General features: G+C 42.6%; 3 protein-coding genes, 5 long non-coding RNA genes and 1 pseudogene across 31 annotated transcripts, besides 34 other annotated features; 3 read left to right on the plus strand and 6 right to left on the minus strand.

Annotated features, from left to right (window-relative positions):
- Positions 1-18,936: 18,936 nt before the first annotated feature.
- On the minus strand, positions 18,937-25,697 carry LOC105377687 (uncharacterized). Its single transcript, XR_941144.3, has 3 exons — positions 25,629-25,697; positions 24,675-24,925; positions 18,937-19,303 (listed from the first exon to the last, which is right to left on the minus strand). It is a non-coding gene; the product is annotated as an uncharacterized LOC105377687 (long non-coding RNA).
- Positions 25,698-68,584: 42,887 nt separating this feature from the next.
- Positions 68,585-81,415, minus strand: LOC105377688 (uncharacterized). The gene is made up of 4 exons (XR_001742949.2): positions 81,289-81,415; positions 72,090-72,158; positions 71,254-71,478; positions 68,585-68,724 (listed from the first exon to the last, which is right to left on the minus strand). It is a non-coding gene; the product is annotated as an uncharacterized LOC105377688 (long non-coding RNA).
- Positions 93,386-93,900: an enhancer, noted in NCBI's record as "H3K4me1 hESC enhancer chr5:159200044-159200558 (GRCh37/hg19 assembly coordinates)". NCBI's record gives its function as "activates a minimal SCP1, AML or CMV promoter by ChIP-STARR-seq in naive H9 embryonic stem cells {active_cell/tissue: H9 hESC(naive)}" and the evidence as "EXISTENCE:reporter gene assay evidence [ECO:0000049][PMID:30033119]".
- Positions 93,386-93,951: a biological region, named in NCBI's record as "H3K4me1 hESC enhancer GRCh37_chr5:159200044-159200558".
- Positions 93,602-93,651: a silencer, noted in NCBI's record as "silent region_16572". NCBI's record gives its function as "represses an Ori minimal core promoter by ATAC-STARR-seq in GM12878 lymphoblastoid cells {active_cell/tissue: GM12878}" and the evidence as "EXISTENCE:reporter gene assay evidence [ECO:0000049][PMID:35858748]".
- Positions 93,822-93,951: an enhancer, noted in NCBI's record as "active region_23551". NCBI's record gives its function as "activates an Ori minimal core promoter by ATAC-STARR-seq in GM12878 lymphoblastoid cells {active_cell/tissue: GM12878}" and the evidence as "EXISTENCE:reporter gene assay evidence [ECO:0000049][PMID:35858748]".
- Positions 93,901-94,413: an enhancer, noted in NCBI's record as "H3K4me1 hESC enhancer chr5:159200559-159201071 (GRCh37/hg19 assembly coordinates)". NCBI's record gives its function as "activates a minimal SCP1, AML or CMV promoter by ChIP-STARR-seq in naive H9 embryonic stem cells {active_cell/tissue: H9 hESC(naive)}" and the evidence as "EXISTENCE:reporter gene assay evidence [ECO:0000049][PMID:30033119]".
- Positions 94,062-94,151: an enhancer, noted in NCBI's record as "active region_23552". NCBI's record gives its function as "activates an Ori minimal core promoter by ATAC-STARR-seq in GM12878 lymphoblastoid cells {active_cell/tissue: GM12878}" and the evidence as "EXISTENCE:reporter gene assay evidence [ECO:0000049][PMID:35858748]".
- Positions 94,829-95,336: an enhancer, noted in NCBI's record as "NANOG hESC enhancer chr5:159201487-159201994 (GRCh37/hg19 assembly coordinates)". NCBI's record gives its function as "activates a minimal SCP1, AML or CMV promoter by ChIP-STARR-seq in primed H9 embryonic stem cells {active_cell/tissue: H9 hESC(primed)}" and the evidence as "EXISTENCE:reporter gene assay evidence [ECO:0000049][PMID:30033119]".
- On the minus strand, positions 97,121-191,733 carry LINC01847 (long intergenic non-protein coding RNA 1847). The gene is made up of 3 exons (NR_109891.1): positions 188,207-191,733; positions 187,221-187,384; positions 97,121-99,036 (listed from the first exon to the last, which is right to left on the minus strand). It is a non-coding gene; the product is annotated as a long intergenic non-protein coding RNA 1847 (long non-coding RNA).
- Positions 98,752-99,951: an enhancer, noted in NCBI's record as "MED14-independent group 3 enhancer chr5:159205410-159206609 (GRCh37/hg19 assembly coordinates)". NCBI's record gives its function as "activates an origin of replication core promoter dependent on BRD2, BRD4, P300/CBP and CDK7 cofactors, and independent of MED14, by STARR-seq in HCT116 cells {active_cell/tissue: HCT116}" and the evidence as "EXISTENCE:reporter gene assay evidence [ECO:0000049][PMID:35650434]".
- Positions 102,840-102,909: a silencer, noted in NCBI's record as "silent region_16573". NCBI's record gives its function as "represses an Ori minimal core promoter by ATAC-STARR-seq in GM12878 lymphoblastoid cells {active_cell/tissue: GM12878}" and the evidence as "EXISTENCE:reporter gene assay evidence [ECO:0000049][PMID:35858748]".
- ADRA1B (adrenoceptor alpha 1B) lies at positions 185,435-309,554 on the plus strand. Of its 8 annotated transcripts, XM_047416776.1 has the most exons (6): positions 185,435-185,555; positions 228,995-229,128; positions 236,468-236,529; positions 237,062-238,203; positions 245,838-245,945; positions 292,228-293,361. In XM_047416776.1, exons 4-6 carry the CDS (start codon positions 237,255-237,257, stop codon positions 292,839-292,841), a joined length of 1,671 nt encoding a protein of 556 aa, XP_047272732.1. In that variant the 5' UTR covers positions 185,435-185,555; positions 228,995-229,128; positions 236,468-236,529; positions 237,062-237,254; the 3' UTR covers positions 292,842-293,361. The 8 variants fall into 8 exon arrangements, with proteins under 8 accessions (XP_047272732.1, XP_011532737.1, XP_011532739.1 ...); XM_011534435.2 differs by lacking the exon at positions 228,995-229,128; XM_011534437.3 differs by lacking the exons at positions 185,435-185,555; positions 228,995-229,128; positions 236,468-236,529; positions 292,228-293,361 and adding an exon at positions 268,039-269,185 and having other exon boundaries at positions 236,831-238,203.
- Positions 194,131-195,330: an enhancer, noted in NCBI's record as "BRD4-independent group 4 enhancer chr5:159300789-159301988 (GRCh37/hg19 assembly coordinates)". NCBI's record gives its function as "activates an origin of replication core promoter dependent on BRD2, P300/CBP, MED14 and CDK7 cofactors, and independent of BRD4, by STARR-seq in HCT116 cells {active_cell/tissue: HCT116}" and the evidence as "EXISTENCE:reporter gene assay evidence [ECO:0000049][PMID:35650434]".
- Positions 236,665-236,724: a silencer, noted in NCBI's record as "silent region_16574". NCBI's record gives its function as "represses an Ori minimal core promoter by ATAC-STARR-seq in GM12878 lymphoblastoid cells {active_cell/tissue: GM12878}" and the evidence as "EXISTENCE:reporter gene assay evidence [ECO:0000049][PMID:35858748]".
- Positions 236,788-237,404: an enhancer, noted in NCBI's record as "H3K4me1 hESC enhancer chr5:159343446-159344062 (GRCh37/hg19 assembly coordinates)". NCBI's record gives its function as "activates a minimal SCP1, AML or CMV promoter by ChIP-STARR-seq in naive H9 embryonic stem cells {active_cell/tissue: H9 hESC(naive)}" and the evidence as "EXISTENCE:reporter gene assay evidence [ECO:0000049][PMID:30033119]".
- Positions 237,405-238,021: an enhancer, noted in NCBI's record as "H3K4me1 hESC enhancer chr5:159344063-159344679 (GRCh37/hg19 assembly coordinates)". NCBI's record gives its function as "activates a minimal SCP1, AML or CMV promoter by ChIP-STARR-seq in naive H9 embryonic stem cells {active_cell/tissue: H9 hESC(naive)}" and the evidence as "EXISTENCE:reporter gene assay evidence [ECO:0000049][PMID:30033119]".
- Positions 249,151-249,650: an enhancer, noted in NCBI's record as "H3K4me1 hESC enhancer chr5:159355809-159356308 (GRCh37/hg19 assembly coordinates)". NCBI's record gives its function as "activates a minimal SCP1, AML or CMV promoter by ChIP-STARR-seq in naive H9 embryonic stem cells {active_cell/tissue: H9 hESC(naive)}" and the evidence as "EXISTENCE:reporter gene assay evidence [ECO:0000049][PMID:30033119]".
- On the minus strand, positions 256,975-258,129 carry LOC101927790 (uncharacterized). 2 transcript variants are annotated; one of them, XR_007059023.1, is made up of 3 exons: positions 257,998-258,129; positions 257,202-257,359; positions 256,975-257,052 (listed from the first exon to the last, which is right to left on the minus strand). It is a non-coding gene; the product is annotated as an uncharacterized LOC101927790 (long non-coding RNA). The 2 variants fall into 2 exon arrangements; XR_007059024.1 differs by lacking the exon at positions 257,998-258,129 and adding an exon at positions 257,717-257,772.
- GAPDHP40 (glyceraldehyde 3 phosphate dehydrogenase pseudogene 40) lies at positions 270,640-271,918 on the minus strand (annotated as a pseudogene).
- Positions 321,362-321,562: a silencer, noted in NCBI's record as "peak5555 fragment used in MPRA reporter construct". NCBI's record gives its function as "represses an SCP1 promoter by STARR-seq MPRAs in K562 erythroleukemia cells {active_cell/tissue: K562}" and the evidence as "EXISTENCE:reporter gene assay evidence [ECO:0000049][PMID:32103011]".
- Positions 329,227-330,122: an enhancer, noted in NCBI's record as "H3K27ac-H3K4me1 hESC enhancer chr5:159435885-159436780 (GRCh37/hg19 assembly coordinates)". NCBI's record gives its function as "activates a minimal SCP1, AML or CMV promoter by ChIP-STARR-seq in naive H9 embryonic stem cells {active_cell/tissue: H9 hESC(naive)}" and the evidence as "EXISTENCE:reporter gene assay evidence [ECO:0000049][PMID:30033119]".
- Positions 329,297-329,386: an enhancer, noted in NCBI's record as "active region_23553". NCBI's record gives its function as "activates an Ori minimal core promoter by ATAC-STARR-seq in GM12878 lymphoblastoid cells {active_cell/tissue: GM12878}" and the evidence as "EXISTENCE:reporter gene assay evidence [ECO:0000049][PMID:35858748]".
- Positions 329,488-385,892, plus strand: TTC1 (tetratricopeptide repeat domain 1). 2 transcript variants are annotated; one of them, NM_003314.3, is made up of 8 exons: positions 329,488-329,542; positions 330,849-331,207; positions 355,489-355,549; positions 357,040-357,152; positions 363,482-363,518; positions 369,863-370,011; positions 371,478-371,532; positions 385,281-385,892. In NM_003314.3, exons 2-8 carry the CDS (start codon positions 330,878-330,880, stop codon positions 385,412-385,414), a joined length of 879 nt encoding a protein of 292 aa, NP_003305.1. In that variant the 5' UTR covers positions 329,488-329,542; positions 330,849-330,877; the 3' UTR covers positions 385,415-385,892. The 2 variants fall into 2 exon arrangements, with proteins under 2 accessions (NP_003305.1, NP_001269429.1); NM_001282500.2 differs by having other exon boundaries at positions 329,488-329,539.
- On the plus strand, positions 335,008-347,885 carry LOC124901124 (uncharacterized). Its single transcript, XR_007059025.1, has 2 exons — positions 335,008-339,380; positions 343,946-347,885. It is a non-coding gene; the product is annotated as an uncharacterized LOC124901124 (long non-coding RNA).
- Positions 348,870-349,037: a silencer, noted in NCBI's record as "fragment chr5:159455528-159455695 (GRCh37/hg19 assembly coordinates)". NCBI's record gives its function as "represses an EF-1alpha promoter that drives an FKBP-Casp9 reporter gene in an ReSE screen in K562 erythroleukemia cells {active_cell/tissue: K562}" and the evidence as "EXISTENCE:reporter gene assay evidence [ECO:0000049][PMID:32094911]".
- Positions 362,946-363,640: an enhancer, noted in NCBI's record as "NANOG-H3K27ac hESC enhancer chr5:159469604-159470298 (GRCh37/hg19 assembly coordinates)". NCBI's record gives its function as "activates a minimal SCP1, AML or CMV promoter by ChIP-STARR-seq in naive H9 embryonic stem cells {active_cell/tissue: H9 hESC(naive)}" and the evidence as "EXISTENCE:reporter gene assay evidence [ECO:0000049][PMID:30033119]".
- Positions 363,641-364,335: an enhancer, noted in NCBI's record as "NANOG-H3K27ac hESC enhancer chr5:159470299-159470993 (GRCh37/hg19 assembly coordinates)". NCBI's record gives its function as "activates a minimal SCP1, AML or CMV promoter by ChIP-STARR-seq in primed H9 embryonic stem cells {active_cell/tissue: H9 hESC(primed)}" and the evidence as "EXISTENCE:reporter gene assay evidence [ECO:0000049][PMID:30033119]".
- Positions 364,665-439,799, minus strand: PWWP2A (PWWP domain containing 2A). 15 transcript variants are annotated; one of them, NR_146217.2, is made up of 6 exons: positions 439,154-439,799; positions 428,894-428,963; positions 413,450-414,414; positions 409,855-409,959; positions 401,000-401,119; positions 396,231-398,517 (listed from the first exon to the last, which is right to left on the minus strand). NR_146217.2 is itself a non-coding variant. In NM_001349733.2 (5 exons), the coding sequence occupies exons 3-5, from the start codon at positions 414,345-414,347 to the stop codon at positions 398,504-398,506; spliced, it is 1,032 nt and encodes a 343-aa protein (NP_001336662.1). In that variant the 5' UTR covers positions 414,348-414,414; positions 428,894-428,963; positions 439,154-439,799; the 3' UTR covers positions 396,231-398,503. The 15 variants fall into 15 exon arrangements, 10 of the variants coding, with proteins under 10 accessions (XP_011532726.1, NP_001336662.1, NP_001336663.1 ...); NR_146216.2 differs by lacking the exon at positions 428,894-428,963; NM_001349733.2 differs by lacking the exon at positions 409,855-409,959.
- Positions 380,951-381,462: an enhancer, noted in NCBI's record as "H3K4me1 hESC enhancer chr5:159487609-159488120 (GRCh37/hg19 assembly coordinates)". NCBI's record gives its function as "activates a minimal SCP1, AML or CMV promoter by ChIP-STARR-seq in primed H9 embryonic stem cells {active_cell/tissue: H9 hESC(primed)}" and the evidence as "EXISTENCE:reporter gene assay evidence [ECO:0000049][PMID:30033119]".
- Positions 391,918-392,118: a silencer, noted in NCBI's record as "peak5557 fragment used in MPRA reporter construct". NCBI's record gives its function as "represses an SCP1 promoter by STARR-seq MPRAs in K562 erythroleukemia cells {active_cell/tissue: K562}" and the evidence as "EXISTENCE:reporter gene assay evidence [ECO:0000049][PMID:32103011]".
- Positions 400,440-401,346: an enhancer, noted in NCBI's record as "NANOG-H3K27ac hESC enhancer chr5:159507098-159508004 (GRCh37/hg19 assembly coordinates)". NCBI's record gives its function as "activates a minimal SCP1, AML or CMV promoter by ChIP-STARR-seq in primed H9 embryonic stem cells {active_cell/tissue: H9 hESC(primed)}" and the evidence as "EXISTENCE:reporter gene assay evidence [ECO:0000049][PMID:30033119]".
- Positions 401,347-402,252: an enhancer, noted in NCBI's record as "H3K27ac hESC enhancer chr5:159508005-159508910 (GRCh37/hg19 assembly coordinates)". NCBI's record gives its function as "activates a minimal SCP1, AML or CMV promoter by ChIP-STARR-seq in primed H9 embryonic stem cells {active_cell/tissue: H9 hESC(primed)}" and the evidence as "EXISTENCE:reporter gene assay evidence [ECO:0000049][PMID:30033119]".
- Positions 406,863-407,030: a silencer, noted in NCBI's record as "fragment chr5:159513521-159513688 (GRCh37/hg19 assembly coordinates)". NCBI's record gives its function as "represses an EF-1alpha promoter that drives an FKBP-Casp9 reporter gene in an ReSE screen in phorbol 12-myristate 13-acetate-treated (for megakaryocytic differentiation) K562 erythroleukemia cells {active_cell/tissue: K562(+PMA)}" and the evidence as "EXISTENCE:reporter gene assay evidence [ECO:0000049][PMID:32094911]".
- Positions 413,800-413,849: an enhancer, noted in NCBI's record as "active region_23554". NCBI's record gives its function as "activates an Ori minimal core promoter by ATAC-STARR-seq in GM12878 lymphoblastoid cells {active_cell/tissue: GM12878}" and the evidence as "EXISTENCE:reporter gene assay evidence [ECO:0000049][PMID:35858748]".
- Positions 413,930-414,089: an enhancer, noted in NCBI's record as "active region_23555". NCBI's record gives its function as "activates an Ori minimal core promoter by ATAC-STARR-seq in GM12878 lymphoblastoid cells {active_cell/tissue: GM12878}" and the evidence as "EXISTENCE:reporter gene assay evidence [ECO:0000049][PMID:35858748]".
- Positions 426,168-426,368: a silencer, noted in NCBI's record as "peak5558 fragment used in MPRA reporter construct". NCBI's record gives its function as "represses an SCP1 promoter by STARR-seq MPRAs in K562 erythroleukemia cells {active_cell/tissue: K562}" and the evidence as "EXISTENCE:reporter gene assay evidence [ECO:0000049][PMID:32103011]".
- Positions 438,795-439,214: a silencer, noted in NCBI's record as "silent region_16575". NCBI's record gives its function as "represses an Ori minimal core promoter by ATAC-STARR-seq in GM12878 lymphoblastoid cells {active_cell/tissue: GM12878}" and the evidence as "EXISTENCE:reporter gene assay evidence [ECO:0000049][PMID:35858748]".
- Positions 439,335-439,514: a silencer, noted in NCBI's record as "silent region_16576". NCBI's record gives its function as "represses an Ori minimal core promoter by ATAC-STARR-seq in GM12878 lymphoblastoid cells {active_cell/tissue: GM12878}" and the evidence as "EXISTENCE:reporter gene assay evidence [ECO:0000049][PMID:35858748]".
- Positions 439,335-439,850: a biological region, named in NCBI's record as "H3K27ac hESC enhancer GRCh37_chr5:159546009-159546508".
- Positions 439,351-439,850: an enhancer, noted in NCBI's record as "H3K27ac hESC enhancer chr5:159546009-159546508 (GRCh37/hg19 assembly coordinates)". NCBI's record gives its function as "activates a minimal SCP1, AML or CMV promoter by ChIP-STARR-seq in naive H9 embryonic stem cells {active_cell/tissue: H9 hESC(naive)}" and the evidence as "EXISTENCE:reporter gene assay evidence [ECO:0000049][PMID:30033119]".
- Positions 439,615-439,714: a silencer, noted in NCBI's record as "silent region_16577". NCBI's record gives its function as "represses an Ori minimal core promoter by ATAC-STARR-seq in GM12878 lymphoblastoid cells {active_cell/tissue: GM12878}" and the evidence as "EXISTENCE:reporter gene assay evidence [ECO:0000049][PMID:35858748]".
- Positions 439,875-439,924: a silencer, noted in NCBI's record as "silent region_16578". NCBI's record gives its function as "represses an Ori minimal core promoter by ATAC-STARR-seq in GM12878 lymphoblastoid cells {active_cell/tissue: GM12878}" and the evidence as "EXISTENCE:reporter gene assay evidence [ECO:0000049][PMID:35858748]".

Raw genomic sequence — 472,362 nt, forward strand, 5'->3', positions numbered from 1 at the left:
TCAGATGGAGATGAGGAACTTATTGGGAACTGGAGCAAAGATGACTGTTATTATGCTTTAGCAAAGAAACTGGCGGGATTTCATCCCTGCCCTAGAGATCTGTGAAACTTTAAACTTGAGAGAGATGATTCAGGGTTATTTGGTGGAAGAAATTTCCAAGCAGCACAGCATTCAAGAGGATGCAAGGCATGAAAGTTTGGAAAATTCACAGGAAAAAAAAATTTCTGGGGATAAATTCAAGCTAGCTGCAGAAATTTGCATAAATAATGAGGAGTCCAATGTTAATCCCCAAGACAATGGGGAAAATGTCTCCAGGGCATGTCAGCCACCTTTGTGGCAGCCCCTTCTATCACAGGCCTGGAGGCAGAGGAGAAAAAAACATGGCTTCATGGGCCCCACCCAGGGCCCCCACTTTTGTGTGCAGCCTAGGAACTTGGTGCCCTGCATCCCAGCTGCTCCAGCTGTGGCTAAAAGGGGCCAAGGTACAGCTTGGTGCAAACCCCAAGCCTTGGCAGCTTCCATGTGGTGTTGAGTCTGTAGGTGCAGAGAAGTTAAGAATTAAGGTTTGGGAACCTCTGCTTAGATTTCAGAGGATGTATGTAAGCACCTGGATGTCCAGGCAGAAGTTTGCTGCAGGGTTGGAGCCCTCGTCAAGAACATCTGCCAGGACAGCGAAGGAGGGAAATGTGGGGTCAGAGCCCCCACACAGAGTCCCCAGTGGAGCACTGCCTAGTGAAGCTGTGAGAAGAGGGCCACTGTCCTCTAGATCCCAGAATGGTAGATCCACTAACAGTGTGTGCTGTGTCTCCGGAAAAGCTGCAGGCACTCAATGCCAGCTTGCAAAAGCAGCTGGGAGTGTGGCTGTACCCTGCAAAGCCACAGAGGCAGAGCTGACCAAGGCCATGGGAGCCCACCTCTTGCATCAGTGTGACATGGATGTGAGACATGGAGTCAAATGAGATCATTTTGGGATTTTAAGATTTAATGACTATCCTGTTGGATTTTGGACTTGCGTGGGACCTATAGCCCCTTTGTTTGGGCCAGTTTCTCCCATTTGGAATGGGCATATATGCCCAATGCCTGTACCCTCATTATATCTAGGAATAACTAACTTGCTTTTGCTTTTATGAAGGTCCTAGGTGGAAGGGACTTGCCTTGTCTCAGATGAGACTTTGGACTTGGACCTTTGAGTTAATGCTGGAATGAGTTAAGATTTTGGAGAACTGTTGGAAGAGCATCATTGTGTTTTGAATTGTGAGAACATGAGATTTGGGAGGGGGCAGGAGTGGAGTGATATGGGTTGGCTGTGTCCCCACCCAAATCTCATCTTGAATTGTAGTTCCCATAATCCCCATGTGTTGTGAGAAGGGCCAGGTGGAGATAATTGAATCATGATAATTGAATAATTGAATAATAACTGTTTCCCTTATCCTCTTCTCATGATAATGAGTTAGTTATTGTGAGATCTGATGGTTTTATAAGGGGTTTCCCCCTTCACTGGTCTCTCATTCTCTCTCCTGCCACCCTGTGAAGAGGTGCCTTCAACCATGATTGTAATTTTCCTGAGGTCTCCCTAGCCATGTGGAACTGTCAGTCAATTAAAGCTCTTCTATTCACAAATTATCCAGTCTCGGGTATTTCTCCATAGTAGTGTGAGAACAGACTAATTCATTGCCCTAGTAGAGGTTCTCCATGAGGGCTCTGACCCTGCAGCAGGCTTATGCCTGGACACCCAGGCTTTTCAATACATCCTCTGAAATCTATGCAGAGGCTTCCAACCCTCAACCCTTGCACTCTGCAACCACAGGCTTAACACCACATGAAAGATATCAAGGCTTTCTGTTTGCACCCTCTGAAGAAGTGACCTGAGCTGTACCTAGGTCCCTTTGAGCCACCACTGGAGTTGGAGTGGCTGGGATGCAGGGATCAGTGTCCTAATGTAGGGCAGGGTGGTGGAACACTGGACCTGGACCACAAGACTATTCTTCCCTTCTAGGATTCTGGGCCTGTGATGGGAGGGGCTGCTGCTAAGGTCTCTGAAATGCCTTTGAGGCCTTTTCCCCATTGTTTTGGCTGTCAGTGCTTGACTCCTCTTTACTTTTGTAAATTTCTGCAGCCCACTTGAATTCTTCCTCTGAAAACAGTCTTTTCTTTTGTACCACATGGCCAGGCTGCAAATTTTCCAATCTTTCACATTCTGTTTCCCTTTTTAATATAAGTTTCAGTTTCAGGTCATTTTTTTTGCTCACCCATATGAGCAAAAAAACTCATATGCTCACTGTTAGAAGCAGCCAGGCCACATCTTGAGCACTTTGCTGCTTAGAAATTTCTTCCACCAGATACCCTAAATCATCATTCTCAAGTTCAAAGTTCCACAGATCCCTACAGCAGGAACACAATGCAGCCAATCTCTTTGCTAACACATAACATAAGTGACCTTTGCTCCAGTTTCCAGTAAGTCCCTCATCTCCATCTTAGGCATCCTCAGCTTGGACTTCACTGTCCATATCACTATCAACATTTTGATGACAACAATTTAACAACTCTCTAGGAAGTTCCAAATTTTTCCTCATCTTCCTCTCTTCTTCTGAGTACTCCACACTTTTTCAACCTTTGCCTGTTACTCAATTCCAAAGTAGCTTCCACATTTTCAGGTATATTTATAGCAATACCCTACTCTTGATACCAATTTTCTATATTAGTCTGTTCTCACATTGCTATAAAGGAATTCCTGAGACAATTTTCAAGGGCAATTTACAAGAAAAGAGGTTTAATCTGCTCATGATTCCACAGGCTGTACAGACGTCATTGTTGCTTCTGCATCTAGGGAGACCTCAGGAAACTTACAATCACGCCAGAAGGTAAAGGGGAAGCTGGTATGTCTTACATGGCTGGAATGGGAGGAAGGCAGTGAGGGAGGAGGTGCTACGCACTTTTAAAGCAACCAGATCTCATGAGAACTCACTCGCCATCATGAGAACAGCACTGAAGGGATGGTGCTAAACCATTCATGAAGGATCCACCCCCATGATTCAATCACCTTCCACCAGGACCCACCTCCAACACTGGGGATTACAATTCAACATGAGATTTGGGCAGGGACACATATCCAAACCCTATCAACCATCACGGCAGTACTTCTATGAGTCTATAAGAAACACAGCATCCCTGGGCTTGTGGTGCCCCCTAAAGGAGATACAGCTTAGATCACAAAATCCAAGTTCTTTTAAATATCTGAAAAGCCCCCCCAAGAAGGACAGGTACAAATAAGCCCAGACAGTGAAGATTACAATATATACCTAACTCTTCAATACCCAGACACCAAAGAATATCTACTAGCATCAACGTCATGCAGGAAAACAAGATTTCACCAAATGAACTAAATAAATAAGGTGCCAGGGACCAACCATGTCAGATATGGGAACTGTCAGACAGAGAATTCAAAATAGCTATGTTAAGGAAACTGAAATAAATTCCAGATAACACAGAAAGGAAATTCAGAATTCTATGAGATAAATTTAACAAGGAGATTGAAATAATTTTAAAGAATCAAACAGAAATTCTGCAGCTGAAAAATGCAACTGGCATACTGAAGAATGCACCAGAGTTTTGGTTTTCTTTTCCTTTTTTTATTATTATACTTTAAGTTTTAGGGTACATGTGCACAACGTGCAGGTTTGTTACATATGTATACATATGCCATGTTGGTGTGCTGCACCCATTCACTGGTCATTTAGCATTAGGTATATCTCCTAATGCTATCCCTCCCCCCTCCCCCACCCCACAACAGTCCCCGGTGTGTGATGTTCCCCTTCATGTGTCCATGTGTTCTCATTGTTCAATTCCCACCCATGAGTGAGAACATGCAGTGTTTGGTTTTTTGTCCTTGCGATAGTTTGCTGAGAATGATGGTTTCCAGCTTCATCCATGTCCCTACAAAGGACATGAACTCTTCATTTTTTATGGCTGCATAGAATTCCATGGTGTATATGTGCCACATTTTCTTAATCCAGTCTATCATTGATGGACATTTGGGTTGGTTACAAGTCTTTGCTATTGTGAATGGTGCCGCAATAAACATACGTGTGCATGTGTCTTTATAGCAGCATGATTTATAATCCTTTGGGTATATACCCAGTAATGGGATGGGTGGGTCAAATGGTATTTCTAGTTCTAGATCCCTGAGGAATCGCCACACTGACTTCCACAATGGTTGAACTAGTTTACAGTCCCACCAACGGTGTAAAAGTGGTCCTATTTCTCCATATCCTCTCTAGCACCTGTTGTTTCCTGACTTTTTATTGATCGCCATTCTAACTGGTGTGAGATGGTATCTCATTGTGGTTTTGATTTGCATTTCTCTGATGGCCAGTGATGATGAGCATTTTTTCATGTGTTTTTTGGCTGCATAAGTGTCTTCTTTTTTTTTTTTAGGTTTTTTTTTATTATTATACTTTAAGTTTTAGGGTACATGTGCACAATGTGCAGGTTTGTTACGTATGTATACATGTGCCATGTTGGTGTTCTGCACCCATTAACTCGTCATTTAGCATTAGGTATATCTCCTAATGCTATCCGTCCCCCCTCCCCCCACCCCACAACAGTCCCCGGTGTGTGATGTTCCCCTTCTTGTGTCCATGTGTTCTCATTGTTCAATTCCCACCCATGAGTGAGAACATGCAGTGTTTGGTTTTTTATCCTTGCGATAGTTTGCTGAGAGTGATGGTTTCCAGTTTCATCCATGTCCCTACAAAGGACATGAAATCATCATTTTTTATGGCTGCATAGAATTCCATGGTGTATATGTGCCATATTTTCTTAATCCAGTCTATCGTTGTTGAACATTTGGGTTGGTTCCAAGTCTTTGCCATTGTGAATAGTGCTGCAATAAACATACGTGTGCATGTGTCTTCATAGCAGCATGATTTATAATCCTTTGGGTATATACCCAGTAATGGGATGGCTGGGTCAAATGGTGTTTCTAGTTCTAGATCCCTGAGGAATCGCCACGCTGACTTCCACAATGGTTGAACTAGTTTACAGTCCCACCAACAGTGTAAAAGTGTTCCTATTTCTCCACATCCTCTCCAGCACCTGTTGTTTCCTGACTTTTTAATGATCACCATTCTAACTGGTGTGAGATGGTATCTCATTGTGGTTTTGATTTGCATTTCTCTGATGGCCAGTGATAATGAGTATTTTTTCATGTGTTTTTTGGCTGCATAAATGTCTTCTTTTGAGAAGTGTCTGTTCACATCCCTTGCCCACTTTTTGATGGGGTTGTTTGTTTTTTTCTTGTAAATTTGTTTGAGTTCATTGTAGATTCTGAGTATTAGCCCTTTGTCAGATGAGTAGGTTGCAAACATTTTCTCCCATTTTGTAGGTTGCCTGTTCACTCTGATGGTAGTTTCTTTGCTGTGCAGAAGCTCTTTAGTTTAATTAGATCCCATTTGTCAATTTTGGCTTTTGTTGCCATTGCTTTTGGTGTTTTAGACATGAAGTCCTTGCCCATGCCTATGTCCTGAATGGTATTGCCTAGGTTTTCTTCTAGGGTTTTTATGGCTTTAGGTCTAACATGTAAGTCTTTAATCCATCTTGAATTAATTTTTGTATAGGGTGTAAGGAAGTGATCCATTTTCAGCTTTCTACATATGGCCAGCCAGTTTTCCCAGCACCATTTATTAAATAGGGAATCCTTTCCCCATTGCTTGTTTTTGTCAGGTTTGTCAAAGATCAGATGGTTGTAGATATGTGGCATTATTTCTGAGGGCTCTGTTCTGTTCCATTGATCTAGATCTCTGTTTTGGTACCAGTTCCATGCTGTTTTGGTTACTGTAGCCTTGTAGTATAGTTTGAAGTCAGGTAGCGTGATGCCTCTAGCTTTGTTCTTTTGGCTTAGGATTGACTTGCTGATGCGGGCTTTTATTTGGTTCCATACGAACTTTAGTTTTTTCCAATTCTGTGAAGAAAGTCATTGGTAGCTTGATGGGGATGGCATTGAATCTATAAATTGCCTTGGCCAGTATGGCCATTTTCACAATATTGATTCTTCCTACGCATGAGCATGGAATGTTCTTCCATTTGTTTGTATCCTCTTTTATTTCATTGAGCAGTGGTTTGTAGTTCTCTTTGAAGAGGTCCTTCACGTCCCTTGTACATTGGATTCCTAGGTATTTTATTCTCTTTGTAGCAATTGTGAATGGGAGTTCACTCATGATTTGGCTTTCTGTTTGTCTGTTAGTGGTGTATAAGTATGCTTGTGATTTTTGCACATTGATTTTGTACCCTGAGACTTTGCTGAAGTTGCTTATCAGCTTCAGGAGATTTTGGGCTGAGACGATGGGGTTTTCTAGATATACAATCATGTCATCTGCAAACAAGGACAGTTTTACTTCCTCTTTACCTAATTGAATGCCCTTTATTCCCTTCTCCTGCCTGATTGCCCTGGCCAGAACTTCCAACACTATGTTGAATAGGAGTGGTGAGAGAGGGCATCCCTGTCTTGTGCCAGTTTTCAAAGGGAATGCTTCCAGTTTTTGTCCATTCAGTATGATATTGGCTGTGGGTTTGTCATAAATAGCTCTTACTATTTTGAGATACATCCCATCAATACCTAATTTATTGAGAGTTTTTAGCATGCAGGGTTGTTGAATTTTGTCAAAGGCCTTTTCTGCATCTATTGAGATAATCATGTTGTTTTTGTCTTTGGTTCTGTTTATATGCTGGATTACTTTTATTGATTTTCTTATGTTGAACCAGACTTGCATGCCACGGATGAAGCCCACTTGATCATGGTGGATAAGCTTTTTGATGTGTTGCTGGATTCGATTTGCCAGTATTTTATTGAGGATTTTTGCATCAATGTTCATCAAGGATATTAGTCTAAAATTCTCTTTTTTGGTTGTGTCTCTGCCAGGCTTTGGTATCAGGATGATGCTGGCCTCATAAAATGAGTTAGGGAGGATTCCCTCTTTTTCTATTGATTGGAATAGTTTCAGAAGGAGTGGTACCAGCTCCTCCTTGTACCTCTGGTATTATTTGGCTGTGAATCCATCTGGTCCTGGACTTTTTTTTTTTTTGGTGGGTAAGCTATTAATTATTGCCTCAATTTCAGAGCCTGTTATTGGTCTATTCAGAGATTCAACTTCTTCCTGGTTTAGTCTTGGGAGGGTGTATGTGTTGAGGAATTTATCCATTTCTTCCAGATTTTCTAGTTTATTTGCGTAGAGGTGTTTATAGTGTTCTCTGATGGTAGTTTGTATTTCTGTGGGATTGATAGTGATATCCCCTTTGTCATTTTTTATTGCATCTATTTGATTCTTCTCTCTTTTCTTCTTTACTAGTCTTGCTAGCAGTCTGTCAATTTTGTTGATCTTTTCAAAAAACCAGCTCCTGGATTCATTGATTTTTTGAAGGGTTTTTTATGTCTCTATTTCCTTCAATTCTGCTCTGATCTTAGTTATGTCTTGCCTTCTGCTAGCTTTTGAATGTGTTTGCTCCTGCTTCTCTAGTTCTTTTAATTGCGATGTTAGGGTGTCAATCTTAGATCTTTCCAGCTTTCTCTTGTGGGTATTTAGTGCTATAAATTTCCCTCTACACTCTGCTTTGAATGTGTCCCAGAGATTCTGGTATGTTGTGTCTTTGTTCTCGTTGGTTTTGAAGAACATCTTTATTTCTGCCTTCATTTGGTTATGTATCCAGTAGTCATTCAGGAGCAGGTTGTTCAGTTTCCATGTAGCTGAGTGGTTTTGAGTGAGTTTCTTAATCCTGAGTTCTAGTTTGATTGCACTGTGGTCTGAGAGACAGTTTGTTATAATTTCTGTTCTTTTACATTTGCTGAGGAGTGCTTTACTTCCAACTATGTGGTCAATTTTGGAATAGATGTGGTATGGTGCTGAAAAGAATGTATATTCTGTTGATTTGGGGTGGAGAGTTCTGTCGATGTCTATTAGGTCCGCTTGGTGCAGAGATAAGTTCAATTCCTGGATATCCTTGTTAACTTTCTGTCTCGTTGATCCGTCTAATGTTGACAGTGGGGTGGTAAAGTCTCCCATTATTATTGTGTGGGAGTCTCAGTCTCTTTGTAGGTCACTAAGGACTTGCTTTATGAATCTGGGTGCTCCTGTATTGGGTGCATATATATTTAGTATAGTTAGTTCTTCTTGTTGAATTGATCCCTTTACCATTATGTAATGGCCTTCTTTGTCTCTTTTGATCTTTGTTGGTTTAAAGTCTGTTTTATCTGAGACTAGGATTGCAACCCCTGCCTTTTTTTGTTTTCCATTTGCTTGGTAGATCTTCCTTCATCCCTTTATTTTGAGCCTATGTGTGTCTCTGCACATGAGATGGGTTTCCTGAATACAGCACACTAATGGGTCTTGACTCTTTATCCAATTTGCCAGTCTGTGCCTTTTAATTGGAGCATTTAGCCCATTTACATTTAAGTTTAATATTGTTATGTGTGAATTTGATCCTGTCATTATGATGTTAGCTGGTTATTTTGCTCATTACTTGATGCAGTTTCTTCCTAGCCTTGATGGTCTTTACAATTTGGCATGTTTTTGCAGTGGCTGGTACTGGTTGTTCCTTTCCATGTTTAGTGCTTCAGAGTTTTTTAATAGCAGAATTTATCAAGCAGCAGAAAGAGTTTGTCAGCTTGAAGACAGGCTATTTGAAAATACACAATCAGAGGTGACCAAAAAAAAGAATAAAAAACAACAAAGCACACCTACAGAATCTAGAAAATAGCCTCAAAAGGGCAAATCTAAGAGTTATTGGTATTAAAGAGGAGGTAAAGAAAGAGACGAGTAGAAAGTTTATTCAAATAGATAGTAACGGTGAACTTCCCAAATCTAGAAAAAAATTACTATCCAAGTATGAAAAGATTATAGAACACAAAGCAGATTTAACTCAAAGAATACCTCAAGGCATTTAATAATCAAACTCCCAAAGGTCAAGGATAAAGAAAGGATCCCAAAAGCAGCAGGAGAAAAGAAACAAATATCATACAATGGAGCTCTGATATGTCAGGCAGCAGACTTTTCAGTGGAAACTTCACAGGCCAGGGGAGACTGGTGTGACATATTTAAAGTGCTAAAGAGAAAACCTTTTACCCTAAAATAGCACATTTGATGAAAATATTCTTCAAACATGAAGGAGAAATAAAGAAGTTTCCAGATAAACAAAAGCTGAGGGATTTCATCAACACCGAACCTGTAGTTCAAGAAATGCTAAAGGGAGTACTTTAATCAGAAAGAAAAGGATATTAATGGAGCAATAATCACCTGAAGGTACAGAACTCACTGATAATAAGAAGTACACAGAAAAACACAGAATATCATAACACTGTAACTGTACTGTGTAAACTACTCTTATCCTAAGTAGGAAGACTAAATGATAAACCAATCAAAAATAATAACTACACCAACTTTTGTAGACAAAAGACATAGACAGTGCAATAAGATATAAATAGAAACAACAGAAAGTTAACAAGCAGGGGGATGCTAGGTGCCGTGTCTCATGCCTGTAATCCCAGCACTTTAAGGCTGAGGTGGGCCTCTCAGGAGTTTGAGATCAGCCTGGCCAACATGGTGAAACCCCATCTCTACTAAGAATACAAAAATTAGCTGGGCATGGTGGTGTATGCTTGTAACCCTAGCTACTTGGGAGGCTGAGGAGGGAGAATGGCTTGAACCCAGGAGGCGGAGGTTGCAGTGAGCAAAGATAAAGCCACTGCACACCAGCCTGGGTGACAGAGCAAGACTCAGTCTCAAAAAAAAAAAAAAAAAAAAAAGCAGGGGATGAAATTAAGGATTAAGGTGTAAAGTTCTTATTAGTTTACTTTTTGCTTTACTGTTTGTTTATACCGACAGTGTTAAGTTATTATCAGGTGAAAATAATGGGTTATGAGATGATACTTGCAAGCCTCATGGTAACCTCAAACCAAAGAACATATAATAATTACACAAAAAATAAAATGCTAGAAACTAAATCATACCACCAGATGAAATTACCTTCATTGAAGGAAGATAGGAAGGAAAGGTAGAAGGAAGAGAAAACCGCAAAGCAAACGGAAGCCAATAACAAAATGGCAGGAGTAATTCCTTACTTATCAATAATAACATTGAATGTAAATAAACTAAATTCTCCAATCAAAAGACATAGACTGGCTAAATGGATGAAAAAAAACAAGACCCACCAGTCTGTTACCTACAAAAAACACACTTCATCTGTAAAGACACACATAGACTGAAAGTACAGGAATGGAAAAAGATATCCCATACCAATAGAAACCAAAAAATAACAGGAATCACTATACTTATATCAGGCAAAATAGATTTCAAAACAAAAACTGTAAGAAGAGACAAAGAAGGTCACTATATAATGATAAAGGGGTTAATTTAGCAAAAAGATATAACAATTTTAAGTATATATGCACCCAACACTGAAGCACCCACGTATAAAGGAAATATTAAAGAGAGAGATAAGCCTCGTTACGATAATAGCTGGAGACTTCAACACCCCACTTTCAGCATTAGACAGACAGAAAATTAACAAAGAAACATCAGACTTAATCTGCACTATAGATTGAATGAATCTAATAGACACATACAGAAGATTTCATCCTGTGGCTATAGAATACACATTCTTCCTCAGCACATGGATCATTCTCAAAGATAGACAACATGTTAGGTCACAAAACAAGTCTTAAAGCATTCAAAAAACTGAAATAATGTCAAGAATCTTCTCTGACCACAATGAAATAAAACTAGAAATTAATAAGATGAATTTTGGAAACTATACAAATACATGGAAATTAAACAATATGCTTCTGAATGACCAGTGGGTCAATGAAAAAATTAAGAAGAAAATTGAAGTTGTAGGGTATGGTGACTCATGCCTATAATCCCAGCACTTTGGGAGGCCAAGATGGGTGGGTTGCTTGAACCCAGGAGTGTGAGACCACCTTGGGCAACATGACAAAACCCCATTTTTACAAAAAAATACAGAAACTAGGCAGGTGTGGTGGCACACGCCTATAGTTCCAGCTACTTGGGAGGCTGAGGCAGGAGGATTTCTTGAACCCAGAAGTTGGAGGTTGCAGTGAGCCATGATCATGCCACTGCACTCCAGCCTGGAAGACATAGAGAGAACTTGTCTCAAAAAAAAAAAAAAAAAAAAAAAAGGAAAATGAAAATGAAAGATTTCTTGAAACAAATGATAATGGAAACACAACACACAATAACATATGAGATACAGCAAAAACAACACTAAGAGGGAAGTTTATAGCTACAAGTGCCTACATTACAACTGATACTGAAGAAATTCAAAGGATAATCAGTGGCCACAATGAGCAACTATATGCTAATAATTTGGAAAATCTAGAAGAAACGGACAAACTCCTAGACACATACAACCTACCAAGACTGAAACAAGATGAAATTCAAAGCCTAAACAGATCAACAACTGACATACGTATGTATGTATATAGCAAGAGATAGGAGTCTAGTTTTATTCTTGTACATATGGATACCAGTTTTCCCAGGACCATATATTGAAGAGACTGTCTTTTCCCCAGTGTATGTTCTTTGCACCTTTGTTGAAAATTAGTTCACTCTAGGTGTGTGGATTTGTTTCTGGGTTCTGTATTCTGTTCCATTGGTCTATGTGTCCTTTTTTTTTACTTTGTTTGTTTGTTTTTTCCAGTCCCATGTTGTTTTGGTTACTATAGCTTTGTAGTATAATTTAAAGTTAAGTAATGTAATTTATCTAGTTTTGAAACTGAAAAGGGCATCAAAAAATGGAAAAGTAATTAATTTTCATGTATTGGAAGAATCAATATTGTTAAAATGTCCATACTATCCAAAGCAATCTACAGATTCAATGCAATCCCTATCAAAATACCAACAATATTCTTCACAAAAATAGAAAAAAATTCTAAAATTAATATGAAACTATGGAAGGCCCAGAATAACTAAAGCTACTCTAAGCAACAAAAACAAAGCTGGAGGATGCACATTATCTGACTTCCTATTATACTATAGAGCTATAGTAACCGAAACAGCAAGGTACTGGCATAAAAACATTCAATGAACAGAATAAGGAACCTAGAAACAAATCCACTCATCTACAGTGAATTCATTTTTCACAAAGGTGCTGAGAGTATATACTGGGGAAAAGATAGTCTTTTCAATAAATGGTGCTCAGAAAACTGGATATTCATATGCAAAGGAATGAAATTAGACTCCTGTCTCTCACAACATACAAAAATCAAATCAAAATGGATTAAAGACTTAAATCTAAGACTGCAACTATGAAACTACTACAAGTAAACATTGACAAAAATCTCCAGGACATTGGATTGGGCAAAAATTGAGCAATACCTCACAAGCACGGGCAACTAAAGCAAAATGGACGAATGGGATTATATCAAGTTAAAAAGCTTTTGCACAGAAAAGGAAACAACCAACAAAGTGAAGAGACAAACCACAGAATGGAATAATGTATTTTCAAACTAACCACGTGACAAGGGATTAATATCCAGAATATGTAAGGAGTTCAAACAACTCTACAGGAAAAAAAAAAATCCAATAATGTGATCAAAAAGTGGGCAAAAGATTTAAATAGACATTTCTCAAAAGAAGACATACAAATGGAAAATAGGCATATAAAAAGGTACTCACCAGAGAAATGCAAATCAAAACTACAATGAGATATCATCTCACACCAGTTAAAATGGCTTATATCCAAAAGATAGACAGTAACAAATGCTAGCAAGGATGCAGAGAAAAGGGAACCCTTGTACACCGGGAAGGGTGGCAATGTAAATTAGTACAGCCACTATGGAGAACAGTTTGGAGGTTCCTCAAAAAAACTAAAAATTGAGCTACCATATGATCCAGCAATCACATTGCTAGGTATACACCTGAAAGAAAGGAAATCAGTATGTTGAAGAGATATCTGCACTCCTATGTTTGTTGTAGCACTGTTTATAATAGCTAATACTTGGAAGCCACCTAAATGTCCATCGACAGATGAATGGATAAAGAAAGTGTGATATGTATACACAATGGAGTACTATTCAGCCATATAAAAAGAATGAGATTCATTTGCAACAACATTATGGAACTGGAGATCATTATGTTAAGTGAAATAAGCTGAGAACAGAAACACAAAAATTACATGTTCTCACTTATTTGTGAGATCTAAAAGTCAAAACAATTGAACTCATGGATATAGAGAGTAGAAAGATAGTTATTAGAGGTCGGGAAGGGTATGGGGGCATGGTGAGGAAGTGAGTGTGGTTAATGGGTTAAAAAAAAGTTTTAAAAAAATGAATAAGATCTACTATTTGATAGCATAACAGGGTGACTATAGCCAATAATAACTTAATTTTACATTTTAAAATAACTCCAAGAGTATAATTGGATTGTTTGTAACTCAAACAATAAATGCTTGAGGGGATGGATACCCCATTCTCTATGATGTGCTTATTTCACATTCCATACCTGTATCAAAACATCTCATGGAACTGGAACAAGACAAGGATGCCCTCTTTCACCACTTCTATTCAACATAGTACTGGAAATCCTAGCCAGAGCAATCATACAAGAAAAAGAAATAAAGGGCATCCAAATCTGTAAAGACGAAGTCAAACTGTCGCTGTTTGCTGATGACATAATTGTATTCCTAGAAAACCCCAAAGAGTCGTCCAAAAAGCTCTGAGAACTGGTAAACAAATTGAGCAAAGTTACAAGATACAAAATTAAACTACACAAATCAGTAGCCCTGCTATACACCAACAGTGACCAAGCTGAGAATCAAGAATTCAACCCCTTTTACAATAGCTGCAAAAATAAAATAAAATAAAATACTTAGGAATATACTTAACCAAGGAAGTGAAATACCTCTACAAGGAAAACTACAAAATACTGCTGAAAGAAATCATAGATGACACAAACAAATGGAAACACATCCCATGCAATATTGTGAAAATGACCATACTGCCAAAAGCAATCTACAAATTTAATGCAATTCTCATCAAAATACCACCATCATTCTTTACAGAACTAGAAAAAAAACAACCGAAAATTTATATGGAACCAAAAAAGAGCCCACATAGCCAAAGCAAGATTAAGCAAAAAGAACAAATCTGGAGGCACCACATTACCCAACTTCAAACTATACTATAAGGCCATAGTCACCAAAACAGCATGGTACTGGTATACAAACAGGCATATAGACCAATGGAACAGAATAGAGAACCCAGAAATAAAGCCAAATACTTACAGTCAACGGATCTTTGAAAAAGCAAATAAAAACATAAAGTGGGGAAAGGACATCCTATTTACCAAAGGTGCTCAGATAATTGACAAGCCACATGTAGACGAATGAAACTGGATCCTCATCTCTCACCTTATACAAAAATCAACTCAAGATGGATCAAAGACTTAAATCTAAGACCTGAAACAGTAAAAATTCTACAAGATAACATTGGAAAAACCCTTCTAGACATCTGCTGAGGCAAAGACTTCGTGACCAAGAACCCAAACGCAAACAAAAAACAAAGATAAATCGATAGGACTTAATAACTAAATAGCTTCTGCAAACCAAAAGAAAGAATCAACAGAGTAAACAGACAACTCACAAAGTGGGAGAAAATCTTTGCAATTTATACATCCAACAAAGGACTAATATCCAGAATCTATAAGGAACTCAAACAAATCAGCAAGAAAAAAACAAACAATTCCATCAAAAAGTGGGCTAAGGACATGAACGGACAATTCTCAAAAGAAGATATGCAAATGGCCAACAAACATATGAAAAAATGCTCAACATCATTAATGATCAGAGAAATGCAAATCAAAACCACAATGCGATACCACCTTACTCCTGCAAGAATGGCCATAATCAAAAAATCAAAAAATAATAGATGTCAGCATGGATGTGGTGAAAAGAGAACACTTTTACACTGTTGGTGGGAGTGTAAACTATGTACAACCACTATGGAAAACAGTGTGGAGATTCCTTAAAGAACCAAAAGTAGATCTACCATTTGATCCACCAATCCCACTACTGGGTATCTACTCAGAGGAAAAGAAGTCATTATATGAAAAAGATACTTGCACACACATGTTTATAGCAGCACAACTCACAACTTCAAAAATGTGGAACCAGCCCAAATGCCCATCAATCAACAAGTGGATAAACAAAATGGTGTGTGTATGTATATATATATATATATATATATATATATATATACACCCACACCATGGAATACTACTCAGCCATAAAAAGGAAAAAAATAATGGCATTCGCAGCAACCTGGATGAAATTGGAGACAGTTATTCTAAGTGAAGTAACTCAGGAATGGAAAACCAAACATCATATGTTCTCTTTCATAAGTGGGATGCAAAGGCATAGGCATGATACAATGGATTTGGGGGACTTGGGGGAAAAGGTGGGAGGGGGTGAGGGATAAAAGATTATACACTGGGTACAGTGTACACTGCTCAGGTGATGGGTGGACCAAAATCTCAGAAATCACCACTGAAGAATGTATTCATATAACCAAACACCATCTGTTCTCCAAAAACCTATTGAAATATTTTAAAGGAGAAAAAAACCTCTCATGTACCCCATAAATATATATACCTGCTTTGTACCCACAAAATTAAAAATTAAAAAAAGATATTCAAGCTTGACTCTGGCATCTAAGTTTCATTTATTCTCCAAGTTTCATGCCTCTCATAAAGGCATCCCATGTCTGTTTGATTAATGTTGAGTGGAGGGGCTAATAATAACAGTTCTTGGTGTGTCTCAAAACATCACTCTTCAGCTGCTTCCAGTTAGATTATAAACAACAGAACTGGTTGGCATTTTAGAATGAGAAAAAGTTCAAGGTAAATGTAAACTCACACACACATACATTAAAGTGATACTATATCTTCTCTTTTTTTTTCTATTTTTGATAGACTTGGTAAAACTGCTCCTACCCAAATTTAACAAATTTCAATCAAGACATAAGCAATTCTCTAACAAAGAAGGGAAAGAACTTTGACCTATCTTAACTAAATCCATCATAGCTCCAAAATAGAATATTTTTCTTTGCCCAACATGGCAAGTTTCAGGGAGCACCAGGGCCCCGGAAAACAATCTACTTGGGTGAAGCAGAAACAGTTTGTTTCATGTCAACAGTTTGCTTAGCTTGCTGTAGGAAGAATTCAGAGGCATACATGGATTGGGAGAAATGTGTCCCGCCTCCCATGGGAATGCAGATATGCAGAGCGGAGAATGTAACTCCACATATTAAAACAAGCTCCTCCTGGTATTTGGGAATCTGCCTCTTGCTGCTTAATACAGACTCTGTTCTCACACCCCAGGCTGGGACCTTCATCTGGGATGCCAAGGGACAGGACCTTTGTGGGACATTTGAGTCCTATTGTAGGAGGTTAGTCGAGAAAGTTCATTTTTCTGGTTTTGCAAGAACACATGGGACTAAAGGCTAGGCTGGTTGTTTGGACAGACCCCATCAGTTTTGTTCTTTGGCCCCCAGCTGCCTGAAGAGGCTTTTGAAAGCATCATCTCTGGGACTCAGCAAACGAGAAGCACAAGTGATGTCTTGCTTCCTGTTAGTTGGCCTGAAACCACCCTGCTGTCTTCCAGTTGACCCTGCTTGTCTCTCCAGCCAAGATTGTTCCTTACTTTTCCAACAACATCATGTGTCTTCTATCCCTCTTTTTCAGTCCTACAAGTGAGACAATACTTTTCCTGTGGTATGTGGAGGTCTCCAACATTGGAGCAACTGTATTAAGCACTTTGTTTACATCTACTATTGACTCATAAATACTCACAATAGTCCTAAAAGATAAGTGTTATTGTAACTTTCTTTTGCAAATGAGGACAGTGAGGTCAGATAAACCAGAGATCCATATTACAGGGGCAGAAGCGAGAATCCAACCCAGCTCTGGCTGACTCTCCAGACAGACTCTTACCAGCATGCTAACTGACCCTTTACCTCCTAGTGGGCAATTCCACAGACATTGACTGTGCTATATTGTGCTGGCCTTCTGGGGACATAATGAGAGATGGGACACTGTCCCTTAAGAAGCTTTCGGGCATTACTTGAAACACTGATTTGGAGCAAGGGGCTTGTATCCAGCTGAAAATTTCTTCCTGATCAAAAAAAAAAATGCTTCCACTCCTGAGTAGGATCCAGAGCCAGCCTTAAATGTGCTATGAATGCTTCTTGCCAAGCACCTGCAGATGCCTCCCCAAAGGCATGGCATGCCTTTGTTAGAGATGTGGGCCTTTGGGCAAAGGCACCTGTGACAGCACTCAGCACAGAGTCTTGGGAGTCTCCTGTGGCCTAAGCCAACTTTACCCTAGTCCCCAGAGAAGCAAACGCTGAGTCTACACAGACACACGGATGGAGGGTTTGCAACCAGCCTTGAAAAGGCATCTATTGAGTCCTGAGTATGATTTGGGGAACAATGTAGGGAGGGCAGAAAGGTCCCCAGTAAAAACATTGCCTCTGGGGAGGGTGGAATGAGAGTGACTGCTTCATAGGTATATTCTCCCTTGGGGGTGATGGAAATGTTGAGAATTAGAGCTGATGGTTGCACAACATTGCGAATGTATTAAACCGCCACCAAAATGCACACTTTAAGAGGGTTAATTTTATATGATATTAGTTTTACCTTGATTTTTAAAAAAAGTTAAAGAAAGTCACCTCTGCCGAGTGCCATAGTTCCTGAAGTGCTACTGTTCAGAATAGGACTATTCTCTCCCTCCACTTCCCTCCTGCCCCTGTTTTCACCTGGACCTTCTGTCTTGTCTGAAGCTGTGGGAGGGTCACTTTCAGGCCCCTTTTTGTCTCTTATGTGCTCTTCCCTCTAGGAAGAGGTACACCTTCTGAGGTTGGTGAGGCTCAGAAAAGAAAGAGGACCTTTTCATGTCTTTGATCTAAGGGTGTCCATGGACCTAGTTCTCAGCTCTGGATTGATATTGTTACCAAGTATAATAAATATGTGAAGAGACTGAGGCCTTCCCAACACTGCCTAGAGCCACCTCCTCCCTCACCAGCTGCTCCCTGAGTCACTGATCACCAGATCCAAGGGTACCTCTCTCTAAACATGTTCATGATCTTGCTTGCAGGAGTAAGTTGGCCTTTGTTTCTCTATGTAGGGCTTTTCTTTAGGAAACATCCTACCTACTTTCTTGTCCACCTTGAAATTCTTTGTGTTCAACAGCCACCACCAGAAAAATGACATGAAACTATTTTTGTAGCAAAAATGTACTTATTGATTTCCTTTACATCAGTTTGCATTTTAAATTCAAGTCAAAGGACACCTCTCACTGTCAATCACCAGCTGCTTGGCCCCATTTGTCCTTCTAAGCTGGAGGAAATGTGAATAAACATTAGAAGGACAAGTAAGATTGTTTTTGCAAAATCTGCCATGTTCAGGAATCTGGAACTTCAAAAGAAAACAAAAAGACCTTTTCATCTCCTTTCTTAGTTTTAATTGTTTCTTCTTTGGAAGCTAATTTCTAACTGTAATCACAGGAGAAAGGAGGTTTGGGCAATTATGCTGCAAATCTGATCTGCGGAGGCAGCCCACTGGGATGCTATTTTCCTCAGGAGCTGGAATTTTGGCCAAAATCATCTGGGAAACTTTTCTCTTCTTCTAATTTATTCTGCCTATGGAGACCTTGTTAATAATGCCAAAAATGCTTCACATTTGTATAGCCATTTTAAATTTTTTCCAAACCCTTGTCACATTAATCATCTTACATGATCTTCACAAGTCTCTTGGGAAGTGAGTGGAGAAAGGACTGGGATTCATATATTATGGATAAGAGAAGTGAGCTCAGAGAGGTTAAGCAACTTGACCAAGATCACACAGCCAGTCAGTCAGAACAGAGTCTAGAGATCTTATTTCTAACCTTGTATTTTTAGAAGTAGACTGGGTCACAAACACAGATTACTGCCCTCCTGGCCTACATCAGAAACCCAACCATGCATGTCCCAGGAAGTATAATTCCACCCCTGGATATATTTGGTTCTCTCTTCTCATTAATATTTGACTTGAGCATCACAGTTGTTCTTTGGAGCTATGTTTATCATTCTCGTGACTTGTTGTTCTCTTCACTGTCTGCCTGATGCTTGGAGAAATCAGTGGATGAGGGAGTGATTCAGTAGATCTTTCTTTGATCTGTTTTAAATGAAATCCTATTTACAAGATACACTTCACTTCTTTTGATGTGCAGCTCACTAATTAGCTCACATCTGAGAGTAGGTTCCCTGGAAGAAAAAAAAAATTAATTAGCTCATTCCATCTCAAAAAGACACAATTCTTGAACTAATTACGGTATTTGAATGATTAATCTCCTTTAAATACACGTGTTCAGAAGCATTACAGTTAGGAAGAATTGAGAAAGAAGACAGAAAGCTAAGGGAAGTGAAACCAAGTGGCAGCTCGAGGCAAAAATCCTGCCCTTGAGGCCCAAGGTAGAGTTTAGGGATTCTTTATTATCCAGGTGGAATTTCATTGGCATGCAAAATGGTGGAGCAGGCAAAAGTTGGTTCTGAACCCTCTTCAAATCTTTCACTTTCTGCTTCTTTGCCAGCTCTTGATGCCAATGTCTTAAGATCAAACTACGTATGTAAGCCTGCTGCCAAGAAAAGAAGTTATTTAATTTACAGTAAAGTGTTAATGACTGATCATTAACTAAATTACCTAAATTAATTGATTAACTAAAGTGTTAATCACGTTCTATCTAGTTTTGCTCCTCCCACAATTATGTACTTTTGAATAGGAAGCTACAATTCTACTCCAATGAATGATCCTCTACTTGTGGATTTTTAGGAGACGACATATGGGTTTGATTCAAGATCCCTTTCTGACTTATTGGCAGTGGCTGTGTGCTTCATGCCACAACCTGAATATAATCAGTTAGTATAAAATAATACTGTGGTACATTAGTGACATCTGCCATGGGCACAGAAATTGGGATTGGTCATATACAAATTATGTACCTATCATCCTGACTATAGTTTGTAGGAAAATGATATTTGGGGTACTAGGGAGAGATTTCAGGGGCTCATGAAATCACATTGTATGGGGTATCACCCATTCCACTCAAAAGGTTGGTGGCCACTATTGATCACCTGGCCAGTTAGTAAGTGTTTTTCTTCACTTCAACATTTATATTGTCAATCCCTTGAGAATAGAAATTATTACTTTTTTATCTCAAGGGTATGGCTCTTACTTGGTCTTAAATAAATATTTGTTGAATAAGTGCAAAGAAGACAGCACTGTAAGTGTGAAAAGAAATGTATTACTAAACGTGAACAATTACTATAAATGTTTAGAGCTAAGTGAGACTGAAGGAAAGGCACAAATATGATAGAACCCTTAGATAAGCTGGTTACCAAAATTAAGCACAGACCTCATAAAATCAATAAACCAAGCAACATGTTGGCTTGTAGAGTTCTCACTATAGGATTAAAAAACACTATGCAAGTCCATCTTGAAGGGCAACATTTTTTCTGGCACTTAGTCCTAGAAGAAATGTATCATGTGACTTATCCCTATGAAAGACCAATGAGTAATATAATGGCCAATGAGTTTAAAAAGGATTTTGCAAAAACTCAGCAATATTCCTTAAATGGAGTTTTTTGTACCAACCCTTTGAGATGCAGTGAGCATAGCATTAAACTGTGACACAGTGAAGCTATTTTTGAAATAATGTGTAAGAAAATTGTATGGTAGGCTGGTTATCATAGGAACTCCCTCCTCCTGCCCCACCAAGGTGGGTTCCTGCCTTCTCTGTGATCTTTTTCCTTGTGCCTTGCCCTCTCTTCAGGGCCTTCCTGTGCCCTTGATGGAGATGAGTGACTCATTGTGAAATGGAAGCTGAGTCCATGCTGATAGGTAGAATCCCTTTTACCGTCTCACCCCATTGAGTAAACTGAGGTGCAATGTACTGCAAGGAGCAGGTAAGGGGTGAAGCCCTGCCCCATTGTGGAATGTTCACGTGCCTTTGAGTCATTTTCCCTCTCTGGGCTTTGCTTTCTCCCCTGTACGATATAGAAAAAGTTGGATTATCAGGGGTCTGCAAACTTTTCCTAGTTTATAAAAAATAGTAAATAGACTGGGCTTCAAACATTCTCTTTTGTAACAACTCAACTCTGCCATCGAAGTTTGAAAACACCCATAGACAATATGCAAAGAAATGGATGTGCCTGTGTTCTGGTGTAACTTGATTTACAAAAATAAACAATTAGCTGGATTGGATCCATAGGCCATAGTTTGCTGACCATTGGATAAGTCGATATAAAGACAAAGCTAAGCAATAAAAATAGAACGCAAGCCACAGATGCAAGCCATGTATGTGATTTTAAATTTTCTAGGAGCCCCATTTCTTTAATAGTTTTTTAAAGGTAAAATTGATTATAAGAATGTTTTATTAACTCAATATATTCAAAACATTGTCAATTCAACATGTAATCAATATGAAAAAAATGTATCCATGAGATATTTTCCCCTCCTTTTTTAATTCTAGGTCTCTGAAATCCAGACTGTCCTTTACATATCAGCACATCTGAGTTGAACTCATCATATTTTAAGGATTCAGTATCCACATGTGGCTGGAGGAGTTACCATCCTGGACAGCACAATTCTAAGAGGTTCTTTTTTTTTTTTTTTTTTTTTTTTTTTTGAGATGGAGTCTTGCTCTGTTACCTAGGCTGGAGCGCAGTGGCGCAATCTCGGCTCACTGCAACCTCTGCCTCCTGGGTTCAAGCAATTCTTCTGCCTCAGCCTCCCAAGTAGCTGGGACTACAGATGCCTGCCACCATGCCTATAGCCTGGAAACAAGGAAAATTAGCCACCACGCCCAGCTAATTTTTTGTGTTTTTAGTAGAGACAGGGTTTCACCATGTTGGCCAGGCTGGTCTCAAATTCCTGACCTCAGGCGATCTGCCTGCCTTGGCCTCCCAAAGTGCTGGAATTACAAGCTTGAAACACCATTCTTGGCCCTAAGAGGTTCTTTCTACCCTACACCTACTCCTTATATTCTGCCAGAAAACATACAGCAGTGTGGTGGTGTTCTGTTTCCTCATCTCTGATAATTTAACATATAAGTCTGCAAAAGATGTGATAATGAATGTCAGGAGGTCAGTGCAGCTACTGAGTGACTTATTACTATCTCCACTGTAATTTGTATATAGCTGATAATGTCTTCATGCAGGGCTTCAAAAAAAGCCTCCTTCCACCTACCCCAAGCACTCTCCTAATGGGAGAGAAGTGTGAACATTTACTCTAGTGGTGAAGGGGAGTGGGAGTGCTTGTAAAAGCCACTTTAAATAAGGTATTACTCTGACATCTCATGTTTTACTTTGATGTGTATTCAATTTTGCTTTCTACTCCGTAATATAATCTGTTTGAATTTTTAATTTGAATTTCTTATCAGTTAAAATATTCAAACTCCCTGCCCTGCAAACACTCCCTTCATCACCTGTCCTTCTCACCACAAATCGGTGAGTAAAAAATTCATGCTCCAAAAAGATGCATCACAGTTACCATCGTACCCTTGGGAATGGGTTTATGTAACAAGGTGTTAAATTAGAAGTGTTAACTGAGGACCAAGACACAATAGGTATCAAATGCTAAGGTGGGTTGTGGCAGACCGAAAGGCAGACATTTCCTTTGAGAACCGTTCGTCCAGAGTGAGGGTATAAAAGGACTGGGAGAGAGGATTCATGGAGAGGATTTCTTTGGAGAGGGCTGTGCTGTGAGTCTCATCCTCACTTCCACTTTGCTATATCCTGGTGACAGGAGCTGTCCAAGGCAGCTAGGGGCTTGACAGTGGCACACAGAGACTAAAATCTGAAGGGCAAAAGATGGGCTGCTAAGGAGCCCATCTAAGGGGAGACGGGCTAAGGAGAGGCTGCAGTAACCAGCTAAGGAGAGGCTGCAGTAACCAGCTAAGGAGAGGCTGCAGTGCTTGGGTTTTCTTCTAGCCCTATAATATTCCAGAGCCATAGAGTTCATGTGGACCAGACACAAGCCATGAAAAACAAGGAGCAGGTGGGCAGGGGGAGGGAGGATAGGGAAAGAACAAGGCTGGTCCTCTTTCCTAGTGGAGGGTGCAGCGGGTGACAAATATGAATGAAGGTAGGAGCTTTGACCTTTTGACCATCTTAGGACCAAGTGAGCCTGAAATTCAGGAATTACAGTGATCAGGGCACTTCATATTGTCTGACAGTGTCCAGAAAACTACTCCTCCCCTCATAAAAGAAAGAATATGAGAACAGACTATGATTGTGTCATGCACTGGTTTAAGACTTCTGGCTTTAATATGTTACTACATACTCATGAGTAATAAATTCACATTAAATGAGAGATAGGTAAGAGAAGAGGAAGATTACTGCCTCCTGGATTAACTCCAAAGATTGGAATTTCAGGGCCCATTTGCCAGGCTGGTCCAGGAGCTATGCGGTACAGGTGGTGGTCTGTCCAACTCCTCAAATGATACAAAACTCCTTATGACAATACTGATATCTGTGATGTGTAGATAGCACACAGACTTAGTCTAGAAGAAAAATTAGTAACAATAACAGATAACCGTTTACTGAGGAATCACTATGTGCTACACACTGTACTTTTCTTACAACAAAAAACAAATGATCCCATTTTATAGAGAGGAAAGTGAGATTCAGAGGGGTTACTTACTGCTTCTTGTAAATCATAGAAGCAGTAAGTAGGAAAGACAGGACTGGAACACAGTTTTGTTCACTGAAACCACTACCCTCTGCTGCTTCTCTTTCCCAGCCCAGCTGTGCCCTTCAGCCGTTCGTTGCCTTTTTCTTTTATGCTCCTGTTCTCTTCTTCCTACATCCTCTTCCCTCTCTTCTAAGTGGTGGGATTCCATTCCCAGCTAAACAGAAACTCTCCTTCCCTCTTACCTGGGATGTATGAAATGAACAAGAACTCCCTGAGACTCACTAATTTTCAGCCAACTAACACCTCAGCTACAGAGAGCACACCAAGAAGCTTCACCGAATCCTGCAAAATGCTGGCTGAGCAAAGGCATGAAGATAGGCAAAAGCATGAAGATATAGAAAAGCAAATTCTCACTACTTGATGCAATCAGCTCAGAGTTCTGTTAACATGGGGTTGGATTGAAGATGAAGAAGTGTCCTTCTGTGGGCTCTAAGCAAACATCATGGTTGTGGTCAATAGGATAAAAACAAAATGCTACCATCTCATTACTGTTTCCACCCCTGCTGACCATCCTGAGATGGCTTCTGTTTGGTGCCCACCTATCAGAGCAGTTTCCCAGTGGAAAATGGATCAGCAACTGGCCAGATTCTCTTGTGTCCTTTCAGGGCAATGCTGGAGCACATTTTATCCAAAGCTCAAGGAGCGGACAGGCAGCAATTGTTAAGCACTCTCAAAGTAGCTGCACCCCATTTACATTGTCTACAAAAACATTATCTCTTGCTTTTTCTTCCTTTACTCCACTGAGTTATTAGGCTTCCATTATAAAATTGTAAAAATGAGTGTTTAGGCAGCCAGCATAATCACCACTTCACCAGGCCTCATGTTAAAGCAGGACGAGATCTTGAATGACATTTTTTGATGAGCAGAATCAGATTTCTTACTTACACAGGACTCTTCCCAGAATGAGATTCTTGACTTGAGAACATGCCAGAAGAGCATTTTTTGCCCACGTCTTCATGTGAACTCTGCCCTTGGATGTACATTTGAAAGAGAATGATAGAAATTCCTCCCTGCAAGGAGCTGATCTGACCCGGATTAAAATATGTTCATCTCTGAAATTAGTAAAGATCAGGGAAAAAAACTGGATGATATCTTGATTCTAATGCTGGAGTGTCTTGACCAGGAAGGGGCAAGCCCTAGAGCAGGAAGAAACAATAATAAATCATAGTGAAGCAGGACAAGCTATGATTTGAAGAGGACTCAAAGAAATTCATCCACAAATTCCTTGATGCTTTAATTTTTTAAAAAATGTTTATCGAGCACTCTGAAGGAAAAATCAAACTGTTTTTTTTCTCTCTACTCTCTTATACAGTCACTCAACACAACACTTCTGACACCAGCTTCTCCAGTGGAAACTAACTGGTGTCCTATAATTTGATTTAATTCTGACACCGTCTAGCTGAAAATGGCATCAGATCCTATGAGTTAAGGGTTAGTCTCACAAGAGTGCCCCCCGCCACCCTCTTCCCATTTCACATGCCAATTGCAAGTCGTAGGTTGTGACCCATGCTTCTGACCAACCAGCTATAAATTAGGGTTCCTACAACTGCCTCTTTGGGTTCAATTGATTTGCTAGAGCAGCTCACAGAACTTAGGGAAACGCTGTACTTAGATTTACCCGTTTACTACAAATGATATTTTAAAGAACACAAAGAGAAACAAAGGACAAGGCTAGAAGGGTCTCCAAATGCAGGACCTTCCAGACCCAGGGAGTTGGGGTATGCCACCCTCCCAGCACATGAGTGTTGTCTTGTTCACTAACTCGAAAACTCCCTAAACCCATTCTCTTTGGGTTTTTAGAGGCTTCATTCCATAGGCATGATTGATTAAATCACTGACCATTGGCAATCAAGTCAACCTTCATCCTCTCTCTCCTCCCCCAGAGGTGGTGGGTGGGCTTGAAAGATCCAATCTTCTAATCACTTGGTTGGTTCCCAAGGCAACTGGCCCCCATACTGAGGCTGTCCAGAAGCCCCCAGCCACCAGTCATTTCATTGGCACACAAGACACTTTTGTCGCTCCAGAGAGGCCAAGGGTCTTTCTTGGTATGTGCCAGGAACCGGGGACAGAAACCAAATATACATTTCTTATTATGTCACAATATCACAAACACCTAGAAGATATGACATTTATTTTAAAAAAGCAAGATGGATTATAACAAAAGAAAACATTTCCTAAGTGTGTAACTATGAGCTGGACTCTGAATAATGGCTTTAAATGATTGATATATAATCTATCTAATAACCTTATGATGTAGACACTAGTATTATTCCTATTTGATAAATGAAAATTTTGAAGCTCAGAGATTAAGGAATATTAATTAAGATCTCAAACCTATTAAGGGTGAATCCAAAACAGGAATCCTGCCTGTGATCTTTACAACTATGCAATTCTGCTCTAAAGGATAGAAGCTTAGGCTTAGGCTTTCATTTATGAATGAAATGAACATATAAATCCAGGGAGAAACTTCAAATAAGATTTTACTTCCAGCAACATTTTGGACAAATACGCTGAATATTACTGTCTCATAAATCTATTGCTTCACAACATACCACCCCAACATTTACCAGCTTAAAACAATAATGATTTATTATTTGTCATAATTCTATGGGCTGGCTGGGCTCAGAGGGAGCAGTTCTTCTCCTCCACATGGTGTTATCTGGAATCACTCATGTGACCGCATTTACCCAAAGCTCAGATGAGTCTGAAACTTCTATGATTGCCTCTCCTTCTCACCACAGGGCCTCTCCAGCAGTTTAATCTGAGCTTCTTAAGTGGTGGATCTGATTTTTCAAGACAGCAAAAGCAGAAACTCCAGGCATCTTCAAGCTTATGCCTAGAACGGGTGCAATGTCAACTCTGTGGCAATTCTGTCTGTCAAAGGAAGACAAACAAGCCCAGATCTAAGGGAAGCAGAAATATGGCCCACCTCTTGATAGGACAAGCAGCATGTGTATATTGGAAGTTGAGAAATTGTTTGCATCATTTCTGAACTTTGGGCCTGCAAGGTGGAGGAGCTGAACCTTAGACAATTTCATTAAGCTGGGCTCTTCAGAGGCACTAATGTATAATAGTTCCAGGTCAATAGTGTCTCTCAGCTTCCTGAAGAAGCAGATATAAATCCTCTTTGGAGGAAAGCACTTTCAGCATACTTCACCAAGATTCTTATTAAGTTTAACAAAATACGAGCTCAGAATTTTTAAAATCTCCAAAACACAAGAAGTAAGCCATCATGAATAATAAGCAGTAAACACATCAAAAAATACAATTAGACCTCTCCAAAACTTCAGATTTTGAAATTTTCATATATAGTATATAAAATATGTATAAATGTATATATTTTTAAATAGTTTTATTTTATAAATTAACCATGTAAATGACTTAGCCAATATGAAAAGTGAAAATTTTACAAATTATAAGTGTCGTTTTTGTCATTAAGCTAGCATTAAATAACATAGTAAGCATAGCTTAAATAAGAATCAGTAAACAGGCACTTTGGGAGGCCAAGGTGGGTGGATCATGAGGTCAGGAGATTGAGACCATCCTGGCTAACACGGTGAAACCCCATCTCTACTAAAAAAAAAATAATGATAATAATAATAATAATAATCAGTAAACTGGAAGATGGAGCTAAAGAAATTACCTGGAATGTAACAGAGAGACAAGAAGATGGAAAATATAACAGATTGATAGACATGAAGAATAGAATGAGGAAGTATCATTGCTTCCATTGCCTAGTAAAGACCCAGAAGAGGAGAATAGAGAAGATGATTATTCATAGAGATAATGGTTTATAATTTTCCAGAACTTATAAGTAACCCAAATCCATAGATACAGAAGGCAGAATGTGTACTAGGTAGGATCAATAAAAAGAAATGCATGTCTAGACACAGTGCAATGAAACTGAACACCAATCAAAGACAAAGGAACGATCTTAAAAGCAGCCAGAGAGAAAATGCATGTCCCTCACACAGATGGATGTTGATTTCTCAGTAACCACAAGGGATATCAAATACCTTCAAAGCATGGAAATAAATTAAATATCAAGCTAAAATTGTGTGCTAATAAAAACTATCTTTCAAGAGTGAGGACAAAATAAAAAACACTTTCAGATAAACAGAGACAGTTTACTTTTAGCGGATCCTCATCAAAGAACTGTTGTGTTTCAAGGAGAGAAAAACAACCCATTCATAATTGTAAAAAAATCATCAGCACATGAGAGATGGAAGAAAATTTCCTTAACCAAATGAAGAATATCTATCAAAAACTCTACTGCAACCTTATTCTTCATGGTGATACAGTAAATGCATTCTCATTTGAAAATGAGGCTACACATAAAGTGCTGTCATAGACAGTGTTCCACAGGAAGCAGACATTGAGCTAGAGGTTGGGATACAAAATGCTTACTCAGGAGTGCTCCTGGGATTGATGTATGTGGAAAACAGAGGAAGGAAACTGGCTTGGGCAGAGGAAAAAGTTGATCTAGGACACAGTTCCAATGAAGACCTCAGCCAACCTCATGGAGGGTACTGGAACTGGCCTTTTAGAATTGTACCCAATTGGGAAATGAAGGCTAGGCTTTTATATCCCCATGTCAATCAGTCATTGGATGCTGATTGGTCCTGGAAGAAGGCATACCTTGTGTGAGACAGCTTTTTTCAAGCAAGACGATCCCTGAAAAGGGCTTAAAGCTGAGGGTTGTCTTCAGGTAGCACTCTCAGTAGCTGTAGGCATGAGTCCTTCATTTCCAAAGAATCTAGGCAGCGTATAATAACAGCCATCACAGATGCCCATCACCAAAACTTCTATTCAGTGTTGTCTGGAAGTCAATACTGCCAATGCAATAAGACAAGAAAAACCGTAAGAGTTACAAGGATTAGAAAGAAAAATTGCCATTATTCACAGATAATATGATTATCTTTAAAAAAACTCAAAATAATGTACAGAAACATTATTATAATGAATAAAAACAATTAAGAACATGGCTGAAAATAAGAGTAATATATAAAAATTAATTGCATTTCTAAATACCAGTTAAAACAGAATTCCTGAAGAAACTCTTACATACACACCAGGAGACATGTACAAGAATGTTCATTGTTTCAGTATTTGTAGTAATGACACCGTAGAAACAATGCAAATGTCTGTTCATGGAGAATAATAGATCAATTATGGTATATCCACACATGAAATTGTATGCAGCAGTGAAAATTAATGAACACACAACACAGATATATCTGAGAAATAGTTTTGAGCAAAAAAGGCAATTTCTTGAAGACTACATAGAGTGTAACTTTTTTTAAATGAATATAATCAAAAGTACACTTTGAATTATTTAGATAAATATACATGCATAATAAAATATTTTTTTAAACAAAGATCATACAAAGGAAAATTTCAACATAATAGTTGCTGGGATAAAAGAGGAGAATGGAATTGGAAAATAACACACATGTAACCTTAATAGGGAAAGTTCTTACATCAGGTGGTGGGTTCATGGGCATTTGTTTTATGATTATGCTTTATAAGTTGTACATATATTACAAATGCTCTTTTATAAGTATCAATAATTTTGAAGTTGTAAAAAATATTTTTAAAGAAAGAAAATTCAGCATCACAACATATAGTAGATATGGTCTGTTAAGGAAAAGAAATTCAATGACCCTTGTTAAAGCACAATAAGGGAGATTTTATTTAGGACCATCCCAATGCAATGCGATTTTTCCATGAAGGAGAGAGATTGAGCTCAACTGTGAATACAGCATGGGCAAGGGGGAATTTATAGCCAAGAAGTAAGGTAGGAACCAGTGGTTGGAAAATCAGTGAGAAGTAACATCAGGAGCGACGGGGATTTTGACTCAACCATTCTAACATGATGTTTGCTGAAGACAGGCCAGTGCGACCAGACATCACCTGGGGGATGGTGGAAGATGAGGAGCCTGATCAGTACTGAGAGTGATCAGGTATAGAGGGTAGGGATTCCTTGCTAAACTGATTTAGCAGGGTTTTTGCTAAAACTGGATTTTACAAGGAAGTGCACAAGTGAGTCTAAAGGTTCAGGAGGCTGACTTATGTTTGGTTAACAAAGAATCTTTGCCAGAACTATAGTGGAAGGACTAGAAAAGCCTTCGTGGAGAAGATGGATGAGATTCTGGCCTTGAATTACAAATAAGATTTGAAGAACAATTACATTAATCTGAGAGCCAAGAGACCCCCAGGGAGGTCAGAGTCTTCCCTGATTCCTTACCTGGTAGGTGATGAGGGAAGCAGTACTTAAAGATTTCTTGGGCAAAAGTGCAACCTTTTCCAAAATAAGGAGAAAAACTCACTCTTGCTTCTGTCTGTGATGGCTGTGGGGCCTTTGTGAAGTGTTGGCTTGAGACACAAAAGCATGGACAATAGAGAGACTGCCCAGGATGACAATATTAACACATTAGACCTGGGCTCAGGTACACGTACCAGGGAGCATTCTAAACTTCTGGAATTTGAGCAGGACAAAGTTTCTAATTGATATATAAAGCATGATCACAAGGCTAGTTCTTTGAGAATATTATGATGTTAATCAGTGGATGTCTATTGTTTTTGCTGCCTAATCATACCCATCTACTTTTCTTCAAGGCACCAGACCTGACTTTTGCTTATAGCACTATTCCCTCAACTTTCAGCCCCTGTAGTTTAGATGGGTTTTTCTCCCACCAGCTCCAGGAGTGGGTGGCTGACCCAGGTCTAGAAAATCAAATCACTTCTTTCTAATTAGCCATAATGATAGCTTAGGGTTGGGTACTTAATGAAAGCCAAACCAAAAACATACACTCTTGGGTTTTTACTAGGGCAATAGAGGAAAAGAATTGCTCTTCCTATTGGAGTTGCTGAAGGAATTGGTGCAAAGTCTGGTGCTGATGGCAGCCGTCTTGCCGCCATGAAGCGAGGGACTGAGAGCGAAGTGGAAAGCAGAGCCACTAGAGAAGAGGAACAGCTTGCTCATGGTGGGTCTTCTGTTAATTACACTGAAAGAGACTTGGGTAATGCCTTGGGGTGATTTGAGAAAAGCCCTGCAGTGCTGGATTGAGAGAAGCAGTGTGGCGTGGTGGAAGAAGAAAGAGACGTGACTCACAGATTTTCCTCTTCTTCAAACTCACTGCAGGACTCTGAAAAAATTATTTAATCCCCCTGGCCTAAATTTTCTCATCTATAAAAGAGAGATTATTAATAGATTGTCATAGTTTGTCATGATTAAATGTGTGAATGCCGTGTTTGATACACAGAAAGTATCCAATAAATATTATCTTTTATTCCTTCTATTAGCATTCTTACCTCCTTTTCCACCCTCTGCAGTGCCTTACTTTCCCTTCACCACAAAAAATAGTACTTTATTTCCAAAAAATTGACAGAGAGAGAGAGAGAAGAGATTGAGATTATTGATCTAGTATCCAAGACAAATACAAGCTATTTAAGTCTGAAACAAGACAAGAAAAAGTAGTTTCTTGCCAGAGAAAGATGCTAGCAATGACTGCTTAACAGATGCCAGCCCTGTTAGGTTTTCCTTGACATTGTGAGCCAAGCTTCACTCAAGCCTAATCCGATTGTTCCAACCCCAGAGAACTTGTCTGCAAGTTGGAGAGGATTAACAAAAAATACCTCACAGCTCCTGCAGTTGTGCAAACATCTAATGCTTTTCATGTCTGATGTGTCCAGACACATTCAATGTCACCTGAATCTTGATAAGTTATGAAGCCAGAGATTTGTAATAACAGTGTATGTAATAACAGGTGCCCCATTTTTCAAAAAGGGATAAGAACATCTAGAATCCACAAAACACAGAATGCTTACATGGAGGAGCCCCAGGAATTCTCCGCTTACAAATCAGCACCCAAAGTAGGTAACCTGCCCAAGGTCCCTTATCTGTTTTAAATCACAAATCCTTTTTTTTTTTTTTATTGCTTTTCTCTGCTTGAATCAGGAGGAAATTTGAGCCCAAGATGCAAATAGACTTCAGCTTACATGCCAACTCCAATCAATCATTGCTTTTTGGAGAAGCACTATATTGAGAAAGATTCCCAGTCTAGCCTTAAAAGAAAATGGTGCTATCATCAATAAGCAATACCAGCCATGGACAACAGTTAGGATGGGAGGCCTGTCTGCCACATGTTTGCTGACCTTGAATTCTGGGCCAACAAGGTAGTTATAGCAGGGATGGGGACGGGAAGGTAAAATTTTAGGTTACTTGTACTCTCTGCCCTTCTTCCTAGACAGGCCCTGTATTTCTACTTATCCCACTGTGTATTTTATTTTTTGTGGTGAACCTGGTGGTTAGGGTGGCTGTGAATCCGTGCTCCAGTTTTTTTCCATCCTACATTAAATAAGAAGACAAATTGCAACATTGGGTCTTGAACCAGCCAGATAACAAGTTTTGTTTGTTCCTCCTCTTATGGGGGATGATCCCCTAGCCAAAGATGTCACAGATTCTGGAACACAGGAGAGGCTTCATGTATTATTTGATAAGACCTGATTTTATAGGTGAGGAAACTGAGTCCTGAAGTAGGGAAATGGCGTTGAAGTTATAGAGGGAAACACAGACTACCGGTCTTTCCACAATACCATAGACATTTGCTTTATTCTTCCCCCAAATTTATTTCCCCAGTTATGGTAAATCTAGAAAATTTTGGGAAAAAAAAAAAGCTAAATTACTGGCCCTGTGGGATACTGCAGTTTTAGCAGAGAAAATGCAACATAGATACAAAGTGGCAATGACTAGCTTATGTCTCAAAAGCAAGTGACAGAGAGTGACAGGAAGACTTTGAAATGACAGTGGTAGTGTTATTCTACTAAGAAGCACCTCCACTTTCTAATTATATCAGGAGTCACTCAGAAATCTTTTCCTATGGTCCAGAATGTAACACATCGCTTTATGGTAATATCTGCTAAAGACAGTATATGAATATATTGATAGTCTTGCATTTTGATGATTTTGAAAGTTTTGATGTTTTTGTATTTGTTTTAGCCTCTACTCTGGGCTGGGTGTGTTGCTAGGTGTCAGAAAGACAGAGATGATAAAGCACAGTCCCCGCTTTGCAAAGCTCACATCTAGTTGGAGAGACAAACAGGCAAAAATAATAATAATAAGGTATGGCACAATATAAATGGAATTATAAATGTGTACATAGGTACAATATCACAAAGTCTAGAATGATTAACTTTGGAAGGCACTAGGAAATTTTTTACAGAAACAACATCTGGGCTAGGTTTAAAAGGGCTGGGCTTAACATGAAGAGGAATTCGTTACTAGCTTTTATACACTTACCCGTTCAATAAACATACTAACTCACCCAAGGCATGTCAATCACCGTGTTAGGCACTGAAGATTGGGAGATACATAAGACAGGGTCCTGAACTCTCTAATCTCCAGACTAAACAAGAGGCGCTTACATAAACAAAGTATTACATTACAGTGTGTTCAAAGCAATAGTCAGTGGGAGCACCAAGTAAAGACATAGGAAAGGCTGTGCTTAGGAAAGGATGTGACTGGTCTTTTTTTCTCTGTGTTTGGAATGCCCCTTTTCAGCGAGTATGTATGGATCATTATGACAAAATTGGAATATCAAGGGGACAGTGACTATTTATGAGCAAATCAATGAGCAGATAAGGAACTGAAAAAAATGACTGAAATCCAGCTATCAACCTCCATTTAACAAAAATTCCTACGCATTTACCTTGTGCTAGGCACCATACTAATTTCAAAAAACACAAGAGAGAGAAATACTAAGCAGCCATGAAACCAAGAGGGTAATGGTATAGGTGATAAGAGTCAGTCTTCCTGGGCTCAAATCCTAGTTTCCCAACCCACTAGCCTCAGGATCTTTGACAAACTGTTCTCTGTACTTCAGTTTTTTTCATTTACAAAAAGCAGATGACAAATAACTCTGCTAGTTGTGATATTAAAACCATAAAAGAGGCAAAGTGCTTAACCCAGTCCCTAGCAAATGCTAAGTACCCAATAAAAATGTCTTCAACAAAGAAGACATTAATCATGCTAACAGTCTAAGATCCAAATGATAAGTAGAACTTTGTCAGAAAAAGAGCAGGGAACATGCAGGTTTTAATCAAAGAAATGACATAATTAGATTAAATTTTTAAAACATTTTTATTAAAGAAATTTAAAACAATATACAAAAACAGAGGACATAATATAACAGAGAACATAATATAACATGCTCTAATATTCATACCTCTCAGATTCCACAATTACCTAGATTTTGCCACATTTGCTTCATCTGTCACATTTTTATTTGCTTAAAAATTTTTAAATGTTATAAATTAAAGACATAATTTTACCTTTATATACCTAAGCATGCATCTTTTTAAAATATGGATATTTTCTTACAAGACTCACCTTGCTCCTTTATCTCTCTGCCATGAAGAAAAATGAGAGGGCATGTCAAGATAGACTCCCATCAGCCTGGGCCCTTAGTAGATAAATAGTTCCTAAGATTTCGGTTATTTTCATTGCACTATAATCTACTCTATTTTGTCTAATGTAGGTGGTATTGTGAACCACCTGTTGCATCACATCACAGGGCACATAATTTCTGGTTGTCCCACTTTCAGTAATGCTAAGATTCATTAGCGCCTTCCCTCTTCTCAAGCACTTATGAAATATTCTCCAGAATGGATCACATGGTAGGCCATAAAATAAGTTTCAACACATTTTTAAAAATTGAAATCATATAAAATATGTTCTTCAAACACAACAGAATTAAACTAGAAATCTACAGCAGAAAGAACTACGGAAAATACACAAATACTTTGAAATAAAGCAACACATTTCTAAATAACCCATGGATCAAAGTTGAAAATGCAGGGTAAATCTTAACTGAATGAAAATGAAAACACAACATATCAAAATTTATGGGGTGCAGCTAAAAAGGTGCTTAGAGAGAAATGTGTAGCTTTATATGATTGTGTTTTTAAAAAGGAGAAAAATCTCAAGTCAGTAACCAAAGTTCCCACCTTAGGAATCTAGAAAATGAAAACAAACTCAATACAACGTAAGGAGATGAAAGGAAATAGCAAAGATTAGAATGGAAATAAATGAAATATAAAACAAAAAAGTAAGTTAATAAAATCATAAGTTGATTTCTTTGAAAAGATCATCAAAATTGACAATCTTTAGTGAGACTAATCAAGAAAAAGAAATCAGAAAGGAAAAAGTTGATACCACCAGCTCTACAGAAATTAAAAAGGTAAGGAAATACACAAACAATTTTACACCAACAAATAGATAATTTATATAAAATAAACAAATTCCTAGAAAGACACTGGTTACCAAAACTGATACAAGAAGAAGTAGAAAATCTGAATAGATCCAAAACAAATAAAGACATTAAATTAGTGATTAAAATATCTTTACACACACACACACACACACACACACACACACACACACAAAAGCTCAGGCCTGGATGGCCTCATTGGTGAATTCTATCAAACCTTTAAAGAAATAAGAGCAATCCTCTACAAATTCTTCCGGAAAATACTGAGAAAAAGATCACTTCTCAACTCATTCTATAAGACCAGTATTACTCTGATACCAAAGCCAGACAAAGTTACCACACAAAAAGAAAATTACAGACCAATATCTCTCATGAATATAGACATTTTAATTATATCAATTATTTCTATCTATGAACATGGAATGTTTATCCATTTGTCTGTGTCATCTCTGATTTCCTTGAGGAGTGTTTTGTAATTGTCGTTGTAGAAATATTTCATCTCTCTGTTTAGCTGTGTTCCTAGGTATTTTATTCTTTTTGTGGCAATTGCGAATAGGATTGCATTCCTGATTTGGCTCTCAGCTTGGCTATTATTGGGTGCATAGAAATGCTAGTGATTTTTGTACATTGATTTTGTATCCTGAAACTTTGCTGAAGTTGTTTATCAGCTGAAGGAGCTTTGGGGCCGAGAATATGGGGTTTTCTAGCTATAGAATCATGTCGTCTGCGAACAGGGATAGTTTGACTTCCTCTCTTCCTATTTGGATGCCTTTTATTTCTTTCTCTTACCTGATTGCTCTGGCCAGAACTCCTAACACTATGTTGAATAGGAATGGTGAGAGAGGACATCCTTGTCTTCTGCTGGTTTTCAAGGGGAATTCTTCCACTATCCTTTGCCTATTCAGTATGATGTTGGCTGTGGGTTTGTTATAGATGGCTCTTATTATTTTAAGGTATGTTCCTTCAATACCCAGTTTATTGAGAGTTTTTAATATGAAGGGATGTTAAATTTTATTGAAAGCCTTTTCTGTGTCTATTGAGATAATCATGTGGGTTTTGTCTTTAATTATGTTTATGTGATGTATCATATTTATTGGTTCGTGCGCACTGTACCAACCTTGCATCCCAGGAATAAACCCTACTTGATCATGGTGGATTAGCTTTTTGATGTACTCCTGGATTCCTTTTGCAAGTATTTTGTTGAGGATTTTTGCATCAAGGTTCATCAAGGATATTGGCCTGAAATTTTCTTTTTTAACTGTGTCTCTCCTAGGTTTTGGTATCAGGATGATGTTGGCCTCATAGAATGAATTGAGGAGGTGTCCCTCCTCCTCAATTTTTGGGAATAATTTCCATAGGAATGGTACCAACTCTTCTTTGTACATCTGGTAGAATTCAGCTGTGAATCCATCTGGAGTGGGTCCTTTTTTGGTTGATAGGTTATTTATTGCTGATTCAATTTTAGAGCTCATTATTGGTATGTTCAAGGAATCAATTTCTTCCTAGTTCAGTCTTGGGAGGGTGTATATGTCCAAGAATTTATCTATCTCTTCTAGGTTTTCTACTTTGTGTAAATAGAGGTATTTATAGTAGTTTCTGATGGTTGTTTTTATTTCTGTGGGGTCAGTAGTAATATCCCCTTCATCATTTATAATTGTGTTTATTTGGGTCTTCTCTCTTTTCTTCATTATTCTAGTTAGTGGCCTATCCATTTTATTAATTTTTTTCAAAAAACAAAATTCCTGGATTTATTGATCTTTTGAATGATTTTTCTTTTCTTGATCTCCCTAAATTTAGCTCTCATTTTTGTTATTTGTTGTCTTCTGCTAGCTTTACTACCCCCACATGTTTTAAAGAAATTGCTGGACATTCTATCATCTGAGTACTTTCCAGCACCTTGAAGAGACATCATTATCCAAATCCCTGTCCCTTTTCTCAACTTCTGCCAATCTGGTGTTTCGTTAAAGTTCATTTCTTTATTGAAAGATTTTGATTTCCTTTAAAAATTCAACACAGCTTGGCCGGGCACGGTGGCTCACGCCTGTAACCCCAGCACTTTGGGAGGCCGAGGCGGATGGATCACGAGGTCAAGAGATCGAGACCATCCTGTCTAACATGGTGAAACCCCATCTCTACCAAAAATACAAAAAAAATTAGCCGGGCATGGTAGCGGGTGCCTGTAGTCCCAGCTACTCGCGAGGCTGAGGCAGGAGAATGGCGTGAACCCAGGAGGCGGCGCTTGCAGTGAGCCGAGATCGCGCCACTGCACTCCAGCCTGGGTGAGAGTGAGACTCCATCTCAAAAAAAAAAAAATTCAACACAGCTGTGTTTCACAGAGATACTTAATGCACAGTTTGACTTAAAAATAGAATCCTTCTGTTAGCCAGAAGATAGCGGAGAAGAAGGTCAGATGTAATGGTAACTTCATTCTCAAACCCTCTTCGGATTCCTGACTTTCCCATAAAAATACTGAGGTTTGGTTGGCACTAGACAGCCCCTAGTCAAGTGCACCTGTGTATGGGGGCAGAGAAAAGAAGCACCTCATTCTTCTTAGAAAAGATCTTGACTGATGGCAACCGCTCAGCCTCTTGTCCTCGACTTCTTAGAGTCATGGTTCAGAGACAACTTCCTACTCACGTCCCCAAACACTTGGATGTTGTGTTACAGCCCTGCATACTTGTTAAGTAAAAAAGCTTTTGTCCCACTTGGAGTCTTTTTTGTTATTACTTGCAGTCTGAAGCTGTTTTAACTTATCTCAATGCCCTTTGTCACTGATATCTGCTTTGTTCTATAAACTGTGCCTACATGAGGGCTGAAGCTCAGTGCTTAGTTGCCAGTGATTTCCTTAAGCTCCCTGAGACCTCCATTTCCCCACCTCTAAAACAGGGCTCATTTTCCTACCTACTTCATATAATCACTATGATGATTAAATTAAACATGGTACCCAAAGAAGCATAGCACCATGCCTTGAATATGCTGTTATTGTTGTACTTACCCATTTATCTCATGTGTGTGGTTCAATCTTCCACATTTATCTCCTATTCTGAGAGACCTTTTTCCTGTCCACTTAGGTGATGATGGTTAAGATGATTATGATTGGGATTATGATGATTATGATTGTCTGTCTAAGGTAAGGTTCTTAATCATCATGAGTCTGAATATTCTCATATGTAAAATGGGATTTTAACGTTTTGTAAAGAAAAAAAAAAGTTGTAGTGTGGATTAAACAAATAGTGGATATAAAAGCAGCCAACACTGTGCCTGACACATTGTAAGTACTCAACAAAGATTTGAGTGATGGTAAGAGCCTAGGCTGGGTCACTGGTTTAGGTGGAAGTATTTTTCTGACAAAGTGAAAAGATTCAGGTGTCATCCTTTGGGTGGGTGGAGAGACACAGTTCTCCTGTGCCTGTACAGGGGACCCAAATCAGTGTCATTTTCAAACATAAAGTTATTTGAGCTAATCTGAGTAGTTTAATAAATGTCACAAATTTCCAGAGTTCTCCAGGCACATTAAAATGAGGTTATTCCATTATTGTCAATTCTCTCCAAATTATCAACCATAGTCAACTAATCATTTATCTGTTCCCAGAGCTAGAAAATCAATCCATTTTAGGTAGGTTATGAATCTAGTTCTAGAACTCAGTAGCCTTTGTGCTACTAAACTCAGCTGAACAGGCCCCCAGGGATGAAGGAGTGGGAAGGAGACAGCACTATACTGGAAAAAGTGGTTTTAATTTTAACTTTTATTCTGTATTAACCATTTTCCCACACTGCTTTGTAAATCACAGCAAGGAAAGAGAACAAAGTAATAAAAACAAAATATATTCAAATAAAGCCCCACAGTACAACATAGCAGTAGGTGATGGTGCCCTTGGGGGGCTTATTTTTTTTAATGCCTCATTTGCGTCTGATTTTGAAATTTCAGAAGGCAGAAAAAAACCTTAGTTTTGACTTGTTTAAAAAAAGTAGAAGTTTAGATTGCCTTTGAATCAATGTACAAAACATGGTCCCTTAAAGCTCCTTTTTTTTTTTTTCCAGGACACCATTCTGAGGACCTCATCCATTTCTTAGTAAAAATCAAAGAGACTGTTAAGGTTCTTACTTCTCAGATTTGTTTAGGGCTATTATATTAATCTATCTCTACGTACAATGGAGTTGCATCATATACACACTCAACTCCATGAATTCGACTTTGTGTATTTGGCAAAAGAGAACTAGCTAGAGAGGACTGGGAAAGTTCTGGCGAGGCCACCTGCCATTTTTCTTGCCCCTGAGCAACACTGGTTGGTTTCAGGGTAAACTCTCATTGCAAAAGTGCTTGTCCAGGCCAAAAGTGAATCTGTGATGGAAATTCATATTTTTTGCCTCTACACTTCTTTGTTTGGTGATCAAAGGAAGAGACAGCAACATCTTCTCATCCTGGAGGGAAATGTAATGGACTTTCAAGAGTAGTTTTAGCTATATAGTCAACATCAAACCAACCCACAAAAAGATGTGACTCTCCTGCACACCAGATGCAGGAGACATGAATTGGGATGGCTGCCCAGATCACAGCAGTTGCCTCAGTGGCACCTTATGTCCCATGTTCGTGGCTGAATAATCCTGGGACAGAGACATCTGATCTAAGCCAGAACAATCAGCTTCTCTCTTAGGAACCTGAAACCCTAAAACCCAAGTGGAAAGGTGCAGAGGGGTGTCTCTGCAGCAGAGTCATTTGAGTGATATTTCCAATGACCCCCAGGGCTGAAATCCCCCAAACTGCTCTGATTTTGGCTCTTTTCAAATCCTAATTGTTGGGCAACTCTTACAATTCTATGAGCTTTCCTAATATCTTCAAGTAAGTTAGCCAGTTTCTTTCTGTTTGCTACTAACAGAACCTTAATTAATACACCAAGCTATCATCCCCTTAAGTTAACAGCTTCTTGGAATTAGAACTAAGTCATTAACAGAAGCTCAAAGGGCCCAGAGGGTGCCTAGTGCTTTAACAGCTCTGAATGGCACAAAATGAAAATGTCAAAAGGCAGAATCAGAGCAGTTCAGCGACATAGGCTGGTGTTTCCCAAAGTGGTTTCCTCAAACCCTAGTTCAGCAAGATGATCTCTGATAAAAAGGTACCATGGTCAAATAAGTTTGGGAAATGAAGTACACTCTATTCCTCACCTTCAAAGTCATACGAATAAGCCTTTCAGATGCACTCAAAAGCCCTGAAGTAGACATTCGATTTCCTTAAACCAGAATTTCAAAAACATATTAAAAATAGCATCTAATCTTCTCTATCTCCATCCCTGTACCTGACTCATCTCGTACCCCAAACCCTATTAACACACACTTTGAGAAGCATTAATAGAGGCTATGGGGAGAAAACCTCTAGTGCAATGCTGCCTGGGAGCTTTGGCTTTTACACTGATAACTCTGGTTAAACGTTTTGGTCCCTCCATCACTTCTCAGGTGTTTACTGAGAATTACAAAGGGCTCAGCCCTGTGTTGGATGCTCTGGGAGCAATCATACTGTGATTAGAGGCGTGGGAGGACATGATGGGAGTCTTAACTCTGATCTGGAGTTCAAAACTGACTTGCTTTCTTGGGAAAAACTTGATCTCTTTACGACTCTGTTTCCTCATCAAATGGGGCTATTGCAATCAACCTCACCTCACCATTGAATAAAACAGATCTACTAGAATAATGAATATAAAGGCACTTTGCCAACTTCCAGACATCAAATAAGTATCAGCTATTACAGAGAATAAATAACTTAGAGAATGATGCCAGATATTATGGAGAGAAAGCCTGCTAACCACAGGATTGCAGCCTTATGCCTTGTGATTTTTGAACGCAATAAATACTTTAATATCTAAGCCAGGAGTGGTGGCTCACGCTTGTAATCCCAGCACTTTGGGAGGCTGAGGCAGGCTCCTGAGGTCAGGAGTTTGAGACCAGCCTAGCCTGGCCAATATGGTGAAACCCTGTCTCTACTAAAAATACAAAAATTAGCCAGGCATGGTTGTGGGCACCTGTAATCCCAGCTCCTCTGGAGGCTGAGGCAGGAGAATCACTTGAACCTGGGAGGAGGAGGTTACAGTGAGCCGAGATCTTGCCACTGCACCCCAAACTGGGTGACAGAGTGAGACTCTGTCTCAAGAAAACAACAAAACAAAACTCTAAAATCACAGCTGAGTTTTAAGTCCATCGATAATTTACTACCAAAATGAGAATTTTCATTTGTACCAGTACCTGTTAATTATTTTGCAATAACAAATCACCTTGAAACTCACTAGCATACAATAATCAATATATATTTCTCAATCATGTGTCTGGGGATGGCTGGGGTTCTTTGGGTCTAGACCAGGCTTGTTCAGGTTTGGCTCCAAGCCATGAGTTTGTCCACATCTGCTTCACGTGTCTCATTCTCCTTGGACAAGTGGCAATGACAATGGCAGAGGTAGAAGAGGGCACACCAACTACATAAGCACATTTCAAGCCCTAGTTCGGTCAGGTCCATTAATATCCCATTGAACAAAGCAAGTCACATGGTCAAGTTCAACATCTGTGGGTGGGGGAAGAAGAAGACTCTTCTGGATGTGGGGTGGGGGGAGAGGAAGAGAATATTTACTGAACAATAATCTAATCTACTACAGTATGGTTTTTGCCTTCTTTCATTTCAAGCAGGTAGTCAGACCCATAAGGAATTACTTCCTTGGGGATTATGTTGTGTAGAAGAGGCAGAGGAGGAGGTGAAATTACCTGAAGGCAACAACTTTTTCTGTCTTTCATAAGAGCTTAGAAATTATTGAAGAAAGCCATACCTTTGAGGTCAACCAGAAATGAGAGAATGTCTTTGAAGTAACTCAGAGGGGAAAGGAAGGCAGTTTGCAAAATTTAAAGAGATTAGTGTTAGAATGGGGAGATCATCTGCTAAAACATGGCTCCCAAGTGCAGAGCTACTTTATCTTCAAAAAAACAAACAAAAAAAATCCTTCAGCCCCATAGGGAACTCAAAATACTCAAAATAGAGCCCTCATATCTACAATGACCACTGAGCCCCAAGCTGTGAGCACATCTCTGGCCATCATGATAGCATGGGGTTTGGAGCCCCATCCCTGTCCTCTGGACACTATCTAAGAGTCCTGGATTCAGATGGGACCCTGGGATGGCACAGGGCCTTATCATAGCTGAGGCTAAATTTCCTGCTGGGTTACACACTCAGAGGCAGAATAGGTTTCTCTCTGAAAAATTAAGGAGATGATACATCATACATATCTGTATTTATGGCCTAAGATTCCATACCTACTGCATGGATAATTAATTTATTTAATTTTATTTTTGCTACTATGAATGGTATCCTGGCCTCTTTGGGTGACTTGATGTTGGTTGTCAAATTTAGCAAATATGTATAGGATGTCCAGTTAAATCTCTATTTGAGATAAACAATAAATAATTTCTAGTATAAGTGTATTCCACATAATATTTTGGACATACTTATACTAAAAAAACTACTCTTTGTTTATCTGAAATGGAAATTTAATTGGATGTATTTTATCTGGCAATTCTATGTAGGGCTTTATAAGCTTGAAGAATTCTTTGACAAGTAAAGGATAACTTTTTGCCAGCCTGGCCTGTTCTATAGCTATACACCATACTTTGAGGACTAGGGTTGCTCAGAAGTCAGCGTGGAAGAAGCAGAAGGTAGACTCTCCACTGGGGACACGGAGGAGTGGTGAGCTCTGCTGTCCCTAGTGAACCAAGTGCTTCACCCATGACGTGCCCCTTCGTTTGGAAGACATGTCAGACGAGAGCAGCGGGAATTCTCACATCCAGCCTACTTCTTCCCTGACCTTACTAATTTAAGATGGTTTCCACAATTTTGTGGACATAACTGGGTAATCTAATAAAGGTAGATTAAATTACAGCTGAGTATTTTCAGATCCGAACATGGGAAAAATGTATCTTGTTTCAAAAAACGATAAACCGCCCCACACTTGTTTTGTTTTTCTTTCATCTGGGAACTGGGCAAACAGGAACTATCTCGAGTTATTATATGTGAAAGTCTGTGCAGTTGGGTTGGTTTTTCTAACCAAAAAAAAAAAAAGGGGGAAAAAAGAGGAAGAAAAGAAAGAACAGAAAAGAAAAAATTTAAAAAGAAAACCTTTAAATCCACAAAATTTTTTTTTCTCATACCAAAAATGTAAGGGACCTGAACTACAACTTTAGAAATAGATATTTAATTTTTTAGAAAGTACCAATGTTTCATCAACACACACACACACACACACACACACACACACACACACATTTCTAACCAATGTTTCAACACACACACACACACACACATTTCTAACCAATGTTTCAACACACACACACACATTTCTAACCAATGTTTCAACACAAATACACACACACACATTTCTAACCAATGTTTCAACACACACACACACAAACACACACATTCACATTTCTAAAGGCTTGTTGAGTAAAAAAATGCCAGCTACCAAATCACTTAGGTAATTCTGTGAGCAGAAAAACAAAAAAAAAACAAAAAACAACAAAAAACAACATGGGTTTGAACCAAATGAAATATTGGCCCTGTTTAGGTTCAGCTGGCAGCATATTTAAATACAGAGATTTTGATCTGGTTCAATAGGTTTAGAAAATTAGCATGGTGAACTCTAGGTTTTAGTTCACATTGGAGGTTGAGTCCCAAGAGAGAAAATGATGGTCTTTTCTAATTTGCGTCTTTAAGCCAGTTTGTTTAAAGTTTCCCTTTACTTACTTTTTGTTCAGCAATATTAGGTTGGCATGGTGGTCTCACAAATAACAGCATATCTCCAGTGAAGCGGAGTTTCTTTGCTTAAAACTTGTGGGTATTTCTTGGGCATTTTCTCATGAGCAGAGTGTGATGGACAGGACCCATGTGGAGTCGCACAGGCCAGGGTTGACCAGAAGACCATTGGCAGTGCAGTCTCATTCTCTTTCAGATTCCCTCCAAGAACTGTTTTTCCTTCTTGCTTCAGCAAATGAATTTGGAGCTTCCCAGAACTCAGAAGGTTCAAGACGAGATGCTCAGTGCTCCAGAAAATGCAAGATGCTTTCCTTAACTCAGACAATGCAAATTCTCAATCTATTGGCTGATGCTGACCTTTCCATGTTTTAGGAATAAAGTGTCTGAAAACAAAATGAGAATATGTACAAAAAAGCAACAACAAAAAACTTCAGGGAGTATAAAATATCCAAGAGAACAAACTGTTTTAAGCACTATAGAACTCTTCAGAAACACCTATATATTCAGTGTACAATTACAAATAATTCATAGGTGGTTTCTGAAATATTTTAAGTTCCAGGATACATGTGCAGGATGTGCAGGTTTGTTACATAGGTAAACGTGTGCCATGGTGGTTTGCTGCACCTATCAACCCATCACCTAGGTGTTAAGCCTCACGTGCATTAGCTATTAGCTATTTATTTTTAAAGTTTAAAATTTTTTTTTAAATAGGTAAACCCTCTCCCACCACCACCACTCCCCAAATATACCCCGCACATCCAAAATGTATTTACAAAGCAGGAGGGGTGTCTATCCTGGTTTGATCATACACTCAGCCTAATATCCTAAAATTGCTGTAAGTACAGACCTTTAAATTCAGCCATGTAGGAACTTCAAGCTTTGCGTGGCTACAGTTCCTTGATTTTGCAGTTGAGTGAACTGAAATTCAGAGAAGTCAGGTGAAGCGACTTACCTAAGGTCACATGGTTCATGATTTATGAGGGCAGGATCAAAGCTTAAATCTCCTGTTCTTGAGTCAGAGCATAAAAGGAATCAAAGCTCATAACAGTGTTCCTGAAGCCTCACAACAATGCAAATCATACCAGGACAACTGACCTTTAGCCATCCTCCAGTCCTTACTAGGCCAGAAAGAGAACCTGGATGTTCTGGAAAGATGTTGAGTAATCCCAGGATTGGAACAAAAGCATTTTCTGCTTGACCCTTAATACTTTTAATACTCTGAAATACTCTTAATGTTCTGAAACAACTCAATTTCTCCAAGTATTTATAGCTGTTTTGCATTGTGTGGGGAACCCTTACATTCTAGGTACCCCACTTTTCCATATCAATCAGAAGGGTCTTTGTTAACACACGCTTAAGCTAGGGTTTTTCTAAGCTTTCCTATGAGAGTCCCGCGCAACTGAAACTTGCTTTTCATTACAGTTTGGGGGTCTTGACATTTAGGACACCACTGTCTATCATGGGATGATTAATTAATATTTTGCCATCTCTCTGATTCCATGAGCAGAACATCATTGTTCAGCTTCCAGTCTTTCTTTATGCCAACAACAGCAAACCCTGACTCTAGGTTGACAAAGAAGAGAAAATTTGTAAACATCCTGGGATTAATTACTACTGGGATCTGTCTGCCCATCCACGCTAATAAAGTATGAGACTTCCCCCTATTTATCATCTTTATTTCCTCAGAGACATCAGAAAACAGCCCTCCCTAACAAAATGGAATGAATCTGATTAATGCAGGAGCTCAGCAGCCCGAATCCTTCATCACACCATCAGAAACAAAAAAGGAGGGGGGCATCCAATACAAAGTGCCTGCATAACCTTTTGTCTCTCATAGCCCCCTGTCACCAGCCAGATTAGCATCGGAGGCAGGGAGCGTAAAGGCCTGACATTCGGCTCTGTGTTTTAGCTGAAACTAATTTCCTTTCCAGCATTCGAGGCCCTGGCCACTGGACCTTCCTGGCAGGTCTGGTTCTTTTGCCAAGGAACGAATGTCAAGGGCTTTCTTGTCTTAGAAAGGAACGCACTGTTTCACTGGCCTGCAGCAGGTTGCAGGGGACCCAAACACCAGGTCAGAGCCCCGTATGTGCTGGCTGTCCCCTTGAGCAGGTCTTTGCATTCTTTTGAAAGAGAAGGGGACAGCAGGGTTAAGGGAACAGATTCTTGAGAAAGAAGGAGAAAGACAGGAGTCAGCAAAAATAAGCCATAAACTCTGGTAAACATTAGGTCCCTAAGGACCTAAAACGGCCTTTAAGCCCCTGCATGGTTGATCTGTGTCCTTTTCCAGCTTCCCCTCCTTTCACATATCCTAACATCCTGTGCCCCAAACACACTGACCTTATTTCAGAGCCAAGCTCCATCCTTCCACAAGACTTTTGCACAGGGCTGTCCTCACCTCTTCAACGTCACCCATCCCACTACCACCCCTCTCCCCTTTATCTAGCTAACTCCACCAAACTCTTAGGTCTTAGTTCAAAGATCACTTCCTCAGGTTGTCTTCCCTGAACTTTTAGGCTAGGTCAGGCCCACCTGGGTAACAATTCAGAACACCTGCTTCCATTGGGATTTTACATTTATTAGCGGGGTCGTTTGAATCATGTCTGTTCCTTTTACAAGACTGTAGTCTCCATGAAGCTAACTCTTACATCTTGTTTCCATGGTATCTGCAGAACCCAGGCCTCTTCATGGTATGGAGGAGACACGACTATGCAGGAATCATGAACAGCATTTTTACCAAGAAGAAAACTAAGTCCACTTGGCTTCTAATACAATGTTTTTATAATGCTTATAACCAGGTAGTCCAGAGGACCCAGATTTTAATCTTGACTCTCCATTTCATTGCTGTGTAAATTTGGCCAAGTTACATAACTTCTCTTAGCCTAATTTTCCTCTTTTACAAAATAAGATTAATAACATACCCTCATTGGCCAGGTGTGATGGCTCACGCCTGTAATCCCAGCACCTTGGGAGGCCAAGACAGGCAGATCATTTGAGGCCAGGAGTTCAAGACCAGCCTGGCCAACATGGTGAAACCTGTTTCCACTAAAAATACAAAAATTAGCCAGGCGTGGTGGTGCACACCTGTAATCTCAGCTGCTCAGGAGGCTGAGGCATGAGAATCACTTGAACCAGGGAGGTGGAGGTTGCAGTGAGCCAAGGTCATGCCACTGCACTCCAGCCTGGGTGACAGAGCAAGACTCTGTCTCAAATTAAAAAAAAAAGAAAAAAGAAAAAACCTTCACCATAAATTGACAAATGGGATAATATATATAACTAATATAATAATTATCAGCTATTATTAATCCAGGAGGGCTCAAAAGCTCAGACTTTATTAATTAAGAATTTATGATAATTCAGATAAGAACTTGACTGGCGCTGACTTTTTCAAAATCTATGAAGAACGTCAAGCTCATAAGAGTGATTCAGAACTTATTTGAGGGGAAGACGGACAGAAGAGAAGAAAGATTTAGAATGCAAATGGAAGGTTAACATTGTGGAGAGAGTATGTTTAAACTGCTTAAGAGGACAAATTGTTTTTAAAATGTCAAATTAGGCATTTTTAGAAGCATTTATTTACAGACAATTCTGTTATGGTAATTACAAATAGTTATTATTCTCTATGCATCAAAATAGGTTCCCTAAGGATTTCTACAGTACAGTTATTTATTAGCCTACTTCCTATTAGTATTAGTGCTTAAAAGTAAGAAAACTGCACACCCTTTCAAATATTTTATATTATAATTGATCTCAGTGGTTCCAGCAAGCCTGTCTCTCCCAACTCCAATGCTGCCATTCCTTTGGCGTCTTGCACAGAGTAAGCTCCTTCCTGCCTCCAAACTTTTGCACTTGCTCTTCCCTCCACCAGGAGCACCCACCCCTAAATCTTCACAGGGTATGTTTCTTCCTGTCACTCAGGAGCTAGGACAGGTTTGTTGCTCAGTGAGCACTTTTCTAAGAGGGCCCTCTCCTACTCACTCTACTTTGCTTGGCTTGGTTTAAATTATTTCACAGCTCCAACTTTTGTTGAAAATTACCCTAGATCCATGTGGGTTTCTTTAATGCCCAACTCTGCCCTCTAGGCTGAGGGCTTCCTGAGCAAAGTGGCTTCTCCTCTTTATGTCCCAGTGTCTGGCAGAAGGTCTGGAATGTAGTGAGGGCTTAGGAATTTTTAATTGAATGTATGATATGTACAGTTTCTACACCAATTTGAGTGGGTTAGGAAAAGCTGATTCGAGAGCTAATCCTGATAGATCCAAACAAATAAACAGAAAGTCCTTTAACCTCTTCAGCATAAGAATGCTTTCTTTCAGAAATAGTATTCAATTTGGCATTTTTACAGAAAATCAGCTGCCATACCAGCAAACATTGTGTAGTCAGGGAGACAGAAACTGTTTAAAGGGTGGTTAAGATTGACTGATGATTTAATGAAACAATCGACAATAAACCTCACCTTTCTCTCTCTCCCTACCCCACCTACACAGCTCCACCACCCTTTATGAAAGCTTTAACTTAGAAACACTTAGGACCAATTGTCTTGTTTTGTGAAATTAATATGAGCTGGAAGAAAGCAGTAATGGTGTCGTTATATGGTAGTGCAAATTCTAAGCTCAATAAACATTGCATCCGTCATCCTAGAAAGCTAATATAAACAGTGTGTTGTCATTGATTAATTTATTTAAGAATCTCCATCTGATTCACTCTCAGAGGAGCACCATGGAGAATTCATTATTTGATGATGAACGTGTTGATGCTGCCTTGCACTAATGAGGAAAGTTACTGACCCACAAAGATGACATGTCTTTTTCAAGGAAATTGAGGGGGGCCAGTTGGGCCAGGTGGGAAAGGAAAATCCTAATTCTTCCTGTTCTCTCCACCTGTCTACCTTCCCACTCCCTTGCCCTGGATTTTTCTCTTCCTGCTTTCAAATTTTCTTTCCCCTTTCATCTCTACTGCTTCCTTTCCACCCTTCAAAACCATCTCTTAGTGACTGCCTCTGTGCTGAGGTCTAGATTCGGAGAGTAGCTGGAAAAGAAGAAGATATTTCTAATACTAAAAATGACACAAATAAGCAAAGGCTCCCAACCCCAGGTACCTACAGAGACTGGGCAGATAATTTAAGCAAGTGAAGCAGACTGAATGTGACAATAGAGAGTGGTGGGGACTGTGGTGACCTGGAGAGGAGATATGCCTCCTCTAGAAGGAGTCAATGCCACCCAGCTCCATTCCATGTTGCCATGAAAAAATGTTACCCTCGCATGACCAGAACTTTCAAGCTGGAAATCTGAGTTTTTATGGGAATTTTTCCAAATTTTGAAACCCTATGTGAGCCCCCAAATTAGTGTTTGACTAGATTCAGCCCACAGACTGCCACTTGCAGCCCCTGATGTTAATTGTTCCTGGCTCAGAGTCTCTCTCCATGGCTAACCCACTCCACCTCCTGAGTACTCATCTTCCCTTCTTACCCCCATTTCCCCTCGTGCCCCAGCTCTTCTCCTTTTTAGAAAATTTTACTTTCTCTCTTTCATTCCCTCTGTGCCCTGTGTCTCTTTTCCTTCCATTGCCTCCAATGTTTTCAGAGTCGCATCCCCTTTCAAGGCTTGCTCAGACATCAGCAACACAGCGTTAGTGGAGAGGAGAAGAAAAGTGGAGCTAGAAGCATTAGGACCAATTTACCAGGCTGGGGAGGTGTGCGGTGGAGTAGGAAGGATGGGGAGAAGAAAATTAGCTTGGCCAGAGCCCCGGGCCCTTTCAAAGACCCATCTTAGAAAAATGTAGAGAACAACAAGGAGAGCTACAAGACACAGCTAAAAGAAATCACAGATGACACAAAGAAATAGAAAAACATTCCATGCTCATGGATTGGAAGAATCAATATCATTAAAATGGCCATACTACCCAAAGCAATCTACAGATTCAATGCTATTCCTATCAAACTACCAGCATCATTTTTCTCAGAAGTAGAAAAAACTATTCTAAAATTCACATGGAATCAAAAATGAGCCTGAATATACAAAGCAATTCTAAACAAAAAGAATAAAACTGGAGGCATCACATTACCCAACTTTAAACTATAGGCTACAGTAACCAAAACAGCATGGTACTGGTACAAAAACAGACACATAGACCAATGGAACAGAATAGAGAACCAAGAAATAAATCTCCACACCTACAGCCATCTGATCTTTGGCAAAGGTGACAAAAATAACCCTGTTTAATAAACAGTGCTGGGATAGCTGTCTAGCCATATGCAGAATAATAAAACTGGACCCCTACTTTTCACCATATACAAAAATTAACTCAAGATGGGTCAAAAATTTAACTGTAAGAACTCAAACTATAAGAATCCTAGAGGAAAACCTAGGAGCATTATTCTGGATGTAGACCTTGGAAAAGAATTTATTATTAAGTCCTCAAAAGCAATTGTAACAAAAACAAAAATTGACAAGTAGGACCTAATTAAACTAAAGAGTTTCTGCACATGAAAACACACTGTCAACAGAGCAAACAGACAACCTACAGAATGGAAGAAAATATTCATAAACTATGCATCTGAAAAAAAGATCTAACATCCAGAATCTATAAGGAACTTAAACAATTGAACAAGCAAAAAACAAATAACCTTATTAAAAAATGGGCAAAAGACATTAACAGACACTTCTCAAAAGAAGACATAACTGGCCAATAAACATGAAAAAATGCTCCACATCACTAATCATCAGAGAAATGCAAATCAAAACCACAATGAGATACCATCTCACACCAGTCAGAATGGCTATTATTAAAAAGTCAAAAAACAAAAAAAAAATGCTAGCAAGGCTGCAGAGAAAAGGGAACACTTATATACTGTTGATGGGAATGTAAACTGTGGAGTCCTAATTAGGGAAAAGAAGTCAGGCTGATGGGAGCAGAGGAAAGCAAAAAGAAAAACCAGATAAGCTACAAGTCTGCCTTTCTTCATGGTCCAGGACACATAGCCCTCCCGCACAAATTACTCACAATCTTCCTCCACCCAGCTATCATCAGACCTCTAGCTAATACAAAAAATTACAAGTTAGTTCACTGCAACCTTGGTGTTATTGATACTGCACAAGCCCTCATCAGCACACAGCACAGCACTTATTCTATTAAATGTCCAGCAAGCTTTTGTTTCTTTGCAGTCAGCCCCTCTTCTGCTGATTCTGCCCATTGCCCCTTGCAACGTATTTTCATACTCTCTAATGAGGTTGCCTTTCTTTACCTGCAACCATCTTGGTAATTTCTTTTACCCCTGTGCTACTGGCCCAGATAGTCAGTGCTCACCCATGATATAAACTAGTTTAGCCACTGTGGAAAGCAGTTTGGAGATTTCTCAAAGAATTTAAAGCAAAACTGCCATTCAACCCCACAGCCCCATTACTGGTATATATATCCAAAAGAAAATATATTGTTCTACCAAAAAGACACATGGACTCACATGCTCATCACAGCACTATGCACGACAGCAAAGACATGGAATCAACTTAGGTGCCCATCAATGGTGGACTGGATACAGAGAATGTGGTACATATACACCATGGACTACTGCACAGCCATAAAGAAAAATGAAATTATGTTCTTTGCAGCAACATGGATGCAGCTGGAGGCCGTTATCCTAAGCAAATTAATGCAGGAACAGAAAACCAAATGCCACATGTTCTCACTTATACGTGGGAGCAAAACATTAAGTACTTATGGACATAAAGATGGGAACAATAGAAACTGGGTACTCCTAGGGGAAGGAGGGAAGGAGGTGAGCAAGGGTTGAAAAACTAACTATTGGGTACTGTGCTCAGTATCTGGGTGACAGGATCATTCATAATCCAAACCTCACCATCATGCAATATACCCCGGCAACAGACCTGTGCGTGTACCCCTGAATCTAAAATAAAAGTTGGAAAAAATTAAATTAAATTACAGAGTTGTACACACAAAAAAAAATAAATAATAAAATATCTAGGTTCTGTGATACCACACTCTCCTCGTATATCTGTCTTCTGATACTCTTTAGTTTCCTTTACAAGTTCTGTTTTCTGCCAGGCCCTTAAAGATTGACATTCCTCTTGGTTCTGTTCTTAAGCCTATTCTCTCCATACACTCCCATACCCTCCCTCTGCTCTCTCAACCCCTCATGTAGCTGCAATGCTCACCTCTATGTGGGCTCTCAAGTTAGTACCTCCATACTAAATCTCCCTTTTGATCTTGAGAGCCACCACTCTCTCGTCTGAATGTCTGAAACAATTTCCTTGCTTCTGTCTTTTCTCCAAAACTTGACTCCATCATCTTGCACTGTAGCCAGAGTGATCATTTTAAAATGCAACTCTTGCCATGTTACTAGATCTTGTAATGACGTTCCGTTGTTCTCATGATAAATATAAACTTTTTGACAGATCTTAAGAATCCTTCATGGTCATGTCCCTATAAAGCCTTCCATCCTTACTTTTTCCTACTTCCCCTCTTCCATGCAATATGGTAGCTTAATTGCTTATACCAGTTCCTCCAGAAAAAAATGTCCTGAATGCACTCATTAATGTTGCATAATGTCTAAGTGTTGCTAAAAAGTAAAAGTATCTGGCTTCAAAAATAAAAATAAAAATTTTTAGAAAGCAAAAATATAGAGAACAAACATCAAGGCAAGGAGGTAGGGGTTGCCAGCACCCCTCTCACTCCCCATCCTGTACTCTTCTCTGATTTTTCTCCCAGCTTCTCCCTTGCTGATTCTCTAGTTCTATGATAGCACTATCTGAAGGTTCCAGAGGGCTTTTCACATGCTTGGGAATAGGTAAACAACCAAGGAAAAAGTATCTCTAATGCCTTCTAAAGCAAAATTCCGGACTAAGCTTGTGAAGCCAGAAGCATCTACCAGCCCACATCCTGTCCTGTGGGGAGACTGTCTGCCAGCTGGGTCACGGTCCCAGATGGTGACTTGTGAGAAGCGAGTTGATAGCAACCACAGCTTGGTCTCCACATCCTAAGGCACTACTTATTGGCCTGCCTTCTAAGAATGAAGAAACAGGCCCCAATAATGCAGAAGGCACAGTCGCTAAGGGAGGACTCCAAGTGCTTTACATGTATCATGGCATTTAATTCCAACAATGACTCTATGAGGTAGGAACTACTGTGGGTTCCGTTTTACAGAGGGGGAAACCAAGGCACAAAAAGATTATGTACTCTTCCCAAGATTACTGTGGAAACAAAGTGAGATTCTTAGTGCGTTACATTAATAAGATACAAAGAACCAAAGAGGGTTTTTTTTTTTTCATTTTAAACTGGTTTGCACAAAGCTATTAGCAGCAGATTAATAGCTTTATTAATAGTCCCTTTATTTATAGTAACCCTAATAGGTTAATATATTACCCTTCCCAAGGGACTCATTCATCCAATACATACTGATTGAAAATCTACTATTGCACCCTAGATAGGGATGCAGAGAGAAGGTTCTAGACTCTCCATGCCTCAGAAGGCCTCCCCCTCCTACCACGTGGCCCTGGACTAACGACACCACTTGGCTTTGTCTTTAAGCTAAGATATACCTTCCAGAGAGCACCTAGTGCAGTAGGAAGGGCCTGCCTTGATGGGGCCCTCTATTCTTTGCAGGACTGTGCTGCAGCTCTCTGCCTAGTCTTTTGTCTGCCTCTTGAGTCGATGATAAATTATCAGGCCCTTGTTCCACTCAACACCACCTTTGCTGTCTTTGCCTGCCCTGCATCAAGCCTTTTCTTCCCCACCTTCCCTTTCTTCTCTCATTCTAATTCCTGGACTCCACAGCCAAGTCCACAGTCTGTCACTTTGACAGGATCGTAAGTGGTCAAGTCCCAGGAAAGTCCCTGGATGGTCCTGCTTTCCTTTCCCTTTTCATGGGGCAATCCTTTTCTTTGACTTTTTAGGGGCATTTCAGGGGCATCCAGAAAGATCGAGTGATGTAGTGATGTACCGAGTGTAGCATGATGGTACATATAGGGAGATACTGGGATTCAGGCCAGCTCGTGCTTGTCAGCTTGGAAGGGGACTCCCCTTTGGCAGTTGGGGGCATTTTCTCCATTTGTGAACTGAGAAGGCTGGTCAAGATGTTCCCTGACCATTCTCACCATCAAGTTCAAATGATCTTCTTAGATGCTCAGACAGACCAAAGGGGAGTAGGGTGCTCTGGGCAAAACCAGAGTTTCTCACAAGAGGGTGAGCACCCCGCTCTATGGTACAATTCCAGGGGTGGAAAGACCTCCCACCTTTCACCCTGAAGCTCCTCCCTTCTCTGATACCAGAAACTGTCTCGTGATATCATTTTGGGAAATAAAATCAATTTTATTTTATCATTTTGGGAAATAAAATCAATTTATAATGCAATATCATTACAGAACCTTAGCTTTAAGGATCCTTAGCTCATGAGGACAATGCACCTTGAGTTTGCATAATAAAATGTTCACCGGCCGGGCGCGGTGGCTCACGCCTGTAATCCCAGCACTTTGGGAGGCCGAGGCGGGTGGATCATGAGGTCAGGAGATCGAGACCATCCTGGCTAACAAGGTGAAACCCCGTCTCTACTAAAAATACAAAAAATTAGCCGGGCGCGGTGGCGGGCGCCTGTAGTCCCAGCTACTGGGGAGGCTGAGGCAGGAGAATGGCGTGAACCCGGGAAGCGGAGCTTGCAGTGAGCCGAGATTGCGCCACTGCAGTCCGGCCTGGGCGACAGAGCGAGACTCCGTCTCAAAAAAAAAAAAAAAAAAAAAAAAAAAAAAAAAAAAAAAAAAAGTTCACCATGATGTGAAGCTGGCAATTGCCAGGGATCATAAATAAGATAGGACTTTTGGGAACATCAGGGAGAAAACTTTAGCTTAGAAACAGTGTTTGCCTTTTGCACTGCTATATGCCTGGTATATCCATGGCCCTTTTCTGTCTTAAGCCCATCCACTTTATTTGACAAACAAATGAAAAACAAGACTCAGCTTTGGATGAAGGAAGGTGGAGAGAAGTTCTGGGAAGGACCTTTTGCTTTCTGGCAGAGGGGGAACAGAACCTACCCATGAGGGCAGGGCTCTGATCTAAGCGCCCATGAGAAACTCATGAAAAGTAAAACCCACTTCCTGCCTGTTAGGGGTTTATGATAAAGTAACTGCATGCAAATAACAGAAAAGCAAGACTGACCATGCAATGCATTTCTAAAGCTATACGAAGGACATACATGGGAGAGGCAGAGTTTAATTTTGGTAACAATGAAGTAAGAGAAAGAATTGAAAATACTCCTGGAAAAGGTAGATTTTAAAGGGTGGATCAACAAGTGAAGATGGCATTCCTGGTGGAGAACCAGGCACAAATGCGGGCACAGAGGTGGGGAACTGCATGCCATCTTGTCTGGTCCAGCAGTTGAAATGTGTTGTCAGGCAAGGTGGGAAGTGGAGACTAGAGAATTAAATCAAGTCTTGATGGTGGAGAGCCTGGATTGTTGGGTCAAGGCTGTGGGATTTTATCCTGAAGACAACAATTGATGTGTTAGAGGGATGGGAGCATCGTGCTTAAGAGTGTGGTCTGTCTGGCACCATGCAGCTGCCCTTGCTTCCAACATAACATCATTTACTTAACGTCTCTGAGCTACAATCTCCTCATCTATAAAAGATAGATGATCATAGTCCTATTTTACAGACTCCTGGTGAAGATTCAATAAAGCAATGCATACAAATGCTTGCACAGGGCTGGCCACACATTAAGCATTTACTAAATGCTCATTTTTAACTTTAAAGGTTTTGACATGGGAAGTGATAAGATCAAGTCTTGTCTCAGGATGCCATTGAAAGTAATGGCAAAAACCACATGCCAAAAACCTGCATGCCAAAACAATTAGGTTGGTGCAAAGTAATTGAGGTTTTGCCATCGAAAGTAATGGAAAAAACTGCAATTACTTTTGCACCAACCTAATTGTTTTGGCATGCAGGAGAGGCTGATCTAGATTTTGGGGCCAGCCAAGGAGAAGCATGTGAAAAATCTGTAGCTGGGGTTGGGCCCAGGAGGGATACCACAGTGGAGAGTCCTGGGAAGAGGCAGCCAAGGAAAGAATAATTTGCTTTGCTTCTCTTAGAGGGAGCAGCTTCTCTTCTCGAGGGAGGGTAGAAAGAACCTCAGAGGGTCCAGAGTATCACTCAGGAGCTACTCAGCCACAGGGGCAAGGATAAAAGCAACAGCTTGGACAAAGTCCTGGAGGTAGGATGGGATGTGTGGAATAGCCACTGCAAGACAAATGCAATTGCTCAACACCAATGCAGTATCCTGGTACCAACACTAAAGGTGTCCAGAGGGTGAGACTGGCACCCTATGTACTGTACTTGTCTCATTTATACCAAAGCCTGCAATGTCCTCCTTGGCTCCTCTGTTTTTACAGATTCTACTTCTCCCTGCTTAAGTCACACGTCCTCCTTGGGACCTTTCCCAACAACTCTAGCCTATACTGAGCTCTCCCTTCTCTGAACTCCAGAAGTACTTGAGACAGACTCACTCTGTTCAGCAGCTAGTTGTTCTTTCAACTACAAAACAGGAGAAAAAGTACATAGAGGTTTCTCATGTACATTAAATGAAACAATCCTTGTAACGCACTCAGCATAGTACCTATTGCCTCATCAGTGCACAGTAAACATTAGCAATTCTTCTGCTGTTGCTCCTCCTCCTCCTGCTTCACACTGACATTATTATGATTGCCTAAACACATATGGTAGATGACATCTTTGGGAACAACACACTCCGGGAGACAGGGGTGCGTGGGCCATAGCTGTTATGCCCACTCTTTCTCTCCCACTCAGGAAAACATCCTAGAGAACGAAGTGAATGAATATGACATTATTATTGCGATAACCTTGAATCTACTCTAATTCATGTTTGTTTTTTAAATCATCTGTCAATAATATTGGTACTTTAGCTTCATGAGTCACAAATTACTTGTGGTACAACTCATAATATATTGTGACTCACCAATGTACCGTGGCCATGAAGGTAAGAACTTCTGCTTAAAGTATTAACCTATGTTAGTTCAGCCTTCCTGGCTAGACTGCACACTCAATGAGAACAGGGACCCTAGTCGGCCCTGCTTCCCACCATGGGTACACAGCAAGTGCTTGCCAGCTAAGCTCTTGATTGTCATGTGCTGATACACTGATACCTAACAGCACTTCTAGAAAGGTACTGGTTGCTTAAAACTGGCACTTTCATAGTTATGTCTAATTCTGCCCAATTCCTGTGAAAATCTCTGTGAAGGGAGAACATTTCATCAGGACTTTTCTGTACATTCATCAGAACTTTTTGGGGTGCAGGTGACAGAAACCTAATTCAAACTTCCCTCAGCAAAAAAGACATAAATTTTTTCATATAATTGAAAAGTCTAAAATTGTAGTTAAATCCAGGTGAGGCTGAATCCAGATGCTCAAATCATATCAGTGTAAATGTGTTTCTCTCAGTCCCTCAACTCTGCTTTTCCTCTGAACTGTATTTTCTAGCATGTTCTATGCTGCTTGTGGGAAAGATAAGACACCAACGGCTCCAGGCTCATTTCATCAGCTTGACAACAGCCAGCAAAACCCTGTCACTTTCCTAATCACTTCAGCAGAATCCCAGAGCTGACACTCATGGATACAGAATGGGTCACATGTCTATAACTAAAAACTTCCTGTGACTTAGTTTGACCAGGTATAAGTCACATGCTCGGCTTAGGGCTGGGGTAGAACACATACTATCTAAAACAACAGGTTTGGGAGTTCAGCAAGGATGACTTCCCAGAAGATAATCTTGATGCAGTTCCTAGAGGTAGAAAAAATGGATGCTGGGCAGACAAATATTTTCAACATTTGGTAAGCCTGGGTGAGGCGTAATGGTTATGTGTAGAAGCAAGAACAACCGTTTCCATGTCAACTGCTGTCCCCATGGTGAGAAAGACACTGACCCATTGCATCATCTGTGGACAGAGGGTGGCCTTTGCAGACAGCTCTGCGCCCTGACTTTGGTGCCAGCATTGCAGAGCTGCAGTTTCAAGGCTCTCGCAAGCAGAGACTGATCCCATCAGAATGAAGAGAAGTTAATGGCATCTGCTGAGCTTCATAGAGAAGGGCTTTGCATGTGGGTGAGCCCGGCTTACATAACCAAAATGGGGGGCATCTGGAAACAGCTGCTAGCCAGTTAGCAAGAAGGTGAACACACATTGTTCTGGTGTGATTAGTCTGTCTCAGGAATTGCCTTTTCATGGGGCCCTAAAGAAGACAGTAACTGCTTACCCCATCCCACCTCCATGCTTGGCTTTCTCTTTTTCATTGCTTTCCATTCTCTGTAAACAAGAGTTGACCCTGGCCAAGATTACCACTGTCTATAACTATGGAGAAATGTGCAAGGTGAAGTTTTTCTTGGCCAGTTTGCTCTTTAAGAGAAAAAATTACAATGACTGAAAGACAAGTCTTACTATGTAGACACCTTTTGTCTACATAGACACGAAAGGTGTCTGCACAGAAGACTTATGGGTTTTTCTGCTAGAGAACTGGACTGAGTGGTCCTAATGGACATTGCTGATATTTTACAATAATCCATTAATAGTGATTGGTGGGCAGAACAAGAACGACTAAATTTTAGGATAACAAAGCAAGAAATGACCCTAGTAATCATTCTGACTCTGTAAGATTTATGAGTTCATCAACTGACTCTGTCTTGTTCACTGCTATATTCCCAGTGCGCAGCACTCTGGCACTCTGGCACCCCATCTAGCACTCTGGGAATTCCACCATACCTCTTTACTGTGTTCACAGCAGACATCACTAATCAATCACCATGCTTTTTCCCACTGATGAAGGATATGTCCTCAGAGTCATTTCTCAACATGGAATTCCAAGAATCTAATTCCAGTCAATCAATAGTGACACATAAACCAAAACTGATTTTTCATTCCTGACTAATGGCCTCTCAAAAGTTTGTAGGGTCTTAAGGACAGATGACTTTTTTTTCAACCATGTAGCTTCCATTTGGGAGAAACCAGAAACATAAGCAGTTTTGTTGGTCATATTGAATGGTGGCTTCTTCAGGCTTTAAAGTTGGTACAGAACGATTTCATTTTATACCTGTAGCATCACTTCTCAGAAGAAATTCAAAAATCAGATGTTGTATGGCATAGATTAATTTGTAGATGCTGTATATGCTTTCCCATGAATATTAACTCTTTAGTAAACTGTAGGATAATAATTAGCATGTAGAAACCAGTCTATTTCAGAGAAGGTTAGAGATTTAGATGCTAAAGAACATCCCCAGGAGTTCTTTTCCCTCCTTTGGTACTGGCCATTTAGCATTTCAAGTGATGGAGAAAGGCACTCAGAAAGAAGTGCTCACTCAGGCAGCACACTCCCTTCCTTTGAGATTTTAGCCTAAGTGGCATTAGGAAGTAGTCAACATGGACAATGTGGGCTCCTGCAAATAACTCTACAAGTTAAATTGACTTTGCATGTAACAGAAACATGCACCTGGAAGACATTTATTCAAATAACTCATTGTGCAAGGTGGTGGATGCAGCCAGAAAGATCTTTAGCAGGCTTGTCAAATTACTGTAGTAACAGGAGTAAGAAAGGGGCTGGATAACTTAGATAATTGAAGCTGCCAGATGATCAAAAACTCGTTTGTTGAATTGGACTAATAGGCTCCCGATCAGCATCAGTCCTAGTGAACAAGGACTACAACTACATATACTAGCAATAAGGTAGTGCTTCTAATATCTGACCATTAAATTCAAGAGAAGAGAAAGGAAAGAGCCATTTCAAGGCAGGTTGACTTAAAGGCTGTTATGCAAATTCCACAGACATATAAATAAATCATACTAATCCAGAGGCTCTCTAAGCATCATTGGGCTTTAAGGGACAATCAGCCATTCCCTGCTAGGAAGAGGCAAAAACACCTAATATCAGTCTTTGTTCTTGGGTATTATTAGAAAGATCTGGTGATTGAGCATCAGTCAGCAGCAGAGCTCAGTAGCAAGTTTCTGACTTGAATCAGCAGTTGGGCTTTGCACATTTCTAACCATCAGACAGAACTCACCTTTACATCTGTATTAGCAACTGATGCAATTGTGTTTATGCTAGAAAGGAGCAATTTAGGAGATAGATTTCAAGACTTTGAGAGAAAATTAGCGTCTGAACTCAGCCTCTTTAGAATGAGTGGTCCTACCCAGCTTATGAGGAATGGATGTGGGTGGGTTAATCATGAAAGAGTGGTTAACAGCTTGGTTTTGGTGTCAGATGAGAGCATATTCCAGTTCTCCTATTTAATAGCTGTCTGGCATTGAATATATTATTTAAGTTGATTGATTTTTAGCCTTTTCTCTTTAAAATAAGGAGGACAGTATCATCTATTGGTTCTTTATTAAAATGGAAATGATAGTACCATTCTTATAAAGATTAAATATATAAAAAGGCATTTAAGGTGCTTAGTTATATGGAACATCTACCAAGTTATACCATGTTCTGGTACATAAAACAAGTCTTAATACATTTAAAAGGATACCAATGATACAATATGTTTTCTGACCAAAACAGAATTAAATTAGAGATCAATAACACAAAGATATCTATAAAATCCCCCGAATATTTGAAAATTATATAAAACACTGCTTAATAATCCTTGGATTAAAGAGGACATCAGAAGGAAATTAAGAAAGTATTTTGAACTGAATATAAATAAAAATAAGGCATGAATTTATGAGATGCTGCTAAAGCAGTATTTAGGAGAAAATTTATAGCACTAAGTGCCTATACTAGAAAATAAAAACCACAGTGAGATACCATCTCACACCAGTCAGAATGACTATTACTAAAAAGTCAAAAAATAACAGAAGCTGGTGAGGTTGTGAAGACAAAGAAACACCTATACACTTTTGGTGGGAGTGTAGATTAGTTCAACCATTGTGGAAAGCTGTATGACAGTTCCTCAAAGAGCTAAAAACAGAACTACCATTCTACCCAGCAATCCCATTACTGGCTATATACCCAGAGGAATACAAATCATTCTACCATAAAGACACATGAATGTGTATGTTCATTGCAGCACTATTCACGATAGCAAAGACATGAAATCAACCTAAATGTCCATCAGTGGTAGACTGGATACAGAAAATGTAATACATATACAGCATGGAATACTATGAAGCCATAAAAAAGAATGAGATCATGTCTTTTGTAGGAACATGGATGGAGCTAAAGGCTATTATCCTCAGCAAACTAACACAGGAAAGGAACAGAAAACCAAATACTGCCAGGTGGGAGCTAAATGATGAGAACTTATGAACACAAAGAAAGAAATAATAGACACTGGGGTCTACTTGAGGGTGGAGGGTGGGAGGAGGTAGAGGAACAGAAAATATAACTATTGGGTACTGAGCTTAATTCCTGGGTGATGAAATGATCTGTACAACAAACCTCCATGACGTGAGTTTACCTATGTAACGAACTTTCACATGTGCCCCCGAACCTAAAACAAAAGTTAAAAAAAAAAGAAAATAAGAAAGTTCTCAGATCAATGACCTGAGATTCCACCTGCAAAAAAAAAAAAATAGTATGTTAAAGCCAAAGAAGCAGAGAAAAGGAAATAATAAAAATCAGGGAACATGTCAATGAAATAGAAAAACAATACAGGAAAATCATTGAAATAAAAAACTAGTTCTTTGAGATCAATAAAATTGATAAACCACTAACTAAACTGAGTAGGAAAAAGAAGAGAAGACATTAATTATGAAAGATCAGAAATGAGAAAAGTAGCAGAATTACAGATTCTACAGATATTAAAAGAATAATAAGAGAATATTTTGAACAACACTATGCCTATAAAATAAATGATATATGCTTATAAATTTGACAAAAAATGAAATGGACAAATTTATTGAAAGATACAATCTATCAAAGATCTCTCAATGATAAATAGCCTGAATTTGTAGTTAAACTTCTCACAAAAATGCACAAAACAAACAAACAAAAACCCCACCAAATTCCAGGTACAGAAAACTTCCTTGGAATCCTATCAAAAATATAATAAATAATATGCAAACTCTTCCAGGAAGTTGAACATAAAAGAATACTTACCAACTTATTCTATGAGCCCACCATTAAAAATGATATTACAAGATAAGAAAATTATAGGCCAATATTCTTGAAAATCATAGAGCAAAAAATCTTAAGTAAAACAGTAAATCAAATTTCAATGAATATAAAAAGGATAATATATTATTGATACAGCTCTGATGAGTGGAGAACACCAGGTTCTTTTTCTCTAGTGGAATTAGAAAAAAAAGACACAGACACATGTTGAGTAGTTTTAAGGAGCAAGGAGTTTAATAGGCAAGAAAGAAGGTGGAAGAAAGAAAGAAGCTCCCCTGTACAGAGAGAGAGGGAGAGGGGCGCCAAAGCTGAGAAATGGAACCCCACTTTCAGGTAGTATCAGCCAGCTATATTCGATGGCTGGAGGAGGCAGTGTTTGATTTGCATAGGGCTCAGGGGATTGGTTAGACCAGGCATGTCATTCATGTAGCCCGCAAAAAAACTGGCCCTCCCACCCTAGTCTTTTAATATGCAAATACAGGGCGCCATGATGTTCCACACATATGGGGATATGTGGGGGCGGCCATGCTGCTAGGCACATATGGGGGCAAGTGCAAGAAGACAAAGGTGGGAATAGCCATGTTGGGTGGACCCAGTTTCTAAAGGTTGGCATTTGCATATCAAAGGTTTCCTGCCTGGGTCTAAGAGCCAGGGCTTTCATGCTAGACAAGAGCTGTGAAAAATCTTCCAAGGACCCCCTTTTTCCTCTCTAGCTGCCTAAAATAATTTCTTAATAATTCCTACCTCATTATGACCAAGTAAATTGAATTATTCTGGAGCTTATCCAAGATATGCAAAATTGGTTTAACATTTGAAAAATCAATCAATGTAATTCACCATATTAACAGACGAAAAAAGAAACACACACACACACACACACACACACACACACACACATACACCCACAAAACCACCAAAAATGCAGAAAAACACGTAACAAAATATAATGTATATTTATGAAAGAAAAAAAATTCTTAGCAAACTAAGAATAAAGGAAAATTCCTCAACTCAATAAAAGGCCCATAAAACACCTATTTTGTATAATAGGTGTTTCACAATAATAAAATTAAGTGAAAGATTGAAAGCTTTCCCCCTATAATCAGAAACAAGAAAAAGATGTCCATTCTTTTCTTTTTTTTTTTTTTTGAGATGGAGTCTTGCTCTGTCGCCCAGGCTGCACTGCAGTGGTACTATCTCAGCTCACTGCAAGCTCCATCTCCTGGGTTCATGCCATTCTCCTGCCTCAGCCTCCCCAGTAGCTGGGACTGCAGGTGCCCACCACCACACCCGGCTAATTTTTTTGTATTTTCAGCAGAGACGGGGTTTCACTGTGTTAGCCAGGATGGTCTCGATCTCCTGACCTCGTGATCCGCCCGCCTCAGCCTCTCAAAGTGCTGGGATTACAGGTGTGAGCCACCGCGCCTGGCCAAGATGTCCATTCTTACTACTTCTATTCAACATTGTACTGATGTTTTAGCTAATAAAATAAGACAAGAAGAAGAAATAAACAATAGATAGAATAGAAAGGAAAAAGAAAGCCGTCTTTACTCTCAGATGATATAATCATCTACATAGAAAATCCTATAAACCTACCAAAAAGTCACTAGAAGTTGTAAATACGAGCATGGTTTCAGGATAGAAAATCAATATAAAAGATTACATTTATATATCATGGCAGTAAACTAAAATTAAGAAACTATGTCACCTATAGTAGAATCAAAAATATGAAATAGGAAATATTTTTGACAAAATATGTGTAAGATGTACACTGAAAACTACAAAACACTGTTAAAAGAAATTAAAGAGCTATAAATGGAAATATATACAATGTTCATGGATCAATGAAGATGATGCAATATTAAGATGTCAGTTCCCCCCCAAATTAATCAATAGTTTTAGTGTAATCCCAATAAAAATCCTTGCAGAGTTTACTGTACAAATTTACAAGCTAATTATAAAATTTATATAAAAATGCGAAAGACCTAGGATAGCCAAAATAACTGTAAAAAGAACAAAGTTGGAAGGTTAACACTATCTGATTTGAACACTTATAAAGATACAGTAATCAAGTCAATGTGATGTTAGTGTCAAGACAGGTAAATGAAACAGAAAAGAGTCCAGAAATAGACTTAACAGATATATGGGCAACTGATTTTTGGTAAAGGTGCAAAGGCAATTCGGTGAAGAAAGGATAGTCTTTTTAACAAATTGTGGTGGAACAGTTGAGTATCTGTATGGAAGAAACAAAGACAGAACTGCATCCATCTCTTGAACCATATACAAAAGTTCACTCAAAATGAGTCATAGTCCTAAATGAAAAACCTAAAACTGTAAAACTCCTAGAGGAAAACATAGGAGGAAATTTTTATGACCCTAGATTAAGCAAAGAATTTTTTAGATGCAACACCAGAAGCACAATTCATGAAAGAAAAAATTGATTAATTGTATTACATTGAAATTAAAGACTTTTGCTCTTTGAATTACATGGTTAAGCAAATGAAAAAACAAGCCACAGAATGAGAGAAAATATTTGTAAATCACATATCTGACAAAGAATTGTATTCAGAATATATACAGAACTCTCAAACCCAGTAATAAAAAAACAAACAACTCAAAAAAATAAAGAAATCTTTTACATTTATAAAAAATATGTAAAAGGTTTACCAAAAAAGATACATGGATGACAAATAAGCACATTACAAAAAGGTTCAACATCATTATTAAGTAAATGCAAATAAGACAATGAGATACCACTCTACCCCTGTTAGAATGACTACAATTAAAAAGACTGATCACAGTAAGTATTGCCAAAGACAGAAAGCAACTGAAGTTCTCATACACTGCTGGTCAAATGGTCCAAGTACATTGGAAAACCTGTTCGGCACTTTCTTAAATAGTTAAACATATGCCTACCCCATGTCCCAGCCATTGTACCCCTAGGTATTTACACAAGAGATATGAAAGCATAGGTCCATACAAATACTTGTGCATGGGCCAGGTGTGGTGGCTCACACCTGTAACCCTAGCACTATGGAAGGCCGGGGTGAGTGGATCACCTGAGATCAGAAGTTTGAGACCAGCCTGGCCAACATGACAAAACCCCATCTCTACTAAAAAAAAAAACAAACAAAAATTAGCTGGGCATGGTGGCGCATGCCTGTAGTCCTAGCTACTTGGGAGGCTGAGGCAGGAGAATTGCGTGAACCAAGGAAGTGGAGGTTGCAGTGAGCCAAGATCGTGCTACTGCACTCTAGCCTGGGCAACAGAGTGAGACTCCATCTCAGACAACAACAACAAAAACAAACAAACAACAACAACAAAAAAAACACTAAAACCTTGTGTATGAATGTGTATAGCAGATTTATTTGTAATAGCCCAAACCTGGAAGCAACTCAAATTTTCATCATCTGGTGAAAAAAATAAACAAAATTGTGTTTTACATTGAAATGCTACTCAACAAAAAAGCAATGAACTACTGATACACACAGCAACATGGATGAATCTCAAAGTCATTACACTGAAAAAAAAAAGACAAAAATTCAGACTTATTGTATGACTTCATTCATCTGAAATTCTACAAAAAGGAAACTAATGTCTACTGATAGCAAATCAGTGGTTATCTGGGAATAGGAGAAGATGGGATGGAGTGGACAGAGGGATTATAAAGGACAAGCAGACTTTGGTGAGGATGGATATGTTCATAATGATGCTTTTCATAATAGTTGCATAGATGTACACATAAGTCAAAGCTTATAAAATTGTATACTTTGAACATGTAGTTTGTTACATGTCAACCATATCTCAATAATGCTGTTTTGATTTTTTTAAACATGTTCAGCATATGGCAGTTGCTTTCTTTTGCTTCCAGTTGTTCTCTGACTGGCTTTGTTTTGTATCTTTCCTGATGAATCTCCAAAGCATGGATAGCTTTGACTTCACGGCCCAAATGGATTTCATGTCTCTGGTGAAACTCTGACCCACTAATAGTGGCTGCCTATACCACTGCATTGAGCAATGTAGACAGAATAACGGCCCCCAAAGATGTCCATATCCTAACCCCTGGATGGCAAAAGGGATTCTACAGATGTGATTAAAGTTAGGGATCTGGAAATGGGTAGGCAATCCTGGATTATTCAGTGGCCCAATCTAATCACAGTAGTCCTTAAAAACAAAGAAAACTTTCTGGCTGTGGTCAGAGAGAGACAGCAGTGTGAGAAGGGTGTGGCAAGCTGTTGCTGGCTCTGAGACATAGGGGACTATGTGCAGGGACCAAACAGAGGCCTCTGGAAGCAAAAAAAAAAAAAAAAAAAAAAAAAAAAAAAAAAGGCAAGGAAAATAGATTCTTTTTCAAAGTTTTAGAAAGAAAGGCAACCCTGCTTGATTTTAGCCCAGTGAAACCTGTATTGGACTTCAGACCTATAAATCTATAGGATAATAAAGCTGTGTTCTTATAATCCACCAAGTTTGTGGTAATTTGTTATAGTAGCAACAGAAAATTAATCCAAGTAGCAAAGAATATCGTCATTGGTTAATGATGTCTACCTGGAATACCACAGGGGAAAGAGGCATGTGTGCTGCTTTTCTGCCATCTTGGTTCTCTGCTGAAGGTATACTGGCAGTGGCAGCTAGGAAGGCACCTTCATTTATGGTGTCTACTGTGTGCCAACCTCTACATGAGGTTCTTTGAATATGTTCCTTCAGTCATCTTCACACCAGTCCTTTCATGAAGTAAATATGACTTCCTCCTTTGAGAGATGGGGATCAGAGAATTGAGACCTTATCTAAGTTCTTAATTTCAAATGCTGTTTTTTATTCCTCCTTGCTTGCAAACAAAGCGGGAAATCCCAATAAAACATAGGTGAACAAGGTTTCAAGTGTTGATGGAAAACAAGAACAAACACAGATGAAGAGCCTTTGTCTTGGAACAATACTTGTGGCCCTGGGAGTGGTGCACCTAGCGTTATTATCTCAGCTGGAGATCCTAGAAGTGTCTTGGGAGTGGGGAAGGAACAATACATATCTAATATTTGCTAATTATCATGAATCTGCTTGTTTACACTTAAAATTCAGCACAGAGGAATACCACTTATTTTCTCTCTCAGCACGATATGTGTGACGCATCCAGCCAGCTGCCGCATTGGGCTCCTGGCCCCTCTGGGAGTGGGGACTTGTTTATGCCCCTGCTGAAGAGGCTTCACTGCCTGCATCCTTCCTGCCTGCTCTCTGTCTTCCAAGGATGCTCCAGGCAGCCATGCTGCGGACAGCACTACTGAAGTCTCTTTCTTGGAGTGAAATTGCAACAACATGTGTTGGGGCAAGTGAGGGAGCAAGGCCCCAGATAACCTTCAAAACAGAGCTGTGGAACCAGGCCAGGCCACTGTCATTTGCCATTGCACCATTTTTCTTTCAAAAAATTGTTAGTAGTTGGGGAAGCACAGGGAAAGGTTGAGGGCCTGGGTTCGGCCCTGAATAATTCCATGACTTAGTCTTTCTGAGCCTTAAATTTTTTCACTTATAATGTGAGAGTTATAACAGCGCCTTACATGGATACAACAGTGGCTACCATTTACTAAGCATATACTATGTGTCAGGCACTGAGCTAAAAAGTTCACATGCAAATCTCACCCCAATAGTCTTATGAAAGACAGACCATTGCCCCTAGAGATGAGAATACAGAGGCTCAAAGAGAATTAGTTACTTGCCCAAATTCACACAGTAGTAAAGGAAACTAAGCAAGACACCTGACTCTAGACTCAGAGAACTTTACTGCCATGGTAAAGGACTTAGCATAGCACCTTGCATATAGTACATGTTCAGTAGATTTTAGCTAGAGTTACATGGGCTTTAGTGTTAGTATTCAGTGTTAGTTGGGATCTGAGGTCCCCTTAACCTTCACTCCTTTTATTATTTGCTTACAGTAAAATAAAACACAGATATAGAAAACCTTACAAAACTGCTGTCTGGCTCAATGAGTTGTTATATGACACACACCATTTTAGCCACCACCAGGTCAAGAAATAGAACTTTCCAAGCTATCCGAAAGCCCACCATGGGCCCCATCAAATCACAGCCATCAATCAAAAGTAACCACAGTCTTGACTTTTGTGGGAATAACTTTGTTGGACTTCCCTTTCATTTCATCACCCAGTGTGTGTCCCTAGACACTATAGTTTATTCTTTGGTATATGTCTTGTATGTCTCTTAATTTACAGGCATCCATCCCCACCTCAACCCCTCCCCCAGTTCTTTCTTTCTTTTCCCTTTCTTTCTTTCTCTTCTCTTTCTCTCTTTCTCTCTCTCCCCTCCCTCCCTCCCTCCCTTCCTTTCTTGAGACACAATCTCACTCTGTCGCCCAGGCCGGAGTGCAGTGGTATGATCTCAGCTCACTGCAACCTCCGCCTCCCTGGTTCAAGCAATTCTTGTGCGTCAGCCACCCAAGTAGCTGGGATTACAGATGTGCCCCACCACGCCAAGCTAATTTTTGTATTTTTAGTAGAGACGGGTTTCACCATGTTGGCCAGGCTGGTCTCAAATGCCTGACCTCAAGTGATCCACCTGCCTCGGCCTCCCAATCTGCTGGTATTACAGGCATGAGCCACCCCACCCAGCCAGTTCTTTCCTTTTCTTACAATTTACCTGGCTTGCTTTCTAGGATTTTCTCACTCTTCCTCCCCACCCATCTCCTTGTAACTGGACTTCTTTTTCTTCATCTCTGTTGTCTGTATCCTGCTCAGTTTTTATTCTACTCCCAGCAGTTTTTCCCTTTGTGAGCCCATGTCCTAGAAGGGAGACCAAGGTGTCAGTTTAGGGAGTTCATAGGGGCTAAATTGCTCCAGATCCTCCACCTTTTTCTCAGATCCCTTATGCTCCCCAGCTGATGGCTCAGGCAAAATGCCTCCTAGTTTTAGCTGCCACTCTCAAATTGCTTCATGTGTTCTGCAGTAAGTTACTGCTCCTGTTTTGAGTTTCTCCTGTTCTCGGGTCTATCAGATACTACATTGCTTCCCTTCCCTCTGCATGCCCAGACACCAACACTGTGTGAGTCTTGGGGAAGTTGCTGCTTTATCCCCACAGCCTGTATTTGGGATTCATGGAAATACCTTGCCATTAATTTTTTTATTTTGTTATGTATTTTATTTGTTTTTATGTGGATATCAGGTAAACTGAAAAAGGGTACTACCAACGCTCTTATCTACCAAAGTCTCCTAGAACCCTTGATTCTTCTTTGATCACAGGATCCTGTTCAGATCTTGCTTCTCCTTGTGTGCATGCAAGACCACCAAAGTTACCCTACAAGGACTTGCTTCATGATCCACTGAACTCTGCTTTCTATCACTGATGATGGAAACATTGTGTTCTAGCGAGACAGGTTCATATTCCTTCACAACAGATTTTCAACTCAATTTAGCCATGAAAGAAGCTGCCAGGCAGAGAAGAGATCAAAGATCTTGTAGTAGGAGGCAGCTGGACTGGAAATTTAAGATCCCTTCCATCTCTAGTATCTTGGAGTCTCTGACAGTTCAGGAAGGACCCACCAAACATCCCCAGCTTCCTCTAATTAATCTTATCCTGAGAAAATAGTAAAAGTCTCTGGGGATTAGACCTCTAAGCCTTTGAATATGAGATTTCCAAAGGTCACCAGAACAAGACTGGAATCCTCTTCTCCCATTTTCATCATCATAGGTATGTAAGTGGTTTTATAAAAGAAGTTCCCATTTTTACTTAACTGAATTAGACACTATCCAAAGAAGTAAGCATTGTTCCTGCTTTTTATGAACTCATGGTCTGACTCAACAGTATAAATTGCCAGTTTTTATATTTGTTTTACTCATACTTTTAAGGAACCATGAAATAATATTTGGCACAAGAAGGAAAATTCTTATATGATCATAAGCATTAATGGCTTGTCAATGAGTTTTCCCATTTATAAAAAAATAAAACTTAAATACAACAAGGAGTTTTAGGATTTTGCTGAACACCTCTCACCAGTTATCTTTTGGAAAAATATTCAAGACTTTTTAGAACTCTGATGTTGGAGGAGGAAGAAAGGAGAAGATGTTAGCTTCTCTCTCTCTCGGCCCCTCCCTTTCCATCCTTTTCCAGGAGAAAAGAATAATCTGATGGATCTCATCTGAGGATGCTAATTAGGTCCCTATAATGTGTCCAAGAGTCACTGTGTATGTCATGTTTTGTTCTGGTGATAAAAGACATGTATTAGAGACCTAGAATATTCTTTTAGACTGCTTCCTGTTTTGTTCTATCAATAGTTTTTCAACCACATCCTGAGGACCCAAAAGATCTAAAGGACATCTGAGGGATCCTTAAAAATATTCTTCAAATTTCATGTTTAAATACATATAAACCACTTTAAAATCTGCAATAAACAAACATACCTTCAAATGTGCCACATATCAATTTTTAATGCTTTGAGTCTAACATATATATTAATGTATCTCACACTTTTGTGTCAAAGTATATATAAATCTTGAAATAAGTCTTCTGCTATCTTTTTATTAAAGAATTTCCTGACATTACAAGATGAACTGCTTTTAAAACCATATTATTATTACAACTAATCTGTTTGAGCCAGATTTTCTTAATATTGGATATATTAGATATGTTTTGGTTGCACAAGATAGAAATCCAAATCAAACTGGCCTAAAAGACAAAAGGGATATTACTGGTTTGTGTAACAGAAACGTCTAGGGGTAGCACTGGATTAAGTTCCAGCTAGATCCAGACACTTCAGTGGTGTCCTGTGCAGTCCTGAGCCCCTGCTCATCTGGGTAGTGCTTTCCCCTTGGTTGGCTTCTTCCTTTACGTAGTGCTGAGGTGTGGTTGCCCCCAGCAACCCCAGGCTGATGCTCTTCCAGCTTCGAGGCAGCAGGAAGAGCCTCTGTTTCCTGGTGCTCCTGAATCCCGCCTCCCAGACCTACCTCTCTAGCTGGGAGTGGGACCACCTACTCCAGAACGACATGACCAGAATTGGGGGTGGGGAGAGGTATGGAAAGTAGACAATAGAGACTAGGTCCACAACAGCAGTCCACTCTAGTGGGCAGGCTAAACAAATTACAGGAGCACACTGGACCCCAAGACTGCACTGTCCCCATTTGATATCTGTCTTTGATTTCAAACACCTGAGTTCCCCAGAATGGCCTCATTGTTCTTATATATTGATTGCATAATAGGTAAATATTATGCATTTGAATCTAAAAATAAAGTTAGGATATAAAATAGCTTTTTATCCATTTAAATACTTGGAGGTTCTACATAAGATCTGTCAAAAAAAAAAAGGGTGGGTTTGGTACCTTAAAAAAGTTGAAACTTATTACTGTACATGCATTTACTTCCAAGGTAAGTTCAGTCAATACAAAGGCTTCTTGGCCACACGAGCTCATGGTGATACCTGTCTCTTTTGTGTGTGTTTTACTCATTTGGATCTTGGTCTAAGAGGCTGTGAGGCAAAGCGGAAGCTTGTCATCAGAAGTTCAAGTCCAGGCTTTACTCGTTACTGTCCTTGTGACTTTCCTTATCTGCAAAATGGGAACAGTGACGGGAATCATAGAGGATAATTAAGCCAGAAGGTTTTGAGGGAAAGTTCTTTAAAATCAGTAAATGCTATGTGATTACAAAGTATTATCTTTCATCTTATGTTAATTATATATGTATGTTTGTTCAATGTGTTTATATAAAATTTAATTATCTATATATTTATCTAGTTCCCTTGAAGTAGATTAATTGCATTAATGACCTCATTTATTTATCCCTACCTTCATCCATATCCTTTGACATGCAGGTATATATTCCCTTCATACTGATTCTGCATTTAACCACATGACTTGCTTAGGCCAATAGTATGTTAAGTTAATGTGACACAAAGGCATGAAAAGCACTTGTACAATTGGGCTTGCTTACTCTTACTCCTGTACCTTTACCATGAGAACAGGCCTAGGCCAATCTGCTAGAGGATGAAACACATAGAACAAAAGCCATGTTGACCAGGCAGTCACGCCCATTGAGGTCATCCTAGACCAACGAATAGTCAGTCAACTCCCAGACATATGAGCCTAAACCAGAAGAACTGCCCAGCTGAGCCCAGCCTAAACTTCCAACTTGCAGATTTGTAAGCTAAATAAATACTCACCATTTTAATCCTCTAAGTTTTCGGGTTTTTTTTGCATCTTGTTGTGGTAATCAATAACTATTTCACTCCCTGATAAGGAGACCAAGAATTTTGTGTTACATCTTATCCATCACTGTGTCTTACAAACAGAAGTTAATAAATATTTGCTAATGGAAATATGTTAAGGACTCTCAGCTTTCATAAGGTGTCAAACTCTGAAGCTCTCCAATTTCTCCAACCCTCTAAAGTGATATGAGAGAAGTGGAATTCCAATATTATTTAAAGTTTTCTAACATTCAGATACTCTCTGAGGTAGTTTTTCTGCAGTACTTCATTTAATCTCCACAGTACCTTTGAGAGGCAGGTATGAATTTTCCCATTTTAAAGATGAAGAAACTGAGGATAAGAGAAGTGAAGTAAGTTACCTAAGGTCACACAACAAGAGTGGTAGAGCTGGATTCTCCCTGTAGGTGAGCCTGCTTCTCAGGCCAGTGCAATCTCTGCTACATTTGAATGCCTTACACCCCTTGCTCTAAGGGTTAGAACCACCTCATTTGGCCTTTCTCTAAATACCATCTTTTTCTCCAGTGGTGTCATATTTGTTTATCTTGGATCCTAGACCTTTATTAGATTTTATTTTCTCTCATCATACTGGAAGATAATCTATTTATTGATTAGCATACTTGTTTGATACTTTAAAAATTACAAATTGTTGATTTCCTTGTATTTGTTTCTAAGAAACTTTATTCATTGTAAATAAATGAGGGAAGAAGTTGCTTTCCAAAGATCTCGAGAATCTAGCATTTTCTTAGCCCAAATTTGGCCCTTACTCTGGGTTTCTGGCCCCAATATTTGAGTTGTTCTCCTCTCCACACCCAACAGAAGTTATTTTTAAGTTGCATTTTATCCAAAGAGCATTTTTCAAAGAATGCCTTGGAAGGTCCTGGAGTTTCTCTTCAGCTCAAGAACTGTCCCTTGGCCCCACCCCGTCAGTCTAGGGAGTTTATTTTGGTCTATGCAAGAGTCGCATGTTTTCTTTTGATGAAGTCATCTGGGTATTTTGCTTCCATGCCCTTGGTCCTATTTCCTTAAGAAAGGCTGGTCTCTCTGTGATCTGCCAGGGACAGAGAGGTGGGCCCTCTTTTCTGTCAGTTAAGAAGCAGAATCACCACGAAGACCCTGCCTCTCCAACCCCAACCACACCCATGGCTTCCCCTGGGTACCCCCCAATCCAAATCCTTCTCTTTCTTCTGAGCCCAGCCCATCCCCCTCTCTGCCACAGTGAGCTCCCTGACTCATGAATTTGTAACAATATCCCTCTTTTCTGAATGATTAGAAAACCTAAAACACTTGATTGTCTATTTATTTAGCACATACAGACGGTCCCCAGTGAATGATGATTCAACTTACAATTTTTCGACTTTACGATGGTGTAAAAGCACTACACATGCAGTACAAACCGTACTTTGAATTTTGAATTTTGATCTTTTCCCAGGCTAGCAATATGCAGGATGATACTCTCTCATGATGCTGGGCATCAGTGAGCCATAGCTCCCAGTCAGATGTACCATTAGAAGGGTAAACAACTGATAAGCTTCAGTGTGCTATATCCGATAAATTACCTAAGATAGTCAACACTTTATTATGAAATATGAAATAGGCTTTGTGTTAGATGATATTGCCCAATTCTAGGCTCATGTAAGTGTTCTGTGTATGTTTAAGGTTGTCAAGGCTAAGCTGTGATATTCATTGGATAGGTTAGGTATATTAAACATATTTTTTTAAAAAAAATTTATTTCGATAAGTTTTGGGGGAACAGGTGGCTTTTGGTTACAAGAGTAAGTTCTTCAGTGGTGACTTGTAGGATTTTGGTGCACCTATCACCCGAGCAGTATACACTGAACCCAATTTGTAGTCTTTTATCCCTCACCCCCCCACACACTTTCCCCTGAGTCCCCAAAGTTCGTTGTATCATTCTTATGCCTTTGCATCCTCATAACTTAGCTCCCATTTATGAATGACAACATGTGAGGTTTGGTTTTTCATTCTTGAGTTACTTTACTTAGAATAATAGTCTCCAATTCCATTTAGGTTGCTGTGAATGCCATTAATTCGTTCCTTTTTATGGCTGAGTAGTATTCCATCATATATATATAGCACAGTTTCTTTATCCACTCGTTGATTGATGGGCATTAGGGCTGGTTCCATATTTTTGCAATTGTGAATTGTGCTAGTATAAATATGCATGTGCACGTATCTTTTTTGTATAGTGACTTCTTTTCCTCTGGGTAGATACCCAGTAGTGGGATTGCTGGATCAAATGGTAGTTCTACTTTTAGTTATTTAAGGAATCTCCACACTGTTTTCCATAACGGTTGTACTAGTTTACATTCCCACCAACAGTGTAGAAGTGTTCTCTTTAAATGTATTTTTGACTAACACTATTTTCAACTGACAATGGGTTTATCAGGCCGTAACACCACTGTAAGTCGAGGAGCATCTGTACTTACTGGGTGTATACATGTGCCAGGCTATACCCTCATAGAGCTTACAGTCTACCATAGATGAAAAACCACAAATAAATATGATACATTCAGGTGGTGACAGTAATTATTTTAAACACAGGATAATGGAATGTAATAAACAGGAGGATGAGGAGGGTTACTTCAGATAGGGTGATCAGGGAAAAGAACTCTGGAAAAGTGACATGTGCATTGAAAGGACTCCACCTTTCCTCTGAGGGAAGAGTGGCCCAGGTGAAGTATATGATAAGTGCAAAGGCCGTGGGGCAGAAACTAGCCTGATGTGAGCAGAAAGAAGGCCTGTGTGGCTAGAGCAGAGAGGTAAGGGGACACTGGTGCTAGATAGGGTTGAAGGGGAAGGGTGGGCCTATCAAGTACACCAGAGGAATTAGTTTGGATTTTGCACTAAATTCAATGGAAGTATTGGAGGGTTTTAGGCATAGGAGGGATATCTAATTAATATTTATTAAAAATCTCTTTGACTGCTGTGTGGAGACTAGAATAACTAGAGGGATGCAGGAGGGTGATGGCTATTCTAGTAGAAATAATAGAGATTTGTACAAAGATAGAAGAAAGATTGTCATGATTTTTTTTACCAGCCTTTCCCTACATGTAATAATCTCCTTTCTATGTATATTAAGTTCATTTACTTTTAAACTTGGACTGTGTCTTGTATTTTGTTCTATTACTTACAAACCCAAGCCAGACTAGAACCAAGGCAGGTACTTAGATACGTGACCAATTAACTCTGTTTAATTAATTAATTTTTTTTTTCTTTTTGAGACTGAGTCTCAGTCTATCATCCAAGCTGGAGTGCAGTGGCGTGATCTTGCCTCACTGCAACCTCTGCCTCCCAGGTTCAAGTGATCCTTGTGCCTCAGCCTCCCGAGTAGCTGGGATTATAGGTGCCTGCCACCTCGCCTGGCTAAGTTTCGTATTTTTAGTAGAGATGGGGTTTCACCATGCTGGCCAGGCCTGTCTCAAACTCCTGACCTCAAGTGATCTGCCTTCCTGGACTTCCCAAAGTGCTGGGATTACAGGCGTGAGCCAATGTGCCCGGCTAACTCTGTTTAATTTTAAATTTCTATGTATTTAGATTAGGCATCTGGTAAACCACCCCTCCCCCAAACTGTAAGTTAAATTTGGAATGCACCTTTGAAGTCTTTGGGTCTAAGTCTACATTTCAATTTGCCACCTACTAAATCTTTGCATACCAACCTTCTTCTAGACTGATTCACAACAGAAATGCCCATGCCATTGGCACCAGTGTGAAGCAGTGTCTGCCTACTTGCAGATGTATGATTACCTGATAAAATAAACCCTGTCTTGTATAAGACATTCTCCTCTGGTCTCTGTACCTTGCAGCCACTCACAATCCTAACTGATATAATTGATCACTTGAACATTGTTCAGACATGCCTATACCTTCTTCCACTCTGTGAAACAGTCAATGACATATGGTGGTAGGTTCTGGGGCTCTGCCAGACACCCTTCCAAGGATTTCACACATTTACAAGGCAGCAGGTGACACCTGGGAAGTCTCCGGGCATTTTCAATGCCTCCTCTTCAACAATTTCCTCACTCACTGTCAGATCTCACATCTCACCAGCAAAGCTTATTATTCCAGGTGGCTAAACTCCTCCAGGTGAAGTGAGAATATCCTGACCTTTCTCTGTGAAGCGTCACTCTTTTTGTAAGCTCAAACAGTGTTGCTAATGGATGATGAGATGATCTACCGTGCACTTTGGTTCCTATAGGTTTCTTAGGTTTATTTGAACAAGTCTTTTCTCTGCCCCTGGTAGTTGGCTGGGTCGAGGAAAGGCAAGCCAAATAAAACCTCTGACAAACTTAAAGTTTCCTCTTTAGCTAGAGGGTACTTTTAGGGTAAGGGACTATTTGATTCTTTAGTATAAGATTTTTAGAAACAGAGGACTTTAGAGTCAGAAGAGCTCTTACACATCATCCAGTCATTTGGCAGAAGAAAAATGGGGAGCAGAAAGTTTAATTCCCTCTGACATTGGAACTATGCACTATTCTGAGTACCAAGGCAAGGCAATCTCATGTGCATAAAATATTATTTTACACTAGGCACTATAGTAGGTTTTATACACAAATTAATTTTATTTCTTCCTCCCAACAATTTTAGAAAACAAATGCTGATATCACTGTATTGCACAAGGGATAACTGAAGCCCAGAGTTTCAAAATCTTTAGACAATGTGGTAGCTTGCATTGTTATTTTCCATTTTCACCTCCTTCTCCCCATATTGGTATTTATCACTACCACATAGATGTTGGTCTTGGCAATTTGACTTGCTTTGACCAATGGAACATGAGCAAACACAGCATAGGTCACATCCATCCAAGTAAAGGCTTTTAATATGATTGCATGATTCAACTTGGTTTATTGTTCCTGTGCCCTCTGTTATGAGAAGTCATGTCCCAAAAGCTGCTTCTCCATTAACTTGGGTCTTGCAGTAAGAAATGAATCTGAGCCCACCAATGCCTGAGGAAGAGCTACAACTGACCTGTAGCCAACACTATGTAATATGAGAAAGAAAGAAATATTTTGTAAGCCATTGAGAGTTGGAATCTATTTGTTACACAGCATGGCCTAGTGAAAGGTAATGAACACAAATGGACAGAGCCGGGATCTATATCCAGACCTATCTGCTTCCAAATGCCATATCCTTTTCCCCACCAAACAGTCCTTTCTGTCCACTCCGGTATGCTTTAGCCTCAGTAGCAAATACTGCTTTTTCAGACCCATACCTTTAAACTCCCCTCTCCAGCACCCAAGACATTTTCCTTGACCATTTTCTTTAGGCTCAATATCTTGCTCACACAAGTGCCCCCCTACCAGCTCTCACAAAATGATGAACCGCCCTAGCCCACAAAGAAAAAGAGGGGCTGTCGTGCATAAACCCCTTCAGCTTCCCTCTTGCATTTCTAGATGTATCGATACCACTGCCTATTCTTCCTCATCACCTCTCACCTCCACAGAAAAGCTGTTCTATCTCCTGTCTAAGGCTGACCTCCCAAATGTTCTCTTTATCCTCCAGAATCTCACTCCAGCAATTATCGCTTTTTCTTGTTTCATTCCTTCATCTCTCTCCACTTCCTTTTTCTGTCACCCTACAAGCACGTTAAGTTTTCCTATTTTTCTAAAAAAATGCAAGAAACATCTCTAATTTTCTTTTCTTCCCAGGCTACTTTTTTATTTCTCACTTTCTTTTGACACCAAATCGATTCCCTTACCAGTTTTGCTGTTCTATATTTTTTACTTACAAAATCTGACAATCCTATCAACTTGCTTCTCTTCCAATCTAATCTCAATAGCAGGTTTTTCTTCCTCGAAATCTTCTCTCTCGAGGTACAATGATATTTCTCTTCCTACCTCTGTGACCACTCTTTTTCTATCTCCACAAGGGTTCTTCTGTTTTTACCTAGGCCATAAAAGTTGGTGTTCCCAGGGTTATGTTTTCAGTGCCCTTCTCACTCTAGGAAAACTGATCCACTGTTCTGGATCAGTTATGGGTGAAACCACTGTTACGGTTTCATCTCATTAATGCTGACTTCAAACATTCACTGCCAATTCTATTTACTATCTCGCCTTTTGAACATTACATCAACATACCCAGTAATTAACTGAACATATCCTCTTGGGTGCCTGCATGAAAATCTTGACCTCAACATTCTTTAAACCATACTAGGTCCTTCCTGCAAATACGTTCCTCCTCCTATGTTCTCTTCCTCAATTAAAAGCATCAATCGTCAAGCCCAAAAATCTCAAAGATGTCATTGATTCCCACCCTGTCCCTTAAGCATCTCATGAACTTAATGTCTGTCTTTATTCTGCTCTCTCCTATCTACACCATGGCTACTGTCCCAGTTCAGGTCCTCATTGTGACTTCCCTGCCCATCTCCTGTTCGCTAGTCTTATAACCCCTCCTGGCCATACTGTGCACTATAGCGAAAGTGATCTAAGTTCTTTACCTCTCTCCTACTTAATAACGTGATTGTTCATAGGACAAATCCTAACCACTTAATATGATATTCAAGGCTCATCAAAATCTGGTGTCACTGTATTCTTTCGGCATTACCTGCTGACACACCTGTTCTTGAACCCTATGCTGTAGCCACAATTGATGACTCATTATTCCTTAATCACAAACTATGTTTCACTTAACTTACTTATGCACGTTCCTTTGCAAACATTGCAAATATTACAAAAATGTTATTATATTCTCTGTCCAATAATCTTACCCCTCCCCTTCTACACACATACTTTGTTTCTCTGTAAAAAAATTACATACCCTGCAAAGATCATTTGAAATGGCAGCTCTTCTGCAAAAGCTCCCCGGTTCCCTCCATAACCAGTTTCCCTAAATAATGTAGCACGTAGTAGATTCTACTTCAGATTTGTCAATGAGTGAGTTTTCTAAGACATGCTAATATTAATGAACACATCTTATCTCTTTTTCAAAGAGAATATGATACTACCAGAGATGTGTCTTTTATGTGGTACTCGGGATTAGAAGGTAAAGTCAAAGGGTACAAATTTGCAGTTAAGTAGAATCAATAAGTCTAGAGATCTAATGTACTGCATGAGGCCTATAGTTAATCACATGTATAATGAAAATTTGCTCAGAGAGTATATTTTAAGTGCCCTTAGTACAAAAAAAAATAAGGTAACTATGGAAGATGGTGAATATGTTTCTTTGTTTGACTGTAGAAACTATTTTACTATGTATGTAAATATCAAAACTTCATGTTGTATACCTTAAATATATACCATAAAAATAAATATTAGAAAAAGAGTACAGAATTTAATGTCAACTCTGAGGGTGGTTTGGCTCTGTACTCTGTCACCCAAGTTGCTGAACTGAATTGACCACTAATTGAGCAAAAGCCCCTTTCATCCCTTCTAGCTCCACACATGTGCCCCCTGAAGCTCTCAACTCAGTCAAAGAGGGCAACTCTCCAAAGCATAAAACAGGACCACAGGATGCCAAACAGGCTTCATTCTTGGTCTAACACCTTAATCAATTAGTAATATCTTCCTAAAATACTATATGGAGACAAATTCCAAAGCCATGTCCAGACTTAGCGAAAAGGGTGGTATGACATTAGTTTTGCCTGCCACGGACCTGGACAGATGACTAGTAGCACTCATGTCATAATTTTGCCATTTTATCAAAGGTATTTGAATAGCTACAGTACCATTCTATAATCACCAAATAAGCCTCCATGGTTATGGTCTTAATGTGAAAATGTGTGTGTTTGCCTAAAGTCCTATTGGTACTTATATTCCCTTTAAATCACGTTTTTATTCATTACAGTTTATAGCTCTGATAAAGAATATTTAATTATAATATTTAAGTCAAAGAAAACTAACAAATACTTTTTTGAGCATACAGTATTAGACAAAGAAGCATGAAATATAGTCTCTGTCTTTAAGGAAATCACTATCTGGATAGAAGATGAGCCACAAATTCATTAAAATATTTCAAAGCTTTTGAGAGTTAAAATGACAATACAAATAAAAATGTAAACTATATTGCAATCACTGCATGGTTAATTGCCAAATGAGTGCTTTGAATTAGTGTGATAGAGACAGCATGAAGGTATTTGTTACACCCTTGATCACTTTTGCCTCTGGAAGGAAATGATTGGTGAGTTTAGATCCTTGCTAGAAAACACATGATGTAAAATGCACGCATGTCTGTGAGATGTGAGTATATCATCTCTGAGGAACAGTAAGACAGTAAGGAGGTTTTGCCTAATAGATTACTGTTCGCTAGTAGTAATGACTGATTTCGATTTTTTTCTGAAGAATTCCTCACTGGTTAGTCTCCCTGGTGGATATTTGAAGTGCACATCATCTGATGATCCAAATGGGGCTCTCCATTTCTTGCGAGGCATAAGCCAGTTCCATTCCTTGGCCACAGTGCTTGGTTCAGGAAAGAAGTGTGGCCACACCAAACTAATCAGGCTCAATTCTAGTTAATTGTGGGACTTCACTTGCAAGGCAAGGAAGAAAGAGTCATTCATACTTTCCCACCAGGCTTTCACTTGAAAGGCTATAACCACCAGCCTCTTTACCCCCTCCAGCCACCTTGTCCGTATGTGGAGTCTAGGAATGAAGGCACCACACAGAGGAGAGGATTGCAGAATCTAGAGACAGGGTCCTAGTAATATTTTTTTGTCCTGAACCCATCTGTGCCTGAAGCAAGATCCAATCTTGGACTTTTCAATTACATGCACCAATAAGTCCTTTTTCTTGCTTAATCCAGTGTGGGTTGAATTTCTATTATTTATAACTAAGAGCTCTTACTGTTAAAGTCCTTAGTCTCATTTCAATAGAACATCTTGAATATATCGTCTAACATACTTTACCTATAACATCTCACACTACACCCTTCTACTATTCTCCCAAAACTTGTTCATCCATAACTGACTCAACTCCTCCCACAATTTTCTGAAGTAAAAATAAGATTGGACAAGCATCATTGGCTTGTCCAGTTGATAGAAGCATTGACCTTAACCAAAAGGGGCTGAATTACTGATGCTCTGAATGGGAGTCCCCAAGTTAAAAACAAAAAATGCCTGGAGTAGAGACCAGGTCTCTTGATTCTTAGCCCTGGTACTAAATCTTACCCCCACCTCCAAATTTTCCCCCACATTTCATTTCTGCACCTGCTCACTTGTAGCATCATTCCCAGAACTGTGATTCCTAGTCTGATGTGGGTAGAATAGAAACACCTTTTCTGTTGAAAAACCTTCTAAAGGTTGCTGCAGGACCAAGGAGATTCTGTTGATTAGGGCTTCTTCAGCCAGAAAATTACCCCTGTTAAAGGATAATTAGTGCTTTGTGATGGTGATTATGATGATGATGATGGTGATAATGATGATGATGACAATGACAACACAGCATCAGAATGAAGAACTCTTCAAACGAGTAGCAGGCTCTGAGGAACCAAGACCCAGAGACTGACCACATTTGCAACTAGCAGTGACCACCACTGACAACTCATTGCCCTCAGCAGCCTTCACCCTCGCAGTGACATCTTGTGCTAAATTAAAATGTACTCAAGCTGGCCAGGTGCAGTGGCTCACGCCTGTCATCTCAGCACTTTAGGAGGCCAAGGCAGGCGGATCACAAGGTCAGGAGTTCGAGACCAGCCTGACCAACATGGTGAAACCCCGTCTCTACTGAAAATACAAAAAATTTAGCCAGGTGTGGTGGCACGTACCTGTAATCCCAGCTACTCAGGAAGCTGAGGCAGGAGAATCACTTGAACCCGGGAGGCAGAGGTTGCAGTGAGCAGAGATCACGCCATTACTCTCCAGCCTAGGCAACAGAGCGAGACTCTGTCAAAAAAAAAAAAAAAATGCACTCAGGCTGAGTGATGGAGTGCAGCATCATTGGAAATCAGAACCCCAGGTTCTGGAAGCCACTAGAGCCTGGCACGTAGACAGGGCCACTTGGCAGTACAATATCCCCCTAAGGGAGCGCACTGGAAGCGAAATAGATGAATTTGACAGTGTGAGCTATCACCAAACATAAAACTATTTCCCATGCAAGACAGTAAGACAATTCTGTCCTCTAGAGAAGGGGTTCCCAGTGAAAGGTCAGAACCTGCCTGGTGGGTCTCAGTCTTCCCAGGAGATCTTAGATGCCAGGGTGTAGCCTCCCTTATCCAGCCTACTGACATCAAGAGCTGATTTGCCTCTAATCCAATAGTAACCACCACTCAACCTACCCTCGCTCTTCTTCCACACTTTGATGGGTCTCCCACAGGGAGGTTAATTCTGGGCCTGAATCTTAATCCGACCTCCCCACTTCACTCAGAAATATTCTCCACACCTCTTCTCATCCCCACTCTTCATGGAATAGTATTTACTACCCTTCCAAGAAAGACCGAAATCATGTATTTATAAAGGCAACTTCATTGTTTTTAAGCCAATTTACCACAATCAACTTCAAATCAGTTATGAATGTCCATGCATTCACTCCTTTGGCACAAATTTATTCATCATCTACTATTGCAAAGCACCAACATGTCAGAATTTAAGATGTTAAAATTTAAAAGTTCTAACTATGTCAGGTTCACTATCATATCGTAGTCCCTAATCCGTGACTTGGCACATAATAGCATTCAATAAATATTTTTTGAATAAAGTAATAAGGAAATTTAAAGAAATTGAACATTAAAAACCTATGCCTCAAGAAGCTTATAGAAAGTCCTCAACTATATAAAAGTGAAGAAAATATTGCTAAGACCCTTCCTCAGTCCAAAATCCTAAGAATCTATGATTCAAAGTCTTAGTTAGAAGACAAAAAGGTTAAAAGACAGGGCAGGGGTTGTCACAAAGAGTCAATAATAAAAATCATAGGGCTGGGCATGGTGGCTCACACCTATAATGCCAGCAGTTTGGAAGGCTAAGACAAGCGGATCACCTGAGGTCAGAAGTTCAAGACCAACCTGGCCAACATGGCAAAACCCCGTCTCTACTAAAAATACAAAAACAATTAGCCAGGTGTGGTGGCACGCACCTGTAGTACAGCTACTCCAGAGGCTGAGACACAAGTATCGATTGAACATGGGAGGCAGAGGTTGCAGTGAGCCGAGATCACGCCACTGCACTCCAGCCTGGGCGACAGAGCGAGACTCTGTCTCAAAGAAAAAAAAAAAGAAAAAGAATAATCATATGAGAGTTAAAGATTGAATGTGTTAGAAGTGATCAGAAAAGGGAGAGATCTTTTAGGCCCACAGAAGGAAGTCAGAAAGAAAAAAACGTGGAGGAGATGGAACTTGCACAAGACCTTGAAGAAAGGAATTGTTGGGAAGGGCACAGAGCTAACAAAGCTGGGAATTATTCCAAGGGAACAGAGGAGCTCAGCCTTCAGGGGGCTCAAATGGGACAGAACTTTCTGAGCTGGAAGAAAAAGCAGCTAAAAGGAATGCAACACTTACTCCATGGGAAGTACTGTTCTACTTAGCTTATCGAAAGTTTTGCAAACTTTTAACATTATTTATTAAGTACCTATTATATTCCAGATGCTCTCCTTAGATGCTAGGGACACTGCAGTTAACAAAATGCTCCATGGCTTCATAGAGCCTCTCATGGGGAGAGCAGGCAATGCACAAAATAAGTAAAATACAGAGTGTGCTGAACGACGCTAAGTGCAATGGAGAAAAATAAAGCAGAGAGCAGGGATGAATGTTTGGAATAGAATGAAACAAAGTGGTCAGGAAAGAACTCGCTGAGAACATGATATCTGAGTGAAGACCTGAGGGTAGTGAGGGAGTGAGACTTGCAGGTGAAGAGCACTGACAGCAGAGGAACCGCGAGTGCAAAGGCCTCCAAGTAGAACATGTCCCATGTGCATGAGGTCAGCTGGCTGGAGCTAAGGAGGGGAGGGAGAGAAAGTCAAAGAGCTAACACGGGTCAGATCAGAGAGGCCTCGTAAGCTATTGTAGTGAACGGTGAGCCTCTGGTTGACTCACAAGCTACCCGTCATTCATTTCCCTTTACAAGGGGACTGAAGCTCTGCGAGGCCATGTGGCTTACCCGAGAGCACACAGATAACAGGTAGCAGAGCCAGGGTCTAAACCCAGGCCTCCCTGGCCCCTGCTACTTCACCTGACCCCACCCTCCCCTCTCTTCATGATTCATTCTTGTGTGTGTGTGCACGTGTGCATACACATGCATGCACACTCACACCTCGCCCTACTATTTTCATTCCTCCAACACCCCCAGGTCCTCCTTGTCTTCCCTCGTGCTGTTCCCTTTAGCTGGAGTGCCCTTCTCCTACTCTTGATCTGATGGGTACAGCTTTCGGGCCTTGGTTCAAATTTAATGGCCTTTCCTGACCCTCTCATATAATTTAGCTGTGCCTTGCTGTACCTTCTCAGGGCCTCCAGTTCTACTTTCCTTTGTAATTACATGTTTATTTGTGTATTCGTTTTTCTTCCCCCACAAATTCTCCCGCCCCAGACTGTGTCTCTACCCAGCACCCAGCCCAGTGCCTGGCACATAGGAGGCACACAATAAACATGTATTGAGTAACTGAGAAGACCAAAAGGGTAAAGACAAAGTAGGAAGACCTCAGAGAGGTTTCTGGGCATCAGTAAGAAAAGGAAACCAATGGCTGTTGCAAGAGAGATTTGGGGTTATCTGTGGCCCAGCCTGTTTCCTGCCTGGTTTTGGAATGAGATGCTGCAGGCTGTCTCTGGCTGCTCCACAATCTAATACATTCATCACGTGACTCACCACCACCCCCCAGCAGCCTCTGGAATGAATGTTATTTGGAGTAATTGGCCAAGCACTTAGAAAATGCTAAGGTTTATTTTTAAATATGATTACGACCTGTCTTTTGCTTTCCGGAAAATCACGTGTGCTCTTCAGAGATACAAAATCCGATCATTGCACTTTTAAAACCAACGTTTTAATCTTGTCCTCTAAACAAACTTGCTAAGTTGGTTTAGGGGAAAAGCATAACCATCCCCATTTGATTGATAGGAAAACTGAGGCTTAGGGGAGATTAAATGCACCATCTCAGGCCAAATAGCTATTGAGAGTAGCTATCTTGAAACCAGAGAAAGCTGCATCCACTCTACTATCCTGCCTCCCCCATGCAAATAATGCAGATGGTCCCCCAAAGAGAAGAAGAATCTAGAAAGAGGAAACCATGGCCTTCTTGGTTTGGTGTTTTATGTGGCAGCAGGGCAACCAATCGTTCTAATTAGGCCACAGGAAGCCTGTTTCTCTTTAAGAACCTATTAGCAAGCTGGCAAAATCTCATCCCATTACCATGTAAATAAATAAGGATAAATTTTCCCACATCAGCCTCCCAGGGCTGAACCAAAACTCTCCTCCTTTGCATATTTTCGATAACCTGCTTATTCTGGAATACCTCACAATTAAAGATAGCATGCTCTGGACATCAGTAATTCATCGTGGAATGGGAAAAAGGATGAGATAATTAACATTCTCTGGCTGGCTTTGGCTGGGAAGTAGCTTAATAAGCACAAGGGCGTGTTTTGGGCTATTTCCATCATGAGGGTAGAATAAATAAAATGGATCCTTTCGCACACTAGACTTGAAGGATTCGTGTCAGGCTAGTTGGCCCCAGAGCTTTCGGAGTTGGGTTTAGATCTCCACTGTGGCAAAGGCAGCTGATCAGCAAATGCAGCCCCAGGGCCGGACTGGGTAGGTGGGTTACAGGGAGTAAGGGCAGCATGTCTCAAAGCCACTCTTTAAGCTTCTAGCTCGTACTGTAAGCTTTAACTTTTCGGTGAACTGCTCTCTGACCTTCCATTTTTTTCTTCTCTGATTCCTTTTATCAAGCCATATAACTTTGATGGGCCCTCCTTAGTTTGCCCTTCTGTAAAATGGGAAAGATAATGTGATTTCGAGTAATTGGCCAAGGACTTAGGCAGGGGTGTCTAATCTTTTGGCTTCCCTGGGCCATATTGAAAGAAGAAGAATTGTCTTGGGCCATGGATAAAATACACTAACACTAACAATAGCTGATGAAAAACAAAATCACAAAAAAATCTCATAATGTTTTAAGAAAGTTTACAAATTAGTGTTTAGCCTCATTCAAAGCTGTCCTGGGCCACATGCAATGCGCAGGCCTCCAGTTGAACAAGTCTGCCTTAGAGCAAGCAGGATTACTGAGGATTAAAACATCATCATTATCATCATCGTCATCATCAGTGTCATCACTATCCCTTATGAATCATTTATGATGTGTCGGGTTTTATCATGTGCTAGATGTATTTCATTTGCATTATTAAGTTTGATGCCTACTGGGATAGATGATCAGTCTTCAAACCTCAAAATAAGCTGGAAATAGAGTTTTTAAAATTTTGTATCACACGGTTGAAAATAAACTAATGAAACACAGAACCCCAAGGGGGATAGCACAAGCAGTCAGAGAGTTTGAGTATATTTATGCATGACAGAGCCATAAATGGGTGCTGGGATATACCTAACCTTTATGGTTGACGTCATGGGGGAAATGGTTTCTCTGTCTACTAACTGAGATCAAGGAAGGGTACAGCATGACTGTGCCCTCTGGGTGCCCATCCCGTGGGACCTCTGTTGGCAGCAGACTATGAGCCTGTGTGGACTTGTGTCTGTCCCAGTATGGCAATTCCTATATTTTATGTTGTTATGATTCCTAAGAGAAAAAAATTTTTTCAGCTGAGACTCTTGTTTCTACGATGATGCTCTGACGGGTACCTTTATTCCTTCTACATTCTATTTTCTTAATCGAAGTAGTGAAAATTAGTAGCAATTTACTACAGCAAGTCAGAAAGGAATTGTCCTAAAATGTCTGAGCATTTTAACCAGCACATGGAAAACTGTCCCCCACCTCTGTCCTATTTGCACACTGTAACATCCCTCACCCATCTTTGCCTCCTTTCCTTCAGGCCTTGTTGAAGGATCACCCTCCTCTAATCTAAGAATTTAAGACTAATCTTGCCACTTGCACTTCATTTTGGTACATACTGCTCAGGTATCTGACCTTATCTGTAAACTCTTCCTCTGTCCATCTTCAGTTGCGCTCAACTCTCTGGCTGGCTCCTTCACAGAAATAAACTTCTTCATCTCTCCCACCATCTTAAAATAAGCCCTCATCTTAAAAATAAGCCCTCCCTTGATCCCTTATCCTTTTCCAGCTACTGTCTTATCTCTTGCTCCCCATCAAAGCCAACAGTCTGAGTTGTCTTCCCTTATGTCTCCACTTCCTCACCTCCCACTCTTGCCCCTGCAATATAGGCTGGTTCCACTCCTGGTTGACCTCTGAAATTGCTCTCACCGAGATTATACGCTTGGTAGTCCAATCCAACAGGCACACGGAGCCACCTTATTCAATGGCTCTGTGGTAGTTGACAGGGAGGGCCTCCTTCTTAACACTCTACTCTTGGACTTCCCAGGGTGAGATTTCCTTGCATTTTTCCTCCTCATTTTTCTTCAGAGGTTATTCCTGATTGAACCTTTTCTAGGCTGTCTTCCCCTTTCACTTCACATCATCTTTTTGGGAAATTTGATGTTATCATCCAGTCGATATGCTCTCTCCCAGACAGAGCATGTCTATCACTCTGCTGTCCATATCTCCATCCCAGATGTTTTCTCCTCAGTCCTTGGACACTTACTCCTGCCCGGACTTCCCACAGGCCTCTTGTATGAGTTTCCCACTGCTGCTGTAACAAATTGTCACCAACATAATAGCCTAAAACAACGCAAGTTTGTTATCTTACAGTTCTGGAGGTCAGAAGCCCAAAATCAAGTGGCTAGGTGGACTAAAATCAAGATGACAGGAGAACTGCATCCTTTCTGGAGGCTTCAGGATAGAATCTATTTCTTACTTTTTCCAGCTTCTAGAATTGCCTGTATTCCTTAGCTCATGGCTCTGCACACTCCAACCTTGGCTTCTGTTGTCCATCTCCTTCTCTGACTCTTACCCCCTTTCCTCCCCTTATAAGGACCGTTATCATATTGGGTCCACCCAGATAATCCAGAATCATCTCCCCATCTCAAAATACTTGAGTTAATCTCATCTGCAAAGTCTCATTTGCCATATAAGGTAACATATTCACAGGTCCTGGAATTAGAATGTGGACATTTTGGAGCAGCATTTATTCAGCTTACCATCCCCCTAAAACTCAGTTCATGCCCGAATCTGAAATCATTTTTCCCACCAAGATGAACTATGACTATCCATCCCACTGAGCCAGCCAGAAACAAACATGGCATTATCCTGACTCCTTTTCTCGCATCCCTATATCCAATCAACGAGCAAATCCTATCAATTCTTAATGTCTGGCCAATAGAGTCACATCTCTCCACCCCTCCTACTGGTGTCTTGATTTGAGCCACCACTGTTTCTCATCTGGGATACTGCCACATGCTTTTTTCTGCTGTTCTTGCCTCTGATCTTGACTCCTCTCCTCCATTCTGAATGCTGTCCACAGAGTGTTCTTTAGAAAACACAGATGTTAAAGTTCTTCCAACTACTACCACCACCACCATTACCAGGATAGGAAAGGCTCCTTAATTATAACATTGTGATATGATAAAAATATATATCTGGTCTTCATCCTGGGCTCCCAGCACAGAGCTCCTAAAACCCTTGGAATTTCCTGAGTCTTAGGGGCAAGATGAGCGTCTTTTGTTATTCACAACAAGCCTAATGAGGTGACTCCTGGAAGATGCAGGACGGTTGCCAGAGAAACCAACCATGTGATTAGAGGATTGGAACTTTTAACCCCAGCCCCAGAAGGGAGCTGGGCCTCCTTAGAAGGGAGAAGGGCTGGAGATTGAGTTCAATCCCCAATGGCCAATGATTTAATCAGCCATGCCTATGTAACATAGCCTCCATTAAAAAAAAAAAAAAAAAAAAAAACATAAACTAGGGGTTCAGAGAGCATTCAGACTGGTGAATATATGAAGGTGCTAGGAGGGGGGATAAGCCCAGACAGGGTATGAAGCACCAGACAGCCCCTCATCCCCATAACTTGCCCTGTGCATCTCTTCCATTTGACTGTTTCTGAGTTGTAGCCTTTGCAATAAACTGGTAATGGTAAATAAAGCACTTTCCTGAGTTCTGTGAGCCACTCTAGCAGATTGTCACACCCAAGAAGGGTGTCCTGGGAACCCCCAATTTATAGCCAGTCAGAGAATATGGATCATAACCTAGGACTTCTGACTATTGTGTGAAGTGGGCTTCGGTGCTGTGGGACTGAGCCCTTAACTTCTGGGGTCTGTACAACTCCAGGGAGTTAGTGTCATAATCGAACAATGGGGCACCAAGTTGATGACCAGAGAGCTGGAATATTGCTTAATGTAAGGAGGGAACTCACTCATGTGGTTGCCTAAATTGTTCTCGGAGTATAGAGAAAAGCAGTTTATCCCTTTTACTAATGTATAATTAACTTCAAGGTCCTTCAAGACCTGGCTCCCTATTTGCCTTTCCAACATCATCTCCTGCTGCTCTCCTCTTGCACTCTTAGCCTTTAACCACATGGAACCACTAGCAATTCCCAGATAGGGCTGTGGACTTTTGCACTTGCTGCGTCATCTACTCTAAATTACCTTCTCTGCGACACATCTGTCACTCTTCACCTAGCCAACCTCAATTCATCCTTTAAAACTAGCTCAGTTACCATCTCCTTCAAAAAGTCTTCCCTGATGTTGCAGATGACACAACTGGCCTGAATACTTCGCCCCTTTCTACATCCTCACCCTTTGCAGGGTAGCTTAACAGCTCATCCCATTAGGAAGGAGAATCTGGGTGGGGCATGGTGACTTATGCCTGTAATCCCAGCACTTTGGGAGGCTGAGGCAAGTGGAGCACTTGAGGTCAGGAGTTCGAGACCAGCCTGGCCAACATGGAGAAACCTTGTCTCTACTAAAAATATAAAAATTAGCTGGGCTTGGTAGCACACACCTGTAATCCCAGCTACTCGGGAGGCTGAGGCACGAGAATCGCTTGAACCCAGGAGGCAGAGGCTGCAGTGAGCCAAGATCACACCACTGCACTCCAGCCTGGGTGACAGAGCAAGACTCTAACTCAAACAAACAAAAAACAAAAAGAAGGAGAATCTATTTCCATACTCCCCACAATTTTCTCATGTGGCTTGCTTTGGCCAATGGGGTGTTAACAGCTTCACATGCAGAGATGCTTTGCTTTTGGGATTTTGTTTTGCTGTGACAGCAGTTTCCTCATCCTGCAGCTCCTTTGGTGGCCCAGTTCTGTGTCGTGGTTTGCAAAGTTGTCTTCCAGGAAGCTTGCCCTAGAGACTGTTTATTCAGCCCACCGAACGATTGTATGAAGTATTTAGTAATAATACTCCAACAAAAACAACAAAAATAATAATAAACATTTCTATCTATTTATTAATAAATTCCTTCCCACTTAACTAACTAGAATGGATTCTGTTGTCTGTAATTAGGACCTCTAACTATTATGGAGGAGGAGAAAAGGAAAAATGAGAAGAGGAGGGAAGGAGGGAAATAAGTGAAAGCGGAAGCAACTGGCTGGGCGCGGTGACTCACGCCTGTAACTCCAGCACTTTGGGAGGCCGAGGCGGGCAGATCACCTGAGTTCAGGACTTTGAGACCAGCCTGGCCAACATGGTGAAACCCCATCTCTACTAAAAATACAAAAATTAGCTGGGCATGATGGTGCATCCCTGTAATCCCAGCGACTTGGGAGGCTGAGGCAGGAGAATTGCTTGAACCTGGGAGGTGGAAGTTGCAGTGAGCCGAGATCGCACACCTGCTCTCCAGCCTGGGCGACAGAGCAAGACTCTGCCTTGGAAGAAAAAAAAAAAACGGAAGCAGCAACAAAGATGACGGCTTATTTTCTCTTTATACATTTATTTAAAGTACGTTAAATCCATGCAAATATGTTCATGTCATGCTACATTTTTAAATTTTATTTTTTTAAATATATAATATAATCAATTTTTGCAAAGAAAAAATCATGTACACATATATGCATATAGATTGATAATAAACATTTTAAAGAACACAAACATAACATACACGTTGTTATTTCTAGATAATGGAATGAAAGATATTTTCTTTTTGATTATTTTTAATTGTTCTGGAATAAGCACAGATAATAATAATAGGCACTATTTAATAAATGGTGCTGGGAAAACTGGCTAGCCATATGTAGAAAGCTGAAACCGGATCCCTTCCTTACACCTTATACAAAAATTAATTCAAGATGGGTTAAAGAGTTAAACGATAGACCTAAAACCATAAAAACCCTAGAAGAAAACCTAAGCATTACCATTCAGGACATAGGCATGGGCAAGGACTTCATGTCTAAAACACCAAAAGCAATGGCAACAAAAGCCAAAATCGACAAATGGGATCTAATTAAACTAAAGAGCTTCTGCACAGCAAAAGAAACTACCATCAGAGTGAACAGGCAACCTACAAAATGGGAGAAAATTTTCACAACCTACTCATCTGACAAAGGGCTAATATCAAGAATCTACAATGAACTCAAACAAATTTACAAGAAAAAAACAAACTACCCCATCAAAAAGTGGGCGAAGGACATGAACAGACACTTCTCAAAAGAAGACATTTATGCAACCAAAAAACACATGAAAAAATGCTCACCATCACTGGCCATCAGAGAAATGCAAATCAAAACCACAATGAGATACCATCTCACACCAGTTAGAATGGCAATCATTAAAAAGTCAGGAAACAACAGGTGCTGGAGAGGATGTGGAGAAATAGGCACACTTTTACACTGTTGATGGGACTGTAAACTAGTTCAACCATTGTGGAAGTCAGTGTGGCAATTCCTCAGGGATCTAGAACTAGAAATACCATTTGACCCAGCCATCCCATTACTGGGTATATACCCAAAGGACTATAAATCATGCTGCTATAAAGACACATGCACACGTATGTTTATTGCGGCACCATTCACAATAGCAAAGACTTGGAACCAACCCAAATGTCCAACAATGATAGACTGGATTAAGAAAATGTGGCACATCTACACCATGGAATACTATGCAGCCATAAAAAATGATGAGTTCATGTCCTTTGTAGGGACATGGATGAAATTGGAAACCATCATTCTCAGTAAACTATCACAAGGACAAAAAACCAAACACTGCATGTTCTCACTCATAGGTGGGAATTGAACAATGAGAACACATGGACACAGGAAGGGGAACATCACATTCTGGGGACTGTTGTGGGGTGGGGGGAGGGGGGAGGGATAGCATTAGGAGATATACCTAATGCTAAATGACGAGTTAATGGGTGCAGCACACCAGCATGGCACATGTATACATATGTAACTAACCTGCACATTGTGCACATGTACCCTAAAAGTATAGTAATAATAAAATTAAAATAATAACAATAATAATAATAATAATAGGCACATCTCATTTTCTCCATACCCTATTCTTATTCTCTAATCTTGGTGGGTAATAAGTTTTTCAGACACTTCAGTCCTTGCAAATGGATGCAAGGCCTAATATACAGTACACATTTATCCCTAAATGGTGTCCCTATTTTTACAGAAAAGCAAGGCTCAGAGAGATGGCATAACTGATCCAACTGAACTCCTTTTAACATGCTAACCTCTACAGGTAACAAATGCCAGCCAGGACATTAGCAAGAAGCACTGGCTTCTAACCATTTTGGTCATTTAATAGCTATGTAAGCACTGGACTTTTCCAACTTCTGTGAGCCTCTGTTTCTTTCACCTGAAAATTGGGTATAATAATGGCACCTACCTCCCAGGGCTGGTGTAAGTCTCCAATGAGATATACATATGGAAAGCTAAGGACACTGCTTAGCAATAAATGCTCAATAAATATTAGCTGCTACTATTACTATTATTATCCTACTGTAATAGGGTTACTATCATTAGCCTACATTATTACTATTTTATATTACTCTAATTACTATTACTACAGTTCTTATCCTACTGTAATAGAATTCTATCGCTCCTATTTCTTTAATTCTGAGAGAGTCAGGTTGAGATGCTGCCCTAATTATCTGTGTGTTCCCAGTATCCAGCATAACAGATACTAATTTAAACGAGTGAGGGTGTGGGTGGATGGATGGATGGATGGATAGATGAATGGATGGATAGATGAACTGAGACAGGTAGAGAGATGGGATGTAAATAAATGTGTGCTATGGACAGGTGGATAGAGGGGACCTTAAGTAACTTAGTATGTCAAATGCCTGAATAGGAAGGCCGGTAGGTGGTTGGCAGAAGAGTGGACGGGTGGATGAATGATCGAACGGGTGGATGGGTGGGTGGGTGGATGGATGAAAGAGAGGGGTCTTAAGTGACTTAGTGTGAGAGCCTGAATGGCTAACGGTAGAGCAGGTGACTGAATGAGGGGTGGACGGACGCCCAGATGCCTGCTTCCTGGCTTTTCTCCCGCTCTGTCTTCACAGCCTGCCCTTCCTCGGCTCCAAGGCGCCCCCGAGGGGTGAGCTTCCTGGGCGCGCTCCGCAGCGCCCTCCGCCCCTAGCTCGCGGGGAGGGCGTCGCGCGGCTGTTCAGCGGGGCAGCGGCCTAGCGGCGCGGACCTGGGTCTCCTCCCTCGCACCGGGCCGAGCGCCGGGCTCGTCTGCATTGACGTCTGCGGCGGCGGCGGCGGCAGCAGCCGGGCTCTCGGGAGCCTGGGTGAATTATGATGCACATCCACCGCGGCTGCTAAAAAAAGGGCAGTGACTCACCACCGGCCGCGGAAACTTCCACGAGCGCCGGCCGCAAAAAGGCGGGGGCGCCAGGCCAAGGGCGGCTGCGCCCGGGGCGCGCGGCAGCAGCCAGGTGTGTCTCGAAAGCAAAACGGCGAGGACCGTGGCGCGGGGTCGGGCGGGAACCGGAGAGACCTGGGGCCTGCGCCTCGGCTGCTACCGGCCTGGGTTCCACAGCTTGGCGCTCAAAGCCAGCCCTTGCCCGGAAGAAAAAAAAAAAACAGATGTGATGTGGCAGGTGACAAAGGGGAGAGCAATAGCTCATACTCATCGCTCTACTACATGTGCTAAGGTCATAATTCACTTAACCCTCAAAACAGCCCTGAAGGCAGGTCACGTGATTATCCCTGCTTTACAATGGGGATACTAAGGCCAGAGAGAGAAAGGGGCTTGCCAGCGGTGGCAGAGCTCTCAGTATACCCAATAAAATAGTAATGTGGCAGCACTGTGGAATCCCTGCCGTGTGCCCAGGCCTGTGCTGGTGCTACAGAGATGGACAAGAGTGGTCCCGCTGCGAGGAGCTCACCGTATAGCACTCTTTCTGAGATATGTCCAGAAGCATTTACCTGGGGGGACTCAATTCCATCCCCTTCCACCCGACAAATATTTTCGAGCTCTGCTGTGTGCAGAGAACAATGGCAGAGGAGACAGAGGGTTACAAAGGTGACTAAGGCAGCCTTAATTTATTTTTTGTGCATTCACCAAGTAGTTAGTAAGCACCTACCATGTGCCAGGTGAGCGAGGTAACACTGACCTGTCCCAGCTCTCATGGAGCGCACGTTCTAGCAGGGAAGACGGGTAAACAAGGTGTGAGAAACGCTACATTAGGGGGCTGGAGGCACACGCAATACAGCGAAGGAGCACCCAGCCTAACCTAGGCAATCAAAGAAGGTTTCCAGGTGGCAGTAACTTTGAAGCCAAGGCTGGGAAGCTAATTGGAAGTTAAGCATATGGAGAGGAGGTTCGGGAAGAGAGTTTCACTCAGAGAGAACAGCATGTGCCTAACCCCAGAAGTGCCAGAGATCATGACGGGTTTGAAAAACTGAAAAGCATTCAGTATACCTGCAGCAATGGGGGCAAAGGAGGAAAAGTGGAAAACAGGAAGCTGGGAGCGGGTTCACCCCAGGCACCTGTTTGAGGGCTAGCGACTTAGCCAGAGGGCAAACGAGCTAACAGCTCAGACAATAGCCAGCTGCATTTACAAGGACAGAGGGAAATCAGTTCTATTGGTAACAAAGCCGGCAGAATGAATGCCCTACTGGTGGGAAAGGAAGATCAGGGAGAGCTTCCTGGTGAAGGAGGCATTCAGGCTGTCCCTGGTTGATAGAGTTTCTGCAGAAGAGGAAAGGAGAACAACTAGGAAGAGGCATGGATGCCATAGCGCCTCACCCAGGCCCTTCACGGATCCTCTTGAAAGGCCAGAGAGCCATTTGCAAGACTAGGGCTAATGCAGTAAGCTTCTTCTAGGGTCTGGGGTATGGGCGAAGTGGCCTTCAATGAGCTCCATGTGAAAAGGAGGCACAGCCCTGGTCTTTAAAGAAGCTTCTTCTATCCATTGGTGCTGGCAACCGAAAAACGGAATTCATGTAATTATTCTACAATATGTACTGAGTATTTACTGTGTGCCAGGTGCTGTGATAGGCACTAGAAATTCATTGGAGGGCAATAACAGACATGGTACCACTTTCATGGAGATTAATTCTGGAAGGGAATAGGTCAATTTTTAAAAAGACACAAATAACTGTGAAATTCCCACCATGAGAGTGCCCCCAGACACAGGTAAGTGGTCTTATGAGAAGGCAGGTGAGGACTGCTGTATTCTAAAAGGCATGGACAGGATGCTTTAATGATGTAACAGTTGCGCAGGATCTAAAGGATGAGAAGAAAGTAACAAAACATGGGTGAGAGGGGCAGTGCTTCAGGCAGAGGGGACAGGCCAGGCAAAGCCCTCAGGGAAAGGCCAGTGTGACTGGAATAAAGAATGGGGAGAGGGTTGGGAACAAAATAAGACTATCCTAGGAACAATGGGATGTCACCCTGCCTGTAAGCTGGGCAAGTGCCATGGGGATGCAGAGAACCAGAGAGGACCAGAGAGCCTTGCTCTTTATTCCTTGCACCTCATTTCTGTTTAACAGTAACTCTGCAGCTGGGTGTGGGGGCTCATGCCTGTAATCCCAGCACTTTGGAAGGCTGAGGCGGGTGGATCACCTGAGGTCAGGAGTTCGAGACCAGCCTGGCCAACATGGAGAAACCCTGTCTCTACTAAAAATGCAAAACTTAGCCGGCCATGGTGGGGGGCGCCTGTAATCCCAGCTACTGTGGAGGCTGAGGCAGGAGAATTGCTTGAATCCGGGAGGTGGAGGTTGCAGTGAGCAAAGATTGCACCACTGTATTCCAGCTTGGGTGTCAGAGGAGACTCTGTCTCAAAAAAACAAAAAACAAAAAAAAAACTCCGCAAGGTTCTAACCTCCATCTTAATGAGATGAAACCTGACACTCAGAGAAATAAAGTGACTTGCCCATGTCCACAGCTAGTTAAGTTGAAGAAACCAAGATCCAAACCACAGTCTCCATAACCCATGATCTTTCTACCGGGGATGAGATCAGCCTCCCAGAAGAAGGTCAACCCAGAAGTTAGTAGAAAGTAGGATGTGGATAGCCAGATGGGAGGTGAAGAGACCTTTCCCAGAAGGGCAAGATATCATCAGCAATGTAGGGACGAGACTAAGATGGCATGAGAGAAGCAATACAGAAGCTACCTACATAGAAGAAAAGACTAAAGGAATTAAACAAAGAGATTTCTCTCAGTGGCTTATCTCTGAGGATTGTGACTAACTTTTTCTTTTCTTTTTTGAGACAGAGTTTCGCTCTTGTTGCCCAGGCTGGAGTGCAATGGCGTGATCTTGGCTTACTGCAACCTCCGCCTCCCAGGTTCAAGCGATTGTCCTGCCTCGGCCTCCAGAGTAGCTGGGACTACAGGCATGCTCCACCACGCCCAGCTAATTTTTATATTTTTAGTAGAGGCAAGGTTTCTCCATGTTGGCCAGGCTGGTCTCGAACTCCTGACCTCAGGTGATCCACCCGCCTCGGCCTCCCAAAGTGCTGGGATTACAGGTGTGAGCTACTGCACCCAGCCAACTTTTTTTCTTTTTGCTTGTCTGTGCTTTCTAAATTTTCTACAATGGGTAGATGTTTCTTATGTAAATAGGGGAAATAGTAGCAGTTATATATAAAAGGGATCACATAAGCTTTTTAAGTCCTTGCAGGCAGTGTCTATATTGTATTTATTTTTTCATCCTCCTACCAAGCTCAGCACAATGCCTGGCACATAGGAAGGTGCTCAATAAAAGTAAACTAAACAATGAAGTAGTTGGAGATAAGGGTTAGGAGAGGCAGAATGATAGAAGGCCAAGTCCAGCATTTTGTTTTGAAGCAAAGTTCAAGCCTATGTGTCAAAAATCCATTAGTCTTGAAATAAGCCCTTGGAACTGAATTCACCTGCTGTTTCCTTCATAGCATGTAGTGACCACACTCTGACCATATGCCACCCTCCCAGCCAACAGATTCCTCCACAAATTTTATTTGAGCTCCTTCAATGTGTCCAGCCCTGCAAGGGCTCCATAGGGGAAATAGACCCAAGAGAAGAATAAACCAGCGCCCTTTGCCAGAGCAAATATTTTGGTGCTGAATGATTTGGCGAAACCTGAGAACATTCGCTCAGAGGAGGACTGCCTCTCCTCACCAAATGGCACAACATACTATGATGTTATAATATTAGGTTCTTTATCACGGAAACACTGGCATCTGTTTCGGAGGAAGCTCCCTCCCAGATGGTGCATCCCACTGTTTTTGTCGTCTGGAACAGTATGAGGTTTCTCAAATGCCTTTAAGTTTCCAAATCATCCTCCATACAATGGCAGCCTGTTAATTAAGTGGTCCCTTTGTGATTGCATTTGATAAATATAAGATGAGAAGGGTTTATTGAGATGTGAAGGAAAGCAACAGGGAGGAGCTCCTCAGAGCAGACAGGCCTTTGTGTGGGCGTCATTCAGTGGGCTTCAAGGGAATCGGGCACAGCTTTGGATGAGCAGAAAAGAGTTTGGGATTCGCACAGACAGAGCCAACTCTACCCTGTGGACGCCCAGCCATATGCAAACGGTGTATAAGGGGCTTTGTGACGACCTCGCCTCATCCATCTCTTTCCACCAAGAGCAGGCAAGGAAACAGAAGCCTTCCACTTCTTTCTGGGAGCTGAGTGACTCGTGCCATTCGCAGATGTGCAGTTGTCAGTTACACTGCCAGGAGCTCTTTTGACTCCAACGGACAAGATTTGAGAAGTGGAGGTCCAAAAAAGGTATCTGCTTTGGAAGGAGTGTTCTGTGTTCTTGGAACAGCAGATGACTGGTGACAATATGTAATTAAATATAAACTCTCGGGCCAAGAACTTGACTCGGAGGGTTGGTGGACTTTCCGGTCTGACTTGTGCAATTTGACCTTCTCCAAAGACCAGGCAACTTTCTCCAAAATACAGCACACCAAGGAAGACTAAAGACACGTAGTTTTCAAGGGAATATAGATCTCTGTCAACTCCCCTCCTGCTGCCAGGCAGAAATAAATCAGCATCAGGCTACATACAAGGATCTATGATTACCAGATGGCATCTTTGTCTTTCCTTCTGGTTCAACCTTAATTCAATCGTTTATGCAACAAATCTATATTAGGCATCTAGTAGGAGGAAGGCACATATCTGGGGATGTAGTGGCCTGGCTCATGCGCCCCTGCCCTGGAGGGGCTTACAGTCCAGCAGACACATGGCTCTGTGAGCCACTTGGGGGCACAGGATTTGGCTTTGATCTTTACCCTCCCAGCACCTAGCACAGTGCTTGCTGCATACTGGGTGCTCAATAAATGTTTGTTGAATGACTGCATGAATAAATTCTATTTCCCACCCTCTTCTGCAGTTAATATAACTCTGTATCTTTTATATCTTCCTGCTGTCATTAATGCTTATTTTCTGGCTTTGGTTGCTATAAAGAACAGCTGTTTCTCAACTTCTGTACCCTAACACTTCATACTCTTAGAAATTATTAATAATTCATCTTTTTGCCTTCACTCCTCCAGCTCCCTCTTGTCTTCCCCTGGCATCAGCATCTGCTCTTGGTCACCTGTAATAAGAAAAATAATTTGTTTTGGCATCTAATGGTCTTTTACAGTTTGCAAAGGTTTTCACTTGTATGATTTCAAGGACTTTTGGAAGAGCCACTAACAAGCCCCAGCATCATCCAGGCTGCACCCTGCCAAATATTAACCCAACCCCAAATTAACACCCCCACCCCCTGCAACTTTTACCTTCAACCTTAAAGTCCAACATCAGCAGATTTAAAGATTAATTCTATCATTAAAATAAGATCCAGACAGTCAGGGCATGGTGGCTCACACTTGTAATCTCAGCACTTTGGGAGGCCGAGGTGGGAGGATCACTTGAGGTCAGGAGTTCAAGACCAGCCTGACCAACATGGTGAAACCCCATCTCTACTAAAAGTACAAAAATTAGCTGTGGGTGGTGGCACAGGCCTGTAATCCGAGCTACTTGGAAGGCTGAGTCATGAGGACCGCTTGAACCCAGGATGCGGAGGTTGCAGTGAGTCAAGATTGCATCACTGCACACCAGCCTGGGTGACAGAGCAAGACTCCATCTCAAAAAAAAAAAGAAAGAAAAATAAGATACAGAGAATACCTTCTCTAAAACAGTCATCACATTAACCTTGAAAATGTTTTACTCTATAGTATAAATTATACCAGATCCTATGCTGAAAGTGGGTTATAATAAATAGAAAAGAAAGCTGGGAAACCCACAGGAGAATCCAGGTTTGCTAAACCTGCCCAGCAGCAAATCTTTGACCTTAGTAGAAAAGCTCAACAGTTATATATTTGTATCATTATTATTTCTAGTATTAAAGCTACCACTCCTACTATTACCATTAGTATTGTTTCCACTCTATAAACGCTAGTCCAACAAATGTCCAACAAATTTCAGCTTCTTTCGTGAAATGTAAGCTTGACTGTCAATTATGTTTTCACAGCTATCCACAAACCAAGCAGATCCTTTGGTTTTCATTCATTTTAAGTGTTAACAGATGTTCTCTTAAAATATTCGCAAGCTGTACCAAAGGGAAAGGTTTAGATGGCCAGTAAATTTAAATAGAATTGGGACTAAGAGGAAAGGATTTCTTTGGGGTTATAGGCACATGAGTGTGTGAGTTATAAGCGCAAATAAGTGTTGTGGTCTAAAGGAGCCACTTACTTCCTTGACTGTCTTTTAACAGTTTTTTCTCCTTCCCAGGGATGGGAAATCCTCAGTTCAGCAGCTGATGTCCTAGAATACTTTGTGGAAACTGGTTAAACTCTCTTATGTGTTCACATGATGCGCGAGTAGCATCCTTAACCCTGAGCACTTCCTTCCCATCACAGCCAGGTTGCCCTGGAAGACCCACTTGGGTCTTCACTCCTGAAGCCAGACCCTAGGATGGCTATCTTCATCTCACACCTGCTCCCCCATAGAATAAAGTTGCTAAGAGGCTGCTCCTCTGGTCAGGTGCTCCTGCCTCCTCTCCATGGCCCAGTCTATTCTATTCATGTGGCTCCTGATCTGCTACTTTCTGAATTCTGTGTATTGCTTGACTCTTTGCCCAGTCTGTTTGGGTGTTCTCCCATCCAAATGCTTCTGAGGTACATGCTGCCCCTTTTGTCCGATTTCCCCAGGCCTAGCTTTCTTCCTGATCTCCACAAGCCATCATGATTGTAGCTCCTGCATAACGAATACAGAGAATACAAAGCTCTTGCTTCCCAGACATTCCCTCGGAATGAGAGAGTGTAGAAGTCTGGCTGCAAATTGCCAGAAAGGAAATGGGTCACAACCTGCTGCAAACAAGGCCTTGATCATCCTGGTTATTCCAGTCCATGGCCTGAGCACTTCCTCATGTGATGACAGCTCCATTCAGATCCTCCTTTTGTCTTGATTGGCCCTCCCAGTAAGGAAGAAGACATTGAATGGCAAATGGAAAATCCATAGAGGAGCTGGAATACTCAACTCCTCCCTTCACCCTTGCTTACAGGGAGACATAATTTCCTCCAGAAGCATGGAAGAGAATGTTGTCCAGGCTGGCACAGCAAAATTAAGTGGAATGGTAGAGAGTTCCCATATACCTCCTACCCACACACTGCACAGCCTCCCCCACTACCAGCACTTTCCATGAGAGTGGTATGTTTATTACAAATGTTGAACCTACGTTGACGCATGATTATCACACAAAGTCCATAGTTTACATAAGGGTTCACTCTTGGTGTTGTACCTTCTATCTATAGGGTTGGGAAAATATATAATGACATGTATTCAACATTATAAAGTCATACAGAAGAATAGTTTCACTGTCCTAAAAATCCCCTGTGCTCGATCTACTCACCCCTCCCTCCCCACAAACCCCTGGAAACCACTGATCCTTTTACCGTCTTCATAATATTAGTTTTCCCAGCATATCATATCACTGGAATCACATAGTACATAACCCTTTCCGATTGGCTTCTTTCACTTAGGCATTAAGTTTCCTCCATGTCTTTTCATGGCTTGGATATTGGCACTGAATAATATTTCATAGTCTGGATGTACCATAGTTTATCTGTTCACCTGCTGAAGGACATCTTGGTTGCTTCCCAGTTTTGGCAATTATGAATAAAGTTGCTATAAACATCCATGAGGAATGTGTTTTTAAATTACAGTTTTTCTCAATGATGACATCTTAATGAGCAGGGATTAGTTATGACAAACGTGTAGCTCAGTATGTAGAATACATAGCCAAGACTTCCCAAACACCTGTCCTCAAGTAGTCCATAGATAAATCACTCCAGGAGCTTGTGAAAAACATAGATTTTTGAACACCATTCCCAAAGACTGATTCAGGAGGCCTATGAAATCACCAGGCTTAAGAAACAGGCTTAACCTACAAAAGGAAGAAAGCAATGGAAAGTTAAAATCACTCTGTTCGCACCGGAGAGGATCATGCACAATGAAAAGGTTGGAGACTAACATTGAAAACTTGTTTGATGGAGACATTTTGTTCTTCATTGAGCCTCTTGGGGAAATGACATGGTGGCTTAAAGAATTGTTGATATGTGCTATCCTCTCCCATTAAAAGGAGCTAAAAAAGCCCCGGGCACCAAGATGTGAACTATTTCCTTCAGGGTAGAATGGAGCCACTAAAAATAGCCTTGGAAAATAAGGAGTTGTAGAGGCTCAACAAGAAAAACAAATCAGAAATAAATCTGGTGCTGAGAAAGAAACAGGGAGAAAGACAAGTTCTCGCAGGCAGTTGAGAGAAAGAAGCTATTAGCTTAGGTACATGAAAGCAGGTACATTTTTCCCAACCACAGGGATGCTGGCTGGCATTCCCACAGAGTAAATCAGTCCCTCTAGAAGGAAGGAAGATGAGTCAGAGAATCAGCCAGGATAGGATAGGTTATGCCAGGGTAACAAACAACCCCCCAAATTTCAGTGGCTTAAAAGCACAAAAGTTTATTTCTTCCTCGTGTTAGACATCCAGTGTGGGCTGGTGGGGGCTCTGCTCCTTGTCATCTCTCAGGGACCAGACTGACAGAGGCCTCATTTCCACACATGCTTCTAGGACCCCTGTGGCAGGGGACAGGGGGTGCTGCACATCCAGCACTGACAATTAAATGCTCAGAAATGATGCACGTCACTTCCACCCCCATATCATTGGCCAATGGTTGATGCATGTCACATGGCCTTGCTTGTGTTTAAGTGGAATAAGAAAGTGAAATCACGTCACATGTCCAGAAGGCAGAGAATGAAAATTGGTGCAAACAGCTCCGTGGCTACTATAGTCAGATAAAGGAGCTGAGGGAGGACGCACGGGAGACAGTGGAGGGGAGGCCCCTTTTGAGCCACTAATTTGCAACTTGAGTTTCATCTCTCTCCTTACCCATCAAGAGGAGCAGGCCCATCCAGAGCTCCTGAGGGTTTCTGGATTCACTTTCTGCCTGAAAAGTGAAAGGACAGCATGGTGGTGAACAACCTAGGCAATGGAGTCAGACTGACCTCTGTTTGTATCGGGAAACTACATTTACTCTCTCTGGACCTCGCTTTAGTGGTCTAAGGTGGATGACAATAGTGCCTGTCTCATGGGGTTGTTGTGAGGATTGCTAAGTGAGATCACGCAAGGAAAGAGCTTTAGACCAGAGATGCTCAAACTGGGCTGCAACAGTGAGCCACTTGAGGAGCTTGTTAACATGCATTTCTGATTCAGCAAGTCATAGGTAGGACCTGAGATCCTGCGTTTCTAACAAGCTCCTAGGTAATGCCAATATTGCTGGTGCATGAACCACACTTTAGTAGCAAGGATTTAGAGCAGGCAGTGCCCAGCTATGGTCCATTATATGTATTCTTAAAACTGGATCAAGAGATTCCAACAGTTCTGCTGCCCTCACCCTCAAGGAATGAAAGCTACAACTGCTTGTTGGTAGAGATGCTCATGTCTGTTGCTTCCAGAGATGAATGTTCCAGGGAACCCTCATGGTTAAGGGAGCAGGTGCTGAAGTCAGGAGTGCTGGGTTGTCTCCAAGCCTTGTCACTTCGCAGCCATGTGGCTTGGATGAGAAGCTCTCTGAACTTCCGTACTGACATCTGTAAAATGAGCATAATAATGCAGACCCACTATCCCTCATCTGCAATTCTCTAGTCCAAAGAGCTCTAAAAAAGACAAATTTCTTTATTAAGTTTGATATGCATTGACTTGGGTGCAAAAGTCAACCTGCATTAACCTGAAGCTATTTATTACTTTTATCCTTCTTTTGTGACTATTTCTATGTTTTACCACAGAAAAGTGAATGTGTTTGATAGCAAGATGCTGCTGCAGATTCTGTTGAGGGTGTGAGACTATGTACAGTACCTACTCCATCTTACCTTCCTAAAAACTAAAAGAAATCCTGAATTCTGAAATACATTTGACCTCAGTGGTTTTGGGGGGAAAAATGTACCTAAAGTGTCTCTTTCTCCAGTAGTTGAAAGGAGTGTGGGGAAAAAATGCATGTAAGACACCTATTACCATACTTAGCACATTGTAAGTGCTCAACAAATAGATGTTATTACTGAAATTATTGTTTCTCCCAGTGCTTCTCATAGAAAGAGAGGAAGGGAATGTGGAAGATGGTGCCTTCAGGTGCTGTAGAGATAGGAGGACAGGACCAAGATTGTCCCTATCTGTTTGAAAGCCCCTCAGTTTGTCTTCTACCTTCTCCTTAAAGAAAGAAAAGAAATATGCAAGGAAATGAACACATGCAGTGAGCATGCACACAGGAAGCATGGACAAAAGCAAGACTCAGACAGTGGAAAGAGCTCTTGTCTCTGCCTGCAGAAGCAGCCCAGCAGGAACCCCAGCTTCATAGTCAGCCAAGGACAGCTGGCCTTTTTTGATGTGTCTTTGAATATACTATTGAGGAGTCTCACTCGAGCTAAGGACTCTGAGGGAGGAGATGGGATTTCCATTTCTTACTCTGCCATTCACCTGCTGGGGGAACTCAGGAATGCCTTCATCTCCACAGGGCTCGGTTTTCTGATGTGAAATGGGCCAATAATACAGATCCTGCTGTGACTGCCTTATTGAGGGGGCCGAATAAAAGTGATCACAGATGTGAATGCATTTTGAAAGGGAAAATCTGTGTTTGCAGGTAGAGTATAATTATTAATCTGACTACAAGTAGGAGATCAGTGAGAGGACTGACCTCATGCAGGGAACACTGGTTAGCACGCACTTTAATCACACTTCTGTTGTCAACTCTGATGGCATTGTCATTTGCGTTTGGCTCCCTCACCTTCGCCAGAGCCATTTGTGCTTGTCAGTTAGGCCGGTATGATTGGGTTTTCACAAGATGTGAATTAAGTGAGCTGCTCTGGCCCCACCACCACTGACACACACCCAAATCAAGACTTTGGGATATTGTTTTTTAAGCCAATAAATGACAACGATTAGAAAAAAAATAATGGGGCACAGCTTCAAGGAGTGTCCCAGGAGGTATCCCTGAATATTCATTCAAGGCTTTTGAGAATCTGCGAGTATATCCTGGAGTGCCAGCAAATGGGCAACTGCCCCAAAGTAGAACTGATGGCTGATTCCAGCATTTTTGCAAGGGACTCCCTTCTTCCTTAATGCCCACCCTACCCTGACTCTGAAGGAGCCAGCCACAGAGAGTTGAAAGAAAGTTCAGTACAAGTGAAAAAAGATACCATGTGCTCCCTCCCAACCCACAACAGATCCCTATAGCCTGAGTTGGGGTTGGGGGGACTTTGAATAGGATGGGAGACTGAAGTCTGGTATAACCTTGAAGGACCATTTAGCATCTGAAATTGAGTATAAATGCCAAAAGTAAGACAGAATAGGGATCCCCTTTTTTAAGAGCCTGCAGATCCCAAATCCTGATTTCCTTCAGGGGAAATCCCAGGCACCTAGCTAGTCCAAGAAAGAAATAATTTCTTAAACACAAAAGTAATAGTAGCCTAAAACAATAGCTAAGAAAGTTACAGTCCAAGAGATGTTTCCTTTCCCTATAGAACCTCAAGATAATATCTTCACATGTGTCCTTCAGTTGTCTTTCAGAAACTCAACCCCCACTGAACAGATCCAGTGACATGTAGATCTCAGATAAGGAGAAAATAATGACTAAACTTTAACCAGCATTCTTTATTCTAAGTGTCTTCCTGGGGTGGGGGCTTAGAAAAAGTCACACCCCCTAGCCAGTTAACAGTCTTCCACTGACCTCAAATTTTTAAACAAAGTTTTTCTTCCCTAACCAATTACAAATCATAAAGTCTTTAAATCTACCTATGACTTGTAAGCTCTACTTCAACATATCTCACCCTTTTAGGTCCAATGTGTTACCTTCATGTATTAATTTATGATTCATACTGTGACTTCCGCTTTCCTGTAGTTTACCCCTGCCTTTAAAAATCCTTGCCTACAAGCCATCAGGTAGGTCAGGATTTAAACATTCAACAGTTTGGACCCCCTCGCTTGGTCCCCTACAATAAAAACCTTTTGTTCCATCACTACAAACCTTGGGGTAGATACCTGGTTTTACTAAGCCAGGCAAGCTGACTCGAGTTTGGTTCCTAACAAAAACAGTACTTGTTAAGCTAAACTGATGAGAAATAAAAGTATGAATCTGTCCGATAAGTCATCCAGGGGCTGGAGGGAGTTAGCAGAGTGTTTGGAAGTGCAGCATTTGGAGAGAAAGAGAAATCCATTTCCTGTCTGTGTCCCTGTTGAGTTCAGTCCACTCAATAAACTGTTTCCACATATTAAGGGCTGGACTCTGGGACCGGTATATGGCTCAGCAGTCAGATGACAGCAGTTATTACCATTATTTTTATCTTAACTTTCACTGAAGGTGGATTTAGACCTTTTAAGTTAATCTACAGAAATACAATATACCTAGTAAATGAGAGAGTGGAGAGACTTCTTATCCTGTTTTTAAATTTTTTTACATTCCTGTCTCCACAGGTGAATTTGGAACCATCTTCAGAATCAGGCTGCCGTGCTGTCTGTCAATGTATTGTAATTGAGACCTGCAAGGGCTCTTCTCACACCTGGGAACATCATGGTGACATTGCATCTGCCACCAGCTCCAGCCCCAGGAAGGTAGCATGTGAGGACAGGTGTGGCTAGTTATCATCCCGACGCCTGGTTAAGGCATAATAAAAATCAGATGCTGTTGGCCTCCCATCGGAACAGGGTCCCCAAAATGCTCAGAGCCCTCTTCTCATTGTTTTCATTGTTCCTGCCTCAAAATCTTCTTATCCCAGATCTCTTTTCCTCCAGGTCCTGCTCTCTGCTTTCCTAGCCTGTCTGATAAACCAAGCCTTTTGTTGACATAGCTTCAAAAGGCCAGGGGCCCCAATTCAAATCCTTGTTCTTCCATTTACTACCAGGAAGCCTTAGCCAATTATCTTCCTCTCACCTGACTTCTGCTTCCCACCTGTAAAATGGGAATGGTGACAGCTGCCCTATTGACCAGGTGCCACAGTGTTATTCTAGGGTTCATTTGCAGTTGTAGATGTGGGAGGGCTTAGGAAAACTTTAAAGCGCCATATAAATGATTATCAAGGATCTCAAGAATGTAATGTCTTCATCTCTTTTGCCCAGATAACACTCTACATGTGAATAGGTTGGACCTCAATGCGTTTCAAAGGTAGAATTCTAGAAATATGACAGGGTCAGTGTGAAACACGTTTTTGACAAACCCCAATCTGTCCCAGTAACTGATTAAAGATGCAGTTGGGCTTTGGACTAAAATCCCTATAGACATAGTATTTGATCTAGCCCATTCAGGCTCTGCCCCAAATTTACTGTTAAGAAAAAAAAAAACTATCAAAATAGGAGGTTTCTTTGGAACTTTCTCCCTCTTACGAAAACAGTCCCCAGGCTGGGCACTGTCGGTGCCTCTAAAACAGTCAATATTGTGGCTCAGCCCTGCCCTCCTGTTGAGTAAGGATTGCATCTACCGGATGTCCCTTGCCAGTCTCCTTGATTGCTGGTCTGGTCGGATTCACCTGTGCGGTACCCTGCACTGGCCCAGAATCTTCCAAGAGGAAGCCTTTGTCCTCAGGGCCGACAAGCAGGACAAGGGCTCGCAAGCCAAAAAAAACATTTCCATGGGCCCCCAAGAAATAACATCCAAGTCCAGTTGTGGCTCCAGACTGAATCGAGCAATCAAATCCACATTTGCCCCTGCCCAAAACCTCAGAAATGTTAACATCTTACACGTGTCAAAAGGGTTATTTATGAAACTATTTGCTTGTCAACCCCAGGAGGACATTCTGTACTTTTTCCCTGGAATACTGTATATTTACGAGCCATGGCTCAAAAACTAACTTTGGCAGGAATATTTATCCAAGAAACATTCTATCAACCCCTTGCAAAGCACAGCCTGCGCTCAGTCACTAGCGCGTGGCAGCTGGGCCGGGTCCTGGTACAGAGCTGGTCTATGGCTCACTGTCTCAGGGAATGAATTCCAGATGTGTGCTTCTTCAGGGGTAGGATTGCAATTTCAGATAAGAAGCTTGCTTTTTTTTTTCCTTACTTTTTCATTTTTTTTTTAACTTCCCTTCCCAATCTAGAAGCGTGCTCAAATAATTAGCCTTGATTGTGTGGAGCATGCAGCCTATTTGTCGTCTCCTGCATTAGATATTTGATGTGTTATCACCCTCCTCTCTGACCGCGTAAAGTCCCTCAGTTTGCAGAGCTAAGCTTCTGATGTCCCTGTTTTAGGATCCAGTTGTCTATTGCTAGCATGTGACACATAGAGAATCACTTAGTGGGAGAGCAGAAGGCCTAGTGCCATGTGAATAGGCTCTAGTCTGAGACAGTAAAATACCTGCCAGGAACTGTTGCCATCAGACTTCCCTAGGAACTGGTGTACCTCCAACGTGGCCCTGCCATCAGCTTCATCAGCCAATAGAGTCTTCTGCTGACAGGGGCCCCAAGCCCAGCCATCATCACAGCAGTTTCCTTGCTTTCCCATGAGTTTGGCCAATCAACTTACAATCCATTTTTCTGCTCTCTTCGGGGTTGAAGGGCCCAAGGCAGGAGCAGTCTCTGAGTGTGTGTATGCTGTCCAGTGACAGGTAAAAGGAGACAAGGACATGTATATGGGGACCTAGAGAGACAGAAAGATCAGAGTAGCAGAGAGATCTTGACACTTAGAGACATGACTGTGGGATTGATTCTTATGCAACCTCTGTAACATTTTTCTACAGCTGAGATGCCTATTTATTCTTAAGTCTCCTGAACCTTGATTAAAGACCTATTCCTAAATGTCTTGGTCCACAGCATTTTTAGAGATAAAATAAAATCCCTTTAGCTAATTTTTCTTTACCATGCCATATGGTAGTATACTAAAATATTATTATCATTGTTGCTGTTTATTAAATATTTGGCATTTGGTATACTCTATCTGTGGTTCTTAAAAACTGCAAAGATTTTATCATCCCTAATTTACAGGTTTAAAAATGCCAAGGCAGGGAGAGGTTATGCAGTTTTCCAACAGTCACAAAGATGATTGTAAGGGAGCTGGTATTTGAACCCAGAATTTACTGGTTCTTTCACGTGACAGAAGAGAAAAGAACTAAGAAGTTGAAGGAAGGAAAGGGGGTGAAAGTTGAAGTATAAAATAGAACCATCAACTCTTGAGAGTTTGATATTGTCTTCCCTGAGCTGCCCTTCCAGCCTCAGTCGACCTTCCCGAGTGAGGCACGCCATCTGAAGGTCATGTCCCTGTAAGGAGGCTCCAGTGTGCACATCCAAGAGGGCTGAGGGCGGGAGGTCTCTGTGGGGGAGGCTTCCATGTCCTCCTTAGGCTTTTTGGCAGTGGAGACACCAGCAGATCCAGCAGGGGGTTATTTGGGGCCAAGTCAAGAATCTAAAATTCCTGAAAGCTTCTGGGGCTGGTCACTGGGACTCAAACTCCCCTGAAGACCTCTCCTAACCAAGATCAGGGCACAGAACCAAGTTGTCTCTGTACTCATTCCCCTCCCGCCCAAAGCAGACACCTTCTTGGCAGGGAGCACTGCCTCCTGAAAAAGAAAGGTCCATGGAGCCTCGGGCCACCGTTCAGGGTCAGGAGGCTATGGGAGGTCTCCCCAGGGGTGTAAGGGCAGCCCAGGCTATAAACCCCAGACCTGGGTGTGGGCACAGAGCCAGCAGACTCACCTAAGGAGCAGGGACAACAGGAGAAAGGACTGCTTGAAGAAAGACCTTGGGCAGCCTTAGACCTCTCTGGGGAGTGGGGCGTCATCCAAATACAGTTTGTTTCATGGAGTCACCAGAACTGCATTTCTGAGTCTCCACATCCTTATGAGTTTTAACAGAGATGTAAGATTGTATCATAAAAGCCCCATCCTTAAAGTAAAGCCCACTCTCTTTCTTATCCTTATTCTGCTGATGTGTTAACTTGTCCATGCCTCTGGGCCCCCCTGCCTTTGTCCTCTTCCCTGAACAATGGAAGGAATACTTTATTCCCCTGTATCAGAGGGTAGAACTTGTGGATTTGAGCTCTTCATTCAGAGAGGTCCCTTTACTTCTTGGATGAGTTACTTCATCTTGGTTTCCTCATCCCTTAAAATGGGAATAATGACATAACTACTCCATAAAGATGTTGTGAGAATAAACCACAACATGAATATAAAGAGATTTGGTTCTTGGCACATAAAAAATGCTCAATAACTCTGAGCTGTTTTTTAAAAATTAATTTAACTTCCTGGAGAAAAAAATAAAACCATGGTAATGGCAACATGCTTGGACACTGTTAACTAAAGTGAGGGATTATTAATCTCTATATACAGATAGGTAAATTAAGTTCAGAAATGTTATCAGATTTGGCTAAGTTGAATAACCAGACACTGTGGTTTGGGAAGTGATCTCCCATCTGAGATGATAAGAAAACTGCTCCCAGGTTGACCTTATTACAGGAAAGTCTGTTTGCTGGGGAGGAAGGCGGGCAGGTGGAAGGGCTCAAGAAATGGAGTGATGCACTAGATTAGGGCCAATGACAGTGTTGGTGCCATTAGACCTTGAAGGAGGATGAGGCCTCCAAAATGTGTCTTTGCCAGGCACCCAATGGCCCACACTTGCTCAAGCCGCCACCTGAAAAAAGAGTGACTGCTACAAGTTGGAAGGATGAGTTTTCCAGATTTGAACTGCATCCTAGCCAATGTGGGCTAGTGGGAAGAGCAAATATATGGAAGGTAAAGAATCCTAAGTTCTTAGTCGCTACCTTGCTGACTTTGGACAACTTACTTTGGAAACCTCTGTGAGCCTTGGTTTCCCCAGGCTCTAAGATGTGGAAAACAAATGTCCATATTTCAGGTTTGTTATAAGGATTACAAGATATAAGTACTAAGCACTTAATAAGTTAAGCACCTACCTTACTTTTTTTTAATGAGAAAATTTTTTTTATTTTTCCATAAGTTATTGGGGTAGAGGTGGTATTTGGTTACATGAGTAAGTTATTTAGTTGTGATTTGTGAGATTTTGGTGTATCCATCGCCCAAGCAGTATACACTGCACCATATTTGTAGTCTGCTATCCCTCGCCCCCCTCCCACTCTTCCCCACAAGTCCCCAAAGTCCATTGCATTATTCTTATGCCTTTATGTCCTCTTATCTTAGCTCCCACATAGAAGTGAGAACATACAATATTTGGTTTTCCATTCCTGAGTTACTTCACTTAGAATAACAGTCTCCAGTCTTATCTAGGTCACTGCAAATGCTGTTAATTCATTCCTTTTTAAGGTTGCATAGTATTCCATTGTATACATGTCACCTATGTTACTTCTTCTTGCTCACTTTAGTTAAATGGGTATTGGACAAATTCTCTAAAATAGGAGAGCCCTCCACCTTTATTAACACCCTGATGGCTGAGCACTAAATAGAGACACAGGAGCCACATCTAGTCAAGAGAGCAGTGTGAACTGGGGCGGAAGCCCTGCCCTTTCAACATTAGAAATGTCAGACTGATATTATTTTTAATTTTTAAGAAAATTTGTTGGCCTTATTGAAAAATCAAGAGAGAACATTCAGGTGCCAGAAACGAAAAAAGAAGACAAAACTTTTTGGATGTGGCACATCTCAGAGGGGAGGCAAATCCCAGCCTTGGGTCTGCCTCCGTCACCGTGGAGGCCCATGCCTGCCCAGAACGATGACCATGCAACTACGCAGAACCTTCAATCAAGAAATAGTCATTATGGCTGTAGTGCTACTCTTACAGATACAAGAAAGAGGATTCGTACGCTGTAGAAAGATTAAGTCTTAAGTATCCGGAAAATTCCATTACCCCGAATCCCACACTCTGCTGCTTTCTTTTACTCCAGGTTTTACCGTGTATATCAGGAAAGGATTTTACTGACTTTTCCCTTTATCCATAATCGTGCAGGGTGTTCAGCCATTTTTCTTTTCTACATTGTTCTGCTTCTTTGAAGGGGGATGGGAGACCCTCTCCAGGCATGAATGAAATAATCCAACTATGATTTCAAGGGACCAGGAGCTTCTTTCTGAAGCACCACTAAATTCGGGGGTAAAAGTGGACACTAGGTTTGTTGGTGTGGAAAGCATAAGTGAGAGTTAGAGAAGGAAGGAGGAAGGGGATTGGATGACAGTTTGGTGTGTAAAGAGGGTTGTTTAAAAGAAACAAGGGCCCAGGTCAGAGGAGCAGAGGAGGATGCAGAAAAGGGCTCCATTTAAGCCATGCTGGATTAACCATCCCTTATAGGAACTGAGGACAGAATGGTGTGTGCTGAACCCAGAAAGGAAGAAAATTAGAGTTAGCAAAAGCTCTGCACCTGCCAGGAAGTATATGATAATCAGGGCCATAGGATTTAAGATACTAAAGAGCAACCCACTCCTTGAAACATATTCCTACAAAGAAGACTGCAAAAGCTTTCTAACAGGAATGTCGTTTTGAGATTTGTGAAAATGCCCTCACCTTAAATCTCCAGCTGACAAAGAAATTTCCAAGTCACTGATGTTGAGTGCAATAATAAAAATGAAATAAAATACATCTTTGAATCCTGGCCTTACCTCTTACTAACAGCATGGCCCAAGCACATCACTTCTTATTTCTGAATCTGAATGTTTTCACCTATAAAATAGTACCCACTTCATTAGGAACATAGTGGGAATTAAATGAAAGAATGTATTGCAGTATTTATTAAGTACAGAGGTGGTTCATCCATCATAAGCCCTAGATACACGGCTGCGGTTGTGATTAGGATTATTAAGGCAGGGGCAGGGCTGTTTACCCAAGATGCTAATCAGCTTTTCTGTGGCCTTAGCAGGCTTTCCTCTGCAAATCTGAGCTTGTAAATATAGTGATCAAGTGTATATGAGCTCTGGCTGTAGAGTCTAAGATTAGCTACAGACAGCTTGAGATGGAACCCCAGATCTGCTATCTACCAAGGAGTGAGTTGGGACATATTATGTAATGTCACTGAGCCTCATTTTTTCAATCTATGAAATGGGATGATGACAGTACTTACCTTATAGCAAACACAAAACATTGTGATTATTGATTTTAAGAAGGCAATTCTGAGACTGTGGGTGTATTCTCCCTAGGTCAGACCCAAGGGGTTACCCCTTTCCTGCTGTCCTTTGTACCTTTCCTCCCTTCCTGTTATGTTTATGGTTCCTTTCCCCCTATTGGAAAGTAGCACAATGAGGGTTCCACACCCATGAAAGTCACATTTATATTAGGGACCCCATGCTGGCAACTTTCAGGTTCTAATATTGAAACTGCACTGCCATGGTTGCTGCCTCAGAATCATCACAAAATTCCTCATTGTCACAGGGGGCTGCCCAAATATCGGCAGCTAAAATCATAATTAATGTTATTAGGGGCAACAACAAGAAGGCGGGGCCGGGGCGGGGGCTGCACAATTACCCAATGGTAAAATCAACCTCCAGTAAACAATCCTTGCTAATTGTCCAGAAAAGAAAAGCTTCCATCTCCCCTCCCACTTCCCATTCCTTCTGAAATCCCTTTCAGAAAAACAGAGACATAAGTATAGATTAGAGCTCAAATAAATGGCAAGTGAGTCAAAATATTTAAAAGGAAAGAATCTCTGATTCATATGCCACTGATTGCAGCTTCTAATTGCTCCTTTCACGCTGAATGGGCTTCCCAGGTAAGACTGGGAAATCGAGCGGGCCCCAGTGCAGCAGCCAGGTGTGGGGTTCTCCCTCACATGACTGTGCTGTGCCAGCACTGACACTCAACAATGGAGTACCAGAGGCCAAGAAGGAGCTGTGAGCATGTCCCAGGAGATCTTTGGGGCACTAGAATACTGAAGCCAGGGAACAGGGAAGTTGGGCTGCATCGTAGTTTGGAACCTAGATTGTAAGGGAGAATAGACCTGATATTAATCCACTGCTTCCTGTGTGGTCTTAGACAAATGACTGAATCCTCTCTAAGGCCCAGTCTCCCCATCTATGAAATTTTGTAGGACTAATGACAGAATTAAATTAAAGTGTGGATATACACCTCACAGCACAGGGCCTGGCACCCATTAGAGGCTCTACAATTTAGCCATTCAACATGTGTTTAGCCAAAAAGAATGACTTGATACTTGTAATGGAAATCTCAGGACCAGAGGGAGCAGGCATTTGCCCAAGGTTACTCATTCAGTTATTAGAACTCAGGGGTCCCAACTCCCAGGCCAGTATTATTTCCCTGGCTGGTACAATTTAATCACTCTTCCAACTCTAGGCCCAGCCCACCCCTGGAGCATCATGCTCCTTTAGAGCTGGATGATCTCAGGGACACCCTGAGACCGCAGGTGCCCCCACAGGCTTCCCTAATGGATTCTCCCTTCTAAACTGAAGTTCTCCATTCTCTCTAGGTTAGGCAACAGAGCAGAAAGGGATCAACAATTCCTGAATTCTCTTATGTACCAAATACTGTCCTTGGCATGTTAAATATATTCATCTCCTTGTTTATTCTTCCTAACTTCCCTGTGAAGTATTTTTGTTCCCAATCTGCAGGTGAAAAAAACTGAGGGTATTCAGGATTGCATTGTATCTTCTGAAGCCCATCTGTTGAAGTCTTAACCCCCCAGAACCACAGAATGTGACCTGAGTTGTAAATAGGATCATTGCAGGCATGATTGGGTTAAGTAATATGAGGTAATGAGGGTAGGCCCTAATCCATTATAACTGGTGTCATTATAAAAAGAGGAAATTTGGACACAGAGGGGTGCCCAAGGGAGAATGCCATGTGAAGATGAAGACAGACATTGGGGGTGATGTGACTACAAGCCTAGGAACATCAGGATTGCCAGCAAATCACTAGAAGCTAGGGAGAGGCCTGGAACAGATTCTTCAACACAGACCTCAGAGGGAGCCAACTCTGCCAGCAGGTTGATCCAGCCTCTAGAACTGGGAAATAATAAAGTTCTGTGGTTTAAGCCACCAGTATGTGGTACTTCGTTATGGCAGCCCTAGCAAACTAATGCAATAACTGTGGACACACACACAGCCACTCAGTTATTCAAGCCAGAAACCTGGGAGTTATTATTGATTCCTTGCTCTCTTATTCCTCAATCTAATCCATGGCCAAATCCTACTGATGCTTTTCCTTCTTGGTATGTCTCAAATACATCACCTCTTTCCATCTCCATCGCCACCATCATGGTCCGCATGGTCCGAGCCCCCATCATCTCTCAGCTAGGTCAGCACAAACATGTTGAATCAGGCTTCCCTGACTCTTGGCCTAGCCCAGCGTGGATCCATTCTCTTACAAAAGCCAGGGTAATCTTCATCAAATAAATCAGATCGCATTACTCCCCCTGCTTAAAAACCTTCCAAAGGCTCCCCTGTCCTCTTGGGATGAAACCGAAACTCTTTGCCAAGGCTAGCAATCCTAGTCTCTATGCCAACCCTACCTCATTTTATCACTGACTTATGTGCTTCATCCACACTCACTTACTTTTGGTTATTCAGGCTGGATGGATCAAACTCCTGGCTACCTCATGATCTTTACACATGCTGGTTCTTATGCTTGGGATGCTTCTCCATCCACCTTCCACCCATATTTTCCCTCAGCTAACTCCAATGTAGCCTTCAGCTCTCAACCTCAATGATTCCTCGAAGAGGCCTTTCCTGGCCACAACCACACTCTAAGTGATTTCTACCTTGTTATTCTCTGACTGGGCACCATGTTCTTTTTTCTTCAAAGACCTGATGATAGTTTGATATCAAAAAATTATTTAATATAAAGACTTCTGTCATGAGTGGCACAAGGTCAGACATAACCAGGTCCATACATATTTGTGTCTTTCCACAAGGTCAGTTTGTTTTGTTTTGTTTTGTTTTTGGGTTTTTTTGGAGATGGAATCTCACTCTATCATCCAGGCTGGAGTGCAGTCATGCGATCTCGGCTCACCAAAACCTCCGCCTCCCGGGTTCAAGTGATTCTCCTGCCTCAGCCTCCCAAGTAGCTGGGATTACAGGCACCGTCATTATGCCTGGCTAATTTTTGCATTTTTGTAGAGACGAGGTTGTACCACGTTGGCCAGGCTGGTCTTGATCTCCTGGCCTCAAGTGATACACCTGCCTCGGCCTCCCAAAGTGGTAGAATTACAGGCATGAGCCACCGCACCCAGCCAAGGTCAGACTTTTATTGATCTCAATCATAAAAACCACGAGCTACATGGACTTCCCAAGGAGGCAATTCTCCTTAACACTATCACTTCACTCAGTATTAGAGCTGTGGGTACACAGACTCAAACCATTCCACAGGTCAATCAATATTGCAAACCATACGTAGTAGTATAATTAATCAATATATAAATGTTAGAAATTAATATTTCACACCAAACAGAGGGATATTTAACATGAAGGGAAAACAGGAATAGGAAAAAAAAAGGGGGGGGTTTACGAAGCAGTCCAAGGAGAGTGACATGGACAAGGAGAGTGTCCTGGTCTGATCCTGACAGTCGTCAGTGTATTGCAAGGAAGAGTCCTTGATTTGGCCAGAGACTTCTGCAGCAAATTCCAGGTGCCAATCATGAGTGACAGCCAAATGGGGTCTGTCAAGACAACCATCTTGAGCTGATGAAGTCCTGCTAATTTTAAGGCCCTTGAGTCCTCTGGTGAGAACTCATAATAAAGGGTTATGCCCTTAACTGGTTGGATGTTGTCTCTATTGATTAAGTGAACATCTTGTCCCTGTTGACATAATGCCCTTTGAAATGTAAAAATCAAGTCTTTTTCTAAGATGGCATCACTTATGTCAAGGGTGCCCTATACAACTTCCCAAGGAGACGTTATGAGAAGGAGGACCTCATGTGTGGTTCACCATTGTATCCCCGGTGCTGAGTACAAAGTGCTTAGAATATTGCTGGCATACAATAAATATTTGTTGAATGAATTCATGAAAGTCAGTGCTGGTATTCAAGCTAGGTTTCATATGTCTGAGGTTCTTCTACCATAGCATACAGGAATCACCTCTTGAAGGTCATGATTTAAATTAAACCATTCCATAACTTTTGTTTCTGACTAGGATGAAGTAGCTTAATTCAGACCATCATCCCGCTGAAAACAAGTATAAATGTTGGATTAAAGTAAAATACCTAAAAAGAGTTTGTTTAACAGCATCAGAGAACAATCAAGGCAGCCAGGACTTGAGGACACAAGATCTCAGAGAAAAGGGATTCAGAGAGAAGAGAGCCTGGCATTTTGCTCCACTTTCTACCTTAAGGCATTTGCTGAATCTTAAACTGGGTGAGAATGAGAGGCCAAGAAATCAAGTGGAGGGCATCTGCATAGGGGCTTAAAAAAAAAACCCTCACAGAGCAGGAGAGACAAAATTTGGAGGGAGTTCACAGATGCTAAGAAGGAGGGGCCCTGGAAAACATGCCAAACTTCCAGTTAAGACCAAGAATAAAGAGAAACTGGAAATAGACCAGTCCTCACTAACTCCCAGCTTAGAACCATATCAGTCACTTGTTGGGTAAGCTTTATCTGTCCCCACTGTAACTACTGGCCAGAATAAAATAAAGTCTTCTTGGGAGAAGGATGACATAATCTAGAACATGTACAATTTTTTGTACACGACGTCCAGCATTTTCCTCATTGAGACCCTAAAAAGTCTATCATCTTCAAAGAAGACCTAATGTGAATTCCATGTAAGTCTGAATCTGATTGGACAGGCCCAGGCAGATCTCATGGGTGGAGGACAGAATAAGGAGGAGAATCCTGGGTGACCAGACAAAGCTGACAATTTTAAGTTGTTAACTGAGAGCTCAACTGACTCAAATTTCACCTGGAAAATGGAAAGCTGCCTACTGTGCAGTCAGCATGCAGACATAAGGAAGTCCTACACAGAAAGCAAGCAAAGCATATGTCAGTGAAGGTCCTACTTCCCTTTTGATCAGCTATAAAATAGGCTTCAATTATTAGAATAATATAATGCCCCAGCTGGCAGGACCTTTGAAATTTGTCTAAGCCCAACCTTTAAACTCTTTGCTTTTATGAACTTGGAGGCCCCAAGATGGGAAATGGCTCTTCTATGACCATTTGAAAAACTGTTGGTTCTTGACCCCAAATAACTGGGCTCCCTGTGCAGCCAGAGTCCCTGCTTCACTGCCTTGCTAAAGCTCCAGGCTCAGACAACTCTAGCCCGCAACCCGTCAACACTGCAAACAACTTCAACAGAACTATAAATGTCATGTTAGACGTCAGATGATAAATGTGATTCCTCCTCAGCAAAGGGAGCCCGAATGGGAGAATACAATGGGATTCCCAAGGAATTAAATTCTGCATCTTCCCAAGGACATCACAACAATTTCTCATTTATAGTGTTGTCCTAATAAATACAGAGGAAGTCATAATTCACTGCTATTATTTAAAATAGTCATCAAGTCCTGGATTTTATAACTCCACATTGGGCAGGATGTTTTTTTATCAAGTAGCAGCTGGGCTTTTACAAAACCCAAAGTTGGTGCCTCTATCTATGTTGTTACCTGGAAAACAGTGACAGAGCTTCAGCATCTGGGGAAAGGGCTGCCAATGGGGTGACAGGAGGGTCAGGTTCTAGTCCTGGCTTTGGCACTCTCTGGTCTAGGGGCTTTGGGCAAAAAAGCCCCAAATTCTTAACCTCAAAATAATGACAATACTTGCTGAGCTCTGTGTTAAGAGCTCACAAATATCCTCCTGTGTGAGAATGGGGACTGAGGAAATGGAGGCTCAGGGGCTTTTGTCTTGCTTAGGGCCATGGAACTGATATGACAGCTGGAATTCCATCTCAATTACAGGGCATTTGGCCTAGAACCCAAATCTTTTTTGTTTTGTTGTGATGCATTTGTTTTTATTTGTTGTTACCAATGTCCTGTTGCCATAGCTTCCTCATCAGCATGCAAACCTAGTGTCAGCTGAAGCCTCCCATCCCTCAGATATCTAAATAACCTTGATTCAGACATCATCTCATCCGCTGCCTGTGGCAGACCATAATTTCTCTAAACTTCAAGGATGTGACTTATCCTGGGCGTCTTTGACGTCAGATCTGAAAGTACAGAACTGTCCCTATCCATTCCACAGCAGCATTCCCAGATAAGAAACTCAGGCCTATGCATCTGAAAAAGAAAAAGGAAAAGTGCAACAGGGAGTCCATGGGTTTAGTGACTTTAAAAACAATTTGAGAGTTCATGGGAGGAATCGCAGCACACAGTTCAGCCTCACCCTCACCCCACCCCATCTGCCTGGCTCTCTCAACTCTTCTCCCTTCTCCCTCCTTCTCCCAAGACCCCAAAAACGTCTTCAGAGCAGCAGCATTGGCCCTTTTTCAGAGGCCCTGAGGTTAGCCAACATTCATGAAGTACAAGGACTCACCTGCCCAAGCAGGCTTTTCCAAACAAACATTATCTCAACACACAGCACTCTCTCTAAATGGTAGTCTCAGGCATTGGCTAAGAAAACAAAATTTTTCCATACCTTACATCCAAAATATAGAGGTTAAAAGGATCAAAGATACCCAACCTGGGTTTTATGAACCCATAAGATCATGAACTATTGTCAGTATTTCCAAAAGTGAGATCAATTCTGCACATTCATTTTCAGTGAAGGTATATACAATGTTAGATTTCTGTTTGGGGTTTAAAATTATATCAGTTCTGTGTAGTATCTGTGGTTTTCTCATGCTGATCAAAAACTCTGATAGACACCTATTTATGTTCCTGGTTCAATAAAAGAGCTCACATAAATCCCTCATTATTTAACATTTGTTCATTCACTCATTCAGTAAACATTTATTGATCAATTACTCTATGCCAGGCTTGTGTATACTGTGGTAAATATGATAAAGTTTCTACCTTCAAGGTGGTGACAAACAGTAAATAGATGAATATATTTGCATGGTAGTATTAGATGATGATGTGGGAATTCAGAATTTGGGGATATATGTCTGAGTAAGTCTCCCATTTAAGCCCAATCTGAAGATTTCAAATCAGTTTCACAAGTTTTTCTGTGATGGTTTTAACCCAAAACACATTCTAACTGAGGACATGAACCCAGATGAGATTTGGTGTCTGGTCTTCATTGGATTGTGAACCTAAAAATATTTCTTTTGGGGACACGTGACACTATTGCAGCAAATGCTACTGGCTGCACAGTGAGAGCCCTAGTTCAGTACCTGATGTGCATACAGTGCTCTTGGTTCTTAATTTAGACCTGGGCGCCAAAGCCTTTTCCACTGAAAGGGAATAGGGCAGTGAAAGATGGCTAAGAAAGAGCAAAGTGCCTGAAAGTTCCTCGTTTGCTCTTTGATGTGCACAGACTCGTAATTAACCAGGCGGCCCCTTCCCACCGCTTTCATCACTCTCACTCAGAATGAGTCTTTTCGGGGCACAATCAAGTGCTTTCACAGCTTTAACGTCACAGCTTTTCAGTAAATGTAGCTTGTCCATTTCCATTCCATTCAGAATATGATGGGAAAAGATTACTCTTTGCCAAGTGAATAAGAAATGGGGGGTGGGGGGTAGAGGGGAAGGCAGAAAACCAAAGAGAATCTATATTCCAAAGGCGACAAGTAACTCTGGAGATGTTTAAATATATAGGACAATGAGCAGCCTTTCAAGATTCCATAGGCTCACTGAAGGTAGCGTTAGAGAAAGTCTTAGAGACAATGCAAGTCTAATTCTGTGCATGGATATGAGGAGAAACAGTTCCAAAACGGAAGAGCGGTCTTTCCGCACACAGTCATGTGGATGATGGCAGAACAAGGACTAGAACTCTGACTATCTGAACAGCACCCTTTCCATCACACCAGACCACTTCCATATTCCCTTTCTTCACTTATCCTCTTCCATGTTGTTTTTATTAATTTGTCGTGCACGTGGGGTCCTCCCTTTTGTACTTACGCAAATGCTCCCTCACTTTCAAAGACCAGTCTCTAGTCTATGTGCTTTTGAAGAAGTTATCCCAGTTACTCTAGGCATAATTTCTGCTTTGTTCACCCAAATCACCACATTTGTAATCTGAGTCATGCACTTGTTTGTGTTGTATCTTGCAAGTGACAATTTACAATTTAAATTGTCTTAAGCAATAAGAAAAAGGAATTTTTTGTTAGTTGCAAAACTGAAAAGTCCAGGAGTAGATTTCACTTCAGGCATGACTGGATCCTGGAGCTAGGATGACAGCCTCACTATTTTTTCCACCTCTCTGTTTCTTAGGCAGGGTCTCCACCTTGGGATGGCAAGATGGCTTCAGGAAGCTCCACGTAGCATTTTGTCATCTTAACAGCCCCAGCTGGAAGCAGATTCTCTCTTTCCCAGCAGTTCCACAGAATTCCCACATAGGAAGAGTCTCATTGGCTCAGACTGGCTCATGTGTCTGTTAGCCCACTGTGTTCACCTCCTCCTGGACCCGGGAGATAACTGTCATCATCCAATGGTTAAAGTGCCAGTATAAGGACACTTGGTTTTTATTGTATGATTTGTGGATAATGTAGCATGATGGTGTTAATGGCAAACTAAGACACTGAGAAGACTTGCTAAAGTCAGTTTTTGCAACCATAATGCTGAAGTTTTATAGTATGATGTCTCACAGGGAGCTTCCTGAAAGCTGATAGCAGCTTTTGCCTGACAGGGACGATGTCATTACCGCCAACCCAAGAGCATCTTCCAAGAGGAATTGGAGCCCCTCAAAAAATTAAAGTCTCTGAACATCCCATAGCCACTTGTCTCCTGCTATAGTCTGCCGATAATATATCCTTTGAGCTTATCAGAGTAATTTGTAACTTTCATAAGAGCGAAGTTCAGAAAACGCATTTTTGACACGTTTCTGATGACACCGTCCTCATCTGTGAACCAATCACTACTGTAGCCACAGATATGGGATGTTCCGGTTGCTCAGGGCTGGGTCACATGACTACCTGGGCTATTGCACATGGCCACAAGGCAGAGACGATTATAGTGTTGGGTTCTTTTAATACTACATATCTTCTGGAAAACACTGAAGAGCACTTAACAGCATGGAGTGTGGGAGTGGTGATTCCACCAAGGAAATCCACGGTCTGTTGCCAGAAGAAGAGGAAATGGATGTTGAGCAGGGGGAAAAAAATGAAAATCTATAGTAAGCATTGTTCTCCCTTTATTTCATATGTATAAACCTTGCTTTTCCCAAATCAAGTATAAGCTCATTCGTGAAAACAGAACTCAGTGTATAAATAATAATCAACATATTCTTACTGATTAGTCAAAAGCAAATATTTATTGGGCATCCACAGAGAACAAGATGCTATGATGCTTAGAGAAATCTTAAAGATCCAGATTTGAGACTTTAGTTTAAGTGCAACAAACAAATCCTGAATCCCCACTGTATGCCAAACACAGTGCTAGTGCTAAGGATGCAAAGTTGAATACGATACAAAGTTGCCCTTAAAAATCCTCACTTAGCAGAGTAAAAACAGTAATACCAACATTTATGGAGGGTCTACTATGTGCCTATATTCCATATACATTAATCTTAAGTCTTAGTACAACCCACTCAAAGTATGATATATTATTTTACTATGATTTTACTGAATCCCAAAGAATGACACTTCAAACCTGATAGTCAAACTTAGAGGTCAAACAAAATGTTAAGAATGCCCAGCTAATTAGTAGAGTGGAGAAATCTGGTTATGAGGTGGCTCAGAATTCGTTCTTATAATCTAGATATGTAGATATTTAAATAGCTTTTAAAAAAATCCATTGCACAAGTACTTTTAGCAGTCTTTCTTTTCTGAAGAATTCTGAAAAGCCCTTAAGACTTCATTGCTTGTCTCTGTAAACACATTCACACACCCTTCTTTAATTTTACTTTTCAATGAATTGCATCCTCAACCTTTTTCTGTATGAATGTCAAAGCTATTCAACCTATTAGAGGATCTCAGTGCCAGATAAATACAATGTATTATAATTACTATTTTGGTCATAAGTCTTTTTTTTTCTTTAATGGAGCACACTCTTTGTGGCCACTGAACCCTACTTCTGGTTGATTAGGCTCTTAGTATTTAATAAGCTTCAACAGGAAATGAGTAGAATTAGTACAGTGTCTTGAATAATGAGCTGTTAATGTATTTTTAATGACCAAGATGTTCCAACAAGAAACTTGTTGATTTTTGTCACAAAACATTATTGGAAAAATGATCTGCACGTAGCCTGGATGGTGTTTTATGTGAAGTGAGATGATGTTTTACTACATTCAGAGTACTCTTTTACAAGCCAACTTGATTTAGGGAAGTTGCTACAGGAAGAGGAAAGAGCTTAGCAATTAGAACTGAGTATAAACTGTAACTTTTTTTAGGATTTCAGTCACAGAAAAAAATGTATTTCTTTTTTTTTTTTTTTTTAGACAGAGTCTTGCTCTATTGTCCTGGCTGGAGTGCAATGATGTGATCTCTGCTCACTGCAACCTCTGCCTCCTGGGTTCAAGCAATTCTCCTGCCTCAGCATCCCGAGTAGCTAGGATTACAGACACCCAGCACCGCGCATGGCTAACTTTTTATTTTTAGTAGAGACGGGGTTTCACCATGTTGACCAGACTGATCTCAAACTCCTGACCTCGTGATTCGCCCGCCTCGGCCTCCCAAAGTGCTGGGATTCCAGGCATGAGCCCCCGCTCCCAGCCAAAAACATATTTCTTATAGAGGATCTCACTTTGTCTCTTTTGTTCCTTGCTTGATAGTAGTTATTAACCCATTTTACAGATAGACAAAGTGGAAAAGCTTGTTCTGCTTTTTTTTCTGTAAAATAGAAGGATCATTTCTATCTGGGTCTGACTTTTTTAGTGGAAGAGATTATATAAACTTTCTGGGTCTCAGTTTCTTTATCTGTTAAATTAAGATAATAAAGTGCATGTGTCAGAAGAAATTGTAAAAACTAAATGAGATAATTCATGGAAAACACCACTAGATCTTTCTCTTCTGTGTTCCTTAGGACAAGTTAATTAATATCTTCTTAAGATATTACTCCTTTGGGAAAATTTTGCATTTCAGTAGCCTTTATACTCTAATTGCATTATGAGCTCCCTAAGGTCATTGTGAGCTCCCTAACTGTACTTTAGACATTTTTCTTTTTATTCCTTGCATTTAGCACAATACTGGGCTCAGAGCCGGTGATCGATAAACACCTGTCAAAAGATTGCCTCCAAGGTGTCTTCCAGGACTTACGTGCTGTAATTACTTCCAACAGACTTCTCCTCAAGGAGATATAGAATGTAAATTTGTACCTAGAGTCGTCTGTTCCTTTTGTAGAATCATGGCCCAAGAATCCCAGGTTTCAAGTTAAGAAGCACGAAATTGGTTCATTCAGTGATCATTCACTATGACATCAAAACCCTGCAATTCCAGGATAGTAATTAATTTAATTGAAATGAATCTATGGCTAGACACTGTCTCTCCAGCAAAAATGTAGCTGCAAATGCTTCCTGGGGGCAAATTTGAAGAGTAACATGAAGTAGAGTTGACCTAAGAAGAAAATAAAGAAAAAAGCTAAATATCCAGGATAGTTCCATGATTTTAGATGGTGATTTTTGGTATTTAAGTGGATTAGGATATAAGGTAGGGAGGAGTAAAGAAATGAGGGAATATTTGCCACTAATATACCATTGATGATGATAATGATGATAGTTACCATTTTATGAGCAGTTACTACATGAAAGTGCCATGTCACGCAACTTATATCCATTGTTTCATTTCCTCTTCATAGCTACACTAAGAGGTAAATGCTACTACTGTTTCCATTTTATAAATGAAAAAAAAATGAGGCTCAGAGAAGTTAATTCCTTTCACAATGTCATATAGTCAATATGTAGTAGAGGCAGAATTTGAACCCAGTTTTGATTATTTTAAAATAGCATATTTAGCCAATTCTGTAGCTGAATCCTAAACTTCTCTCTTCTTCTAATGCAAACAATAAATTAAATAGTAATTTAAGTTTTATAACTACTACTACATGTTAAAAAGAAAAACCCCATGTTGGATAAGCAGATTTATTTAACAATGTAATAATAATTTCCAGGGCCTTATCAAGGGTTAGCTATGAATTGGAAATTTTAAACAGTGATATTGTGGGTTTTATCTCTTATCTACAACTCTGCAAAGAAGATATAATAGACCATTTTACACATGAGAAAACTAAGCTCATGCAACTAAAACAACTTCCCTTATTCCCAGAGGTGACAAATGGCAGAGGACAGATCTTGAATACAGGCCCTGATTTTTCCTTTGATCTCTGCTGAGGTAGTATTATACCAGGAACATATTCTGCTATATGGAAAATGTGGTTGGAGATAAGCTATGGAAAAGACATTATAATTCAGCCTACTTTTTAAGTTCTGAGTCTCAAGAGGGTTGTTTTGTTTGTTTTGCTTTTTCTCTTAATGAAATTATTCAAAGGCATCTCTCAAATGTTTGGGATTTGAGTAAGAAATGCCAAAACATGCTTCTTCTCTTAAGAATGTTCTTCTCTGTCTGTTAAAATCTCTATGTAATTTCAGGCAAAATTTAATTCATCTGTTTCTGATTCACTTCCCAAACTTACCACCATGTTTCGTAGAGGCCATTTAAAGTCTATGACTTTCGGAGTTGCTCTGAGCTACTTGTCTTTAAAATAGGAAGTTAGATTTTTTCATAAGGGCAGAGGACTTGGCCTCAGAGGAAAGGGGATGTGTTCCAAGTCCCAAGCCACAAAGTGCATGTGGTTTCCAAACCTGGCTGGTGTCTGCTTCTCCACCCCTCTACTGCAAGCCTCAGCACAGTGACTTCACTCAACAGCCAGAATCAGAATTTATCTCCCTTTTCTGTTCAAAATTCATTATAATATTTGAATCTAATTTTAAGAGCAATCAGAGACGAAAAAGAAATGAAGGACATCCAAATCAGAAAGGAAGAAATAAAATCCTTGTTTAAAGATGACATGATTCTATACGTAGAAAGCTTTAAAGACTCCACACCAAAAAAAAAAAAAAAAAACTGTTAGAACTAATAAATGAATTCAGTAAAACAGCAGGATACAAAGATCACTGTACAAAAATTAGTAGCATTTCCTTACATCAACAACTACTTATCCAAAAAAGAAAATCAAGAAAATGATCCCATTTACAATAGCATTAAAAAGAATAATTATAAAGCTATGATAATCAAAACTGTATGGTACTGAAATAAAGATAGACACATAGACCAATGAAAGAGAAATAAACCCAAATATACAAGGTCAACTAATTTTCAACAAGGGCACTAAGAATACACAAAGGGGAAAGGATAGCCTCTTTAATTAATGATGTTGGGAGAACTGAATACCAACATACAAAAGAACAAAACTGAAACCTTATCTTACACCTACCAAAAATCAATTCAAAATGGATTAAAGACTTAAAAGTAAGACTTGAAACCATAAAATTCCTAGAAGAAAACAAAGGGGAAAACTTCTTGACATTGACCTTTGCCATGATTTTTTGGATATGACACCAAAAGTTCATGAAACAAAAGCAAAAATAAACAAGTGACACCTGCACGTTGTGCACATGTACCCTAGAACTGAAAGTATAATAATAAAAAAAATTTTAAAAAAATAAACAAGTGAGACTACATCAAGCATAAAAGCTTCTGAGCAGCAAAGGAAACAATCAACAAAATAAAAAGGCAATCTGTGAACTGGGATTACCTAGTTCTTGGTTAATTATTTTTAATGCATTGAAATTTATTGCACAAATAAAAGAACTGCTTTTTTAAAAGATGAAAAATAGGAACTATGTTTAAAATAAAAAATATTTTTACTCTTTTCCAAGTTTCCTTCCAATTCTTGTTTACATATACTCACGAATTTTTACACAGCTGCAATGAAAGTGAATACATGATTTGGTAGCATACAAATGTTATTTAATCATAAGTATGTTTCTTCGTTGCTATTTGGTCTAAATTGTTTTTAGTGACTGCATAATATGCTATAAAGTTGATGTCCCATAGCATAAATTCAGGAGTTTTAGATTCTTTCAAACAGTTTGAGATATGTATAAAGAGTTAATACATTCAGAGTTCCATTTCTGGTATGGTAAATTAAACTGCTAACAGACTGACCCTTCTGTAAACAACTATAAACTCTGGAGAACATGTGAGGGGAGAAAAACCATCAGAAGGCCACAGAAAATGAACAAAAGCAGACATATTTTGGAGGAAAATTAAAAGTTGAAGGAAGGGACCAGTACAGAGTGAGTTTCTAGTTTTTGTAGTTTTAGCCTTAGGTGAGACCACAATAGTAGTACAACATGAAGCAGCTAAAACTCCAAAGAAAATCCACCATTTTTCTAGCCAGAAGAACCAGAATACAAGAGACTGGGCAAGTATAGCCACTGGCCAGTAAGAAAAAAATCCCAGAAAAGAGAGGTCCAGAAAAGGGTGCTCACAATTCTATTTAAAACCCTGCCCAAGTCTCTGGGTGTACCCTATGGCAGCTAAAACCAAACAAGATTTAAGCTGCCAGCCATCACAGGCAAGAGTTTACACTTTGAGTCAAACCAAGTTAATTGTCAGCTAAAACAAAAACATCAACCCTCCTGCAAGAAATATAATAGAATTCGGTCTTTATACATGTACATGTATGTTTATTGTGGGACTGTTCACAATAGCAAAGACTTGGAACCAACCAAAATGCCCATCAATGATAGACTGGATAAATAAAATGTGTCACATATACACCAAGGAATACTATGCAGCCATAAAAAAGGATGGGTTCATGTCCTTTGCAAGGACATGGATGAAGCTGGAAACCATCATTCTCAGCAAACTAAGACAGGAACAGAAAACCAAACATCACATGTCCTCACTCATAAGTGGAAGTTGAACAATGAGAACACAGGGACACAGGGAGGGGAACGTCACACACCGGGGCCTGTCTGGGAATGAGGGGCTAGGGGAGAGATAGCATCATCTACATTAGGAGAAATACCTAATGTAGGTGATGGGTTGATGGGTGCAGCAAACCACCATGGCACAGGTATACCTATGTAACAAACCTGCATGTTCTGCACATGTACCCCAAAACTTAAAGTATAATTAAAAAAGAAGAATTCAGTATTTATAATGTTTCATTTGCAATATCTAGTATACGATTCAAAATTACTCAACAAATGAAGAACCAAAAAAAATGTGAATCATTCTCTAGGGATGACCAAGCTCTAAAATGAGCCAGATGTTGGAATTTTCAGTCAAGGACTTCAATGCTGTATAACCTTGCTAAATGAGATAAGAGAAAAAATACTCACAATAAAGTAAAGGTAGGAAATCGAAATAGATAAATGAAAAATATTTTTAATATTTTTAAATTAAAATATTAAAAATGAATATTTCTAATGATAATGAAATACTTTGGAAGTCAGATAAATGAAAGATAAATGAAAGTGAGGAAAAATGGGAATGAAAATTATATCTGATTTTTTAAATAAAAAGTATTGGATGAGTTTAATAGTAGAATGGAAATGACAGGAAAGCATCAGTAAACTAAAGACAGAGCAATGAAGACTATGTAATCTGAAAAAGAAAAAAAAAGATTTTTAAAAATGAACAACACATCACCTCAGAGAACTGTATAAGCAGTTTCTTTAAAACACGGATAAGTAGTTTCTTAGAAAAAGAAGGAAAATGCCAGGCGTGGTGGCTCACACCTGTAATCCCAGCACTCTGGGAGGCCGAGACTGGCAGATCATAAGGTCAGGAGATCGAGACCACCCTGGTAACACGGTGAAACCCCATCTCTACTAAAAAAAAAAATACAAAAAATTAGCCAGACGTGGTGGCGGGCACCTGTAGTCCCAGCTACTCAGGAGGCTGAGGCAGGAGAATGGCGTGAACCCAGGAGGCGGGGCTTGCAGTGAGCCGAGATTGCGCCACTGCACTCCAGCCTGGGTGATAGAGCGAGACTCTGTCTCAAAAAAAAAAAAAGAAAGAAAGAAAGAAAAAGAGAAAGATAAAGAAAGAAAAAATAATAGAATAGAAAAAAATATGTAGAGAAATAATGACAGAAAACTATCCAAGTTTGGTTGAGACAAATAAATGTACAGATTCAAAATACTCATCAGAACCCAAATAGAAGAAAAAAAATATGTCTAACACGTTGTAGTTAAATTGCTGTAAAACAAACCTAAAGAGAAAATCTTGAAAGAAGACAGAAAAGCAACACATTACATATAGGGGACTAATGACTGAAATGACCACAAAATTCTTATCAGAAATCAGGGTGGTCAGAAGATAACGGAGCAACATCTTTACAGTGCTGCAAGCAAAACTCTATCAATCTATCATGCTGTATTCTGGGGCATAATTCTGTATCCAACCACTTCAAAAAGGATGCTGAAATAACATTTTCAGACAAAAGAAAACGAAGACAACTTTTTGGTAGCACACTTGTACTACAAGAAATTATAAAGGAAGTTTGTCAAACCTAATGAAAATGATGCAGTGTGAAACCAAATAACCAGAAAGAGCATCAGAAATGGTAAATATCTGGATAAATATAAAAGCTATTTTTATTCTTCATTTCCTTAAAATACATAAGACAGTTTTAAGGAAAAATTACAGTATTAACTTGCTGGGTTTATACTGTAAGTAGATAGACTACATATAAGAATTATAGCATGAAGAATGCAGAGTAGGAGGGCAGAACTAAATGGAACTATATTCCTGCAAATGTTATATAGTTTATGTGATGTGGCACAATATTAGCTCTAATTAAACTATAAGAATTTTTTAAAAAAGTTATCGTGTTGTCCCCTACAGTAACTACTAAAAATATAATACAAAGAGTCATAGCCAAAAAGCCAATAGAGAAATTAAATGAAAATTCTCAAATATATTCAAAAATCCAGAAGAAGACAAAAACACAGGGGAAAACTGAAATTAGATATTGAAATGATAGACATAAATCCAACCATGTCAATGATCATATTAAAAGGTAATGGACTAGTAACTTAAGATGTTAATAATAGGGGAAGCTGGATGTGGGATGTATGGCAACTCTCCAAAGTACCTTTGCAATTTTTCTGCAAATCTAAAATGGTTATAAAATATGCAGTCTAGTTTTAAAGAGGTAATGGACTAAACACACCAACTAAAAGCCAGAAATTAACAGGATGGATATAAAAGCAAGACTAGACTATATGCTGTCTGTAGGAGACATACTTTAGACATATAGACACGTAAAGATTGAAAACAAAGATGTCCCATACATATCCATGGTGTGAATGAGTATACCATGCACACAATAAACATAAGACTAGAGTGGCTATATTAAATTAAAATTAAACATATTTGGGGACCAGAAAAAGTAATATCAGAGATAAACAGAGACATTTCAAAATAACAAAGGGTCAATTCATCAAGAAGATGTGGTAATTATAAATATGTAAATGCTAATAAAAAGCATCAAACAACATAAAACAAAAGTTGACAGAATCAAAAGAATAAATCGATAAATCACAAGAAATTGTAACTCCACTTTCTCACTAATTGATAAAATGAATTGGGTGGTATAATGGAGATCCCAAATAACAGCAGCTTAAACAAACAAGCAAAAAAAGCTGTTTACATCTCTCTTTCTATCCTGCTGATCCACTGTCCCCAGGAGATTGCCCTTATCCCCATGGCCATGCTGGCTGGTCACCACATCCTCACTCTGTCCCGTAAGAAGAGGAAATGTGGAAAGGGCATGTCCTGTCCCTTTAAGATCATGACCAGAAGTTGCACACATGTTTCTGCTCACATATCGTTGGTCAGAATTTAGTCACATAGCCACCCCTAGCTGCATAAAGGAATGGAAAACATGGTCTTTATTTTCTGTGGCTAAATGCCCTGCTATAAATCAGGGGTCCTGTTACTATAGAAGGATGAAAGAAGAAATAATCAGGCTGTGATTAGAAGTCTTACTTGGAACCAACCCAAATGTCCGTCAATGATAGACTGGATTAAGAAAATGTGGCACATATACACCATGGAATACTATGCAGCCATAAAAAAGGATGAGTTCATGTCCTTTGTAGAGACATGGATGAACCTGGAAACCATCACTCTCAGCAAACTATCTCAAGGACAGAAAACCAAGCGCTGCATGTTCTCACTCATGGGTGGGAATTGAAAAATAAGAACACCTGGACACAGGAAGGGGAACATCACACACCGGGGCCTGTCATGGGGTGGCGGGAGTGTGGAGGGATAGCATTAGGAGATATACCTAATGTAAATGACCAGTTAATGGGTGTAGCACACCAACATGGCACATGTATACATATGTAACAAACTTGCACGTTGTGCACATGTACCCAAGAACTTAAAGTATAATAAAAAAAAAAGAAAAAAAAAAAAGTCTTAGACTTTTCTGTCCCCAGTGTGTGATGTTCCCCTTCCTGTGCCCAAGTGTTCTCATTCCCACCTATGAGAGAGAATATGTGGTGTTTGGTTTTCTGTCCTTGCAATAGTTTGCTGAGAACGACGGTTTCCAGCTTCATCCATGTCCCTACAAAGGACGTTTTCATAATGTCTTTACTTGTAGAAGAAAGGAGTTCTTTGAACTAGCAAAACAATAGGTTTGCTATTGTTTTGGTGTTTTTTTTTTTTTTTGCTACAATCATGTCATGTGATTGTAGATCTTAAAGTCAGAGAAATCTTAGGGGATCGCTTGGTGCAGCTTCCACATTCAGTGTGAAAAGTATAATCACATTTTACAGCCTGTCTGGAAGCTCTTGGGGGAGGTGCTACAGTCAGAATGTTTGTGTTCCCCCACAACTTCATATGTTGAAGCTTAATCCCTAAGGCAACGGTATTAGGAGGTGGGGTAATTTTGGAGGTGATTATATCATGAGGGTTCTGCCCTTGTGAATGGAATTAGTGCCCTTATAAAATATGGCCACAGAAGTTCATTTGTCCCTTCCACCATGTGAGCACACAGGGAGAAGGTGCTGTCTATGAGGACCAGGTCTTTACTAGACACTGAATTAGCTGACACTTTGATCCTGGAATTTCCAGCCACCAGGACTGTGAGAAATAAATGTTTTCTGCCTATAAGCCACCAGTTGGTGGTATTTTTGTTATAGCAGCTTGAAAGTACCAAGATAGAATATTGGTACTGAGAAATGGAAATGCTGCTATACAAATACCTAAAAATATAGACATGGCTTTGAAACTGGGTAATGGGTTGAGGTTGGAAGAGTTTTGAGGCACATACTATAAGAGGCCTACATTACTACATTACTAGGAGCAGACCTTAAGGGCAATTCTGGTGAGAGTGTCAGAGGCATTTGAACCAGAGAGACTCCATCTTGAATAGGGGCTGGGTAAAATTAGGCTGAAACCTAGTGGGCTGCATTCCCAAGAGGTTAAGGCATTCTTAGTCACAGGATGAGACAGGAGATCAGCACAAGATACAGGTCATAAAGACCTTGCTGATAAAACAGACTGTGGTAAAGAAGCCAGCCAAAACCCACCAAATCCAAGAAGGCGACGAGAGTGACCTTTGGTCTTCCTCACTGCTGATTATAGGCTAATTATAGTGCATTAGCATGCTGAAAGACACTCCCACAAGCACCATGACAGTTTACAGATGCCATGGCAATGTCAGGAAGTTACCCTATATGATCTAAAAAGGGGAGCAACCCTTGGTTCGGGGAATTGCCCACCCCTTTCCCAAAATCCTAATGAATAATCCACCTCTTGTTTAGCATATAATCAAGAAGTAACAATGAATATTCTTAGTCGACCAGCCCATGCTGCTGTTCTGCCTATGGAGTAGCCATTCTTTATTGCTTTCACTTTATTCTATGGATTCATCTCTAATTCTTTCTTGTATGAGATCCAAGAACCCTCTCTTGGGATCTGGATCAGGACCCCTTTCTGGTAACAAGAGCAAAGAAAGAAAAGAGGAGAGTTATCATCATCACTGGTCATCAGAGAAATGCAAATCAAAACCACAAGGAGATACCATCTCACACCAGTTAGAATGGCAATCATTAAAATGTCAGGAAACAACAGATGCTGGAGAGGATGTGGAGAAATAGGAAGGCTTTTACACTGTTGGTGGGAGTGTAAACTAGTTCAACCATTGTGGAAGACAATATGGCGATTCCTCAAGGATCTAGAACTAGAAATACCATTTGACCCAGCCATCCCATTACTGGGTATATGCCCAAAGAATTATAAATCATGCTACTATAAAGACACATGCGCACGTATGTTTATTGAGGTACTATTCACAATAGCAAAGACTTGGAACCAACCCAAATGTCCATCAATGATGTAGACTGTATTAAGAAAATGTGGCACATATATACCATGGAATACTATGCAGCCATAAAAAGGATGAGTTCATGTCCTTTTCAGGGACATGAATGAAGCTGGAAACCATCATTCTGAGCAAACTATCACAAGGACAGAAAATCAAACACCACATGTTCTCACTCATAGGTAGAAATTGAACAATGAGAACACTTGGACACAGGGTGGGGAATATCACATATGGGGGCCTGTCGTGAGGTGGGAGCAGGGGGAGGGATAGCATTAGGAGAAACACCTAATGTAAATGATGAGTTAATGGGTGCAGCAAACCACCATGGCACATGTATACCTATGTATCAAATCTGCACATTGTGCACATGTACCCTAGAACTTAAAGTATAATAATAAAAATAAATAAATAAAATAAAAATAAAAAAAGAAACAAACAAAAATGAAGTGAGACCTAAAGATATGATTGAATTGCTGCAATCTCATGGTCAAACTTGAGTGAATGAAGAGTTCCTTCTTATGGATGAGCAAAGAAAGTCGTTTCTTGAGACAGAATGTACTCCTGGTAAAGATGCTTTAAACCAAGTTTGTCCAACCCAAGGCCCATGGCCCAGGGGCCACATGTGGACCAAGATGGCTTTGAATGTGGCCCAACTCAAATTTGTAAACTTTCTTAAAACACTATGAGATTTTTTTGCAATTTTTTTTTTTTTTAGCTCATCAGCTATCATTAGTGTTAATGTATTCTATGTGTAGCCGAAGACAATTCTTCTTCCGATGTGGCCCAGGGAAGCCAAAAGGTTGTACACTCCTGCTTTAAACATTGTTGAAATGGCAACAAAGAATTTAGAATGTTTCATAAACTTTGTTGATAAAGCAGTGGCAGGATTTCAGAGGTTTGACTTCAGATTTTGAAAGAAGTTCTAGTGTGAGTAAAGTGCTATCAAACAGCATTGTATGATACAGAGAAATCTTGCATGGAAGGAAGAGTCAGTTGATGCAGCAAATTTCATTGTTGTCTTATTTTTGAAAATGGTCACAGCCACTCCAAGCTTCAGTGACCACCACCCCTTATCAGTCAACAGTCTTCAACATCGAGGCAAGACCCTCCACCAGCAAAAAGATTACGACTTACTGAAGGCTCAGATGATAGTTAGCATTTTTTAGTAATGAAGTATTTTTTAAGTAAGGTATGTACATTGTTTTTTAGACATAATACTGTTGCACAGTTAATAAACTACAGTATAGTGTAAACATAACTTATATGCACTGAGAAACCAAAAAAAAAAAAAAAAAAAAAGAGGAGAGCTATAGAGAAAGCTTCAGGTTTCTTAGATAGTCATGAATAGATTGTTAGTAGAAATATGGATGGTAAAGACCATTCTGATGAGGTTTCAAATGGAAACAAGGAATATGTTATTGGACAGTGGAGGAAAGGCAATCCTCGTTATATAATGGTAGGACTTATGAGCAATGAAATTGGATATTTAGCAGAAGCTATTTCTTAGCAAAGTGCTGAGGGTGCAAAATGGCTTCCCTTGAGTGCTTATAGTAAAATGCAGGAAGACAGAAATGACTTAAAGACAGAATTCGTAATCAAAAAGAAAGTAAAACATAAAAATTTAGATTCTCAGCCTATTCATATTGGAAAAAATGAGAAAGCCTGTTGTGGCCAAGTGACTCTTTGATAAGGAGATTTAATACGGATGGGCCTTTTCAATGGAAGCCAGGTGCCACTCATCAAGACAATGAAAAAATGATCCCAAAGGCATTTTTAGAGATCACAAGGCTGGCATTTCTATTACAGACCAAGAGTGTCAGGGCCTGTGGGGCAGAAGGATTTCAAAGTTTTTCTCCAGAAGGTGGCTGTGCTACTGGGCTGCCCCAGGTTTAGCTCCAGCAGACCCAATTATTCATGAGCCATGATGACTGCCCCTCCCCATTCAGGGTACAGGCAGTAAATCTTGATATATGTAAGATGCTGTCGGCTGGCTCATGAGCCAAGGGGATGTGGATGTCTTCACTTAGATTTTAAAGGATGCCTCATAGAGCCATGGGCCCAGGCAGAGAACAATCACAGGGTCAGGGCCACTGCAAAGAGACCTCATTAGGGCAAAGTCCATTGGAGGTTTAGGGATGGGGATGCCCCAGAGATCCCAGACCAATAAAGCCAGAGGCATGAGATTCCAGCCTGGGATAGCTGCAGGCACTTGACTCCAACACGTAAGAGCTGTGGGGGAACAGGGCAACCCGAGGTCATGGAAGCATGGCTTCCCAGAGTCTTGGGGGTCCAACTCCTGCCTGGAGGGCAGAGACTGGACTCAAAGATTAGTCTTGAGACTTAAGGTTTTGGACCTGCTTGAAATCTATTTATCCCTTCCTTCTTTCCTATTTCTCACTTTGGAACAGAAATGTCTATCCTGTGCCTGTCCTACCATTGTATTTTGGAAGCAAAGAACTTGTTTGCTTTCATAGTTCACAGCTGGAGAAAAATTTGCGTCAGGATGAATCATACCTTAAGTCTCATCAGTTTCTGATTTAGATGATATTTAGATAAGATTTTGGACCTAGACATTAAAACTTGATGCTGCAGCCAGTTAAGACTTTGGGGACTATTAGGATGAAATGAATGTATTTTGTATGTGAGAAGGACATGAATTTTGGAAGGCCAGGGGAAAATGCTATGGTCTGAATGTTTGTGTCCCCCAAAAACTTCACATGTTGAAACCAAACCTCCAAGATGATGGTATTGGGAGGTAGGGTCATTTGGGAGGTGACTGCATCATATGAATGGGGTTAGTGCTCTTATAAAATAGGCCCAAGGGAGTTCATATTCCCCTTCCACCAAGTGATGACACAGTTAAAAGGTGCCATTTATGAGGAATGGGCCTTCCCCAGGCAAGTTGATCTTGGACTTACCAGCCTCCAGAACTGTGAGAAATTAATGTTTACTGTTTATAAACCACCAGTTTAGGGCATTTTTATTAATGCAGCCCAAATGGCCTCAGATAAGCAGCCTTGGCCAGCTTTCTCATCCTTGCCTTCAGCACCTGAAATGGTCCCTGACATACAACAGAGGCTCAGTGAAACTTGTTGAATAAGTGTCTACATGCTTCCCAATTTGATTTCCTCATTGTTGGGAGTTTCTGGGTCTGTTCCATTAAAAACATGAGGTAGAAATAATTGTGAGCCAAATTTGACAAATAATGTTAGGAATTTACTAAAAACAACTTAAAGAAAAACCTTTATGAAAGGGAGCAGAGTAAAAGAGAAGCCTTGTCAGTCTTCTAGCAGGCAGAATGGACTTCATGCAAAACCCAGAGCAGGCTCAGCCCTCCCTCCTCCATGAGTTCTGTGATGTGATTTCAAGCCCTCTCCTCCAAAAATGTCGCCCCATCGGCCTGTGCAGATGCCTGAAATTCTACTAATCATCCCTTTGGGTTAATTGAATCCCCCCGTTGGAAGGTAAATAAGCTATTGGAGAGGGCACTATGACACATAAGATTTCTATTAGTTAACAACACCTTTCTACAAGATGATTCCATGAAACCAGCAAGCAGGGGCCTGAAAAGCAGCAACAATAAGTAGCCGTATTTGTTTTACTAAGGGGAGAAGCCCAGGCCTTAGGGACCGTCCAAAAAGAGCCAACTAGAGTGAAAGGAGAAGGTGAGCCGACCAGCCCAGCCAACCTGAGGGGTAATCTGAGAATGCTGGGCACAAGGTGGGAGCAAGAGGAGACCCAGGCCCCAGCCACAGCCACCTTCACTTTACAGGTGGTAGCAGGTACTAGAGAAATCGTTGTTGAAGAGGGAAGTGAAGTATGCTATTTATTTAATTTAGTTTTTAAATAAACTTTCATATCATGCTTACTATGTGCCAGACACCCTTCTAAGTGTTTAGCAAATATTAACTTGAATTTAACCAGAGAAATGGCATTGTCCAAAGTCAGAGTCTGAAAGCCAACTTCACCAATTTCTGGCTGTGTGACCCCAGCCCGTGATTCATGCCTTCTGGGGCTCCTTTTTCTTTTCTTTTTTTTTTTTTTTTGAGACAGAGTCTTGCTCTGTTGCCCAGGCTAGAGTGCAGTGGCACCATCTTGGCTCACTGCAACCTCCTCCTCCCAGGCTCAAGCAATTCCCCTGCCTCAGCCTCCTGAGTAGCTGGGACTACAGGCGTATGCCAGCCCACCAGGCTAATTTTTGTATTTTTAGTAGAGACGGGGTTTCACCATGTTGGCCAGGATGGTCTTGATCTCCTCACCTTGTGATCCACCCACCTTGGCCTCCCAAAGGGGGGCTCATTTTTATCCCTTATAAAGGGGGCAGAATAGTAAAACTACCTCAAAATTATTGTGAGGAATTATCAAGCTATGAGCCATAGAGAAACTTTGTGGACTGTGAAATGTTTTGCAAATCATTGCTTATATATAAGTAAGCCTAGGACTGGCTCAGCCTCTAAAGCAAATAACAATAACAATAACAAAAAAATCGTCCTTTTCATCCTCATAACTGTTGCTGTCTATTATGTAGCTTGTGGGCAGCGGGGTTGGATGACTTCATTCAAGTCCTGGTTCCCAACCTATTAGCTGCATGGCTTTAAGCAAGCTGCTTAATCCCTCAGCAATTCTGCATTCTCCTCTATAAAACTAGGACTAATAATAGATCTACTCCATAGAGTTGCTGCGAAAACTTTTTCAAATGATGGAAATAAAGCTAAGGACAACAATCTAGAGCAAATGCACCATAAATCACACACATCTCTGCTCTTTCAAGCCTCATAGTGTTACAGAGTAGGTATTATTATAGCTATTATCCTCATTTCCAGAGGAAAAAGCTGAGAGCCAGAAAGGTTCGGTAACTTGCCCAATGCCACATACCTAGGGAGTGATAGAACTGGGATTCCTGGACAGGTCTGTCTGACTTGGATATTTTTGTGGTTGCCTAAGCAGATGTTCTCACTGTCCATAATGACATACCAGAAACACCTAAGGAAATTCTTGAGCAAAAGAAAAAAGAATTGCTTGGCCAGGTGCAGTGGCTCATGCCTATAATCCCAGCACTTTGGGAAGCCAAGGTGGGCACATTGCTTGAGCTCAAGGGTTCGAGACCTGCCTGGCCACATGACAAAACCCAGTCTCTACTAAAAATACAAAAATTAGCCAGGGATGGTGGCATGTGCCTGTGGTGCCAGCTACTCAGGAGGCTGAGGTGGGAGGATTATTTGAGCTTAGGAGGTGGAGGTTGCAATGAGTTCAGATCGCGCCACTGCACTCTAGCCTGGCTGACAGAGTGAGACCCCATCTCAAAAAAGAAAAAAAAAAGAATTGCAAAGCTAGAAAAGGAAAAGCAGTGACAAGTACCTTACTTCTCCTTAGTACTGCAAGTATTAAGGCTAAGTTGTTGCAGAAGGGAAACACAAAACCTTTAAACGCAAATGCTGAAGAGGCTCCCAGAAACCATCTGGTTCTACCTCCTGCCCAGTGCAGGCATATCAGAGCCTGGGACAGAGCCTGGGAGGTTATGAACCAAACTTGTCTCCTCTTGCTTCTGGGCCATGACCCAAACCTTGCAATTAGATATGACGGAGTTCTAGTCCACGGCGTGTGAGTGGAAGGGATGTGCACCTCTTCCAGGTTTGGTCTGTAATCACCTCCTTTTTTCTAAACTGTTTGATACAATTCAGCATGGTGACCAAAAATGCCACAGATAGAAAATGATGGAGCCACAGGATGAAAGAGGCCGGAGTTTCTGAGCCACCTCCTAAAGGAGAGCTGCCCACCCATCAGAAACACCCAGCTAGAACTTTACATGAACAAAACTAACTCTCTTTCACAAATGAACCATCATATAGTCCATTAGTCCCAGCAGCAAGCATAACTTTAACCAAACCAGGGGCCAGTGGACTTTCTGACTTTTGGCCCTCAACTTCTGCTTAACTCCTCCAGTGGTGGGGACTTCATTTCCTCCTGCAGTATTAACTCATTCTCATTCTTCATTTGTTCATTCCGCACATATTTATTGAGCTCCTACTACGTGCCAGACACTGTGCTAGGCACTGGGGAAGCAGTAATGAGAAAGGCACAAAGCCCTGTGCCCCAAGGAAGCTCATCACCCAGACTGGTGGGTAGAAAATGAACAAGCAGGCAGGCAAGAAGCATGATATGTATAGACTTTGCTAAGTAAGTTGCAAGAAAGAAACAGATTGATGAGACAGAATCACTGGGAAGAGGATCAACTTTAGCTGGAGGAAGAGAGCTTCGACGGAAGTTCACTCTGAGGAGGTGACTGAAACCTGAGACACAATGGCAGACACCCTAATCATTACACTTTCTTTTTTTTTTTTCTTTTAATAATAAGAAAGTGGTCTCCTTTAGGCCTGCTCCCAGTCCTAATTACATATTCTGGGGCCCCAGAGATGCCTATTGCTCCCTTTCCAATGACAGCTTCTCCAACATCCAACATTTGCAGACAGCTGTCACATTTCTCTCCTCCCCACTGGCCCTAGCAGAAGCCCCCACAGGATCTGCCGGCCCAGACACCTGCTGCAGGTATCAATAACAGCAAGCAACTTGCAGCAAGGGTCGGGGTAAATGAGGGAGTCCCTAGGATCCCTGTGCCCAGGCTATGTGGACCCTCCCAACATCTTAGGGGTAATTGGTCCCACTCCTACAACATTGCCTATAATATCTGCAGGGCTGCTTGCTAACTGCTGGCTCCTGTCAGGCATTTATTCTCTGACATCAGGGGGAGCAAGCGGGGTTAGAAGCCTTCAAGAGCTCCTGCTGGAAGCCTTCTCTCCCTCTCTTAAAAACAATTTATTTTTTTGATGTTAAAACCATGTTCCCCCTATGTCCCGGTTTGAACACCAAAACAAACCCAGCTGTCCCCAACACTAGGCTGAAACCACAGGCGTTTGGCTGCAGAGCCAAAGAGGCAGCAGGAGGAACTGCTCAGAATCTTGCCCCTCCAGCTTCCTGCCAAGCTCCACTCCAGAGGCAGGGAGGCCAGTGCTCCTCAAAGGCCCAGCCTCCCCATCCTCAGAGTTAACCAGGACAGCACCACCAGGGTCACAAGCCTGCCCTCCTCCTAGGGATGGGGGGTGGGGAGTGGTTCACAGGAGGCAGAGACTGATGCTGCACTCCTAGCACCTCTGGATCAACTAACACCCACGGCCCCATGCACCACGAGTGGTCTGCAGCAGCTCCAGGGCCCTGGACAGTCAGCAGAGCAGAGAGCTGATAGTCAGGCATTATGTCAACAACTGTTTTCCTTGCTTGGTTTGGGGATAAAAACAACTGCTGCTCCTTGCTTTCTCACACTTTCCACTGAGGTCACTTGGGGCACGACTGAGTCAAGACTTCCAGAGGGTGTGGAAATATCAGGGAAGCAAACAGTGAAGCTGTAAGCACAGGACGCACTGTGCCCAGCTTCCTCCGCCGCAGGGAAGTCACAGCAGAAGCATGCACCCTGCAAAACTGGCCTTCACACCACTTCATCTTCACACTACCTCATACTGCACTCAATCTGACCCCTAGGTATGGTTCTCCCAACTCACCTGGCCCTCCCCCTGCCCTCCTCACCCTCCACAATCAGGGCTGGGAGTAGGCTGAGGCCAGTGAAGCACAATTTTTTCTTTCTTTCTTTCTTTCTTTTCTCTCTCTCTCTCTTTTTTTTTTTTTTTTTTGGAGACAGAGTATCCCAGAGTATCCCTCTGTTACCCAGGCTGGAGTGCGGTGGCTCCATCTCAGCTCACTGCAACCTCCACCTCCCAAGTTCAAGCAATTCTCCTGCCTCAGCCTCCCAAGTAGTTGGGATTACAAGTGGCGCCCATGACCAGCTGATTTTCTTTTTTTTTTTTTTTTTTTTTTGCATTTTTAGTAGAGATAGGGGTCTCACTATGTTGCCCAGGCTGGTCTCAAACTCCTGAGCTTGAGTGATCTGCCTGCCTTGGCCTCCCAAAGTGCTAAGATTACAGGAGTGAGCCACTGCACCGGGCACAAAATTTAAGGAGGTGCTCACCCTCTGGGTCATGCAAGTTCAGGGTCCATCCTGAAAGCAAGCACCTTCTTACATTTTGCACCCTTGGCATCTCACTCCCATTACCCTGCAGAGGGCCCTGTGCATACCACTCAAACCCGGCTTTCCATGCAGATCCCTGGGAAAATACTTTATTTCTTTGATGTCTATCAGCTCATGTCCCAAACTGCTATTGGAAAGAATCTATACATGGCTTTACACACATATGTGAAAGAGTAAATCCACCTTGCAGAGGTTTTCTTTTGGTTTGGTTCGGTTTTGGCCAGATAGTACATTAATTTTTGAAAATGTGTTGACAATGTTTAAAATTCAGAAGAGTTCAAATTTAAAAAGACACACACATACATTTCTGGCTCCCCTTGAAAACACAGAAGACACAGTCCCTCTGGGCCGAGGTGGAGTGGCAGCTGCCCCTTTAGGCCCTGGAGACATGGCCTGTGCCCCTCAGTACCCCACAGTCCCACCTGTGCAAACTCACCATTTATATGACCTGCTTTATCCTTATAAGCATTTGGGGTTGCAACCTTTGGTCTAGAGAAAAACATAAAATGGCTTGTCTCTAATGGCGCAATTTCAGGCACAGGGCAGGGTAGAAGACTGGGGTGGACAGTAGGAGGAGAACTTTTCTGATGTCCTTGAAATCAGGCCATGGAGGCGGGTCCCCATTCCATCAGCGAGGATGCATAAAGAATTGAAACTTGAAGTTTACGGGTAGAAAAGTGTTATATGACAGCATCAGGAGTGTGGCTAGCACAAAGGGACTAACCCTGGATGGTAGGAGCCCTGGCACAGGGTCAGGAGGCCTCTGCGGGCATCCCACATTCGCCCCTGATCTCTGTTTGATGTTCAGTATGACTCTTTGAAGCCTCAGATTCCTCTTGTGGGCATCCCACATTCGCCCCTGCTCTCTGTTTGATGTTGAATACGACTATTTTGAAGCCTCACATTCCTCTTCTCTTCTTGAGGAGAATCAGGCTGGATTATTTCCCGTCTAGCTCTAACTCTTGACTTTAATGCTTACTATTCTTAGGTGGAATTATTCTAGTAAAAGAGAGTCTCAGAATATTGTTCAGGCCTAGCTTAGAAGAGCAATTGTGCGAAGATCAGAAACTACATTTCATTGATAGCATGGAATTTTGCAACGTTCGCAGCTCTCCTGATTCTTCCATAATTTCTTTGGTTCTGCTGAGAATATACATTTAGAGGAGATCAAACAATAGCCTGACTCAACAATCTCTTGCCTTAACAATTGCTTGTCTGTTTGAGAATTCACTAGGTGTGAAATCTACCTTCCCAAAACTTGCATCTCTACCCTGAAGATGCTGGAGGAGAATAAAGCTCCCTGCATTCTATGCAATCTGGATGGCAGGGTTTTGGTGGGGGGGAACCACGAAATATAGCCATGAGTAAAGCCCAGTCCTTGTCCTCAAAAAGATTACAGTAGGGCAGGGAGGGACACACAAAACCCATAAAATCCAAACATATGGCAGAGTAAGATAAAAGTGTATCAGAGCACCATGGCTCTCACTGCAGCCTTGAACTCCTGGACTCAAGTAATCCTCCCAGCTCAGCCTCTCGGGTAGCTGAGACCACAGGTGCCCGCCACCACTCCTGGCTTTAGACAACAAACTTTTATATCCAGGGAGGCAAAAGCTTGTGGGAAAATCAGAACAAAAAGTAAATGCGGCAGAGCAAAGCTGCAAAAGCAGCAACATGTTACTGCCCTTGACCATGTCTGGATCCTAGACACAAACTGAACTTGGTAGAGAAATTGGGGCTTAAACATGTATACATAGCATATTTCAGTAAACAAACTGTTTTCATTAAAAAAAGAAAAGTCTATCAGAGCTATGAAGTACTTGCTAGGAGGAGTCAAAAAAGGAAGGACTTATATAGGTCTAAGGCGGTGGGGTTTAGACAGGTAGTGAAGGATGGATAGGCACTGAACAGATGAGGATAAGTGGTAAGAAACAAGGGCTTCAGCCATTCATTCATCCACCAAAGACGAAAGCTTCCTACTGCCTGCTGTCACCCTAGGCATTGGGATATAGGCATTAATGAGACAGCCAGGCATCCTGCCTTCATGCCACTTACCTTCTAGTAGGGAACATAGACAAGTTCACAAATACCTAAGATAATATCAGATACTGTTAAATGCTAGGAAGGCTATTAAATGAGGTGATTATCATAGATAGTGACTATTAGATGGACAGGGAAGCCCTCTCTGAGCAGGCTCCAGTTGAGCTGGGTCATGAGATACTCTGGAGAACATAATTTCAGGAAGGAACAGCAAGTACAAAGGTCCTGAGGCAGAAACAAACAAACGAAAATAGCAATATGGCTGCAGGACAGGGAATTTTGGAGGAAGAAATTAGGAGATGAGGTTGAGAGGTGAACAAGGGCCAGATCATTTGGGGTCTCATAGGTCAGAGTAAGGAATCCAAATGAAATTCCTTTTGCTGTGGGAAGCCAATGGATAGAAGCTGACTTTATAATTGTAAAAGACCCTCTGGCTATTGTATAAGGAATGGACTACCAAAAGGCCAAATGGAAATGGGAGGCCATATTACCCTGCTCAGGCTGCCATAACAAAATGGCATAGACTAGGTGGCTTAAACAGTGGAAATGATTTCTCTCAGTTCTGGTGACTGGAAGCCCAGGATCAAGGTTCCTAGTGAGGGCTCTTTTCTGGCCTCCAGAAGGCTGCCTTCTCACCAGGTCCTCACACAGACTATCCTCAGTGTGCTCAGGCAGAGGGAGAGAGGGATGTCTCTCCTCTCTCTCACTTCTTATAAAGCAACAAATGCTATTGGATTAGGACCTCACCTTTAAGCCCTCATTCAACCTTAATTAAGGTAATTACCTCCTAAAAGCCCCATCTCCTAATACAATCACATTTCAGGTTAGAACTTGAAAATATTTGGGTGGGGGAAGGGGATGGGGAATAATTTGATCTTTAGCAGATACCAATGAAGAGTTAATGGGTATCCTAGCAAAACTTATCCCAGGGATCTGAAAGAACAGGAGGATGAAACAGACTTTACCCTGGTGAGGGGACTCTGGCCTCACACGGTCATGTTTATAGCCTGCTTTGCCACTTAGATACTTTTAATCACTGAAAAATAGAAGGAGGCCAGGCACAGGGGCTCACACCTGTAATCCCAACACTTTGGGAGGCCAAGGCAGGCAGATCACTTGAGGCCAGGAGTTTGAGACCAGCGTGGCCAACACGGTGAGACCCCCATCTCTACTAAATATACAAAAATTAGCCAGCATGGTGGCACATGCCTTTAATCCCAGATACTTGGGAGGCTGAGGCACAAGAATCTCTTGAATCCAGGAGATGGAAGTTGCAGCAAGTGAGAGAGAGAGAGAAGATGAAAGGAAGAAGGAAGGAAGGAAGGAAGGAAGGAAGGAAGGAAGGAAGGAAGGAAAGAAAGAAAGAAAGAAAGAGAAAGAAAGAAAGAAAGGAGGGAGGGAGGGAGAGAAAGAATGAAAGAAAGAAAGAGAAAGAAAGGGAAAGAAAGGAGGGAGGGAGGGAGAGAGGGAGAGAAAGAATGAAAGAAAGAAAGAAAGAGAAAGAAAGAGAGCAAGCGAGCAGTTTTCTTGTTTCTAGAATAATTAGTATGGGTCTCCATCCCAAGACAGACTTTTTGGTCCTGTGCTAGAAAAGACTTCCTGAGCTAATTCATTTCATTTATTTCTAAGTATCTTGTTTTCATCATGGCATCTCCTGCAGGAAATGAAAATAGCCAGCAGCTTCGGCATAGAGAGACTGAGAGGTCCCAGCCCAACACCTCAGGACAAAGGCAGGGCATAGCAGATTAAATGCCACCATTGCTGCAGTCGCCTGCTCTCACTTTTCTCTCCCTGTCAAAGCTGATATTGAGTGTACTCTCCCTGTGAATTGAGCATTCTGTCATCAAAAAGCTCGGTGATGAAGCTTATCTCATTTTTAAAATCAAGACTTGTCTCCCGTCTTTAATACTGGATGACTAATACCTAGGTCATTTTTTAAAAACTAAATTAATTTGATGCTCTGATTCCCTGTTGTTGTGCAACAAATTACCTTAAAACGTAGTGGCTTAAAATAGCCATTTTATTTTGCTCACAGTTTTGTCAGGAATTGTCTTTAAACATGACAAGATGATAAAATAAAGTATGACCAATTCAGCAAACATGTATTGAGCACCTACCATGTCTCCATTACACCAGCCTGTCCTGCAGGCAAAAGCAAAGACACAGTGGGGTAGAATTTATGGGTGCATTTGGAGAACTGCAAGTCCTGGGTATGGCTGGAGTTTGGGTTCATGTGGAACCCAACAAGGGACAGGCTTCAGAAGTAGACTGAGGCCAGATCCTCAAAGCCCTCGAATGCCAGGATAAGAAATTTCAACTTCATCCCATAGGGTATGGGCAATAGGGAGCCATGGAAGATTTCAGCAGAGAAGAGTCACTGTCAGATCTATGCTGGGGGATAGGCAGGGAATAGATGCTTCTATGAGAAAAGAGTGAAGCGTCTGGAAATTTGCCCTCTTATTCAACACCTGAGGGGCTCCACAGTTAATATTCACCTTCAGCAGAGCTGACCTCCTGGACCTCATTTTACCCTAGCCCTGTTTCTTTGCCACTGGGTGCAGCTCAGCATGAAGAGTGCATGAGTGAGAGCCACGGGCCTCCTTAGGGGAAAAAGAACAAGTACTGCCCAAGTTGCTACATTGCTCATATGCATTGTTACCCTGAAAGGGTCACAGTCCCTTGCCTCTACAGGGAGTGGGGGATGAGGCTGCCTTGGTGTGGCTCAGAAAACATATTGAGGCTTGGCAGCACCTGAGAACATTTTGAAAAACTTCCCACCAGGTTTTATTTGTTTTGTTCACAGGCCCTTAAAGTTAGCAACAGAAATCACCTCTGAGGGCTTGGTTCCTGATGGCTCTCCAGTTCCCAACAGCTGTGGAGGGCCTCTCCTGGCCCATTTCCCTGACCAACCACTCCCTGCCCCTGTCAGGCCCCTCCCACCTCAGAAGAGGCCACAGCCGCAGGTCAGCTCCAGGCAAAGGCACAGGGTAATTAGAGGCTGCTAATCACTACCACGATAATAATACTAGTGAGTTAGGGAATGATTCACAGATACCAGACACCAACTTAAATACATGTATCCTCTCATCTAATGGTCAGAACAACCCACAAAGGAGGCATAACTATTTTCTTTATCAGATAAACTGAGGCATGGAGAGCAACTCACCCAGTTGCACAGCTAGTATTTGGCAGAACCTGGATGCAAACCTGGCTCTGATTCCAAAGCCGAGGCCTCTTGGCCCTCCAGTCTCCCATTTCTCAGCGCTTCCCTTGGGGAGTTGCCTCTCCTACTGCCCCCTCAGGTACCCAGCCCCCTGCACCTAGATTTTATCATGTAAGCATCCAGTTCTTCCCATATGCAGCTCCTTTGTCTCAGTTGTGTCAACTAATTTTATTACCCTGGGTAAATCCCTTCATTCGCCTGGGCCTCAGTTTCTTCATCAGTAAAATGGGGATGCCCAGTCTGTCTTATAAAGTCAGTCCAGGCACTAAATCAGTTGGTGTGCTCCTGCGGCCCTGGGAACCTGGGATGGGCACTTAACTGTAAAGTCTTCTTATGACAATGCAGAAGTGACTCATCTGGTGAGCAGCCCAAGCCCTTCCTGTAGGCAGTGAGCACTCAGGAGGTTTCCACAAATAGATTCAAGCAACAGGTGTCTGCACCCTGGGTAGCTCGGTACCTGCCAACTCTGCTGGCAATGCTCGCTCTGGGCTCTTTCCACAGAGAGAGGTCACATTCCATGGCCCAGCAGCCCAGCACAAGGAAACAGCCCTGCCCACACACAAGGAAAAGTGGACATTAAGGGTTCTGCTTGTTTTTAAAAGGCTTATGGGCCTCCAAGGCAGAGGAGAGAAGAGCAGGGAGACCAGGTCTAAAGTGAGGGTGGAGACTCTCCTTGTTCCTAGCTGTGGAACAGAAGCACTGTCTCCCCAGGGTGGAGGCCAGCAGCTTTCCCAGCAGGCAGACTATGAACTGCTCTGCTCAGACTTCAGACTTGGGTCTGGCTTAAAAGGAGCACAGAGTCATATTTGCTGGATTAGTTTCCTAGGGCTGCCATAATGAAGTACCACAGACTGGTGACTTAGAACAACAGCAATGTGTTGTCTCACAGTTCTGGAGGCTGGAAGTCCAAGACCTAAGTGTTGGTGGGGCCATGCTTCTCAGAAACCTGTAGGGAAAAGATCCTTCCTTGCCTCTTCCAGCTTCTGGTAGCACCAGGCGTTGTGAGACAGGATCACTCCAGGCTCTGCACTGTTTCTGCTTGGCATTCTCCCTGCTTTACCTCTGTGCATGTCTACCTCTGTATCCAAATTTCCCCCCCACAGTGTTTGTTTTTGTTTTTTGTTTTGTTTTGTTTGAGACAGGGTCTCACTGTGTCACCCAGGTTGGAATGCAGTGGTGCACTCTCAGCTCACTGCAACCTCCACCTCCCAGGCTCAAGCGATCCTCCCACCTCAGCCTCCTGAGTAGCTGGAACCACAGGCACACACCACCATATCTGGTTAATTTTTTGTGGTTTTCATAGTGAGAGTTCCACCATGTTGCCCAGGCCGGTCTCGAACTCCTGAGCTCAAGTGATCCGCCCGCTTCAACCTCCCAAAGTGCTGGGATTATAGGCGTGAGCCACCGTACCTGCCCTTCTTCTTATAAGGAAACCAGCCATTTTGGATTAGAGCCCACCCTAATGATCTCATTTTAACTTGATTACCTCTATAAAGGCCCTATTTCTAAATAAGGTCACATTCTGAGGTACGAGGGAGTAGGACATCAATATATCTTTTTGAGGAGACACAATTCAATTCATAACACCTGCCTTCTTTACCCTGTGTTTAGTGGGGAAAAAATGGGGGCTCAAAAGATTTGAGTTTGAGCCCCAGTTCTGCCAATAACTGGCTACTTGGTTTTGATGAGTGATTTTGACCACAGTTTCTCCTCTTGCTTACTTGGGGAAAAGATTAGATGAGATCATAGAAATCACCAAATTTATAGCCTGAAGTGGCCTCTGAGATCATCCAACATTTCCCAAAGTGTGCTCACCAGAATATTAATCCTGCAAAGTCCCCTTGGGATAAAAAGGAGGGCTGGTTGTGTGAGTCCCTCTCCGAGACTCTCAATATGCATTACCAGAGGGAAGTTCCCGAGAAGTCGCACAGTAAAGAAGCCTTTGTTTGTCCCTGCATCTCCCAAACTCATTTCACTATGGACGCTGTTGTTTGGGTAATCCCTGGTAGCAATCTCTTGATCACTGATCTACATTTGGAAAATGCTCACATAGATTAACCCCTTTAGTGCACATTGGAGAACCAGGATTGAGACTTAGATCACCTTTTACCTGCTCCCAAATCTCTGTCTCAGGCTCAGCTTTGAGGAAAACCCAAATTGAGACAGATGGTTGTTCCTGGGATAAAAACAGCTTTACTGCTAATTTTAAATTTTTAACATTATTTTCAATACTATGTACTCAGTAAATTTTCAAACAACACAGAAAAGAATAAGGAAGATAAGTAAAACTCACCTTAAATCTTCCTACCCTAAAATAACCAACTGATGTGGATTACTTCTTTATTACTCTATTATTTCTGCCATTTTTTTTTTTTTTTTTTTTTTTTTTTTTTGCAGACAGGGTCTCACTCTGTTGCCCAGGCTGGAGTGCAGTGGCGCAATCTCCGCTCACTCCAACCTCCACCTCCCAAGCTCAAGTGATTCTCATGCCTCAGCCTCCCAAGTAGCTCGGATTACAGGCACACACCACCACATTTGGCTAATTTTTGTATTTTTAGTAGAGATGTTGTTTTGCCATGTTGGCCAGGCTGGTCTTGAAATTCTGGCCTCAAGTGATCCACCTGCCTCAGCCTCCTGAATTGCTGGGATTACAGGTGTGAGCCACTGTGCCCAGTCACTTCTGCCACCTTTTGATTGCACGAGGAGGTAATGAAGCTCAGGAACTGGGATAGGAGCTGAACCCAGAATCAGTGAGTTCAGAAGCATATCCTGACATGAGTTGTTGCTTAAATTATAGTCAAGCCCCTTGGCCTCCTTGTGCCTGATTCCTCCTTACCCCTTTAGAGAGCAGTGTCTATGGCAGAGTCTGAAAATTAATAATATTCATGGCTACCATTTATTGGGTTCCTACTACGTACACATAATATTATGTTACACATTATTGCACCCAGGAAATTAACCCTCACATCTTCCCAAGGAGGCAGGTGATACCATTAAGGCTTTGAGAGTTTGACTTGCCTCAGATCTCACAGCTGCTAGCAGCCATAAAGCCAGGACCCTAACTCTGAAACTGACTCCCAATTCTGCCTGACTCTGAAACTTTCTGCATAACTGTAACTCTGTGACTTCATACACTATATGCGGCAAACGTCAGTCCTATTTTCTGACCTCTCAGCTCCTGTTAAATGCCTTTGCTGTGTTTGGAATAGTTTTAGCCCTGTGGATCCTACTACTCCAAAGCAAAACCCAGAAGACTCCAATCAAATCTGGGCCTCCCTTTCAGACTGGATGAAAGTGTGTCCAAGGCTGGGACAATCAGACACACTCCTATAAGACCTTGATTCTAAGAGAGCAACTCAAGGAAAGAGACTTTCCAGGGGATCCATTGTGCTGGCAAGGATGGCAGCAAGAGGTCTGACTTTTGGGGTGACAATGTTTGCAAGGATGAGATCTTGGCATAGCAATAGTGGTGGTTTCTTCTATGGCTTAGTGGGACAACAGTAGGGGCAATGGTCCCTCTGTCAATCTAGTTCTACGGAGCGGTGTTTTCATTGCTCCTTAAGTTTACCTTCAGACCTTGCTCTCCACCTCTCCTGACGATTCTGAGAGCTCTCAATATCCTTTTGATAAATTCCTTCTCTGCCCAATCGGCCAGAGTCAGCTTCTGTTGCTTGCTCCCAGAAAACCTGACAGATGTGTGCTGTATCAGTGAGAGAGAGTGAGACCTCTCACTACACAGAACTCTAGTGGCTTTGGGTGTCTACAAACTGCAAAGCAATGAACAGAGATGGCCAGTTTCTCATCAATTTCTTTAACATAGACAACAAATTCATTAGATCCCAAAGTGAACTTTTGGCCAAAGTAGTACAAATTGGTTTAAACCATATTGATTCTGTTACCTCTCAATTGCCTAATTTCCAATTCACATTATATTTTGTGCCTTGAGTCCAGGTGTTAGAAGCCAACAGGAAAACTAGACTTTCTTGAATGGGTCTTCTGAAAGAAATTTAATTGAAAATCGTATTTATTCTTTAATCCAGTGGTTCTCAAACTTTTTAGTCTCAAAACACCTTAAAAATATTAAAGATTCAAACAGGTTTTGTTTGAGTTGGATCTGTCTATAGTGAGGCAGTGGCATTGTTTGAAATTTCTGCAAATCCCTTTAGTGTCTGGTTTTTTGGAAGACAGCTGAGTTCTCACATTTCCCTCTGCATTTAGTCTGTTGTGTGTTACGTGTCATGTAACCTCTGGAACACTCCACTGTACACTTGCGGAGATTGACAATGAAACAGAAAATATCATTTTAACATTATTATGAAAAGAGTTTTGACCTTACAAACCTCCTGAAAAGACCTCCCCAGTCTACACTTTGAGAACTGCTGGCCTAATCTCTAAACCTTTTCATGTCTTACATCTTAGATTGCAACTGATTCACATGACAAGTCCCTTTTATACCCTTACTGTTAACCTAATAATGTGGTCTCATCCTTTAGAACCATTCTATTCACTGGACCCTAATCTCTCTGCTTGATTAGAAAAGGTTCTGCTCAAAAATCAGAAAACCTAATTCTGCCATTAACTGGCTGCATGATGGTAGACAGGTCAGGGACCTTGGATAGGTCCATCGGTCTCTCTGGGCATTAGTTCTGCACTTGCCAAACAGATACTTACTTAACTCATAAGAAGACTACTTAAATATCAAATTGGATGGTATGCATGAAAATACTTACAGCACACATATATGAAAGAATACTATTCCAATATTTGAATGGTTGTATTACTTTGGTTGCTTTGGGTTGCTAGTAACAGAAAATCTAACTCAAATATCCTTAAATAGATTGGCTCATTTAACTGAAATGCCTAGAGGGGGACCAGATCTCAGGCATGGTTTGACCCAGAGGTTCCTGAGGGAGTGTGGGCTCTGATTCATGTTTTCTGCCATACTCTCCACTCCGCAACTCTGCTCTGTGTTGCTTCGGCCTCAACTATTCCTTTTCCTGTTAGTAACAATAACCACTGAACTTCCTACCCCACCTGCTTATGGCATACCACCCAAAGCAAGAAAAAGTACCCATTCCAGAAGCTTCCATAAAAGAGAGAGAAACTTTCTATCTCAGAAGTCCTCAGCAAATGTTTCCTCTTTGGTCCAAAATAGGTCAAGTGTCCATCCTGAACCAATTGCCAAGGTGTAGGTAATAAGATAAGCTGATTGGCAAAGCTAATCAAAGTGCACCCTGGAACTAAGGTAGGATGACTCTCGCAAACCGTCTGGCTTCGAAATTCTGTGTTCTGTTAAGAAATTACAAAGTTGGAATAGTTGTTCAGAGAACAATCAATGAAAGTCCAATACAACATCACATATCTGTATTTCTTGACCACGAAAGATGATCACAATATATGATAAATTGAAAAGTTAAAGAAGAAGAGTATGTCTAGAAGATTCCCATCTTACAAAATGCACATGTATACATGTACACATATATGTGTATATGTATAATATATATACACATATACGTGTGTATGTATAATATATATACACATATATGTGTGTATGTATACATGTGTGTGTGTACACATACTGTATCTGCTTAGCGGTAACGACTGGGGTGGGATTATGGATAACTAAGCATTTTTGTTTGTTTTTGTTTCTCTACCTTTTATATAATTAAAAAGTATAGTATTTTATGAAAAATTTCAATATGGGAAGAAAGTCTAAGATACAATGTGAAGCATGTTCACCAATCATCCCATTTCCTGCTCCTAGCACCCTCTAGTCCATCCTAGGACCTAAGGCTGACCTCACCAACCATCTTTCATGTTACCTAATGGAACTCTAGGCAAAGGGTTGAGCCAGGCTCAAGAAACTTCTCCCATCTCTGTACATTTTGCTTCAATATCCCTAAAAAAATCACAAAAGTAGGATCTCTTGCTCAGAATAGAAAGCAGTCTATTTTCATTCATAAGCAATTCTAATTTCACTGGTTCTCTTCCCTCTCTTCCCCTCTCCCCAAGCCCTCTACCAACTCCCATGACCTCATCATGGTATTTAGAATAATAGCCTTTTCCCACAGGTCATCAGCTTCTAAAATAAATATATTTCCATCCACGGAAGCTGCAGAGTCACTGGAATTATTATACCTCGGTTCAGAGTCACAAGCTCATTAAAGACTGATTATTGTGCTTTCCAAAAAGAATGACAGTGGAAGAAGCAGGATGATTATTTTTTATTTAACTGAGGAAGGAGATGCACAGGCAGATTAACGTAAAAGTCGGCTTCTGGAGGAGGTAGTTGAGACAGCTAGGAGGTAAGAAAATGAGAGAACAACAACAACAATCTGAAGTCTTGATAATCTGAATTTCCCTGGAAGACACCAACAACAATGAGGCAGTTTGGTCAGAAGGAAGAAGAAAACTTAAGAATAGAAATCAGGAATTCTCGATCCCATTCTGTTCCTTCCTCCAGTTGGGACTCTGTCTACATCTCTGAGCCTTTGAAATTGGGTACAATCAAGGATGGCGAATGACTGACCTCCCCCTACCACCCTTTACTAATCCATCCCAGCACCTTTCCCAGTGAACCCAGACAGCAACCCTGTGCTCTAAGCAGCCACTCTCCATTTATCAAAATGAGCACATGAGGCTGTCTATTATCCCTAGCCTAAAGATTTCTAAAATGCCCATACAATTCTGACTTTCTGATTTGCCTCTGCTTCCCTGGGCCTACTTCACTTGCTAAAAGCTCATAGCTGGCATTTAACAATCAGTCAAAACATCATTTATTAACATCACTTATAAAAACAACCGATAGATATGATATGTTGACTTTTGAGAGGAGATGGAAACAATGGTGACACATCAAACTTTAAATGTCAAAGGGACTGTCACATGCAAGAGGCAGTCAGTATAATCTGTGCAACGCCCAAGAGATAGGACAGGGGCCACTGAGTGCAGGTTACAGGAAGACTAAGGGCATTGTTTGCAAACAATGAGCTGATCCATACAAGGGCATTTCTCAGTCTCTGGAGCAGGCTAAGTGGCCTCAGCCACCTCCAGGGGAGGCTGTAGAACACCAATCACAAGACCAACACCTATAAGGGCCAGGCAGCTGATGTAGTCAGGGTGTGTGGCAGGGTGTGGTGAGCAGAGAGCACAGGTCTGGTCTGGAGGGGACAGTCACTTTGCAGCCCCACGTTTCTCCCTCCCTCCATTCCCTGCCTTCCAGCTGCCCTACCTCCTTTCATGCAAGCCTCCTTCCTGTTGCTTTCCCTACTAAGCAACGTGTCATGTCTGTCTGCATGGAGGCATAGGTAAAGAATGAGAAGATAGCGTGAGTGGCATAAATGAGGTGCCATGGGAACAAGAGCAAAGAGAGATGGATTTGGTATAATGGGATTGATGGAGAATAAGACATTGGCTCTGGACTTTGAAATGGGGTTGGGGTCTAATGTGCATAGTTAAAAAGGAAGTGTCCTCCAGGCAGGAAGACAGCAAGAGCAAAGGCACTGAGGAAGGAAGATGTTGGCACAGAGAGAATATGAAGAAGAAAGACATAAAGCAGAACTACAGATCCCAGGCAGGTCACAAAAGTGCTCAGATGCTTTGCAAAGTAACTTGGGCTTTACAAAACAGGTTAGAGATTTTCACATTGTTCCTTGATTCTCAGCTTTCCCAGGATAACCCTCCTAGCCGCTTGCCCCACTCCTTACTCATGCCTTGCCTCAGGAGGGAAATGGGAAATAGGTACAACTCATCTGACCGATGGATTTGGGAAGAGGAAACAGCGTGGGTGGCTCAGTCCCTGGGGACCTGCCTACTGCGAACATTTGTGCTCTGAGCTAATCCTGCCATGGCATCAAAGGCAAAGGTCCTCCCCACAGCAAAGCACATGGTGGCCTCACTCTGCAACCAGATAAGTCTAATTCAAGGGTGGCTTCATTAAAAAGCCCGATTAGCCAGTACACCTAAAAGCTGCGTTCTCCAAGCAGCCTAATCAAGAATGAAGGTGAACTTTTGTTCCTCACTTGCCTCAAGTGGTTTCCTCAAGTCATTCAGAACTCAGGCTTGCAATGGTGGTGAAAGCGATGGTTGGCAGCTGGGCACGGTGGCTCACGCCTGTAATCCCAACACTTTGGGAGGCCGAGGCAGGTGGATCACAAGGTCAGGAGATCAAGACCATCCTGGCTAACACAGTGAAATCCCATCTCTATTAAAAAATAGAAAAAATTATCCAGGCGTGGTGGCAGGCACCTGTAATCCCAGCTACTTCGGAGGCTGAGGCAGGAGAATGGCATGAACCCGGGAGATGGAGCTTGCAGTGAGCTGAGATCGCACCACTGCACTCCAGCCTAGGGGACAGAGCAAGACTCCATCTCACAAAAAAAAAAAAAAAAAAAAAAGGCTGTGGTTGGCGCCTGAAGCATCAACAACAAACCTCTACCCAGATCTACCCAATTTCAGGGATTGAAGCCCAAGCATATGCCTTTGAAAAAGTTTCCAAAGTGTTTCAAATACACAAATAACTTCATTATTTGTGTAGTAATAATCCCTGACATAAATACTGGGGAACCATAGAAGGTTTTTGAGCAGGAAACATGTGATGGAGATTGATAGTTGCCTACCCAAGTATCTATATTCCCCATCATTATTAACAAAACCTCCAGTTTTATTTAGAGCATAAATGTGCCCCCCCACCCCCGCCGCAAAAGGACATTTCCCAGGCTCTCTTGCAGGTAGATATGGCCATGCAACTGAGTACTGAACAATGAAATAAAAGCGAAAGTGTTGTGGTGGCAGCTTCTGAGAAACTTTCTGAAAAGGCAGCTGGCATTGACTCTTTTTTCCACCATGTTTAACCTCTTCCTCTAAACTTCTGCCTAGAATATGGATGTGATGGCTGGAGCACTAGCTGCCATCTTGAATGCTGAGTACAATGGCCACATTCTTGGCCAAATAGAGCTAAAAGCTTCCAGAAACTTGAATCCCTGATTGCCATGGAACCACCCCATATTAGAAAAAGAAATAAAGCCTTATCTTGTTCAAGCCTCTATTCTTACTTAGTTTTGGGTCACCTGCTGCTGAATCTAATCCTAACTGGAAGAGAAGTAATACGAACCAAAATGTGTTTTAATCACACCACTCCCCATGTTAGACACACTCAAATTATTCAATCAACAAATTGAGGACCCATAAGATGCCAGGCACTGGGGACAAAATAAGGGACAAAGCAGATTATATTCTGCCCTCTTATTACTTACAATATATTGCAGGATATAGGTGATTATTAATTAAACAAACAATTACAAACTGTAACAAGAACAATAAAGGAAACACATGTGGTGCTGAGATAAGAAATAGGGGAGGTAGTAGTGATCAGAAAACCTACAGTAGCTATGGTAGTCAGAGAAGCTTCTCTGAGGAGGTGATAATTAAACAGAAGCCTGAAGAAGGAAAGGAATCAGCTATGTGAAATGGGGGTGGAAGGAGGAGCTTTGCATATAGAAAGTATGGCACATGCAAAGGCCCTGGGGCAGGAAGGGCCTGGTCAGAAAAAGAAACTGAAAGTAGAACAGGGTAGCTGGAGCATCAGTGGAGCAGAGATCATCATTCTCATAGGAACTGGCATGACCCATTGACAAGGAACAAGTTCTTTTGAACATGTATCTTGCTAGCCTTCATTTTAAATCTTTACATCTCATATGAAGTAACTTTCTGAGTATAATGGATACCTCTGTGAGGCCAAATGGAATATGATCATGGCCAAAAGGAAGGGGCAGACAAGCTTTCATATATTGTGGAGCTGAGGGAAGTGGTGGTGGAAAAACAGATGGTTTTCTTGTTGGGAAATAAACTTTAAGGAGAGAAGAATATGTCCTTTGAGTTTATTCATAAGTCCACAAAGCTCTGCTTTCTTAGCCAAACACACCACACCCCAGGAACCTTCAGATACCAAATATTAGCATCTTTCCACCAGAAAGGCAGTGCTCAGTGGTAGCATGTCAAGATGGAAGAGAGGGACAATTTTTTAAAAACGGGGAAAGTTGCAATGCTGATGAGAAGGAAGAATGATGGAAGAATCTAAATTTGTGGGATTTATCTAAACCAAATTGCAAATATCACCAAGAACAGAAAATTAAGCAAAGATTCCTTACAAAAGCAAGTTGATGCTCCCAAAGCATTGGCTCTCAACCCCAGGAAAGCTAAGACCACTGGGGCCCTGGCTTCAAAGTTTCAAATAGAGACACTAGGTCCATCCCAAAGATCTGGGTTCAGTAAACTGGGGATAAGGCCCAGGAATCGGCCTTTTTAGCAAGCACCAGGTGTTTCTGCCATCACTGAGAAACACTGCCCCATCTGGGTTTGGGGAGTAGGAAACAAGGCCAGAGGAAGGCTAGAATAGAGACTCATTGGGTCTGCACAGCCCCGAGCTGCATTCATACTGGGCTCCATTCAGACACCCTCAACAACTCCTTGCCAGCTCCCACTCTGTTGTCTGCTGGCAAAACCCCAGCCCTGAATAAATTCCACTTCCTACAAACCCTAGCAGCTCACACTGTGGCTACAAAAGAAGACACACACAGCTGACTGGTCTCACTTTAACTTTCAGGCCACAAATTTCAAATCCCTGCTGATCCTTGGACTGAAGCCAATGCCCCCCTCCATGCTGGGGGACCCTGTTGCTTCTCTCCTGCTTGAGGACTTTGCTGATATATTTCTCCCCATTCTCTCCTATGTGAACAGCCTTTCCTTCTTTGCTGGATCATTCCTTAGGCCTATAGAGACTCATGGTAATATTTCCCAACACCTTCACACCCACATCCCCCTCCAGCTAACACACTCTTTCCTATGCCTCCCTTAGTGCAAACTTCCTTGAAAAAATTGTCTCTTCTTGCCACCTTCAATCCCTCCCCCAGTCATTGTCTTTGCTATCTTCTTCAGCAAGGCTTCCAATCCTCTACTCTACTGAAAGATCTCCTTCTAAGGTCCCATCCAATTCGTGTCACCAATCTGATGGGTCACAAGCGCTTTTCCTCCATAATTCTTACCTGTGCTGCTAGCAGCATATGGCACAGTTGATCACCCCCCTACCTTGTTGGAACGCTTTTATCACTAGACATCTAGGAACCTACCCTGTCCTGGTTTCTCTATCAACTCTTTGGACTCTTTTTTTTTTTTTTTCTACCAGATCTTCCTGACCTGTTGATATAGGAGGGCCCCTGGGCTCTGCCCTGGGTCTTCCTCTCCCCAACTTCTATCCTTACTGTCTTGATGACCTCATCCAGCCCTGTGGTTTTAAATACCATCTATATCCTCACCCCAAATTTATATCTGCTGCCCTGGCATTTCCTCTGAATTGCAGATTGGATTATCTAACTTCTCACTCAACATTGCCCTTTGAACATCTTTTCAGTCTTCTCAAACTTAATATGTGCTAACCAAATCAAATTCTCAATTTCCCTTTCTCACTCCCATTTTTAAAAGTATATGCTCCTCCCTCAGTGTTTTCCTTTGTAGCAAATGGCACCTGATTCACCCAGAGTTTCAGGCTAAAACTGTATCATCCTTAACACATCTTTTTCCCTCACACTTTACCTCCAATCTCACAGCACTTCCTGTGCAATTCCATGCTCCAACATCAAAATACATCTTAAATTTGACCACTTTTCACCACCTCCACCCAACACTGTGGCCCATCATCCTTCCACTGGACAACTCCAGGAGCTTCTCACCTCCTCTCCCTGTTTCTGCTCCCATGGTCTGTTCACACAACAGCCAGAGGGGCCTTCTCCATCATTGAGTCAGATCATGTCATTTCCTTGACAGACACTTTCTCATCACACTTGGAATCAAGTCAAAAGCCTTTATCAGGAACAGCAAACTCCCACTCCAGGTTCAGCCTGCCTGACAAACCCATCATCCACCACTGTTCTCCTCACTCACTCTACCCCAGCCCTTCTTGCTGTCCTTCAAACACCCCAAGCTGAGCCTCACCTCCATGCCTTTGCCTCCGTTCTACCTGGAAGACGTTCCTTTCAGCTTTCCCTTGGCTCCTGCCTGCACTTCATGTCTCAACACAAACGTCACCATCACAGAGGGCCTTCTCCTCCCCACCTCATTTTCTCTTCTTCCTTCACCTTGCTTTCTTTTTCTTCATAACGCTTAAAACTACCCCTAGCAGGCTGAATAACAGCCCCCAGAGATGTCCACATCCTAAACCCTGGAGCCTGTGAATATGTTACCTTACCTGGAAAAAGGGGCTTTGAAGGGGTGATTAAGTTAAGGATCTTGGGAAAGAGAGATTATCCCGGATTACCCACATGAGCCTGATGTAAGCACAAGGGTCTTTATAAGAGGGAGGCAGGAAGGTCAGAGTCAGAGGAGATGTGAGGATAAAAGCAGATGTTCAAGTGATGTGAGGAAGGGATGAGCCGAGGAACACGGGCTGCTTCTATAAGCTGAAAAAGGCAAGAAAGGGTTTCTCCCCGAGAAGTTCCAGAAGGAACATCCCTATGCCATCACCTTGATTTCAACTCAGTGTGACACATGTCAGACTGCTGACCTCCAGAACTGCAGGATAATACATTTGTGTTGTCTTAAGCCACTCTGTTTATGGTGACTTGTGATGTTAACAGCAGGCAACTAACACACTAACTGATGCTATATTAATATTTCATATTTTTGCTTAATATCCTTCCCTCCAAAGAATGCAGACTCCGTGAGGGGCAGAGACTTAGAGTGTTCTTTGAAGCATTTCCAGCACCTGAAACATGCTCAGGCAACATCTAGAATATTTATTGAATGAATAAACAACCACTCCGAGTTGGTTGGGTTTTTTTCAATGATGAAAGACAAAGAAGAAATTGGAGCTTGAAAATAGAAGTGACAAGCCAGGCATGGTGACTCATGCCTGTAATCCCAGCACTTTGGGAGGCTGGGTGGATCACGAGGTCAGGAGTTCAAGACCAGCCTGGCCAACACGGTGAAACCCCGTCTCTACTAAAAATACAAAAATCAGCTGGGCGTGGTGGCAGGCACCTGTAATTCCAGCTACTTGGAAGGCTGATGCAGGAGAATTGCTTGAACCCAGAAGGTGGAGGTTGCAGTGAGCCAAGATCGTGCCATTGCACTCCAGCCTGGGTGACAGAGCAAGACTCCATCTCGAGAAAAAAAAAAAAAGAAGAAATTAGAAGTGACTAAGGGCACCCCAGAGCCTCCAGTGTACTAAACCCACACTACAAGTCATGTATGCCTGGAATTCACAAGGATGTTTTTTTCACCTATGAGCTTAGATGACTCCAAAATCTTTTTGCCCCCTGCTCTCGTCATATCTGAGCTCATTAAATTGCTTCGGTGCAATTGCAAACTCCCACATCACAGTTGCTTCTCCTACCCCCATCCTTACCACCATATGTACTTATATAGGTCACTTCTGGCAAAATTAGTAAGTATGAACTAAGACTTTTAAATGACTGTGGCAGCACCCAAAGATGTTAAAATCAAATGCTCTCCTTCTTTTTTTTTAACTTCGGCTTCCACCTCTAGTATAAGAGAAGATGCTTCCAGAAGCACTTAAGAGAAATCACTCCAACTCTGTGCTCAGTTTTCTGCCACTTGCAATGTGTTTCTTGCTCATGAAACTCATGATGGCATTTAGCTCCTCCACGGACACATCTGAGAGATAACTAGGTGAACAACATTGTAACTCACCACCTGGAAAATTATAGACTCTAACCTCATGGCACATCTTGAAATTATCACAGACTCTTGTTTCCCAGTTATGGAGAGCTCTCCTCAAACTGTCTTACCACAGAATGGAATGTGCTGGCTCACATGACCAGGTGGCCCTGCAGGGGCACTAAGTTTAGGCATGATTTGATGGTCATCAAGGCCTGGCCCCTCTCCATCTCTTGACTCTCCCCTCGCTATGATTTCTCCATTCTCAAGCTCTTCATGATGTCAAGAGGGCTATCCTCTCTCTGACTTACATCCTTCCTGCTTCAAACCCGGAGGAAAAGAGAGCCATGCTCCTTCCTCAGCAGTTCTCTTTGCCCAGAACCAGGTCCCATGTCCATCCCTAATAATTACTGTAGCCAACAATGTGATGCCAGACCTGAACCTCACAGGCTGATCCCTGAAGCCGAAGGTGAAGTCAACATCACTTCATCTAAAACACATGAATTGCAATTGGAATTCTAACAAGAGTTCTAAGAGGAAAATCAGGTGCAATAAACAACAGAATTCTGGAGGGGTGGATGCGTGCTGACGAAACAAAAGATGAGATCTCCCTGCGAACATCTCAGACACATGGTCAATCAACTTCTGCTAGTTCACTGCAAGGAACAGGGAACTCACTATCTTATGAAAGCAATTTACTCCATCTTTTATCATAAATTATTAGAAAAATCTTCCTTACCTCAGGTCACGCATAACTTGCATGAACTATCACTGACTCTGTTCTCAGAACAATACAGGAGTGTATTCAGATACATGACAGCCCTTTAGATATTCAAAGGCAGTTTTCAGAATTCTCTCAAGCTTTCATTCCATAGGCAAAACATTCTGATTCCTTCAACTGTTCTAATGACATTTCACCCTTCTTTTTATGAGCTCTGACTTGTCAACATCTCTCTCAAACTAGAGCAGAACCATTACATCCATAGATCTTGACACTGTAGAGTCATAGCTCACATAGAAAGCGGACTGTAAAGTTAGCACACAAGGCAAAAACTGAGTATTACCTAAACTGCCCTTGAAAGGGGTGCCACTTTGTAGAACAGTATTATTACCTCTCAAGAAATCCAACATCTTCAGATTTCTCCAGTGCTAGATCACTGTCTTTAGTGGATCACATGATCAATTGCTTGCATTTAGGAAGCCATTTGCACTCTAAACTTGGCATTAAAATATGTATCTAACTACAGCAGAATCAGACTCAACACAGAGAAGTACATATACTTGGACAGGCACAAATGAAATGAAAGTAGCAAAGGGAATAGCAGATTAATAAACCTCAGCTTTGATTCAACCTAGGGCATACACTCATTGAGTGATAGGGCAAGCTAAATTCTCCCTCTCTCAATATCTCTCTCTCTCTCTCTCTCTATCCATCCCTCTCTAATCCAGCAGCCCCATCCATGTCCATAGACTAGAAATAAGACTTGATTATACCACTATTTATAAAATCTAAAAACATTATCTGGCCAGGCACAGTAGCTCATGCCTATAATCCCAGCACTTCAGGAGACCAAGGTGGGAAGATGTCTTGAGACCGGGAGTTTGAGAACTGTCTGGACAAATATATATACAATTATCCACATTGTATTTTATATGGCAGTCACTTTATATTAGCTTATATTAAACTTACTCTCAACCAGATTTCTAGGGTTTATAATCTTGTAGCAGAAGGCCAATTATCAAGTCAGTTCTCCCTAATACTCCATTTATATAATCAATTATTGAAATTTGAATATAGTGCCTTAATATTTACTTCTGTTCAATTTCATCCTGCTGATTTTACCCATGATTCTTATCTATGATGATCAATTAAGGATCCCAATTTCATCACACTGTGCATTTTTACCCTTCCCAGCTTAGTGCCAGGGATGGATCTGATGAACTAGAGTTCAATCCAGTGTTGCTAAAAGTATGGCCCAAAAGAGGAAAATCTGAGTACAAAGCCCTGAGACAACCCATCCACCTCTTCATTCTTACTTGCCAGATACAGTTGGTCACTCCAAAAAAGAAAAAAATCATCCTAGTCATATATCCGAAAGAGATGCTGCCAAAGTTCTGCTGAAACCCAGACTCACTGTGCATGTCACTCCCCAGAGCACCAGTCTCACAACCCCTCTAAGACTAAATGAGTTCTTTCTGGCATGACTCTTAGAAACCAAACTGAAGTGCACAAACTACTCCTTAATCCAATTGCTCATCACATTCTATGCAAAAACCCATTCCAGAATTTTGCTGCCAGCTGCCAGCAAGTGGAAAGCTGTTCTCTCTCTTTCATTAAGGTCCACTAAAAATTATTCTCCCAATACTGCGCATCAAGGTTGGATTCATTCTAGGAGAATACCGGGAATACTAAAGCTGGGGCTGAAGGAGCGTAACTATCATCTAGTCCATGATAGATTGTGTCCATGTCACCGATGATTCCCAGTCAAAAAATTAGACATCCTCACCGCTGTCTTGTGACTGTCAGTGCCCTCCTGTGGGAGGGGTATACACAGGGTCAACCCTCTATATTTATGGTCTGCATCCATTCATTCAACCAGCTGTGGATCACAAAAACAATAAAAACAATACAACAATAAAAAACATAAATTTTAAAATACAATGTAATGACTAGTCACCTAGAATTTACATAGTAAAACCATGTAACGCTCATAAAGACATTTTGGTCAATCACAGACCACATATATAAGGGTGGTCCATAAGATTATAATACCATATTGTTACTGTTTATTTTCTATGTCTAGCTATGTTCAGATACACAAATACTTACCATTGTGTTACAAATGCCAACAGTATCCAGTATAGTAACATGCTGCACAGGTTTGTAGACTAGCTGCAATAGGCTATCCCATATAGCCTAGGTGTGTACGAGGCTGTACCATCTAGGTTTGTGTAAGTATAGTCTATAATGTTCACACAATGACAAAATCACCTAATGATGCATTTCTTAGAATGCATTTCCATCGTTAAGCAATAATTGACTATATATGGTATTATAAGTAATCTAGAGATGATTTAAAGTATACAGGAGGATGTGCATAGGTTATAGGCAAACACTACGTCATTTTAAATCAGGAATTTGAGCATCCTTGGATCTTGGTATACACAAGGGGTCCTGGCACCAATGCCCTGAGGATATTGAGGGACAACGGTACTTCCCTACCCTGTTAATGGTAGGCTCAGCTGTGCGGTTTGCTTTGGACAAAGGGATGTGAACATACATGAAGTAGGCTTTGTTCAAGCAGAAGCTTTAAGAGCCATTGCACAGCTCAGCAAGCCTCCATCAGAGCTGCACTTTCTACCTGGGCCCACAATGAAGATTCTCAGTCATCAATGGAGACAGGCAGCTGACCCATGTCCACAGCTAACTCTAGCAAGAAATAGACCTTTGTTACTATTGACCACTGAGATTGGGGATCATTTGTTATCACTGCAAAGCTAATACATAGTCCATTCTTGACCTTCAAACATAAGGAAATCAAAGCCCTAAAACTTTAGATGATTAGCTTGTTAGCATAGTTATCAGTAGTTATCAGTAGATTTCATAGCTCTCAGTAGAACTTGAATTCAGGTCTCCTAATATTCAGGTCATCCACTTACCTTGCAATGAATGAACATGAAAATGTTATCAAAGAATAAAGGATAAAGCTCTTAAAGATAATGAGGAAGCCATTTTAATGATGTTACTATGGTCACCCTACTGATATTAATAGGAGACCTGTAAGATAAGAACTAAGACATATTATATGAGAATTCAGACATTCAGGTGTACCAGCCACATCTTAAAAATGGCAAAGTTCATTCGGAAGTTTTTAGTTCAATTGCCATCACAGTCCATGTACCCACCATGGACTTATCACTCTCAAAGATACTGGGTGCTCAGGTGGAAATAAGACCCAGCCTCTCTCCCTAGAAACCTGTAGCCTAGTCTGTCATTTTTACCGTGTGACCTGTGGAAGACCTATCCCAGAAAGTGCTGATTGTAAACACGTGGGTGCACTGTATATTATTTTCTCCTTTCTCAAGAATTCATGATGAAGTTAGTTTAATAAAGCTCTAAGAAGTCCTATGGTAGAAAAACCTGCTCAACTTTATTTAAGCCAGTAAGTATCTCACCAACTTATTTGACTGTGGAATCCCCATTTTGAATAACACCTTACATCCTGCAGAACTTGTGTTCCAAGTACAGCCTTATGGAAACAATACCCCAACTCTGCTCCCAGTGATACTTACCCCTTCACCCCAATCAGGCCAGTCATAAGAAGGATGCCACCAAGACACTGTCTTTCAAAATTGGTTAGACCTTGATTTCCCCTTTCTCTGGTCCCCTTCTTTCATTTTCACCAGTAAAATTACTTCATCTGGGCTTATGGGATACTGGAGGGGAATAGCTTGATGTAGATCCAGCACTAGTTCTGGGTAAGTTAATCTCTTGTTTCCCAGGAAGGAGCTTCCTGGAGCAGGCCAGGAGATGGGCCTATTTTGGTCCAGGCAGGTGGTAAATCACAGTGTGGAGACAGCTGCCCACTCCTCCTGCTGTCAGGCTGCCCTGGGAGATGTTCTCACTCTCCGCAGTCCTGCTGTTGCTCTTCTAGAATGTCACCCTAACCCTGCAGTGTTAAAACAGAGCTGGGGTAGGCAACTTGCCTGCATAATGTATGCAACCTCCCTTATTCACAACTTCTTCCTGTCCAGAGTCACAAGAATCCAAAGGTTGAAAGAATTCATGTTTAAAGCTTCTCTGGTCCAATACCCTCATTTTGCAGATGAGAAAACTGAGGCACTGAGAGGCTAAATGACATGCCCTAAGTCAGTAAAGAGTGACAATAGCCCAAGCTCTTGGGACCCCAAATTTAAGATGTTTTCCATTCTACAATGAATTGCCAGTGATAGCAAAGGGCTGGAAAGAAGCTATGCATGCACAAGCTGCTATGACATGAATGTACATGCATAAATGTGCACATGCTTTGAAAAAATACAAATGACATCATCCTTATGGTTCTGCATCTTGTTTTTGTTTTGTTTTTCACTTAATAATGTTTGAACATCTTCCCCATGGTTACAGATAAATCTATATCCTTGCAAAATTTTGGTCTCTCTATTTTGGCTCTTGTCTTCCCATCATCCATGCTGAGCACAGCAGTCAGAATAATCTTTTTAAAATGTAAATCAGATTCTATTACCTCCAGGCTTAAAAACCTTCAATGACTTCCCATTACTCCTATGATAAAGGCCAAACCACCCAACCCGATGTCTCAGGCCTTAGGTGACCTTACTTTTCACTGCCCCCTCCCTGGCCTCACCTCTGTACAGAAACACCAGGGTTTCTTTCATTTCTTTAAAGGAACCTGGCTTCTTCCTCCACCTCAAGGCCTCCTGGAATGTTCTTCCCTCTCATTAGAATACCCTTCTTGCATGCATGACATACATATACATGTGTGCACATATATACCTGTGTGCATGCTCACATTTACACATGCACCCACACACACGTATGGGTCTTCAAACTTCAGCTCAAACAGAACTTACTGCTTCTCCTGACCCCCTCCACTTCCCACCCAACTCCAGACTTCACCAGATCTGACATTACTCACTCTTGTAGCAGCAGCTAATTTTTCTTTAAGGCTTTATCCCAGTGTATGCACATATATATACACATTTGTAGAATTATTTGATGAACACATCTTCCCTGTGAAACTATGAGATCTCTAGGGAATGGCAGGTGGCTTGATGCATCATTGTATCCTCCACACTTAACCCAGTACCTAACAAATAGTAAATCCTCAATTAATATTTATAAAATGAATGAACAAATGGAAGTGCCAAAGCAATGAGTGCAAGTGGTATAGGAAATATTGTCACAGGAAAAGAACCCCCTTTCCCTGAATTAGTCTGCACCCTGGAATCAAGTGGGCAAGTACAAATTGCAGGCCTCAAACTCAAGTTTGAGAAGAATATCACATTCTTTATTATTTAAAATCAATTTGTTCCCGAAGAATGGAGATGGAGGGGTAAAGTCCTTATTGGAACACCCCATTCCCTCCCTCTCCCAGCTGCAAATAAGAACACAGTATAATTGTGTGATGGTCTGGAGACAAGACAAGGATCTGTAACCTCCAGCATATCATGAAACCCCTGACTCTTCTAGGTCCACATCTATGGTGACCCCTTGCATGGAAGGCCTACTCTTTTTTGATGCCCTGCATGGGACACAGAACTCCACTGAGACCCAGTTCCCCAGCCTCAGGGTCCCCAAGGGAGCACGAGCTGCCATCCCCATTGGGTCTCTTTATCCCCTTAGGCAGCTGCCACAGAAGGCTCACAGCTACCCACGGCCAGAGAGATGTCCACAGAGAGCAGAAAGTGCCACTCTTTGAGAATGTGCCTAGGAGATTCATCCCCTGGTCTCTACCCCAGGCTGCCCCTGCCCCAGACCTCTCTTCCCTTCCCATTCCAGAGAATTGCTCCTTGCCTCCCCTTTCCCCTCCACCAAGGACACCTAAGAGCATCTCTTCACAAGATCCAGATGAACCATGGGCTGCAGGCTGTTTCTGCTGACAAGAGTCCCTGAAGCAAGAAGCCCAAGCTACCTCATTAACATGGGGAGGAGGAAGGCAATGGAGGGAGCTCAAAAACACATTAATATTCCAATAAATCACAAACTATTGCTTCACATGTCATTCTGAAGCCTTTCACACCTCCAATTCCTGCCTGAGCCTGAGCCAACTGCCATGTGCAAAAAGGTTCCAAGGAGAATGGGAGGGAGTGAGGACCAGAGGAAAGGCAGGAACTTGAAGAGGGATTTAGGAGGACTAAAAAGATTCAGAGGCAGGATGGGAGCCATCTATTAGGACATGTCCCCAAAGCCTTCACTAGGAGACCCTTCTCCCTCCTCATGGTCACTGCTGCCCCCTGCCCCGCCTCTACTGCTTTTAAGGCACTCTTCTGAGACCTTGATGGTAGAACTGTTTATACTTACCTCCATGGGAATTCAATTGGATTTCATCTAAGGGGTGATGAGAATGGCAGGCCTCAAGAGCAGGACTCTTGCAAAGGGCGAGTGGTGAGCGGTGGGTGAAACTAACACTCCCAGTATTAGACTGCTAGGGAGAAGGGGGCACAGGCCCATTCGTCCCCAACTAATCAACCAGAATGATCTTCCCACCCCATGGGACACAGATGAGTGTCCCTGCCCACCCAAATCACATAAATGCATAAGCTGTAGCCTCAGCCCTTGGAAGCCAAGCCAAGGGGCAGACTGTGAGCCCAGAGCCTGAAAATAGAGTTAATCCTACACTCTCGAGTCTGGACCTCCCCATCCACAAAGCTTTCACCTGAGCCCAGCTGATATCTCCAGCAGCTCCCAGCCCTCCCAGGAAGACCTTCCCAGCTCCCACTCTGGCGCCAGCCCTTGGGTGAACCGCAGGTGGCTGGGATGACTTATTTTCTTAGCTGATCGGTAGCAGCAGCCCAGCTGGCTCATACCTCAAAGGCAGGAATTCCTCCTCTAGCTCATCAGCACTAATTTGTGCCAAGGAGCCAGGGAGGGGACAGACTCTGACCTCCCACAGGCCCCTGCCTGGCACCTGGTCCAAGGCTCAGGCTGTAGTCAATGGAGCCACTGATTACACATGACCTCACGAGCTCAGTCTGCGGTATTATCGGAGTCGGGTATCTCCTTACCACAGGCCCTGCTTGGCCAAAAGTCTCTACCTGGATCCTGGTGGTGATAAACAAGGTAATTGTGAGGGTCTCACCTCACCTTGTTTTAGACAGAGATGAGAAACCCAGAGGACTAAATACCAATGGCTGTGTCGGCCCTCGATGAATGCACTGAGGGGGAACACGTGGCTTTGTATCAATAAATATCAACTGTATGGCATTCTGGAACCATTGAGGTTCTGTGGGGGATACAGACATAGTTTTGGATACTCTCCACATGTAACTACAGCCTAGGTGAAGAGACCAAACTAATGCAATGAACCGTCTTCATCCGATAAGCATTTACTGAGGCCAGGCATGGTGGCTCACACCTGTAATCCCAACATTGGGAGGCCGAGGTGGAAAGATTGCTTGACCCCAGGAGTTTGAGACAAGCCTGGGCAACATAGTAATACCCCAACTCTCTATATTTTTTAAAAAGAAAACATTTACTGAGCACCTACTCTGTGCTAGTCACTGTGATGGAACAACAGCTGTGTTGTCCAAGAAGCCCCTGCCTTCCTGGAGGTTATATTCTCATGAGTGCAACAAGAAATTAACAAGTAATTCATGATAAAGTATAATGGATATTAGTGCATGTTGAGGAATGCAAAAAGAGGGGAGCTTCAATCAGAACATGCTATTGAAAAAAAAAAGGCTTTTTGGGGAAGGCAGAAGGAAGAGGAAGGAAGACACCCATGTTTCACAGGCTTGGAGGGCAGACCATGCATAGACACACCATCTCAGAAGCTAGTGCAGAAATTGAGATGTGAACAGCTCCTCATGTTCAAACCCCAGCTCCACTACTTGCTATTGATCTTGGACAACTTTCTCACTTAGTGCCTCAGTTGTACCATCTATAATAAGATGGTGATAATAATAGTGCCTATCTTATAAGGTGGCTGGGAGGATGAAATGAGTTAATTAACACAAGGAAGGCTCTTACTTAGCAGAATAAGTCTTCAATATGCAACCACTGATATTGTTGTTATTATGACCAGAGCTTAGCTGAAGGTAGAACAAGGGAAATCATAACAAAAGCCTGAATCCAAGTCATCCTGATGGAACAAAGTCATGGGACTTGGTGACAGGCTATGTCCTGGTAACTGAGAAGGAAGAAGAACCAGCATGGATTCTCTCATTGTTGATGAACAGAATGGAAACTGCAATAAGCCCTGAATTAGGACACCGAAAGACCTGTCTTGCTTTCTGGCTCTGACATTTGGTAGCAGGGTAACATTGGAAAATCACTTGAGACTCTTTGCCTCAGTTTTCACATCTATAAAATGGAGAAAACATTGGCTGCTCTGCCAACCATACAGGGTCATACCTCAAAGCAAGCAAAAAAGTGAGTGTGATGGCCTTTTAGTCACATTGCGAAGTGCTACTACCATCATGGGAATTATTATTATCCTAAAGGTTGTAGCTTGGGAAAACAAAAGTACATGCTTCATACTGAATCTCCAATGATGATAAAGAAATTCTAGGCCTCTTTTCTTCTTTTATTTGCTTTTTAAATTTCTGAGGCTGTGCTTCTTAAACTCCTGTGCGTACAAAATACCTGGGGATCTTGGTAAAATGCAATCTGATTCAGGAGGTCTGGAGAGAGGCCTGGGTCTCTGAATGTCAAACAAACTCACAGGTGAGCAGTTCACTGCTGCTGCTGGTCCACGGACCACACTTTGAGTAGCAAGGTTCTCTAGCAGACCATATAGAAAAAGTGGTCATATTCCTCAGGGTGAGCTGACAGAGTAGACAAAGGGGAGAGGTGTTCAGGATCCACAGCTGTAGGGGCCCAACAAGCTGCCCCCCACCTGCCTTTATTGACAATCATTCTGTGTGCTTGCTAAGTATCAAGCACCATGCTAGATGCTTGGCAAATATTTGCTAATATAATCCCTGCAATATCCCTATGTAACTGATACTATTATTGTCCCTATTTTACAGATTGAAAAAAACTAAGGCCCAGAGAGGTTAAATTATTTGCCCAAGGTCACACAGCACACAGTCCTTCTACCTCCAACTCCAGAGCTGAGCCCAGAGCAGAAGGTAATAAAACACAGCACATTCTGTGATCAGCTCCCACTCCAAACCACAGAGCAGAAAATCAGCTGCTGAACATACACTCCTGAAGGCTGAGTCATTCCATGGCAATGGCCTAAAGAAACAGTCCCAGATCTTCCTTGGTTCCTGTCCCACCCAACCTTCCTCTCGCTTCCATTCTGTGAGCTACCTAGAATCTAATAAACCTCTTCTTTTTGCATATCACAGGGTTTTAAAGCTTTGGCTCTGGAGCCGGACTGCCTGGCTTCCCATCTTGGCTTCACCACTCACTAGTTACTTAACTGCTCCAAGGTTCAGTTTTCTCATCTGTAGTGTAGGGATAAGAATAGTACCGACTCCACAGTGTTGAAGAGAACTAAATGGGATCATGCATGTTGAGCCCTTAGCCCAATGTCCTATACACAGCACAGGCTCTATAGCTGCTTCTAGTATGATTATTAAGGTAAAAGTAAGAGTAGGTTTGTAGCCGCTGTTATGTTAAATCAGCCCACCACACCCCAGCCACCTGACACCCTCCCTGGATGCCTTGAGAGGCCTCCAGGGTTTCAGGGCTTGGGCAAGCGTGAGTGATTCGCACTCTGGCAGGAAGTTCCAGGCTATTGCACCTGCCAGCAGTGCTCGACTCTCCTTCTCGTAGAGAATGGGGAATGTGTCACATTTATGGGGGCCCTTTATTGCACATCAGGGAAGCGCTTTGCACAAATGTTTGGATCAAGTTTTCATGACTCTGGCCCCAGGCCTGCTATGAATCAGTCTTGCAGTCCCAGCTTACTCACTCCAGAGATGGTCCTGAGGCTGTGGTTTCCATCTCTGCCTGCCTCCCACCTCTCCTTCTTCCACTCCTACCTGCTGTCACCAGCCACCACCTTGAATCCCCCAGGAACCCAGGACGAAAGAGATGTGGGGTGATGTGAATGACAATTGCCACGCTGGCCCTCCAGGATGTGTTAACTGCTGTTAAAAGATACTCCAAGTCATTATTGTAACATTATGAGGACTGAGCTGATTGCCGCTAATCTCAGACTCCCCTTGTGTTCCTAATGGAGGGGAGCCGCCTTGTGTGAAAAATCCCATTTTGTGTCACTCTTCTAAAATTTCATTTAAGAAAAATAGGGGCAAAATGTGATATTCAGCAATGGAAAATGAGTAAGATAAGGATTTAAGTACAGAGCAAGTGAATCACAAAATAGAACTTCGTGCAGTCAGGTAAGCACTGAAGAGAGCAGACACACAGGAGGAGTGAAGGGGTAGAGGACATCAAATCGCCCTTCTGATCCACTTTCACCACCTCTGATGACATCAGCAAGAAAGTCTCTTTTTGTGTTAGTGTGTCTTTAACACCCTTGGACACAAGACAATCTCCCTTTGTTAACAAACGGAGAGCAGGCCCACACCAATAGGCAAACAGCACAGCTTGCTTGGGTTAAAATCCCCGCTAAGGCACACAGGCACTCTGTGACCTTGGAGACGTTAATAAACCTCTCCACGGCTCAGCGTCTTCCTCTGTGAAATGGGGTTAATAGTAGTCCTTCTTTCATAGATTTACCGTGGGGATTCAATGAGTAACTTCACAGGAAACAGGTTTGTCACTCTGCTGATGTGAGCAACCATTACGTGGCAGCTGACAGTATCTGAATTGAATATAATTGCTTTGTTCTCATTGTACTTATTTTTAGGATTATTTTCTAGTTAGGGAACGTGATACTGGTTTTTCATTTTTAATAGCAATACAAAGTATATTTGTAAGAGATGTACTTAAAGTCACCCAAAAATAGTATATTAACAATAGAACAGATAATATGAGGTTGTGGCAAAAATTGTGAAAGTGGTACTTGAATAACTAAATTTTGGGAAGCCTGATCCTGTCTAATTTACTCATTTTACAAATGCAAACCTGAGGCCCAGAGAGGGAAAGTGAATTCCCAAAGGTCACACAGCAAGCTAGCAGCAAAGTGGTTCTAGAATTCAGAACCCAGCTGAAAGTTTTACCTAACACACTGTATTCAGGTCACTCAAAATAATAAGAGCTGTCTAAGACAAACCCACAGTCAATATCATACTGAATGGGCAAAAACTGGAAGCATTCCCTTTGAAAACTGGCAAAAGACAGGGATGCCCTCTCTCACCACTCCTATTCAACATAGTGTTGGAAGTTCTGGCCAGGGCAATTAGGCAGGAGAAGGAAATAAAGGGTATTCAATTAGGAAAAGAGGAAATCAGATTGTCCCTGTTTGCAGATGACATGATTATATCTAGAAAACCCCATCATCTCAGCCCAAAATCTCCATAAGCTGATAGGCAACTTCAGCAAAGTCTCAGGATACAAAATCAATGTGCAAAAATCACAAGCATTCTTATACACCAATAACAGACAAACAGAGAACCAAATCATGAGTGAACTCCCATTCACAATTGCTTCAAAGAGAATAAAATACCTAGGAATCCAACTTACAAGGGATGTGAAGGACCTCTTCAAGGAGAACTACAAACCACTGCTCAATGAAATAAAAGAGGATACAAACAAATGGGAGAACATTCCATGCTCATGGGTAGGAAGAATCAATGTCATGAAAATGGCCATACTGCCCAAGGTAATTTATAGATTCAATGCCATCCCCATCAAGCTACCAATGACTTTCCTCACAGAATTGGAAAAAATTACTTTAAAGTTCATATGGAACCAAAAAAGAGCCCATATTGCCAAGTCAATCCTAAGCCAAAAGAACAAAGCTGGAGGCATCACGCTACCTGACTTCAAACTATACTACCAGGCTACAGTAACCAAAACAGCATGGTGCTGGTACCAAAACAGAGATATAGACCAATGGAACAGAACAGAGCCCTCAGAAATAATGCTGCATATCTACAACAATCTGATCTTTGACAAACCTGACAAAAAGAAATGGGGAAAGGATTCCCTATTTAATAAATGGTTCTGGGAAAACTGGCTAGCCATACGGAGAAAGCTGAAACTGGATCCCCTCCTTACACCTTATACAAAAATTAATTCAAGATGGATTAAAGACTTAAATGTTAGACCTAAAACCATAAAAACCCTAGAAGAAAACCTAGGCAATACCATTCAGGACATAGGCATGGGCAAGGACTTCATGTCTAGAACACCAAAAGCAATGGCAACAAAAGTCAAAATTGACAAATGGGATCAAATTAAACTAAAGAGCTTCGGCACAGCAAAAGAAACCACCATCAGAGTGAACAGGCAACTTACAGAATGGGAGAAAATTTTTGCAATCTACTCATCTGACAAAGGGCTAATATCCAGAATCTACAATGAACTCAAACAAATTTACAAGAAAAAAACAAACAACCCCATCAAAAAGTGGGCGAAGGGTATGAACAGACACTTCTCTAAAGACATTTATGCAGCCAAAAGACACATGAAAAATTGCTCACCATCACTGGCCATCAGAGAAATGCAAATCAAAACCACAATGAGATACCATCTCACACCAGTTAGAATGGCTATCAAAAAGTCAGGAAACAACAGGTGCTGGAGAGGATGTGGAGAAATAGGAACACTTTTACACTGTTGGTGGGACTGTAAACTAGTTCAACCATTGTAGAAGTCAGTGTGGCAATTCCTCAAGGATCTAGAGCTAGAAATATCATTTGACCCAGCAATCCCATTACTTGGTATATACCCAAAGGATTATAAATCATGCTGCTATAAAGACACATGCACATGTATATTTATTGCGGCACTATTCACAATAGCAAAGACTTGGAACCAACCCAAATGTCCAACAATGATAGACTGGATTAAGAAAATGTGGCACATATACACCATGGAATACTATGCAGCCATAAAAAATGATGAGTTCATGTCCTTTATAGGGACATGGATGAAGCTGGAAAGCATCATTCTCAGCAAACTATCCCAAGGACAAAAAACCAAACACCGCACGTTCTCACTCATAGGTGGGAATTGAACGATGAGAACACATGGACACAGGAAGGGGAATATCACACACCGGGGACTGTTGTGGGGTGGGGGGAGGGGGGAGGGATAGCATTAGGAGATATACCTAATGTTAAATGACGAGTTACTGGGTTCAGCACACCAACATGGCACATGTATACATATGTAACTAATCTGCACGTTGTGCACATGTACCCTAAAACTTAAGGTATGATTTTTTTTTAAAAAAGGTACCCCTTGAAGTGAGTGATCACTTCTTTGACGTCCTGGTACTGGAGCTATTATTATGGAAATCCTCAGCTACAATGAGCCACTTCACTTTTTTTTTAAAAAAAAAAAAGGAAATAATATCATTTTCAGGGTTTTCAAAGAATTCAGGCAAGGAGCAAAAACAATTCAGAACTCAGGATACTGTTTTCTTTGAAGCATGTGTAAGATATGCCTTTTGGTTCCTAAGTTTTCTTCATAAAAGCATATTCAGGCTAAAACAGAAAATACTGTGATGACTTTTTTTCATAAAAGCAGAAAGGGCAGGCAAGAAAGCATTTGTTTCATTGGAGGACAAAGTATGAATTTATGTGGTCCAGTGTAACCATAGCATAACAAGATTACATCGCGGGGGTAAAATCAGTCCAGTGGCAATTGGAGAGCAAAAAACAAATTGCTCTCCAGCCCTGTCTGAGTGGTTCCTGGCTTCAAAACTGAACAATAAATTCCCAACCCTTTCCAGTTCTTTCTTGTTAGTAGGCAGGGCTGGGGGCCTTTTAATTTCCAACTTTCTTTAAATATTGATTACTTGTAAGTGCACTAGAGACCAGGCTGTGGGCTTAATTCTATTAGTAGGAATGAATAACCACCTCCGTCCAGCACCTGCTGCAATGAGCAATGTATTAAACTTCTCCACCTCTGAAGAGGTTCTTCTTTCCTTTTAGGAATATCGAATTCGTGTCTTATGACTAGAATCTGGGCAAAATGGAAAAATTTGAGGTGAAACCAGGAAAAGAGATCTACCTAGGAGTTATCCAGTGACTGTGAGTGTTCTCCCCTCGATGTATTTCCCACCCCTTACTCTATATGAGGATCACAAATGTGGAAGTCTTCAGCGGCTAGGCAGGGAATGGAAATGGAGGGAGCTGTCTAGGGAAAGTGGGGACCTGGAGCATGCCTACCTCTCTAAAGGGGCGGCAGCCACTCAGCTGCAGTCACCTGTCGCCTTGTGATGTAGGCCCAGTATTGCCAGATATTCTCATCACTAAAGAAATGCCAGAAACCTAGATTTTTGTAAATTGCTCTGATTTTTAAATGCCAGTGACTGGTTTGCTTTTTTCCAAAATTCAGTGTAGGCTCAACACAACCATCAGAGTGCGGCTTCAGCCTGCAAGCACCTCTGCTCTGTCCCTTCCCCTAAGCAGTCTTGCTCTCTCTGATCTCCAAATGCCAAGCATGAGCAATGACTCACCAGTCTCCACTCCAGCCTGACCCCCACCGGAGCACTACATCTGCACTTCTCAGCTAGCACCCACCTCCTGGTTTGTGTGTGTATGTGTGGGCTTTTTGCTTTGTTTTTTGATTTTTCTTTTTTGCCAACATTTAAGGCATTGATGAAGAAGAAGGAGCCAGTGAAGGAAATAGAGGAAAGGAACCCAGTTGATGGCATCCAACATGGCAGAGAGGTCAGGATGGTCCCTTGTTCTTCTTGGTCATGGTGCCTGGTTCACAGAAGGTGCTTAATAAATCTTTGTGAACAAATGACAAAATGAGGGAATAAAGTGAAAGACAAATGGAGTCACTGTGTAGTCCATAAGGAAAAATGACCAGGATCTGAAGCAGAAACTATTAGCCACTGAAATTGAATCAACAATGGAGAAACCAGAGCTTATAAAGTCAGAGGTCCAACTAGGAGAGAAAAGAAAGGTAGAGAATTTAAAATCCCACAGCCTGAGTCAAAGTTGGGATGTATCATCTGGAGACAGAAAGCCTGAATTTGAATCATTGCTCTGCTAATCAGTAGCCACAAGACTTGGGGCAAGTCATGAATCCCACTGGGTGTTGGTTTCTACATCTGAAAACAGGGACTGAGATTTTCTAGCTCCTGGAGGTTATTGGGGGAATCAAATGAAACAGTGGAACTTAAAATGCTTTGCAAACTGAAAGACACCCCAGAATGGGGAGAGGGGAACAGGAGAGTCAAGTCACGTAGAAGGCGGTGAGTCAGAAGGACGGTGCAGAGCCAACATGTCTCTTGGGCTGTCTGCATCATTTAACTTGTCAAGATGGCTGTTGGCTTTGCCCTTGGCTTGGGTCACCCTGATTAACAGGTGCCTGGCCAGCTGGAAGTTTGACTCTGACTAAGCTGACTGGACGACTGAGTTGGGAGGAGCTCCTTAACTTGGCCAGTGATGGAAGACAGCTAAGACAGCAGCCAAAAGAAAAAGCAACCTTCCCCATCCAGCCCAAGGATGACTGGATTATCTGTGAAACTCATCCGACAATCTGTCTCCAAGGGTACACATGAAACAATCCTTCCAGGGCCTCATTGTTAGTGGAGAGGGTGCACCAACAAACAAGCTCATTCAGGGTGTGAATTATTTGTGTTCATAGGATGCAAGTTTACACAGCTCCATTAACAAAAATTACATCTGGCAATCACTTCTAAACAAATGCAGTGACTGTGGTTTTAAGTAGTGAGCTAGACAATAAAATGGAGCAGCTTCCTCAAGCCTGCTAAGTAATTCTCTCCTTGACCTCAGCAGCTGGAAGCTCGATAAATGGTTAAGAATGTGGGCTCTGGAGACAGATAAACCTGGTTCAAATCCTAGCTCTGTCACCTTGGGCCACTTAACCTCTCTGAGTCTCAGTTTCCTCAACTCTAAAATGGGAATAATAATAGTAGCTACTTTCAAGAAAAGTTGTTAGGATTAAATGAGATGACCTTTTCAAGAAGCTAAGCACAGTGCTTCTCTCAAAGAAAGCAGTCCAAAAATGATAGATAACACATTTGCTCCTATGGTCACTCCAGAATTTCATTGTAGATCTAGTCTCTTACTTGCTGGGATTTGGAGGATTCTAGACTGTTAAAGATGTGAACACCATTGAATTAAGACTATTTAGTACAAAGAGTTTATTTTCTTGGGGCCTGAGGGCATCTTGAAGGCCCATAAGAAACTTTTTGGGAAGACATAGAGGACCCCAAATTTAAAAAGTTCTAGGCAACCTGTGAGCTCTTCAACTAGAAAGGCTCCACTCTGACCTGTTTTTTTTATACAGGAGCTGTATGTACCATTTTGTTTGATGAACTGTTTTTTACTAGTACAAATAAGTCAACCTCTTCATTGTACAAAGAGAGAAGCTGAGGCCCAGAGAGAAGCTGAGGCCCAGAGAGAAGTGACTTGACCAAAAACACATTGTGAATACGTACCAGACACAGGACTGGGTTTTATGTCTCCAAATGTTTGTTAAGCATAAAAAAATTAGTTTAATTTATTAACTATTAGATAATTAATATTCTCAGTACAACCATTCTATCTTTAATTAGATCAATGTTACACTCCTTCCAACATGCTTCTTCTCCTTTGAGACATAGACTAAAAAGATCTATCTTACATCCAGACACATGGAGAGCTTCACTTAGGCACACATATACCTTGTACCTAGGAGCTGCTGTACAACCCAAGAACTTTCACATTCTGTTATTTTGCTTTTGCTTTTATTGTCAAAATGGTTCATAGAAGAGCAAACCAAGACAAATTCAAAGAGATCGGGACAAAATAAAGAAGGAGGGAGAAAAGAGAATCCATGAAATCCCAAATTAGGTGAGTTCTGTATATGTACAATGTCTAGTTCCTAGGAAAACCATTAAATTATCATCCTCACATCCTCACATGCAACCTCAGAGCTGGCAGCTATTGAGTGTTTATCTGAACCAGGTTCTGTGCTTAACATATCACACCTGTTTGTTTTTTCATCTAGATCTCTCAAGAACTCTATAAGGCAGGTATTACTATTCCCATTTTACAGATGAGGAAAGAAGAATAGAATTAAGTAAGTAGCACAAGATCACAAGGCAGGGACAGAGCCAAAATTTGAATTCAAATCAGCATAACTCCAGAGCTCTTGCCTTTAACCATGGATTCACCTACAGCCACATGTAACTTACACGAATTGAACTAGATATATTCAAATAAACAATCAAAACAAGTAGAGAGAGAAAAACAAGTGAACAGAGTACATGATCCCACCTGTCCTTCCTCCCTCTGACCATGGACCTTAAGATGAGTGCCAGACTGAATATGTACTTTGATGGTCCATACACAGCCACACACACACATCATCACCACCACATGCAGAGAGTGACTCTACGGTTTAAAGACATACTTTAAACACTTTACTAAGTGTGAGCCAGCTACATCATCTGAGGCTCCAAGAAGCCGTAGTGATCTGGTCCAAGGTTGGGAGAAAAATGACTGCATTCTATCAGTCTCCGACAAGAGCAAGGAAGCCCTTCAGAGGGACATTCAAGGGAAATTTTGACCACACCGTTTTTCTCCTTAGGTGTTCACTTGAGACCTCCCTTAGGAGTTGTGTATTCTGTCTCTGGACTGAAAAGGAGCCTAATGGGGAGGCAGGAAAGCCAGCTTCTGGCCCTCACTCTGCCACCACACTAGAGTGAGATATCTTCTGTCTGCCAAAAGAGGATCACTTAGGGAGCCAAATGATTAAGAAGCCCTCACTTGGTATGTGGGTTTCTTCTCCGAGGGCTGCGGGAACTGGGTTACACCAAGTTGATCTCTACGAGGGGACTGTCCAGACACTCAGGAGATTCCACATCTCACACGGAGGACATCTACCAGTACCTCCCCCATTTCCAACAACTCCATGTTTTTATAGTGCTTGAGGCAATCCTCTCCCTGGGTCTATGGGGGAATAAAAAGGGACAGCCTCTTGGCCTGGAGGCACAATTGCAGCTGGCCTGGGGCTCAGACCTAGACTTGGAAACAAGGACAGGCTGCAGCCCCTCTCCATCCCAATCAGCAACCCCTGCCCATTCCCAGCAGCTGGCCACTTGATCATTCACAATATCAATGACAGAAGAAGGTGGCAGGAGCCAAGAGAAAAAAGGAAATCCTTTCCAGCCAACTGCAATCTGAGCTGTCCAATCCAGAAGTTTATATTATTAAAAATAAAAAGGGAAATGAAAAAATTGACCAAATGTAGTTATAGGGAGGCTGAGATGGCACATTGCAGGGCCTCTTGGTAAAAGATGAGGACTTCTTCTCTCAGCCAGTGGGTTTTGTCTTTATCATGTCAAACAACCATTCTCAATGGCTTTGTTTTCTTTAAAGGAATTGACCCATTTTATTCAAACAAATAGACCAGTTGTTTGAGTGCCAGGCAATATAGCCTTCATATTCTTCTGCAGCTTAGCAAAGTTTCTCAAATAACAGCTTTGCATGCCCGTCTGGGCTGAAGAAACATACAACTTAATCATCTAGGGCCAAGAGCCAATGTGACTGTTGGAGGAGAGAATCAAATGTAACTGTGTGGAATGAAGGTCCACGCTCTGTGGAACTCAGTGGACAGCAATGCCCTTTGGAGCTGGACCCAACTACAGTAGTTAGACCCTCGCCCAATGGAATTTCACCTGCAAGTACTGAAAGGACCTAGAAACAAACACTCCTAGACCTAACTGTGCTGCTGCTTGCATTGCACTTTGTAGCACAATAGCCCCTGACTTCTGTGGTCTGCTCGTTGGAGAGGGCCCTCTCCCTCTAACTAGAGGGCTGCTCTGTAGGTCAACCTGTTTAGCTAGGGCTCAGGAAACCAAGCCCCATCCTGACTCCAAGGCTAAGATAGATAGCCATTTGCTACTAGTACCTTTATTCTCCAGTTTTAGGGAGGGATGGATAGGGGTGTGTGTGTGTGTGCGTGTATGCACATTTAATATTACTATTGTATATATGCATATATATCATATGCATACTTCACTGTTATATAACCCAAGAACCTTCCTCTGCTATAACTCACTTTTATTCTCAAATTGGATTGTAGGTAAGTCTTTTCTTCTCTTTCCAGGTTATAATTTACTAGGCCAGAATTTTCTCTTGTATCCCTACATTGAGAGAATGCCAATGGATCTTAAAAGAAGAATCGTAGAGATCCATTTTCCAGTCCAATGCTTGGCTCCCCACCCAGAGCCCAGTACAAGACTGGCTCACAGTGGCACTCGGTAAATGTCTGGCAACTCAATCAAGAGGTTGGTCAAAAGGCTGACTGGGGTTTGCCCCGCTCAAAGGCAGCTTCAGGTTCTTGGCTCTATGTCCTTGATTAGGCTAGAGCTAGAGAAGACCCCAGCCATTATCTAATAAACACATGCACACACAAAATTGTAAGCTCTACAGGACAGGTTAGCATGTCCCAGTCCCTTCAAGGGCCAGCCCCTGAGCCAAGGATACAAGCACCAGTAGTTCATTTGGGAGGTGATCCCAGAAAGCACCAGTAGGAGATTTGGAAAGTAGGATGGAAAGGAAGGCAGCCAAAACATGATGTGTTAATGGGCAACTGAGTCATATTCCCAGTGGGGACCTCTGGGTGACAATGTAGCACATGCCTCAGAGTTGTCCCTACCAAGGAATATTTTCTACCAACTTCCATCTGTTAACTGAAGGCTTCTCCTGCAGATCTCAGTCCCTAGCACCCCCAGACTGCCCTGAGCATTGGCCAAGCATGCTGAGAAAGCCCTGGGGCAGAGTCCTGGGTGCATGCAGCAAGAAGCTGGGGAGTAAAGGAAAGTTGAGTCCCTGTGGGTAGGAGCAGGGCTATAAGAGCAGCCGACACAGCTGGAATCCCTGGTGCCTATAGCAGTGCCTGGAACATAGCTGGTGTCAAAAAAACAAGTTACATAAATGAATGCATTCATTCCATTTGTTTTACAAAACTTTTTAAAATTATTTTTTTAAAGGGGGAAACTTTCTTCAAAGGAAATATTATGAACAAAGTTCAAAATGTAGAAGAGATTAAAGAAAGTTGCCTGATCTAAGGACCAAAGCCCTGTCTCCTCCTTCCACTATCTACAGACACAGGTGAGGAACATCCAGGGTGCCTCAGAGCACAGGGTGGAAAGTCCTGGTCTAATTCATTGGCTTCATTTTACAAACAGGACTATTGAGTGCTCTGTCTCTGGTTCACCAGTGTGAACCCCAGTGGATATTAGCATGCTGTCTCAGTCTATTCTCCAAAGCTGAAAACCACGAGTTAGTGCTGAAAATCAAAGGTAGCCTGGGAGAGTTGGCCAGTGAGGGTGGGCACCACCCCTGGGCTTTGGCTCAGACTGAGTAAGAACCTCCCCTGGAAGCACCTGGGAAGCCCTGGCTGAGGACTGGGACGTTCTTCCCCAAGACTGGAGGAAAGGAAGAAGCATTATTGCAAAATCATGACACCTCAACTGTCTCCAGGAACACAAGCCATTAAGTCCGATGTCACTTGCATCCCATTGCTCCAGAAGCAAACTTAGTAGCTGAGGGGGTTGTCAGCACCATCCGTTGTCACTCTCACAGAAGCTGCTTTTCACAGCTGCCAGAGGGACTGTCATCTTGGACACACATGTGTGGAATTGAGTCCCCTTGTCCCTGGGAAGATTTGCTGGGTAAACACATCTTGAGGGGGTGGTGGCTGGGAACAAAAATCCTGAAGAAATTAGAAACACAAGTTTGTGCTACAAAGCCAAGTTTGAGGTCACTAAATTAGAATGTACACTCATGGACAGGGAGAGAGAGGTGGAAAGAAAGATATGCGTTCACCTCCAGGAGCTGGACATCTTGGGCTTCCTGTGGCAATGTTTGGATCACACACATGGTATTCACCCCCCTGGGTCTAGGTTTCTTGCTGTGAACACTGAAAACCCCAGGCCAACTGCCTTCCCTCTGGTCTTGACATTATCTGGACATCAGGTGAGGCAGCCAAAGTTCACCTCCTAGTTCTATGGATGCAAGGGGAAACATATCCCTTCTTCGGTCTCTTTGGAGCACCCGGCATTCCCTCTGCTGACAAGAAAAAGAAAAGAAATAATAAAAATGGTTTGGTGTGAACCCCAGTGGATATTAGCGTGCCGTCTCAGTCTATTCTCCAAAGTCAAAAACTAATGGATCATTCCACCTAGGACAACTTGCCCCCTCTCCTCATCTTACAGATGAAAATGTGAGGCCCATAAAAGAAGTGACTTGCCTAAGATTGCAGTTATTTAATAAAAGATCTGGAACTAAAATGCCAGTTTTTTCTAATTCCTGGTCCATCACCTCTTTTTCTAAACTAATTTTAAATAAAATCTACCTTTTGTTGTTTTAGCTCTGCTTTTCTCCCCCTTTTCCTTTCTTTGTTCCTTTAAAATTTTTTTAAATTTTTTAGCTCTGTGCCTGACACATAGACTTTCATTTAATATTTGTTGAATAAAGTATTGTATGAATATATAAATGAATCTCCCTTCTGAGGGAAAGTTGGGGCTTCTTAATTTATTATATTTTATTTATATGAGATGGCATTTCACTGTGTTGTCCAGGCTGGTTTCAAACACCTAGGCTCAAAGGATTCTCCACCTCAGCCTCCCAGGTAACTGGGATTACAGGTGCACACCACTGTGCCTAGCAGGACTTTTCTTTTTAATCCACTTGTCAGTCATCATAGATCTTTCAAACGGTACACACATAAGCATGTTGGATAAGCTGTGTTCTTTATAGAAAGTTGAGATTGCTAGATGCAGTTCAGGGTTCAGAATAAGAAGGGGTGATAAAAAGTGAGCAGCATTTGGTTGCAATTGAGAAGACTGTTGCAGTAACACCTCCTTGGAGCATTCTCAGATCCTTGTCCACGGCCCAAGGCAAAAAGAAGTTCAAGAGCTTGCCTAGTGGTGGGCTGAAATTACTTCCAATTCCAAAATTCTGTAATTCATCACATCAATTGACCTAAAATCAGGATATCCCTGCTGCTGGCTATAATCGTATCTATACCCTCAAAACACTCAACCTGATAAGGTGATTTATGAAATCTTGTTTTTTCTGTCCAAAACAGCCACAGTGATTTCCACCTAAGAGAGAAGCCTCTGGACATTAGAATGTCTCTGGCGCAGCCTGAGCTTGTCTCTCTCGGCTTTATCTACTTATCCTTAGCACTTAAACATTGCAAACCCAGCAATAGGTTTCATCTTTGTTTGTTTGGATTTTGCTATTTACTAACCACTCCTTTTTCCCCCAATAAAACATGCTGACTGCAAACACAATTTTTTTTCAAACAGCACAGACACTAACAATGAAGAAAATTAAAATAGCTTTTAGCTTTTTTATGAGCACCCTTCCTTTCACTTCCCTGACTCCATCACCCAACGTTTGAACCTCATCCTGGTGCTCTCAGCGCTGAGCACCACCTTTCTCTTTTTTTTTTTTTTTGAGATGGAGTCTCGCTCTGTCATTCAGGCTGGAGTGCAGTGGCGCAATCTCAGCTCACTGCAACCTCCGCCTCCTGGGTTCAAGCGATTCTCCTGCCTCGGCCTCCACAGTAGCTGGAATTATAAGCGCCCACCACCTGGCTAATTTTTGTATATTTAGTGGAGATGGGGTTTCACCGTGTTGGCCAGACTGGTCTCGAACTCCTGACCTTAGGTGATCCACCTGCCTCGGCCTCCCAAAATGCTAGGATTACAGGCGTTAGCCACCACGCCCAGCTGCACCACCTTTCTTTAAGTACACTGGGTGAAGCCCTTTACACTGCCTCCTTTCATTCTCACAACATCCCACAATGTGGTGATTACTGGTTCCATTTTACAGATTGGAAACTGAGTCTCAGAGAGGTTGCAACCTGCCCAAAAGCACACAGCCAGTAAAGTGACAGAAATGGGTTTCAAATCCAGTTTTCATTTCCAAAGGTCAAGTCTAAAAATAAAAATAGCTACTAAGTTTTTATACCTTTACTATGTGCCAGGCACTATGCTAAGTGCCTTATGTACATTATCTCAAATATTTACAGCAAATCAATAAAGTGGGCTTTATTCTACAATTGAGAAACCGAAGGCAAAGAAGGGTTAAGTGACTTGCCCAGCATTATACAGCTAGAAAAATGCAGCCAAGAAGCAAATTCAGAATTTCTAACTCCTAAGTCTGTGCTTTTAACCTGGAAACTATGTGATTCCCTCCACTCTGTAGGCTGAGACAGATTTATGCATAAATGGAGTCATATTCTATACTCTATTCTGTAATTTGTTTATTTTTCTCGTCAGTAAAGGTGGCGAGTTTTCTTTTTTTCTTTTTTTTTTTTTTTTTTTTGACAGAGTCTCACTCTGTTGCCCAGACGGGGCTCTCACTCTTTTGCCCAGATCTCGGCTCACTGCAGTCTCCCCGATTCTCCTGCCTCAGCCTCCCGAGTAGCTGGGATTACAGGCACATGCCACCACACCTGGCTATTTTTTTGTATTTTTAGTAGAGACAAAGTTTCACCATGTTGGCCAGGCTGGTCTTGAACTCCTAACTTCAAGTGATCCACCCTCCTTGGCCTTCTAAGTAGCTGGGATTACAGGCATGAGCCACCGCACCTGGCCTGGTGGGTTTTCCATTCTTATCTGTAAACTTGAAATAATGTGACCCAATCCTGCTCCCTTAAACCAACAATTGGTGCTTCCTCTATCTGGAGGTCCCTCTATCTGATCACAGCCCCACACCCTGGCCACTGATGTCAGCCATCTTGCCCTCTGTGACTCCTTGACTCCTTACTTTTCACTCACCTTCAGTTTGCCGTCTCACACCAACCCCTCAAACCTGGAACTTCATACAGGCCACTGACCCAGACCTCGGGTTTCAGACGAACCCTCATTACCCTGATTTGGCCACTTCTGACCAAGACTCTGGAAAGACACATCAACCCTTGCAGCCAGCAACCCAGTACTCTAGCCCTCAACACAGCCCTTGCCTCGCAAGCAATTGTCCTCCTCCCCTACATGGATTTGCTCTGACTTCATAAACAAGTCAATGACAGAAAGTCCATCAGATAAGCTCTAAAATTCCTATAGTTAAAAAATAATATCTAATGCTGTCACTTCACTTAAGTAAGGAGATGAAAGTTTATTAATAAATATGCACAGATGACACCACTCTGAGGTTGAATTATGTCCATTACTCTGCTTAATCTAGCTGCGTGACTTTGGGCAAGTTACCTCACCTCTCTGGTTATCAGCTTCTTTATCTGTCAAATAACGGGTAGAACTAGGGAATCCCAGGCCCCTGCAAACTCTGAAATCCTATTATTCTATGATTAAAAGAAATGACAAGCCTGGTAGCTATTACTCCTATCAATGTTTTTGTCCAATCATTAACCAAACTAATGAGGTTGTTTCTGTAATCCAACTGCAACGTTCACTTTCAGAGAAAAGGGGAGGATTCGGGAAAACTGGACATTCCTGGACATTGCTGGGAGCCAGACACTGAGTTGATCATAGTGTGCTGTCAACAGTGAAAGAAAATCTGAGGGATCCTCACAGAAACGGGGCGCACTTTGGAATGAAGGAGCACTTTTGGTGAGTCGAAAACTATTAGCTGACTGCAGTCAAGATGAAATCCACTTTGGAAATGTTTGGGTGTTTTTTTAAGTTTGGCTCAATCACTTGTTTTTCACTGTTCCTTATGTAATCTTGTGGGATGTGGCGTCAGAAAGTCATAAATCATTCATGGTGCTTTGGGGAAAAAAAAAACAACACTGTGCAAAGCAGATGCAACTTAAAATGAAATGAGAGAAGTTTTTGGGTGAAACCGAAAAGAAAAGCGTAACTCGCATGGTTTGTAGCCAACGCTGATCACTAATTCTCGCAATCTCTATATGGCTTGGTCATTTGTTTCCAGTTTCTTGTGCTTCACTGTAAATGGAGAGTGAGTGAAAGATATAGCCTATCACAACTGCATTGCATTTTTCCAACAGTCTTAGAAAAGATGCTGTAGTAGCGGCATTTTTGGAAATGATTCAAACTGGCAGATTTTTATTTCCTGCTTGAAGAAATCCAGAAAGCCCCATTTTGTTCAAAAAATCCCTTTTACGACATGCTTGTCACTGCTGTTCATAATACCTATGGATCAATTAAACTCTCTTTGTAAAATATATGCTTCCTCAAAACCTACATACAAAAACACAAGTAGCCCCTGGCAGACGTAACCCATAAAGCTAACTCTAAAACATCAACACCTTAATAAAAGTGGTTTAGCTGAATTATTTCTGATGTGGCAGCTAGCTACAATGAGGTTTCTAATAAACAGATAAATTATGTTTTTTAAATACTCTTTCATATTCATTAACTCATTTCAGCTTTACATAAGTAGCAAGGAGAGTTGGGTGTTCATTCCTTAATTCATTCCTAAAACAAACTTTATTGACTGCCAAGCACTATGTAAGAGTTCTAAAGATACGGACAAGATAATGATGCCCAGCCTGGGCAGCATAGTGAAACCTCATATCTACAAATATATATATTTTTCATTAGCCACCCATGGTGGTTTATGCCTGTAGTCCCAGCTAATCAGGAGGCTGTGGCAAGAGAATCACTTTAGCCCGGGAGGTCAACGCTGCAGTGAGCAATGATCATGCCACTGCACTTCAGCCTGGGCAACATAGTGAGAAAAAAAAAAAAAAAAAAGATGCACCGGGCACAGTGGCTCACACCTGTAATGAGGCCAAGGCTAGTGGATCACCTGATGTCAGGAGTTTGAGACGAGCCTGGCCAAAATAGTGAAACCCCGTCTCCACTAAAAATACAAAAATTAGCCAGGCATGATAGCACATGCCTGTAATCCTAGCTACTCTGGAGGCTGAGGCAGGAGAATCACTGGAACCCGGGAGGCGGAGGTTGGGGTGAGCTGAGATCGCGCCACTGCATTACAGCCTGGGCAACAGAGTGAGACTCCATCTCAAAAAAGGAAAAAAAAAAAAAAGATAGTAATGGTACTTGCCCTTGTGCCACTCACAGTGTAGTGGGGGACAAACACATAAAAACCATTATGTGCTTTTATGGGAGAATGTCTCCCAAAAGTTAAGTGTTTTTTCCCACGTCAAACAGCTAGAAACTTCTGGGGCAAGAATTTTCTGCAAAGTCTAAGGTCTCCAAAGTCTAAGTTCAGAACACTCTTAACAGCACTCTACAGCATTTTATAAATGAACAAATTTTGATGAAAAAAATGAGGAAAAGAAAGCTCACAAACTGCGGTTCTGATATTGGAGGGATAAGCCGGGTTAGTTATCTCAGGAACCAGTGAGCAGCCAGCAGAACTGAGAGAGATTTCTCAGCAGAACAAAACAGGGAAGTATTCCCATAGATCTACTTCATAATTTCTCCCCAGCAGCCTTGAAGCGATGTCCAACCTGGCACAGAGTCTGGCATTAGATTGGTGCTCAAGAAACATCTACTTACTCTCTGTTCAACTGAATTTAAATTAGTTATATGACCTCTTTTGGGTACGTTACCAAATGTCAAACAGTTGCCCACTGGTCCCCTCAAAATCCTTGAAATCTCAATGATGTTGCCTTGAACCCTGAATTCTACAGCATGGGAAAGCCTTAAGCCATCCTCAAGACATTTGCATTTTTCTGGTGTTGAGAATCTTTTTGTTGGCTCACTAATTCCATTCTACCCCGTGTCCCAAGGCATAGTGCTTTCTCTATCTTCCATGAGAAATCTATTTGTGTCTGCCCTTTGCTAAGCTTTCAAGAATTCACTGAAGATCATGCAGTTCTGGGGAGTGATTATATCATGTACAATGCAGTACAACTGATTCACCATCTTGCTGGTTCTACCACCCTCTCCCTCGCCCTCTCTCATATTTTCCTCTCCCTTTCTTCCTCTTCACTCAGGTACAGCTATACTTGCTGTTAGTATTTTACAGCTATACTTGCTGTAAGTATTTTACAGCAAGTGGGCTTGTCAAGGGGTTTTTCCACATCAGGGTGGATGTCTCCTCAGAAAGAATTCTCAAACCAACTGCTAAGACAATAAAAGTTTTCCATCTCTTATTCCACCCAAGACTGAAATCAAAGATGGAGACCACTGTTCTTTACTTTCCATTATTTCCTTTGACCACATGATGACAGATGTCAGAGAGTCCCTGTCATAATAGAGCTCCTGAGTGCTCGCCTAACTCAATGGAAGAACTGCTTTCACCTTGATCCAATTGCCAGCTTATCTACCTGGCTTTGATTCTCTGGAACCGCAGGCTTTCTTCACCACAAGTGTGGTCTCACGTGTTCTGGATCTGTGTCTATAAGCAACAGAAAAAAAAACTATTAAACACCCATTGCAAACAAAGTAAAATTCTAGGGACTGAGAGAGAAGAATCATGGCCTCTGTTCTATAAGAATTTGTGAGCCCAGCTCTGGCACCAACTTACCATGTAATTTTAGGAAGATGACTAACTTCCCAGCCTCAGTTTCCTCATATGTAAAATGGTGATATTGTAAACACCTACCACATAGGGTCATTGCAAAGAATAAATAAGGTAAAGACAAAACAAAAAGGCAAAACAAGTAAAGTACTTGGCTTGGTACATGGTTAATAATGATAATAAATTATGTACAAATAAATCAGTGCTGATTGCTCAATGAAATGGGAAAAGATGCATAATATAAGGCAGACTTTGATAAGTTTTATAGGAGAGTTACAATTTCCTATGGGGAAATATGGGAGGGAAGGATTCATTCTAATTGAGAGGATTGAGAAAGGATACTCAGAGTAAACAAGAGTTGAGCTAGGTGTGAAGAATAAATAGGATTGGGACAAAAGGTCTTGGGAAGTTTCCACAAGGTATTGAGAATCAGTGTTGAAAACTTGTATATTTTTGGTAGTGTTTCAGTATTGAAGGATGATGATCTTGGCTCCTACCAGTTATGGTGAGAAACTAGGTTGCTATATTCAGAAACGATTTGGTGGATAGAAGTCTTGAAAGCTTTGTGGCTAAAACTCTACCTGATCCCTATGCAGTCTATGGGTGGCATAGTTTTTGTAAGGCCAGAGGTTACATTACCTGAAAGATCATTTAGACCAATACTCATTAGATGTCTCAGCTGTTGTTGTAGGTACAACATCCTTACTCAAAAGCCAACTCATTATCAGTTCATACACCTCCAATGATAGAAAGTTCATTGCCAACACTATTTTGACCACAGTCAATATACTGAAAAGGACCAGAGGGCAGGAAACCCATCAGGTTCATGGGAGATCATAGGAAGAAGGACATAGTTTCCAGAAATTATCAGTTTTAAAAGGAAACTTAACTTGACTCTAAGCAAACCATTCAACCTCTCTGGACCTCAGAGCATCTCTCATGTTGCTTATAGCTCTAATATCCTGAAGCCTCAAATCAAAAAGGCAGCAGAGATTAAACAACATATTGTAGAGAAAAACCAACTGAAATCGGGCACACATACATATTTTGTAATTTTCAACTACAAAGTAAAGAGATTATTATTACCACTATGAAAGCATTTCATTTCAATTCAACAAGCATCATGTCAGTCCCCAGGGTTACAGAGCTGAATACTCCTACTCTATTCCACCCTGGACAAACCATTCCTGGAAAGCCTTCTATCCAGGTGTGGATGCCTCAGTTTAACAGGTATAGCAGTACACTATGGTTTGGCCAGAATCTGGAGATATAGCTGGAACATAGGCTGTCATCTAAGTGAAAACTCTTATCAGAGCTATATGAGAGGAACTAAAGTTCTTTTAAACTACTGAGAGCAGAACAGGTGTCCACAGGTAAAATTACCACAGAAGTGGATTTCAGTTTTATGTAATGAAGATCATCCTAGTTATTAGAGTTGCTCACTGGAAAAGCTAATGAATCCCATTGCAAGAAGTATTTCAGAACGATCTGGAGAACTAACTCTTAGAATAGTTGTAGAAGACATGTTTGCACTGGCTAGGCAATTAGTCCAGAAGATACACAGTAATATTGATCATGATTCATTCATTTATTCAACATACATTAGTGAACACTTCCTGACTTTGGGGCTGGCATCCCTGGGTTTAAGTCTCCACTGTGCTACTTCCTAGCTGTGATACCTTGAACCAGTTAGTGTCCCTGTATCTCAGTCTCCTCATCTACAAAATGGGAATAATAATCGCTCCTGCTTCAGAGAGTTATTGTGAAGATAAAAGGAGATGATTTATGTAAAGCAGTTTTGAACAGTGTCTGGCACATAATACATAGTCAATTAATATTAGACATTAGTAGCAGTAATATGTGATATGTTACTGCTGTAATATATTGCAGCCAATGGCAGGCACTGGGCTAGACACTGGATTACCATGGTTAAGAAAACAGACATCAATCCTACGTTTCTTGAGTTTAAAGTCAGCCAAGAGGTTGGAGGGTGTAAAAGACAGTAAACAAAAAGTCACAGAAACAAATAGTTTCAAAATGTGACAATGCTATGAAGGGAAAAAAGAGAATTCCATGATAGCATATAACAGAGAGGAAGGAGACTCATCTAGACTCGGAGGTACAGGGAAGGGTTCTCTGAGGAACTGACACTTAGGCTGAGTTGCAGTATAGACGCATCCCTGTACCAGTGATTTAGAGGAGTGGCCTCACGCTTGACTTATTTTAAGTCCACAGAGAAAGCAAGCCATCTATCTGCAAGAGTGTGGCATCACCTGGCAATCTGATTCCCAGTTTGTGCATCAAGACTCACACTGGCAGTGTAAATGTAGACAAGCTCTCTTTGCTTTAGCTATTAGATTCCATTTAATTTTTCTCTGAAATCTATAAACATCAATAAATCCATCCATCCATCCAACCATTCATTCAATGATCCACTGGCCTATGGGAGATTCAAAGATATGTAGCCCCCAATGTCAAAAAATTCTGCAAGGGAAGCTGATGTGTGTATAAACTCCTGTAAGTGAAGATACATGGGAGTGATGGAGGGAAATGCTATGGAATTTTGAAGAAGTTAGAAATTCAGCACCAATCCGGGTGTGAAGGGAGAAGTTGTTGGAAAAAGTGGCATGTTAAAGTATGCTGGGGGATTCTAAGCAAAGTGAACGCAAAGGAATCAAATCTTATTCAGCATTTGTGTTCTAAAATCAATGCATAAAGCCAAAAAAAGTCATAAATAGAGGATAGTCAAAAGTTCCCTTGAAAATCCCTTATGAGAGACTGTGTTGGAAAATGACACTGTCTCTCAAGAAATCCAATACAGTCACTGTGTCCTGTAGTCCCAAAATCAATTGTTGTTGCTTCAGCTGAATTCGTGAGCTTGCTTTAAGGGGCCAAGTTGTATGAAAACCATGAAATCTTCCACATTGGACTCACACATGTTGTGATGAGATGCTCATCCTGTGGGAAGACCATAGAAGAGGTGAGGAGGAGTAGTTGTGGCCATGTTTCCTGCAACCTGCAGGGCAGCACTCACCATTCAGCATGGAAAAGCAGACAGAGCTGTCCCTAGCAGCTTAGCCATCAATTTGCTCTGCTCTCAGCCTCCCTCAGTCTATTCATGTTATTTTTTGCCAACTAAATAGTTAACTGTGCTTGCATTAAATATAAATATAATAATGTGTCCAATGCAACATGGTTAAAAACCCGAGGTCAGCAAACAGCTGGGCTATTCAGGAAACAGCTCAGTGGCCCATTATAACTGGAAGTTGGGGTCTATATTGGTCTCTAAGGCTCCCATAACAAAGCACCACAAACTCGATGACTTAATGCAACAGAAGTTTATTCTCTCATGGTTCCTTTTGGAGAGCAGAAGTCTAAAAATCAAGGGGTCAGCAGGGCCACACTTCCTGTGGAGGCTCTACAAGAGATTCCATCCTTTGCCTCTTCCAGCTTCTAGTGATTCTAATTCCTTGGCTTGCAGCTCCTCCCCTGTGTCCTTATGTCTCAACTCTCCCTCTCTTTTATTTTATAAGGACAACACTCCTTGAGCTTAGGGCCCACCCTAAATCTAGAATCATCTCATCTCAAGATTCTTAACATCTTCAAAAGCCCCATTTCCATTAAAGTCACATTCACAGGTACTGGGGTGGTGGGGTGGGGTTAGGACTTAGACGTATCTTTTGGAGATCTGCTATTCAACCCAATACAAAGTCTAAGAAAGAGAATTTTAAAAGTAGATTGAAGCCCTGTTTTGACAGTCTTTGAATGCCAATTTTGAATGACTTTGAGGTTATAGTTCTCTTTAGAGTTGTGATGGTGGCAACTTTTACTTACATGCTATTTAAACATCTCTCTGCAGGGTCTCCTCCTCTGCCTTACTGTTCCTCTCTGACACCCTGGAGCCCTTCCCTACTACTTTATGTACTCATGAGGGATCCTGCAGGACAATAAGCTTTGATAAACTTGATAAACTCCAACATTGCTTTTTCATGTCCTAATCAAAATGCCCAACTTGTATCATATCCTCTACATGAGTGACGATTAATCAACTAAAATAATCTTATAAGATTAAAATACTCTCATGATTAATCAAATAAAATAACCTTATTTTAAAATAATAAAATAATTAAGGCACTGGCTCGTCAACATTGTTAGAAATTGCACATGTGGCCTTTTGAGTGTGTCTATGTTAATGAGTGCTCTTGCTTGCAGAGATGCAGCTGCTGCTGGGGACACCACCTGAAGCAGGGAGGGAGAAATGCCCTAACTAGCTGCTTCTTCTTGTCCCCAAAATATCATTGGCCAAACTCAGCTAGAAGCCAGCTGATGCAGGAGCCTGGGAGCTACAGCTTGCAGAGATAAGATCCCTGTGATACAGAACAGAGGTGGGAAGGGAAAGACACTATGGGAAGACAAGTGGGCCCTGGACCAGCAAACTATTATTATCCCCATTTTACAGAAAGGGACATGGAGCTCAGAGAAGGTGATGTGATTGCCTAGAGTCATGCAACTGGTGAGTATGAGTGTGGACTTTGAATCCAGGTCTGTCTGAATCATAAGCCTGAGGTCTTGCCAGTCTTGCCTGGCTCTCACTACCATCATAGAAATTTCACTTGCTTTGTCTGACTGCTTGGTCAAGAGATAGACCAAGGTCCTGAGAGGCAGTTTCATGGCTCTGAAATCTGCAATAAAACCTTCCTTGGATTCAAGATCTGGGCTTTTATAAAAAAAATTCTGGGATACATGTGCAAAACGTTCAGGTTTGTTACATAGGTATACATGTGCCGTGGTGGTTTGCTGCACCTATCAACCCATCATCTAGGTTTTAAGCCCCACATGCATTAGATATTTGTCCTAATGCTCTCCCTCCCCTTGCCCCCCACCCCCAAACAGGCCCCAGTGTGTGATGTTCCCCTCCCTATGTCCATGTGTTCTCATTGTTCAACTCCCACCTATGAGTGAGAATATGCGGTGTTTGGTTTTCTGTTCCTGTGTTAGTTTGTGGAGAATGATGGTTTCTAGCTTCATCCATGTCCCTGCAAAGGACATGAATTCATTCTTTTTTATGGCTGCATAGTATTCCATAGTGTATATGTGCCACATTTTCTTTATCCAGTCTATCATTGATAGGCATTTAGGTTTGTTCCAAGTCCTTGGTATTGTAAATAGTGCTGCAATAAACATAAGTATGCATGTGTCTTTACAGCAGAATGATTTATAATCCTTTGGGTTTATACCCAAGATCTGGGCTTTTTGAAGGGCACAGAGTTGCAGGGCTCCAGCCTCCTTCAGGAAAGAACCCACTGAGTCCGCTGCTGCAAGTGCCATCAGCAGACACTCCAGCTGTCAGCATGAGCTTGGCAGCCTCAGCTGCAGAGAGCCACCTTGCCCAGGAGAGTACCCTTCCCTGACAGCACATACCCAATCACTGATAAAGGCTCAGTCTTTTCAGCTCACTGAGGACAACTCTAATAAACATCACAGTTCAACTTCTGCCTCTGTTCAATCCTGTTTCCTCTCCCTTCCCCAAGTGCCGATCCCTAACAACAAACCCTGACTATGACAGCCTATGACAGGACTTTTCGTTGTTATTGTGCTCATCTCAGAGCCCCCTCAGTCTACACATATACTGGATGATGGTGGCAACAGGAGTGAAAGCCATGGCAATGACCATCGTGGAGGTGGTTTCACCTCCTTCCATCTCTAGACAGTGTGCAGGCCTGTCCCCAGTGGAATTTTTCTGGTTAATTTAGACAGAAAAACAAATGGAGATACCATGAAATGATGAGGCACTCCATCATTTTTTTTGATGATGATCCATTGCTTCATTCCCCCAGAATGAATCACCAAAATAGTATTTGATTGGAAGGTCAGTGGAAGTACAACCATCAGCTTTTTAACCCCACCTCTTTGTTTTTTTATGCAGAGGGCAGAAAATGTCTTCTGGACGACTTACTGTCTTGATAGTGTCTTCATACTGGAACAGAAACACAACCTAACATTCTGTAGCCCTTCTGGGCTATTGGGGTCTTCTCTCTAGAGGTAACTAGACTGGTTTCTGCCTTTCTGTAAAATATTCCCTCTGAAGATTCCCAGGATGCTTGGAGAAGTGCTCAGACCCACTGATTTCTAATACCAGCCCCTAGAGCCACAATAAAGGCCTGAAGCTTGGTGGGGCTTCCAAAAGCCATCAAGTCCACCTCTCTGCCCTTGGGAAGAACCTCCCACCACCACCAACATACACATATTTTCTTTCTTCAAAATGAAATAAATTCCTTATTTTCTTGGCTATCCCAGCTCACCACTATCCAATCAGATGACACAAGCTACTGAAGCTCTGTAGAGCTGTGGGTGGCCTCCTTCACAATTTTCTTCCCTGCCAACTAATTCCTGACCTTAACCTTCTTAGGTGTCAGTGCAGCACCTATTATTCATGACTTCATTGACATTTCTTCCAAATCCCTGAAGCTGGTGGTGACTCATTCCCTCTTGTCATCAAGGGGCATCATTGGGCTGTATACAGTACATGGCATGAAGTTCATTTTAGCTGTTCTCTGAAGTCTTGCAACAAAGGAGCTCTGAAAATTTTTAATTTGATGACCTGGAGGCAAACATGAAGATTTCCAATTTAACAGCCTGAAGAATTAAATTAAACAACCTGTGTGGGTCATGCAGGGACAAGGAGCCTGGACTTGCCCCCTTGGGGGTCAGAGTCCTCAGGTCCATGGAAAGTTGGTCTAACAAAGGTCTAAAATGTCCACAGCAGTCCAGGCCTTCCCTAGAGGGCCCCGTTTGAATTTATTCATGTACCCAAATGCAGTTTGCACGAAAAGGGTATGTCCTTGTATTTTCCATGGGATATTTTCTTTAGCTGAAAAGAACTGAACATTTATTGGGCTAAATGAGAACTGAGAATTCGTGCTCCTAGACAAAACTGGTGTCTTCACAGCACTAATTAAGTCAAACAGGATGGCAATTTCCTGGGAAATTGCATCAAAACTCCTAGCTTCATGGTCGTTTGGTGGTATAGGTCCCCTCCACCCCGATTCTTAGAGCCTGAGCCACACTGGCATTTAGATAAGAGAAGGGGGCTTTGGTAACATAATTCATGGTGGAGAAAACAACAGTGGCCTTTTCAGTAAAATCATGCACAGGACTTATACTAAGAGAAGGTTTATCCTGCAGGATAAAAGCTTGTTGGCTTGCAGATGTCCTACCTTAATGTCAGGACACAGTTATATCCTTTTATTCTCTTTTCTCCCCTCCTCTATTCCCCACTCCCACAAAACTCAAGCCCACAACCGCAGCTCCTACCCAAGAGCAAAATCTGAAATAAGTCACCGACAGCCTTAAGGACCAAGCTCAAGGAAAAATGAAACTCTGGAGTTAAACCCAAGTCACAAATATATGACCCTGAGACCATACCTAGTGCATGGATACATCAGTTTGGTTCATATACAGTATCTTACTTTAAAATTTCAACATGCATTTCTAAATTGAGAGAGTCCACTAAAACTCCAGTTTTCCAGTTTCTCCTGAAAAATAAAAATATCCAGCCACAGCTGGATAGGATTCCTGCACAGCCAGAACCAGCTGGAGCTCAATAACCAGCATCAGCCCCTTCACAAGGGGCACACCCTCTCTAATTCGCCTTCCTTGTGCCACACAAGTTCCAGTTTTGCATAGTTCTGCTCTGGTCCCTGCAGGCATCCAGGTTTGAGTCCCCTGAATTAAAGCAGGGAAAGGAGAAGAAAAAGGGAGGGTCAACTGAGAAGAGGTTTCCCTGATATATTTGTTCAGATGCTTTGGTATAGATGGAACAGCATACGTGACTAAAAGTTGCTTAAACAACAAGGGCCGGGCATGGTGGCTCACGCCCGTAATCCCAACACTTTGGGAGGCTGAGGTGGGCGGATCACTTGAGGTCAGGAGTTCGTGACCAGCCTGGCCAACATGGTAAAACCCCATCTCTACTAAAAATACAAAAATTAAGCAGAAATGGTGGTGCATACCTGTAATCCCAGCTACTCACGAGGCTGAGGCAGGAGAATCGCTTGAACTCAGGAGACAGAGGTTACAGTGAACTGAGATCACGCCACTGCACCCCAGCTGGGGGACAGAGCAAGACTCTGTCTCAAAAACAAAACAAAACAAAACAATAAGGACTTTTATTACTTCATTTTAAAAAAGTCTACAAGTTGGCATGGTTAGATTGTGGCTCAACAATGTCAAGGCTCTGCATCGGCTTCTGTGCCATGTTTTTGGCTTTCTCCTCACAGTGGCAGGATGGCTGCCAAGCACCACATCCTCATGACATGCAAAAGAAGAAAGAGAGAGAATGGGATTTCTCCTCCTATGTCTCTTTCTTATCCAGGAGCAAAATATTTTCAGAAGATTCCAGAAGACTTTGACTCAGATCCCATTTGCCAGAACTAAACCACATGACCATCCCTAACCCAATCACTGGTGAATGGGAATGAAATTGTCATTTCTGAGCCAGACCAAACATGGCTCATTCCCTAGATTCAGCAGAGGGGGGTCCATCTTAGCATACTGCTGCAGATACAGTTCTGTGAAAAAGAAGATGGGGAGAATGGTAAGTATGGGCGACACATACCATTTGTGAAAGGTGGCATCCTGAGATTCTGTTAGAGTGGCTCTGTGTTGGAATGCTGGGGAAGAACTGAACATGTGGCTGAGTGGAATCCGCCTCTGTGGGGTCTGTTGGTGCTATAAGTAAAAAGTAAAGGACGATTTGTCCCTTCTTCTGGACTCTATGTATGACCAGCTGACAGTAAAGTCATTTTGTTATGAACTCTACCACTCCTCCCTTTCACCGTTAGGGGCCTGGCGCTTGTGTTTCAGGTACTTGCCTGGCCATCAGAGAGCAGGTTCCCATCCCTACCAAGGGCCCAGAATTTGTTCTCCAGATTTTCTTCCCCTAAGGGGTGCACAAAAAGGAGTTGCCTTTGAGAGCAGTCGTGGGACTCAGGCCTGCAGTCAGAAGGGCAGCCCCTCTGGTTGAAGCTCTTTACTAAAAGGACTGATGATGTGTTTTCTGGAATGGGAGCCTCAGTTCATAAATCAAGGCTTGTTGCCTGCCCCTTTTCGCCTTCTCAGAGCCGTGCGCTCTGAAAAACACTTAGCAAATAAAGTTTCAGCTCCCGGTCCCCTGTGTCTCCCCTCCACCCTTTGTAAACCACTCTGCTAAGCTAGAACTGAGCAAAGCTGATGACCTCAGAAGACCCGGGGACAATAGGAGAACTCTGTCCAAGCCTCTTCCCTCCCACTGCACCAGATGGGAAGGTCATGCCGGGAGCCAGCTCTGGAGAAGTCCTTCATGCCCTCTGGTTGCCGTGCACCCAATCTTTGGGTGCAACAGCACATCAGTTGGCAAATGTCAAAAACCGAGAAAATAATAATTTCAGTACTCCATGTTGGCGTCATGCTCTCCAGCCTCCTTCTAAACACTTTCATATCTCATATCTCATTGGGTCCTTCTGATGACTCTGAGCAGCCACTAGGGCAGTGGTCACAAAAATCATTAAATCACAGTCATCATAGCCACTATTTTATGGACTCCCTACTGTGCACCAGGCATTGTGCTCAGCACTTTGCACCCATTATGTCTCTCAATGCTCTCAGCCCCATAAGGTAGGTACTGTCCCTAACCCCACTTTATAAGTAAGGAATCCAAAGCTCAGAAAGAAGGTGCAGCGTGCCCAGGGCTGCTCAGTTCACAAACGACAGAGGCAGGCTTTAAGCTCAGATCTCTTTAGTTGAAAAGCCTGGGCTTTTAATAACTACTACTTTATTCTCTCAGTCTAGGAAGTGATGTTTTGATGGCAGCTGGAGTGAATGCTCTTGAAATCCACTTCCTGATTCTTCCTTCTCTCCCGAGCCTTACTTCCTGTTTTCTGACCTCTTCTGGGAACAACCTGAGTTTCAAGTGCCAGATTAGGTGCTCTGAAACCTAGAAAAACAGGTTCAGGTCTCTTCAGCTTGGTCTTGTCAGGACTCCAGGGCTGAACGAGGCCCAAGAATCAGAGGACCAAATGCCGAGGCAGTCTCAGGCAGCTCCGACAGTCCGGGACGCCAGGCCCAGCAGTCCTACAGTTGCCCTCTTGAATCAGTCGGGTCCAGAGATGAGCAGCAGCTGTTACCTAGGCTATGTCAGGGCCAGGAGCCAAGGTAAGGGTCAAGGACTAACAGGAAAGCACATGAGGGCTGAGCACAGGGTTTGCACTGGGCAGCTGGGATCCAGTTCAAGGGGCCTCCTGCCCCAGATGGGAACAAAGCTCCAGGAACACACTTGAGCCAACTGAGAAGAGAACTCCCACTCAGAGTAGGGCTCCAGTCCAAGGAGGGAGGCTGGGAAATAAGGAGCCAATAAACCAGACCATCTCAGGCAGTTCTGGATTCCCTGTTTTCCGCGTGCAATCTGTCTGATTAATTCAGCTAATGTGTTATTGGCTGATAACAATACCTCATTTCCCCCAGGTAGCACATATAATAAGGTGAAGTAACCTATTTCACCATCTTTAATCCTTACCATGATTCCCAAAACATAGCAGGTGTTAGGGAGTCTCCATTTTACAAGTAAGCAAACTGAGGCTTGGAGAGATTAGGTGACCTGTGCAAGGTCTTCTACAGGAAGTGACAGGATTGGAGTCCTAGTCTGCTTAGCTCCCTAAAAAATGTTCTTTCTTTTCTATCATGTATCATGTATCACACTCAAGAACCAGAACTGTGGGGTCTTCACACACTGCAATATTGAATAGATCATGCATGTATCCATTTATCAACTAACATCTTCTCTGTGCTTGGTGCCAGGAGTGCCAGAGTGGATAAGACAGACAGCCTGTACCCAAGGAACTTACTGCTCATGCCCCCTAGACTTTTCTGATGTCGCTCAAAACCCAGCAAAGAGCCAGCTGCCTCCTTACATCCTCACCCCGGCCCTGGGTGAGGCAGGTCGGGTCTGCTACTGCATATTCCTCATGCCACTTTCTCTGCTTGTTACAGAAACCACACTGTTGACAGAGGCAGAGCTGTGGGACCAACGGATTAGACTGTATCATTTTGAATCTAAGCTGCATCCTCTGCAATCAGTGGCCTCTGCTGTCCCAGAGGTTTCTGTTTGTTTGGGGTTGGGAGGATTTGCTCGGATTAGCGTAGAGATTGTCTGTTCACCGGGGAAAGGGGCCCAGTGACTGACGATGGACCAGCTGGAATGCAGTCAGCTTGGCTCCTCCCATGAACCACAGCTCTGGAGTGACACAGCGCTTCTGCTGGCTCCAGCAGCAACAGGCGCCTGCCTGTAAGCACGACGGTGGGAATGACATCTTTTGGTTATCACTCCATCACTGAAACTCTTTAGGAATAATTCCAGCCCCCTCTCCAGCAGCCAGGACTATAAATAAAGATTCCCTGGGGATGCTGAATCCTGCCCTTCATCCTGGCTGCCTCTGTGACTCATTCCACAAGCCAATTCTTCTTCTATCTTCTTAATTATGGGGAGGGGGGAGTGAAAGTCTGTGCATATCTACCTGCATGCTGTGTGCATTGTCTTAGTTGCAGTCCACACGCATATGCATGCGTGTGTGTGGGTACATGTGTGTTTACCTGTGACTCGGTGTTTAAGCTTAAAATGTAGACAAGTGGCTGGGTGTAGTGGCTCACGCATATAATCCCAGCACTTTGGGAGGCCGAGGCGGGCGGATCACTTGAGCTCAGAAGGTCAAGACCAACCTGGCCAACATGGTGAGACCCTGTCTCTACTAAAAATACAAAAATTAGCTGGGCGTGGTGGCGGGCGCCTGTAATCCCACCTACTCATGAGGCTGAGGCAGAAGAATCGCATGAACCTGGGAGGAGGAGGTTGCAGTGAACTGAGATCGCACCACTGCACTCCGGCTTGAGATACAGAGCGAGACCCTGTCTCAAAAATAAATAAATAAAATTAAAATTAAAAACTTTAAAAAGTAAAGGGTAGAGAAGAGATGCATTCCTCATACATATTTCAGTGTGGCGATTGTTAGCTAAGGCTCCATAGTAAATCATATCTCCATTTATGAAGGCCCTTTTTGGGCACTACCCTATGCTAAGTAAGGTGAATAAGACACAAACTCTATCATCTTCATAGACTACAATTGCTTAAAGCAAATAAAATCCCTGAAGCGGTGGCAGCAGTTGAGAGCAGCATTTCATAAAAAGAAAACCCTCACCTATAACAGAGAAGAGTAAAGGAAACATTCATTTACTGAATTTCTTCTTCCCCACACCAGGCACTTACTAAGTGCCACATAATTCATTCCTTAAAACAGTGCAAGAGTTTCCCATCCCACTTTTCAAAGGTGATAAAACAGGCCTATAGAAGTTAAATAACTGGCCTAAAATTACAAAGACCATGTGGACCCAAGATGAAATGTGAATTCAAGGGTTTGGGGCAGAATCTTAAAGGTCATCCCATCTAAACCTTCATCTAATGCTTGCATCTACCCTACAAAGCTCATGAAAACTGGTCATTCAGCCCCGTGGTAGGAGAAACTCAACTCTCAAGTCAAGTGGTTCCATCTTCAGACAGTGTCAAACTGCTAGCAAGCTCTCTTCTATGTTGAGGCCAAATCTGCCCCCTTTTTATTTCTACCCATCCAAGTTTTCCTATGCCCTCTGGGGCTAACACAGCAGGTCTAATTCCTCCTCCTTATCACTGTCTTTCAAATAAGTCGTCTTCCATTTCCTTACCCAGCCAGGCCATTCCACACTTGAAATTATTTCAAATCCCTAAATATTTGTTCATCACTGTATCCTTCATGCTGGTACCCACAGTGTTGCCACTTCTAGGTTAGGTAAATATCAGTTGAGTGAATGAAGAGATACATGAGCTCTTTCAGGGTAGATGGTGCCATGACTTGTTTCATTAAATCTTTGGTCTTAATTAAAGATTGCCTGGTTTCCAGGAACAGTCTATTCTGGCTACTTTAATAAAAATTCTGTGTAGTCCCAGCTACTCGGGAGGCTGAGGCAGGAGAATGGCGTGAACCCAGGAAGCGGAGCTTGCAGTGAGCCGAGATTGCGCCACTGCAGTCCGCAGTCCGGCCTGGGCGACAGAGCGAGACTCCGTCTCAAAAAAAAAAAAAAAAAAAAAAAAAAATTCTGGCATGATGGAGGGATTCAGGTGACTCTAAAGACAGGTAAATGTAGAAGATTACAGGGTCTTGTGGAATGAGAACAATATCAGAAAGTTCTCTCTCTCTCTCTCTCTCTCTCTCTCTCTCTCTCTCTCTCTCTCTGCCCTTTTCTCCTCTGCCCCTACCCATTCCCATGTTCTCTATATCTACCTTCATTTTGTGTATCTACTACATTCTCTTCTTGGCATGCCAATTTTCTCTATTGCACATGGCTCAACATGGCAGCTGTCCCAAAGACATACCCCCTCACAGCTTCATGTCTGTCAGCATCTAAATGACAGAGGCTCTGTGTCCCAATAGAGAGGAATTGATTGGTCAAGTGGTCACTCCTAGACCTATCAGCAGTGGCTGTCAGGCAGTGGGGAGGAATCTACTGGTACAAAATGTGGCTGTATTAGGCATCTCTTTAGCAAGGATTCGAAGGCTGTCTTAGAGAGGAGGGAAGAATCTTTGGGAAGGAGTATGAGTGAATAGAGTAGAAATGCTGACATCTCTTGTACACCTTTAAATACCAATATTATAAATAGATCTGAGAGGTCAGGACGCTCTCAGAGAAGTATACTATCCTAGGATTTCCGGGCATGGGCTGTAGGGACTGGAGGCTTTCAGAACTTCTTGCACCTCTGAAATTCTGATTCAGAGCCATGAAGTCCTGGAAAGCCTGACTAGTGGCATGGGTGTCCCGAAAAGGGCTCAGGCTTCGCTTTTGCAGAAGGACATTGCACTGGACCTATTTGTGGCTCCTTAGCATCTTGTCAATGATCCTAGCCATCTCTGGAAACACAGAAGGTCCCATCTGCAAGCGCTGAACACAAAAACTGCTCATTTTCTTCCTCCCTGTGTGCATAAAGTTTGTATGTGTGCAGTGCTGAGGCTTATGCAGTAGGGAGGGGATGAAGAGGAGGAACTATGGAAATGTGACTGTTTTGTAAAATAAATTAATAGACTCGTAGGCTAGAAAGTCCCTTACAGATCATCTAGCCATGTAGTCATCAAAGGGTGTGCCTCAGACCTTGAGGGTTCCCCAGAAGAACCTCAAGGACCAAAAGAGGAGGTAGCAGGAAAGTGTACAGGAATCCTTCCTGAGTAGACAGGATTCCACCCACCAGCATCCTCTGGCAGCAGTGCAATCCTGCTGTTCTTAGCTTTATATGTCGGGTTGTTATGTATTGTTTCACTGGTTTATAGGTGAGGAAACTGACTGCAGAGAGGTAGAGCAACTTGCCCACGATCAGATAGTACTGGTTCCCAGCTGTGCTGACTCCCAGAGCCCTCCTTCTGCTGGCACGGGTCATATTGAGACAAAAAAGAGAACAATGATTTCTGACAAGGAAAACTGTCATAAGAGCTAACCATCTGTGTCTTCCACCTGCAGCAAAGCGTCAGGCATTCACTATTGACATGTTTCCATCACCCAATAGCCTGATCATACAGCTGTGCTTGGTAATATCCAAGCTGCAGAACAGGGATGAACTCGTGGCTTCAGGGCTCAAGCTCTCTAAATTGCCAAACTTGCTCCTGGGTGTCTGTTCATTTTGCAATTAGTTAATTGGCAAAGGGACCCTGTAACTGTTAGGGCAATTTAAATGCAATCAACAGAACTCAACTCTAACCAAAGAGAGAGAGAGGGAGAGAGAGAGAATGCTGAGAAGCTCTCCAAACTGACAATATCAAGACGCCATGGCTGGAATAAATGAAGGCCAACCAATCTTCCCAAGATTCAAGGTCCTAGGAGAGGGAGACAGACTGGATAAGCTCAGTTCACATGACCACCTCTTTACTGGCCACTGACATTCTCTTGTGCCAGTTGCTGGTTCTAGGCTTTCCAAGCCACCATGTTTACTGTTACCCTTAAGGCAAGTCTTAACTTGTCACTCAAGCAAGCTCTCTATCTCACAAGTGGCCCTTGCTCCTTCTCTTTTTCCCCCTTCCAACTTGGTTTTTATCATGCCTCCACTCCTACAATCAAAAAACCCACCTCTTTTCAAACTCCCAAGAAGAGTTTCCCTGTGTTCTCAATGTCTTGCAGTCTGGCACGATGATTCTTTTATTTGACTCACACATGTAATTTTTTTACCATGTTCCCTCTTCTAGGAACTTCAGAGAGATTTCTTTGGGATTGAAACAGAGGGCAAGATGCAGAAAGTGTTGAATCCAAAATTACCCCTTCTCTAACAGACTATCCAAGAATTAGACTCAAACTTAGAGTCAGTTCAGTACAAGACTTAAAGGGCAACTCTTGTTGTCCACTTTGGTTGAAGAAATTTAGCCTAGAGCAACAGTCAGTGCCAACATGTTCCCCACTGGTTCTCCTAGAAGGCCTACAGGGACTTCATATAAACAGAATTTCTGTGTCAGAGTCCCTGCAGCAGGACACAAATTAGGCCTTCCCCATGGACTTGGCTGCAAAAATATTTAAACACATAATGTCCAAAGTTACTTCAAGCTCTAAGAGTCTATGACTCCCTGATGATGCAAATGGAATTTATTTCTAAGAAGAGGGTGATGAACATCTTACTCAATGAACCATAATTCACTTTGCCAGATTCCAGAGACTTCCTGACTGGTTCTTGAGAGAACTCCCATGGTGCTGAATATCTGCCACTTGCCTGGGAGTTTATGACATCAGACAGCAGGGTCTAACCTGACTGTTGGAAGGAATTGTTATCTACACTATGAGGCAATAGGCTCATATATACCCTCAATACCAAACACATCACTTTTACTTGACCCAGGCCAATTGACCAGTGGATGAGGGGTTGCCAGTGGTTGAATGAGCTGACTACTTGCGACAGAGAGAAGTGGTCTGTGGCATCGTCTCCACAAGCAGCCTTTGTTATGGCCTAAAGCCAAAAATAAATTAAAAAGAAAAAAATCAAATCAATTATGGATGTAGACTTAAGCTATGCTTCAGGATTGGGATGCAAAAAATAATTGATTGTCCCATGTAAGTGAGGAATATTTTCCCAATCCCTAAATGGCATGCTATTATGTTTGGGGTTGTGTTATGGCTTGAAAGTTCATATGCTGGAAATTTGAAAACTTAATTCCTCATGCAACAGTGTTGAGAGGTGGGACTTTTAAGAGGTGATTAGGTCATGTGGGCTCTGCCCTCATGCAAGGATTAATGCCATTATCCAGGAAGTGGGTTTGTTATTATGGAAGCAGGTTCCTGATAATTGGATGAGTTTGTCCCCCTTCCCCTCTCTTGTGTATGTTCTCTTGCCCTTTCCACTTCCACCATGAGATAATACAACAAGGAGGGCCTCACCAGATTCAGGCCCCTTGATCTTGGACTTCCCAGCCTCCAAAACCATAAAAAATAAATCTTTGTTCTTTATAAATTACCCAGTCTGTGATATTCTGTTATAGCAGTGCAAAACAGACTAAGACAGGTTGTTTCTCCAAAAATGGGAGTGGTTTTTCACCAATCTATCCACACTGGTTCTTCTTTGAAAAAAATGTATCAACTATGTAATCTGTAACCATAAAACACAGAGGAGTTAGCCAAATGAACTAGAAATGTTCAGATCTACCACCCTGCAATGCAAAACACTATTTGAGATGGACTTGCCATCTTGAATAGAGAAAGGCTTCCCATATGTACAACTGAAAAGGCAGATGCTTTGGCACATAATCAACTGTCTCCTCCGCTCAGTTACACAACTCACTGTTGTGAGTGACAGGCTGGAATCTTGAAATTAATTTCCTTTGGCTGGTTCTTAGTAGCTCAGCACACCTGGGAATGTTTGGCTCTTCCACCTGAAGTGTTTGTAAGAGGGAAAAGAAAGTTGGAAGCAGAAATGGTACATTTCAGCTGCCCTCTCATCAGAAGATGCAGGGACCAAATTAGCCCAGCCCACACTGAGAATGCTGAGTAAGATCAGAGTCACAGACTATCAGAACAGGAAAGAGACTGGGAGAGCAAGCAGTCCAAACAAGAAAGTGATGAGAATAACAGTAATAATAAAAATAATAATAGTGAAATTTATTTATTTTTCTGGAGATTTTTGTCAGATGCCTAGCCAGCATCCATATCAGCCTTCTTCCTTCCTAATAGAACCTCAATCAACTTCCCTCCATGTAGCCTCAGGTGAAACTGACTGCAGCCCCCAACTCCAGGGTGAGTTCTATTGGTCAAATGCTGCCTACCAGTGATTGGTCACAACAGGCATGTGACCCAATTCTGGCCAATGAGACATAAGCACATATTTGCTAATGGGATTCTACAAAAAAAGTTTCATTTCAAATAGAGAGTCTCAGAAGAGACATCATTCTTCTTCCTCTGGACACTAACACTAACACATCTAGATGTGATGCCTGGAAGTGATGTAGTCATCCTGCTATCAGCCTAAGGTTGGAGCCAATGCACAGGATCACAAAACAGAAATATGGGGAATCCCAGGTCCTTGATGACACCACTGAGGCACTTATTTAACCAACCTTGAAGACATCCTCTTCCAGAACTTCTTTCTAAATAAAGCTATTACACATTCTTTTTTATGCCACTTTGAGCTGGAGGTTTGATGAGCTGCAACGAAAAACATCCCAAGTTAGACAGTGTTTACCATGAGCCAGCCTTTGTACTTGTAACTCTACAAGCATTGTTGCACTTAACCGTTGTGACAACCTCTGAGAACAATATTATTATTATCCCCATTATACAGTTGAAAAAGACTAAGTCTTAGAGAAATTAAATGACTTTCTCAGAATCAATTCATAGATGGTAGAGACTAGATTCAAAATTTAAGCAGTCTGACTCCAGGGTCTGCGCATTTAATCTCCATGCTATGCAATCCAGAAAAGGGAAAAACTTGCTCCAAAAAGCACAATAAGTTAGTATCATTCAGGGATTAAAAACTGACATCCAGTTGTCTTTCAATGCTTAAGTAATGGTGATGATTTTGGAGAGCAGGAGCTAGTGTAGCCAGTGCCATCACCTTTAACCAAGGCATCCTTTCTCAAGGGACCCATAGTCTGCCTTAAATGTCTGGCTCTTTTTTCTAATCTTTGATCACATTCTCTGTTTGTCTATGCTCATCTCCCTTCCACCTTCTTCTTCATTTCTGCCTTTTCAGCTCATTAATTGACTTTTTGTAGCCATTAAAGAGAGACATGTGAATCTCCTGGAAAATCCCCCATGACAGGAGCAAGATCCTTGCCAATGAGGAGTTCTCACCAGCAAGGAAATTAAGCTGTCTGCTGGGGGCATGGAGGATGAGTTGGCAGGTCTCCCATGCTAATTGATTTCATCTTGATTCAGTGAGTCTCCCAAGCCAGGTGACAACTCAGCAGTGCCCAGAAGTTCCAGGCCTAGAAAGAAAGCAAATACTTGAAGCTGCCTCTTGCTAAGGATGAGTCACAGGGGGCTCTGCCATAGGGACCTCATAGGCCTTGGATTGTCCATGAGCAAGGGGACATATTGATGTTGGCAATGTCATCACGCTAATATAACAAACAGAAATGGGAAACCCACTCTTACATTGCGGAGTGTTGTGGTTATGAGCATGGTCTTATAATTAAGCAGATACGGATCTGACTCTCAGTTCAGTTACTCGCCAGCTGATGAAAAAAAAGAGAGTAATGGAACTTTCCCTGAATTTAGTTTCTTCCTCTGTAAATATATATATACATACATATACATATATATACATGGTTGTGGGGATTAGATATGATGAGTATAGTATCTAGCACCTAGTAATGCTCAGTGCCTTCAAAGACAATGATATTGACTTCAAAGATGATGATGATGATCATGATCATGATGAAAAATTGAGTGGATAGATAACGTGTTAATTCTCATGGTCAAAGATTCTCCTTAGTAACAACTCAAGACAGGTGTCAGACTCATTCAAAGAAACTCTCTGCCTCAATTTTGCCACATGTTACCATGTTTCTTCCCTCCTAACAAAGACTAGACTACGTACAATTCAGTGCACTTGAGCTTTAACCAAACAATCAAGTGGCTCTTCTGTGGTTGGCTACAAAGATGATTTCCCATTATATCAAGCTATGTTAATGGCAAACATCCAGCTCAACTAAATAGAGCCAATTAGTCAGGCTACATGTGGAGTTGGAAAATATAAACCAACACAGATATGGTTAATTTCAAGAGGGAATGTCAGTTATAGGACAACTAAGCTTCAGTGTTCAAAGCTATTATAATCATCTTATCAGATGGATGTTGAAAAGACTTCAACTATCCTTATTCAAATATCTCCCCAGGATTTCATCTCTATCTACCATTAAGTGTGGTGTGGCTATCCAGTTGACCAAAATATACATGCCTTGTTTGACATGATTTTGAGGAAGATAAGCACCCAGACTTCTAAATCAAGTGGTATAAGTAAGGCCATGTTTAGACTACCGTTTGAGCAATGCATCGGCATCATATTTGGTTGGTTTTGGAAACCTACTTGTTTACCTGAACTTCGGTTTACATGAAGCTATTACACTTCCTTTTTTAAGCCACTTTGAGCTGGAAGTTTTATTAGTTGCAGCCAAAAACATCCCACATCCCATCATGTGCCAGCCTCTCTGTGTAGAGGTGGAATATATAGACGTCATCTAATGCAGAGTTATAACTATGCTCCATGGAGCCCTAGCATTTCGGTGGAAGTGCTAACAAGGGTTTGGGGATGAGAGAGGAGTAGAGTACACAGAATTCTAGAATGCCCACCCCTCACTTCAAGCAGTGTACCTATTTCTGTTTTCCATATTGGGCTTTCAAATAATATTACTCATAACATTTAAAAGAGGTTTGTAAATCACACTCCTGATTGAACCCATTTATTTTTCAGGAGAAAAGCATGCAGCCCAGAGAAGTCAAGACTTGCCCAAGGTTGCACAGCTAGCTACTAATAAAATCTGGACTAGAATTCCAGGCTTAGAGATCAGCACACTTGCCTAAAAAGAGCTATTGGAAACATTTTTTTTTGCAAACATACACTTCAAATATTCATGACCGTCACTGTAAACATCAACAAACACTACTGTCATATACCTACTATGAGTATGGGGTGCTGTATTTGGCACCTTAGAGCTTGGGAGGACAGAGTGTGGGGGTTGATAACAGAGAAGACGTCATGGAAGAACTAATGCCTGAACAAATTTTTGAATAGTGCATACGAGTTCCCCAGATGAAAAGGGGAAGTAATGGAGCCTATTTGGAATAGGCTCCTTCAAACATGAAACCTATTTGGAATTGACAACTATGTTATAAATGTAAAGTATTTTATTCTTACCAAATTACCATGTATATCAGTAGAGTCTAGTCAGGAAGCAAGAAGCATATTAGGTATTTCAAATAGAGGGAATTTAATCCTAAAACCTAGTTATACACTGCTGGAAATAGTAGAAGAACAAAAAAAAATGGGAAAGGAGAGGAAACCCAGAGAGTAGGAACTGCAGAAAGCACCTACCCCTCCTAGGGCTGGAACAAAGATGAGACTGTGTTATTATCTAAGCCCAGGAATGCACTTATGACTGCACCACTGGGGGTGCCAGGAAGGGTGATGGAACCACCAAGGAGAGGCCACCAAGCCAGTACTAGTGGAAACCTACTTGTTTACCTGAACTTCAGTTTACATGAAGCTATTACACTTACTTTTGGAAACCTACTTGTTTACCTGAACTTCGGCTTACATGAAGCTATTACACTTCCTTTTTTAAGCCACTTTGAGCTGGAAGTTTGATTAGTTGCAGCCAAAAACATCCCACATCCCAACATGGACGGCTCATCCAAGCTCCAAGCTAGTACTGAGCTTCTATGACTGAAGACGCAATTGTAAGATATACAGTCACACCCAAAGATCACATGAGAAACAGTGAAAGAGAAAGAACATTGCTTCCTGCCTTCTCTCAACTTCCAACCTCCTACCAGTGCTTCACACTGACTGAACCTACCAAGGGAGCCTGGGGTCGGTGGTTTGCAGTGGTCCAGGACCTGTGATGCACCTCATGGAAGGGCAAGAATGGTGCTGAGAATAAACAGGGAAGTAGCCGCCACACTGTATTTTCTAAATGTAATATTCCTTCTAGCAATTTCTCCATAGTTCTCCAATTCAAGGTCTATCCTCCCTCTCCCCATCACAAATACACATCTACACATTGATATACCCATATAGCAACAAGTCCCCAACAGCACAGTAGTGGGCATTTGTAATTTTTTTCTGTCCTGTACTTGAAGCCTCTTCCTATTTGGAGGGAATTCCCCATTGTCCAAAGACAAAACTCTAGATCCCTGACTTGCCAGTTTCCCTTGTAGCTAGGAAGTAGCACATGACCTAGACTCCATCAATCAGAGGAGCTAGTGAGATGAAGAAGTAGAGACAGAGAGGTTCCATCCTGATGGCGAAGTAGCCACGTACATCCAGGTTCGAAGGACCATAATGGGGGTCATGCCAGTGGCTGCATCTGGGGTTCAATGGCATTCAGGTTCCAACGGCTGTGGCATCCATGTCCTTACTAAACAGGTTCTGTCATGTGAATTGGCCCTTATCCTCTAGACTTCCCAGTGATTTTGAGATCTACCCAAATCTTTTCAATAATCTCATTTTCTGGTTAAATCATCTAGAATAACTGTCTGTTGCTTGCAACCAAGAACATGGCTACTATAAATTCCTTCCTTGTTTTATAACCAGAGATCTTCCTTCTTGAACCTAACACTTATGATTGTCTAAAGGCTTTAAGGAACTTCATCTCCTATGATATCCAAAAGAAATGAACAATGGCAGATAAATAGACTCTGGCACAGAAGCCTCCAGAAGGTGCTAAGATAGGCTGCCAGCCTCCAGCATCCAGAGGTGTAAGAGCATGCAATCTCCAGACATGACCTTGGGCAACGGGTGCTTGCCTTGAGGGTCCGGCTCCAAACCTAGTAGTAGACACCGAGTTGTTTTTCTGCCTCTCCCTCAAGGATTCACCCTGTCCAGGAAGCTCTTGGTTCAGTTGCATTTCCTGCCATCTCCCAGACCATAGATGGCCCCAGGAAGCACTGTCAGAAATTACTGATCTCTACATCCTTGCAAATTCAGAACCCCCAACCTCCTTCCAATAGCAGCCAAGAATTTTCCCAGGTGTAGGATACTTGCCCTGCTCCTCCTATTCTAAATCATCATCTATTAAATTAGTCATCTATTGCTGCATAATAAATCACCTCAAAACGTAGAGGCTTAAAACAACAATAGTCATTTATTACCTCTCATTGTTTCTGGGGATCAGCATTCAGACAGGGTAGGGTCCAGATAAGTTGTTTCCATGATCCACAATGTTCAGGCATCTCAGTAAGAAAATTCAAAGGCTGAAGGCTGCACTCACTTACAGGCTCATTCATTCATATGTCTGGCTGTTGATGCTTGCTCTTGGCTGGGGGCCTAGCACGGACCATCAAGTCAAACCCCCGCACATGTGCCTGGTCTTCCTTACACATGACACCTGGGCTCTAAGAGCCAGACAGAAGCTGTATTGCCTTCTACAGTCTAACCTGGGAATCCACGTGGCATCACTTCTACCACATTCTATTGGTCAAGGCAGCTACAGAGACTTGCCCCATTTCAAGGGAAGGGAACAGAAACAATCCTCCATCGCCACCCTAAAGGTGATGTGTCAATTTCTTATTGTAAAACAAACCTGTGAGATGGGAAATACATTGATGTGGCTATCTTGGGGAAATATTTCCTGCCACAGTCACCTTCAATAATTCCCAGGTTTAAAAGACTTCCTTGGACTCATTCCTCCTTGGATCATATGGCAACTCATGCTGCACCTGCCATTCTAACTATATCCCCTCAGTGAGTCCAGAATATCCTACACCTACCCCCCCTCTAAGATGGTAGCTATGCTCAGTGAGTTCCAGATGGTCTTCTGGCTCCTTCTTCTGAAGAAAAACAAATAAACAAATGCAAATGTCAACTCAAAAGGGCTCCCTGCTACAAACGTTAACCCAACGATACTAATTTCAATAACCCCTCAGAGCTATGCACTGCTTTATAGTACTTTTGCTTGCACAGGCTTATTAAATCAATAAACTCCAAGATGACTTTTCTGATGAAAAACGTAAATAAATAAAACTACACTGTATTAAGTACAAACATGGCTTGAAAATCACTTACACCACTCTTCCCCATCTCAATTTCCACCTACTTCAATGCCATTGGTTAAGACCCAGCCCCTCAGGGACTGACACCTCAGCAAGAAGTAGGGTTCCGCATGAGCAATCTGGTTGATGGGGGAGGGTAAGAATGTGGCTTACCCTCTTAAGCAGGTAAGAATGTGGCTTACAGAGTAGGAAGGGGAGGCTCTGGCACACTTGAGTTAATGTTCCCAAGCTAAGGGTCCTGCAGGAGCTGGACGACTTGGAGGTGGAAAGGCGCAAAATAAATTGACTGTGCTTTTAACCCTCGGGCAAAGCATCAGTGATTCATTGTTGAGAATTTTCATAACACCCTCCTGCAGCCCTCCTCCCTCAGGTCTTCAGCTGTAGGCCAGGCCTGACTCTGCATGCAACAAGGGCAAAGTGGTAGCGGAGAAACCAGAATTGGGCACAAACTTTAGACTGCTCAATCTAGGCCCTGATTTTGGTAGGGGAGAGCCGCCTTAGGATTCAACCATGGCTACAGAACAGGAGTAACTCGCACCTGTCAAAAAGCTTGAGTTATCAATGCTGAAATTTGAAAGGGGTTCCTCGTGATAAATGAAAGTAACAGCTATCTGGCCAGGCGCGCTGGCTCACACCTGTAATCCCAGCACTCTGGGAGGCCGAGGCGGGCAGATCACGAGGTCAGGAGTTGGACATCAGCCTGGCCAACATGGTGAAACCCCACCTCTACTAAAAATACAAAAATTAGCTGGGCGTGGTGGCGCACACCTGAAATCCTAGCTACTCAGGAGGCTGAGGCAAAAGAATTGCTTGAACCCGGGAGGTGGAGGTTGCAGTGAGCTGAGATCACGCCACTGCACTCCAGCCTCAGCAACAGAGCAAGACTCTCCTTCAGAAAAAGACAACAGCTATCCTTTGAAGACTCTTGGTTTGTGCCAGTCACTGAACATTTTTATGAGCATTATATAACAGCTTTATGAGCATTACATATTTTTTTAAGGTTCCGGGGTACATGTGCAAGATGTGCAGGTTTGTTACATAGGTAAACATGTGCCGTGGTGGTTTGCTGCACAGATCATCCCATCACCTAGGTATTAAGCCCAGCATCCACTAGCTATTCTTCCTGATGCTCTCCCTTCTCCCCCTCAACACTCTGACAGGCCCCAGTGTGTGTTGTTACCCACCACGTGTCCATGTGTTCTCATCATTCAGCTCCCACTTGTAAGTGAGAACATGTGGTATTTGGCTTTCTGTTCCTGTGTTTGTTTGCTGAGGATAATGGCCTCCAGCTCCATCCATGTCCCTGCAAAAGACATGATCTCACTCCCTTTTACGGCTGCATAGTATTCCATGGTGAATATGTACCATATTTTCTTTATTCAGTCTATCATTGATGGGCATTTAGGTTGGTTCCACATCTTTGCTACTGTGAATAGTGTTTCAGTGAACATATGCATGCATGTATGTTTATAATAGAATGATTTCTATTCCTTTGGGCAGATACCCAGTAATGGGATTGTTGGGTCAAATGGTATTTCTACCTTTAGGTCGCCGAGGATTCGCTACACTGTCTTGCACAATAGTTGAACTAATTTACACTCCCACCAACTGTGTAAAATCATTCCTTTTTCTCCACAACCTTGCCAGCATCTGTTGTTTTTTGACTTTTTAATAATAGACATTCTGACTGGTATGAGATGGTGTTTCATTGTGATTTTGATTTGTATTTTACGAGCATTATTTAACTTAATTAATGGAATTAATTAATCAAACATGTGTCATTGACTATCTGTCATGGTTTCCTGGAACTTATATTCTTTGAAGCAGATGCTGTTAGAACTGGGACTGAAAAACATCTCTGTGGAATTTCAGAGCCTGACACATTAGCCACAAAGCTGTAGAATCCATTTCTGGTAACTCTCACTCCTTTGGTGACTTGAGCAGTTGATGCCAAGTTGGATGAGTTACTTCACCTCTCTGTAAAGCGGGAATAAAACAATTAAATGAGATAATGAGCTTATGCCCAGTGCCTTATCCATAGGAAGTGATGGAGCAATGCTTAATAGGGATGAATATGAGAATGGAGAGGCAGCTTGGAAGGAGGGGCTCCAAGTGGCAACCACAGCCTGGGAGCCAAGACTGATAGCTGAGTATGTTGCAAAATGAAGTGGAAAACAAGACATACATGCAGGGACCTCAAAGGCAAAGACTAGGGGTTGTACTAAGCCAGGAAGAAGGGAAAAGGTCAAATGTCAAGAAAGATGCAATTCTTTCTTTCTTTCATTTGTTCAGTCATTCAGTAAGTATTTCCTAGCTTTCTGCTGCGTGCAAGATGCTCTGTTATGCCAAAAGGAGCAGAGAACTGGGTGCTGTCTGTGGAAGGTGGGCAGACAGGCAGTCGGGGGCTCAACTGTCATCAAAAGGCTTTTGAAAATACCAGTCCAGAGATTTGGGGGCTGCCCTGATGGGTCAGGAAGCAAGCGGAAACTTGCAAGTTTTTCCCACAGTTCAAATAGCTTCACAGGCCCTGAATCTGCACCAGTCTCTGGGAGTTTAAGAGGCCAGAGGGGCCTGGATTGGAAAGGCCTCTCTGCATAGTGTGTCCAGTCTGGACCATCCCAAGTAAACCTAATCACTCTTGGAACCAAACACTAAGATAGACCCAGTTTCACAGGACTCAGGCTGGCCCCTCACATGGCCAGAATATCCACCTACCTGGCAAGGGGCCAGGTGGTCAACAGCTACACCTTGCTGAAGTGTTAGAAACCCCCTCCCTACAGACAGGCTGTGGTGCCCCGCAGGGAGACGCCCATTCAGTGCCTTCCTTCACATCTACTAAGTGCCTACTATGTGCCAGTTCTGGTCTAGGCCTGAGGCTATGGCCTTAAATAAAACAAATGTGATCCCTGCCCTCTTGGGATTTATGTGCTGGTTGGGAAAACAAACAACTAAGAGTCTGCAATCCTTTAACTAAAACGCTTGTCACCAGATGTTTTAGGGGATAGAGAATTTTTCACATTTTAGAGAGGTTATGCACTTCAAATACCATATAATACGCTCTACTCCGTAGAATCCAGGCCAGCACATCAGAGTCAAGCATATTCACAGTTCTGTCTCCACACATGTAAATATTTACACTTGGAGGGATAAATTAAGGAGGCAGATAGCTTCCCATCGGTTTAGGTCAAATTTTGCTACAAAAACTGTAAATTTGTATCAAAAATAAACTGATGTGTGCCGAACTTGTTTTTTTTTAACATTCAGTTTTCAGAATGTTTGGAATTTCAGTGTTATGGAGAGGAATTGTAAACAAATTAATTTTAGTTCGTGATACAATAAAAGAGGGCAATATAGTCATGCATGAGGTAGGGATAGAGCAACATCAGGGGAGAGGGCCACTCACTATGCAGGGCCCCTCACACGCATTCTCTCGTGTCAGCTCTCTAGCCCCAGGAAGGTGATGTTGTCACTGTCATTTTACAGACAAGGAAAAGGAGAACTACTACCATTAAGAACCTCATTCCAAGCCAGCATTCCCTATGCTCCTTTTAGCACAACAGAGCATCAGACAAGCACCATCATGATTTTGCCATGTTCACATACCTCCGCTAGTTCTTAAGTTTCTCCTTTAAATCAAATCATGTTTTAATGTATATAAATTTATCTTTAAAGGAAGCATTATAGAACTACTGTAAATGGAAAGATGATATCTTTGTAATACACAGAAAAATACACAGCTCTTCAATTTGTTCAGCACTTGCCTCTGTACCACTTCAGCGCTATCTATGCAGCCCACACGCTCTGAGAAAGGTTGACCTAGGCCGACAAGTGGAGCCGGCTGGAGCCTGATGCTCTTCCTCTCACAAGACACTACCCTTCTAGACCAAGATGGCAGCAAGGATCACATGGACCCATTTCGCCAGCTTACCACATCCCAGGCCCAGTGGAATCTTCACCTTCCAAGGATCTTGTCTTTATCAGAATTAACTCTGAAAGCAGAAGAGCAGCCACCAGGAACTGTGCTACATGCTTTCTTTACAAACAATGCCTCATTGAAGCTTCACCACCTGGAACAAGATGCTACTGCTACCTTCTTAGAAAACAGGAAATTAAGACAAGGGGACACCAAAGTTACACAGCTACTAGAGACAGAGACAGAATTCAAACCCAGGTTTCAGGTTTACAAGCTTGTGCTCAGTATTTACAATCCCACTCTTTCTTAAGATCATTCCCATCCTTTCTGTGCAGCAAACCACTATGGCAGACGTTTACCTATGTAACAAACCTGCACATCCTGCACATGTACTCCTGGACTTGTAAAAGTTGAAGAAAAAAAAAGATCATTCCCATCCTCCCTTTGGCATTCCAAAGCTCTCTGCAGTCCAAATGTATTCAAGGCTTTACATACTGTTTTGCATTTCTTGTGCTATATCTGCCCCATACACCAAGCTGTGAGCTCCTGGAAGGCGTGGTCCAATTTCAGTGCTCCCGGGCCAGGTGAGGTGGCTCATGCCTGTAATCCCAGCACTTTGGGATGCCAAGGTGGGTGGATCACCTGAGGTCAGGAGTTCAGTGCTCCCAGCGGACTATAGGGGCTATGAAAGCAAGTATCTCTTCTGTCTCATTCACCTGTGTCCCCTTCACATAGTGCTGTGCCTGACAACTATAGTAGGTGCTCAATAAATACTTGCTGGTGAATGGATGGATGAAAAGCTATATTGGTATCTACCCAGAAATCTGGTATCCCCAGGACCTAGCACAGTGCCTGACACATAGAAGAATCTCAGTAAATATTTGTTGAATCAATAAATGACAGTCCTGTTACTTGAAGATGAAGCAGAACTAAGACTTTGAAATTCTAGTTTCTAGAATTCAAAAGAATATGACTTTTAAATGGGACCTCCTTCTGTTAAAAATAAATAAACAAGCTAAAGGAAGGAAGGTAAAGGAAGAAGTTACTCAAGATCAATTTAGATAAACTTAAATTTTTAAAAGCTTTGGATGTGAAATCACACCTGAGCCCAAATGCAGCCATCTTCTGGGGAACATGCTTCCATGAGTGTGCTTGCTATAATTCCCAGTTCTTGTGTCAATTCTCCTGAGACTGATGGCACAACTAATTTTAAGTGATTAAATGTGTTCCTGGAATTCTCATGTTCCTTCTGAGTCAAATGAAAGGTGTGTGCTCAGAGAAGAAACATTTAAAAAGCTACTGTTTAGTGAATGTGGGCACAGGTATCCCGTATTTCTCAGGGTTTGGAAACGAAATATGATGTGAAATGAATTGCATGTGAAGAGCATATTAGGTCCTCTGTCAAATCCATCCTTGTTTTATGATGTGATCATCTCAGGGTAACATACTCATCAGCCGCGCTCCACTGAAATCACAAATGTAACAACCCCCTTGACAAAATTCTCAAGGACAGAGAGTACTGCCCAGCACAGGGGGAAAACAAATCCTATTTCTCCAAGTCACCAAGTCAAAAAGATGCAGGATTGTTGCATATTATTTAATGAATTCCCATGGAAAAGCACCTAACTCTATGCTCAGCACATCAAAACAAGTAAAACAGCTCCACATAACCAAATTCTGCCCAGGTCTCAAATAATTATTCATATAATATGAGACAATGGAAAAATAGCCTGCATATCTTTTATTCTTTTCTCCCAGCAATCCTTTGGGGCCTATTGGCAATGGCTAGAAAGTCAAGGCTCAGACAACCAAGCAACTGATCCAAAGTCACACAGCAAGGAGATGACAGAGCTGGGAGGAAAATGCAGCTTTTTAAACCCCAGCAACTATTTTCCTCGTTTCCTGTGCTTCTCTCACTAACTAACCTGGCTATGCTTAGGACTGGTCCCAGTCAGGCGTGGTGGCTCACGCCTGTAATCCCAGCACTTTGGGAGGCTGAGGTGGGTGGATCATGAGGTCACGAGTTCAAGACCAGCCTGACCAATATGGTGAAACCCCGTCTCTACTACAAATACAAAAATTAGCCGGGCGTGGTGGAACGCACCTGTAATCCCAGCTACTCGGGAGGCTGAGGCGGGAGAATCGCTTGAACCTGGGCAGCAGAGGTTGCAGTGAGCAGAGATCACGCCACTGCACTCAAGCCTGGGTGACAGAGTGAGACTCCATCTAAAAAAAAAAAAGAAAAAAGGACTGGTCCCTCAAAGCAGGTAGCCATTTAGGTGGAGTGATTTTTAAAATTTCCCCACTGCCAGAAATGTTTCCTCCAATGGCTTTCCAAGGTTCCTAAAATCGCTGCCCATTTCTCCTCAAGATTAGGCGCAACTACTAACCTCCCACAGAGTTGTCCTGTATGGGTCTTTAAAAGAGCCCAGGCCTGTCCTTGTTGGTAAACATGTGAGTCAAGATGGTGCTTCCAGAATCCCAGTGCCCTCATCTGTAAAATTAAGAGTCTGGGTTACATGATCCTGAAAGTCCCTTCCTGCTGGGACATTCTCTGCCATTCTGACCTAAGGGGACATCTAAGGGGTTTGGCCACCTTTTCCTTGTCCACTTATAAAAGGCCCGATGGCAGAGTAAGGACAAGGGCACTGGCGCCTGAACAGAAATGTTCCTGCCAGAGGCTGGGATGACAGAGGGCTCGGGGCTGGCACAGCTCCCGCATCTTATGCCATAGCTAATAGGGCTCCCTGCCACTTCCGGCTCCCATCCCCTTCCCTCTCTTCCCCTCTCCTCACCCTGCCCAGCCAGGCAGGCAAACCACAGGCAGAGAAGCCCTGGCAAGCCTGATCTGTGGTGTCTCTGCTGGCTCTGTTGATGATTCCACTTAAAGGAACCAGTTGTGTTGGCATCTGGGTCCAGCAAATGTGTTTGGTTGCTTCTAGAATGCCAAAGGGAGCCACTGAAGCTGCTCTTAACCCCTGCTGCCCCCACAACCCTGCATATCACTGGTTCCCTGTGAACACAGAGAGCAGGAAGAGTGGGAGAGAGACTGACTCAGGAGACAGCTGTAAGACAGGAGGGCAGAGAAAACTATCGCCCATAGATTTTAGCAGCTTCTGGATCACAGAAACTGATTCCCAGAAGTGGGGTGTGTGTGTGTGTTTGATGACTGAAACTCTGATAAACATATGATTCTCAACAATACTCAGCAGTTTATATCTCTAATGTATGTTTGGAAACTAGGGGTTAGATTGAGAATACATTAGAGGCTGTTAGCAAAACAAACACATGTTTATAGATTTCAACAAGGTGATTTTTAAATAGTTCATTGTTATTTGAAAATACTAATTATTGGCAGTCACTATCTAAAGATTTTATCTGCATTTTTGCATTTAATCCTTAAAGCATCCTATAATGTTACCATGGCCGTATTGATTGTTTTGTTTGGCAGTTTCATCACATCTATGTTGATATCAATGAATAGAAGCTGAGAAGAGACTTGGAAGGGGGATCCTTCTGAGGACAAATTTGAGCTACTCACTTAAAACAGTTAAAGCAAATGGATTTTATTTAGTTCAAGGGCCAGCTACAATTGAAAACTAGTGGAGGCCAGGAGCAATGGTTCATGCCTGTAATCCCACATTTGAGAGGCAGAGGCAGGAGGATAACTTGAGCCTAGAAATTGAAGACCTGCCTGAACAACATAGTGGGACCCCATCTCTACAAAAAAAAGTTTTTTAATTAGCCAAGTGTGGTGGTGCACACCTGTAGTCCCAGCTACGTGGGAGGCTGAAGCAGTAAGATTGCTTGAGTCTGGGAGGTTGAGGTTGCAGTGAGCCTTGATCATGCCACTGCACTCCAGCCTGGGTGACAAAGTGAGACCCTGTCAGGAAGGAAGGAAGGAAGAAAGAAAAGAAAAGAAAAAAAGAAAAGAAAAGAAAGAATGGAAGAAAGAAATAAAAGAAGGAAGGGAAGGAGGGAGGGAGGAAGGAAGGAAGGAAGGAAGAAAGGAAGGAAGGAAGGAAGGAAGGAAGGAAGGAAGGAAGGAAGGAAGGAAGGAAAGAAGGAAAGGCAACTAGTGGAAGAACTGGGTTGAGATATCTTAGAGGATTTGGTTGGGAAAGATTCTGAGATTAAGTCTGGGCTCAGTGGGAAAGACTAACATGATTGACAGCCAATGCCTGGAAAATTGATTGACAGCCATGTGTACTGGAGAAAGAAGCTTCACCGCATGTCATAAGTATTTATCATCCTTGCTGAAGAATGAATTCCAGATCCATCCTCCTGAGCAGGACTCCTAAGTATGCCCATACTGACAGTGCTCTGCACAGCTCCAAAAGGGTACCACTCATATAGATTTTGATGTAAATGGATCCCCCTGAAATGGTACAGTCATAACCTGCACAACGGCACCCGGCAGCCCTACTCCTGTGATGCCTTATGGAAATGAAAACTGTGGCAGGAGGCAATGAACTGGACTGTAAAGATGGGTCTTTAAAGGGTAGACAGCTCCAAATCGGAAGTAAAGAGTCCTTGGCCCTGCTATTAATGTGTTGTGTGTCCTCAGGCAAGATCTTTCTCCTTTCTGTATCTGTTTTATAGCCTGTGAAATGACTGTTTTAGACCACAAGATTCCCAGAATCTCTGCCAAGAGATTTATCTGGAATGTACAGTGGATGTAAGATGAGAAGTAAGGCTGTAACTTTATTTTTTCCAAATACCCAACTAATATATTGATAAAGGTGATATTTCCTTTCCTCACAAATGCCTTTATCAACACAGTAATTCTCATACGTGCTGAATCTAGTTTAAATAGTCTATTCTAGTCCAATAATCTGCCAGCCTGACCTTCTGCCAGTAGTACTGTTTCAACTACAGTTACATTATCAAGCCTTTTAATCTGGTAGGGAAATTCCCTCCACCTACCCTTTTTTTCTGAAAGTTTTTGGTTATTCTTAAGCATTTATTCTACCAGAAGCACTTTGGAATCATTTTATTAAATTCCCTCCAAATTCCAGTGATATTTTCAATGGAACAACATTAAATTAATAGGTTAAATTGAGAAGCATTGACATCCTTACAGTGCTCCCAGAAGTGGAATACATCTTTCCGTTTATTCAAGGCCTCTTTTATTCCCCTCAGTAAAGTTTTGTCACTTTCTTCATATAGGTCTTGTACGTTCCTTGTTAAAGTTATTCCTGGGCATTGCATATTTGGTTGTTATGGTGAGTAGAATCTGTTTTCTTTTATATTTTACAGCAAATTCATGCTGGCATGTAGCAAGCCATTGATTTTATTTTTATAGATGTATTTGTACTACTAGATCTGTCCAGTGTAGTGAGAGCCATGAAAGTGACGAAACTTAATCAGAAATAGCCCCTGAGGGAGAGAGAGAGTCAGCAAAGGGGAGCAATGTCCTCACTTCTCTTGTCTCTCTCCCTTCTGCCATACCCCCCACTGAGCAAGCCCAGCTGGCAGGTTGGGGGGTGGGCAGCCCCCCAGCCATGCAGAGCAGTGCAAGACAGGCCATGGAATGGACTTGGGACAGACAGGCTAAGGACCAGCTCAGAGTGTCTTCATAAGGACTGTGGATTGCTTCTGAAAATTACATCTGCTCTCAAAGAATGAGTACTTAATTCCACCATGATGGTCACAAGAATGTGCAAACTGGTTTGAGAAGAATAATGAAAGAGGAGAGAAAATAGTTTTAATTGGACTATGAAAACAAGCTCATGGCCTCCTGAGGTGACTACTCCGAAGGGAAAAACCTGCCTATGGATATACTTATTATTATATATTCATTATATTATGTTTTACTATTATACATGTTATAGATATTAGACATATAATATATATGTACTATTTTTAAGTAGGTACATTAACTTATAATTATTTATTATGTAAATTCCAACAAGCTCCCAAAGAGTCAGAGATCAAAGATAATCCATTCTCTTGAAGAACCCAGAGAAATCTCATTTTCCTCCCTCCTGCCTTCCTCAGAGGATAAAGGCAGAGGGAGAAGTGACGGGTCTTGTCAGCAGGTGCACCCTTCACCCTTTGCTCTTCCAGCACAGCCAAATAAGTCAAATAGAACCCCACTAGGATCACTACAAGAAGAGGAAGGAGGAGGAGGAGGAGGAGGAGGAGGAAGGGGAGGAGAAGGGGGAGGGAGAGGGGGAGGGGAGGGGGAGGGGAGGGGGACGGGAAGGAGAATTTCTGAATACCAGTATAAATTGATGAACCTGTTATAAGTTATAATTTTAATTTCTGTATAGTTCAAATTTCTTATAATTAACCAGATATGTTGCTTTGAGAAAAATCTCAAAAGCCTTCCTGAAAGCTTCTTGAGGGGCTTCTTGTTCATCTCAGCTCTTCTCAGCATGTAGAAGTAGATGCTCAAAGAATGTTTGCAGTGACAAATAGCCCAATTCAAAAGTAGACAAAGAATAGACATTTCTCCAGAGGAGATATGCAAATGGCCAACAAGCATAAGAAAAGATACTCAACATTAATAATCATCAGAAAAACTCAAATCAAAACCACAAGATATCACCTCACACCCATTAGGATGGTCACTATTAAAAAACAATAACAATTGTTAGTGAGGTTGGGGAGAAATTGGAAGCCTTGCACACTGTTGGTGGGATTGTAAAGTGGAACAGCTGCTATGGAAAATACTATAAAGCTTCCACAAAAAATTAAAAATGGAACTACCATATGATGCAATAATCCCACTTCTCAGTATATATTAAAGGAATTGAAAACAGTATCTCCAAAAGATATTTATGCACCCATGTTTGCTGCAGCATTATCCTCAATGTTGTGGAAGCAACCTAAATGTCAGATGAGTGAATAAAGAAAATGTGATATATACACTATATACACACAATGGAATATTAGCCTTAAAAAGGAAGGAAATTCTGATGCATGCTACAACATGGATGAACCTTGAGGACATTATGCTAAGTTAAATAAGTCAGTCACAAAAAGGCAAATACAATATGATTTCACTTACATGAGATAAGTAGTTGAATTCATAGAAACAGAGAGTAGAATGGGGCTGGGGGAGGCGGAATGGGGAGTTGTTGTTCAATGGGTCTGCAGTTTCATTCATGTAAGATGAACAAGTTCTACAGATCTGCTGTACAAAGAAGTCCATAGAGTTAACAATGCTGTAATGTGTACTTAAAAACTGTTAAAGGGGTAAATAGATGTTATGTATTTTTTAACCACCATTTAAAAAAAAAAAAGGAATGTTTGAAATGAGGTGAAGTTGAACCTATTCAAAGACAAATGACTGACATGCTAACTCCTGGGGCCCTCCCACTCTTCAAGGCCCCACCCTGGGTGACATTTCCTGTTGCCACATCTTAGTCAACAGCCCAGTTGATGGTAGAGTCAGTGTTTTTCCCAAGTTTGTGTCTCCCACACAATCTGACATGATGCCTGGCACAAAGCCCTTGCTCAACCGATGTCCATGGAACAAATGAAAGAGTGGATGTAATGGATCCTCACTTTCCCCATCTATAAAATGTGGAAAACACCTGCCTTTTAAGCAGTGTGTGCAGTGGAGAAATTCCTCTTCATCCCTTTGCTGGTGGGAGGTGAGAATGTGGGGGTTTTCCTTCCTCCTATGCCTCTGGCGTGTGTCTATTCCCCTCCTGATGAGTCATACAGGAATCAGACACTGTCGCTCTCGGACAGAACACGTCAGGTACTTGCTTGGGAGCAGCAGGCCCATGAATCTGTGCTGCATCCCCCGCGGTTACCTAGGGAACTCTGGGGCACAGCCAGGAAGGGGGACTCTGCAGACAGAGAAGGCTCTGGCCAGTGTCCCCACCTCTGCCTCAACAGCCCGGCAGGACCTTACCATTCTCTAGTTTGGAACCAGCATCCTGTCCCTCTAGAGGACCCAGGCAAGAGGCCCTGAAAAGCATCAAGGTTCCCACCCCAAATGTTCAAACAGGCAGAAGCAATCAGTTAGCAAATGACTGCACCAGGAATCAGGGCAGCTGGGACCTGGCCCTGTGTCTTAGTCCTTCCCTGTACCCAGGCAACAATAAGTAAATCCCTCTTCCTTCCACTCTCTGTCCATGTGAAGCCTAAATGACGCAATATACTAAACTGCTTAGCATAGCCCTGATATCTAGCAAACAATTAATAAAAGCAGCTGTAAATTTAACTACTATTTTTGTTATTAGTAGGAGTAGTGGTATATTATCCTCACTATGATCCTCCAAGTGTTATCCCATTTTACAGATGAGGAAACTGGACTCAGTGGTTAAGTGACTTGCTCAAAGTCCTTTAGCTAAGAATTGGATCCACTGGTAATGGCCAAGTAGCTACTTTAAAGGGTAGAAATTATTCTGGCAACTCCCGTGGGAGTGTGTGGGAAGGGCGGCCACATTCACTCAGCTCCATTCACACCCAGACAGGCTCTCTTACTGTGGCTGCATAGCAACCAGAACACCTCCAGACCTGGCTCCAAACCTCACATCCCCTCATCTTCAAATCCCATGTCTTAAGAGCACCTGGGTACTCCTTGGCTCTGATTGGGTCAGGAGTCCTCCCCTAGAGCTGGAGGGGAGGGTCCGCCTGGGCCCGACAGGTGGAAGACTCAGGGCACAGCTTCCGTTACAAAGGGAGGCTAAAAGTAGGCTGGGGTCCAAACAAAAGTCACCTGACCTGTACACACACACACCTGTATGTGTGTGTGCACGTGCATGTATGCGTGTGTGTGTGTAAATACTAGAAAGCATTTGCCGAAATGTTAACAACGATGTTCTCTTGATAGTGAAATGAGACTGATTTTCTTTTCATTTTGTATGTCTTTCCATAGTTTTGCAATGAGCACAATTTACCTTAATAATTTTTAAAAAGCTGCTTGCATTTGTTTAGTATTTGAACAATGAAAATAGCATACAGTTATTTTTAAGACTATGGGTCTGGACATTAGAGACCTCAGTTCTGGTTCTGGCTCTGAGTGACCATGGTCAAGTAACTTGCCTGGCCTCAGTTTCCCCACCTGGGAAATGAGGAAAGGGCTACACAACTTCTACAGTCCCTTCCAGCTCTGATTCTAAATGCCTCTCTCCTATGAAGGCACAGCACATGAAAAAGTGTGGATAAGCTAGGTTCTAGGAGACCTGCTTTAATTCAAGGAAAGTAGTTGTTCCCAAAAAGAAATTAATCCTGAATGCAAATGGGTACATTTGTGGAACTGAAAAAGTTTCCTCACAAATCGTGTGTGCTTCCCAGAACCTTAATGGAAGGCACCTCCTCAATGGAGACCAGGTGGCCTACTCCAGCCCAGAAAAATCTCTCCCTCCCTTAGACGGAAGAAGGATTAGCATTACTGAGTGAGCCTACTATGTGTCAGGCCCACTCCAAAGTGCATTATACACATTGTCTAATTTAAATTCATAGCACTTGTGATCATCAGTTGTTTGGCAAGTAACAAGATACTGAAGTCTCCTGAAGTGTTGTTTAACTGCCACACCATTATTGAATGTGAGTCCATGACTCTCTTCCCATAAAGAGCCTTGGGAGAAAGAAATACTTTTAATTCATCCTTGTATGAACTTCAGACCCTAACACAGTGCTCAATAAATATCTGCTAATCACTAGAATCTTCCTCCTATCATCAGTGTTTGATGGGCTCCATAGAGTCAAGAATTTGACCAGCTCATTGGAGCACACAGCTTTAGTTAAGAAAGTGATGATCTTAGTTAAAACTGAAAGGAGAGGAAGAGGAGCCAACAGATCAAGTCACTATCCAGCGTTAGCAGGAACCTATCTCTTTGAAGAGTTCATAACATGCACCAGGCCTGTAGGAAATAGGACATTGGTAGAATTTGAGAACAAAAGGTTAGAAAAGGTCAGATTTGGGGGTTGCTGGAAGCAACAGGAGACCATTGGGATCTTGGGGAGGGGTTATAGTTGAAAGGAAGAGAGGGTTGCAGAGAGGAGAATAGGTTTCTAACACAAAATTCACTACAGAAATAGAAAAATTGTGATAGACACATAGACAATCCAACAAAGCAAGCCTCCTCCTACACAATTTTGCATGCTGGAAGCTGAGGTTGCAGGAATGCAATGGGCATTTGGAATCAAAAAGGCTGGGCCAGAAACAAGAATGATAACTTTAAAATGTCTAAAAAGAGAATGCCATTGAAAGACAAAAGTTTCACAAATACTGCTTTATTTTGACTTTCAGTTAAGGCTGAGATCAAACTGTCCTTTTCATTCATTCATTCACTCACTCATCTAATAAATATTTACTGAGCACTTACTAACCATTAGACAATGCACTAGTCCCTTGGAGGAACAAAAAGAAACACTGCCCTGCTCTCATTGAGCCTGAAGCCTAGGGAGAGAGACAGAGTGTGATCAAAGAGTCATATGCAGAAGTATGTAACCACAAACCATAGCAAATGCTATAAAAGAGAGAGAGGTGATTTTCTGGGTGTGGAAAACAAAGGAACCTTGCCTAGACTGAGTGGGGAGGGGCAGGACAGTCTTCCCTGAGGAAATGACCCTGAGCTGAGGTGTGATGAATGGAGACACTAGGCAAGAATAAACTACAGCAAGTGAAAGTCAATGCCATTTTTTTTTTTTTGAGTCAGAGTCTTGCTCTGTCACCCAGACTGGAGTGCAGAGGTGCAATCTTGGCTCACTGCAACTTCCGCCTCCCAGGTTCAAGCAGTTCTCCTGTCAGCCTCCCAAATAGCTGGGATTACAGGCACACAGCACCACACCAGGCTAATTTTTGTATTTTTAGTAGAGATAGGGTTTCGCCACATTGGCTAGGCTGGTCTTGAACTCCTGACCTCAGGTGATCTGCCAGCCTCAGCCTTACAAAGTGCTGGGATTACAGGGGTAAGCCACCGCACCAACCACAATGCCATTTTTAATGAGCCCAGTGGAGGCAAGACTGGCCAGACTGGCAATCAGAAAACCTGGGTTTAAGACCTGCATCCTATAAGAATCCTCTCTATGAGACATTCAACCAAGTTAAGAACCCTCTCTATAGACATTCAACCAAGTTATGCATATAAGAACCCTCTCTATGAGACATTCAACCAAGTTATGTGTATAAGAACCCTCTATATGAAACATTCAACCATTTTACAGATGACCTCCATTGGATCATCTGTAAAAGTGGGGATGTTGGACCAAAATAATGTTTCTCAAAATGTAGTCTTCTGCAATCAAATCATTGGGTTACTTACAAAAATATAAATTCCTGAACCCCATTTCAAACCTGCTGAATTAGGATATCTAAGGCTGAAGCCCAGGAATCTGCATCTTAAGGCTTGCTCTAGATGACTTTTATTCCCTGTAAAGTTTGAGCATAGCTGGCTATGCAGACAAACCTTTGCCTACTCAACACTCTACATTCCTTCCTTTCTAAATTCCAGGCTCTTGATGGAGCAGGACCAAGAAGGGGAAAAGTGAGCAGTTCCCTAGACTGAACAAAGGAAAATTCTAAAGTTTTTGAGTGGCAACAAAGGGCCAAACTTTCGCACCTGGAGATGATCCATCTGTTTTAAGGAGAAGTTCCCCGGCTTGACTTGAGAGCTCCAGACTGAATACTCTTTTTTCTTTTCCACTTAGTCCCTGGGATTTAATTGAAAATACAAATTCCCTGGCATTCACTCCCTTCCCTTTGCTTCCTTCTCTTCATCCCCTTCCCAGAGGACCTGGAAGATGGAGGTTCACACGAGTCCCCCTGCCTTCCCTGCCCTTCTAGGGTATGAATGGCCAGCCTCCAGTGAGATGATTTATAGCCTTCGAGCCTCTTTGGTCTGATACACAAGGAAAATTCCTGTTGACACTAATTGTACCAATGGCCATGAATTATATAGTCCAAGGACCTGCCACTCCACCTGCTGAACTGAGCTGGGTTTCTCTCCCAATGCACAGCAAGTTCACTGGCCAACTGCCTGCCACACCCCATTCCCCAAGCTCACCAACACCCACACCGGCTTGATCTCCAACCTCACTGTGGATAGAAATATTTCCAACAAGCCCTGGCTCTCTGGATATGGCAATTTCAGAAGTTGCCTCTCAAAGGCCAGATATATTATTTCTGCCTACCTGATAAGATTCTTGTATTAGAATGAGATAATTCATGTAAAGTATATAACAGATGCCTAGTACACAGAAGTTCTCAACAAATGTTAGCTGTTATTATTTGTATTGTTGTTCTTTTACCAGCCGCTGTTTGTTCAGGGCAATTTATGTCAGAAAAAAAAAATGCATCAGTGACATCATTTGGCAAGTAAAGCTCTGTAAGGATAGCTGAGAGATTAACAGAGAAAATCTGTACCTAAATACTCCAGATACTGAGAAATCTTTTGTGTGTTTTTAAGATTATACAAAAATATCCATAATAACTAACATTTATTGAGAGCTTTCTAGGTGCCAGGCACAGTTCCATTTAATCTTCCCAACAACTCCATGTGGTAAATACTATTAAAATCCCCATTTTACAGATAAACAGATAGAAGCTTAAATAAATAAAGTAACTTGCCCAAGGTCACAAAGCCAGGAAGTGGCAGGAGCTAGAATTTTATCTGTCTGGATGAAGCCAGTTTGGTGTTTAATAAGCTACTTCCTTAGGGCTAACTGGCGTTTCTCATGCTGTCTTTGTCTTTGGCATCTATAGCTGTTTGTTCTCTCTCTCTCTCTCTCTGTCACACACACACACACACACACACACACACAGAGTTGGTTGCCATCATGGGACCAATAATTTTTGCCCTCCTTAAAGACAATTATTGAATCAGGTCTCCCACCCTTCTTGGAAGAGTTAAGGCAGGATCCTGACATAAACTCACTTAAGGTTCCCCAGGAAGTGTTAGGAGGAGAGATTCAATCCTCAGACCTCACCATGGAGACAGGCACATATTTGTGTTGTGCACACAGCCCAGCACAACTTCTGCCTCTCTGGACTGCCTGTGCTCTAATCCCATTTCTGAGTAATTTTGGACAAGTTAATGAATCTCTCTTATCTTCAGTTTTCTCACCTGTAAATTGGAGCTAACGGTATCAACCACGCTATGGTTTGAATATGGTTTATTTGGCCCCATCAAGTCTCATGTTGAAATTCGATCCCCCAGTGTTGAAAGTGGGGCCTGGTGGGAGGTGTTCGGATTGTGAGGGAGGATCCCTTATGAATGGCTTGGTGCCATTCTTGCAGGAGTGAGTGAGAGCTTGTTGTTCAAAAGAGCCTGGCACGTCCTCCTCTTTCTTCCTCTTTCCCCACGTGATGCCAGCTTCCCTTCCCCTTCCACTATGGAGTGGAAGTAGCCTGAGTCCCTCACCAGAAGCAGATGCCTGTACCATGTTTCTTGTACAGCCCCAATAAGCCTTTCTTCTTTATAGACTATCCAGCTTCATGTACTCCTTTACAGCAGTGCAAGCGATTAAGACATACCACGGAAGTGTTGTTCGGAGAATTAAATGAGATGACGCATATGGATTCACTTGGCACAATGCTGCATGCATAACTGCACTCAGTAAGTCATAGTTAATTCAAATGGGGCCAAAGAAAGCAGGCAATGCTTACCTGTAAGTGGGTAGCGCTCCAAAGGGCAGGGGAAATATTTGGGGCCCTCCCAGGCACTTGCAATTCACACCTCATAGCTAATTGCCATTATACCAGGCTGCTCCTGTCTAAAAGTCTCCACAAAATCTCCCCCATTCCCCGAGCACTCACTCAAGAAGTGCCACAAGAAGCCAAAAAACCAAAATACTGCCTCTTTCTCCCCTCATCTTTTCAGGACTCCCAAGGCAACCTTCCAAATCTTTTGGTTTGGTGTCCAGTAAACAGCAGAGACACACTGGGCATTTCCTGTCCCAGCATTCCTCAATGCACAATGAAGATGGGCAAAGGAAACTGCCTCTTTCTCACGCTGCTCCCCCCTTCACTATGCTCCCCGTTCCCAAGTCATGCCACATGCTATTTCCCAAGCAAGCCCACACTCATTCCAAGACCCTACACTGCCACCTCTGCCAGACAATGGAGATGAGAAGGCAGAAACCGCCTTCTGACATCACTCCCTTGCCTTGCTCCCCTGGGGCCTGGTCTGTCCTCTCCAAAGCTGGGCTCTAACACTTTGTCCAGATACAATTTTTGGATGACCCCAAGGAAAAGGTTCCCACCACTTCCTTTAGACTTTTCTGAACTTGGTAGCTACAAGTGAAAATCCCCCAAAAGGGTTGGATGGTTTGGTTCAGAGAGCACAAAAAAAGGAAGAAGAGAAAGGATGGAGAAACTTGAGATTTGTGTCATGTATTTATTTCCTTATTTAACTCACATCCCTGTTCAATGTCAGACACAATTCTCTATGCATCCTCCATTGCACATTCCCGTTATTTATCTTAGACTGTAAACTACGGGAGGACAAGGAAGGCCGGCATCAATTCACTACATTCAGTTCAAGTTCTGTTCCATAATAAATGGTGAAACACTTAATTAGTTCTATTGCCCAAAAGTGAAAGAGGTTATGCCTAGACAAAGAGAGTTACAACAGAGAGGCTCCTCAAACAAAAATAAAAGCAACAAAATGGAAATCAATTGATCAAGGGGCCCTGCCAAGGACTTGGCACTTAGGAAGCCCCTATAAGGAATTCAGGAAAAGTGTAGGGTAAAGAACGTATCCACAGCTGCATCCACAGCTTGCAGCAAATTCTCAATAAGGTCTAGAACCCAAAAAGTTTTAAGAACCACAGGTAAAAGACAGCCTTTTCCCTTAAGAAATTTGAAGTGGAAGAGATACATCTTATATATACATACATACATATACGCACACACATATATATCCTACATACATACAAACAGGTTTAAATTATAGAGAACATCAATATAATAATAGTAGAGTTCTTTGTTGAGTGTTTTTACGAGCCAGCTCCCAGCCTGAGCAACACAGACTATATACAGTTCATTTAATTTTCACAACCACCTAGAATGTGCATTATCTCAAGAAATAGAAAGCATTATCCTCTGGGCACAGATGAAAATAAAGAGGCTGAAAGAGTTTATGTAGCTTGCCCAAGGTCACACATCTGGGTCAACTAAAGCCGGGATTCAAACTCAGAATCTGTGCCATGCTGCAGAAACAGATGAAAGTGGTGGCAAAAGCAAGTTGTGGGCATGGAGTCAAATCTCCTGGCTAGTGACCCTGGCTCTACCTCAGACAAATTTCTCCCTCTTTCTGGGCCTTCTGTGTTCTCATATGCAAATTAAGAGCATTAGACTAGATGAAAGGTTAACAAATTTTTTCTGCAAAGGTCCAGGGAGTAAATATTTTAGGCTTTACCGGACAGACGGTCTCTGTTGCAGCTACTCAACTCTGCCATTATAACCTGAAAGCAGCCATAGACAACACGCAAACAAATCAGCAAGCTGTGTTCCAGTAAAACTTTATTTGCAAAAATAGGCACTAGGCTGGATTTGATCGATTAATTGTAGTTTGCAGACTCTGAACTAGATGATCTCTAGAGTTTTCTAGTTCTGACACTTCTGTAGTCTCTGATCCTGACTTGTGGCAGTGCAGCCCAGAGGGACCAAGGCCCTGAAATGTCAGCTGTAAGGAACCTATTGCCATAGGTATTTTTTGCTGTTTTTTTGTTTTGCTTTGTCTTTTGTTTTTTGCAGTTTTTTTGTTTGTTTGTTTTTTGCCTTTGATGACTTTAGGACGTGTGGTTGGGAAATAGATCCTGGCAGTAGCAATACCAAGGAAGCTTGGGAGGACTTTTGCCCCAGTAAAATCTCTATCAGCTCCCTGCCCTGGATCTGTGATGTGAACAGTGACATCTATCTTGAGAAGGTCATGGGGCAAACGGCTGCATGCCCACCTTCAAACAAGACTGCAACTTAAAGATCTTTTCCAGAGAAATTCTGGAGGCACCATAGATTTTTGGGCAAAGTGATAGTGGCAAGCCCATGGCCAGCAAGGGTCAGCCAGAGCCATTCAAGAAGGCAGCACACACTCCCCTTCACCCTCGATTCTGTAGCAGCATGGGTGGGTTTTGGCAGCCTGTTTACACTGTCCCACCAGAATAGCACGAAGGCATAAGAGAGAATGGATCTGCTCTCTAGTTCAGAGACAGCAGGCCTTTCGGATTCTCCGTCCGGCACCCTGTGCCTTCACACCCCAGCCCCCGCCTCACTCCCCAGCTCCCAGGCTCTCCCCAAACATGTGATGTGCATTCAGCCCCTGGGTGACTTTCAACCCCTGGGTGACTTGCCAGTTAATCTTTACCAGCCTGCTGCAAAGGGCTGCCACTGAGCTCTCTCTGCCTTACCAGGGAGTGCTGTATGACTGGCAGTTCTGGGTTGGGGGAATGCATGCTCACCAGAGAGTGACAAGTTGTAATTACCAGAGAGAAAACAGTCCTACCCAGAGGGAGCTGAAATTCCTCACTCTTGGGAGCCTCTGACCTGCTGCCTTTGGAGGTAGAAGAGAAGGCTTTGCTGTAGTTAGTGTACCCCACCCAGAAGAAAGAATGCATCTCATCCTCCCACCAGGGTACAGGTGGGGCAAAAATTCTTCTTCGAGTCCCCACAGACCCTAGTGTACCTCCTAAAGCAGATGCCTCACTCCTCCAATTCCTTTTTTGTGTTTAGCCTCATTTACTGGGTGTTGTGTATTTCAGCTGTGCCACTTGTTAGTCCTGTGGCCTCAGGCAAATCGTTTAACCACTCTGGGCCTCAGATTCCTCATCTATCAAATGTCAATAATAATAGTACCTACCTCATAATGTTATCATTAGGATTAAATGAGATAATGTACAGAAGGCACTTTGGGCCCAACGCCTGGCACCTAGTAAGTGCTAACTCCTAACAGATAGTATTACTATTACTCTGTGCTGAGCACTTTACACACATTTTCACATGTCATCCTCACCATAGCCCTGTAGAGCTAGGAACTATTCTGATCTTCATTTCACAGGTGAGGAAACTGGGCCCAGAGTGGTTAAGTGACTTGCCCAAGAACACACAGCTAATAAATTAGTGGAACTGGGACATAAACCCAGGTGTGTCTGATCCAGGCTCTTCATCACTTCACTCTCCTGACCAGGGTCATAGTAAACATTAAATGACAGAAGTGCAATTAGAATCCAAGTTAGCTCTCAACTCCCTCAGCAGATCAAGTGCTGGCCTGGAAGGCAAGGAAGACTAACCTAAGGTGCTCCGCTGGGGAACCTTTACTCCCAGACAGCTCTCCCTTTCCCTCCCCTCCCTGACCTCTGCCTTACTAAGGAGCCTGGTCACATTCTGTTCTCTGCTGTTATTTCCTTCAGGCTAACATTGAACCTTCTGCTGCCTTTTTCTTTTTTTAATCTCAGTCTGGTGCAGAGAGAAGGATGCAAGCTTTGGAGCCAGACAACAATGCTTTGAATACCAATGCTACTTACTCACTGAATGGCCTTGGCCATGTCACAGAACCTCTCTGAACGTCAGTTTCCTCATTTGTAAAATGGAGAGAATTCCTCCGTTGCATTGTTGTGAATTTGAGTAAATGCACATAGATTGCCTAACACAGTGCCTGGCACATAGTAGGTACTCTCTGAAAGGTGCTTTAGCATTATCATCATCTCCCACAGCACCTAGCTCAGTGTTAGGTTATTGTTTGCTTGGTTTCATTCATCTTTGGTTCACCCACGGTACTTAGCATGGTGCTTACACAGAGTACATGCATCTCTATATGCCTGGTCGAATTGAAAGCTAGAGAGAGCACCATGAAAAATTGCATGATCACAGGTGACAGATCTCCTCCCATAGATGTCTTAAGCAGATCCTTGAATCTCCCATAGCTTCAGTTTCTCTACAGGTCAACTTCAGTGGCAGCTTCCCCTGGAGGGTTCGCAGAAATGGGAGTTCTGCAACATCAGAGGTTTCTAATGCAATAAGATGGATAATGAAAAGATTCTTCTTCCACAAGCGTCGAGTGAGTCAGAGCTCTGTGCTTGACTTTGCCCCAGGGAGTACCGAGAAAATGAAATATCGTCTGTGTTCTCATGACACCTAAACAAATGGTCAAGTCCATGGGTCAAAAATCAGCCAGAGGGGTTAAGAGGCATCTCTAGCAAAGGAAGGGGAGGAGCAGCAAGGAAAGCACCATTAGCAAAGGTTGCTGTGTGGGGTCCTGCTACACGGCTGTTATTAAGGCTAATACCTGTTCCCCTTACAGTGAGATCTTTGTTTTGCCTTCACGAAACACACTGGTAAATGACAACAAGTCTGAAATCTGCAAGGATTTTGAACTTGTCAATCTGGCTCAATAATTTCTTCCACATCCTGACACCTGAATCAAGACATAAGTTCTCATCTAGGTAACAAACTATTTTCTTTCACAATGAGGATAAACCATCTCTGAATCTCAGATTTGCTCTTTTTTTTTCATCCTGGCCTTTTGCCACCACAGAAAAATGTCTGATAGGCTGAGTTTTCACATTGCAGCTGGTTACTGTGATTATGTAGACACAGCCTCAGTAAATTCAATGGTGTGTTGCTGGCTGTTCAATAGCTGGTGAAATTAATGCCCAGGGAAGTGGGAAATGGGCCACCACAATCAAAATGTGGATTTGGAACTTGCTCTTTATTTTATCCCACCCTTACCCTCCCCTACACCCCTGTCTTTGTGCTAATGCCAGCTACGTGCCAGGTTACTGGTATTCTCTTCCTCCTCCCTCTCCCCTTATAAGTAAACCAGCTCAAGAGAAGCCCCATTATCTTAGACTTAATGATACATTGGGAATGGTGGGAACTGAGTTCATGATACCTCACTCTCACCCCTACCCTGGAAGATGCATGAGAGAAAGGATAGCAGGTGCCTTCGGGGGCCACTTTATCCAGCAAGAGAAGCTGACCACCTGGAGCTACGGGATCTCAAAGATCATCTAAGCCAGGTCCTATCTGCAGACAGACTAGTCTGAGCCACCCAGGACCAATGACAGCCTCTCCTTTTAATAAAGACCCCTGACAGAGGGCTGCCAAGTTCTTCCAGTCTCACACCCCACTGTGTAGGTCATGAGTGGCTGCAGGAGCAGAAGGAGCACTGTCCTGTAGGCCAGGGAAACAGAGTTTCCTAACCAGCTCTGCTCCTGACCATCTTGCCAAGTCTCTTTCCCTAGTGCACCACCTCCAACACAGGAAGATAAGCAAACCAAGGTTCTGAGAGCTTCTGAAGATCTAAATCACTATAAACTTGTGAATCTCTTATTATCAAATCTTCAAATACAGCTTAGGGCAATTTAATTATAATAGAAAATAATCCATTTTCAGGACTGTCTCTACCACAGATTTCTTAACCCGAGGGAAACCCCCTGAAATTGTGTATTTTGCACATGTGTGGAGTCTGTGCACTTTGCTGGGAGTAAATTAAAACCTTCGATACGTGTATGATAACCACCTGCCTCCCTTCTCAAAAAATAAAAATAAAAAGAGGTTAAGAGCTTACCTCTAGGTTGAGAAGCTTAGATGTAAGTCATCCTGAGTGACTTCTGTTTTCCCCACCCGTGAATATCAAGTTATAACAAGTATCAAGAGCAGAAGGTGAGAAACCCAAGATGCAGGCTTGTGAACTGGAGTAAAAGAAGGTATCAGGCTTTACTTTTCAATCTCCAGCTGCCACTGCCCATTGCTCTGCCATATATTTGCTAGCCTATGACCTCAGGAATCAACTGACTCTCTCTGAACCACTGTTTCTCATCTCTCAATGAACAATGGTTATGCTTCTCTCAAAGAATTGTAAAGTCTCAAAGAAACTGAGTAAATGCATGGCTATCAGTAAGCGCTCAATTCATGGGAGTCCCTGCCCAGCACCAGTGGCTCAGGCCCCAAAATTAACTACTCAAAAGGCAGCTCCATCTATAACAGTGGTTCCATCCCCTACCTTGCCCCGGGGGAAAAGTATGACACAGTAGCTGAGTACCCAACTTTGGGAGAGACCCCACAGTTGAGTTCAGTTCCCAGCAGCTCTCCTCCATGCCTTTGTGAACTTGGGCGAACAGCTAAACTTCCCCATAATTTGGTGTCTCATCCATGAAATAGAAATGGTGAAGAGTGTATTCTTTCTCTCATGAGAGTCATGAGAAAATGCAAAAAGAACTCAGCACACTGTCTAGGACAAAATAAATGTTGGATAAATGTGAACTAACATAAAGTTCTTTGGCTTTTTCTTTCTTTCTTTCTTGGCCCATACTTTCTCTTCTAAGTACCATTCACCCACCTTTGGGAGTGCGTCCCTGTGACTGAATGTCCAACATGGATATCAGACAGAAAGGAAAAAACTCAACAAATAACCAAGATCCTCTACGTCCCTTCCCCAGGTCTCTGACCTCCCTCACCCCCACTCCCAGATAGCCAGCTAGCTTCCTCCCTCAATTCCCTTCATGTTTCCTCAAATATCACTTCAGTGACATCCCAAGCACCCACTTAACATTTCAAATCCACCCCACAAACACCCCACTGCATTTCCCCCTCCTTACTTTATTTTCAGCCTAACACCTGTCATCACATTACACACCTCATCATTTGCTTATTTAGTATACTGTCTGTCTTCTGTCGGGAGAAGCTACGCTCCTATAGGGCAGGAGTCCGTCTATTTTGTTCAGTTGCTATGTTCACAGCGCCCAGAGCCAGGGCAGAGAGTGGAGACTCCGTAAGAATCGGCTGAATAAATGAGTGAATGCCTGAGCGAATGAAAGGATGAAGAGAAGCCAGATTTTACTGGGGCCAAAGAGTTTGCACGGGGCGAGGGGAGCCAGATGAAGGATGAGGGCTGGCCTCAGATCCGACTCAAGTCCCTCCCACCTGCCCAATCCTAGAATTCTCTTTCCCTCTTTTAGGTGCTGGACAAGTTGCATATCCCGTTAAATCCGGGGCCCACTCCGGGAGCCCCCTATTAAAGGTAAGCAGCCCCCAACCCACCTTTGACACGGAAGAGTGACTAGCGGGGAAAATAACCCCAGCGGGCCGCCTAGGGGTGGGTGACCCGCGATCTCCACGCCCAGGTCCCGCCCTCGCGGCCCCTGCCCCCGCCCCGCCCCCCGCAGAGGGCGCGCCCTGGGAGCGGCGGGGGACGCGGCTGGCTTCCCGGCTTGCGGGGTGGCGGCGTCGGGGCTGCGGGCGCCTTGGCTGGACCCGCATTGCCCCCTAGTGCCGCGCGGAGTCAGGGCGCCGGGCTCCCCCGCCTGATGTCACCGCCGTGCAGTCAGCCCAGAAGCGGCTCATTGAAAGCAGACCCTCTTCGGCGCTCGCTGGGCGGAGGACGCGCCGCGGTCCGCAGACCCGAGCGAGCTGGGCACCGCCGGGCGCCCCCGGCCCTGCCGCCCCCTCCTCCCCGCCGCTCCCCCGCGAGCCCGGCCAGGCGCGCCTGACGTGGACCATTAAACTTGGAGCTGCCGCCTCGTCCCCTCTCCTCCTCCTCCTCCCTCTGACAGGCGAGCGAGCGACTCGGTGCAGGCAGGAGACGTGCTGCCGGGCTGGGCTGCCCGGGGGAGATGACTCCTCGCCAGGAGGGCGCCTCTGGGAAGAAGACCACGGGGGAAGCAAAGTTTCAGGGCAGCTGAGGAGCCTTCGCCGCAGCCCTTCCGAGCCCAATCATCCCCCTGGCTATGGAGGGCGGACTCTAAGATGAATCCCGACCTGGACACCGGCCACAACACATCAGCACCTGCCCACTGGGGAGAGTTGAAAAATGCCAACTTCACTGGCCCCAACCAGACCTCGAGCAACTCCACACTGCCCCAGCTGGACATCACCAGGGCCATCTCTGTGGGCCTGGTGCTGGGCGCCTTCATCCTCTTTGCCATCGTGGGCAACATCCTAGTCATCTTGTCTGTGGCCTGCAACCGGCACCTGCGGACGCCCACCAACTACTTCATTGTCAACCTGGCCATGGCCGACCTGCTGTTGAGCTTCACCGTCCTGCCCTTCTCAGCGGCCCTAGAGGTGCTCGGCTACTGGGTGCTGGGGCGGATCTTCTGTGACATCTGGGCAGCCGTGGATGTCCTGTGCTGCACAGCGTCCATTCTGAGCCTGTGCGCCATCTCCATCGATCGCTACATCGGGGTGCGCTACTCTCTGCAGTATCCCACGCTGGTCACCCGGAGGAAGGCCATCTTGGCGCTGCTCAGTGTCTGGGTCTTGTCCACCGTCATCTCCATCGGGCCTCTCCTTGGGTGGAAGGAGCCGGCACCCAACGATGACAAGGAGTGCGGGGTCACCGAAGAACCCTTCTATGCCCTCTTCTCCTCTCTGGGCTCCTTCTACATCCCTCTGGCGGTCATTCTAGTCATGTACTGCCGTGTCTATATAGTGGCCAAGAGAACCACCAAGAACCTAGAGGCAGGAGTCATGAAGGAGATGTCCAACTCCAAGGAGCTGACCCTGAGGATCCATTCCAAGAACTTTCACGAGGACACCCTTAGCAGTACCAAGGCCAAGGGCCACAACCCCAGGAGTTCCATAGCTGTCAAACTTTTTAAGTTCTCCAGGGAAAAGAAAGCAGCTAAGACGTTGGGCATTGTGGTCGGTATGTTCATCTTGTGCTGGCTACCCTTCTTCATCGCTCTACCGCTTGGTAAGTTGGGGACTAGCAGCAGGGGGACTGGGCATTTTTGGACCTTGGGTTTACTGATGAGCTTACTCTAAAGTTTTTTGTGGGTTTTGTTTCTTATGCAGTCTGTGCGTGTTCGGAGATTGAATAATATTGTTTGTTCTGCAAAGGGTTTGCAGATTGGGGAGCTGGCTAAAAACCAACTCAGGTGTTAGTAGAACACGCTAAGGCACTAGCTTCTGGAAATAGAACCAGGGAAGGAAAATCTGGTATGAGGAATGACTCACTCAACAGCCTCGGTTTAATAATTAAAAAGGATATTCACTGGGCTTGAATATCACACCGGCGTTATTTCAGTAGTAATGATGTGTCGGCTAAGGCAGCGTCACTAATGCAGCATACAAAATAGTTTGTAGTTACTGCAGACGCGGCATTTGGGAAGCAGGGAGGCAGCTCGTACACAGAAAGGCAGCATTCATTCAGCATTTCCAGGGCTAGAGCAGAAGCCACGCTTCTCAAGAGCTTTGCAGAGGCTGCATTCTCTCCCTCCCCTCTTCACTGACAGCTATCACCCAGATATACTACGTTCATTATCCGTTAATAAGAGCATTTTACAGCCACACAGCCCCAACCAGCCTTTAAGTTATTGAAAGCTTGAGATGTGAAAGAGAAGATGACTAGAGGGTCACACATTTTTAGTTTTTACCCAAAAATGTTTCTAACTCTAGTGATTTATGGAATGCCCAGAATCAAATTATAGTTGTCCCTCATCTCAGCTGACAGAGACCAAATCCTGGTAAGATGGAATTCAGTGCGTCCTCCCCCTCTTATGAAAACATGTTCGTCTTCTTTTTGTTTGGTGGTCCTACTAACTGAATTGTTCAAAAGGCTACCTGATGTTTTCTAAGGAAGAAGCCAAGGTCTGGTTAGCAGGTAAACCTAAAGGGGGGCATCTGTCACATGCTGTCCACATGGCCTGGGGATCCCTTGTCCTTCCTCTGAGGCACTGATCTGCTTTGATTCCTTCTCCTATCCCTGGGGGACACTACAGAAAATGAATGGAGGGAGTTTATCATGACACAGTCATGTGCCATGATATCAGGAGAGGTAACAGCTGCTATACTGCGGACCACATATGCCTGCAATCACACCGGAGTCTCAGGTCAGACCCAAATATAACCAAATCCCTCAAACAGCTATAAATTCTGAAGGCACACTGCTTTCAAGAGAAAAATGCAAACAGAAAGGAAGCAAACAGATATCGAGTTTCCATTTAAAAAGAAAGAAAAAGATTTTCAAAAGCCGTCTAACCTTTTCTCCATGTCATCTTTTCTAAAGCAGGCCTGCAGGCTAATGCCTTTCAGAAATATTTTCAATGGTTAGTGTTAAGCAGAAAGGGTTTGAAAAAGTTCTACTCCCCAGGCGTGATCACATACCATTGCAGGGAAGCTTGCTTTTCTTTCCCAAGGTCTCAGGGTTCTTTTGCAGGCTTGTTCGGTTTACAGTGGATGACAGTTCACACTGCATTGGGTCATTACAAAGATCATGGTTGTACATGGAGCTGATGGAGGTGATTTGGCCTCTTATTAGCCATATGACCTTGGCCAAATGACCACTCCTGTATGAGCCTCAGTTTCTTCGTCTACAAAACAGGGCTGATTAATATTTGCTCCATGGAGTTTGCATTAATGTATAGGAAGGACTTAGCACAGTATCTGGTGTATAGCAGATGCTCAATGAAAGTTAGCTATGAGCAGTACAAACCAAACCCCAATCTCCCCTTCGGTATAACTGTGTCTTTTCTCCTTCTCTACACATTTGCCAATCCCACACCTGTTACTAAAGTCTTGGAAGAGAATTGAGTCTTTCTTCCTTTGCCCCTGGCCTCCAGCCTGCAGAGGCTGTGACCAGAGCATGCTCAGGAAGGAGAAGGCCTCAGCAGGATGCAGGAATGGATCAAAGGTGCAGGCTTTGGCTTTTAGGGGCAGGGGAAATAGCTCCAAACAGGTAAGGAGGCTTCCAGCATATTCAAATGGGAAGAACACGGCTCTGGTGATCAGGAGCAACAGAGTTCCCATTTGAGCTTTGCCATCAATTAGCTCTGTGGCTCTAGGCTTGCTGCTTTGCTTCTCTAGGCTTCAGGCCTCACACCTGGAGAACGAGGAGGTTGAATTAGATTAAGGGATCTCAAACTTTGAGAACTATCAGAATCACTTGTGAAACTTCATAAACAATGGTAGCTGCCTGGGCCGAACCCCCAGCAAATAGGATTCAGTAAGTCAGAAGGATACCAGGAATCTGCAGGTATAATCAGCCCACCAGGTGATTCTGAAGAGGTAGTCCACAGACCAGGCTTTGAGAATCACTGGCCAGAAAATTTCTCAGTTTCCTTCAGGCCCAGCACCCTGGAAGCCAGGGTTTTAAATGCTGCCAATCTCAGACCTTTCCCAGCCACATCGTAGTGTGAGATGATGTGGCTTCTCTCTGGGTCTTGCTCTTCAAGTCATCAAGCCCACCCTCACTTTCTTCTTACTCACATTACCCCCATCGTCTCTCTCCTTTCTGTCTGTGCCTTTCTGAGACTTTGTCCCCCTAGCATCTCAGGTCCTGAGCTTCCACACAATAAAAAGTGAGAGGTTCTTGCCACCTTGATGCTATCTTGTTTCTCTTCTCCTTGCGATGAAAACTTTCCGACTATCATGCGACGATCTCCCAGAGATCTTCCAGTGATTTGTCCCTGAGCCGACCCCATCAACATCCTTCTTCCCTGAAAACCTAACAGATAATGTGGGGAATGTGGACTCTAGGACTTGAGTTTGAGATGGGCTTCAAAAAGTACTCAAGAGCTTCAAACAAAGAAGGTACTTAATTACTGTTTTCTTAATGATTCAGGAAGAGCATTCCAGCAAAATAGAGATGTGAGTTTCTACTTTCTCTGAGTTGAAATAACACCCAAGCAAAAGCAGCATGATATAGAACAATAACTTCTTTGGAATCTGAAGAAGGTTCCAAATTCTAAATTTTCCGTGAAAACTTTTTCACTCATAAGGGGAGGAAGCAGATGTGGGGGAGGACTGTGTTTGGCAAAGGGAGAAGTGCAGGTAGGAGCAACTTCCAATTGGTGATAGACTTTCAGGTGCCAGGATGGCACAAGATTTCCATAGCTGTGTTTGTTTTCTCCGTGGGAGAGAAGGGTTGGGATCTCTCCTGGGAAAGAGGGAAAATAGCTGTGCCCCCTACAGGATCCTGTTCAGGGGCCCCATTTGTTTTCCTTCATCTCTTATTTTTATTTCTGGAAGCAGGGTTGGGCTGCCTGCAGAGCAGGGCCTCTTGTCTCCTCCAGAGCTCTCCCCACCTGGGACATCCTCTCCAATGTCCTCCCCACCCTTTCCCTGTGGCCTCAGACCAAGTTGGACCAGGGACCAGTGCTCACTTACTCAGGAGCAGGAATGGACTCCACCAAACAAGGACCTCTTTATTTGGCCCCTGGAATCAGGCCAGGGAGGGACAGGAAATAATTGGAATAGAATATAGCAGTATTTCTTACTCCATGAGCCATTTGCAAGATGTCAGAGAATCTTCAGCTGCCCAGCATTAAAATGAAGGCTAACTTCCAGCCCACCTAGGGAAGGCCTTGTCAGGGTCTCAAGAAGTGGCTGAGCTATTGAGGATGTGCATTGCAGCAGTGGGGGAAATTGGGGGATGCAGGGCCGGTAGCAGGAAGTGCTCCGCAGCCAACCAGTAGCTGGGCTTAGTGAGTTGTTTAGAAAACACTGGAACCTTGCCTTGCTCCAAATCTTTCTTCTGTCTTTTAAAATGCTGGAAGGCACCAGGAAGCCATTATTGAACTAACTGCTTTCCCCTCCAAATAAATGAAGGTCAATTTCAAAGAAACAGTTTTGTTCTCCATAGTATTGGAACAAAATAGAAATCCCTCTCTCCATTGATTTGATCCTCCAGCCCTTTCATTCAAATGGGGGCTGACGAATTTCTACCTTCCACAAGCACAAGGTTCTCAGAGATGACTCAAGACAGAGCCACCCCGACAAACACACATTAATCTTCCAGCTCTGAGATTTCAAAACACAGGGATTTGAGTTGCCCACAAATAAATCAATTGGTTTGAGTACTTGGCAAGGGGGAAGTTTTTACACACGGGAATCCTTCCTGGAAGAGGGAAATCCTACTAAAGTAAAACCCATTTGACCATGTATTAAATCACTAATAAGGACTTCCTAAAGCATCTACTACATGCCAGGCACTGTACCAGACACTGGGTTATCAAGCCAAAAACAAACATGGCCCCTGATTGAAGAAGGCTTACAGCCTGGTGAGATTGTATTTGTTATTGGATACATACCATGTACCAGACATTCTGCTAGGCCTCCTACAGACGTTATCTCATTAATCCTCACAGCTACTCTAACAGGCAAAAGTAACTGCTCCCTTTTTATGGATGAATATACTGAAGCTCAGAGAGGTAAAACTTCTGGTCCAAGGTCACACATCAAGTAAGTGATAGGGCCAAAAGTTGAATCCAAGTCCGTCAGAACAGACCCATACCTGTTCCAGCACACCAAGGAAATGTCTGGCCCTTTTGCTGTCTGATAGCAACCTGTTTTCATAGCACATGTACTCCAGGAAACCCAGAACCACCCTGTCAAGAACTAGTAATGATGCTTCTGTTGCAAAATCTGCCTTTCTTCCACTGCCTGCTCACTTCTGAAAAAATAACCAACCTATGACATATCAGGGCAGGTCATCCATGTTCTAGCTCAGGGCTCGATGTTCTCCTGTACTGTGTATGACAAGGGTCTCTCAGGATTGGGCATTTTGTCAGCCACCCCAACCAAAAGAAAAAGTGGGAGGGACCTTGCCCTTCTAGTGATGTGGGTTCACATCTTTAATCATTCATCCATTCACTGAATAAATATGTATCTATTCAGTGGGTACTGTGTCCAGGCATTATACTGACGATATAATGGTGAGCGAAATACTTATATTTCATAGAATTTGGCTCTAGTAGGGAACACAGAGATGTTGAAAAACACACATGCACAAACAAACATGAACATAAACTGCAACAAGTGACTTGAAGAAAAGGAGTGTGATGCTGCTAGAATTCTAAAACAGGGGTTAGTACATCATAGGTCCCTGAGGCAGTGACATTTAAGTGGAACCCTCAACGGTTTGGAGAAGCTAATTCAGTGAAGGGGGCTGATAGAGGAAGAAAAGTGTGGGCAGGAGGAGGGGCACACTTGAAAGTCCTGAGGCCAGAGAGAGTGGAGAACTAACAGAGCCCAGAGAATTAGAAGGGAGGCAGGTGCGTGTCAAGGCCAGAGGCGTGGGCAGAGGCCGGGCCATGCAAGGGCTTTTAGGCCACATTAAGGACTTTAGATTTTTATCTTAAGTGTGTTGGTCACTACAGCAGGGTTCGAAGCAGATGAAAGATACTGTCTGAATCGTGTCTTTTAAAAGTGACTGCAGCCACTGTGTGGAGCATACACTTCAGACGAGACAGGTAGGAGGCTTTGCAGTGGCAGTGAGAGATGATGATGACCTAGACTAGGCAGGGGCAGTGGAGGTGGAGAAGCAGACAGCTTCAAGACCTGGGGATGGGTTGGTGACGGCATAAGAGAGTCCGCAAGAGAGGAAATGTGTTCAGAATAACCCTGGGGTTTCTAAGTAGATGGAGGTACCATTTGTTGAGAAGGGGAACAGAGTGGGAAGGGGGAGCCTGAACACAGCAAACAAGATACCTCCCAAGATTTTCCTCTGAATACATCATGCGAGGAACAATCTGCCAGACACTCTCATAAGTCAAGTAGACAGAATGTCCAACCCAAAAGCCAGGGGCTGTGAGCAACAGCAAATCTAGCTGCTCATCAGAAACATCTGGAGGAGGGGGCTGTTTTTAAAAGAATAGATCCTTGGACCCCATTGTAGACCTCTTGCATCAGATTCTCTCCTTGTAGTGCCAAGAATCTTAATTTTAACAAGTTTCCCAGGCGACTCTTATGCAGCCAGCACCACACAAGTCCTCCCCATGCCTAGAAACCCCTGGAAAGCTTTGCAGAGCAAGCATCGTCATCCCTGTCTTTACAGTGAGGGAACTAGAGTTCAGAGAGGTTCAGTACCTTGCCCAAGATCACACAGTTAGTAAATGGTAGAGTCTATCAAACACCACATTTGGCACTCAATAAACATTCATTATATTATTCCTATTGTTAGTACACTTCTTCTCCAACATTTGTCTGAGATCTGGCACCCAGAGATTTTACTGGCTTATGACGAATCAGAAAGTTAGGAAAATGCTGTGTTCTTTTAAAAACTAAATGTATTTCATGTAAATGATTCTTTTTCTTCTAAAGACTGTCTTTTCTATTTGGGGACACTGAAATAGCACTTCTTTGATGGAACGATGGTAATTAGTGGCAATAGTGTGTGAATGTCTCTGTGCGTGTGTATGTGTGTGTTGATATCCTACTTGGCAAAATTAAAAGTTAGTACCCTATGTCAATCCCTTTCAGAAATTTTTTTCAAACTTTACTGAGTCTCCTAAAGTCTTGGAATCACAGAAGACACCATGGCGGCTAGACACAACAAATATTTGTGAGGAAAACGGGAGGGAGGAAGGAAAGAAGTGACGGCAAGAAAGAAGGAAGGAGGGCTGGGTGAATGAGTTAGCCTCAGCTTTGATGTGAGATTCGGAGATCTGGGGCAGAGGGGCAGGGAGGGGAAGAATGATGTGTGAAGAGCTATGCCTGTCAGGTCTGACAGGATGACGGGGCCAGTCGTGGTGGCACCCACCCCTGCTGGAGCAAAACGGCTCACAGAAATGCCAGCAGGTGCGTGTGTAGCTGCAGTGCCATCACGGATGCATCTATTAAGATATGTTATGCAGGAAATGCCTTTACCTGAGTGTGTGTGTGGCTAGTAAAAATAACTGATGTCTGCTGGGCAGCACTGGAAATTGCTTTCTGCCATATCTGCCGAATGTTTCTGCAGTCACTGTGCTTCCTAACCACATTTGATAATAGTAATACTAATAGCTACCATTTATTAGGTCTCATCGAGTGCCAGGCTTACTGTGCTCTCCATGCTGGCTAGGAGTTCTTTCTCTGTATTCCCTCATTTATACCTGTCCACAGGATTGTGAAGTGGGCACTGGTATTGTCCTCATTTTACAGATGAGGAAACAGAAGCTCAGAGAGATTGAGTGATTTGCCTCAGGTTACCCAGCTGATCAATGACAGAACATGGACTCTAATGCAGGCAGTCAGATGGGTTCATCATTGGAGCTCTCCTAGAGGTGGGGCTCTGAGCCAGATTTAAGAAAGTGCAGGAAGGAAACTGGGGAAGCCAGAGTTTATTCTAGAAGGAGGAAAGAAAAAGCATGTGGCTGCCCGTCATTCAGCAACCAAGAGGCACCATATCCTGGTGAGACCATAAAGAAGATAAAAATAATTGGGTCGTTCCTCTAGGAAGATAAGTCAAAATTTCTCTTGTATTATTGATGCTTTAGAAGACTTTTTTCAGCTTCACAACTTATTATTGGTAATGTCACATACGGTTTTCAGATTTTTATCAAATTTGGAGAAACACATAAAATTTAGAGGACTTTTTTACAGTTTAGTTTCTGGCTGCATACATTTCAGACCCGGATTCACCACCACCCACCCACCTACGTGTGGTGCCAGCACCATGGGGACACTCTTCCATCATGAATCTGCCTCTGGTCCTGCCTCTTGATGCCACAAGATCAGGTGAGTTGGCATCGTGGGCGAGAGAGTATTTCTAGAAGCCGTTTTTTCACTTTGGAGTTACTGTGGCTAGTGGTGACCTAGCTATACAGAAAGAAAAGACTGTAAACCACATACGTATATTCAACAGAACCCACACAAAATCTGTCTTAACTCAACTCTTAGCTGGTTCCCAAAAACGTCCATGGCCCCTGTATTACCACCTGCATACGGAGAAATAGGAATAATATTTAAATAAGGGGAATAACCAATTGCATTAATAAACCTTACTTCTGAAAACTTTGTGTGGCCATGGTGGGGGCATTGCAGGGCCCCTGCTCAGGTCGTGTAGGGTCCCATGAAGAGGGAAGCCCTAAGGCTACTCTCCTCAGGGCTCTCTCCAGCAACCTCGTGACTGCTCTTTCTCCTCTACCTACTGTGGACGTCTAAGCAGTGACCAACTCTCTGCCGAACATGGGTGCTCACACAAGCTGAATGAATGAATGAATGAGTAGTACAGAGCCTAGCAGAAGAATTAAGAGTGCACTCAATTGAAGTAAAATTATTTGCCACTTCCCAAATACACTTTGCATTTTCTTTTTTTTGTGCATTTGTTCCCTCTCCCACCAGTGTGTTTCTCATACCCTCTGAATATCCAGTTCCTGCTCGTCTGTAAACATGCGGTTCTGCTGACACCTTTCTCGCGAAGTCTTCCTGGATCCCACCCTTTTCCCCATCAGTAATCACTCCCTTTATCCCTGGTTTATGGTGCTTGTCATGTTTCTCTCTGGGGATAAATATGGATGTGCACAACTTTTGCAGCACTGCCAGGCTGCAAACCTTTGCAGGGTCCAAGTTCAAATTGTCTTCTTGTCCTTCGTGCCCAGGGATGTGTACATAGTAAACTCAATAAAAATAGCAATGACCAATAGGATTCATACAGCGTGTACCAGACTTCTTCTAGTATTTGAACCTCCCACGGCCCACCAGATAGGTATTCATGCTCTGCCCATTTTATAAATAAGGAAATGGGGCCAGCCATGGTGGCTCAAACCTGTAATCCCAGCACTTTGGGAGGCCGAGGCGGGCGGATCACTTGAGGTCGGGAGTTCGAGACCAGGCTGGCCAACATGGTGAAACCCTGTCACTACTAAAAACACAAAAATTAGCCGGGCGTGGTAGCGGGCACCTGTAATCCCAGCTACTTGGGAGGCTGAGGGAGGAGAATCACTTGAACCTGGGAGGTGGAGGTTACAGTGAGCCAAGATTGCACCACTGCACTTCAGCCTGGCAGACAGAGCAAAACTCTGTCTCAAAAATATTAAATTAAATTAAATTAATAAGTAAACAAATAAGGAAATGGGCTCAGGGGGGTTAAGTGGCTTGTCTCCTTCCTCAAAACTACCACAAGTTCATTAAAAAGAGACTGTCATAGACTGGTATTCTAAAACCAAAATGCCAATCTGGGCCTGGTCATGAAGCCGGTGAAGCGAGATTGGCTAGGTCAAGACCCGTGTGGACACAAGGTAGGATCTTGAAAATGGATGGCCTCTTCATTCTTTATCAAAAGGCTGCCGTTCCACCTGCCTCTGGGGGAGATTGTCCCATTGCCAATTGGCCCTTACATTCCCTCACCCTCTAGCCATGGTCACCTGCCTCTCACCTCTGAGAGGGATATGGTCAGAGTTGATCCCTGCAGAAGCAGGAAAAGAGGAAACTATTCCAGTGACTTTATAGCAGAGCCAGATAGAGACCTCTAAAGGCCTAAGGTATTGAAAAGGGAATAATAAAATTATAAATTAAAACATGCACACACACACACACACACACACACACACACACGTATGCATAGAACCCTAAAAAAAATGTAAGGAAGGCCAACAATATTCTGATTCTTTCCATGGAGGTAACTTTGATTTCTTTAATATCAGATTATTTCACCAAAAATACAGGTGCCCCAGCTTTGCGAATGCTCTGAAGACACACTGGGTCTTTCTGTTGGGTAATATATCACTGTTTTCTAATAGGGTGACCATATGTCCCATTTCACTGAGATGGTCTCCTTTTATGCCTATTATCAAAGCATAATTATACTTATTATAATAACCCTTTCTTATTTTCAAAAGTGTCTCAATTTGAACAATAAAAATGTCTCCCTGTTTTAAAACCTGGAATAAGGGTGTTTATAGTGCAGACGTCCAATAGTACACCAGTTTCACACCAGAGCCTCAGATGGGGAGGAAAGAGAAACTGGCACTAACAGCCTCAACAGTCCAGGGAAAGATTCATGATGAGAGAGCAAAGCCATCATCCGTTTAAAAAGGAAAAATGTGACTTACTATGTGTGTATTTCGTGGGAAGCAGGAGTTTTGCAAATGTGGGCTTGAAATTTTTAAATAAAGTGTTCATTTATTTTACTTGCCGCGATGACATGAGTGAGTGGCTGAGCTAAGATTTGAATCTATGGCTGGCCAGCCCTAAATACTTAGGGAATAAATGATTAAATGAAGGAATGGATCAATTTCAGCACAAGCTAAAAGGTGCCATCTGAATGATGGGTGTCTTCAGAATGCAGAGGAGACAGAAAGAAGAGTGGGCTGAAATAAGATTTGGGGGAGGAAAAGGAAAGTGAGCTGTGTTTTAAGGACTTGTAAGGCTGGAATCAGTGCAGGGGGAGGGCCATCTTCACCCCACCCATCATCACCCCTCCTGGCATGACAGCACCATGAGTCAGCTCAGGATACAGTAGAATCTGTCCACATTGGCAGGCTCTGCTCTTACGACTCTATTGACAGCACACTCCTGGCCACACTCACCCGCAGCTCATCTGACCACCCTTTGAACACTCAAGTGCCCCTCTCTGGTGCGAGCACAGGAATTGTGCTATAAAAGTTGCACCAACGAGCAGTTCAGTTTAAAGTGTTCAGAAACAGAATGTTCTAGCACATGTAAGTGGCCCATTCCTCCTAGAGCCCCATTTAACTTTTTCCAAGTGTGTCTGCCTACAGTGTCTTGCTCCCCGCTAAGCTTTCTCTCTCCTGTTGGGATGAATTTGGGGCTTGGTTTTGCACAAGAATTTTTTGAAATTCTTCAAGACAGAGTTTCCTGCCAGGCTAATGTGCATTGCTTAGAGGCTGAGCTTAGCACCCTGGCCGTGCCCCAAAAGGAGGTTAAAATGGGACCAAGGGCAAGCCGGGCTCACTGTCATTCGCAGGCGTCAGCCCCAGGGCTCACACCACCAGCACTGGGCCGGGCGGAGATCCAGGGAGGCAGCTGGTTGGGGAGGAGGAGGATCCACCAACTGGAACAGCAACAAAAAATTGCATCTCCGATTCATATATTCAGGCCATTAATCAGCCCCCGGCATCAAGAGGAAGCAGTAGGGTCCCTTCTCCCAGCTTCTAGGGACACTCCCCACAGCGCCCATTTGTGATTCCTTGTCCCCAGCCCTTTAGCATTTACCTTAACACCAAGGTTCCTTGGCTCCATTGTTTCGCGGACCCCTTTGGCAATCTGATGAAGCCCCTTCTCACAGTCAACACATCAAATAAAAGACACAGGATTTCAAAGAAAACCAATTATATTGAAATACAGTTATAATGTTGAAAAAACAAATTTATTATAGAGTAAAAAAAGTCCTTTAACATATTAAATAAACAAGATCTAGCAGCAAGTCAAATAAATAACTACTATAATTTTGAAGTACTGACAAGTGGAAATATTTCAAGATATCTGCAACAAATGTAATGTTATATCACAGATCTGATTTCTATTGGTGACAAATCCTGCTGACTCTAGTGTGGCTGCTTGCCCACTTTCCTATCAAAGGAAATGCAAACTTTCAGCCAAAGTTTAGTTTGGGTTTTTTTTGGTTTTTGTATTTTTTTTTTTTTTAAAAAGAGGGTTTTTTTTCTCACCCAAGTTTATGGACCCTCTAACTCCAGAATAAAAACCCTGCCTCGGGACATTACAAAGATGTACTTCAGGATATGAGATTTTCTATACTTTTTTTCTTTACAATGTTTTGTAAAGAATGCCTGTTTTTAGACTTAGGACCACAGGGAACTTGGACCGTGCCATCACGCCTTGTAACTATTTTGCATGATTACTTGTAGCAATTTTTAAAAATCAACTAGTTTATTTTTTAATGATGCATAGATTCTTATTTGAATCAGAAAAAAAAAATGAAAAAATTATTCTGCTGTTACCTACCCCACATTCACACCCAACACTCTCAGTATTTTTTCTCCTGAAGTAAACATTGTTACCAGATTGTGTATGCTTTCCAAAATAGTCTATTTATTTGTAAGCATACATATCCACATGCGTATATGTATGTTTGAGTGTTTTTGCATGCAGAATGTGTGTGTTTTCACTCTGTTTATTTTGATTCGTGGTGTCATTTTAGAAACACTTCAGTGAAAGTTTCATTTTTCACTCAACAGCATAGCATATCTTAGACATAGTTCTGTGTCAGAATGCATAGAGTTACTGCTGGTTTTCATGGCTGCATAATAATCCATTTTACAAAGTGTCCTATTTTACTTACCAATTTCCCAGTTGATTGACATTTAGGTTATTTTTGGTCTTTTACTACAAACAATGTTGGATGAATACTCTTGTATATATGTCTGTGCCCACATATTCAGGATAAATTCCTAAAAATGTAGTTGCTGGGGCAAGGAAGATTTGGTATTTTAGGTTTAACCTGATTATGCGTAATAAGAAATTTAAACTACAGTAAAATGTAAAGTGGTGTTAAAACAAATAGGTTAGGCCGGGCGCGGTGGCTCATGCCTGTAATCCCAACACTTTGGGAGGCTGAGGCAGGTGGATCACCTGAGGTCAGGAGTTCAAGACAAGACTTCCAACATGGCAAAACCCCTTCTCTACTAAAAATATAAAAATTAGCCAGAGAATCGCTTGTACGCAGGAGGCGGAGGTTGCAGTGAGCTGAGATCACACCACTGCACTCCAGCCTGGGTGACAGGGTGAGGCTCCATCTCAAAAACAAACAAACAAACAAAAAAAATAGGTTAGATATACATCTACTAATCTGTTAGGAGGATTGCTCATAATATCTAAGTAAAAAAGCAAGTTATAGAGTAATGTCTAACCCAACTTTTAAAAGCTATTTATTAGTTTAGTTACCTCAAGGGATACGATGGAGTGAGGAGGAGTAGATTATTAGCTTTTTTATAACCTCTGTATTATTTCACATGGTGCAATAAGCAAATACTCTATTTGTGATTAAGAACATCAAATTAAGAAAATGTGATAGAATACAAATTGGGTTTCAGTAGAATTATGGTGGGGACTATTAAACATTTTTATAATTTTGGAAGAAAAACTATCAATGGCCAAAAAAGAAGATTGTTGTTCTTAGTCATTTTCAATCTAATTTAACATATATATAATATATATATTTTATAATATTTATTATATATATTTAATAATATATATATTATATATATTTAATATATCTCCCGCTCTGTGATTACCAGCCCCGGAACACTTAGAAATTGCTTTGGCCCATGCTGGGAGCAGTGACTCATGCCTGTAATCCCAGCAATTTGAGAGGCTGAAGCAGGAGGATCACTTGAGCCCAGGAGTTCGAGACCAATCTGGGCAACATAGGGAGACCCCCCATCTCTACAAATAAAAAATAAAAATTAGCCTCATGTGGTAGCACAGGCCTGTAGTCCCAGCTACTAGGGAGGCTGAGTGGGGAGGATCCCTTGAGCCCAGGAGGTCAAGGGTACAATGAGCCATAACCACACTACTGCACTCAAGCCTGGGCAACAGAGTAAGACCCTATCTCAAAAAAAAAAAAAAAATGAAGAAATGACTTCAGCCCTTTCCTCTGCTGGTTACAGCCCTGCTCATTCCCCCAGTTCAAAATCATGCTGTCAAGTTGTTGATTTTTTATTCGTTTCAAAATGAGAAGAATTTTCTCTTTCTTGGTAGCAAAAGGTAATTTATACGTAACAGCAAAATATAAAAAAGAAAGGAAAAATCATCCATAATCATATCACCTGCCTCAGTCCATTCAGGCTGCTGTAACCAAATACCTTAGACTAGGTAATTTATAATAAATGACAGAATTTATTGCTCACAGTTCTGGAGGCTCGGAAGTCCAAGATCAAGGAGCAAGAACATTCAGTGTCTGGTGAGGACCTGCCCATAGATGGTGACTTCTATGTGTCCTCACATGGCAGAAGGGGCAAACAGGCTCTCGAATGCCTCTTTTATAAGTACACTGATCCCATTTATCAAAGTTCTGCCCTGGTGACCTACTTGCCTTTCACATGACCCACTTACCAACAACACTGCACTGGGGATTAAGTTTCAACATATTAATTTTGGGAGACACAAACATTCAGACCATAGCACCATCGATATAACCATGTTTTAGTATTTGCCTATGCAACTTTGCAGAATTTTCTGTGTGTGTTGTTGCGTGTATTAACACAAGTTGGATCACCCAGTGCTTTTTTCACTGATCAGCAAGTCATCCTGACTGACTTCTTATCATATCGATGAAACTGAGTCTTTTCATTTTTTTGTTTTTCCTTTTTTTCTTTTCTTTTTTGTTTTTAAAGACGGAGTATCACTCTGTCACCCAGGCTGGAGTGCAGTGGCACAATCATAGCTCACTGCAGTCTTGAACTCTTGGACCCAAGCGATCCTCCCCTTACTTCATCCTCCCAAGTAGCAGGGACCACAGGTGTGCACCACCACACCCAGCTAATTTGTAAATTTTTCTGTCGAGATGGGGTCTCCTCATGTTGCCCAGGCTGGTCTCAAACTTCTGGCTTCAAGCGATCATCCTGCCTCAGCCTCCCAAAGTGCTGGGATTACAAGCATGAGCCACCCCGCTCAGCCTTTCCCATCTTTTTAATGCTGCACTGAATTCCATAATAGAAGGTATCGTAATATACTTAACCAATCCAGTTATGTAAACAAGCCATTTACACCAATAGATAAGACACACACAAGGTATCACTTTACAAGGTACAAATGTGGAGTGAAAAGTCTGTCTCTCTCACTTCCTTGGCCCCAGTCATCCAATTCCCCTCCATGGAGGCAACCACTATTAACAGTTTCTTATATATCCTTCCAGATATGTTCTATGCATATATAAATATATTTATATGATATTTTTAATGGAAATAACTTAAACACTATTCCTCATTTTGCTTTTTTCACTGGACAATGTATCTTGAAGGTCTTTCAATTTCAGTGGAAATTCCATTTCCAAATAGAGTAGCTTCATTCTTAGTAGCTCCATAGCATTTCTTTTTTTCAGATAGATCTCCATGGAAAGACATTGTAGGTTATTTTAAATTTTTGTTACTACAAAACAATATTTTTATACATCACCAATTTCCACATGAGTAAATATATCTGTAAAATTTTGTAAGTGGACCATTCTGAGTAAATGTTTTCATGTTTATAAATATTACCAGATTGTCTTATGTAGAGATTATATCAATTTGCATTTCAATAACTGACATTTGAGGGTGCCCACACATTCACTAAGAGCTGTTATCAAACTTCTGGATCTTTGCCAACTTAACAGGTGGAATTTTTGTGAATGAGGTTAAGCATCTTTTCATATGTTTAAAATAATCCATTCCCTCTTGATGTGCAATATGTTTTCAGTTTTTAGCTGTGATAAATACTCTGTTACACACATTCTTTTCCTTAATATCTTTAGGGCACTTGCTTTTTAGGATTTCACTGGGATAAAGTCCACTTTGAATGGTTAGATGAAAAGGCAGACTCCCGGGAAAGGCCTCAGATGTATATTGTCAAATTACTCTCTGGGAAGGGTGTAGCAATTTGCACATCCACAAAGTCTGTTTCAACATTGATGAAGAAGCCAGTTTTTATGCTGATAGCGTCTCACTGCCTGAGGCACAAGAAGTTTCAGGCATCTACGTTGACTTCCTCCTGAGGTGATAAGATGTCTTGAAAGCTTCAAATCCTTGCAGCTAATTTGGTGTCAGTTTTCCAGAGTTCAGGGCTAGCTAGCTGCCCTGTTGGGATGCAACACCCATCCATCAGAGGAGCCAGAGGAGACAACAGCCTCAGAATGTGTGTATTTTATCCAGGAGCTAAGAAAAAAAAGCAGTCAGCCACAGCGTATAAACAGATTTGATCTTTCACACGTGGTGGGCCTGGCAGCCCACATCAGTGGTTTGAGGCTCCAGGACTGACGTCCCAATTTAAAACCATAACAAAATAAAAGAAAACACTGTTGCCATCCCCAGGAAAACAATCCAGTTGGAGGCACTCAAAGGATGAGTTAATAAGGAAGGATTCCTCTAGGCATCCAAGCTCACCCCTACCCCACCGTGGGGGCCTGTGTGGATTGAGGGAATGCAGTAGACAGCGTATATTTAGATCAGGGCATGGCAAATGCACCACATTTTAGTTGCAAAATTCGGATTGGCCCTGGAAGATGCCAGACTCACGAATTGAAAACTCAATTGAGCACCACTCAAGAAGCAAGGAGCTGGCTGCTTGAGCAGATTCTGCCAGGGAAGGAGCCCTTTTGAGAGGGAGCCAATGGGCCCTGGTCAGTCAGAGGCATAATTTAATCCTACCCTTGAACTACTGATCTAGAGGGAGAAGCTGGGTTATCTTTAAACTGTACTAAATCTAGAGGTGTTGGAACCAGCAACTAGGACAAGGCAGGGGCTGGGTGAACTTTGACCCACTTGCCACAGGGTTGGGAATGGCACTAAGCCAGAAGCCTGGGCTCACCAAGTGATTCCCAGAATCTGACCAGGAAAGCCCTTCCTGTCACCTGCCTCTGTCACCGCCTTCCCACCCCCTCGTCTTGAGGAAGACGGCTGGCACCTTCTCTTCTCTGAGACACCCTTGTTAGCTCTTCAAGACTCCTGCTTGAGTTGCTGTACTAGAAGGAATAGGGACTTGAAGGCCAGGTGGTGGCTCACTCCTATACTCCCAGCAAGCACTTTGGGAGTCCGAGGCGGGCGGATCACTTGAGGTCAGGAGTTTGAGACCAGCCTGGCCAACATGGTGAAACCCCGTCTGTACTAAAAATACAAAAATTAGCCCGGTATGGTGGCAGGCACCTGTAATCCCATCCACTTAGGAGGCTGAGGTAGGAGAATCCATCGCCTGAACCCAGGAGGTGGAGGGTGGAGGTTGCAGTAAGCGCCGAGATTGCACCACTGCACTCCAGTCTGGGAGACAGAGCCAGACTCCATCTCAAAAAAAAAAAAAAACAGGGACGCTGAAATCTGACATATCTGTCTGGCTCTGCTGCTCAGCTTGCTAAGCCTCAGTTAACTCATCTGTAAAACGACACCAAAATCATCAACCTCAAAGAATTGTAGTGAGGAATAAACAAGAAACGGATGAAAGGGACTCAGCTGGGTGCAAAACACTAGTAAATATTTCATAAACGTCAGCTATTAATATACACGAAGCCTCTAATCTGGCATCCACTTCAGAGGAGATATTTAAGTACCTGTTAATATTATGATCATGACAAATTCGATGAATGGGCTATGTGTTTTGAGGAAACAAAAATGAGATGGGTTCCTTCTCACTGAATAGTCGGGAAAATTGTCTGTTAAAAAAGGGCAAAAGAGTAAAAAGCTAAAGTTTTTTTAGAGTGCCAGGTATGATGTTCACATGGTCAAAAATATCAGATGACTTTACCTAACATTTACGGTCATGTTTCTTTCTTTTTAAAATTGTTTCAATATTTAGATTTGTGATATTTCAGTCATTCCAAAAAGTACAAAAGTAATTTGGGACACCCATGAGTCTTCCATCCAAATTTAACATGTTGCTGAATTTGCTATACATCTTCTTTTAAGAAATAAAAATGTTACAAATATATATAAAAGGCGCCCCACCCCTCATCTCATTCACCTCTCTCCTTCCCAAAGGCAATTACCACAATGTCTGTGATCGAATGGACTTTCTTCTATACAATTTTTTTTTCTTTTGAGATAGGGTCTCGCTCTGTCACCCAGGCTGGAGAACCGTGGCGCAATCTCGGCTCACTGCAATCTCCACCTCCTGGGTTCAAGCCATTCTCAGGCCTCGGCCTCCCTAGCAGCTGGGATTACAGGCATGCACCACCACACCTAGCTAATTTTTGTATTTTTAGTAGAGACAGGGTTTCGCCATGTTGGCCAGGCTGGTCTCCAACTCCTGATCTCAAGTGATCCGCTCGCCTCAGCCTCCCACAGTGCTGGGATTACAGGCGTGAGCCACCGCACCTAGCCTCTTCTATACATTCTTAAATGTATACTCTTAAGAAGCAAAAATAGTGGTCGAGACTGAGGCTCTGGATTGTCAGTCCTGGGTTCAAACTCCACTCCTGCTTCTTTACTACCTGTGTGGCTTTCAGCAAATTGCTCAACTCTCTGATCCTCTTTTCTCCCATCTCTAAAATAAACAAATAACAGCTAATTTTGTTGGGTGTTGCAAAGATGAAATAAGACTCTTCATGTAAATCAGTAGTTCTCAACCAACAGCAATTTTTCCCCAGGGGACGTTTAGCAATGTCAGGAGACATTTTTTATTGTCACACTGGGGGTGCTACTGGCATTAACTGGGAGAGGCCAGGTATGCTGCCAAACATCCTACAATGCAAAGGAGATCTCCCACAACAAAGAATTACCCAACCCAACATGTCAATCATTGTTGAAGTGGAGAAAACCTGACATCAAGCATTCTGTCACTTTATAAGGGCTCAATGAACATTTGTTCAGTAAACACAATAACATAAATTATTATAATTTGTTCTTTGAAAGACATTGTGTTAAACAATTTTACATAAATTATCTCACTGGTATCCAGTGAGTTGCACCTTCTTGATGAAAAGAATGATGGACAGCAAGCACTGTTTTTTCTGCATGTCTGAGGATGTCTATACCATTTGTTAAATCAAAATGATAAGCCTATTAATAATGTAAACTTTCAGACTGATAGATTAATTGGAAGTTGTTACTTGGAGCCTATCTTCTCTTTGCTCTCCGTGAAAAACAAATTGTATCAGTGCTTTTAGCCAAAAATTAGTTTATTCAAACCACAAAAAAAAAAATCCCTTCAACCTAAGCAGGCCCAGGAACTGGCGTGGCTGTAAATAAATAAATAAGGCATCAAAATTAAGAGAATATTTTTGGCCCCTGTTCACAAGGACTGGCTCTCAAGGACTCAGGAAGCCACAGAGGCAGGGTAGAAAATGGGAAAGAGGAAAACAGCCAGAGCTCTGCTTCTCTGACTCACCCCAGGCTCAGGTGGACTTGGAACACTCTGTCCTGGAGCTGCTGACTGTGTTGTCAGAGAGCATCCACTGTGAGTGGCCTTATCCAGCGGGTCTTCAAGTGGGGTCCTCAGCGCAGCAGCATTGACATCACCCAGAAACTTGTTATAGATGACAAATCCTAGATCCCACCGCAGAACAACTGAATCAGAAACTGGAGGTGCAACCCAAGCAGTCTGGGTTTTCCCAAGCCCTCTGGGTACTACTGATGCATACTTAAGTTTAAGAACCACCAGCCTAATAAGAACAGACCTGAAGTTCCCTGTATGTGTATTTCCTGTTTTCCCACTATAGCCATGAAGCACTCCAACACCAGCTCAGATGTGGAGGAATCCCTGCTCGCTGGCACTTGCCTGGTGTCAGATGCTTGGCACATATTCCATAACTCCCAGCAGATTATGAGGAAGTTGCTATTATCTCCTTTCCCGATGAGAAAAACACAGCTTAGGGAGTTTAAACAACTTGCCCAGGGTCATACCTGCACAAAAAGGCTGGAACCAGGATATGTGAATCTCAGTCGGCCTCATGCCAGATCCTAGCCTCTCTTTTGTTTTTTTGTTTTTTTTTTTTGAGACAGAGTCTCAGGAGTCTCACCATGTTGCTCAGGCTGGAGTGCAATGGTGCGAGCTCGGTTCACTGCAACTTCTGCCTGCCAGTTTCAAGCAATTCTCCTGCCTCAGCCTCCCGAGTACCTGGGACTACAGGCGCGCACCACGTGCCCGGCTAATTTTTTGCATTTTAGTAGAGACGGGGTCTCACCGTGTTGGCCAAGCTAGTCTCGAACTCCTGACCTCGTGATCCTCCCACGTCGGCCTCCCAAAATGCTGGGATTACAGGGGTGAGCCACCATGCCTGGCCCAGATCCTAGTCTCTTAATGATGACATCATACTATGACATCACACTGCCCATTGAGGATGAAAAGAAACAGAACAAAAGAGATCAGCACTGCTCAGGCCAAGTTGTGAGCCCTGTCAAGTTTGTCTTTAGTGACCCATAGTCACTGGTCCTGGGGTTTGCCTGGCCTCAGGCAATCCTCTGAAGTTGTTAACCCCCCAGGTCATGACACTGCCCCACTGGAGGCCAAAGCTTCCCACACCTCAGTGCTCTCCTAGGCTTTTCCTCTTACTAGCTGTGTGATTTTGAAGCTGACTCTTCTCTTCTTATTATCAGTGATAATAATACATTCATATCAAGGTTGTTAAAAGAATTAAATGAGATAATATATGTGAACATATCTAGCCCAGTGACTGTTGCACAGCAGAAACGAATTAACTCTTGGTTTTCTTTCATCCTCCTCTACACACCAGCAACTATCAAAACTCCATCCAGAATCCATTCTGTTGAAGTATCTTGTATTGACCAATTAGCTAATATGATGAGCTAATCCTCAGGTGTTAATTCATAATAATGGTTTTCTGCATTTGCCTCCAAAATGACATCTGCATTTCAACCAGGGGCCCTTATCCTCAAAGTCTTCCAACCATGGAGTGATTAATGATGGAAACGTTAGGGAATATGGAAGACCACTGGGGAGAGATTTCCTAGCCTTTCTCCACCCCACATATCACTCCAATATCAAATCATTAGCGTAAGTGGATGGGGAATCCCAGAGAATGGGTAATGAGACTAGAACAGAAAATATGCCTTCAAGGCTGCACCTGGCTTCAAAGAGGAAAAATGAACTACAGGCATCTGAATCTCAGGATAGATGTGAACAATGCAAAAAAAGAAGTGAAATCAAAGACTAATGGGTCATTTGCCAGCATTTAATACAATTGCTTAGGATTTGCATAGTTGAATGTAATAAAGCTTCATTGAAAAGTAGTTATAACAACTAATAAGACCCTAATTAAATTAGCTTTCACTGGGCAAGCTGCTTGCGAGGTCCTAATTAGGTTATTTGCGGCCATTGGCCTAGCCTGAAAACCAAAGAAGACTCTTAAGTCCTCAGCGATGCCTAGAAAATCCAGTCTCTGGCCTTATGCAGGAAATGCTAAGAGACTCTATCTAAATTTGGGGGCAGCCAGTCCGAAACTATCTTAGCTTTCCAAAAGTCACAGTATGTGGCCAGAGTGAAATCCCTTAATAGGTCCCACCACTCTTAGGAATCAGACAATTTTAAAGATGGAAAGGGCATGTAAAGGTGGAAATGCCAAGAATTTCATTTTACAGATAAGAAAACTGAAGCCATGTGAGAAGCGATTAGTCCAAGGTCCCTCAGCAAGGGGCAGTGTCCCCAGCCCCTCCAGTCTTCTTCCACTGTGATCTGGAATAAACATAGAACTCAGAGCTACTGGTTTTCATTTGAGAAGGAAGAGGGAAACAAAGAGTGCTGGATTCTCAGAGGCTCCTTTCTTTGAAGGAGAGAGAGAGAGAGAGAGAGAGAGAGTGTGTGTGTGTGTGTGTGTGTGTGTGTGTGTGTGTGTGTGTGTGCGCGCGCGCGCGCACACAATGCACTGAGGATAGTTCAGCCCAAGGTAAATTGCTGACCTGCTTACAAATTGTCTTTGCAAAGATCTTCCTAGAGCACAGATCTGCTCAAGCTGGTACCCTGCTGAATTACCCCAGGGTGACTTCTGAACTTCTGAGTGTGACAGAAAAGACTCTTCACAATTGGAATCTAACCTACCCCATCTCCCAAGATAGGGCTTTGTGCTCAAACAGATCAGAATCTCAGCCCTGTCCCTCACTAGCTGTGCAACCTCAGGCAAGTTACTTAAGTTCTCTCAGCTCTCATTTTTTCTGCCTGTAAGACAGAGATGACATTTTACTTACCTCGTTGGGGTGATAAGAGAATTAATAGCCAGTAAGGCAGGCAATCACACGTGGCCCCTGCTGTTGCTCCTCCAGCCACACAGGAGCAGTCTCCCTTCCCTGAACACACCTGGCTCTATCATGCCCCAAGCCTTTGCCAGTGCAATTCCCTCTGCCTGTAACACCCTTCCTTCTCTCCTGTGCACTGTGAGTTCCTCCAGCTCAAATTTAATGTCTCCTTTGCCATCTTCCACGATTCCCCAGGCAGTGGCTACTGTCTCTCTTGTGCGATCTCTGTCCTCACTCCATGCCCATCAGAGCCTTGTCACACTGGGCTTCTTGATGTCCATCTCTCCCGGGAGACTGGGTCTCACCTAGCATGGGCCTGGCACAGGGACAACTCAGTAAGTGAATGAAATCTGATCAGAGCTGTGAAGAGGAACTGTGAGGGTGGAAAAAGATCGATTCCAATGTCACTTCTGCTCTTCTACCAAAGCTGAAATATAGTTGAATTCTGTGTGTACTGGCAAAGACTTTGCTTGACCAAACTTTAGTCTAGCTCCTGAATCTTCTTCTAGACTTATCTGTGCACTTCTTTGTAAAACCCAGTTTTAGGAAGAACCATGGTGAGTCAGTTCAGAAAGAACCACCCACATCGATATCTAATCAACCTCAATATCTAATCACTCTCAATATCTGATCAGGCCTCTTATCCTCCAGTATCCCCCCTCCAAGTGACATGTGATTACCCTGGCCTGCCTTCAGCAAGAACCCTGTTAGTTCGGTTTAGCCAGAATCACCCTTACTCCTGATGTTTTCTCTTAGTAATTTTCCATCCACTGCCCCCAACCCTGCTCCTTGGCCATAAATTCCCTCTTGCTTATTCTATATTCATAGTTGAGCCCAGTTTGTCTCCCCCACTGCACAGCCCATTGCAGTAGTTCCTATACCTGTCTCAATGGTTCTAAATAAAGTCTTCTTTACTGTGCTTTAAGAAGGATCATTAAATAACATTTTCTTTAACAGTATATATACACACACACAAATGCATACACACACATGCATATACACACACTTACACATACACACACACTCCCCCTCAAGATTTTAGCAGCAATTATCTGTGGTAGTTTTTATTTTCTTTTCCTGCTTCTCTGTAGTGAGCATGAATTGCTCTTGTACAAAGAAACAAAACAATACAAAGACAGTTCTTTAAACTGGTGAGCTAAAAGGAGATACATGAAATGCCAGCTTTCCAAGCATAACTCTGCAAAAGTTGGGAGTTACCTGAATTTCAATGTGGTACAATTCTGATTTAACGCATCACAATCTCTGAATTTCTTCTCTGTGTTGTCTGTGACAAGAGCTAACTTGGAGTTGCAAGGTGCATCCTAGAAGGTGGATCACTTCTCCGATAACTTTATGGGGACCTCTTGGGTACTGTCAGTCTTTACACACAGGAGAGAATAAGTACTGTGCTATCAGATACAGTAGCCACTGGACACATGAGTGTAATCATATTTAAATTAATTAAAATTAAAAATGCAGTTCCTTGGCCACAGGAGTCACCTTGCAAGTGTTAAACAGCTACGTGTGGCTAGTGACTGCCATATTGGACTGCACAGATTTAGAACGTTTTCATCATCACAGAAAGTTCTGCTGGACAGTGCTGAGGTGTTTTTCAGCTTGTTCCAAATATGGCTGAGATGTCTCAAGAATAAACACATCCATTTGGCCCACGAACATGTTCTTCCTTGTTCTTGTTCTAAAAACTCACATTTATGGCAATGTAGAAGGGCACAGCCACTTTGAAAAACAGTTTGGTAGTTCCTCAAAAGTTAAACAAAGGGTTGCCTAATGACCCAGCAGTCCGACTCCTAGTATACACAGGAGAGAATTGGAAACATGTCCTCACACAAAAACTTGCACACAGATGTTCACAGCAGCATTATTCATAATGGCCGAAAGAAGGAAATAACTCAAATGTCCATCTGCTGAAGAACAGATATGCAAAATGTGGTATATCCATACAATGGAATGTTATTTGGCCAAAGAAAAGAGAACAAAGTATGGACACATGCTACCACACAGATGAACCTTGAAACCGATACGCTAAGGGAAAGAAGCCAAACACAAAAGTTCACATTTTGTCATATAATTCTATTAAAACAAAATGTCCAAAATAGGCAAATGCACAGAGAGAGAAAGTAGATGAGTGTTCGCAGAGACTGAGGAGAAGGGGAAATGAGATGACTGCTAATGGGTACTGGGTTTCTTTTTTTTTTTTTTTTTTTTTGAGACAGAGTCTCGCTCTGTCACCCAGGCTAGAGTGCAGTGGCGCGATCTTGGCTCACTGCAAGCTCCAACTCCCAGGTTGACATCATTCTACTGCCTCAGCCTCCCGAGTAGTTGGGACTACAGGTGCCCGCCACCACGCCCAGCTAATTTTTTGTATTTTTAGTAGAGATGGGGTTTCACGGTGTTAGCCAGGATGGTCTTGATCTCCTGACCTCGTGATCCGCCCGCCTCGGCCTCCCAAAGTGCTGGGATTACAGGCGTGAGCCGCCATGGCCGGCCGGGTACTGGGTTTTTTTAGGGGGTGATGAAATTGTCCTGTAATTAGATAGTGGGGTTGGTGTACAACTTTGTGAATTACTAAAAACCGCTAAATTGTACACTTAAAAGGGTAAATTTATGGTATGGGAATTATATAGCTCAATATGACTTTTTGTAAAAAAAGTACTGTTCTAATTGGGAAACAACCTAAAAGTCTATCCGTAAGCAGGTAAGGAAATAAACTCTCACACATTCATACAGTGGACTGTGATACAGCAGTTAGAAGGAATGAATTAGATCTGGATACTAATTAAGAAAGATCTTTAAGATAAATTGTTGGCTGGCCACACCTGTAATCCCACCACTCTGGGAGGCTAAGGCGGGAGGAACACTTGAGCCCAGGAGTTCCAGAGCAGCCTGGGCAACACAGTGAGACCCTCATCTCTACAAACACACAAAAAAGACAAATTGTTGGGGGGAGAAACAAGTTTCAGAGCATTGCATATAGTATGAAATGTTACATTTTTTAAATCCCAAATATTCTATTTTCTATGAGTATGTGTATGGAAATACATAGAAAAAAACTGGAAGGTAATACACCAAAAAGATGAAAATAGTTCCCCATAAAGTAGGGATACGAAATTAGGGATGGTAGTCAAAAAAAATTGTTCTTAATTTTTAAAAGAAAAAGTATTCATTTATTACATGTGTAATTAATAATTTGTAATGCTTTCTTTATTAAAATAAAAACATAAATTAGATCATCTTTGGGAGGCCAAGGTGGGAGGATCACCTGAGGTCAGGAGTTCGAGACCAGTCTGGCCAACATGGTGAAACCCCGTCTCTACTAAAAATACAAAAATTAGCCGGGCATGGTGGCGTGCACTTGTATTCTCAGCTACTCGGGAGGCTGAGGCAGGAGAATCACTTGAACTCAAGAGGCGGAGGTTGCAGTGAGGCGAGATTGCGCCACTGTACTCCCGCCTGGGTGACAGAGCAAGACTCTGTCTCAGAAAAAAAAAAACAATGAAAAATGAAAAATAAAAATAAATAAATTAGATCATTTCAGTGGAGGATAAAGAGAAATATAATACAGAACAAGTTTCAATATTATAAACTACCTAACTATAATGAGGTACTTTTTCTGTTTGTAAATCGAGCTCTCATATTCTCCCAGAGAAACAAACTTACCTCTTAAACTTTGCTTAGCTCTGAACTCTCTAGGGCTGAAAGTAAACCCACGGGGCCAGTTCCTCTAGTTTAAGACCCTGATGAAAGAATGCCACACATGAATGTCCCTAACTCCACAGCTCCAACCTGATTAAAGATCGTTAGTCTAATGACTTCCACCCTGTGTAACCCGTCAGCATCTCTCCCTAACCAGATCTATCTAGGTAAAGCCTCGAAATTCTTTTATGCTTGCTGTAGGCTGAGCCTCCACTGAGATGATTGAGAATACTGTGTGTGACCTACTTAGGGGATTTCAGGGGTTGGGGAGAGAAAGAGATTTGCTTTTCATTTGATTTTTTCCCAATCTTTTCTTCCTCAGATCATAGGAAGAAAAGATAAAATTTTAAAGGAACACGATGAAACATTTTCTCATTTTGTAATTAAAATTTTGTGATGATTTCCTTCCAATCAGTATATTGTTACCTGGGTGACTGACTGACTACCACAATTGGCTCTCATTCTCTCTCTCTCTCTGTCTCTCTCACACACACACACACACACACACACACAAACACACACACACACACATTCTCACTCCCCAGTTTTATTCTTCTTGGTTCTCTCTTCCTTTAAAACCAATACCTCTTTACCATTCAATGAGGTACCTTACCCAAGATTTGCTCATTTATTTGTATCACATCTTACAGAGACCATTTTCACCTTTACGAACTCAGATTCTTAAAGTGGCAGGCCCTGTTTCCTTCTGAACCTTTCATGCAGAGTTTTTTTTGTTTTTTAACAAAACTCTTCTAAAGATACCAATTTACTCAGGATGCCCCAGGAACAAATGGCCCCATTTGTCACAGTGGAGAGCCGTGGCTATCAGCTTTCTCGCTGGCCACTGGCTCCTGGCCAGAGTGTCGTGCTCCTGTGCTTTCATTTATTACCTGTCTGACCATGGTGCAGTGTCCTGCAGGCTACTCATTATTCTAGATACAAATTCCATCTGCAGTGCCTTTTAAAGAATGATCTGAAGTAGCACAAGATCTCTGTTAATCAGTTAATTATTGTACATCACACAGAGAAAGGCTAACACTTAGCCAAAGAAACATCAGAATGATGCTGTGAAACCTGGTCTCTCGACAGGCTGTGTTACCATTTTGTCAAAGGGCCACTAATAAAAGATGATTGCTTGCTCATGATGAATGAATGAGAGAAACTAACAATGCCTTACAATTAGCACCCAGGGAACACAGCCACCATTTACCATGTGCCAGGCACTGTGCTAAGTGCCTCATATATGTTACCTCCTTCAATCTTTACAACAACCCTGGGGGAGATGGGGGGTTGGGGGAGAAGCTTGTTATTAGCCTAAATTTACAGATATGGAAATTGAAATTCAGACAGTGAGAGGCTTGTAAAGATCACACAGCCAGATATCTATTAAGTACCTTCCCTGTCTCGAGTACTCTTCAAGGCACTGCAGATACAAGAGTGAAAAAAACAGGCAAAGCCACTGCCTCCATGAAGCTTACAGTCCTGAGGGGTGGGCATGGACAAATCGTACATATAAATAAGCATGTGATATCAGATAATTGCAGGTACTATAGAGGAAATATGGAGTGGTGTGCTAGAGAGGAGCAGGGTGGTGATGATCAAGAAAAAGCATAAGCTCAACCTGAGGAAGCTGATCGAAAAAGAAAATAATTAATTTTAAGAAAAAAGAGGGCCGGGTGCGGTGGCTCACGCCTATAATCCCTGCACTTTGGGAGGTCAAGACGATCACTTGAGGTCAGGAATTTGAGAGCAGTCTGGCCAACGTGGTGAAACCCTGTCTCCACCAAAAATACAAAAATTAACCAGGCACAGTGGCACGAAGGCTGAGGTGGGACAATTGCTTCAACCCGGGAGGTGGAGGTTGCAGTGAGCCCAGATTGCGCCATTGCACTCCAGCCTGGGCAACAGAGTAAGACTCTGTCTAAAAAATTAATAAATAAATAAAAATAAGGAAAGAAAAAAGAGAGAAAGCTGCTCGTTGAGATCATGGGCTGAAACTTGAGTGACTAGAAGGAGCCAGCCCTGCAGGAATCTGGGGGAAAGCATTCCAGGCAGCAAGGACAGTAAATGCAAAGACCCTGAGATAGGAATGCATTTGACATGAGTGACATGGAAAATGGCAGCCAGAGTGCTGGACTGCACAGAAGCAGGAGGAGAGAGGTGGCAGATGATGTCAGACAGGAAGGAAGCATGTATATCCTGTGAGGCCTTGTAGGTCATGATAGAAAGGTTAGCATTTTCTCTAAATGCTATTGAAAATCATGGGGGGGTTTTGGAAAGGGAAATAATGTAATCCGATTTCTGGTGGGTTTTTTTGTTTGTTTGTTTTTTTTTTTTTGAGACGGAGTCTTGCTCTGTTGCCCAGGCTGGAGTGCAGTGGCGCGATCTCGGCTCACTGCAAGCTCCGCCTCCCGGGTTGACGCCATTCTCCTGCCTCAGCCTCCCAAGTAGCTGGGACTACAGGCGCCCGCCACCATGCCTGGCTAATTTTTTGTATTTTTAGTAGAGATGGGGTTTCACCATGTTAGCCAGGATGGTCTTGATCTTCTGACCTCCTGATCCGCCCACCTCGGCCTCCCAAAGTGCTGGGATTACAGGCGTGAGCCACCGCGCCCAGCCCGATTTCTGTTTTTAAAGACTTCATTGGGTAAGTGGAGGATGGATTGTAGAGGCTTAAGGGTAGAGACAGGGAAGTCAGTTGTGAGGCTGAGGCCGTGGTCCAGAAGAGATGATGGTAACTTTCGATTGCATTCTGTTCTTACCTATAAAAATCTAGACCATCCAGGAAAAAGCCTGATCCGGGATTTACAGAGAATTCCCTGGTAAATTGACATGAGGCTTCTCCAGGATTTATCCCACCTCATGCTGAATGCATACAAACTGTGTGACACTTATTTCTCTTTAAATAAACTTTTTATTGAAGTATGACATGCATACAGAAAAGAGCACCAATCAGAAGGGATGGCCGTGTCAATATTCACAAAATGAACACATCCCGGTAAGCAGCACCAAAATAAGAAAGAAAAGATTACCAGTACCCGCAAAGCCTCCCCATTTCTCCTTCCAGTCCATCTCTGGCATTCCAAGTGTGTGTCTGTCACATGTTTTGCCAGAATGACGTGCTGTAAATCCATATTCTCAGTCTTGCTTATCTCATGACCTCTTTTTCTAAACCAAAAGTTGCATGCCTTCTGCAATCAGAGATTTCTGATACCACCAGCCACGATGATTTGAATTTTGTATTCTGTGATGTATATTATGAAAACAATTAAAATTATAGTATAATATTGAATATGCTTAGATTCTATTGTTCCCTCTCTTAAGAATCAGAGCTCATACATAAACATGGCATAGATTCTGGAAAGCCTGCAGGTTACCTTGTCTAGAATCATCTGGAATCCAATGGCACAGAGTGTAGGACCACGACACATGAGTTTGCAGCATAGAACAAAGACATGATTTCAGGGCTTTGTCCAGAAGACAAGACACTGGTGGAGAACTAATATTGACTGAGCACTTATGATGTCCCTAGCAGTGAGCTAGGTGTTTCAGTACGTTATCTTATTTAATCTTCACAACCCTTTGAGGATGGCATAATTGTTTCCATTGTACAAATAAGAGAACCATAGTTAGCTGGGTGCGGTGGCTCACATCTGTAATCCCAGCACTTTGGGAGGCCGAGGTGGGCAGATCACCTGAGGTCAGGAGTTCAAGACCAGCCTGGCCAACATGGCGAAACCCTATCTCTACTAAATAATAGAAAAATTAGCGAGGTGTGGTGTGGATGCCTGTAATCCCAGCTAGTCCAGAGGCTGAGGCAGGGAGAATTGCTTGAACCTGAGAGGCAGAGGTTGCAATGATACAAGATCGCACCACCGCACTCTAGCCTGGGCAACAGAGCGAAACTCCATCTTAAAAAAAAAAGAAAAGAAAAGAAAACCATGGCTCAGAAAGGTAAAATAATTGACCCAAGTTCTCAGGGCTCATAAGTGGCAGAGCTGAGCTTGCAACTAGCTCTGTCTGCCACCAAATCCCATGCTTATTTCACTCAACCAATGCAGCCTCTATAGCATTTTTTTTCATTTGATCTGCATGAAATAGATTGAAGTATTGGCCTCAATACTTGGTTGTTGCAATAAGCCTCATTTCTTTTAATGGTTTCCCTTTTACATTCTTTTTTTCAATACACTGGCTTTCAAATTAACGCTAAAGCTATTCATAAATGAAATGGGGGACCTGGCTATGACTTTGCTTCTTTCCAGAAAGCAAAGGCTCTTTAAGCTTGAAGACGTTGAATGCTTGCTGTAAATCCAGGAAAGAAATGAATGAGCACAATTTAAATCTCTCCAGCCTAGAGTCTGGCCACGTGAGGGACACGGGAGCTACATTGCATCACCATATTATCCGTTATTGAGAAAGGAGCCAGCAATTAGCACAAAAATTTAGCTTAACCACGTTAACATCTCTGGGAGAGGGATTCACATTCTCTGGCTTTCTGCAAGCTCTTCCAAGCTCCAGCTGTCCCTGGATTCTTTGGCTTTGCGTCATGAAGGGAATTGATTTGATCAATTACATTGCTGCTGTCTAATTAGTAAGCATGGCCACACTGGCCCATCGGTTTCACAGAGATTAAACTTGGAATCCTGACTGCAGACCGATTTTCATAGCTGAAAGTCTCTGTACCTTCATCCTCAATCCATACCAGTTCCCTGGAGTTAATCATAACAGGACTTTGACCCAGGGCTGGAGGCATGTTCTCTAAGTCCAGACAACAGGGCTTCTGGAGTCCTCCTGCATTACAGCACAGATTATTTTGTGAAAGCTCCGCAGGTTAAGAAGCTGGACCTTTTCACACATGCTATGCACTGCCCTTCAAAGCACTTTATGCTCACCCTTTCATTTGAGTTTCCTGGTATCTCAACAAGGAAAGAAAATATAACTCTCATTTCAACATGAAGAAAGGAACCTTCACAAAAATGATGATTCAAAGCCACAAAGCGTTTTTCAACAGAAATCAGTCATCATGTTTTCAAAAAGTAACTTTTACTGGGTTAGTTAACGTTTTATTACAAGAAGTTATATGCGTGTTTTCATTGTAGAAAATTTAAAAGAATCAGAAAAACAAAAAAAGATAGTAAAAAGCCACCCCTTAAACATAACCACTGAAATGTTGAAAACATATTTATTCAGCCATTTTTCTATGGCATATCAAATGTACTATTTTGTAACCTGTTCTTTGTCTCTTGACGTATTATGAACACGTTTCTAATCATATTCACTTAGTTAATTTTTACTGGTTGAATTGTATGTGTCATTAAGCCAGTCACTTATGTTGAATATTTGGGGTTGTTTCCAATTTTTAGTTATGATAAATAATGTGCCAATAAAATCCTTATATCTAAATAATAATAACATTTATTGAGTATTTATTTTGTCTCAGATACTGTACTAAGTGTTTTACATGTATTATCTCATTTAACCCTTCCAAGAACCCTATGGATAAATAATATTATCTCCATTTTATAGATGAGGGAACTGAGTCCTAGAGAGAGGTTAAGTAACTTACCCACAGTGACATAGATAATAAGTAGTGATGTTAAAATTTAATTCAAGTCAGCCTGACTGCAGAGCTAGCACACTTAACCACTAAGACAAATTCTTAAAATTGTAATTTCAGGGAAACTAAATACATAAAACTGTAAGGCTTTTGAATCACCTTACTCAATTACCCTCCAGAAAGCATATTCCAATTTATACTCCTACCCTCAATGTATGAATGCCCATTCATTCACATCATCATCAACATGGGGTACTACTCAATTTGTATTGTTCATTAGGGAAAAATGAAGCCCAATCTTCTGATAGCTCATTCACGCTTTTAGAGCATGCATGCAACATGGTTCCTGATCAAAACAGTGATTTTCTCTAAATCAATGGCTCTTATCCTTTTTTTGGTACATGGGCGCTTTTGAAAATCTGAGGGAAGCTATGAAACAGCTACGCAGAAAATGTACATATGCACATCAAATAACCTCTTATTTTTCAGTGGCTCACAAACACCATTAAGAACTTCTGGGCTTGCCAGAGGATTGATGCATCAACAACATGAAAACTAAAACTAAAAGCAGGACTAATACACTCATTCTTCAAATGCTGGTCTTGCCAGATTGTTCTTTTAAACAATCCTGAAGCATAAGAAACCAGATCAGGAGACACTGGAATGAAATGCCCAGGCACTATAACAGTGTATTTGCCATGTAGTAGGAGGTACTAGGTCAAGACTCTCCTGAGGTCATGCTGTCCTCCACTAAGATCAGCAAGATCTCAGAGCAGATGGACCGGCCGGCACCAGCCTGCCTCCATTTGTGCACTTCAGCAGCCTCAGAAGAATAAGTGTTGGATTCTCTTGCCAAATGCACTTCTTCACACGCTGGCGTTTTTCATTATGTCCTCTTGCATCCTGTTCCTTTATGGCTTGCAAAGCCTCATCCCAGATAAGTCAAACCTCCACCAACCCTACCCACTCCCCTCCTGTCACAAGCAGTGGATCAGGGCAAGCAGGGAAGAGAGAGTGAGGTCCAGGGCCTCGCCTGTCCATCTGCTCTGAATGCTGTTGTGCCAGGCAGATCTTTCTGTGAGCCCTCCTTGACCAGAGCACGTGCTCCCTGGGAGGAATGGGGCAGTTTTTTGTAATGATCCATCAGGGAAGTTTTCTGTAATAATCCATTGAGGCTCAGTGACATTTCAGGATTAGGGGTGAAACATCTGGTTCCAGCTTGCAAGGAAGGAGGCGGACAGAGGAATTAGCAAGCTTAAGTGATCTGCCCTTTTGGGTGACCCTAGTGGAGAATTTTTTCTTTTTTTGGCTGAGCACAGGGGACTTTATTGATAGTACATGACAAGGTGGGGCTCCCTAGGCCCCTCCCTCTTCAGGGGGTCTGTATGGAAACTGTGAGGAGGGGAGAGTCTCAGTGTCATGGGGGACTGTGTGTGGCAGGGACTCCCCATCAGTGAGGGCTTCTCGCTTCCTCTCATGCTCTCACTGGGGCTGGTGGTCCAGGGGTGTTACTCCTTGGAGGCTATGTGGGCCATGAGGTCCACCACCCTGTTGCTGTAGCCAAATTCGTTGTCATACCAGGAAATGAGCTTGACAAAATGGTCTTTGAGGGCAATGCCGGCCCCAGCATCAAAGGTGGAGGAGTGGGTGTCTCTGTTGAAGTCAGAGGAGACAACCTGGTGCTCAGTGTCGCCCCAGATGCCCTTGGGGGGACACTCCAATGCTCACTTCACCACCTTCTTAATGTCATCATATTTGGCAGGTTTTTCGAGACGGCAGGTGAGGTCCATGACTGACACGTTGGTGATGTGGACACAGAAGCCCATGTCAGTGAGCTTCTTGTTCAGCTTAGAGATGACCCCTACCCACAGCCTTGGCAGTGCCAGTAGAGGCAGGGGTGATGTTCTGGAGAGCCCCGCAGCCGTCGCACCACAGTTTCCCAGAGAGGCCATCCACAATCTTCTGGGTGGCAGTGATGGCGTGGACTGTATTCTGGAATCTTTCCACAATACCAAAGTTGTCATGGATGACCTCGCCCAGGGGCACTAAGCAGTTGGTGGTGCAGGAGGCATAGCTGACGATATTGAGTCTGTTGTCATACTTCTTGTGGTTCATGCCCATCACGAACATGGGGGCATCAGCAGAGGGGGCAGAGATGATGACCCTTGTAGCTCCTCCCTGCAAGTCAGCCCCAGCCTTCTCCATGGTGAAAGACGCTGGTGGACTTCACAACATATTCAGCGCCAGCATCGCCCCATTTGATTTTGGAGGGATCTTGCTCCTGGAAGATGGTGATGGGATTTCCATTGATGACAAGCTTCCCTTTCTCAGCCTTGACAGTGCCATGGAATTTGCCATGGGTGGAATCATACTCGAACATGTAAACCATGTAGTTGAGGTCAATGAAGGGTCATTAATGGCAACAATATCCACTTTACTAGAGTTAAAAGCTGCCCTGGTGAGCAGGTGCCCAATACATCCAAATCCGTTGACTCCAGCCTTCACCTTCACCACGGTGTCTTGGGGATGCAGCTGGCAATGCACGAGAAGATGCAGCTGTCTGTCGAACGGGAGGAGCAGAGAGCCCCTAGTGGAGAATTTAGCACGGTCTGGATGGATAGACGAGACCACTGTGAGACAGGGGCAAAGAATGCAGTCTGCTCCTCGGGCCGGAACCTGAGCTGCCCTGGCCTGGCTACCCACCCATAGCCACCTTTGGGGTCTCACTGTGCACAAAACCACCTCATCCTAGTCAGAAATACGGAGCAGAGTGGTGAGGGGAACAAGGGCTGTTGTGCCCTTTTATTGTCTGGCTTAGTTCTATCTTTTCATCCCTGCTTATATTTTCCATCCTTTGAAAACTCACTCTTTGCTCTGTCCTCTCACTTTTGTTGCTGGCATTGCTCGTCCACAGATCATGGAAGGATTTGTGAGTTAGGCATCTCTTCTCCCTCCACCTTCTTGGAGGCCCAGAACTGACTTTCACAAGGCCTGGAGATGGCAAAAGGATGACTTTTCAATTCTAAATTATTACAGTTTCTCCTGGATTTGGCTGGGAAAATGAGTCATCTGAAAACTAGTGTATTCACAGTCAAACGCTTATCCCCTACACTTTTCAGTCCCCTGTGTAATCTGCTATACTTTCTTAAATTGCCTTTTGGTACAGGAGGCCCTTCTTATTCTTGGGGGATATGTTTCAAGAACCCCAGTGGATGCCTAAAACCGTAGATAGTACCTAACCCTATATACACTATGTTTTTCCAACGCATACATATCTACAATAAAGCTTAATTTATAAATTAGGCACAGTATGAGGTTAAGAATAATAATAATAAAATAGAATGAGTGTAATAATATACTGTAATAAAAGCTATCTGAACGTGGTCTCACTCGCTCTCTCAAAACATCTTATTGTATGTAATATAATATTTTTGGACTGCAGTTGACCTCAGGTAACTGAAAGCATGGATGGCGAAACTGTGGATATGGGGGAAACTACTGTCCTTGGCTTCCTAGTGGCCTGCCTCACCAGGTTAAAACAGCAGCACATGGGAGAGCAGGAGCTCATGGGTTGTACTGAGATAGCTCCATGACTGAGTAAATTACTTCTCTTATAAGTGTCGATTTCAACATCTGTAAAATGGGGGCAGTTAATTGCATCTCCCACCTAGAATTGTGTTGGGTATGAATGAGAGGTGCATGTTAGGGGTTATTACAGTGCTTGCCACCTATAAGCTCTCTGTACATGATAACTACTCTTATTGTCATTGTTATTGTTATAAAATTCAGATCCCCACTATCTTCTGTATTTTTCTTTGAATTTTGTCATAAAGACAGAGTCCATTTCTAATTATTGTGAGAATCAGCACACATTCTCCACCTTCTCTGTAATCAGGACACTGCGTAAGAAGCCAGGCCTCCCCTCTCAAGAGCTGAATAACCTTCTTACATTATAGGCTTTCTGAAACACACTTGCCCTGTTGCAGTTACACAGGGGGGATGCTATTTCCTGCCCTTCCAGCTCCTATGTCCTCAAAACATGTGAATATGGAATCACTTTTATAGGAACGTTCTTTGAAAGTGACAATGTCAAGAGCTGGATGTGGTGGCTCACATCTGTAATCCCAGCACTTTGGGAGGCCAAGGCAGGTGGATCACCTGAGGTCGGAAATTCGAGACTAGCCTGGCCAAGATGGCAAAACCCCATCTCTACTAAAAATACAAAATTAGCTGGGAGTGATAGCACACACCTGTAATCCCAGCTACTCAGCAGACTGAGGCAGGAGAATCACTTGAACCTGGGAGGCAGAGTTTGCAGTGAGCCGATCGTGCCACCGCACTCTAGCCTGGGCAACAGAATAAGACTCTGTCTCAGAAAAATAAAAAATAAAAAAAAAGATAGTGGCAATGTCAAATAATGCCTCCTTTCCAAACTATCCCCACCACACATCTCTCCATCCCTGCGTGTAACCAGCACCTCCCCATCTTCTTCTAGACACCCCCACACTGAGTGTTCCAAGGGAGTCACAAGTCTCCAGTCTGTGGCAATCAGCACTGGGGTGTGGAAGGGCCAGTAGCTCTGGGTCGGGCCTCAAATTGAAGCCTGTCTCTACCACTGTGTAATCTTGAGCAAATTCCTTAATCAGGCTGAGCTGGCATTGTTTCATCTATAAAATGGGCTAATAATTATACCCATCTCAGAGGCTTGTGAGGACTGAATAATTAGTGAAATCTCCTTGCTTCCTGAATCAGTGTTAATCTCCTTGCTCAGATGCAGGCATCTAAGAGATGTTCAATACAGACTTGCTGTGAAGGGGAGCAAAGCTCGGGGACCTCCTGCTGAGGGCGATAATCCAAAACCTATGCCAAATTGAGAATGGAGCATTTATCTATGTGAAAAGAGCTGGTGAAAAAAAAAAGAAAGAAAATGAAAGCCATTTTCTACCATCACCATTCCCAACTCTCTCTCCCCGGCTGCCTCTCAACAAGGCTGACACCAAAGCTGCCAGGAGACAGGACAGAAATGCTCGCCTGAAAAGAGACATAAGAAAAGTGACAAAAGACATTTATATGAATTTGGAACTCCTGGAGCAAACTGGGAGGGAAATGGAGAGGAACAGAGATGGGAATGGACAAGGAGGGGGTCAGCGAGATCCGCATCAATAGTTCTCCTCCATGCTTGGTGTCTGAATCAGCTCCGGCTGCTGTAACAAGGTACCTTAGACCAGGTGGCTTATCAACAACAGAAATTTATTCCTCACAGTTCTGGAGGCTGGAAGTCCGAGATCAGGGTGCTGGTATGGTCAGGTTCTGGTGAGGGCTGTCTTCCAAGTTGCAGACAGATGCCTTCCTGTTGTGGCCTTACATGGGATAAAGATGGGGAGGAAGCTCTCTGGGATCTCTTTTATAAGGGTATGAATCCCATTCATGAGGGCTCCACCCTCGTGACCTAATTACCTCCCAAAGGCCCCACCTCCTGATACCATCACCTGGCAGGATAGGACTTCAACAAATGGATTTTAGGAGGACAATCACTCCATTGCGCTTGGTATGAGTGATTTTTCTCTTATGGAATCACTGCCTCTGTGTGGTGCAAATAGAGGAGGCCACCAAGGGAAATGGAGCCCATGAGTCAGGAGAGGCCACAAGGAAGGTAGTGTCCCTGCCCTACAACAGGAATCGGGGGACTCCAAGGGAGGATTTTGAACTTCCAGGGTTATGGGAAAGGGATACAGGAGACAATCTCACCTAACTTTCAAGGAGTAGGAAGGCCTCCTCCACCTGGCATCCAAGCTACCATATGTAGCCAGCACAGGCAATAACACCGAACACATTCAGACTTTTATCATTGAGATTCTCAGAAAACATTCTTGTATGGCCACAGTAAGCCCACCCAGCTGGGTGTCCTACAGGACATCTTCAAGTTGTACTGCTACCTGGAAGGTTTCCCCGCTGTAAGGAGACTTTGAGGGCTGGAATTTCGGGGTCATTTATGGCATGCCGGTAGACCTAGACTGAGAAGCAAGATAAGGGTTCATCTTGCTGGAACCTGGAGAATGGCATGCATTCAGCAGCAAAGACTAATCATTTCATTATACAATATTTATGATGCCAGGCAATGTGCTTAGCCTTCAGGATACCGAAAGACAAGAAAGGGCTCTGGTGAGAAGACAAGACACCCTGGAGATGGTGTACCAGCGTCATTCACTCTGTATTGGAGAAGTCCTGAGGGCTGCGGGTGTCAAGGAAGGTATGAGTCCCATATGTGGCCTCCTCAGGGAGGAATGTGTGCCAGACTGAGCCAAACAAGCGAGAGGTGACACAGAGCCATCCAGGGGTCCAGACATAACCTTAACCTGTCATATCAGTTTGGATGCAGGAAAAGTTTTGATGCACACCAGCGAAAGGACAGAACAAAGGGATGAGTCAGAAAGAAGAGGGCAGGGAAATCAGCGAACAGCTGCTGAGAGGAGAGATGAAAGGGACTGCATGGAGCCTAATGGTCTAAGTGGCCCAATCTCAATGTTTTACCATCTGATTCCCCAAGGCTGGAAATTGTCCCTGTTCTCTTGTAGAGCCTTTCATCCTAAGACACCTGTGCCTCTCTGCCAGCCAGCAGGTTCATCTACTGCTTAGGAAGGAAGGATTCAGTGCTGTGTGGCCTGTTTGTCCTAGGCTCAAAGAAACTCTGGCTGGAGAAATATCTGCACCTTTTTCCCTAATTTCCATTCTACCTCTAAAAGCTGAACACAAGGCTAAGAGTCAGAGAAGGAGGGGGCCCTGGTAGCTAATGCGACCCCCTTGTTTTGTACATGGAGAAGCTGGAGCCCAGAAAGGCCATGACCCAGCTTGAAGGTCTACCAGCTACTAGCCCTCTTCTAGCTCTTTTCCCATCCCTATATTTTTGACCTTTGTCTCTCCCTCAATCTTTCTCTTTGTCTCTCTCTCTCTCTCTGATTACCAAAGAAATATTTGAGGCCAGGCATAATGGCTCCTGCGTGTAATCCCAGCATTTTGGGAGGCTGAGGCAGGAGGATCACTTGAGCCCAAGGTTTTGAGACCAGCCTGGGCAACTTAGGGGAGATCCCATCTCTACAAAAAAGTTTTCAATTGGCCAGGCCTGGTGACACTGAGTAGTCCCAGCTACTCAGAAGACTGAGGCAGGAGAATCTCTTGAGCCCAGGAGTTTGAGGCTGCAGCAAGCTATGATCACATCACTGCACACCAGCCTGGATGACAGGAGGAGACCCGTTTCAAAGTAAACAAACAACAAAAATGTCCATTGCAAAAAGAATTTTAAATACAAAGTGAAAATGTTCACATAAACACATTCCAGAGATAACAGCTATGAACAGTTTGGTGTATACTCACCCAGATTTCCAAATTTTATTTTTTTGTTGGCTGTAACTATACCAAAACACACACACAGAGGTTTTTTTAATAGAAATCCAAAGCATTCTAAGCATTCTTCCCTGAAATTTGCTTTTTTGCTACTTAATTTTGTTATGGACATCATCCCATTGTTGACAGCTTACCATTTTAATAAATGTATGGTTTTTCATTATGTAAATGCTACATGATTTCACAATCCCCTATTGTTAAAAATTTTAATTATTTCCTATTTGTGGAAAGCATTACTGCAATTTTTTATACTGTCATCTTTGCTGTCTTTCAAGAATACTTACGTAGGCTAAATTTCTGAATGTCAAATACTTAGATCAAAAGCCATGCTCATTTTAATTTTATTAGGTAATGCCAGTTTTCCACCCAAAATTTACATCTCCGCCCAGAATATATGACAATGTCTGTTTTCCCACACACTTGCCAAATTGAGCATAAGCACTTTTTAAAATATCTTCCACAAAAATATACCTAAAATATTTTAATATTTTGCTTTTTTTTTCCTGAGACAGGGTCTTGCTCTGTCACCCAGGCTGGAGTGCAATGGTGCAATCTCGGCTCACTGCCACCTCCACCTCCAGCGTTCAAGCAATTCTCCTGCTTCAGCCTCTCAGGTAGTTGGGATTACAGGCATGCACCACCACGCCCAGGTAATTTTGTATTTTTAGTAGAGATGGGGTTTCACCATGTTGGCCAGGCTGGACTCGAACTCCTGACCTCAAGTGATCCGCCCGCTTTGGCCTCCCAAAGTGCTGGAATTACAGGTTTGAGCCACTGTCCCCAGCCTTATTTTGCTGCTTTTTAATTTACATTATTTATTTTGTAAAGAAATTTCAGGCCAGGCATGGTGGCTCACTCCCATAATCCCAGCACTTTGAAAGACTGAAGTGGGCAGATCACTTGAGCCCAGGAGTTTGAGACCAGCTGGGGCAACATGGTGAAACTCTGTCTCTACCAAAAAAATACAAAAATTAGCTGGGTGCCATTGTGCGCACCTTTAGTTCAGCAACTCTGTAAGCTGAGGTGGGAGGATCACTTGAGCCCAGGAGGTGGAGGCTGCAGTGAGCTGAGATCATGCAACTGCGCTCCAATCTGGGCAATAGAGTGAGAGACTCTGTCTCAAAAAAAAAAAAAAAAAAATTATATTTTTCATTAATTCATTGGGTGTCAATTATACTTACTCTTCTTATTTGTTTATTCATATGATTTAGTTTTCTATTGAGTTTTCTCTTATTTATTTGAAAGAGAGCTTTGTGTGTTAGAAATATCATTCCTTGGCCAGGATCATGCCTATAATCCCAGCACTTTGGGAGGCCAGTGCAGGTGGATCACCTGAGGTGAGGAGTTCGAGACAAGCCTGGTCAACATGATGAAACCTCGTCTCTACTACAAATACAAAAAATTAGCTGGGCATGGTGGCAGGTGCCTGGATTCCCAGCAACTTAAGGCCAGAGAATCACTTGAACCCGGGAGGTGAAGGTTGCAGTGAGCCAAGATCACACCATTGCACCCCAGCCTGGGCAACAAGAGCAAAACCCCATCTCAAAAAAAAAAAAAAAAAAAAAAAGAAAAGAAAAAAGAAAAGAAAAGAAATATCATTCTTTTACTGTCATTTGAATTACACATATTTCTCCCAATTCTTCTTTTGTTTTTGAAATTTGCAGCCTTATAAAAATGTCTAGACAAATTCATCAATACATTTATTTACAGATCCTGGACTTTTAGCTGTGCTTAAAATGGTCTTTCTTATTTTATACTTATAAAAATATGTACCTATATCCTCTTCTAATACTTTAACAATTTTTCTATATTTAAGATATTGGATCTGTCTAAGTTTATTTTAATGTAAGAAATAAAGTAAAGATCCAGCCTTATTTCTTTCTTAAATAGCTATCCTGTTGCCCCAACTTACAGTCTGTTTTTTCCCACCACTTACAGTCTGTTTTTTCCCACAAGCATTGAAATGGCATGTAAAATTCTCATGGATATTTGGTTCTCTTTATAAACTACATAATTTCATTGATCTTTCTTCTGCCTTTTTCTGCACTTCCTGCCCTAGGATTTTTTTTAATTACTATGATTCTATGACAGGTTTTAATATTTACAGAGCTGAGTTTACCCATTTTCCTCATACCCACTCTTACCATTCCTCTTTATTTCCATTGATCTGGATATTTTTCTCATGGTTATTCTTCCAAATTCCATATTCTTCCATAAATTTGGTTTTGGATTATTTAGCTCTCCACACAACAAAAACAACAACAACAAAAACCTGTTGGGATTTTAATTAGACTGTTTTGAATTTTCAGATTAATTTGGGGAAAAGTGAAGTTATCTTGGATAGAGACTTCCTATACAAAAGCAATCTATGTATCTTCACTTATAGATGTCTTCTTTTATGACCCTTTATAAAGTTTTATAGCTTCTTCATGGTAAGTCCCACCAATGCTCAGTTTCTAAAAGTGTTCTGCAGGGAAATTACTATTTCCAATGAGGTCAAAGCATGGAACAAATTCAGTCTGGCATCAAAGATGGAAGCTTAGTGCTGCAGAAACCATTTCATCCCATCTGCTTTCAACTCTGGGCTTAAGCCAAAAGGTAGCTCCCCTACTGGAAGTTGGAATGGGTCAATCAGTTAATCAGTGGTAATCAATGGGCACTGACTGCATGCCCAGGCCTGTGCTAGAAGGGCAAGACACAGACCTCATCTTTAAGGAGCTTTTACAGTTCCCAAAGAGTTAAGAGGCACACCCCCTAACAATGGCATTTTATATTAACCCGTGTACTATGGACTCTCTTTGATGGTAAATAAAAAAGAAGAAGTCTGGAGCAGTCAGGAAGGGTTTTGGGAGGAGATGAAAACCGAGCTGGGTGTTGGCACATGAATGTCATTTAGGTAAGTAAAGAAGGGAAAGGAATCAAATACAGGCAACAACCATTTATTCAGCACCTATTATGAACCCGATACTGAGTTAGGCACATGAAAAGGACGTTATGTGCTCAACAAGTATTTTTACACATTCACTGTAACAGGCTCTGTGTTGGGTGCTAGAGAAACCAAGACAAATAAGATTGACCCTAGCCTTAAGGAGCTCATGAACAAGAAAGACAAACCCTTAAATAAGTTCAACTGTTATGATGGAAATCTGTAGAGAGAAGAGCAGAGACTTTTAATCTGGGGACTGTGTACTTCCTGGACATCCGTGGATGAGATTCAGCAGGGCTGTGAGCCCCTGAAATTACATGGCACTGAATTATCTGCTTAACCAGTATTGTCAAGTTAAAAGTGACACAAAATTCCTGGCTTCTAGATACTTGCATTTTAATAGCCAGATAAAATATATGTGAAGATATCATTACTTCTAGGAGTTGTCATTTGTAGAAGCAAAATAATATTAATTGTAATAAAAATTTTAAAAATGTAAAAAAAAAAAAACCATTACAAAAAAACCTAAGTACCTAGTTCTGGCCTTCCCCACCCCAGAAGTATTCTCAGAGTTTAGAAATAATATTGCGTATTATGGAAACTAATTTGAGGCCAGGAAGATTAGCGTTTCGATCATAACTCTACCACTTAATATCTGTGTCATATTGGGTGAGTTCCATACACTCACAGCTTCCATTTCCACATTTGTAAATTGGGAGTTACGGAACCCAAGGCGTTACACGAGGCACCCTCATGCCTATTGTGAAGATGAAAACATTAATAGGTCGGGTGTGTAAGTCATCTGGATCTTAGCGGGTCTTCTCAGGCTGTTCATTCCTGCCTTCTGCTTTCACACTTCAGAGGAAAGTGGTTATGAGAAGAAAGAATTTGAGCCAGGCCTGGAAAGGATGGAGAGAAAAGGGTATCTCAGACCAGTGTGGACAGCGTGAATAAAGGGAAAGGGGCCAGAAAAGTCAATGCTCTTGCAGAGAATCAGTCCATTGCAGCCACGTTGAATAGGTCTTATATTCTAACCTAAGCAGTTTGAACTTTATCCTACAAACTAGAGGAGTCACTGGAGGATTGGGGCCAAGGGGGTCAACCCCATAGTGAGGTGGCTCTCAGCCCAGCCTGTGCTCACCCATGAATCCCAAGATACACACAAAAATAGTTCTTAAAAGTAAAATTGTAATGCGGGCTAAGGCAATACTTCTCACCTCAGGATCTTGTTAAAAAGTAGATTTTGAACTGAACATGGGGACACCTGCCTGTAGTTCCAACTACTCAGGAGGCTGAAGCAGGAGGATCACTTGAACCCAGCAATCAAGGCCAGTCTGGCCTGGGCAACATAGCAAGTTCAGATCCAGCCTGGGCAATACAGAAAGACCCCAGCTCTTAAAAAAAAAAAAAAAAAAAGCAGATTCTGATGCACTGGATCAGAGATTCTGCATTTCTAACCAGCACTCAGGTGCTGCTTATCCATGAACCTCATTTTGCATAGCCAGAGGCTAATGCATTTTGGTTTTATTATTTTTATCACTATTATTCATGCAACACCTGCTGGCTGAGTGCCTTTCACGTGTCAGGCACTGTGCTAGGTAGGCCTTGGGCACAGAGAGAAGAGTCAGACATGAACCCTCTTTTCTAGTCATTCACAGTCTAATCAGAGGAGATGAGAATATAGACCTAAGCAATTGTAATCCAAGGTTCAAAGGGACAAATGCCACATTTTAGTTTCAGAAAAAGTGCTTTGACAATTCAGCATTCCCAGTTAAGGGAGAAATTCCCTAGTGTTTAAGGAAATGAATAAATGCTCCTTTTCCTTATTATTAAACGAGTAAAAACCCACACTTCAAAATTGGATTTTAATTAGAGTCCACCACATACTAGGCATGTGACCTTGTTAACCTCTTAAGCCTTAATTTCCTCCTCTGCAAAATGAAATACATAGTAGCAGGGCTGTTGGAGAATTACAATAGAGAATGTTTGTAAATGTGGTACCTTAATAACTGGTTTTGGAATGGAGTTGTTGCAAAAGGTGGCTGTGGTTATTATTGTTTTCAGCATTTGTTTTAAAACTTAACATGGCTCTATTGGCCCAAAGATATTGTATTCACTGGACAAGTTTATGATCTCATTCCAGGGTTAAGTGGCAAATAAAAATGGAAAAACCTTGAAGGGAATTTCCAAATCCAAGGAAACCTTCTTTTACAAAGCTGGTGCTGACAGAAGCAGCATATTATTGTAAATTTTTCCAGTTTTTACTGGACCAAATTGTTTCAGCTGAGGAGATGTGGTTTGCCTGACGGTGTAGCCAAATGCCCCTAATAAGAGCCACACTGCAAAGGAGTTCCACTCCATTTACAAGAGGATCAAAACAGTTTCTCCACCCACTGACTCCCCTGAGGTCATTGGCTTGTTTGACACTGACTGTGAAATAAATCAAATCAAATTTATAATCCCAGAGTCCCAGAATGTCAGGGCCCAGAGGGATGTTAGAAACCACCCAGCCCATGGCTGGCATTTTGTAGACCAGATAAATGATGCTTTAGGTCCCCACGCCACACTGCAGTCTCTGAGCCTGCTCATTGCCTCATTTCTTCAGCCAATATTGAGTGAAGGCCAATGGATTTAAGAATATGTAAAGTCAGCGCTTTGGGAGGCCGAGGCGAGGTTAGGAGTTCAAGACCAGTCTGGTCAACATGATGAAATCCTGTCTCTATCAAAAAATACAAAAATTAGCCATGCGTGATGACATGCACTATAGTCCCAGCTACTCGGGAAGCTGAAGCAGGAGAATCACTTGAACCTGGGAGGTAGAAGTTGCAGTGAGCCGAGATTGCACCACTGTGCTCCAGCCTGGGCAACAGAGTGAGACCCTGTCTCAAAGAAAAAAGAATATGTAAAGAATAAAAAGATTCCTCCATTTATGCCCCACAGTAAGGAGATAGGGACAGGGGACCACAGGCACATCAGGAACTAACGAGGGGGCTGCTGGGGGCTTAATAACAAAAGATTTCATTTAAAAACTGTCTTTCTCAGGGACCTCAGACTGGTGCTGCCATCTGTCTGAGTGGTGCTGCCATCCGTCTGATTTCATTTCAAACCTCTCAAATCATCAGGTTTCATTTTCATTTCAAATCTCTCAAATCATCTCATTTCATTTTAAACCTGTCTCTCACCTGTGAGGGACCTCGCACTGGTGCTGCCGTCTACCCATTTCTTCATCTGTAAAATAGGGATAATCCCACCCTGCTCAGGGAGCTGTTGTCAGGATTAAATGAAACAGGAGCTAAAAAAGTTGGCGGCACATAACAAGGACCCAATACGCACAGCATCTTTTGGCTTGTTTTTCAGCTTTTTTTTTTTTTTTTTTTGAGACAAGGTCTCGCTCTATTGCCCAGCCTGGAATGCAGTGATGCGATCATAGCTCACTTCAGCCTCAACCTCCTGAGCTCAAGCAATCCTCCCACCTCAGCCTCCCGAGTAGCTGGTCCACAGGTGTGGGGGCCACCACACCTGGCTATTTTTTTTTTTTTTTTTTTTTTTTACTTTTTGGCTTGTTTGGTTTTTAGCTTTTATTTCTTTTTCTTTTCTTTCTTTCTTTCTTTTTCTTTTCTTTTCTTTTTTTTTTTTTTTTTGAAACAACGTCTATGTTGCCCAGGTTGTTCTCAAACTCCTGGACTCGTGCGATCCTCCTGCTTCAGCCTTCCAAAGTCCTAGGATTATAGCCATGAGCCATTGCACCTGGCCTTTTAGCTTTTAGATAACATTCATTGGATTTTCCCCAGTTACAGAAGGAATTTGTGTTCATGGAGAACATTTTGGAAAACACCAAAAAGCACAGAGAAGGAAAATTCACCCATAATTTCCCCACACTCAAAGATAAGCACAGTTGACATTCCAGTACACACCCTCCCAGACCTTTCTATACATGAGCATTATGTTGAGACTTGACAGTGAATAAACAAAAAAAGTATATATATATATATATATATCCACACACATAAGTATGTATATTTTGTTTTCCTGTGAGCTGCATTGTGGTGATTAAGAGCCTCTGTCACAGCTGCCTATATTTAAATTCTAACTCTATTACCTACTAGCTCTGTGGCCTCGGGCAACTTACCTATATCAAATTTGAGTTTCTGTTCCCCTGTGTGTAAGAATCATGGCCCCCCAGGCCAGCCATGCAGGTTGGACACAGTCATCAAGAATTGTTGTAAAGGACAGTATGAATGGTGCCTTCTAGAGCACAGTCATGATGGACTGCCTTGGGAACAGTGGCTGTTGAAGGAGTAACTGGCCCAACAGTGGTTAAGCACTTAGCCCATCGCCTGGCACAGAGTCAGAGCTTGTTAAATGGTAGCTGCTATTCTACAGACATGCCCTGAGGTTTTGATGAGTGGCCCTCAGGTTCACGGAGTGTTGAGACCTCCACTGTTCATTGTTCACTGTTCAGATTTGTTGAATGTCAGCTTAAGGATGACCTGCTGGGGCCATGTCCAGCCAAGAAATGTTTTTCCCTGTGTATATCCTGCTCAATGTGAGCCTTTGACCCTTGCACTTCTCAGTCCCTCTAAATCGCCCTTGGGCACTCAAAGACTAAGTGATGTGGGTGGGCTCACGGCAACATCTGTTCCTCGATTTATCCCTCCTCCCCTCACCACCCCACCCCGGAAAAAAAAGAATAAAATAATAGAAATGCTTCCCACATGTGGTTTCCCAGGGCTGCACCTACATAGCAGGAGAAATTCACTATGGATTTGGGTGGTGTGCAAGATTGAAATGACATCTAGAGATAGCACAAGAAACCGTGAGTCACATATTCAGTCAGTCCATCACTGAGCAAATATCTATTTCAGCACCTACTACGTGTGCCAGGGCCTGGGCTCTCCAGAGACAAAGTGGTTCCCTGTTCACTTCTCTTTCAATCCTTTAGGTTCCTCAGAGAGCAGTGCCTCTCAGTTTAGGGCCAAAATGTCTTCAGCACCTCTCAACCACTGCTAATCTCCCTTTTCGAGAAAGAGGGAGCAGGCCTCATTCACACCACAGTCTGGAGCTATCCAGGAGGTACAAACATTGTTTTGTTTTCATCTTATTTTCTCCACCATGATGTTTTATTTATAGTAAATGATGCAAGTTTTAAAATAGTGATAGAAAGCTTCCTTCAAAAGAATTGAGATACCAAAAACTAATTGACGCAAAGAAAAGCGCTAAGTAAATGGTGGTCCAGGTGGCAGAATGATGAATGCTTAGCAAGCTTTAGACCTGGGATGGGGGAGTCTCAACCCTTTGAGGGTTACTGATCCCCTTGAGACCATGACGACAGCTATGGACCCTAACCAAGAAAATATAGGAATGTTGCCCACAATTTTAGCAGGTTCAGGAACCACGTGGAGACCATAATTCAGCTGGTATTGGAAAGAGCAGTAGGGTAAGTCTCAATGCCCACACAGCACATAGACCTCATCCTCTTCACCACCTTCTTCATCTTGGTAGCAGTGGTACTGGTGGTAACAGCGGTGCTGGCAGTTGTAACAGTAGCAGCGCTCAAAGCAGTCATCATAGCTATACTTATTGAGTGCTTTCAATGTGCCAGGTACTTACCAAGCCTGAGCTCACCTCATCCGTACAGAAAATAATTATTACCCTCCCAATTTTCCAGGAAACCAAGCCTCACCAAACTTAAGGATCTTCTCCAAGGTCGCCCAGCTGAGAATGCCAGGGCTAGGGTTTGAACCCAGATCTACCTACCTGTGATGTCTGAGCAGGTCCTTAACCACTAAACTCCACTGCCTCAATAAATATTTGCTGAAGCAAATGAATGGCAACTTGAACAGGTCGTGGTGGCCACTCTGCCATTCACCAGTTGAGTGACCTTGAGTGAGTCACTCCCCTCACCCTCACTGGCCCTCCATTAAGGAAGGAGGCTTCCCAGGCCTGGCGAGCCATGATTCCAAGAGGCAGGGCAAGGAGCATCAGGAACATTCCATGAGCAAGGGAAGCGGAGGCAGGCTCAGGGCCAGGCTCGGGAACATGCACAGGGGGTTAGTGGCATTGTTAAAGAGCCCAGCGCAGCCCTGACTTCCAGCACAGAGTGTCCAGGCCTTCCAGGAACCCACACTTCCTGTTGTATTTACTCCCCTCACCCAGCAGCTTCACCCACCACACTCTTCTCCAGTGACAGGTCTGTTTGGCTGCCCAGGGGAAACGATCCCTGCCACACATCCTCTTACATGCCTAACAGGCTTAGCATCTTGTTACTTAACGACAGCTTCTTGGTTTCCACCAAGGCAGGCCAGTGCAGCAAACGGGACCCCCCTAATCCCAGCAGCTACTGTGCTGGCAGAGGAAGAAGGAGGAAGGAGGGGGTCGAAAAATTTGTGGCATCTGTGGCAGCCTGGCGGTCCAGTCCCTGACCCACACTGCCCCGCTGTGGTGAAAGTCTAGGGAAGCAGGCACGCCCCAGCAGGGATGGGCAAGGCTTTGGTCTCTGACTTCATGAGGGATCTGAATTTATTTATTTATTTATTTATTTTTTTGACACAGACCAGGCTGTAGAGCAATGGAGCGATCTCAGCTCACTGCAACTTCCACCTCCTGGGTTCAAGCGAGCATTTTGGCTAATTTGTGTATGTTTAGTAAAGACAGGGTTTTACCATGTTGGCGAGGCTGGTCTCAAACTCCTGACCTCAGGTAATCCGCCCTCCTTGGCCTCCCAAAGTGCTGGATTACAGGTGTGAGCCACCATACCCAGCCAGAACTCTGAATTTTAAGGCTGAAAAAGACCCAGCTCACACCACTCAATTAAAGAAAGAAAACAGGCACAAAACTGGAAAGCAGTTCACCCAAAATGATACATGTAGTAAAATAGACCCCAAATATGTTTCCTAAAATTAGATTTCCAGCCCAATCAGGGATTTACAGGGACAATAATTATTATTTAGTTAATTACTATTCATGCAGAGTTGACTGAGTGACAGACACCTGGGATCCAGAGTGCTCATAAGGACTCTACATGTTTTTACCTTGCTTAATCCTCACAACAATCAGAGAGGTCAGTACTATTATTAGCCCATCTTACTGATGAGGAACTAAGGCTTAGGGACAGTATGAAACTGGCCCAAGGTCACATGGCCAGAGCCAGGATTCTATTCCAGGGAGTCCCATTCCAATAAAAAAGGGGACTCCCTGTCAGAAGTCACTGAGGACTTGTTCAGGGTGCAAAGGAGGACAAAATAAAATGAAATGCAAATGGAACAAGAGGGCAAGATCAGTGTTCACCTACCAAACAAGTGAGGATTAAAAAGGCTGAAAGAGCCCAGAGGTGGGGAGTTGTAGGGAAAATGTCAGATTCAGGCACAGTTGATAGGTGGGTAAATTAGTACAACCAGTTCAAAAGGCAATTTGGCTGTCAGGGCTTAAATGTGGAAATGACCCAGTGATTCCTCATGTGAATTTATTGCACAGAAACACCCAAATGTGCATGAAAAAGTGAATGCATGTGGCTTTTCATCACTGCAGTCCGTAATAGCCAAAAATTGGAAATCACCTATAGAGAAGGCATTAAATAAAACTACCATCTATCCAGACAGTAGGATGTAATGCAGCCCTTGTGGGGTGGGGAGAGAAGTGAAATAGCACCACGTACTTTGACAAGGAAATATCTTTTACATACTGTAAGCAAAGAGAGCAATTTGGGGAAAGGTATGTGCAGTATGACCCCATTTTTTTAAATCTGGAAGGATTCCAAATAAAACTGTTAACTCTGATCCCTTCTGCTTAAGTGGAGTATTTTCACTCTAGACTTAACAGATTTTTTGTAATACGTATTTTTTAAATTCAGCATGTATTACTTTTGAAATAAAAAAAATATACAAATCTGGAGGGGAAAAGAAAAGAAATGAAGATATAGCTCCTTTCCAGAAGGAATTTACAATCTGGGTGATGAACTAGGATTCAGCCAGACCTGGGATGGCTTAACATGAAAAAGCAAACAATAAAATAACAAAATATGATCTGCTTGTATGAATTCTATGGGGTACAGAATAAATAAGTCCATCTGAGTTGAGTGGGGCTAATCAGAGCTGAGTTCCTGGAAGAGAATGGGTCAGGATATAAAGTATATTTAGAAAATGGTCACTATTTATTATTTTCAAGATGTCAGACTCTGTGTCAAGTATTTTACATGGATATTTTCATGTGTTCACAGTAACTCTATGACATAGATATTGTCCCCATTTTACAGATGGGAAAATTGAGGCTGAGATGGCTAATTAACTCTTCTAAAGCTGAACAGCCAATAACTCAAGAGAGGTTTCAATACGGGTCTGTGTCATCCCAAGTTCTGGGTTCCAGCCACTTGACCACACTGCCTAATCAGCCAAGGGCAAAGAATGGCCCTTGGCTTCTTCTTCTCAGAGGAATAAACAGTGTAATGAGCCCAAACCCAAAATGTGGCAGTAAATGCCCATGAGAAAAGTTGGCATCACCCCCTCACCTTTGGCTGAACACTTCTCAAGGCCATGGTCCTTGGAGGGTACATTGTAAGAAAACAGAGGCAAAAATCTAGCCCATCATTGTCCCTGACATGGTGCTTCCAGTGTGATGAACGTGAAGAACAACCAAAAAACGTATGCCGCGCAGACATAGGGGGAAAGTAAAATTTATGCCCCCTTCCTAATGCTACATGTGTTCTGTTGAATGGCCTCTTAGCTGCCATGGTGCAACACCACACCCCAAACTCATCTCTGCATTCCCACAGCTTGTCCTCATGCCTAGCACTTAGCAGGAGCTTAGTGTTTGTGGAACGGATGAATGAACGAACAAATGAATGGACATATAGCAAGTTAAATAACTATGACTATCATATACTGGTCTCTTGATCCAAAAAAATGGGACCAACAATAGTACCTTCCTCACTGGTACCTTCCGATTATAATTATTAAATAAGCTAGTGGTGTGAAGAGTTAGCACAGGACCTGCAGAGCACACACACAAGATAAATGCTGGCTATGATGAATCTTAGCTATTAGCATTATTGATATTTTTGTAACCTTTAAAAGAGCCAGTTTCTCAGGTTGCATCCCCATTAATCCATTTATCGCCTATTTCACAACCACCTTCAATGGGGTTGGCACCAAACAAAGTTATAATTTTTTCCTCAACAAACATGCTTTCCTGCTCTAGATCCTGTCCATGGTTTTGCCATGTTGGCCAGGATGGTCTCGAACTCCTGGTCTCAAGCGATCTGCCCACCTTCGCCTTCCAAAGTGCTGGGATTACAGGATCCCACCTCGGGCCATGGCTCCAGCCTCCATCCTGGGCCCTGTGTGTCCTCATGCAAAGTAATGTGCTGCCTGTATACACACTCATCCCTGTGTAATGCACAAGGCTTCGAAACTTTACCTCCCTCACTCTACTTCTTCCCCAAATTTTCTTTTTTGTAGAGACAGGAATCTCACTATGTTGCCCCGGCTGGTCTCAAAATCCTGGTCTCAAGTTATCCTCCTGCCTTGGCATCCCAAAACGCTGGGATTACAGACTTGAACCACCATGTCTGGCCCTCTCCAAAATTTATTCTCCAGTTTCCCATTTTGTCAAGGCCAGTTTCCTATGTTCTTCAGACTCAGTGACAGAAATAAGCCCATCCCTGTGAACAGAGACAACTCCCCACATCAGGGAATACTAGGTGCTCATACACCATAGTTGCATTTCAGCTGGGGCCTTCTGTACAGAGTCTTAATCCAAAAGAGTAGCTCCAATGGTGAGACCCAAATCTAATGGTGTGAGTCTTGTCACAAATCGGGTCACAAAATAGTGCCCTCCCTTGTCTCACCTCGACCAAACCTAGAAAGTAGCCCACTGCCTCATTTCCCCCAACCTAAAAAGAGGTCAGTACTTACACTTGGCACTTACATCCAGGTATGGATAACCCTCTTTCTAAGTTGAACTCCTGGCTGACTTACTCCTGCACCAGGAGCCCAGCCATTGCCCCCCAGCAGCCACTACTGAGTTACTGGGCAGAGAATTAGGAGTCAGGCTCCTGTATTTCTTCTTCTTGATTATTTGAGGTTTGAAACAGGCCAAATCTCAAATAATCAAGAAAGTGAAATGCTACAGAGAAGAAATTCAAGAGCAATCCAAAATCAAAGATGGGAATCCTTGTGGCATCTGTGCCAACCACCTCAGAGATTTCCAGCTACTCTCTAGGTCTTGGTGTCTCCACCTGCAAACTAGTTGGACTTGGCAGTTGCTAAGATCCCTCCCATTCAGATATGCTCTAAGAGTGTTGGCTCTTCTTTTCACAAATAGATTCAGTGATGATCCCAAAGACCAGGCCCTTGGGAAGCTCAGTCTGAGAAGTCAGGAATACAAAATATGCCACAAGCCAAGTGGCAGGGACAGAGACATGGTTAGAAGATACAAAATGTTCTAGAAAGTATTCCATTTTTTAAGATATTTAAATTTGTATATACAAGAGGAAAAATCTGAAAGTATACACACCAAAATATGGTATTTTGGCACTGCAGAGTTTTATATGTGCTTTTAAAATAGTTTCTCTTTTTGCATTTTTATATTTTCTCATCTTTACACAGAGTATTATTAATTGCATTTTTTTAAAAAAAAAACACATTTTTATTCAAATAGAATTTAGTCTAAATCCCAGATATATTACAAGCATGCTGTGTGACCTGGGGCAAGTCATTTAACCTCTCCAAGTTTCAGCTGACTTATATTTAAAATGGAAATTGTTTTTAATTTAATATTGCCATAAAATGTTTTGGGATCTCACATTCAGAGGGGTGAGTTAATCATGTTTCTTATTCATAATGTCTCATCATCATGAGTCTATGCCAGGCCTCTCTCTTATTATATTGATTTATTTCCTTTTATTCCCATTCCCATTTCCCTCTGCCTCCACCCCTAGGCATTCTGTCTTTAACATGTTTTTGTTAATTTGAATGTGTTTTTCCAAAATGCATGTGGTTGTTTGGTGAGCTACTTAAATGGTATTATGTCATAAATCTCATTCTATTTCCTACTTTTTTCACAAAGAACCATGTATTTCAGATCTTTCCACGTGGTCATGCAGACATGTCACCCTGGGCCTCTAAATGCTGCATAATATCTAAGAATGCATCTACCCCATTCTACTTTTCCCAGGGAGGGACATCCAGGTTGTCTCCCACCTCCTGTCACTACAAACAATATTGCCATGAGCCCCCTCATATATGAACCCTTATGGACTTGTGTGAAAATTCATTGAGATCTGTGTCCTGGAGCAAAATGGCTGGGTCACAAGGTGTATGTATACTTAGACCAAGTGCTAGCAGAGTCATCTCCAGGATGTGTGTACAGCCTGTGCCCCCACCAGCCATGAACAAAGCTCCTCGTGTCCCCACACCCCACACCCCTGTGTGAACTTGGAACTATGCAGCTTCCTAATTTTTGCCAGCCTATCAGGTATGTCCCTTTGTGGTTTTCGTTTTCGTTGTTGTTTTTGGAGAGACAGGGACTTGCTCTGACACCCAGGCTGGAGTGCAGTGCCACGATCATAGTTCACTGCAGCCTTGAACTCTTGGGCTCAAGGGATCCTCCTGCCTCAACCTCCCAAGTAGCTAGGACTACAGGCACGCACCAACACGCCTGGTTAATGCTTTCTTTTGTAGAGATGGGGTCCCCCTGTACTGCCCCGGCTGGTCTCAATCCCTTGGGCTCAAGTGATCCTCCTGCCTTGGTCTCCCAAAGTGCTGGGATTACAGGCATGAGCCACTGCACTCAGCCTCTTTGCGGTTTTTATTTGATTGCCTAATATTTTGATTATCTTTTCATATGTTCATTAGCCCTTGCGTTTCCTATTTTGTAAATTTCCTGCTACTTTCCATTGCCCATGTTTCTACTGGGAACACTTTTTCTTGCTGATTTGTAAGAGTTCCTCACATATTCTAAATATCAATCCCTTGACTGTTTTGGTCATTGTAAATATCTTCTCAGATTCTTGCCTCATGATTCGTCCTTTTGAAGTATTGTTTTTCTTCACCCCTAGATCAAAAAAATAGTCTTTTATGTTGTTCTCTTTTACCTTTAAAACGTTACCTTTCACATTTAGGTCTTTAATACACCTTCTGTTTTCCACGGAAACAAGTCGGCATCTACTTCATGACGTTTTGTGAAGGATAAACTAATATCGGGAAAGCACCTAGCACAGTGCCTGACCCAAAAGAGATGTGCAATTGTGGGCGATTATTGTTATCACTTAGATTGAAGGTGGCAAGTGCTGCCAGAGGAAACTATAGGAGCTTAGATGCTGTTTAACTAGATCAAGAAAGGTTTCATGGACAAAGGCGAAGTTATTGAGGCTGGCCCTAAAAATGAATGTAGGATTCATTGATTTTGAAATGCAAAGGGAAGTATTCCGGGCAGAGGAACCGGCTCGGGGAAAGGCCTGGCGGCAGGAACGCTGCAGGTTGACAATGTTGAGGAGAAGCATATTGGGGCGAGAGCTTGACTACTCACAAATTGCTGTCTTTCTGCCCGTGCCCACCCCCCTCCCCACTGCAGGCTCCTTGTTCTCCACCCTGAAGCCCCCCGACGCCGTGTTCAAGGTGGTGTTCTGGCTGGGCTACTTCAACAGCTGCCTCAACCCCATCATCTACCCATGCTCCAGCAAGGAGTTCAAGCGCGCTTTCGTGCGCATCCTCGGGTGCCAGTGCCGCGGCCGCGGCCGCCGCCGACGCCGCCGCCGCCGTCGCCTGGGCGGCTGCGCCTACACCTACCGGCCGTGGACGCGCGGCGGCTCGCTGGAGCGCTCGCAGTCGCGCAAGGACTCGCTGGACGACAGCGGCAGCTGCCTGAGCGGCAGCCAGCGGACCCTGCCCTCGGCCTCGCCGAGCCCGGGCTACCTGGGCCGCGGCGCGCCACCGCCAGTCGAGCTGTGCGCCTTCCCCGAGTGGAAGGCGCCCGGCGCCCTCCTGAGCCTGCCCGCGCCTGAGCCCCCCGGCCGCCGCGGCCGCCACGACTCGGGCCCGCTCTTCACCTTCAAGCTCCTGACCGAGCCCGAGAGCCCCGGGACCGACGGCGGCGCCAGCAACGGAGGCTGCGAGGCCGCGGCCGACGTGGCCAACGGGCAGCCGGGCTTCAAAAGCAACATGCCCCTGGCGCCCGGGCAGTTTTAGGGCCCCCGTGCGCAGCTTTCTTTCCCTGGGGAGGAAAACATCGTGGGGGGGAGGGGAGGGCGGGGCGGAGGGGGGAGGGGAGCGTCCACGCCGGGTAGACGCGCGCCCCAAGGGGAACCGGGGGGAGGGCCGGGGAGAGGGGCAGCTGCTTTTCTGGCAGGGGCATGGGTGCCAGGTACCACGCGGAAAGCCGGGCCGAGCATGCTGAGAGCCTGGGGGACCCGACGCCGCCGGGATTTACCTCTCTCTCTCCCTCTGTGTATATATAAACGAGTCCCTCTCTACTTGTATTTAACCGTGGGTGCACGTGAGTGTGACTGTGCGGTGTGCGTGTGTTCCGCTTGTGTGTGTGCGTGGGGCCGCCCTGTGAGGGCGCGGCGACTGTGCGCCCAGGAGGCAACCGGGGGCGTTGTGTGTGTCGTGACTTCGTACCTCTCAAGCCCCTCCTTGTACTTCACTGAAGGATGGCACTTTGGTGGGGTTGGAAACAAAGTCGACATTAAAGGTCATTTCTCCTGTTCGGCTTTGAGTGGTTTGTGGACGAGCGGCAGGCAGAGCCTTGCGTTTCCTCTTCCTTCCGCTTCGGATTTGACCCGGTCCTAGGTCTTAGGGTCCTTCGCTTTCCATTCCCCTGCCCTCCAGTCTCCACCCCAGAAGAGCCGCTCTCACCACGTCTTGAGGACAATTAGTGCTGGCTCCCCTAGGTCCCATTTACGCCTTTGCGGTTACTGACCTACAGGGCTGCACCAGTCTGGCCCTGTGGCTGAACGTGACGCCCTGGACTTGCCTAATGAATCCTGCTTGCCTGCTTTTGACCCTTAGCAGAATCTGAATCCTCCTGCGGCTCCTTCCTGCTGTGACCAACACTGAGCAATGTCTGGCTTGGTCCTGATCCCTAGACCCAACCCCAGCTGGGGTTCCCCGGCCAGTCCCCTAAATGGGCCTGTTTCCTGAGAGATGATGAAGCTCAGGCAGAGAGAGGGGCTGGTTCCCTTCCCCTCACCTTTGCATTCCCAGGCCAGCACTCCACTGATTGTTTGCCTGTGCCCACAGAACTCGAAAAGACATCCAAACTGCAGACGTTTCTGGATAAGATATGGATCCTTGGGGCCCAGCAACATACAGGGTCACAAGAACCCTCCCAAGCTCTGCTGACTTGTGACCCTGCCTGGAAAAAAGCACTGAGGAAGGTCACACAGAAAGGTGGAGCATTCTTTGGAGTCGATAACTTGGGTTCTAGTCTCAGTCCTACTACTGATTTATTGTATGAAGAGCAGAGACTTACTTCCCTCTCTGGATCTTGGTTCCCCATCTGTGTAATGGTGGAGTTGACTCTAAGGTCTTTGCTGCCTCTGAAAGCCCCTAGTTTGAAAAGAGAATAAAGGACACTGAGCAAAATCTGAAACATTTTTCTTCAGAGATGCAGAAAAGCCTAGGAGGAACGCTCTTCCCCCATCCCATCCCTTTTTTTCTTTCTACTTTGCTTTTCTAAGTTGAGCTTCATAATTTTGCAAATGGCAAGAACCTCTTCCAATAATATTAGCACATCGATCATTCATTCTGTAGGTGATTGAGAGAGAAAATACTTAAAGGGGAAAGAGCCAGTGATTGATGTAGTTGAAAAGTATAGGGGTGTCAGGTATGGCTGGATCCAGGGGCACAAACGAGATTGTCAAGTTACTCACAGTCTCTTACTCCTTCCTGTAGCTTCCATCTTTTAGTTCTGCTTATCTTTGTGTATTACCCTAGTTTCCTTATTGCAAATGCCTTCCTCATGACATTCTTACAACTTGATATCCCCAAAAGGAGAAACAAGATTGCCCAGCAGTTCTGTCAAAAAATGAAAAAGAAAAAGAAAACCAGCTGGGTGCAGTGGCTCACGCCTGTATCCCAGCACTTTGGGAGGCCGAGACGGGTGGATCACCTGAGGTCAGGAGTTCAAGACCAGCCTGGCCAACAGGGTGAAACCTCGTCTCTACTAAAAATACAAAAAATTAGCTGGGTGTGATGGTGGGCACCTGTAATCCCAGCTATTCGGGAGGCTGAGGCAGGAGAATCGCTTGAACCCAGGGGGCGGAGGTTGCAGTGGGCCGAAATCACACCATTGCACTCCAGCCTGGGTGACAAGAGCAAGACTCCATCAAAAAAAAAAAAAAAAATCCTAGGAAGCCAGAGATTCTGTATAACAAACCCCCTTAAGACTTTGATGAAGGCTATAAACTGTTTCCATAAAAACGCACATACCAAGGAAAATTACATTTTCATTCAATTTTAGATGCCGTACCCTTGTGTAAGATCTCACTATCCATGGTTTATATGCTCTGAACTGGATTTTAGTAATTTTCTAGGCCAACTCCCTCAATTTTACACATGGGGAGACTGAGGTAAATAATTTGACTGGGTCACACCAAAGCTGTAGAACCCAGGTCTTCTGCCTCTTTGTCCAGTACCTTTTACATTCCCCTGTGCTTTGTCCAGTACCTTTTACATTCCCCTCTGCTACCATCCTGTAGTTAAGTACATCCTCCAACAGAGAGCAGTCCTCTTCTTGCCTGAATAGAGAAAAGGGGGCCCTAGGAAAAGAAAAGCCCCAACTCCATTCCCGGAGAACAAGGGATCATTTGGGGAAGTTCTGAAAACATTGTGTTAGGATCACAAATCTTCTAACAAATCTTACGCAGAAATCTGATATAAGATCAGCCCATAGTGGAGTGGAGAGAAGACAGAGCCTCCTCAGCCTCCTCCTCTTCCTGAGACACTTGCTCTGGCCTGCCCCAATCACCCTGGGGTTCCACAGAATGATGTTTAAAAATCACTGGTCTAGTGTAAGCAAATGGAATTTGGAGTCAGTAGGGCCTTGGTTCAAGTCTTGGCTCTGCATGACCTTGGGCAGTTCATCTTGCCTCTTCTGGTCTAGCAAATGGACATGATCATCACAGCCCACCAGGACACACAAAGGATTCAACGAGATCATTGTAGTATAAACACCGAAATGCAAATCACTGGGCAGATGCAAGTTATAATTTGGACCTTGGATATTTGAAGCCACAAGGCACCAAAGGCATTTCCTGAGCTGCTCAGTTCTGATGATCTCATTCATTACTGGTGTTTGGAGGTCACCCAGGCAGCATAGAGAGGCGGTAGCAGCCTCCTGTTTCTTTCCAGAAGGAAGACTGGCCAAGTAGTGGCTTACATCCCCTAGAGGGTGCTAGGGTCCAGATCTGGCCCTAGCCAGAGTCTACATTTTGCTGGCCTTTCCAAGTCACTTCCTTGTAGCCAGGCTCTAGGAGGACCCAGAGTTCATCAAGAGCCCCTCAGGCAGACAGGTCCTCTCTGTTCTGATCTCCCAACTAGCAGCAAAGCAGCCCTACTATTTCCTCTCCAGCCACCCAGACTGCTGGGTCATTGTCACCACTGAAGCATGCACAGGAATAAATCTGCCAACCCCAGTCAAGAGGCCAGTGGCTTGGCAAGTGGAATACTAGTTAATTTTCCAGACCTGGACTCAAATTCCACCTCTGCCAGTTAGTAGCTGTGTGACATTGGGCAAGTTACATCATGGGTCTAAACCTCCATTTCCTTAACTATAAAATAGAGATAATAATACTAATTACTTCATAGGGACATTGGGGGATCAAATGAGATCATGAGGCTAAAACAGTTGACACCATGCCAGGCACTTGGTGAGCATCCCATGAACAGTAGCTATTAACAGAGGTAGTCATTCTTCAATTATTTACTTGGATGTATGAAATTTGGAAAATCTGGTTATAGAGACAAAACAATTCAGGTTTTTTTGGTCAGATTCCAGGTTTTAGGACTTAGGGTCCACCGTGAAGAAGAAAGACATAAATTTATCACGGAGTAAAAGAATTTTGTTGGCTGGGTGCGGTGGCTCACACCTGTAATCCCAGCACTTCGGGAGGCTGGGTGGATCATTTGAGGTGGGTGGATCATTTGAGGCCAGCAGTTGGAGAACAGCCTGGCCTACATGTGAAACCCTGTCTCTACTAAATATATGAAAATTAGCCAGGCGTGGTGGCATGCACCTGTAATCCCAGCTACTCGGGAGGCTAAGGCAGGTAATCGCCTGAACCTGGGAATCAGAGATTGCAGTGAGCCAAGATAACTCCCAGAACGAGTTATCTCACTGTCTCAAAAAAAAAAAAAAAAATTGTCCTACAGCATGAAGACGCGTTACTTAAAAAGGTCATCAGTCCAAACTAAAAATAACATTTAAACATTTAATAAAAGTTATGGAACATTCCAGGTGACAAAACCAAAATGGGTAAGGGAAGCATACATGTGTTAGGATTAGCACATCCTGTGTCAGAAGAGATGGAGGAGGGGACCAGGACAGTGGCCCTGAGCATGCACCTGGATTCAAGGCCCAGCTCTCCTACCCAAGTCAAGCACTTACCCTCTTGAGGCCAACCACTTTGTCTGTAAATTGGGGATGCAGTTAGCACCTACTTCACAAGGTTGGGATGAATAATAAATGAGACAAAATATGAAAGAGCTTGGCACAGAGTAGACACTATTTTTATTAACTATGGGGGACCTTGTATATCCTCCATTCCAGCAGTTCTCAACTTTTCCTGAATCAGCAGTTCCTTTAAGAATGTAATAAAAGCTAAAGAAAAATGAACATAGCAAGCTCAGACTTCACCTATTATTCCCACCCCGCTAAATCTCCCAAAGGACACATGGAACCCAGGTTATAAACTTTTCAACAAATATGGCTTCCTCAATATATAGAAGAAGCCAGAGAGAACATACAAGAGTGATGAATCTTGCCCCGTGTTAGACATGTGAACACAACACGGAAGGAGACCAAGACCCAGGCTCAGGGAACTCAGCCTGGGTGAGAGGCAGCAGGTCAGCAAGCAATCCCTTCAAGTACATCAAAGGTAGAGGGTGGCCCACTGGAGTCCTCACTTGGTGAGACCCCAGTGTCAGGCTCCATCTCCCATTGGAGGGATGGGGGTGATGGTGAAGTGCTCCAGGCTCTTGCAAGGAGGTTGCCCCCCAAGATTGGTTGGATTTGGAAGAATTAGCATCCTTCCACGGTTTTCCCAGCATATACCTGGACCTGCCTTTTGAAAGTTAAGAGCCAAGAATTTGACACTTTTTTCTTTAGCTTCCCGTTGACAGCCATTCCCTTGGGCAATGAGTGGCTGACTTCCAGCCGACTTGGCTGGAGTCAGAGGTTAAGTGTCCAAGCTAATTCACTGAAGTGTGGGTGTTGGGGTGAGGAGGGGGCACACAGGTATGACCTGCCCTTATTCCCTCTCTGATCTTCTTTCCTACCATCCCAGTTTGCTACTCTTCAAATGATAGGAGCAGGGGGAGCCTCACAACTCCCAGCTCAGGGACTTTGCACTTGTTGTCCCCTCTGCCTAGAGCCCCTTCTTTCCATGTGGCTTCCTCCATCACCTCCTTCTCCTCTTTGCTCAAATGTCACCTTCTCGGTGATCATCCGATTTCTCTGACTGTCCAGGTTAAAAGTGACTTCCCTACTGCCAACACTGTCCAGCACTCCCTATTGCCCTTTCCCACTTAATTTTTCTCCATAGTACTTATCACCACCTGACATATATTTTTTAAATTTATTTATATGTGTATTGTCTGTTTCCCCACACACACACTAGAAATGTATATTCCATGAGAGTGGGGATATTTGTCTGTTTTGCTCACTGTTGTGTATTCTCAGCACTTCATGTAGTACCTGACACATTGCAGGTGTTCACTAAATATTCTTGAGTGAATAAATGTGTACTACCCTGCCATGACTGTGAAAATGCTATAATAGCAGAATAGAGTGCTATGGGAAGCACATGGCAGGGGGTCCTACCTCTAAATTGATGGAGCAGTTCTGGTCAGGGAGGGCTTCCTGTAAGAAGTGGCATCTGATGAATGTCATCTGGGACTCATTGCCTGGCAACCCTGGTGTTTCCATAGTTAGTGCTCTCCCTTGTGCTCCTAAGTGGGGATGGAGTCTGAAGGCCTGCCGTCTGATTCTGGCTCAGCCCCTAAGTCCCTGGCCCTCTCTAGGGCTCTGTCTATTATCTGTACTAAGCCAGAGACAATAGCTAAGCTCTGTGGATCTGTCACTCCAGCTTTTGTTCTCCCCTCCTCGTTGCACAGTCCTCAGATAAGCTATCTTTGGAGACAACTTCATTGGGATTAGTAAGACAAACAGCTTTGGCCCTTGCTCATGGCCTTATTCAGAGAAACAGCATCTTCACAAGAGATTTACAAAACTGCTTGGGAGCAGAGGAAAACGCTAAAACCTAGTGAATGCTCTCAAATATTGTGTCAGCCACTACTGTCAGAAGCATGCTATGTCCTCACCAAACAGCACCTGAAACCCAATCAAGCACGGACACCCGTACAGTACTTCATGCACTCATTTGTTTTTTCATTCATTCATTCTACAAGCTATTCTTAAACACCTACACAAAGCTTGGAGCCAAGGACTTGAGCAAACCCTGTCTTTGCTCTCATGAAAATTTCATTCTGAAAGGGGAGCTTGTACAGTCATTCAAAATGGCCAGACGTAGTGGCTCACAACTGTAATCTCAGCACTTTGGGAGGCCGAGGCAAGAGGATTGCTTGAGGCCAGTACTTTGAGACCAGCCTGGGCAACACAGTAAGACCCTATCTCTACAAAAAAAAATTAATTTAGAAAAACCTTACATACAAGGTAGAAAGACGTTTGTGTAACACACGAGTTAAGTATTAGAACCATAGAATCAGCTAGAACTGGGTGACAATCCTGATTTTCCCATTTATTAGTTGTGTCTTCTTGGGCATGTCTCCTATCCTCTGAGAGGGTCAGTTTTCTTATTCTGGAAAATGAGAATAATACCTATCTTAAAAGGTTGTCATGAAGATCAGTTACACTTGGGATGTAGCATGTTTAGTACAGTACCTGGCACATGGTACTTGTTCAGTAGATGGAAGTTATTAAGCACCATTGTAGGCATACCAATAAAGGGCTTTGGGAATCCAAGGGTTCATGTCCATTTGCACAGAATCAGAAAGACTTCATGGAGGAAGTGGCATCTGAGATGGGTCTAAAAGATGTGGCTGGCTGGGCATGGTGGCTCACACCTGTAATCCCAACACTTTGGAGGCCGTGGAGGGCGGATCACCGGAGGTCAGGAGTTCGAGACCAGACTGGCCAACATGGTGAAACCCCATCTCTACTAAAAATACAAAAATCAGCTAGGCGTGGTGGCACCTGCCTGTAAACTCAGCTACTCTGGAGGCTGAGGCAGGAGAGTCACTTGAACCTGGGAGAAGAAAGTTGCAGTGAGCCAAGATCGTGCCACTGTACTCCAGCCTGGGCAACAGAGCAAGACTCCGTCAAAAGAAAAAAAAAACATGTGGCCAAGTAGAGAGGGCAAGAAGGAGAGCAGAGGAGACAAAGCATGATGAGGAAGAGGAGAAGATGGGGCTGGGAAAGGAAGCCAGAGGCAGATCAAGGCAGCAGAAGGAGCCCCACCAATGTAAGCGGACCATCGTGTGTGGAGAGCCTAAGATTTGCCATAGAAGAGGGAAAGTCGTGTTTCATGGGGTCCACTGGGCAGCAAAAGAGAAAGGTGGAAGGAGGGACTCCAGGCTAGGAGGGTGGTTAGGGGGCCCTGACAACTGGCCAGAAATGAGGATTCAAGCAGGGAGTTTCAAGGTGAGATCTGTGAAAGGTGGCTGGATCGGTGGTCACAGAACTGACCCAAGAGTTTCCATGTCCATAGAGTTGCCCCATTACGGTTTTCATGTGACAGGCTGAACAGGTACAATAATCTCCACCCGAAAGAGGAGGAAAATGACACTCTAAAAGATTTCTTTCTTAGGTCACATAGCTAGTGTGAGGGAGAGCCCGAACAAGACTCCACACTGCCTGGCCCCAAATGAGAAATGTTTTCTCTTACTAGATCTTTCTATGTGACAGATGTGTTCCAACCCCAGATTATGATGCCCAAAACATAGCTCAGATGAGTAGTAGTACAGCCTGGTCATTAGGACTTGGGCTTGAGGTCAGAAAGAACTGCACTGAAATCCTGGTTCTGCTACTTGCCAGCTATGTGGTCCCAGACAGGTGATTTAACCTCTCTCAGCCTCCGTTTCCTGATTGGTAAGACTGGCAGAATAATAGAATCTTCTTCACAAAGTTGCTATGAGAAATAAATGAGCCAATGCATGGAATTGAGAAGTACTGGGCATATAGGAAATGCTCAACTAATAGCCAACAGTATTAGTGATTAGCATTATCTAGTGTGAGGAAACGGGGAAAATGGAGACTTAGAATTAGCCATCAGGAAAGCGCAAACCTCTCTGAACCAGGGGTAAGAGGTATTAGAGGACTCTCTCTCGAGGGTAGATTATGAGATGCTTCAACTCTCCTGAGATAAGTACTATTTTGGGAGACCTCACAATAAAAAAAACCAGAAGAAAACAAATCATAAATCCAAATCATCTGAGCAAGGGCAGATACTAACTGGGGCTAATGAGCAAATGTTGGGGGCAAAACAAGGTCCAGGAGCTGGACTCATGAAGAGACTTCTAGGCCAGGGGCTCTCAAACTTTCCAACTGCAACCCACAGGATGAAATACATTTTACATTACCACCCAGTATACATAGAGAAATACAGATATGCAGATATAGATACAGACATAGATCAAGATTTCTGAATCCCGGCACTATTGAAATTTTGATTTGGAGAATTACTTGTTGGGCAGGGGTGGGCACTTTTTGCAAATTGTTGAATGTCTAGCAGCATCCCTGACCTCTACCTACTAGATGCTAGCAGCATCTCCCACCATCAGCTGTGACAATCAAAATTGTCTCCAGCCAAATGCCTCCCGGGGGGTAAAATAGCCCCCAATTGAAAACCTCTGATGGATAGACACGTAAGAAACAAAAGTTTCATGAAGGTTACCCATATTTACAAAATGTACTCTAATAGTTCCCATTTTGTATTATTAGATGTCACTTTTTGTTTGTTTGCTTGTTTTAAGATGGAATCTCACTCTGTCACCCAGCCTGGAGTGCAGTGACGCGATCTCGGCTCACTGCAGGCTCCGCCTTCCAGGTTCACACCATTCTCCTGCCTCAGCCTCCCGAATAGCTGGGACTACAGGCACCCACCACCACGCCCAGCTTATTTTTTCTATTTTTTAGTAGAGATGGGGTTTCACCACGTTAGCCAGGATGGTCTCGATCTCCTGACCTTGTGATCCGCCCGCCTCGGCCTCCCAAAGTGCTGGGATTACAGACGTGAGCTACCGCACCCAGCCTAGATGTCACTTTTTTAAAAGTGCTAATTTGGGGCTGGGCACGGTGACTCACGCCTGTAATCCCCAGTGATGCATACTTAGAAAGGTCTGGTGGTTTTAAAATATTTCTGCAGATTCTTTGGCACTCCTGTCATTAAGAGGTGAAGCCTAATCACCCATGCCTTGCATGTAATGCAGCAGAAGTGACCTGTGGGACTTCCAAAGTTACATAAGGTGATTCTGTTTCCACCTGTCTTTCTTTCTCGGAATGCTCACCCTTGGAACCCATCCATCATTCTATGAGAAAGTTCAAGCCACATGGAGATGTTCCTACCGGCTAAGGTCCCGGCCAACAGTCAGCCTCAACTGTCAGACATGTAAATAACTCCTAAGTGAGAATCAACTAGCTGAGCCCAGCCAATCCCCATAATGGTGATGAAAGTAACAATAATAAATGACTGGACACCTAACAGGTGCCCTAGAAAAGTCCATTCTGTCTTGACAGAGCTAATGAAATGATGGGAAATATTTGAGGTCTGGTATCTTCTGGTCTTGACTTGCAAAGGAGTCAGAGGGCATAAAGCCAGGAAGAGATGTGCTTTCTTGTTTGACTTTTTTCCCATCCAATTTAGGTAGGCAACTTTGTGTCTCGGGGACCTCCAAAACTTAATATCAACAACCCAGAACACTGGGACTAAAACCACAATGTTAGAACAACACATCAATGAGGTAGACATTATTACTGTCTCATTTTTAGGCTTAGAAAAGTCAAGGTAATTAGTCCAAGATAACATGGTTTCTAGGTGGCAGAGCCAGGATTTGAGTCATGCAGCCAACCAACCTTGTTCTGTGCACCCCCAGCCTGGACAATCCTCCTTTGTACCTGGAAGGAAGCACCTCTCATCCTCCTGCTCCTCCAAGCTCCCACCTACCTCTATCCTCTTTCTGGTCTCTAGCTTTTAGAAAACAAAAGCCAGGAAAATTGCAAGTTTCTCCTGCTTCCCTCCCTCCGCAACACCTCACTTGAAGGAGGGAGGCACGAAGCCTGCTACCTGATTGAATCCAGGGAAAGGATGGGTGGGGGCAGAAATATGAATGAATATCACAAAATATTATCCAGTCACTCACTACCTAAATGTTTCATCAGTCCCTATCCGAAGGCAGTTACTAAGATGCTCTGAACGTGCGTGCACACACATGCAGGACGTGGCTCTGACTCAATCTGATGTGGATGATGTTCAGTTAATCCTGCTGAAGGCCACTCCTCAAAATCTTATGTAGTGCAGGGATTGATGAGGACGCACCTGCTGCAGAATTCAGGGTTGAAAGTAACCACCTTCCTTCCCCTTCAACCTGACCCAGGATGAGCCCAAAGGTTTCTCATGAAGGGGTTCCAAAGGCAGAGGCTGGTGGCTTCCCCACAGGACAGAGTGAGCAGGACTTCCCTATCCCAACCAGATCCCTCTGCTGCTTCAGAAAGCCCCAAGGGCCAGCTAGTCCAGGGCTGTGATCTGTCCAAGAGAATACCCTGGACAAGGCTTTCCTCTCCACCATCCCCCATCCCCACCCGGAAAACTCCTGCAGAGAGATGTCAGAGAGCACCAGATGCCTTCTGTTAGGATTCACCCCATTACAAGCCTTAAACCCCATGTGTTCTGGCACCACGGTCTCTCACTCTCATTACTAAGGTAACAGAGACAGGTATTCCTTCAACACCCGCTCACCGCGTGCCATTGGGGCCTCTTCTCAGCCAGACACGCTTAAGATACAGTGATGAACAACGATCTTCATCACCGTCTTAGCCGTGGGAATGTGGCAAGGGTGCCAGCCGAACCGAAATTAGGATTTGAAGTTTGATTGTGTCTGCTGCATTAGTGACTCCCAGGTCCTCCCAATCATCTGTTTGCATAAAATGGCATGCATGGGTCACAGGATTCTGCAAGAAGTGGAATTTTGCAGGTGGGTCTCTGGGGGCAGAGAGACAAGATTTTTTTTTCTAGCATCACTGATCTCTCCTTTTCTTCCTCTGTTGACCCATGTTGGCTTCCAGTTACCAAACTACTCTGGTATTTCCCCTAATTAAAGCACTCCACGTTTATACTCCCTGACTCCACTTTCCCTCCCCGCGTTCTTGCTGCCATCCACTGAAGATGGCTTTCATCCTTACTTCTCCTTGAGAACCCTGCTTGTCAAGGTCATTAAGGGCCTTGATGCTGCCAGAGCCAAGGCCTCACCTTCCTGCACCTCTCAGCAACATTTGGTGTGACTGATACACTGCTTTTTATTTTTGAGCACTTCTTTCATACTGCTTCCAACCTCGCTGACCACTCCTTCTCAGTGGAGAAACTTCTCCTCTTCCCAATCTCTAAATGTTGAGGTTTCTAGGACTCAGTCCTTAGGCCTTTCTCTTCACTCCCTGGTTACCTCCTCCACTCCCATGACTTTAAGTTTATCCACAATGGTGACTCCCAGATTATGTCACCAGCTCAGGCTTTTCATAGGCATCTCAAACTTAACATGTTCCAAACTGACCTTTTGTTTCTTTCCCACAATGGCTGCTCCCCCATCTCAGGAAATGGACCAATGTTCCCCTGATTGCACAAAATAAAAAATCCTAGAGCATTCTTGACTTCTGTCTGACCCTTAAACCCCACATCAAGCATCAGAAGCTGCCCAGAATCCATCTATTTTGCACCACCTCCACTGCCACCACCACTGCATCTTCTCCAGCCTGAACAACTGCAGTTGCCTCCTAACTAACCTCTGTGCTTCCACCTCAGAAAACTGTCAATTTGCAGCTCCTCCCCAGCTACCAGAATGATCTCTTTGAAAAGTAAATGAGGCCGGACGTGGTAGCTCACGCCTGTAATCCTAGCACTTTGAGAGGCCGAGGTGGGTGGATCACCTGAGGTCAGGAGTTTGAGGCCAACCTGGCCAACATGGCGATACCCCATCCCTACTAAAAATACAAAAAAAAAAAAAAAATTAGCCAGGCATGGTGGCGAGTGTCTACAATCCCAGCTACTTGGGAGGCTGAGGCAGGAGAATTGCTTGAACCTGGGGGGCAGAGGTTACAGTGAGGATCAGGCCACATCACTCCAGCCTAGGCAAAAGAGCAAAACTCTATCTCAAAAAAAAAAAAAAGAAAAGAAAAGTAAATGAGACTATGCCTCTGCTGGAACCCTCCAGTGATTTCCCATCACAATAAAATCCACACTTTGCAATGGTCTGCCCCTCTCTGATTGCTCTCCCACCTCCTCTTCCGACACTACCCCCTCCCTCACTCCACTTCAGCCACATGGGTCCCCTTAATGAACACACCAGGGACAGTCCCTTCTTAGGGCCTTTGCTCTTGCTGTTTCCTCTGCCTGTGCTCATTCCAGATATTTACAGGTTTCACACCCTTCAGGACTCAATAAGTGACCCCCTAAAAGAGGCCCTGATTACCCATTCTAAAACAGATCATCTGTCACTCTGCAGCTCTTTACCTGGTTTTACCTTTTAATTATCACATGTAATGAACTGATCTATTATTTATTTCTTTATGGGTTATCTCCTCCATTGGAATATGAAATCCACCTTAGCAAGTACTTTAATTACTTTGGTTACTTCTGGATTCCTGTATCAGGGAATAATAACTGGCACACAGCAGGCACTCCTTAAATACTTATTGAATGAATGAATGATGTCTTAATATCTGGTCTCTGGCCAGGCCCCAAGTAGTAGCATGCTAAAGCTGACTTGTACCGGCTCAGAGCAGTTTATAAGCATCTCTGTTCAACTTTGTGTTCAGTGACATTGTACCAACAGCTTGAAATATGCTGATGGGAATATGTACACCACAGAAATTGACAAACACTACACATCAGGGCTCCTTTTTCTTTTCTTTTTTGTAGAGCTATTTACCAGCACACCAAAGGGTCTGGAAAAGGACTGGAAATAATCTTGGAAGAAACTCTTTCCTCAAAGGACTCTGGATCACTGAGAGGCCAAGCAGTGCTGCCTCTGGGACCTGGTGACAAAGCCTGATCCTGCATTGCGAAGAGGAGCATTCTGCTTGGAACAAGGCACTGTGGGACCTGAAGGGAAGAGAGTTCCGTCTAGCCCTTGAGGCTTTGCAACTTTGGGAGGGCTGGGACATAGCATAGCCCTGAAGGAGAAGGAGAGCTCACAGAAGCACCAGAAGCATCAGCAGCAGTGACTACTCTTTAATGCAACTTGCTGAAAGCAGTTATTAAGAAGGTGGTGGGAAGAAAGGAACCCACAGGGCCCCCAGAAATATCTAGGGAGCCTTTTTAAGAGGGCCTGAGTTTCACAGGTGAGGACTAATAGACAGATTTTCTTTTAAGAGACAATGCTCACCCAGGCTGGTATGCAGTGACACAGTCATAGTTCACTGCAGCCTCGAACTCCTGGCTCAAGGGATCCTCTCACCTCGGCCTCCCAAGTAGCTGGGACTACAGGTGCATGCCACCATGATCTTCTAATCTTTAAAATTTGTAGAGACAGAGCCCCACTATGTTGCCTAGGCATATCTCAAACTACTGGCCTCAAGTGATCCTCCTGCCTTGGCCTCCCAAAGCACTGGGATTACAGGTGTAAGCCAGTATATCCAACCTAGACAGAAAATATTGATTATTCACACTCACGTGACCTAATTTGCACCCTCTGACTTGTGAGACTAGAGAGAGTCATCTTGGAAAAGAGGTGTGTGCTCTGAGGCTGGCTCTTTTATTTGAACCGACAGCTTTTAGTACCAAGAGCTGGAGCTGTGATTCTCAAACTCAGAGAGGAGAAGAATCACTCAGTGAGCTGATTAAAAATACCGACTCACAGTCACCTCCAGCCCCGTCTAACGGATTTAGCAGATAGAAATAAGACCCAGTAATCTGCGTTTTAAAGAAATGATACAGTTGGTCCATGGACCAGATATTGAGAAGCATTGCACAGATGGTCAGTGACTCAGGAGGGCTCGATTTACGATCTATCCACTTTACGATGGGTTTTTGGAGACGTTAGCCCCATCGTAATTCCAGGGGCATGGGTGATCCAGCTTACATTGCCGGGTAAGGGCTAGGTTTTACTCCCCCCTCAACGGCGCCTACTGTCTTAACAGGGTCCACTTTGCTAAACACCGAGTTGGAAAAGCAGCTTCCTCTCTTTCCCAATCTCTGATGGTGCTGCTTCCAGGTGTAACTTCTACCTGCCCTCTGCCTTAAGGGTCCCTAGAACCCAGGATGGCTCCAGAGAAAGTAAGCTTGTCATCGACCCGTCACTTCCCAGGTGGTTAACGTCCACACCCTGCCCCCAGCGGCGGGGGAGCCGGGCCTACGGGCTAAAGGACGGTGTTGTAAGAAGCTGGACGAGCCCGGTTCCAGAAACCAAACAGCAGTTGTTATCATGCCTTTTAAATCACGCGTAGAGGTTTCAGTTTCTTCCTCTGCAGGCCCGTAAATATTTGCCTTCGGGTTTCTGTGTTTTCTGCCGTTGCCAGGAGCTCCGATCCTCCTGCGGCGGGGGCGCCCAGGTGCGCGGGTCTCTCCTGCGGGCTCAGCGGGCCGGCGCCGCGGCGTCTCCAGCAGAGCGCAGCAAAGAAGACGAAGCCTCCTGGGGCCTTTCCTCGCCGCCTGGAGCGGGGCATCCTTCCTCCTTACGTGCAGAGACTGGGAAGCAGCTCTTTAGACACTGCAGTGACCGAGCCCGCTCCACGCCCCTTTCCCCTGAGCAGGTGCTTGACGTGGGGCAAGCTCGGCGTTGAGGTGGACCCGCGCGCCACCCGCTGGCCAACGCGCCTAAGCGACAGGAGTGCAAAGAAACGAGGCTGCTTGGCAATTCAGCTGGTGCGGCCCTGCGGCACTTCCCTTATTCCTTCATAGATGCAGTCAGATATTCTAGAATTCTAGGTTAGGAATGCTTTAACCTGGGGTCCGTGCGCTGGCTTCAGGGAATCTGGGAGCTCTCTAAAATGCTATAAACAATGTAATATTTTTCTGGAAAAGGGGTGCACACTTTTCATGAGTCTGACTAATTTTATATGGTCTATGGACCAAGTGCCAGGCAATGTGCAAGCCATTGGTGGTAAGTAGTGATCAAGCAGACGTGTCGCTTCTCCTCGTGGACTTTGTAGTCTTTGTGGTAGGCTGAAGAATGCCCCCCCTCGGCCGGCCGCCCAAAATATGTTCACATCCTAATCCCTGGAACCTGTGAATGTTACCCGTTATGGCAAAGGGGACTTTGCAGATCTAATCAAGTTAAGGATCGTGAGATGGGGGGATTAGCCTGGATTATCCTGGTGGGCCTGATATCACAAGGGGTCTTATAAGAGGAACACAAAAGGAAACAGACAGAAGACAATGTGACAACAGAAGCAGGAGAACAAAGGGACGGACATTTTAAGATGCCACACTGCTGACTTTGAAGATGGGAGACTTTGAAGATGGGGAAAGGAGGCCGTGAGCCAAAGGATGTGGGCAGACTCTGAAAGCTTGAAAGGTCAAGGAAACAGCTTCTCCCCAGGAGCCTCGGGAAAGAATCCCACTGCTGACACCTTGACTTTAGCCCAGTAAAACTGACTGTAGACTTCTGACCTCCAGAACTGCAAGAGAATCAATATGTTTGTTGCTTTATGCCACTATTTTGTAATGCTTTGTTACAGCAGCTTTAGGAAGCTAATATGCATCTCAGCAGGTGTCAGACTCTAAAAGTGGTAAGAGACCACAGTCCTTTACAATGCTGAGATTCTCTGTATCACTGGCCCTTCCCCTCTCCAGGAGGAGACAACCAAGAGACAGAAAGTCCAACTGACACTACAGAAGTAGATTTACTGAACTCACCCATGCCATAGAGGTACGTCTACACCTGAGTCTCTTTCCTAGAGAGTTTCAGAACTAGTTAGGGAGATAAAATTCAAATTACATCTGTGGCCGGGCATGGTGGTGCATGCCTGCAATCCCAACAGTTTAGGAGGCTGAATGGGAGGATCACTTGAGCCCAGGAACTTGAGACCAGCCTGGACAACATAGCAAGACCCCATCTCTACAAAAAAAATTTTAAAAATTAGCCAGGTTTGGTGATATGCACCTATATTCCTAGCTACTCAGGAGACTAAAACAGGAGGATTACTTGAGGCCATACATTGATGGCCATTTGGGCTGCTTTCTACCTTTTGGCTATTGTGAATAATGCTGCTATGAGGATGGGCATATAAATATCTCTTCCAGACACTGCTTTCAATTCTTTTGGATATATGCCTAGAAATGGATTTTTTTGAGGAACTCCAATACTGTTTTCCACAGTGGCTGCACATTTTACATTCCCACCAACAGTGCACAGGGGTTCCAATTTTCACCACCTCTTCACCAACTTTGTTATTTTTCTGGTGTTTGGTTTTTTTGTTTCTTTGTTTGTTTGTTTGTTTTTGAGATGGAGTCTCGCTCTGTCGCCCAGGCTGGAGTGCAGTAGTGTGATCTCGGCTCACTGCAACCTCTGCCTCCTGGGTTCACAACATTCTCCTGCCTCAGCCTCCCGAGTAGCTGGGACTACAGGTTCCCACCACCACGCTTGGCTAATTTTTTGTTTTTTAGTAGAGACGGGGTTTCACTGTGTTAGCCAGGATGGTCTCGATCTCCTGACCTCGTGATCCACCCGCCTAGGCCTCCCAAAGTGCTGGGATTACAGGCGTGAGCCACCGCACTCTGGTGTTTGTTTTATAGTAAGCACTCTAATGGGTGTGAGATGATACCTCACAGAGATTCTGATTTGCATTTCCCTAATCATTAGTGATGTGGAGCATCTTTTCATGTGCTTATTGGACATTTACATATTTTCTTTGGAAAAACATTTATTCAAGTCCTTTGCTCATTTTTTAAATCAACTTATTTGTGTTTGTTGTTGATTTTCAAGTAAGTCTTTTAAGTCAGTTTTTTTGGGGGGGTAAGATTTATATAAAATAAAATTCACTATATAAAATGAATTTCACTATTTTAAGTGTAAGATTTTAAGTGTATGATAGGTTTTGACAAATGTATGCAATCATATAACCAACACCACAATCAAAATACAGAACATTTTCATCACCCCAAAAATCTCTCTCAGGCCCCTGTGCTGTTAAACTCCTCTTCCTTCATCAGCCCTGACAACCACTAATCTCCCCTATAGTTTTACCTTTCCCAAATGTCTTATAAATGAAATCATACCCTATGTATCCTTCTATGTCTGGCTTTCTTCCACTTAAAATAATGCCTTTGAGATTCATCCATGTTGTTGTATGTGTCAGTAATTCATTCATTTTTATCAGTGAGTGGTATTCCAGTGTATGGATATACTACAATTTGTTTATTAATTCACCAGTTTATGGACATTAGATTGTAAATAAAGGTGCCATAAACATTTGCATACAGGTCTTCCTTTCTCTTGAATGAATACCTAGGAGTCAGATTGCTGGGTTGTATGGTAAGTGTATGTTTAATTTTATAAAAGCTGCCAAACTGCCAGGTGCAGTGGCTCACGCCTGTAATCTCAGCACTTTGGGAGGCCAAGGCAGGCGGATCACCTGACTTCAGGAGTTCTAGACCAACCTGGCCAACATGGTGAAACCCCGTCTCTACTAAAAATACAAAAAAATTAGCCAGGCATGGTGGCAGGTGCCTGTAATCCCAGCTACTTGGGAGGCTGGGGCAGGAGAATCACTTGAACCTGGGAGGTGGAAGTTGCAGTGAGCCCAGATCATGTCACTGCACTCCAGCCTGGGCAACAGAGCCAGACTCCATCTTAAAAACAAAACAAAACAAAAAAAACCCTGCCAAACTGTTTTCCAAAGTTGCTGTGCTATTTCATGTTTCTCCAAACAATGCATGAGATTTCTGGCTGCTCCACATCCTTAGTAACACCTAGTATATTATTCTGTTTCATTTTTAGTCATTCTAATTGGTTTGTAGTGCTCTCTTGTGGCTTTAATTTGTATTTCCCTAAAGCCTAATAATGTTGAACATCTTTTTATGTGCTTATTTGCCCGCTGTACATCTTTGGTGATGTGTCTGTTTAAATCTTTTGCTCATTTTTATTGGCAATTTTGCTCTTCTTATTGAGATGTAAGTTATTTATTTACATTATGTGTAATTCTTTTAACGTATATATGCTTTGCAAATATTTTCTCCCAGTCTTTTCGTTTCTCCTGTCTTTTCATTTCTTTAATAGTGTCTTCTGAAAAGCAGGCATATTTAATTTCAATGAAGTGCACACTTTTTATTGTCCTATAAGTAATTTTTTTATTTAAAAAGAATGCAGGCTGGGTGTGGTGGCTCACGCCTATAATCCTAACACTTCAGGAGGCCAAGGTGGGAGGATTGCTTGAGTCCAGGAGTTTGAGATTAGCCTAGGCAATGTAGGGAGACTCTGTCTCTATAAAAAATTTAAAAATTAGCCTGGCATAGTGGTGCGCACCTGTAGTCCCAGCTACTTGGGAGGCTGAGTCCAGATAATTGCTTGAGCCCAGGAGTTGGGGGCTGTAGTGAGCCATGATTGTGCCACTGCATTCCAGCCTGGCTGACAGAGCCAGACCCTGTCCAAAAAAAAAGGAAAGCAAAAAACCCTGCTTGCTTGATGAAGCTTGTGGGGAGAAACAGTTGGTCTTTCAGTTAAGGAATGCAGAGTAAGGAGAAATTAGAGTGAGCCTGCATTGGACCAAACGGAGAGGAGAGGAGACAATTGTTTTAGGTTCAAACAACTTCCAAGCCCTCATTGTCTCTCTCTGCCTCATAAGCGGGGGAAAGTGGAGCTCCCCCACATAATCAATTAATGGCGTGAATAAATGTATAATTGCAGACAAGAGTAAGTATTACAAAGGAGAGATGCACAGTGCTCTGAGGGCTGATCACCAAGTCCCAGGCCTAGTTGGAGGTGGGGAGGGAGGAGATGTTCAGGGGTGACTTTCCTGAGGGAATGGAGCTTGAGCTGAGCTTTTTTATTTTTATTGTTTTAGAGATGGGGGTCCCACTATGTTGCCCAGGCTGGCCTTGAACTCCTGGGCTCAAGCAGTTCTCCTGCCTCAGCCTCCCAAGTAGCTGCTACTATAGGTGTGCACCATTATGCCTGGATTGAGCTGAGCTTTAGAGGTGGGGTGGGAAGGGAGCATTGCAGTCAGAGGAAACAATTCAGGCAGTGGCTTTTGCCGGAGGGTGCTTTCTGAAAGGCCAGTGTGGATGGTACTGATTGAAGGAGAGAGAGAGAGTCATAAGGAGGCTGGGAAGGTAGGCAGATCTTGAGAGTTTTGGGTGTATTTTTGTCTTCATCCTAAGAAATAGGGAGGAAAATTTCCAGTTTTGCAGGTGATGTGATCCAGGTGGGCATTTTGGAAAGCTCAATCTGGTTGGGGGTGGAGGGATGATGGATGAGAGAGGGAGTTTGTGCTGCATTAAAGTTAATTTATCCTCCTCACTACGGTGGGTGTAATTTTTTTTTAATGAGAACAAGTCTTGACAATGATGTGGAGAAATTAGAATCCTTGCACACTGCTGATGGGGATGTAAAATGGCAAATCCACTACAAAAAAACATTTTGGCAGTTCTTCAATCAGTTAAACATAGAATAAGCATTTGACCCAGCAATTCCACTCCTAGGTATATCCCCAAAGGAACTGCAAACAGGTTACTCAAAAACTTACACACAAAAGTTCATAGCATCTGTATTCATAGTAGCCAAAAGGTAGAAACAATTCAAATGTCCATCAACTGATAAAGGGGTTTTTTAAATGAGGTATATCCATACAATGGAATATTATTTAGCCATAAAACAGAAAGAAGTACTGATGTATGCCACAACATAAACAAATCTTGAAAGAAGAAGCCAAACACAAAAGCCTACATGTTGTAGGATCCCATTTATGTGAAATATCCAGATTAAATCTATAAAAACAGAAAGCAAATGAGTGGTTGCCACAGCGGGGGAAAGGGAGAAATGAGGAATGACTTAATAGGTACAGAATTTATTTTTGGAGTGATAAAAATGTTCTGGGACTTGGTAATGGTGATGGTTGCACAACATTATGAATGTATTATGTGTTACTAATAGGAAATTATATGTTATATGTATTTTACTGCACTAAAAAATTTAAGTTATTTTGTCCTCACCTCCCCCTTGGGACCCTACTTCCCTCATCTATGCAAGAAGGAAGTTGAGCTCACTGTGCCCTTCAGGTTCTAACTTTCTAAGACACCATAAACTGCCCAGGTAGTGTACTTTGCACTCTGCCTACCTATAGGATAACTTAAGTAGAGTACCAAATAGGCAACGATAATACTAAACCACAAAATTAAAAAGTTACTCTCTTTTCAGTCTCTTTTACTCTTTCTGATTGTGTCAAGTTGAAAGTCTTGCTTTGGTGCTAGTGCAAAGCAGGTTCACTGTGCACCAATTGCTTGCCAAATTGAGATAGAAATTCACACACGCAACCCATTACATGAAATGGGCTTATTACTCACAGATAGGCAGCAAGGGACAACAGAAGCCCAGGATTCACAATTAGCCAGTCCCTCAAGGCTCAGGAAAAGCTGCCTGGGGCAGATGAATGCTCTTCTGCACATGCCCCTCTTGCACCACAGCTGAAGGACCTTGGAAAGCAGCTCATCCTGGGTTTTATACCAGGGGATATGGGACTCGCTGAGCTAAAGCATTGAAGGGCATCCTGTTTCTAGGAGGGACTGAAACAAAGCCCAAGCTGTTCCAGTCAGCTCCTCCAAATCTTAGGATATTATATTCCCAGCACATTCTATAGTTATTCTTGAGAACTATAAGTAAGATGAGGGGGAGAACTGGGTCCAAGGCTACCCAGAGAACTGTCTTACTAGTAGACACCTAACACCCCTCTAATACTTGCTAATCTCTTTATGTGTGGGTTTTTTTTTTAATTTTTTACTTTTTTACCTTTTTGTAGAGACAGGGTCTCCCTATGTTCTCCAGACTGGTCTCAAGCTCCTGGCCTCAAGGGATCCTCCTACCTTGGCCTCCCAAAGCACTGGATTACAATCCTGAGCCGCTACCCCCAACTTGTTTATTTCTTTAAGTAAAGAGATATCAGACCTCAGCCTCGGAAATTTAGGCAGACAACCTCAGAGCTCAATTTTAATAACATTATTTTGTTTCTATTTTACTTATTTCTACTAAAAGCATCCCTTTAGCACAAGTGACACTAGTATTTCAACTGTACAGATGACATAATATTTTTCTTCTTAAAGTAAATTTTACTGAGTCAAAAAGTGATAGAATTATTTTTAAATTTACTTAAATAACAGAAGATTGCAGAAATACAAAAAATCATAATGTAGATATGCTAATCACTGACGTTTGAGAAACAGTACACTATTCAATTACTGATGCTACTACTTGGGAACTGAAAGCAGGACTTACAGCCCATCAATCCTTTAGAAATTATAGGCTGTTGGCTGGACACAGTGGCTCACGCCTGCAATCCCAGCACTTTGGAAGGCTGAGGCCTGCAGATCACTTGAGGTCAGGAGTTCCAGAGCAGCCTGGCCAACATGGCAAAACCCCGTCTCTACTAAAAATATAAAATTTAGCCAGGTGTGTTGGCAGGCGCCTGTAATCCCAGCTACTCAGGAGGCTGAGGCAGGAGAATCACTTGAACCCAGGAGAAGGAGGTTGCAGTGAGCCAAGATCATGCCACTGCACTCCAGCCTGGGCAACAGAGCAAGACTCTGTCTCAAAAAAAGAAAAAATAAGAAATTACAGGCTGTGGACAAAGCTTTGGCTAAGAACAGATCACACCTGCTTCATCCACCCCACTGTGTCACTTTATGGAGCAACAGCAATGGGCCAGGGAGGCCTGCAGTTTGGAAAATAAAGCTGAGGAGACAGAAACTGGCTTCAGGTCCAAGACCTTTTGTGTAGGCCCTAGGAGTAACTGGGCACACTGATGTGACTCAATCACAGAAGCCCTCAGCATGGAAAGGGACAGCAGGGAAGAGAATGCCCAGTCACTCTCACTGCCTCCCATATTTCACCTATCCTGCAGGGGTGAGAGAATCTTCTAGAAATAGGCCTTCATAAGTTGTGCTCACACCGCTGGTCATACTCAGCCTTCCAAGGGGATGCTACTGGCGGTGTCAGTTCCTGTAAGAAATAAGCATGGTCAAGATGACTCTCAGAGCACCCCCCACAAGACTTCATATTCCTTCTCATCATTCATCTTGTGCCAAGAGCCGTCCAGAGCAGTAATTACTAAGGAATCCCAAATGAACATTATTTCTAAATCTAAGATCTAAAGGGCTGTTCATTATAAGGAATAACAAAAGCAACTCACTGTGCCTTAGCCCTTAGGAAAATCTCCCTAGATAAGAAAATGGAAATTTGAGAGTTTTCCTCATGTCCGTCGAGCTGATGCCTTGAGAGCTCCCACATTTTCATATAGACAGCTGGATTAAGTAGCAAAACAGAGCTCCCTGGGGTGGTTGTGGGGAGAGGAAAGGAGAGGGAGAATCTAAATAAATGCTAAAACATCGCTGGGATAAATTACAGGAAAAGTTCATTGGTCTCATTCCTGTTAGTATCACTTCTGGAGAGTGGTACTGGGGCTCCAAGTTAGTCCTATTTTAACGCTTAGATTTTTTAAATTGTGTTATTTTTATAAAGATGATGATGATAAAGGGATATTAATTAGAAGGGATTCCAAATTTTAGCCTGCCCAGTGTACTTCTGGGGACCCAACCAGCCCCCAGTAGAGAAAGACATGTGCCTCACTTCTAAGCCCGACATCTAAGGAAGCCACTTTGGCAGGCATTAACATCTTCGGTGGTCCCTAACCATCAGTGCTAAGGAAGTAGTGTCAAAGAAAACAAAAGAGCCAGGTAGATAAATGGCACCATCCTTCGACAGAACTGTAGGCCAAGTGTGCCTTCGGGAACCACAGGCCATCCTTGCCCCTTGAACCCTTGTAAGTCCTACGGGCTCACGCATGCCCCGCACGACCCACATGGCCCCAGCTCATATGGAAGAAAGCCTAGCAGAGTGGTCACTGGAACAGGGAAGGCATCTGGAGTCCAAAGCTTCTTCACAGCTCCTACAAACTCTCCACCACTTCTCATCCCACTTTCTTCCTGTAAAGTCAGCACTGCTGGCAGAAGAAATATCTCGGAGGCTTAGGCAAAACATTTGAGGAATAAAAGAGAAGTTGCTTTAGTCCCCTCAATTTACACAACCCTCTTAATTGCCTCCATGTCTGTGGTTGTTAGCCACTAATTATTAGGTGTTTCGTCTGTGTCAGCATTTTCATAAACTGTTCCTCTCCCTGGGACATGGTAAGTATTTCCTCAGGCTGACTTTGAGGCAGTGGACCAAAGCTGCAGCTGGAGAAAGCGGGCTGGGGTTGGGGAGGGCTTAATGGGATTTTGAGTCTGTGTGAGTGATTTTTAAGCTGTGAGTCAATTTGGTAGAAAGAGCACTGAACTGCAATCCACTGAAACAGTAATAATAATAATAGCTGCTTTTTGCTGTGCCAGGCACTGCCTAAGTCCTCTGTATCTTCTAATCCTCACCAAAAAACCTTAAATGAAGGACTTAGGGCTCAGAGAGAGTAAGTCACCCAGCCAGGAAGAGCTGTGTATCAGTTAGGGGAGTGAGTTTGGCTGCACATAACAGAACACACATAACAGTGGCTTGAACAAATCAAAAAGGGCTGTTTGTTTATTTTTTCTCTCATATGAGAAGTCTGGAAGTAGGCAGTCTGGGGACAGTGGGGATAGTATGGCAAATCCACACTGTCAGGAGAGGCCCATGGCCCTTCTAGTGTTTCCCTACTCTGTCCTTAAAATGTGGCCATAATGTCCCTCTTCCAGGCAGGAAGAAATATGGCAAAGACAAAAGGCACATACAGGGCCAGGTGTGGTGGCTTATACCTGCAATCCCAGCCACTCAGGAGACCAAGGTGGGAGGGTTGCTTGAGCCCAGGAGTTTGAGACCAGCCTGGACTGCATAGCAAGATCCCCTCTACAAAGAAATTTAAAAACAAAAAATTATCCAGGCATGGTGGTACGCCCCTATAGTCCCAGCTACTCAGGAGACTGAGGCAAGAGGATCACTTGAGCCCAGGAGCTGCAGGTTGCTGTGAACTATGATTGCACCACTGCACTGCAGGCTGGGCAACAGAGTGGGACTCTGTCTATAAAAACAAACAAACTGGCCAGGTGTGGTGGCTCATGCCTGTAATCCCAGCACTTTGGGAGGCTGAGGCCAGTGGATCACCTGAGGTCAGAAGTTCGAGACCAGCCTGGCAACATGGTGAAACCCTGTCTCTACGAAAAATACAAAAATCAGCCGGGCATGGTAACGGGTGCCTGTAATCCCAGCTACTTGGGAGGCTGAGGCAGGAGAATCGCTTGAACCCAGGAGGCGGAGGTTGCAGTGAGCCAAGATCGTGCCACTGCAATCCAGCCTGGGTGACAAAGTGAGACTGTCTAAAAACAAACAAACAAACATTCTCCTCCAGTGTGGCAAAAAGAATTTTTGAAATCAAATAAAAACAAACAAAAAGACACATACAGCTGAGTTTGCCCTCTGTTACAGAGATTTCCAGAAAGTCTCATCTCTCTGCTTCTACTGTGTTGTGTGGCCAGTTTTCTACAAATGCCTATTGTGTCACTGGTACTGTGCTAAGATTTTACATATATTGTTACATTTATTCCTCATAACAGCCTTATAGAGAAGGAATTACCAACCTCTGGGTTCTAGTTTATTCCCTGCTATGTGGCTAAAATGTCTTAGATAAATCACATTCCCTCTCTGGACCTCATTTGTTCATCTGCTTTATGAGGGATTGGACTAGATAAGGAGTTCCTAACTTGAGATCTACAAACCCCTAAAGGGACAATGGATAAAATTTAGAGGGAAGGGTCATGACTTTAGATAGGGGGAAAATTACATTCTTATCTTCACTAACTTTTTTTTTTTTTTGAGACAGAGTCTTGCACTGTCACCCAGGCTGGAGTGCAGTGGCCCAATCTCGGCTCACTGCAACCTCTGCCTCCCAGTTTTAAGCAATTCTCCTGCCTCAGCCTCCCAAGTAGCCAGGATTACAGATGACCACCACCCCGCCTGGCTAATTTTTGTATTTTCAGTAGAGATGGGGTTTCACCATGTTGGCCGGGCTGGCCTCAAACTCCCGACCTCAGGTGATCCTCCTGCCTCGGCCTCCCAAAGTGCTAGGATTACAGGCGTAAGCCACCGCGCCTGGCCTCTAACTTTTAACTGAAATTTAGTTTTTCCTTCTTTTATGAACTTAGCCAATAGAACATAGTAATATTAGCAGAGCTTTTGACTTTATCACCAAAAGAATATCAGATATTTCATAGCATATTACAGTTGTTTCAGATGACTTGAAATATTGAATATACTCATCACTACTTCAAAATTGTGGTAGTTATTACACCTGCTATACTTAATGTGTTAATAAAAAGGAGTGTGTGTGTAGACAAACAGAATATGTAGATACGTAGATATATATATCTTGCTAATTTTATTGTTAGTATTATAGGAACTGTATTTCAATATAATTTATTTCCTTCATATTCCAGTATATTTTGTTTTATGCATTTAAAAAAATTTCTCTGAGAAGCGATCCAGAGGCTTCAGCAGCCCACCAAAGGAGTTCATAGAACAAATGAGATGAAGAACTGGACAGAGATCTCTTTGTCCCTCCGGCTATAAATATAACTCTGTCATAAGCTATCGTGGTCTTCCTGATCAAGTCCTTTCAGCTCTCAATTTCCTCAGTTTCTCTTCGGTAAAATGGAAGTAATACTTGCTTTGTCTAGCTCAGAGCTGTTAGGGGAACCAAAGTAATCTTCATGTAAGCACACACGAATGCAGAGCTTACGCATTTTCAATTACACAGGATCGGCTTCTGTAGTGCTGAGTGAATGTTGAGTCTTACTATATTCTTCAACTTGAGACCTATTTCCCAGAGACGCTGATGTTTTTCTGTCACTTCCATGTAAGTGTCCTGCTACAACCATATATTATCTTTTTAGTGCCAGTTTAGGGCTGAATTCATATAAAATTCAATAATAAAGGGGGAACTGCATCTTAAGTGCACTTGGATGGAACTACTTACGAAAATAGAAGATAAAATGAGATTTCGCCAATGGGTCTTGTAGCTCCAATTATCTTAGGCTCTTTGAAAAGCTTGAGTCAATGTACTGTGATTTTAAGTTATAGATCAAACACAGTTCATTTTGTCTACAACTTCTAAACCGGGATAAATGGACAAAGGACAGAAAAATAAGGAAGGTTGGTTTGTCTTGTTCATAATCTGTGTCTTTGGATATCTGTGAATACTTATTAAATATTCATCTAAAAGTCAGCTTAGGTAGCCATAATTAATGTTTCAAATAGCCAAGTAAAGATCTACAAATATATTTTGTTTGTTTGTTTGTTTGTTTTTAGGACAGAGTCTTACTCTGTCACCCAGGCTGGGGTACAGTGGTGTGAACACAGCTGTATTAATCCGTTCTTGTACTGCTATAAAGAAATACCTTACACCCTCTACCTTTGTAGCAGGGGATCTTGCTATGTTGCCCAGGCTGGTCTCAAACTCCTAGGCTCAAGCAACCCTCCCACCCTGGTCTCCTGAGTGGTTGGGATTACAGGTGTGAGTCACCACACCTGGCCCTGTATATGCCTTTTATCTTTGTCACATTTCTTCCTGCCTGAAAGAGGGACATTATGGTCACATTTTAAGGACAGTGCAGGAAAACACTAGAAAGGCCATGGGCCTTATCTGACAGTGTGGATTTGCCATTAAAAAAAAAAAACGTGGGTATGCCACACACTTTTAAAGAAGCAGATCTCACGAGAACTTACTATTGTGACCACAACACCAAGGGGAGATGGTGTTAAACCATGAGAAACTGACCCCATGATCCAATCACCTCCTATCAGGACCCACCACCAGCACTGGAGATTACACTTCAACACGAGATTTAGGTGGGGACACAGATCCAAACCACATCAAAAGCTCACTGCAACTTCAATCTCCTGGGCTCAAGTGATCCACCCACCTCAGCCACCCAAGTAACTGGGACTCCAGGCACATGCCTCCACACTTGGCCAATTTTTCATTTTTTGTAAAGATGGGGTCTATGTTGCCCAGGCTTGTCTTGAACTCCTGGCCTCAAGTGATCCTCCCACCTCAGCCTCCAAAACTGCTGGGATTAGAGGGACGAGCCACCATGCCCAGGCTATGAATATCTTATTTGTTAAATTATGTTTAAGAAAGTACTTCAAATTATGTTTGAAGTACTGCTGAATGCTTTCATAGTCTTTAACTAAAAGACACAGGGTACTGTGAGTGAAGTAGTCTACATGGACAAGCAAGATAGTTCCTAAACAAGCTACTATTTTGATCAGTTTCTCCAAATATTTATGGAAATAGTCTGAGATATTTATGTTGGGGAGGATGTTTGATTTGCACACTGGAAGCTATTCTTTTTTTTTTTCTCGCTTCAAGAGAATTTCAGGATGATGTTGGGGTTTGAGTCATATAAATAATGCCGCTAAAAGTCAGGCTTGAGGAAATTTCTATGCTACTAAAAAAGAAAAAAGAAAAGCCCATTTTTTTTTTTTTTTTTTTTTTGAGACAGAGCGTCTCTCTGTCACCCAGGCTGGACTGCAATGGTGCAATCTTGGCTCACTGAAACCTCCACTTCCCAGGTTGAAGCAAGTCTCTTGCCTCAGCCTCCCGAGTAGCTGAGATTACATACGCCTGCCAACACACCCAGCTAATTTTCATATTTTTAGTGGAGATGGGATTTTACCATGTTGGCCAGGCTGGTCTCAAATTCCTGGCCTCAAGTGATTTGCCCGCATCGGCCTCCCAAAGTGCTGGGATTACAGGCACGAGCCACCATCCCGTCCTGAAAAGTCCACTTTTATATGTATTTTTTAAAAAATCAACTGATTATGCTGGGGGAAGTGGCTCACACCTGTAATCCCAGCACTTTGGGAGGCTGAGGCATGTGGATCACTTATTTTCATTTTCCTTACACAGGGTCTTACTCTGTTGTCCAGGCTGGAGTGCAGTGGCTCAATCATGGCTCACTGCAGCCTTGAACTCCTGGGTTCAAGTGATCCTCCCGCCTCAGCCTCCTGAGTAGCTGGGATTACAGGCATGTGCCACCACACCCAGCTGTTACTTTTTAAAAGACAGGCTCTGAGTATTCTACATATGTTAATTCTCTTATGCATCCCAGTAGCCCTGGGATGAAAATACTGTCATTGTCTCCATGTTACGAATAGGGAATCTGAAGCTTACTTAAGTTAAGGAGCTCGTCCAAGGTGATAGGACTTGTTGGAGCAGAGCTGGGATTCAGTCTTGGCCAGTCTGATATCACAGTTCATCTCTAAAACAGGAGTCAGCACATTACAGACCACAGGCCAAGTCCCCCCTGATGCCTGCTTTTATAAATAAAGTTTTATTGGAACACAGGCATTCTTGTTCATTTATGTGGTGTGCATGGCTGCTTTTGTGTGACAACGGCGTTTGAGCAGTTGTGGATAACTGGAGTGGTGGAGGGTAGAGTCATCCTCTTTAAAATGTGAGCCCCCAGAGTGGGAACTTCCAAGCTGAGATCTCAATCCCCAGAGTGAGCTTGTTGCTGAGGAATTTGTAGTTTAGTCAGCTCCCCAAAAACCCACTATCTCTGCTTTGACCTGAACAGAGGATGACAAAGAAATCTGTCTCCTTTCTGGAGTGAAAATATTTCCTTCCCCTTCAAAATGAGTCTAAATGACAGCTGAAGGTGTTCTGTGCGGTGCTTGGCACCCAGTCAGCACTCAGCAAATGTCCCCTTCCTTCCGACACCTGCCCTTGCCACCAGCTGGACCAAAATTGGCCACCTGCCTAAACTTGCAATGGTTTGTATATCATGGGACACAATGCTTTATGCTTTAAAACCAACATTGACATTTCATATAATAAAGTGAGGGTTGGAAGTAAGTTTCACAACTCAGAATAAACTGTTTGGGTCCAGCTGATGAGTGCGAGGGTGGGGGGGTGCAGTGAGGGGAATATGCTAGGTCAGCCAGGTCAGCCATTCCATTATGGTTGAGGCAGTGAATTATCTTTGTCCAGAAGACCAAGGTGGAGGGCAAAAGGGGAATGAGCACTCAAGTGAGTGGGAGCAGAATGCTTGCCTGGGCAGCCTCTGGATAACTCTTTCGAAGACTGTGTCAGTCTTGGTCCCTCCACCCATCCAACACCAGCATTAAAAGCCTAATCTTTAACCAGGCTCTGAGCCATTTGCCTGACACTGAGAAACGGCTGAGTTTTCCTGCCAAATATATATCCACATTTTTTTTTTATAGATATAAATCACCTTCAAGTCACTTCTCCTCTTTGCAGTTAAGGTTACTAAATCTGCCCAGCACTTTTGTTCTTTAGAAGAATATAGACTTTGTGGTTAGACTGGGTTTTAAGTCCCTGATCCATTCTACTAACTGTGTGACCTTGGGAAAAACTTTTAACCTCTCTGAGCCTCTCAGTCTTATCATTTGCAATAACAGTACTTACCAATTTCATCCACCTGCATAACAAATATTTGAGTGCCTATTGTGTGCCAGACACTGTGAAAAGCTATAAATTTCACAGCAAATAATACAGACAAGATCCTTATCCTTGTGGATCTTACCATCTAATAGAAGGCACTATAATAATCAAGTAAATAAGATTATTACAGATGGTGATAAACGATACGGAGGGGATATAGAGGGTGATGTAATAGAGTGAGCTACTTAAGTGACATTGAAGACCTGAAGTGTGAGAATGAGCAATAACCATGGGAAGAGCTGTTAATGGTATCAAGCCACAGGAACATGGAGCACAGAGGTGTGGCGATGGGAAAAGAGGTGTTGTTTTAGGGCCGGGCGTGGTGGCTCACGCCTGTAACACCAAGACTTTGGGAGGCTGAGGCGGGCAGATCACTTGAGGTCAGGAGTTCAAGACCAGCCTGGCCAACACGGTGAAACCTCGTCTCTACTAAAAAAAAAAAAAAAAGTACAAAAATTAGCCGGGTATGGTGGTGTGCGTCTGTAATCCCAGCTACTTGGGAAGCTGAGGTGGGAGAATCGCTTGAACCTGGGAGGTTGCAGTGAGCCAAGACTGCACCACTACACTCCAGCCTGGGCGACAGAGCAAGACTCCATCTCAAAAAAAAAAAATGTTGTTTTAGGAACAGAGAGTAGTATAGTATCAAGAGGGAAGGTGGTACGAGATGAGGTCAGAGAGGGAGGCAGAGGCCCGATCACATGGGCTTTATGCATAATGGTAAGGATTTTAGATTTTATTCTAATCAGGGTGGGAAGTCAATAAAAGAATTGTACAAGGTTCATATTTTCTTTTCCTTTTTTTTTTTTTAAATCTCTGAGACAGGGTCTGGCTGGAGTGCTGTGGTGTGATCATGTGGCCCACTGCAGCCTTGACCTCCTGGGGTAAAGGAATCCTCCTCACTCAGCCTTCCGAGTAGCTGGGATGACAGGTGCGTGCAATGGCACCTGGCTATTTTTTATTTTTAGAAATAAGGTCTTACTATGCTGCCCCGGCTGGTCTCGAACTCCTGGCCTCAAACACTCCTCCTGCCTGAGCCTCCCAAGGTGCTGCGATTACAGGCATAAGCCACCATGCCCAGCCATGATTCATGTTTTGAAAAGATCAGTTTTGATGCTTTGTGAAAAGATTATAAGAAACAAGAGAGGTCAGGGTTATTGTAAAGATTACCTGCAATTACAAATGTAATGGGCACAGCCCCTGATGCACGTAAATTCTCTATGAATAATAGTTAGTTGTTCTGGAAAGTCTAAGCCTGTCCTGTCCAGTACACCAGCCATTCTCCACATGTGATTACTGAGCATCTGGAATGTGGCTGGTGCGACCAAGGACTTAAATTTCTGATTTTATTTAATTTTAATTAATTTAAATTTAAAAACTGATATTCAATTCAGTTACTGGGAAGTATGTTTGAAAAAACTTACATATATGAATCAATTTTTTAAAATATAGATTTTATGAAATGTGAATGCAGACTCAAGTATTTTTGATGAAAATTTGATGTCCAAATTGAGATACACTATAAAATACACACATGATCCCAAAGACTTAGTAAGAAAAACAGAATGTAAAATAACTTGTTACAGCTGGGCACGGTGGCTCACACCGGTAATCCTAGCACTTTGGGAGGCCAAGGCAGGCAGGTCACCTGAGGTCAGGAGTTCAAGAGCAGCCTGGCCAACATGGCGAAACCCCGTCTCTACTAAAAATACAAAAAATTAGCTGGGCATGGTGGTGCATGCCTGTAATCCCAGCCACTCAGGAGGCTGAGGCAGGAGAATCACTTGAACCCAGGAGCTGGAGGTTGCAGTGAGCTGAGATCGTGCCACTGCCCTCCAGTCTGGGCGACAGAATGAGTGAGACTCCGTCTCAAAAAAAAAAAAAAAAAAACACTTGATAAACATTTTTATATTCATCACATGCCCAAAGGATATTTTAGACATATTTGATTAAATAAAACATTAATTGCATTTAATAATAGTAAATATTAAATTAATTTTACTTATTTTACTGTTTTTAATGCCGATACCAGGAAATTTAAAATTTGACCAGGTATAGTGGCTCACACCTATAAGCCCAGCACTTTGGGAGGCCAAGGCTGGAGGATACCTTGAGGCCGGGAAATCAAGACCAACCTGGTAAAAATAGCAAGACCCTCTCTCTACAAAAAAAAAAAAAAAAAAAAAAAGAGGCACGATGGCATCCGCCTGTAGTTCCAGTTGCTTGGGAGGCTGAGGTGAGAGGATGGCTTGAACCCAGGATGTCAAGGCTGCAGTGAGCTATGATTGTGCCACTGCACTACAGCCTGGGTGACAAGAGTGAGACCCTGTCACAAAATAAAGTAATAAAATATGTGTGGCCCAGTACAGTGGCTTATGCATGTTATCACAGCATTTTGGGAGGCTGACATGAGAGGATCACTTGAGGCCAGGAGTTTGAGGCTGCAGTGAGCTAGAATTATGCCATTGCACTCAGCCTGGGTGACAGAGTGAGATCCTGTCTCTAATAAATAAATAAATTACATATGTGGCTGACATTGTATTTCTATTGGGCATGCTGATCTAAGGGAAAACAAAAATGTAGACATAAATGCACAGGATGCTAATTCTTGATTATGTCTCATCAGAAATTTTAATTCAAAGATTGGAACTGGGAAAAAATAAGAAACAAAAGCATGTTTTGGAAACACTGTAGGAATGCATAATCTACATCATAATTATTTATTTATTTTTATTTTATTTTATTATATATTTTGTTTGAGACAGAGTCTCACTTTGTTGCCCAGGCTGGAGGGCAGTGGCGTGATCTCAATTCGCTGAAACTTCTGCCTCCCAGGTTCAAGCGATTCTCGTGCCTCAGCCTCCCGAGTAGCTGGGATTATAGGCCTGTGTCACCACATCCAGCTAATTTTTGTATTTTTAGTAGAGACAGGGTTTCACCATGTTGGCCAGGCTGGTCTCAAACTCCTGGCCTCAAGCAATCCTCCTGCCTCCGCCTCCCAAAGTTCTGGATTACAGGCATAAGCCGCCATGCCCAGCCTTATTTATTTTTATATACATCTCATTCTCAAGGAGTTCTTTTAGCATCCCTGACTGTTCCTGGATTTTAGACCCTCCTTTGGCAAGCTCAAGAAGCTCAGTCCCGGGGAAACAGAGAGAATGGAGCTCAGGACTTAGAGGGTCCCAGAATGTAAGGTTTTATCCCCAAAACCAACTGGGCTCAATACAACTGATTAGGTGATGGACATGTGTCATTAAGAAACCACTGACCTGCTCCCCCCCAAAAAAAAAAAAGAGGGAAACTGATTCTTTTGCTACTTTCTTGATTTATTGCTATACCCACCACTGGACCTAGTATGATGCCTAGCATTTATTCATTATTCAATAATTTATGTTCAGCACTGATTCTTTCAACAAACTTGGGTGCTCAGTTCCCTATCTGGGGGGTGTGAATGAAACCTTCACAAATATTGCCACTATTAATAATAGTAGTAGTATTCATTAACATAGTAATAATAAAATCACTATTAGTAATTAATCATAATAATGGTAATATCTGTGAGATCTTCATTAATAGTAATAATGATTACAGTAACAACAAACACTTATTGAGTACTTACTGTGCTAGGTGCTATTAATATTAAAGCGGCCAGATGCAGTGGCTCACTCCTGTAATCCCAGCACTTTGGGAGGCCAAGGCGGGCGGATCGCTTGAGCTCAGGAGTTTGAGACCAGCCTGGGCAACATGGCAAAACCCCGTCTTCACAAAAAATACAAAAATTAGCCAGGTGTGGTAGTCAGCGCCTGTAATCAGTCCCAGCTACTCGGGAGGCTGGGGTGGGGAAGATTGCTTGAGCCCAGGCGGTCAAGGCTGCAGTGAGCCGAGATTGTGCCACTGCACTCCAGCCTGGGTGAGAGAGAGAGAACCTGCCTCAAAAAAATTTTTAAGTATTTTTTCTATCTTGAGCACTTCATTTTCTGTGTTTTAGATAAAACATGACACCATTTAATTCTTACAACAACCCTATAACTCCAAAAGTGTCAGTATCTGCTTACTCAACTCAGAGAGCTGAGTGGCCAGTGTTTTGGCCATAAATTTCTGAAATAGGATGTTCACTGATCCCTTACAACTGTAAACAGGGCAAACATGGTCTCTGCCCTGGGAAAATACAAACAGAACCACCCTCTGAATCAAAAACATTTCTTGTCCTTTTACAGGATAGTTGTAAGGACTAAGAAACAAAATCTTCATGTTTCCAGGAATGGATGAGTTGGCTTTCATCATTAAAAATTTGTTTTTTGCTTTGTGTTCTACATACACTTAAACAGCATCCAACTACCTATTGTTCCTAAAAATGCTTCTGATATTTTTATGCTCCTGATTCCATGTCCTTCTACCTATCCTGGTTTGTTTTTTTTTTTCCCCCACTAAGTGAACTATTCCTCTTTCTACAGCCTAACTCGAGTATCTTATTAGTGAAGACCTACCAAATTGGGCCAGTTGCACTTTGGTTTCTTTTGGCATAAAAAGAAAGGCAGATTGCTCTTCTTTTGGGCTCAGTAACTTCTTTATTTCCCTTCTCCACTCCCCCACTAGTCTGTGAGCTCCTGATGATGGGGAAGGGCAAGGATTCTGTCTTATTAGGCTTTCTGTCCCCAGCTACTGGCACAAGACCTGCCATATAATATTTTTGTTGCTAATATTCATTAAACACTGTGTTCCTTGTCTTCTAGATATTTTTTTCTCCCGCGCCCTGTGCTCCTTGTCTTCTAGGTATTTTTTCTCCCAACAAGCTTGTGAGGTAGGTACCATTGTTACCGATCCCAGTTTTTATACATGAGGTAAATTTATACATTAAAAAGTTGGCTGGGCCCTGTGGCTCACATCCATAATCCCTGCATGTTAGGAGGCTGAGGCAGGAGGATTGTTTGAGCCCAGGAGTTTGAAACTAGCCTGGGAAATGTGAGAACTTGTCTCTTAAAAAAAAAAAAAGTAAAATAAAAACCTTAGAAGCATAAGTAACTGGCCCCAAAATCACACTGCTACTCAGTGGCAGAGACTGAATTAGAACTCAGTAATCAAATAAGCCACCTAAAGCATTTTTCACAGCATGCGGTGCTTAATAAGCGTATAGTCTATGAATATTAGCAATGGGAATTATTGTTTAGAGTTGTACAGCTAGTAAAGGAAGCTGAGACCGTAACTCAAGTTTTATGGGTTTAGTTACTTATTTATTTAGCTCCAAAGTTTACAGTCTTTCCATTACACCAGAATTGAATTAACAGGGCCACTTAAAGAGGCTTAACCATTTGCTTTTTTTTTTTTTTTTTTTTTTAAATATAGACAGTCTCCCTCTGTTGTTCAGGCCAAAGTGCAGTGTCGTGATCACAGCTCACTGCAGCCTCTGACTCCTAGGTTCAAGCATCCTCCCACCTCAGCCTCCTGAGCAGCTGAGACTACAGATATGCGCCACTGTGCCCAGCTAATTTATACACACACACACATATGTATATGTATATATAGATAGAGATGGGTTTTGCCATGTTGGTCAGGCTGGTCCCGAACTCCTGGCCCCAAGAGATCCTCCCATGTCCACCTTCCAAAGTGCTGGGATTACAGGCATGAGCCACCACACTCAGCCTCCATTTACACTTTTTAAATTCTGGGGGTATTTTTTAAAATTCAGAAATACTAAAACCAAAATAGGATATATTTTTGATGTTTTCTTTTAGCATATAAAGCTTTCAACTTACAAAAAATACAACTGTATGCATAATCTCATTTAGATGGAAATTCAAAAAACAAGTTTCATACTCTTCCTGAAAAAGTCTCTTCCAGCTATCTATCTCTGCAATAGGTTCTGTGAATTACAGAAAACGAATTCTCTGCTGTCATTGCTGGTTACCTGTCTGGCTACCTTGAGGATGGGTACTATATTTCAATTCTGTGATCCCAGCACAATGCCCAGGGTCTAATAAACATTCAGTGAACATTTCTCGAATGAATGCATAGGGCAACCACTCTTGGTCTCAGGGTTCCCTTACGGTCTTAAATATTATTGAGGTTGGTCTGAGTGCAGTGGTGTTTACAACTAACTGATCACAACCAGTTACAGATCTTTTTGTTTCTTCTCCACTCCCACTGTTTGACTTGGCTAGCCCTTGAAAAATAAAAATGGACCGGGCGCGGTGGCTCACGCCTATAATCCCAGCACTTTGGTAGGCCGAGGAGGGAGGATCGCTTGAGCCCAGGAGTTCAAGAACAGCCTGAGCAACATAGTGAAACTCCGTCTCTACTAAAAATACAAAAAAATTAGCTGGGCGTGGTGGCGCGCACCTGTGGTCCCAGCTACTCGTAAGGCTGAGGCAAGAGAATCGCTTGATCCCAGGAGGTTGAGGCTGAAGTGAGTAGAGGCTGTGATTGCGCCACTGCACTCCAGCCTGGGCGACAGACTGAGACTCTGTCTCAAAAATAAATAAATAAATAAATAAATAAATAAATAAATAAATAAATAAATAAATAGTGAAACGAACACCACAGGGACAGACTTCCTTTTGTCCTTTTTTCTCTTCGTGCAGAGTAACGCGGAGTCTTGCCGTAACCCAAGATGGCAACCATCTCTCAAATGTCACGCCGTACAATGACGTCACACAGCGACTATGCCTTTCCTCCCTGAGAGTTTCGCTACATTTCCCAGGATGCTTTGCCAATAGCGACGCTATTAGTCGTCATCGACGGAAGTGCACCTGACTGAGCGGAAGTAGGAGCTCTCAGAGGCTAAGAAGGTGGAGACCGGAGAAGCTGTGAGGTTGTGAGTAACCCCGTGGGTCTAAGCGTGTTGGCTGTGAGGAACAAAGCTAGGGAATAATCTGCTGGGAAGCGCGAGGCATCACTTCCCTAACTGTAGGAGCTCAAACTCCTGTGTTCTTCCAGTAGACCTGGGAGCGAAGAGAAGCAAGACATTGCTGTGGAGGCGAAGTCTCCGTATTAAGATCTTGCTGGTTTTTTAAGTTTTCTTGGCACATACTAGGGCAAATTCAGACTCTTGTCGTGATACAAGGGTCGTTGGCGTGATTTTGCTGCGACTAGAGCAATTTACGTTCTTGCAAATCTGTCGCAAATTTTTGCAAATGTCTGGGCTGCTGATGCTCTGACTCAGCTTCTACAGCAGTGGTTCGCAATTGGCTGCATATCAGAATCACCTGGGATGAAAACATAAATAAATAAATAAATAAACCTGATGCCCTTGCTTGACGCGACACTAATAAATCAGAATTTGGTCAGGGTCTGAGCAGTGGTATTTTCTAAAGTATCTCTAGTGTTCTCTTGGGCAGCTAGGGTTCAGAGTCACGCTTTCTAATGCCTGACTCTGGCCCCCACGGTAATCCTGATTAGGGTCACCTGCGCCAGGGTTCCCCTTCCAGTGTAAGCTGAGTGGGCTCTACCACACGCATTTGGGTTAAAGTGATCACAATTTTGGCACGGATTTTATTTTGAAGTCTACTAGAAACGTATTCTTGGGCTTCCTGTGGTGGTGCTAAAAAGACGGACCGTAGTTTCTTACTCGTGCCTTGGTTATTCATTCTGAATGGAGATTAGGGCTGCTTCCTTTTTCTTGGCACTGTTTTAGTTTCTGCCTAATTTTTGCTATCCAAACAGAACACGAACGGTGGAACGTGGAAGAGTTACATTAAAAACGGCTTCTTTTGTTGCTTTTAAGAAGTTCTGGGCCAGGCGCGGTGGCAGGCGCCTGTAATCCCAGCTACTCGGGAGGCTGAGGCAGGAGAATCGCTTGAACCCGGACGGCAGAGGTTGCAGTGAGCCGAGATCGCGCCACTGCACTCCAGCCTGGGCGACAGACTGAGATTAAGTCTCAAAAAAAAAAAAAAAAAAAAAAGAATCTGGTACCAGATTTGACCAGAAAAGGGGTCTCAGTTAAAATGACGATTTGACATTATTATTACTTATGATAAGCTGTATTTTTAAATAATGAATTCCAGTGAAAGGAAATTACGGTGTGTTTTTTGGCTGTAATGCAGAGGTTTGTTTAGGTTTGAAACAGAACTTTTAAAAATACAAGCACCATTATATAGCAGTTTTGTTTTGTTTTCCCCCAGCTTTAGCGTCACCTCCCTCACTGGGCAGCATGGGGGAGAAGTCAGAGAACTGTGGGGTTCCAGAGGATCTGTTAAATGGTTTGAAGGTTACAGATACTCAGGAAGCCGAGTGTGCTGGCCCTCCAGTTCCTGATCCCAAAAATCAGCATTCCCAGAGTAAGCTGCTCAGGGATGATGAGGCCCATCTCCAGGAGGACCAGGGAGAAGAGGAGTGTTTTCATGACTGCAGTGCCTCATTTGAGGAGGAGCCAGGAGCGGACAAGGTTGAGAACAAATCTAATGAAGATGTGAATTCCTCTGAACTAGATGAAGAATACCTAATAGAACTGGAAAAAAACATGTCGGATGAAGAGAAACAGGTAAGTATTTTATTTATTGTGCAAGATCTGCCACTTACACTGCATTTTAAAATGTGGTCGATACTGTATCATAGACCACCTCATCTGTGGTAAAGAATAACTTGCCCCTTTGTCTTCTTATGGCTTTAGTAGTGTTGGATCTGAGATAAATCGGTGGCGTGACAGGGAAGCACTTGAGTGTGTCTGCTTAACAAAGAAATTTTCATTATTTTCTGTGAACCTTCAGTTATGTTCATCTTGTACTTCAGGAGTCTGTAATGTAACAGTCTTTTTGTTTATTTTCAAAATGTATATATACTTTTTAGTTTTCTGTTATGAACTTTTCTACGGTTGGCTGCTGAGATTTCTGTAATGAACATTTTTATGTTTATGCTACATTTATGTTTATGAACATTTCCTGTTTATGCTAATCCCTTGTTAGCAAAATATGACTGCCTGAATATCTTGGTGGGGTTTTGGTTGCAGAGGTCTTGAGAAACAGAATTGTGTATGATTATAGCTAGCTATCCTTTGTTGAATGCCTACAATGTGCCATCCACTGACTTAAAATGTTACTTGTGTTTTCATTAATCATCACAACATGCCTATGAGATACATACTGTTATTTCCCATAAGGAAACAGCTTAGAGGGATGAAGTAACTAGCCCAAGATCAAACACCTAATGAATTGCAAAACTAATTCTCAAATCAAATCTGTTGGATTCCAAAGCTAGAGTATAATGTATAATGTAATAACAAAAACATCTGTCTTCCTACAAAGCAGATAGACTAATAAAATGTACACTCTCCTGTTTCTTTGCCCTGGGGCCACACCCTTAACTGGGCAAGCCTTCACTTTTGGAGACTGAAGTCCTGCTGTCCTACTTCCTTCTGATTGCACAAGCAAGGTAGTCTCTGAAGAGTTACTGTAATGTCTTGAGTTTGTCTACAAAGAACTTGAACTAGATTGTAGTTTATGCCACTAAGGAGCTCACTCACTGAACAGGTTGTGATACATTGGTATTGAGATGAGATAATAAATGTTCAGCCTAAGCCTAACAGTGGGGGTGGGAAGGTAGCCTGGGGTGGGTAGGAGCATCTTCTCTTTCTCTCTCCTTAGACGCTTTTCATTATCAAATCAGTTAGCTTTAATGTGAACGTGTTCGTTTTTGTGCTAGTGTGCACCACCAGAACAGGAGGAAAAAGGGCAAAAGTGAGCCAAGTTCATAAACTACCACAGCAAATACAGCTCAAAAAAATTAACTACTGTTCCATAACATTATAACAGGTTTCAGGCTTTTTAGAAACACTGATTATGCATCTATGTTAAAAAGTTAGTAGTGCTTTTCTGATACCTTAATATATTTTGCCCTGAAATTATATTAATTTTCTAGTGCCCTCTGGATTTGACAGTTGAATGGTTTGGCTCAAGGTGTCACAAAGTCTGATCCCTACCTCTAATTTAGTAAAACTTTTTTTGTGTCTCCTAGGCCAGAAAATCATACTTTAAGTTCTATAAATACTTTTATGATTTTTTTTTTTTTTAAGACAGGATCTCACTGTGTCATCCAGGCTGGAGTGCAGTGATGTGATCACGGCTCACTGCAGTTTCAACCTCCTGGGCTCAAGTGGATCCTCCCACCTCAGCCTCCTGAGCACCTGGGACAACAGGCTTGCACCACCCTGCCTGGCTAATTTTTGTGGGTTTTTTGGTAGAGACAGTGTCTCACCATGTTGCCAAGGCTGGTCTCCAACTCCTGGGCTCAAGCAGTCCTCCCACTTTGGCCTCCCAAAGTGCTGGGATTACAGGCGTGAACCACCACACCCAGTGAGGATAATTATTTTTATTGCCTGTAAGTTTAATATTCTAAGTAGAACAATACTTTTTTTCACTTTTTTCCTCCTTTTAAAAATTGAGATATAATTTAGTGAAACTGTATATCAGTTCTCATGTGTAGAATGCAGTGAGTTTGACAATTGTATACACCTGCATAGTTCACGTTTCTATCAAGATAGAGAACATTTCCATCATGTCAGAAACTCCATTTGTGTGCTTTATCAGTCATTCCTTTCCCAACCCTGCCAGTCTCTGGTTAACCACTCTTCTGATTCCTGTCCCATAGGTGGTTTTTTCCTGTTCCAGACATTCATATAAACATAATCATACAGTAGTATTCATGTTTAAAACATAAATATTTTCTATTCATTTATATATCAGTCTAAGTGTTTTCATAGCTAATTTGAAAATTTGTAAGAATATCTCATAACAGTAACATACTGCAGTGCTAGTCTTATTATTTAGAGAAATGTAAGCCACTGACTCTACTTTAAGGAAACAACCTATAAGAGTGCAGATTGCCTTCAGCTAACTGTGGTACTACTCTTATTAGGTGTTTGTATGCTATTTTGATAAATATCTTTCCAAAATTTTCAAGAAGCCAGCGAAACAGATTGAAGAAATGTCTTCTACATATATGGTTTGGCTTTAATAGCTCATCAGAAACAGGATAGTGTTATATTTGAATCTTTTAAAATAAAGTTCAGATAGTTCAACAATGACTAAAAAAAAAAAATGGCCAAAAAATGTGAAAAGACTCAGCCTCATTAATAATGATGAAAAGTACAGGCTGGGCGTGGTGGCTCATGCCTGTAATCCTAGCACTTTGGGAGGCTGAGGCGGGCGGATCATGAGGTCAGGAATTCGAGACCAGCCTGACCAACATGATGGAACCCCATCTCTACTAAAAATACAAAAATTAACTGGACGTGGTGGTGTGCGCCTGTAATCCCAGCTACTTGGGAGGCTGCGGCAGGAGAATCGCTTGAACCTGGGAGATGGAGGTTATAGTGAGCTGAGATCAGGCCTCTGCACTCCAGCCTGGGTGACAGAGCAAGACTCTGTCTCAAAAAAAAAAAAAAAAATACTAACTAAAACATTATGTCTCATCTATCAGATCAGAATATTGATCTGATGTTGACAAGGAGAGGATGTTGGAACTCATATACTAATATTGAGAATTTAAATTGTTATGTCACTTCATGGGATGCAGATACCAAATTTTTATGTGACCATTTCTTTAGATAGGGCTATCAATAGACTCTTCTACAAGGATAGGAATGTTCTACATCCTGCACCATGCAGTATGGTAGCTGCTGACTACATCAGGCTATTGAGCACTTGAAATGTGGCTATTACGGCTGAGGAACTGAATTTTATTGTAATTAATTTAAATAGTCATACGGGATGGCTCACACCTATAATCCCAGCACTCTGGGAGGCTGAGGCAGGCAGATCACCTAAGGTCAGGAGTTCGACCCGAGACCAGCCTGGCCAACATAGTGAAACCCCATCTCTACCAAAAATTAAAAAATTAGCCAGGCCTGGTGGCGGGCTCCTGTAATCGCAACTACTCAGGAGGATGAGGCAGGAGAATTGCTTGAACCCAGGAGGTCGAGGTTGCAGTGAGCCGAGATTGGGCCATTGCACTCCAGCCTGGGAGACAAGAGCAAAACTCCGTCTCAGAAAATAAATAAATAGTCACATGGGCCAGGCATAGTGGCTCATTCCTATAATCCCAGCACTTGGGAGGCTGAGGCTGGAGGATCACTTGAGCCCAGGAGTTTGAGACCAGCCTGGGCAACATAGTGAGACCCTGTCTTTCCAAAAAAAAAAAAATTTTTTTTTAATTAAAATTTTTTAAAAAGCCTTTAAAAATAAAAATAATCACGTGTGGCACAAGCCTGTAGCCCCACCACTCAGGAGGCTGAGGTGGGAGGATCCCTGGAGCCTGGGAAGTCAAGGCTGCAGTGAGCCATGATCACGCCACTGCACCCCAGCCTGTGCAACAGAGTGAGACCTTGTCTCAAAATGAATAAATAAATAATTTTAAAATCGTCACATGTGGCTAGTAAGTACCATATTGGACATGACAGCATTAACGCTGATTCTCTTGTAGCCATTTATTTCAAGGAAATTATTAGAAATATACACAAATGTATATACATAGATGTGTTGCAGCATCATTCATAATTTTGGAAAGCTAGACAATGTTAAACAGGGTATTTGTAGTATAGTAAATTTATTTGGTCTTTGTCCCTGGTTCCTGTTACAGAGCCACTAGAACCCTTGGAATTTTCTGATAGTGTAGTGTATTTTTTTGTTATTCTTAATGTACCCCTTTTGATAACACCTGAGTTCATCCTAATGAGATAACTTTTAGGATCTGGCCTATCTATAGCCTAAGGAAGGATGGGGCCAGTCACCAAAAAGACTAAGTGATTAGAGTTTTAGAGGGTTGGAACTTTTGGCACCACCTACCAAAATCCAGGAAAGGAGGAGGGCAAGTGCTGGAGATTAAGCTCCATTAAAGCTTTTTTCTTCTTGTGTTTTGAGCCAAGTCTCGCTCTGTTGCCCAGGCTGGAGTGCAGAGGTGCGATCATAGTTCACTGGAGGCTTCAACCTCCTGGGCTCAAGCAATCCTCCTACATCAATGTCCCAAGTGGCTGGGACCACAGGCGCCTTCCACCACACCTTGCTAAATTTTTTTGTGTTTGAAATGAAGTCTTACTATGTTGCCCAGGCTGGTCTCGAACTCCTGGACTCAAGCAATATTCCCATCTCAGCTTCCCACAGTGCTAGGATTACAGGTGTGAGCTGCTGCGCCTGGCCTATAAAAACTCTTGAACTAGAAATCTGATGAGCTTCCAGGTTGATGAGCACATGGAAGTGTTAAGAGGGTAGCACCCAGAGAGGGCGTGGCAGCTCTGCACCCCTTCTCCCTCTACCTTTCCCTGTGTGTCTCTTCACCTGGCTGTTCTATATCATTCATAATGTCCTTTGTAATAAACTACTAAGTGTAAGTAAAGTGTTTCCCAGAGTTCTGTGAGCCATTCTAGCAAATTATTGAACCCACAGAGAGGGTGGTAAGAACCCTGTGCTAACCATTCAGTCGGAATCATAGGTCACAACCTGGGACTTGTGATTAGTGTCTGAAGTGGGGCCAGGCTTATGAGACTAAACTCTTAACCTGTGGGATCAGACACTGTCTACCTGGAGATAGTGACAGAACTGAATTGAATTATAGGACACTCCGTTGGTGTCCATTGGAGAATTGTTTAGTGTGGAAAACACTCTCATCTGGTGTCAGACCTATTGGGAGGGTATAGTAGGAGAGAAAAATGTGTTCTTCCCAGAGTATTACTTAAATTTTGTTGTTATATTTATGTAGTATACAATGCAGTTGTTAAAGGTAAATCTTGGCCGGGTGCAGTGGCTCATGCCTATAATCCCAGCACTTTGGGAGGCCAAGGTGGGCAGACCACTCAAGACCAGGAATTCAAGACCAGCCTGGCCAACATGGTGAAACCCCATCTCTACTAAAAATACAAAAATTAGCCAGGTATGGCGGTGCACACCTATAGTCCCAGCTACTTAGAAGGCTGAGGCACGAGAATTGCTTGAACCTAGGAGGCGGAGGTTGCAGAGAGCCGAGATCACGCCACTGCACTCCAGCCTGGGTGACAGAATGAGACTCTGTCTCAATAAATAAATAAATAATTTAAAAAATTTTTTTAAAAAGATGAATCGTAGGTATTGACCTGGGAAGCTGCCTGTAATATAATGTCAAATTAATTAATCAGGTTATACAACAGTGATGATTTCTTTTAAGGCTATGTGAAAATATGTTTATACATACAAATTTGAAGGATATACACCAAAGTATAAGCAGTAAGTAACTTTGAGAGGTATGATTATTAGGGAATTTTAATTTATATGTAATGCAATTTTGTAATATTTGCTTTTTTTTTCAGTAAGCCTGTATTACATTATTCCATTTTAAGAATATAAATAAATAAAAATTGATTACTTTACAACCAAACTGTGTGCCCTACCACAAAAGCACATGAAGCTGACCCCTGATGATTTGGGAAAGAAGTGCTATTCCGTACAGGGTCTATGTAGTATTAAAGGTTTCTTGTTGGACACAACCAAATAATAGTAGCCAAAGTCTGTTAATCAAGCTAACTTCACTTGTCCTGTGGCTGGGAAGATAATTCACGCTCAAGTGTAGTGTCACTTCTCAGCAGGACTCATAAATCAAGAATAATTGAGGAGGAAAGCAGTTAAGATTTGGTAAAAACAGGAAAAGCTCTCAGAGAGTATAGTGTATTCGTGTGTTTATTTCAGCAGTAAATCTTAACTATTTGTGAAAGCTTAAATGTAGATATAACTACCCACAGGAATGGAATTTTAGCTAACATTTGAGATGTACTAGGTATGTGAAGCAAATAACTGGTTCTGAGAGGCTTGGCTAAGGTGAAGGACAAATGTAGCAGCAGAAGAGAATTGCAATAATAACATTATGATACAAAAATTCTATCTTAGTGTGTTGGAGCTGCTATAACAAAATACCTTAGACTGGATAACTTATAAATAATAGAAATTTATTGCTCATAATTCTGGAGGCTGAGAAGTCCAAGATCAAGGTGCCAGCAATTTTAGTGTCTGGTGAGGGCCTCTTCCTTACAGATGGCACCATTTGTGTCCCTACATGGCAGCAGGGGCAGGGCAGCTCCCTTCAACCTCTTTTATTAGGACACTAATCCATTCATGAGGTTGGAACCCTTATGACTTAATCACATCCCAAAAGGACGCACCTCTTAATACCAACACAATGGGGATTATTTCAACATGAATTTTGGAGGGACACATTCAGACCATAGCAAGTGTTTATAGTATTAGGACCTATGGCACATACTGCAGAATGCTAGTATTGATTCCATAAGAAAATCGCCTTTTATGGACTGCTTGTCACAGTGCAGTTTCTTAGGTCTCATGTGTAAATTTCCTAGGTAATTCATATGCACATGCTGAGGCTTGAGGACCACTGTCACAGGTTTTGCACAATCTTCCTTCATTAAATAGCTGTTGAATGAATAGCATCTTTTTCTCCCCCATGAGAGCCAATAATTGGCCTTATAAGTTACAGAAATTTTTTTCTCACATTTATTCAAGTAATATTTACATTTCTTCCACCCACTAGACATTGTTTGAGGCCCTGAGGGATACAGTGGTGAACAAGACAGGGTTTCTGTTCTCTCATTGGAGAATTAGGACAAAATGTTAACATGAAGGATGGGTTGGGTTGGAAGGATGGTGCTATGGTTTGAATGTTTTCCTCCAAAATTCATGTTGAACTTAATCCTCAATGTGTAGTATTAAGAGGTGGAGCCTTTAGAAGGTGATTAGAAGAATTAGTATCCTTATAAAGTATACCAATAAAAGACTTGAGGGAACCTGTTGGGCCCTTCTACTCCCCTTCCACAAAGTGAGGATGCAGAAAGAAGGCACCATATTGAAGCAAAGAACAAGCCCCTTACCAGACGCGAAATCTGCTGGTGCCTTGATCTTGGAATTTCCAGCCCCTAGAGCTGTGCAAAATAAATTTCTATTATTTATAAATTACTGAGTCTGTTATTTTGTTATAGCAACCTGACTAAGACAGGTGGAGAGGACTGCTTTAGATTGGCTGGTCAGGAAAGCCTCTCTGGAGAGGTGGCCTCTCAACAGAGACTTAGGGGAGGGTGGCACTGGGAGCAGCCAAATGTGTGACCGTCTGAGAGGGAAGCATTGCAGACAAAGAGAGCAGTTGAATAAAGCCCTAAAGTAACAACAAGTTTGGTGTTTTGGCATGTTCAAGGAATGGAAGAGCCGATGGCTGAAGCATGATGATTAAGGAAGAGAGTGGGCTGATAGTAGGCAAGGGTCTGATTATGGAATAGTTCCTAAGCCGTAGTAAAGAACTTGAAGTTTTTTCCAAGTGCAGAAGGAAACAGATGGATAATTTTAAGCCAGGGAGAGACGGAAGTTATTTACATTTTAATAAGAGAATTCAGTTCTTATACAGAGAATGGAGGGGTATGAGGATGGAGGAGGGACATGAATAGAACATTTGAGCCCAATTAGGCTCTAATGCAGTAGCCCAGTGAAGATGATAGTAGCTTGAACTGTGGATCTGAAGAGAAGTGTATGATTTTGGGATATATTTCAGAGGTAAAGCAGACCACACATTGCAGTGGATTCGATTGGCGGGATGGAGTGAGACGTTAGAATGATTCCTTGTCTTCAGCTACTGGATGGATGGTGTGGCCTTTATTAATATGAAGAAGATGAAGGAACTTTGAACTTATCCAGGTTCTGGTGATTTAATTCTTTCCTGCAAACAAACATTTTTTATTTGTAAGCCAAAATGCAGATTTAGTCATTTCAATGGGTTTGCTCCCTTTCACTAGTGGTTTGCAAATGGTATTCATTTACATGTACACATAAGGGATCCAAAAGTCTGTTGCTTGGTGAACATGGATTCAGAATGCCTGGTATCTGGGATTTTAAAACATTAGGCTCTGAAAGTTTTAAGGATTATTCTTTAAGGTCATTTTCTCTTTAGGAACCATTATCAAAGCTTAGAAGTTTCAGTTTAGAACAGATGTTATATTTCAGTCTCTTCCCTCTGTCATTTTTCCTAAATTCCACATTACTTAATCTTTTGGATTTCCATGTTTCTGCCACCCTATTGCACCATTTTCATAATCTAATTAATGTTGTGGCTGTGGATGTGTTTGCAGGGAATACTCTCGATTGCTTCCAAAAAGTTCTCAGTAACTTCTTCCATAGTGGCCTGCATAGTCCTGTTAACGTCATGAGCAACCTTTCTGATTTTGTTGTTTCCCTTTTCTTTCATTCTTTTTTTTTTTTTTTTTTTTTTTGAGATGGATATTCCCTCTCTGTTGCCCAAGCTGGAGTGCAGCGGTGCGATCTCTGCTCACTGCAACCTCCGCCTCCCGGATTCAAGCGATTCTCTCTCTGCCTCCCGAGTAGCTGGGGCTACAGGCGTGTGCCACCACACCCAGCTAATTTTTGTATTTTTACTAGAGACTGGGTTTCACCATATTGGCCAGGCTGGTCTCGAACTCACATCATGATCCACCCACCTCGGCCTCCCAAAGTTCTGGGATTATAGGCATGAGCCACTGTGCCCTGCCTCCTGCCTCCCTTTTCTTTCATTTCTTGTTTTCTTTTTGTTGTTGTTGTTTTCTGTTTGTTTATTTTGAGACAGAGTCTTGCCCTGTCGCCCAGACTGGAGTACAGTGGCATGATCTTGGTTCACTGCAACCTCTGCCTCCCAGGTTCAAGTGATTCTCCTGCCTCAGCCTCCCAAGTAGCTGGGATTACAGGTGCCCACCACCACACCCAGCTAATTTTTGTATTTTTAGTAGAGACGGAGTTTCACCATGTTGGCCAGGCTGGTCTCGAACTCCTGACCTCAAGTGATCCGCCCGCCCCAGCCTCCTTTTCTTTCATTTCTAATAGGCATCCTTTGGAACTAAGGTGGTCAGTTTTACCAACTTCTTAGAGTTACCACTGTTGAACTTAATGCTGTCTACAAACGATTAAATCAAATCCTAGAAGGAGCTTAGATTTCTGATCCCAAGTTTGTTTATTTTTATTTTTGTAGAGGCCCTTTCACTTGGCCTCCCAAAGTGCTGGGATTACAGGAATGAACCACCCTGCCTGGCCTGATGCTAAGTTTAAACCAGTGGAAATAAGGGTTGCTTGCTCTAAAACAGGGGTCGTCAACCCCCGGCCATGTACTGATACCAGTCTGTGGCCTGTAAGGAACCCAGCCACACAGCAGGAAGTGAGCAGCAGGCTAGTGAGCGAAGCTTCATCTGTATTTACAGCCACTTCCCATCGCTTGCATTACTGTCTGAGCTCCACCTCATGTCATATCCATGGTAGCATTAGATTCTCGTAGGCTTGTGAACCCTGTTGTGAATTGCACATGCAAGGGATCTGTGTTGCCTGCTCCTTACAAGAATCTAATGCCTGATAGTCTATCACTGTCTCTCATCACCCCCAGGTAGGACCGTCTAGTTGCAGGAAAACAAGCTTAGGGCTCCCACTGATTCTACATTATGGTGAATTGTATAACTATTTGATTATATATTACAGTTTAATAATTATAAAGTACACAATAAATGTAATGTGCTTGAATCATTATGAACACCCCCTTCCCCAAGACCCTAGTCCGTGGAAAAATAGTTCCCCACAAGAGCAGTCCCTGGTGCCAAAAAGGGTAGGGACCGCTGCTCTAAAACATTTGGAAGTTAGTGAGGTGTGTTTACATTATTTGCTGGCAGAAAAGTTAAAATGACGTTCAGTATTTCCTGTGTTTATTAAGAAAGGTCACTTTGTGTAGATCAGTGGTTTCCAGACTTTATTGTGTCTAAGCATCACAGGAAATGTATTAACCATGCACAGCCTGAGAAGTGTCTGACACCACACACCTGTGAGGCAACAACCAGGCATCTGTTTTGTTAGCAAGCCTCCCAGGTAATTTTGATATAGGAAGAACTGTGGCCACACCATGGGAAACAGATCCAGATGGACACAGATGACTAAGCTTCCAAAACAAGAAGTATTGACCTAACCCGTACATTGACTGCATCCAACATCGGAAGAACTGAATAGGAGGTTTTCTTTTACCTACATCCGTTGATCAAGGTCTAAAAACAACTTGTTGGGCCGAATTTAAGCAGTCCTGACATAGAAAATTTATTTCTGTTAAAGATTGAGTTTTGGGAAATAGAATTTTCTGATTTAAGAAACAAGGGACTATTTCCAAGATTAATTCCTCATAGATCAGTCATTTTTTTCCTCAGAAGGATAACACCTACTGAGAGGCAGGTTCTAACTGTGGCTTAGATCCAAAGATCCTCCCTCATGCCTCCCTAGAGGACCTGTAAAGGTGACTTGTGGAAAGAACAGATATGTCTTTATGTATGTAAAGCAAGTGATATCTGATTTCAAAGAAGACAAAACCAAAAGCTTATTTTTTTAATGATAAGGAATTCCCTTCAAAATAATTATAGAACTGATGTCCCTAGCCCTTCCAGTATTTGCATTCCAAGTGTAGTTTTCTTGTCCCACCTAGATAAGACTAAAGCAGAAAGTTTTGTTGCATGTGCCTCCACTTTCCAGCAGTTGAGCAAGTATGTACCTCTCTTTACGCTCTCTTTTACTCCAGCTATTGATCTCTGGGTACTGTGATCCCTGGGTACTGTGCTTGGCATAAAGTGTATGCCGTTTTATTTTGTAGCAATTACTTCACAAAACTGCAGAGGGCAGCAGAGAGCTGCTGATAGATTTATAATATGGACATAAGCTTGCCGGAGTGAGAGTCTTGGTTTTCCCCCTGTTTGTCTGTTGAGCACATGCTTACCATAGGATTATTTAAATATGAGATTATTTTTTAAATGTATTTCATGCAAGTTTTTAACTATTTAATAATGATAGATGGGGTATACACTTATAAGCTCAAAGTCAAGTGTGTTTATGTTGTATTCACTGACCTAAAGTAAAAGAAATACCCTACTCAGCCACTGCATTGTAGTCTGCTGAAGAGTGGTTTATTTATAAGGGACTAGAGAAGCACTTTCTAACATTTTGCCATGCTACCCAGGATTTTAAATTATATCAGTTGAAGTTCTCTAGCTTGGATTTTTGGGTTTTTTGGAGGGTGGTTTTTTTGTTGTCAATTAAAAAATTATATTCAAGCTACTTCTAATATTTTAAGAAAGTGAATCAATCCATTTGAAGCTCTTAGCACAATGTTTGGCACATAATAAGTATTATGAGTTTTAGCTCATTGAATGAGTTACACAGCCATGGAATCAGGCATCTAATATAGTATAGGTAATTAAGCAGATAGGGGTACTATGTTAGTAAATAGGAAATTACAAGGTAAGATTATAGCCAAGTCATGGATATTTGCTTTACAGGAAGACTCTTCACTTAGCAATAGTAGCATACCATTTCCATTTTTCATCCTAACTAGTATTTACAGTAATTTGTCTTCTTTATAGAATATCTTCTTTATGTAAAGAAGTTTATAATATTTAAATCCTTGATTTGCTAATTTTATTCAGAAAGGACACTTGTAATAGTTTCCACCTTTATTTCTTTGTTAGTTAAATGAAAATTAACCCACATATGCTACAGATTCGGGGTAATTCTAGAAATTGAGTTATTCATTCAGCAGACATTTGTTAGTACCTGCAATTAATAGACAAAATTGGCCGGGTGCAGTGGCTCACGCCTGTAATCCCAACACTTTGGGAGGCCGAGGTGGGCGGATCACCTGAGGTCAAGTTTAAGACCAGCCTGACCAACAAGGTGAAACCCCATCTCTACTAAAAATACAAAAAAAATAGCAGGGCCTGGTGGTGTGCGCCTATAATCCCAGCTACTCAGGAGGCTGAGGCAGGAGAATCACTTGAACCCGGTAGGCGGAGGTTGCAATGAACTGAGATTGCATCACTGCACTCCAGCCTGGGCAACAGAACAAAACACTGTCTCAAAAAAAAAAAAAAAATTAGGCAAAATTGGTTTTCTTTCTTTTTTTTTTTTTTGGAAATAGAGTTTTGCTCTGTTGCCCAGGCTGGAGTGCAGTGACGCAATCATGGCTCATTGTAACCTCTACCTCTGGGGCTCAAGTGATCCTTCCCCCTCAGCCTCCCAAATAGCTGGGACTACAGGCATAAGCCACCACGCCCAGCTAATTTTTTTTATTTTTAGGAGAGACACGGTCTTGCTGTGTTGCCCAGGCTGAAGTTTTCTTGAAGAATATGGTTTTCTCTGTCAAGAAACTTATAATTCAGCTAGGGAGACATGTAACTCTGCTTACCTTTTTATTTTAGGTAGTTTCGTGTTTTATCACGAAACAGATCCAGATGGACACAGGTGACTAAGCTTCCAAATACAAGGCTCAATGGGGACAAAGCCGTGTGCACAAGGCATGTCACATGTTGCCTAATCTTTCCACTCCTATGTGCTTCTTCTTGTGCTTCTTCTTTTTCTTCTTCTTTGCTGCCTTGCTGTCTTTTGATGTGTGCCTTGCCCTCTTGCCTGTATCATTCTCAGAGTCTGAGCTGTCAGAGTCAGATGACTTCCAATTCTTTTTCTTCTCCTCCTTTCTTTTTCTAGAAGGATTCCTTGTGGGGTCAGGCTTCTCAAACTCTGCTGACTTTGCCTCTTCCTTTTCCTCTTCCTCATCAGGTATCAGAGAGTATTTGGTCCCACCTGGTTGCATGAAACAATCTTTTGCAAAGTGGCCTTTACAGCCACACTTCTTGCAGGTAGTGTTCAATCAATATACTCTGGTTAGCATGTAAGTGTGGGGGGATGGGCAATGGGTAGAGCCTTCTCTGTGCTGTGTACATAGCACAGTGCCTACACATTCTGTGCCATAAGTATGTTGAAAAACTCTCATTACTGAGGTAGGGGTTTAATGTCCTTACTGGAGACTATATTTAGCTCTTGAAAGATAAAAATTATTTCCCAGGTGGAGAGTTCTATTTTAACTTTTTATTTTTGAAATAACATTTTTCAGAAAGTAGCAAAAAATAGATTCCAGCTTCCCTTAATTTTAACAGCTTACATATCCATAGTGCAGTTATCAAAACCAGGAAATAAACATTATTACAACACTATAAACTGCAGACCTTATTCAGATTTCATCACATTTTCCATGAACATCATCTTTTCTGTTCCAGGATCCACTGCATTTAGTTTTCATGTTGCCTTAGTTTTCTCTAGTTGATGACAGTTCCTTTATCTTTTTTAAGAGAGACAGAGTAGCCCAAGCTGGAGCACAGTGGCATAATGATAGCTTACTGCAGCCTCAAACTTACGGGCTCAAGTGATCCTCCTGCCTCAGCCTCCCTCATAGCTGGGAATACAGGGGCTTGCCATCACACCCAGCTAAATTTTTTTTTTTTTTTCAGGATATGGGGTTTTGCTTTGTTGCCCCGGTTGGTCTCAAACTCGTGCTCAAGTGATGCTACCACCTCAAGAGTAACAGTAATAATAATAGAACAGCCTAAGTCCTGTGGTCCAAGCCCTTGATTCAGTGAGGAAGAGGTTTGTTTTTGTTTTGTTTTGCTTTGTTTTTTTGAAACCAGGTCTTGCTCTGTCCCCCAGGCTGGGGTGCAGTGGCACGATTCCATAATTCCACTGTAGCCTCAAATTCCTGGGCTCCAGTGATCCTCCCACCTCAGCCTCCAGAGTAGCTGGGACTGCAGGCATGAGCCATCATGCCCAGCTAATTTTTGTATTTTTATTTTTATTTTTTTGTTTTGTTTGTTTTTGAGACGAAGTCTCACTCTGTCACCCAGGCTGAAGTGCAGTGGTGCAATCTCAGCCCACTGCAACCTCTGCCTCCCAGGTTCTGGTGATTCTCCTGCCTCAGCCTCCCAAGTAGCTGGGATTACAGGCGCCTGCCACCACACCTGGCTAATTTTTATATTTTTAATAGAGATGGGGTTTGACCATGTTGGCCAGGCTGGTCTCGAACTCCTGACCTCAGGCAATCCACCTGCCTTGGCCTCCCAAAGTGCTGGGATACAGGTATGAGCCACCGCACCTGGCCTAATTTTTGTTTTTTAGTAGAGACGGGGTTTTGCCATGTTGCCCATGCTGGTCTCAAACTCTTGAGCTCAAGCAATCCACCCTCCTTGGCCTCCCAAAGTGCTGGGATTACAGGTATGGGCTACCACACCAAGTGAGATTTATTTTTAACATAGGTCTCGAAATGACTATAGGTCAGAGCTCTGGAACTGAATAACATGTTTTGGAGCAGTGTCATCCCCTTTTCAAATGCCCTAGTTCTTGACACCAAGGGAATTAAAAGTGACTTTTTCTTTAGAACTATGAAGCATATAAGTTCTGTGAGTTCACCTTTTTGCAGCAGCTTCTGTGCATTACTCAGTTCTACTTCCTGCAAACAATTCTTTATTTCCACACCTGTGGAAGACAGTATGGTCTTGTAGTTAAGAGGATGAACTTTGTTGTTTTGTTTTGTTTTGCTTTGCTTTGCTTTGTTTTATTTAAAAGATAGGGTCTAGCTTCGTTGCCAGTGCAACTCCTGGGCTCAAGCGATTCTCCCACCTCAGTCCCTCAAGTACTTGGGACTATAGATGTGCACCACCTCACCTAAAAATATGAACTTGGAAATGTTAGATCTGTCCTAGCTCTATCATTTAACTTGGCGTAAAGTGGGATCATAAGGATTAAATGATTAGCAGGTAAAAGCAATCCGGAACTGTTAACTATAGCTAGTAAGTCAGAATTCGGTGAGCATAGACCATAAAATATTTCAGGTCTAGAATAGAACTTAGAAGAGCTCTTTAAAAATCATTTTTAGATACTTGGTTTTCTAAAGGTTGCAAGCATACATTCCACAGTGTTATAGAAGTATGACAACCTCAATTATTTAGCTCCTTCAAGTTATGAAGAAAAGTTGTTTGGCTAGGGATGTCGGGGTGAGAGAATTTAGAAAGGAGTACACTGGAAGCTTCTGAGGTTCTGGCAGTGTTCTCTATCTTAATTTGTATAGTAGTTTTGTGAATGTATATTTTGCAACAGTGTACTAAGCTGTACATTTCTGTATGTTTTTCCATATGTATTGTACCTCTGGTTGTTTAAAGAATTTCTGATATTGGGGTATTGAAATCTTCAACTAATGTTGTATTGTCTGTTGCTCCTCTGAATTCAGTCAGTTTTTCCTTTATATATTTTATGGTTCTGCTGTTAGATACGAATACACTTATAGTTGTTATATTTTCCCAATTTGTTGACCTTTTTACCGTTATGAAATATCCCCTTTTTTGGTCTCCAGTAATGTATCTTGTCTTAAAGCCTGTTTTGTCTGATAGCACTTCAGCTACTTAAGGTTGCTGTTTACACAGTATCTTTTTTTTATACTTTTATTTTCAACCTGTATATGTCTTTGAATGTAAAGTATGCATCCTATAGTCAACATATAATTGAATCTTTTTAAATCCAGTGTGATAATCTCTGCTCTTTGAGTTGTTTAGTCCATTCATATTTTATCTGCTTGTTGATATGTTTGGATTTACATTAGTCATTTGTCTTTTACAAGTCTCATGTGTTCTTTATTCCTGTTTTTTACTGCCTCTTTTTGTATTAGATAATATTTTCTGCATGCTATTTTAATACTTTGGATTTTATTAACTATGCTTACTTTTTAGCTATTTTCTTAGTGGTTGCTGTAGGAATTGTAATGCACATCTTTTTATAGTCTACTTTAGTTTTTCGGGATTCTTTTTTTTTTTTCTTTTTCTTTTTTTGAGACAGGGTCTCACTTTGTTGCCCAGGCTGGAGTACAGGGGTGCAATCATGGATCACTGCGGCCTCCACCTCCCTGGGCTCAGGTGATCCTCCCACCTCAGCCTCCTGAGTAGCTGGACTACAGGTGCACACCACCATGCCCAGCTAATTTTTGTATTTTTTGTACAGATGGGGTTTTGCCGTGTTGCCTAAGCTGTTCTCAAACTCCTGAGTTCAAGCGATCTGCCTACCTTGGCCTCCCAAAGTGCTGAAATTACTGGCAGGAGCCACTGTGCCCAGCCCTACTTTAGTTTAATAGTACCTAATTTCAGTGAAATATATTGATAGAAGCTTTGCTTTAGCATAGCTCCATTTCCTCTCCTCCACTTCGAACTATCGTTGTCATGTACATTTTATCAATATATGTTGTAAACCTAACCACTGAGTGTCATAATTACAGCTTTTTATAATCTTTTGTCTTTTAAAGAAATTAAAGAAGAGAGAAAATAATATTAGAGTCTTATATCTGCTTACCGTTTCTGATGTTCTTCATTTCCTCCTGTGGTTTTGAGTGACCATCTACTGTCATTTCCTCCAGCCTGAAGGACTTTAATATATTTGTGAGGCAGGTTTCACAGCAGTAAATTTTCTTTGTTCATTGTGAAAGTCTTTATTTTTCCTTCATCTTGAGGTAGTTTTGTTAAATGTATAATCTTTGTTGAAAATTTTTCTCATTCACATTTTAAGTATATCATTACACTGCCTTCTGGCCTCCACTGTTCTGGTGAGAAGTCAGAAATTAATAGTCTTGTTCTCTTCTATCATTTTTCTCTTGTGGCTTTCACATTTTCTCTTTGTCTTTTTCTCTCACCACTCTGATACTCTGGTGTCTTCAGATGTAGATCTTCTATTCTACTTGAGGTTCACTGAGATGAGCTTCTTGGATCTTTAGATTAACATTTTTCATCAAAATTTTAAAGTTATCAGCCTTGGCCGGGCGCGGTGGCTCATGCCTTTAATCCCAGCACTTTGAGGGGCCGAGGCGAGTGGATCACGAGGTCAGGAGATCGAGACCATCCTGGCTAACATTGTGAAACTCTGTCTCTACTAAAAGTACAAAAAATTGGCCTGGTGTGGTGGCAGTTGCCTGTAGTCCCAGCTACTCGGGAGGCTGAGGCAGGAGAATGGCGTGAACCCGGGAGGCGGAGCTTGCAGTGAGCCAAGATCACACCACTGCACTCCAGCATAGGCGACAGAGCAAGACTCCGTCTCAAAAAAAAAAAAAAAAAAAGTTATCAGCCTTTATTTCTTCAGATATTTGTTCTGTTCTTCTCTTTCTTCCCTTCTTCTGGGTCTTCCATTCATGTCAAGAGGGCCCTGTTCATTTTTCTTCAGTCTTTTTGTTTTCATTCTTTGGCTTGGATAATTTCTTTCGATACAACTTCAAGTTTACTTATTCTTTTTATTTTTATTTTGAAGCAAGGTCGCACTCTGTCACCTAGGCTATAGTGCAGTGGCACAATCATGGCCTCAACTTCCTGGGCTCAAGCGATCCTCCCACCTCAGCCTCCAGAGTAGCTGAAACCACAGGTGCGCACCACCACACATGGCTAATTTTTTTGGCTTTTTGCTAGAAACAGGGTTTCGCCATGTTGCCCAGAATGGTCTAAACTCCTGACTCAGCCAGTTCGCCCACCTCGACCTCCCAAAGTACTGGGATTACAGGTGTGAGCTACTGCCCCTGGCCTGCCCAGTTTTGTGGTTGGCTTTAGGGAAAAGGATTTGACAACCTCCTTACTTCACCACATCAGAAATTCCACCTATTTTTGAACTGTATAAATAATTTTTTTAATTTTCAAAAAATCAGAAAAGATGAGAAAAAAACTAAGCCTTAAAATTGACCATAAACAGAAACAAGTTAACATAACAATCATGAATAGATTATATAGAAAAGATAATTCCATTAACTTTGGACACAGACTCTTGACTGCAACAAAACCTTGAACTTTACATAGTAGGTTCATTGTTGGTAATGATATTTGTATAGTAATTTTGGAACTCTTGTTTCTTGTAGGATAGAGCAAATTAGTAAAGTGGCTATTCTGAGAACCAGAGTTTTCACTGTGGAGGAATGTGAGGAAGAATCCTGGGTTGTTGGATTTCACTTGTATGTGTTCTTTTGACTCATAAGGGTTTCATTTTGTTTAAGATGTATTTCCTGGGTTTCTTCACTGAAAGGGCCTAAAAGGAGTAATACCCTAGTAACAGTGAACACACTAACACCCAGATCTTTGTTTCTAAACACTATTCCACACTAAAAGAATCCAGGACTCGGCTGAATGGGGTGGCTCATACCTGTAATCTCAGCACCTTGGGAGGCTCTGGTGGGAGGATCACTTGAGCCCAGGAGTTTAAGACCAGCCTAGGCAACATAGTGAGACCCCCCCATCTCTACAAAAAAAAAAAAAAAAAATAGCTAGGCGTGGTGGTGTGCACCTGTGGTCCTAGGTACTGGGGAAGCTGAGGTGGGAGGATTGCTTGAGCCCAGGAGGTTGAGGCTGCAGTGAGCCATGATCTCTTTAGCCTGGGTAGTAAAGCGAGACCCTGACTATAAATAAATAAATAAGTAAAAATTGATCTAGGACTCCTTGGAGATATGGCAAAGTACAGAATACAAAGTACAAAGTACAAAGATATGGAGGTAGGCAAAGTACAGAATACTACACCTGGAATATTATGTAAACCTGCAACAAAGTTCACCCTTGGGAGAATAAACCCAGGTAAAATGCCCATGCAGATCCTGGAAGTGGGCTAGGGAGGCTTGAACTGGAAATCCTAGAGAACTCAGTACCTGGAGCATAGTTTAAAAGGGCCGTATGGGATATGGGTGGGGCCCACCAGAGAGGAGGGCCTTGACAGGAGCCTCTTCTGCCCAGGTCTGAGGGCCAAAAAGCGCTCTACAACACATGAAACCATTTAAGCATTAAGTAACACTCCAAATTTTTTGCAGTGCTTTTATTGTGTTTATAATTTAAAACAATCTGTGAGGCAGAATTGAATTACAAAATCAAAAGCAGTATGTACAGTCTGCATTCAAAGAAAGGTAATGTGGGAAAAGAACTGAAAGGTGGCCCCAGGGAGGAGCTGTGGTTTGTACTAGACTTTGAAAACTACAGAAAATTTGGTGTTAGAGAATTAGGAGGAGGATATGGAAGAGTTATTCCATGGAAGGACATGGGGGACACATAAGCAAACAAATGGAATGAGGGATAAGCATGGTAAGCTCTGAGAGACAATAGTGAGATCAGACTGTCTAGCAGAGAGGACTTGTGTTGCATAGCTTGAGTAGGTTGGAATAGAAGCTTGATGTAGTGTGAACAAGAGATTTCTGAATCTTGATTTTTCTCGTCTGTAAAATGAGTCAAGACCTCCATGCCCACCTCTCAAAATTATCTTGAAAAACAAATGAGCTGATGTATGTGACAGCAGATTTTCAGCAGTGAAGCGCTGTACTGGTATAGGTTGTAATGAATTTTGAATACCATGTTGAGAAGTTTACAGTTGTGGTAGTAACTGTTGAAATAAACTCCGTTCATCAAGAGCATTGGCTGTTTGGGGCTCTCCTTGGCAGTTCCTGTGATGATTTACAATGCAGGATAATGTCACTGTTTCCCCCTAAGTTTTCAGTGATGGAGAAGAAAGTACTGAGTAAACAGCCCTATAAAATTTCTTTGGTTTCCATTTCTATGGAAGTATAATTCAAGATCAGATGTTTCCCTGTGAGGCCTCTCTGGAATGTGTTAAAAGGCATTGTGGAGGTATGTAAGGGTTTTAACCACATTAGAAGCTTCTGTTCATAGAACAGAACCTGGAAAGACTTTCCTCTGATAGTGCTGCAGAATATCAGCACTGCCAGCTCACATATGTGTGAATGCTCCTGGCACCTAGCACGCTAAGGAAGACCTATACACTATCTATCATATCTATCCTTGGATTCCAATAATATTGTACTATATACCTGTCATCCTTTGGAGAAAGAATGTATTCAGCAGAAAAAAACTCCAGTCTTTGTACTGGGATCATCAATTCAGTCTCGGCACAGCTGGGAAATAGTTCAACTTTCTCCTCAAAGTGCTATTTTTAGCTGTTTCCAAGGAGATGTTCAGCATGATACTGATAATTGCATTACTCTTAATTTGCACAATCTGTGGAGAGGGAAGCAGCAGTTCTTTTTCAATGTTTACTACTCAGTGGGCCACTGGGTTGTGATTTATCCGTTGAAACAATAGGATGCCTCACTTAGAATAATTGACCTTAGCTCACACCTGTAATCCCAGAACTTTGGGAGGCCAAGGCAGGTGAATCACTTGAGGCCTGGAGTTCAAGACCAGCCTGGGTAACATGGCAAAACCCCCATCTCTACTAAAAATACAAAAAATTAGCCAGGTGTGGTGGTGCATGCCTGTAAACACAGCTACTCGGGAGGCTGAGGCACAAGAATCACTTGAATCTGGGAGGCAGAGGTTGCAGTGAGCCAAGATCATGCCACTGCACTCCAGACTGGGTGATGGAGTGAGACTCTGTCTCAAAAAAAATAAATAAATAAATAAAAAATAACCTCAGAATTACATTCTGGAGCCTTTCGCTTTGCTACCTCAACTTTCAGTCCTTCAAGTTATAAAGGCAAGATGAGGGCTGGGCACACTGGCTCACACCTATAATCCCAACACACTAGGAGGCTGAGATGAGAAGACTGCTTGAGCCCAGGAGTTCAAGACCAACCTGGCCAACACAGTAAGACCCCATCTCTACTAAAAACAGAAAGAAATTACCTAGGGGCAGTGGTGCTTGCTTATAGTCCCCGCTACTCAAAAGGATTGCTTGAGTCCAGGAGTTCAAGTTTACAGTAAACTCTTATGGTGCCACTGCACTCCAGCCTGGGCAACAGAAGGAGACCTTGTCTCTGAAAATAAAAATAAAGACATGGTAAGTATTTCTCGAGCTGGCTGCTCAGGCCGGCCCGTAGCACTGATTCCTTTCTGTATACTTGAGACGTGGTTTTGCCCATTGGGAACTTGATGTTATAAATTTCCCAAAGAATGATTGGTCTCCTAAAACATGAACACACATACACACGCTTACTTCACAAGAGCCTAATCCGGCAATCTGATTGATTCATCTGTGTTCATAGAATATTCCTAATGAGTTGGCTCTGAAGAGAAGATTATAGATCAGAAAATAGCTTAAGATTTACAGTCAATGCTAAAGAAATTGAAAACTCTTAAAGAGTGGGCATTAAGATCTAGTAACTTGATGATTTAACCCCTCTCTAAAGAATTTGTTTCTTAAATAACTGTTAACTGAATTTGTTATGTTGTCTTGGCTCTCCAACATCCAACACCCCTTCCTATTTGGAGGAATTCTCTTGTGTTGTGATCTTGTTGAGTGGCAGTACCCCATGTCTCTCACTTCATCCTCTGATAACCAAGGCTTGTGATCGATGCTTGGTATATTAGATGCTTCTGACCAAGATCTTAAATCTAGATTGAGTGAAGCAAAGACAATGGAATGGTTAGAGTTGATTTGCTGTCATTGCAGCCCTGTCCTGGCAAGTCTTTCACTAAAAGACATGCATTCTGCTTCTTAACAGAGCCTCCTTGAGTTCTACCTGCTTTCTTTTTTTTTTTTTTTTTTTTTTTTTTTTTTGAGACGGAGTCTCACTCTGTCGCCAGGCTAGAGTGCAGTGGCGCGGCCTTGACTCACTCCAGCCTCCGCCTCCCAGGTTCGAGTGATTCTCCTGCCTCAGACTCCTGAGTAGCTGGGACTACAGGCGCCTGCCACCACACCCAGCTAATTTTTTTTTTTGGGGGGGTATTTTTAGTAGAGACAGGGTTTCACTATGTCGGCCAGGATGGTCTCAATCTCTTGACCTCATGATCTGCCTGCCTCAGCCTCCCAAAGTGCTGGGATTACAGGCGTGAGCCACCACGCCCAGCCAAGTTCTACCTGCTTTCTAAGCCTATTCGTTAAGCCTCTCACTGATTCTGTGAGCACTGATACCTTGCCAGTAAACCTGCCCCCTAAAGTTTTTTGCTTAAGATAGTCTTTTGCTTGCATCCAGTAACCCTAATCAATACAGTAGAGATCATTACAATCTAAGCATCTTTCTTATGGGTAGTACTAGGTAAATATGGCCATATTCTTATATTTTATTTTTTTCTGAATTCCTTTAGAATAGCCCTTCCCTCAGATACGTTATATCTTAAAATGAATTGTTATTTGTACCTGCTGTGTGTCTGGCACATAGTATGTACCATAAAAATTAGATTCACTCTATACTTACCTTTTAGTTTCCTCACTGAGATTCATCAAGTGCTCTGTTTAATCCATAGTGTAATAATAAGACATTTGGGAAATACCCGGTCTCATCAATAGCATATTGACAAATCTTTTCCAGAGAAAGAATGTTTTTATTTTGGTTCCTGTATTAATCCATTTTCACACTGCTATTAAGAATTGCCTGAGAGTGGGTGATTTATAAACAAAAGAGGTTGAATTGACTCACAGTTCCACATGGCTATAGAGGCCTCAGGAAACTTAACAATCATGGCGGAAAGTGAAGAGAAAGCTGATGGTTTTAAAGTGTGGCACTTGAAAACCATCAGTTCTCATGAAAGTGAACTCACTATCATGAGAACAACATGGGGGAACCGTCCCCATGATCCAGGGTCCGTCCCTTGACCCGTGGGGATATTTGGGTAGGAACACAGATCATATCAGTTCCTCATGTTAAAAGGACCAATTGTTTAGGTTCCAGGCTTCTCTTGTGCATGAAATACCCTGCTAACTGTATTTCCTCCCTTTGAAATTACTTAATCAGAATGCTAACTGTATTTCCTCCCTTTGAAATTACTTAATCAGAAGCTTCAAGAAGGAGGAAAGAGCCCAGCACAGTGGTGTGCACCTATAGTCCCATCTACTCAGGAGGCTGAGGCAGAAGGATCACTTGAGTCCAAGAGTTCAAGGTTATAGTGTGTGTTGATCACATCTGTGAATAGACACTGCACTCTAGCCTGGACAACATAGTGAGACCCTATCTCTTTTTTTTTTTTTTTTTTTTTAAGGGACTTTGGTAGATTTTCTGTTTTTGGGGTTTTTTTGTTGTTTTTGTTTTAAAGCACTGTCAAAAGGTGGCAGGCATACAGACTCTTCTGGTTTGGCTTGTGCCAGTTATATTGTTAAGATGTTCCACAAAAAAGTGCACACACTCAGCATGCGTCTACTTTGCTTTGCAGGATAACATTCTCTCAGCCTTTGTGTTTGATGAGTTTTTGGCCATCTATGTGAGTTTCTGAGTTGTTTGAATAAGCTAAGAAAAGACAGACTTATTTATTTAGGTTTCTTCACATTTTCCTATGTTAACCTGCTAACAGTATACTGCCCTAACCCTACAGACTTGGCTTGTACCCACAAATGTGCTCTCCTAGCATACTGTGTCTCCTTCATGACACAAACCATGAAGGGTTCTTATAAGGATTAAAGTACTTATTTCACAGAAAATAATAGCTTATTTATTGAGCCCTTATTTGCTAGTCACTGTATGGGCAGCTTTATGTATATTATGACATTAATCCATTAAACAGTAGTCCATAATACTATTAAAGCTTCATTTTTGAAATGAAGAAACTAAGGCTCAGAAAGATTCTGAAACTTGTCCGAGGCCACATAACTAGTAAGTACTAGAAGCTACAATTTGAATTTACACTGGTATGCACACCAGTGGGTATGTTATTTAGTTTCATTTCTGAGTAAGTAGAAATTAAGTGATACTGTAATTATCATTCCATTGCAAAAGATAGAAACATAGAAAGCAAAGGACATGCCAAGAAGACCTACATTTTTTGTTTTAAACATCAAGAATGCAATTGATAATTAGCCTGATGGTCATGTGTTTTTTTTCCTCTATCACTGTACAAGGTTTTGGTGAAACTGATGCAGTTCTCAAAAGTCAGACTGTTGCCTATTAAATAGACTTGTGCATAAGGAAAGCTCACCTTTTTGTTCACTTATAATAATATTGTGAGAAATTATGTAATTCTCTGATGTCTTTCAGAAAAGAAGAGAAGAGAGCACTAGACTAAAGGAGGAGGGAAATGAACAGTTTAAGAAAGGAGGTAAGACGACTTTCAGCACTGATAATCTGGTCATCTTGACTCCTCATCCTGTTGTAGAGTCTGTGAAGAAACCCCAAAGAACATCTGAAGAAACCCCAAAACCAGACTTCACAATACAGTGTTGCTTCCCAGTACCTTGGCATTTTGAGTTTTTAACCAGGCCAAATTATTCATCTGATGGTGACCAGTTACCATTTGTCTCTTGGCACATGCATAGTCTTTCTGTAATCCACTATCTGTTAGTCTAGAATCAGGGGTAAAACTCTTGAGCTCTTGCTTTGGAAAACACTAACCTGGAATATTAAAGGTTATGTGCTGCATTGCTGTGAAAGCAGAGTCGCCGCTCCTCACTTGCTGTGGGGCTGTGAAAGCAGCCTGACTGCTCTGGTATGGCCTAGGGCTGCCTGTCCTTTGGTTGCTCTTTCTTTCTTTCTTTCTTTTTTTAAATTCTCCAAACTGCTTCAGAAAGGTTGCTCTTTCATGTGCCATTTTCTTTGGATGCCTTAAGTAGGGAGATTCTTCATGTCCTTCTGCATTTTCTACATTTGCTTAGAAATAAGTTGGTGGGGTTCATTCTGATAATTTGGGGTAACTATTTGATCTTAGAGCAAAAGTCTTCTGTCACATCTTAAAGTGTATATGCTTCAGAAATCTAGGAGTGTTAACATTTTCCGCTAGTTATTTTCAGGTTTTTAATTTTTTTCTTATTGTTTTCCAAAAGTTACCCTATTACCTGATTTCAGATTTTAGGGTTTTTTTTTTTTTCCTATATCTTGGTTTAGTAATCATTAATACTGTTTTCTAATAGAATAAACACTTCTAATTTTGGAAGCATATTTTTTGTATGTTAATATTAAATATTTCAAACCTGAGAAAGGAGTACATAGGCAATTTTCTATTAGTATCCTGACCATAATTCTCTTTTTCACCATTTTCTCTTTTAAGGTCTTGATTTAAATATTGATTTTTACATTGTTCCTTTTAGCTCTATCAAATGTCTCTCTTCAAACATTTCACGGATGCTGTTTTAGCCAGGTTGACTGTATGAAAGCACAACAGATTTAATGAAAACAAATATGTATAATTTTTTTCTTTATCTCAGGCCATGGATCCCAGAGTTTAGTCTCTTTCCTCTGTCCAGTTCTGTAACCTCCTTTGAAAACTCCTTTCTGAATTGCCCAGCCAAATGAAAACTGAACATTGAGGGAATGCCAGGACTCCTGAGTATTGAGGGCTTGTCACTGACAGCATGTTCAGCTGTCAGTTCACCAAGCACAGCCTGTGAGATTGGCACAAGCAAGCACTGTTCCTTTAAAGAGAGAAGAAAAGAAGAAATGATTTTTACTGCGCCAGACTTAATAGACTGTTACCATCTTTTAACTCAAAACCTTCATCCTATGAATGGAAAACAGTGCTTCTGAGATCCTGTGGAATATAGTAGTATCAGGAATAAAATCAAAATGACCATTCATCCTTTCTCTTATCCTCAGATTATATAGAAGCTGAAAGTTCTTATAGTCGAGCCCTCGAAATGTGCCCATCCTGCTTCCAAAAGGAGAGGTCGATTCTATTTTCAAATAGAGCTGCAGCAAGGATGAAACAGGTATGTATCTGTGACCTTTTCTTTTTAAAAAGCACATGGACTTGCAGTCTTTTCATACCATAGTTTCTCTCCAGAAACTAGCATAGAGGTTGCTGCCTCCCTTTTCCTGCCCATATATTTCCCTGATGTAAAGGCCACAGGGAGAATAGAAAATCTTTTGAAAAACTTGAGTCAGATTACTGTTAACATTCCCCATTAAAGTAGCTGAGTGAATACTTTCATGGAAGGAGGGCTGGCAAATTTTTTGCTAAACTAGGTCAGGTTAATGAAGCAATGAGCCAAGCAGTGCATGTCCTAGAATAGCTCTAGATCCTTATTTTAGGCCTCTGGAATTCTAGATAAACATGCAAAGGCACAGGGAAACACTGGTAAAAACTCTGGGCTTTAAAGCATCTTTAAAGATGGTTATTCCCAGGATTCTGACTTTTCTGTTCAAAGTATGGACACTTGGAGAAATCTCCAACAGCTGGGATAAAAGGTACCCTTAAATGCAAAATAGGTGTCAAGGAACTTTGAAAACATTTTGTATTTCCAAAGGACTGAGAACCTAGTATAACAAGGTGAGTATGGAATAGGTGAGAGTACAAATATATTTGTTTTATACCATGACCTTATTAAAAGTTAGATTTGGGCCAGATGCAGTGGCTCACACCCGTAAACCCAGCACTATGGGTGGCCGAGGCGGGCACATCACCTGAGATCAGGAGTTCGAGACCAGCCTGGCCAACATGGTCAAACCCCATCTCTACTAAAAATACAAAAATTAGCCAGGCATGGTGGTGGGCACCTGTAATCCCATCTACTCAAGAAGCTGAGGCAGGAGAGTCGCTGAAGCCTGGAGGCAGAGGTTGCAGTGCACTGCACTCTGGCCTGGGCGACAAGAGCAAAACTCTGTCTCAAAAAAAAAGTTAGATTTGTTTCTGATTTGTCTGATTTTCCGATTTAGTCTTCATAATCCTTGGATTGAAATGAGAGTGGTTTTTTTTTTTTTTAAACCATACCACTTTTTAAACTATGGCTACTTACATCCAAAGTACAAAGGATAGGTTATTTAACATACCTTTAAGCAACCATGATGCTGGCTCAAGATTGGAAGTGGCAGTGTTTTCATTTGTTTGTTTAGATCAGATATCTCTTTGATACTGTCTGAAATTCTCAAATGCCTCTACCACAGTCACTTTAGGTGACAAGGTTTTTTTTGTTGTTGTTGTTTTTTTTAAAGGCCCCAGGGCAGGGTTGCGGGGGTGGGTGCTTGAATGCTTGGACATGCAGAAAGGTTACGGTTTTTTTTTTTTACCAGAACTTGTGTAAGATTCAATCTTCAAAGCAGAGTATTTTTGGAGTATTTCATGTGGCATGAGAGAAGAAATAATTTTATAGTATACAAACCAACATTTTGTATTAGAGAAAACAAAACAATTGGTTTAACTTTATTTAAAACAATATTCATTAATGTGTCCCACCAGCAATCAGAATTAACATCTAACAGTTTTTACACTTACCTGGAAAATTCTGATCTTTTAGATTTGCTTCTCCCTTTTGCCACATTTTTAGACTGGACATTGTCATTGTGAAATAGGATCAAGGATGTGCCTTCAGTATCAGAGGAAATGCACCATACCCAGTTGGCTCCTGGGATTTGGGATTCTTTGTTTCTACAGTTGCCCAAGTTATTGATATTTCTAGGTTTGGGCTCACATAAATAGTCTGGTTCTTGAGTTAGGAAAATGTATGGTCTTGTTAGTATTTTGTCTGTCACATCTGAGGAGAACTCAAAAGAGCGTTGCTCTATGATTGTTGCCTGTTCAAAGAATAGTTTTGTTGGTGAAGTTTTCTGTTCTTTTAAGTTGCGTTTCTTTTTTTTTTTTTTTTTTTTTGAGACGGAGTCTCACTCTGTCACCTAGGCTGGAGTGCAGTGGTGTGATCTCGGCTCACTGCAACCTCCGCCTCCCGTGTTCAAGCGATTCTCCTGCCTCAGCCTCCTGAGTAGCTGGGATTACAAGTGCGCGCCACCACGCCAGGCTAATTTTTGTATTTTTAGTAGAGACAGAGTTTCACCATGTTGGTCAAGCTGGTCTCAAACTCCTGACCTCGTGATCCGCCCACCTCAGCTTCCCAAAGTGCTGGGATTACAGGCGTGAGCCGCCGTCCCCGGCCTTAAGTTGCATTTTTAATACTTTATGAAGACTCTAAAATGAGAGACTTGATAACTTCTAGGATTAGTACCCTGACACAATTTAAGGAGCATATTATATTCTAAGTTTTTCAAGGAAATGATGGTTTAACTGCTTTAAGAGGTAAAGATGAAGAATTTCTGAAAGGCAGGTTTGCAAGCTCAGCATCCCTGACTCAGTGCCCCTGGCCACGCTTCACATTTCATATCTGGAGAGAGAAAAGGTAACCTGGAGCTAGGGCAGAGTTTCAGCTCTAGGTCTCGCTAGCTATACAAGAGCAGAGCCCTAAAAGAGTAGGTTCTCTTTTTTTTTTTTTTTTTAACTACTGTCCTTATATATTATATACATTGTTTTATATGTATAGTTAGATTTGTTTGTCCTTATATGCTGTGTACATTTGTTTTGTCACTATATATTATGTATACTGTTTTATATAGATAGATAGCTACCTATATATAAAAATTATGAAAGAATGGTAAAGTTGTGATTTTTTTTTTTTTCCCACACACTCCACTTTGGGGACTACCATTGTAAGCAGCAGACAACACCTGGGTCCTCTGAGGTATTAGTAGACTATGAGCCTCAAACAAAAGTTTCTGCAATAAAATTCCATAATTCCTTGATTTGAGGAGACAGTGGATAAGATGCACTACAGCTTAATAATCACTTCTAGGCACACAAAGAATACCATCACAACAGTTGTACACATAAATTGTAAAGATTTATTTCTATTTCAGAAACTGTGAAATTGTGTGTCTTTGACTTATAGAAATGTGATAAGTTGAAAAAATATTGACTTATATAAAGTTATACAGATTACTTACAGGACTTCTTAGAGTTTTTGATATTTGAATTGGTATGCTGAACATTGAAAGAGAAATAAAAAAAGGTCCCAGATGACCCTGAAACCTTTTTTGTTTTGTTTATTGTGGTAAAATACAGATAACATAAAGTTGGCCATTTTAAAGTACAGTCATGAGTCACTTAACAACGGGTATACATTCTGAGAAATGTGTTATTAGGTGATTTCATCATTGTGCAAACATCATAGAGTATACTTACACAAATCTGGATGGTATGGCCTACTACACACCTAAGCTATATGGTATAACCTATTGCTCCTGGGCTACAAACCTGTACAGCATGTTTCTGCACTGAATTACTATAGGCAGTTGGAACACAATGGTAAGTATTTGTGTATCTAAAAAGAAAAGGTGCAGTAAAAATGCAGTATTTTTTAAATGGTGCATCTATATATATAGATACATAAACACACACACATATGTATACACACACACACACACATACATATACCGTGTATGCCATGAATGGATCTTGCAGGACTGGAAATTGCTCTGGGTGAGTCAGTGAGTGAGTGGTGAGTGAATGTGAAGGCCTAGGACATTACACTACTGTAGACTTCATAAATATCTTACATTTAGGCTTCACTAAATTTATTTTTTTAATTTTTCTTTAATAAATTCACCTTGGTTTACTGTGCCTTGTTTTCTTTATAAACTTTTAAATTTTTTTAAACTCTTTTATAATAACAGCCTAAAACATAAACATGTTGTACAACTACAAAAATATTTTCTTTATGTCCTTTTCTCTTCTGAGCTGGGGCAGGGTCTTGCTCTGTTGCCCAGGCTGGAGTGCAATGGCACAGTCATCGCTCACTACAGCCTTGAACTCCTGGACTCATGCGATCCTCCCACCTCAGCCTCTCCAGCAGCTGGGTAGCTGGGACTACAGACCTGCACTACCACTCCCAGCTAATTTTGTTTGGTTTTCTTTTAATTTTTTTTTTTTAATTTTTTTAGAAATGGGGTCTTGTGTTTCACAGATTAGTCTTGAACTCCTGGCCTCAAGTGGTCCTCCTGCTTTAGCCTCCCGAATCACTGGAATTATAGGCGTGAGCTACTGTGCCCAGCTATATCTTTATTCTATATACTTTTTTCTATTAAATAATTTTTTTTTTTTTTACTTTTTAAACTTTTCTGTTGAAAACTAGGATGCAAATACACACAGTAGCCTAGGCCTACACAGGATCAGGAGCATCAGTATCACTGTCTTCCAGCTCCACATCTAGTCCCACTGGAAGGTCCTCAAGAGCGACACATACATGAAACTGTCATCTCCATCTCCTATGATAAAAATGCCCTGTTCTGGAATACTTCCATACTTCCGATAGGACCTGCCTGAGGCTGTTTGACAGTACACTTTTTTTTAGTAGAAGGAGTACACTCTTAACATAATAAAAAGTAGTGTATAGTAAATACATAAACCAATAACAGCCATTTATTATCAAGTATTATGTATGTATTATGCTTTCTTTCTTTTTTTTTTTTTTTTGGAGATAGAGTTACTCTGTTGCCTAGGCTGTAGTACAATGGCGCTGTCTCAGCTCACTGCAACCTCTGCCTCCCGGTTTCAAGCAATTCTCCTGCGTCAGCCTCTTAGGTAGCTGGGATTACAGGTGTGTGCCACCATGCCCAGCTAATTTTTTTGTATTTTTTCTAGAGATGGGGTTTCACCATGTTAGCCAGGCTGGTCTTGAACTCCTGACCTCAGGTGATCCGCCCACCTTGACCTCCCAAAGTGCTGAGATTACAGGCATAAGCCACCATGCCCGGCCTGTGTTATATTTTCACATGACTTGCAGTGCAGTAGGTTTGTTTACCCCAGCATCACACCAACACCTGAGTAGTAGGTTATGCCATGATGTTATGACGGCTACTATGTCATTAGGTGATAGGAATTTTTCAGCTCCGTTATACTCCTATGGGACTACTGTTTTATACACAGTCTATCATTGATTGAAACGTCATTGTACAGTGCATGACTGTATACAATTCTGTGGATTAAAATACCTTCACAGTGTTATACAGCCAACACCACTATCTAGTTCCAGAACTTTTCCATCATCCTAAAAGGATCCTCCACACTCCTGAAACTTTTTTTTTATTTTCTGAGATGGAGTCTTGCTCTGTTGCCCAGGCTTGAGTGCAGTGTCGTGAACTCAACTTACTGCAATCTCCACCTCCTGGTTTCAAGCAATTCTCCTGCCTCAGCCTCCCAAGTAGCTGGGACTACAGGCACCCACCACCACACCCGGCTAATTTTTGTATTCTTAGCAGATACAGGGTTTCACCATGTTGGCCAGGCTGGTCTCGAACTCCTGACCTCTAGTGATCCGCCCACCTTGGTCCTCCAAAATGCTGGGATTACAGGCATGAGCCGCTGCGTCCAGCCCTGAAACTGCTTTTGATTGAATCCTGAAACAGTTTGGCTGTCACTGCTGTGAAATATTCTGCAAAATATTTAGTATTTGCTACAGTAGGCATTGTGAGAATATTGAACACTTATTTGAAATACCTTATTTCTGTAATACAAAAATTCCTAATTTCAGGAAAATGGACATTTTAGACCTGCAAGACATCTTATATAACATCCAGTCTACCCCGCTCCTATTTTAGATGAGACAAACTGAGCCCTAGAGAAGGAAAATAGCATGGGCAATGTTAAAGAGCAGGTTATTGTCAAAGCCAGGACCAGAATTCAGTTCTTTGACATCCAGTGTTCTTTCCGCTATGTCATGCTTCTAGATTCAGAAACTAATTGAGTTAGATATTTTGTTTAAGAGTTGTGTATTTTTGTTTGATCAGTGGATAAATTAAGGTTTATAACTGAGACTACATGACAAGCCACACTGTGTGTCTGTAGGTGGAGCATCTGTATACTTTCTGAAATATACCACTTTGGGGTATGATAGTATAACCACTAGCCAGAGAGGAGGGTAATTCAGTTATTCACATGTCAGTCATTTGCCCTGTTTTAGGTCACAAAGTTTCTCAGTGTCAGCATTCTAATGTAAAGTGTCTTGCAAATGTAATAGGTCAGTTAGAACAAAAGACACTTTCAGAAAAAAGCGACTTGAATAAGTGTTACCAGGAGGCCTTCAGATCAGAGCCATCCCCATCCCCGTGTTAATTTTGAGTTTTGTCTTGGAAGTAACATTCAGGTTTTTACGTAATTTCTTTGAAAACCATTCTGTATCTCCATAAGCAGTTATTAGTGATCAGATCATGTCATTAAGCCTTTGGGCCATTAAGATAAAACTAGGGCAACACATATTAATACTGTTTTTCTTTTTAGGACAAGAAAGAAATGGCCATCAATGACTGCAGCAAAGGTACAGCTTTATTATCTTATTACATGTTAACATACAGGAGCATTATGTCAGACAGAGGGGCTTTGGGTCAGGTGTGCACTTGTACATGTGTACCCTTCCTCTGGGGCCTTGCAAGAGGCAACTTTATAATTATTTTCAAAGATACTATATAATAGAGTAACTGCTTTTGAATGGATAGTTCAATCAGTTTCTCCTCTACTGGTAAATACATGAAGAAAAATTCAGTGCTCTAGCCTGGGCAACATGACAAAACCCTGTCTGTACCAAAAATACGAAAGTTAGGCATATGTGGTGGCATGCCCCTGTAGTCCCAGCTACTCGGGAGGCTGAAGTGGATCACCTGAGCCCAGGAGGTTGGGGCTGTGGTGAGCCGTGATTATGCCACTTACTCCAGCCTGGGTAACAGAGTGACCCTGTCTCCAAAAGAAAAAAGAAAACTTCAGTGCTCTCTTGGCAACAGAACTCATGGAATAGAATTTACCTCCTGTAGTCTCTGAATTACATTCTGTTGAGATTCAAAGTGAAGATCATAGCTGCTATTAGAGCATTTGGATCTGTGTGTTTTGAGAAGGGGGACAACTGTGATGAGGGACAGTTTCTGTTGGTGAATTGATAGTCTTTTCAAGTGTCATAATTCTTCCAAACCTACTTCACATCATTTTTTTTTAACCCTTTCAGATTCTACACAATGAATCAAGCCTTTGCTATATGATATCTAAGTTCTATTAAGGTCTTATCACCCCACTAACTTTTATAGGGACACCTCAGACATAGGGTCACTACAGTTTTTTTGTGTTTTGGGGTTGTTTTGTTTTGTTTTTCAAAAATTGCCTGATAGGCCAGACAGGTGCCTTGCCTTTCTCACCAACTTCATGTGAAGAATGTACATAATCACTTTTTCTTGCGGCTTAGTCTCAGAAGTTTTTCTAGCAAATCACTATTTTTGTGTTTTCTATTTTTTTAGTTTTTCTTCTTTGGATAATAGTTTCTGGGACAATTATAGAGTGCAAGAGAACCTTATATGTTATCTAGATCCCCTGTCACGCTAAGCATATATTCCCCTGCTGTTACCAAAAAGGGGTCCTGATCCAGACCCCAAGAGAGGATTCCTGGACCTCTCACAGGAAATAATTCAGGGCAAGTCCATAAAGTGAAAAAGCAAGTTTATTAGAGAAATAAAGAAACAAAAGAATGGCTACTCCATAGGCAGAGCAGCAATGTGGGCTGCTCAGTAAAGTATACTTACAGTTATTTCTCAATTATATGCTAAGCAAGGGGTGGATTACTCATGAGATTTCCAAGAATGGGGCAGAGATTTCCCAGAACTGAGGGTCCCTCCCCTTTTTAGAATATATAGGGTAACTTCTGAATGTTGCCATGGCATTTGTAAACTATTGTGGTGCTGGTGGGGATGTCTTTTAGCATGTTAATGCATTATAATTTGCATTTAGGGAGCAGTGAGGATGACCAGAGGTCACTTCCATCGCCATCTTGGCTTTGGTGGGCTTTGGCCAGCCTCTTTACTGCATCCTGTTCTGTCAGCAGGGTCTTTGTGACCTGTATCTTGTGCCAACCTCCTGTCTCATCCTGTGACTAAGAATGCCTTAACCTCCTGGGAATGCAGCCCAGTAGGTCTCAGCCTTATTTTACCCAGCCCCTATTCAAGATGGAGCCACTTTGATTCAGATGCCTCTGACACTCTAATTTTTTATTTAATTAATTTGGTGCCCTCTCTACTGGCTTTCTTTTCTTTATATTTGGTATTTCCTTATAGTATCTGAATGAAACTCTTTCTATATTATAATATAGAAGACCACTTCTGATGTGTTACCAAGTTGGACTGGAACTAACTCTGAATGTACTGTTTTGTTTGGAAGAAGTTATTTAACCTATTTCCTTTATGTGAGGATGTGTGGGTTTGGGAAGTTTAAATTAGGAACAAGCTGCTGGTTTTCAAAGCTTCTTTCTCTGTAACCAAATGGTGAAAAAATGCCTTGTAAGCGTGATTAGCATGGTATGTTGTAAGAAATAGTTCATTTCCATATGAAACAGTTTACTTCCAGCTGCAGCCCGAAGTGTAGGAGCCTTGCCTAGAAAATGAGGGAAAGGAGAAGAAAGTGTTTTCCAACCAAAGTGTTTTCCGCATTTGTTTTTGGATTTGCTTAAACTAATATTTATGTGGTTAGACATGGTCATTATGGATACATGCATTGTATTCATAGGCAAATTACATTTATATCAATATGGTTTGTTTGTATTGAGAGCCCCCGACATCCCCCACCCTCCACACACACACACACACACACACACACACACACACACACACACACACACACACACACACATACACACTCTCTCTCTCTCTCTCTCTCTCTCTCTCTCTCCCCCTCCCCTCTCTCAATCTCTCAATTCATAAACCTTGGCAAAGAACTTAGCTTATTTCTGAGGTCATATTGGAGCTCCAGGGTTTTCATCCTTGACATAAAGTTTAAGTTCATTCTCACCTCAGTCTCCTAAGTAGCTGGGACTACAGGTGCACGCCACCACACCCAGCTAACTTTTTTTATTTTTTATTTTTTATTTTATTTTTTGGGACAGAGACTCGCTCTGTTGCCTAGGCTGGAGTGCAGTGGTGCCATCTTGGCTCACTGCAACCTCTGCCTCCCAGGTTCAAGCGACTCTTCTGCCTCAGCCTCCTGAATAGCTGGGACTACGGGCGCATGCCACCATGCCCGGCTAATTTTTGTATTTTTGGTAGAGACAGGGTTTCACCATATTGGCCAGGCTGCTCTCGAACTCCTGACCTCGTGATCTGCCTGCCTCGTCCTCCCAAAGTGCTGAGATTACAGGCATGAGCCACTGCCCCCAGCTCAAGATTAGGGTTCTTTCAGAAAACCTTCTCCTGACCCAATATTCTCCTTCAATTGCTGTACCATTTATCTGATCCCTTTCATTGAAATAATTGTCTATACTTGGCTGTCTCTACTTTGTCTTATCCTATTTTTCTCCTTACTTCACTTCCATGGAGCATTTGTTTTATCCATGCCATTGAAACCCATCTTGTAAAGGTCATCAGCAGTTTCATCTTGCTCAATTTAGTCGTTGCTTCTCTAGCCTAACTTTACTTGACCTTACCTGCATTTAATACAGTTTATCATTCCTTTCTCCTTTAAAATTCTCTCTCTTAAATTTAATGAACTCTATTCATTTTTTCCCTGCTTCATTGGCTATTCCTTCTTATTCTCCTCTGTTAGCTTTTATGTCAACTTCAACATTTTGGAAGTCTCTAGATCTTAGTTGAGCGTGGGACCCTCTTCTTTTTTTTTCCCCTCTGTATTTTCTCCCTAAGTGATCTCATTCAGTTCTGAAGCTTTAAATACTATCTATAAATTAGCACAATGTAGCCATTCCACCTTGTGTGTATATTTCAAAACATGTTATGTTATATTTATGTTTATGTTATATACCATAAATATACACAATTTTTATTTGTCATTTTAAAAGTTAAATTAAGACAGAAGGAAAATGCACGGATTTTTTAACCTAAGAAATTAGAGCAACAGGCCGGGCACAGTGGCTCACGCCTGTAATCCCAACACTTTGGGAGGCTGAGGCTGGTGGATCATGAGGTCAGGAGTTTGAGACCAGCCTGATCATTATGGTGAAACCCTGTCTCTACTAAAAGTACAAAAATTAGCAGGGCATGGCGGCACGTGCCTGTAATCCCAGCTACTCAGGAGGCTGAGGCAGGAGAATCACTTGAACCTGGGAGGTGGAGGTTGCAGTGAGCCGAGATCACGCCATTACACTCCAGCCTGGGTGACAGAGCAAGATTCCGTCTAAAAAAAAGAAATTGGAGCAACAAAAATGCAATTAAGGGAAACAAAAGGAGTATTTTCATAAAGATAAAAGCCAAAATTCATGAATTTTAAAATATAAAACTAATAAATACATGCCATGTGTATGGCAGAGTTTCTGTCTTCAACTCTGACTTCTACCCTGTAGTCTAGTGTCCTGTATCCCACTGCAAAGTTCTTTCTTCTTGGATGTCTGGTAGGCACCTCAGATTTAACGTGCCCAGCCCCCACACACACACAAAACTTGCAGTTAGTTTTTTCCATTCTAATAAATGACATTACCATCTGTCCCCTTGCTTAAGTTAAACCTTTGGAGTCATCCCTGATTGTTCTTTCGTGTCACATGGCTAATTGATTAATTAGCAAGTTCCATGGGCTCAAATTTAAAGACATATTTAATGTAATCCGGCTGCTGTTTTCCATCTCTACTACTTCCAGCTTAGACCAAGCCAACATCTTCTCTCATCTGGACCACTGCATTAGCTTTCCAGCTGATCTCACAGCTTTCAGTCTTGCCCCACCCGCCAACACTACAGCCAAAGCAGTCCTTCAAAAATGTAAATCAGAGTATGTCTGAAGCTTGCTTGAAAACTTTCCAGTGGCTTCTCATCACACTGAGGAAAAAGTCCAAACTCCTTTCCCTGGCCAGGAAGGTCCTCCATGGCCCTACATTTCAGCCTCTGATCCCCAGCCTGATAACTCACATGCCAGAGTTATTCTTGTTGGTCCCTCTTCCTGGCACGCTCCTCCTTAGCCTTTCACATGGCTGGCCTCTCTCACATAGTCCCTCTTCATATTCTGAGACCACTTTCTGAAGTTACCTCATTTCTCGCTTCACTTGTATTTCCATGACCTTGTTTTATTTTTCATTATAGTACTATGGCTATTGAAATTATATACCTGTCTGTTCTTGCCTACTAGAATAGCATAAGGCTTCATGAGAACAAGGACTGTGTCTGTCTTGTTTCCCACTATAGCCCAGAGACATACTACATTGGACGTATATATTAAGTACTAAATAAATGTTCACAGAAAGCATGAATTTAAAAATTAAGGATAGATTATGAGAAAAGAAAAAAGTTCTAGAGCCAAGACATTGCTTTTTTTTTTTTTTTTTTTTTTTTTTTTTTTTTTTTGGGACAGAGTATTATCTCTCTGTTGCCCGGGCTGGAGTACAGTGATGCAATCGCCACTCACTGCACGCAACCTCCGCCTCCTGGGTTCAAGTGATTCTTATGCCTAAACCACCCAAATAGCTGGGATTATAGACCCACACTGCCACGCCCAGCTAATTTTTGTATTTTTAGTAGTGATGGGGTTTCGCCATGTTGGCTAGGCTGACGGTCTCAAAGTCCTGACCCCAATTGACCTGCCTGCCTCGGCCTCCCAAAGTGCTGGGATTATGGGCCTGAGCCACCACACCCGGCCAGCACTGCTTTCTAATAGAAAAAGAAACAACTTGGAAGAAATTAGAAGAAATGCAGTATGTTGAACCAAAACATAGCAAAGGATTATTAGAAGGGCAGCTGATGCTGGATAAAGGAAAAGATATTATGCATCAACCACCTCATAGTGCTGGAGCAGTAGTTTGAGGGTTGAAGGAACAGTGAGGATTTAACTAGAAATATAATCTTAGTACTCAAGACCTAGAAAAAAGAGAATGATAGTCTGCCACCAGATTGGTTTCCCTTAACTCTTTAATTTGTATCTTCAAATTCTCTCTCACCTAGCCTGGCCAACATAATGAAACCCCATCTCTACTAAAAATACAAAAATTAGCCGGGCATGGTGGCGCATGCCTGTAATCCCAGCTACGTGGGAGGCTGAGGTAGGAGAATCGCTTGAACCTGGGAGGAGGTGGTTGTAGTGAGCCAAGATCACACCACTGCACTCCAGCCTGGGTGACAGAGCGAGACTCCGTCTAAAAAAAAAAAATTCTCTCTCACTCTTTCACTGCGCACTTGAACTCTGTTCTGGCCTGTCCTGGACTGGGTAAATGACAAGTAGGCAAAAACCAGGACTTGGAGTATAGACCAGGATATGGCAAACTACAGCCACAAGCCAAATCCAGCCTGCCACCTGTTTTTGATAGCCTAAAAGCTAAGAATGGTTTTTACAGTTTTAAATCATTGGAAAGCAAAATATTTCATGATAATGTGAAAATTATGTGAACTTAAATTTTAGTGTCCATAAATAGTTTATTGGAACACACCTATCCTTTTTTGTTTACATATTATCTGTGCCTGCTCTCGTGCTACAATAGTATCATTGAGGAGCTGCGACACAGATGGTCTGTCTGACCCACAAAGCCTACAATCTTTACTATCTTGCTCTTTATAGAAAAAGTTTTCCAGCATCAGGTATACACTTGGCAAATGACTCTTCCTTTCGTATCCTTGGAGGATGATTGATGAAGGAATCTGATATAGCCAAAGATATGTAGGCCATTTTTCTTTGTGATAAAAATTATTTCTTCTCTTTTTACAGCAATTCAATTAAACCCCAGCTATATCAGGGCAATATTGAGGAGAGCAGAGTTGTATGAGAAGACGGACAAGCTAGATGAAGCCCTGGAAGACTATAAATCTATATTAGAAAAAGATCCATCAATACATCAAGCAAGAGAAGCTTGTATGGTAAAACCTAAAATTTTAAAAATATTTTTCCTTCTATTCTTTGTGTTGCTACCCAGTGAGTCCTAAATAATCCTTTCAGACACAATTAAATTCCATTTCTGTGCTTTTGAGGAGCTTATCAAGATATATGGGAGGCCAGGCGCAGTGGCTCTTGCCTGTAATCCCAGCACTTTAGGAGGCCAAGGAGGAGAGATCACTTGAGGCCAGGAGCTCGAGACCAGCCTGGCCAACACAACAAAACCCCATCTCTTCTAAAAATACAAAAAATTAGCCGGGTGTGGTCGTACACATCTGTAATCCTAGCTACTCGGGAGGCAGGAGAATTGCTTGAACCCAGAAGGCAGAGGTTGCAGTGAGCTGAGATCATGCCACTACACTGCAGCCTGGGCAACAGAGAGGATCATTGAGCCCAGGAGTTGGAGGCTGCAGTGAGCTGTGACTACATCACTGCATTCCATCATGGGCAACAGAGTAAGACTTTGTATCTTAAAAACAAACCAACAGGCTGGGTGCAGTGGCTCACGCCTGTACTCCCAGCACTTTGGGAGGCCGAGGAGGGCGGATCACCTGAGGTCGGGAGTTCGAGACCAGCCTGACCAACATGGAGAAACCCTGTCTCTACTAAAAATACAAAATTAGCTGGGTGTGGTGGCACATGCCTGTAATCCCAGCTACTCGAGAGGCTGAGGCAGGAGAATCGCTTGAACCCAGGAGGTGGAGGTTGCAGTGAGCTGAGATTGCGCCACTGCACTCCAGTCTGGGCGACAGTGTGAGACTCTGTCTTAAAAAAACAAAAAATACAAATGAATTTAAAAAAAAGTTAAAAATACAAATATAGCACTGTAAACATCTGATATGTATCCTTTCAAACTTTTTTCTGTATATATTTATTTGTTAAATTTGTATTGATGCCCTCCTTTAGTGTAGACTTTCTATTAAGAACTGGAAACAGAGCCAAACAAAACTTTTTTTTTTTTTTTTTTTTGAGAAAGGGTCTCTGACTCCCAGGCTGGAGAGCAGTGGCACAGTCATGGCATACTGCACCCTCAACCTCCCAGATTCAAGCAACCCTCCCACCTCAGCCTCCTGAGTAGCTGCGACTACAGACACATGCCAACACACCCAGCTAATTTTTGTATTTCTTGTAGAGACAGCATTTTGCCATGTTGCCCAAGGTGGTCTCAAACTCCTGAGCTCAAGCGATCCTCCCAACTCGGCCTCCAAAAGTGCTGGGAATATGGGCAGGAGTCACTGCACCTGGCCCAAACAGAACTTTTGTCTTTATGTAGCGCACCACAAACATAAATACTTGGGGTTTTTTTTTTTTATTTAATAGGATCATAGACATACTTAACTTGATCTTATTTCCACATTAGGATTCTTGTGTTTCTCAAATTCAAAATAAAGGGAAAGGTTTTGGTTTTTTTTTTTTTTTTACCAACCCTTGTTTCTCCTCTTTTCCTCAGAGATTACCTAAGCAAATTGAAGAACGTAATGAAAGACTAAAAGAAGAGATGTTAGGTAAGCTTACTTCTTACTTTGCTTGATCATAAACAGCTAGGAACCTAGGGTGGGGACATAGCGAATACTAGAGGAGAACACATGAGTTAGAAAGTTTCGGACTCTACCACAAGGCTACTGACTTCTGAGTTATTTTGACCCCAGAAGGGGCAGCGTGGCTTAGAGAGGGTATTGGCTTTTTTTGGAAACCAGATTTCCTTTTTGATTTTCTTGGAAATTTTTCTTGCCTGCAAGAATTTAAGCATAATTCAGTTCCCTGGGATTATGCTTAAATGGGATTTAAAATCCTAGGATACCACCAACCTCGATTTCAGATAACAATTACATAAAAACAGTTTAGTTTCTTCATTGAATAATCATTCCTTGAGGTTCATTAGGATGCAGTCAAGATCATGAGAATTTTTATTTAGAAAATGGCACTCAAAGTCCCTTTAGTGTTTGAGAACACACGAGAGGGCAGGAATTAGGAGTAAAGAGAAATCAGACTGGGGGTAGGGGTAGGGCAAATGGATTCATTTGATCCATGTTTAGTTATTTCTCATATTTGCCAAAGCATTTTAGAGTTGGAACCTCCCACGAGCAATCTGCTTAAGTAAGAGGAGTGAGGGTTCCTGAACACAGACTTAAGTCTTTTCCACATGTAACCTGTCTGATATTTCGCTGGTGAAGATCTGCCATGTATTTTCCTTTTTGAGTATTTTCTAAATCTGTTGTTTGAATTACATTTTATAAACTGCAATCATGTGGCCCTAAAGGAAAAATCATTTAAAATAAATTGAGCCTGTCTGGCATTTATGGCCTTCAGACATCAGCATCCAGACAATGGGAACAAATTTCCCAAAGGATCATTCTGATAGCCAAGTTGATTGAGAGGAGGCCATTAACCTAGACTATCCAGAGACTTTGGCCCCTGCCGGGTAGACTCAGACTGTAAAGACGGCTGCTTCCGATTCAGGATAGCTCTGGAGCCTTCCCCAGATTTTCCAAAAAAGGGAGGGGGATGGGGGAGCTTTTCCCCTAATTTACATATTTAATTAAACTTGGCCAGGCACGGTGGCTCCTGTAATCCCAGCACTTTAGGAGGCCAAGGTAGGAGGATTGCTTGAGCCCAGGAGTTCAAGGCCAGCCTAGGCAACATGGTGAAACCCCATCTCCACAAAAAATTAGTCAGGCATGGTGGCATGTGCCTGCCCATAGTCCCAGCTACATGGGAGGATCACTTGAGCCCAAGGGTTAGAGGCTGCAGTGAGCTATGATGGTGCCACCACACTCCAGACTGGGCAACAGAGCATGACCCTGTCTCAAAGAAGAGGGAAAAGAGCATTTTCTCACCTATTTTTACTAACAATGATGCTCTATTTTAGCAAAAAAAAAAAAAAAAAAAAAAAAAACTGTTTGCATTTAGTATTTGAATTTCTTGCTAAAAAAGATGACCTTGTGAATGGCCATAGTGGATCTGGAAGGCATTGGTCTCTTAGTCCATTTTTTTAAAGCCAGTCCAGTAAAGGGACTGGTGCAAACTGAATCTTACTGCCTATTGTTAGTTCCAGATGGAATTAAAACTTCCATTTGTCCTTGTCTTTATAAATTCTAATGCACCAGAATTTTCTGTCTCCAAGGCTTTGGGTTTTTCTTATGTCATTCTCTTCATTTGAAAAAATTCAAATTGAATTCATTCCCTCGGTTGCTTCTAAAATGAATTCACCTGCCATTAGACTTAACCAACTTAAGTTGCTTTGTAAATAATATGTGTTGTTACACATGTGTAGTTTGAATGGCTAGATTCCTTTTTTCCCTTAATGAGTATAAAAATCATGAATAAGATACTGCTCTAGGTGTTACCCCACAATAGATAACCTAGAAGAGAGAAATCACTCTTTACATGGAATTTCAGCCCCCACAAGAGCTTTTCTGGTATTCCTTCCTCCTTGTTGCTGATGAGGTAACTTTGGTTCATGTTCTGTGAGATTCCCTAGAGGCTAGACATTCTGAATGCAAATTAATATCACTTAGAAGTTCTGAGCAAGCTTTTCACAGTGGACTGCATCATCTTTATGCTAGTTCCTGTTAAAATGATGGCTTCTATGGAGAATAAGCAGTTAAAAATTTTTTAAATTGGGTAGTGTGGGCTGGGTGTGGTGGCTCACACCTGTAATCCCAGCAATTTGGGAGGCTGAGCCCGAGTTCAAGACCAGCCTGGGCAACATGGCAAAATCCTGTCACTAAAAAAATTAGCCAGGTGTGCTGGTGTGCACCTGTAGTCCCAGCTACTTAGGAGGCTGCTGTGGGAGGATCACTTGAGCCCAGGAGATCGAGACTTCAGTGAGCCACAATGATGCCACTGCACTCAAGCCTGGGTGACAGAGTGAGACCTTGTCTTTAAAAAAAAAGAAAATTATAAAATCAGGTAGTGTGATGCCTATGCCTGTAGCTTTTGTTCTTTTTATTCAGGATCACTTTAGCTTTCAGAGTCTTTTGTGGTTCCATACAAATTTTAGGATTTTTCTATTTCTGTGAAGAATGTCATTGGTGTTTTGACAGGGATTACATTGAATCTGTGGATCACCTTGAGTAGTACAAAATGGGTTTTTATTTAGATGTGTTCAGTATTCTTTAACTTGTTTTTTCTTCCATCTCTGTAATTTCCTTTTCATTAGAAAGAAGAGCTATGTACTCCTTGAGGGAAAAAATCCTGATAGGAATTATTAGTGGGTAGAACAATTATTTGCTTTGCCCTTTCTAGCCCATCATTTATAATCTTTAGAACAAGAGACCCAGGGTGGCCATTAGTCCTAGTGGCACAGTCCTTGCTGATCACAGAAGATGATCGTGATAGCATCAAGACGATCACTTGAGGAAAGTGGTCAGCAGCTGGAGTGGGGGTTGGTTGTTTTTGTTTGTTTGTTTGTTTGTTTGGTCCTTTTCTCTGGGATAATTAGCCTCCCAGCCATAATAACCAAGGAATGTAAGGTTTAAAAGGACTTAAGGGTATGTGTGGTTGATAGTGTGATGAGATGGAAATAGAGACCCTGGACATAGCATCCCAGGAGGCTCAGAGCATTTTTGAGGAGCTAGTCATTGATGCTTTATTTGCTTTCTCTCTAATGGAATGATTTCACAGTTTTCTTAAATAGCTGGGAAAAAAGTTGGCTGGGTACAGTAGCTCATGCCTGTAATCCTAACATTTTGGGAGGCCAAGGTGGGAGGATTGCTTGAGCCCAGCAGTTCGAGACCAGCCTGGGCAACATGGCAAGACCCCCATCTCTGCAAAATCTTTAAAAATTAGCCAGGCGTGGTAGCACAAGACTGTGGTCCCAGCTACTTGGGAGGCTGAGGTGGATTGCCTTAGTCCAGGAGGTCAAGTTTGCAGTGTTACGATGGTACCAGCCTGGGCAACAGAGCCAAGACCCTGTCTCAAAAACAAAAAAAGAAAGAAAAAAGAAAAGAAAAATCTCATGTGAAACCACAATATAGAAAAAAAAAAAGTAGCGTTTTATATAAATTCAAATGTACGGTATAGCATTTATAATCAGAATAATCAGGTTAGTTTGAGGAACATAAAGATTTGAAGTCAGGTTTCATATGGCAGACACGGCCTTTATGAGTATATCTAAGCCTTTATGGGTATATTTCATTGTTTCAATTTTACAGTAGTAAATTTTTGCTCACATAGGTAAATAGGAAAAAAAACATTTAAAAGTAAAACTGACGAGACACTTTCAGCTACCCTGAAGCTCCTCTGCTCAACTGTAAGATACTTAGGACAAACTCCCAGGGTTACTGCTCTGCCCTCAGGAGTCCCTTGAGAAGTGTGGCTGTGTCACCTTATGGGAGGAGTGCCTTCCTGGGGGTTGGTTCTTTGCACATGAGTCATTATTTATGGCAGCCATGCTGGGAGGGCAAGAGGTTTGTACTGGGATGATGATACAGGTCTCCAAACAAGCTTTGATTCCAGATAGAAAAGAATATAGGGTAAAGACATCTGTCATCATTTGCAAGTTATTTTATCCCGTATGCTGGCCCAGCCAAGAAGTCTTTCAAGCAAGTGAAATTGTCAATAAAATCTGTATGTATATATTTTTGGTTCTTCCTTGATCTGTCATCTCAGCTTATTGAACTATAAGGTAGCAGATAGAGTCATCTACTTTCTCCAAAAAGTAACCTAGGCTGCATGGGCTACTTTTCACATTGTCTAACGGGGAAGCCCTACCCAGGCAGCTTTAGCCCTCTAATCACTAGAGATGGGTGTTTACAATTCATTTTTTAATATAAGCTCTCTCATCAAGATTCTAATCACCAGTTGCAAAGCAAGTTAACCTTTTGGAGCTGCATCTCAGATATGGTGCCCAGAACATCAGCACCTGAGAACCTGCCAAAACCATGCCAAAAGGCATGATATCAGGCCCTACCCCAGACCTACTGAATCAGAGATTTAAGATGGAGCTCAGCAATCTAAGTTTTAACCTCTCAAGTGTTTCTGATGCACACTCAACTTTAATGACCCTGATGAGTTGAGAGACGGAGTATAGAGGCAGCTCAGGTGAGGGGTTAGAGGCCAGAGGAGGGCATGGCTAAGAGGGGCGTTCAGCTCTGCTCTGAGAGACACCTCCTGAGCAAAAGCAGCCATGGCACTGAGTTTTATCTTTTCTTCTTTGTGTTGTAGCTGCAGCAGAGAAAAACTAGAAAGCAAATATTTCAGAATGTGTGGTCTTCCAATTCACTAGAGTTCAGATCTCAGCTCTCTATTTGGACAAGTTGCCACTGGAGGAATAGAGTCAGTTACATTACTACTTACTGGGTGTGCAGGGGATAACAAGCTTCCCTTGCCCCAGGTGCTGGGTAGGGACTAGGTCCCAGAACACAAGTATGGCTTGTATTCTGACCATTCCATGCTCTTCCTAACTTAACCAAGAGCTGCCAGGTGCCTATCCCTACCTTGACCTAGAGCAGTTACTTGAAACTTATCTACTTCCCTCAAAGAAACCATAACACAAAGACAGGGCATTGCCCCAGTAATCCACCTTCCTTTCACCAGCACCTGCTGCTGCTCCCTGCCCTGGCCACTCTGGCACACATGTGGGCCTTGTTCATAATCCAACCCAGGTTTTCCACTCATACCTTCACTTTCTAGGAACATATTCCTGGTGTCCTGATTCTTAAAGTCACTCAGTTGTTCACTCCTGGCCACTAGCAATCTGATGAGGGCACATTGTGAGCTGAATTAAGAATACCATCTGGAGCTTGGCATGGTGGTCATGCCTATAATCCTGGCACATTGGGAGGCCTATGTAAGAAGATCACTTGAGCCTGGGAGGTCAAGACTGCAGTTGAAGAGTTCAAGACCAGCCTAGGCAGCATAGCAAGACCCTGTCTCTACAAAAAAATAAAAAATTAGCCCGGCATGTGGCATGTGCCTGTAGTCTCAGCCACTTGGGAGGCTAAGGTGGGAGGATTGCTTGAGCCCAGGAGATCAAAGCTGCAGTGAGCTGTGATGGCACCACTTCATGCCAGTCTGGGCAACAGAGTGAAACCCTGTCTCAAAAGCAAAATATATATATATATCATCTTGTATGAGTGCCATATTAAAGAGCTATATATGGAGATAGAATTAACATGTCATTGCCAAGTTCAGCATATTCTTCTGGCTATACCTGGACATTGTGTGCTTTTCTGCTTTGCAAGTAGTAGAAGGTCCTAGAATCAGCTTCCTCACTGAGGCTTACAAGAAAGATTGACTTGTTACCACCCCTCTTAAAGCTGCTGAAGCCATACATGTAGGTACAGAAACCCAGTCTTTTTTTTTTTCCACATTTCTCTTCATACTATTCTGCCTGATATCTGTCATTACAGACTGTACACTTGCAGGATTTTGCACTCTGGCCACATGGCACAAGAAACCAATTCCTTGTTGTGGTTGGTTGTTCCCTCAGTAGAGAATATCAGTAGCTTTTCAGTGCTTTGCTTTTGTCTTCATTTCCTAATTGCTATCCTGAGGCTTCTCTTAGGAGAATAGTTCCCACTTCTTTGAAAGTTCTTGGTAAGGCTTCTTTCAGCCCTCGAATTTACCCAAGGTCAAATACAGGCGTACCTCAGAGATGTTGCAGGTTCAGTTCCAGACCAGCACAATAAAGCGAGTCACAAGAATTTTTTGTTTCCCAGTGCATACAGAAGTTATGTTTATATAATACTGTAGTCTACTAAGTATGCAACAGCACTGTGTCTAAAAAAAAAAAATGTACATACCTTAATTTTAAAATACATTATTAAAAAATGCTGACGATGAGCCCAGCCTTTAGGGAGTTGTAATCATTTTGCTGCTGGAGGGCCTTGCCTCCACGTGGATGGTTGCTGACTGATCAGGTTGGTAGTTGCTAAACATTGGGGTGTCTGTGGCAGTATCTTTAAATAAGATAGCAAGGAAGTTTGCCACATCAGTTGATTTTTCCTTTCATGAAAGATTTCTCAGTAGCATGCAGTGCTGTTTGATAGCATTTTACCCACAATAGTTCTTCCAGTATTGGACTCAGTCCTCTCAAACCCTGCTGCTGCTTTATCAGCTAAGGTTATGTAATATTTGGGGGTTTGTGCGTGTGTGTGTGTGTGTGACACAGAGCCTCATTCTGTCGCCAGGCTGGAGTGCAGTGGCACAATCTTGGCTCACTGCAACCCCGCCTCCTGGGTTCAAACAATTCTTCTGCCTCAGCCTCCCAAGTAGCTGGGATTACAGGTGTATGCCACCACACCCAGCTAATTTTTCTATTTTTGTAGAGATGGGTTTTCACCATGTTGGCCAGGCTGGTCTCGAACTCCTGAACTCAGGTGATTGGCCTGCCTCAGCCTCCCAAAGTGCTGGGATTATAGGCGTGAGCCACTGTGCCCGGCCAGTTTATGTAATATTCTAAATCCTTTGTTGTCACTTCAACAATGTTCACAACATCTTCACCAGGAGGAGATTCCATCTCAAGAAACCACTTTTTTTGCTCATCCACAGCAAGCAACTCCTCATTCGAGTTGTATCATGAAATTGTAGCAATTTAGTCACATCTTCAAGCGCCACTCGAATTCTAGTTACCTTGTTATTGTCACCACATCTGCAGCAACTTCCTCCACTGAAGTCTTCACCCCCTCAAAGTCATCCATGAGGGTTGAAATCAACTTCTTTTAAACTCCTGTTAATGTTGGTATTTTGACCATCTCAGCAGCCATAGCCATATGAAGTGTATTTCTTTTTTTTTTTTTTTTTTTGAGACGGAGTCTCGCTGTGTCGCCCAGGCTGGAGTGCAGTGGTGCGATCTCGGCTCAGTGCAAGCTCCGCCTCCTGGGTTCACGCCATTCTCCTGCCTCAGCCTCCTGAGTAGCTGGGACTACAGGTGCCCACCACCAAGCCCGGCTAATTTTTTGTATTTTTTAGTAGAGACAGGGTTTCACCGTGGTAGCCAGGATGGTCTTGATCTCCTGACCTCGTGATCCACCCACCTCAGCCTCCCAAAGTGCTGGGATTACAGGCGTGAGCCACCGCGCCTGGCCAATGAAGTGTATTTCTTAAATAATAAGACTATAAAGTCAAAATTACTCCTTGATCTGTGGGCTGTAAAATGGATGTTGTGTTAGGAGGTTTGAAAACAACTTTAATCTCCTTGTTCATCTCAGAGCTCCTCAGTGACCAGGCACATTGTCAGTGAGCAGCAATTTTTTGAAAGGAATCTTCTTTTCTGAACAGTAGGTCTCAACAATAGGCTTAAAATGCTCAGTAAATTATTCTATAAATAGATGTGCTGTCATCCAGGCTATGTTGTTCCATTTCTAGAGCACAGGCAGAGTAGATTTAGCATCATTCTTAAGGGCCCTAAGATTTTTGGAATGGTAAATGAGCACTGGCCTCAACTTAAAGTCACCAGCTGTATTATCGCCTAACAAGAGAGTCAGCCTATCCTTTGAAGCCAGGCATTGAATTATTCTTTCCTGTTGCTTTGAAAGTCCTATACGGCATCTTCTTTCAATATAGTGCTGTTTTCATCTACACTAAAAACATGCTTAGTGTAGCCACCTTCATCAGTGATCTTAGCTAGATCTTCTGAATAACTTTTTGCAGCTTCTATGTCAGCCTTTGCTGCTTCACTTTGCACGTTTATGTTATGGAGATGGCTTCTTTCCTTAAAGCAGTTTCCTCACTCAACCTTGGTAGGATTGAAGAAAGTTAGGGCCTTGCTGTGGTAATCCAAGGCTTTGGCTTAAGGGAATGTTGTGGCTGGTTTGATCTTCTATCCAGACACCTAGAACTTTCTCCATATAAGCAATAAGGCTGTTTTGCTTTCTTATTCATGTGTTCATTGAAGTAGCACTTTTAATTTTGTTAAAGTCTGGCTCTTCCCTTTACTTGAACACTTAAAGGTCATTACAGGATTATTAATTGACCTAATTTCAATATTGTTGTGGCTTAGGGAAGAGGGAAGCCTGAGGAGAGGGAGAGATACAAGGGAATGGCTGGTCAGAGGAGCAGTCAGAACATGCACCGCACTTACCATTTCAGTTAGCTGTCTTATGCGGGTGCAGTTCATGGCACCCCAAAATAATTAAATAGTAACCTCACAGATCATTGATTACAGATCACCATAACAGGTATAAGAATAGTGAAAAGGTTTGAAATATTATGAGAATTACCAAAATATGAAAGAGACATGAAATGAGCACGTGCTATTGGAAAAATTGTGCTGACAAACTTGCTCAATGCAGGATTACCACACATCTTCAATTTGTAAAAAACACAATATCTGTAAAGCACAAAAAGCACAGCACAACAAAATAAAGTCTGCCTGTATAAGAATTTCAACTGGGCATGAATTTTATCCTTTCTATGCTGGGCTCTCTTGATTTGCCTTTTGCTCGGAGAAAAGCTAGAGTTAGCTGCATGCCTTAGTTTCCTGCCTCACAGGAGGAAATGTGGTATTAGGATTTAGTTGTATGCAATTTGTTTCATCTGAACAGAGGAGAAAGTCCCAAAGGAGCCATTCCATCGAATCCATGCCCGAGTGATCTTAAGGAGATGAAAACACAGCATTCCTGGTTATGCTCAGGGTAAACTGCCTGATGCACAGTCAGTATCTCCAAAGAGAAATTATGTATAACAAATCAATTGGGTTATGGTGATATGCTACTTGGCAGAGAAATTAATATTTATCAACTGAACCCAGTGGCAAGCACTCGGATCCCTGTCTCTAAACATTCTGGTCTAAGCACGAGTAGTTCTGTACTCTTCTCTTTGCCATGGGATCTAGTCTGATAGACGAGATCCTAATAGTTCAGGACATGTGGACATATTCAGGCTGAGTGATGGTGCCACCTGTGCTGTAGGTGGAAACAAGGAAACCTCATTGATTACTGTCCAGATAGGGAAGACAGAATTTGACAGCCAGTGGAAAGTGTGGCAGATAGGCTAGTTTGGCACATGATCCTATTTGGATACAAGGAAGCTGCTTTAGCCTCTGAGCACCCAACCTGACTCTAAACAGCAGGCAGAAAAACGTATGCATGTGCATATATTTAGGAGACTGAGCTCTCCTGAAGGCTGTTGCTTCTCTGTCATCGGCACAAACAGCAAAAGGTAAATTTTTCAGTCACCAAAAACTTGTTGATTCTACCATACTGTTTTGCCCTGTTCTTTGTGTTCCACTGACCACACTCTGGCTTCAGAGCCCATCTACCCAAGCATTGTAGAAATTTTAATGTTTGTTCAGTGAATAAATGGGCTCTTTCCCACAATGTGGGACTAACTTTCTGTCAGAACCACCCCCAGGGTCTCCCCTTCTGGTTCATTCTTCATTTTGCCACAGGATTACTAACCCTGAAAACTCAGTTCTCAAGCTGTCAGTGGCCTCCTGTGGCACGGGAACCGTAGGCTGACGGGCCTGGCTCAGGACAGCCTGGCAGGAGGCACCTGCCTGCCCCGCTTCAGCCCCATTGGACACACAGCTCGCCTGCCTATCTCTGTGCATTGGCTCACGCTGTTTGGGCTTGCACGGACAGCACCTCTGTCTCATATGGTTGCAGTCCTATGGCCTTTGGTGCCTGGTTCAAGTGTAAACTCTTAGACAAAGATAGACCAAATCTCTTCTTTCCTCCACCCCTTTCCTGTCTTCCTGCCCCAGCCAAAGGAATCTTCCCCTTCCTGACTCTCGTAGCATTTTATAACTCAGCTACATATGAATTTGGTTTTGTGTGTATGTCTTTTCTTCCTTGTCAAATTCTAAGCTTGTTTTGGTGTATAGACCATGTCATGTATCTTTGCATCTCTACCACACATAGCAAGGTGCCACACACATGTAATTAGTACATGTTGGTTGAATTAATCTATGTCAGGTGACCTTAGGTCTTCTCTAACGCAGAGACTATTTATTTGTGTGCCTTTTATTATGTGTCTACTACCTGCCAGGTATTATATATATGTAATCTCATTTAGAAAGCAGAATTTCGCATTTTCTTTTTTTTTTTCCCCCTTAAGTGATGGTCGGTGAAACTAATGTGAAATGTTATAAAGGCAGAGATACTGGAATTGAAGGAAAAAGAATAATTATCTATGTGTTAGTTTGGGTCATCCAAAAAACAGATGCCAAGATAGGATTAAAAGTACAAGAGATTTACTGGGGGAAACACCTGCAAGGGAAAATGGGGCTGGGAGCTGGAGGCTGTTGGCAGAGTTGGCAGACCCCTGTGGAGGAGGAAAGGCCGGGGGAGCGGGGAAGTTTTCCACTGGAGTGTGGTGCTGAGAAAGTTTCAGCAAAGCCATTGGGGAGCCAGTGCTGCCCCTCAGACGAGTCCCTCCCATGCTCAGGCATTGGCTGGAAGCAGCAGGTGGGAAGGGTGGCCTCTGCATGAATGTGCTGATGGATTTTAGAGTGCAGCCACTCTGTCCCCTGCATTTGGAGAAATACATCTTCATGACTGCCACACCATAGAATCAACCAAGCTAAAAGTTCAAAGGTGGCTTGTGGCACACAGGCCCTTTAGCCAGTTAGGCAAAACGAGGGCCTGGGAAAGAGAATTCTTCCTCTCGTCGGCAGTTTGAATATTTGCAGTCTTAGCTTGGAATGGTCTTTCTGCACTAGAGGGAAACCTCCTTTAGTGCAGACCAGCCTAAAGCCAAGCCATTGCTGCCTGAGGAAGCTGCCATCTCTGGAGCACGGTGACATGCCACCACCCTGGACCTATTCCCATCCCCCGGAGCACTGTGGCATGTAGCCTCTTCGTGCCACTGCAAGGTCAGAAAGCACCTCTGGGCACACCTCCGTCTTTTGGGTCTGCCTCCCCACTAGACTGAGCATTGTGCATAGAAGCTACTTTTATTCTTTACATCCCAGTGGCTTACATGATAGATGCCAAGTAAAATTTCCAGTTTGTACTTTAAATTGTTTTTCTGGCACTGGAGATGGGCTTGCAGTGATCCCTCCATCCATGTAATGGCCCTGGGCTCAGTGGACCATCCAGAGTAGGCTTCTCCACCATGGAGCTGCCCCTCCTCAGGAGTCTGATGTGAGTGGCTCTTGATACTCATTCTCACTTCACTCACTCCATATCACAAGAGCCAAGGATTTCCCAGTACCAACATTTTCTTGGGCTGCTTTTGATGGTTTTTTTTTTCCCCCTTCCTGTCCTCTTTTTCCAACCCCAGAACAAACTGCCAGCGTTCCTGGTTGGTGTTGCTAACTCAGGTCACCCTGAGGCTGCCCTGTCTTTCTCTTGCTTGTTGTGAGCCCCTCCCTCTACGCCCATGTGCCCGAGGCTGTGCCGCTGCCTTGTGCAGGCACCCAGGGTTTATGCCAGTGATTTCCTGACACAAGCAGCAGCACAGAACGTGTGTGTCCCAGGTTTAGGTTTGGGAGGCCTGCCTGGAGAACAGCCATCCCAGGTTCTGGGAGCTTTCTCAATTTACTGTTTTATCCAAAGATGGGTTGGCCTTTCTCTGGACATAGTGAGCTTCCTTGGGCTAGTTCTTAAGCCTGAGACTAAAAGTTCTCACCATGAGTTATTAGGGAGGCCTGTAAAATGTAAAGGCCATGCGTTTTTTTTGCTCTGTTACCCAGGCTGGAGTGCAATGGTATGATCATGGCTCACTGCAGCCCTGAACTCCTTGGGCTCAAGCAATCCTCCTAACTCAGCCTCTGCATAGCTGTGACAACAGGTGTGTGCCACCACACCTAGCTAATTTTTAAATTTTTGTAGATACAGGGTCTCCCTATGTTGCCCAGGCTGGTCTCAAACTCCTAGGCTCACATGATCCTCCTGCCTCAGCCTCCCAAAGTGCTGGGATTACAGGTGTGAGCCACTGCACCCAGCCAAGGCCATGCACCTTTAAGTTCTTTACCTGGGCTTTACTCTAAGATGGGAGGCCTCAGAGTGAGAAAAGCTGCTAAGAAGTGGGAAGGAGCCTGTACCTCTGGTGATTAGGGATTTCTCTTTTCGTCCACCCCCATTCTCACCTCCACTGGAAGTAGACCTGTAAGAAAAATTAAAGCAGTTTAGAAAGGGTTGAAACTGTTTATTCACCCATCCCTGCCAAAATTTTCTGGAACATTCCTAGTTTCAGATGTTCCTTATATCTTAAAACAGCATAAGAACTGTTTTTTGTTTTTAAAAAAAAAATTTGTAGAGATAGAGTCTCACTGCGTTGCTCGGGCTGGTCTTGAACTCCTGGGCTCAAACCCTCCTCTTGCCTCAGCTTCCCAAAGTGCTGGGAATACAGGCATGAGTCACCATGCTTGGCAAGAACCGCTGGCTATAGACCATGACTTTTTTTTTTTTTTTTTTTTGAGACGGAGTCTCACTCTGTCACCCAGGCTGGAGTGCAGTGGCGCAATCTCAGCTCACTGCAACCTCTGCCTCCCAGGTGCAAACGATTGTCCTGCCTCAGCCTCCCTAGTAGCTGGGACTGTAGGCGTATGCCACCACCCTCAGCTGATTTTTGTATTTTTTGTAGAGATAGGGTTTCATCATGTTGGCCAGGCTGGTCTCGAACTCCTGACCTCAGGTGATCCACCCATCTCGGCCTCCCAAAGTGCTGGGATTACAGGCGTGAGCCACCACGCCCATCCTATATACCTCACCCAAGTCGTGTAAATAAAGCCTGAAACTTGGGAAGAGGAGGCTGGACTATTGAGGTCTTATTGAGGTTGCTGTGCAAATCAAGATGATCCCATTTCTAAGAAATGGCTAGTCTGGTATAGAAGCTAAGGATTTGTTTAGGAAAGCAGGAAGCTCTTGAATATGAATCCAAGCTCAGTGGAAATGGGCTGAGTTGAATTACATTTAGCAGGTGGCTGCTGCCGTTCTAGAGAGAAGAGACTTGGAGGGACCTCTGCCCTCACTACCAGGCAGACCTGGCTTGGCAGGGTGCCTTGAGCCTCACTGGAACAGCAGTTGGTTTTCCCAGAACTCACCCCAGAAGCCTGTGTCCTCTGATAGCACTGGCCAGTTAGGACAGGAGGCTTTGATTCCCAGAGAGAGCCAGCAGGACTCCACTCTCATCTATGCAAGCACAGGCTGAGGGTGGATGGCATTAAAGTGACTGCACTGCTGAGTGGGGAATAGGGGCTGGGAACTCTCCTGGAAGCTTTCATCATATTAAAAGTAGGCATTTCTTTAACTGCAAAGAGATACTTTTATATTTTGTACTCAGTGGTAAGGCAAGATTAATTGGTACCTTCCTGCTTCTGTTCATTCCTGTATTCATTTGAGTTTTTGCTTTTACATTACAGGTAAATTAAAAGATCTTGGGAACTTGGTTCTCCGACCTTTTGGGCTCTCCACGGAAAATTTCCAGATCAAACAGGATTCCTCTACCGGCTCGTACTCCATCAATTTCGTTCAAAATCCAAATAATAACAGATAACAAAGATAACAAAAGCTTTACAAGCTGACTTGGAATTGTGTGCTGCTTGCTGTTAGCTAGGGGAAAGGCCCTGCCAATGTTTAACTTTTAAAAGCATCTTATCTAAAAGAAAGGCTATCCAGTAGAGCCCAGTGCTCCCTTGTCCCTCTTTTATGATCAGGGTGAAATGTACTTCCTGATGTAATGAACCTAATTTGATTTCCATTTTAAGGTGGTGTCTGTGCAGCTGGTGTCCCCGATTCTGGCTGTCCTATGTCCAGGAAGAAGCCCATTTGTTGAGGCTGACCTTCCTGATCATACACACACACAGCCCAGCAAAAGCCTCTCCTGAACCAAACAAACCTGTTGGTTGGGAGACTGCCCAGACATGATTGATGACGGGTTCCCGCCTGCTGTCCCCTCCCTGATCACACAGCTAACGAGGCTGCCTCCAGCATTTCCTGATTTCCTCTGTGGTAATAAAAGCTTTCTGTGCTTAGGTCTGGGTTAGGTTGTGAATTTTGTCACGTAACGACAACTAAGGCAGAAGCCTTCTCTGGCTTTGGGAGCAGTGTTGGTTTCAAGCAGGGTTACTGATTCCAGATTCCACAGATCTGCCCAAAGTTTTTGTTGCCTTGAAGATTTATCTTGAAGAGTTGACCATTCTACCATGTACTAGAATTCAGAAAGTCCACCTTACAAGCTATCTTGGGCCCCTCCAGGTTTGTATAGATAATTATAAATCTGTGTTTGACCAAATGTTAATATTTTTAACTTAAAATAGCTTCATTGAGGAATGGTAGTATATGAACCCCAGAACAAAACCATATTCTTTTAAACTACATGAACCTAGAGGTGTCAAAGATAGAATTTTTTTGTGCTCATCAGTTGATGCTAGTGAGAAGCTTGCAGTTGCTCTGGTTTGAGTCTCAAAAGCTTGACATGCAAGTTTCATCTTGGATGTAAATTACACATATAATTCTGTAAGTGACATGCAGTAGTCAGTCATACTCCCAGTGTTAAGGACTATGTGGTTCTTCTCATCTGTTCCTAAAAGCTTTTTATCTTTTTTCTTCTTTTGGTCAAAGTGAACCTCAGAAGAAACTGTTAAATCTGGCATCCAATTTTCCTGAAAATGTGTGTGTGAAAAATCACACAAGTTGTATGGAAACCGTGTGGAATGCTGGATGGTCTGGTAGTCAGTGTTCGGTGCTTCCTGTGCAGCCAGCATTATGCTAGAAAGTGGTTCTCATTTTTTTTTTTTTTTTTTTGAGGGGGGTCTCGCTCTGTCACCCAGGCTGGAGTGCAGTGGCGCAATCTTGGCTCACTACAACCTCTGCCTCCCAGGCTCAAGCAATTCTCCTGCCTCAGCCTCCAGAGTAGCTGGGATTACAGGCATGCACCACCACACCTGGCTAATTTTTTGTATTTTTAGTAGAGACAGAGTTTCACCATGTTAGCCAGGCTGGTCTTGAACTCCCGGCCTCAAGATGATCCACCCACCTTGGCTTTGGATTACAGGCGTGAGCCACCGTGCCCAAACTTTTATTTCAGCAGCCCTTCATAGTCTGGAAAAAAAAATTTTAAGAGCATTTCCATTTATGTGCATTCTATCAATATTTAGTATATTAAAAATTAAGATAGAAAGTGTTAAAGTAATCCCTTTGAAAAATAACATGTTTCCTGTTACTATAAATACTTTTATGTCAGGCCAGGAACGATGGATGGTTTATACCTGTAATCACAGTACTTTGGGAGGCCAACGCAGGAGTATTGCTTGAGGCCAGAGATCCAGACCAGCCTGAGCAACATAGCAAGGTTCCATCTCTACAAAAAAAAGTTTAAAAAAAAAAATTAGCTAGGCGTAGCGGCTTCATGCTACTTGGGAGGCTGAGGCAGGAGGATTGATTGCTTGAGCCCAGGGGTTCAAGGCTGCAGTGAGCTATGATCCCACTGCTGCTCTTCATCCTGGGTGACAGCGAGACCTTGTCTCTAAAAAAAAGTTTTACTGAAATTTTTACAATTTTTATGGAAAAATCTTCCAACTCAAAGACACATTTTAGTGAGAAGAATGACATTTTTGCACATCTCTTTAATGCATGGCTTGATAGAGAACAGCAAGAGTCTCACATCTCTTATATTCAGTTTGTCCTGAGATCACAGTGCAGTCACTGACAAGATAACAGTGAAAAAAATAGACTCTTTAATTTTGTATTATGAAAACAGTTTTCATAAGACAAAATTTTGTCTTATGAAAATAGCTTTCATAATACAAAATACAGATAGACACCTTGAAATGGTCTCCAGAACACCTATGGATCCTTGGACTACATTTTGAGAACTACTGTCACATCGTGCCTTGAGCTCAATGGCTGAGACTTAGCAAAATCAGGGCTGAGATTCCAGAAGGACTATCTGTGCCTCCAAGGAATAGGAAATAGACTTGTTCGTCTAGAAACAGCTTTGGTTAAGAGAAGATGCCCGAGACTACCATTGCCACGAGTGTAGAGGTTTTGTTTCTTAGGCTTCCTCCTCCTCTTCCTCTCAATCACACTGAAATCTTATAGGATGCTACACAAGGCCAATATTACATGCTCCCAGTGGGTGGGCCAAGCAGTGCATTGTCTGGAAAGGAAAGGATCCCAGTAGGTGTGAGCTTGCTTAAGCCAAGGAGTTTTTATCTGGCACTGTTACTTTGCTGCTTCCAACATTTGTAAGAAAAGATATATTCAAACCTTTTGAAAATGTTTGACCATAGAAAATCTTCAGACTTCAAAAGTAGAAAGTAAGTGTTAAGGAAGGAAGGTGGCCTGTATTTGCCTATTGCTGCTAGAATGTGTGATTTTAAAGCTCTGGCCAGGCACCGTGGCTCACACCTGTAATCTCAGAACTTCGGGAGGCCGAGGTGGGCGGATCACCTGAAGTCAGGAGTTCAAGACCAACCTGACCAACATGGTGAAACCCCATCTCTACTAAAAATACACAGATTAGCCAGGCACAATGGCACATGCCTGTAATCCCAGCTACTTGGGAGGCTAAGGCAGGAGAATCGCTTGAACCCAGAAGGCAGAGATTGCAGTGAGCCAAGATCATGCCACTGCAGTCCAGCCTAGGTGACAGAGCAAGCCTCCATCTCAAAAAATAAAAAGTTCTGTGATGCTCCCCCTAACCCACCACCAAAAAAGCATACCAGAATTTACTTTTAAGGTAATCATACTGTGACGTTGTACATATTCTTATTCCGACAATATTGCAATGGGTCAAAATAATTTTTGGAGGCTGGGTGCGGTGGCTCAAGTAATCCCAGCACTCTAGGAGGCTGAGGCAGGCAGATCACCTGAGGTCAGGAGTTTGAGACCAGCCTGGCCAATGTGGTGAAACCTCGTCTCTACTAAAAATACAAAATTAGCCGGGCGTGGTGGCGGGCGCCTGTAATCCCAGCTACCCAGGAGGCTGAGGCAGGAGAATCGTTTGGACCCAACAGGCGGAGGTTGCAGTAAGCTGAGATCGTGCCACTGCACTCCAGCTTGGGTGACACAGTGAGACCCTGTCTCAAAAAAATAATAATTTTTGATCTTTTAGAATTGCCCTGGAGACTCTGAGAAACATTCTTTAAAATATTATCTACTCTTTCTCATCTGCCTCCTGAGTAGACCATGAGCTCATGGAAAGGGCCACATTTATGTTGTTAATAGCACCAGCAGCTACCACTGTATTAGAGACTTAGTGAACTGGTATTAAAGGATATCCACAAGACGTGGTTTTAGTGTGAACAACCATCAGTATTCAAAAGTCTTCTAATTCTGTGCCATTTAATGCCTGTTTTTTCAAATGTCTCCTTCACTACTAACCAATATCTGTTACCTCAAGATCAATAGAAACTAGTCATCTCCATAAATTTTAAGACCCAGCAAGTAATTCAAATGTCAGCTTAGGAGGCTTACTTGCTATTTTTTCTCAGCGGCGCACAGTGGCTCAGGGCCTGTAATCCTAGCACTTTGGGAGGCTGAGGCTGGGGCTGGCAGACTGCTTTAGCTCAGGAGTTCGAGACCAGCCTGAGCAATATGGTGAAACCCCGTCTCTACAAAAAACTACTTGGGTGTGGTGGTGTGTGCCTGTAGTCCCAGCTACTTGAGGGGCTGAGGCAGGAGGATTGCTTGAGCCCAGGAGGTCGAGGCTGCAGTGAACTGAGATCATGCCACTGCACTCTAGCCTGGGTGACAAAGTGAAACCAACCTATCTAAAAAAAAAAAGGCTTACTTGCTATTTTTCACAGTCCAAAGAATGCAGTGGGAGACAGAGACAACAGCTTGGTATCACCGAATCAAGGTCAGTAACTTATCTGTGACTTAACCCGGTATTGCCCAAAGTGGCCACCTCACCCTGGAGTTTCTGGACCTAGTTACTCAAGTAAACTTTCTTAGTAGTGTTATTTCGTTAAGTGTGTAGTTCTGGCAAATTTGGAGGGCTCAGCTAGGGTTTCTCAACAGTGAATCCAGTAATCATACCCATGAAGCTCAAAACAACATTCTGTAGGCTGAGCACAGTGGCTCAAGCCTGTGTAATCCCAACACTTTGGGAGGCCAAGGCGGGAGGATCACTTGAGCTCAGAAGTTTGAGACCAGCCTGGGCAACATAGCGAAACCCCATCTCTATAAAAATAAATACATAATAAAAATAAAAAGCATTCTGTAAAGAAGGTCACTCTAAGCCAGTCTAGCCTGTCTTGCACGGCCATGTAGAATGAACATTCAACCTGGCATGTAAGCGTTTGTCTCCTGGTTTTTAAGTTTTCATTTTTTGCATCTTGGATATTTCCAAGAATTAAAAAAATCCCCAACTTTTCCTTTCGTTTCAGTCTCCTCACCTCCAGGCCACATTTCCATCAAGTCTTGTGTTTTCTGTATATTCCCACACTGTATCGTAACTACTTTTCCAGTTTTCACAGAAGCAGCTTTTCCATTGGTTGGGGCCTCTGCAGGAGGCTTCCCCAGGAAATTGGGATTTCTACAACAAATTCATACTCATATGGTGGTCTTTCTGTGTAGAGTGCACTGTGGATTCATTCTTTCATTTTACTCATGGATCCATGCTGTTAAATTCACCTATTTTAAAAATCTCAACCATTTTTCTAAGAACTAGCTGGGTGCAGTGGCTCACACCTGTAATCCCAACACTTTGGGAGGCAGAGGCAGGAGGATCACTTGAAACCAGGAGTTCAAGACCTTAGCCTAGTCAACATACTAAGACCCCATCTCTACCAAAAAATGTTTTAAAACCAAGCAAGGCATGGTGGCACATGCTTTCAGCCCCAGCTAGTTGGGAGGCTGAGGCAGGAGGATCACTTGAGCCCAGGAGTTTGAGGCTGCAGTGAGCTATGACCGAGCCACCACACTCCAGCCTGGGTAACAGTGAGAGACCCTGTCTCTGAAAGAAAAAAACAAAAAACAAAAAACTATGCTTTTCCATGTGTGCTTCCCTTCCATCACAAGCACTGCAGCCAGTTTGTTGTGGTTGTTTTTTAGCCTTTTGCTCCTTGTCCCATTCCCTGCAAAACACACATCATCTCACTTTACAAATAACTGTACTTAAGGAGACAGTGTTATACCATGTCTAAATGTGGAGGCTGGGGAGTCACTAAGCCTACATGTTATAGATGTCCCTATAACTTTAGGGACATGGTGGCACTGGACATACATCTGAGCTTCGGCAAAATGACAAGACCTCATACGCTGTCCTTCAGAGCTGCTTGGATATAGCCAAAGACATGAATGTTTGTGTAATCCATAAATGCTGAGAGTTGCAGTTCCTACGACGTTTTATGTAACTGAAAGTAGGGGAGTGCTTTAAGAAATGTTGCTGGCCAGGCGCCGTGGCTCACGCCTGTAATCCCAGCACTTTGGGAGGCCAACGCGGGCAAATAGCTTTAGCCCAGGAGTTTGAGACCAGCCTGGGCAACATGGCGAAACCCTATCTTTAGTAAAAATACAAAAAGTTAGCCAGGCATGGTGGTACACACCTGTAGTCCCAGCTACTTAGGAGGCTGAGGTGGGAGGATCACCAGAGCCCAGGAAGTCAAGGCTGCAGTGAGCCAAGATGGCACCACTGCATTCCAGCCTGGGAATGAGACCCTGTCTCAAAAAGAAAAAGAGATGTTGCCGGGCTTAGTAGTTATTTCTGGTGCTCCTTTTTAGTCTCTGAGCTGGCCTCTGAGACTACTGGTAAGTAACATTTCACTCAACTTTCAAGCTAGAATCTAAGTTGGTGCAGGAAGACCCGGCGCAGGAGCTTTTTAGAGGCATTTTACTGCCTGAATAGATAGTGGGATGAGAAGCTGGCGGCAGGCGGCAGATGTAAACCTGTTGGAAGATACATCTTTGCAAGCATGGTCTGATCCCAAGAACTAAGCAGGCCTGCAAATCCTTTTACCACCAGTTCTGCAGAACTTGGGATGTCAAAGGGAAAGGCTATGATTAAGACAGTTGTGCAAGTGAATGGTTGCTTTAATCTTGGGAAAGATCTTTAAGAGGAAGAGTCCAATAATCCCCCAAGACCAAAGCGCAAATCTGAGACACCACGTAGGATGGGAAATATCTTGACGAGCCCTCATCCGTTTCCTCTGCTTGTTATCTGTGCTCTCTCCAGATTGCCCTTGGCTTAAGAGGAAAGGCTGGAGCTGTTGGCTCTCAGCTGCGCAGCCCCCATTCAGATGCAGCCTTATGAGCCTGCAGCTGATGGTCGCTGCCAGCTGGATTGTATGTTCCTTCCTGTTGTTTTCTGTGATCACTTCCCTTCATTACTGTGCCGGTTTCCTCCATATGCTCGTCCCTCCCCTTAAAAAATACAGGAGGGATGAGGATAGGGAAGAGAAACTCTTCCTCTGATCTTATCTGTGGATACTCTGTACTTGATACATACCCATACAATCTTAGTCAAATCTCCTTGAAGTGATTTCAGTTAGGATTCTTGCCAGCCTGCTTCCTCGGTACTTGATAGTAACAAGCTTAATCCTTCCATCACCTGGATTTCCTTTAAAAAAGTATGTGCGCATTCCACCAGAAGTGGCTGAAAAATCTGTTCCTTCAGTGAACTGCACAATTAAAAGCTGTACAGGGAAAGGAAGCTATAATTTGCAATCACTTCCTCCTGTTGTGTGCAGAGCTATCCTGACCTCACACTAAACCAGATCCATTAATGCTTCTGAAAATGAAAAATTGATTACTGTGCTTGCTTCAGCAGCACATATACTAAAATTGGAATGATAGAAGATTAGCATGGACTCTGAAAAAAAGTCAATTAAAAAAAATGGATTACTTGCTACCAGCCAGTTCAAGAGGTAGGGTGAAAATAACGTTAGCGCATGAGAATGACTGCTTACAACCCTTCAAGGGGCAGTTTATGAGCTGGGCACAGTGGCTCAGGCCTGTAATCCCAGCACCTGCGGGGGGCGAGGTGGGAGGATTGCTTTCGCCCAGGAGTTTAGAACTACCTGGATAACAGAGAAACCCCGTCGCTACAAAATAAATACTTTTTTTGTTAGCTCGGGGTGGTAGTGCACACCTGTAGTCCCAGCTACTCAGGAGGCTGAGGCAGGAAGACCACTTGAACCACAAGGTTGAGGCTGCAGTGAGCCATGGCTGCACCACTGCACTCCAGCCTGGGCAACAGAGCGAGACTCCGTCTCATAAATAAATAAATAAATAATAAAACAAAAATTAGCCAGGTGTGATGGCAGGTGCCTGCATTCCAGCCTGGGTAACAGAGTGAGACTCCGTCTCAAAAATAAATAAATGAATAAGTAAATCAAAAATTAGCCAGGCATGATGGCAGGTGCCTGTAATCCCAGCTACTCGGGAGGCTGAGGTGGGAGAATCACTTGAACCTGGGAGGCGGAAGTTGCAGTGTGCCGAGATTGCACCATTACACTCCAGCCTGGGCAACAAGAGCGAGGCTCCGTCTCAAAAAAAAAAAAAAAAAAAAAAAAAAAAATCCTAACATCTCCCCAGGGGTTTCGGCCTTGGCTGAGTAGGAACTGAAGAGCTTGGTGAGATGGATTTCTACACCTCATTTTGCCAATAAGGCTGCTGTGTGACTTTGCTGTCAAAGGTCATTGATAGAACTGATAACAGAATCCATGTCTCCTACCTCTTTAGACTAAGGCAGGTTATTAGTATAAAAACATTTCTTTTTTTTTTTTTTCTTGAGACGGAGTCTCACTTTGTTGCCCAGGCTGGAGTACAGTGGCGCGATCTCAGCTCACTGCAAGCTCTGCCTCCCGGGTTCACGCCATCCTCCTGCCTCAGCCTCCCGAGTAGCTGGGACTAGAGGTACCCACCACCACGCCCGGCTAATTTTTGTATTTTTAGTAGAGACAGAGTTTCACCGTGTTAGCCAGGATGGTCTCGATCTCCTGACCTCATGATCCACCCTCCTCGACCTCCCAAAGTACTGGGATTACAGGCGTGAGCCACCATGCCCGGCCAAAAACATCTTTAACATCACCAAGCCACTTTCCCTCCTTTAGACAGCTGCTTCTACAAACTTGCCTCACAAGGAAATAATGAAAGGGCTAACCCTGAAAGTACTCTTAACGCTTAAAGACAATGTCTTCCCACTGTTTGGCCAGCTCTCTCTTCTTCTGGCACAGTTTTCCTGAATCATACTCTCCTTTACCCCAAGCTCACTACCTTGTTGGTACCAAAGCAAAGGAATTGTTAAGGCCATGAAATTTCATTCCAAGCCGGGTGCGGTGGCTCACACCTGTAATCCCAGCACTTTGGGAGGTCAAAGCGGGTGGATCACTTGAGGTTGGGAGTTCAAGACCAGCCTGGCCAACATGGCGAAACCCCTTCCCTACTAAAAATACAAAAATTAGCCGGGCATGGGGGTAAGCACCTGTAATCCCAACTACTCAGGAGGCTGAGGAAGGAGAATCTCTTGAACCCAGGGGGCAGAGGTTGCAGTGAGCCGAGATCGTGCCACTGCACTCCAGCCTGGGTGACAGAGTGAGACTCCGTTTCAAAAAAAAAAAAAAAAAATTTCATTCCGATTAAGCAAAGATTTGGCAGCATGCTAATCACTAGAGAAAAGGATGCTTAAAAAATAACATATTCTGGCCAGGCAGTGGCTCACACCTGTAATCTCAGCACTTTGGGAGGCTGAGGCAGGTGGATCACCTCAGATCAGGAGTTCGAGACCAGCCTGACCAACATGGAGAAACCCTGTCTCTACTAAAAATACAAAATTAGCTGGGAGTTGTGGCACATGCCTGTAATCCCAGCTATTCGGGAGGCTGAGGCAGGAGAATCGCTTGATCCCAGGAGGTGGAGGTTGCAGTGAGCCGAGATCGCACCACTGCACTCCAGCCTGGGCAACAAGAGCGAAAATCTGTCTCAAAAAAATAAATAAATAAATAAATAAAGTCCAGGCACAGTTGTTCACGCTGTAATCCCAGCACTTTGCGAAGCCGAGGCAGGCGGATCACCTGAGATCGGGAGTTTGAGACCAGCCTGACCAACAGGGAGAAACCTCATCTCTACTAAAAATACAGAATTAGCCAGGGGTGGTGGCGCATGCCTGTAAACTCAGCTACTTGGGAGGCTGAGGCAGGAGAATTGCTTGAACCCGGGAGGCGGAGGTTGCAGTGAGCCAAGATCGTGCCATTGCACTCCAGCCTGGGCAACAAGAGCAAGACTCCGTCTCAAAAAAACAAAAAAAAAAACAAAAAAAACCTCTTTATTCAAATAATTTCTTATTCTGATAAAAGAATCATGGCCAGGTGCAGTGGCTCATGCCTATAATCCCAGCACTTTGGGAGGCCGAGGCAGGAGGATCACTTGAGCCCAGGAGTTTGAGACCAGCCTGGACAACAAAGCGAGACCTTGTCTCTATTATTTAAATTAAAAAAAAAAAATCTTTACTTGAAAAAGGAAAAATGAACTTACGCTTTCTTATGTGAAGGCCAGCATTGGTAAGATTTTCAGTTGCTTCTATTGGTTCCATCATTCATTCCCTCCATCTTGTAGGAGTTGTGTCTATAAATATACTGATACATGTATACATGACCAGGATCAGTATGAGTCTCCTGTAGGCCCTCTCAGATAATGAGCACATGGCTTGTTAATCTTCCCTGGTTCTCCCTGTTCCATTTTCATTAGTGAGAAATTTGAGAGAAAAAAGATATTAGCAGAGCCAGATTCCTGTGGTCTCTTTTTTACACTCATTTAAATAAACTGAAATGGGAGAATGTTTGAGATTAAAGCCTTCATGTACTCTGGAATAACAGGCAGCCAAAGGATTGCTTTTCTTGAACAGAAAAAAAAAGTACATTGACCTAAGTTTCTGGGTCAGTCCTGTGAACTGTCTGTAGGTTTTAAAAGGCTAATTTTTTCCTGATAACCAAGTGTTTCTGATTCTTAGGTCAAACCCTTGACCTCTCACTCAATGTGCTGGGCTCTTAAAGAAGCAACCATTTATCCATAAGGGCAGGATTCCTTAAAATTAAAACAAAAGAAAACAAGACAAACCCAGCAGCAGATATTTAATTACATCCAATTCTGAAGGGTAGGTTGTTTCTATCGAAAAGCTGTTATGTTTGTGCACAGGGTCCTAATTAAACTGTTCACCCTTCCTCCATCCTTCGTCATAAAGAGGTCCCATAAAATCTCCTAGTGATTAGAAACCTACAGGCTGTTCTCCTTAGGAAGCATTGCTACTGAAAACAGCTCCCTAAAGTACAACTAGTGATTGAATTCTAATAGTAAAAAAAAAAAAAAAAAAAAAAAAAATCTTTAAAAACTAACTCCTAAAAAGTAAACATAATTTTTAAATAACTAAATTTTTAAAAAATCAAAGACTTTATTGGATAAAGGTTACACAACATTCTTTAACATTTAAAACTCTGAGCATACTTAAGATGAGAAACAATTTTTATCATTCAAGTCTACAAAACAAAATAGGCTTATGAAGATTGAAATACAGACAAAAGGTAGCATGAAGCAAAGCTTAAATATTAAGCAACTAAAGCAATGAAAGTGAAATAGCAACATGGTAGGTGTAGGTTTTAAATACCACCAAGTCTCATTTTTTAAAAAATGAAAATCTGGTTTGTAACAAAACACCTTTGAGAATATGCCATGAGAAAAAAAAAATATTTATATACTTAAAACCTGATCTCTCCCAATTCTTTTGCTTTATATTATTACTTCTTGGTCATTTCCATCACTCTACACAAATAAAGAATTCTAAAGCTTAATTAAAAATCTTGATTATACACTTCATGTATCATGGTTTGGGAGAGTTATCTGGTTCTTGAAGTGAGCCCGAAAGTACTGCTGGTGTTATGTATCTGAAAGAACAAGACTGACCCAAACCAAAGCCCTAGGCCATATAGAGTAGGGCACCCCTATAGTATAGTTCATGTCATCTTTAGAACTCCCTGCTGCTACAGTTCCTGAGCTGACTTTTTCTGATTTGATAAAATATATAATGACTTCATAATATGTAATTTTCCAAACAGACAATTGTAGAATGCAATCAAAACTTTAAATTATTTGCAGTATAATTAGAATTTGCATTAAGCTCATTAGACACAAGACTGCCTGCCTTTTCTTCAAGTTGTAAAACAAATCATAGGTATATTAAATGTTTTAAAACTCACCCAGAACCTTCTGTTAATCCTGAGCCTGGGGTTATTAGGTAATTCCAAACTTACACAGTAACATTATGAAAAGTCTGACCACTTGAGCCAAGTGCTCAGTTATCTGTTACGTTGCTTCATATGAATTTTAAGGTTTTTTATTTTTTGGCATATTTTCCCTTTTTTGTAGTAAGTAATCAATATGGATTATCTTTCTGGTTTAAAAAATAAATCAGTATTGCCACTAAAAAACTTCAGTTTTATTATTATTAAAAGTACGGCACCATCAAATATAAAATGCCTTAAAAATGTAGTACTAACAGGTCCATCTGGTTTTCTCATGTTTTCTCCATTCATTAAAAAAGAAAAATTAAGGTCTTTTATATATTTACCAAAGACAAGAAAAAAACTACAGTCTCTATTAGTAAGAATTCATGCTCCATGCATGAGAAGTTTGACACTGTTTTAAAGGATCCTGTTCCTGCCACTTGTTGTCCCCCAGGGCCAAGTCCTACTGACACCTGTTGGAATTTCTTGCACTTAGGAGCGGCTCTCTATGGAGAGAGGTCCACATCAAAATTTAGACGTTGTCACCTTTTTTGAACTAGATAAAACCAGTAAGGATACAGACAATAATAAAAGGCTTTCCAACTCAGCAGAATTAAGAACTAGCTCTTGGAGTATATACATTTGCACTCCAATATCAACACTAGCCTATCCACTTTGAGTCAAAATTTGAAAGGTAAGAATGTAATTATGAAAATGTGCACAAAATGTTAAATACTAGTGGCAAATAAATATATCTTAATATGTTCTAACAAGCAAACATATATTCAAGATAATACAGCCCTGCTTTATTAAAGAAGGAAAAGATCCAAATTGTGTTTGTGGGGTGGGGCGGGGCACTTTGCCATCCTTTCAGCAGGATGTTATTTTCTGTTGTTTCTACTGGCACCTTGAAGGAAACATTGGCCTTGGCATATGTGACTATTGCTTTTCATAGAAGAGCCATTTTAGAAATACCTTTGCTCATATCTGAACTGATTAACCTAAACCTTGGAGAAAGCACAAAGTTTAAGTATGAAAAATAATTCAGCATTTCTGCATCATCCCATGCCTTTTAGGCCTGTCCAAACTGTACTGATAAGAACTTCACATTCCAAAGAAGTTACTGTCAGTGTTTCTTCATATATAAAATTCAAGTGAGTTCTTACGTGTGTAATTCACATCATTTTTCTCCTCATCTCATGCATAATTTATTGCAAGTTTATTTTTTATAAAATATTCCCTAATACCTTTTCTTCGGTTTAAGACAGCACAATTTGCAAGTGCCCCTTTATAGACTGTTGTTTTTAACCACTGCCTTAACATTTACTTCTTAGTGCAGCTTTAAAAACTCCAATTTCATTCAGTCCTGATGCTCTGGTGTTCTCTGTGTCATTGTGGTACAGGTCCATGAAACCAGCAGCCTGCTAATGTCTTTGTGCTGAAATATAGTAAAGAAAAGGAAGAAAATGTCGTTAAGCACAAGTAATTATATGAGGAAAATGATGTCCTTGTTGTTTAAGCCCTACATAGATTGTGGGATCACACCTGATTTTTTCTTTTAAATCGGTTAAACCTGACCGATGTTGTTTTGAGAAAACAACTTACTGCCACTCTAAACCAGCAGAAATATTCATGTTATTTCTGAAGTATTATCAGGCCAGTTTCCAACACAAGTAAAATGGCTGTCATCTTTACATAATCAATGTGCACTTGAGTGTTTTTTTAAAATACTTGCTTATAAATGCCTAGTAACAGGGGAATTTTAACTTTGTTCCTTATATCGCCATTTCACAGTACAGTGCTCTGAGAGTCAGCTTAGTTGCTGGGGACTGCTATGAAGCACCAACAGCCTTCTACTAGCACAGACTAGCCTACAGTTTTAAGGAACAAATTTATATACAGAGCCAGGCTATGTACAAATCAGCAGCAGGTCACACTGTCCACATACTTGCAAAGAGCAAAATAAGAAGGGAATGGAGGGTGCCTCCCCAGAAGTAGACACAGCACATCGGAAGGCATGAAGAGCACCATTTTGATACTAGAAGACAACACATGTACACTGGTTAGACGGACCAGTATCCCTTGTTACACCAGCAAACGTGATTCTCAGCAGAGGCCTCTTCACCATACCTCCAACAAGAAGCAGGACTCCAAGCGCACTGTTTATAAAGGGCAAGGCTTATACAAATTACTGCTAAATAGCATGACCAGAATGATCAACACTACTAACCTCCGTCTAATACTACGAAGTAGAAAGAAGCCCACTGAAACCCTCTACAATCCCTGATTATGCCTCTCAAACCTGGAAACCCAAGTACCAACACGAGTTTGAGTTCCAAAAGAGATGATCCGTGGAAAGAAAGATGAATTTTTGGTCAAATGCATACCAAAAATGGTATTTCAGTGGAATAATAACAAACACATCAAACACAATGCAACAAGGAAAACAGAAAAACCACTCCGTCCTTCCCATTATTTAACTTCCAAACATTTCACAGGAGGTACCTTCCCCATGATTTGACAGAACTGACTTGATTTTGTGTTGCCTTCCGGTGTTCCCATGCTTCCTTCGCTTACTAGATCAAGCCCTACAAAATACATTTCACTGGGTATTCTATCATGTTTCTCCTCAAGCAATGAAAAGTGACCTCTAGGGACAAATACTACACACATCAAGATGAAAGATGAATGTAGTCCTTGCTTCTGGAAAAAAAAAAAATGATTTACACTGTTTTAAAATTTGACATTGAGCTCAGTTTTTACTTTCTAAAACTAAGATACTGTACTAATATGATTGCAATACTAATAGATTAAGGCTCACACAGAACTTTGGAAGCAAATGTTCCCATTTTATAAACTGAAGGAAGAAAAGGTAAACACCCAATCCCATGTAAAATTCCATTTCCTTCTATTTATGACTCAATATTTGGCTTCAATTTTAGTGAGGCCTATTTAAGTTCAGTTAAAATCTATGGCAGGAAAGGCAAGGACTCAAACAGATCTTACTATTCCTATGAGAGGTGCAGAAAAATAAAAAACACTATTCCCTCAAGAGATACGCATCTTAAGGGTAGCTACCACTCCTACGCAGATAAGTGTCCAAAATCCCAGCTGCAATCTCTAATCCAAAATTTGCCATTCTGATCCAGCCTGCAAATTACAGCTTCCATGCAACTATACAGTTCTTCACTAGCTGTACAAACACCAGAGGGTTAAACAGCCTTACTTCAAGGAAGCAATAAAAGTAGTAAGTTTCAAAGCAGTGCAAACACACAGAAATCCCTGAACTTTTCCTACCCTATAAGGGCCCAAAATAAGCCTTTTAGGCCTTATCCAAGGAGTTATTAATAAATGTACTTAAAGAAATAGACTATATTTCAGCACTATCTTTTACCACCCTCTGGAATTTTGACTTGCTTTATGTAAATGACAATGGTTTTGTGACTAATTCACTAAGAATATATATACACATATGTGTTCACATATATATTCTTATATATATACAGTAAGAAGTAATGACTAAGAAGTTTAATGAATATAAAAGTGACAAAAAAAGACGGAGATAGTGAAAAGATAAAAGACATCCAGTATTTTTGACTTTCCATGGAGACTCAGTTGCTATTTGACATAATTCTGCAAGGTCACACCCAACTTCTACCACCCTAAGAGAATCTGCTCTCAATTCACAGAAGCTCACAGGAGACTCCTCTTTTTTGGCATGGCAGGTAGTATCAATGGAAAGTTATTTTCATTCATTAAAACTATCACCTACACGAGGCACACCCGGCTACCAAAGTCAATGAAAACTAAAGAAAAAGAACTAATGAATTCTTTTAAGTCTAGCCTAATCTACTTCAGGAATGATTAAGTGATGACATGATGCCCTCTTCACTTTGTGGCAGGGCTTAAAACAGACAGACCTGCCCGTTTCACTGTTAACTTCAATGCTCCCAGTCTGAATCCACAGTGGTCTGTCAGACACTGTAAGGGAGCAGCAGGACTCGTCACTGTCTGATGTAATAGCTGCCATTTGTTGAGACCTATGGTAGAAAAAACCAAGTTAACAAAAATAAAGCATTCGAGTTTTTTAATCCATCCATTTTACCAAAAAAATAGTTTTAAAATAAGACCAAAATTCAGGTGAATTTTCATAACAAATTTATTCTGGATAACTTGCTCGCTTCACAGAAGGAGAAGCTTTGGTACTAAATGAAAACAGACTTGAGAGCTGTGTAGACACAACAGCCTTTGCCAGGAGAGGGCACTCTCCGGCTCAAGTCAAATCCGCAGCAAGATGCAATGGGGCACACCAAGATTCTGCCCTCCAAGCAAACTAACAAATGAAAGGGGAAATGCTAACTCACACTGGATGTTCCTAACAAAAAATGTTTTACTAATCTCACGTTAGCCTATGTTGGAGAAGTCCTGATCTTCTCAGTCAGTATTCAAAGATAAGGCTGAACCGTCATCTCTGTCCACACTACATAATTAATGAGCTCAATGACCCCCTTTTTTTTTTTTTTTTTTTGAGACAGTCTCACTCTTGTTAGCAGGCTGGAGTGCAGTGGCACGATCTCGGCTCACTGCAACCTCCTCCTCCCAGGTTCAAGTGATTCTCCTGCCTCAGCCTTCTGAGTAGCTAGGATTACAGGCGCCCGCCACCACACCTGGCTAATTTTTTATATTTTTAGTAGAGATGGGGTTTCACCGTTTTGGCCAGCCTGGTCTCAAACTCCTGACCTCAGGTGATCCACCTACCTCGGCCTCCCAAAGTGCTGGGATTATAGGCGTGAGGCACCATACTGAGGCTCTTTTGACCCTTTTTAGCAAAATGACCAAAAACTGCCTCAACCCCTTTCCACTTTAATCCCAATAACCACACTTGCATACCATTCAGGACCTAAATTTACTGTGTGAGGTAATACCTCGTTGAAATAACAGTTATAACAAGATAAGCTTTTTTATGACACTTAAGCTTTCAAAACAGACTTCAAATACTAAGCGTAATTTAAATGAAGGACTGCTATCTTAAGCCTAATTTTTAAACATATTGGCTTGTTTGCTTACTTTCCTAACTATAAATAAAAAACAATTCACCTATCACATCAGTGTAGTCAACTCTGAGATCATTAGTTAGATAACATTCAGTCTTTATAATTGTTTTTTTAATGCTAAGTTAAATTAGAAGCAGCAGTATATAATGAAAACCTATTTATAAAAGGCTTTTCTGACACTGAAAAGATTTTGTATACACCTGATCTAGAAAAATAATTACTTCTGAATTTTAACTTGGGAAAATAATTTTTTAGGGTGAGATTTAATAATGAGGTATTTATCCTTTTGTTCATGGAAAAACTTAATATACTATCAACTATAACCCAACAGCAATCACACAAGAATAAGGGAATCTGAGTGCACTAAAGAAATTATCTGGCCGGGCGCGGTGGCTCACGCCTGTAATCCCAGCACTTTGGGAGGCCGAGGCGGGTGGATCACGAGGTCAGGAGATCGAGACCATCCTGGCTAACACGGTGAAACCCCGTCTCTACTAAAAATACAAAAAATTAGCCGGGCGTGGTAGCGGGCGCCTGTAGTCCCAGCTACTCGGGAGGCTGAGGCAGGAGAATGGCGTGAACCCGGGAGGCGGAGCTTGCAGTGAGCCGAGATCGCGCCACTGCACTCCAGCCTGGGCGACAGAGCGAGACTCCGTCTCAAAAAAAAAAAAAAAGAAATTATCTTTTGAACCTCTCCCTCTACAAGTAAAACTTGTTAGGTTTCAACAATCATTCTAGAGAATCTGCTTTTCAATTTTAAGCAAGGAGAGTCAAGATGTATCAAAGAATGATCTCATGTTTCCCTGTGCAATTCCTCACCTGCAACCCCCTGAAATGCCAAAATATTAACAAACCAGTCCCTGGTCCACAGTGCCTGGTTTGTGAGTCTTTTGTGCTAATGTTTAAGATAATCTTCCCCTCAATGCTTTTAGGATCTCGAGGCTTTTCTTTAGAATTTACCACTAGCACAGGATATCCATTAGGAAGAGCCAGGAGACCCAGCTGTGATGCAGTAAGTGGAGGGAGAGACCCATGAAAAGGCGGCAATTTCATCGGAAATTACTTATTTTGTCCTTTGAGAGAAAGCTTAAGTGCAACAATGGCAACTATTCTTGGGAAGCAGCAGAACTGTAATGGGCAAACCAGAACAGGGTAACCCTCAATCTCCCTCTTAGCGTGCACGAAAGAAGTAGAGTTTATGCTCTTAAAGAAAGCCCACAATTAAAAACTAAAAACTTAAGAGCATTAGACATTATCTCACTGAACACTCAAAATGAATTTTCTTAATACAGTAAAGCATGATGCAACATGAACAAGCAGGAAAAGCATCAACAGTATCTCATCTTACAATAGCCCTTCTGGCTTTCCAACCTTAGTGCTATTTTTCTAACCAGCTCTTTTAGACAAACTGCATGTAATTCTTCCCAGTATACCAGGACTCACACCAAGATGTGCCACACTCAGCCAGATTCCTTGCTAAAACTAAACTGTTGGGGGAGATGACAGATTTGTGATTAACAGCATCCCCAAAATGACCCATGGGTAAAAATGACTATCCTCTGGAAAATATGGCCAAACCACACACAGTTCAAGGCGTTGGAATGTGTGGCATTTCCCTCCTAGAAAGAGGAGACAATCTACTCAATCATACGAGCAGCAATAAAAACGAAAATGTTCAAATTAATCTCCACTTTTCCTCCATACGGCAAAACATTAAAATAGTAAAATGCTACGGTCCTAGGGAAGCACAGCATCTATGCAAATCAGCTAATTTACCCAAAAGCTGACAAATGTAGCTTTGTAGTTCTAACATCTTTGTGAAGTTCTCCTAATAGGACCTCCACTGCATTGGGCCCTACCAGCTCAGATACTTATGTGTCATGGAAAGGGTTCGGGATGTGTGGGGCATCTGAGATGGTCATCGGTCATTAGGACATGTCTGAACCAGAATTGCTCATCATTCATTCACAAGAAGACAATCATTTCCCCCCATGCCAGGCCCTGTGTTTGGCATAAGGGAGAGTAGAATAGGAAAGTGAGTACCAGATCACTGGAATTTGTGTGTTAAATAAATGAATGGGGCAAGAGTTGAAATATGTTAACACAGGTCTCCTTTAACCATAATCCTCATGACCTTCGATTCAGTTAACCTCTGCAAATGCCTATTAAAACTAGTGAGTCCATGCTACTTCCAGAGACTTGTGAATAATCATGCTATGATTTCTCAAAATTTTCAGGTACAAATAACATTGTTATATTTCCATTTATACTGAGTATATGTTGCAGAATGATAGTATCGAAAGCTACCAGAATTTACCGTGCAACACAAAGTGACTGCAGTGGTAGTAATGATGGCAAGTATTTATACAGCCTCATGCAAGACATTTTTTTTATTGCTTTAAATATTCTTTTAAATTCTCACAATTATCTTATGAGGAGATACTATTATTCTCCTTATTTCACATGTGATGATATTGGGAGTAACCTGCCTAAGATCACATAGTGTGTAAGTGGCTGATCAAAGTCAGGCTTTGAATCCAGCAAATCTGGCTCAAGAGCTTGTACTTTGAGCCATGTGCCTGAAAAGTGAAAGGGAATGGTTCTTTGCTCAATAAAAGCCTGCTATTAAGCACTACTGTTGCAAAAATCTTTTTTGTGTTTTGAGACAGGGTCTCACTCTGTCGCCCAAGCTGGAGTGCAGTGGCAGGATGATGGCTAACAGCAGCCTCAGCCTCCCAGGCTAAAGTGGTCCTCCCACCTCAGCCTCCCAAGTAGCTGGGACTACAGGCGTGCACCACCGAGCCCACCTTATTTTTTTGTATTTTTTGTAGAGACAGAGTTTCACCATGTTGCCGAAGCTGGTCTCAAACTCCTGGACTCAAATGATGCTCCTGCCTCGGTCTCCCAAAGTACTAGGATTATAGGCATGAGCCAAGGCACCTGGTCCTAAAAATGTTAATGAATGCTTAAACTCACCTGCATCACTGGCAAGTTATATATATATACTCCTAAGTATCCATTTCTTTCTTTTACACTCAACTCGATGACACTTTCACATTACAAAAAATTTTTCCACAGGCAATAAAAAAATTCTATCATATTTTACCTGACATCCCTAGGCTTTTTCAACAGCTTTTAAGTGAATCTAAATGAGGGACACTGAAGGGTACAAAATTACCTTAAATAGTAAAAAAAAAAAGAAAAAGAAAAACAAGAAGCCCTTGCTAACACCTGATATGCATTTTATTTATTTATTTATTTAGAGATGGAGTTTCACTCTGTTACCCAGGCTGGAGTGTGGTGGCACAATCTTGGCTCACTGCAACCTCTGCCTCCTGGGTTCAAGTGATTCTCCTGCCTCAGCCTCCCGAGTAGCTGGGACTACAGGCACCCACCACCATGCCCAGCTAATTTTTGTATTTTTAGTACAGACAGGGTAATCCAAACAGTACAGTACAGTAGAGACTGTAATCCAAGGTGCTAGGATTACAGGCATGAGCCACTGCACTCGGTCCCTGATATGCATTATAATTACAAGGTTTTTATTTGAGAAGAGGAAAAAAGTGTGATCATAACAGTCTAACACTTCAGCTATGAAGTATTTGGCTTTTCCTTGTAGATATTGACAACCAGGATAGAAAAAGTTATGAGAAGTTTTAATGATGGTTTCTGGTTAAGACTCAGATTTCCAAGTCAGTATAAGCAAGTAACTGTCACATTCTTTTTTTTTTTTTTTTTTTGAGATGGAGTCTCGCTCTGTCACCCAGGCTGGAGTGTAATGGCGCGATCTCGGCTCACTGCAACCTCTGCCTCCCGGGTTCAAGCAATTCTCTTGCCTCAGCCTACTGAGTAGCTGGGATTACAGGTGCGTGCCAGCATGCCCATCTAATTTTTGTATTTTTAATAGAGACGGGGTTTCACCACGTTGGTCATGCTGGTCTTGAACTCCTCACCTCATGATCCGCCCGCCTTGGCCTCCCAAAGTGCTGGGATTACAGGTGTGAGCCAACACGCCCGGCTGTCACATGTCATATTCTTTTTTTTTTTGTTTTGAGATGGAGTCTCACTCTGTCATCCAGGCTGGAATGCAGCGGCACAATCCTGGCTCACTGCAACCTCTGCCTACTGGGTTCACGGCATTCTACTACCTCAGCCTCCTGAGCAGCTGGGACTACAGGTGCCCACCACCACGCCCAGCTCATTTTTGTATTTTTAATAGAGACGGGGTTTCACCATGTTGGCCACGCTGGCCTTGAACTCCTTAACTCAGGTGATCCGCCTGCCTCAGCCTCCCAAAGTGCTGGGATTACAGAAGTGGGCCATCGCGCCCGGCCTTTATAACTGTCACATTCTTATGACACAAAGAAACTTCCATATTTAAATAATGACTGTTCTCAACTTCTTTTTAATGATACTTTACAAAATATCAGAAATGTGAAGAAAAAATATTTAGCTGGGCACAGTGGCTCATACCTGTAACCCCACCACTTTGGGAGGCTGAGGCAGAAGTTATTGCTTGAGCCCAGGAGTTCAAGACCAGCCTGGGCAACATAGTGTGACCCTGTCTCTATAAATAATTTTTTAAAATTGGTCAGGTGTGATGGTATGTGTCTGTGGCCCCAACTATGAGGCTGAGGCAGGAGAATCGCCTGAGCCCAGGAGGTCAAGGCTGCAGTGAGTCATGATTATACCCCTACAGTCTAGCTTGGGCGAGACTGAGACCTTGTCTCTAAATAAATAAATATATATATATATACACACATTTTTTTTAATTCACCTTTAAACCAAGTTTGCTATTGGTGTGTTTTTAACATCAAGGCTTTATGGGCCAGGCGCAGTGGCTCACGCCTATAATCCCAGCACTTTGGGAGGCCGAGGCGGGTGGATCACCTGAGGTCAGAAGTTGAGACCAGCATGGCCAACATGGTGGAACCCCATCTTCCTGCCTCAGCCTCTGGAGTAGCTGGGACTATAGGCATGAACCACCATGTTCAGCCTCATAAATAATTTGTCAATTGTGAATATGGAAGTCATTTAAATTAGTAATGGAATTAAACTACTTTCCAAGTTTTACATACCATCACACTTTTTGTCATATTTTAATAATATGTATACCATTTTTTGAAATTTACTTGCTTTTTCCACTTTTTATGTCAGTACAGTTAATGGAAAACAAATATGCCTTGATATAAAAGTTTATGTTACTGGAAGGGAACAGTTTTAACCAAAACCAACTAACTTCTAGGTAAGTGCAGTCACACTAATTCACCTAAAAATTTGGCAGTTACAGTTCTTAAAAATGGAGACACTGGCCGAGCACGGTGGCTCATGCCTATAATCCTAGCACTTTGTTGGGGGCCAAGACGAGAGGATCACTTGAGCCCAGGAGTTTGATAGCAGCCTGGGCAACAAAGGGAGACTTTGTCTCTACTAAACATTTTTTAAAAATTAGCCAGGCATGGTGACATACACCAGTAGTCCCAGCTATGGTAGGGGCAGGGGGCTTGAGGTGGGAGAACTGCTTGACCCCAGGAAGTCTAGGCTGTGATCTCGCCACTGCATTCCAGCCTGGGTGACAGAGTGTGACCCTATCTCAAAAAAAAAAAAAAAAAAGGAGGGGCTGGGGCACCAATTAGCATTGTAAGCTACAGTTATTTCCTTGTATAGGACTACAGGTTGATCAGGAAGGAATCCTGGAAGTGGGGTAATGCCAGCAGCATATTCCAATCACACCACTGACCAAGAAAAACACTCTTGTAACTTAATTTCCAACACCTTCTAGCAAGTGCCATCCTAATTTAAAAAATTTCTATCAAAACTAAATTACAGATGGAAGGTGGTGATGGTTGAACAACACTGTGAATGTATTTAATGCCACAGAACTGTATAATTAAAAATGATTAAGATGATAAATTTTACATCTATTTAACTACAATTTTTTAAATACCACACAAAAAAATCACAGTGCTCCATTAATATAACAAGGAGAAAGTGATTTCCATACATGCCACAAGGAAAGGAAAACAAAAATCCTGTTTGGATCTATAAACGTTAGGTCTCTTACTTGAGTAAAGATAAGACAAAGAGTTGTTTATCTTATATTAGTGTCAATTATCCATGGTAAAGACACCAAAATACCCTGGAAAACTAAAAATATACAGATCAGCTATATCACTGTGACTTTAAACTTCCTATTCCTTCGTTCAAAAATAGCACAACAAAGCATATTACTATTAGCTAATGCTTTCATTTTTTAATCCTGTTCTTTTGTTGAATGAAGGAATACAGTAAATCTACACAAACTGTAAATTTGGAATATGAAGGGCCTATTAACTAAATCAGAACCAGGTAAAAGTAACTAATGCACACTCGCCATTTTATTTTCTCCTCGAAATTGGCATGGCATCCTATTTCTGAATTCCCTTATGTCCGGCATGTTTTTTGTTTTGTTTTGTTTTTTGGGAGAGTCTCACTCTGTCACCCAGGCTGGAGTGCAACCTCCGCCTCCCGGGTTCAAGCAATTCTCCTGACTCAGCCTCTCGAGTTCAAGCAATTCTCCTGACTCAGCCTCTCGAGTAGCTGGGATTACAGGCGTATGCCACCATGCGCAGCTAATTTTTGTGTTTTTAGAAGAGACAGGGTTTAATAGAGACGGGGGTTTCGCCATGTTGGCCAGGCTGGTCTCGAACTCCTGACCTCAGGTGATCCACCTGCCTCAGCCTCCCTAAGTGCTGGGATTACAGGCATGAGCTACCGTGCCCAGCCATATCCGGCATTTTTTAAGAGATTGTTTTAATAGCTGTAATATAAGAAGAATACCAAAACAAAAACTAAATTTGCCCCAACTTAGAAACTGAGTCTTCATTCTCTCTGGAAAATTCCCTATTGGAGGCCATCACTAGGCACAAATTCCTGAATCAAAACATTAATTTTTCTAGACATTTGCCCATCTCTTTGGCTGTAAGTACTAATAAAAGTGAAAGCATGCAGCACAAACCATAGAAAATTAACAACTTAAAAGGGAAAACCTAATTTTAGATACAAATTATAGACTTAAGGTATTTCCAATTCCCAATTCAGTTATTCTAGACTTGTGACCTTTTAAACATAAGCAATTTTTAGAAAAGTACAACCTGCTTAAATAGGAGTGTAACTCAATTTAATATGTTGCAATTTAGATACTCAGGCTCACTAGTGAAGATATATTCATTTTGTTGATTTTAGTATCAGTTCCCTGTTCTTTGCCTCCAGTCTGTTTTCACATCAAAATTCCTGCCTATTCAACTTAGTACTAATCTACAATTACTATTTACAGATTTTTTTCCCCATCAAAACCATCTAGGGACACACCACCACGTTATGCAAAAAGGCTCCAGACTAGTGAATCCCAGTTTCTCTATCACACTGATATATAGGGTTTTTTTTCAGAGCCAGGGTCTCACTCTTGCCCAGACCAGAGTGCAGTGGTGTGATCATAGCTCACTGCAGCCTCCAACTCCTGACCTCAAGCCATCTTAGCCTCCCAAGTAGCTAGGATACAGGCGAATAGCTGGGACTATAGGCGTGCGCCACCATGCCCAGCTAAGTTTTTATTTTTCTGCAGAGATGGCAGCGGGGACGGGGGTCTATGTTGCCCAGAGTGGTCTCGAACTCCGGGCCTCAAGCAATCATCCCACCTTGGCCTTCCAAACTTCTAGGAATATGGGAATGACCCACCGCACCTGGCCTCTCACAGATAATTGTTTGGTCTTTGGTTCCACATCTGTAAATGAGAGTTGAATGGATGTTCCTTCCAAATGATTAGTCAGCTTCCTGGTCTATAAATTCTAGAAAGTAAAAAGGGAAAAATACTCTGATGCTTTACATTTCTGAGAATTTCCAGAAATAAAGACATTCTTAGCTTTCACAACTCTTCCTTCACTTGGTTTCTCCCCTGGCCAATCCTTTGTTTTAGCCACGACTCTTACTTAAGCCGCAGATTTGGTCTAAGCCAGTTTACTCCCACTCCAAGGGGAAAAAATACCCACTTCTGTTATCTCCATATCAAGAATAAGTGCCTTTTATCATTTCAAAGAGAAATATAAAGTGGCTACAACTACCCAATTCAACTCTATCTCCATCTGCAGTAGATACTGGACAAATTTATCTAAGACATTTCCATTGGAATAAAAGTTTTTAATATTCAGCTATTAGAGTTTAGAATACACATTTAAGATTAGAGAGATTCTTTAAAACTTGCTTCCCTACTGAAACTGCAAATGAAATATGCCAGACTGCCAGTTTAAAACGAAGGGGTCATTTGGCATATCATTTGTGATATGCTCAACCTTTTCCTCAAAGGTGTGTTCTACAAAACTGATTGTTATTTTTATATTCAACAATCATGTTTTTTTTTTCTTCTCTTTCCCCATGGCTTCTGAAACAAATCCAATTTGGTTTATGCCACAACAGCACATTTACCAAGCACTTGACCATATCAGTAATGTCTACTTCAAACTACTGTTAAAACTCACCCAGATCATTACACAAAGCCTTGGAATTACATATTTTGATGACTTTTAAGTCTTTCTGAACTTTAGATTTCAAACTTTTAAAAACACCTGATTGAACAAGTTCATTAATCTGAAACAAATACTTGGAAAATCTTTTAGGATAGTTCCTTATAACTTCTCAACCACACTGTGAATTTCAAAGAATTTTTTTTTTAAGTATAGTTGTTTCTGTTTGCAGGAAAGAATATGTTCTACTCAAGTGAAACATGTTTTCAAAATGTGTGTTTATTATAATCAAAAAGCATTGAGTGAGTTCCCCATAAGAAATTCTACTTGCTTCTGCAAAAATTCGCAATCAGTCAATAACCTTAAGAAAGCTGACAAGACTATTGATTTTCAATCTCCATTAATCTTTTCATTATGAGTTCCATAGTAACTACTTCAAATTGGATTTAGAAATCCACAAAAAACTGCTAAATTTTAAATTTCTAAAAGTATTGAAATTAGATATCCAAAAGTTAAGACACAAAGTATGAAAGCAACTTTAAAAATCTTGAGATAAACTTGCCTCCACAGCCAATCAGATATATTTCTCACTACTAATACAAAGCTAAAAATGGAAAATAAGAAATCAAATCTTAGGGACAGATGGACCATGTAGAAAAATAGTAAGCTAAGTTACTAGCCCCAAAAGCAGTGATACATGAGGCAGAAAACCAAACAGAAGAGACCGGTTGTAATTACCCGAATGTAAAAAAAGGAAGCATGTGATGAAATATTAAGACTAAAAATTAAAATTCACACATTTATGAGAAATTGGCAGGAAGGGGATATCAAATCTAAAAGCATTATCAAACCTCTATACTACAAAATCTTATTTTGAGAATATACTGATTCATCTCTCATTATTTGAAGTTTTCTTATCTCAGATAATATATTCCCTGATAGGGCAAATAGCAAAATAAAAGTTTGATTTTTCATCTCTTCTAAACACTCTTACAAAGAATAATTTTCTACCATCTTGAAATTTTTCAAAGCTTTTTGAGAAACACACACAAATAATTTGGATTTAGTTGATTTTATTTACAGCTTTTTTTTGGTTTTTTTTTTTTTTTTTACATTTCAGAGCATTACACAATTACATTTTCTCATTTTCTGACCTGCAAACAGATACCTTAAACGGAAATTATTTTGTTTTAATTATCAAATTAGGTACATCCAAAATGCAACAATTACACATATGACAATTAATTCACAAAGTATAATTTTACTGGGACATATCCTAAGAATTTAGGAACAGCCAGTCAGGAGAAATCTGACCAAATTTAGCAATCACTATTTACAAATCCAAAATCAAACCTATCTAAACTCCCAAACCAGAAGCTTGAAAGTATTTATTAAATCCCCACTGGACGAAAGACAGTGATGACTAACACCTATCCAGTCTTGACAGTTTTAATCCCAAACACTGGGCTATTTCCCCAGTCTGTAACTGAATTGCAACCATCTGTTTGTCAAACACCTAACCATCTAACTTTTACACCATTATGCGCATAGAAAGGCTAAGTGTTCATTATTTAAAAAACAAGTAGTCATTAAATATCCACTATTCCCCCAGCTCACCAAGCCCTTATTGCAATCCCAAATATGCAATCTGTGTCACACAGTGACAGGCTGTATTTCATATATATATATGTGTATATATACATATATATGTGTGTATATATACATACACGGATATATATATATACACACACACACACGTATATATATGTATATATACAGTATTAGGTACAAATGGCAATTAACAGTCCCTACAAAAATTCAATTTCAGTTGAGGCTATGGCTCCTATGCCTTGGGATGGTTTCGAACTTCAAAACTGAAAAATACTGCTAAAATCTCACTTCCTTAACACAAAATTTGATTATATGTTCAGTTTAAGCTCTCAGTCTAAAAATGGCTATAAGGTAAGTATTAAAAAGCCAGCCAACTGAGTGCAACTTCTCTCTCCAATCTGGCCACGCTATTTTGTAGAAATTATTCCTAACTAGACTAGAAAATCTGTGGTGACTTCCAATGGTCTTGCCTACCTTACTGCCCATGTTCACGTTTCAAACTGTGTCAACAAAGCCCGCACTTCGGGGGTCAGCTGCTTGGCAGCCTTAGCTGCCTCTGTGATAGCCTTGCGATACAGGCCCTTTCTCTTCTTATTAAAGCGTGACTGGAAGTTTTCTAAAAAGGGGGAGAGTTGTGAAAGAGCAAGGAAAGATGTTGTTGGAGACCCAAACCATGAAATACGGGCCTCCTGTCGGACTAAAAGGCCGTTATCTTTCCGGCTCACAGTTATAGTAAGAATACGGGCTGGCCACCAAGGGAAGCCATATATCTTGGCCCAAACAATGTCCCCTACACATATGGTCCTGCCATCTGGTGTGACGCATTTAGAGACGTTTTTGGAAAAGACTTTCATTTTCAAGGAATTACTGAGCTTTTTCTCTTCCTTTGAAGAGGAGGAAGTGGAGGAGGTGGAAGGTGCATGCATACTGCCTGGAGGAAAATCAAAGCTTTCAGAAGAACTACACTCAGAGTTGGAAGATTTCAAATCATCTGTGCTATCAATGCTACACACTGAAGCACTGGAAGAGTCAGATTTCTTTTGATTTAGGGTCATATAAACAGAGATATTGTTTTTGCTGCCCTTTTTGCCCAATGTCTGTGGTTCATCCTGATCACCAGGCACATGCACTTCATTTGTGTCCTGAACCTCACTGCTGGCCTCTTCAGGGCCTTTTGAGGGACTCTGATTTTCTGAAGGGGCCTCACCTGCTGAGCGGGTAGAGGTGCAGCGAGACTGGGGCTTGGGTGCCATCTTGCCACTCCGCATTTTCTCAAGTCCTGTCTTCAGAGAAGAGTCATTTTCTTCATTCCTGTACCTCTGTGGTTTTAAACGAACCCGGGGTGGAAGGGAACCTGAGCTAGGATTCTGATATCGACGTGTGAAATGGACTTTTGAATGTGCATTTTTGGAAGTAGAGGTTTCATTTTGCTTCTTTTGTGCCTTTTCTTTGGCAATTTTTAACACTTCCCGAGCTTTCGCATGATCCATGTTCTTACTCTGGAGAACTTTTTTAGTACTTAACTGAGCTTTTGATGTATTTGCCTGAGCAGAAACTTTTACTACTCTGCCTCTGCTGTGAGCAATATTTGAAACCTTAACCACAGCATTTCTTTTCTGGCTTTCATTTTGGTTTTTCCCATCCACTTTATGGTCAGTTTTCAGTTTTTTGTTCACAGTAGTTACACTTTCATTTCTCCGTTTTTTATCTTCATATTTAGAAGAGTCAGTTGCACTACTACCTTTTCTAATTTCCTTTTTTTCAGCAACAACACTGTTTTTACATTTATCACACAGAACTTGCCTGGGTCGTAGTTTAATAGCATTCATTATTGAAGTGGGTTCTTCCCTGTACATTTTTCGTTTGGGTCGCTTAATTTTCCGAGGAGGTGGCTGAGGTATTGATTGGTTATATGTGTCCCTGATAAACAAAGGGGGAGGATAAGGTGCTCCTTCATGGAAGAGAGGTGGTGGTTTGGAAGTCCACAGGCTTTCAGCCAAGCTCAGCTCGGGATGCGGGACAGGAGAAGGGTCATCGGGAACAGCACCATTTGCTTCACACTTGACTTCTGTCCCTTCTTGGAATGTATTACTTTGGAGCGGCATGGCTTCTGGTTTATCCTTATATTCCCTTTTGGGAAATACTGTCACAGGGATACCATGGGGCCCAAACCTTTGAAAGAAATGGAAGAAAAAAAGAAGACATTAAGTTAACATCTATAATTCAATTTCTTAAACGTAAACAACATCTGATGCTTATTTATATAACCTTTCCCGAAAACTATTTCATATTAAAAAACAAGACTACAAAAATCTACTATCTCTTCCCCCAAAAGTTCAAAGACCTTCATTTCTTTAGGTTCTACATTTTTGGTAAAAACAAACAGCTGCCCTAAGCAATGACAGAATAGTTGACTATACTTAAAGTAGATATTTCCAGTCTTGAATCAGAATGTTTTCTCAGATAGCTTTATGTTAAGCATCACATACATTACATTCACTGAACCATATACAACATTTTCAGTAAATGCAGCTACAACTTTGTGAAACACACATATATTTCTTCCTCTGGTTATAACAGCTTTCAAAACCTCCACAAAGCAAATTCAGCCTTAACTATCCAAAACTACTTAATGAGTAAAATCCCATCTCAACTTTATTGGTTAATCACTGAAGATTCAAAGAAAGTTGCTCTTTTACTCTTGCATCCTAACTAGTTACCTATTCTGTCTCCCAAAACACAAAAATATCAAGAACTCAGATACTCAAACTACTTCCAAAGCAAACAGTTACAGAGCTGTGGCTTTCTTTTTAAATCATCTCACATTAAGAAATATATTTGCATTGCAATCCAATAAAAACACTTAGGAATGGGCCGGGTGCAGTGGCTCATGTCTGTAATCCCAGCACTTTGGGAGGCCGAGGTGGGCAGATCACGAGGTCAGGAGATCGAGACCATCCTGGCGAACACGGTGAAACCCCGTCTCTACTAAAAATACAAAAAGATTCGCCGGGCATGGTGGCAGGCGCCAGTAGTCCCAGCTACTCGGGAGGCTGAGGCAGGAGAATGGCGTGAACCCAAGAGGCAGAGCTTGCAGTGAGCTGAGATCACACCACTGCACTCCAGCCTGGGCAACAGAGCAAGACTCTGTCTCAAAAAAAAAAAAAAAAAAAAAAAAAAAAAAGACTACTTATGAATGTATACATGCATCCATATATACATAAATACACACACTTAAGCAAAAGTTTCACCAAGTACTTAACCTTGTATTTTGTGATACATAATTTCTTTTCTACTCTGGCCTACTTCATTTGCTTTAAGGCTAGTCAGACCCATTAAACTGATTTGAAAACTCCATTACGGGTCCAGACTCTGTTTGCAAACCATGGTATCTAATACGAATCTTTAAAATTCTCAGTTTCTAATAACCTTATTTCATAAATAGAGTTAGAAATAACAGTGGCTTAACGTGCCTGGGCTGAATATCAAGAACCTGATCCTTAAAATAAACTTGCTATACTAAGTTTTCTTCACATAAAATCAAATCACACTACCAAATAATTTCAGCATATAGGTTAGCATGTTGACTATATGCACTATTTGATTCCAACAATATCTAACACAATACAACTGTAATGCCAATCCTGTAAGGCAAAGGGGCTTAGATCTAAACCCAAAGATTGGCTTCAGGTAGTCAGTCACGTGGAACCTTCAAAACTAGATGCCAGTGTTTTATATATGTCTATATTTTCTACACTACAAATCTTCAGTGCTCAGATTCTCCGAAATGTTCTTTTTTTTTTTTTTTTTTTTTTTTAAAGACAAGATCTCACTCTGTCATCCAGGCTGCAGTGCAAGTGGTACCATCACAGCTCACTGCAGCCTCGACCTCCTAGGCTCAAGCAATCCTCCCGTCTCAGCCTCCCAAGTAGCTGGGACCACAGACACACGTCACCATGCCTGGCTAATTTTAGTATTTTTTGTAGAGACAGGGTTTCACCATGTTGTCCAGGCGAATGCCTGAGCTCAAGCAGTCTGCCCACCTCAGCCTCCCAAAGTGCTGGGATTACAGACGTGAGCCACCGTGTCCAGCCAGAAATGTTCTTATGCTCCCAAAAAGGTTCAGAATACCTTTGCTAGGAAGAAATCTTGATATTAGGTACTAACAGCTGTGGACAAACCTAAACGTGGGCAGGATTTACAAAGAGCCAGCATACACCAGGTATTATTCTAGCACCTGAATACTTTTTTCCCAAAATTCTTTGTTAGTCTGGCTACCACAAACCAACAACTTACAGCAAATACTTACAAAACATAAAAAGGAAAGGCTTTTTTTTTACCTACGGTAAGACAAGATTAGGTCTCGGATAGTCCAAAAAGGAAAGGTACCTCCTATTGTATCAGACTGCACAGAAAGTTGCTTTCTCCATTCTAACTTCTGGTAACCAAGTGTTTGCTTCCTGACTACTTAACTCAAAGTAACTTTAAGCATTTAACCCTTTCTTACACAGTACATAGGTGCTCATTAACCACTTTTTCAAAAGATGACAGGACAAAAGAGGTGCTTCTTGTGTTTTAATGCAGAACCAACATAAACAATGTGACTTATTTGATGTGATATCACTACTTGCATTAACAATAACATTTTCTAACTTGTAAGAAGGCATAATTTTGCCCCCATCACATGTTCACGTTTCAATACCTGAATGAAGAGAAGTGCCCTTCCTCTTACTGATTTATAAAATTTTTTTATAGAGACGGTGCCTCACTCTGTCACTCAAGCTGGAACGCAGTGGTGCAATCATGGATTGCTGCAGCATCAACCTCCTGAACTCAAGCAATCCTCTCATCTCAGCCTCCCAAGTAGTTGGGACTACAGGCACCTGCCACCATGCCTGGCTCCCTTCCTTTTATTAGGACTAACTAAACCATACTTATCTTAATGTTTGAGGTGAAGTTTCACAGCTGTCTTTTATCAACTGTTTGTATCCTCTAAACTCATTTTTGCATGTGTAAAATGAAACACTATTTCTGACCTTAAAAGGATTCAGATAAAGATCAATAGGTGAATACGCGGCAGCCATTTTCCTTGGTTAATATTTACTTTATTTAATTTGCTTCATGTAAGTGATTTAATCTTATTTTCAAACTAGTAACTTACAGCCTGATGCAGTGGCTCACGTCTGCAATCCTAACACTTTGGGAGGGTGAGGTGGGCAAATTGCTTGAGCCCAGGAGTTTGAGACCAGCCTGGGCAACATAGGAAGACTCCGTGTTTCTACAAATAGGAAAAATTAGCCTGGTGTGGGGGTATGTACCTGTGATCCCAGCTACTTGGGAGGCTGAGGTGGGAGGATTGCTTGAGTCTGGGAGGTCAAGGCTTCAGTGAGCCATGTTCGCGCTATCGCACTCCAGCCTGAGCAAGTGAGTAAGCCTTTGTCTCAAAAAAAAAAAAAAAAAAAAAAAAAAAAGGCCAGGCACAGTGGCTCACGCCTGTAATCCCAACACTTTGGGAGGCCTGAGGTCAGGAGTTCAAGACCAGCCTGGCCAACATGGTGAAACCCCGTCTCTACTAAAAATACAAAAATTAGCTGGGTGTGGTGACACGCGCCTGTAGTCCCAACTACTCGGGAGGCTGAGGCAGGAGAATCGCTTGAACCCGGGAGGTGAAAGTCGCAGTGAGCCGAGATCGCACCACTGCACTCCAGCCTAGCAACAGAGAGAGACTCCGTCTCAAATAACATAACATAAAAATAAATAAAACAAATACAAAAACAAAAAACACCTAATAATTTACTAGAGGTTTTTTTTTTGGGGGGGGGGGCGGTTGTTTTGTTTTTTTGAGACAGACTCTCACTGTCGCCCAGGCTGGAGTGCAGTGGCACAATCTCGGCTCACTGCAACCACCGCCTCCTGGGTTCAAGCTATTCTCATGCCTCAGCCACCTGAGCAGCTAGGATTACAGACGCGAGCCATCACGCCTGGCTAATTTTTGTATTTTTAGTAGATGGGGTTTCATTATGTTGGCCAAGCTGGTTTTGAACTTCTGGCCTGAAGTGATCCACCAGCCTCAGCCTCCCAAAGTGCTGGGATTACAGGCGTGAGCCACTGCAACCAGCCAATTTTGCTAGAATTTAGGCTCCTTCCCATGTCTTTAATTTATACTCTCAATGCAAGTATGGCCCAGCCAATTATTTTATAGCTGTTTATATCAAGTAATGGAATCTGGTATGTTTATCTTTATGAAGTTCAGTAAGAATGTTAATATTTCGCAACTGGATTGTTTTTATTCTCTGCTGTTCCCACATAAGCATACAAAATACTCAAGCGTTAAATGCTTTTAGTAACATAGGGAAGAAGCACCTAATTGTGTAATGATGAGTGAAAACTACAATAAGGGGGAAAAAGGGGAAATAAAAATGGTAATTGTGTGTGGGTAGTGAATGCCTGGCAAAGCGGAAAAATATTTCAAAATAATAATAAAACATCCTCAAAGGACCAAAAAGATAAATCACTTTAAGAAGAAATGGGGATCACATGTCTGTCTTTGCTTCATTTCAGTAACCATGCTGTCACCCTTACACAGATAACACCTAGGGCAGTGTTACCAAACTAAGGATGGAGACATTAATTTTGAAATCAATTTCAGGGGTCACACTATGATTAAAATAAAATCAGAGTTAAGAGTAGAAGTAAATATCTGTAACTGCAATGAATCTGTTTCACACATGTATATAAGGATATATGGATCCAGATGTAAAACAGATTTTCTAAGTAGGCTAAAATGTTTGAGAACCACTAACCTATGAAACTATAAACTTAATAAGAATATAAAGTAGAAACAAAACTATGGTCCCTTAAAAACCCTAATTTCTCCTAGCCTGACCAACATGGTGAAACCCCGTCTCTACTAAAAATACAAAAATCAGCCAGGTGTGGTGGTGCACGCCTGTAATCCCAGTTACTCAGGAGGCCGAGGTTGCAGTGAGCTGAGATCACGCCACTGCACTCCAGCACTCCAGCCTGGGTGACAGGGCGAGACTCCACCTCAAAAAGAAAAACAAAACAAAACAAAACCCTAATTCTTCAAGTACAGTCTGTGAAAAAACACATCACAACTCCTCGGAGTGTTTGCAGTGGAAATTCCTAAGTCCTGCCCAAAACATAAATCATAAAACTTTCCTATAGTGGAACTGGAATCTGATATTTTAGCAAGCACCTTTGCTTTAGCTTTTTCTAAGGGAAGACATTTACGTCTCATGTGAATGCTCACCAAGATTTTATTGAACAAGTGTTTAGGTGAAAGGCTGAAAAGGCTGACTGGTATCCCTTGCTTTAAGTTTTCCAAAATAACTTTCTACAAATACTCCCAAGAGTTGAGTAATAAGATACCCTACCCAATTTGTGCAGCATAAAGGCATGTGTTAACGTATTAGTGACTCCTAACCCTTATCCACTTTCAGTCTTTAACCACTACCCAAAGATTCTAAACTAAAACGATTCAGGTATTACGGCTTAATTAAAAATACTGCAACTGTCTGCAAATCTGCAATTCCTTGAAAATAAAACTTTCTGTGAATCTGTAATACTATTCAAAAAGAAAATTTCTTTTTAATAGAGACGTGGTCTCCCTATGTCGCCCAGAGTAGTCTTGAACTCCTGGGCTCAAGCAATCGGCCTGCCTTCCATAGTGCTGGGATTAGAGGTGTGAGCCACCACAGTCGGCCCCAAAATTCTTTTAAAATAAATATCTTAATAATTTAGGAGTAAGTGCCAAAAAAAAAATTTTTTTTTTTTTTTTGGAAACAGAGTCTCACTCTGCTGCCCAGGCTAGAGCGCAGTGGCCTGATTTCAGCTCACTGCAACCTCCACCTCCCAGGTTCAAGCAATTCTCATGCCTTGGCCTCCCAAGTGGGTGTGTGCCACCACGCCCCGCTAATTTTTGTATTTTTAGTAGAGATGGAGTTTCGCCATGTTGGCCAGGCTGGTCTCAAACTCTTGGCCTCAACTGATCTGCCCTCCTTGGCCTCCCAAAGTATTAGGATTACAGGCGTGAGCCACTGCACCTGGCCAGTGCCAAAATTTTAAGGGGGAAGAACACTAGGGTTTAACAGTTACTTTGTGTTGCTGGGCACAGTGGCTCACGCCTGTAATCGCAGCACTTTGGGAGGCCAAGGCAGGCGGATCACCTGAGGTCAGGAGTTCGAGACCAGCCTGGCTAACATGGTGAAACCCCATCTCTACTAAAAATACAAAAATGAGCAAGGCATGGTGGCGCACACCTATAGTCCCAGCTACTGGGGAGGCTCAGGCAGGAGAACGGTTTAAGCCTGGGAGACGGTGGCTGCAGTGAGTCAAAATATCGCACCACTGCACGCACTCCAGCCTGGGAGACAGAGTGAGACTTCATTCTCAAAAAATAATAATAAAAATAAATAAATAAAAATTAGCTAGGCGTGGTGGCACATGCCTGTAGTCACAGCTACTTAGGAGGCTTGAGGTGGGAGGATTGCTTGAGCCATGATTGGACCAATGCACTCCAGCCTGGGTGACAGAGACCCTGTCTCAAAAACAAAACAAAAAAAGGCCAGGAGCAGGAATGGTGGCTCATGCCTATAATCCCTGCACTTTGGGAGGCCAAGACAGGAGGATAGCTTCAGGCCAGGAGTTCACGACCAGCCTGGTCAACATAGCCAGATGGTGTCTCTACAGAAAAAGGAAAAAGAAAAAAACAATAATATCCAGATTCATTTTATTTTGAGCCAATGATTTTAGAAACTACCTTGCCTTACAAACAGCAGCAAACTAAATCACGGAAGAGGTAAAACTGAAGCAAGCTTATTGTGGTTCATATTTCATCTCTTTGTGAGACTGGTTACGATGTCAAAGTTTAACCTGAGAAAAAATGAAATAGCTAAATGCAAAAGAAAATTTTACAAAAAGTTAAAAATGGAATTACGATACAATCCAGCAATCCCACTTCTGGGTACATATCCAAAAGAATTGAAAGCAGGATCTCAAAGAGATATTAGCCAAAAAGGTGGAAGGTGGAAGCAACCCAAGTGTCTACTGACATATGAAAGGACAAAGTATGAGCTAGACAGATAGAGATATATAGATATACAAATATATTATACAAAATAATAGTTTCAGTCTTAAAAAGGATGAAATCATAGGCTGGGTGTGGTGGCTCACACCTGTAATCCCAGCACTCTGGGAGCCTGAAGCAGGCAGACTGCTTGAGGCCAGGAGTTCAAGACCAGCCTGGCCAACATGGTGAAACCCTGTCTCTACTAAAAATACAAAAATTAGTGGGCATGGTGGTGCATGCCTGTAATCCCAGCTACTGGGGAAGCTGAGGCACAAAAATTGTGTGAACCCAGGAGGCAGAGGTTGCAGTGAGAAGAGATCACGCCACTGCACTCCAGCCAGGGTGATAGAGTGAGACTCTGTCTCAAAAAAAAAGGAAATCATGGCACATGCTACAACATGAATGAGTCTTGAAGACATTAAGTAAGCCAATCATAAAAAGATATTGTATGAATCCACTTACATGAAAAGTATCTAAAGTAGTCAAATTCACAGAAGCAGAAAGTAGAATGGTTGACAGCAGGTGGAGAAGCAGAAATGGGAAGCTGTTGTTTAAAAACTATTGAATTTTAGTTTTGCAAGATGAAAAACTTCCGGAGATCTGTTTCACAACAATGTGAATGTACTTAACACTATTGAACTGTATCCTTAATGGTTAAAATACATTTTGTTATTTTTTTTTTTACAATTTCAAAAAACTTTTAAAAATGTGCATCTAAGACAGGCATGCCCATAGTCCAAAGTATTTAGGAGGCTAAAACAGAAGCATCACTTGAGCCCGAGTTCGAGGCCATCCTGGGCAACATAGAAAGAACCAACTATTAAAAAAAAAAAAAAAAATGCGTGGCCGGCCACTGGGGCTCATGCCTGTAATCCCAGCACTTTGGGAGGCCAAGGCAGGTGATCACCTGAAGTCAGGAGTTCGAGACCAGCCTGGCCAACATGGCAAAATCCAGTCTCTACTAAACATACAAAAAGTAGCCGGGCGTGGTGGCATGCGCCTGTAATCCCAGCTACTTGGGAGACTGAGGCAGGAGAATCACTTGAATCCAGGAGGCAGAGGTTGCAGTGGGCCAAGATCACACCATTGCCCTCCAGCCTGGGCAATAAGAGTGAAACTTGGTGTCAAAAAAAAAAAAAAAAAATGCAGCCAGGTGTAATGGCTCACGCTTGTAACACTTTGGGAGGCCAGGCAGGTGGATCACCTGAGGTCAGGAGTTCAAGACCAGCCTGGCCAACATGCTGAAATCCCATCTCTACTAAAAATACAAAAAATTACCCAGGGGTGGTGACAGACACCTGTAATCCCAGCTACTTGGGAGGCTGAGGCAGGAGAATCACTTGAACCAAGGAGGCGAGTTTACAGATCATGCCACTGCACTCCAGCCTGGGCAACCAGGCGAGACTCCATCTCAAAAAAAAAAAAAAAAAAAAAAAATGCAGCCAGGCATGGTGGCTCAAGCCTATAATACTAGCTAATCAAGAGGCTGATCACTTGAGGCCAGGAGTTTAATTAAGTCCAGCCTGGGCAACACAGTGAGACCTGATCTCATAATTAAGTAAAAAATTAAAATATGAAACAATGAAAAAAATAAATGTATATCTAGCTAAATATAGAGGGGAAAGTTTTATGAGAAGCAGTACATTGGTAAAGAATTATTAGTGCAAGGGAAACAGTAATTACATAGCGGAGAAACAGGACAACACCCTAACTTGAGGGAGAATCAAAGTACACATTGCCAATGAGGGCACATGGCTATCATGGGCCTGCAGATGTGGTGTTCCGAGAACACAACATTGCCTGCATAACCTAAATCTCTCAGGAGTAAATATCAGGCAAATCCAAATTGAGGAACAGTCCTTATTACATAATTGCTACATAATTATATTGCAAGTAAATGTAATACATAATCATTTACTAGAGAATAAAAAACACATTGAAGGAAATTTTTATCGGAAAAATTGAAGAAATAATGAAACATGAGATACAAAGTAAAGTACTCTATCAATGTTTCTTTAATTTGAAAACTATACTGTGGCTATAGTTTTCCTTTGATCTTAGAAAAGAAATGCTCCAGCATAAGTAAAGGAGAATGATGTCTTCAACTCAGTCTCAAACAGTTCAGGAAACAAATTTATTTACATAGAGAATGACAAATTAAATGTGGCAAAATGTTACAAATGAGTGACTCTAGAAAGAGTTTCCAAGAATTCTCTGCTATGTTTCAAACTATCTAAAAATAAGAAGCTAAAAAAGTGTTTTTTAAAAGCATGAATTCAGTTTACTTAGTTCCACCAATACTTCTATGCAAAGAAAGCACACAAAAAAGAAAATCTATCCAACTTAAGTGGTAAATGCCAGCAAATTCACCTCAATTATCACTAAGCATAAGTCTATATGAAACACAGTGAGACCCCCATCTCTTAAAAATAAATAAAATGTTTAAAAAACAAGTATGCTAACTGGTCTGATAGTATAAAACAGTCTCAGCCCTAGGACACAGCTTCAGTAGGTGAGACCAGAATGTACCAGTCAATGCCAAATGAGGTTACAGTCTTCGGAAGGAAATAAATCACCGTGGATTAGTGATCAGGAAATGGGCTTTGCAGGGAATGGGACCTAGAAAGGCTCAAGCAGATTAAGTGAAGAGCAAAACAGGGAGTGGTAAATGGTGAAGACTAGTTATCCATTCTGAATATTATTAAGGATTCAGAGGCTTACATAAGCAATAAAATAAAGGTGATCCATCTGGCAGAAAAAGAGGAGGGCATGTTGGTGAGTGTGCCTGAGTGGAGAGGGCTGCCAGTTTAAGAGTATGATAGACGGAGAATAACCAGTCTCTTAATAAGAAGGCTGGCTGGGAGCAGTAGCTCATGCCTGTAATCTCAACACTCTGGGAGGCCGAGGTGGGTGGATCACTTGAGACCAGGAGTTCAAGACCAGCCTGGCCAACGTGGTGAAACCCCACCTCTACTACAAATACAAAAAAATTAGAAGGGCCTGGCGGTGTGCATCCATAATCCCATCTACTCAGGAGGCTGAGCCAGGGTAATGGCGTGAACCTGGGAGGCGGAGGTTGCAGTGACCCGGGATGCACCACTGCACTCCAGCCTGGGCAACAGAGTGAGACTCTGTCTCAAAAAAAAAAAAAAAAAAGAAATGAAAAAAGAAAAAGAGGAGACTGGCTGAGAGTGATAGCAATGGCTCATGCCTGTAATCCTAGCACTTTAGGAGGTTGAGGCCAGGAATTTTGAGATCAGCCTGGGCCACACAGGGAGACCCTGCCTCTACAAAAAATTAGCTGAGTGTAGTGACACACGCCTGTGGTCCCAGCTACTTGGGAGGCTGAGGTGAAAGGATCGCTTGAGCCCAGAAGGTTAAGCCTGAAGTGAGCCATGATGGCACCACTGCACTCCAGGCGGGATGACAGAGCAAGACCTTGCCTCTAAAAAAAAAAAAGGACAGAGAGAGAGGCTAGTGAAGTCTTCTGTCTAGTGATGTAATTAAATGTATCTAAATTACTTTGTTAAAAACGTGGCCAGGCACAGTGGCTCACACCTGTAATCCTAGCACTTTGGGAGGCTCAGGCGGGTGGATCACCTGAGGTCAGGAGTTCTAGACCAGCCTGGCCAACATGGCAAAACCCCATTTCTACTAAAAATACAAAAAAATTAGCCAGGCGTGATGGTGGATGCCTGTAATCCCAGCTACTCATGAGGCTGGCGCAGGAGAATTGCCTGAACCCAGGAGGCAGAGTTTGCAGTGAGCCAAGATCGTGCCACTGCATTCCAGCCTGGGCGACAGAGTGAGACTCCCTCTCAAAAAAAACAAAAACAAACAAACAAACTTAAAGCACAGCTATTCTAGTCTGATCCCATCATTTTAAAATTACAAAGAAGAACACAAAAATAATTCCCTTTCCCTTACATTCTCAAATATGAGCCCTTTTCAATAATGTTTAGAAAGCATACTGGTGGCCAGGCCTTGTGGCTCACGCCTGTAATCCAAGCATTTCTGGAGGCCAAAGCAGGAGTATCGTTTGAGCCTAGGTGTTCAAGACATTGTTGTTACTAAAAATAAAACAATTTACTAAAAATAAAACAATTAGCCAGGTGTGGAGGCACAGGCCTGTAGTCCCTGCTATTCAGAAGGCTGAGGCAGGAGGATCACTTGAGACCAGGAGTTCAAGGCTGCAGTAAGCTATGATCATGCCATTACACTCCAGCCTGAGCAACAGAGACTCTGTCTCTAAGGCAAAAAAAAAAAAAAAAAAAAAAAAACAGGCTGGGCGCGGTGGCTCACAGCTGTAATCCCAGCATTTTGGGAGGCTGAGGAGAGTGGATCACAAGGTCAGGAGATGGAGACCATCCTGTGAAACCCTGTCTCTAATAAAAATATAAAAAATTAGCCGGGCACGGAGGCACACGCCTGTAGTCCCAGCTACTCGGGAGGCTGAGGCAGGAGAATCGCCTGAACCTGGGAGGCAGAGGTTGCAGGGAGGCAGAGGTTGCAGCGAGCCGAGATCGCGCCACTGCACTCCAGCCTGGTGACAGAGCGAGACTCCATCTCAAAAAAAAAAAAAAGAACAAAAATGGAAAAAAGAAAGCAAGCATGCCAGAAGGGGACTATAGGGACAAAACTTACCTACTAAAAGACTATAACAATTTCCTCATAAGCCATCAGCCCCAGGTGCTAATGAGAGAAAGAGAAAAAGATTAAGAAAGAGGTTACAGTGAGCCAAGATCGCACCACTGCACTCCAGACTGGGTGACAGAATGAGACGCCATCTCAAAAAAAAAAAAAAAAAAAAATTCCTCAAAGAAAGGTTACCTAACAACTTATTTTAGTCTGAAATCCTTTTCAAATTCAGTCATCCAGCACTTACTAAACACTGACCTGTGCTTAACAGGCTTCAAAGCTGACAATTTGTACTTCCTCTTATGAACAAGTAGGTTTCACTACTGCCAAATCCAAGCCAATCAAGGCAAAACAGCATGCTATCTAATTTAAGACCCAGGACCATGTAGAAGAAATATGATTTCCAAAAATGTCCAAAGTTCACTATATTGAACTGAAGAGCAATTTATGTTTACAGCAAATAGCTGTTGCCTGGTTGAGTGAGGAACAGAGAACTCTTATTTCTAACTGCCAGGTTAACTCCCCAGCAAAACTATAAACTAAGTGGTATGGCGAAATATAGTTAAGTACATTTTAATTAGAACAAGGTTTTCAAACCCCGGAAAATTTTGTATCATTCAAAAAGGCATCTTGAATATATCTACTATTATCTACCATTTACAATTTTAGGCAATTTTGCTTAAGTAACCTCTGAGCCTTGGTGTCTATCTATGAAATGGGGATTAATAGAATTTACTTCAGCAGATTTGCCAGAGTTAAATGAAACAATGTAAACAAAGTATTTGGCACAGGACTTAGCACAGAAATTGAAAATACATAGTAGCTACTATAAAACACAGAAAGTAAAACTTGGCAACCTTCTTAGATTAAATATGCAGGAAAAAATAAACAAAAATTTAAAACCTCACACATTAAAAAAACAAGAAATATGCAAAAAAGTGAAATTAAGTATTATAGGGATTATGAGTTTTAAAAGGCTAAAATCCACTATTCTATAGTAAGTCAACTACATAAAATTGGTTCAAGGGTAAAGAAATGAAAATTATGGACTGCTTAAACTTATAGATTCAGGAAATCATTTGCAAGACTAATCACCAGCTCTACAATAAGGATTTAGATCAGCCACCCGAGTTGCCCATCCCCACATGATACATTGCTTAGTTTGTAATTATGTCTCATTGTTAACTAACCATTAACCTTTTTTTTTTTTTTTTTTTTTTGAGACAGAGTCTCACTCTTTCACCCAGGCTGGAGTGCAGTGGGGAGATCTCAGCTCACGCAACCTTCACCTCCCAGGCTCAAGTGATTCTCATGTCTCAGCCTCCCAAGTAGCTGGGATTACAGGCACACACCACCACGCTCAACTAATTTTTTTGTATTTTTAGTAGATACAGGGCTTCACCATGTTGGCCAGGCTGGTCTCAAACTCCTGGCCTCAAATGAGCCACCCACCTTGGCCTCCCAAAGTGCTGGGATTTATAGGCATGAGCCACCGTGACCGGCCTTAACCGGGAACCTTTAAAACAGGCTTAACAAATTGATTGTTCTATTAAATACTTTGGCAAACTACCCCCTAAAAATCAGTTATCTCCAAATATGGTCCAAGAATCTTCTGTATCAGAATCACTTTGTTTAAAATGCAAAATGATGGAATGAAGCTCAGAAATCTATGCACATTTCTTTTGACAACCACTGCCCAAAAGTGTTTAGTAAAGGCATTCTATATTAAATCTACCTAGAATATAACTTAATCTCCAATTACTTTCTTGCAATACCTGCCACTACAACAAGCTTCTGTTCTGGTACTGTGTGTCTGAATTTACTCAAGAATTTAGGGAAAACAGGGTAAATAAATACCAGGAAATAATGATGCACTTTATAGACAAAAATAACTACTAACACATCTTTCATTTTTTATCAATATGAAATTAACTCAGCCATTACAGTGAAGATAAGCACATAATATATAAACTCTTTAGTAGTCCCACAGAAAACCTGATCTTAGGAAGATTAGACCTTGTTTCAACAAGAGCTTTACTTTAAAATAGTACACAGTAAAGTACAGTCTTATTTACAGTAAGAGGTTGAAAACCTCATCAGAAACCCCAAGTCCAGGCCAGGCGCGGTGGCTCATGCCTGTAATCCCAGCATTTTGGGAGGCCGAGGCCAGGAGTCCAAGAGCAGCGTGGCCAATATGGTGAAACTCTGTCTCTACTAAAAATACAAAAATTAGCCGGATATGGTGGCAGGCACCTGAAATCCCAGCTACTAGGAAGGCTGAGGCACAAGAATTGTTTGAACCCGAAAGGCGGAGGTTCCAGTGAGCCAAGATTGCACCATTGCACTCTGGCCTGGGCGACAAAAGCGAGACCCATCTCAAAAATAAAAAAAAAGGAAACCCCAAGTCCAATAAAACATGCCTAGCATAGTTTGTGTATAACACATCTAGTGTATAAAATATATTTTTAAGTTTTATTTTTAATTCCATAATTTGTTACAGGATTATTTTTTTTTTCTTTTTTTTCTAGAGTAGCTTCTCCATAGACAGAGCAGGGCTACCCCATAGGCAGAGTGGCCCGGAGGATTCTTTAGACTCAGAATGAAACCAGGTTTAATGCCCAACTAATAATCACTTCTGAAAAAGATCATATTAATGCAACATGCAATGGAAGAGCTCACTCTCAACACATACTGCACAGTAGTGGGCGTCCTAAAGCTGTGTGGGTCAGGGAGTGACTGGCACTTGCCTCTTCTCTGTTTCACTGTGTAAAGCCTTTATTGACATCTTGGCATATAAGCAGAATAATCACCAAAAAAATATTACTTATAATGTACCACAACACAATCATTCAAGCATACTACTTGAGGGCCTAAGTTCTCAACCTGGACACTGTAGTATAAGCTACTGATACCACTACTCACTGCTTCACCAGAATGGCTGTATATTTTTCCCACCAAAAGTAGGGCTATTGCACCATACGTTTCATGGTCTCTGTAAAGAAAAGAAATCATTGTCTTGGTTTATATTTCCTCAAAAAACACGTAAATTTTCTACAAATTGCTTTCAAGAACTTAGTGAAAACTGAAGTTTCCTAAGGAAATCATCAATTATTTTTAATCCAACAGTACCCCCATGTACACACACACAGTATTTGTAAAAACATCAATTCTGAAATACAGCTAGCTACCCCCTTTAATATGCACATACCACAAAATTAAAATGCCCAAGCATTTTTTTAAGAGATGGGGTCTCAGTATGTTGCCAAGGCTGGTTCAAACCTCAGGGTTCATGTGATCTTCCTGCCTCAGTCTCCCAAAGTGCTGGGATTACAGGCAAGAGACACCATGCCCAGCCACACAAGTTTTTATTTTTTGTCTTCAGATAGAGTCTCACTCTGTCACCCAGGCTGGAGTGCAGTGGCACAATCTCAGCTCACTGCGACCTCTGCCTCCCAGGTTCAAGCAATTCTCGTGCCTCAGCCTCCTGAACAGTTGGGATTACAGGTGCACACCACCACACCCAGCTAATTTTTGTATTTTTAGTAGAGATGGGGTTTCGCCATGTTGGCCAGGCTGGTCCCAAACTCCTGGCCTCAAGTGATCCACCCACCTCAGCCTCCCAAAATGCTAGGATTACAGTCATGATCCACTGCACCCAGCTACACAAGCATTTTCGAGCATAAACCCTTACTTCATGATTCCTTATTTCCTGTCACATCCCCTGCTCCAAAAAAAAAAAAAATGATTCAGAAAGACCTTTCAGGATTTTTCACTTTTTTCCCCCCATTTAAAAGCTTCTGCAAGAAGATTTTTAAGGATTTCCAGGTGGCTTTATAACTATGAGGAGTGAAGAACTACCTCTTCAGAAGCCTGGGCTGAAGGCTTTTGCTCTTTGCAAATAGTCTTGAGTGGTTCAATTTTCTTATGTCTGCAATACTAAACTTAGGACTGTGTTTAAGGGATAGACCTAAAAGTTTGCCAGCAGGTAAGACATCCATAATCATTTCTACTGACCCAAAACAAGGAGAGGCTTTGAAGAGAGGCCTTGATAAGGCTGTGGTTCTTGCCCTTTCAGTTTGTTCCTGAGGGACAATAACTATTTTAAAACAAGGAAATGCAAGAGGATGCAACTGGGAAAAAAAAAAAAAAAAAATATATATATATATATATATATATATATATATATAAAATAATATAATAATATATATATATATATATATCCAGAATGTAAAAAATTCTACAAAGTCCATGGATTAACAGTAAATTGCAAGTGAATAAAAGTAACAGCAGAACTACAGATGAAAAGGACAAGAAAATTAACCAATTGCAATGTATGAGCTTTATTTGGATCCTAATTTGAAAACTGAACAGTCTTGAGCTATTAATTTTGACAGTCCTTTTTTTTTTTCTTTTTTTGAGATAGAGTCTTGCTCTGTCACCCAGGTTGGAGTGCAATGGCACAATCTCAGCTCACTGCAGCCTCCGCCTCCCGGATTCCAGTGATTTTCTTGCCTCAGCCTCCCGAGTAGCTGGGATTACAGGCACACACCACCACAGCCGGCTAATTTTTTTAATTTTTATAGCAGAGATAGGGTATCACCATGTTGGCCAGGCTGGTCTCAAACTCCTGCCTTCAAGGGATCCACCTGCCTCAGCCTCCTAAGGTGCCCGGCCAACAGTCTGACATTTTAACAGTGACTGAATATTTGATGATATAAAAGGATTACTGCTATTATTTCAGGTGTAATAATGGTAGTAAGATTGTTGTTTTTAAAGTCCTTATCTTTTTAGATATCTGCACTGGCCGGACGTGGTGGCTCAAGCCTGTAATCCCAGCACTTTGGGAGGCCGCGGCAGATGGATCACCTAAGGTCGGGAGTTCAAGACCAGCCTGACCTACATGGAGAAACCCCGTCTCTTCTAAAAATACAAAATTAGCCAGGTGTGGTGGTGCATGCCTGTAATCACAGCTACTCGGGAGGCTGAGGCAGGAGAATTACTTGAACCCAGGAGGCAGAGGTTGCGGTGAGCCGACATCATGCCATTGCACTCCAGCCTGGGCAACAAGAGCGAAACTCCACCTCAAAATGAAATAAAATAAAATAAAAAAATAAAGTTCAACAAAAAGGCTGGGTGCAGTGGCTCACGCCTGTAATCCCATCATTTTGGGAGGTCAAGGCAAGCAGATCACCTGAGGTCGGGAGTTTGAAACCAGCCTGGCCAACATGATGAAATCCGTCTCTACTAAAAATACAAAAATTACCCGGGCTTGGTGGTACAAGCCTGTACTCCCAGCTACTCAGGAGGCTGAGACAAGAAAATCACTTGAACCTGAGCAAGACTCTGTCTCAAAAAAAAAAAAAAAAAAAAAATGACACACCAATGACTTATTATTTTGCCTATAATAATCACTTAGGCTGGGTGCAGTGGCTCATGCCTGTAATCCTACCACTGTGGGAGGGCAAGGAGGGAGGATTACTAGTCACTTGAGGCCAGGAGGTTGCAACCAGCCTGGGCAACATAGCGAGACCCAGTTTCTACAAAAAATATATATATTTTTTTGAGACAGAGTTTTGTTCTTGTTGCCCAGGATGGAGTGCAATAGCATGATCTCAGCTCACTGCAACCTCTAACTCCCGGGTTCAAGCGATTCTCCTGTCTCAGCCTCCCAAGTAGCTGGGATTACAGGCACATGCCACTACGCCCGGCTAATTTTTGTATTTTTAGTAGTGACAGGGTTTCATCATATTGGTCAGGCTGGTCTTGAACTCCTGACGTCAGGTGATCTGCCCACCTCGGCCTCCCAAAGTGCTGGTATTACAGGCGTGAGCCACCGCGCCTGGCACTTTTTTTTTTTCTTAACTCGCCAGGCACAGCGGCATGAGATTCTAGTCCCAGGTACATGGGAGGCTGGGGTGGGAGGATCACTTGGACCCAGGAGTTCAAGGCTACAGTAAGCTATGATCACACGACTGCACTCCAGTCTCTGTGATAAAGTGAGACCCTATCTCTAAACAAATAAAATAATCATTAAGACAGTTTAGAATCCTGAAGGAATGCTTACTATATATCAAAATTTAAAAAGCTAAGATTAAGGACAAAATGAGAACAGGAAAACCCAAACTGAATTTGTAGGGTTAATTGATTATTCTCATCTGCTAGCATTTAGACTATTGTCATTAGACGTTGCTAATGAGCTCAGAAGCAGACAGGTAATTTAAACTAAGAGAGCTGGGTATAAAACAACAGTGGCCAGGTGCTGTGGCTTACACCTGTAATCCCAACACTTTGAGAGGCCCAGGCGGATGAGCCTGGGCAACAAAGCGAAACCCTGTCTCCACCAAAATGACGCAAATTAGCCAGGCATGGTGGCATGCACCTGTAGCTGCAGCTATTTGGGAGGCTGATGTGGGAGGATTGCTTGAGCCCAGGAGGTTGAGGCTGCAGTGAACTGTGAGTGTGCCACCGCATTCTGGCCTGGGTGACAGAGCAAGACCCTTTCTCAAAAAAAAAAAAAAAAAAAGGAAAAAAAGAAAAAAGAAAAAAAAAGAAAGAAAAAAAGAGCACAAAGTAAGCTAGAGAATGCATGCTTCACTTAAAGGCGTCCAGTTCTTTTTAGAAAGAGCCTCTCTCTGTCATCCGGGCTAGAGTGCAGTGGTGCGATCTCGGCTCACTGCAGCCTCCACCTCCCAGGTTCAAGCAATTCTCCTGCCTCAGCCTCCTGAGTAGCTGGGATTATAAGTGCATGCCACCACACCCAGATAATTTTTTGTATTTTTAGTAGAGACAGGGTTTTGACATGTTGGCCAGGATGGTCTTGAACTCCTGACCTTACGTGACCCACCCACCTCAGCCTCCCAACTTGCTGAGATTACAGGCATGAGCCACCACACCCGGCCAGGCATCCAGTGTTAAGTAAATACAATGCTCAACAAAATCTGATTTTAACCAGATACTAAAAATATCCTCAAAATTACTGTGTCATTTATGGGCCAAAGAAAGCTACCTAGAAGATAGAAAGGAGGACATAACAAACCAGGGTAGTACAGGGAAAACCAGGCCACCTGGTCATTCTGTTCATTTTACATATAAACTGAGGCGTAAAGTTTGTTTGCTTGTGTCTAAGTGAACTGCCCAAAGCTAAATCAATTAGCCTAAGAACTAGGAAATGGAGCTTAGTAAGGCACAATGATTTGCCCAAAGGCACAGTGCTAATAGGAGAGGCTAGTACCAATATTAGAAATTAAAGCCCAGGCCAGGAGTGGTGGCTCACACCTGTAATCCCAACACTTTGGGAGGCCGAGGAGGAGGATTACCTGAGGTCAGGAGTTCGAGACCAGTCTGGCCAACATGATGAAACACTGTCTCTACTAAAAATACAAAAAAATTAGCCAGGCTTGGTGGCGTGCGCCTGTAATCCCAGCTACTCAGGAGGCTGAGGCAGGGAACTGCTTGAACCACGGAGATGGAGGTTGCAGTGAGCCGAAGTCCCGCCACTGCACTCCAGCCTGGGTGACAGAAGCAAGACTCTGTGTCAAAAAAAAAAAAGAAAAAAAGCCCAAGCACCTAACACTCTGTCCAGTCAATAATTTACTATTTAGTACCACTTTCTTTTCTTTCTTGAGTTATGTATGTCCAGCTCCTTTTTTTTCACAGAATGATTCTCCTCAAAAATGTGTTCTCCAACCAAATAAATCTGAAAATAATGCAAAAAATAATAATACAACAGGGAGGGGAAGCATTTCAAATGATTACAAAAGCAGACTCTTAGTCATCCACACATATATTAAATCCTGTGTTCTAGACTCAAACACCTTTTCCACACAGTAGACAGCTCTTCCAATTTTACAAAGACATTTCTGTACCATGCATAACGTCAAGCATAAAATATGGAAGAAATTTATAAAAGCAATAACTAGTCCTTTTGAAGACTGAAGAAAAGCACAAATACATTACACATTTAGTCTCCCAAATGTTAATCTCATTGGAGGCAAGAACTAAAACTTCAGAGCTTACTATGTATTCCCCGGTATTCAGCTAAGGAACTAGTGGAGTCTCCGGAGCCAGGTTTCACAGCTTTTACCCAACTAAAGAATCTGCTTGGCTCCAACAACTATATCCTTTATATTATCTCCACAGAGGCAATGAAATCAAGAGAAGCACTAACTTTCAGAAATACGCAACTTTCAGAAACATGCCATTCTTTACTTTCTGCTTAAACTAAAACTTAGCCCAACTAGCTTTCTAATATGCAAGTAGAAAAAGCAAAGGTTTTAGAATGGGATCAACCTACATCTGAATCTTGCTTTGCCACTTACAAGTTAACTGGCCAAATTAAATGAGCCTCCATTTCCTCCTGTGTAAATTAAAAACATTACCAAGGTTATAAAAAAACTAAAGCATGAGGTACAATGTCTAGCATATAATGGACCCTCATAGAAAGCTCCTAATTTTTACCTAGAGGTTGAATTCAATGGCCAAATAAGATACAAATTACTTTAAAGCAACTGATGAATATGGCCTTAGTAGAGTCTAAAGTATCTTGGCTGAGTGCAGTGGCTCACACCTGTAATCCCAACACTTTGGGAGTGTAGAAATGGGAGGATGGCTTGAGGCCAAGAGTTCAGACCTGGCGCGGTGGCTCATGCCTGTAATCCCCAGCACTTTGGGAGGCCGAAGCAGGAGGATCACTTGAGGTCAGGAGTTCAAGATGCGCCTGGCCAACATGGCGAAACTCCGTCTCTACTATAATCCCTTGAACCCTGGAGGCTCAGGTTGCAGTGAGCCAAGATTGCACTACTGCACTCCAGCCTGGGTGACAGAGCGAGACTGTCTCAAAAAAAAGAAAAAGAGTTCAGGCCAGGCACAGTGGCTCATGCCTGTAATCCCAGCACTTTTCAGAGGCCAAGGCGGGCGGATCACCTGAGGTCAGGAATTCAAAGACCAGCCTGGCCAACACAGTAAAACCCCGTCTCCACAAAAATACAAAAATTTGCCCAGCGTGGTGGAGCATGCCTGTAATCCCAGCTACTTGGGAGGCTGAGGCGGAACAATCACTTAAACCCAGGAGGCCGAGGTTGCAGTGAGCCGAGATTGTGCCATTGCACTCCAGCCTAGGCAACAGAGCGAGACTCTGTCTCAAGGGTAAAAAAAAAAAAAAAAAAAAGAGTTCAACCAGCCTGAGCAACATGGTAAGACCCCCATCTCTACAAAAAATTTTAAAATTAGCCAGGTGTGGCCGAGTGCAGTGGCTCACGCCTATAATCCCAGCACTCTGGGAGGCCGAGGCGGATCACGAAGTCAGGAGTTCGAGACCAGCCTGGCCAATATGGTGAAACCCCATCTCTACTAAAAAATACAAAAAATTAGCCAGGCGTGCTGGCATGTGTCTGTAGTCCCAGCTACTCAGGAGGCTGAGGCAGAAGAATCACTTGAACCCGGTGGGGCGCAGAGGATGCAGAGAGCTGAGATCATGTCACTGTACTCCAGCCTGGGTAACAGAGGGAGACTCTGTCAAAAAAAAAAAAAAAAAAAAAAAAAAAAAAGAGCACAAACTCAGTAGCCCTGAGTTCCAGCCTAGTCTCTGAAACGGACTGGCAGTCATCATGTCTGTGCTCAATCTCAAGGTTTCATTTGGATGAAAATATAGCTGGCTGGCTGCAATGGCTTATGCCTGTAATCCCAGCATTTTGGGAGGCCAAAATCAGAGGATCGCTTGAGCCCAGGAGCACGAGATCAGCCTGAGCAACACAGTGAGACCCTCATCTCTACAAAAGATACAAAAACAGGCTGGGCACGGTGGCTCATGCCCATAATCCCAGCACTTTGAGACGCCGAGGTAGGCAGATTACCTGAGGTCAGGAGTTAGAGACCAGCCTGACCAACATGGTGAAACCCCCGTCTCTACTAAAAATACAAAAATTAGCCGGGCGTGGTGGCGGGCACCTGTAATCCCAGCTACTCGGGAGGCTGAGGCAGGAGATTCACTTGAACCCAGGAGGTGGAGGTTGCACTGAGCTGAGATCATGCCACTGCACTCCAGCCTGGGTGACAGAGTGAGACTCCATCTCAAAAAAAGGAAAAAAAAAAAAATTAGCCAGGCGTGGTGGTATGCGCTTGTAGTCCCAGCTATTTGGGAAGCTGAGGTGGAAGAACGCAGTGAGCTACGATCCCAGCACTGCACTGCAGCCTGAGCAACATAGCGAGACCCTGCCTCCTAAAAACAAAAACAAAAAAAAACACTGTCTCCTGGATCCATCAGTAAACCCCAAAACTGCACAGGAAAGTGTGCAATCAACATAAGTGCGAATTACAAAATATACTGGCAGGTCCATTTTTCCAGATTAAACTGTAAAAAAAAAAAGGAAATCCAACTAGTCAATCATTAGTCCAATAATAATTCCTTGAATTGCTAAATTTTAGTGTTTTATTTCCTCAACATTTCCACAATTTTTTTTAAGACAGGGTCTCATTCTGTCACCCAGGCTGGACTGTGTGATCTTAGCTACTGTAACCTCCACCTCCAGGGCTCAAGAGATTCTCCCACCTCAGCCTCCCAAGTAGCTGGGACCACAGGCACAAGCCACCACGCCCAGCTAAGTTTTATATTTTTTTCGTAGAGACAGGGTTTCACCATGTTGCCCAGGATCCTCTGGAACTCCTGCGCTCAAGTGATCTGCCTGCCTTGGCCTCCCAAAGTGCTGGGCCCCTGTAATCCCAGCTACTCCGGAGGCTGAGGCAAGAGAATTGCTTCAGCCCGGGAGGCGGAGGTTGCAGTGAGCCGAGATCGCATCACTGCACTCCAGCCTGTGCGGCAGAGCAAGACTCCGTCTTGGAAAAAATAAATAAATAAATAAATAATAGTAATAGGATCCTTTCACTTCAGAATATTCAAATGGAAAAGGTTCATATTAGGAATAGCTCCTCCAACAAAAGAAATTGCTGTTTCTAAGCACTGATAGCATGAGACCAAAACTCAATAGCAATTCTCCACTAAAGAAAATTTTTTAAAAATAAAGCACTAACACAATGAGCACTTATCCATTCCATTTCCAAAAACAACTTACCTTCTGCACCTTCCTTTTGCAGATTTGAAATCCAGATTCTCACACAATCACTGGCCATCTCTTCTGTTTCATTCAACAGCATACACACCAGAGTGTCTCTTACTATTATATACATCAGTAGAGGCCGGGCGAGGTGGCTCATGCCTGTAATCTCAGCACTTTGGGAGGCCAAGGTGGGTGGATCACCTGAGGTCAGGAGTTTGAGACCAACCTGACCAACATGGTGAAACCCCATCTCTACTAAAAATACAAAATTAGCCAGGCGTGGTGGCACATGCCTGTAATCCCAGCTACTTGGGAGGCTGAGGTAGGAGAATCACTTGAACCAGGGAGGTGGAGGGTGCAGTGAGCAGAGATTGTACCACTGCAGCCTGGACAACAAGAGCGAAACTCTGTCTCAAAAATAAATAAATAAATAAATAAATAAAATACATCAATAGAAAGCACACTCACCTTATTCTGCTTTCTAATTATGAAAACAGGAGTGCAGGCCGGGCACAGTGGCTCACGCCTGTAATTTCAGCACTTTGGAAGGCCAAGGCAGTAGGATCGCTTGAGCCCAGGAGTCTGAGACCAGCCTAGGCAGCACAGCAAGACCCTGTCTCTATTAAATAAGTAAACAAACAAACATAAACAGAAGTGCAAATGCCCTAATCCAAAATTATTTTTAAAAAAGATACTTGAGGCCGGGCACGGCGGCTCATGCCTGTAATCCCAGCCCTTTGGGAGGCTGAGGCGGGTGGATAACCTGAGGTCAGGATTTCAAGACCAGCCTGGCCAACATGGTGAAATCCCGGCTCTAGTTAAAAAATACAAAAATTAGACCAGCATGGTGGCGCACGCCTGTAGTCCCAGCTACTTGGGAGGCTGAGGCGGGAGAATCGCTTGAACCCAGGAGGCGGAGGTTGCAGTGAGACGATATGGCGCCACTGCACTCCAGCCTGGGTGACAGAGTGAGACTCCGTCTCAAAAAAAAAAAAAAAGATATTTGAGATTAAATAATACAGAATAACTGCTCTCATCTTTCCCCTCAAACACCATACTTCAATATGAAATTTTAAATGGCTTTTTTCCCCAAATGGGAAAGAAGGATTCCTGGGTCTTGATGGGAGAGCAAGCAAGTTTAAGAGTAAAACATACTAATAAGCCATTGCAAACAGGTGAGATACGATCAGAGCGTGTGCTGTTGCAGGAAACAGAATGGAAAGCCGTGAATGGGAGTCTCTGCACTTCATATCTGCAAAAGAAGAGAATAAAAAGGTTAACTCCAGACTTAGAACAGGTTCTCTTCCCCTGTTGAAAGCAGAGCCCAAAAACATTTTAAATCAAAAAATGAAAATGTGGTTAAGCCAAATTTGTAGATGAACTCAACCTTCTTGTCCTTAATACATAAACTGAATCCCAGGTGTTAGAAGTTACTTGAACATTTTTATGCTACACCACCTTGACATTAAAGGATTTTTTAAAAATCTCCAATCTCTTCTTTAAACTTTTCTTAAACTATCATTAAAATTAGCAAAATATGCTTCTCTGTTGAATGGTTAACCTAACGGGAATGACTTCTAACCGTAAGAATTACAGTTAAAAGGTTCATTTTAACAAATGCTCTTCCCCCTGTAAGGAGTGACAGGTAACCTTTTGGGAACCCCAATGTACACACCCCTTTCTCCAATCCCGCTAAAGTTAAACGTTAGAGGACAGACAAGTGCCTCCTCGCAAGCAATGCCCCCCGCCCCCCCGTCCCCCCGTCCAACACTCCGTTCTCTGCAAAAATCCATCTGCATCTTGCATTAACCCACCCGCCCAGTGACGGTGACTCCAGGCCAAGTCGCAGAAGAAGACCAGGCGTGAGGGGTGAGACCTGTGAGCCCATCTGCACCTGCACCCTCCCACCTGGTGGCACACCTGCCCCGCAGGCGCCCACCTGGGGCCGGGACCGCCCTCTCCCGGTCTCGCGCGCCTGCCCCACTCGGAGCGCGCGCCACGCGCCGCGCAGGACCAGAGGGCGGGGCCCCGGGCAGCGGGGAAGCGAGGGCTCGGGGAGAGGGGGCCGCCCGGGCTCACTCCCTCCCTGGGGACCCAGCGGACCGGAGGGTGCTGGGGGCGGGCGCGGTACCTTTTGGACAGATCCATGAGGACCCCGGAGAAGAGCTTCTCCCCGAAGCGGAACGACACGACAAGCGCGTCCTCAATGATGTGGTCCAGCGTGACCCGCACCTCCGAGCCCGGGATCAGTTGCGACACCGTGGAGTCCCCGCCCGCCGGCGGCACGAGCGCCGGGGCTACGGGCTGAGGCAGCGGCGGCTCCTCGCGCTCCTCGGGAGCCGGGGGCTGCTCCGGCGGCGATGCAGGAGAAGGTGGAAGTTCCGGCCCTCCCTGAGGCGCGGCTGCCGCCGACTCCGCCACCCGAACGGACAGTTTCTCCTCAGCCTCCAGCTCCGGCCCCACCGCCTCTGGGCTGCGGGCGAGCTCCCCCGGCGGCGGCGGTGGCGGCGGGAGCGGCGGCTCGTCGGCCTGAGGAGCGGATTGCTGCCCGTCAGTCTCGCCATCCGGCACAGACGCTTCAGTGGCCGTGACCGGGAGGGGGTCAGTGCCGGCCTCACTGCCGGGGATGGGCTCCATCTCCGGCTCGGCCTCGCCGGCGCCCCCCTCCCCGGGGGACGCTGCAGTCGCTGCCGCCTCTGCAGCCACGGCCGCCATTTTCTTCCTAGCTTCTCCCTCCTCCAACTCCGGCTGCAGCGGCGGCGGCGACAGCGCTGCTTGGTTCCCTGGGCCTTCCCCTCCCTCCCGCGAACACTTTCGTCCCGCCCTTTCCCTGATGCTCGTTTCTGGCACCTCGCCATTGGTTGCATTCTACACCCCTCCCGCACTTTTGATATTCCATTGGCCAGGGATGGACGTCTATCATCTAGTCAGTCCATCCTTCCCACGCAGAGTAGGAACTTCTCATTGGCCAGATGTGTTGTCAAGTGTGGAATCTGAGTGGAGGAATAGGGGGCGGAATCAAAGGGGGCGGGGGAAGTCACAAAAGAGGAGCCATATACTCATCGCCTCTTGCTATTGGCTGGAAGAGGAAATAAAGTTTTATGGTTGGCCTACGCTCCTGCCCATTATCAGCCAGGTCTTTGGAGGTGGGAGAAAGGATGGAATCATGTGGCGTGCCACTTCTTTCAAAGGCGGCCGAGGGGAGGAGTAACAAGGGAATGCGGGAGGGGAACCGCTTCCCAAGAATCTCTGCGCAGAGATCCTTAGAATAAATGTTATTTCTAGGCGCGGACTTCTTGCGGCCGCGTGTGGGCACGACAGGCTTCTTTGGGAAAGACAACTAAAGTTTGAAATACAATCCTACAGACACTTTTTGAGTGCCTACTATGCTAGTCACTGCACTAGGTGCTGGGGAATGGAATGTTCAAGACGTTCTCCATAACCTCATAGCAGCGGGCTCCAGCGGCCATGAGGAGTACGAGGAGTATTTTCCTTGACTTCTAGGAGTATGATGAGTATTTTCCTTGACTTCTCTCCACTTCCTAGGAACAAAGCACCTATTTATTAATATTTCAGAAATAGGAAAATGCTCATGAAAGAAGAGAGACACCATCCTCACTGGATTAAACTGATGACTGTTCCAGGAAGGAGTCTTGAGACATTGCTGGACTGATATGTGAACACTGCTTGTTCTCTCCAAATCCACTTGCAAAGTGGACGCACCTGGTCCCTGCTAAAGCCTTTTTCTTTCCTGGCTTCTCCAATGCCACGAGAACAAAAGATCTCTCACTTCAGTGTCCTGACGCCCCTACTTCTCTTACTTCCACATCAAGTCTTTTCGTTTGTCATCTCTGGAAGAATCTACTGAACCTATTTCTCTCAAATGGCACCACAGAGTCAGCCTTTTTTCTGGGAGAATGCCTGCAGGAGAGAGGGTAGAAAAACTGCTAGCAATGAAAGTAAAAAAAATAAAGTCCTGAAGAATAATTACAGCTAGTGTCTTTTGAGTACCATGTACCAGGCACTAATACAAACACTATAGCATATCATCTCAATCCTTAAAATTTTGAGGCACAAAGAGGGTGCCCAAGGTTACTCGGCTGGTAAATTGCATAGTCAGAATTTCAGTTTTACATGGAAAAGACTGAAAATAGCAATAAACAAATATCACCATATGCTCTGCCTATTTCAAACCAAGTGGCTCGTGGGGAAAGGCCAGTAGAAGATCCCAATCAGGGAAGTTTCAGAATATCATTTAAAAATACAGAAAGAAACAAATGTACTTAGTGTTCATTTTGTACCAGAGATTTTCCCAAAACTCTCACTTAAAATCCTGTGACTTAAATCTTCTCCCTTTTTTACAGATGAGGAAGCCAAGCCTTAGCCATGTTAAACATCCTAAGCGGGCCAAGCGCGGTGGCTCAAGCCTGTAATCCCAGCACTTTGGGAGGCCGAGGCAGGCGGACCACCTGAGGTCAGGAGTTTGAGAACAACCTGACCAACATGGTGAAACCCCATCTCTACTAAAAATACAAAATTAGCTGAGCATGGTGGCGCATGCCTGTAATCCCAGCTACTTGGAAACCTGAGGCAAGAGAATTGCTTGAACTCAGGAGGCGGAGGTTGCAGTGAGCCGAGATGTGCCCACTGCACTCCACTCTGGGCAACAAGAGTGAAACTCCGTATCAAAAAAATAAAAATAAAAAGATAATAAGATCTTAAGGGTCATACAGCTAGCTAGCAGCAGATCCTATCTAACCTGGGTCCTTCCAAGTACATGACTTTCACTCAATCATTCATTCATCAAAGAGTTATCTCCTTCAGGCTAGATACTTGCAGTAAGCAGATACAGATTCTGCCTTATAGGGTTTTCACCATAATATTTTGTCTACAGTTCACCATAATCAACTAATTAAACACAACATAGAGTCTATGAAATGCCTAGACCCTAAGGTCTCACATTGTATAATCTCCCACAGGGAGAAAAATATAGTTCGGGTCCTGGGACCTGATTACCTCTTGTAGTAATTCATTACAAGATGCTGCAATGAGTAATTTACATTTCAGCTTCATAATAGATTGTGGCATACCAAGTCATTGTCCTAAGCCACCATTTCATTCTGTAACTCAAGAGCTTCTACTGGCTCCCAATGCTCACATGGAGTGTACCTTCTTCTGCTTGGCTTTCAAAGCCCTCTCTGTGTTGTCACCTTACCTTTCAAGGTCTCTTTTCCACTACTCTTCAAGCCTCCTAATACTAGAAAGATTTGGTCTTATATTATTCATTCACTTATTCATTCATTCAACAAATAAATATTAAAGGGGCCGGGCGCGGTGGCTCATGCCTGTAATCCTAGCACTTTGGGAGGCTGAGGCGGGTGGATTACCTGAGGTCAGGAGTTCAAGACTAGCCTGGCCAACATGGTGAAACCTTGTCTCTACTAAAAATACAAAAAATTAGCCGAGTGCAGTGGCACGCACCTGTAATCCCAGCTACTCAGGAGACTGAGGCAGAAGAATCGCTTGAACCCAGGAGGCGGAGGTTATGGTTAGCCAAGATTGTGTCACTGCACTCCAGCCTGGGTGACAGAGCAAGACTTTGTCTCAAAAAAAATTAATAAATAATAAATAAATATTAAAGGACTACTGTGTTTCAGTGACTGGACTAGTCAGGCAGAAGGCATGAAATAAAGAATACAAAAGATATCACTTGAGTTCAGGAGTTCAAGACCAGCCTGGGCAACACAGGGGTTTCACTGTGTTGCCCAGGCTGGTGAATATATATATATACGAAAGATTTAGTAACTGCCCTCCTGAGGATTATTTTTCTAGTTGGGGAACTGTAAAATGAGCATACAATGAATAAAAAGATGATCACAGATGTAAGCAATACCATGAGAGAAATAAACAGGGTGAGAGAATAGAAGTAGCTGGCAGAGGGGCTGAAGGGTGTCTCCTCTAGATAAGGTTGTCACAAAAGCCCTCTCTGAGGATTGGACATCTTAACTAAGATGCAAAGGAAAAGGCAACCAGCTATTGATATTGCTGGATGAACATTTGGATGAAAAGGAACAGCAATTGTTTGAAGTTCTGAGGCAAAAGAGGGCTTGGCTTGTTCCAGAAACAGAAGGAAGACCAATCTGGTTGAGGAATGAGCAAGAAGTTGAGTAGATGAGGTTGAAAAGGAAAACAGGACCCAAATCATGTTTTGTACTGCAGATACAAAAGCAAGGGATTCTGCCCTCAGGGAGCTCCAAATCTAGTGGAAAGCCTGGGCCAGCCATAGTGGCTCATGCCTGTAATCCCAACATTTTGGGAGACTAAGGCAGGAGGATTGCTTGAGCCTAGGAGTTTGAGGCTGTAGTAAGCTATGACCATGCCACTGCACTCCAGCCTTGCAAGACGGTGAGACCCGAACTCAAAGAAAAAAAAGAAACCTGGCTTTTACATTTGCTTTTGTAATCTATTCACCTCTGCATTCAGCCTCCTCCTGGCATGGAATTGGTATGGAGGATGCCTTTGATATTTGTTTAATGGATGGCCACATGATATTTGTGGCTGACTAGGTGATTGGATGGATGGTTGATGGATTGGATGGATAGTTGGAGAACTGAACAGACGGTTGAATAGATGAATGGATGGTTGAATGAATAGATGAATGGCAGGGATAAGGAAACCAGCTGATTGCTGAAACAGATCCTCACTTTCATGAGCATACTTTCATCTCAAGCTCTGCAAGATACTATAATATGGTGGCTAAAATTCAGTTGAAGTAAATAAACCTGTAACTGGCCAGGCTCAGTGACTCACATCTGTAATCCCAGCATTTTGGGAGGCGGAGGCAGGCAGATCACCTGAGCTCAAGAATTTGACACAAGCCTGGGCAACGTGGCAAAACCCTGTCTCTACAAAAAATACAAAAATTAGACAAGCATGATGGTGTGTGCCTGTAGTCCCAGCTACTCAGGAGGCTGAGCCCGGGAGATTGAGGTTGCAGTGAGCCATGATTTTACCACTACACTTCAGCCTGGGCAACAGAGTGAGATGCTTTCTCAAAAATAAAAAATAAAGCCAGGCGCGGTAGCTCATGCCCATAATCCCAGCACTTTGGGAGGCCGAGGCTGGTGGATCACCTGAGGTCAGGAGTTCAAGACCAGCCTGGCCAACACAGTGAAACCCCATCTCTACTAAAAAAAATTAGCTGGAAGTGGTGGTGCATGCCTGTAATCCCAACTACTCAGGAGGCTGAGGCAAGAGAATTGCTTGAACTACTCAGGAGGCAGATGTTGCAGTGAGCCAAGATCGCGCCATTGCACTCCAGCCTGGGCAACAAGAGCGAAACTCCGTCTCAAAAAAAAAAAAATAAGCCAGGCATGGTGGCTCACGCCTGTAATCCCAGCACTTTGGGAGGCCGAGGTGGATGGATCACCTGAGGTCAGGAGTTCGAGACCAGCCTGGCCAACATGGTGAAAACCTGTCTCTACTAAAAATACAAAAATTAGCCAGGCATGGTGGCATGCACCTGTAGTCCCAGCTACTGGAGAATTGCTTGAACCCTGGAGGTGGAGGTTATGGTGAACCGAGATCGTGCCACTGCACTCCAGCCTGGGTGACTGAGCAAGACTCCGTCTCAAAAAATAAAAATAAAAAATAGCGCCGGGCGCGGTGGCTCACGCCTGTAATACCAGCACTTTGGGAGGCCGAGGCGGGCAGATCACAAGGTCAGGAGATCGAGACCATCCTGGCTAACATGGTGAAACCCCATCTCTACTAAAAATACAAAAAATTAGCCAGGCGTAGTGGCAGGCTCCTGTAGTCCCAGCTGCTCTGGAGGCTGAGGCAGGAGAATGGCATGAGCCCGGGAGGCGGAGCTTGCAGTGAGCCGAGATCGTGCCACTGCACTCCAGCCTGGGCAACAGAGCGAGACTCCGTCTCAATAAATAAATAAATAAATAAATAAATAAATAAATAAATAAATAAATAAAATAATATAAATAATAAAAAAATAAATAAAACTGTATCTGACTCCCCAGTCATCCTCTGACTACCTATATGATCTGAGCATGATCTTAGGCAAATCACTTAACCTATTTCCTCATTTGTAAAACATCTTAATAATAACTACTTACCAATAGAGATTACTAGGGGGGTTTTTGTTTTGTTTTTCAAGGCTGAGTCTTGCTCTGTCGCCCAGGCTGGAGTGCAGTGGTACAACCTCAGCTCACTGCAACCTCCACCTCCCAGGTTCAAGCAATTCTCATACCTCAGCTACCAGAGTAGCTGGAATTACAGGCACCCACCATCATGCTCAACTAATTTTTTGTATTTTTAGTAGAGATGGGGTTTTACCATGTTGGCCAGGCTGGTCTCAGACTCCTGACCTCAAGTGATCTGCTCACCTCAGCCTCCCAAAATGCTGGGATTACAGGCATGAGCCACTGCACCCGGTCTGTTTTTTTTCTTTTCTTTCTCTCTCTCTCTTTTTTTTTTTTTTTTTTTTTTTTTTTTGAGACAGTCTCACTCTGTCACCCAGGCTGGAGTGCAGTGGCACGATCTCAGCTCACTGCAACCTCCACCTCCCAGGGTCAAGTGATTCTGCCGCCTCAGCCTCCCAAGTAGCTGGGGTTACAGGTGCCCACCACCATGCACAGCTACTTTTTGTATTCTTAGTAGAGATGGGGTTTCTCCATGTTGGCCAGGCTGGTCTCAAATTCCTGACCTCAGGTGATCTGCCCACCTCAGCCTCCCAAAGTGCAGGGGTTATAGGCATGAGCTACTGCACCCAGCCTGGTCTGCTTTTTTATTTATGTAACATATATAAATAATTAGCGTAGACCTTCAATTATAGCAAAAATAGTTCAATAGTTGTTAGCAACTAAGTCCAAAAACTCATTCTTGTATCTGTGGTTGATCATACTCAAGGGGTGCTGATCCTCAATAACCAAACTTGAGTAAGTCTAAGTAAAAACCCAAACACAAGGGTATTGGTCCCTGGAGAGGAATAACTATGGCTAAATATGGCTTAGTGGTTATCTCTGGGCCTGGTTTCTCAGGAAATAGAATTATAGACAGAAGATAACATGGGGAACATGGCCATCAAACCATAGGGGCTGAGTGAATTGCTCCTCGTGTTCTGGGCCTATTTCTGATGAGGTAATCAATATTTCTCTTCTAGGCCAGGCGTGGTGGCTCACGCCTGTAATCCCAACACTTTGGGAGGCTGAGGCAGGTGGATCACCTGAGGTCAGGAGTTTGAGACCAGCCTGGCCAGCATGGTGAAACCCCGTCTCTACTACAAATACAAAAATTAGCCGGGCGTGGTGGTGGGTGTCTATAATCCCAGCTGCTCAGGAGGCTGAGATGGGAGAATCACTTGAACCGGGGAGGCAGAGGTTGTGGTGAGCCAAGATCACGCCATTGCACTCCAGCCTGGGCAACAGAGCAAGACTCTGTCTCAAAATAAAAAAAAAAAATAAAAAAAATAAAAAATTATCTTCTGGAATTAGATCACCTGCTCCCAGACCAAGGCTGTGATGGGTAACTAATGACAAATATGTCATTTGTCATCTCTGCCTCTGCCTCTGTGTGTGTGTGTGTGTGTCAGTCAGTAGTTCTGAATGTATCATGTATAGGGGGAACTCTCTGAGAATCTGCTAAAAAGTTATTTTGTGCATATTATATGATTTTTTTTTTTGAGACAGAGTCTTGCTCTGTCACCCAGTTTAGAGTGCAGTGGTGTGATCTCAGCTCACTGCAACCTCCAGCCCCTGGGTTCAAGTGATTCTCACGCCTCAGCCTCCCGAGTAGCTGGGATTATAGGTGCTTGCTACCGCGCCTGGATAATTTTTGTATTTTGTATTTTTAGTAGAAACAGGGTTCCACCATGTTGGCCAGGCTGGTCTTGAATTCCTGACCTCAAGTGATCTGCCCACCTTGGCCTCCCAAAGTGCTGGGATTACAGACATGAGCCACTGTACCTGACCGATACTATTTATATATGGTACAAAACCAAACAAAACAAATTTATGCTGTTTGAAGTCGGGATGGGGGTTACTCTTGATAGGAGATGATGGGGAGCAGCACAGCTAGTGACGGAAAGAGAATATGAATGGTGCTTTCTGGGGTTCTGATAATTTCTGATTCTTGATCTGGGTACTGGATACACAAGTATGTTCAGCTTGTAATGATTCATCAAGCTCTGCACTTACGTGTACTTTTCTGTAAGTAAATTTATATCAGTTATCTATATCTGCTAGTGGTATTAGTGTCTTAACAACATACATTTATTTCATCACCATGCTCAGAGTGAGAAACCTAGGCAAGGCTTAACTAAGTCCTCTCTCTTCTTTTTTTTTTTTCCTGAGACGGATTCTCGCTCTGTCACCCAGGCTGGAGTGCAGTGGCACGATCTCGGCTCACTGCAAGCTCTGCCTCCTGGGCTCATGCCATTCTCCTGCCTCAGCCTTCCAAGTAGCTGGGACTAAAGGTGCCCGCCACAATGCCTGGCTAATTTTTTTGTATTTTTAGTAGAGACAGGGTTTCACCATCTTAGCCAGGATGGTCTCGATCTCCTGACCTTGTGATCCACCTGCCTCAGCCTCCCAAAGTGCTAGGATTACAGGCATGAGCCACTGTGCCCAGCAAAATCCTCTCTTTCAGTCTCTCACAAGGCTACATATCAAGGTGTCAGCTGGGGGTGTGGTTTCATCTGAAAGCTTAACTAGGGAAGGATCCATATGATGATTAATTTTACGTACCAGTTTGACTGAGCCAAGGGGTACCCAGATTAAACCATATTTCTGGGGTGTTGAGAGAATGTTTCTAGATGAGATTAGCATTTGAATCAGTGGACTCAGTAAAGTGGATGGCCCTCAGCAGTGTGGGTGGGCATCATCCAATCTGTTGAGAGGCTGAATAGAGCAAAAGGCAGAGGAAGAAGGAATTCACTTCTTTTGCTGCCTGCCTGCCTGCCTGTTGGAGCTGGAACATTAGTCTGCTCCTGTCCTTGTACTGGGATGTACATCATCAACTCCCCAGATTCTCAGGCATTTGGACCTGGACTGGAATAACACCAGGCTTTCTTGGGTCCCCAGCTTGCACATGGCAGTTTACGCAACTTCTCAGCCTCCACAATCAAGTGATCCAATTCCTTATGATAAATTTCTTCCAAAATATTTATATTTGGGCATATGTATTTTGAAAGTCCATTTCCAAGGTAACTCACATTTTCATCTACAGCAAGCTTGTTCAACCAGCGGCCCATGGGCCACACGCAGCCTAACGCAAATTTGTAAACTTTCCTAAAACGTTATGAGATTTTTTTTGTGGTGTTTTTTGTTGTTGTTGTTGTTGTTGTTGTTGTTGTCGTTGTTCTTCAGCTTTTGTTAGTGTAGTGTATTTTATGTGTGGCCCAATTCTTCTTCTTCCAGTGTGGCCCAGGGAAGCCAAAAGATTGGACACCCCTGATTTATAGGATTCAGTTCCTTGGTGGCTGTTGACCAGAGGCTGCCCTCAACTAATTGCCACGTGGGTCTGCTCCATAGGACAGCTCAAAACATGCAACTTGCTTTGTCAGAGTAAGCATACAAGAAGAGCCAGAGGAAAAATTGGTGTAAGCAAGAAAGAAGTCGCAGTATTTTGTCGTGTGATCTCAGAAGAGGCATCCCAGCACTTTTGCTGCACTCTGTTCAGAAGCAAGTCACCAGGTCCAGCTATTTACAAGGAGAGAGGATTCCACAAGGGCATGTATGCCAAGAGGCAGGGATCACTGAGAGCAATTTCAGAAACTGATACCACACAACTTAAAAGTTTGAAGAAATGAAAACAAAAGATTTCAAATGGGCTGGGCACGGTGACTCATGCTTGTAATCCCAGCACTTTGGGAGGCTGAGGCAGGCAGATGACCTCAGATCAGGAGTTCGAGACCAGCCTGGCCAACATGGTGAAACCCCATCTCTACTAAAAATGCAAAAATTAACCAGGCGTGGTGGTGGGCGCATGTAATCCCAGCTACTGAGAGGCTGAGGCAGGAGAACCGCTTGAACCCAGGAAGCAGAGGTTGTGGCGAGCCAAGATCACGCCATTGCACTCCCGCCTGGGCAACAAGAGCGAAACTCCATCTCAAATAAATAAATAAATAAATAAATAAATAAATAAATAAAACTTCCTGCTCTATATGGATACCACACATCCCTTACCACCTGCTTCTGATAACAGATTCTCACTTCACACCACAGGTGAAAGAGCCATCATATTACAAAGGTAAATTTCAATATTAAGGACAATCTCCATAATAAGAGCCAACATTAATCCAGCCATTTATGAGCACTATGTGTCAGGCAGAGACAGCCACCAGATGAGCTTGGGGGAATCAAGTAATAAAATGTGGGTCCTATCCTGAAACATTTTGCCCATAGTCTTCGGGTGTCCTTTCACACAGCTCCCCCTTTTTCTTTGTATATTCCTAACAATTCCCATGTCAACATAATTCCTCAAAAATTGACCCCACAGGCACCACTGTGGAGGGGGTGGTTCTAGGTGAACCATTTGGTTTGCCTGGGACTGAGGGGTTTCCTGGCATGCAGGACTTTCAGTGTTAAAAGTGGGATGCTGCTGGGTGCGGTGGTTCACGCCTATAATCCCAGCACTTTGGGAGGCCAAGGCAGGCAGATCACGAGGTCAGGAGTTCGAGACCATCCTGGCCAACATGGTGAAACACCGTCTCTACCAAAAATACAAAAAAATTAGCCGGTGTGGTGGCACATGCCTGTAGCCCCAGCTACGTGGGAGGCTGAGGCAGGAGAATCCCTTGAACCCGGGAGGCAGAGGTTGCAGTGAGCCGAGATCATGCCACTGCACTCCAGCCTCACAATAGAGTGAGATTCCGTCTCAAAAAAAAAAAAGTGGGCCAGGCTTGGTGGCTCACGCCTTTACGTAATCCCAGCACTTTGGGAGGCCAAGGCGGGCAGATCACAAGGTCAGGAGATCGAGACCATCCTGGCTAACACAGTGAAACTCCGTCTCTACTAAAAATATTTTTTAAAAAAATTAGCCAGGCGTGGTGGCGGAAGCTTGTAGTCCCAGCTACTCGGGAGGCTAGGGCAGGAGAATGGCGTGAACCCGGGAGGCAGAGCTTGCAGTGAGCCAAGACCGCGCCACTGCACTCCAGCCTGGGCGACAGAGCGAGACTCTGACTCAAAAAAAAAAAAAAAAAAAGTGGGACGATGCTGGGTAAATCGTAATGGTTGGCCAGGCTTCATGCAATGTGTCTTGCAGAAATGAACACTAATCCTTGCAACAACCCAGCAAGGAACCGACGCCTCAGAGAGGTCAAAGAAAACTTTGAAAGCTGGAGATGGAGATTAGGATGGGACTAGGCCTGTCAGTCTCCAAAGAATGTACTCTTGGCAACTTTGATCTTTTGGCTATTTTTTTGTTTCCTTAGTCATCCCCTGGGACAGGATCCTTGGGCAAATGGCTTATTGGTGTGCATTTTTTGATCAAACCTTCTAGTTCCAAGCCCACAAGTCAAATCTGACCTTAGATTCTAAACATCCCTGATTGTACCCATCCCCTTAAAAAAAATTCTAGGAACATTTATTTACTTGACTTTCTTCTCAGCTATTAGATTGTTCTTTTTTTATTTTATTTATTTATTTATTTTTGAGACAACGTCTCCCTCTGTCACCCAGGCTGGAGTGTGGTGGTGCGATCTTGGCTCACTGCAACCCCTGCCTCCCAGGGCCCAGGTGATTATCCCACCTCAGCATCCTGAGTAGCTGGGACTACAGGCACATATGACCATGCCTGGCTAATTTTTGTTTTTTTCTGTAGAGACAGGATTTCACCATGTTGCCCAGGCTGGTCTCGAACTCCTGAGCTTAAGCAATCCACCTGCCTCTGCCTCCCTAAGTATTTTGGGAGGCCAAGACAGGAGAATCGCCTGGCCAACATGGCAAAACCCCATCTCTACAAAAATACAAAAATTAGCTGGGCATGGTGGCATGTGCCTGTAATCCCAGCTACTCAGGAGGCTGAGGCAGGAGAATCGATTGAACCTGGGGAGGCAGAGGTTACAGTGAGCTGAGATTGCACCATTGCACTTCAGCCTGGGTGACAGAGCAAGACTCCATCTCAAAAATAAATAAATAAATACATAAATACATAAATAAATAAATAATCACAAAATTGCTGGGTCCAGTCGCTCACGCCTATAATCCTAGCATTTTGGGAGGATCGTTTGAGCCCAGGAGTTCAAGACCAGCCTGGGCAACATAGTGACTCCTCATCTCCCTCTTCTCTACAAAAAATTAAAAAATTAGCCAGGTGTGGTGGCATGTGCCTATAGTCCTAGCTACTTGGGAGCCTGAGTGGGGAGGATTGCTTGAGCCCGGGAGGTTGAGGCTGCAGTGAGCTGTGATCATGCCACTGCACTTCAGCCTGGGTGACAAAATAAAAGAATCACAAACCTGAGATCATTTTGATAGAATTGCTTCTCTGCCATCACAGTTATTCTCTGTCTCAGTTTCCCTATCTGTAATATGGGAATGATAAGTCATTTCTTTCTTTTTTTTTTTTTTTTTTGAGATGGAGTCTCACTCTGTCACCCAGGCTGGGTGATTCTCCTGCCTCAGCCTCCCTCCTAGCTGAGATTACAGGTGCCCGCCACCACACCCAGCTAATTTTTGTATTTTTAGTAGAGACGAGGTTTCACCATGTTGGCCAGGCTGGTCTCGAACTCCAGTACTCAGGTGATCTACCTGCCTCAGCCTCCCAAAGTGCTGGGATTACAGGCATGAGCCACCACACCTGGCCAATCTACTTCAAATACTTGCTGTGAAGTTTATGTTAAATTAGATCACACATGTGAGCCAGTAACTTTTCTCATTATCTTTTCCAAGGGTCTGGAGGCCTGCGTAGGAGTGTGGACATCACCTGGTTCAGCCAATGTAAATTCTGAGCCAGGAACTGGGGCCCAGGCACCAGTCTTAGCATTTACTTCATAGCCATTCACTCCCAAGCAGCTATTTCCATGTTTACCTCCAGTTGTTTCTTTGACTACATAGACAAACACAAACTGACCCGAATATTTAGTTCTAAGTTGCTTTGGTTCAATTTTATACCAAATTCCTATTCTCTACCTTATTTTTATTTGTTTAGTTTTAGAACAGCAGAGATTTTTTAGGAAGGTATGTGTGTACAGTTTTATACAGAAAAAACTCCTTGTAAGACCTGCCTTGTTCATCTCTGTACCTCTATTCCTAGTACAGTGCGTTGCATATGATAGGCCTTCAAAAAAATATTTGTAGGAGGGCTGGGCGCGGTGGCTCACGCCTGTAATCCCAGCACTTTGAGGCCAAGGTGGGCAGATCACCTGAGGTCAGGAGTTCAAGACCAGCCTGGCCAACATGGTGAAACCCCGTCTGTACTAAAGATACAAAAATTAGCCAGGTGTGGTGGCACATGCCTGTAATCCCAGCTACTCATGAGGCTGAGGCAGGAGAATTGCTTGAACCCAGGAGGTGGAGGTTGCAGTGAGCCAAGACTGCACCAGTGCACTCCAGCCTGGGTGTCAGAGTGAAACTGTGTCTCAAAAACAAAACAAAACAAAACAAAACAAAACAACAACAAAAAAAGCCGGGTGCAGTGGCTCAAGCCTGTAATCCCAGCACTTTGGGAGGCCGAGGTGGGTGGATCACCTGAGGTCAGGAATTCCAGCCCAACCTGGCCAACATAGTGAAAACCCATCTCTACTAAAAATACAAAAATGAGCTGGGTGTGGTGGAGCATTCCTGTACTCCTAGCTACTTGGGAGGCTGAGGCAGGAGAATCACTTGAACCCAGGAGGTGAAGGTTGCAGTGAGCTGAGATCACGCCATTGCACTCCAGCCTGGGCAACACAGCGAGACTCCGTCTCAAAATATACTTATATCTGTTTGTAGGCCCGGCACAGTGGCTCATGCCTGTAGTCCCAGCAACTTGGTAGACTGAGGTAGGAGAATTGCTTGAGCATGGGAGGTCGAGGCTGCAGGGAGCAGTGATTGCGCCAGTGCACTCCAGCCTTGGCTACAGAGTGAGACCCTGTCTCAAAATAAAAATAAATCATAGAATTTATAAACAAATGACCAAATAAGTAAACGGTTATTTCTAGGTGGTAGGGTTAATGGGGAGTTTCTTTTCTTTTTGGCCATCTACATGTCTCAATTATCCTAATTTTCTAAATTTTCTACAGTGAACATGTATTTCTTAGGGGGGAATCTTCGAATTGTTTTTTTGGCAAATAAACACATAAATAAGTGAATAAAATAGGGCCTGGTCGCCTTGTAATAGGAAGATCCCAAACGTGGGTTTTCTAGACAGGGTGTGCAGAAGAATAGGCGTAACTGGGTTCCCCAGGATCTGATGGGTTGGAGAGACAAGAGAGTTCCCATATGAGAAGCCAGAGCTCCACTAGCCTGGACATTTTGTTCTCCTTTGGGTCATGACACATTCTTTTCTGCCCTGGTATCTCTGCTGGGTGAAGGAGAAAAGCAAGTCCCAGGAGAGTCTTTCATGGACTTTAAATGATTCATAAGGCGCTTTCCTCCTCCAGCGTTGGCGAGGCCTGGGTCTTGGCTGTCTTTGTGGCGCTGCAACGGAGATGGTGCTGCTCCTACCCCCGCCCTCAGCCCCCGCCCACCCACTCCTGGCCTGGGAACCTTGAGAGGTAACCCCCTTCCGTATGAGCTGGTTCCTGTATTCAAATCCGAATTCCGCTCGGACTCAGCCCACTCCATCCAGCTCTGTGGATGCGGACTAGGAAGGGAACAGATGAAGCCAATTTAGTTGCCCTTTCTTTGTTCCCGTGACCTTGAGGCACTTAACTCAGCGGAGCTCGCGGTGCAGGGAGCCCGGCAGAGCTCTGGAATGAAAGGCAGGAGACCTTGGAGGGCTCTTGGAGCCTGCACTCTTTCGTTGTGCTTTGGTCACCATAGTGACTTCTGTCTGAAGCCTCAACCCTGCGGTTATTGCTCGATATTCATTCATAATAAGGCCACCCCTGAGTTTTCCGCCCACTGGGGGACCGAGTACCACGTGCATTGAAGTCACAAGGCGGAGGCGCCGGGGCCTTTAAACACTGTGTGTCAGGGAGGGTGGGGCGGGTCGACGCTGGGCACAGCTCAAGTGTCAGAACGCGGAGGAATTCACATTGTATCTGGTCCTCTTCCCTCAGTTTACAGAGAAGGGACTTGCCCAAGGTTTCTCAGCCCTTCCGAGGGACAGCAGGGACTAGAACAGGCACCCCCCGCCCCCGCCCCCCCCCCCCCGGTCTCCTGGCCTGTTGTTCACTGCATTCTATCACTCAGGGCCGTGCAGGGCCCATGGTCCTGGTCCAGGTTTTCTAATTTCTTGAACTCTTGGGCTAAGCACGGGGCTCACAGTTTCCATGATTGTCACTAAAGGTAATGGGAATTGATGGTAATCAGCTCATAAACCCTTAGTGAAAGGCCTAAACTAGAACTCCCTTAGCCAGTCAAAAGACTTCTAGTTCCGGTACAGATTTGCAAGTAAATTAGCTCATTTAATCCTCAAAATCACCCTGCAAGGTGACTATTATTATTCCTTTTTAAAGTGAGAAACCTGGGACTTCAACATGTGTTTGAATAGATCAACTTGGAGTCAGAAGTGAATATGAATCCTCACTCCAGCCCAGGGGACAGAGCGAGACTCCATCTCAAAAAATAAAAATGAAAAGAGGTGAATGTGAATCATGTGAATCCTAACTCTGCAATTTACTAATGATAAAGAATTGCCTAAGAACTCATTAATAAAGGCACTGCCTTCTGACTCAGGGAAATCAAGTCCTACCATTTCCTTGCTGTGTGACTTTGGACAGGATACTTGACTTCTCTGAGCCTGTTTTGCTCCAGATGTGAAAACAACATAACAATAGAACCTACTTCATAGGATCATTGTAAAGATTAAACAATGTGTGCAAATCACTTAGCACTGTGCCTGGCACTTCATAAGTAGATTCTATTATTTCAATATTTAAAAGTCAAAGACAAAAAGAGAAAGTCTGCATCCCACTCCAGACTCACCCAGAGCCCAAGGGCTTCCTTTTTGTCAGCCTAGGAACCAAGTGCTTGGAAAAAAGGACATTCCAAGGTGAGTAAAGTGAATTGGAAAGATTATTTTCATAGCTTGATTTTTGTTTTGTTTTTTGTTTTGTTTTGTTTTGTTTTGTTTTGTTTTCTTGAGACCAAGTCTCACTCAGTAGCCCAGGCTGGAGTGCAGTGGCGTGATCTCTGCTCACCGCAACCTCTGTCTCCCGGATTCAAGTGATTCTCCTGCCTCGGTCTCCAGAGTAGCTGGGATTACAGGCGCACGCCACTGCACCTGGCTAATTTTTTGCATTTTTAGTAAAGCGGGGGTTTCGCCATGTTGGCCAGGCTGGTCTTGAACTCCCGACATCAGGTAATCTGCCTTCCTTGGCCTCCCAAAGTGCTAGGATTACAGGCGTGAGCAACCGCGCCTGGCGATTTTTGAGTTTTTAAGAGACTCAAAACAGGAAAAGAAAGGAAATAGTTGAGTCAGTGTCTCTCTATAGCTTAGCTGTCAATACCTTCCAGAGCTATGCTGCCCAACACAGTGTCCACCAGCTCTGCGTGAGTATCGAGCACATGAAATGTTCCTATCCAAAATGAGATGTTCTGTAAGTATAAAGCCCACATCAGATCTTAAAAATTAGTGGGAGAAAAATATTTCAAAATATCTCATTGGCCTGGCATGGTGTCTCACTCCTGTAATCCCAACACCTATGGAAGGCCAAGGCGGGTGGATCGCTTGAGCTCAGGAGTTCAAGTCCAGCCTGGGAAACATGGTGAAACCCCATCTTTACAAAAAATGCAAAGAAAATTAGCCAGGTGTGGTGGCGTCCACCTGTAAGTCCCGGCTACTTGTGGGGCTGAGAGGGGAGGATGGTTTGAGCCCAGGAGGTTGAGGCTGCAGTGAGCAGTGTTTGTGACACTGTACTCCAGCCTGGACAACAAGCAAGACCCTGTCTCAAAAATAAAACAGAACAAAACGAAGCATTGATTTTTTTAAAAATATTCATTACATATTGAAATACTCATTACATATTGTATTTTAAATAAAATACATTATTGGCTGGGCACGGTTGCTCATGCCTGTAACCCCAGCACTTTGGGAGGCCGAGGCAGGTGGATCACCTGAGGTCAGGAGTTCGAGACCATACTGGCCAACATGGTGAAACCCCATCTCTACTAAAAATACAAAAAATAAAAATAAAAAATAAATAGCTGGACATGGTGGCTCGTGCCTGTAATCCCAGCTACTCAGGAGGCTGAGGCAGGAGAATCGCTTGAACCAGGGAGTCGGAGGTTGCAGTGAGCCTAGATCATGCCACAGCACTCCAGCCTAGCGACAGAGCTAGACTCCGTCTCAAAAATAAATAAATAAATAGGCTGGGCACGGTGGCTCACCCCTGTAATCCCAGCACTTTGGGAGGCAAAGGTGGGTGGATCACCTGAGGTCAGGAGTTCGAGGCCAGCCTGACCAACATGGAGAAACCCTGTCTCTACTAAAAGTATAAAATTAGCCAGGCTTGGTGGCACATGCCTGTAATCCCAGCTACTTGGGAGGCTGAAGCAGGATAATCACTTGAACCCCGGAGGTGGAGGTTGCGGTGAGCCAAGATCACACCATTGCACTCCAGCCTGGGCAACAAGAGTGAAACCTCCTTTCAAAAAACTAAACTAAATAACTAACTAAATAAATAACTAATAAATAACTAAATAAATTAATTTAAATTAAATTAAAAACATTATTAAAATTACTTCCACCTATTTCTTTTTATGCTTTTAATATGGCTACCAGAACATTTTCAGTTACATGTATGACTTACGTTATTTTGCTACAGGACAGAGCTGGTGTAGAAAAGTCTGATTCTAGGCCGGGTGCAGCGGTTCATGCCTGTAATCCCAGCACTTAGGGAGGCCAAGGCAGGTGGATCACCTGAGGTTAGGAGTTGAAGACCAGCCTGGCCAACATGGAGAAACCCTGTCTCTACTAAAAATACAAAAATTAGCCAGGTGTGGTGGTGGGCACCTGTAATCCCAGCTACTTGGGAGGCTGAGGCAGGAGAATCACTTGAACCCAGGAGACAGAGATTCCAGTGAGCTAAGCTCGCACCACTGCACTCCAGCCTGGGCGACAGAGCCAGATTCTGTCTCAAAAAAAAAAAAAAAAGAAAAAGAAAAATCTGATTGCATCTTAGCCAGCCTGTGTTGGGCACCTCTGCACATTTCTCTCCTTTAGTTCTTCTTTTTTTTTGAGATAGAGTCTCACTCTGTCACCCAGTCTGGAATGCAGTGGTGTGATCTTAGCTCACTGCAACCTCCAACTTCCAGGTTCAAGCGATTCTCCTTCCTCAGCCTCCCGAGTAGCTGGTATTACAGGCACCCGCCACCACACCAGACTCATTTTTCTATTTTTAGTAGAGATGGGGTTTCACCATGTTGGCCAGGCTGGTTTCGAACTCCTGACCTCAAATGATCCACCCACCTCGGCCTCCCAAAGTGCTGGGATTACAGGCATGAACTACCATGCCCACACTCTCTCCTTTAATTCTTACAACACTTTTGTCTGGAAGGTATTGTTTATCTACATTTTGTTCCTGAAGGACAAGCTTGGAGATGCCAACTCTTCATTTTGCCAGGTAAGGTCACCAAAAACCCCCTGTTATTATGTACTATTATTATTTTATTAAAAATATGAGTTTTTCTCTTTCTTTTTTTTTTTTTTTCTGAGAGGGAGTCTCGCTCTGTTGCCCAGGCTGGAGTGCAGTGGCATGATCTCGGCTCACTGCAACCTCCACCTCCCAGGTTCAAGCAATTCTCCTGCTTCAGCCTCCCGAGTAGCTGAGATTACAGGCGCCTGCCACCAGGTCTGGCTAATTTTTGTATTTTAGTAGAGACAAGATTTCACCATGTTGGCCAGGCTGGTCTTGAACTCCTGATCTCACTTTTAATACCAATAAAATTTAAAAGGTCAACTAGGCCGGGCACGGTGGCTCATGCCTGTAATCCCAGCACTTTGGGAGGCCGAGGTGGGCAGATCACGAGGTCAGGAGATCGAGACCATCCTGGCTAACACGGTGAAACCCCATCTCTACTAAAAATACAAAAAAATTAGCCGGGCATGGTGGCGAGCGCCTGTAGTCCCAACTACTCCGGAGGCTGAGGCAGGAGAATGGCGTGAACCCGGGGGGCAGAGCTTGCAGTGAGCCGAGATTGTGCCACTGCACTCGAGCCTGGGCGACAGAGCGAAACTCTGTCTCAAAATAAAATAAAATAAAAATAAAAATAAAAGGTCAACTATGGAAAACAGTGCTTTGCCCAGATAAGAGCAGTTGACATTTCTTTTTGAGATAGAGTCTCACTTTTTTGCCCAGGCTGGAGTGCAATGGCGCGATCTCGGCTCACTGCAACCTCCGCCTCCCGGATTCAAGCAATTCTCCTGCCTCGGCCTCCTGTGTAGCTGGGACTACAGGTGTGTGCCTCACGCCTGGCTAATTTTTTTGTATTTTTAGTAGAGACAGGGTTTCACTGTGTTAGCTAGGATGGTCTTGATCTCCTGACCTCGTGATCCGCCCCCCTCGGCCTCCCAAAGTGCTGGGATTACAGTCCTGAGCCGCCACCCCCGGTGACATTTCTTAAGAACATACTACCCTGCAGATACTGGGCTAATTTATTCTTTGTTCTGTTCGGTTCTGTATAGCCCATGAGGCCAGTGCTATTATTATCTCCATTTAACAGATGAGGAAGCTGAGGCTCTCAGAGCCACTTGGCTAATAAGTGGGGGCTGTGGGATTTGTACCCACATCTGATAAACTCTAAGGCCTATTTTTTTTTTTTTTGAGATGGATTCTTGCTTTGTCGCCCAGGCTGGAGTGCAGTGGCATAATCTTGGCTCACTGCAAGCCCCTCCTCCCAGGTTCACACCATTCTCCTGCCTCAGCCTCCCGAGTAGCTGGGACTACAGGTGCCCGCCACCATGCCCGGCTAATTTTTTTATTTTTAGTAGAGATGGGGTTTCACCACGTTAGCCAGGATGGTCTTGATCTCCTGACCTCGTGATCCGCCCACCTCGGCCTCCCAAAGTGCTGGGATTACAGGCATGAGCCACCACGCCCGGCCGTAAGGCCTATTCTCTATAAATTCTTCCTCCCCATAATTGCCCCAAAGAGCGATTGCAGTTTGCATTTGGGTAAAAATTTGATGAGATTTTAATTCTTTTAGAATCTTATTATAGATTCATATCCTTTCCTCACCCTCCTCACCCCACTCTGTTCTTGAATTTGGGAAAAGGTAATTACAGTTGAAGTGACACAAGTACTTAAAAGGAAATCAACACATCTGCCTTCATTCTGCATGAATATGGAAGAGAGATTTCCATCTACCCACCTTTCTCATTTTCCCTTCTGATGGGAAATGTCAGGAAGCTCTGGTGCTTGAATCCAGCCCATAGAGAAAAACTCCAGTGCCCCATATCCAGTGGAGGCCACGGCTATATATACTAGGGCCACTCCAAGGCTTCATCTGCATCTTCCAGGCAGTGCTCAAGGCCCCGGGAGACCAGGGTCTGCGGTGGAGTTACCACTCCACTTCCTCCTCTTTCCCACAGGACAGAGGATTTAGGACTGAGCTTACCATGTCTGAGTTAAAATGTATGTATTTATTTATTCTGAAACAAGGTTTTGCTTTGTTGCCTAGGCTAATTTTTTAATTTTTTTCTGTAGAGATGGGGTCTTACAGCCGGGCACGGTGGCTCACGCCTATGATCCCAGCACTTTGGGAGGCCGAGGTGGGTGGATCATTTGAGGTCAGGACTTGGAGACCAGCCTGACCAACATGGTGAAACCCTATCTCTACTAAAAATAGAAAAATTTAGCCAGTCGTGGTGGCGCATGCCTGTAGTCCCAGCTACTCAGGAGGCTGAGGCAGGAGAATCCCTTGAACCTGGGAGGCAGAGGTTGCAGTGAGCCGAGATTGCGCCACTGCACTCCAGCCTGGGCAACAGAGTGAGACTGTCTCAAAAACAAACAAACGAAGAGATGGGGTCTCAGTATGTTGCTCAGGCTGCTCTCAAATTCTTGGGTTCAAGCAATCCTTCTGCCTCAGTCTCCCAAAGTGTTGGGATTACAGGCATGAGCCATTACACACGACCTCAGTTGATTTCTGACTTGTCCACCTCCTGGCTCACTTTCAGAAGCTCAGCCCTCAGAGAAATCATGCCAGATTTCTTTTTTTTGAAACAGTGTCTCACTCTATTGCCCAGGCTGGAATGCAGCAGCATGATCATAGCTTCCCTAATTCCCCATCTTCCAAATCTGCAACTTCAGGATTTGAATTTGGAGGTGGAGAAGATTAGTACTGAGCATGTTTCCTCTTAGGCATTAGAAGTCAGGCATGGGCTGGGCGCAGTGGCTCACACCTGTAATCCCAGCACTTTGGGAGGCCAAGGCGGGTGGATCACTTGAGGTCAGGAGTTCGAGACCAGCCTGGCCAACATGGAAACCCCATCTCTACTAAAAATACAATAATTAGCAGGGCGTGGTGGCAGATGCCTGTAATCCCAGCTACTCAGAAGGCTGAGGCAGGAGAATCGCTTGAACCTGGGAGGCGGAGGTTGCAGTGAGCCAAGATTGCGCCATTGCACTCTAGCCTGGGCAACAGAGTGACTCTGTAACAAAAAAATAAAAAAAGAAAGAAAAGAGAAGTGACTTGCCCAAGGTAATACAGCCAGTAATGGCTGAGCCAAGGCTGCAAACCTGATTTGTCAGACTCCATAGCTTAGAACTGTGATCTAGTTTCTTCAGGGTCATGTCATAACTAGTAAGTGATGGAGCCAAATTCCAACTGAAACAAAAAGGAGAGACCATGCTCTCCCCCAGGAAATGCTAGAGATTATAAATGACAAAAATAGGCCGGGCGCAGTGACTCACACCTGTAATCCCAGCACTTTGGGAGGCTGAGGTGGGTGGATCACCTGAGATCAGGAGTTCGAGACCAGCCTGGCCAACATGGTGAAACCTCGTCTCTACTAAGAACACGAACAGATGTGGTGGTGGGCACCTGTAATACCAGCTACTCGGGGAGGCTGAGGCAGGAGCATTGCTTGAACCTGGGAGGCAGAGGTTACAGTGAGCCAAGATCATGCCATTGTATTCCAGCCTGGGCAACAACAGTGAAATTCCATCTCAGTAGTTCAAAGGAAACTTCCTGAGAAGAGAATTTAATTTGAAAATATCTCCGTTCTACCTGGCATGTGATATAAGAAACATTTGGCAGTCTGCCGTGGGTCAGGATTTCTTTTTTTTTTTAATTATTTTTTTAAATTATACTTTAAGTTTTAGGGTACATGTGCACAATGTGCAGGTTTGTTACATATGTATACATGTGCCATGTTGGTGTGCTGCACCCATTAACTCGTCATTTAACATTAGGTATATCTCCTAATGCTATCCCTCCCCGCTCCCCCCACCCCACAACAGGCCCCGGTGTGTGATATTCCCCTTCCTGTGTCCATGTGTTCTCATTGTTCAATTCCCACCTATGAGTGAGAACATGCGGTGTTTGGTTTTTTGTCCTTGTGATAGTTTGCTGAGAATGATGGTTTCCAGCTTCATCCATGTCCCTACAAAGGACATGAACTCATCATTTTTTATGGATACATAGTATTCTATGATTTCTATAATAAATCATTCCCATTGCCAATCTTACCAAAAGAATATTCTATTGTTATACAAAAAAGCTAACAAAAATAACTACCATGTTCGGGATGTTTACTACATGGCAAGGACTACATTAATAAGCATTTCTTGTATATTAATATCATTCCATCTTCATGATAGCCCTATGGGTAGATATTATTATTTTCATTCTATACGTTAAGAAATTGAGTCTCAGGCCGAGCACAGTGGCTCACGCCTGTAATCCCAGCACTTTGGGAGGCCGAGGCGGGTGGATCACGAGGTCAAGAGATCGAGACCAGCCTGGACAACATGGTGAAACTCTGTCTCTGCTAAAAATACAGAAAATTAGCTGGGTATAGTGGCAGGCACCTGTCATCCCAGATACTGGGGAGGCTGAGGCAGGAGAGTCATTTGAACCTGGGAGGTGGAGGTTGCAGTGAGCCAAGATCGCACCACTGCACTCCAGCCCCGGTGACAGAGTGAGACTCTGTTTCAAAAAAAAGAAAGAAATTGAGTCTCAAAGAGGTTAAATAACTTGCTCAAGGTCACCCAGATGGAGGGTGGTAGAGCCAGAGTTCAAAATGACAATGCTATTGTTTTCATCCCTGGCTAAGCATGAGAAAAATGAAGATTACCAGGCCCTACTTAAAGCCACCAACTTGAGATTTCCCAGGGATGTGGCCCTGGGATGTATTGAAAAGTCTCCACAGGTGACCTGAAGCCCACCAAAAATTGAAGACCTAGCCCCCGTTAGGCCTTAACCCAAAACTCACCCTTATAACTGCTCACCTGCCTGGACCCAGTACTAATCATATTAGTCGCTGTTAGAGAAGAATGTCTGTTTGGTAAAACCACTGATGGCCTTTGTGAAGGCTTTGGTTTAGTGATTAGCTTTCAAGATGCAAACTTTGTCCTTGGAATAGTGGAAAACAGCACGTAGGCTTAGAAATTCTTTTTTTTTTTTTTTGAGATGGAGTTTCACTCTTGTCACCCAGGCTGGAGTGCAATGGTGAGATCGCAGCTCACTGCAACTTCTGCCTCTTGGGTTCCCTGGCCTCAGCTTCCCAAGTAGCTGGGATTACAGGCGCCCACTACCACACCTGGCTAATTTTTTTATTTTTAGTAGAGATGGTGGGTTGCAGGGGAGGGGGTCTCACCATGTTAGCCAGGCTGGTCTCTAACTCCTGACCTCAGGTGATCCACCCGCCTCCACCTCCCAAAGTGCTGGGATTACAGGCATGAACCACCACGCCCGGGCTAGGCTCAGAGATTCTGAGAGGAAGGGTCTCAAAAACCCAGATCATCTAATATCTTCAGAGACAAGGAAGATGCCTTTCACTCTGCCTGGAACATTGTGCCCTCTCCTCACCTCATTAGCGACTTTCAGATCACAATTCCCTTACCTAGCCATAGGAAGCAGGTACTCCCACATAGCTTTCTCTAGTTGTTTTTTTGTCTTTTGTTTTTTTTGTTTTGTTTTTTTGAGACAGAGTCTAGCTCTGTCACCCAGGCTGGAGTGCAGTGGCTCGATCTCAGCTCACTGCAAGCTCCACCTCCTGGGTTCACGCCATTCTGCCTCAGCCTCCTGAGTAGCTGCGACTACAGGCGCCCGCCACCACGCCCGGCTAATGTTTTGTATTTTTAGTAGAGACGGGGTTTCAGTGTGTTAGCCAGAATGGTCTTGATCTCCTGACCTCGTGATCCGCCCGCCTTGGCGTCCCAAAGTGCTGGGATTACAGGTGTGAGCCACCGCACCCAGCCAGCTTTCTCTATTTGTGTGTGATTATTTACTTCTTGTTTCCTTCTTAACTAGACAAGAGAACAAGGAGCACATCTTGTTTTGCTCATCTCTAAATGCAAGCCCCATGCGTACGATATAGAAGGCACTCAATCAGTAATACCTAATCTTTGTGTACCTTCTTCTATGCACCAGTGACTGTGCTGAGCAGTTCATATGTATTATCTCACTTAATTGTTACAACAGTCCAATCTTCATTTCACAGATGAAGAACCCAAGGCATAGAAAGACGAAGTGGTCACTTAATTTTTTTTTTTTTCTTCTTTTAAAAAATTTATTCTTCAGGCCGGGCGCCGTGGCTCACGCCTATAATCCCAGCACTTTGGGAGGTCAAGGCGGGCGGATCACCTGAGGTCGGGGGTTCGAGACCAGCCTGACCAGCATGGAGCAACCCCATCTCTACTGAAAATACAAAATTAGCCAGGCGTGGTGGTGCCTGCCTGTAATCCCAGCTACTCGGGAGGCTAAAGCCGGAGAATCACTTGAACCCGGGAGGCAGAGGTTGTAGTGAGCTGAGATCTCACCATTGCACTCCAGCCTGGATGACAAGAGCAAAACTCCATCTCAAAAAAAAAAAAATTATTCTTCAAATGACAACTTTTAAAAAAATTATAGATTCAGAGGGTATATGGGCAGGTTTCTTACATGGGTATATGTTATAAATCTGAGGTTTGAGCTTCTAATGAACCCATTACCAAGAGTGAACATCGTCCCTCGCAGGAAGCTTTTCATCCCTTGCTTTTCTCCCTCCCTCCGCTCTTTTGGAGTCCCCAGTGTCTGTTGTTTCTACCTTTATGTCCCCGTGTACCTTTTGTTTAACTTTTTGTTACCTAATTGGTTTTCTGTTCCTGAGTTAATTTGCTTAGGGTAATGGGCTTCAGTTGCATCCATGCTGCTGCAAAGGATATGATTTCATTTTTTTCTTTTATGGATGTGTAGTAGTCCATGGTGTGTATGTACCATATTTTTAAAATTTAATCTATCATTGACAGTCAGGTTGATTCCATGAGTTTGCTACTGAAAAGAGTGCTGCAATAAATGTACGAGTACAGGTGCCCTTTGGATAAGATGATTTCTTTTCCTTTGGGTAGATAACCAGTAGTGGGATTGGTGGGTGAATGGTAGTTGGTTTTTTTTGAGATGAAATTTTGCTCTAGTTTCCCAGGCTGGAATGCAATGGCACAATCTCAGCTTGCTGCAACTTCTGCCTCCCGGGTTCAAATGATTCTCCTGCCTCAGGCTTCCAAGTAGCTGGGATTACAAGCATGTGCCACCATGCCTGGCTAATTTTTTGTATTTAGTAGAGACAGGGTTTCACCATGTTGGTCAGGCTGGTCTCAAACTCCTGACCGCAGGTGATCCACCCGCCTCGGCTTCTCAAAGTGTTGGGATTACTGGCATGAGCCACTGCGCCCGGCCTGTTTTAGTTCTTTAAGAAATCTCCATACTGTGTCTCATAGAGGTTGTACTAATCTACATTCCCATCAACATTGTAAAACTGCTCCCTTTTCTCTGCATCCTCACCGTCTGCTATTTTTTTACTTTTGTTTTTTGTTTTTTTTTTTTTGAGATGGAATTTCACTCTTGTTGCCCAGGCTGGAGTGCAGTGGCATGATCTCTGCTCACTGCAACCTCCACCTTCCAGGTTCAAGCGATTCTCCTGCCTCAGTCTCCCCAGTAGGTGGGATTACAGGCGCCTACCACCACGCCTAGTGTCTAGAAGGTTTTTATAGTTTGAGGTCTTATATTTAACTCTCTAATCCATCTTGTGTTAATTTTTGTGTATGGTAATAAGTAGGGGCCCAGTTTGCCCAGTTTCATTCTTTTGCATGGCCAGTCAGTTTTCCCAGCACCATTTATTGAATAGGGGGTTATTTCCCCATTGTTTATTAGTGTCAGCTTTGTCGAAGATCAGTTGGTTGTAGGTGTGTGACTTTATTTCTGGATTCTCTATTCTGTTCCATTGATCTGTGTGCCTATTTTTGTACCACTGCCATGCTGTTGTGGTTACTATAGCTTCGTAGTATAGCTCGAAGTCAGATAATGCAATGTCTCTGACTTTGTTCTTTTTGCTTAGGATTGCTTTGGCTATTCAGGCTCTTTTTTGGTTCCATATGAATTTTAGAATTGTTTTTTCTAATTCTGTGAAAAATGACGTTGGTAATTTGATAGGAATTGCCTTGAATCTGTAGATTGCTTTAAGTAGTATGCCATTTTAATGATACTGATTTTTTGTGCTTAAAAGGCTCAATATCGCACAACTAGTAAATCCAGGCTGGGCACAGTGGCTCATGCCTGTAATCCTAGCACTTTGGGAGGCTGAGGCGAGCAGATCACCTGAAGTCAGGAATTTGAGATCAGCCTGGCCAACATGGGGAAACCCCATCTCTACTAAAAATACAAAAATTAGCTGGGCGTGGTGGCATGCACCTGTAATCCCAGCTACTCAGGAGGCTGAGGCAGGAGAATTGCCTGGGCCCACGAGATGGAGGTTGCAATGAGCCGAGATCGTGCCACTGCACTCCAGCCTGGGTGACAGAGCAAGACTCAGTCTCGGAAAAACAACAACAACAACCAAAAAAAAAAAAAAACCCAGTAAATCCCAGGCAGTCCAACTCTAAAATTTAAACATTCTATTAGTTCATATTAGGGTGGCTGATAAATTAATGGTTTAATGAGTGGTCTGTGAAGCAGCCATACCCACTTAGCAGCCAAGTCTGATTTACCTGCAGGAGAACAGAGCTAATGCCTGACCAGGCAGGGCTAATAAGAGTGTCCAGGCAACATGGCTTGAGCACTAGCCCTTAGAGAGATGCAAGAATCCTGGAAAATAATGGGTTTTTGGGGTAACCTTGAAAATACATCCTAGCTTCATCATTTATCCTTTTTGGGGCTCTCTCTGGGCCTCAATTTTTCAATCTGCTATGTGGGTTAATAATTACTGCCCTCAAGAGTATTATGAGGCTGGGCATGGTGACTCACGCCTATAATCCTAACACTTTGGGAGGCAAGACAGGAGGATCACTTAAGCCCAGGAGTTTGAGACCAGCCTGGGCAACATAGCGAGACTCTGTCTCCACAAGAAAATTTAAAAATTAGGCATTGCCGGGCATGTTGGCTCACACCTGTAATCTCAGCACTTTGGGAGGCTGAGGCGGGTGGATCACCTGAAGTCAGCAGTTCGAGACCAGCCTGGACAACATGGTGAAACCCCCATCTCTACTAAAAATACAAAAATTAGCTGGATGTGGTGGCAGGCACCTATAATCCCAGCTACTCCGGAGGCTGAGGCAGGAGAGTTGCTTGAACCCGGGAGGCAGAGGTTTCAGTGAGCCAAGATCGCTCCACTGCCCTCCAGCCTGAGTGACAAAGCGAAACTCCGTCTCAAAAAAAAAAAAAAAAAAAAGTTAGCCAGGCGTAGTGGCAGGTGCCTGTAGTCCCAGCTACTCAGGAGGCTGAGGTGGGAGGATCGCTTGAGCCCAGGCTATCGAAGCTGCAATGAGCCATGATTGCACCACTGCACTCCAGCTGAGACCCTGTCTCAAAAAAAAATAATAAAAAAAAGACAAAAAAGAACTGTTGTATGAAGATTAGATGATCCGAAACAAAAACCACAATGCATCATACCATCATACCTGGCTGGCAGCAGGCATAAAACAGATTTATTTCCTTTCTTTAATGAATCTCTCTCTCTCTCATCTCAACCTGAAGGCTCTCTAATAAGGCCCAGCTGTAGCGAACGTTCTCCAGCTGAGGTGCAAAAGCAGCTATGACCTTTACTCACATCTGCCTCCTCCCACACCAGACACTTCTTCCTTTCTATTTCTAGCTCATTGTTCACCAAGGTCCTTTCCCCTTTTCCAAGGTAGCTAGGATACAGGCTTGTTAGGCCTGGCTCCCAAATTCCCTGATGTGGCCAAGGCAAGGCCTTAGACAAGTGGACACAGGGGAAGCCGGAAAGAACATAAGCAATGGAAAAAAAATGTATCTTGAGAGTGGAGGTAAGGCTCACAAAGCCCTGTCCCATGACAGTAGCTCAGAAGCAGAAAGATGAACCAGCCAGGTTGGAGAAACCTGAACCAAGTCCCAGTGGGGAGGGCCAGGGTAAAGGGGAGCAGGGAATTAGCAGCAACCTTTATTCTGTGAGCAAATTAGGTTACATCTTTCTTTCTTTCTTTCTTTCTTTCTTTCTTTCTTTCTTTCTTTCTTTCTTTCTTTCTTTCTTTCTCTTTCTTTCTTTCTTTTTCTTTCTCTTTCTTTCTCTCTCTCTCTTCTTTTCTTCCTTCCTTCCTTCTTTCTTCTTTTTCTCGCTTTCTCTCTTTCTTTCCTAGTTTATTTAGAGACAAGTTCTTACTATATTGCCCAGGCTGGTCTCGTACTTCTGGACTCAAGCAATCCTCTCACCTCAGCCTCCTAAAGTGCTGGGATTAAATGCATGAGCCACGGCACCCGGCCTCTTTCTTGTTTGCTTTTTTTCTCTCTCTCTCTCCCTTTCTCAATCTCTCTCTTTCCCTTCCTTCCTTTCTTTCTAGATAAAGGTCAGGGATTTTTGTTTGTTCATTTGTTTGTTTCTTTGAGATGGAGTCTCACTCTGTCGACCAGGCTGGAGTGCAGTGGTGCGATCTCGGCTCACTGCAACCTCCGCCTCCCAGGTTCAAATGATTCTCCTGCCTCAGCCTCCCGAGTAAATGGGACTACAGGTGCACATCACCACAACCAGCTAATTTTTGTTTTTGTTTCTGTTTTTTTGAGACGGAGTCTCGATCTGTCGCCCAGGCTGGAGTGCAGTGGCGTGATCTCCACTCAGTGCAACCTCTGCCTCCCGGGTTCAAGCAATTCTCCTGCCTCAGCCTCCCAAGTAGCTGGGATTACAGGCATGTGCCACCACACCTGGGTACTTTTTGTATTTTTAGTAGAGAAGGGTTTCACCATGTTGGCTAGGCTGGTCTCAAACTTCTGACCTCAAGTGATCTGCCCTCCTCGGCCTCCCAAAGTGCTGGGATTACAGGCATGAGCCACCGTGCCCAATCTGTATTTTTAGTAGAGATGAGGTTTTACCATATTGGCCATGCTGTTCTCGAACACTTGACCTCAAGTGATCCGCCTGCCTCGGCCTCCCAAAGTGCTGAGATTACAGGTGGAAACCACTATGCCCAGGCAAGTATTTTTTAAAGGACTGAATGATTTGGGACCTCAGGTGACCTGGTATTAACTGGGATCCATGACAGGCTAGGAAGGACATTGTCTTGGTAGGGGCAGGCTGTTGTAGCTTTTTTTTTTTTTTGAGATGGAGTCTTGCTCTGTCGCCAGGCTGGAATGCAGTGGCGTGGTTTCAGCTCACTGCAATCTCTGCCTCCCAGGTTTAAGCGATTCTCCTGTCTCAGCCTCCCAACTAGCTGGGACTACAGGTGCGCACCACCATGCCCAGCTAATTTTTTGTATTTTAGTAGAGACGGGGTTTCATCATGTCAGCCAGGATGGTCTTGATCTCCTGACCTCATGATATGCCCGCCTCGGCCTCCCAAAGTGCTGGGATTACAGGCATGAGCCTCTGTGCCATGCCTGTTGTAGCATTTTTAAGCACAAGGAAAAATCAGAATACAATGTAGTTTCCTATGGGTCCTTGGGAGAGAGTAAGCTTCCTGTTTAGCAATGCAAGCAACTGGCAGAGCCTTACCTGCTAGGGTAATGGACCACTTGACTTCTGAAGTCACTTTCCCAAACATCAGTGAGAAGGGAGAGTGGGTACATGGAGAGCGTCCAAAGATCTAGGTTCAAATGTCCTTATTTATAGGCAGGGCATCTGATTTTTTTATTCTTTGTTCTTCTGATTAAAACTTTTTTCCAGCCAGGCACACGGGCTCACGCCTGTAATCCCAACACTTTGGGAGGCCGAGGCGGGTGGATCACCTGAGGTCAGGAGTTCGAGACCAGCCTGGTCAACATGGTGAAACCCTGTCTCTACTAAACATACAAAAAATGGCCAGGTGCGGTGGCTCACGCCTATAATCCCAGCACTTTGGGAGGCCAAGGTGGGCGGATCACAAGGTCAGGAGTTCGAGACCAACCTGGCCAAGGGTGGTGAAACCCTGTCTCTACTAAAAATACAAAACTTAACTGGGTGTGGTGGCAGGCGCCTATAGTCCCAGCTACTTGGGAGGCTGAAGCAAGAGAATCGCTTTAACCAGGGAGGTGAAGGTTGCAGTGAGCAGAGATTGCACCACTGCACTCCAGCCTGGGCAACAGAGTAAGACTTCGTCTCAAAAAATAAATAAATAATACAAAAATTAACCAAGCTGGTGGCGTGCACCTGTAATCCCAGCTACTCAGGAGGCTGAGATAGGAGAATCGCTTGAACCCGGGAGTCAGAGGTTGCGTGAGCCAAGATCGCGCCACTGCACTCCAGGCTGGGAAACAAGAGCAAAACTCCATCTCAAAAAAAAGGCCAGGCGCGGTGGCTCACACTTGTAATCCCAGCACTTTGGGAGGCTGAGGCAGGCGAGTCACCTGAGGTGAGGAGTTTGAGACCAGCTTGGCCAACATGGTGATACCCTGTCTCTATTAATAATACAAAAATTAACTGGGCATGATGGCACACGCCTGTAATCCCAGCTACTCTGGAGGCTGAGGCAGGAGAATCACTTGAACCCAGGAGGTGGAGGTTGCAGTGAGCCAAGATCACACCATTGCAATTCAGCCTGGGCAACAAGAGTGAAACTCTTGTCTCCAAAAACAAAAAGAAAAACAAAAACAACAACAACAAAAAAAACTCAAAACTTTTTCCCAATGAATAAATGTACATAATGAACAATTCACACTGTTTAGGGAATAGAGTTAAAAGTAAGCCCTCTTTTCATACTAGTTCTCAGGTTCTTGAGTACAACTACAGTCTTCTTTCTTCAATGCATTACATAACCTCAGCTCCCCTAGTTCAAACATTTCCCTGAATTATTTTAATCAGGAAATATTTATTGAGCTCCTTCTATGTGGTAGGCACTGGGCCTAACACTGGGGATGACTTGGTAAGCATAGAGACACAGCCGCTGGCCTCAGGGAGCCTTCCCTCTAGCAAGGAAGGGAGTCAATAAACAAGTAATTGCATATGCATAATTATTTAACTATAATTGTGAACACTACATAAAGAAAAATTACAGGGGACTGTGAAGCCATATAAGATCCCTTGCCAAGGAAATGACATTTAAGCTGAGGCCTCAAGGATGGGTAGGAGTTAACAAAACCAGAGGGAAAATATTTTCCTGCCAGCAGGAACAGCACGTGCAAAGGCCCTGCAGAGGGAAGGAGTTTGGCAGGAAGGATTGAGAGAAGACAGGTGCAACTGCACAGAGTGAGAGGGAGGGAGGAGTTGAGGTTCAAAGGCAGGCAGGTCTGGGCTCACACAATAATCTGGAAACTTGCTCAAGTGATCCGCCTGCCTCAGATCACCACCACCAGCAACCAGTCTAAAGATGTCAAGAGTTGTTACCTTGACAAGGCCACGTGCCAAGTGTTTGCAGGAATCAAATACTTTCCAGAAGTTACTATTAAAAAAAAAGTAGGTCGGTCGCAGTAATACCTGTAATACCTGTAATACGCCTGTAATACCAACACTTTAGGAGGCCAAGGCAGGCAGATCACAAGATCAGGAGCTCGCGACCAGCCTGACAAACATGGTGAAACTCTGTCTCTACTAAATATGCAAAATTAGCTGGGTGTGGTGGCATGCGCCTGTAGTCCCAGCTACTTGGGTGGCTGAGGCAGGAGAATCTCTTGAACTTGGGAGGTGGTGGTTGCAGTGAGCCACCACTGCACCATTGTACTCCAGCCTGGGTGACAGAGTGAGAATCCATCTCAAAAAATAAATAAATTAATTAATTAATTTAATTTAATTTAATATGAACAAACAGAGAGTTAGCAGTACGGAATTTGAGCCAGCTGGGCAGAATAGGCCTTAGAGGGGTTAGGAGACACCACAAAAGATCTCACCTGGCAGGAAGCAGAGGGAATGTGGTTTTTTGGTTTTGTTTTGTTTTGTTTTTTTTGAGATGGAGACTCGCTCTCTTGCCCGTGCTGGAGTGCAGTGGCACATCTTGGCTCACCTGCAAACTCCTCCTCCCAGGTTCAAGTGATTATCCTGCCTCAGCCTCCTGAGTAGCTGGGATTGCAGGCACACACCATCATGCCTGGCTAATTTTTGTATTTTTGTAGAGATGGAGTTTCACCATGTTGGCCAGGCTGGTCTTGAACTCCTGACATCATGTAATCTGCCTGCCTTGGCCTCCCAAAGTGTTGGGATTACAGGCGTGAGCCACCGTGCCCGGTGGGGAATGTGATTTTGGAGTCAGATGCTTACTAATGTGTATCCTTAGGCAAGTGAATTACTTCTCCCAGTTTCAGCCTCCTCATACACAGTCTAAGTGCAAAGGTATTGTAAGGTTGAAGAGTAGGGGCTAGCATGATCATTATAACAGATTTACTTAATTTTTTTAACAGAAGTTCTTGTTCAGATGATTGTACTTCACATTAAGTTGTAAGAAATTTTTGCCAGTTTTACCTGGACTCATTTTTGTGTGTGAATGTGTGGTGTGAGTGTACTCATTCTACACAATTTTATCACCTGTATAGATTCCTGTGTCCACCATCACAGTCAAGAAACAGAACAGTTCCATGACCACACAAGGATCCCTTGTGTTGCTCTTTCTTTTTTTTTTTTGAGGTGGAGTCTTACTCTGTTGCCCAGGCTGGAGTGCAGTGGCACAATCTCGGCTCACTGCAGCCTCTGCCTCCC

This window comes from Homo sapiens, chromosome 5, assembly GCF_000001405.40.
Source record: "Homo sapiens chromosome 5, GRCh38.p14 Primary Assembly".
NCBI classification, from domain to species: Eukaryota; Metazoa; Chordata; class Mammalia; order Primates; family Hominidae; genus Homo; species Homo sapiens.

Bases quoted from the DNA above. Each gene is read 5' to 3' on its own strand.
- TTC1 (NM_003314.3), top strand. From the start codon at position 330,878: ATGGGGGAGAAGTCAGAGAACTGTGGGGTTCCAGAGGATCTGTTAAAT. The intron at 357,153-363,481 runs GTATGTATCTGT...TTTTCTTTTTAG, and splicing joins CTGCAGCAAGGATGAAACAG to GACAAGAAAGAAATGGCCAT. The intron at 370,012-371,477 runs GTAAAACCTAAA...TCTTTTCCTCAG, and splicing joins AAGCAAGAGAAGCTTGTATG to AGATTACCTAAGCAAATTGA.
- PWWP2A (NM_001130864.2), bottom strand. From the start codon at position 439,737: ATGGCGGCCGTGGCTGCAGAGGCGGCAGCGACTGCAGCGTCCCCCGGG. The intron at 414,415-439,153 runs GTACCGCGCCCG...TTTCTTTCAAAG, and splicing joins CTCATGGATCTGTCCAAAAG to GTTTGGGCCCCATGGTATCC.
- ADRA1B (XM_047416776.1), top strand. From the start codon at position 237,255: ATGAATCCCGACCTGGACACCGGCCACAACACATCAGCACCTGCCCAC. The intron at 238,204-245,837 runs GTAAGTTGGGGA...CATACATTTCAG, and splicing joins CTTCATCGCTCTACCGCTTG to ACCCGGATTCACCACCACCC. The intron at 245,946-292,227 runs GTGAGTTGGCAT...TCCCCACTGCAG, and splicing joins TCTTGATGCCACAAGATCAG to GCTCCTTGTTCTCCACCCTG.